Here is a 484,689-nt window from a genome sequence, read left to right on the forward strand (position 1 = left end):
CTTGATTGTAACTTTCCCCCTCCATTTAATCCAGCCCTGTGCGGGCTGAGACCCAGCTGAGAAGCCCTGCCCTGGGAGCCTCTGTTCCTTGGATATGTTGCGGGTTAGAGGATCAGTGAGTCGAAAAGCCCTGGGGTAGGGAAGAAGGCTGAGAGATCTGTCCAGGGCGTGGCCACCCCACGTGGACAAAGGGACAGGCTTCTGAATGGCCACTGCTTCGGCATGTCTACGCCTGTCAGGTCCTGCTTCTGCAGCAGCCAGCTGAGCCCCCTGACACCAAAGGAGCTGCCAGTTCCCCCAGGACTTAAGCTGGCGTTTGACCCTCCAAGGACTGAGTCCCATCCCAGGAGAAAAAGGGCGGGCGGGTGGGGTGGGAAGGTGGAGGACTGGGCTCCTGCTTGGTCTCTGCAATGAGGAAGTTCTCTGCAGCTCGTTTCCTTTCCCTCGCAAAGCGCCTGAAACAGGAAGTCGTCGGTCAGTGAGCTGGTGGCAGCAGCCGGGGCAACAGAGAGGGGACAAGAGGGGGTGGCAGCACAGGGGCCTCCGCTCCCCTTGGTGGTGTGTTGGTCGTGGGGGAGGCTGCCGGCCCCGCCTGGCCCTGCCCAGGAGGCCCACGCCCGCCATGGTCCCCTGCTGGAACCATGGCAACATCACCCGCTCCAAGGCGGAGGAGCTGCTCTCCAGGACCGGCAAGGACGGCAGCTTCCTCGTGCGCGCCAGCGAGTCCATCTCCCGGGCCTACGCGCTCTGCGTGCTGTGAGTACAATGCTCGTCCCCACCAGTGCCCTCCCTCCGCCGGCCTGGCCTCCCCTGCCCCCGGGCACAGAGATGCTGAGGTGCCGCTCAGAGAGGGGAAACCAGCTGGGGGCTCAGCCAGGGCCCGGCACTGAGTCGGGGTCTCTGTCATGGCATGGAGTGGTCCGGCTTGCACAGTGCCCACGTTTGTCAGGGCCCGCCGAGGCCTGAGGTGCACTGCTGTCCCCGGAGTTCAGGCTTGGCAGTGCTGGACCCCTCCAGAGCCACCCCGAGGCCTGGTCACAGACCGCAGCTGCCCGGGTGGGCAGCGTCCTCGGGGCTCCAGGGGCAGGAGAAGGGGTGCAGGCTCTGTGAGGTTGGCGGAAGCTCAGGGCTCCATGGGGGTGGGTGTGTCAGAGCTCGGTCAGCTCAGGGGCTGCTCGCAGATGCCCAGTGTGGAAACGTCATGGAGAACAGATGTGGCAAGGCGGCCCTCCCATGCCCAGGCTCCAGGCCCCTGGAGAAAACCGTTATCGGGGGAACCACGAGTATGGGGTGGGTTCACTCCAGAAAGGACTTTCAGTTCACCCAGACGTGGCATTTGGGGCCCTGTGCACAGAGGAAGTCACCGTCACAGGCAGCTACAGCCTCTTTCCTCCTTGTCTCGGCTCTCGGCTGCGTCCCCTCCCGTTGGGGCCTCTCTGCTGCGTGAACTTCCCTGCTCCAAGACTCTAGATGTTGCTGAATGGGCCAGTTGTCCTAACAACTGAGGAACCAGCCACTTGCTGAAGGTTCCTTTTAAAAATACCCTTCTTGACCCATATCTAAAGGAGGCCCTCGCCCCCTGCAGCGCTGTGGTTTAACCATCCAGCTGGGGCCTCGGGCAGCGCCAGGGCCTGGTGGGTGAAGGGTGTGTCCACAGGCACCTCTCAGCAGTGGCCCTGGGCTTGCAGAAAGGCTGCTCTGAGCTGGCAGGGCCCTGCCCTTCTCCAGGCAGGAGAGAAAGTGGGTCACTGAACACGGTCCTGTTTCGAGCATCGTGTCTAAGCATTTGTGCATTATCCCATTTCATCCTCACGACAACCTGAAGTACGGGTCCTGTTCTCATCCACTTTGCAGATGAAGAGACTGAGGCTTAGACAGGTTAAATGCGTGACCATAGTCAAAGCCAGGGCCATCTGCCCCCAGTGGCTGCCCCAGACAATCAGACTTCTGTCACTGTCAAGCCAGGTATGAGGATAGGTTCCAGGTAACAGCCAGGGAGACAATAGTGTTTACAAGGGCCAGCTGGGAGTACTTAGAAAATAACGCAGGCTCACAGCGGCCTGACCTCCCAAGGCCAGCTTCCTGAGCTCCACCCCCCCTCCGCCTCCTCTCATACTCGGGGCAAGGGACTCAGGCCCAGACTTCCCTGCAGACACTGTTCCAATGGGGCCTTGGAATGGGTAAGGAGATTCTGATGGGATTCCACTGGCCCGTGTAGATTTGTCCCCTGTCCCAGCAGGACGTGGTCAGGGCTGATTCCTTAGGTGTCCCTGTGTGCCAGCCTTCTCAGGGAGAGGGCTTCAGCTCCCTGATTTATATGACGGGCTGCACTGGTGCTGAGGCTGCACATGTGGAATGCGGGTCTCTCACTCCAGACTGGGAGTGTCATGCCAGCCAGAGCTGGGGCCAGACGCCTCAGGAACCTCTGGTCTGAAGGCCCCTGACTTTGCAGGTGAGCAGATGGAGCTCGGAGGGCTTGAGGCCTTTGTCAGTGCTGCCCTGCTAGCTGGTGGCAAACTGGGGTCCAGGCCTGGTTTCCCGTGTTCATTCTTCCATCTCTCCTCCCCTCCACTCCCCTCGCACGCATCAAGTTCCTCTCAGACCCGCAGCTGATGTTTGGGGTCTGCACCTTAGGGAGGAGGCCCGTGGTGCCCTGCCCACAGATGCCCACCTCCCTCTTAGCCCAAGTCTGGACTTGTCCGCTTCCCATCCCCAAAGCCCCAGACACCAGGGCTGGAGCCCTTCCCGGGAGCTCGGCCCCTTGGCCAGGTTTCACCACCCCCCCCCCCCCCGCCCCAGACCCAGGGCTCCCCTTTCTTTTCAGTTTGTGGGGAAAGCCACTTTCCTGAGGGGTCAGGAGACACTGTGGGCTGGGGGATACCATGGACACCAAATTTCCCCCAAAGTTGGGAGACCTCCTCATTTTGCTGCTACCCTTAATTTTGCCAATTAAAGAGATTTTAAAATTAACTAAATGAAGGACAGCTGCCACCTCCCAACAGCTCATTTCATGAAAGAAAGCATCCTTTAACACCAAAGAAGCAGAAAGAACACACTCTTTAAGATAAAAATTTAAAAAGCTAATCCTTTAAATCAAATAGGTTTAATTTCCTGAAAAATAATCCACCATCCTCAGTTTTCTCTGTTCTCCGTGTACAGTGAAAAGCTGGTCCCACGCCATCCTGGTCCCTGGCCTGGTGTTGGGGACCCTGCTGGGGGAAGAGCAGCTGGGCTTTCCTCAGTTTCAGAAGTGACGCTCACTCTCTGCTGTCAGGAAGTCAGCGAGAGTGCAGGGCCCTGCGTGGTGCAGGTGTGAGGTCAGGGCCTCTTAATAACCCTGCTCTAAAAGTGAGCCAGGGTGGCTGGAGGAAGCCACATCTCCTGCTCTAGAAATAACCACATGGAAAAGACCTTACCGCCCAGGGTGCCCTCACCTCATCCTCCTGTGCCCTCCCATGTGGCCAGAGCTTCTTCCTGGTGCCCTCTGGTGAGGGGACAGTGGGGGTCCAACTGCTGATTTAGGCAGTGTGTTGGACTCCAGGAACTGAGTATAGCTTCCCAGAAGTGGCCTTCATGCTCAGAAAAGAGGACAGGATTTGACTATTTAAATGGAACTGGAGTGGGCGGGGGGGCACCAAAGATAAGGCTATAATTCAGTGCTGATCGCGTGACCTGAGAGTCACATTCACCCCAGGCCTAGCAAACCTGTACTTCCTCTGGAGAGTTTAGCCCTGCCATCTGCCACCTGCCAGTGGCAGGAAAGCCCAGCTCTCTCCTTAGCAGATCAGAAAGCTCTGCTTTGGGGAGACCCTGGAGGCCCATCCTTGGGTACAGAGAGCTGGAGGGGGAAGACCCCAGGCTGCTGACCACAAGGTTTGGGTCCAGCTCTGTCATCTATGATGAGCATGTTGAGAACATGAGTGACAGTGGGCTCTCCTGGGTAAGGTCTATGTCAGCTTTACTTGGCCCCACTCAAAGCTGCCAGCAGAGTTGGCCCTACTGTAGGGAGTCTCCAGGGCACTTGGGGGCTGCCAAGCCTGTCCTGAATGAGGGATGCTAAGAAGCCGTCAAGGTCATGCCCTCCTCTCCTGCCAGGACTGTACTTCTACACAGGGCCCAGTGCACCTGTCAGTTGTGTTGTGCTGCAGAGAAGAAATATGCCTTTGGGAACGGGGGATCCATCAATGTAAGGGCCAGCCAGGGACGGCCTCCTCTTGCCTGGGCTGCACAGGCAGAATGAGAACAATGGCCCAGTGTTGTGGGGCTTACAACCTGCCCTCCCTTGTGAGACGATCCTGGGCCCCCAGAGCGTCTGCTGGGACTGGGTTCATCATCCAATATGGAGCTGCCTAGTTGGGTAGTGCTCCCACGAAACCACACTGGAGAGAGTTGGCTCCCCTGCTGGGGGAGGGGCATACACTGCTGCCTTTGGCTCAGAAGCCACAGTCTGGTCCAGCAGCTGTGGCAGGGAGGCAGCCTCGGTTTTCCTCAGCATATGGCCTGCCCAGTCTCCTTCCCCGGGGACAGTGTACCAGACAGCCTGGACTTGGTGACCTTATTGGCAGAGCCAGAAAGATGAAGAAGCATAAGAAGGACACAGCCATCAAAGTCCCTTGGAGAAGGCATTCTACCTGTTTTGGGAAGAGGAGTGTAACAGTCCCCTTGAGAAAGAGCAGGCTCCAAACCTTGCTCCACTAACAAAAGGTGTTTACTAACCTGTTCTGCCTAAGAATAACAGCAAAAGACTCAAAAAGGGTGTAATGTGTGCCAGGTTCTATTCTAGGCTCCTTCTGTGTATTGCCTCATTACTGTCCACAATGGCTTTTGGACAAAGTGCTATTATTTTGCAGATGCAGAAACTGAGGGAGGTTAGGTGACAAGCCATGTACAGATGCAGAAACTGAGGGAGGTTAGGTGACAAGCCATGTTTACAGGACTAATACATGGAAGGGCCAGGATTTGAACTCATGCTGTTCTTGGGAGGGAGAAGCAGGGAGGAGCCAGCAAGCCTGGTTATGGGTGGGGTTGGGGGGAGGGAGGCCTGGAGGAGAGACCCCTGGTGAAAGAACCACAGAGAGGGCTTGGGAGGGCAGAAAGGTGCAGGAGAGGTATGAAGCCATTTCCTGTGGTGTGAATGGTTGTGATAGAATCCTCTTTCCTTCAATCCCCTTTCAAAGATTCGGTAAAGCTGACACTGCTCATTAATTACTTTTGTGCAAATGCAAAGAAAAATGCTGTTTTTTGTACCTGGTATTGACAGAAAGGGATGGGGGGTTGCTGGCACAGACAGTGGCCAGTAGCAGAACTGGAGGACCACAGGCTCCTGAAGTCTGGTTTGCATAAGAGTCTTTCCAAAGATAACGCCCCTGAGTTTTCTCTCTGTGCCCGGGAGGGAGGGGAGGCCACGAAGGCCACTGGATGGTGGATTCCTGGAATCTTTTATGGGCAGTGACTTGGAACAACTGTGGTAAAGTCGAGTGTCTGTGCCCATGCCCAGCATCCTAGGGCAATTCTTCCCTCCAATGCGGGCTCTGGCTTTGGTCATTTCGCAAGCTTGCCTACCTGACAGGTTAAACTCATCTGTGCACAGACATCAGCTCTTCTCTGTTGAATGGTCCCACCTCCTGGAGTGTGAACCCATGCATGGTGATGAGATGTGCTCCTCCCAGCCAGGGCTTCTTCCCCACCCAGTGATGGAGGTCTGCTCTCTCCCTAATTCATGCCATGTGGCACAGTCCTTATGAGGGAGCCCTCTGTGGTTGCTCTGATGAATTCTAGCCTTTGTGAGACACTAGCCTCCCTACACTCCCCCAGCATCCTCATTGGTGAAATGCCCACTCATGGGGTTAATTTTTCTACTGGGATATAATTCACATCCCATAAGATCACCCTTTGTACAGTGTACAATTCCGTGGTGTTTAGTCATTCATAATGTTGTGAACCGTCGCTGCTTTCTAATTCTAGAATATTTTCATCATATCATCCCCCAAAGAAACCCTGTACCCCTTAGCAGTCATTCCCTGTGCACACTCCTCCCAACCCCTGGCAACCACTAGTCTAATTTCTCTCTCTAACCATTCGCCTCTTCTGGGTATTTCATAAAATGGAATCAGACAATATGTGGCCTTTTGCGTCTGGCTTTTTTCACTTAGCGTAATGTTTTCAAGGTCCATCCACGTTGCAGCACAAATCTTTCCTTTTTATAGCTAAACTAGAGGCCTGATGCATGAAGATTTGTGCAAGAATGGGCCTTCCTTCCCCTGGCTGCCGACACCGCCTTCGCTCCATCCCGGAGTCCCCTTTCCGCCTTCCCATGCTGCCCAGAGGCCCGGAGAGGCTGGGAGTGGTGCGGAACGCCTGTGTCATTGCCATGGCACCTGCGTATGCAAATTAACCCACCATCTTTGTTGGGTTAATTTGCATACTCACTCCTGATTGGCTGGTGGGTGTCACGAAGATATGGTCAATTTGCAACTTACTCTTTTATTAGTGTAGATAATAGCTTGTTGTGTGGATACTTACCTGTTCCCCAGTTGATGGACATTAGGTTGTTTCTACTTCTTGGATACTGTGAATAATGTTACAGTGAACATTGACATACAAGTTTTTGTGTGGATATATGATTTTTATTGTCTTGGGTGAACTGCTGGGTTATGGGAATTCTCTGTTTAACTTCCTAAGGACCTGACATGCTGTTTCCACAGCAACTGCATCATTTTACATCCCCACCAGCAGTGGAGGAGTGTTCCAATCTCTCCACATCCTCACTAACACTTACTATTATCTTTTTGATAATAACCATCCTCGTGGGTGTGAAGTGACATCTCATTGTGACTTTGATTTGCATTTCCCTGATGATTAACCATGTCGAGCGGCTTTTCACGTGCTTCTTGGTCATTTGTATCTTATCTCTTCTTTGAAGAAATGTCTATTCATATCCTTTGCCCATTTCAAAAATTGGGCTATGTGTCTTTCTGTTGTGGTCATTGGATTACTCAGAGGATAAAATGGGGGAATGTGGGTAACACGTATAACCCAAGGCCAGCACATGGTAAGCACCTACTGAACGCCGGCTGCTCTTGTTTATAAGCTATAATGTGAATACTGACATCTCAGGAGTAACAGGGCCCATCTGTGAAGAGAATTCACAGAAAGAAGGAGGAGAACAGAGGCAGCGTGTCACTTCTGTAACTTCCTGGAGGCCCGAAGGAGCCTCTGGGAGACACCAAGATGTCTTGTGAGGCCTCCTCAGAGGAAGTGCTCAAAGAGATGAGGCAGGAAGAGGACTTAAGTGACACACTGTGGTGGGTGGCTGCTGGGACCAGGGTTCAGTGCCTGGAAGCCTGAGGGAGAAAGTGGTCTGGGGCATGGATGCTGGGAATATCCACCAAATGAAACCAGATAGAGTGAAGATAAAGTGAGATGGAATGGAGGTCATCTCCAGAGTGACCAGTTCCAATTTGGGAGAGAGGTGCTGAGGACTGAAGTCCTAGGCTCCAAGGAAGCCAGAAGGAGCACAGCTCATGAGAGGTGAGGTCAGTACTGGTGGTCTCAGCGGGCCTGGGCCCCGTGGGAGGTGGCGAGAACAAGCATCGGCAGACCAGGTCCTTCCTCCCTGGCTTGCTCATTGCACATTCCCCTGCCCATTAATTAGAAAAACATTGTATTCCCAAGTACCGGGACCCAAATGGTTTGGGTTCAATTATGTATTACAAATAACACCTCTTGTGGTGTTTAATGCTGACTCTGAGACTCCAGGTTACCCTTCTAATTAGATTTCCTCCTCTCACGTTGCTCAGCCTTCACAATTGATTTTTCCAGACAGCAATGGGTATGTTGTCTGGATTATGTTCTAGAGCAGCAGTTGTAAAAGATGATTTGGTTGTGGAACCTTCACTCTAAACATTTTCCATGTAAGATTCTCTCTGAGTGTGAATATATATATATATATATATATATATATATATATATATATATATATGGTATCTGTATATACATATATATATATGTATCCATGTGCATTCTGTGTGTACAGGCATGTACACATGTATGCATATAGGACCAGACTGAAATGCAGCTGCTGGTGGGGGAAGCTGGGGAGTGCCTTCTCCACTTGCTGTGAGCCCCCAGCACCCCATGGTATGCAGTCTGGAATGACTGCTCCCATGTGGGTTGTGTGCGTGTGCGTCAGTTTCCCTTGAAGATCTAAACTGATTTGGTCCCAGGAACATGGTATCTGCCCCAGGCACTGGAGCGGCTGAGATGTGACTGTCCAGAGCAAAGTATCCCTCTTCCTCTTTTACTTGCTTTTGATCTATTTAAGTCATGTGGAGCTGCTTCTTTGTTTTAGTGTCTGGAACATCTTTGAAAAAGTCATAAAGGGCCTTCCTGTTCTGTGCGGCTGTCTCTGTCCCTCTCCTTGTGACTATGTTCTTGCTTTCTGCCTACAAGCTAATGTTTGGCCCCGTTCAACCTCTTCCACAAATTAGCCGCCCTCAGCCATATAAGAGGGGCTTTTTGTCCTGTCCTCATTTGCATGTTCTCAGGAAGAAGTGTCATTAGGACTAGAGGTGAAAGATAAAAGCACAGTAGGGTTCCAGTTATTTGGCATTTGTCTGGCAGTTTCTGTGGAGGAGTGGAGGCTGGAGGTGATGGGGCTGGGGGCAAAACATATGAAAAAAAAAGAAATACCAATAGCAAAACATATGAGAATATGTTCAACCTTTCTCATAAAGCAAGCTATCACCTCTCAGATTTGCAAAGATTGAAATGTCTGATAACAGTCAGTTGGCAGGGTGTGGGGAAATAGACACTTTCATATCCGGTTAGCAGAACAAAAAGTGACACCACATCATTGGGAGGCAACTGCTAGTTTCTATCAGAATAGAGCCCTGTCCTTTAGCTCAGCTCTTCTTTCCAGTGATTGACCAGGATCACCAGGAATCTCAGCGTGGAGTATTTAGTGTGGTCAGAAAGGCGGTGGGAGTGCTATTCTAAATGCTTTTCATATATCAATTCACTTAGTCTACATGACAACAGGGTAGATATAGTGTTATTGTTGACCCTGGTTTACTGATGGGGAAACTGAACTTTGAACTCACCAATATACGCAAGGTATAGGAACAGAGATGTTCACTGCAGCATTATTTACAATAAGAAAAAGCATGGTCTAGTCAAGTAAATGATTGTACAGCCAAAAGTTGGAACATAGCTTGGGAAGACTTCTAACATATGTTTTTTTTTTGTCACTGGCCAGTGTGGTTCAGTTGGCTGGAGTGTCGACCTGTGCACAGAAAGGTTGCGCATTCAATTCCTGGTCAGGGAACACATGGGAAGCAGCCAATCACTGTTTCTCTCATACATTGATCTCTCTCTCTCTCTCTCTCTCTCCATTCCCTTCTCTCTCTCCATTCCCTTCTCTCTAAAATAAGTAAACCATATTCTCTGGTGAAGATTAAAAAGAAAACACACTTCTGAACAAATATAGTATGATATTATTTGCATTTAAAAAGATATGCATCTAGCCCAGCTGGCATGGCTGAGTGATTGAGCTTTGACCAATGAACCAGGAGGTCACGGTTCAAATCCCAGTCAGGGAATATGTCCAGGTTGCGGGCTGGATCCCAGTGTGGGGCATGCAGGAGGCAGCCAATCAATGATTCCCACTCATCATTGATGTTTCTGTCTCTCTCTCCCTCTCTCTTCTTCTCTGAAATCATATCCTAATATATAAAAACATATCCTAATATATAAAAAGCCAGAGCCGTCATGACCAAAACAACTGGATGGACAACTGAACAGCAGGCTGCATGTGGCAACCAGGCCAGCAGGAGGGTTAGTGAAGGACAACTAAATGACTGAACAAAGGCTGTGTAGGGTGACCAGGCCAGCAGGGGGGTTAGTGAGGGACAACCAAGCAACTGAACAGCAGGCTGCATGAGGTGACCAGACCAGCTGGGGCGGCAGTTGGGGGTGATCAGGCCGGCAGTGGCGGGGGGGGGGGGGGGGACAGTTGGTGGTGACCAGGCTGGCAGGGGGGTAGTTGGGGGTGACCAGACTGGTAGGGGGTAGTTGAGGGCAACCAGGCAGGCGGGGGGGAGGGGCAGTTAGAGGCGACCAGGCCAGCAGATGGGGGAAGTAAGGGGCGATCAGACTGGCAGAGGGGGGCAGTTGGGGACAACCAGGCCAGCGGGGGGGGGGGGGCAGTTAGGGGCGATCAGGCTGGCAGGCAGAGGTGGTTAGGGGTGATCAGGCTGGTGGCGGGGGAGGGGGGGCAGTTAGGAGCCAGCAGTCCCAGATTGTGAGAGGGATGTCCTGAATTGGAGAGGGTGCAGGCTGGGCTGAGGAGAACCCCACCCCCCATGCATGAATTTTGTGCACCAGGCCTCTAGTTTAAAAATAAAAAATAAAATAAAAATTTGTGTGCATGTTTAAAAGTCCTGGAATGATTTACAAAAGGGGCAGTAAATCAAAGAAGCTGGACTCACAGGAGAAGGGGTAGGAGACATTTGTTTTTTATTTTATATCTTTCTATATGGTCTTAAAATTTTAAGACAAGTGTATAATTTTTAAAATCTAGTTAGACAGTAACACATATGAATGTTTAGTGAAGTGCCAGGCACACAAGCAAGGCTAAATAAGTGAAACTTTTGTAATGAGGTATTTATTCATTGTCTTGATCCCAGAAACAAAGTGAGCATCTGTGAGTTGGAGTGTGGTTCCCACCTAGAAGGTTCAGCAGGAGTGAGTGGTTCAAGGTTCATGAGAATCTCAAGTGGAGGAAATGGGGGGAGATTATGGTGGGTGAGAACAGACCAGCAGTTTCAACTAAGAGTATAAAACCCAAATAGCATTCCCTGAAACTCCCTACGCCTCTGGGCCCAGCTTGACCACCCCCCAATGTGTTCTTCTCCCAAGATGCTCAGACTTGACAACTTCCCTTACTCTCAAAGTTGTTAGAAAAGTAAAAAGTATCTTCCCCTCCTCCTCCTCCTCCTCCCCTTCCTCCTCCTCCTCCTTGTCCTCCCCCTCACATTGGGGACTCCTGAACAAAAGGAAAGTGGAGCTTCTAGAAAGAGAAGAGAATCCAGGGCCTCTGGCTCTTCCTCATTAGAAGCAATCCTAAAACTCACTCACCAGCTGTTGGGGAAAATCCAGATCTCTGATGGGATGGTGGCTGACCTTTGAGAGTATGAACTTATGGGGCCAAGTGTCCAGGGAGAGGCCACAGGGTGGGAGGGTAGCTCAGGAGGAGGGAGGTGCTCCACCCAGAGCCTGTCCTTGGCCAGTGTGGTCCTCTCTGTGGCTGTGTCTGACACCCATTCAGCATGTCCCCACCTTGTTTAGTCCCATGGAATCTTATTTACATTTGAAACACCCCATCTGGCTCTGTTCTTTGGCCAACATGACAACTCCAAGGTTGTGGAAACCCTTCCAGCTGGTGGATGGCTTTAGCTCAGACCACAGAGCTGTCAAGCGCCAATGTAAATCATGCCCCAAAGACCCCCCTGCCTTTTCCTGATGCTCCACTGGATGCCAGGGCTGATTGCCCCTCAGAACAGTCAGCTCCAAAGTTCAGAGACTTCACACTCAGACTCCTCAACCCATGTCAGGAATTCTCGTCATTTCAGGTACCAGAAAAATATTCCTGCATGGGTTCTAATAAGGTCTTTGGTCTATTTCAGGTATCGGAATTGCGTTTACACTTATAGGATTCTGCCCAACGAAGATGATAAATTCACTGTTCAGGTAAGCCCGTAATAAACCTAGAAATCTGAGCTGATTAGAGCCTATGTTGGTGGAGAAAGAGTGAAAAAGAGAAATAAGAGAAGGGGCCCCAAGTAGCCTAGACAGTAAGACCTGGCTGAGCCTGTCTTTCTCCTAGAACTCCATGGGTGGGAGTGGCTTAGCAGGGAAACAGTGACCCTGCTCTGTGACATGATGGAGCAGGTATAATAGACATTATTTGCATTCACGGGTGTGAAGGGTAAACAATGGTAAAGAAGGACCCAGAAGTGAAGGAAAGTTAGCCACTGTGGCTCATGGGTTATTTTCTTCTGTGGCTGAAAGGAGTGAGAGTCAGTGGACCGGGAAGGAGAAAAGGAGGGGAACTTGCAGGAGAATAGACCGTCCTTTCCAAGGGGCTAGATGGTTGCCCAGAGGAAACAGTACCTGAAAAAGTACTTTCCATTTGTAGAGGTCTGTCCTGTCAAAGGCTGACGGGTGCTCATGGCCTCAAATGCACCATGTAAAGTCCGAGTGTGTAAAACTGGCTGTGAGATGTTAGAGAAAAACCAGCGTGCGCCAGTCCAAGTCGGGAGGACCACCCTACTCTCAGTTTGTGTGACAAACAGCAGGGCTTTGTGTGACCACAGTGCATGACAGCTGAATGTTGTGGAGGCCAGGGGAGCTATTTTTATCTGGCTGCATGAAGAGAGCAGGGGGTGGGTAGAATGAAGGAGGTGACACTCTCAGTGTCCTCAGTGGGGGCAGAGGAGTCATTCCTGGCTTATTGGACTAAGGCCAAGTGCACCCTCATGGCAGCCAGAGCAGCCAGGATAGACAAGGGTTGGGACACCGTGTCATGGAGGAGCAGTGACAGGGTCTGCGGGGTTTAGTTAAAAAGAAAATGGAAGTGGAAGGGAAACAATCCCTGATTCCAGAACGGGAAGGGGATGGTGCGTTTTGTGCAGGACTAAGATGCAGTAATACAAACAGCTGGATTCGAGGGCAGGACCCTGGAGCACAAGTCACTGGAAATGTGTCAACAGGAGGAAGCTGTGTTGAATAGAATGCCTCTAGGGAGGCTAGTTCTGTGGATCAAAGGAATCACTTGGATCAATGAGCCATTTGGGAAGAGAGTGAGACCTGGAGGGTCATGCTTGAGCCACACAGGTAGTCATGAAGCTGTCTTCTCAGGACTCAGAAGCTCTTTGCTGCACAGCTTCCATGGGAGATGCAAGTTTGGGCTCAAGCAGAATTGCTCCACCTGATCGAGGTCAGGCTGAGCATTGCTTCTGGCTTCTGCATCCCTCCCATCTGCACCAGTATCTGAAGAGTATCCATTTCAATGTCTTAGCAAGTCTGGGACACCCATATGTCTTGGCCTGCTCCCCAGGAACAAATGTTAGCACACCTGGTACACAACCGTCCTTTCAAGTACTTGGTGGCATTAAAACAGTCATCTCCCATATGGGCTTCACCTGCCAGGAACGTGGCCACCAAGGGGAGGGCTGCATGGGGCAGGCAGTGGGCCTCGATGGCCTCTTGGCTGGGTGGCATCCTTGATGGGTGCTTTGCTGAAAGGAGTCTAAACTCTCTTAAGTTAAAAGTTGTTGCTGTGTTTGATCTTTCTTCCCTTGTGGTTTGTTCTATTCCTTCAAAGTGAAGAAGACTTTAATTATGACTAGGCCTTAAGCTGGAAAAGACGTGACTTTGCACCCAGGGCTTGTAAATGTTAGACCCTGTCTGGCATCTGTTTCCTCTCATCTCCACGCGTTGTGTGTTCCTGTGAATTGCTGCCAGTCCTGCAGCAGCTTCAGGATCAGGGGGCCTCACTAGGTTTTGGGGGTCTCAAAGAAGAGAAACTAGGTTTGGCTAACTCCTGTAAGGGGTGGGCAGCCTTTGCAGGAATGCACAGGGCAAGGAGGGAGAAGGCCTGGGACCAGAAGGGTTTGGGGCCCCACACCCCACGTGCTACCTGCCGCAACTCAGCCTTTCTCTGTGAGTCTGCTCTTCGCCCACTAACAGGCTCACTTCTCAGTTCCCAGTCCCAAGAGGGAATGTGGTTGGATTTTCTGTGTGGGCCACAGGTCTGTGCAAAAATCAGTTGTCTTGAAGCAGGTGCCCACCCACCACTCTGAGAGAGGGGTAGAGTTGTGGGGGCAGAGCGTGGTTACCCGAGGCCCACACTCGGTCAGAGTGATAGGCAGGCAGGTTTCTTAGGAGAGCTGTGGCCCTGCTGGACATGTCTGCTCCTGATCCCAGAACTGGGCCTGTGACCTCCTTGGTGGCCAACACCGACTAACCAGGGGACAGGGAGCTGTGGGGCCTAGATGGCCCAAGGAAGTGCCCACCCCCAAGATACACCTTCCTGTAAAAAGACAACACCTTACTAAAATAATAGAGGAGTATGCCTACTGGGAGCGAATTAAGGCAGGCGTGCAATTAGGTGGAGTCCCATGTTAACGTAAAAACATTCAAACCTGTAAAGAATTTTTGTGAGTTTATTTGAGCCAAACTGTCGACAATTGCCAGGAAGCAGTATCTCAACGGATTGGGATAATGCTCCAGAGAATGGTGGTTTCATGAAATCGACTAGTGATTGATTAGAGAGGCGGGAGAAAGCAAAGCAGGGGAGAACCCTTGGGAGTGGATAAAAGGTAAAATGTTAGGATAGTTAATAGTCAACAATTAACATGATAACAATAACAATGAAGGAATTTGTGGTATCTGTCCTGGCACCTAAGCACATTAGGTTGTGCCCCAAGGGGTCTGGAAAAAGGGAAGTTACAAGTTACCCAGACGTTTCAAGGATATGTTATCATAGATGCAAAAAGACAGATAGGCTCAGTTAAGGTAAAGGTTGACCTTGTCAGTGAAGATACCAGCCTAGGACCTAACTACCCACTATAACTGCTTTTAGTTAAAGTTTAATTCCAGACCATCCTTTGTGGTCACTTTAGGGAGTTTGCAAGCCCACCATGCAGGCCTTCCCTGAGCTTGTCAGGTTCGCATGTGGCCCCTTTCGTCCACACCCAGCTCAGGTGGCGCTTCAGCAGGATCACTGCTTATTTTAACTCGAGTTCCTCTTTTCATGTGGAGACAAAACCTCATACTCTTTTCTGAGCTTAGCCACAGTTTCTAAACAACTCATTCCTTACACCTGAGTCTGCATAGAGCCACCAAATAAAACAAGGCTCCCAAAATATGAATCTGGCCTGAAACATTGCCAAGTGTGGCACCAAAGGCTTTCATCGCTTTCTTATGTTAATTACCTTAGCTTAGCTCTTCTCCCGGAGCTGCCCTCTTTCTGTGAAAGCCAGCGCCCCTGCATCTTCATTCTTTGCAGGGCAACCTGGAGAAGTGGGACCACGCACCGTGGCCCATGACAGTCCCATTTCGGTCAGGAAGAAGAAGAACACGCGTTGTGTGTTCCTGTGAATTGCTGCCAGTCCTGCAGCAGCTTCAGGATCAGGGGGCCTCACTAGGTTTTGGGGGTCTCAAAGAAGAGAAACTAGGTTTGGCTAACTCATGTAAGGGGTGGGCAGCCTTTGCAGGAATGCACAGGGCAAGGAGGGAGAAGGCCTGGGACCAGAAGGGTTTGGGGCCCCACACCCCACGTGCTACCTGCCGCAACTCAGCCTTTCTCTGTGAGTCTGCTCGGTGCCTTACGAAAAATCAGAGCTGGGTGGAAAAGATTAAACTAATTTCACTGGAACCCTTGCTTTAAGTACGGACAGAGCTGAGACTGCAGGAGTAGAGCTCATAGCAGCAAGTGTGTCCACACCTGGCTGGACGTGGGATGCCCTGGGGAAGGATGGCCTTGGCCCCAGGAGGACAGGGAGGCAGGCGATGTAGCTTCTCAAGGAGCGAGGCCTCTTTCCCTTCCCACGGTGGAGGTAACCTTTGATCACAAGTGGCATTTGGTCTTGTGGTGAATCTGTTGCCATCTGGTTCAGTTCCAGATTTTGCCAGTCATGTGGCCTTGGGTGAGGATGTAACTCCTCTGGAAAGTGGAAGTCACTCACACACACACGTGCCTCTCCGAGCATGTGTAAAACACCCACCCCAGGTGGGTGGTTGGCCTGGGGAGCTGCTGCCACCACCATGACTGTCTTTGTTCGCTGTGAGAGGGAGCCGACATCAAACAAAGGATCTCGTCTGCTAACCAACATAAGTCAGGTCAGGTGAGGGGAGGAAGGGAAATGAGGAGAGAGAGGGAGAAAGAGAATGGAGAGAGGAGAGAAGTAAAGAACAAATGAAAAGAAAAAAGGAGAGGGACAGAGAAAAGGAAGAGAAAGGAAGGAAAGGTGAAGGAAGGAAGAGGGAGGAGTGGAGTGGATGAGGGTCAGGGGGCAGTTTTGACAGAAGAGATGGAAATAGGTGTGGGGCAAAGAGATGGGAGAGAAGTGGGAGGGGAAGGGGAAGGGAGACAGGTGGTATTCTAGAAGATTCTAGGCAGCATCTGGGTGGCAGATCTGTGGCCATCAGCTCTGCACCTTGCACTGTGGATTTCTGTGTTAAGTAGTTGTCCAACAGCCCCTATGACCCTCAGACCCAGAGAACCTTCTGGACTAGAGCCTGAGCCACTGGTCCTCAGGGGTGGGCATCGCTGAGGGCAGGGGGAGGCCAAAGGAAGGCAGGGCAGCTCAGCCCCTCAGGCCTGAGTTCCCCACACCAAGAGTGGGTTTCTTGTAAAACCCAAACTCCTTCCCTGACTGGAAAGGGAAGTGACCTGCTCTTGGAGTCTGGGTCCAGAACAAGCTGTGAGACGCCTGCTGCCTTTTAAAAAGACTTCCTGCCCTACGGTTTGGCTCAGTGGATAGAGCGTCAGCCTGCGGACTGAAGGGTCCCGGGTTCAATTCCAGTCAAAGGTACATGCCTGGGTTGCGGGCTCAACCCCCAGTAGGGGGCGTGCAATTCTCTCTCATCATTGATATTGCTATCTCTCTCTCCCTCTCCCTTCCTCTCTGAAATCAATAAAAATAAAATAAAATAAAACAAAACAAAATGAAATAAATGACTTCCTCCTTGGGAGACCGAGGACAAGTTTGAGGCAGTACAGCATCCTGATGGGCCAGCTGGAACGTGAGTGAGGGGCGGCCACAGGGCTCATGAAGTGGCCTTCAGGCTTGACACCTGACTGCCCCGAACCCAAAGCCACAAAGTTCATGGGGCCCCTTGAGAAATGAGGCCCCGAAATAACAGAGGCTCCATTCCTACAACCCTGCCCCCTGGCTTGTTTTTTCTGACAACTTTCCTACCAAGAAGAAGAAGAAGAAGAAGAAGTAGAAACTAAAAACCAGCCCTAGTCCCCAGTCACATCAGTATTTGCTGTGAACTTCCTGTCGTTTCTCATGGTTGAGATCGTATCCAGGATACTAAGTCAAGATGAGAACATGCACAGCTTGTAATGCGAGTGTAGGTGAAGAAGGAATTTGAAACTATCTGCCTCACAGACGCTTTCGGTATTCTTTCCCAATTTAGAAGAAAAGCCAGTGGCTCGAGCCCTGGGTGAGAGACTCATGACTCAGTTCCTGGTCCCTGGGGAGGGGGTGGCGGGGGGGCGTCACGTTGCTCTGGGCAGTGTGGCTTTTGGAAAGAGACAACAAAACAACTTTCTAAAAGCCGTTCCATCACAAGTGTCCGGGTGGGTAACGGTTTAGCCATTGTTATTAAACTCAGGAAGAAGGTGGCAGCTGTTATTGTTCTGCGTGGTCACTGAGTGAAGTAAAGATTCCGTACGAGCCCCCGGTGAAGGATGTGGCTCTAACGCACACTTCCTGACATTGCACAAGAGGGGACAGAAAAGATGCTGGCAACTGCGCCAGGCAGGCAAGCCTCCACAGAGGGCGTGGCCCAGCGGGGGTCCACAGTCGCCAAGCAGTCCCTTTATGCCTTGACTGCCACTTCTGGAAGCCTGCATTTTTATTTTATTTTATTCTATTACTAGGGGCCTGGCGCACAAAATTCGTATGCAGGTACCATCCCTAGGCCTGGCCTGCGATCAGGGCCATCTTCCCCAACTGCCCACAGCTGGCCCCACCTGCCAGCTGGGGAAAGGGACCAAGAGGTGGTCAATACACCTCACAGTGACTGGTCCAGTGGTCGTTCTGCCGTTAGGGTCAATTTGCATATTACCCTTTTATTATATAGGATAGAGGCCTGGTGCATAGGTGGGGGCCGGCTGGCCTGCCCTGATGGGGACCCTGGATCAGGGTGGGGAGTCCCTGCTGGAGGATGGGGCTGGCCTGGGCGAGGGGCCGCAGGTGGTTTACAGGCCGGCCACACCCCTGATTGGGGCGGGGTTCCCTACTGGGGGGTGGGGTCAGCCTGGGCAAGGGGCCACTGAGGGTTTGCAGGCTGGCCACGCCCCTGGCTTGGTCAAGAAGGATGTCCAAAAGACATTCAGTCTATTGGGTCTAATTAGCATATTACCCTTTTATTAGTATAGATTTTATCAGGTCTGTTTTCCAAGCTTCTGGATATCTCAAAACATCTTCCAGTTGCCTTCCCATTCAAAAGGGAATTTGGTGGAGATAAAATCCTTGGGAACTAAGTTATCACTCAAAATGCCATCCTGGTGCTCCACCGCCTTGAGAAATTTAGTAATATAAATAGCCGCAAAGGCAACATCCAGTGCATTGCAGAGAGCCAGTTTTTTCCTGCTCTGAAGCTGGTGGGGGTTCCTTTCCATCCCTGTCATTTTCTTTTCATTGGTAGTTCCTGGAATGTGTTGAGCCTGTTTGCTTTGCAAACTTGGGTCTTGCTTTGGCTCAGAGGACTTTCCTCTTGTCTGGTCTTTGTGTATATTTCTATTCCAGCCCTTCTGCTTTCTATTTGCCATTCTACCTACAAACGACTGTCTTTACTCCCCCGACCCCACCCCCTCACCCCCGCCATCTTGTCCCTGCTTCTCCGCTCCGAGCCTCTGGCTCACCTCACCCCAGGACCTGGACCCATTTCCTCTTTGTTGCCCAAAACAGTTCTCACCCGGCACCCACACCAGCGGCGGTTGGTGGGTTTAGGCACAGAATTAGGATGCAATCGTAACCAATGAGATGTGAAGGGAAAGTTCTGTGGGGCTTCTGGTAAAGGTTGATTTGTCTCAGGTGAAACGGTCCCTTTTCTCCCTCTGGAAGCTGTCACAGGAGGTGATGGCTGGGGCTGCTGCTGCTTTCTTGCAAGCACAAGGGCAGGGGGCTGGAGAGTGAGGCAATGAGCAGAGGGCAGAGCAGAAAGATGAAATGAGCCTGGGTCCTCAATGATGCCACTGAATTAACGGAACAGAATTCGCCAGCCTGGCCACTGCCCTGTCTCCAGACTTCCTGTTTGTGAGATAATGGATTCCTTTTTTGTTCAAGTAGCCAAATTAGGGTTTTCTGTTACCTGCTGCTAAAAGAATCATAAGGTACAAAGGCTTAGATTATCCTATGGGAATTTCAGAGCAGAAAAGGAAAATTTAAACTGAACATCAAGTGTCACTGCACCACAAGTCATGGTCTGGTACCCATAGTTCCTGACCTCCTTCTCTCTGAGGCTGTGGCCTGCACCATGCTGCCGGGACCATTGCCACCTCCCGGACATTCCCTATGACGTGTCTGATGTGTCTCTATGCCAAACATTCTGGGCGGGAGTGGGGGCGGGGGGAGTAGGAGAAGGAGGTAATATTCCTTTCTCCAACTCTAACCAGAAAAAGCTCAAAAAACAATAAATATTTTAGCGATTACTTGCTTATTGCAGAATGGTTTAACGTCTTCTGTCAAGGTCACCTTCAAGATCAGGTTCTGGGGCCCTAGCCAGTTTGGCTCAGTGGCTAGAGCGTTGGCCTGTGGACTCAAAGGTCCTGGGTTTGATTCCAGTCAAGGGCACATGCCTGGGTTGCAGGCTCGATCCCCAGTATCGGGCGTGCAGGAAGCAGCCAATCAATGATTCTCTCTCATCATTGATGTTTCTATCTCTCTCTCCCTCTCCCTCCCTCTCTGAAATCAATAAAAAAATATATATATATTTTTTAAAAAAGATCAGGTTCTGGGCCTTGGCCTGGTAGCTTAGTTGGTAGAGCATCATCCCAATACACCAAGGTTGTGGGTTTGATCCCTGTTCAGGGCGCATACAAGAAGCAACCGATGAATGCATAAATAAGTGGAACAACAAATCAATGTTTCTCTCCCCCATGCGCTTTCTCTCTCTTCCTTCCTCTCTCTTTCTAAAATCAATTTTTTTAAAAATCAGGTTCTGGGTCTAAACTTCAGATATGTAAGAGGCTGCCTAAAGTTGCCCAACAGAAGAGAATCTTTCCTCTAAGAAAATACATCACCCGAGAGGCCTTCCCTGATTACTCCATGAAACTATCTACCCACCCCCACCTGTCCCTCCCCAACCCCTCACCTGCTCTCTCTTCTTCATGGCACTTGTAACTACCTAATTTATATACTTAGTACTTGGTGTGTTTATTCTCTGCCCGAGAACTGCTCCTGGTATATGGTGGGCACTCCGTAAATATTTACTGAATGAATTAATTCTGCTGCCCCCTTAAGAATTTAGAAAAATCTGTATGTTTCATTTAAAATTATGACTTGTTTTCCCTTGTTTCGGTTATCATTCTTTTTTGTTGTTGTTGATTCTCACTGGAGGATAGTTTTCCATTTATTTATTTATTTATTTATTTATTTATTTATTTATTTATTTATTTATTTATTTGAGAGAGTAAAAGGGAAGGGGAGAGTAAGAGAGAGAGAAACATCCATGTGAGAAAGATACATTGATTGGTTGCCCCTGACCAGGTCCAGGGATTGAGCCTGCAACTGAGGTGCCTGCCCTTGATTGGAATCGAACCCAGGACCCTTCAGTTCATGGGCTGGCACTCTATCCATTGAGCCAAACCAGTCAGGTGCAGTTATTGTTCTTAAACTGGGTCACCACAGTGTCCACCACGTCTATCGACTTGTTTTTCGTGCCTTGGTCGATTTCCTCTGCATTCTGGGCTCAGTGCTCTGATCCGAAGTCTTGCTTGTGCTATCACTCCCTCCGACGTGGGTTTTGATTTTGACGTTGAGTTTTTTCATTGTGGTGCAAGCCTGCCTTATGTGACCAACGCCCTCTGTAACTGGTCCTGCTGTCTATTATCTTTCTTGTGGGTTTTTACTCCTGGGTATTTAAGGCTTTGCCTTTTCACATCCACACAAGGATGTCAGCTGCTTCCCAGCATGTTTTACTAGTTCCTGAGCAGCATTTTCAGAGAAGGCTTCCTCCGGGTCTCATTCTCCCTGGCCTCCGTTTCCTCCTCTGAAACATTGGGGTAACAATAGTGCTTCTCACATAGGGAGGTTTCCAGGACCAAAGCCAGGGTTTATGAGAAGCACATAGTGCAGTGCCTGACACATGACTCAATGAGTCATTGTTGAGTAATCAATGAATATGCCTGCTCATTGGGCCTGTGTCACCCCATCTTTGAAGGACTGGGGAAGACAGAGGCAGGGGACAGGGCAGGGGTTGGTGCCAGGGGTCCCGTAGGCAGCAGTAAGAGAGAGCCTTGAAGATACCCAGGGGGTCAGAGGCAGGATCCCATAACTCTCAGGGGGGCCCACCTCATTATCCCTTTTCATCATTTCTCTCACTTATTGAGCCCTCCTTATTAGGAGCCAGACACTTGCTATACACTCTTTAATTGAATCCTATGAAGGAGGTATTATCATTATTCTCATTTTAAATACAAGGGAACTCGGGCTCAGATGGGCTAACACTGTTTGCTTGGCTCATAAAACTAGTCAGTGACCTGCCATGTTATGGCTGAGGGTCAGACCACTGTCCTCCTCCTTGGCTTGGCCCTTGGTCATTGAGGTGCCGCAGCTAGAAGGTGAACGCCAGATTGGGTCTGGTGCTGCTCTCAGGTTTGGCTACTGGCCCTTGCTTCCCTAGCCACAGAAGGTTGGGCCCAGCTGTGGAAGCAGCTGTGAGCTGTATGGTATTTGAGCCATTAGCCTTCTTGAATGAGGCTCAAGATGGCCCTGCTCTTAAGCTGAGTCCAGTCAGGGTATAGCTGCATCTCCTGACCATATTCCCTGAGGGTTAGCATGACTTAGCTCAGAGATTCCCTGGAGCCACCTGTTTGTCTGCTCATTCATTCAGAAAATATTAGTTGGGCATCGGTGATACGATAATCAACCTCATAGACACAGTTCCTGCCCTCAAGGGACATTCAGCTGAGAAACTGAAGACAAGTAATTATCGAGATCATCCCCTGAGCCCTAACCAGTTTGGCTCAGTGGATAGAGTGTTGGCCTGTGAACCAAAGGGTCCTGGGTTCAATTCAGGTCAAGGGCACGTACCTCAGTTACAGGCCCCTCCCCAGACGCATGAAGGAGGCAACCAATCGATGTGTTTCTCTCACATTGATATTTCTCTCTGTCTTTCCCTCTCTTCCACTCTCTCTAGAAATCAATGGAAAAATATCCTCGGGTGAGAATTAAGAAAAAAAAAGATTATTCTCTGAACCCCAGATCTATATAGCTTGAAGTAGAGATGATCAGTTAGTCGTTTTTACAAAGAGATTTACCGTAAGAGACTAGGAACTTCCCAAAGTCCCTTCATTTTCAGCTGTTCCCTGGGAGGCTGACGGCCTGTCCATCCACCATAATTTTGCTCCTTCATGACTTGGGAGAAAGGGTTCTGAAATCTTGAAATGAAGAAATATGCTTTCTGAAATCCAATGTCTCCAGCAAATGTACACTCTTAAGTCTCTCAGAAGAGGCCTTAGCACCTCACATTGGGGCAAGGACAGGACATGAGGACATAGTCCCAGGCTTTAAAGAGGGAAACCAGACACCAAACAAGTAGATTAAAGGTTACTCAGAAATCTGCAAGTAAGACCACTGGTTGCTCGGGAAACCAGACAATAGAATGGCTCTCTCTTCCTGGGAAGACATTGAGGAGATAGTTACCCCCCTGAACAGAAACTCCTCCCTGCCCCAGGGTCTTAGCATTTGCTCTGACCTCTGCCTAGGACTGTGATCCCCAGATCACCATGTGGCTGACTGCCCTGATGTTACTCCCAGGTCTCCCCATCTAAAGTCATGCCCTGCCCCAATTATCATTCTCCATTATATGCCTATTTATTTTTCTTCCTAGTCCTTAACACTGTCTGCATCGGTATTAGTTTCCTGTTGCCACTGTAGCAAATTACCACACAGGTAGTGGTTTAAAAACAACACAAGTGTATTATCTTAGTTCTGGGGACTGAAAGTTTGAAATGGGTCTTACAGGGCTAAATCAGGTGTTGGCAAGACTGAGCCTGGATGCTCAAGGGCAAATTTGTTTTCTTGCCTTTTCCAGTTTCTAGGGGTCATCTGCACTCCTTGGCTCGTAACCCCTTTCTCCACCTTCAAGCCAGGCAAGGCTTTCTCACCAGGCCATCTCTCTGGTTCTGACTCTCCCACCTCCCTCTCTCCCTTATGAGGATCCTCAGGATTACAGTGGGCCCACCAAAATAGTTCAGGATATTCTCCTTATCTCAAGGTCAGTAATTCCCTCTGCATCTTGGTTCCCCCACCTCTATGTAACATAACATCTTGACCGGTTCTGGGGACCAGGACACAGATGTCTTTGAGGGGGTCATTGCTCTGCCCACCACAGCGACTATCTTTACTCTTTATCCACTCATTTATTTGTCACTTGTCAGAGAGAAACAGCAATCGATTGCCTTCCTTACGACCCCCCCAACCAGGGATCGAACCCACAACCTAGGTATGTGCCCTGACTAGGACTAGAGCTTGCAGTCTTTTGATGTATGAGACGATGCTCCAACTAACTGAGCCACCCGACCAAGGCAAGACCTTGGTCTGTTTTGCTCACCACTGTTTCTGCAGCTCCTGCAAGAGCATCTGGCACATAGTAGGTGCTCAATAAATATTGGCTAACTGGTTGAATGAAGGGGTAAATTTGTAATATGAGCGAGGGAGAAAAGGTCTCCATTTCTTTTCCTCTAAAAGGAAGGCAGTGGACTGGAGACCTCAAAGGCCCCGTGCTCTAAAAGGCTGTGATTCCTTCTGTAACAATGACATCAACAAAGGCTTAGGAGGGGGGACTGTCCAGGGTGGCTGTTTCATAATCTGCTCTGTGGCTTCAGGCACAGTGCCTGCCGTAGGGATAGGGTCTGGGGTAAAGTGATGAGTGTGGGGGCGAGCTGCAGAGTTCACTGAGGGGCCACCCCAGGCTTCATCTCTCCTGAGGCAGCTCCTCCCCAGGCTGACTCCCAGGCGAGGACTCAGAGCTTGTCTGCCAGCTGTCACTTCTGTCTGCCAGAGTACCTCGAGAGTTTCACAAAAAGAAAAGAGACAAGCCAGAAAGCATCTCGGGGATCTGTAGCTAAGGATGAAAATATTCCTCTAGGCTCCTGCAGTAGGAAAATGGAGAATGCTCCTATTCTGGGACTGTTGGGACCAGGGCAGCTTCCGAAAGATGACCTGTATGGGCCTTTAGTATCAGTGAGCCTGTACAATGATAAACACCATCGACATCCCACAGGCCCAGCGGTGTAGGGGTCCAATCTTGAAGGAAAGGTGCTTCAACCATGCAGCATCTTAAACAATGGCCCTTTGCTTAGGGTCATTATTTAAGAGAAAAGGGGAAATGGAAACAGTGAAGAAGATGAGTTTCCTTCCTCACATGTGTCAGAGGAAAATGGCTCTTTTAAAGGTTAATGTTGAATATTGGAGGGGGAGGAGGTCTTAGAGACTCCCAACTGCACACCTTCCTCCCCTCATTTCCCACGCTCTCTTCAGTCTTGAGACAGATTGAGCCAGGCCTCGGAGCTGAGACCCATGACTGGCTCTGGCCCCCAAGTGCCCAGGGATAGTAGGGGTCCATCATCTCCACCCTGCACCCAGCCCTCTGTGCCCCTCGGCCCCCACCTTATGCTTTGACCTAAAAGAGTCTATTCCTGCTGATGTGGGTAAACATATTTTGACCCTGTGGTGAAAATGGTTACACAGGAAGAAGCAGAAAGATCAAATAGCAAGTCCTGAGAGAAATGGGGAAGTAGCCGACTTCCGATCTGAGTGCTGCCCACGTCTTGCTCTCTACACAGCCTGCCTTGGACCTCGGAATTACTCTCAGGCTAACTTTTCTTTTCTTTTTATATTAAGAAGCGTTACTGCAGATCAACATGTGCTACCTCTTCTTTGTCTCTTAGGAAGGTAGTCTGTGAGGGTGCAAAAGTTCAAACCGAAAATACAAAATAGAGCTAAAATCCCCCAATGCTGAAACAGGCCTTGCTTCTTGGGACCCTGTCAATGCAAATACATTTCTCTAAAATTTAACTCTAGACCCAGTAATGTTTTTGGCATCTTGAAAATGGTCACAAATACTTTATGTAAAGCACTTGGATGCTCACCAGGGCATTCTTTAAATGTCGACGGTCCTCTGATATTTGGGGGAGAGAAGATTTGCAATAATTTGGCAATAATAGCATCATACCTAGTCAACTAGAACAAACTTTGCAAAATGTCAAGTATGCTATGATTCTCTTTCAAAATTAGTGGGTGGCCCGGCCGGTGTGGCTCAGTTGGTGGGCGTCATCTGTGCATCACCAGTTCCATTCCTGATAAGGGCACGTGCCCAGGTTGCAGGCTCGATCCCCAGTAGGGGTGTGCAGGAGGCAGCAGATCGATGTTTCTCTCCCTCTCCCTTTCTCTCTCTCTAAAATCAATAAAAACCTATTTAATAAAATAAAATAGAAATCACTGGGTGAAGGTAGTCAAAAGATACAAACTTCAAGTTATAAAATAAAGTGTCCTGGGAGTGTGATGCACAGCATGGCGGCTCTAGTTAATAATATGGTATTGTATATTTGAAAGTTGTGGAGAGAGTAGATCTTAAAAGTTCTCAGCCCAAGGAAAAAAAGTCACTGTGTGGTGATGGATGTCAACTAGACTTACTGTGGTGATTATTTCACTATACTAGTATATATAAATACCGAATCATTATGTTGTACACCTGAAGCTAATATAATGTTATATGTCAATTGTATCTCCACTTTTTAAAATGTAAAAAACAGTTATTGGGAACATTGCCTACGAACAGATAGTAGTAATCATATTAATAATAGCATCATGGCTTGGAGTCCTTATGCCAAACAGAGCTCCTTCCACTGTCAGTCCCATGGTGGCTTCAGGCAGAGCCCAAGAGATGCTCTAGGGCAGGGCGATGCGTTCAAACAAAACAAGCACAGAGAGCAGAAAGTGAGAGCAGGCCCTCGCCATCCCCACCCTTCTCTCCTCCGAGGGGGTAACCATTGCCAGTGGTATGGCATTTCCAGTTTTGTGCATTTAAATAGAGCTATGAGCCTATACAAATATATATATATATATTTGAATAAATGGGATGAGTTGTACATATTGCCCGAAATTTTCTTTCTTCCCATGACAATCTGCCTTTCAGATCTCTCCAAGGCAGTTCACATACCTCTGTGCTTTGTGGGGTGGGGCAGGGGAGGGTATTTTATTTTCTTTTCTCATGAGATGTAATTGACACATAACATTGTATTCGTTTTGGGTATACAACATAATGATTTGATATTTGTATATATTGTGAAATGATCACCACAATAGGTTTAGATAACATCCATCACTGAATTTTTTTCTTGTGATGAGAACTTTTAAGATCTGCTCTTTTAGCAACTTCCAAATAAACAACACAGTATTGTTAACTATAGTTTTTTAACTATTGTGTTTTAACTTTGTGCTTAACTGTCATGCAGTACAGTTTACCATCCTCCCACAGGCAGACATTTAGACAATTTCCTCTTTTTTTTTCCTGGTTATTACTACAATAAGCAAGGCTTGTGTGTGCCTCTGTTTCCTTCAAGATGAAATATTACTAGGTTGTAGGAATGCATATTTTTACTGTAGCTACAGCAACCTCATCCTGCCAGAGCCTCTTCGAATGAGCCAGCATCCATCTGATGTCACGTGATGTCTACCATGTCCCCACATTGTCTCATTCCTGGATATTAGCAGTCTCTGTGATTTTCACCAAACAGTGGGTGAAACATGCAACCTCAATATTTTATTTTGCATTTCTCTCATTGGAAATGAGGAGAAGCACATTTTCATACCTGGATTGGCCGTTTATATTTCTTTACTTGTGATCTGCCTATTTATATTCTTTGTCAGTCTTTCCCTTTTTAAAAAATCTGATTTTAAAAAGCTCTTCATATGTTTTGCATAATAATTTTTGGTTACGTATGCTGTAAATAATTTCTCCCAGTCTGTCACTTCTAAAAATATTTGCTGACACTTCATTTGTGATGTGATTTACAACTTTTCTATAGTCAAATGTTTTCATTTATGGACGCTGGGTTTCGTGAGTCACTCATTTCAATATTATTTATCCACGGAAAATGTCATTTTTTCCTAGCACTTTGCTAATATGCTTTTATGTCTAGCTCTTTATTTATTTTTACATTTAACGTAAGACAGGGACTATAACACTGTCCTCCAAAATGGATAGCCATACCATATATTAAACAGTCCATCCTTTTCCATTGAATCAAAATGCCGTCATACCACATGCTAAATTCCCACATAGTCCTAATCTGATTTTGGACTCATTCTGTTCCACTGACTGGTAAACCTTCCTTGCCCCAGTTCCTACTGTTTCATTCCTGAGGCTTCACTGTGTGTGTGCCCAACCATTCAACCAAGTGCTTATTTATTGTTCTCTTTATTCCTTGGTAGTCCCCATGTATGTCCTTTTCCAGGTGAATTTTATAATCAGCTTGCAAAGTTTCCTAAAAATGACAGTTGAAATTTTTATGTAATTGCATTGAATTACATGGGTTAATTAGAAGGTCACTCAGATCCTTATAGCACTCAGCTCTCCTATTAGCGAACATGGCATCTCTCTCCATTTATTCAGATGTTCTTTTTTATCTTGTTTATGTTGGCTACATATAGTTCTTTTTATTTGTAAAGATTTTTTATTGACTTTTACAGAGAGAGGAAGGGAGAGGGGGAGAGAGAGAGAAACATTAATGTGAGAACACTACATAGATCCCCTGCCTCCTGCATGCCCCCTACCAGAGATGGAGCCCACAACCCAGGCATGTGCCCTGACCAGGAATCAAACCAGCAACTTTTCAGTGCATAGGGACAATGCCCAACCAACTGAGCCACACTGGCCAGGGTTCTATATTGTTCTTACTTCTTCCCTGTTACTGGGTGTGAAGTATTTTTAGTGACTTTGGCAAACAGAAAACATAACGTTTTCTGATTGGGTTTTGTTGATGTCTAGGAAAGTTATGGTTTTCAGAGGGTGTTCGTACCTATATTTCTGAATTAGCTCACCAGTTTTGATCATTTTTTAAAAATATGTTTTTATTGATTTTAGAGAGGATGGGAGAGGGAGAGAAAGATAGAAACATCAATGATGAGAGAGAATCATTGATCGGCTGCCTCCTGCACGCCCTGCACTAGGGATTAAGCCTGAAATGTGGGCATGTGCCCTGACCGGGAATCAAACCATAACCTCCTGGTTCACAGGCCAACACTCAACCACTGAGCCATGCAGGCAGGGCTTAATCTTTTTTTGAATCTATTTTTTTGGCTTCTCTGGGTACATGATCTTGGGATCTGCAAATAATGATAGATTTGTTTCTTCTTTACAATATGATTAATTTGGGAAAAGGAGAGTTGTTTGGGTTTGTTTCACTCTGGCTGGACCTGCAGTGCTGTGAGGCAGGTCAGTGGCTATGGCATTCGTCATTGTCTTGTTTCTGATGGCCGAGATGTTTCTGCTCTGGAAGGAGGATGCCAATCAAAGACAAGAAGTAAAATGAGAGTGCCAAGAGGAGGGCATCCACCAAACCATGCCCACCTTGGAATGGTGGAGTAGATGGGAAGCTGCTAAGTACTGCCCAGTGGTCGGTGCCCCATGGGATCTTGTCTCTGACCTAGCCCATTGCTCCAGACCACTGAGCTCTGTTTCATTTTGGTTCTGCCTGTCACCCAGTGATTCTCTCTCATCCTTGATGTTTCTATCTCTCTAGCCCACCTCCTAGATCCTAATCTGAATCACTGATGTAAATGAGAGGGAGAACCCAATAGCACCAGAAACCTATATCCAGCCTGACATTGATGTAGTCTCATCCTAGCCCACATTCCTTCAAAAATCACAGATGAGCCCTAGCCGGATTGGCTCAGTGGATAGAGCGTCTGCCTGGAGACTGAAGGGTCCCAGGTTCGATTCCGACCAAGGGCACATGCTTGGGTTGCGGGCTCTATCCCCAGTAGGGGGCATGCAGGAGGCAGCTGATCAGTGATTCTCATCACTGATGTTTCTATCTCTCTATCCCTCTCTCTTCCTCTCTAAAATCAATAAAAATATATTTAAAAAATCACAGATGAATATCACAAAATGCTCTATTGAAATCTATATATATTATATCAAAGAGCACAAATTCATAGCCCAACTTGTGTTGGGTTTGGTGTTCTGTTTGCCTGACATGTTTTTAAAAATTATGAGCTAGTTAAAAGCATTTCTTAGAGTTCAGCGATTTTATATAATAGTCTGAATTTTCAGCTTCCCTTGAAAAATTTGAACATTTGATAACCTTAGACCTATATTACCCCCTTGGGAAAGAACAGAGTATAGTGGAAGCATCCCCTTTTCAATGAGGCATTTCTCTTCAATGTGCCACAGTCCCTACCTCTCCCTACTGCCTCACTTCTATACTGTTCCACTGGTTTACATAATCTGCCTGGCCTCTGTAGGCAATTGAACTGTAATCTCTATCATATGCAACAAATGATCCGATTCATTAGGCTAGCAAACCAGTACATTGACTTACTATTATGTAAATAAAATAAGAAAAAGTCCACTTGACTTGGTCTGTTCCCAGTGACTCCTGCTGGTTCGTAGGATCACTCCTTGCTTTGGCACATCTTACAAACCCTACTCCTAGTGATCTGATCTAGATTCATGCCTGGGGTGGACATAATGCTCACTCAGTTATAAACCACAGAAGAGCCATCTTACTTATTGTGAATCACAGCTTCCGTGGCCTGCCTTCGGCCAGCTGCCCCCTCCTCTTCGCTCTCTGCCAGTTGTGAGCGCCCCATGGTTGAGCTCTCTCACCCAGACTTCTCGTCCTCCCCTGGGATGAGGCTTGGGTTTTGCAGAGCAGGTATAGTGGCATTCCCCTTTTCTGTCAGGCTTTGGTCCCATGACAGGAGAGCCTTATCACTTCCCCAGAGCAGCAGGAGCCTGCAAACGGTGAGTTTCGGTTCCTCTGCAGGGCACATGTTTACCAGAATCTGCCCGTCTACTCCTGATCACCTAAACGGAGCCTCTCTCCCCAAAAGTCTAGCAGCCGTGGGCAAACTACGGCCCGCGGGCCGGATCCGGCTGTTCTATCCGGTTCTCTTGCTCTCCCCTCCGCTCCTTTACTTTGAATTTATATTAGTTCACACAAACACTCCATCCATGCTTTTGTTCCGGCCCTCCGGTCCAGTTTAAGAACCCATTGTGGCCCTCGAGTCAAAAAGTTTGCCCACCCCTGGAGCCCTGCTGGGGAGCTGGAGGATTCACATTTGTCACACCATCTTACCAACACTTTGCTATCATCCCTTTCCAGCTTCTAGTCCCAGACAATCCCACCTACCCATGAAGGCAGACTGGAAGCTTCCCATTTTCGATCTAGGCTTTTGCCATCTTTAAGTGAAAAAGTGTTTTTCCTAACTGAACAGTAACCCCCTCCACATTTCCCCCAATGAATCATTAACCATCTTGTGTCAACGATATCTTTTCCTGACCCAGTATTTCTTCTAGAGGTTGGGGCCATGCTGACAGAAAGGGCAGTGTGCTCAGGAGGCTGGGGTTGAAGGGATGATTTTGCCTAAGTAGTCCATGTCGCTGGGCTACCTGCAGTGGCAAACAGTTGACAACCAGTTCCCCAGGGAAGAAAACAAAGCCTGGTTTGCCGTGGCTGCCCATTTCTGCGGTGTAAATACTCTCACCATGGTGGCCACATTTAACAACCAGCTCTTGGTGTTCTGGAAAAATTGGGTTTTGAGCCAGCACAGGTTGGCACAAGCTGGCATGAGCCAGCAGCAGCTCACACCAGCCTGGGTATTGTAAACGCATACCTGCTGCTGTTCCGGTGAAGTCTGCATGCTGCTGGGACTATAGGTGTCTTTATTAGAGACTCTGGTGGCTCATTAGCAGTCAGACAGATTAATAATCACTTCTGTCTCACTTAGAGACCTTTAAATCCCAAACCTTTGCTTATAAGTTATTTTCATTCCATTTTGCCTATTCCTTTTTTTTATCACCTTTGAGGAGGATATATTTTTTATACCTGACTCTTCTACTTAATTTCCCATTCATCTGAGCATCGGTGGTGTTTTATCTGAAAAATAAGAGTTGATCATATATTAGCATATTCAACACACAGTAGGTACACAGCAGGTACTCCATGGTGATAATGACTCTTCCTGACTGAGAGCCTTGCCCTGGATTTATATGAGCTTTTTAAATCCTCACCCAAGTTATGCTTTTATTGATTTTAGAGACAGTGGAAGGGAGAGGGAGAGAGAGAGAAACATCAATGTGAGAGGGAAACATTGATCAGTTACCTCCCGTCCACACCCCGAACAGAGATTGAACCCCCAACCTGGGTATATGCCCTGACTGGGAATGGAACTCACGACCTTTTGATGTACAGGATGACAATCAAACCAACTGAGCCACACTGGCCAGGGATATATGAACTCATTTAAACATATGGTTGAGTAGGTCTTAGAATCTTCATTCATGGATGAGGAAATTGGCTGAGCCTTAGAGAGTTAATTACCATATTCCAGGTCACACAGCTTGTTAGTGGTGGGGCTAGGATTTGAATTTGTAGCTCACATGGCATTTTTTAAAAGTTAGGTGCAAGCATTTAAAAATCGGAGATTTGCCGAAACCGGTTTGGCTCAGTGGATAGAGCGTCGGCCTGCGGACTGAAAGGTCCCAGGTTCGATTCCGGTCAAGGGCACGTACCTTGGTTGCGGGCACATCCCCAGTAGGTGGTGTGCAGGAGGCAGCTGATCGATGTTTCTCTCTCATCGATGTTTCTAGCTCTCTATCCCTCTCCTCTCTCTTCCTCTCTGTAAAAAATTAATAAAATATATTTTTAAAAAAATCGGAGATTTTATCTAAGAATCTGGATTTTTACCTTCCCTTGAATATGCTGAAATTCTAACAACTCTAGGCCTGTGTTACCCCCTGGGGATAAAACTGGAGCTAAGTGAAAGCCAATCCCTTAAAAGGGACATTTCTTCAATGTGCCACAGTCCCCAGCTCTCCCTAGTGTCTTATACCCTTCCTGCTTCACTCATGTCAGGCTTCAGATTTTGTGCTCATACTTATGGACCACACTGCTTTCTAACTAAACGTTACTTCCTCTTGCCAAGTCCTTCCTCCATACTTGACCAAGAGAGAAATGGACACAGAAGATTTTGGTAATTCAAGTCAAATCAGAAAGGTCACAACAAAGTGAAGAACCCATCTTTCGCAACCGGGCTACATGAGCAAAACTGCTGTGCGGCAGTGCAATCTCACTCTAAAGCAAGGTCTTTACCACTGGTTTGATCCTTCAGCCCCAGAATGCACTTGCATAACCCTTCCTTTAACAGGCAGCTGTTTGAGTGGGTGTCTTTATTTGAATGTGTTCTTTTACAATGTTTATTGCTGTTTTGTGTACATGCATTTTTAATTCACTGAGGTGATTTCATAGCTTTTATTCTGATTTCTACTTTCTTGATTTAAGGATCTTTTAAAGATCTTCCATGTTGCTGCATTTATTTTTTTTTAATATATTTTATTGATTTTTTTACAGAGAGGAAGGGTGAGGGATAGAGAGTTAGAAACATCATGAGAGAGAAACATCAATCAGCTGCCTCCTGCTCACCACCTACTGGGGATGTGCCTGCAACCAAGGTACATGCCCTTGACCAGAATCAAACCTGGGACCCTTCAGTCCACAGGCCTACGCTCTATCCACTGAGTCAAACCGGTTAGGGCAGTGGTCGGCAAATTCATTAGTCAACAGAGCCAAATATCAACAGTACAATGATTGAAATTTCTTTTGAGAGCCAAATTTTTTAAACTTAAACTTCTTCTAATGCCACTTCTTCAAAATAGACTCGCCCAGGCCGTGGTATTTTGTGGAAGAGCCACACTCAAGGGGCTAAAGAGCCGCATGTGGCTCGCAAGCCGCAGTTTGCCGACCACTGGGTTAAGGCAATGTTTCTGCATTTAAATAATCTTTGTTTCTGGCTGCTGCATAGCACCCTATGTACTCCTTAAGCACACTTTACCCTTCTACTGTCCCAATCGTGGGCATCCAGTTTCCCTCCAGATCTCTGCCATCACAAATTTGTGATGACCCTCCATATAGATGGCCCAACGTGAAATCAGCCAGGGCTGAAATCACTGGGTCATAGGATACTACATATTTAATTTGTCTACATTGTGTCTGATGGCTCAGCAGAATGGCTGCACTGGTCTGCACTCCTGGGATTCTTTGTAAAACACAGACTTTAAGGGAGGAATGACAAGAGAGAGGACTTGAAAATAAATAACATCCATTAGTTCAAAATACGCTTGCTTGCCTCCTACCTGGGGGCCACAACACAAGCAGAGAAATTAGAGAATGGCAGCCTTTCAGAGTCCAGGAGCACAGAACTTACAGTGAAGGATCCAAAGCCCTGGTGCTGTTGCATACTGGGAAAATCATTTGGCCCTTCTGAGCCTCGGTTTCCTTATCCTTAAAATGGGAAAACCAATAGAAACTTAAGTGAGGTTGTTTGGATATTCAAAAAATATTCTTCTTTTCCTTCATTCATTCTCAACATGGAGGTAAGTACATGAGGCATTTTGTAAATGTTGGGTTTTGTGTGTGCCCAGTCTCATTTAGGGCATCTTTTTTTCCTTTGTCACTGGCTAAAGGATTCACAGGGCCAGAGGCCCAGCTACACAGTGGGGCTTTGAACTGGTCTGTGCAAAAGTTAAGGCAGGATGTGTGCTGAGCCCGGGGCAGGGGTGGGGTCGGGGGGAGGTGGGAGTATTGGTCCTCACAGGTAGCCATGTTTGGGAAGGAAGCTAAGGAGTTCAAATCTGATCAATTCCTCCGTAAAGTGGGGAGGAGTTCCAGATTCTTTGCTCTTGGTGAAAGGCCTGAAGATAAATCCTTGGATTAGCTGTTGAGGGAGGGCTTGAAATAGACAAGTTAAAGGATTGATTTGAGAGTTGACCATCATAGGTCAAGTTCTCCCAGAAGCTGACCCTGAGCTTGGGTACCAGTAATTCAGTAAAGAATGGCTTCCAGGAGAACCAGTGAGTGAGAGGGATTCAGGATAGTGAAGGAGAGAGGCCAAGCAATGGTACATTTTCAGGTGAAGTCTCAGACCTGCCTAATCCCACAAGGAGCTCTGAAGTGTGAATGTGCCTTAGGATTTGTCCTGCATTGAGGCAAAGAGTTGGACTTTTACACATACACTCCAGGCACATGTTGGCTACCTGGGGTGGGCCCAGGGAACATAGAACTCCCCAGTTTCTTCTCAATTTCCCTAGGAATGAGGTTGCCCCAGTACCCAAGGATAATCATTTCAGGTTACAGGTTGAAGCCTTTAGCAGCAAAGCACAGAGCCCCCAGAAGAGGGAGGTTGGGACCACAGAGCAGTACAGGGATCTAGAGGAACTGTGTAGGACACCAACAGCATTCCATATAAGGACCTAACTATAACCACAGATTGATAGGAACACCCAGACTTGGCACAAGCTGCTCCCTCTGCCTATCGTGGTATCTCCCTTGCTCTTTGTCTGGACAACTGCTACCATCCTTTGCATCTCAGCTTAAGTGTTGCCCCTTTAACAAATAATTCTCTGACCCACTAGGCTAAGTCCCCTTGTAATAATAACCTCCCAGAGTGTTGTCTTCCCCACACAGCCTCTGCACCTTGTAATTATTTACTTCATTGTTTATGCAGGGGTCCTCAAACTTTTTAAACAGGGGGCCAGTTCACTGTCCCTCAGACGGTTGGAGGGTCGGACTACAGTTTAAAAAAAAACTATGAACAAATTCCTATGTGCACTGCGGGCCCGGGACGAGTTGGCTGCTAAGCAGGACAGGCAGCGGCACCTGGCGGGCCAGATAAATGTCCTCGGCGGGCCGCATGTGGCCCGCGGGCCGTAGTTTGAGGACCCCTGGTTTATTGTCTCATGTCTTGTTTCTGGGTCTGTGTGGGTCCCTGCTGAATGCCCATGGCCGAGCCTCAGGTGGGGCACATGGTAAGAGATTAGTAAGTAGGTGTGGGCTGCCTGTTGGCTAGATGAGCCCCTGGGCTCTGGTTTATTCCAGCCCTGCTCAGGTGCAGGAGGTGGATTGGGGACCTGATCCTAAATCACAGGGAGGGCCTACACAGGGAGTGGAGGGTGACTTGGGAACAGGTCTCTGGTGGCCACAATGGGGTTCAGGCTTGTCAGAAAGATAATGGGGCCCAGAGAGGTCTGAAGGCCTACACAGAGGAGGAGATTGAAGAATGGGGGCCTCTAGGAGACTAGAGAGCTGACATGCTGGGAATGAGGACACAGAACTTGAAGATTTGTCCATTGTGGGGGTGAAGTCCCACTAATAAAACAAGTTGTATGACACTGAACAAGTTACCAAATCTCTTGAAGTTTCAGCTTCTTCGTGGGTAAATGGAGATAATTATGTCATAAAGTTTCAATAAGAGGAAGACTCAGGAAAAGTCCATTCTTCCCTTCAAATTTGTATTTGTCAGTGTTCGCTGTGTAACAAACACTCAAAAATCTCAGTAGTTAACAAACATTTATTTTCCTCTCCTGGGTCTGCAGGTCAGCTGTGGCTGGCTGATCTGGGCTGGGCTCTCCCGGACTCAGCTGGACTCCAGGTTTCCAGTCAGGTCCAGGTCTGCTCCTCGTATCTTTATTCTTGGCCCACACTGAAGGGCCGGAGGGTCTCAGGGACAGATCACCAGGGCCCAGAAGGGGCAAGCAGAAACCCACAATACCTGTGAAGCCCAAAGTTTAGAACTGGAACTTTTACCCACATTGCCTTGGTCAAAGCAAGCTGCATAGCCAAGCCCAACATCAGTGGAACCAAGACATGACTTCTTGAGTGCAAGATGTTGCAAGGCACCATGTTGAGGATGTGGCTGCAAAGTTCTATAGCAGGAAAGACACACTCTGCCACTACCTCCTTCCTCCTCTCTAGGCTTCTGTTTAGGTGAGCTCTTGGAGAAAGCACAGAAACCTTTTCCATAGTTAGCTATCAACCTTTCTGTGATGCTAGGTTTGAGGCATACATTCTAGCTGTCGACTGTGATTCTACTGACAAAGAATCCATCCCCGCCCGGCATCTTCACTGTGGGCTCAAGGTCCCCAGATGAGAGTTCCACTGTCTACACACCCAGACCACAGTGCTGGCAGAGAGCATTGTCGTGCCCTACCCCCTTGCAACGACTGTGGTGACACCACCAACCTCAGAGGACACATCTCAGCGCTGTCATTTCAGTACCAGCTGAGGTGTGAATTTACCAGCCTGTAGCTCCTTTGATGTCAGAGGTTCAAAACACTTTGTAAGACACTTAGGTCTTTGAGGAAAGCTCAGCGCTTACTCCCATGCACAGATATCTGGGAGTGAAAGGCAGAGATTTGGGGCTCCCAGGGGGATCCCAGCTGACAGGTGACAAAGCGAACAGCCTATGGGAGTTGACCTAGCATTGAGGTTTCTCCATTGGGAGAGTGCACTGGGCAGGGCTGCTGTGGCTGCCAGCTCTGTTGGGGCCTGGTGGGGGATTACAAGTCCAAGGAAGGGGTTAGCTCTGAGAATCTTGGAGGGATATGAATTTCGAAGTGAGTACAAAGCCTATGCCAAGTTGTTCTGGGAAGTCTGCCCAAAACAAAGCAAGAGAGAAGCTGAAGAGCTCAGCTTTTGAAAGTGGGGGCTGGAGGCAACGTGGTAGGTGGGAGACCCGCCTGCTGGCTGAGTGTAAGACAGAACCAATCCGAGTGCCAGGCCCACCAGCCCTGGTGGAAAGGGTCCTGTGGGCAGCCTGCTAGGAGCAGAGAGCAGTGATGTTCCACTGGCGACAGCTGGTGGGTGGGGCTGGGCAGGCTTGGCAGTTTCCACTTTTCTTCCTTTAAGCTTCATGCCTCCTCCCAGAGCCTTCAAATTGCTCCCTTGTGCACAAAAAAAAGGCTTCGGATGAGCCTGGTGTCATCTTTCACCCTCTCCAAGCCCTAGACATGTGGTTCTGGGGACCCTGCCACGGGGCAGGCCAGTGGAGACAGGATTGTGCACAGACAGCAAATGCCAGCCTCTGCACCATCTCCACCAGCCATCACAGCCTGGAGGGCAGGCCTGCTGCCTCCCAGGATACAAGCTTCTCCCACATGCCGGGTTTCACACCACCCAACCCACCCCTGAGCTGGAGGCTTGAGTCTTTGGGAGAATCTCTAACTGCCTGGTTCTACCCGAGCTGGCAGCTCCCTGCGCCTGGTAACACCCCCTCCTGTCTAGCTAGCAAGTCGTGGATGCCCACCCACAGCCTCTTTTTTATCTTGAAATGTCCCCTGAGTGTCTGCTCTTTTGACAATGTCTCTGACCACCCCGGCAAGTTGTAGATGTCTCTGAGACTCAGTTTCCTCATCTGTACACTGGAGCTATGGTAGCCGCCTGTAATATTAGATAGAATCTAAATTAGATAACATACCTAGCACACCTGGCCCAGTTCCAGTTTCTTCCATTTGGGGGGTGGGGTCCTCAATAGAGAAGAGCCAAAGAGGAGACCCTTCAGATGGACCTCCCCCTGCCCCGACACAGGACATGGCAAGAACTGTGTGCTTGCCACCATGACCTACATCGTGTCCTAAGTGACTGACTCAGGGGACCAGTCACTGTTTCAAAGCAAGACCTGAGGAAAGGTGGAGACCCCACTCCCCTGGACCTGGAAAGTCCTCATTCCCCACCCACCTCCGCTGCCCATCAATGCCATTCCAGCCCACAGCCTTCCAGCCCACAGGCCTATACCAGGCCATTTACAAGACATGGCAGCTCCAGCGCTCTGCAGTCTGACTGCCAAAAAGCGGCCCCTTCAGGAGGTTCCAAGAATTGCTCCGGGACATTCTGGAAGACCCCTCACATGCCCTCCATTAGCCAGCCAGCTGCAGGAGCCACATGGCATTGTTCCTCTCTCCTTCATCAACTGCTGCTTGTGTGGCAAGACACTCGAAGAAACTTCACACGGCCCCTGTGCACCATGAGAACGCCAGGGTCCCTGTTCCTGCCTGGGGCTCTGTGCCAGGTGCCTAACGCTCTGTCCACCAGTCTTCCTGGTTTGGCTCCCCAGAAGTCCATACCTAGCACACCTGGCCCAGTCCTCTGTCTACCCCCACCCACCCAGGCTCTCACTTTTCCTAGTGATAAAACAGAACCTGACCTGCTTGTCCACAAATGGGACCTTTGCAGGAGCCCAGCTCCTCCACACAGTGCCCAAGGCACCTGATTTCTGGCCCAGCCCGCAAAACCTATGTGATCAAAGCGGATGCTGCCCCTCCCCTCTGGTCCGTGTCGAGAGCTCTCACATCCACCCAGAGGCTGCACCTGCTATGTGGTTGGTTGTGGGGCTGTGGCCGCTACCTCACCTCCATCCACAGGTAACAGGAGATTCTGTGATTGTCTTTCTATTTTTGGTATGTGAGTGTTATTATGGTTATCTGAGCCTCAAAGATGTTTCCAAGATGTTATTTTTGTACAGAAACCTCCAGAAGGATATAGACCAGGAATAAAATTTAAAACAAACAAACAAACAAAAACAGCCCTAGCTGGTTTGGCTCAGTGGATAGAGTGTTGTCCTGCTGACTGAAGGGTCCTGGGTTCAACTCCGGTCAAGGGCATATGCCTCGGTTGTGGGCTTGATCCCCAGTAGGGGGCATGCAGGAGGCAGCTGATCAATGATTCTCATCATTGATGTTTTTATCTCTCCCTCCCTCTCCTTTCCTCTCTGAAATCAATAAAAATATATTAAACAACAACAACAAAAAAAAACAACCTGATGCTTTTAGACAAAATGCCTTTCAAACCTGTCTAATCTTTGGGCGTGTATGTGTGTGTGTGTGTGTGTGTGTGCATGTACACACGTGCGAGTGTATGTTCACACATATTAATTAAATGAAATAGGTTACAGGAGCTACTTTTTATTGAACTTATTGAGGTGACATTGATTAATAAAATTATATAGATTTCAGGTGTACAATTCTATATACATCATCTGTATATTGTATTGTGTGTTCACCGCCCCAAGTCAAGTCTCCTTCCCTCACTATTTATTTCCCCTGTACCCTCTTCTACCTCCCCACCCACTGCCCCTCTGGTAATCACCATACGGTTGTGTGTGTCTATGAGTGTTTTTTTGTGTGTTTTTTAATCTACCTTTTTCATCCAGACCTGAAATTTCCCTCCCCTCTGACAGCTGTCAATCTGTTTCTATTTTGTTTGTTAGTTTATTTTGTTCATATGGTAGCTCTATTTTTAATTTTTTGAGGTAACTCCATACTGTTCACCATAGTAACTACACCAGTCTGCATTCCCACCAACAGTGCACGAGGGTTCCCTTTCCTCCACATCCTCACCAACAGTTGTTGTTTGTTGATTTAGTGATGAGAGCCATTCTGACAGGTATGAGGTGATATCTCATTGTGGTTTTAATTTGCATTTCTCTGATGATTACTGACATTGAGCATCTTTTCATATGTCTATTGGCCATCTGTATGTCCTCTTTGGAGACGTGTCTATTCAGGTCCTTTGGCCATTTTTTTAATTGGATTGTTTGGTGTGTGTGTGTATGTGTGTGTGTGTGTGTGTGTGTGTGTGTGTGTGTTGTTACATAAGTTCTTTGTAAATTTTGGATATTAACCCCTTGTCACATGTATCATTGGCAGATATGTTCTCCCATACAGTGGGTTGTCTTTTCAACCAGAACGCCCACAGAGATTCGCCCTTGCCCTCCGCCCTCCATGCTCACTCTCCTGCAGGGGCCTCGGCTGCTTCTGCCCAAGCCAGCTTCACAGTGGCGACTGGGACTGTGGGGTGATCAGGTCCTAAAGACAATTTTGGGGTTAAACTCTCATCTTACCGTCAGTCTTCCTGGGTGGGGAGAACAGCTCTTTGTGTCCTACACCACTCGTGGACATTTCAACGTGCAGACTCGTCGTCCATCTTCAGAGGGCGCTCCTGGTTCTCGTCTCACCACGCCCAACTCTTCACCTCTGGGTGCACACTTCTGAAAGGGCCAGCCTCCTCCTTAGCCTGATCCTACTTGAACTCCATCCACTACACATTCCCTGGAGCCGTCCCGTTTTTATTACAGAAAGGTGTTTCCATGTAATCACTGTCCAGGTTATGATATAGATCATTTCCAACCTCTGACAGTGAGAGGTGGACAGGAAGGTGGTGCCAGCCCCTACTGAGCTGATCTCTGAGTGGAGGACACACTGCCGGGCCTCAGCTGAGAGCCTCGGGGCAGGAGTGATGCTCAGGGCACAGGCTGGGCACCTCTCTGCCCCATCCGTGCGGTGCCTCTGTGGCTGGGTGGGAGCCCCGGGTCTGGGGGCTCTGAGCCTGAAACCAGTTCTGCCCTCCCCATGGCCCCCCAGGCCTCCAACACCTTTCCCACCTCCACAGAAAAATAGAAAAGGGTGACATCAGCTACCCCACAACCACCCCTGCCATTCTCTCCACAGCAGCCAAATGGTATTGTCACCCTGCCTAAGACCTTTCTAGTGGCTTTCTTACTGAATGTGGAAAAAATGCTTTGCCACAGTGGGATAATGATACTTAGTAGTTTTCAATCATGTGTAAAATTCCCACAGTGCTTGTGTATGCTTGTTCATTTAAAGCGAGGCTGGCAGAACCTTGAGGAGGGTGCTGTGCCGTGCTCCTCGGCTCCCACCCGCTCCTGTGCGGGCTTCCTCCTGCGAGGTGCCTCTTTTGGTTCCCAGTTAGCGAAGGCGGACAGTGCTGGAAGTAAAATTACCCCCCGGGAGAGCTCAGCCTGTCCAGCCTCCCTGCCCCTCCCCGACCTTTGCAGGGTGTCTGAAAGGCACAGGCCAACAGCTGTTTCTAGAAACATCTTTTCTCAGAATTCACAGCCCAGAGCCTCCAACAGAATGGATGTTCAGCTGTCCTTTGTTCTGAAGACCCCAGAGGTGGTCTCTTCTCCAACCCGGGGGCTGGAAGTGGCCCTCTCCCCTTGCCCTGTTCCTTCCCCAGGAGTGTGGCACCGGGTCAGCTCAGGTGTGAAGCCATCAGGAGAAGCGGCCCCTCCCTACAGGGCCCGCTTGGAATCCACGTCTGTCTCCTGCAATTTTCCAACCGTCAGGTCTGTCTTATGCAATGTGCCCATCTCCCCAGACAGCGACAGGGCCTGTGGGTACCCCTGCACGGGGTCTGGGGGACTAGATGAGGCTGGGCCAAGCAGGGTCTCACTCCTTCCAGGATTTCTAAGCTTGTGGGGATGCAGGCCCAGCTGGGCTTGGTGGGGTGCTGTCTGCAGGGCCTTCCTGGAAATGACTGTGCTGGAAAGATTTTAACGGGAGGCAGGAGAAGAGATGGGTATTTTGTTTTACCATCTGAGCTAACCCCTATCACATTGTGTTCTGTGTGACTTTTGGTGATGAACATAAATAAATTCATGTCCATTCTGTTGATCTCATAAACCCCGAAGGGACATCTGCTCTGTGCCTTGCACATCATAAGTTGTTAACAAGCCAACTTAACTAGGAAATGCTGCTCTTTGCTGTTCAAATGGCGCCTTGGTTATGTGCTCTAGGTACCGCCGAAGACAAGGAATTCGTTCCGGTGCTGGGAGAGTTGTCGCAGAGCAGAAATGCAGTCACCTGTAGGCACTGCCCTGGGAGTGTCTGTCCCTGTGCTGGGCTCACGTTCACAGCGAACGGTTAGGGTATCAGGGTTTCCTTCTCTGTTTCAAAATGACTTGATAAATCTCTTCAGGAAGCCAGTGGCTATGGAATGAGGAACAAAGTCTGGAGGCCTTGACCGTTAAGGATCAAGGGCAGCCCCCTCCCTGGCAGCAAATGTGGTTCCCCTCCTGGTGTGAGCACTGACTGTGCTCGCAGGACACACAGGCTCACCCTCCGTGGACTTGATGTGCTGAGTGGTGGCTGTTTGTCCGGGCCCCTCCTTTCCAGCTGGGGTTGGCCGGGGAGAGAGGGTGGTGAGGGGCACAGCCAGGTGTTGAGAAGGTGGAGGCCATCTTGCTCCAGCTCTGGGGGTGGGGGTGGGGGTGGCGTGCAGCACCTGCAAGGCAGTCCTCTCCAGTTCCCATGCCTCCCTCTCCTCTGTGGCCTGTCCCAGGGTGGTAACTGCTCCTCAGTGCTAGCTCTGGGGTGTGGCACCCCTCTTGTTGGTATTCCTACACCCTGTCCACTAAATTCTCCCCAAACTCCCCAGTTTAATGTGACATCTGCTTCCTGCCAGGACTGATATACATGACACTTCTTTCGGACATTTTGCATTTTAAATGATTGAAAAGGCAGTGGTGAGGGGATGGGTGCTCCCTGCTATCTACCTTTCTCTGCATTCCCAGTCCCTGACCTGCCTGGGCTACAATCAGGCCACCTCTCCTGGCTCCAAACGCAGCAAGTCCATCCAACCATTGATTGCTGAGCACCTCCAACTCCAGGTGCTACAGCACCATCTGGGGTACAACAGGCGACAGGTGCACAGTCAGGTGGACACGCACTTGACCATCCCTATGGAGCCCCGTGCTCCCACCAGCCCATGGCCAATGCACTATTCACCTGAAGGTCCCAATTCCCGCCTCTCGCTTTGACTTGCAGGTTTGTTAGGCCACGCCCAGGGGTAGCTGCCATTTCTGCAGACCCAGAGCCTTGCTGGCCCCCTCCCTGCCCTCTTGTCATCCTGCCTTGATGGAGTATCTTTCTAGGCCCCACTTTGGAATAAGAATGCCTTGACTGGCTGCTCCTGTCTGTGGAGGGCATGTGGAGCCCCCCATCACGGGCCTAGACTATACTCCTCACCCACCCACCCCCAGTCTGGGCCTCCAGGTCCTCGCACCTCATTGTATCTGTAGGGATTAGATTAATTTTATTTATTTGGGGGGTTTGGTTAACTTTAGAGTGTTCTATTATTCTGCATGCTTAGTACACCGCATATTTCAGCAATTCTAGAACCTTTATTTTTTCATGTCTCTGAAATAAAATGTGTCCACAATTGACGGTGTATGGTAGTTTGCGAGTTAGCGTTTTAGCAGTATGTAAAATACAGTCCTAGCACCGGCACCTTAGATTCCCACATCGACGTGCTCTCTCAAACACCTATTCCCCAGCTGAGAACCCTCTTCCAGGCTCACGCACCATTTGTTTCACTTTGACTTTCTCTGGTATTTTTGAATCCTTTCCCACACACCTAAGGGCCTGTCATCACTAGCTGCCCATTCCTTGGCAGGATGATGCTTTTATCACGACTGCATTAACGAAATCAAGCTCATTGATCTTGCGTCATGGCAAATTATTTTTGTTATTCTGCTCATTTTTGGTGCTGAACCTATTCAAGTTACTTTCTAGAAGGCCTGGCTGCCCCTACTTAGATATTTCTGATTCAATAATGCCTGAAGGAGATTGCTTAGCAGGGGGCTTTGTGAAAACAGGAGAATTTATTAAAAAGAACTTTTAAAAAAACCTTTTGTTAAACTTTCTACAAATGTACTGAATAACTTAAGCTGCACACACACACCCCTCCTGCACAGATTTAGATAGGTGTGCTGTGTATAAGCACATACAAACACACCTGGAGAGAAAAAGAGAGGCCAAAGGGAAACCCCTGCGTTAAGCTGGGAGGTTGAGGTGGGTTCATTGAAAGCAATGTACCCTCATTACAACGTGGGGTTAACCACCAGGAATAAGGAAGGGCTCAGGACAGGTCTGAGTCTTGGTCCATTCCCCGAGGTCTGGGTCTGGGTCATCCAGCCTAGTCTTCTCTCCCAATGCCTCTTACCTGTAGCCCTGAAGACCCTCACCCCAGAGCACCGCCCCATCCTCCCTGTCAGGCCCAGTCATGCTAGGGCAGGAGGTACCCAGCTTAAAGGTGAATGAGTCACGACGATCCAGCCACACACAGCCCTAGACCCCGCTGGTTCACCGGGGTAGACTTTCCAACCCCCTTCCTTTCTGCCTATTGGCCTCCTTTTCCACCAGTGATGGGACCCAGTCCCTTCAGTAAGAAGGCAGCAGGCAGTCCCCAGGGGAGCAGTTGGACCCCTGACTTCCAACTCCAAAGACGGCACCTTCTCAACTCATTTTAAAATCGCATGACTGTCTTTGACCTGATGGCGGTTATGATAATAAGGGTGAATCACAGGCACTCAGTGTTAGGACCAGGGGTGCTGTGCCCCTTCGAGGCCAGGGAAGCCCCACCCAGAGTGGGGTACCTCCTTGGTACTCATCCCTGTGTCCAGGCCCCTCTCTGGAGCCCAGCTGCATCTTCCTTCCCAACCCAAGGCTGCAGCCCTGCTCAGCATCTCCGTGGCTGGATCAGGGACACCCTGCCTCACTCTGTCTACCTTTGCCCTTTGTGCCAGAGGGAGGGGGAAGTCCAAGATGCCTCTGGATTTCTGGCTGGGCCAATGGGGAGAGGACAGTGCCACTCTTCGAGACAGGGAATGCCAGGCGGGGGACTGGACAGGGAGGCTCGATAGGACACTGGGACCTGTTGGGTTAGGAGCTGTAGGGTACAGCATTGATGAGAATGTAAGTCTCCTGCTGGGAGTTGTCCCATCCACCTGCTGCCTGATAACCCCTCAGGGGGAACCAACAGGGGTGGGACCTGGGGTGGGGTCTCAGCTAAGCAGAGCCTCAGCAAGAGGAGCTGACTGCCCCTGGACCTCCTGGAATTTCCTGCTGAAGTCACAGAACCAGAGGAAGAACTGGCCCCAGGGCATTTGGACACCCCCGGGGAATTGTCGCCTGGCTCCTCTGTCATCAGCAACAGAGATACAAATCAGGGAAGATTTTTGTGCTAACTCATCTGCTGGGCTTTGATAAAGCAGAAGTATAGCAAATGAAAAAATGTAGGAATAAAAGCCAAATAATTGCTAGGATAGATTTTTTCTGTATTTAAAAATAAGTGATTTTTTCAGTGGGGTGGAGGGATAACTTCCCTGCCACACACACACCACCCACCCCCCACACACACAAACGCAGTCTAGAAAAACATTCTAAACTATTGAAAAGTTTTCTCAAGGTTGTGGGATTACAAGTGATTTCTTTAAAAAAAAACTTCTGTATTTTCACACAGACAATAGGGTGCTGAAGGCCTGGGGTGGAGGAGGAGGGGGTAGGCTTGAAAGGGTCAATGGCAAGGGGGGGTGGGGAAGGGAGACAATAAAAAATTATTTTTAAACATTCTGTATTTTCTAATTTTGCCATAATGAAAATATATTACTTGTATAATAAACTACTTTTTAAAATAAAAGTGTTTGTATTTTTTTTTTAACTAAAAGAAAAAAATCTTTCCAACTGTCCTATTTGTGCCTTTTCGCAGACTGGCTCTTGGGGGCTGCTGGTCACGGGATGTGAGGGTGTGGGCGTGGGCGTGGCAGGTAGGCATGCCCAGGGCTTTTTCTGGATCGTGGTCACTCTCTCAGCCCCCTGGTCTCTGCTGCAGGTGGCCTTTGTGGTTGGGTGATGTCCCAGCCAGTCAACCATGCTTCTGTTTGGGGTTCTGTCCTCAGGCATCTGAAGGTGTCCCCATGAGGTTCTTCACCAAGCTGGACCAGCTCATCGAGTTCTACAAGAAGGAAAACATGGGTCTGGTCACCCACCTGCAGTATCCCGTGCCACTGGAGGAAGAGGACACCGGCGATGAGCCAGAGGAGGAGACGGGTAGGAAGGGACACCAGGCAGAGGTGGGGTGTTTCTCTCACTGCAAGTGTTCATAGATTAGGTGGGTCTGATTGTCAGGGGGAGAGAGTGTTAAGGACAAGTAAAGACACAGGCTCTGGAGTCAGATAGCCCTGGGTTGGACTTCCTGCTCCTCAGCCTCTTAGTTGTGTGACCTTGGATGAATTACTTAACCTCTCTGAACCACAGACTTCTCTTAAAGAGGCAGTAAAAATAATATCTACCTCTCAGGGTATCATCAAATGAGTCAATAAACATAGAGCCCAGAGCCTAGTACATAGTAAGTGCTCAATAAATGCAGCTGCCATCATCATCAAAATAATTAGCTGCATTTCACTGGGAAAAAAGTGAAAGAGGAGGAAATTCTTGCTAATAACTGGAAGGGTAAGAAAGGTGTTTCTTTTTATCATCATTAAAATAAAACAAAACTTACAGACCCTTAAAAGCATGTGTGAATCTGACCTGCCCTGTAAGCTGCAGAGGGACAGACAGAACAGAACAAGATCTGGCAGAGAAGGCCATGCAGGTGGCAGCACACCTGGGTGGCACCCTTCTATTCCCCCTAAAAGTTCACTTCCTAAAAGAAAACCCCGAGATACTGAATTGATTGAACCCTTCAACTTAGGAGGTCAGGGCTCTTCCTAAATTCCAGGGCCTGGAAACAACCAGGTCTCCCAGGGTCGCCCCCAAGGGAGGGCAGATCAGAGCAGAGATGCTGAGGTCCCTGGTTGTCTCCCCTCCTGTCCCTGGCAGGCTGCTGCCAGCCATGTACTAGACACCCTTCTCATCCCATTGCCATGGGCTGGCTTGTGGGTCACCACCCACCTTCTTCCCTGCTTCCAGGCGACCCACTTTGAGTGTCTACACAGCTCACCCACTGCCTCCGAGGATGAACACTCAAGGCGGCCTCATCAGCTCGGTGGAGAGAGCGAGGCCAGGCAAAGGGTTTCCAAAGGCAGCCATGGAGGCTGAGGGGGACCCGGGCAGGCCATGTCTCTGCTCCCTCCCTCAGCCCAGTAAGAGGTGCCCTCGGTTGTGAAGTAGTCAGAGTCAACCTATCCATGTGTGAGTGCAGGGTCACTCACCAGGGCTGTGCCACAGCCAGATGTCCCCCAGACGCCCCCCAGATGTGCTTGCCCTTGGCCTTGACACAGAGACCATCCTGCAGAAATGCCCTCCACACGAGTGTCCTCACTTGCCTTACAGCCCCAGCCCAGCTTTTCTGCCCCTCTGGGGATGGCCATCTGAGAAAGTCCTGAGACCTTCTGTAAGAGCCACAAAGAGAACCAACCAGTGGCTGCCAACTGCAGGCTTTACTTCCCCAAATGAAGCCCCGGTCTCAAGGCGCTGCAGTCCCCGTGGGGCTCATAACAGTTCAACCATCTAAAGAGCCAGAGAGCCCAGCAGGAGAGGAAGTGAGGGCTGATCCTTCCAAGAGGTAGCTCTGTGGCCAAGGCCGTGGGGCGACCATTTGGTGTGCAAAGAGGCTCAGGCAGGAGGTCCTGGATGCAGGGGCTCAGGACCCTCACCCATTTGTGGAGTGGAGGGTGGAAGTCCTCCTAAAGGTGAATAGGTAGGAGTTTCACTTCCCAGGCCAGTTCAAGTCATTTGTGTTATATTTCAATTCTCTTGGTGAAGTAAGACCCCTCAGTTGCTTTATTTTATTTTATTTTATTATTTTATTTTATTTTATTTTATTTATTTTATTTTATTTTATTTTATTTTATTTTATTTATTTTATTTTATTATTTTATTTATTTTATTTTATATTTTATTTTATTTATTTTAATTTATTTTATTTTATTTATTTTATTTTATTTATTTTATTTTATTTTATTTTATTTTATTTTATTTATTTTATTTTATTTTATTTTATTTTATTTATTTATTTTATTTTATTTTATTTATTTTATTATTTTATTTTATTATTTTATTTTATTTTATTTTATTTTATTTTAATCTCTGAAGGCCTGGGGTTCAGAGGCTGGAGAGAAAGCAGAGAAAGGGGGCAAGGTAGGAGAGGGATGAGCTGGTGTCGGCCTGCCTGCTCCCCACCCTGCTCCTCCTGTTCTGGGAAGGGGGTCTCTCTCTGCCTGGTCCAGGGCCCCTGCTTCAGCCCCGAAAGCTGGCCGTTCTGCTGAGCTGCCTAGAGCTGCTGGCTCCACCTGCCCAAGGCCAGCCGCTCTGCCTGGCATGGCCATTGGACTCCAAATGTCAAGTGTTTGCTGGGTGCCTCAATGGGACAAACCGTGCTAGGCCCCCAAGCCAAAGACCACTAAGACTAGGCCCCTGGCCTCAGTGGGCTCCCCCTCCAGTCGGGGAGGCAGTGAGGGGGTGGGGACGGCAGGGACAGTGTGGGCCCAGATGGGTTCTGCAGAGAGGACATAGTGCATCAGCTACATGGCCCTCTCTGTAGGCGAGTGATCCAGAGAGAAGCTAAAGCTTAGTCCGAATGACATTTCTGCTCTTCTCTTGGGTAGAAGGTGTTCCATCTCCGCCTGAACTGCCACCGAGAAACATCCCTTTATCTGCCGGGCCATGTGAGGCCAAGGAGGTGCCCCCCTTGAGCGAGAATCCAAGAGCCACCGAGGTCAGCCGGCCGAGCCTCTCGGAAACCTTGTTTCAACGACTACAGAGCATGGACACCAGCGGGTGAGTCTCCACCTGGTGGGTCCCCTCAGAGACCAGCCTCAGAGCCACAGCCCCCAGGCAGCCCCCTCAGAACTCACTCCTGGAGGTACCCCTTCCACCCAGGACAGGTAGTAGTGGAGCCCACTGGCCCCCCAGAGGGGATGGTGTGTCTGAGGGAGCCCAGCTCACCTGGTAGCTCCACTGCATGGGCACTGGGTGGCCCTGCTCAGAGGCTCCGTCTCACAGCCCAGCAGCGTGGCAGGAGCTGGCTCTGGAATGATGTACATCTGCTGCCGTCAGTGTGGTCCAGACTTTAGGGACCTGTGCTGAGACTCCCTTACTGGGACTTGCCATAAACTACACCCAGCATCTTTTCCATCACAGTGCCTCTAGAACATGGGTGGGCAAACTTTTTGACTCGAGGGCCACAATGGGTTCTTAAACTGGACCGGAGGGCCGGAACAAAAGCATGGATGGAGTGTTTGTGTGAACTAATATAAATTCAAAGTAAAGAAGCGGAGGGGAGAGCAAGAGAACCCTCCGCTCTTTCGGCTCTGCGGGCCGGATAGAACAGCCGAACGGGCCGGATCCGGCCCGCGGGCCATAGTTTGCCCACGGCTGCTCTAGAACCACCCCAGCTACTGAGTGAGATGGCCCAAGCAGAGGAGCTGCCTGCCCTGCATCCCGGATCAGCCACACAGCTCTTTCCTGCTCCGGGCCCCGCTCAAAGGGGGCCACCTTCCTTGTCACCAGTAAATGGGTCAGAGCAATAGTTCCATATGTGGTACGAACTGTGAGGTCTGCACAGCATGGAGCTCCTTCCTTTGTGATGGGAGGTGTGAGATGCTTTCATTCCAATGCTCTAAGTCTTACTTGCTCTGATCCAGGGTTCTCAGCATACTGGCTGGTCCACACTGACGAGGTCCGGGGCTTCTTTGCCCTGTGGTCCCTTTCTTAGCAGGCCCAGCACTTGCAAATCAGAGGCCCTGACTTCAAGGCCCTGGGAACGGCTTCAATAGGAAGGAAGCTCCATGAGGATCTTGTCCCCAGTGCCCAGCATGTTGCCTCGTGTATGAATTAGTTAGTACCAGTAACTTCCATGCATTATAATTTAGAAATATTTGTGTTTCTTTGTGAGAAAAGGGGCCCCCAAAGAATATCCCAAAGATGTGGCAGGCTGCTGCAACATCTCCAACTTGAAAGATCAACTTGAGGCAGCCGAGGCTGCTCACCTACCACCCAATCTGACAAAATACAAAGGAAGTGCCTGCAGGTACCTACAAGCATCCAGTTAGTTGCTAAGATACCTGGTGTTTCCTGTTTCCACCCGACACATCCCCTGATTCTTCTCCAGGCCCACCAGCTGTGTGCTCTGCACACTCTGAGTTACCTGTACTTTTTATCAATTGGCTACACATCCAATGCTTTGAATATCTTCATACATTATCATGATTATCCTGATATATGCATCTACATAACAAATGGTTATTAAAATATTTCATGCAGAGCCCATGGTTGGTTTCCTTGAGTTCGCATTTCTCTCCAGGTTTAGATGCCAAATGCAGTGACTTCCTTGAGGAAATAGGCATGGAGCCCAGTGGTGCCACCATCTCCCCAATCTTCCCGCCTCTCCCACATCTACTGACTCCATCTCCTCTCCAGTGCCTCCTCTCTAGGGACAGGTGTTCTCTAGGGCCCAGTGGAGAAGGACAGTGTATGCAACTGAGCCTCTGTGCAGCCTCCTGAGGAGCGTGGGTGCAGCTGAGGGCTTGTGAGCAGGGGAGGCGTGCTCTCTCTGGTTTTGCTTCTCAGCTAACATGCGGCAATAGAACCTTCCTGAAACTTCTGCATGGAGTTGGGGATGAGTACATGGTGCATGGTGGAGGACACAGGGTCGGCCCTCTGTTCTCTTCTGGGTCATGAAAAGCTGAGATTCTTCCTTGTGTTTGGAAGTTAATCAATTTTGCTTGTAAAATAGCTCTGTACACAGAGGTCCACCTTTAGGTTATTGTTAATTATAAGACGACCTGCACAGTCTTTTGTGCAAGTGAATTAGATCTAATCAGTTAGGTGTTGGTTAACATAAGACCGCTGAGTAAAATTAACCTCTGAACAGCAGAGTTTCCATCTTACATCAACACGTTTATACGACAAACATTTTAACAAATATCGCTTCCTATAGCAAGGCTTCGTAGTCTCTAAGTTATAAATCAGTAGTCATTAGGATGATTAAAAATACATATCTTACTATATATGGAGATTTTTATGATGTCAAGACTCAGAACAAGTATAGATTAAACTTAAATGTTCTGACAACTGCTACGTAAATAGTTGCTGATTTCTCAAACTAGAGAAGTCAGAATGGCTAGTTCACTTCTCTCTAATCTTAAGAGCAACAACTTTTCATTCTTTCAAGGATCCTCAAAAGAAACCTCAAAAACCTGTGACCTCCAGTTTGAATTTGATTACCTGTCAAGGCTGGAACAAAGATTTTTAAGGCTTGCAATAATTTTTTTTTTCACACGGGTATATCACCATCCTTGAATCTCAGTTTCCTCATTTGTGAAACAGAACTTATACCTGCCTCATAACATTGATTTGGGGATTAAAGGACAAAATGAGCATAAAGTGCTTAGCAGAGTGACTGGGGTGTTATACTCAGGAAATATTTGCTGGAATTAATTTTTATATTATAGGAACCAAGATTCAAAAGTTATCTAGAGCCCTGTCTGGTGTAGCTAAGTGGTTAGAGCATCAGCCCATGCATTGCAGGATCCTGGGTTTGATACCCAGTCAAAGACATATTGCAGATTTAATCCCCGGCCCTGGTCAGGGCACGTGTGGGAGGCAACCTATCAATGTGTCTCTGTCACATTGATGTTTCTCTCGCTCTCTCTCTCTGCCCTCCCCCTCCCTCCCTTCCACTCTCTCTAAAAAAATCAATAGAAAAAAATATCCTTGGGTGAGGGTTAACAGCAACAAAAAAGTTATCTAGGGGAAAAAAGGTGCTGGGACATAGAATGTAGGGGTGTGATCAGATATGGCCTGGGCTCTCCTCCGCTGGGACGTGGTGTTCAAAGAGCAAGTCTGACCTGCAGTCCATGAAGGGGCTGGACCAGAACTGGGAGGGAGGCCCAAGGCAGGGCATCTGGGCTGCCACTACCACATTCTCAGCCCCATCTCTCATCACAGAGACTTCATTCCCCACGGAGCCTAGAATCACTTGGAACTTCCCGACACAGGGCTCCAGGTGGCCTTTGGCTGTGAATTTGCAGTTGGCATGTGAGCTGGAACCATTTGCCATCACTCAGCCCTCAGATTCCATGTTTAGGAAGGGAATAGATGAAGTAGGGAAACAATTCCACGGGACATTTTCCAAACTGTTTTATCTTCTTTTTAGAGGATAAACATTTCTGGGTATCACTGCCTTCCAAGTACTGGCTTGGGAAAGAGCCTTTATGGGTAGGTTACTAGACCCCCTCCCTTGCGCAACCCTTTAATCTTACTACAACCTATTTTTCTAGCCCCAGTGAGACCCAGGGAACCAAACAGGTGGATATGATCCCCTGAAGGACCTTGTCTCAGCAGGAGACTCAGAATGCAGATTTCTTCTCCTTTTTGCTGGTGTCTGTGGCCAAAGGAACAGGACAAGCATGTTTTTATTTGTTGTTATTTTTCCCTCAGGCTTCCAGAAGAGCATCTGAAAGCCATCCAGGATTATTTAAGCACTCAGCTCACCCTGGATGCTGATTTTGTGAAGACGGGCTCCAGCGGTCTCCCTCATCTGAAGAAACTGACCGTGCTGCTGTGCAAGGAACTCTATGGGTAACAAGCCAGTGGGGCAGAGGGCAGGGACCTGGGCAAGAGAGTCAGCTCATTAGGGTGACTCAGGGCTCCCCCTGGCCGCTAAAATACTGCTGCTGTACTTGGAATAATCAGACAGTTTGGTGGGACTTAGGAATCTTCATGCTTGTTTCAGGTTTTGTTTGTATGGAATTTGAATTGTAGTGCCTTTTTTTTTTTTTTAAACTGAAGTTCATTGGAGGCCAGTTGCTATGGAAAGGGGTGGGCAGGAGGTTCTCCGTTGGAGATATTTTTCCATTTGATGCTGTTGTTATCATTCATTAATCACCAAGGAAAACATATACACATGATACTCTCTTTTTAACAAACAATTTCATGATGACTGGTAACAAGCGTTTATTTCTGCTCTAATGGAAATCCCACTCTTTTCTCCTTCCTTGTCCAGAAGAAAATATACCTTTAATCTCTCCACTAAGCTTATCCAATCACTTCAGCACGTGGGGAGTTTTTCCTGACATCTGATTGCTACCTGGATCTGGGTCATTCAAGGTCATAGAATTAATCACATGCCTCTACTTCAAAAAGGATCCAAGAATTTGTTTTCCCCCAAATTTCTGAGTGCTGGTGATCCTAAAACTAAGAACCCAGAAGCTTACGGAGCACCTGGATATGAATACACTCAAAGCAAAAGTGTTCATCCTATACTCCCAGAACACAAGATGATGAAAACAGAAATAACTAACAGAGCTAGCCATAACCACTCAACCATCTAGACATTTTTAGATGGTTTCCTAAATCACAGCTGAGTTAAGGAAGAAACTGACACAGTGATAGGCTACCTGGTGTAGTTGTGGGATACTGAGTGTAGCAGGTCCACAAAAGACCCATATAAAACATAACTTTTAAAAAGGTGAGAGACCTCCCTGGCCGGGGTGGCTTAATTGGTTGAGTGTCATCTCATGCACCAAAGGTCACTGGTTCGAATCCTAGTGGGGACACATGCCTGGGTTACAGGCTCGATACTCAGTTGGGGGTATGCAGGAGGCGGCTGATCAATATTTCTCTATCACATAGATGTTTCTCTCTCTTGTTCTAGCTCTCTCTAAAAATCAATAAAGACATATTTTAAAAAATAAGAGAGTGAGAGACCAATTTAAAATGAGCAAGTAATTGCTCACTAGTAAATACTGATGATAAAGTGTTGACTAAGGTAAGCAAAAAATTTTTACCAAGGAAAAGATGAAAAATGGGACAGTAAAAAATTACAGATCACTTTATAATGAAATCCAGCCCACCAAGGATGAAAATAACAGAATGGAAAAAACAACAACAACATCTAGATTAAATAAAAAGCAAAGCAATATATGAAGTTTATACCAATGTATAAAACTACTAACAAAATTCCCAACAGAAAACTAACAAAGGACATGAACAGTTTGTACAAAGAGAAATACAGTTACAACCAACCTTGTAAGAAAAATACTTAATGACATTAGAAATTAAAGATATGCAAATCAATTCATCAGCATTGAAATGCCGCATTGAGAGAGAAAAAAAAAATAAAATAATAAAAGGAATTCGGACAGCACATCTGGCTTGGACAGTGCTGATGACCCTATAGTTGATACTAATGACTCAAAGGCTTGGAAATATTGATCAAGAGCTGTAATCTCTGGTTATCCTTAAATTGCAATTGAGAATAAGAAAGGAAAAGCTATATGAACAAAGCTGTTCAGAGAAGCCTTTATTTATGATCCCCAAGATCTTAAAATAATCTAATATCTACAACAATTTGGGCACATTTAGTCCATAGATTATTTGGAAACCACTAGAATGTCAAATTTGTAAAAACAAAAACAGTTTTTGGTGAAGTAAGTGAAAAATAGAACTCAAAATTGTCTGCCCACCATGCTTAAACACATGAAAAAGATGAGAAGGGAAGGAAAAATCCATAAAGCCCTAGTATTGGCTCCTCAAGGATCAGGCCAAGGAAAACCTCTCTGGGTGTCCATCTGAGCTTGGAGGAGGGGACTTGAACCAGGAAGCACAGATTGCCAGCACAGGATGCCCTGGGGCACATATTTAAAATGCAGATTCTGGACCAAATCAGATTGGGACCCAGAAATTTGCATTTTTAACATAGGTATATGTGTATGATTTTGTGTGTGTGTGTGTGTGTGTGTGTGTATGTGTGTGTGTGTGAGAGAGAGAGAAAGAGAGAGAGAGAGAGAGAGAGAGAAATTCTTATTAACAGCAAATGTTGGAACCATGGGTTACTAAGTGATTTCAAAGTAGTTTTGAGATTCTAGATCAAAATTTTCTACAGGCCTTGTATGACTAAGCAGAGGTAAATCAGGTCTATAAATCACAACTTCAGTTTGGTCTGGGGTGTGGGATGGAAAGGAGTGGAGGTCTGGGGGATGGGCAGGCCTGCATCTTCGCAGGGGCTTGATCTTCTGGGAAGGATTCTTGCCTTCACCAGACGGGGCTCAGATGGAGCTAGGGTTGCCTCAGCCGGAGTCCTCATTAATCCTTGACCTTCACCTTGTCCCCTGCCCCCAGAGAAGTCATCCGGACCCTTCCCTCCCTGGAGTCTCTGCAGAGGTTGTTTGACCAGCAGCTCTCCCCGGGCCTCCGTCCACGGCCTCAGGTAAGGGTTTGCGGGTTGGAAAGATGAGTTTGATAAACTGGGGTTGGGGGTGGGTTATCGAGGTTGCCAGAGTCCAGATGGCTGGACTGTCAGATTATGCTGTGGGTGAAGGGTGAGAGCCACAGAACTCTGCCCATCCCCCCCACCCCACCTCCATAAGGCATTTTCCACTGCCTGATTTTGATTTGAGAAATAAGATTTTAAATTATGCATCCATCAGCAAAAGTACTTATTAGTGCTACCTAAGGTGGCAGGGCCTCTTCCCAACATTTTCTTCAGAAACCGAAATAAACACACGAGGTGCCTAAATTCTTGATGCTGCCTTTGCCCCAGGAAGAGCAAGGAATGCATGCACCTCCCTCCCGCCACAGTCACGGCCTAGCAGGGGGCCAAGACCAAGTGTCCTTTGAGCAAAGATTTGTGTGACAAGAGGTGTCATCTTCAGAATTAAAAGAAAGGAAACTAATATCTCAGAGAAAGTACTTGCAACCAAGATAAGAGACAAAGGATTAACATGTATGTTTTTTTTAAGTCTACAAATAATTCAGTCAAAACAACCCACTTTTTAAAATGGGGAAAGGATATAAAGAAGACTGTTTTACTGAAGAACTTGGAATGGCCAACATACACATGAAAAGATGTTTGACCTCGTTAGTAACCAGAAAATGACATTCAAAACAAGAACGTGTGTACTTTGCATATCAGATAAGCAAAGAGCTGATTGGTGAAGTCAGGGTTTGGCTGTGTGGGGACAGGAACTCACAAGGGCTCACCTGTCCGCACTGCTGGAATGGAAATGGATTTTCTGAAAGACTATTTGGCCATTTGCATTATTAGGGAAGGGAGAGCATTCACTCCCTTCTACCCTTCTTTAGTTTTTAACAGCTGGACTAGTAATAAAATAATACAATTTACACAAGACTAGATTAACAGGAGAGAAAAACAATTTGACACATGCATGCAGGAAAGCCACAGTGTGATGCTCAGATTATAAAATGAGGCTCAAAGAAATGATTGAACCAGGCACCTTTTTATAGTTTTTAGAAAAACACATTTGTGAGAAACTGACCAGACAGAGAAAGTCACTGCTCATTAAAAGGAATGTAAGCAGGGCTTGGGCTCAGGCGAGATAGGCTTGTTTACACAGCTCTCTCATTCCGGATTCCCAGATGTGATAAGGTTTTGTCTCAGGCCTCAGGAGCAGGGAGGGCACCTGTCCCTCCAGGGAGAGTTATCTCCTACTTTCGGGGCACAAAGGAGAGTAGGGCTCCTTCGGCTCCTGCTGCCTCTCAGGTGACGCAGTTGGAGATAATCATTAGGCCACGTACAGTGATATTGATGGGTGGTCTGCCCTGGGCCGCAGCAGCAAGAAAATGTTAAATGCACGCCTCCTACAAGCAAGCAGTTCTATATGTAGACGGTTATCTTAGGGACAAAGAGATGTTGACAAAGATGTTTATTGTGGCTTTGTCTCTAAAAGCAAAAACATTGGAAACCACACAAATGTAGAGTTGTTAAACTATGGTGCAGAATTTTCTATGGTGGATGCAATGACGTGGAAAGATCTCCAAGACATACTATAGGGTGAAAAGAAAAAAAAAGTAAATGGTGGAACAGTATGTACAGTATGTTGTGGAAATTGGACCAGAAAGATTTACACCCACAAAGCACTAAGGGAAATTGCACGTGTGAGCCATCTGAATGTGCTGGACTCTTAACAACATTAGACCCTTGCTTTTAGGTGGGCAAGACACCTGGACCCCTGTGTGGAATTTATTTGAGAGCTGCTGGGGGGTACAAAATGTAACATTATTAAAATGACTGCTGGCCTGAAGGGTGAAGAAAGACAGGAGTCTGCCCTATGTGAGAAAGAAGAGTCACTGACCTTGGAGCCCACATCCTCCTTTGAAAAGTCAACTGAAAAGCAAAGTGAAATAACTCGTCAGTTTATGTAAACCCACAGGTGCCACTCAGACCAATTCACCCACTTCTAGGCAGAGCTGTGAATTATGTCCTCAACACCCAGGCTAGTGACATTTTGGCTGGATCATTCTTTGTTGTGGGGGACTATGCTGTGGCATTATTGGTTGTTAACACATCCTAGCCTCTACCCACTAGACACCATTAGCATACCCTAGTTGCTGACAACCCCAATGTCTCCAGACTTATCAAATGTCCCCTGGGGGGCAAAATCGCCACCAGCTGAGAACCACTGGGTTAGATCTGCATTCAGATCTCCGGGGTACGCTAGCTGTGTGACCTTGGACAAGATGACTCATCACTTTGACTCAACTTCCCCATCTGCATAACAAGGATTATAAGAATAAATATACATGCAGATTAGATGAGTGAATATGTTCAAATTAAGATGGATATAGTGTAAGAACTCATTGGATCCTCCTGTGCGTTCCACTGAATAAGACTCAGACCTATGGACAAAGCTCCAGCATTGTTCTCACACCTTCCGGTCCAAGAACTCACCCCCAGTTTGTCAGGAACTTCATTTATAGTCTGTGAGTTTTTGCCAAGTCTGCTCCAAAAAACAGATTCAGCAAGAGAGAGTGAAAAACACCAGCCAAAAAATTGCTATTTAGAGGGAAGAAAAAATGACAGCCAGGTGACTGTCCCAGGGAGCAAGCAGGTAATTCCAAGTGTTCAAGAGGGTGAATAAGGGGGTTAAAATCTGTTATCTTTTCAATCCTTTATGAGAAAACCCTTAAACAAGGGGATCCTGAACTGTCTCATCTATTGACCAAAGCAGTCAGAGAAAGTGTTGGTAGGTGTGATGATGATGGTGATAGTTGTGGTGGGAGTGTGGCTAGTGGTTGGAGGTGGTTGTGATGGTGCTGATGGAGATGACAGTGGTCATGGTGGGGAGGGGAGGGATGGTGATGCTTCAGATGGTGGTGATGGAGTGATGGTTGATTACTGATGGCAGAAGTAGTATATATGGTGGCTGGGTGGGAAATTGAGGTCAAAAGTAAGAATAGCCTGGGTGGGGTCAAAAGGCATCACTTGGTTGGAGATAACCCTGGTTCTGTTCTGCTTGGTATTCAAGTTAATCATGCATGTGTCTGACACTCATTCTACTTCTGGAGGGCAGGGATGTCTTATTAATTCTATACCTCCAGCACTGGCAGTGTGTCTGGCACAGAATAGATGCTTTAGAAAAGTTTGTTCTGGGAAAAAATGCTTGAGACTGTGGATTTGGTGCCAGGCCAATAGGATTCAAGTCCTGCTGTGCCATTTCACTAGCTGTGCGACTTCCGACAAGTAACTTCAGCTCTCTGGGCTTCAAGTATGCCTTGAACAATTGTACTGAGCATCTTCCCTGGGCAGGCACTGTTCCAAGCCCCGCAGTTGCAGCACCGAACAGAGCACTCATGGTCCCAATTCTCACGGAACCATGAGAACAGGGAAAACAGTGAACAAATAAATGATTGTGGTGATTGATATGCAGCAAAGCAGGGTGATTTGATAGAGATGACTGTGGCTGGCTACTTTAGCGTGGTCAGGGAAGCCCTCTTTGTGGATCTGAGACCTGAGTGATAGGGGATGGCCTTCCCAGATGAATCCATGTCTCTGGGGATTCCTCAGAAAGTGTAGCTCCAGGCCATGGGCAGATCAGAAGCGAGGCTGAGAGTGGCTGGGCATGGAGGGTTAGATCATATGGTCTTTGAGGGCAGGGTAAGCAGTTTCCCTGTGGTGGGAAACAGCTAGTCTAGGACTTTCAGCAGTGGGGTGGCTCTATTTTGGGAGTAGAGCAGGAGCAGTGATGCAGTAGATGTAGGAAGAGGAAGGTAATAGTCAAAGCCAATCCTAGAGTTTTGTTTAAGCAAATGAGTGGATGAGGTGCGAAACTCTGGGAAGAAGCAGATTTAGAGGGAAGAAAAAATGACTTATTTTTTGGCCATGCTACATTTGAGGTGATTGGGAATATCCTTGATTTATTCATCTGCCAAGGGGGATAATAATAGTACTCCTGGGGTATTAGGGGGATGAAATGAGATGAGGCCTGGAAAGTGCTGAGTGTTACACCTCTCAATGACAGGTCCTCTGTGACTGTGTCCTTCTTTGCTTGTTTCCTCATCTCCCAGGTGCCTGGTGAGGCCAATCCGATCAACATGGTGACCAAGCTCAGCCAACTGACAAGTCTACTGTCCTCTATTGAAGATAAGGTACTTGGGGGGTCCTACAGCTTCTCTTGAAATCTCTTTGGTCCCCTCTTTGCTCAGAGAATGCAGACTGTGCTCCCTTTGACTGCCCCAAAGATGCTGCCTTCTCTTGGCCTCCCAGCCTCAGTGGCTTTGTACATTTATGCCCACAGGTCAAGGCCTTGCTACATGAGGGACCCGAATCTCCCCACCGGCGTTCTCTCATCCCTCCAGTCACCTTTGAGGTAAGTGGTTGTGCCCTTGTGCTTTGCAGTTGGAGGCTGAGGGACATTCTCTTCCCTGTGGAAGGAGGGCTTTGAGCTCACCTGTACAAGGTCAAGGAGCCCAGCAACTGAGATTAGCGGTCAGTGGAGCCACCTGTGAAGATGTTTCAGCATAGAATGGGTGTTCATATGAATCTGTGGAACCTCCTTCATGGGGAGACTCCTCAGGAAAGAGCCTCTTGGCCCAAGATGACTTAAACTTTGTCCTTCTCAACAGAACTAGTGAGTGACATCAAATGGGACTTTCAAACTGGCTGCATAGTGCCTTAAGGGAGAATTAGAGGGGGGGGAATGTATGTCCCATGATTTCCCCTGGAGTGAGTGAGTTAAAATCCCCAGGCTCCAGCCCAGAAATTTGTTTTTCTTAATTATCCCAAGATTCTGATGCATCCATTGCAGCCCTGGTCCCATATTCAGAAGCACAGATTGAAAGGTCCCAAGATGTCCCTCCCCTCAACATCCTTTCTAGTCCTGATGATAATTCTATCTTCTGAGCATGGCAATTGTATTTTTCCTAATTATTATCAATCAATGTTCAATTATTAGTTGTAACAAGGTTCAGTAGCTTAAATCTATTAGTAAAATCCTTCCTGGAAGTAGACGACATCAAATTAATGAGTGTTGTCAGACAAGGCAGTGAATGAATAATTTTCCAGTAGTCCATCTGTTTCCTCCACCAAACCTGTTAGTAGAAGAACTAATGTGCACACAGCAGACTGGCTGGGCTCCTTGCCACATTTTAGCAATTCTTGGGAGCTGCCAGTGGAAACCTGGGTGTGTGGCCCTGGGCAAGGGAGGCTTAGAAATAGAAACCAGGCGGCCCAATATGGGACACCAAGGCTGAACTGGCCAAGGGCTACCCAGCCATGTCGATGAGGAGCTTGTGAAAGCCTGGACAGAGAAGGGAGGACCTATATCTCTCCCCCATCTTCTTCCCCACCCCTTAACCCTCCTTTCTCTTCTCCTCCTCTTCAAAGGTGAAGTCAGAGTCTCTGGCGCTTCCTCAGAAGTTGCAGCTCAAAGTCGATGTTGAGACTGGGAAACTGATCATTAAGAAGTCCAAGGATGGTTCTGAGGACAAGTTCTACAGCCACAAGAAAAGTAAGACCCTCACACCCATAATGCTGTTATCTGTTAGTGCTCTTACTGATGACTGGTCAGCAGCAGGCAGCTGGGGATGCACGTCCTGCCAGGCACATGCCACCCCTATGCTAGGATACCCTCTGCCCCACCCTGCCTGTGGAAACCCCCACCCAGCTCTAGGACCCACCTCTCAGGTCCGCTCCTTTCTGAGACCTTCCCTGTCCATTCCACATCCTTCCTCTGAATCCTGGGGAAATGTGGCAGCTCTGTGATGCATTCCTCCCCAGTGGGGGCCAGGTTGACCCATACAGTCACCTCCCGAGGCCTGGTCCAGGGCCCTGCATGTGTAAGGGCTCTGGCCCGAATCAGGCAGCATCTTCAGTGTAACAGACACTGATAGACAGTTTCAGGTGCATGGGCTCTGAAATCAAACTGTTCAAATTCACATCCCAGCTCCGCCTCTTAGCAGCTGTATGACCCTGGACAACTTAACTGCACTGGACTTCAGATTCTTCATCTGTAAAATAGGTTGATAAGGATTAACTGAGTAATCTGCATGTAAGGCTCCTTACAAAAGAGTCTAGCATGTAGGAGCCACTCGCAGCACCCGAGGCTTTACACCATCAAGTAAACTCATCAGCAAAATGGGAAATGTTCACATACCAGATACTTATGGGCAAGTTACTGTGGGCTAAGCACTGGGGATCCAAGGCCTCTACAGCACGGAATTTACATTCCAGAGTGCTGAGTGACCATAAATATTCAAAATACAGGGCGGGGCAAAGTAGGTTTACAGTTGTTCATATCGAAAATAATACAATAATTAATGAACAATAATAATACAAAATTAAACTCTATTTTGCATACTCACAAGTGTAAATCTATTTTTGCCCATCCTGTATATCAACACAATGATTTCAGCTATTGATTAAGTGCTGCGAAGGAAAACATCCAGGGTAGTTGTGAGGAAGGCAGAATAGAGCAGCGAAGATGGATCAGGAATAAAGTCCTTAGACAAGAGCGTGACAGGCCATCATACTCACGCAGAGTTGAGATCACAGTGTTGGGCAGGACCACTCTGTCCACTGCCAAGTTGGGCAGGAGAGATGGGGATTTACTGAGGGTTTGAGTAGGAGAGGACTGTGTTGAAAGTGATCAGCTTAAAGCCATACTTTCCTCTTAACTGTCACAGAGAGTGAGTTAAAACTGAAAGGGAGGTCCCAACTCTGAGAAGAGGAAGGAGAAACCTAACATGAGTGAAGAGATTATCAAAGAGTGCCTGATTGTTCTAAAAAAAAAACTTGAGGTTTCTGGGTTGAAAGAAACAGCTCCCAGGATTCTGAAAAGTGCTGTGAACTCTTGTCAGCTTAATTCAAAGACTTTTTTTTTTTTTTTTAACATCTGCCATAGGCCAGCTCTGACTTATAGACTTTCCCTCAAAGAATTAGCAATTTAAAGGTGGAAGCTGACATGTGAGACTGTATTAGAATGTATGTCAGAGGCAAGATTAGCCTGGCAGGTGGATTGATTAGCCCAGCTGTTGGGTGGTGCAAGGAGGCTTCATACCACAGAGATAGATCTGTCTGGGCTTTGAAGAATTAGTTCACTAAGCATGAGGCAGGGAGGACTCTTGGACTAAAACGTTGGCATGTGCAAGGAATAGAGCAGGACATTAGGGGAATTACATGTTACTTGTGGCCCTAAAGAGAGGAGCAGTAGGAAATAGGGTCCCAGATGTGGGGCAGGGCCTTGAATGCCAAAGTCAGGGCTGGAGATATTGTCTTGTGGGCACTGACATATTTACCACCAGTTTAGAATAGTGTTTGGCACAGAGTAGGTGATCAGTAGATGTATACTGAGTGAATGAATGAGTGAGTTCTAGACCAGTGAAATACCACAGTTCATGTGGCTGTGTATTTAGGTGGCTTTTGTAACTGGTGGTGTGGCTTGATTTTAACTGGATTTCGGGCTTGATCCCCAGTATGGGGCATGCAGGAGGCTCATTGATGTTTTTTTCTCTCTTTCTCCCTCGCTCTCTCTAAAATCAATAAAAACATATTTTAAAAAAATAAAAACTTGAAGGAAAGGTGGAAAGATAAAATTGAGGAAAGCTCCCAGAAGGTAGAGCAAATGGACAAAGTGAGGGAATAATAGAAGAGATTTTTTAAAATTAGAAGACCAGTTAGGAGGTTCACTATCAAAATAATAAGTGTCAATAAGAGAAAATGGAAACAGAGTGAGGACATTTATTAAAGAAATAATTTAAGAAAAATCTCAGTACTGAACAAGACCAGTTTCCAGATGGAATATGGTCCATCAAGTGCCCAGGACAACAGAGGAAAATTGTTCTACCCTGATACACACACAACACTGGGAATGCTTCAACACTGCATGCAAAGAAAAGATCCTAAAAACTTTAACACAGAAGATAGAATTACAGACTGTGTTTGGGGTCCCCAAGGTCACCTCCAGGTTCAGTGATTCTCAGGTGTCTGCTCCTGGTGCAGCCCCATGGGACACACAATTCCTCCAGCAATGAGGTGTGAACACACATGTGAAGAGCTGTATGCCAGGGAAACTCATAAGAGATTCAGGGTCCAGGACTTTTACTGGGGCAGGTCATGTAGACGCTCTCTGCCTGGCACTTACCCAAATTTCAGACTCGCAGGAGGAGAGCAGGGGTTCAGGCTAAACTATGTTGTTCGTACCATTTAAGCACTGTGAGCTGCTCTTAGCAGTTCAGCAAATGCTGGGAGCCCTCCCCAAATCCAAGTTCCAGATGCCAACCCAGGGCCACCTAGAAAGCAGGCTTTCCAAGGATAGCAGTCAGGCCTGCTGTGTGAACTCATGCACGCAGGCAGGTCAGAACAACACTGAGTTGCTCAGCAGCAATGCTATAATCTAGAGATGATGAGACAAGGTCTCCAGGGTCTGAGGAAAATTATTTCAGACTTAGGGTTCTGTTAGTGAAGCGTGAGGGTAAAGTTTTCAGGCCTCCAAACATTTATCACCTATCCCCTTTCTTGGGAAGCTACTAGAGATGTTCTACCAAAATGAGGGCATAAACCGAGAAAGAGGAAGACATGAGATCCAAAAAAATGGGATGTAATACAAGAAAGACAGGTGAATGGGTTCTTAGATGATGAATAAGGAAGGCCCTAAAGTAATGGCTATGTGTCTAGAGGTCACCTATTCAGGGAAGAGAAGGCCCAGAGGCTCCCCCAGGATGATAAAATTGACAAAAGCACTTGATCATGTGGAAAAGAGAGGTACAAAGTTAGGACCAATGAAAAAACATGGCAATCATTAATTCCAGGAAAAACAAAAAGCTGTGTAGAGAAACAATCAGGACTTGTCTGTCAGTAGCATTTTCATAGTCATAATACAAAACCCTGACTAGTTACCCAGCCAAAATTATGATATAATTCTTGGAAAGATGATGGGGGGCACCGGCATTATGAATTGGTAGGGGGAGGAAGATGGCGAGAGGAGGGACAGGCTGTATGTGTGAAAGAGAGCTAAACCGTCATCTTCCATAATGCAAAGTCAATATGCAAAGGAAATATTTAAACCTGAAACACCAGGAAGTATCAATATACACATGTTATTTAGAGATGGAGTAAAATTCCAAAAGAATCCATTAAGAGAATTAAAAGTGGTTATTTCTAGGAAGCAGAACATTGGAGGGAGGTGGGATTGAGGGGTACTATTATATGTACAAATCTTATAAAACAACTTGAGTCTTTTAATCATTGATAGAAATAAAAACATTTAATTTAGCTATAAATTAAAAGCAAAGCAAAAGTAGGAAAGGAGATAGGGAGGAGTAGAAAGAAATAAAGAAAAGGGGAAAAGGGAGGAAGATGAGAAGACGATAGTCACGCTCTCTCTGCTCTGACCATGCCACCTCTTGCTTGCCACTCTTTCTAAGCATGAGCTTCTCCCTGGAAGAGCAGCCAGGAACAAAGGGATCTGAGAAATTAGGCACAAATTTGGTGCTCTGCCTGAGGATGGAAGAGTCAGGGTTGTGGATGGTCAGATGCCAGAATGTAGTGGACACTCTGTACATATTGGGTGATGAGTAGGTGAATGAATAAGTGAACTTGCAATACTCTTAAGTCCTGCAGCTCATCAAGTCTCAGAAGTTTCTGAACAAGTTGGTGATTTTGGTGGAAACAGAGAAGGAGAAGACCCTGCGGAAGGAATATGTTTTTGCTGATTCCAAAGTAAGTGATGATTACTAAGACAGCCAAGAGGGGAATGTTTTCCAAGACTGGCTCTGTGCCTGGAAGTTCATACCAAGAGCTCACTCAGTTCTCACAACCCATTTCCCACTTGGGCAAGGTGAGCCCAGCTGGTATTTGAGCAGTGACAGCCCCATCATCTTTCCCCTCCTCCATGCTGTCTGCCCAAGAGGATGCATCTTTTATTTCTGTGTTTACCCAGCCCCATTGGGAGGCCATCAGCTTCTCTGGGCTGCACTAGGAAGTGTTCTGGGTCACCCCACATTTAAACTTGAGTCCCAACCAGTGGCCTCTCCATTTCTGCACACGGCCCCAATCTGCAGGAACAAGGTGCCTGTTAGGACTGGCTCCTGGAGTGAGAGGTAATGTGGGCCAATGGGAATACTCGGGGAATTTGGACATCGCATGGGCAGGGTTCTCTGTGACCTAATCTCACCTCTGACATGCCAACCAGGGGCTGAAACCCACCATTGTAATCTTACCTTATGAGGCAGGACACAGTGGGCTCCTAGGGCATCCGGTGTCAGCTGACCACATGTTGGCACTGTGGTAAGGCTCAGGGATAAGGGCTCCCAGTACAGGTTCACAGGGACGGCCCCCACCAAGTGCCCTCTGGGTGACATGGCAGGGTCGGGCTGGTGGAAAGCCAGTGAGGGGTGGGGGGCAGATTTGAGGGTGCCCAGAAATGGCTGAGAGGGTGGGGAGGACTATGAGGAATGATAGGGAAGGGGAAACAAGGAAGTGGGGGCCAGACAGATGATGGAAGGTCTGGCTGGGCATCGTTCTGGGCACAGGAACATGGGTCCCAAAACCAGTGCTACCCAATGCTGCAAGCTCAGAGGGTTGAGACATAGCAGTAAACTGAGGCTCCAAATTTTGAGTCATCCCAAACTAAGGCAGGTTTCCGGGAAAACAAAATAAAGACTACTAAGGAGGCTCTGACAGCCTTCCTGTGTTGTATGCTCTGACAGCCTTCCTGTGTTGTATTCAATTAGTTTCTTTACTTTAAATTGTCTTTCGTTACACAAGTCATCTAGTCTCATTAGTGGAAAAGTTACAAATAAGCAAAAAAAATTAAAATAGAAACACCTGTCTACCACTAGTAAACCTTGTACAATATCTTTCAGGATGGGTTTTGTGTTTTTTTATAAAAATGTAATGATGCTGCCAAAACCGGTTTGGCTCAGTGGATAGAGCGTCGGCCTGCGGACTGAAAGCTCCCGGGTTCGATTCCGGTCAAGGGCATGTGCCTTGGTTGCGGGCACATCCTCAGTGGGAGGTGTGCAGGAGGCAGCTGATCGATGTTTCTCTCTCATCGATGTTTCTAGCTCTCTATCCCTCTTCCTTCCTCTCTGTGAAATATCAATAAAATATATTAAAAAAAAAAAAAAAGACCAACAAAATTGACAAATCTTTAAAAAAAAAAAAAATGTAATGATGCTGCCCTAGCTGGTTTAGCTCAATGGATAGAGCATCGGCCTATGGACTGAAGGGTCCCAGGTTTGATTCCGGACCAGGGCACATGCCCGGATTGCGGGCTCAACCCCCAGTAAGGAGCGTGCAGGAGGCAGCCAATGAATGGTTCTCTTTCATCATTGATGTTTCTATCTCTCTCTCCCTCTCCCTTCTTCTCTGAAATCAATAAAATATATTTTTTAAAAATATAATGATGCTATTCATGCTGTTTTGTCAACAGGCTTTTTATACATAACAATATATTTGCCCACCTATCTTTATTGATAAAGTATTTCTACACCACAATTTTTGAACCCTATAGTATTCTAGTGTATGGAGGACCCATAATACCATTATGAATTCCTTTCCTAAGATTGGACATTAAGGTTGTTTCTCATTTTTTCCATATTGAAACGCTTACTGTAGTTCCTCGACATGGTGGGGCCCTTGTCCAGTTGCTGAATATTCTCCTGGAGTCTGGTCCCTGCCGTGGCGCAGCTGGGTCACAGAACAGAAACTTTCTTAGTCTTGGGACCCATTTCCCCATTGCCCTCCTGGAAGTGTGGACTGATTTGTGTGCCTCTCAGTTTTCCTGAGCTGGCCAAGCACTTTGAGAGTGTAATGCGCGGGTGCAGAGGCCTTTCTGAGTCTGTCTGCCCTTCAATCCCTAGAAGAGAGAAGGCTTCTGCCAGCTCCTGCAGCAGATGAAGAACAAGCACTCAGAGCAGCCTGAGCCTGACATGATCACCATCTTCATTGGCACCTGGAACATGGGTAGGTACAGCTGCCTCCCCTCCCTCCTGTGGCCTCCCCTTGGGTTCTACTTCCTGCATCCGGCATCTTCAAAAGGGGAAAACCTGTTTCCCCCACCCCAGCCCACCTGCGCAGCCTCCCTTCTAGGGAATTCTAGCATTTCCTAAGACGATAGGTAAGGGGGCGAGTCCTGGGACTCATACCCCAAGAGCCACTGCAGAGGGTTACATTGTGTGTCTAAGTTGGAGAATATTAGGTGAAGAATCTGCATGTCTAGGTGAAGGGGCTCTTGGGCACCTGCCAGTCTTGGGCAGCACGACAAGGGGCCCCGGACCCAAAGAAAGAAAGAACTTCCTTGAGTAGCATTGCCAGAGACAGAGAGAGAGACAGCGAGAGAAGAGAGAGATGATGCCCAATTAAATTTGAATTTCATGTAAATAACAAATAATTTTTGGTATAGGTGTTTACCTAGAAATGCATACATACAAGGTGTCCCAGAAAAAATGTATACACACTTGGAATAATTATAAAGGCAGTATTTATTAAAATACATTTCATTTTTAAAATGTAATAGAATCTACAGACATAGTATGTATACATTTTTTGGGACACCCTATATATACTAACTATATATTACACTAAATGTATATATTATATTTTTATATGTAAATATATATTACATACCAAATATATAAATATTATATGCTGAATGTAAATTTTACTAAATATTTAGTATAACTATGCAGCTAGAAATAAATACTAGATATATACTAGATATGTACTACATACTTATATACTAATATATATTCATATACTAGCTGTAAATTATGCTAATTAATATATTTAGTGTGAGTATTCAGCTCAAAATGAAAAATAAGTAGATATAGGATGCCCAATTAAATTTGAATTTCAGACAAACAGATATTGCATGGGATATACTTATTCTGAAGACTATCTGTTCTTTATCTGAAATTCTAACTTAACTGGGTGTCTATCTCTCCAACCTGGTCCGGAGCAGAGTCAGGCCCACCCCGTCCCGACGCAGCGTATAGTCGCCCAGCAGCATCGGGAAAGGAGGGAGTGAAGGGGGGTCTACACACTCCTCCTGATTCTCTGGCTAACACCCTCACACCAGACCTTGGCTGAGATCTCTCTTTTGCAAGGAAGCCATTGTTGTCTCCCAACCGTGGGCTAGAAGCCCCATCCCAAACCTGTCAGCCTATGGGGTCGTCTTGACAACAGAATGTATATTCCTCAAGGACTGTCTCAGTTCCCAGAATGTATATTCCTCGGGGACTGTGTCTCAGTTTCCAATGTGGCTTCAAAGACCAGCTGGTGTTTGACCTCATATGCAACTAGTTCAAGACACCATGTGGAATCTTCTATGTTTCTAGTCTTTGAAACTTCACATTATCTTTATAAGGAAATGTAACTGGGGATAATAGTACCTAGTTCTCCATCTAAGGTATTTTGTTGGGTGGCCTGAATGGTTTTCATGTCTGTGTGACTCCCCCACCCCAATCCTTCCCCCACCTCTGTTTGAATTCTTCTGTTGTACCTGTGACTCACTTGGTGTTGGGTTTTGCTGTTGAAGGTAACGCCCCCCCTCCCAAGAAGATCACGTCCTGGTTTCTCTCCAAGGGGCAGGGGAAGACGCGGGATGACTCTGCTGATTACATCCCCCATGACATCTACGTGATTGGCACCCAGGAGGACCCCCTGGGGGAGAAGGAGTGGCTAGAGATACTCAAAAACTCCCTGCAAGAAATCACCAGCATTACTTTTAAAACGGTGAGCAGCTGGCCACGGCCCCAGCTGGGACTCCAGGGGAGCGGGCTTTGCAAGGCCAGCCAGGACATCTTAGAGGCAATGGTGGGCTCAGCATCTCAACTCTCAACTTCCGAAGTTGCCCGGGTACTCAGTGGTTCTCCCCTACCTTCCAGGGCCAGAGAAGGGAACCTGTATTCAGAAATTGATGGGGCCCATGGATGTTGCTGAAAGTGACAGGGTCCTCCCTCTGCCCTACCTGTGCTTTACTTCATTGAAACTTCGTCAGTCCCAGCTCTCATCTTTAAGATACTTTGTGTCACCTGTGGGACATCCCTAGGAGTCCCCCAAAGTTTAGGGGTTACAGACAGGGAACTCCACACCTGGGAGGTGAGGACTAGGTGTGAATCTCTTGCTCCGGGGTCAGGCAGTACGCCCTGGCCAAGGGTCACAACGTTGTCCTCCCCACCAGATCGCCATCCACACCCTCTGGAACATTCGCATTGTGGTGCTGGCCAAGCCCGAGCATGAGAACCGGATCAGCCACATCTGCACCGACAATGTGAAGACGGGCATCGCCAACACTCTGGGTGAGCAGAGAGGGCCACCTATTCATAGCAGGATCCTGCCGACATGCCCACCCATCCTGTTCGGCTCCACTGGGACGTCCCCAGATTAAAAACAGAGTCTCAGATCCTGAGATCCCCTGGTCCTGGGCAAACCAGGGTGGTTGGTCCCCCAGCTGAAACTTATCTGGTCGACACCAGCACTCCAGGGATCTGGCTGACATGCAGGCTCTGACTCGGCAGGTCAGGTGGGGCCCGAATCCTGTGTTTCCAACCAGGTAGTGTCAGTGCTGGTCCAAAGGCCCCACCTTGAGTGTCAGGGACCTAGGAGGGGGTCAACACATTTACTGTGAAGGACCAGAGAATAAATACTTGAGGCTTTGTGAGCCATATGTTACTCCCTGTTGCTGTCACACAAAAGCAAACACAGATGCATGAAATGAATGGGAGGAGCTGTTCTGTAAAACTTTATTCATAACAGGCTGTGGGCTCGAGTTGGCCACATGTGTAGGTTGCCGACCCCAATCTGGATCTAGACTGACTCGGGTGGGATGTGACTCTGAGCCAGTGGGACTCATTGGGGTGCTTCAGAGAATCGGAATAAGAGCAGAGGACCCCATGAGGGTGTGAGTGTGAGTCTGTGGGTGTATAAGTGAGTGTACACATGAATCTATCTATGTGATTCTGTCTGTGAGTATGTGTGGCAGGTGCCCCACGTGGGTGAGAGCAGAGGTGAGGGCGAGGCCAGTGGTTTCTGGGGGTTGGAGTCAAGGATAGGACAGTCCCAGAGAGAACAGGAAATAGAATTGTTGCAATTGATTGTGAAAAGCTCTCTCAAATTTTCTGCTGACAAACCGCACCTGTCCGGGTCCACCCCCTGGTGCCTCCTTCCTTCCTGTCTCAGTAGCTGCCCTGTCGTGAAGCCTAGGCCCTTCTGCTGCCCAGGAACCTCTTTCTAGTGCTTGTTCGGTCTCTGCTGGGCCACCCGCCCCTTCCCAAGGAGGTGGTGCCGGCTTATCCCCAAGGCCCTTTCAAAGCCCATGCTTTGCCCAGGGCTGTCCAGCCCAGACAGAAGGGGAGCCATGTGGGGGGTTTAAATATTCTCTTAGCCACATTAAAGAAAAGAAAACAGGCAAAGTCAATTTTTTAAAACTATTTTTATTCATTTCAGAGAGGAAGGGAAAGGGAGAAATAGAAACATCAATGATGAGAGAGAATCATTGATCAACTGCCTCCTGCACGCCCGCTACTGGGGATCAAGCTCACAACCCGGGCATGTGCCCTTGACCACAATCGAACCCGGACCCTTCAGTCCACAGGCCGATGCTCTATCCACTGAGCCAAAGTCAATTTTGGCCCTAGCTGAATCTGGGGTGGAGCGCAGTGATCTGGGTTTGCCTATCCAGCTAGGGCCAAAGTCAACTTTGATAATAAAGTTTATCAAGCCTTATACATTCAAAAGATTGCTATTTCAATAGGTATTCAGTAAAGAAAATTATTAGAATTTCCACTCTGTTTTTCTTACCAAGGCTGATAATTCCGATGTGTCATTGACACTCAGGGCCCATCTCAGTTTGGACCAGCCATGTTTCAAGGGCTCTGTACGTAGGCTCATAGCTGCTGTATTGGGCAGACCAGGTTCTCAGACTTCACATGTCAGAATCACCTAGAACAGAGGTCGGCAGACTTTCTCTAAAAGGCCAGATAGTGAATATTTTAGGCTCTGCAGGTCACACAATCTGTGTTGCACCTACTCAACTCTGTCTATAGGTGTGGCCGTGTTCCAATGACATGTTGTTTATGGATTCTGAAACTTAAATTTCATATCATTTTAATGTGTCACAAAATATTCTTCTTTTGATTTTTCCAACTCTCTAAAAGTGTAAAAAAACATTTTTAGCTGGCGGTGGACCAGTGTTTACCCACCCCTGACCTAGAGGACTCGGCAAACCCAGATCACTGCGCCCCACCCCAGATTCAGCAGGTCCAGGGCAGGGCCTGAGAATGTGTACTTCCCACACGTTCCCAGGTGATGCTGATGCTGCGGGGCCAGGGAACACACTTTGAGAACTGCTGGTCTAGAAGGGAGTAAAACTGATAGAAAAAGAGGTGGTTTAGTTGCGGGTTTTGGTCTCACAGGAACCTGGAGTTAGCTGGGTGGAAGGTCGGCCCACCCCAGCCCTGTCTCCTCCTCCTGAATCTTCTTTCCGCAGCTTCTGGCTGCTTTTCGTGTCCTGCCTGCGTGGCATGTGTGGTGACCGAGAGCCCCTTCCGGGGAGATGCCAGGATGGGTTACACTGGCGGCCTCCTCCCTCGGCCCTTCGAGAACCCAAGGCTGCTAACCATTCCCCTTGCTTTCTTACTCCCCTGGCGGAGTCTCATCCCCTAGGCCAGTGGTCGGCAAACCGCGGCTCGCAAGCCACATGTGGCTCTTTGGCCCCTTGAGTGTGGCTCTTCCACAAAATACCACGGCCTGGGCGAGTCTATTTTGAAGAAGTGGTGTTAGAAGAAGTTTAAGTTTAAAAAATTTGGCTCTCAAAAGAAATTTCAATCGCTGTACTGTTGATATTTGGCTCCGTTGACTAATGAGTTTGCTGACCATTGCCCTAGGCTGTCACCTGTCGCATCCTCCCCCCACCGCCACTACCCCCTTATGTTTTACTTTCTTCCTTCTCCTCCACTTTCCCACATCTGCTTCCGCCCCTCTTTCTTCACCTTGATATCCTGGTTTGCCTATTTGACATTCTGACTTTTTTCTTCCTCTCTTCAGGGAACAAGGGAGCCGTGGGGGTGTCGTTCATGTTCAATGGAACCTCCTTGGGGTTTGTCAACAGCCACTTGACTTCCGGAAGCGAGAAGAAACTCAGGTAATAGCATTTGTTCCTTAGAGCCTGTGTCGGGGTTTTTGCCCAGACAGACCTCACACCTCTGATAACCGACTGCTCAGGCCTCGGCTGGGATCCTTTGAGGGATTTTCCAGTGGTCTCTTCAGAGGCAACTGCAGCTCAGTAGCGACCCCCCATGTGGAGGAGTCTCATCTGAAGGGCAGAGCAGACATTTCCTGTGTCATTAACCGAATAGACACCCAAATACCACTTCTTTCTAAAGGGGAGAACCTCCTCTGGGACGCACTGACAAATGCCAGTTGGTCGTGAAGACAGCCATCTAGAACAGTCACGATTCTGATTCCCGTTGATTCCTGTGGTCTGCTACAACAGAGCCAGAAATTCAAGTCTCGGTTCCCCCGCTGCCCCTCTGATGTCCCACCATGGTGGAGTAAGGAGCCCTGTGCTAAGATGGCTGTTTTGTCATTTAATCAGGCGAAACCAAAACTATACAAACATTCTCCGGTTTCTGGCTCTGGGAGACAAGAAACTGAGTCCCTTTAACATCACTCACCGCTTCACCCACCTCTTCTGGCTCGGGGACCTCAACTACCGTGTGGAGCTGCCCACCTGGGTAAGGAGCTGCCCACTGGGGCTGGGGCTGCGCATCTGGGTGAGAAGCTATCTGCCTGGGGCTGGGCTGCCCACCTGGGCGGGGAGTTTTCCATCCGGTGAGGGGCTTCCACCTGGGTGACCAGTGTCTGACGGGCTGGCCTGCATGGGACAGAGGCTCCCTTGCGTTGTCACAGGGCAGAGGACCATGGAGACACATAGACCGAACTGGGCCAAGGCAGCTACTCCACCTCTGAGACTCAAAACTGTTCCCATTGCCGAGTGTCCGCCTTTCTTTATGGGTTGCCTGTGCTCATGCCTAGTTCCCACAAGCCTGTCCCTGCTGCCCCTCCTCACCACCACTCTGCCTCTGTCCTCCCATTGGCTGGCTGCACCCCTCAGCCTGCCAGTCCCAGGTCGCCAGCAGAAGCTGAAGTCTGACTCGATCAGCTGTTTTCTCCCCAAATCACAGGTCACTGTCCAGCCCAGGGAAGCTATTCTCTAAGTTGGATGCCCACCCCTGGTCCAGTGAGCAGTGGTCAGAGGGCCATGTGGCACAGATGCAGCCTTGCACTCTCGGGGAGGGAAAGGGGTGGACAGGCATGGCCACTGGATACATCTAGAACCAGATGAGGTTGTTTTCGTGTTCCTGGCAGGAGCCAGACCTAGGAGCAGAACCGAGCCCGTGTGCCCAGAGACCTTGGTCAACTGCCTGTTGTATCCGCGTCTAGCTGCCATCCTTTGAGGGGTAGCGGTGGGTGGCCGAAATTGACCTACTTTTACAGAGCAGAGAGAGCCCTGGGGCACAGACAGGCCAAGGAAAAGGCCTTGGGCCTGTTACAGATCACTGACAAAGCTGGAATTGAACCTGGACCTTCCCACATCCCTCAGCCGCCTCCGCCTCCCGCTGCCCCAGTGGCTCTGCAGAGACTGGGTGGCTTAGGGCCCATCATGACTCCCTGACTACTCCCTCCCTCCCTCTCAAGGTGCTTCTCATGGCCCCTTTTCTTCTCTCCCTCCTACTGAGCAGGCAGATGAGAGAGGGGTGGATAGGGACCCTTCACAGCCTAAGGGGCTGTCACAGCCATTCACTCACTAGGAGATGACCAAGCGCATTGGCCAGAGCTGAGGTAACAAATCTCGGGAGAGAGGACTGCTGGCTTCCAAGGCCAGCACATCCCCTGGATGTCATACCGACTCCCTGGGGTCCCAGCCCAGATCACAGAGGCCTGATGGGATTTCACATCCTTTCATGGCCTTACAACAGGCTGGCTCAGTTCCCAGAGAGAGAGAAAGAGAGCAATAGAAACATACCTACATACCTAATGAAGTGTTAATAAGATGATATTAAAAGACAGTATGAAAAAATAAAATGCCCCTCAGCAAATTTGGAATAACCAGGAACTTATGTTATCAGGTTGATATTTCACTATTACAGGATTTTCCCTGTAAAAACGGTTGAGCTAAGAAGCACCAACCCAGCAACCCCAGGTGGGGGCTGTGGGCTGGTGCAGCACCGAGGCTCTGGGGTCTGGTGCGGTGGGCAGCGGGCGATGATGTGCCTCCTGAGCACGTTGGTGAAGAGGGGTGTCTCACAGTGGCCATGTCCTTGCTCCAGGAGGCAGAAACCATTATCCAGAAGATCAAGCAGCAGCAGTATGCAGACCTCCTGTCCCACGACCAGCTGCTCATGGAGAGGAAGGAGCAGAAGGTTTTCCTGCACTTCGGTAAGAACTGACATCCTCCCCGGGACCCTTTCCAGCCATCGTTCTGTCTTCCCTTCTCCCCGAATATCCTCATGGGGCGGTGTGGGGAGGGGGTGTTATGTCTGGAGGAGAAGGAAACTTGACCAGATGTGAAATGTGGGAATGAAAGCTGAAACCAGGGCTTTGTTTGGTTTCAGAGGAGGAAGAAATCACGTTCGCGCCCACCTACCGTTTTGAAAGACTGACTCGGGACAAATATGCCTACACTAAGCAGAAAGCCACGGGGGTGAGTCCTCATAGACACCTCCCCTGGCCTCCATCTCCACATTCCTTTACATCTCACTGCTCTTGTATCTGTTCCTATAAAGGTGAACAGACGGATGAATGTCCTTTTCCACTAGGCAACAAGAAAAAGAAGAAAATGGAAATCTCATGTAGATTGTGTCACAGAGCAAAAACCTCTAAGGAGAGGCTGGGCAGCCAGATTTAGACACTGAGGAGTTGGACTCATGACTCCTACAGTATTTACCTTTTATCCGGGTATCTGAAGATTCTAAGAGGACTTAAAGTGTTATTTCCTTAACTGGGTTCTGAAGCTCACTTAGCAAATATATATGCTAATCTGCCAAGTGATTCATCATTAAACAAGCTTTTTGCTGTGTGACTTACCAGAGCCTTTGCAGACTTAAGAACTTTGTATTCTCCATGAGGGAATTCAGGTGCCAAACTTGAGTGGTTATGGAATATCAATTAACATCAGATGAGGCCACTTGTGTTCCAAGTAACTGTGTTTGGGGAAAGCTGCAATAAAGCATTTATTTATTTGTGTTTGACAGATATTTACTGATGACCTGTGATGGACTGGATACTCTGCTAGGTGATGGGAGATCAAAGAGAAGTGGGGTGTCTATCCCCCAAGAGTTTAGAGTGGGAAAGACAAAACAAGATAAATACACTATAAGACTGTGACAATGATGGATGCAGATCAGATTGCATGGATTAAAAACTAGAAAATCAGAAGGCAGAGCTGGCTTGGAGGGATAAAATAGAGCTTATTTTTTAGACTTATTATACAATATTTGTGGAAAATCTCAGAAAACATCCAGAAGGCAGTTAAAATACAAGATTGATGCTAAAGAGAAATGCCAGGGCTGGGTCATAGATTTGAGAGTCGTCGGCAGAGAAGACAAGGAGTGAGCAGAAATTAGTAGAGAAGAGCTAGGGACAGATCTGAGGTCCATCTATGGTAAGAGATGAGAGAAAGAAGCAGACAACAAAGGAGATGGAAAAAGTATGCTTGGTAGATGGTGGGAAGACCAACCGCACAGCTCAGCATCACAGACTTAGTGGTAACCATTATGAAATGTGAGTGGAGAACGTGTGCCAGTCACGTGACCTTGCCTGAAGAGCTGGACTTGTGGCTCAGAGTTTTCGGTAGACTTTAAAAGAACAGTGTGCACAGAGTCTTAGAGGTGAAATCCAGGCTGTAGGAGGACAGGGTAGCTCTTTACCAAGGCTGTGCAGATGAGTCACTGGTGGAGTTTTTCAGAGATGCAGTTGTCTGGGACTCATCCCCACAGGTTGTGATGCAGTAGATCTGGAGTGGGGCCTCACTTTCTATATCTTTGTGAAGCTCCACTGGTAATTCTCCGGGGTGGCCAATGCTGAGAACTGCAAGGTTAAAGAAATGACAGTTTGGCAGAATCTATGCAACTACACATGCATCTACCTCGTGATTCAGCTATTCCACCTTGGTTTATACACAAGAGAGATCAGTACATTTGTTCACCAAAAGACAAATACAAGAATGGTTATAGCTTTGTTTATAATGTCCAAAAACTGAAAATAATCCTACTTCCATTAACAGTAGAATGGACAAAGGTGGTGTATACATACAGTGCAATACAACCACAGTAATTATGTGACAGAACATCTATATGCAACAACATGAGTGAAAGAGGCCAGATAAAAAAGAGTATTTAATTGCCCCTTGAACAACTCAGGGGTTAGGGCGCTGACCCCCATTCAATAGGAAATCCATGTATAACTTTTGACTCCCCAAAAACTTAACTATTAATAGCCTACTGTTGACCAGAATCCTTATCTATAATATAGATAACACATATTTTATATGTTATATGTGTTATATATTGTATTCTTACAATAAAGTAAACTGGAGAAAAGAAAATGTTATCAAGAAAATCAAAAGGAAAAGAAAATAGATTTATAGTACTGTATGTATTTATTGAAAAAAATCTGCATATAATGGACCTGCGCAGTCAATCTGTGTTCTTTGAGGGTTGACTGTATATTGGATGAGTACATGTATAAGTTCAAGAGTAGGCAAAATTAATCAGTGAGGACATTATTCATAATAGTGTTCACCTCAAGGAGGTGATAGTATTGACAAGGAAGGGACAGGGAATCTTTTGTGATGACGGAAATTTTCTAAATCTTGATCTGGGTAGTGGTAAAATGGATGTATGCTAATGTAAAAATTCCTCAAGCTATACATTTAAGATTAGTACACTTTACTATATGTAAGTTGTACCTCAGGTTAAAAACACACTCACACACACACAAAATGGACAGTCTAAAAGTAGAAGCAAAAAGAGAACATTCTTGAAAGAAAATTGGTAAAAATAAGAAAAGAAAAATATTGAAGGAGATGGCAAGGGTAGGTTCTTTTAGGATGAGTACCTTTTCATTCGTAGGCAGAGGAGAAAGAGCTGGAACTTAAGGAGATAAGGATATTGATTAAAGAGGATTATTATCATGCCAGGTTGCCTTGTTTACCATACCCAATAGTATTCTTGCTCACCAGCATAGTCTTGAGAGGGCTTTACACATTGTTTGAATGATTGGATGGGTAGCTGGATGTGTGGGTGGATGGATGGATGGATGGATGGATGAATTAGTAGATGGATGGTAGGATGGATGGATAAGTAGATAGATGGATGGATGTGTGAATGGGTGGATCAGGTGTACTGGCTGGAGTATGTTATTAAAGGAAGTAGCTGGAGAAGATAAGCAGAGACTAGGTTGAAAATACTGGTAGAGAGGTTTATCTGAGTTAGAAAAAAAATAAGAGAATATAAAAATAGATGAGATTCTGAAATAATGAAGAGGATAGGTAAGGGAGCACAGCCAGGTGAATCAATCTTTGTTCTAAAGCTGGAGTCCAGGGAGTCTGAAAGTGTGGGGCATGGCAGTGGAGTTGGGACTTGAAGCAAGCAAAAAGGGTTTAAAGCCACCTATGGGTAATTCTATAAAGAACCAACAGCAGATGAAGCCAAGGGTTATGAAGGTCACAAGTTCATCTTTTCTTTTACTGATATACATATTTTTTAAAGTTGCAGGCATTTTACATAGCTTGTGACTTTGATTTGCAGATGAAATACAACTTGCCCTCCTGGTGTGACCGAGTCCTCTGGAAGTCGTACCCCCTGGTGCATGTGGTGTGTCAGTCCTATGGTGAGTGGCATGCTGGGAGGTTCGATGCCCTAAACCAGTGGTTGGCAAACTGCGGCTTGCTTGCTGCACCGCGGTTTGCCACTCTGTTGACTAATGAGTTTGCCGACCACTGCCCTAAACTAAAGGGCCCTGATCTGTCCATCTGTAAAACGGGAGAGCTCCCTGCAGCCCTAGTCAGGGAGGTCACCTAAAGAAGTGGGTGTATCCTCAGTATTTCTAGAACTGTGTTCTCTCTCTTGCCCACTCCAAACTGCTCTATTGCCTTCTCCCTGGCTCCTTAAAAGAGTTGTCTACCCTCTGTGTCTACACTTCATCACCTCCACCCTCTCCCGATCCTGCCAGTCATTGTGGGATGGGAGAAGGTGCCATCTCTCTTACCAATGAGCTCAGTGACCTTAAACCCCCATCCCATTCTGGGCCATGAGCTTCTCACCAATACAACAGAGTGCTTAGACCATGAAAACCTAGCATAGGCACATTTTAGCTATGGAGGAGATGGTGTCACACACAGTTACTAAGACTTTTGAGTGTAGTTGTGGAAGGTCAGTGAAATGACAGGAGAAAAACTTCTGGAGGCTTCCATCAGTGTGAGTTGATTTCTGCTATGGGTTTGCCATCCTTGGTTTGACCAGAAGGGTTTCTCTTTCCCTGATCAGAAATGCCTTCCCTCCCCTGCAGGCAGCACCAGTGACATCATGACAAGTGACCACAGCCCTGTTTTTGCCACATTTGAGGCAGGAGTCACCTCCCAGTTTGTCTCCAAAAATGGTAAGTGGTGGGCAGTGTCCATCCCTTCAGATTCCACAAAGACAGAGGCCTTGGGCACTTGTCTTCTGGTAGCAAGAGTCAATTGTCTGCATTAGATGAAGGCCCCTTCTTCCAGCAAATCCATGGTCTGTTTATCTGGTTTCTTCATGTCCAAGACACATCATGATTTCAGTCCAAAGCATTTTCTTGCTCTCTGTGGCAAATATATCAGCCTTTTTAAGTCTTGAGTCTAACACAGTCTTTAAAATTAGGTAAATGAGTGTTTTCTAAGGCATGGCACATCTACCATCAAAGACAATCCTAGATGGGTCCTTGATACCATTTATTAGTAATGCATTTATCTTAATATGTTTTAAGTTTATCTCTTCTGTGTAAGGCAAGCAATACTGATTTTTCCATTTAGTCTTGTGATAGATGTTCTTAAATACGTTCATTAAAGTTTAAAAAGTGCAGCTTCATGGTAGGCAGAGATAATAAAAATGTGAAGATGGGATGCAATGACTGACTAAATAATACTTAGATTTACAGGTAAGTTTTCAAAAAACCAGCTCAGCCCTGGTCACTAGGCCACCCTCATTCTAACAGTGGCTGGTGTTCTCTCTGCCATGTCCAGCCCTGGGCTTAGGGGCCTGGGGAGCCATGTTATCACATTCTCTGCCAACCCCCACTTCTGTGGGCAGCAGGCAGTCCAGACTCATTTATGAAGGCTGAGCAGGGGGCTCAACACAGGTTGGAAAAGCCTGTATCACTGTGTCCTTTGTGCTATGATGGATGTAGATGAGGCTGCAGCAGTCTTCCTGGGATGCTTCTCCATGCTGTTGGGTCTAACATTCCTGGCCCCAGCGATGTGGCCTCCCCACTCCATGCAGCCATGACCCACCATCCTGTCTACCTCCTAGCTCTGGCCACTGTGGCTTTCTAGAACCTTCCACCTCTTCCCCATCTCCCACCCATCTCCCCTTTCTCTGAGTTCCTGCAGCATTGATGAGTGGCCACTGCCATTGCACCCTTGATGAGGACGCTCATCGCATCTTCAGTGTCAGGCTTGCCCTCCACTGGGACTCAGCCACTATACATACTCTCAAGCCCCCATGACCTGCATTGAGTGTTGGTTGAACATCTACCTAAGCAGAGCCTGGCCTAGATGCTGTGGGCTTAAAAAAAGAAAAGAAAGCTAAGCAAAATAAGCCAGACAAAAAAAAAAAACAAGTACTGCATGGAATCATGTATAGAAACTTTATTAAAAAGCAGATTTCATAGATCATGGAAACAGAACAGGATGGTGGTTGCTGGGGGAGGGGAGGGGGGAGGGAAATGGGGAGATGTAGGTCAAAGGGTACAAACTTCCAATTATAAGATAAAGAAGTTCTGGGGCTCTATTCAGCCTGGTGACTATAGGTAATAGTACAGTATGACAGTATTGTATACTTGAAATTTACTGAGAGAAGATCTTGAGTGTTCTCACCACACCAGAAACCCCCACAAAACAGGTGGTGATGGATGTGTTCATTATCTTGATCTTGGCAATCACTTCACAATGTGTATGTGTATAAAATCATCCTGTCATACATTTTAAATATGCACAATTATGTTTGTCAGTAACTCCTCAATAAAGCTGGGGAAAAGAAAAAAAAAAAACAGAAAAGTAGGAAGGATGCGAAAGACAGAGGAAGGCAATGTCTGTCCTTGCTCTCAGGTGGCTCAGAATTTATATGGAAGGACAGAACACATGTTCAAAACCAGCCTAAGGATGCTTGCAAACACGTTTTCTAAATGAATAGCGTTGAGAGCAAGTTCTCAGCGTGAGTGAGTGGAAGAGCTCGGAGGTCACGGTGCCTGAGGAAGGAAGAGCAGGGATCCCTCACAACCTGAACTTAGAAATGAGATGGATTTGGGTATTCGGCTGCTGAGCCATCAGACTCTTTGCCGGAACTAATAGGGAGACTGAGGCAGTGAGCTTCAGGGCATTGCCCGAGGCCATGTAGCTCTAGTTGCAAAGCTGAGAGCAGCTCTGATCCTAGAATTCTTGACTGTTCTTACTCTGTCCCCACCAGTTTGTGATTCGTCACAGAGGCTGTTACTGCCATGGGGACACTCCTTGTGGGTGGTGGGACTTCGGAGAAAACCTCTCTTCCCCCTGGATTCTCACCTTCCTGGACCCCAAGAAAGAATGTGTTGGGGGGGCTGGGGCTGATTTGAAATGCTCCATCTTCAGGCACACTGTGGAACCCAATCTCTGTTCTCACCTTTTCCAGGCCCCGGGACTGTCGACAGCCAAGGGCAGATCGAGTTTCTCAGATGCTTTGCCACCCTGAAGACCAAGTCCCAGACCAAATTCTACCTGGAGTTTCACTCGAGCTGTTTAGAGAGTAAGGGGTTGTTGGGCTTCCTTTGGTTGCAGCAAGCACGACTCTGCGTCATAATGATGCTTTGCCCCATTTCTCACCTCTGGGATGAATTCAAGGGGGTGGGGGGGGCCGAGAAGTAGGGTTGCAGATGGAGGATACAAGGGGACCCCTATTATGTAGCCTGTGTCTAGTGGCCCCAATATTTCTGAATGGATTTCAATTCCCATAATGGATCGTGGAAGAGATCTAGAGGTCACCTTGGCTTTACAAAGCCGACCACTGCTGCTCCGGGGACAGGGCAGTCACTGATGCACTGATCCCTCAGCCTTGTAGGCAACTGGGCAGCTGGATTATTCCCTTGCCCCTTAAAGCAAAGTATAGCCCACCTGAGGGTCCCCCCAATCCAGGTTCTGACTCAACCAGAGGGTCCTGAGTAAAGGTCCAGAGGTACTGGAGGCCAGGACCAGGCCCCAAGCTGCCTATGCTCTGTCCTCCACCACAGGCACTTCCCTAGGTGATCTGCAGCATCCGAGAACAAGCTGGACATAACCGGCCTCCTCTCTGCCAGCAGTTAGCACAAAACACTCTTCCCAGGTGGCACTTCTAGGCATGTCATCTAAAGCTGTTCTGTGTGAGAAGACTCGTGTAGTGTCTAGCTCTCCTCGCTGAGATGGTCTGGGTAGTGGTGGTGGTAGCAGGGGTAGAATCAACTCCATCAGAGGAGGTGACAGAATAATGGAAGCTTCCAGAAATCAGGAAGAAGACCTGAGCCCCCAGCTGCAGGCTGTCCCACCCCTGACTCACCTGGGCCCAGTCCTGGTGAAAGGCCCACCTTCTCCACGAATTCTCCAAGTCCCAGTTCACCAAGCAGAGCCAAAGCTCTTCCAAAAATTATGAGGATTTTCATGTGGGTGTTTTTAATAAACTATCAAGACATTTGCTTGCATTTCTATGGAAACAGCATATTTGAGGAAGCTTAAATTAGCTTCTCAAAAGGCTGCTATCTTGAGTGGCGTGGGAGAGCTGTCATGTTTCCGAACCTCCTTGTCTGAGAAGTGATGATTTCTAGTTGCCTGGTTTGTTGCAAAGAGGAGCCAAAACGGAGGGAAATCTGATTTTCCTAAAAATAACTAGAGCCCATTGGCAAATGACCATCCCCTACACCAAAACAGAATCCCCAACAAGCCCGACTCCTGAACGATGCTGTGGCCCCTACAGAGAGAGGCAGACAGTATCTTCATTGATCCAGTGGGCCGGCCCTGGGAGTCTGTTCTGTCTGGTTATTTTGTCCTCTGAGAACCAGCCGTCTTGTCCTCCAACAGGTTTTGTCAAGAGTCAGGAAGGAGAAAATGAAGAAGGAAGCGAAGGGGAATTGGTGGTGAGGTTTGGTGAGACCCTTCCAAAGGTAATTCAAGAAGAGCACATTCCCAGGGAGGATTTTGCATTTACCCAGCCAGCAGGGCTGGGGAGTGGCAGAGCTCTGGGGGACGTGACCAGAGGGAGTGGACATCCCAGGGGCCAAATGTGGGAGAGGCCCCACAGACCTACCCACCTCTGAGCCAGCTCTCTTTTAAGGTAGCTTGTAGCTCGCTTTCAGCGATGGTTAAAGTGGCCCCAATATTTCTAAATGGATTTCAATTCCCATAATTGATCGTGGGAGAGATCTAGAGGTCACTTTGGCTTTACAAAGAAGGAAACTGAAGCAGATCCCAGAGAGGTTTGTTCACGGTCACATGATTTCAGCAACAGACCCCTGAGGCCCCAACTCCCCTGCAATAGTCCTTCGCCTGGTCAGCCACAGCTCGGAGGGTCAAGTGAAGGTATAGAGAGGAGTCCACTGACTCCTACACAAACACTGAATGCAGAGAGAACTTGCTACGACCATGACCCGTGTGAGCAGAGGGTTATAATTAAAAACATGTAGGCAAAACTTAGTGGGAGCACATTCATGTTTATTGCAGAAAAAAAAATGGTTTTCCACCTGAAACCCAGGACTGTTTTTATGATGTGAAATTCATGGTGGACACATCTGGATGTTCATGCTGGGTGCACAGTGGAGAAGGACCTGCTTCTTTGTCCCATAACCAGGGAGGGGTACATAGAGGGAAGGTACAAGTCTGGGGAAATCTATCACATGGGTGGGGGTCTCAGGCTTCCCCTGGAAGGTTCTTCAGAGGTGCCACCCGAGGTGAGGTTTGAAGGATGGCTTTTAATAGGTAGAGGGAGCCATCCTCTCCCAAGGCTCAAGTTTCAGGGACTGGGCTGCCCACACTGACATTAACTGTTGATTGGAACCAACTCTTGGGCCACACACACAAAGGCCATATCATCTCAGGAGCAGAGGCTGATGCCTGAATTGCAGTCTCCTAGTCCAGGTACACTCTGATTGGGGAGTGAGGTGGGAGTGAACTGTCAGGGTCCTGGGCTATTTTCGGGCACTGAGTCATGGTGGCTCTTGGCTCTACGGTGACATCCTGCCTTATCCACCCTCCCCACCCTGCTGCGTCTTCTCCCAGCTGCTCCCATGCAGCACCCAAATGGCTTCTTTTCGCCTTTGTTTGTCGGGAAGGATATCAGCATCCCAGTCCCTGCAGCACACTGTCCACTTCTGAGACCTGATGCTCCTTCTGTCTCTGTCCCCTCCTCTCCACCCACCACCACCTCCCCATGGTCTCTGTCCCTCCTTTCTTCTTGCTAAAGCATCCTGATTCCTAATGAATCTTTCTGGAATGCCCGCCTCAGCCTGGTGTACCCTTCTTTATCCTGTCCATTCTCTACTGTCGCATGGGATGAGCCCAAGCTCCTCGGCATGGCTCCCAGCCCCTCCAGCTCCCCCAGCACTCCCTCCTGCTCCCTGAACCCTGCCACCCACCTCTCTTACCTCCTCCTCTCTCTTCATCCTCTAAAACCCCTTCAGGACACCCTGACACTCTCTCCTGTACCCCCCCCGCCCCGTTCCCACCATGGTGAGTGTGTACCCACAGACATTCCTCAGACACCAGCCACCTTGCTCCCCCTGCTGTCTGAGAGGGCAGGGTATTCCTGCATCCGCTGCACCTGGCCCAGGGTCAAACTTCTAGCTGGCCATCATGACAAGTCAGTGAACTGAGTGGTTGGTGTGGCTCTGGAACCCCAGAATGCTTAGAGCCCCACTGCGATGTCCAGTCATTTGTTCTGGAACTTTCTGTCAGTCAACATGGCACTAGGCCTACACAAGGGGTCTCTGTGTATCTGTGGGTGGGAGGAAGGGAACAGCCTGGAGCAAGGTAGTCGGGGACTGGAGACCTGTGCCTGTCATCCTCCAACTAGCTGCAGGACACCCCAGACCCACTGGGGGCTCTGCATGGGTGGACACAGAGGCCCCTCCTGCCCAGATGGGTGCAGCCTTGTGGTGCCGCCTTCCCTGCAGCCTCCATCCTAGAAAGGGCTGAGGAAGAATTGCGCCCTGCCAGGGAGCCTGGGGTGAGGGTGGTGCCTTCAGACTTGGTTTCTGGTCCTGTCCCATTTTTCTCATTAGCCTGGCCCCACTCCCAGGATCCTGGGGACTGCAAAGGAGGGAAGGGAGACAGAAGGTGGGGCATTCTTGGGGTCAGGCCCTGTCCTTGGGGCCCGGAGTGCAGTGTGATGGAAGGGGACAGGAAAGGAAGCTAATCCCACCTGGCTGTGTAGGGGGTACCCGTGGGCTCCTTCCTGCTCTCTGGGCATGAAAAGCAGAGATTCAAATTTGTTTAATGACAACATCTACAGGCCTGTTTTCTCCAGCATCCCCTCCTCTGGGCTGGCGGCCCTCACCTGCCTATCCCCAACTTGTCACCTCTAATCCCATGCACTTCTCTTTGCAGCTGAAGCCCATTATCTCCGACCCTGAGTACCTGCTGGACCAGCACATCCTGATTAGCATTAAATCCTCCGACAGCGACGAATCCTATGGTAAGGGTCCCACAGGTGCCATAGGTGCCACACCTGCTGTTGTCTGGTGGCCTCTGATGTAATGGGGCATCTCCATCACAGAAAGCCCACCTGCCTTTCCCCATCCTACTCTCCTGCTGATCCTTTCTCCATCTCAGGGCTGCAGGCGGACAATAACTCCTAAGTTATCCTTCTTGCCCCTTCAGGCTTCTGGGAGTAACGACTAGTAGCCACAGCCCCTCCCATTTACTAAGACTTTCCTGTGTCAGATTCTGTGCCCAGGGTTTTGCAGGAATTTTAAATTTTAATTATGACAAGACCTTATGAAGCAGACAGTATTCTCCCAATTAGTCGATGAGAAAACTGAGACTCAGAAAGGTTAAGTGACTTGCCCACATGGCACAGGTCGGAACTGGTTGAGCCCTTATTGGAACCCAGGTCTGCCCAGCATTGCTCACTGCTCAGGCTGGTGGCCCCACCAACTGTCCTACTAGAGAGGCTCTGTCTTCTGTAACGTCTTCAGCCTGTCCATGGCTCCCGCCCAATGTCACGTTCACCTTCACACTTGGTACATTCAGGGTGGCTACAGCATGGAGTGAGAGGGGTAAGTGGCCAGAGAGAGACTGAAGGCAGGAGCCAGATCAAGCCAGGCTAGGGGCAAACACTTTATCCTGGCAGTAGTAGGAAGCCATCAGAGTCAAACAACTCAGTAATGTGATCAGCTTTCCATCTTACAAGTACGTGTTTGCAGTGATCAAGATGAGAGACGAGCCCTGGCCGATGTGACTCAGTGGTTAGAGTGTTGGCCCACGCACCGAAGGGTCATGGGTTCGATTCCTGGTCAAGGGCACATACCTGAGTTGTAGGTTCAATCCCTGGCCCTAGTTGGGGAACATGCAGGAGGCAACCAATCAATGTCTCTCTCACATTGATGTTTCTCTCTCTCTCTCTCTCTCTCTCTCTCTCTCCTCTCTCTCTTTCCCCCTCCCTGCTTTCCACTCTCTCTGAAAAGCAATGGGAAAAACATCCTCCAGTGAGGATTAACAACAACAAAAACACAAAAAGATGAGAGATGAAGGGGCCATAGTGAAAACAGTGACAGTAAAAATGAAGAGACAGGATAAATTTGAGAGGTGTGAAGAAGGGAAATGGTTGCCCAGCTGGCATGGCTCAATGGTTGAGCATTAACCTATGAACCAGGAGGTCACGCTTCAATTCCTGCCTGGGCTATGGGCTCCATCCCCAGTGTGGAGCATGCAGGAGGCAGCTGGTCAATTATTCTTTCTCATCATTGATGTTTCTATCGCTCTTCCCCTCTCCCTTCCTCTCTGAAATTAATAAAAAAAAAAATTTTAAAAAAGGAAAAGAAAGAAGGGAAATGGCTTGGCCTTGGGAACTGAAGCAAGTGGGTTGTTGAGGATGGCCCCACACTTCTGGTTTGAGTAGCTGGGTTAATGTCTCGTTTCCTGATCTGGGTCAGCTGTGGTGAGGAACAGGCACCGGTGGTTGACAAGGCACAGCCAGAAAAGTGGTAGGACAGGCTGTGGCGTTGGGGATACTGTCAGAGTTGGTTTGCAAAGAAGGCAAGGTTTGAGAGCAGAAGTGCTGAGAGACCCAACAAAATAAAAACCAAACAGCGGTCCTTAGACAGAGTGACTGGGGGCCATCCCCGTACTTGGGGAGGCAGTGTTCACAGGCAGTTAGGGCGAGAATGGCGGTGAGGAAGCAGAGGGTGTGAGGCAGGCCAGAATGTGAACCTGGTCCAGGGAGGGGGTTTGTTTGCAGTGGAGGAATTTGAAGGTTTCTCAGAGTGATGGTGGAAGTTAGGAAACAGAAACAGGCAGAGACACGAAGGGTGCCCGTGGGTGTTGGTCGGCCACTGTGCAGGCTCTGCCAAAGCCCTGGGACTGAGGTACAGTCACTGCCCTTGTTTGCAGAGGTGAGGACATGAAGTGACTTGTTCAAGGTCATGTAGCTACTGAGTGACTTTGACAAGCTACTGTGTGACCTTGGACTTGAACCTAGGCAGTCCAGCTCCAGAATCATTCCTTTTACCCCTTCCCAGTATAGCACTAGAAAGAGGGTCCCTGAGCCAAAGCAGGGGCGGGCAGAGCCTGGGGGTTGTTCTGGCTCCGGATCTGAATCTCCTGTCCTTCTCAACGGGGCAAAGAGAAAAAACCATCCACGCGGATGCTGGAATGTTGAAGGTTCAGTGGCAGGAAACAGGAACTCAGGTCTGATGGTTCCATTTCCTTGATCAAATACTGTATTCGTCCTTTGTTTCCTCTTTCTGATATTCATACTCACAAACAGCAAATCATCATAATAACAAAGAAAAAAAATCCACCAGCAGTCTCATTCCCCTCTACAGAAATCCTTTTTATTTTGGTTTCACACTTCCATCCTCATCCATAGGCATAGGTCCTAGATTTCTAGATTTCTAATCATCACAGAGATACCATTTATATTCTGCTTTCCTCACCTCGTATTAAATAAGACCCATTTTCCATAACCCTCCTACATGGTCTTTGTGATAGTGGATTTCGTGGCTTCATAGTATTCCATGGGTTTGCTGTAGCCTTCACAGTCGTCTTTATTCCTGTTATCGAGGCTCTGCCAGTTACTTTTGTTAGTGTTACCAATAATGCTGAGATGGATCTCTTTGGGGACATTTTTTTGTTCTCCTGAAGCTACATTTTTTTTATTCTTTTAGATCATCTTTTTTAGGATGAGTTCCATATTTGCTGGTCAAAAGGTATATGCCCGTGATTCTTGGCCCTTGTTAGCAAACTGATTGCCGGAAAGGCTGTCTTGCCATGTGGACCTTGCCATGTCCTAAGGTCCAGGTTTCCCTGAGCCTCGCTGACACTGGGTATTTTTCTTCCTTCTGTTTTGTGCTAAGTTCATGTCTGTGAGAGAGTCTCTTTGTGCTGCTTCATTTGCATTTGTGATGGCTTTTGAGGCTGAATGAATTTCCATTTATTGAAATTAACCAGCTACAGTTCTCTTTTGTGTGAAATGACTGTTTGGGTGATCTGCCTATTTATCTGCTGGGGATTTAATTTTGAGGAGTTCCTCGTGAGTTCAGATAAAATCCCTCCTTTGTGAAGCTGACTGCAGTGAATGGTCCCAGTCAATCATCTCATTTTCGTGTGTTTTTTTTTTTCCTCTGTGTAGAAGTTTTAAACTTTTATATTCTCTTACCTGTCAGTCTTATTTTGTCATTTCTGACATAGCTTTAAGCCTTAGAAAGTTGTCATTCCCTCCAGCCAGCAGATTAGTATTTAATTTTGTTTTTCTGGATTATCTATGATTTAACTTTTTTTCACAGCAACTAATCTACATGGAGTTCATTTGCTATAAATTTTGAGATGTTTTCCCAGATTACTGAGAAGTTGTTCTAAAATGTTTATTCTATGATTCCTGCCTTAGCCATCATCTTGAACGACTGTCTTTGGTGGTAGAACTAACTCTCCAGGCCAAATTCATGGTGTTTCTCCTGCGAAATAGCAGGGTCTTGACATTACTGTTGTCCCCTCCATGTCCCCAGGCGAGGGCTGCATTGCTCTGCGGTTAGAGGCCACCGAAACACAGCTCCCCATCTACACGCCTCTCACCCACCATGGAGAGATGACAGGTCACTTCCGGGGGGAGATCAAGCTGCAAACCTCCCAGGGCAAGAAGAGGGAGAAGCTATACGGTAAGTGGGCATGACCCCCTGTCCCCCCCCCCCCCCCCCCCCGCCCCGCACCTCAAGCCCTCATCAGCACTGTGGGGTTAGACAGGAGTGAGGGTTCTCTCAGCAAAGCTGTTGAATATTCTCTCTGAGAGCCGGGCATAATCCTTATTTGATAGATGGGGAAACTGAGGCACGGAGAGGTTAAATAATTGACTTAAGGTTATATACCAAGAAAGCAGCCAGCTCAAGGTGAAGTGCAGGTTCACCCAGTGCTAAGCTGAGATTGTAAACGTGATGGGGTCCTGCCTCACATGAACAGGGAGACAGCAGGGCTCACTACATGTGGACCCTCGGCTCCTCAGAGGGCGCTGGGCCATCAGGGGTACTGCCTCCCATGGATGTGGCTGCCCATCCGCCCTGTGAGAGCTTCTTTCTCTAGCAAAACTATGGGTTGGAGTGTGGGGGCATCAGCACCTCTGCAACCACATGTCAGTCAGAAATGAAGACAGGGTCCTAGCTGCCCACAAAGAAGTTGGCTTTGGTACTGGAAGCTCTGGGGGAGCTGCCTTCTTCTATTTGTTTTATTTGGATCTGCCCAGAACAACTGGCTTGTTTTGTCCTTTGTCAACACCAGCAGGTTGGAAATGTCACATGAAATGACCCCTCTGGGTCACACGTGTCAATTCTCCTCCCTCTTAAGCTGACAAGCATAACTAATCAATCACTGAACTCGTAGGAGGCCTCAGAATCTTGCTTAGCCCACCTCCCCAGGCAGCAGTAATCACCATCCGGCTCTGGCATGTCAGTGGAAACCTCTGCCATCCTGGCCCAGACCTGCATGCTGGGCCCTCACCTGCTTCTTCCTGCCTCTTCCCATGCAGACTTTGTGAAGACTGAGCGGGATGAGTCCAGCGGGCCCAAGTGTCTGAAGAGCCTCACCAGCCATGACCCCATGAAGCAGTGGGAACCTGCCTCCAGGTAGAGCAGGGGGGTTGCCAGGGCTTCACAGACTAGCTGGCCTAGCAGACCCAGGACCAGGGAGGGTAAGTGGGGTGAGAACCCAGGAGGAAAGAAAGCTCAGCCAGGAGAGACGCTGTCCTGACCACAGACCCATGTCTCTGGGGTTAGTGTGACTGGACCAGGCCTGGAGACTCCTCTGTGTTGGAAACTTCAGTTCCGTTCAACAAACATGGGTTGAACACCTACTGTGTGACAGGTTCTAGAGAAACCAAGGCAGATTAGGTGCCATCCCTGACTTAGGGACTCATAGCCCCGCCCAGGAGAAAGCACCTGTGAAGGTGGCTGCGTGGAATGGTTGCCGTGTCTCCCGGGGACAGCAGTCTTGGCTCCATGGCCACAAACCCCATCTTATTCCTAGGGGAGGGACCACTAGGGGAAATGAACGCAGGCTGCTCTTGGCAGAGACTGGGCTGGCAATAACCCAGAATTTAGAAGAATCCCCAACAACAGAGTCACCCCAGCTCTGACGTGGTCTCAAGTCCCAGAAAGAAGCCCGTGAAGTCTGTCGTGGTCTCTTACCTGCCGAGGGAGCAAAGCTGTGCCATTGGCTGAGCGAACATCCAAAAGCCTCTGCAGAGCCCCTGGGTGCTCTGCCCCTGCTGGTCCCCACACTGCCTGTCCTTCCAGCCAGCCCTCGCACACGCCACCCACCCACTGGGAACACGGGAGTTCACATCTCCAGCCCGTTTCCTCGTCTACATCCAACCTCGGAGGGTTGTAGCCATGTATGCTAAAGTATTCCCTCTCCATCTTTTTCTCCCACTATTACCCACCAATGAAAGCATCACGGCTCTCACATGTCTGCTCTGCTCCAGAGTCAGGGTCAGTGTAGGTCTACAAATTATTTTCCTTTTGACTAGTATTAGAATTAATATTTGTTAAGCAGGCACTGATGGCTGGGAGTGAGTTGTGCACAGAACCAGGCTGGCTGAGCAGAAGGGAACTGGGAGGCTTCGTTATAACCTGAATACTCAGAACTCTGCCTGTTCAGTCTCATGACAGCCCTGTCTTACAAGGACAGCACTTCTGTCACCAAGAGGCAGCACAGTGTTGGTGTCCCAGGTCCCCTCACCTGGGTCTGGGCCATCCCCTTGGCAGTTTTCAGATGACTTGCCATGTTCGAGGCTTCAGTCTTGACCTTTGTCTCCTCATCTTCAAATGCCCACATGGCCATTTCCATTTTCACATCTCACATACAAACTTGCAAGCTGACGTGTCTCAGGTGGAGCTCTCCATTTCCTCCACCCCAGCCTGCCCTCCCCCGACGGTCACTCAGCCCCACCAGCCTCAACAGCTTCTCATTCTGTTCTCCCCACTTGCTCATAGGCCCTCTGACAGTTCCTGGAACAGTTAAGGGCCTCTCACCTCAGGGCCATTGCAATTACTCTTACCACTGTCTCCCCCACTTCCTTCTTACCTGCCTCCTCAGATAGGCCTTCCCTGGCTACCCTATGCCCAGTGGGTCCCAGCGCTCCTGCAGTCTATCCCTGCCCCTTTTGTGGCTCTCATTCAGACTTCAGCACTGTATAAATCCCATGCATCTCAGTCACTGAGTTTTGTTTGTCTCCCCAACCAGATCTGAGATCCATGAGAACAGAGACTATGGCTGCCTTACTCATAGCCATATTCCCTCTGCCTGGCCCAGGGCCTGGTGCACACTAGGCACTCAGAAACTATTATTGTATGAATGAATGATGAATGAATGAACAAATGAACGAACAAATCCACTGCCCAAAAAGTGAAGGAGTTGAGGAGATCCTGAGGGGTCCTGAGGAACAGCAGAAGCCACCATCCTCAGGCTGGGACTGACTTGTGACTTTGTATGTCTCCCCCACAGGGTCCCTCTCTGCAGTGGCTCCAGCATCACGGAAATCATCAACCCCAATTACATGGGGGTGGGGTCCTTTGGGTACATAAAACAGACCCTGTCCCCTGACCAGCAGCCCACAGCCTGGAGCTATGACCAGCCACTCAAGGACTCCTCCCTGGGATCTGGAAGGGGAGAGACCCCTCCAACACCACCCTCCCAACCGCCCATATCACCCAAGAAATTTTCATCCTCCACAGCAACCCGGGGCCCCTGCCCTAGGACACAAGAGTCAAGGTGAGTGTTCTCTTCACCAGGACCTCTCCCTTCCCTGTGTTTTCACTGCTGGGAAACCCAGCCCTAGAATAGAAGCTGCATGAGGGCAGGAGTGTAGGCCCACTTTAGTCTCTGACTCATCCTTGGGACCTGGAACACAGTAGACATTCAAGAAATACTTGTGGAATCTTCAAGTTCTACCCTATTAGTATAAACTTGATTGTTTAAATAGAAAAATTTAAAGATATGGTCAAGAAAAATATCCTCCTATAAAAACTACATTTATTGAAAAATACATTTCTATAACCAGTGAACCCTTTAGTCAATCTCTTACTCCCTCGAGGCCCTCTGGGGCACAGAGGTGGGAATTTCCATGTAGAAGTCCCTCTCCAACACCAAGTTCCCTTCTCTCTTCTTAGCCATGAGGTGCCTGTCCCCAGGTGAGGCTTTCCCGTCTCTCCTGTTAAGGGGAGTCAGAAAAAGCAACAGTTGAGCCTGGGAATGCCAAAGGGAGAGAGCAGCTAGCCTGCAGAGGGAGTGGCTTTGGCCATGAAATTTCAGCAAAACTTCAGCAAAGGCCAGGAGGTTAGAGAAAGATGACTCAGACAGCATGTGTCAGGAGGAGGGAGCCAGGGGCGAGCCCAGGCCAGGTAGCCAAAGCCACAGCCACCTCTCATACGTGCCACCGTAACCAAGAAAACCATTCATAAGCATCTCACGAAACATAAGATAGGGAGACATGCAAGTTTCTAGTAACCATGGATGACAGATGGAAATGAAAATTACAGAGCCAAATTAACAATGATCAAAGATTCGCAGATTATCATTAGCATCGTCTTTCCTTGGTGGCTGTCTTTACTGTTTATAATGACTTCAGGAGGCTGCTCTCTTTTGTGAGCTCTTACGTTCCTCAGTGGTGTTTTCTGTCACTTCCTAGTAGCCAGGAAAGGGAGTGCTGTCAAACAGTATTCTCCCTCATCTCACCACTTTCCCACCTTTTTGAGGGGCAGTTTACAGTTTTATTCTTTAAGCTTTTTATCTAAAAAAAAAAAATTTTAATGGATAAATAAGTGGAAGGAAGGAAGGAATAGAGGATATGGCTGGTGGGACAGGAGAGGACAGGACAGGATAAGTGTGCGGGAAATGTGTTCCCTCCAGTTTCATGGGTGACAGCTTCAGAATGGGGACATCTGTAGGCAAGGGGCCCCCAGGGTGGCATTCTAAGCTCACTGTTCACCAAGGAGGTGATTAGAGGCAAGAAACCAGCAGCTCCCACCCCTGCCTGCAGCCCTCTTAACTGTTCTCAATCCCTGGCTCAGCCTGAGCAAAGACTGTGGAAAAGGGGGTGTCACCAGCATCCTCCATGTCACCTCACCATTGCCCTACACTTGAGTAGGATGACCAGCCATCCCAGTTTGCCCAAGCCTGTCCCTTTTTGCACTAAGAATCCCACATCCTGGGAGCCCCTTGAATCCTGGGCAAACCTGAACAGCTGGTCACCCACCGAAGTCATGTGGTTAGAAAGATGGCTCTTCTCAGCCCCTGCTCAGTGTTTCACTGCTTTGGAAAAGAATCAACTCCAGAATCGATCTGTGAAGTGGAGTCCTTTTGCCACAGGAATTAACTCTGTGCCATGGATATTGGTTGGTTTGCTTACTCCACAACCGTGGCCTACTGTGGGAATTGGTTTCCTATCACCTTTGGTCATGGAAATAAGACTTTCACATTTTTGCTGTGATTTTCCCAGTCTCCCCTGCCCCAACCAAGCTTTCCCCTCTGCAAGAATGACAGCAGCCTCCTCCCAGAGGCAGAAGTTGAGTTGCACCATCTCTGCTCTTGTCAGAGTGAGCTTTGGAATTTAAAAAAGGCTCACATCCAGGGTCCTGCCCCTAATTCTCGGAGGCAAGTCCCTCCTCCTGCTCAGCCACGTGGAGGGGGCTGTAAGGTGTCAGATCTTGAGTTTTTCTTTTCTCCTTTTTGCCTCTTTATTAGAAGCTGATGGTCAGTGCCTCTTGGACCTTCCCACACCTTCCTTCCTGGGGCTAACTCATAGCAAAGGTCTTCGAGGTTCCAGACGGGGACAGAGGGTGGCCTGTGGTGAAGAGGCAGCTTTCCAAAGACTTTCTTCAAGGCTCCAACATTCCTAGTTATACAACTGCTTCCAGGACTTTCCAAAGAGGAATGAGCCAAAAACTGAGTTGACAGTCAAGCCCCCATTGGCATGTCTCCAAGGCTAGCCTCCCCAAAACCCCCTGTCATCTTGTCTCATTGGCACCTGGACAAGGATGACATCTCACCCTGCCCCCTAAGCCCACACCTTACTCCCCAAACAGTCTGTTCACCATGGCTTCTGAGCAGTGTTTCAGCCCATCCCATCAGTGAGAAGTGCCAAGTTCCCAGGGACCCACATTTTCTTCACGACAGCTTCCTCTTTGCAGAAAGTAGATCCCAGAAGACCCTCCCAGGAGATTATGCCATTGACCAGAAAGTAACATGTGGTCCCATTCCTGGTTCTCATAATTTGCTCTGCAGGAAATCGCCTCACATAAAAGCCATAAGAAGCCAGGAAACAGACAGGCAGAACTTACCTGCTTTGGCCTATGATAGGCGCTCCCTCTCTGGCCACAAGTCAGCAGGCCCACTTGCTTGCTACTGGCCTGTTTCCCCATCTCTCTAGGTTCCCTCTGATTTCCAGTGTGTTTTCCTTCCCACCCTACATGAGTCCATGAAGGAAACTGTGGTCACCAGGGGCTCTCCAGGGAGAGGACTGTGCCTTAGGAAGAGAACTATGTTAATCAGGAACATCGGCCCCTGAGCCCAGATTTTGTCCTGTTCACAGCTGACTCCTGGGCCTGGGGCACATAGTGGCTCATACATGTCTGTTAAATGGCACTCCTTGACCTGGACTCTCAGGTAGCACAGATGGTGACTGAGGGTGTCTGGTCACCTGCAAGGCTTTCGTTCCCTTGAGGTTCAGAGCAGAATTTTCTAGAGACAGCAGAGAGGCTGAGGGATCCTTGAGGGGAGCCAGGAAGACAGGTCTGTTAGCAGTAGTGAGGGGCAGGCTGTGAAAGGCAGGCCTCTCTGATGAGGACTGAGGGGCCAGTTTTGATATTGGCAGTGCTATTTAAGCCCTCTCTTCCTCTTCCTACAAATCCTTCAGCAAACTCCCTTGCTCACCAAGGCTCTGGTGGCAAATGTCCAGAGGACAACTGAGATTACCTATGTGGGCATCAGCATATGACTAGCTAACACAGTTTCTTTTCCTTTCATTTTTAATGTTTTTAATTTATTTCAGAGAGAGGAAGGGAGAAGGAGAGAGGAATGGAAACAGCAATGATGATAGAGAATCATCGATTGGCTGCCTCCTGCTTGCCCCCCACTGGGCATCGAACCTGCAACCCAGCCATGTGCCCTGATAGGGAATCAAACCATGACTTCCTAGTTCATAGGTCGATGCTCAACCACTGAACCACGCTGGCCAGGTTCCTTCCATTTTTAATTTTGTTTTTAATTGAGGTGAAACTCATGTAACATAAATTACCTGTTTGAAAGTGAACACTTCAGTGGCATTCAGTATTTCACAATGTTGTGCCACCATCGCTCCATCTAGTTCCGAACATTTTTATCACTCCTAAAGAAAAACCCATAGGCATCAAGCAGTCATTCCTCATGTGTTTTCCCCATTGTCATCCTTCTCACGTTCCAGGCCCAGCGACGTGGGGAAGAACGCAGTGGAGCCTTTGCCTCAGGAGGACCCCAAGCTGACCAAGCCTGAGATGTTTGAGAACCCACTATATGGATCTGTGAGTTCTTTCTCTAAGCTGGTTCCCAGGAAAGAGCAGGAGTCTCCCAAAATGCTGAAGAAGGAGCTCCCACCCTGCCCAGACCCAGGAACCTTGTCTCCTAGCATCCTGCTCTCCAAAGCCCCGGAGGCCGAGGGCAGCAAGGGGACAGGCAAGCCGGTGCCTACATCTGCACCCACACCCTTCATCAGTCCCACGCCTCGGCTCCGCTCTTTCACTTGCTCATCTCCTGCCGAGGGCCGGCCGGCCGCAGGGGACAAGAGCCAGGGGAAGCCCAAGGCCCCTGCCAGCTCCCCAGTCCCAGTGCCAGCCAAGAGGCCCATCAAGCCTTCCAGGTCAGAGTTGAGCCAGCAGGCCCCGCCAACCCCGGCCCAGCGTCCTCCCCTCCCACTCAAGAGCCCAGCTGTCCTACACCTGCAGCACTCCAAGGGCCGAGACTACCGTGAGAATGCCGAGCTCCCCCACCTTAGCAAGCACCGGCCCGACGACACACCGCTCAGCAGGACTACTATGCAGGTGCCCTGGGGTGCCTGTGGGGGTTCATGTGTGTGTGCATGTGTGCAACACAATTTCCATGCTAAGGAGTGCATGCACATGGGCTCACGTGCATGCATGTGCACATATGTGGCACAACCACCATGCCCAGGAGTGTGCTTGGATGCACAAGCGAGTGGGTGTGCATGTCCACATGATACAACTACCGTGCCTAGGAGTAGTGTGCATGTGAGCTCATGTGCATGTACCTGCATGTGTATGATATAACCTGCCATGCCCAGGAGTGTGCTCAGGTGCATATGAGCTGGCATGTGTGCATGTGAATGTGAATGTGCATGATCTGACCATCCAGCCTAGGAGTGGGTTCTAATAAACAGTGGCTCTGGGAGTTGTTCTGTGAGGAAGGGGTGGAGATGGGATTTGAACCCAGGCCTCCTGTGCCAGGCCCATAGGAATAAGATTCTATACATACAAAGAGCCCAGCCCTAGCCAGTTTGGCTCAGTGGATAGAGCATTAGCCTGCGGACTGAAAAGTCCCGGGTTTGATTCCGGTCAAGGGCACATGCCCAGATTGCGGGCTCGATCCCCAGTGGGGGGTGTGCAGGAGGCAGCCAATCAATGATTCTCTCATCATTGATGTTTCTATCTCCCTCTCCCTCTCCCTTCCTCTCTGATTAAAAAAATAATTAAAAACAAAAAATGAAGAGCCCAGATTATGTACATTTTATTCTTATCATCACTAATATTAGTACTTAAAAATTTCCCAGTATTGCTGACACTGCAGATGCAATGTCCCCTTCCTTTTCATAAAATAGATTTCTCTTTTAGCAGAACTAATAATGCTTAGAACTGATTGTGGGGCCAGAGTGTCTTAGGTTTGAATCCCTGTTCTCCAGCTTCCTGGTTCTGTGCCTTGAGCCTCAGTTTTGACTCATCTGTAAAAAGGGGGCTATTAGTGGAACCTGCCTCATAGGCTTATAAGGAGGCTTAAATTTTATTTTATATTATTACTGTATGTTATCATGTACATCTAAATTATGTATTTACATGCTATGTAGTCCTATAACATATGCATAAAACTATATATATTTAAGGTACTTAGGCCTTTACTAAGTGTTGGCTCTTTTCAGCACTCTGTTAAAGGAATCCTGACCTAGCCCACAGTGTGCAGGGACATGGGGACCTTTGGTTAAATCTGGCCTGGCGAGAATGCAGTGCTGACAGTCTTCTGTCCTTGGCCCACAGTGAAGGCCCTGGTGAGCTGCGGTGAGACGTGAGCCCAGCGGAGCAGCACAAAGCCACTTGGACCCTCTCCTGGGACTTCCTGTTGGCCTCTCCTACCCAGCTTCCTGTGCAGGGCTTCATACTTTTCAGGAGAGGCCAGCTTCTGTGTGGTCGGCAGAGTGTGTTGGCTTCGAAACTTGGCCCCAAGTGCTGAGGTTGGAAGGAAAAGGACACCCGAAGGGCAACAAACAACTCGGGCACCTGGGCCCCCAGCTTGATCTTGGTACTTGGGACCCAAGAGCCTTGTTCCGATTATCATGTTGAAGAAAGGAAGTAAAGCGCTGATTTCCAGGTGGAAACATAAATAATAATAATATCAATAATAATAATGGCTGCATGTACCACATGCCAGGTACATGCTAAGTGATTTACAAACATTATGAGTTGAGTCTTCTTCAGCCCACCAAAACCACATTCCCAGATCCCCCAGTTCAAAACAGTATGTTCTGAGTGGTTTGGACAAAGCATTAAAAATTAAGGCCAGTGCCCTCCTGGAGTAAGATGGCTCGGCCTTCAGGGAGCTGGAGAGTCAGTATTAATTTAGGGTACAAGAAACCTGAAAGGACACAAACTGCATTAGCTAAAGCCCCCAGGAATTCGGGCAGAGCTGGTGCTGAGATCAGGGGTCTCTCTGGGTCCTCTCAGTTCTGAAAAAGGACAATCGGCTCTTCCTCTTCGTGGGAAGTCCAGCTTCAGCTGGGCTAGAGATGCCCAGGCCTCAGCCAGGTCTCCCATACCCTCCCTGATGTGGGCAGCCACCACCAGGCCAGCCCCCAACACTCCTCCCATCATGCTAATACCTGGCTGCCTGGAAGGTGGGCCTCTTGGTGCCCAGCTCTCAAAATCATGCAGCCTTTTCTTTGAACTCTCATGGCTTTTGGCCCTGCTTCCTTGGTTACTAGCATAGATTGGTGACGTCTTTCCTTGTTTTGCTTTTTCACATAACAGAATTAATGCAAGAAACCAAATCTAGAAGTGTGTGTGAGTGCCTGAGACTGGATATGCACCCACATCCTCTTGTGTGCAGTCTGTGTGACCAATAAATTGTGCCTCTCTCACTCAGCTCTCATCTGTGTGGCCTTTTTTTCTGACATTCAGCCACAAACAATGTTTCTAGGCTGTTGGGGATGTAGAGCAGCAGCGAGGGGAGGGGAGGATGTTGAGGTTAACAGTGGTGATGGGCAATCTGGTTAGAACCAGTTTGAAGTTGGGCCTGGACCAGGAACAGCAGTAGATGTCACACATCTCCGAGGAATTCCAGGCACCTGCAGCCGCCCAACTTCCACCAGAGTCATCTCCACAACCACCACCTGCTGTCCTGCACTCACAAGTTCCTCCTGGTTTTGTAAGTGTTCATTGCTAAGCTCCAGAGACAATAGACACTCCCTAGGTCATGGGCCTTCAGCTCCCTGCATTTGAGGACAGCTTGCACTGCCCACGGGTCAGGGAGTGGCCCCAGTGCAGAGAGCCAGAATGGGTGCTGCTTGGCCCCACCTCCAGGTACTTTGGTCTGGGCTGCTGTTCCCACCACCTCTGGCTACTCAGCCTCTGCTCTGTTTCAGACCTTAAGGGAGTGGTGTTCTTGGCAGCCACAGAGAAACCATTCACTGGCCTTCAGCAATGGCCTGTGGAGGCTGCCAAGGTGCACTGGCTTGCTGGGAGTGAGAACAAAGAGCTTGAGCTCTCACCTTCACTGAGAATGAACATCCAGGCCCTCACCACCATTTTTGAAGGTTCCCAAGAGAAGCAAGTTGAGCAGCAGTGTGGGGTGCACCTTGGACTCCTTTTGCTCTGCATTCTGGTGGCCTGAACAAGCCCAGGGCCCCTTATGCCTCTCACCAAAGCTCGACACAGATGTAACTGTGCAGGAACCTTATTTTCTTTAGCCTTTATTTTTATTTTTTTTTGCCTTTGACTCAAACTGGCTTTACCCAGCACCCTGACTCACCCACCTCCCTCTCCCTTGCTTGATCATTAAGCCCTCAGGACAGCTGGTTCTGGTCAGCTTCTAGTGGTCTTAGGAACAAGGTTCTGGATCTGTTGACTGTAGAGACAGAGTTTTCAATCAAACTGAAGACAATATCTTGGCCTCAGTTGTATTTTAGCTCTTGACCCAGGGAAGTGGAACAATCTCACAGAACAAATCCTTGTGAAGCTGGACCAACCAACTCCAAGGCTGAAATCAGGACAGATGCAATGATCCATTACCACCTACCCTAGTGCCAACCAATCAGTAGAGACCAGGACCGTAACTCCTTTAGTCACCATGATTAATGATTTTTTCCTATATAATCCGTGCCCGTCTTTGAGTATGAGCTACCTGCGACTCTGGGCATGGTGCCATTTCTTTAATAAGTCCTTACTTTCTTGGGTGCAAACTCCTGTTTATACCTTACTGGGCTTTGATGCATGCAGGCAAATGGACCCTTTCTGTTGGGTAACACAGGCTGTGTGGGAACCAACCAGGCTTTGTCTATAAGCTGGTGAACAGCAGGGCCCGCTGCACTGACTGGAACTGGAACACCGTGAAATTGAAAAACTTTCACCCTGTGCCTTTAACCGCTCAGCCCCACACCCAACCCTGAGATCCCTGACCACCTATGTTCCTGAGTTCTGGTTGTCACCATCTACTGGGGGCCCTTATAGCCAGATTTCTCTGCCATTTCTGTTTTGTTCCCAATCCTAGGCCTCCCAAACACTCCTACAGCAGGATGAGAGGGGACTCCATAAATTCCTACCACTTTATCACCTAAGTAATTTATAGACAGTCCCTGATTTAGGGTGGTTTGCTGGTTCGACTTAGGATTTTTTGACTTTACAAAGGTGTGGAAATGATACACATTCAGTAGAAACCAGACTTCGAATTCTGAATTTTTTAAAATATATATATTTTATTGATATTTTACAGAGAGGAAGGGAGAGGGATAGAGAGCTAGAAACATCGATGAGAGAGAAACATCGATCAGCTGCCTCCTGCACACCTCCCACTGGGGATGTGCCCGCAACCAAGGTACATGCCCTTGACCGGAATCGAACCTGGGATCCTTCAGTCCGCAGGCCGACGCTCTATCCACTGAGCCAAACCGGTTTCGGCTCGAATTCTGAATTTTGATCTTTTCCCAGGCCAGTGATATGCAGTATCATACTCTCTCGTGATGTGGCTGCTAGCCACAGCTCCCAGCCAGGCAGTCCATCTCCAGGGTAAGTAGCCAATATTGTGTTGTTAGTGGTTTTTGGATATAGTTTTCTGAGCTCCTTTCAGGTAGGCTGGGTGAAGCTATGATGTTTAGTAGGTGAGGGGTGTTAAATGTATTTTCAAATTATGGTATTTTCCATTTGCGAAGGGTTTATGGGGTTGCAACCCCATCATAGGTGGAGGAGCATCTGTATTTTATGCCAGCTTTTCTTCACCAAGCTCCCAAACCAAGCAGGCAGGTTCATGAGCAAGCTTCCTCACCAGAGTGCCCCACCCCCAGATGAATTCTGCAGTCTTTTGAGATTGCGGAGGCTGCTACAGTCACTTTTTTTTTTAAAGAAGCAAATTTTTCCTTCTTTGCATGATTACATGGATGCTGGTTGAAATCAGCAGATTTTGTGCCAACAGAAAGGTGTTGTTATATAGTGGTTATTCTCTAATAGCCCCTGCATGGGCACCGGGAACCCTGCTCGGCCTGGAGACCAGCAGCTGCACTGTTTCCTAGGGACTGACAACTTTCGGACTCCTCCTCCTTCCTGGGTTTCGGTTCTTTTCCATCCTGATAGGAGGGAAATTAGTCTTCAGAAAAGCTCTCTCCCACAGCTATCTCCCCTAACTCCAGCCTATAGGTTCTCTCTTCGCCTATCCTTAAAATAACTGCCTTCTCTACACAAGCTAATTTCCATGGAGATCCAGCTATCTGGGGGCCTAGAAGCTTTCTGCAAGGCAGCAAACCCAGTTCCCAGGCTTCACTCCAACAGAAAGAGACCCTTAGTAATACAAATGCCTGGTCTCACTCGCACAGACCCTCCTCCACCCCCCCAATACGCACACACACATACACACACACACACACACACACACACACACACACACACACACACACTCTCCAAGGTCCCTTTCTGGGAAACCTGCATTATGTCAGAACAACACTGACAGGTAAAGTCCAGGACAGTTGAAGAACTTTCATCCTTGTCCTTTTAACCACTCAACCACTCCTCAAGATCCCTGACCACCTTTGTCCCTGAGTTCTGGTTGTCACCATCTATTGGGGCCCCCTCCAACACACACATTATTATATGAACATATTTTCATACCTGTTGTTTTCTGTTTGAGTAACTAATCTTCACTGGTCAGTTCTCTCTCAGGTCCCAGTCTGGGTTTGTCTGTGAGCACTTTTATCCCTGCCATGTACAGCTGGTGGTCTTCTTCATTCCCTCAACCACATGCATGTTGATGGAATGTGATTGGCTTGTGAGTCAATAAATTTATTAAGGGGACCACAAGTGGCGGGGGAAAGGGTGGTACATCCTGGGCTGTGGGGTCAGACAGAATGGGATTTATCTTGTTTTTCATTTCCTAAAAGTATGATCTCATACTGGGCACTTAGGTCTTCTGAGTCTCAGTCTCCTCATCTCTAAAATGGGGAGAAGGGTGCCTAGTGCATGGTGCAGTTGTGTGGATTCCTGAGCTCTGGGGAAACTCGGCCTGCCTGTTTAGACACTCATTGACACGCATTAACTGTAGCCCCTCCCTCTCCCTGAAGACAAGACTAGGAGAGAAAAAGTTCAGGCAGCCACGAGGGAGGCAGCTGAGCAGGCACTGCAGGCATGTCCTGGAAGAGGTAGGTAAAGGTGAGATGTAGGTGTAGGCGAGAGCATGAAACAAGCCAGGCAAGAAATCAAGGGGCAGGTTGAGACTGGGAAAGCCTTGAAGACAAGGGGCAATGAGAGGCTAACTGAGGCCAAGGAGGAGTTCAAGGGGCCAGGTGGACTAGCTGAAGCCAAGAAGAAGAAGCTAGTTGAGGCCAGAGGAACTAGTTTAGGTCAGGGAGACTAGTTAAGGCCAGGGGACTAGTTTAGGCTTGAGTAGGGGATAGCTGAGGTGGGGCAGGGGTGAGGGGCTAGTTGGATAGCTACACATATCAGAGCTGCTCAGATAGCCTGAGCCAAAGGGAGTGCACCTCGGGGACACATAGGAAGTCCTTGTGCAGGTGCCCAGCCATGCTTCTCAGGGCAGAGCTGGCCAGTGCTCCTTGCCATTTGGACGTGTTGGCAGTTCCAGTCACCGCACAGCAGTTCTGTGCCCTTGGCAGTTCTGGGTCAGCCTGTCCCTGTGAGACTCAGCTCTAGCACTCCTGTTTCTCCCCCCTCGGGCTTCTTCCTCCTTCCCTTACCAAGCAAGTGACTCCTGGCCCATGCTTCATCCTGCAGGGACTCGAGCAGACAGTGACAGGAGGTGAGTGAGGTGCCAGATGCAAAAGGTAAGTGGCACTCACTCTCAGGTGCCCACCTGAGCTTGCACTGTCTTAAATGTAGTGCCCGATGCCTCACTTGCCTCACCCCAGCCCTGACTTGCAGAGGAGGTAGAGGAGAGAGCACTGGATTCCGGGAGGAGCTGAATTCCTGTAAAAGGACAAGGCGCAGGCTCTGCAGCACTGGCAGGGCCCTGGGAAGGAGGGAGAGAGGCAAAGGGGCATATGGGAGAGCCCTCATTTGCATTATGTAGAATCCTGTTTTTGTGCATAAGATATAAACTGAAGTTTCATGCCTAATTTTGAGCATATCCCCAGAAATTGTCTTGCTCCAGTTTTCAAAAAGCCTTCAGGTTAGGTAGTGATCAACAGCCCAGACTCTGGAGCCTGCAATCTGGGCATGTGCCCCGACAGGAATTGAACCACAATCTCCTGGTGCATGGGTGGACAATCAACCACTGAACCACACCAGCTGGGCCCTGATGGCTATTATACTGCTGTACCCACCTGGTGTCTCCCCACCCCCCAATGTGGCTTATTTGCTCATCCAAAATATAAATATATTAAGCCCTTCTGTGCCTTGTTATAATATTATATGTACTAGAGGCCCGGTGCATGAAAATTCATGCACTGGAGGCAGGGGGTCCCTCATCCTGGCCTGCCCCCTCTCACAGTCCGAGATCCCTCAGGGGTGGGAGGTGACCCAGGTGATCAGGGGAAGGCGACGCCCCCATCACACCTCTGCTGCCTCGGCCAGCCCTGCTTGCCTGAACCTCAGTCAGTGGCGGGTACGGGAGGACCCGAAGCCCCTGGCAGGGCTGAGGGGACTCCAGCGGCAGGCGCATGGAGCATCCGTGCCCCCCCCCCCACTGTGGGCACCACCAACTTGTGATGGCATGATGGTCAATTTGCATATTACCTCTTTATTATATAAGATAACTCACCCTGACAAGGTTTTTTTCAGACAATAAAAAGTATTCTCTCCAGATCATCTTCTCATTACTAATAAACACCGGGCCACCCTAAGGCCAGCTTAAGAAACCCATATTTTCTGATATGAAAAGATGTTAAATGTCACTAATTAGAGAAATGCGAATTAAAACCACAATGAGATATCACCTCAACCCTGTCAGAATGGCTATCATCAATAAATCAATAAACAAGTGCTCATGAGGATATGGAGAAAAGGGACCCCTCATGCACTATTGGTGGGAATGCGGATTGGTGCAGCCACTATGGAAAGCACTATGGAGTTTCCTCAAAAAATTAAAAATGGAACTGCCTTATGACCCAATAATTCCACTTTTGGAAATATGTCCAAAGAAACCCAAAACACTAATTTGACAGAATATATGCACCCCTATGTTCATTGCAGCATTATTTACAATAGCCAAGTTATGGAAGCAATCTAAATGTCCCCTGATAGACAGCTAGATAAAGAAAATGTGGTACATATATACAATGGACTATTTAAAAAAAGAATGAAATTTTACCATTTGCAACAACATGGTGGACCTAGAAGATACTATTCTAAGTGAAATAAGTCAGAGAAAGGCAAATATCATATGATTTCATTTATGTGTTGAATTTAAAAATAAAAATAAATGAGTAAACAAAACAGAAACAAACTCTTAGATACAGAGAATGAACTGATGGTTGCCAGATGAGAAAGGGGTTGGGGCATGGGTAAAAAAGGTAAAGGGATTAAGAAGTATAAATTGCTAGTTACAAAATAGTCATGGGGTTGTAAGTACAGCAGAGAGAATATAGTCAAGAATATAATAACTAAAAAACAAAACAAACAAAAAAAGAAAGAAAATAAAAAGAAACCAAAGTCTGAATTTAAAGCATTTTTGCAATCATCTATTGTTACATAACAAACCACCCCAAAACTTGGTGGCTTAAAACAACAGCGACACTCTTTGCTCACAAATCTGCAATTTGGGCAAGGCTTGGCCCAGCTCCACTCACGATCACTGTGTGGGCTCGAACCATCTGAAGGTTCATTCATTCACAGGACTGATGGTGGATGTTGGCTGTCAGTGGGAACACCTGTGGCCTCACCACTGAAGTCACGCAGAATCACTTCTGCTGTCTCCTACTTGAAGAAAGCCCACATTCCAGGGAAAGAGAAGTAGACTCCACCTTTTGATGGGAAATGGGTCAAAGAACCTGCAGACATGTTTTAAACCCCACATCCTTGAAGAGAAATGTTGATCATAACTGATGGGCAGCCAGGAGCGGAGTCACACTATATGATACACAGGAAACTTCTTTAAAATTCTTCTTGTCATCTCTCTCTCTCAAGGAACCATGTGTCCACACTGAGTGGCAGCCCTCAGCTCCTCTATTTTCTCAGTCTCCCTCCCACCCCTCTCCATCCATCTCTACTGTCCTCTCTCTATCCTAGCTCCACCCCCTTTTTTATTGTTAAATTTAGACTTTCACATTTTCCCTTTCCCTGTGGTCCATCTCTATCAATTTCCTCAATGGAACCTGCAATAAGTCTTTCCTTCTAAAGAAGGTAGGAGGGATAGGTTGTTGCTCTTTAATATTTTCACGTATGTATATGTGTATGCATTTGTGTATGTATATAGTTACATATTAATCCAGTACTTGAGATAGACTAGAGATCTTTGTATGCACATAACCCATGAATATAAATAGATGCGCCTGAATGTATAAGAAACAGGACACACTCAAGGGAGACCTTAATGAGAAGGCTATTTACAGAGATGCGGGCAGACACATGAGAATTACCCAAGGATGCTGAGGCATCCAGGGACTAGCAACAGCAGGGAGAGATCATCTCCCTTAGATCTGAAGGGTCTAAGGGTGGTATTGCCTAAGGCAGTGAAGAGCTGGAGCCATAAAAGAAACCAAGAACAGTAGGGAGACAGAAAAGGTGTGAGTTAAAGATACCTTGACCTCCCTCTTCTCCTGACCTTTTATTCCCATTGGCCAAACCCAACCAGAGGCCAGAGGGCAAGGGAGCCCTGGAGGTGGTACTGTCATAGGGGTTAGCCTCCGGACTGAGAAGGGCAGAGAATGTTTGGGGAGGACAGTGCAAAAGGAGAAAACCCAAGGCAGCTCATTGCAGAAATGGGTAAGATCACCTTTTGATGGCAACTCTTTCAAACTACACATACATTGGGAGGAAAAGATATTGGGGGGACCACATGTCTAAACAATTAAGAAAAACAGACATTGACAGCAATTGGCATGACAGCCATTCTTAATTGCATGAGCTAATGAAGTGGGATCCCTGGCATGACTTACTCCAGAGTAATTTATACTTGGCTTAGAAAGCAAATGGTTTTTATAACAGATTTTTCTCTAATTATGTTTCTCTTATGTTAATACGAGGCTTTGATTCCTCGAATAAATACCACAAAGCAAGATGGCTAGAAAGTACACTGAGCACCAGGTGGAAGCCAGACTGGGGTTTGCCCTTCGCTGCACACCATGCAAAAGTAAATGGACGTTTTTGCTTTGGGGCCTGCTCTCTGCAACTGGTTTGTAAAGGCATGAAGGGCAGCTGCTGTATCTCATGCTTCTTCTGGATCCCTCTAAAATAATAACACTCAGACTTTGCCATGTATGAGCATCCCCTGGAGAACTTGTCGGAGGGCAGGTTCCCAGGCCCACCAGTGTGGTGGATTCCCTTGGTCTGGGCGGGGCCCAGGAATCTGAATTTCAACAAGCATTCCAGCTCATTCTCCTGGAGGTCAGTGCATTACATTTGGGGGAATGCTGTTCGAAGGCTGGCCACACAATTCATACACAGAGGAGGCAAAGTGGTGTAATAGATGGAGTGGGGAAATGATTTGGGGTCAGAGCTGGGTTCAAATGCCAACTTTACCACTGGTGAGTTGAAGCCACTTAACCTTCTCTGTCATCTGCAAGAAGGTCACAATGCATGTGCACTTGGAGGTAACAACCGAAGAGTGAAAACCATGATTAATACACAGTGGCACTCACTGTTTGTGCCCTGAAGCTTCTTGAACAAGCCTTTCTCAGGATGATAGGGCTCTGGGAGTCCTACCTTTGAAGACCCATGAGAACCATCCTGAGATACTGCATTTCATACATTTCAGAGTTTTTAAGGCTCACTCTTTCCTTGTTGCACTCAGGAAATTACTGTTCATCCTGCAGCATATGGATAACAGGTTTCTTACCCATTCTCTCTTGATGTTGGCATCATATCATTTGACAATATGGTGTTAACAAGAAATATTAAAACTAGCCGTGTTAAATTTTTGGTTCTGGTTCATCATGTAGCATGATGAGAAGGAAAATCTTTTGCACAGCCCTAGTGGTGCAGAAATGTTAAGAAATTATTCTAAATATAGACTCCCAAGACAGAGGGACTGTTTTATGTCATTCTGTGATTTCTTTTTCACAGTGTGTTCTGTGTGCTGGAATACAGATTTTTAATGAAGCAAGAATGCTAAATGTAAGTGAACCTTTGCTCTCTGTTCATTGCAAAAGGCATTTGTTATATTTAATTGGTGTGCATCTTAGCATCAGACCCCTAAGCAGCAAAGCAAAAATCAGACCTCATAATGCAACAGCCTTGATTATGCCCAGAATCTAACTACCACTGTGGGTCTTTCCTAATCTACTTAACTGACCTTCAGTGAATACCTGTACAAAGGGTTTCTAATTGTTCATCTTAAATCACCCTAATTGGACATGAGTAGGTGATAATATGTGACTTGAGGAATATTTAACATAATATAATTACTAATGCTAGATGATACATAATAAGCTTCCATTTTTTCTGCCAATAAATAGCCTACGAATTCTGCTTGTTATGGGAAATAAATTTGAACTGCAAGCTGTTCCAAGCAAGCCGTTCAAAACATTTACTTAAAACTTAGGTACAAAGTCTAGTAGCCTGTTAGTGACTACAAAATCTGAACAAGCTCTAGACCTATGCTTCTCAAACTTGGGTATCCACAGAATCACCCAAGGGGCCCCCTTGGCAATGCAGGTTCTGGGGCCACCCACAGAGTTTCTGATTCAGTAGTTCTGAGGGTGGGGTGAGGTGAAACTTGAAACAAGCATGTTAAAGAACTATGCAGGCGATGCTGATGTAGCTAGCTGGGGACTAACTAGTCCATATTTCCTGGAGCTGTTCCTTCTCTCTTATATATACCTGCCCATCCCCTTACCTGTGAGCAGACTCCCGGCCCAGGCAACCTCTTCAGCAATGGCCGGGAGGCAGGTTTATATCTAAGATTAAAAAATGTTCTTTGAGCTTTTCAACTTCTCTTGACTTGATCATGACAATTAATCACAAACAAGGTAAATTCTTGAAAATCCAGCAGGTTACCTATCTCAGGGATTGCTCAGAGAAGGACTAATACTGAATGTCTTCGTGCCCAATGAAAGTTCATTGTCATATGTGTTCTGTACTCGATCCTCACTACTCCATAGGCTGGGTCTTAAGTGCATTTTATAGAGGAAGAAACTAAGGTTCAGAGAGGTTGGGGCACTTGGCAAAAGTCACGCAAGAAAGGCGGAGAACCATGTCTCCTAACCGTGCCTCCAATCTCCAAAGCTATTCTTTCTAACAGCATGTTATGAGTTTGGTTACAGCCCTGGCTGGTGTTGCTAGTGGTTAGAGCGTCGGCCCGCACACCAAAGGGTCGAGGGTTCAATTCCCGGTCAAAGGCACATGACTGGGTTGCAGGTTTGATCCTCAGCCACTGTTGGGGCTCGTGCAGGAGGCAACCAATTGATGTGTCTCTCTCATACTGATGTTTCTCTCCTCTCTCTCTCTGTTGCCCTCCCCACTTCCTTCCACTCTATCTAAAAATCAATGGGAAAAATATCCTCAGGTGAGGATTAACAAAAACAAAATTAAAAAAAAAAAAAGAGTTTGGTTACATTGCCAGGATATTTGAAGGTGGGTTAAGCATTTTACATTAAAAATGAAAAAAAAAATTACTTCTTGGAATTAATTTACGTATAAAAGAAAATTACTTATGTATTCTTCTGCAAAGAAAATGATTAAAACTCTAAGAAAAGTCTCCCTCAGTCTCTATTTTCAGACCTTTTACAATGCTTCAATCTTACGGTTAGGTATGAAATAGAAAAATAAGTTGAATCCTGATTTGCCCCTGGTTTTGCAGTCCTTTAGCACTGCCCAAGGACATGCTGACTTGGCTCCCTGGAGCTGAGCAGGGCATTTCAGGAACTGTTTCCTCCATGGGATCAGAAACATGATCTTCACAAACCTAACTGCAAAACTTTCTAAACTGACATTTGTAGTTTGGATTGTTTTGTAGTCTTGATGGTCTGCTCAGAGCTCAGTTTCTGGTGAGAGCCCACCTGGTTCACAGATGACCATTTTCTCCGGTGTCATCACAGGGCAGGGAAAGAGGGTCTCTCTTACTCCTCTTAGGAAGGGATACCAAGCATCCTATCGGATTAGGGCCCCACCCTTATGACCTCATTGAACTTTATCTCCTAAAAGCCCTATTTCTAAATACAGTCACATTGGGGTTTAGGGATTCAACACATGAATTTGGGGATAGTGGGGGCAGGGGAGGGGGCGTGACACAGTATAGGCCGTAGCAGATGGAGTCAGTAATTTTCCAGGAAAGATGCGAATGGACTTCCTACTAAAGACAGAAAGTTCTGTCTGAGAAGGTAGCCTTTCAACCCTTTTGTGGTGAAATGGCCGGTGCATCAAGAAGTCAATGTGGCATTAACAGCCCTTACAATGGTGCCCCAGAAGATGCTGTGGCTGCTGACTCTGGCTCCCTAATGTCTTAAACAGAATTATATGCAAATCAATCTATAGGTGAACACTTCCTGGCAGGCATGCTTTAGTCATAATGGCTTCCCTGCTGGGTTTTGGGCAAATCAGGTAAGCTCTGGCCTTAGGGCTGCCTTAGGCTGGGTTCCCTAAAAGCAAAGCCTGAAACTGGGGTACTTGTACAAGAGATTTGTTGGAGAAATACTCTCAATCTGGGCATCAGGCTAAGCCAGGGGAGGGAGGATAGGCCAGGGGAGGAAGTTAGGCAGAACTGTAGTTTTAGGAGAAATCTTACCTCAGCCTGCCCTGTAGGGCGCTCCAGACATACTCTACATAACAAAGAGTGTCCCCTGCAGAGGCAAGGGCACAGGGTACCTTTGCCCACTCCCAACAGTCATTGGCTTGGTTTAGAAATTATATTCTCTATTCATTCAAAAAATGTTGCCGATGAGGAGCCAGGGACACATTTATTTTACATAAATTGGATTTATACCACCTACTGCTTTTATTATAAACATTTTAAACAATATATAATAGTCATTTACCTCTTATTGTTGGAAATATAGATTATTTTCAACATCTCCATTTCTTCCAAGGTTCTCTATATATGGACATTAGTCCAAATATTTCTTGGCATCAATTTCTACAAGTGGAATTGCTGGTTCTGCAAATTTGTTAACATATTTTCATCATAACATTGTCTGGAAAATTAGTATATTCAGCTGTCAAGATATGATGCTATGTGATGTTATGATCTTTTGAGGTTGGTATGGCTGTTACATTTGAAGGCATTCTTGGAGACTTTCAGAACCTGATTCTTAATTTTCTTCAGTGTGTGAAGAAGTCCTTTCTGTTTCTGATCTCCATGGGTCCTTCCTTCAAGTTCAGATCACTCAGCACTGGCTGTCAAGAAAATATCTTTTGCGACAACTCTAGTAGCATGACTGTCCTAGTCCTGTGCTCCATAGAAGAGGAAAGGTTTCCTTAACTGTTGCTGAAGGATCTTTCTCTGGACTAAAACACACTGGAAGAGAAGCCAGTTTCTGGTATTCCTTTCCTCTCCTCTGGTCCCTTACTTTGTCCAGTTCCATTCTCATGTACTAAATTCACCAACTTGTGAAAGGCAGGTGAAGTTCAGATGATTTGATTACAGACCAAGGTTTTCTATTCTACGGAGTTGATAGATGCCATCTCCTCCTGTGTCTGTGTCTCCCACCTCCCCTTTCAACATTGAGCAAACAGTCCTTTTTCTCTTTCAAAGTCCTGTTTATATCTTTGTTACCGGAAAGGGACCAGGCCCGGAGCGGGTCTGCCTTGGGCCGGCCTGGAATGTGGGGGTTCTTAACTTCATGCAGGAAAGATTTTACAACATGAGTAGAGATGATTTTGAAAGCATGTTTATTAAACCTGGGGACAGGGCCCTGGTCAATGTGGCTAAGTGGTTAGAGTGTCAGCCTGCCCACCGAAGGGTCTCAGGTTTGATTCCTGGTCAAGGGCATGTAACTGGGTTGCAGGTTTGATCCCTGGCACCAGTCAGGGTGTGTGCTGAAGGCAACCAATCAATGTGCCCTTCTTATATCGATGTTTCTCTCTCTGTCCTTCCCTCCTTTCCACTCTCTAAAAAAATCAATGGAAAAAATATCCTAAGGTGAGGATTAACAAAACAAAGAAATTAAAGCTGGGGAGAGTGAAACAAGGATGGACTTAGGACAGAAGACGCAATGGGAGAGAGCCTAGGTGAGCTGCTTTGGTTCACTGAGAAGTCAGAGACAAGGGGGCCTTGAAGAGAGGTTTAGGAAGTTAGCCCAGGCGGAGCTGCCGCTGCAAATCTCATGGGGATCCTTAGAGTTTAGGAGATGCATGCCGGTGGCGAGGGGGGGCGGGGAGGGGAAGGAAAGGCCTTACACTGCACCCAGGAGGAATTTAAAGACTGGGCTTTGGGGGAGGTCTTAGAAAAGGATCGAAATAGAATATTCATCAGTTTTATGCTGATGTGCCAAAATGAGATTTATTCCCTTAATTTCATCTGTCCTTGGGTGTGGTTGGCAAATGGCATTAATTGGATTTCTGCTACCTATTTCCTCAAGTAGAGTATTTAAGCTATTTACCCTCTGTTAGGGAGAAGTGTAAACCACTTACTTGTAAGTGCCCTTGGTAGGGAAGATAGGACTTTACCACTTACTGATGGCTGTACACTGCTTGGACGTTTACCCATCTGTCTCAGTTTACCTTCCAAACCAAGGACCCATTTACGGTTAGGTCGTAATTTCTAGGTTTCTAATGATTAACATAGCCAATCTATTCACACCTTTAACTATTCTTTGCATTTTTCTTCCTTGTTAAAAAAAACACACATATTTACAAGGTCAGGGGGATGCTCTCTCTAAAGCAGTCAGACTTTGGGCAGGCCTTGGAATGGCTGGGTGTCTAGGGAAAGTTAGGCTTACTATGGGCCAGGCACAGTGCTAACTGCATTGTATAGGTTCTTCCTTTTAAGCCTCAAGACAACCCTGTGAGGTAGGTATCATTACGATCCCCATTTTACAGATTCGAGGCTTAGGGAGATTGTCATTCATCCACAGTTTCACAGCTACTGTGCGGACCCCACTTCTGCTTGTAAACTAAGGAGATGAAGAAAAGGGAGGCAGGCCAAGAAGTAAAATATAAAACGGAGTAAAGAAACAGGAAACGGCGAGCGGATGCAGGCTCTTTCCGGTCTCCTTTCCAGCCAGGGCTGAGCCACCACGAAGCCCCAACGCCTCCCAGCGGCCGCCTCTCTCCCCGCAGTGCTTCCGGCCACAGGAGGGTGTCATTGACGAGCGCAACTGCGTCGGCGCAGACCACCTGCGTGCGTGTGGCGTAAGACGTCGGTGAGGAGGCGGGTCTTCCGGTCCTGGCCCAAACTATTTCCGACAGGAGCCGGAAAACCATCCCGGATGGCGCCGGGGACGGCCTGCTGGTGGAGGTGAGCGTGGGGCTGCCCGCCTTCCCGCGCCCGCGGGTCGCCTCATGCTGCGGGCCGCGGCCGCCAGTCCCCGCTCGGATCGGCAGCGCTGAGGCGTCCGGGCCGCGTGCACCATGTCGTCGGGTCTCCGCGCGGCCGACTTCCCCCGCTGGAAGCGCCACATCTCGGAGGAACTGAGGCGCCGGGACCGGCTGCAGAGGCAGGCGTTCGAGGAGATCATCCTGCAGTGTGAGCGGCGGGCGGGCCCCGGAAGCGGGCGGACCGACGGGCCTGCAGAGGCACGTGGGGCGCCGGCGGAGACCGAAGGCCGAGCTCCCGGCGCTGGCCGTGCCTAGGACCCCCTAGACCTTTTTTATTTATTTATTTATTTTAAGACCTTCTCTTTCATTTTACCCTTGGATGTGACTGTGGAGGGTTTCCTTTACTAAATCGTGCGCTCTTGCGTTTGTAAATCCCAGCAGCTCACACAGTGCTTGCTCCAGAAACGCCGTTTCTCGGGCATCCGTGTTTTTGAAACGGGCACTGACTTTAAGCGTTAACTCGCGAAATTAACATCTTCTGAGTGTCATGAAATGTTTGGCCTTTCATCCTTTAGACCTCTGTCCTTATTCCAACTTGGTATTCTTTGACGATTGAACATTTTGAGTCTTAATATACTTTAAAGTTGGGGCAACATAGTTTTTACCATTACTGAAAACTTCAGTATGAGAAAGGTAGTTTCCTTCCACCACCAGTGCAATATGAGTAGAAAAATATACCCTTAGATGCGTTCTAATGAGCACTTCCTAGCTCCCCCCTTCTTCAATTTTACCATAACTGATGACACATTTAGGCTAAGAAATGGCAGTGTTCAGTCCTGTGGTTTCATCTACCCCTTGAAGTAAGCCTGACAAGTCTCTCCATTTATATTGATTAATGAGATTTATAGCACTAGTAGTTGACCTGTGTTGAGTTCTGATTGCACTAAATCAATGGTTCCCAAACCTACCTGTATGTTAGAATCACCTGGGGACCAATGTGAGACAAGTTTAAGTACTGTAGTCAACATTTGGCATGTATTATTTCACTTAATCTTCCTGAAAAATCCTACGAAGCAGGTCCTGTTGTCCATTTTACACAAGGCGGGAGAGAGGTTCAATAATCTGTCTGGAAAGGTACAGCAGATTAACGGTGGTGGCCTAGAATTGAATGTAGACTTGATGGCTCCTAACTTGGATTTGCTTTTCTCCCTTAGTCTCCCCCCCAAGAAATGGCCCTTAGATGGGAAAGAAAGGGAGATGGTGGACCCCTGTTATGGCTTGTACTCAAAGGCCCTGGCAGACCAGTATCATTTCAAAAAGCCAGAGGCACAGGCAACCCTCTATTCAAATGTGATTCCTTAGCAGGTTAGCAAATTCAGGTCATCACATATTTATTGAATGCCTGTTCTTTAAAAGCTAATGCACATTGTAAGTCAAATTGGGTTGGAGATCGGACTCCACTCCTCACTAACCATTTTTTACACTTGCCTTTCTGAGTCTGGTTTGCTGCATCTATAAAGTGGGGGTGACGCTTGCTCTCCCTGCTTCATAAAAACAAGGGTGTGCATATAAGTGCTTTGGAAGCCATGTCCATAATAGTCTATAAATGAAAGATGCTTGTAATAGCATTGGCACAATTTGAATGTTTTTCTGGTCTCTAAAAATGGGCATCTTGATGGGGTGTGAGGATGTAGAAGTCAGGAGAGATCAGTCCTGGGGAGGGATCATATCCTTTAATGAGCTGTGGTGGGTAGAGAATATCTGAGGGGCTAGAAGGGGATAGGAGAGCAAGATCACCTTTCTTTACACTGGGGTTTGACATTGGGGAGATCACTTCTAGTTTGACCTTGAAACGGCCCCACTCATTCCAGCCTTCCCAGTCAAGTCCTAACTTTCCATCAGCCCAGAATCTCATGTTCAGTTCCTCCCTCTGAGCCTGAATAGAAAGATGAAAAGAGGCTGTGGGAGCAGTGGGCATCTTCATCCTTCTCTCTCTTTTTATTTTTTAAATAATTGGTGTGGGGTTTTTTATTGATTTCATAGAGGAATGGAGAGGGAGAGAGAGAAAGAAATATCAATGATGAGAGAGAGTCATTGATTGGCTGCCTCCTGCAGGCCCTACACTGGAGATCAAGTTCACAACCTGGGCATATGCCCTGACCGGGAATCAAACCGTGACCTCCTGGTTCATAGGTTGATGCTCAACCACTGAGCCATGCAGGCTGGGCTGGGCCTTCCTTCTCTTTCATGAGAGGGACTTTAGGAAGGATGCCTCCTCAATACCTCATGTCCTTTGAAAGACCTAATATTATCACAGGGCACCCAGCTCTGCTCTAACATTTAGAAGATCTTATTAGAGCCCTTAGACACTGGTGAATATCCAAAGTTGGAACCACTTCCCTGTTCTGCTGATTAGTTCATTTAATGTAGATGAAGAGAGTGTTTCTTTTTCTGCCAGTAATTCCATTTTCAGTTATCAAGGAGAAATCGAACTCAAGATTCTTATTTATTTATCCTTATTGGAGGATGTGCTTATTGAGTTTGGAGTGAGAGGAAGGAAGAGAGAGAGAAACATCGATCATATGCATCCCGGGGATGGAACCCACAACCTAGGTATGTGCCCTGACTAGGAATCGGACCTGAAACCTTTCAGATGCAGGGTTCGATGCTCCAACCAACCGAGCCACACTGGCCAGGGCTGAACTCAAGGGCTGAAGAGCCTTTAAGAAAATAAAGAAGCTCTTCTAACAGGAATGGTCATAGCATAAACCCTATCAAAATTTTGTTCTTAAGCAGTTACAATCTTAGACTTTTAGGATATGCAACAACCCCCATCAAATGTAGCTATTCTACAAATTCCCCCTGGTCACACTCTTGTTCTGGTTAAACACACTCCCCCCCACCCCCCCAAATCTGATCTTGCCCCATGTGCCTATCATTACTAACTACAAGTCATTTCTAGCTCTGACCTTTCTTTTGAATTCCTGCACTGTGTTGCTTGTCACATTTGTTAAGTTCAGAAAGGGAACTCATTTTCTCCCTTAAGCCTCCACTCATGTGTTCTCTGATACAATAGCATCTTCCACCCAGTTTCCTGAGCAAGGAATCTCAAAATGATCTTTGACTTCTTAGTTTTTACTCCCAGGGTAGAAATAGGTAACTGTGGGAGTAGAAAGCATTTTCCATTGTCTTTAATAAGGGGAACATAGGTCCCTTTGACTGGGTTGCCCTTGCTTAGGCCAAACAACATCTAAGGAGTGTATGTTCCTAAATTTTGGATAATTGCTATAATTGGTGACTAAGTACAGTACCTAGTACTTTGATACTTAATAAAAGTGAAACCTATTTATTTTGGCCCAAGTCTTTTTTGTATGTGTGGTCCAAGTCTTTTTATGATATTATGTAGTAAACACATGTATGTAGGTTATAATAAATAACTTGATTTTCTCTCTTTTGGGGAGGTAGATAACAAGTTGCTGGAAAAGTCAGATCTTCATTCAGTTCTGGCCCAGAAGCTACAAGCAGAAAAGCCGGACATACCCAACAGGCATGAGATAAGGTATTTTGAAACTATCCTGTATAATTTGTACCTTCTCATGAATTGAAACTAGTCTCCGTTCATTTTGCTAATTTAGAAGCAAACCAAGCACTGTTTCTGTGCTCTAGTTTTTGTCAGCTCTTTTTAGTTAAGATTCTGAAGCCAGATAACTAAAATATTTTTTAGAGGTCTCACATCTACCCACCTTGAAGGGTTATTAGTAAGATGTTAGCTAGAGAAATTGCTTAAGGCGGGTAACTAGGCCAGTTCCTTCTCCAGCCAGTCAGGGTTCACATTTTCTAAATAATCAGACGAGTAAGCATTCCTGAGCAGATTTACATAGATCTTGTTTAATACAGATTGCCATAACTTGCTTTTTCTACAACACAGGTCTATATTTGATCCTTTTTAGTTCAGTGTTTTTTCAACATATTTTAGTAGATTGTGAAATTAAACTAACAGGTTGCAACAAGCCTATTTTTTTTTTTTTTAGAAAGATTAGGGGAAAAGGTCTGCATTTCTATAGGAAGGGTGAGTATTGTCTTATTAAATATGCGCATATGAGTTCATGATGAGGGTCTGATGTGTTTACTTGGGTCATTTATGTAAACTATATTTCTTTTTGAGGGTGATGGTAACTATATTTCTTTTTGAGGGTGATGGTCCAAAAACCTGAAAGCCATTCTTCATCGAAGCAGGGTAATTGGAATCATTCTAGTCTTACTGTCTTTTTCCATATGCTCATGTTGCCATATTAAATTTGATGGTTTGTATGAGAACAGTAGCCATTATTGCTCTAAAATTCCATTCTTATTTGCATCTTAGTTAACAGTTAGCAGTTTTAAGAACAAGGTTAATGGTAATGTGGGGTTTTTAAAAATCCCAGAAATGCTAGGTGTAGCTTAATATCTTTACTGCTATAGCTGAGTGGGCTGTGTAACTGCCATGCATGTTTCCTCATCTGGCCAGATGGGAAAGATGAACAAATGGGCTGGCCCAGGTTTCATCCCTGCTAACAACAGTCCAGCCGAGTGTGCCTGGCTGGACCCTGTGGGGGGTCTTCTGTAGCATTGAAAATACTCGGTTCAGTCTTCTGGTCAATTTCAGGTATAGAGAATACCATTTCACCTTTTCATCTAAAATCAATCCATTGAAAACTTAGAGCATTTTATTTCTACCAGGCTAGACTCTTGGTGACTATATTTCTGTGTTGTTTTTTTTTCCTGACAAACTCGTTTGCTTGGAAAGGTACTCTAAGTAAATGTAAAACCATTATTTTGGCTGAATATCACTGGGGTGGTAATTTGATTGGGGGTTGTTCCTTCCCCACAAATGTGTGTCCATAATCAGGCCTCTCCTGACTGCCTTGCTCTTTATTTTCCATGAGTTATCTATGGTTCCTTTTTCCTTCACTGACCTGCCCCTCCACATATAGTCAGCTCCCTGGGCCTGTTGGTTCCTCCCACAGTCCCTAGTGCATTTGTCCCTTAGTTTACTTGTTGGTTCCTCCCACAGTCCCTAGTGCATTTGTCCCTTAGTTTACTTTTTTTTTTTTTTTTTTTTTTTTGCTAGAATGCCCCTCTCCCCTTCATTTGTTACCTGCCCTTTCATTCCTGCACTGTGGCACCTTCTATACTCAAACATTGTGTGACTATGGTGTGGGCCAGGTATTGGGGATATAAGCCAGTGCCCCTGTTTTTAAGGAAATGGGTCTAATGGGGGTGACCAGTTCAAAGGGTGTTTGCTAGTGTGATAAGTTGTGCACAGAATATGGCTACCTGGTTGGTTATGTTTTTTTTTTTAATTCAACAGTAAATTTGGAGATCTAATGGGATTTATTAAGTAATTTGTGAATCTGGCAGCATACCATCTAGCAACTGGAAGTTGTATAAAATAGGAGGTTTTTATAGAAAGAAGGGTGGGGCAAGGGATTACTAACAAAAGAAAAGAAAGGATTGTTATCCCAAGGGCTTTTATCAAGCAGATAGCCTCTTTCTTCGAGGAGAGAGGAAATGGAAAGGGTCCACCTGGCAGATTACTTCTAGGTGTTGACCAGAAACTTTTAAACTGGCTGATTAATATGGGAGAGATTGAAACTGCTGTTAGATCAGATATTAAATATAGGTTTGGGATTATGGGCTTTTAGCACAAGTGACCCCATTTTGGGCCTTTTGTTTTTTAAGTTTCCTTTCTCCCTCCTGTCTCCTTAAGTCCTATGCATCTTGTCCTAATTAATCTTAATAGAATGGTACAATTGATACATATCATTTTATTAACCAGTGTCACTCCAATAAATTTAATAAAATTTAAAAATACTATAAATTATCTGACTTCCCTCTTAAGTGTTTTAATCCCCTTGCTTACTAAATAGATTAAAATTAAACTCTTAAGCCTGGAAATCATGGATTCCAGTAATTTTCCAAGTATGCTTCCTGAACAGCAGCATCTGAAAAATTGTTAGAAATGGAAAGCCTTGGGCCCTTCCCCAAACCTATTCTTTCAGAAACTCTGAGAGTGGGGCCCCATTAATCTGTTTTAAGAAACCCTTTAGGTGATCCTGATTACCTCTAACTTTTGAGAACCACTGTGTTAATCCATGGCTACTCAGAGTGCTTGTGAATCAGCCGGATCACATCCTTGAGAGCCCGGTGGATGTGCAGATTATCAGCTCTATCTCAGACCTGTATCAATCTGGGGTGGGGCCTGGGAGTGTTTGAACATGCCTTCTAGGTGACTCTTACCTACCTAGTGAAGCACTGTTGATGGATTATTGTTAGGAGTTTGACTTTTATTTTGAATAAAATTGGAAGTAGTAGGAGGCTTTGAAGTGGCATGAGTGACCTCTATCCTTGCCCTAGTCCAGTGGTCGGCAAACTCATTAGTCAACAGAACCAAATATCAACAGTACAACAATTGAAATTTCTTTTGAGAGCCAAATTTTTTAAACTTAAACTTCTTCTAATGCCACTTCTTCAAAATAGACTTGCCCAGGCCGTGGTATTTTGTGGAAGAGCCACACTCAAGGGGCCAAAGAGCCGCATGTGGCTCATGAGCCACAGTTTGCTGACCACTGCCCTAGTCTCAAGCTCTTCTTTAGAATGCCAACTCCTTTTAAGAGGGCTTTTACATTTTGCATATTTCCCATTGCTCTGCATTAAAATAAGGAGATTTTATAAAAATAATTTCTAATCTACATGCAGTTTAATCATCCAGGTCTGTTGTTGATTTCTTATAAGATTGGCGAAGCACTAGGTGCCTCAGAAGTTGAGGCAATGTGTGCTTGAACTTGTGATAAAACTTTAGAGATGGAGGCTGGAATTGGAGGGAGCATCGTGCTCTCCCCCCTCCCACTTTCCCCTCATTTCTTTATCAGTGGTGGAGGAGGCAGTTCTCCCCTCCTTTCAGGTGGTGGTATCCCAGCTTTCTTCCTTTTCTCCATCCATGTACGTTCCCTGGGTGTTCCCTGGGTGATGGTCTGATAATTCACATCTGTAGCTCCAGCTGAGACCCCTTGCCTGCTGCTGTTCCTGAGATAGTGTGCAAACACCTGCTGAGTTTCCAAAACTGCATTGGTCCTTGAGGCAATCTGAACTCAGTTGCTACATGTCAGCCTCCAGCTAGGACCTCTTTACTTGAAGTTCAGACTCCCAATTTTCACTTGGTTGGTGGATATACCTACTTGGTTATCCCCACTGAACTCTTTATATATATACTAGAGGCCCATTGCAGGAAGATGCCTGCAATAGGGCTTCCTGGTGAGGTCTGCTTCCCTCCCTTCTCCCCTGCCCCGTCTGCTTTCCTTCCTTTCCCCCCCCCTCCCCCCCCCCCCCCCCCCCGCCCTGCCTGCTTCCCTCCTCAGCAGCCCCACTTGCTTGCTTCTCTGCAGCTTCGCTCCCTTCTGCAACACTTGGCTTCCTTCTACACTGTCTTTAGGCTTTGCTCTAGTCCTGGATATGCAAATTAACTGCCATCTTGGTTGGGTTAATTTGCATACTCACTCCTGATTGGCTGGTGGGTGTGGCTGATGGGCATGGCTTGTGGGTGTAGCAGAGTGGTGGTTAATTTGCATATTACTCTTTTATTAGATAGAAGATATATATATATATATATATATATATATATATATATATATATATATATATATATATATATTGATTTCAGAGAGGAAGAGAGAAGGAGAGAGAGATAGAAACATCAATGATGAGAGAAAATCATTGATCGGCTGCCTCCCGCACACCCCCTACTGGAGATTGAGCCCACAACCCAGACATGTGCCCTTGGCAATAATCAAACCTGGGACCCTTCAGTCTGCAGGCTGACGCTCTATCCACTGAGCCAAGCCGGCTAGGGCCCCACTGAACTCTTCAGCCCTCCCCCAAACCTGCACCTTCCATTGTCCCTCCCATCTTAGTAGGTGACGCCTACATTTTATCAGTTGCTCAGTCCAAAACCCTGTGAGTCATTCTTTATTCCTATCTCTGATAACCCACATCCATTTTAAGGGCACATACTGTCATCTGTCTTAAGAATGGATCTGGGATCTATCCACATCTCACCCCCTCACTGCTACCACCTTCATCTGAGCTGCACTATCTTAAACCCAGACTGTAGGCTGTATAGTAGCTCTAACAAATGGCTCTGTTTTTCCCCTTGTTCCCTGCAATCTGCTCTCCACCCAGCAACATTAGTGATCCTTTTAAAACGGAAGTCTCTTCTCTGCTCAAAACCCTCCATTGGCTTCCAGTCACACCCAGTAAAAGTCACAGTCCTCTGGCCTTTGAGGCTCTGCCTGACCTCCCTGCTCCTCCCCAACTGGCTCTAGTCACATTATCCCTGGAGAACACCATCTGTGTCCCTCCTCCAGGCCTTTCCTACACTTGCTGTTCCCTCTTCTTAGAAGGGCCCCCAGGGACCACGAGGCTTGTACCTCACCTCTTTCCAGTCTCCATTCTTGGATAACCTCTCAGAGAAGCCTTTAATCACCCTGCATAGAACAGGACCCCTGTCATTCTGTTCCCTCTGTACCCTACTTAGTTTTTCTCAGTACATCTGACCACCTGCCTTTATGTACTTATTTATTGTCTGTCTGCTCTTAACTTTTTGTCAGTTGCGTGAGAGCAGAGCTCTGTGCACTGCTTTCCCCAAGCTGCAGGAGCAGTGCCTGGCACAGAGTTGGTGCTCACATACTTGCCTGGTGAGCGGCCTGCTTGTCTCTTCCATAGTTATCTAACCTTCATTCTGGAACCTACCCTTCGTTCCTGAAAGCACGTGGTGGTTTGGGTAGTGGTTGGTCTCCTACTTTCTCCATCAGGTTTATGTGGCGTATAACTACACTGGCCTGGAGAGACTGGCCCGCTTTATTGGCTTTGTTGTCATGTTCATGGTTGAAATTCTGGAGTTATTGTTCCACTGCCTGATTGAAAGGGGTCTTATTTTTTACCCCCTCTTTTTTGCACATTCTCTTCATCTGCCTGGTTTGGGAATTCAGTCCTGGACATGATGGTGCATGGAATGATGGCCAGCTACAGGAAATGGCCCACCTGAGGATGAAACACCAAGAAGAACTGACTGAGTTGCACAAGAAACGTGGGGAGGTAAAGATAGCTGCTCTCCTCTTCTGTTTTCTGCTCTGTGTGGGTCTTTTAGTGGGAGGATGGGCAGGCTGGCTTCATGTGGCATCACCAGCTCTATCTGTGGGAATGAAACAACAGGAAAGGTGTGAGGGCCTGTTTCCATTAGCAAGAGGGCAAGCCATTGAGATAACTGCCCAGTTGTCATGTTCTAAGATGGCATGGAAGGTACAAGTGGAGAAATTTTAAAGGAAAGAAGTTTTCTGCTTGGTCCACTGAAGGTCCAAAGCTTTTTAGAAGGAGATAGCAGATGGGTGGTTACCAGAGACAAAGGGAGGGAGGTGAGGGTGAAACAGGTAAAAGGGTCACTTATATGGTGACGGATGGAAATTAGACTTTTGGTCAAATTATACATAATGTTGCACACCTAAAACTTCTGTAATGTTATAAACCAGTGTTATGTCAATAAAGAAAATAATTTTTTAAGCTTTTGAGAGTGAATTCTGAAATTTCATAAAGAATTGTTAGAATTAAATTCTGAGCTGTGTTAACTCTCAATGGTATTTTGATGGCACATTATGAAAAAGTACAATAAAATTTACAAATCAGCTGAATTGATCTTTTTATCAGCTGAAGAGTCTGAAAAGATAGCTGGGGTGCAGAGGTAGACAGAGTCCTCAGCAGGAACCAGATAGTCACCTAGAGTTCTTCTCACCCATCCGAGCCTGCCTTCAACAGGGACCAGCCCCCACCGTTCCCATGAGCATCCCTATGGACCCTTCGGCTCCTCTCCGCCACCCAGCTCGTTTCTTCCTGCCTTGGCTCAACCCACAGGCACCTTTTCTTTCTTAAAAATAATTTAACCCACTGTTATTTAGTTTTCAACTGAGGCCCTAAAATCTCTTATTTATGAAAGTATTTTTCTTTACCCCCCAGTTAGCTCAGTTGGTGATTGACCTGAATAACCAAATGCAGCAGAAGGACAGGGAGATGCAGATGAATGAAGCAAAGTGAGTAGAGACAACACCTACTTTGGGGCTGGTCGTGGGATCATTCCCCTGTTTTATCAACTGTACTCTTGTGAGCAGGGCCAGTGGTTATCAGTGGCAAATGGTAGCCACATTGGACTCAGCAAGAGTTTCATTTTTGTGCATGTATAGCTTGGGATCTTTTTTTCCTGCTCTAAGGATGGAAAAGGCCAGGACAGTGCCCTCAGTCTTCCAGGTTCCCAGCGAACTCCTGGAAGTACCGTTGGCCCTTGCAAATGTCCTTGGGGCATTCACAGTTCTCTGCCGCCGGGGATGGGAGCCGGTGTCTTCTGTGGTGGAAATGGCCCAAGATAAAGAGTGTGTGGTCCTTGAGAGCAGGGATGAGTTTGTGGGCGGGATTATTCTTGATTGGAGAGAAGCCTGGCAGATAAGATAAACAGAGACTCAAGCCTGAGTCATCTGTGCCTTTTTCTTTAACATGCAGAGAGGGATATCTAGAGGCTTAGAAAAATGGGGGACTTCCTCAGGCATTCTCAGTCAGTGAATGATAGAGCTGATGGAATACACAGGATTTCCAGCCTCTTAAGCCCCTGTTGACTGCTCAAATTAAGCACCAAAAGCTCCCTCTTCCTTCAAATCCTGCTTTTCTGAAAAATGCTATAATAGTCATTCATTGTCTGGATGAATTTGACCCCAGATGCTTCCTTTCCTAATGGGGTTCTGTAAACCTCTGGGACTGGTCTCAGCTAAGTGAGGTGTAATAACAATGAAGTCTCCTGCATGGTGCTTGGTGTGATGGCTGAGGTCACTGCTGGTGCCCGAGCTCAGACAGCTCAAGCACCTGGCCAGGTCCTCTGGCCCCCAGCAGGGCTCCTGTGAAGTGCCATTTCTTCCCTGTGTCGTGCTTTCAGAATTGCAGAATGCTTGCAGACTATCTCTGATCTGGAGACGGAGTGCCAAGAACTACGCAGTAAACTGCAGGACCTGGAGAGAGCCAACCAGACCCTGAAGGATGAATATGATGCCCTGCAGATCACTTTTACTGCCTTGGAGGAGAAGCTGAGGAAAACTTCGGAGGAGAACCAGGAGCTGGTCACCAGGTGGATGGCCGAGAAAGCGCAGGAAGCCAATCGTCTCAATGCAGAGAATGAAAAGGATTCAAGGTAGGAGATGTATCCACAGTTAGTAGGTTCCTTTTTTGCTGAAGTGGAACCTAGGTCTTTGAAAAGAAGGAAACCTGGCAGTTCCTACCTCAGGGTGGGGGAAAACCAGAAAACATTAACAAAATTAATTTTGAGAGTTGATGCAACCGTTGACAGCATTAAGATTTTGCCACAGGCGAGGCTTCTGTGTTCAGCCCTAATCTCATTTGTAAAATGGGAATAATGGCACTTAACTTCAAAGCATTGTTATGAAGATTAAATAAGTTAAAAACTGTAAAATAATAAAACTGATCTAGGCACAAGTAAATTGTAAATAAAACTTTATTATTATTCATGCTCTTGGTATGTCGGTGTGAGGCTATTTGCTGTAGAAAACTAAGTTGCAGCCATGACTAACCCTGTATACACCTTTCTGTCCTGAGAGGCCCTGGGTCCCAACAGGCTTCTCCCTTGCTGGTTCACTGCTTTTTCTAATGACATAATCCTTCCTCCAGGCTTTGCTCTGACATCCTTTATAACAGCATCTTTACCAATATCACCAGTATGGATTTGGGACTTTGGAATCTTTGCTCAGGGCAGTTGTTATTTTGAATGCACTGAATATTTAGATATATTATTAGAGCTAGTTTATTGAGAGCCAAAGCCCCATGCATTTTTTAAGCAAAGATAAGTAGTGGGCTTTCTTTTTTTTTTAATAGGCGGCGGCAAGCCCGGCTGCAAAAAGAGCTTGCAGAAGCAGCCAAAGAACCTCTACCAGTTGAACAGTAAGTAGAGCTATGCAATCAAAACTATGCTCTGGATAATTTTATTCTCTTTTTAAATATAGGCAGTCCTTGGGTTATGTCAGACTCGACGTACGTCATTTCGTGGTTACGTCACCATCTCCCATTTATTTATTTTTAAAAAAAAGTTTCGACATATGTGCTTTGTTTCTTATTATTTATTTACCACAAGTAAAGGTCAGGAATTGTTATCTTTTAAATTTTTTTTACTGTTTCACTTCATTACTGCTGGGTATGTGCTCCATGTGAGTAACGTAGGTGCTTATGTAGGTGGGTTCCGACTTAGTGTTCCGTCACGCCGTAGTAATGGATCTCCAACGTAACCCAAGGACCTACTGTATATTTTTAACTTCTATAAAACCATTTTATGGATTGCTGAGAGAAATGTAAAAGATTTAAGGGAGAAAAGAACCCTCATTACCTTCCAAAAAGTTGTTCCTCTACACCGCTCATGCGCTGTGAATTCTAACTACCTACACCCCTAACACGTGACAACCTCTCTGTTTTCCTGTTGCTCCTGCCCCACTTTCTCCCCCTGCTTGGGGCAGTGTTATGCTGGGCAGAGTTCTTTTGCTCTTGGTTTGTGGCTTTAAGTGGATTTTTGGGCAAATCTTTGAAGCATAAGTGAAGACTAGGATCTGTTGGAACAAAAGGAATTGAATCAGTTGGAGCTTTTCCTAATCTGGGGACAGGGTGGAGAATCTTCATGAGACCCAAAGCTTTGTTTTGAGGTGGCGTAAGCTTTCATGACTGAATTCCTTTTGTCCTTAGTTCAGAATGTGTTCTTTTCCTATTGAATTGTATTCTGGAGTATGGCATTAGAGTTATGATCTGGTTTTTAAAAAGTTGCTTGCATATAAATGGAGGGGGGTGGTTGAAACTCAGTTAGGAGTCACCTAGCAGACAAAGGTCTTATTTTATAGGGAAACAAGAAGGTTCTCATACCAAGCCTTTGCTTTAGATGCAGAATGGACATTTCTTCTGTAATTGTAGAGGTGGAAAATGAACCTGACAAAACTGCAATGTAAATAAATTAATTGACCCAGAAATGAGGCATGATTTCTTAAAAATAACAGCTTTGTTATTTTTGTCCACCAAAGCATTGATTGTCCACCTCCTATTTGCCAGCATAAATGGGTGACTAGGAGTGACATGATTCAGACAGGTCGAGCATCCTGCCCAAGATCACCCAGAAAGGGGCTGAGCTGGGATGCAAACCCAGGGGTATCTGTCAAGGCCTATTCTTAGTCTCTGTGCTTCCCTAAGAGAGGATTTCTGGAGGAAAGGGAGGACATTTACATCTTTGAAGGGTTTTGATAACCAGTTGCCAAACCCTTGTATTTTCTCATGGCCCTGGGCCTTTGCAGAGCTCAGAGTACCTTTATGGCTTTAAAATTCTACTTTAAATCATTTATGTGATCTCAGCTCATTTTTGCTACTCTTGCCATCTCTGCTGGTCTGTTGTCACTCTTGTGTGAACACAAGTGACTTCCAGAACCACAACCTAGAAGAAAAGAAAGCCGAGCCTTGTTCTCTTTCTTCAGACGGACCTTTGTTTCCCTGTACACCCTGGCCCAGACTGGGTTCAGTTACACGGAACCCTAGACGCAATAGCCAAGGAAAATAAGTTTACTTTGATTTGGTTTAACTTGCTTAATAACAGGTCCTTATATATATATACTTACTTAATCCAGATAACCATGGAAAAATCTTGCTTTCAAGCTCATATGAATCCAAAAATTAGTTGATATAGTCTTAGGTTATTACATTTTATTATTTTACTTCTCCATGAAGATTGAAACTCGGTAGGAGGTCATTAAGACCAAAATAATTACTTGACTTCCCCCTACCAGGAAAATGGGGGGGAGGGCGGTGGATTCCAGAGGCACTCTTGCATTGGTAGGATGAGCAATACCAAAGGAGTGTGTTCCTATGACTTGATGGCTTTGTGCGAAATGCAATGGACTCTCCACACGTCAGGAGCACCAACGACTTAATTTTTTTTTTAATCCTCACCGGAGAATGTTTTGATTGATTTGAGAGAAGCGGGAAGGGTGGGGGAAACATCCATGTGAGAGAGAAATCAGGAATTGAACCTAAAACCTTTTGGTGTACTGGATGCGCTCTAACCAACTGACACCCGGCCAGGGCAGGAGCACTGAGTAGTTTAAACATAAAATACTCGGAGTGTAAATGAATTATGTTTAGATTTTGCTTTCCTGTTTTTTATGTTATTAAAGTAATATTTAAAACAGTTGTTAAGGCAACTATTGATTTCATTGCCCTTTTATGGGTCCCTTTGCTTATTCAACGGGACCTTCTCCCTATATTTGTTTTCTTATACTTTGTAGCTGCCCCTATCTGTGTCCCTTCCCCGTCTTAGAACTATTTATTGGTGAGTTTGGTCCAGTTGTTCAAGGGCAGGAGGCCTTCAGCTGCTCACCAGACTTCTGATGGAAAGAAGTTATGTGCTGGTTATGTGGTTCTGGGCTTAATAAATCATTATTTGCTTTCCAGGTGGGGTCTGAAAGGATCAAAAGCTCACTTTTAAGGTTGTTATCAGCTGAATTCTGGATATGATTTGGACAGGTTGACTGTTTCCTTTAGTATTGTTCAGAGCATTACAGCTCCTTTTTCTCCAGAGAACCCTTAAACATTGATGTCTTAGTGAAGTCACATAGGTGATATGTTACTGGGAAATGGTGTTGGCATTTACACAACAGACTCGTCATAAAAATCCTGTTGAACCCAGCCGGTGTGGCTCAGTGGTTGAGTGTCAACCCATGAACCAAATCACAGTTTGATTCTTGGTCAGGGCACATGCCCTGATTTCTGGCTCGATTCCCAGTAGGGGGCGTGCAGGAGGCAGCTGATCAATGATTCTCTCTCATCATTAATGTTTCTATTCCTCTCTTTCTCCCTTCCTCTCTCTGAAGTCAGTAAAAACATTTAAAAAAAGCTGTTGAGCAGAATCAAAGACTCGACCTCTTGCCCTTCTTTCCAGGGATGATGACATTGAAGTCATTGTGGATGAAACCTCTGATCACACTGAAGAGACCTCTCCCATGCGAGCCATCAGCAGAGCAGCCACGTAAGTAGATGGGTCTGGCCAGGAAAGGAGAGTGCGGGTGCACTTTCACAGAGCACATTTGTGGCCACGACAGCAATCTGATGCACCCAAGCCTCTGTGCTGGGGCACCAGTCGTCTTGCACAACCATAGAGATCAGTAGGCTCCTCAGTGTCCCACTCTACTTAACGGGAGACAAGCCATCCCTTAGTGTTGTCACCTGCTGTGAAGGGAAGCAGAAAAAGTTCAATGGTTCCTAAAAAATGACAGTTCAACCTTACTAGGTAGGGTGATTGTTTAGATCAGTGGTTGCCAACTGGTGGTCCACGGACCACTGGTGGTCCGTGAGGTCCAAAAGGTTGGTGACTGCTGGTTTAGGGAAACCTTTGGAGCAGCGGTCGCCAACCAGTGGTCCGTGAGGTCCAAAAGGTTCGTGATTGCTGGTTTAGATCATACTGTTGAATTCTTATTGGGCTCCAGGATTCTTTTTATTTGGTTAAGCAGACTGAAAGAATGGGGATTGGATATCAATAGCCAGAAATTGTTAGGTCAGTTTGATAGTTTCATTGTCAAAAGCATTATTACCAAGGAAATTAATTTAATGCTAGGGAGCCTTATTTCTTTTAAAACTTTGAGGCTGGGTTTCCCTCCGACCTTCCCACTATTGTCTGGTGGTTTGTACTGTGATGGGTTTCTCGGCTGGGGTTTGGGAGCTCGTGGGAAACATACTCCAGGTAACCTATTTTTGTGGACTGTTTTTATTGATTGATTATTTGGGCAAAATGTTCCTAAGGTTTAAACCTATCCTCCCCTCCTCTTTAGTAAGCGACTCTCGCAGCCTGCTGGAGGCCTTCTGGATTCTATCACTAATATCTTTGGGTAGGTTAGAAACCTTCACCTTTCCTTGTTGATATGTATGTAAATATACCTAAGTATATGTACATGATTTATTATCTTTTTTTTTTTTAATGTACACCAGAATGTCAGTGGTACAAAATATACAGATGCCTTGATTTCAGCTTTTCATTTAGCTTCTTTCTTTTTCCTCAACTTCCTTTCTCTTAATCTTGCTGCGTGCTGATCTCTGGCCTTATCCTTTAGTCTGTCCGAGTCTCCCCTTTTGGGACATCACTCTTCTTCTGATGCTGCCAGGTGAAAATATTCTCTACTCTTATCCCAGCATGTGGGTGTGGGTTGTTGATAATTGAGCTGATCACCGCTTCACTGCCCTCCATCATCAATGTCCATATGCTAACCAAGACGCTTTGCATGTTCCTAGGAATGCCGCCAGCCCTCTCAGTGGGGGCGATTAGGTTGAACTCTATACAGCAGCCACGCTCTCGCCGCTCTTTCTTGGCATGTGTTCAACTTGCCTTGACCACAGTGTACGCTGAGGATGACTGTGACTAGGCATAGAAACATCTTTAAATTGTTTTACAAAAATACCGAGCTCTTTCTGAGCTAGCACTTACATTATGTTCAGAAAGTCTTCAGTAGTTTATGGACTGGGAAGCAGTTGTTCAGGACTCTTCTCAATGTCGAGTTTTGGAGCCCATGATTTAGCAAGCAGGAGAGTACAAGTATGTGCTGCCTATCTTCCCAGTTGTCCTTTGAGTGAGGATGTTTCTGATTTGGCCAATCATTTTATAGTTTGAAGGGTCTAAAAGGGAAAAGAAGCTATTGATACAAAGGTCTTTGACTCCCTTCTGAGGTTGATGGACAAGTAGCCTTGTGCAGTCTTTTCTAATCTTCTCCTTTATGTCACTTCTTAGGAGGCGCTCTGTCTCTTCCTTTCCGGTTCCCCAGGATAATGCGGATACTCATCCTGGTTCTAGTAAAGAAGTGAGGGTCCCAACAACTGCAGTGTGTGTCTTTGTAAGTATGGTTTCTCCCTAAATGCATACCAAGCCTGGTACGGTAACAGTGTGACAATTAAAGGGTCCTTTCTCCTGCTGCAGCTAAGCTTTTTCTTGCTTTATTTATATCAGGCCTTTGCACCTGTTTCTGTCTGATGGAAGGGATTAATACATTTTGCTTAGCTTCAGAGGATAGTATTTATTATAGCCATCCTCTGTAATACAGGTCTGGCTAAGAGAGGATTGGAAGCATGAGGGATGGGGCAAGGGAAACTAATTAGAGATGTGAGAAATTAGTAATTCATGCAATCGCTGTCACCAGTTGGCTCCAATTTAGAGTAAGAGTCTAGTCCATGGTCTGTTTGGGAGGGTCAGTAGGGTGACTATTGGCTTCATGATTTATACCTCTATCTGTGGGACTTCTGACCATTGGGAGCACATGGTTGGAAGCAGTTCCTGGCAGAAGCCATTTTGGTATCAGGGCTGTCAGCTGGAGTTCAGAGCTGGATCCTAGTATGAAAGGATAATGTGGTCCCTGCTGGGGAGGCTGAGCAGACACTGAACCAGCATGGGGAAAAGACTGCCTGGCTCAGGGCTCAAGTGAAGTGGGGGAAAGGCAGACAGGAAGAGCAGATCCCAGACAGTTGGGCTGACTCTTTCAGTGAATTAGAGGAGCCAGCTTTCAGGGGAGAGAAAGACTTGTTATAAAAATGAGGTGGGATTTATATGGGGGAGCTTTCCGTTCTAGGCATCAGGAGAAACTTTAGTAATTGGATATTTGCACCCAGTGAACTACCTTAGATGTTGTAAAGAAAGTCCCACTGTACTCCTGTGGTTCCCTGGCAGGCCTGGCACCTCACAGAGGTCAATGATGATTGGTAAAAGGTCTGATTGCACTTAATGTCACAGTCCCTTCTTGCCCTCAGCTCCCAGCAGCCCATTTTTTCCTCCTATCACATTTAAGTGATGTGTATGGGATAATGGAGCAGCTGATAATTGGGATTCTGTCAGTGTGTGTTTCTGAGAGTGGACGGTTCACAGCTGACAACTATCCAACAGAACCAGCCATCAGGAGTGTGACGAGGGCAGCCATGGGTGTGATGGTGCATGATCTCAAGTTTTCAATCTGAGACCTCTTCAGTAAAAAGACATCTTTTTTTTTAAAGACAAGGAAGGGAATTACAGGAGCTAAAAAGTTTGGTCTCCTGTCATACAGCTTTTCAGCAGTGGACAAAGGGGTACGGGAAATCAGATCACCAAGCAAGGAAATAATAAAGTGATGTTTACATCCATCCAGTCATGCTCAAAATAATATGTTAAGCATCTTTTTCAGTCCCAAGCAAATGTGAAGTCAGATTTTGTCTTCCCAAAATAACCTTTTGGGCAAATGATTGATGACCTGTCTAATGATCTAATGTTTATAATCCATGTTTTCCATGTTCTTTTTTTTTTTTTTTTTCCATTTTATTGTGGAAATTTCAATCATCAAAGTGGAGAGTAAAAAGAACTTTGGGGTACCATCATCCTGTCTGGCAGCTTCATTTAGCCACGTTTGTCCATCTTACTGTCTCTCCCCTGCACATTCTTATTGGAGCAGAGTCCCAGACATTGTTTTATCCATAGATATTTTAGTATCCATGGTCTTTTTTAAAAAAAAAATATTTTTATTGATATTTTTAGAGAGAGAAAGAAAGGGAGAGGGAAAAAAGAGAAACATCAGTCAGCTTCCCCCTGCTGGGGATCAAGCCCGCAACCCAGGTATGTGCCCTGATTGGAAATCAAACCAGCGACCTCTTGGTGCATGGGTTGATGCTCAACCAACTGAGCCACACCAGCCTGGCCACGGTGTTTTAAAAAAAATTTTTTTTAATTTTATGTTTAAATTACAGCTGACATCCAATAATATTAATTTTATTCCATATCCATGGTCTTAAAGAGAAGAGATTATAGCAACAACTTCTAGCATTCTTTCTTCTCATTCTAGGATGGGATGCTTTTTGCTTGGTTTCCTTTATTATCCTGACCACAAATGCCATCTTGTCATATCATGTGTTCTGGTGTGGATGCCAGTCTTAGTAATTTCCCTATGATGAATTTAAATTCTCCCAAAATAACACCTGTTAACTTTTGTTGAAGATCTTGTAGTCAGGCACAGTCCTAGGTCACACGACCTCTGGAAGTCCTTTTTTATAGATGAGCAAACCAAGGCTTAGGAAGTTAAGGAACTTGCCAGAAGTCACACTGCTCATATACATTAGTGCCCGCATAGAATCTCTTAACACTGCTGTGCCTAGGTAGCACTGGCATCTGCTCATATTGGGACTCCATGTTAGAATATCCTTGTTAGGAAAGCCATAAAAGCTTTATCGTGAAAAGTCATGCTGTGTGTTAATTAGATACATAGTGTGATGTGTATTCCTGCAATCTGGACCAAAAGGGAAGCAGGTAATCATACTCTTACTCTAAAGCTATTAAGATACAAGAATATAGATTGAAATTTCTTATTCTTAGAAGAAATAAGGTTAATGTGACAACAAACTTGAAGCAGTTAACACAGATTTTGAATCCTGAAAGGTTGCACTGTATTTAAATATGTGGAACTGTTAACTATAAGAATTAAATGATAGAATCTTAGGAAAGCCTGGGCTAGGAACCCAAGTTATTTTATGATGAGATTCTTCTCATTAGGGATGAACTTTCAACCTCTGGTGAGACATTCAGAGGGCTCACTTGTATTGGACTCTTTCTTCCTGGGAAGGGCAGTGATTGGGTATGAAAGGGTGCTTGTCTTGCAGGATGCTCATGACGGGGAAGTCAACGCTGTGCAGTTCAGTCCCGGATCCCGGCTGTTGGCCACAGGCGGCATGGATCGGAGGGTTAAGCTTTGGGAAGTGTCCGGAGGTGAGATCTCAGAGTGTACCGAAGGAAGCTGTGACATCTGATTGACTTGGTTTCAGGAAACCTTTGAATTGCTCATTTCTCAAAGTACAACATTTTGTGTCAGGAGTCTGACCAGAGCATCATTACTGTCTCAGTTGCACTTTATAGCTGAAGATGTTTTCTCTGCATTTCCAAGCAATGACTAGAAAATACTGTAAAGTTATGGATATGTTTGTATTTGTGTTTTTTAAATATATACTAATCAGAACATCTTCCAAGATAGTGTAGGTTTTTAAAGGAAAATTAAAAGCAGCTTATCAGACAAGGGCCCTAAGATCAAGGCACGGTCTTTGATTAGACCTTGTTTCAGAATTGATCTCAGAGCACTCAGAAATGGGGTGGCATTGAAAGAGAAAATGGGAGTTGATGAAACCATCTCTTAAAATGCTGAAGCTACGACATAGCCCAATTTCAACATTTTGAGATTTAGTTAAATGTACATATACTTTTAATAAAGCAAGGTCAAAGAATAGGCTAAAGGTTTTTGTAGGAACCACTTTGTCAAGTTCCCATAGTTACAGCGCATACATGCTCCCTGTCCAGCAGTTAATAGTTCCAGCGGGCCTTTGTGTTATTTCCTTTGATTCTCACAATGGCCCTGTGCAGTTAGAAAGGTGGGTATCCCCCGTATTTGAAAACTCAGGAGGCACTACCAGATTGACATAGGTGATTTACATGACTGATAGATGATTTACGTGGCAAAGGAGTGGTGGAACCTAGGGGCTGAGTTGGGTCTTCTAATTGCAAGTTCCTTGTTTCTCCATGACAGCCTCCCCTAAGCTGTAGAGTTGCTGAAGAACCCTGCAGATCACTGTGGTTACAGAAGAGCAGTCTGTCCATCTGTTGGTTAGAACAGGTGGTCAGTAAAGCCCCAAGTGTGTCTGCCCTGGCATTTGATTTTCAGGAAAGTGGCTCAGTAGTTAAATCCCTGGCAGTTACAACTAGTTGAAGCCCATTAGAATTAGTCCACAACAGCCTGTTCAGTCTGCAGTTTTGTTCCTCTTGGCTAATATTTACTGAACCTTGGAAGGTACAAAGTCCAAGAGACTGTTTATGAAATAGTTTGGGGTGTCCTGTTTTTACTCTTTTAAAATATCAGAAGAATGGCACTTTCCACCCAGTAGGAACACCCATCCTCGCTCTTTCTATCAAAGCAGAGGCTCCATTGGTAATTACTTGTATAAACAGCATTAACATAACCTCCCCTGGTGCCTTCTAGATAAAAGAGCTTTTTACTTTTAACAAGGTGTTTGGTCTTTTGAGATCAATCTCTTGTGTGCAATAGCATTTATCGATCACTTCTTGCATTTTGGCTGCCAAATAGAATATTTTGGGCATAAGTCAGAGAGCTGTTTCTTAGAATTTGCAGTAATAATTTGGTCTGTAAAGGTGTAATCTAAATAAAGACCTTAATTAGTGGATGTCGGCCCTTTTTTACTTTGGAAAATCTAATGAAAGCTAAGATCCAGAAAGAGGCAGATAATGTGCTATATTTTTCAAGTAAATATAGAGGTGGAGTTCATAGACCAGGTTAATGATCCCAGCCCTAAATATGTTTGACAGCTCCAAACCAGTATTCATATTGTTATTATTTAGAAGTGCTGAGTAAAAGATAACATTGAAATGTTTCCTACCCTGTGCTCCCCTTTTATGAACTTGATTTAGAATGGTTCCCTAATTGTTTTCCTAGCTTGTCTATATAGGTCACCCTTAAGCTACCCTATAAAAAAAGGAATGTAATCACATCATCATCGAGACTTTTAATCATGTAAGCTTATGTCTGCATAACTGAAGTTTCCATGTATGGGGCCAGCTCTGTGAGAGCAGTACCCAGGAGAGGTGGCTGAGTCTGTTGGTGAGGGAGGCTGGATAGAGGGAGGGAGCACTTGCAGGCAGCTGGGTTGCCAGAGTCTCCGGGTTCATGGGCATAGAGTAAGTGCAAGGACAAACTCCAGAAATTTCAAACTAGCTAACTGGCATTCTAATGACTAGCCATTTACACCTAACTAAAGCAAAAACTCTTCTCAGACATTCCTGAGAATTATCACACCTGGATTCTGAAAAGTTGATGGTCCAAAATTGGTAGTTAAGTTGGTCCAAACACGGATCTAACCCAAAGATGTGTTTATGATGTAAGGTAATAACAACTAAATGAAACTCAGCCTCTAAGTTGATTGACATGGCCTATATATACTAAATTTCTCTAAAAGAACAGCTTAACACACATGCAGAATGCTAGGCTCTGCATCCACGTATACCTTCATTGTTCTTAGAAACTTGACTACAGTATATTTTGGTCTCGTATTCTGTCTGTCTTGCTGGTTGATTCTCTGATGGTGCAGGAATGCTGTTTTGACAATATAGTTGGCTTCCAGTGTTTCGGGTGCCCCATTGAAACTTACATAATGGCTTTACCTTCTTGTCTTCCCTCTACCTTTCTTTTTATCCAGACAAGTGTGAGTTCAAGGGTTCCCTCTCTGGCAGTAACGCAGGAATTACAAGCATTGAATTTGATAGTGCTGTAAGTATCTAACACCCGGGGAAATAGGTGCATTCAGAGGTGTTTAGAAACAAGACATCTGGTTTTCAAAATTTAAAAATAACTCACCTGGTTTGTCTGCTATTTATCTTGAGTAAAATCAGTGTTAAAGAAAGATGCAGGTAGATTACAAATTCCATGCTGATCGTGACTGGGCTGGGGAGGTAGGTCTGCATTAACCCAGCTGATCTCTGCAGACTTGATAAAGGTCCCAGTTTGGGCTGAGGCATTGTGGGTGGAGAGGAGAGCATCCAGCTAGACCTGCACCAGAGATGAGCAGTCTCCGAGGGGGTAGCTGGGAGGTGAAACAGGGCAGAGTCAGTTCCTGTGGGCTTTCTGGCTGAAACAGTATGTAGAGAATTAGTATTTGCTGTTACTGAAGGCGGGCAGCAGAGGGAAGTGAATGCAGGAGGCCAAGTTCCATTTTGAGCTGGAGGGTCTTCGACCTTCAGGCAAGATTGAGCGATTAAGTGAGCTTAAGAGAAAGGTCTGAACGTAACAGGGTGGGTGAGTTGACAGACACTGGTGGTAATAGTTGGTGTTTGGATCAGGTGTATAGTTTTAGACATCTAGACCTTGGACTTGATTATTGGGAAGTTTGTATTGTGTGAACTAAATTCCTCTATTTTGGCTGAAATTTGTGTCTCACCTTCCCTCCCCCTTTATTTCAATAGGGATCTTACCTCTTAGCAGCTTCAAATGATTTTGCAAGCCGAATCTGGACTGTGGATGATTATCGGTTACGGGTAAGAACCAGTTAGGAAAATTAGTATAATCTCCTAATTTCTCATGGTTATCAAGGCACAACAATGGTAGGCAATAGCAGGTCCATTTAATCGGCAATAGGAAACCTTCACTTTTCCATGAAAGACTCGAGACATTCCTATTAATAAGAGGAGGTACTTTCATAGATACCAGTCTTAGCTTAACTTCAGCGATCTTGATGACAGCATATAAATTGACTTAGTAATTACCTCCCAGAGTATAGCTGGAAAGTAGAATATAGACATACATATGGATGCACTGTGATTGAGAGAAAACAACTGATGCTAGGATTCAGATGGAAGGGAAAGGGAGTGTCATAGGGTCAGATGTGTAGGAAGCCTGTATCTGACCCTAACCTTGCCAAGAAGTCCTGTGGATTCCAAGACAAAGACCAAAACGTGAGGGTTATATTGCCTTTGTTCTAATGAAAAACACATCACTTGATTTGGAGACTGGTTTTTCTCCTTAAGCTTGAAGGAGTCTTCACATGAGCTCATTAAATAAGGGCTACTAAAAGCTAAGATGGAGGGTGAACTTGACATTGGTAGGAATTTTACCAAAAAACTTTGACAGCAGTTCTGTGCATCAGCCCACACAGAAAACAGGGCATGATGTCAAGATGAACTTATTAAAGTTAAATGCAGGGAGGTGGGAGCTGCGCTGGGTAGTATACGGTGGTCTGTTTTGGTGACGCAGGAGTGCAGCTAGAAGAATCATTAGAAACACAGTGAATGGATTTCTTAGACTTTCCATTTTCTTGAAGGTGCTGTGGAAAATGATCACCGTGGTAATTCTTTACTCTTAGTTGAAAGAAGATCCAGGGCTATACATATATATAAAGCCTGAGGCGTGAAGATGACAGATTATGTTCTCTGAAAGCTGAAGAGCCTGCCTGGGTTCTTGTCTGAGTGAGGGAGTGGAAGTGGACTGTTGGCACCCACAGGCAGGGCAAGGCTCAACTCAAGCAATAGTTCACGTCTGTTCAAATATTGGAACGAGTTTTCAGCTATAGTGTGATAGTTCACGCTAAACATGGAAAAGATGCCTAGCCTGTTCTTGTAGCAGTTTTTTAATTCGTCCTGTAGTCTGCCATGCTCTGTGTAACTGCCATGTAAGACAGTTGTATGCGTCTACAGTCATTAACTTATCTAAAGCAAGATGGCTTTTCTCGAGCGGCCTCTATGAGTTAGACCCAGTACTGAGGGTGTTATGTGCATTACTGCTGTAGTCCCCAGGAAGGCAGCTAAGGTGGTTAGATGAGGGGACTGAGGCTCCGATTTGCCCGAGGTCACATAGTTAACAAACCGGTGAGAATTGGAATTGAGGCCTGTGCTCTTTCCTGTATTGGATTGGCCTGGATTACCAGTATTCTAGACTGGGAAACAGCTGAAGTGTTGAATTGAGGGACATACAGCTTTCCTTACCTTTGCGGCCCTTGGAGGGAGGACCCAGGCAAGCAGTTGAGTCAGTCATTTGTGCAGGATGTATTTTTCATTGGTAGAGTTCTGTACAGGTGGGCATCACCTTTGGGTCTGACATAAGAGGAAGGGGACCTGGAGGTGAGGTAGTTCTGAAAGATAGAGGTCATACTGTTGGGAAACTTGTCTCAGGTGCGCTAGTTTGCAGAGGTTTTATCGGAGAAGGTTCTGTCAGGGTGCTGGCAAGCTGTGCTCATGTTGGGGCCATTGTCTCCTTCTCTGGAGTAGCTGGCTCTGTGGCCTCAGGTCTGCTCACAGCCATGTCCTGTCCCTCAGTAAATGTGGGAAGAGATCCAAGAGGCCTTTTTCACGCTTCACACTCTTACCAAGGTCCGGAACTAAGTGGGCTTCCTGTTGTAGGGGCTGTGGCTCCCACTTAGACCCTAGTTACAGAGGATGTTGGAAGACATGAATGGACACCTATGGTCTAAAACTCAGGTTCAAGCCCTGGTCAGTATCTCCTTAACTTTGATGATAAGCGAATGGTGTTGGGAGAGACTAGATGCAAGGAGCAGCTGGGTGAGTGCTTGCTTTAAAACCCTTTTAGTAAAGGGGCCCATGACAGGACTCCTTCAATACCAGGTGTGTTAGACTCCCTTAAAAATCTAAAGTCAGTGCCAACTGGTCCGGCTGCTCTCTGAGATTTGACTTGAGGAACTGGATTGAAGAACCCACCCTGTTCAATGCTCTGACAATGATGTGGAGAGGTATCCAGAGGCAGGACTGGCTTTCAGGTGGTGGTTATTATTTCAGAAACATCCTCATCAAGTTCTGCATTTCTCTGGCATCAGTTGTCTTCGGTTGATATTAACGGTAGCTGCTTGCAGGTGGGCAGCCCTCGGGGTCTGCCCCAGAACACAAGAGTCTGGGCAGAGTGCTAGAGAAGAATGCCAAACCTCCCTCCCATGTGGGGCTCGGGCTGCTGTGACAGCTGAACCCACTGTGGCATATCTAGTGAGTCCTTGTTGAAAAGACTAAGGTAAAACTTAAAAGTAGTATTAAAATTAAATACTATAAGTAAATATAAAAAACTGAGTGAATGAAATAATTTTTAATAAATCTGATCCCCTTAAAATAAGCACTTTTTAAATGATAAAATTGAGTGTTTATAGGAGGCCCAATCCTTGCCGTTGAGAACATGGAGATGGAGCTAGTCAGTCTCAGGCAGATCCATATGGGTTTCCACCAAGAACAAGATTAGCAGAAGTCCAGACTTTTTAAAAAGCAAGCTAACAATACCTATGAAGGGCCAAGCAATAAAAACATTCCTTTTCTTTATTCCATTAGTCCATAGTTCATTCCAGGAAGTAAGTAAAAAAAAAAGCTGTGTGCTCATAGTGTTCATTGCAGCATCATTTGTTACCATGAAACTTTTAAAGCAACTTAAGTGTCTGCTGGCCAAGGAAATTTCAGCTAAATTGTCACCTCACCACATACAAATTATTCAGCTTTTAAAGTATTTGTGAAGACTTAAGCGTGAGGGTGCAAAAAGGAAGAGAGTTAGTGCTGTCCACACGTGCCTATTTCAACTGCTAAACGAGCGTGAGGAAGAGATTTGTCTTCCTCAGTTTAAGTTAGAGACCCAGGCTCTGTAGAGCAACATCAATGTGACCCCAGGCCCATGTGTTTTTAGCTATCACATGAAAAACTGCTTATACTATAATGTTAAAAAATAACATGAAATATACAGAAATGTGAAAGTGTGCAAGAGTGAGTGCATTCACATAGCCCAGTGGTCGGCAAACTGCGGCTCTTTGGCCCCTTGAGTGTGGCTCTTCCACAAAATACCACTGCCTGGGCGAGTCTATTTTGAAGAAGTGGCGTTAGAAGTTTAAGTTTAAAAAATTTGGCTCTCAAAAGAAATTTCAGTCGTTGTACTGTTGATATTTGGCTCTGTTGACTAATGAGTTTGCCGACCACTGACAGCCCATTCATGAGCGATGTCGTTTCCTCCCTATGTTGGTGAGATGTGATTACAGAAGGTGCATATACACAGAACTAAGAACTTAATTTACATTGCATGAGAACTACCTACTCAGGTTCCTGTCTCCCGTGACTTGTACAGATTGGATGAGTTGTACTGAGTGGACTCACGTTCTTGTACTGTGGAATGTAAGCTTTGGTGCTGGAGTTGCTTTCACCAGCAGGATCGGTGGCAGCTTTTACACTGCTACAGCCCAGCCACCACCTGCTGGCACACTTGTAAGATCAGTCCCAGTTTCAGAGAGGTGTCAGGGTGAGGGGTGTGAGTGAAAAGCCGAGCAGACTTCTTAGACAGGGAGAAGTACGCATGTCCTAAGTTTCTGTTCCTGTACTAAATGCAGTTGCTCCACTCAGTATAGCAGAAAGACGGGACTCTAAAATTTCAACACTGAAAACTTTACACGAAACTCTGAGGTCTCATCTTTGGGAGTGAGGTTGAAACCCATCATTACCAGTGGAGTAAGTATACTAGGGTCTTTTAAAAAGGCTTGTTTTTATTAGAAAACATCAGTGAATACCTTCTGAGCCTTTGAGGTTTTGCAAATATAAGAGGTCAATGATGACTAGTAAAAGGGCTGATTCCCCAGGTCCCCTCCCTGCATCCTCACCATCCCCAGCCGCCTCGCTCCCATCAAGTTCCAGTAGTGCTTTGATGGGTAAAAGGGCAGCTGACACTCCGTGATGTCCCAGGTCTGTGTTCCTTGGCGAGCCCAGGGAGGACACGTGGTTGGCATCCTATAGTCAGCCTCGAAGGGATGTGATTACTGGGAGTGTGGTATCTGTGGTTCTGATCTGACTTTCAAGCTGAGACCTCTCTTTGAAAAACCCCCAGGGCTTTTAATGGTTTATTTAATGAGGCCTGATGTTTCCTTTTGTAAATGTGTCTTCTGAGAAAATGTCTATTCTGACTTTTAGAGGCACTGGCTAAACCCAAGGCTTTTTAAATGTGTGATTGATATAATACAGACTTATTTTAAAAAGGTGCCATGTTTCAAAAAAGTCTTCTGGTTGCCCTCACTGGTTTTGAGGATGAGACAGGTGAACTTTGTACTGGTGATGTTTTTGTTTCGGGTGTTTTTTTGTGTTTTTTTTTTTTTTTTTTTTTATGTTACTTGTGGTCAGAGATTTATCCTATTCCTCTAATATACCTCACCTCTGGGCAGCACGTGTAGATAGATAGACTTCTTGGGTGTTTCCCCAGCTACTGGTCCTTCTGCCTCTGATGTTCCTGACCAACCATTGGGTGTTTGGAGAAGTTGGCTCCCTTGCGGTATGCCGCCGGCAGGCTTATCCTGGCTGTGTTTCTCTCTCCTAGCACACACTCACGGGACACAGTGGCAAAGTGCTCTCTGCCAAGTTCCTGCTGGACAATGCGCGTATTGTTTCTGGAAGTCATGACCGGACCCTCAAACTCTGGGATCTGCGCAGCAAAGTCTGTGAGGAAATTCAGTCTCTCTGTTTATATGTGGGGTTAGACATTAACTGTGGAGGTGTTTGTTTCTACATCAAAGCCTGCATTTAGTGTGATACAGTTTGAATGCAAGTGAGAATGGTGCTGAGGGTGTGGCCATTTTCCATGTTTGAAGCTTCATGTGAGTGAGGAGTTCTGTTGGCTTGGGGTCTGAGGGAGTGAGGTTATGTGGACAGCCACGGAGGAGCCTCTGCTTGGTGACTGATGTTTGGCTTTCTTTCAGGCATAAAGACAGTGTTTGCGGGATCCAGCTGCAACGATATTGTCTGTACAGAGCAGTGTGTAATGAGTGGACATTTCGACAAGAAAATTCGTTTCTGGGACATCCGGTATGATACCCAAGAACTCCCTCGGTGGGGAGGCATGTGAGAGGGTCTGTACATGGTAGAATGGTGAATATTTGTATACGGGTTTTTTTAAATCCCTGGCAATGCAGAGATAAGCTCCAGTCCACATTTATTTTAACAGTTTGATATTCTTTACCATGAAGTCGACAGTTGTGGCCAACAACCACGGACATACACTGTGTACTGACCAGGTGCATGATCAGCAGAGATAAACACCTGGGTGGGTGGGTAATTAAATGTAATAGTTGGGACAGACACACAAGTCTGCCCTGAGTGCTGAGGCAGACAGAGCCAGCCCCTTTGTCCAGGGATGTTAGAACATGCCTCAGGACTCATCTTGAGAGGAGAGTAGGCTTCATATTGCAGAAAAGCCCCTGAGAGACATTCTGGGCAGGTGAGACTGATAACCGTGTATTGGGACCAGATGGCCAGGAGCTTTATATGCCATTTTGTAAAAGATTTGATCTTAGAAGCCATTGGGTGTTCAGCAAAGGATTGCTTCCCAGGAGTCTAGTGGATTGTGTGGGTGGCAGTTTTAGAGGGAATTAGTAGAGTGTATGAGGATCTGAACTCCAAGCCGTGGAGGAAGAAGGTGGGCATCTACTTGAGTGAGAATTCTGGCAGGACTTGGTGACAAGTTGAATGTGGAAGGTGAGGAAGGAGAAAACTAAAGCAAGACAGAATAAATGACAATTTTAGGAAGAGGGTGCAGAGAATGTATTCAGATAAGGACATTAGTTTGTGATTTCTAATACACATTTGGAAAAACGAAAGAATTTTTTAAAGAGGTTGGAAGTCCTCAGGGGAGGACTTTGGAGGCATGAGAACAGATTACTCAGACACACATAAAACAGTAAGAAGATAGCACTTAGGGAGCCGTCTGAGGAGGAGGAACTAGAAAGGGCAAGAGAGCCAGAGTCCTGTGGATGGGCCACAGCTAAGGGGTAACGGGGTCAGGTGGCAGGAGGAGTCCAGTTGGATGAGGCTGGTTTGATAGGAGGTGGTTGGTGATCCGATTGAGTGGAGGGATGGCAGCTGGGGCAGAAGCCCAGTTGTCGAGCATTTGTGGACAGAGTGGGGAGTGAAGAGCCATGGTTATAGATGAGGCTTTGAAAGGCCCAGAGTGATGCTCCTGGCTCCTAGACATCACTTCAAGTTTTACTGGTGTAGCCCCTAATTTAAGAGATGAAGAACCCGAGTTCCAAGGCAGTGAAGTGTCTTGCCTCCAGCCTCATACTTACCAACACTAAGATAAAACACTCTTACTTAGTTATGGTTTGTGGTAGGAAATCATCTCTTTGATCGTTTACTAGTACACCAAAATGCCTGCAGAAGGGTCTGCACCTCCTTTACCTGCATCAGCAACAGGGTCCTACCCAGGATTTCTGTTCACAGGCCTGGCTATGGACTGGGGCCCAGGTGAGAATCTAGAGAGTGAAAGAAAGAGGCCTTGCAGAGTGTGGTGACTCTGTCCCGGAGTCCCAGTTTCACATCTAGCATCACCAAGAAGTTGGGGACCCCTGAGCTGAACTTTGTGTGGCAGGGAGACTGTGAGAAAGCACAGCTTTCTCCATATTTGGATAGGAGCCCTGGTTGGTACATGCTGATCAGAAGCTCTGATTGGCATCTATCGTATGGTTCCAAAAGTGGGCAGGGAAATGAATTCTTACCAGATTTAGAGTTCTAGTTCTCAAAATTATTACCATAGAGTCTGTTGGTGGAAAGATAATAAAAGCAGCACTGTGGTTATTTTTATAAGGCTGGGAACACATTCACTGCCTGAAAGAGCTTTGCATTCTGTTTGGTTCGCCTTTTCCCCTTCTCTGCTCCATGGCATGCCATCCTGGTTCAGATGGGGAAGTCTGACGTTTCTGTGGTACATTTTCTCAGACTTTCCATCTCTTTGGTAGGTCAGAGACTATCATCCGAGAGATGGAGCTGTTGGGGAAGATTACTGCCCTGGACTTAAACCCAGAAAGAACTGAACTCCTAAGCTGCTCCCGTGATGACCTGCTAAAAATTATCGATCTCCGAATAAATGCTGTCAGACAGACATTTAGGTAACTGAAGCCATGCTGGTTTGGGGCTCCTGAGGGTTGCATGAATACCAGAGGCCCCGATTTGCTCTCAGACCCTGAATGCTCTGAGCTCTCGGGGTGACGGTGCCCTCTTGTTTGTTTCAGTGCTCCTGGGTTCAAGTGTGGCTCTGACTGGACGAGAGTCGTGTTCAGGTTAGTGGTGATGCTCCTTCTGCCCACCTCACCCCCAAGCTTGGTTCATCACAAAGGTTAGGCGTGAGCATTTTCCCGTTGGGAAAGGGAGCCAGATTTATACAGTGTCTCAGCCAAGCACCCAGGAGTGAACCTGTAGGGTTCAGTGCTAGAGGTCACTATCACTGTCCTTCCTCTCTAGTGTTCCTTCGTGATTATACCAAATGCACTGGTTGCCCACTTGGTTCTTGCTGGGCACAGCAAGTTCACCTCTCTCCATGCATTTAGAGAAGAGCTGATTGAGAGCTTTTAGGGAAGTATGGGAAAGTCTCATGGAACAGTTCCAGCATCGCAGAGAAACTTCTCCACAGTTAATGCTTCTCTCTTTCCTCTTCCCTCTTTCCTACTTTCACTGAGCCATGTGACCAGGCAGTCTGCCAGACAAAAGAAACCCTCCGCCATTCAGGGGTTGACTTGACCTCCCTGTGTGTGCTGAGTTGGAGTCTGAGATAGTTAGGGACTTGTGGCCTCAAGAAGTAACATAGTGGCATATTCTTCATTGGGTGGGTGAGGCCAAGATAACAGGGTGAAATAGCTTTCGTGTAACAGTCCTGAATGTCAAGTTCTGATTTTCTGGGTGTACAGGACTGGTCCTGTGTTTGTCTCATAAATGAAGGCTAAACATTGCTTCTTGCCAGGAGGTCCATGAGGATGCTGAATGGGGAGGGGGACGGAGAGGTTGACACCATTTCCTGTCTTCTGTGTTCTCCAGCCCTGATGGCAGTTATGTGGCAGCAGGTTCCGCGGAGGGCTCTGTCTACGTCTGGAGTGTGCTCTCCGGGAAAGTGGAGAAGGTCCTTTCAAAGCATCATGGGTAAGATGACGCCTGTGAGCCCCTCTGAGGTGGTGAGCGGGTCCTGTGACTTCATCCCAGGGGTCATGCTCTCTTCAGGCATGGACCTGAGGGCAGTGTGCACTTATGTGCTCTGCTGTGAGCTAGGTTAGTGGAGAGAAGCAGCCAGTCCCCCCAGTGCAGATGGCCGCAGTGCTCCGCTGGCATGCTTATACAGAATCTTCTGGTTCGCGCAATCAGAATTGTGGCTGTTGGAGAAAAGAGTAGAAAAACATTCTCTTATCTTCCCCTAGGCTCCTTTATTTCTTAGCTTGGCTCCATCCACCCAGGCCCAACTGCCAGTTAGAACACAGTCCCGGGGTTCCTCCACAACCACCTCTCTCTGTGCCTCAAAAGCAGTGACAATTTCTACTCAGTCAGTTGTCCTGTCCCTCTCTGTTTCATTCACCCAGAGCTGTTCGCTTAGGGTAGACTTGATTGGGCCTGCTCCTTTCATTCCCAAACTGCTTCCTAAAACACAGTGCAGGGTTCCTCCTGCATTCTTCTGCTCTTTACTAAGTGCCTGCCTGTGAGCGGGAGCACCCGGGTGAGTAAAACAGCTGTGGAGAAAGCCCAACCCCCAGGTGCGAGGGAGCCTGGTACCGAGTCACTAAGGCTCACAGATGTTCCGACCTCTCCCTTTGAAGCTCATCCATCAATGCGGTGGCATGGTCCCCCTCCGGCTCCCACATCGTCAGTGTGGACAAAGGAAGCAAAGCTGTGCTGTGGTCGGAATACTGACGGTGTCTTCTCAGGAGAGCAGATCCAAAGCTGGAGAAGCACTCGGGCCGCAGCTCTGTCCTGGCAGGTGGTGTGTGGGGTGTAGCTTTGACCTCCAGAGAAGAGACAGCCAGGCGACTTTCCTTTGAGCAGGACTTCTGAGGATTTGGGCTGCAGCCTCTAATGACCTGGAGGAATGATGCTGCCTCTGCAGCCACTTAACAGAGGTGGGTCGCTGCCTCCATTCTGTGGGAAACACTACTAGCTCTGACCGTCCATACCTCAGCGGGGCAGGCAGTGCCAACAGCACCCCACATGTGTGTGTGTGGAGGGAGTCCTCCCGCTTCCTTCTCTCTTCAGAGTCAGTTCTGGCCAACGCATGTCCTGTCGCCTTGGATCATTTTTCTGGTGAACTTGCTTTAATCATTGGATTAACAGATACCCAAACAGGATTACCCCTGTCCTCAGGTAGCCCACATGGACTGCCCTGGTTTCCAAGGAGACATGGGACTGCCGTCCTCCCTGCTGGTTCGTGTCATTATTCTGAAGCTCTCAGTGTGATCTCCTGATTACGGTTGGAATTTTCTTAGGTCTCCAAAACAGTTCTTAGAAAGTGTAACTGTTCTTCAAAGCTCCTGATTCTATATTCTATTTCTTGGTCAAAACATAAATCTCAATTTGGTTACAAAATATTTTTTTGAGAGGAAGTGCAAAAACCTTTTTATCCAGAGAAGTGTGTGTGCTGCAGGAGTAGGTGTCTTCCTAGACCCATCTGTCCCTTCCAAGAAAGTGGGTGCATGCCACGGTCTTTGGGTACAGCTGCTGGGACTCAGGTGTATCTCTGGAGCCACAGTTCCAGGTCACTGCCCTTGTGCCAAGTCCATGTGCAGTGCCCTCGGTGCTGGAGCACAGGAAGCCCATTCCAGGAGGCGGGGAATGGATATCACCTTCCGTTTCAGGAGCTGTGATTGAGGCCAGGGAAACTGGCCTGGGGCATTTTTTTTAAAGCATTTCTTTCCCATTTTCCTTGTGTATAAAATTTTGGTTCCTCGAGTGACTGAAACACCAATATTTTTATCACTTTCTAATTTGCACTTTATTTGTTTCCTCCCATACTTGCTCTCTGGACAGATGTTGGTGTGAGTGCTGGAGCCTGGTGAGGGGTGGGGGATGAGGAGTGCCTTTCCTCCCACAGGGCAGGACTCTCCCTCCCTCTTGCCCCACCTTCATCTTCCCTTTTCTGTTCAGAGAGCTCGAGTTGAGGGGAGTTGAAATTCACAGGCCAGGGCACATCTTTTATTTATTTAACTGTGTTGCCCAACAGAACTTGATTGTAAATAAAAAAGAAATCTGTTATATACTTTTCAAACTCCATGTCTCTTGGTGGTTCTTTTATTCTCCTTTATCCTAAGGAGGGGTGGGAGGGAGCTCTTTTATTTATTTTCCTGGCTTTTATTCATTTGTAAATAATGGAAATACTTTCCTGGTATGTTTTTCTCCTTGTTCATTTAAGTCTAAGTTGTCACTGCCTATAAATATGAACATCCCAGCTTCCCGTCATTTGCAATTCTTAAACAGGAAAAGGGTGTCTTCAAAACTTGGGCAGTTGCGTTCTGAGAGCCCCGTGCACTTCTGTTACCCCTGCAGTTGGCTCCACAGACAGCAGACAAGTTCCTGGGCCCTGCTCTGGATACTTTGTTCACAGGTTTGATCATGAACTCTGTGTCTCCAGGCCCCCTCTTTGCTGAAGGAGCATAAATTACCTCATTGAGGAGTGACTTATAAATGGCAGCTCAGATACCTAGCAAGCAGCATTGTGCATTAACAAATTAGGATCTCCCTAGAATCCCCCGTAAAACAGTTGCATCACAACACTGTGTTTACTGAGGAGTTGGCCAAACTTCTGCTCGGCCCAGCAGCTTGAGTCAAGATTCCATCAGGATCTGACATCTCAGGCAGCACTCTCCAGAAAGCTGAAGAAACCCTTTGCAAGTGGGAGTCATTTATATTATTTTATTTTATGTTTTTACTGATTTCAGAGAAGATGAGTGAATCTTCAAACCGCTGCCTTCTGCCCGCCCCCTATTAGGGATCAAGCTGGAAACCCTAGCATGTGCCTTGACCAGGAATTGGACCATGACCTCCTGGTTCATGGGTCAATGCTCAACCACCAAGCCACACCAATCAGGCAAGGGAGTCATTTTTAAAGGAGACCCAAAGTAAGCGTTGCAGTAGCCTTTGGTTATCCTGTTTTCTTTGAACTTGGAAGGGAGCATTCTTGCTGTCTCTGCTTTTTTTAAAAGTTTCAATTTGAGGTCCATCCACACTGAAGCTTTTCAAGTCACCTGGCCACCAAGATTGTGCTGATAGTGTGGACTCACTGCAGTGGAGTATGGCTTCCATCCAACACATGGTCTTCACCCTGCCACCTTTGAGGTTATCAGGGACCCTACCTGTGCTACTGGTTCCATTGGAGGGTGGGAGGTGGGCAAAGGACTCCTGGGTGGTTATAGCTAGTGAGCTCCCTTGTCAGTGTTGTCAGCTTTGATGCATGCATTAACATGTCAGAAGTTGAGAATTTAAAAACATCTTAATGAACTATTTCCTAAGTCATTTCCCACAATAGTGTAGTAAATCAAGTGTGATGTCTTATTAAAGCAGACTGCGCACACTTACCTTTATCCTAAGAGTCTTGTGAAGGCCCTCTGATCTTCACATCATGGCACACGGGACGTTTTGTGTGGACATGGGGAAACGGAGGGGCCCAGAGTGGGTGGGTGGGGAAGTTCCAGATCAGGGAGTGTGCCAAGGTGCACAGAGCTGCCTGTGTCTTCACAACTGTGTTCTTGGGGAACTGCACATTTTAAAATGTAGACTTGAAACTCATCCTGTATGGGGCATCCAGAGAGGAGAGTGGCCATGATAAAGCACCTCATGCAAGACTGCTGGGCTGCAGAAACCAAGTATTTCTGACCTGGCCAGTGTGGCTCAGTGGTTGAGCATCGACCTATGAACCAGGAGGTCACAGTTCAATTCCGCTCAGGGCACATGCCCAGGTTGCACCTCAATTCCCAATCGGAGGCATGCAAGAGGCAGCCCATGAATGATTCTCATCATTTATTTTTTTCTCTCCTCTCTGAAGTCAATAAAAATATATTTTAAAAAATGGAATCCCAATTGGGCAGAGATCCTTGAAAAGCATTTAGTCTACACCCCATCCCTTGCTTAGATCTCTTCTACAATAGCGACAAGAAGTTGTTAAATGCTTTCAGGGATGGGAAAATACCACCTTTCTTTGGAAAAGCATGAAGTGTGAGAAAACTTCGGATGAAACCATACTCCACTCTGCTTCTCTCCAAATTAATCTAATCTCCATTGCTTCTGTCCATTGCTTCTCTCCAAGTTAATCTAATCTCCAGAAGTGACTTATAATTAGAACACAGGTTCTTATTTTTCATGGGCACTGAAACCCTCTTGCCACCCTGGGGTCCTACCCCAAAACAGATTTCAAATGTCCATCTCGAGGCAACGTGCTGAGAATGTACATGATGCTCCATGTACATTCTCCATGCAACAGGAGCATGTTGTACAAACAGCCCCAGACTGGAGTCCTGGGTTCTGAGGCTCACTGATTGCAGGTATTAGCAGCGCAAACCATAACAGCCCTCTATCCCCCGGGTCCATTGACTAAGATGCATATTGGAATTAAGGTGGCTTTTAAAAGCTCCCATTCTCTGGCACTTCATAGATAGAGTTGCCTCAAATTTCTCAAGCACTCTGCTTCAGTAAAACAAAGGCCCTGAGGAACAAGGCTTTCATTCTGTAGCTGATGGTCAGCAGAGTGTACCAGCTTTCCTCATGCATCTGCCCTAATCAACCCTGAGATGATAACCTTGCCCCAAAGCCCATAAGCTTCTTAGCTGAACATTCCCACCCCCACAAGCCAGGGCTGGGATTGGTGGCAGGAGAGGAAACACAGGGCATGTTAGCTTCATCTCACAGGACGCCAACTCCAGAGAAACAAAATATTGCTAGAGCCCATGGTAGCCAGACTTTGAGAATTCACAGACCAGTAAATTTCCAAAAGAATTGTAGGAGAAGGATAGCAACTTTTTAAAAGAATTTTATCCTCACCTGATGATGTTTATTGATATGAGAAAGTGAGAGGGAAGGAGAAAGAGAGAAACAATCAGTTGCCTCCTGCACTCACCCTGATCAGGGATCAAACCTGCAACCTAGGTATGTGCCCTGGGCAGAAATCAAACCCAAAACCTCTTGGTGTACTGGACAATGCTTCATCCAACTGAACCACCTGGCCAGGGCAGGTTGGCAACTCTTCTCTACTATTTTAAAGTTCATAAATAATAGAAAATGCAAAACTAATGACAGAAGGCAAATCAGTGTTTTCCTGAGGTTGGCCCAGGGGACAGAGGAGGTTGGTAGGAGAGTTGACTAAAATGGGGGCCAGGGAACTTTGGGGTGATGGAAGTGTTCTGTGTCTTGATCATAGTGGTGGTTAAACTCATCAGACTGTATACTGGAAATGAGTAAATTTTGTTGTATGTCAACTATACCTCAATAAAGAGGGGGGAAGAAACACAACATTTTAATATCAAAAATTGAGAACCTGCCCTGGCCAATGTGCTCAGTGGTTAGAGCATCAGTCCACACACTGAAGGGTCATAGGGTTTGATTCCTGGTCAAGGGCATGTACCTAGGCTGCATGTTTGGGAGGCAAACAATTGATGTGCAATGTGTCTCTTTTATCCCTCTCCCTTTCCCTTTCCCTCTCCTCTCCCCTTTCACTCTAAAAATCAATTGAAAAATATTCTCAGGTGAGGATTAACAGAAAAAAAAATTGAGAACCTTGCACTGAAGGTTTGCCTGCTTGATTCCACTCGCGGCATATGCCCAGGTTTCAGGTTTGGTTACCAGTCAGGGGTGCATACAGGAGGCAACCAATCAATTGACATTTCTCTCCCTCTCCCTCTCCCTCTCTCTAAAATCAATAAAAATATTTTTTAAAAAAACAAAGTCATAATTAATATAATCAGTTGGTCAAATGATGTTTTTCTAATTTTATCATTTGTTTTACATTTATTAGCTGACATTCCTCTATTTTAAAAAAAGTTTCCTCCTTAGAAATTAAAAAAAAGTTTACCCCAAGTTTATTGCCAGCTATTACACTGTTGCAATCCAATGGCTCATTGATTCACTCAAAGAATATTGAGGTCCCTATTCTGAATGCTGGAGATGGGATAAGTAAAAACATTTAAAAAGCTCTAAACTCTTGGAATGTATCCTCATATATAAAGAGCCAGGGTCCGTCACGACCTAAAAGTCTGGACGGATGACTGAACACCAGGCTAGGGTTCCAGCCGCCCACCGTGGGTGGGAGTCAGTTCTGGGTCCCAGCCACTCACAGCGGGAGTCAGTCCTGGGTCGGTCCCGGCCGCCACCCACTGTGTGGGAATGGAGCCATGCTGCCATCAGACTGGCCTCTGGGTCCCTACCCCTGGCCCACAGGCTCCGGGAACCGGTGCCATATTGCGATCGGATGGCCTCTTGGTCCCTCCCCCTGCCTGTAGACTCTGGGGAACCAGAGCCATGCTGCGATCGGACTGGCCTCTTGGTCCCTCCCCCGCCAGCCCACAGGCCCGGGGAACCAGAGCCATGGTGCGATGGGACTGGACCCTACCCGAGGGGTCCCAGATTGTGAGAGCATGCAGGCTGGGCTGAGAGACCCCACCCCCCGAGTACACAAATTTTCGTGCACCAGGCCTCTAGTATTCTAATAATGAAGTGTAGGGGGGCAGACAATAAACAAGATTAAGAGTAAATTCTCTTGTATGTTAGACGACAATGAGTGATAAGGAGAGAAGGAGGATAAAAGAGTTAGGAAAGGGTATAAAATAGGATGTAGATGAATAGGATGACATTGAAGTGAAGATCCAAAGGAATGAAGGGCTGTCAGTGGGAAGAGTGAATGTTCCAGAAGAGGAAACAGTGAGTGCAAAGGCCCTGAGGCAGGTTTGAAGCAAAGAGGCCAGTGGATGAGCTGAGTGGGTGAGATGGTGAGAAATAATGTCAGACAGCAGGAAAGCCAGGTCCTGCAGGGCCTCTCAGAAATTATCACCTTAGGTGGGAAGCCACTGGCATGTTTTGAAAGAAGCTCACACCCCAAACAAGCTTTCTGCGTATACTCCCTTCATTCCCAGACACCAGGTAAAGTCCAGCATATGAGTAAATGGGTTAGAGGTCACAGCGTGTCCTCCATTCACTCCTTGGGTGTCCTTGGAAGCAGCTGTTCTGGGAACTGGGATCCAAAGGTGAGGAAAATGCAACAGCTTGAGTCTCCGCCCTGGTAAAGCCTAGAGTGAGTGTCAAGTGCACTGTGTCTCTAACCTAGTCCTGGAGGATGGGGAAGGCTCCCCTGAGGAAGGGGCTCTTGAGCTGGAATCTGAAGAGGGACCGAGTCAGGGAGGTCAAGAGAGGAGAGGATTGTTCAGGCACAGAGAACAGTAGGACTGGGGTTCAGGACCATGCAGAGAGGTGGGAGAGTTTTAAAGATGTGTGCCTGTGTCCTGAGAGCAATGGGACATGGTAAGCAGGGGGATGCAGAGCAGGGCTTGGAAGGGCCTGGAGGGTGGAGGTAGATGGTGCAGTTAGACACAGCAGGGAAGCAAGGTGGCTGCTGTGGACTCTAGGGGAGGCTCTGGGCCCAGAGAGCTGTGGACAGATTGCAGAGACACTGGGGACTCATGAACTAGTCCATAGGATAACGGGGTGAAAGAGAGGGACCTGTCTAGTTTGGCTTGCCTAGCACAGGGGTTCATCCTGAGGTTGACATTTCTCCTTGACCTTTTTGTTTATATCCCTGTCCCCAAGGTTGTATTAGCTGCCTACTGAGTTTAAGCAAATGTGTTGAGCACTCGAAAATCCCCTGTCCTTTGCAGGGATAATCAGTCTATTTCTAGAACCCAAAGAGGGTTAGGATAAAAAGCCGCTTTCTTTGAGCCACTGTGCCTCCCTCCAGGCCTTCCCCACTTGAGTGTGGGGGCTCCTGCATCTGAGCCCCTCTGGATGGAGACCCTGGCCTAATGCCTAGAACTGCTGAAACGGCCAGTTCACCCGTCTGGACACTAATCCAATTTTCACCCTGCTCCTTACATGGGATTTGGCTTTGAGACACTGAGACCTGGGTGCTGGGCTTCACTCCAGATCCCCTACAAATTCCCCACAACGTCAGCCAGGGACCTCTCTGGGGTCATCTGGTTGGACAGCGAGGGCTGGCTGCCACCCCGAGGGCACAAAGACCTCCCCTGGGCCCAGCCACTGGTTGCACAAGGTATGTGACTGCCCTCACACAAGCCTTCTCAGACACTTGGGGCAGGCACAGGGAAGAGCCAGGGCCAGGATGACAGGAGTCAGATTTTCATGGAGTCAGTCTGTCCTCGTTTTGCCTGTTCTGTGTAGCTTCCATGGACTTTGCTTATTGGGGAGACTTGGAGGGCATTGAGCTCCAGAAGCTAGGACGGCCTCTTCATGGTGCAGCTGGGCAGGAGGGAGGAGGAATAGGAAAGCACCACCAGCTGCAAATGGCTGCACAGAACTTTTGGGGATTTAATACATTTGAAAATGGTATTTGTGAAGGGGCTCTGCTGTGCTTTTCCGAAAACTTTTCTATTCTATTTTAACTAGAGGCCCGGTGCCTGAAATTCATGCACTCGGCAGGGGGTCCCTCAGCCCAGCCTGTGCCCTCTTGCAGTCTGGGAGCCCTCAGAGGATGTCCGACTGACGGCTTAGGCCTGCTGCCTCCTCCCGACCCCGGACATCCTTGGCGCTGCCACGGAGGCAGGAGAGGCTCCTGCCACTGCTGCTGTGCTCGCCAGCCGTGAGCCCAGCATCTGCCCCCTGGTGGTCAGTGCATGTCATAGTGACCAGTCATTCCGCATTTCAGCCGATTTGCATATTAGCCTTTTATTATATAGGATTGCCATAAGACATAAAACCTTAAGATGGAAAACCTTCTCATTGGAAGCCAGCTAGACTTCCTGGAGAGGTCTACTAAGAGGTCTACTGGCCATAGTCAGTTTTGCTCAATGACTGAGGGGCCCTGGGTTTGATTCCAGTCAAGGACACATGCCCAAGTTTCGAGCTCCATCCCAGTGTGGAGTGTGCAGGAGGCAGCCAATCAGTGATTCTCTCTCATCATTGATGTTTCTATCTCTCTCTCCTCTCCCTTATTCTCTGAAATCAATAAAAATATTTTTAAAAAATGAGGTTTAGCAATAAAAATAAAAACACAGCTTTAAAAATAGCACACTGCCAGGCCACACAAATTAGACAAGGACCCTATTTATAAATCAAACATGGAGATTGAGGCAGTAAAAGGAAATGTCTGATGGAGGTACAGCATCTCACAAGTAGGTTTTCTACCCAGAATGCTCTTGACTTTATATTCAAGATTGATTTTACCTTTCTCCAGCCCCCTAACACCCAACGTACATCCCAAAGTGGAAGAAGCTGCCAGAGACAGATAATATGGCAGCCAACGTCAAGACCAGTAAGTCTACACCACACCATGTTATCTTCAAGAAGATCTCCCGGGACAAATCAGTAAGTGGCACAGAAGTGAGTGGCTTGTGGAAATGTTTGCTTGTTTGCTTATTTGTTTTTTAAAGGAGCCTTTTCAAGAATAGATATGATCAACACCAAGAACTTGTGAGGCCAAAGGAAGCTCTATGTCTATTTTCTATCTCTGCCTGAGATGGACGATAAATGAGATATAAGTGAATAAGTGAATGGCAGAAACACAACTTCTCTTCAATTGCAGCAAGACTTTAGTCCTGAGACCCTTAATTTTTTCCTATTCACTCATTCTGCAACCAACCCCCAGTTTTACTTCTTTTCCTAACCCAACCCCCAATTTTACTTCTCTTCTTAGCCAGCCTTGAACCCATGACTTACCATTTCAAACACTGTTTTGCCAATAACTATTTGGCCTTTTGTCTATCACCTCACCTCCCTGCCCAGGGAAAGCCCTAATGCTGCTTCGACACAACTCTACTCCAGTGCACCTACAGTGCTCTCAACCTCGCTGGGCCTTCAGGGCCACTGGGTAAGGGAACATGGCCGGCCGCTCCCTTTCCACCAGGCTGCCCTGTGGCTGCGTGGCCACCAATATCCCGGCAAACAGCATACTAGACACAGATAATGCCACCATTGGCTCCATCAGAGGCACATTAGCTGGTCTAGATGTGCCTATGAACCTCCTGGTAGGGGAGACAGGGGAAGGTCCACCCCAAAACCTCCATGGATGGGGTCTCCTTGCTCCATTTGATGGCTTCTTAGGAGCCATCCATCTCGCTCAGCACCATCAATACAATGCTGCATATGTAATTTTAAATTTTCTAATAGCTGCATTGAAAAGGTAAGAAGAAACAGGTGGAATTCATTTTAATATTAAATTTAAGTAACCCAATATGTCAAAAAACTGTCATTTTAACATGTAAATGATAAATATTATTGAAAACATATTTTACATGCATTTTCTGGTGTGCAGTCTACATTTATAGCACATGTCCATTTGGAATGGCTGTATTGTACCTATACAGTCACCACCTGTAAATAGTAGGTACCGTATTGGACAGTGTAGCTCTAGGTCATTCTTCCAGTTGACTTCTGAAGCCTATACTGGGCCATCCAAAAAACTCTCTGATCTTTATGGTGTCACACAAGGGAATCAGGCTTTGCCCAGTCTCTCGCTACTCTCCTCTCCTTGCTGAGGAACTCCATTATTTTCATCAAGTGCTCTGATTCTTTGGGGAGATACGTCGGGTGCTCCTCAACCTTTCATTCTATCTGCCCCTGTCCTTTCCCTTCCCCTCCTACTCCCACGGAAGAGGTGCCTTTGCTCCCATCTGAGGTTCATGTTACTCATACCCTGAGTTTCATGGTCCACCACCTCCTTAGAGTCCTCCATCATCAGCCTCCCTCCTGGGCTACATCTGCAGCCTCTCCTTCTCTACCAGGACTTTGCCTGAGCAGCAAAACAAGTACTGACCGCATGCACCTTAAAAGCACCACCAACTCCCCTTGACGCTTGTTCCCTTTCTAGTTTGCTGACCTTCACAGCCAAAGCGTGAAAACGGAGATAACTCTCACTCCTGTCACCAGCCCTCTTCCCTCACACTCACTCTTTAGTCCTCCCCTTCCTGACCATCTCAGCTGCCTAACTGGCCTTCTTTCCAAACCTGCCAGTTCATTCTCCAAACCTGCCAGTTCATTCTCCAGTTTGCTGCTGATGTGATCACATTCTGTATTCTCCTCTGTAAAACTGGGTTAATTCCCATCTCACAGAGTTGTGAGGGTTAAATGAAACAATGTAGCCACAATGTTTAGCTTGGTGCCTGGTATAAGATAAACACTCTAAATGCTATTTAATTGCAGGTTTTTCATCCAGCTACAAATGCTTCACTATCTTCCTAGATTCTTTAGGATCAGTTCCCCTAAGGCCCTTTCTGTCATCAGTCTGCATCCCCATTCAGTGACCATTCACCTGCAGATGAAAGCATCCTTTTGACTGTGGGCTTCGTACACATAATTGTTTTGCCCAGAAAGCATCCCCCACCACCCAACCTCTCATCCCCCATCTGGTCACCTGGCTATGCTATTCTCAGGTGCCTTAACATCAATCACACAAATAACCTAAGACTTGGGGATTAACTCCAGGACATCTGATGGGAGAGGGTAGATCTAGGAGATGATTTAATGCCAACAAAAATGATTTGGGGTATTTATGGAAATAAAAATATGAATTTAAGAGGCTCAGGGAAGAAGGGGGCTAGCCAGGGTGCACCCATTCACTGGTGCACTTAGCAAATGTTGATTGAATTCCTGTTACGTAGCAGGTACTGTCGTAGGTACTGTGATGGCTGACGGGCAGAATTCTTACCATCGAGGCACTCACAGTACCTCCAGTTAAAGTGGTGGTGAACCAACCTGTGCTCTCCCACAGGAGGGTTGGTAAAGAGACCTTTGCTGCCAGGGGCGTGGAGGTGGACAGGATGAGGGCTGAGACAATGATCATCTCCCTTGCCCCCAGCTCCACCCAACCCTGTCCCTCAGAGCATAGGTTCAGGTTTACCTGTAAGGAAGCGCATCTGGTAGGATTTCAGAGACTTCTCCGAACTCCTGGCTCTTTGCTCAGTCTAGAATTTATTTTCACACGGAGGGGAATCTTTTCGCTCACAACTATACATTAAAGGCTTAAAATGCAAATGGGTGGGAGAAGCCTCATTTGCATAGGTGTAACTTTCTACTAAAGTATTATCAGTTAATTCAACTAGTTTGACTGGTTGATATCAGACCTGGGCTTGATGGGTAAACGTGGAGAGAACAGGGTGTATCCAAACGGGTGGGAAGGATTCCTTGGAGCAGATTTATGAGGTGAAGTAAAGTACATCCCTCACCTTCAGTCCATCATCTCTGTCCATGGCCACCCAGGGGGAGAGGAGGAGATGGGCGGGCTGCAGACCCAAGTGACTCCTCTTCTCAAAACTCATTAAAAGGTTTGGTTGTTGCTGATATTTAAGATGAATGCCTTAGGTTACTGTACTTTGGCCATTTAGAATCCATACCTGTTCTTCCCACAGGTGACCATCTACCTGGGGAAGAGGGACTATATAGACCATGTTGAACAAGTAGAGCCTGTGGGTAAGTTGAGTTTAGAGTAAAATTTTCATGCTGGTGTTCCTTTAAGTTATCAGACAACTACTTGTTGTGTATTTATAAAAATCAGCTTGTTAATAATCTAACCAAAGAAATGCAGATTAAAGCATCAATGAGGTGCCACTGCCTGATTGGAAATAATTTTTAAGAGTATGGAAGAGACAAAGGATTCATTTCTAGATTATACAAAGAAACTCAAAATTCAACAGTAAAAGGGAAATAAAATCTAATTATAAAATAGATAAAAGACATGAGGCATTTCATCAAAGAAGACATATGGATGTCAAATAAGCACATGGGAAAATGTTTGACATCATTAGTCATTAGAAAAATGCCAATTGAAACCACAATGAAATATCATTATATGCCTGTCAGAATGGCTACAATTAAAAATACTGACACCACCAAATGTGGGTGAGGATGCAGAGAAACTGGTTCATTCACGCATGGCTGGTGGGAATGCAAAATGGAACAGTCACTCTAGAAAATAGTTTGGCAGTTTCTTAAGAAACTAAACATACACTCACCTATGACCCAGCAATTGTATCCTTGGGCATTGATTTACCCCAGAGAAACGAAAACTATGTCCACACGAAAACCTGTACACATTTGTTCATAGCAACTTTGTCTGTAATAGCCCCAAACTGAAACGAACCAAATGTCTCTCCATGGATGAAGAAGGTTAAACAATCTATGGCATCTCCTACCATGAGGTTCTGCTCAGTGATAAAAAAGAAGGAATGACTGAGTCATACAACAGATTAAGGATCTCCAGGGTGTTGTGCTGAGTAGAAAAAGCCAGTCTCAAAGGCCATGTACTGTAGATTCCATTTATTTAACATTCTGGAGATGAGAAAAATTATAGAAATGGGAAACTGACTAGTAGTTACCAGGGGCCAAAGGGGTAGGGGTGTGACTCTAAAGGAAGCGCCCGCCGAGGAAAAGCTTGATGCGAGGGAGCAGTGCTGTCCCCAGGCTGCAGTGGTGGACACACAGCTCTGCACAGGCGATGAAATGACAGAACTATACACACATTGTATCCATGTCAGCTTCCTGGTTTTGATATTGTGCTGTAATTATCTAAGATGTAACCACTGGGAGAAACTGAATGGCAGATGCACAGGGACTTCTCTGTACTATCTTTGCCACTTTCTGTGATTCTATAATTATTTCAACTCAAATAGTTATTGAAAGAGAAAAAAGGAGTGTACAAAGCAGGCATTTTTAGGCACTGAGGATGAGCATGTCTCTCAGCAAAACCATCTCTGGAAGGTGGTTTGGCAGTGTGTTATCAAAGGCCAACCCAGGTCTACCATGGGTGCCGATGAAGGTGTCTATGAGGATGCTCATTGCGATCCTATATAATAAAAGGCTAATATGCAAATTGACCCAACGGCAGAACAACTGGTCGCTATGATGTGCACTGACCACCAGGGGTAGATGCTCAATGCAGGAGCTGCCCCCTGGTGGTCAGTGCGCTTCCACAGGGGGAGCACCACTCAGCCAGAAGCCAGACTCATGGCTGGCAAGCACAGCGGCGGTGGTGGGAGCCTCTCCCACCTCTGTGGCAGTGCTAAGGATGTCCGACTGATGGCTTAGGCCTGCTTCCCTGAAGGCTCCCGGACTGCGAGAGGGTGCAGGCTGGGCTGAGGGGACCCCCCGCGCCCTCCCCCCCGAGTGCACGAATTTTGTGCACCGGGCCTCTAGTATTCATTATAATGGAGATCATTGGAAGCAGCCTAACTTCCCTAACAAGAAGGGGGGTAATTAAAAAATTATGCTACATTCATTCTTTGGAGCAATGTGTAGCCATTGAAATGATGAGTACACTGTGTGTGTGTGTGCGCGCGTACATGCTTGCAATATTGTTGAGTGAGGAAAGCAGTTAACTGAATAGTATGTGTAGTAGGATCTCTCTTTTTCCTTAGTAAAAACATTCATGTGCCCTAACCGGTTTGGCTCAGTGGATAGAGCATCGGCCTGCAGACTCAAGGGTCCCAGGTTCGATTCTGATCAAGGGCATGTACCTTGGTTGCGGGCACATCCCCAGTAGGGGGTGTGCAGGAGGCAGCTGATTGATGTTTCTCTCTCATCGATGTTTCTAACTCTCTATCCCTCTCCTTTCCTCTCTGTAAAAAATCAATAAAATATAAAAAAAACCAAAAAACATTCATGTAAGTGCATATACATCTGGAAAACAATTCTGTACCAATGTCTTGACCATGGAGATCTCTGGGGAGTGGAAATTTAGGTGGCTTTTTTCTCTTTGCTTAATTTTCCTATGATGAACATAGTTTATAAGTGCAAGTAAAAATCTCTTGTCTCCTCCAGCCTCACTGTTCTCTCTCTTTGCTATAGATGGTGTTGTGCTGGTGGATCCTGAGCTTGTGAAGGGGAAGAGAGGTGAGAAGCTCTCGTCCTCCGGGAACAGTGGTCTGGTCTGGGCTGGCGCTGGGAAGGGGTGTTTGTGTGGCAGGAGTGCCGGGCGCCGCTGGGCTCTCCTGCACACCGTGCTGCCCATCATCCTCAGGAGCCGGGTCCTGCTCACAGCAGAGCTCACTGTCCCCATTTCTCAGATGAAGCTGAGGACTCAGGGAAGCCAGGTGATTGAGTCGGCAGAAGTAAATGGTGACAGGGCCGGAGCCCAGGTCTGTTGGCTCCATCAACTCTGCACGTGTCCCCACGTCACGTAGTTCTATGCCACGGCCAACCGCAGGAGGGCTCCTTGGTGGGTTTCTCCGAAAGGGGGAACTGGAGGCTGCAGGAAGGCAGGGTTTGCCCTGCTGCTCACTGTGGTGGTTTTGAACCACAGCATCACAGCTGCCTTGAAGATTCTGGCAGTTGAGATGCGTGGCAGGTAATTTGGCACTAATAACAGTTCATAAACTAAATTGGAACAGATTTGAATTATCCTTGTGGCAATGTCACAGACTCAGTTCCATTCTGAAGATGCCTTTTTAAGTGGTTGCTACTGGCAACCATGAGGCATTGTTCCTAACCCTGGATGGGCCCTGGGAACTATGTCAGATGTGGGGCCATCAGCACTGAGGGGGCCTGGCCAAATGGGGCTGAACATTGCCACCTCTGCTGTCTCCTCCCTCCTCATGGTGCCCTCGCCAGGGAAGGGCTCCTGCTCCGAGGTAATACCAGGTCACCTCAAGCGATCCGTGTCTCTTATCCTTGGGACAAACACAGTCAAAATGCTCACCTAACTCCCGAGGACATGGGGGACCACTTTTGTATGCTTTATGTTCTAGAACAATGTGTGGTTTTATTTACCACATTAACGACAGTGGTAACATGTGTAGGTTCATGTGATTCTTTGGTCCACTGGGCACAATTTACATCTCTCAATCAGATTGAGTCTCCAGCAGTGGCCACTGCAAGCATGTCAAACTCAAAGGCTTACACGGACCAAATAAATGAGGCATGCAGCCCGTGGGCCGCAAGTTTGACATGCTTGACTTAGAGCATGCTTATTTCCCAGCAGTATGGGAAGAGGGGTTTCTTCCCGCATTCGACTCCATCTCTTCACTTGATTCAAAAGCCTCTCTAGTTCCTCTCGCAGACCGCGTCCAGCTCTGGCACAGACCTGTTTGCTCCCTGGCACAGCTTCCCTCTGCTTCTTACCTTTGCCCTCAGCTCTACCTAGACATCCTCCTCTCAGAACCCAAGCGACCTGCTCTGTTTAAAAGCCTCCTGAGGTCACTGAGCTGGGGGTCAAGAGGACGAGTGGCGAGATGGAGGAAACAGTGTGGTCAGGTGACAAAGTAACAGGGTTCTTGGGAGGTGCCCCCAGTCCTCTGACATGCCCCTGTACAGTAATTAACACACGCCCTGGGAAAGGTGTGTGGCCCAGCTGGGTGGTATCGTTCTCAAACCCCATCCCCTCCAGAAGCTAAAGATCGGACGTTGTGACTGATGGTGTCAGTGGTCGCCCATGCTCACTCAGCCGACGGACAAACCCACCCTTCTCTTGCCTGCCTTCCAGTGTATGTCTCCGTGACGTGCGCCTTCCGCTACGGCCAGGAAGACATCGACGTGATGGGCCTGACCTTCCGCAGGGACCTGTACTTCTCTCGGGTCCAGGTGTTCCCTCCTGTGGGGGCTGTGAGTGCCCCCACAAAACTGCAGGAGAGCCTGATCAAGAAGCTGGGGGCCAACACGTACCCATTTGTACTCACGGTGGGTGACCCCTACCATGTGCACATCCCTACCCTGGTTCCTTCACCCGCAGCACCTTGTAATGTGACCCAGAGCAAAGGAAAGGGTACAGGAGTGACTTCACATTTGTGGGCCTTCAAATTGCACCCTTGGAGGAAATTCTAGATTGTACGGGCTGTGGTTGTCTTTTTTTAAGCCCTTGAAAATAGCCTCTCAGCCTTTGAAGGCACCATTTGAACCACCGGCTTAAATATTTCCCTTCATCTGACTACCTAATTACATGCGCATGTTATTCCTTAACTTCTATAAAAAGAAAGAAGTGCCCTCCGCTGGTCCCAAGGAATTCTAAACGGAAGAGTTCCTTACGGGACAGGAGATCTAGTGAAATAAGAAGCCTTGTCTATAGCTCTGTGGGTCATGTCAGAGAAATCGCTTCACCTCTCAAGGCAGTGTCTTCCCTGGGAGCACCTGGCTCCCCAAGGGCCAGTCTGCTTGTCCTCTGAGACTTGGCGTGAACTCTGCTAGTGTGTCTTACGATTACTGGTATATACTCCTCCAAAGTTACATGGTTCAGCCTAAAAAAGGAAGGAAATTCTGATACACGCTACAACATTGTGCAAAGTGAGAGAAGCCAGAGAAATACTATATGATGGTTCTTATAGGAGGTCCCTTGAGTGGTCAGACCCAGAGATTCAGAAAGCAGAATAGAGTTTGTCAGGGGCGGGGGAGAGGGAAGGGGGAGTGAGTGATAATGGTGACAGCGCTTCGGTGTGGGATGATGCAAAGGTTCTGGAGGTGATGGTGAGGATTGTGCAGAACAGTGTGAATATTCTGAATGCCACTGGACTGCGCCCATAAAATGGTAAGTTTAAAAGCCTCCTGAGGTCACTGAGCTGGGGGTCAAGAGGAGGGGTGGCGAGATGGTTAAGTTGTGTATATTTTATCACAACGCTTTTTAAAGAAGTCACTTTAACAATGTTTCATGGTCCTGGGTGGTCCCGTGCATAGAACCTGAAAAGTGTGATTTTGACCTGACAGTTCCCTTCCCAGCAGAGTAGTCTCTAGAATTGACTGACATGTACTGAGGGGGATGAGGCAGGGTACTTATTGTGACATTGCTGATCATGGCAAAAAAAGTCAAGAACAGCCAACAAAGGTGTCTTGGGAGCCCTAGCAGAGGTGGCACAGAGCCGTGACTCATGGCAGGAACATCGTCCTAGCACAGTGGTCGGCAAACTCATTAGTCAACAGAGCCAAATATCAACAGTACAACGATTGAAATTTCTTTTGAGGGCCGAAAACCGACTTCTGCGCATGGGCCACAAAGTTTCAATCGCACTGTACGTGCGCGCCCGCATGTGGTATTTTGTGGAAGAGCCACACTCAAGGGGCCAAAGAGCCGCATGTGGCTTGCGAGCTTCAGTTTGCTGACCACTGTCCTAGCACAAGCCCATCCTGAGGGTCAGTGACATGAGCAAGCCAGATGGCAGGACACCCGCATCACAGGGTCCCATGTCTGAAAAACACCCTCCCATGCATATTTGTGTGTCCGGTGTACACAAGACTCTTGGGTGGTCCTGTTCACGACATCCTTCTGGGTATTGGGGTCGAGCGTGAACATGTGTTTCCTTTTGCCTGCTCCTCATCCTCATTTTCTAGTTTTTGCACGATGAACCTACATTCCACGTGGAATCACCTCTGAAAGAAGTGATCTGTTGTTTCTTTCCACAGTTTCCTGACTACTTGCCCTGTTCGGTGATGTTGCAGCCAGCTCCGCAGGATACGGGCAAGGTGGGTTCAAGAAGAAATGCCATGGATTCATTCCTTCCTTCAAAACACTTTCAAAAATGGCTTTTTTAATGGAAAATTTCAAACATACACGGAGAGACAGTCTAATGAACCTGTCACTAGTCTTCAGCAAGTATTAACCATGAGCAACCCTATGAACCAAATGGTAGCATCCCTCCCCTCGTAGGTCTCACAGGTTGATGGAGAGAAACAGGCAAGAAGCAAGTACCTATGGTGCATCCGAGGATGCCAGGCGCTCTGGAGAGCAAGAGGCTGGGGGAGGCCAAAGGAGTCTGGAGGGTGCTTGTTCAGGATGTTTAAGGACGGCCTCTCTAGTAGGGTAAAGGAGATACCATTCCCTCCTAGGGGACAGCCTTCCAGGCAGAGGAGATGCTGCATGGTGTGTGCTGGAGCGGGAGGAGCAGGGGTGAAATGTGGGACCACATCAGAGAGTTGTGGGAGGTGTGGCCAGATCGTGAAAGGCCTCAGGGATCGTGGTGTAGACTCGGACTTCTTCTGAGTGAGATGGGAGCCCTGGTGGGTTTCCAAAGGATCGTTCTGGCCACTCACTGAGAATGGGGTTGGAGTGGCCAAACCTGAGCTGGGAACCAACAGAGAAGCAAAGGGGCTGAATCTGTGCAGGGGAGCAGTGACCATGGTGGACTAGGGACTCCAGGCAGGGAAGGAGGACAGGGGACAGGAGGAGAGAATGGAAGGTACTGGGACCTAGGATTACTGGCGGAAGAGTCATTGGCATCTGGGGTACCTGGGGGAGGGAGCTAGACACATGCCAGGTGAGGGCAGAGTGGCAGATCTACCCCTGGATGGAGGGTGCAGTGACAGTTAGGGAGGTGTCCAGGCCAATGCTCTCCAATGTGAGTGTCCTGCCTCCATGGTAGAGGTTTGTGAAATCAGTGCCGTGGACCCGTAGTGGCGTTTAAGAAAAGTGGAACAGAATGAAACAGAAGAGAAGGGGAAATCTCAGAGTGTCTCACATGCAGCAAAGCTCAGGGGTATTTTATGGGAGTTGTTTCACATGTGCATGTCTATTTGCTGGGCCACACTATAAATTTGACTTCTTACCATGGTGGTGAGACATTTGAAAGCCACTGGTCCAGAAAACAGGGTGTGGGCAGCCCAGATGGAGGAAGACGAGGTCACTAAATCGGACTGGGGGACACTGTGCCGGTCAAACAAAGTGCCATCCTTCAGTCCATCCTGGGAGAGGAAGTATTAGAGCTCAGTGTGAACTGAGGCCAGCAAGGCCTGGGAGAGGGGGCGTCTGCATGCCTGGGGGTCTCAGTGCCGTATAGCTGAGGAGACCTTTGTGCTGGGGCTTGGAGAATACACAGGAGTTTGTCAAATATGAAAAAGAGAGAAAGAGGAGCATTAAGCATTTCAGAAGAAGGAATCGTGTGTGCCCATGGTAGACTAGTGAAAGATGTGGCTTGTGCAGGAAACGCACACGGTGGGAGAGCAGGGGGACTAGAAGCAAGGTGTTGTATGGCTAAGAATGCCGGGGTGATGCTGGGTAATGGCATTTTGATGGCAAAACCTGAAAAGGATAAGGCGAGACCAAAAGAGAAGGTGCCAGGTGACACCCCCAAGTGCCATATAACCCATCCAAGAAGGGTGGTGCTGACCTTGATCTTATCTGCTCTCTGTCCCTGCAGTGCTGTGGGGTTGACTTCGAGGTCAAAGCATTCGCGACAGACAGCACCAATGATGAAGAGGACAAAATTCCCAAGAAGTAAGTTGTGGGACTTCATGAGGGGCCAGGTGGGAGTGGGTAAGAGACCACCCTTCGGTCTGTGTCTATGGCAGAACTCTCCCCAGGGGGCCTGCGGGTTGAGGATAATGGAGCCTCCCTAGCCCAGGGCAGTTGGGACAACCTCTCCACAGGCTCCGAAGGATCAGTGACTGATCATTTGTGGGGGAAACCAAAAGAGAATGATGGGAGTTAGCAACCTCAAGGGCTCCTGTAAGATCCTGGAAACCTCCAGATTCCTTCTTTCGTTTTCTTCTTTTGTCATTTTTTCATTTGGTAAAACATAGATAACATGAAGTTTACCATTTTAATCATTTTCAAATGTACAATTCAGTGGCATTAAGTATATTCACTATGTCGTGTAAGCATAGTTACACCAAAATGTCTCATTGCTCCAAGCAGAAACTCTGCTCATTGAGCAATACCTCAAGTCTCTCTCATCTTCCCAGGCCTGGTCTCCCATTTTCTTTAAAAAAAAATTTTTTTTTTATTGTGTTTGTTTTTAGAGAGAGAGGGGAAGGGAGAGGGATAGAGAGATAGAAACATCAATGAGAGAGAAACATCATTAATTGGCTGCTTCCTGCATGCTCCCTACTGGGCATTGAGCCCACAACCCGGGCTTGTTCCCTGACTGGGAATCAAACCAGTGACCTCTTGGTTCTTGGGTCGACACTCAACCACTAAGCCACTCCAGCCGAACCTGTTTTCTTCTTGTACCTGAACACAGTTTCTAACTCCGTCCCCCACACTTTCTCCTCATACTCAGCACACACCTATCGCTGCCATAGTAATGAGTAGCAGTGATGGAGCACACGTTTGAAGCATGTCATGTAAAGCACGTGACATGAATTCCCACATCAGCTTCCCTCCAGAGGAGGTGGCCCAGCTGGTGAAATCACAGAGAAAGGCCTGGAAACCAGGTCCCTGGGCCCCTCCCCCATCCCTCTTTGGGTTCAGCTGTTTGTTGGGTCCCAGCATGACATTGGGAGAGAGACCTGGGGGCCATTCTGAAGAGGCCCAGGCACTAACTGCAGGACTGTCTGTGACTTCCCGTCCACAGGAGCTCTGTGCGTTTACTGATCCGTAAGGTACAGCACGCGCCGTCCAAGGTGGGTCCCCAGCCCCGGGCTGAGGCCGCCTGGCAGTTCTTCATGTCCGACAAGCCCCTGCACCTCGCAGTCTCCCTGAACAAAGAGGTAACCCATGGGCACTACTGTGCCCTGTGTGGGAGCAGGTCTGGGGGTGGGCTCCGCCCAGTGCCCTAACTGCTGTGGGTGTGTTTCTAGGGACAGTTTAAGTACCAACCTATGAGAATGATTGGCTCTTTTTCTTCATTTGGAGCTAGTAAAGGTGACCATTAGAATAGGGTCACACTGACTTGCACTCCACTCTTTGTCAGTCCTGACCAACTGGCCGTGGGAGGGGCAGAATGTCACACCCTGACTCCAGGCTATCTTTACCCCTCTCTGCCCATGGGCCTCATTTATTAGTGTGGCATCAATGTGTGTGGTATTGCAAACTGTTTACTTCCCTGGAAAATTCAACCATGAGGGGGTGGCCATGACACAGGTTAATATCATCTATAAGGTGTGTCATAGACAAAAAAGGTGGAGAACCACTGGCTGAGGCTGTCTCTGGCCCCTCTGGTCACCAAGAGTCACACACACATGTTGGCAAGAGCCTAAATACTCTGTGTGCACATGGTGTGTGCCTACATGTGCATGTATGCACGTGTAAGCATGTGTGTTCACACATGTGCAAGGGCTTGCCTTCCTGGACCCAGGTTACACAGGCACCTCCACTGAGGAGAGCTCTACCCCAGTGATTTCATTCCATTTCATTGTTCTGCCCCAAATAACCTATGGTTCCACCCAAAATCCCAAGGCTAACTCTGCAGTGACTCTTCGGACTTGGGTATTCCGGGCAATTCGCTTTGCTCTGTGTTAGTCACCTTTTCCGTCTTAGCACCCACAGACGGGCAGAGTGTGTTCCAGAACCTCCTCTAGAGGAGACACATGGTTGTCACTTTATCTTCCTTGAAAGTATGGGGATCCAGCCAGTTTTATTCTAGTTAAAGAATTGAGATGAATTTAGAAAGCCACGAGATTAAAGATATCTCCACACTGTGTTCCCATTTTCTGATTTACCTGTTAACATTTTCAGGTCTACTTCCATGGGGAACCCATTTCTGTGACCGTGACTGTGACCAACAACACAGAGAAGACAGTAAAGAAGATTAAAGCATTAGGTAGGACCTTCTGCTCAAAGCTGGAGGGGTGGAGTCTTTTGGAATTTCTCAAACTAGTCCTATTTCCCGAGGGTCTCCCTTCTGGTCAGATAAGGCCCTCCTGGGTCCTTGGACCGACCTGTTTGCCTCTGTTGTCATGGACAGCAGGGCCTCACAGGGAGGAAAGCCCTTTGATGTCATCTCAGCTTAAGGCTACCTTTGGTCTGGGGACAACATCCTGACTGGTGATCTTCTGGAGGGGCCCAGTGTCAGGTCTCAGGACTGCGGAGGCAGGAGTTTTCCTCCTGGATTAGTGATGAGTTGACAGATCAGCACAGCATGGTGGGAAGACACTGGCCTGAGGACACTGGCTTCCTGAGGGCTCTGCTCTGCGCGTCCTCTCCAAGCCCCACTGGCATTCATGGCAGGGACTCCTGGTCTACCTCCCTGGGTTTTGTGAGGGGATTGTAAATGGTAAAATGCTACTGTTGCTGGTCATATTAAATCCCCACAAGGTGATGGCTAAGCCCCACCAATACTGCAGGAGAGGCGCCTCCCACTTGCTGTTCTGACACTTCCTCAGCTCAAAGGGTGTCAACATGCAGGAGATGGTCTTATATAATGGTCTTATATAGGCTACATAAAAAAGACACGACAGAATGACATAGGTGGGACACCTCCAAGTTCGCTTCCAACTCAAACATTTGATGACTAAGACAAAGGTAACTTTGTGTGTTAGTGTGACTAACCATTCCAGGTTGCCTAGGACTTTCAGGCTAAAATGAGGCCAGCCCCAGGCAGGCCAAGATGGGTCGCCCTAAGTGTCATTGATAAGGTTCAGGAATTTTGCTGCATGTATACTAAGGAATTCTAGGTAGTTCCTAATGCTAATATGAATGTTTAATTTACGGCTTGTTTTATATTGGTTTAGTTCATATGCCTTTAATTCCTTATAGAACCTGATTTATTTATTTAGTGTTCAATACAAAGTAAAATGATTGCAAAAGTATCATTTGGTACTTTGATTTAAAATTATTTCTCAAAGTTTTATGAATGCTAATATCAACACCATTAATTTTTTAAAGAAGCAATTAAATTTTCGACTCTGTGCTGAGTGCTTCAAACAAATTGTTTCTTTTAATCCTCAATTTTTATTTATTATTATTATAATATATATATTTTATTGATTTCAGAGAGGAAGGGAGAGGGAGAGAGAGATAGATATGTCAATGATGAGAGAGAATTATTGATCAGCTATTTCCTGCATGCCCCACATTGGGAATCAAGCCTGCAACCTGGGCATGTGCCCTGACTGGGAATTGAACCCTGACCTCCTGGTTCATAGGTCAACGCTCAACCACTGAGCCACACCAACTAGGCTCAATTTTTATTTTAGTAGAGATTAAAAATAATCTTTTTAATCATCACAACACCCATATGAGTTAGACGCAGTTATCACTCCCATTTTGCTGATGGGCAAATTGAGGCTTAGAGGTGCTAAGTAACTCACAGCTGACAGCTAAACTGGGATTTGAACTCGAACTCAAGTAGACTGGCTCCAGAGCCCACCCTCCTGTCCACCATGTGCACCCACAAGCTCATCCTGTGGGGCCTCCAGATGGTTTCTGGCTTGGACACCTGAAAGGAGATGCTCCTTCAGTAAGAGAATGCTGGAAGGGGTGGGCTTGGAGGAGAAGAGCAAGTGATGAGTTATTTAATGCTGGAAGATTGTGTGATTTGGGAGGATACCCAGGGGCATATCAGGGGCTCAGGAGAGAGGAGGGGCCTCCAGGAGGTACAGTTTTAGGAGACTGGCTCATGGTAGGAGTTGTCACAGATCAAGTTATATTGGTAAACAGAAGTGGCCTCAGAAATCTCAGCCTTTAAGCTTTGAGCTGAGAAATCTAAGCCTGAGAAGCATTAGAGAAGGAAGACCAACCGCATCTCCAGAAGGCCAGGCGGCACCAGGCACCTGCATGAAGGACCCCACATGAACTGCCAACCCCTGTCCTCCCTCTGCAGTGGAACAAGTGGCCAATGTGGTTCTCTACTCGAGCGACTATTACGTCAAGCCAGTGGCCCAGGAGGAAGCACAGTGAGTAACTGTTGGGTTTCTATTTCCTGGGCGGCCCAGGCTTCTTTGTCAAGTTCCCCTTTGACGAGGGAAGTGAATGCTCAGCTAGCTCGCCAGCTCTTTACTTCCTTCCCCTTTCTCACTTAAAGGGCTGCAAAGAGGGTTAGCATCTCCATTCCGTTTTCACTCCCAAGAGTTCTGAGAGATCGGTCAAGCTAAGACGTGATGGAGAGGAGGGAAATAAGCATAGAAATGTTGCAGTGGGAACAGCTGGACCTTCTATGTATCCTTGGAAGACATTGCTAGAGACTTGATACTATTCCTTACCTCCCTGCCCCCAGCAGATACTCAGTCTGTCAGCCCAGGGAGGGCTCTCTATCTTTTGATCTTCTCCTCAATTTGAACATCTCATACCAGTTGGATTACCATGCTGGGTCAATTCTCAGCCCCTTATCACAAATGACTTTTCTCCCTTTACTAGAATCAAAACTGAGATGGCTTCTTCTTGGTGGAGGGAGAGACCTACCCATTCTTGCTTTGTGCTAGGCAGGCAGATAGAATCATTAAACGCACAGGTGTCTGGGGGTTAGCCCCAAACCCCATGCCCCAGGGAGGATCCCTTGGGAAGGTCTTTGTCTAGCTGGCATGTTCTAAGTACTGATGTATGCAAACAATATTACCACGGTTAGAGGAAGGGGGTGATGAGGAAAGACAAACTGATTCGGCAAGATAATATTACCCAAAGGTAACTTTGGGATAAACTATTGCCCAAAGCAGATGCAGTTATGCAGGAAAGAAGCATAACTCATCAACCAAGCCTAGGGTCTCTTTTAGGAGCATCTTTGCACACTGTGACCTAGGAGTCTTCATGGCTCACCTTTTGGCATATGTTCAACAGTAATAGGAGGGAACGATCCTCAGCTGAGTTTCCCCGAATATACCCCATAATCTGGTTCTCTTTTCAGCTCCTGGTACATTTTTGGATCAAATGATTCCCAGGAAACTAGGAACCAATCTAGCCTGCAACCCCTGCCCCCCCCCCCGCCCACCCTCAAGAAGTAGCAGGGAGACTGAAAGCTAGGTGGGAACGTGCTAATGGGTCTCAGACCAGAAACCACTCAGAAGGCGAGGGCGGCAGAGCATGGCCCTCATCCTTGAACCCTGGGGCTCGCTGGACTCTAGTGAGTAGTCCTCCATCACTCCAGGTCACACCTCATTCACAAGCTATTGCCCACCATCCAACCCCAGGTCCTGAAGGGCCTGGGAAGTGGCCTTGCTGGCCATCCCTCTTCCTGTTACCTTCCCCTTAGGATATAATTTCTGCTTTTGTCATTTGTGGCTCAAACCAAACGTGTTAAGAGAGGTTCCTTCCCGGCTGGCATGGTTCAGTGGTTGTGTCAACCTATGAACCAGGAGGTCACAGTTCGATTCCCAGTCAGGGCACATGCCTAGGTTGTGGTCTTGATCCCCAGTGGGGGCATGCAGGAGGTAGCCAATCAATAATTCTCTCTCATCATTGATGTTTCTATCTCTTTCTCCATCTCCCTACTTCTCTAAGATCAATTAAAATACATATACATATATATATATATATATATATATATATATATATAGAGAGAGAGAGAGAGAGAGAGAGAGAGAGAGAGAGAGAGAGAGAGAGAGAGAAGGTTCCCACAGGGCCCAGATGGGAGGGTGTGGGCCATCTTGTGCTCCAGCAGAATTCTGTAATGAGCATGCCCAGGAGCTTCCTGTACACACTGCAGGTGAGAGAAGCCACAGCTGCTTGAAATTCCACAGGGGGCTCAAATAGGGAAGCTATTCTGAGGGTGGTAGTTTAGTTCAGACTCCCAGCCTGTCTCAGGGCAGGCTAAGGAAAGGGTTGAGGCCCACTCCTGGGCACTGTTTTTAGGGCCCAGCCCCGCCTACCCCTGGCCAGATACAGGGGTGTGGGGTGTGCAGGCAGCACACAGGACTGACACAGGCTACTGGCTCTTCTGAGCTCAGCAGTCAGAGAGAAGGTGCAGTGTGTGCCCGGCATGCTTCCCTGATTGCAAAATGGAGATCCTGAGAGTGCCTACATGCTCATAAGGTTGGCGGGGAAGAGGCACAAGGCCACTCTGATGGCTCAGTGTGGCCTGGTGTCAGTGTGTAGATGAGTAGCAGAGCCACTGGGATCAATGAGCTGGGTCCTGCTGGCCTGGAGAAACATGCTGCTGTGTCCCCAGCTCCATTTCAAATCTACGCTTTGGTACCAGTCCCCTGTGTCTGTCAGATGGTGGGAACACCCCCGTCGGACTGACCATGGAGGAGATCTGGGAGCATGTGCTGCTCTGAATCCAAACCAGTGCAGTCTCTAGTTCACAAATGGAGGACCTCGCCTTCCCCTTCTCGATAACCCACCACCATGGGGACATGCTGACCACCCCCCCCCTCAGAGTGACAGTTTTTGGTGACAGGTGGCCCTGCAGCCAACTGTGTAGTTCACAGTCTCAAGAGGAGATCGGTGTGGTCCTTGACCCTTGGGCCAGTCGGTATCATTTAACCCCACAGAACATTCTAGAATTCAGTGATTAGAGCAGACCAAGGGACTCGAGGAAATGTCGTACTGTTGCTGGCAGCCTATTTTGAGTTGTCAGTAATACTCCTCTGCCTCTTGTCAGGCAAATGCACAGGCACCTGAACTACGTTTCCAATGAGTCGCAGGGAGCTTTGATCTGGAACATGCTGGATGGCACACAGGGGCTCCTGGGACGGATGGTGGCTTTACGGCTGTGAGAGCAATTAGCCAAATCGTCTCTCTGATTACCTTCCTGCAGAGAAAAAGTGCCGCCAAACAGTACTCTGACCACGACGCTGACGCTGGTGCCCTTGCTGGCCAACAACCGAGAACGGAGGGGCATCGCCCTGGATGGGAAAATCAAGCACGAGGACACGAATCTTGCCTCCAGCACCATGTGAGTCCTCGGAGCTCAGGAGATGACTCAGTGCCAGGCAGAGCAGGGAGGACCAGGAAGCACACCCTGTTCTTGAACTTCCAGAGCGGAAACACCAAGCTACAAGCAGGAGAGGAATCCCCCTGCCCCAAGTATAGAAAGTTCTAGGACTTTGACAGCTTGGTTGAGTTTACCAGTTCCTTGAGAAGACGCCCCCATGATGGTGTTCCTGCGTGGAGATGCGGGGTTGGTTTCCCAGTCCTTGCTTTCCACTGCTCGCCTGCATTCTTCTACTTTTCCTTTCTGTTTGTGCAGCATAAAGGAGGGCATAGACCGGACCGTCCTCGGGATCCTGGTGTCTTACCAGATCAAGGTGAAGCTCACAGTGTCAGGGTGAGTGTCCAAATCCCACCACTCTGTTGGCCCTGTCTTGGCCTTAATTAAATTGTTTCCTTCCTGAATGATGGGGAGACAGAAAGCACAGGAAGGGCCACAAGTTCTACCAATTACTGAGTAGAGTTTTGGACTCTGTTGATTTAGTTTCATAATTCTGTCTGATAAAACAGCACATGGAAAAAGGTAGAAAAGTAGATGATGAAATATGTGCACTGATAGTACCACATGACAAGAGTGGGTGTGCCTATGCTCATGTGGTAGAAGTTGACATGCAAAAAAGGATGGTGAGTTCAGTGTGGTACTGAACCTCAGGAAAGAATGGTGGCTATCAAGGGAACCCTCATAGATCTCAGGGAGGCATCCGTCCATAAGGGAGAGACCTTTCCGTCTCTTCCCAATGTGTAATCACAGGATTTGGGAGTTTCCTTTTCATTCAAGAGCACAGATATCTCAGAATTCTGAGGAAATGGTTTTATATTTTTTAATAAAATGAATTTCATCCATTTTTAAAACCTCTTCCAAAAGAGAAAAACTTGAGTCCTGGCCAATGCGACTCAGTTGGTTGGAGCACTGTCCCATGCACAAAAGGTTGCTGGTTCAAATTCCTGGTCAGGGCACATGCTGGAGTTGTGGCCTTGAGCCCCAGTAGGAGGCCTGCAGGAGGCAGCTCCTCCCTCTTCCTTCTGATCTCTCTAAAATTAATTTTATGAACATATTTTTAAAAAGGGAAAACTTTGAATTCTCATTTTCCTTTTCAAATTCCATTGCCAATGGCTCTGGCCTCTAACCTCTATGAGCCTTGGTTAGTTCAACCATCAAAGACAAGTCCAGGCATAGATTCTGTAATCCTGAGTAGATGAAGAGTTGCCCAAATTTTGGTTGGGGGCAACAAAGTAGAACATAGGTTGATTTTGCAAATTTTGTTAACAGTGTTTGTATTTGTTGTGTGTTTTTCAAGGTGTACAGTGTTTTCTTTCATTTTCTCCAAGAGGATGTAAAGCAGAGTAGAGTTTCTCTTACAATAATCTTTGTGGCCAAGAGAGAAATTCTGATCTGTGGTTTATTCTTAAACAGTAGGGCTTGAACCTAAGTGCCTCCTCACTTGAACTAATCCACTTGAGAAGTCACAAGGGGAGAGGAATAGTGGAGTTGAATATTCAGGGACACAAAGATCCTAAAAGTTGTGAGTGAAGGACAGGACTGGGACACATTCCTCCTCTAAATAATGGGAAATGGGGCCATGCTACCATGGTGGGCAGTCACCACAGCCCTGTCTGCTTTTGTTTCCTAGCTTTCTGGGAGATTTCACCTCCAGGTAAGCCTTGTCACCTTCCTTCTCCGCTTGATTCCAGGGTACCAAAGGAACAAACCTGGGGTTCAAAACAGTCATGGTGGGGCCTGATTTCCTGGCAGCTGTGCTCAGAGCCGTTATGAAACCATGCCCTCTGCCTTTCGGGTGCATCATGCAAAACTTGGCCAAGAGGTGGGGATGTTTCTTTGAGACCACAGCTGAGCCTACACACCTGGGCAAGGACACAAACACACACATTCAGGAAACTGGTACACTCCATGCAGCTGCCTTTGTGTGGCTGTGTGTTTGATAAAATATACACAACATGAAGTTTACCATTTTAACCCCTTGAAAGTATACGATTCAGTGGTGTCAGGTGTATTTACAGTGTTGTGTGATTGTCACCACCACTGAGCTCCTGTACATTTTTACCATCCCAAGAGAAAAACCTGAGCTCTCTCCCATTTGCCCCTCTCCCTAGTCCCTGGCAACCTCTAATCTGCTTTCTATTTCCAAAAGTTTGCCTATTCTGGACATTTCCTGTACACAGAATTAGACAATATTTGTCCATTGGTGTCTGGCTTCTTTCGCCCAGCATAGTGTTTTCAAGGTTCATCATGTTGTAGCGTGTGTCAGCGCTTCATTCTTGTATGGCCAAATAATATTCCATTGTATGGATATGCCACATTTTGTGGTCCTTTCATCTTTTGGTGGACATTTGGGATGTTTTCACCTTTTGGCTATTGTGAATAGTGACAGCTGCCTTTCATACCATGCGCAAAGAGGCAGCAGGTGAGACATGTTGGAGACAGGCACTGAACTTACGTACTCCTTCACCCTGACTCTTACCGTTTCCTTCCCTCACATGGAACCAGGGCACACCTCTTCTTCTAGACCCCATCTGTATGTCTGTACTGGGCTGTGGTGACATGGCCTTGTAAACATGTGCTTCGACCAAAGTGGTAACCACGGGGCAGGAGGTAGTGGGTCCTAGGTGAAGCACACTCTCTCACACACAGACTCCCACACACCCTTTCCACTCTCCCTTTGTCTAGATTTCCTTTCTGCTTTCCTTCCTGGCTCCTTTTCTTCCTTCTTTTTATATAAATTCCAATCTGCCCCAAAGCTCTTTAGCTTCTGGAATTTGGTGATCTCTGTTCACCTTTATTCTGTTCTCTATTCAAGAGACTGTGTCCCCGATCCCCAACCCACCAGCCTTACATAGATGTAACACCTACAAATTGTGTACATTTTTGCAAAGGATATTTTTCAAAACTATTCTCTCTCCACCTGTCCTCCACCACAATATGGTGTCACTGAAACTAATAACCAGGAGGAAAGGAACCTGAAAATCCTAGACGCCTCGGCCATGCGTAAGTGAAGTTTCTGGACCACCTGCCAAGGGAATACATTTAAAATTCCTACTTGATCACTTCCTGACATCTCGTTTGTTTTGCTCTGAATCTCACTGAATCCTGTGCAATTTATAATTGTGTGTGTGAGAACAATCTGCGTTCTTCTCTTTTGTAGTGAAGTAGCCACTGAAGTGCCGTTCCGCCTCATGCACCCGCAGCCCGAGGACCCAGGTCAGTCCGCAGCGTCCTGACTTTCTCTGTCATTCACAACTTTCAGATTGATTATAAATTCACTGCTAGTCTTTCCTGACCACACCTGCGACCATGGCGGGCATGGCCATGTCATCCTCAAGGTGCCTGGCCCCGAGAAGGTGTGCTCACATGCTCAGTCTTGAGCCAGGTGTGGAGGATGTAGCAGCCTGGGCTCAGACATGGGCAATCTTGTTAGGTTTTGTCAGGAATGATTTAAAAGCATAGGGTCTCCTGTTGAACAGACCTAGGTTTAGATGTAAAGAAAGTTTAAGGTGAAAAATAAATTTGAGAGCCTGAGGCTTTTGCATTTCATTTGGAAACATTAGCAGGCCTTTGGAAGATGAGTGTTTTTGACAGTGGAGATTGTGATGAGAAGATAGAAAATACCAGGAAAGAGGGTCAGGCTGGGGTCCTGACACCGTGGCTCCTTTGAATTGTAACTCTATTGGCTCTCGTACAGATATTAAAAGTAAATGAAGCAATGCTTATGCGACTGTGAATGTTCTAAAAACTATTGGCCTGTACACGTGAATGGTGAATTGTATGCTATGTGAATTGGATCTCAACAGAGGTCTCTTAAAAAAGATTGACGAAGCAGCAAAAATAATACAGGTGCCATCTGGGAAATTCTGAGAAAAATTCTCCACTGAGTGTTAAGTGGCTTAGTTGTCAGGACAGAGGAATGGACCTGCCTGAAAGGGAATCTCACAGTTACAGCAGTAAGGAACATTTGAAGTAAAAGTGGTGTAAGCAAGCAGGATTCCTTTTTTTTCTTATACTTTATATCTAGCTTTTATGAAATGGATAATGAAATGGCATCTGAACAGTAGAAGGGGCCCCAGATTCATTTGGGTTTGTCTCAAAAATATTTTGTCTCCAAACATATTTTCCAAATAGTTTGGATTCAAATGCTCAGTGTGCTTTGCCAAAACCTTCCCCCGGGGGAAGCATACAGTCTAGCCATGTTTATTTTATTCACTTATGCTTGTGTCATTAAAATACTATTTTGAACTACGTGAGATTGAGATGCATTCTGGTCTCTTTCAAGGACATTTTCAAAGGCTATTTTAAAACTCTGGCCTGAGGAGATGTCACAGTTTATGTGAAATTGTTTTCTGCAGCTGTGAACAGACGTTATGGCTGAGCTGGGGGGAAGTGGCATTATTCCTTTTCTGGGTATGACATTTCCATGTTCCAGTCATTCTGGTCCTTACATCGAACATATCACACATCTGGACTCACCAATGGTCTTTTATACTATGAGATTTCAGGGAAAAAGGACAAGTCACCCGATGGCCTCGTAATTCTGATTTCCAGAGATGTATGAGTCACTCCGTTTTATTCATAGATGTGTGCTCATGTCTTACCTGCCTAGGTCCCTGCTCTCTGGCCCAGATGACAGACTCCAAGCAGTGGAAGCATTAGGTTGTGGCTTAGAAGCTCTGCCAGGGCCAGGGGCCAATAAATTTGCGTGTAGTAAGTGCTGTAGAAATACTACCATGCTTTTATTGTCCCCTGTCAAGAGCATCCACGTGGAACGCAGGGTGTTGATTGGATTCTCTTCCGGGCTGATGGTCCCACTTAGTATAATTTTATGCTCATCGCTGAGGGGGTCCAGGAGGCTTCTTGCCCAGGGGATGTTTTGATGAGTCAGCCTCTCTGTAGGCTTCCTGTGGTTAGCAGCCCACACAGACACTTCCCTCTCAGGGCTGGCTTCCAGGTGGGCACGAGACACAAGAGCAGTGGCTTGCCATCAGCACGGGGCTCCCGAGAAACCATCTGGAGTTGTTTAGCATCACTTCGTTCTTCCTGGCTCACCACTGAGGGTTGCACCAGTACTTTACTAGGGAGGCAGAAAACTAAAAAGGAACAAAAAAACACCCCAAATGAATAGCAATTAACTGGGGCTGCAAAACATACATGAGAATATAACCCAATGAAATGAAAATCAATATGCTAACAGAGAAATGGAGAGGGGCCAGAGGTAGTTCTCAAGGTCTAGTGCCCACCCCAACTGCTGGGGATGCTGGGTAAGCATGAGTCCCAGGGATCACCCCTCAAGAGCTGGACGTGGGGACGGTTTGAGGTGGGCCAGCCTGGATCCTGACAGCACCTGGGGACTCTGATCTGGAATGAGGGGCACATAGGGAGAGATGCTTTAAAAGAGAAGTGTGACATCAGAAAGAGTGAGGCCAACCAGGGACAGGGTTCTAGAGGTGAGATGGTGGCTTTGTCCCCTTGAGCAGGTGAGGGTTGTGGCACTTTAAAAGGAAGCGATGGCTGAAAATGCAGGGAGAAGGCTCTCCAAGCAGGAAAAGGCAAAGAAGAAGGAATTACATGCCATTATCACGAAATGCATGTATCCAGACCTTTTATTCCCCCAAATATAAATCACTAAACAAGGAAGATATTTTCCAGGTGCAGCCATTATACAAAATTTATGCTAATCTCTCTCTTTTTCATTCCATGCCGCAGCTATGGCAACGGAAAGGTGAGCCACTGCCCTATGTTGCCCTGTGTTCTGTGACTTTCTCATCTGGCACAACCTCTTTTAGGGTCATTTTGTACACACCTCATGCTCTTGACACAGGTTTCGACCCTAGTTTTCCTTTTGTTTCCTAGTATTAAGGCACACACACAAACACATACACACATGTGTACATACATGCACTCACATGTGCATGCATGCATGGATATAGTGGGTGTGTAGTCTGCTCTTGGGTTTTTGCTTTTTTGCCCGTTAAAGAGATTTTCCTTGAACAGCTATGAGAAGGGTGGGGTTCTGTGTTCATCATGCAGGAAACTCTCCATTGGTTCCTTTGTTGCAAAAAGAAGATCTGTTTTGCTTGAGATTTCATTGCAAGTGTGCCATGATCAAAATGTTCTTTGTTTAATTTTAGTTTTCAGGATGAAAATTTGGTTTTTGAGGATTTTGCTCGTCAAAATCTGAAAGACTCAGGAGGTCCTGAGGAAGGGAAGAAAGACCAGGAGACAGCTGCGGATGAGTGAAGAGGTGACTGAGGACCGGAAATGGGATATTAGCAGTCTGATGAGCAAAGCCCCACAGTTAGCCCTTTAGTTATGCTACATACCAAAGTGTGAGTCTCTTCACAGAAATAAAGTTTGCCTGTTCTGCTGGGTCCTGAGTCAGGCTGGCTTGCTGGGGAGGCTAAGTGACGTCACCAACAGAAGCTGCAGCCTTTAGGGTACCTGAGTATGGGATGGGGAGGGCAGAATCTAAAAAAGAGGCCAACCTTCCCTGCAGCAGCTCAGCTCTGGCTCTTCAAGGTGAGAAGGCAGCTGAAATGGATGTGCTCACCTGTGGGGCCCAGTGTGTCCTTGGCTTTCTCCTAGGGTCCTGTGTAAGCCATTTCCCTGGAAATATATGGGGGAGAGGCAGTGTTTCTGATCACATTGACCAATTCTAGCTTCAGGACTACAAAAGACCCTCCTGAGATAACCGGACAGAGGACATATGTGGGCCAAACACACTTCACTGATTCAACTTTGGGGGCCGAGTCCCTGTTTGAGCTCTGGGTTGTTGGCTGTTTCTATTGAATGCAAGCAATAAAATCAGATTTGACTGGTTTAAGGTGGGAAATGAATGCATTGAAGGACCTTGGAGTGGCTCAGAGAACTGAATTAAAGGAAGAACCTGAGCTGCCATTTCTGGGTTGGGCAGAAATTGGAGAGGCTCCTGGGGTCCCGCCATTTACCCAGAGCTGTGGCTCAGCACCAGAAGCTCCTGGTCTCGGTCAGGTGGATCAGTGCCCTGTGGCCCACTATGGCAGAGCCAACCCTAAGACCGTGTTGCCCTCGAAGAGGGGACTCATTGCAAGCCTGACCGGCTTCTTGGTTAGAGTATCTTCACGGAGATTGGGCTTAGAAGGGGTGGGGGAGAGAGAGAGTGCTTTGTGTCAGGGAAAAGGGAGGAGCTTCAGGGGGAGGAGGGAAAACCAAGGTGATGCCAGGGCCCTGTCCTTCATGGAGTCCCCTCCTGGCCTGTGGTACCAGCCTGGGGGCCTGCTAATGATGCAGAGAGAGCTCTCTTGGTGGCCTGGAGGGACTTGGGGGATGGGTAGCTCTGGTCCATGCTCCAAGGAGCAGGATAAAAGGGGTTTAGAGAGTTCTGCACAGTTCAACCCACTCACAGGAGGTTGGAGGGTGAATGGGAGGGGTCGTGTAAGGAGTGACACTTGGAGTCAGGTCTCCAGCACCAAGAGCAGTGGCAGAGGGCTGGATAGCAGTGTGGGGTCCATGCACATGAAGGTGCCCAGAGCTGGGGTGGTTCTGCCAGATGCCAGGCTGGTCTGTGTCTTGGGGACTGGGATTTAGACCAGAGGCTCCACCTGGGGACTTTGGACAGGAGTCCACATACACAAAGTGAGGTTTTAACTCTTGGGTTGAGTTTGAGACACTTATATAGATGGGGATGAATATTCATTTCTAGAGGAATAATAACAATAATGATAACAGGAAGAACATTGGGCCTTTGGGTTTGCAAGGTCAGACACAATTTCTTCTTCCTTTTTTCTCCCATGGTAACAGGACACAGCATGTGACCCCTCCAGCCCAGGCCTTTCTCCCGGTATACTCAGGAAAGGGATGATCAGGGTGGCAGACTCCTCTGAGCCCTTCCCCTGCTGCCACTTCTCCCCACAAGCCCAGAAGCCAGTGTGGTTGGCTTGCACTGAGATCTTGGGTAAGCCAAGGACCTGGGAGTCTTCCCCAGAGTGCCTGCTGAGAGAAGCAGCCTGCTGGTTCCTGCATTGCTTGACCCCAGGACATCCTAAGTCAGGGTGGACGTTATTAGGCCTGACCTCTGCAACTGTGTGGGTGGGAGAGACGGAGAGAAGAGTGAGCAGGCCAGTCCCTAGAGACCAGAGGTCAGAACAGTCCTTGCCCTCTAGGTTATTTTGGTACCAAAATGGCTGACTTTTGTATTTCCAGGTGCTGGTTAGTTTATGGTCTGCAGTTGGCCACCTGGGAGGGTGTGGGGGCGGGAGCAGGAAGTGAATGGCTGGCCAGCCCGAAAGGGATGTGGAGCTTGGCTGGGCCTGCATGGCGTTGTGTCTTCTGGCATACTCCCTGCTGCCAGGAGACAGGATGTCCGTGTGTAGGTCGGATGTGTGGCCCAGGGTTTTCCAGGTAGGTGCAGTGCAAGAAACAGGGTACTAAGGAGTTGAGAGTGCTGCATGGAGAAAGTGGTGGCTGGGAACGTGGGACAATGTTCTGCAACCACAACCAAAGGGCTGGAGAAATAGGGATCCCTGCTATGTATTGAGCACCTACCTCATGCTGGCCATTTTCCATATTACATCTAACCATTCCACAAATGCTTGCAAATTGGTACTGTCATTCCATTTGTTGGATGAGGAAATTGCAGTTCAGAGAGATTATGTACCTTACCCAAGGTCATACAGCTAGTGAGAGTCAGAGTCAAGATTTGAACTCTGGATTCTCTGATTCTCTAAACAGACCTTCGTTCACCTTCTGATGCTGAAGTGGATGAGAGTTTGGAGGGCCAGAGGGGGAGATTAGCATTTATGACTTTACAATGGCTGCCCTTAAGTTCTTTTCTTAAATTGAAAATTTTATTGAGATAATTGTAGATTACATGTAGTTATCTGTCCCCAAAGGGGTAACATTCTGCAGAACTATAGTACCTATCCTAACCAGGATATTGACATTGGTACAATCCACCCATCTTACTCAGATTTCCCCAGTTTGACTTATACTTGTGTGTGGTGTGTGTGTCTGTAGTTCGCTACAGTTTTATCACATGTGTAGTTAATTTCTTTTTAGAGTGTCTGTTTTCCTACTCCTTCAAATGTTTCATCACTTCCCTCCCAATCTATTGTCACAGCCCTAATGGTTTAGTTTACTGATCCTTGTGGGTGGGATAGATGGGGAGTTGGACACATTTGGAAATGTATGGGGGTGGTTCAGGTTGCCACCATGCCTGGGGGCCAGGGAAACTGTATACCACATCCAGTGAATAAATATCCTGTTCCACATGTCAATCATAACCTTAGTTCAGGGAAGAATAAGACCATCCCCCTGTTTTCAAGTGCATTGTTTTTCTCCTCTAACGGGAAGCGGTTCTTTTTGACAGGAGGTGCGCTTCTACATTGACAGGTCAAGAAGAAAGATTAGGTTGGATGTGAAGTATGTTATTACTGCCACCTTGATATGCCCTTAAGGTGGGGTAAACTCAGGGAGCAGCGTGTTGTTAGAGATGATTCACAGCATGACTCAGACCATAAAGCGGCACTGGGGAGAATGTGCCCTTACAGGTCTGCCATTCCGGGGAGATCTCCAAGGGAACAGCCATTACAGTGAACATAAAGGCTTCTTAGCTCATCAGGGAAACATCCTTATAAGCTTTTAATGATTACACATTTTATTTTCAAATAGTTTTAGATTTCCAGAAAAGTTGACAAATAGTACAGAGTCCCCCATACCGTTTTCCCTATTATTAACATTAGGAGGCTACATTTGCCACACTTAATGATTCAACGCTGACATTTTATTATTAAACTAAAGCACATTCTTTACTTAGATTTTCTTAGTTTTTTACCCAATGTCCTTTTTTTTTCTGTTCCAGGATCCCACATGACATTTAGTTGTCATATCTCCTTAGGTTCCTCTTGGCTCTGACAATTTCTAGTACTTTTTTCATAATTGCAAATCTACTTCCATCCAGCCACAGTATCTACCTGCCAACTCTAACTTGTACTCACATTCATGCTCATGGCTTTTTTACCTCTAAAATGATGGATTCTAGAGCCCAGATGTCCCTTGAGCTTCTGACATGTGTAGGCAACAGCACACCCAGGGACCGCCAACTCAGTTTGTTCAAAACCAAGTTCATCTCCTCTAGGGCTGCTCATGTTCAGTGGGGCCTCATCCCCTGAAGCATCACAAGTAGTCCTGCTCCCTCTCTCCTGATAAGGAGCAGCTGGTCCAGGTTATACATCCTGTCTCACTCCTTTGGAGAGGTATCTAAGCCTCTAGGATAAGACCATCAAACTTATCTGTGGCGCTGTGTGAAGACTAGACTTGCTGGTCAAGTGTCTGGCATGTCCCCCACGGTCAGCACAAAGGCACTGTCATTGTCCTCATGCATTGTAGGACTTTCTGCGACAACAGAAATGTTCTATATCTGTGCTGTCTATGTGGTAGCTTCTAAGCCACATGTGGCTCCTGAGCACTTGAAATGTGGCTAGTATCACCGAGGAACTGAAAATTTAATTTTAATTGAAATTGAAGTAGCCACCTGTAGCTAGTGATTATAGTATTGGGCATTGCAGCTCAGTGTACCAGGGGCCCTTGGCTTGTCCCAGAGTGTTTCTGAATTAGACCCTTACATGCTCTGCCATGGATATGAGTCCATTCCCCTGGCCATGTTCCCATGCTGGATGCTACTCTGTGGCCTTTTGGGGTCTTCATTTGTTTTGCCTCTAGAAAGCATTGCCACGTGCAGTGGGGGCCAGAGAAGGCTGACAGGTGGGCAGGCCAGGGTCAGCTGAGTTTCCAGCAGTCTTTTGAAAGGGTATGGGGACACTTATTTGTGCAGTCTCCTAAAGATCTTCTCCTCTCAGGGGGCACCAAGCTCTTGTCAATTGGATGTCCCAAAGGGCAGCAGAAGCTCAACTGATTTCATCTCCAACTGCAGGCCCCCAAGTGAAAGGCTCCACCAACCTACCCTGCAGCTCAGCCCAGGGCCTCTGCTTCTGCTTACAGATCCTTCCCATCCTGAGTCTACTTCTTTATGTTGGCAGCCACTCCCAATAATCCAGGGTAGCTACCTGCCCTAATTACCTCAAAGCCTGATTCACAAGTCCCAGTTTTGTGACCCAGCCCCTCCCTGAGCTTCCAGTTGCCCTCAGGACTCAGCAGAAAAGACTCACCCCATTATCAGGTTCACAGAGTCTTGTCTGACCTGCCTGACCTAGGCTTATCTCCTCCTTCCCTTAGGCTACAGCTTCTTCTTTTTTTCTCTTTTCTTTTTGAAGACTTGTTCTTTCTTTCTTTTTTTTTTTTTAAAAAATACATTTTTATTGATTTCAGAGAGGAAGGAAGAGGGAGAGAGAGAGACAGAAACATCAATGATGAGAGAGAATCATTGATCAGCCACCTCCTGCACACCCCCAACTGGGGATCAAGCCCGCAACCCAGGCATGTGCCCTTGACCAGAACTGAACCTGGGACCCTTCAGTCCACAGGCTGACGCTCTATCCACTGAGCCAAACCGGCTAGGGCAAGACTTGTTCTTTCTTGTCTCCAGGCCTTTGCATGATCTGGTCTCTCTGCCTAGAGTACAGATCCTGGGATCCTCTTACCATTAGTTAGAGATAACTCCTGCTGGCATTTTCCTTAAACATCATTTTCTCCAGGAGCCTTCTCAGATGGCATTGTGTTCTGGCATCCCAGAGGTCCATCCAAGTAACTTTTTTCTCTCCTGCATTCATCCACTGCCCAACTGTTTATTGTGCAAGTAACTACAAAAAGCCAGACTCCGCTTTAGATGCTGGCAACACAATGCAGGTCCGGGGTCTCCTTAAGGGCACTTACATTCTTTAAAAAAATAAAAAATAAAAAAAATATTTTATTATTGATAGTAGTACAGATATCTCCCATTCTTCCCCTTCCCTTTTAACCCCCAGCCCCATCACTTACATTCTTGAAGGGGAAGGTTAAAGATTAAGAAAAAGTGAGCATGGATAGAAAAAAACAAAACAAAACTGAAATTGTGTCCTAGGAAGACAAACAAATGCTAAGATCAGGTTTCCGGATACCAATGTGGGGGTAGAGGGGGTGCGGTCCAAAGCGCTGCTTGCAAGGGACACAGAGGGACAGAGCGGGAGGCCCGCCTAGGCCCGGCCCCGCCCCCCTGCCAGGACAGGCCCCGCCCGCCATGCCCCGCCCCCGCCCGCCCCCAGCCGCCGTGCGCGCGCTGGCCGGGCAGCATGGCGGCGGCGGCGGGCGCCCCTTCGCCGGGTTCACCGCAGCAGCCTCCGCCGCCGCCGCCCGAGGAGTCGTCGGACAGCGAGCCCGAGGCGGAGCCCGGCTCCCCGCAGAAACTCATCCGCAAGGTGTCCACGTCGGGCCAGATCCGCCAGAAGGTGAGACACGGCAGCGGCCCGGGAGCGCGCCCCTCACGCCGAGGCAGCCCCGTGAGGCCCGCAGCTCGGCCGGAGCGGCCGCCCAGGCCCGGCCCAGGGTCCAGCTGCCGGGGCGGAGCGCACTCCGCTGGGTAACGGGCTGGGCTCCCGGGCTGAGCGCGCCTCCCGGCAGGGCGGCGGCGGGGACCCTGGGCCGGGGGCGCAGGTGGGCGCCGCGCGGGGCAGTGGGCTGAGAGGAAGCCCCGCGCTGCAAAGTCCGGGAGGAAACTCAGGCCTAGAGGCGGGGTCGGGGGGTCGAGCGCACCAGAAATGGGGGCGCTTGGTTGCACCCCAGGCGTGCACTCCCGGAGCTTGAGGTTCTGCCCATTTCTGATAACTGGTCAGGTCATTTCTCGCTGGGTGTTCTGCAGATACTCACCTGTGGTCTCCTTATAAATCCAATTGGATACCGGTGCGGAGGCTCGTCCCTTCACTCGGGTGCGTTTTCGTGCCCGAAATGGAAGGGATGCCCGTTTGGTGACCGTCTCTCCCTCTCTCCTCGGGAAAGCGGAGACGGGGTTTTCCCTGGCTGTGCACCTGCTTGGCACCTAGATCTCCATGGAGAACTCTAGACGCCAACTATTAGCTGCAGAAAGACGCATTTCCTTTTTGCACGAGCAAAGTTGCACCCTTTGTTTTCCCATTGCGGTTCCCGTTGAAAACTGCTTATGGTTTTTGCTGTAGGTGAGCCCTCCCTGTTAGAATACGGCTTCCTCAGGCAGGTGGCTGGACAGGTGGCTGAGGGCAGGCTGGTCTGTGGGCAGCCTCGGCAGATCCAGCTGGCACCGACTTTCTCATCCTGCTGCAGTGCGCTTGTCCTCGGGCCAGTTAAGTTCAGCTGTTACTTTTACCGTGGGAGCCATTTCTCTCATTATATTCTGCTGGCTTTTGATACCCGTGGTGGGTTAGTCTTTAGCCCCAACATGCTACCAAGAGGGTTTATTGTGATGTGCTCCAGTTATCCAGCAAATAGGTATTGAACACCTCTTTTGTTCCATGTGTAACAGTGATAACTAGAATGATAGCAAGTCTTCAGTGCTTACTATGTGCCAGGCACTTTTCTTGGGTTAACTTTACAGCACTTGACATGGGTTAGCTCATTTAGTACTGGTGATAGCTCGTGGAGTTGGGTGTTATCTATCATCCCCATCTAATGGAATTGGAAATCCAGGTAGAGAAGTTAAGAGTATCACAGGTAGTAAATGTGGACCTGAATATGAACCGTGGTCAGAATACCAAGGTGGAAGGCCATTTCTCCACCCAGGGGTCCTAGTCTGTAGGAAATGGACACCTGTGTACTTGACTGTATGGCATAATAAGTGCTGTGGAAGCTCCTAGGACTGAGAATCCAATTATCCTGGGAGGCAGGGATAAAGAGGTCCCCTTTAAGACAGGATCTTGAGGGAAAGGATTTGCCAGGCTAAGTGGGGAAGGAAAGGCTTTTCACAGAGTTTACTGTTCTATCTAAAGGTTTAAGGACACCTGGGAATGGTCAGAAGGTGAATGCCTCAGGTTGAGAGGAATTAGGAAGAGGAGATGGGAAAGGTAGATTTTGAAGGGCTAGGCTGGGCTTGGGTTTTTGGCCTTGGGCAAGAGTGAGCCACAGAGGGTTATTCACAGTATGGGAGTGACCAAATCAGATGTGTTTCTAGGAAGATCTCCAAGTAACCTTAATCGGTATTGATAGGAGTTGCTCTCTCCTGTTGATTGGTCCTCCAGCATGTTATGTTCCTAGTGTAGGGCAGATCATGTGCTTTGCAAGTGTGATTAAGATTTGATCTTGCAGAGATTCCAGTGTTTGACCAGAATTCTGTTCTTTGGAGATGGGTCTTCTCCTCCCCAAAACAACAACTACAACAAAACAATAGTAGCTGCTATACCAGCTGTTCTGATTGAGGAGTGATGGGTAGAGTGTTAAAAATACACTCCGAGGACTTGAGTTTCTGAATACAGTTATATCTGCTGTACAAATAGCTTAAGACTAATTTTTCTTTTTGATAGTGATTGTCAGAATGTGGGAAATCTGAGATTTACTGTATGTTCAATGGCCCCCTCCTCCCCCTTTTAAGCCAATAAACCATTCAGAAAATTCTCTGCTGTATGTGGTGCATAAGAGAAATATTTAAAATGTATGGAGTATCATTCTGGGCCCAAAAAAGGAAAACAGAATCCACTTTAAGTATTTAGAACAGAGGGAATTTAATGTAGGGCATGCTCGCATAGGTGATGAAGAATTGAGAATGCAGACAGTGGGCAGTGAGGCAACCCTGAGATGAGGCAACAAACAGGAAACTACTGCTACCCCTAAGCTGGAGGACAAAGGGAGGAGGTGGTTTGGCTGAGGAGATGGCATAGCTGACTCCCCAGAGGCTGAACCACCCTAAGTTGCCTGGATGGGGCTGGAGCCCTGGGGAAGACACAGCTGCTGCTGGGGACTCACCCCATCCCCGTTCCTGCATGGGAAACCCAGCCTGCAAAGATCAGCCCCTCCACCACTTGGAAAAGAGCAGAAGAGGAATGGAACTGAGGACAAGCTGGCCCAGGACCAGAGCTGTATGTATGTCAAGTTTTGAAATATTAGTCCAGCAAGCTAGAGCTATCTTAATGGAAAAAGAAAAGGAAGTGTCTTAGGACAGTGCTTCTCAAATTTGAATGTGCACCAGACACATCCCCTGGGGATCTTGTTAAAATGCAGAATCTGGCTGAGTAGGTCTGGGGCGGGGTCTGAGATTTTGCATTTCTAATCAGCTCCCAGGAGATGCTGCTGCTACTGGTTCAGGGACCAGACTTTGAGAAATAAGACCTTATGACATGTGTAAGGAGAGGCCTTATCAAACTCCAAATCTTTAGTTTATGAGTTTCTTTTAAAACTTCCCAAGTCTTCAGCATACTGAAAATTTGATGTGTGTAGATTGGGGGCGGTTATTTGTTAATTTAGCATTTCATTCATGTCTGATATTTTTATATGTTCCACTTTCCCCAGCAAACAATTCATTTATATTTCCTAACCATAATACACAATAATGATTCTACAGGACTGCATAGCTAGAGTGGAAAAAAGAAAATGGAGCTAACACACTGGTAAAAGATTAATTCACCAGCACATTATAGGGTATTGTGAAAGTAGTGTGGTCTGTGGAGCTTATCAGTTAAGGTGGAGTTTAATTATAAAAGCTTTTTTAAAAGTTAACATTTTTGGCTTTGTGCATAAAAGTGCTTAAATTAATGATTTCAAATTTAAACAAAGCACTTTTCCAATGAGATGAAGATTAGTAGAAATTAGGTAAAAGTTTAAAGTTATAGAAGTCTTAAAAAAATGACAGCTTTATTAAGATATAATTCACACACCACACAGTTCACTCATTTAAAGTGCATAGTTCAGTAGTTTTTAGTATCTTCATAGTAGTGTAACCATCACCACAATCAATTTTAGAACATTTTCATCACCCCAAAAAGAAACCCCACAACCAGTAACTCCTCATTTCCTCCCAACTCTCTCAACCTTAGGCGACTGCTAACTTACTTTCTGTTTTTCGGGTTTGCCGATTCTGGACATTTCATATATTAGTAAGTAGAAACATGCAGTACATACCTTTTGTGCCTGGCTTCTCTTATTTATTTATAAATACATTATAGTGCACACAAACTGGGAACAATTAAATGTTCAAAACTGGATTAAGTCATTCATGCATTTAAATATGTAGCCCAAAATTGATCTTGTAGAAAATTTTTAAAAATTTAAATAAGTCCTCACCTAAGGATATTTTTCCATTGATTTTTTTAGAGACAGTGGAAGGGAGGGGAGAGACAGAGAGGGAAACATTAATGTGAGAGAGACACATCGATTGGTTGACTCCTGCATGTCTCTGGTGGGGAACTGAGGTATGTGTCCTTGGCTGAAACAAACATGGGACCCTTCAGTTTGGGGGCCAATGCTCTATCCATTGACATACATACAGCTCTGGTCCTGGGCCAGCCAAACTGGCTAGGGCTGGCTTCTTCATTTTGAATAATGTGTTTGAAGTTCATCCATGTTGTAGCATGTGCCAGTATTCTTCCCCTTTTTATTGTTGAGTAGTATTCCATTGTATGGCTATAATACATTTTACCTTTATCAATTGATGGGTATTGGCGTTATTTCCATTTATTGGCGTTCTGGATAATGCTGCTATGAACATTTGTTGTACACATTTTTTGTGGATATATGTTTCATTTCTCTTGGGCATCTACCTATGAGTAGATTTGCTGGGTCATATAGTAACTCTGTACTTAACTTTTGAGAAACTGCCAGACTTTTCCAAAGTACCTGTACCATTTTACATTCCTACCAGCAATGTATGAAGGTTCTGGTTTCTTCATGTCCTCAGTTACTGTCTTTTTGATGATAGCCATCCTAGTGGGTGTGAAGCGGTGTAAAAGGTTTTCAAAGCTAGTGTCTAGTTAGCATTTAATATCCTGAACTTTGGTGTCAAATCAGGTTGATTCACATCCTGCTCTCCTGCTTATAAGACATGTGATCACAGACAAGTTTCTAAATTTCTCTTAAGACTTCGTTTCCTTATCTGTAAATAGGGTAAATATTAGCTCTTGGGTTGGCAGTAGTGACAATAAATGTTAACTGTGCATTTGAGTCTCAGATTCCATATCTGCAAAATAGAAATGATAATCATAGTTTTCAGATTCATAAAATAGAAATGATAACTCAGAGTTAAATGGAATAATCCATGTATAACACTTAGCATAGTGCCTAACATTGTAAGCATTCAGTAAATGGTTGCTTTTATGATTATTTCTGTCTTTCTGATTATTCACTTTTTGTATCTCATATTCTCCCTCTCCCTCTCCCTCTCCCTAAAATAAATTAAAAAAAATTGGAGATCTTAAAATTATTAAGTGTGCTAGGCACTTGGGGTACCTGACTGAACAATAAAAATACTCCTAGAGCTAATAGTCTGAAGACAAGACAGACATTAATAAGATAATCACATTTAATGTGCAGTGTTGACAGCAGTGAATGCTAAACAGGAGAGGGCTGGAGTACTCTGGGAGGCTATAGTAGGTGAATTTGACTTGATACTCAGGGAGGTATGGAAAGGGCTTCTTGAGGAAGGGACTGTTTAGCTTAATCTGAAAGGTGGGTAGGAAAAAGTGACTTTTGGTAATGGTGGGCCAAGCAGCTGACTAAGCCATTCTTCCAGGCACCATCAGCTAGTAGGAGAGAGCTAATAAGATAATGTAGAATTACAAGGTTAGGATCTGGGGAGGATGTAGTTTGTGGAAGTGAGCGTGACATTTGGGGCTGCTTTTTACCTTGGGATCAATAGTGGGATCTATAGTGGGAATAGTGTTCCCTCAAAATTCACCCAGAACCTCAGAATGTAACCTTTTTTGGAAATAGGGGCTTTGCAGATATAATTAGATAAGAATCTTAAGATGAAATCATCTTGGATTTAGAGTGGACTCTAAATGTAATGTCTGGTGTCTTTATAAGAGAAAGGGGAGGGGGAGTTGGACGCAGGAAACAAGGAAGAAAAGGGCATGTGAAAGAAAAGAGATTGGAGTTTTGTTGCCACAAACTAAGGCCTGATGGGGCTACTGGAAGGAGGTAATGAAAGGCCTGGATCCTTTAGGCCTTGTTGACACCTTTATTTTATTTTATTTTTTTAAATAATTCTTTATTGTTGAAAGTATTACACATGTCCCTTTTTCCCCCCCACTGACCTCCTCCAGTCCGCCCCCATCCCTCCCCTCCCCGCCCCGGGCCTTCAGCACCCTAATGTCTGTGTCCATGGCTTATGCATGCTGACATCTTGATTTTAGACTTCTAGCCATCTGTATCACAAGGCTACACATTTCTGTTGGTTAGGCCTCCCAGTCTGTGGTACTTGGTTACTGGGCAGCCACAGGAAATTAATATAGGGCCATATACTGACTCTGAAGGGGAAGCTGAGAGGCTGAGCTCTGTGAGGTTGTCAGAAATGCCTTGGGGGAAGGGTGAAGCTGAGGTATCAGGGTCTGCCAAAGGGCAGCAGTTCGGGTGAACTCCCTTAATTTGGGTTGGGATCCCAAAAGCCACTTCCAGGGAATGAGGATGAACCATAAGTAGGACTTCCAAAGGACTGCAGTCCTGCTTCAAATTGTGTCCTGTCTCTGAAATTAGATAGAGCTAATCCCAGATTGCTACTTTTTCCAGGTTTCTAACAGAAACCACGTAATCTTTTGTAGAAGTGATATCATACAGTCCTCCAGTTATTTTCACAAGCCCTGTTGTAAATTCAGTGTCTGGATACAATAAAAAATAGACAAACAGGGAGGCAAGGCTACATGAATTAAAACCAATACAAACAACAGACTATGAAGATGGTTTAATAGGGGCTCCAGATACCAGATGCAGACTTTCAAACAACTGTGCATCTCAAAATCCTTGACTGATTATATTGTGAAGACCTCATTTCCAAATAAAGAGGAGATAAAGACCAGATTGAGAATTTTGGCAGAGACCTAGAAACTAAAAAAGAACCAAATGAAAAATTTAAAACTGAAAAATGTAATAAAGCTAAATTCTCAAAGGAAGGGTAGATTAGACACAGCTGAAGAAAGAATTTAATGGCCAACAGATAGCTCAACGTACCCACAAGAAAGCCTGGAGACATGGAAAATTTAGAAGACAGGATAGGAGTTAGAGATAATAGTGAGAAGGTCTAACGTGTGTTCAATTGTCATCTCAGAAAGAGAGGAGAGAGAAAATTGGGCTGAAACAATATTTGAAAAGATAATGCCTGAGAATTTCCCACAACTGTTTAAGGTACTTATGTCCACTGATAGGGTAACCCCATGAACACAAAGAAAACCACAGCCAGTCACTTCATGATATAACTGCTGAAAACAATAGATGAGGAGACTTGCAAGCATCTGGAGACATTACCTTCACAAGAGCAACCGTTAGATCAACAGCTGTGTTCTGAACAGAAACCATGGAAAACAAGTCAACTGAAATTTAAGTACTGAAAGAAACTTTACTCACCAAAGAAATCCTTCATAAAGACATTTCAAATAAATGAAAACAATTTTTTGGTGAGCAGACCCACACTAAAGGAAACACTAAGGTATTTTTTCTTTGTTTTTGGCTGAAGGAAAATGATCTCGGGTGAAAGGTTAGAGTTGCAGGAAGAAATGAAGAGCAACCAAAAGTGTATTTATGTGTTAAAGATCAAGTGATTATTGACTGTAAAAATTAATTATGTCTTTGGGTTTAAAATATCTATAAATTAAAATGTACAATAATGGAGTATAAGTCAGAAAGGAAAAAGAGCCATTAATGTTAGACAATGTAATCTGTGTGGCAGCCACTAATGTGAAAGACTATATTATATTAAAGCTAAAAGTCAAGTAAACTTGAATAATAAATTCTAAATTTGAAAGAAGGCAAGAGAGAAAAGGGAACATTGAACAAGCAGAACAAATAGAATGCAAACAATAAATTGATAGACTTAAATCTTGATGTATCAGTAATCACATTCAGTGTAAATGGACTTGAATGCTCCAATGAAAAGACAGATTGCTGGGTAAGAAAACAAAACCTGACTAGGGCTATTTAAAAGAGACATTTAAAATAAAAGCATATCAAAAGATTGAAAGTAAAAGAATGGAAAAAAATACTATGCACACACTAACCAAAAGAAAGTTGATGTAGCTATTTTAATATCAGACAAAATAGGCTTTGAAGGCAAAATATGTTATTAGAGATAAAGATATACTGATAAACGATAAATGGTTTATTTCAGGTATAATTAAAATCTGCATGCACTTAACGTAACTTGAAAAATTAATACAACTGAAATAAATCTGCAATCAGTGGATTCTTTTTGGTTAATCCTCACTGGAGAATATTTTTTCCATTGATTTTAGAGAGTGGAAGGGAGGAAGGAGGGGGAGAGAGGAGAGAGAGCCACATCAATTGGTTGCCTCCCACACTCCCCCAAATGGGACGGGGTGCCTGCAACCCAGGTACATGCCCTTGACTGGAATCGAACCCGTGACCCTTTGGTTCTCGGGCTGACACTCCAACCACTGAGCAACGCTGACCAGGGAGAGGGAGAGATAGAAACATCAGTGATGAGAGAGAATCAGTGACTGGCTGTCTCCTGCATGCCCCCTACTGGGAATTGAGCCTGAAACCTGGGCATGTGCCCTGACCATGACCTCCTGGTTCATAGGTTGACCCTTAACCACCAAGCCATACCAGCTGGGCAGAATAAAATGATTTTCAAATGCACAAGGCACATTATGCTGGCCACAAGGCAATTCTCAACAAATATAAAGTGATTGAAATTTTATAGACTGTTCTCTAACAACAGTGGAATTAAGCTAGAAACCAATAAAATGAAAATTCGCATGTATTTAGAAACCTATTTTTAATTAACTTACGAGTCAAAGAAAGCTAGAAAATATTTTGAGTTGAATGATAGCAAAATATCTATATATATAAAAGCCTAAGCGACCGTTTGACCCATAGCTATGACTCACACTGACCACCAGGGGGCAGACACTCAATGCAGGAGCTGCCCCCTGGTGGTCAGTGTGCTCCCACAGTGGGAGCACCACTCAGCTGACCAAAGGCGCCAGATGCAGGGCTCATGGCTGGCAAGTGCAGTTGCAGTGGTGGAGCCTCTCCTGCGACACTCCGCCTGCGCGCCCCTCTCCCATCCGGACCGGGACCGGCATCAGGATTGACTGGGTGCGAGCCAGCGGCCCCTTCTTCTCGGTCATGGGTGTGCCAGTATCGTCCTAGGACGGGCACACGGAGACCGCAGCGGAGCGGCAGCGAGCCTACTGAGTGGTGGCGGCGGCAGGCGCAGCGGGGCCGGGACGAGCGGGAGCAGCTAGTATATATAACTAATGGAATACAGCTGAAGTCATCTTTAGAGGGAAGTTTATGCCTTTAAATGCATTTATATTGGAAAATAAGACATGCTGAAAATTCATGAACTAGGGGTGTGTGTGTGTGTGTGTGTATATATATATATATATATATATATATATATATCAGGTAGTTGGAAGAATAACAACACATTAAACTCGGAGGAAATAGCGAACAGCATTTAATGAAATGGAAAACATTCGAGTGGATCAACAAAGGCAAAAATTGATTTGAAAAATCTGATAAAATTGACAAACTCCAGCAGGAATAATGTTAGGAGTGAAAAGGAACATCATAGAAGGTCCTACAGACATTAAAAAGAATTAAAATGTATTACAAATACTTTTACAACTAAAATTGAAAATTTAGAAAAAGTGGACAGATTCCTAGAAAAACACAACTTAAAACTGACACAAGCAATAGAAATTGCATATTGTTTTATAACTATTAAAGATATTGAATCCATAATTTAAAGTCTTCCAACAGACCCAGCTGACTTGTCCAGTGAATTCTAAGTACGTAAGAAAGAAATAACAACAGTGTTACATAGTAAACACTTCCAGGAAACGGTAAAAGAGGGAACACTCTATATCTTTTTATGAGACCAACAAAACTTGAATAGTAATGTTAACGTAAGAAACATTCAAACTTGTAAAGAATTTTTGTGAGTTTATTTGAGCCAAACTGTCGACAATTCCCGGGAAGCCAGAGAATGGTGGTTTTATAAATTATCATCAAAGGAGGAGATGTAAATGGCTTACATGAAGTCCATTGGTGATAAATTAGGGAGGTGGGAGAAAGTTGATTTTTGTCAGGGAAGATACTGGCCTAGGATATGACTGACTACCCACTACAAACTGCTTTTTAATTAAAACAGTTTAAATTTCAGACCATCCTTTGTGGTTACTTTAGGTCTCTGAGTTTGCAAGGCCTCTACGTAGGCCTTTCCCGAGTTAGTCAGGTTAGTATGTGGCCCCTTTTCATCCACAGTATAAAACTTGATAAGGTTATTTCAAGAAAGGAAGAATTCGGACCGATGTAATAATGAACATAGGTGCCTCGTTATGAACATAGGTGAAAATTTCCTAAACAGAATGTATGATCATCTCAATAGATGCACAAAACCACAAACATTTTGAGAAAATTCAACATTCATATTCAAATTGGAATAGGGAGGGTGTCTGTAAAGGGTCAGAGAGTAAATATTTAAAGCTTTGTGGAATATATACATTTCCTGTGGCAACTATTTTGCTCTGCTTTGTAGTGTAAAAGCAACCATAGACAATATGGGCATGGCTGTATTTTTTACAAAAATGGGCGATGCGCTGGGTTTGCTCATGGACTGCTTTGCCCACTCCTGGACTAGGGAAATCCCCATAATCTAATTAAGAGTGTCTACAAAAGCAACAAATCTCAAGCCTAGTGGTAAATGTTGATAGCTTTCCTCATGAGATGGGAACAAGAAATGGATGTTCAACATCACTATTTCAATTCAACATTTGCAGTAATGCAAGAAAAAGAAATAAAGGTATAAGGATTGGAAAGAAGAAAATAACATCATTATTTGCAGATGATAGAAACATTGCCTTAGATCTACAAGTATACAGATAAGTTATAATAAATAAATGAATATAGCAGGGTTGCTGGATTCAAGGACAGTGTACAGAAATCTGTATTTCTGTGTGATGTAATAAATATATTTGCTCTTTGACCCTGGTTCCTGACACAGAGCTCCTTGGTGATAGGGGTGTCTTTCCCTATTCATAACAAGCACCTTTTGACTATACTTGACTTTATGCTAATGAGTTGACTCAGGGTAGGGACCCCCTCAGGATGGGAGCTGGTCACCAGAAAGACCAAACAAGTGATTAGAGGTATGAACTTTCAGCTTTACCCCCTCATCTTCCCAGTAGCGGAGGGGGGCTGGAGATTGAGTTGTAAAAACTCTCAAACCAGAGAGATTCAGGGTTGGTGAACACATTAATGTGCTGGGAGGTTGGCATATGAAAAGAGGGCATGGAAGCTCGGTCTATGCCTATACCTTTCCCTATGCATCTCTTCTATTTGGTTTCTCTTCCAGGTATTGGTAAGGATGTGGAGCAAGCATGCCAAACTCGTGGCTGGCAATACCTCATTTAAATGTGGCCCGGTGGCCGTGAGTTTGACATGCTTGGGTGGAGCAAGGGACCACTCATCTATTAAATTGGTAACACCACTTTAGAAGACATTTTGGCAATTTTAGTTGCAGGTATATATCTAACAGCTTATGTAAGCAAATGTTCTCCAAGGGGCATGTACAAGAATATAATTAGTGTTAGTAGTTGTAATATCTCAAAAGTGGAAGCAACTCAAATGTCTACCTATAGTAGAACAGCTAAATGACGGTATCTTACCTAATAATAGACAAACATGTAAATTGACCATACCTCTGCTATGCCACCAGCCAATCAGGAGTGATATGCAAATTAACCCAACAAAGATGGTGGTTAATTTGCATACACAGGCGCCAAGTAATGGGGCGGGATGCTTGCGTCGTCGCCATGGCGACGCAGGCGTTCTGCCCCACCACTGGTATCTCAGGGCCTCTGGGCAGCAAAGCGGGGCTGGAGCGGAAAGAGGCGGCTCCTGGAGCGGAAAGAGGCGGCTCCTGGAGTGGAAAGAGGTGGCTCCTGGAGTGGAAAGAGGTGGCTCCAGGGCCTGAGCGTAAAGGGGCTGGGCCTGAGTGGAAAGGCGGTGCCGGCCGCCAGGGAAAGGAAAGCCCATTCTAGCACGAATCTGCGTGCATCGGGCTTCTAGTGTCTTTATAAGAGAACACTACATCAATGGAAATAAATTGCTACTTGCTGATTTAAGGATTAATCACTGCATTAAAGTTGTCTGGCCAGAAAAGCTAGACATGAAAGAATATGTTCTGTATGATTTCATTTATATCCAGGTCAGAACAGAGAGGATACTGAGGGGTTTAGGCTTGTCTGCTTGTGTATTTAAGCTTACATGAAAGGAAATGATTACCAGAGAAGTCCTGATGGTGGGAAGGATAGGTAGTGATTGGATGGTCCATGAGAGAAGGAGCTTGTGGAGTGCTGGTAGTGTTCTGTTTCTTGACTTAGGTGGTGGTTAGTTGGGCAATCAATTTGTGATAATTATACATTTTTGTTTTGTGGTCTTATGTTTATGTGTGCTATTTTATAATGAAAAAATTTTGTTTTGAAGGATTAATAAATGAATGAAAAGGTGGTAGCTGGTCAGAGTCATGCAAAGTCCCTGTGGCCAGAAAGAGCTTCAGGAAATCTAGGGACTAAAAGCTGGTGTGGATAGAGTTAGCAAGAATCAAGGAGACCTTGATTGTGCTGTGAGGCTGGGAGCTGGGTAGGAGAACCATGTTAATAGTAGTGGGCTACTATTGCTTTAAGATTTTAATGTGCAGACATAACCTGATCCAGTTGAAAAGATTGCTCCGGCTGTGTTGTGGCTGCTTGAGTGGATGGTGGCTGACCATGCAGTAAGAGATGATGGTAGCTTGGGCCAGGGTTGTGGTGGTGGAGAGATTTGGTTGGATTTGACATGGTCAGAACTTGGTGATGGTTTTTGTGTGGGTGTTGGGAAGAGAAGGCTTGTGGTTTACATGACTAGCTGGGTAATGGAGCTCTTCTCTAAGATAAGGAGCTGTGGTTGAGGACCATTTAGGACCAGCTTGGGTTTTGTTCTCTCTGAGCTCTGCTGCATGGTATCCTGGGTCCTGTTATGCTCAACTACCCTAATTTCACAGGTGAGGGATATAGACTTGGAGCAGTTAGGTGATTTGCCAGTATGCCAAGTCTCATAGATTCCAGGTTGCACCTCTTCCTACTGTACCCTCCAGCCCCTCAAAGTTTTGTACAGTTCCTCTGAGCCTGAGTGAGAACAGTGGGACAGTGGCAGAGGGCCTGGTCAGGCTCTGGGGCTGTTGGCTTTTAGGAAGTGGGCAGGGGAAGAGGACCAGTCACAGAAGGAGTGGGGCGAGGGAGAGATGGGGAAGAAGGCAAGCCACTGATCTCAGCATCCAGAGTTCTACCAGCACTATCTTTATCATGACTTTTGTATTTCCTTCTCCAATCTTTTTTGGATATGTTTAATTTAATTGAAATGAAACCGTGTACGTTTTCACTTTAATGTTATAAGCATTTCTCCATGTTATTAAAATCTCTTTATTCTTATCCTTTGTAATGGTTGCACCAGTCTGTGAAGACTGTCTTTACAAAGAAAGCTCTTTTAAAATTTTTTTATTATGAAAAATGTAAAAATAATAGTAGTGTACATCCAATATACCTACTACCAAGATTTAATAATTAATGTTTCAAAATATACCTTATCCATATGTATTGAATATAATAATATTAAATTCAATTGTTGTAATAAATATTTGCTAAACCTTTTGAAGGTGATTTGTAGACACCAGGACAGTATACCCCTAAATAGCTCAGCATGCATCTCTTAAAAATGACATTTTCCTATACACCATTATTACAACTAAGCTCCTAAGAATAAGGACTTTTGCCTTGACTGGTATGGCTTGGTTGGTTTGAGCATCATCCTATGCACCAAAAGGTGGCAGGTTTGATTCCCAATCAGGGCACATACCCAGGTTGCGGGTTCAATCCCCAGTAGGAGTGCATGCGGGAAGTAACTGATTGATGTTTCACATTGATATTTCTTTCTCTCTGAAATCAATTAAGAAATAATAAAAATAAGGACACTTAAAAATAAGGATTTTTTCTATATAGCATTAGAACCTAGAAAGTTAATTGTAATTTTCTAATATCTAATATCCATATAGTTTTTAGATTTCCCCAACTGAACCAAAAATGTCTTTCATAGCTTGACTTTTGGGAACCTAATACCTGTCAAAATTCATGCATTGTATTTACTTGTATCTCTCAGTCTTTTAACTAAGAACAGCTCTCCCCACCAACCTTCTCCCTGCCCTCCCCTCTATAACACTGACTTTTTGAAGAGAGGAGGGCAGTTGTCTTTTAAAATCTGTTTCTGGATTTGTCTGATTGTTTCCTTGTGGTTTCTTTTTCATTGTTCTTTCATCCTCTATGTTTGCTGTAAACCGAAAGTAAGAGGTTAAAGACTGGTTATATTCAGGTTGATGTGTTTATGTGCAGATATTAGACATTTCCTTTGGACATGTGGATAACCCTCTTGGCAGTTAGGAAGTAATCTATGAGGTGATAACTGGACACTGTGAAAATATCCTTTTGTCCAACAACTGATAACCAAATGGTTTTCAGCATTCATACATGATACTTGCCTGAGTCAATTTTATTGATAGAGTTGGCAAAATGGAGATCCCCGCCATGCCCTTTCTTCCATTTCTTCCACATTTATCTGTTGGTTTTCTTCTGGAAATTCTTCCACTTAACTGGAGAAGCTAAAAAGGCAGGATAATTGCCAATTTGATGTATAATTACCAATTTTCAAAGCAAGGATTTGGTAGAATAGTCATCCCCAATGAAGGCAAATCTCCCTCTCCCACTCTCTCCCTCTGTCTTTCCCCTTATTCCCTCCCTCGCCCCTCCCTCTCCTCTCTGGGGTGTGTATGTGTGCCACTGTGGATTTATGGCTGTTTTTATTCAGTGTTTGACTATTAATCCTTCTTTCTGATGTTCACAACATTATCCCCATTTTCCCAGGAGAGCCTCCTCAGGCTGGCTCTTTGGTCTTTGAATGTTTGGTCTTTTAATTTTCTCCATGTAGACCAGAGGTGGTGTTGCAGGGCAGAGTGGACAGCTTGTCCCCTATGGGCTGGGGGGAGGTGACAGGTTGGTCCTTTGGTCATCCGGGTGGTGAAGGACACTGCATATATATATATATATATATATATATATATATATATATATGCACATATGACCTTCCATTTTATATAATAATTCACTTCAGATTTCTGTATGTGCTTTATGGTATATCTCCAACCTCCCACCCCCCACTTTTTTGTTCTGATTTATTATCCTTGAATGGTGTTTGCTAATCTGTGGGTTTGAACTTCCATTAGCTGTGTGCTTGGCTATCCCATCTGAGACTGACCACAGTGCTGACCATACTGCTCTGAGCAGGCTTCCCTGCCCCTTTGGTCTGAGTAGTGGGTTGTTTTGGGTCACCTGCCACCTATTTTTGGCTGGCTCTGCATTTCTGCATCCAAAGTGAAGGGTGCCTGTGTTGGTGGTTTTCCTAAACCTAGTTCCTCTGGCCCCACTAGGGTGAGGTACAGCCCAGGCTCCAGGATGAACAGTGATTTGTCCTGTGGCAAGAAGAGGGCCACTCTCTTTCTTTTTTTAAAATTTACAATTTTAACTACCATTGCAAATTTACAGTTCAGGGGCATTAACTACATTAACAAAGTGTGCAGCCATCACTGCTATTTAGTTCCCTACATAGGAACCCCTTCCCCATTAAGCAGTCAGTCCCCATTCCCCGCCTCTATCCCAGGCCACCACCAATCTTTTCTCCATTTCTATGGATTTGTCTGTTCTGGACATTTAATAAAAATGGAGTCATCCAATATGTGTCCTTTTGTGTCTGCATCTTTCCCTTAGCATAGTAGCATGTGTCAGTGCTTCATTCCTTTTTTTTTTTTAAATACATTTTTATTGATTTCAGAAAGGATGAGAAAGGACGGGAGAGATAAAAACATCAATGATGAGAGAGAATCATTGATTGGCTGCCTCCTGCACATTTCTACTGGGATCAAGCCTGCATCTTGGGCATGTGCCCAAACTGGGAATTGAACCAGTGAACGCTTGGTTCATGGTTCAGTGCTCAATCCATTGAGCCACGCTGGTGGGCAGTACTTAATTCCTTTTATGGCCAAATAATATTCCATTTTATGGATAGGCCACATTTTATTTATCTGTTCACCTGTTGATCTATCTTTGAAATGCTTTTACCCTTTGGCTATTGTGAATAGAGCTGCTATGAACAAGTTATTATTTGGATGTTTGCTTTCAGTTCTTTGGGTATATGCCCAGAGAGTGGAATTGCTGAGTAATTCTGTGCTTACTTTATTGAGGAAGCTTCAAACTGTCTTTCACAATAGCTGCACCATTTTACAGCAATGTTAGAGTGTTCAATTTCTCTGCACTTTGCTAACACTTGTCTGTTTTTTGTGTTTTTGAATTATCTCATGGTATTAGTTTTCATTTCCTTAATGACTAATGATGCTGAGCATCTTTTCATGTGCTAGTTGGTCATTTGTATATTGTCTTTGGAGAAATGTCTATCCCAGTACTTTGCCCATATATTTTTATTGATTTCAGAGAGGGAGAGGGAAATAGAAACATCAGTAATGAGAATCACCAATCGGCTGCCTCCTGCACGCCGTCCCACGGAGGATTGAGCATGCAATCCAGACTTATGAACCAGGAACTGAACTGTGATCTCCTGGTTCATAGTTTGACACTCAGCCACTGAGCCACACTGGTCAGACAAGTTTACTGCACCTTTAAATATAAAAAGGTGCAAATCCAGAAACACTCCAGTTTAAGACTCAGTGAGTTAATGACAATAGGGTGACACCTGTTGTGTGCTGGTCCTGCACTGTACACCATGTAGAGTGGTCTGACTTCACTTTCATGACTGCTTGACCATCAATCGCCGTGAGGTAGGTGGCTGAGGCTCTCAGCAACCCCAGGTCACATAACGGGAATGGTGGAGTGTGGTGCTGTTCCTGTGCCTAATGCAGCCATGCAGGTGACTGAGGAAGGCAGTAGGGTGGATAGTACTTGGAGATATTGGGGAAACAGGCATTGTGTCACAGGATACCATTCAGCTGTGTACAAAGCACATGCAGGGGAAGGAAGACAAAGGAAGTGTGCAAACTGATCTCGGGGATTGTGCTGGGTGGTGCAATTTAGATTTCTTTTCTATTTTCCTTCATTTTTTAAAATGAGCATTATTATTTTATACAAAACACAAGCATGGCATGCTACCCTTGAAGTGAAGATTCCTGATGGTAAGAGTGGCATGGTGACATGATGGTTTAGAATTCTGTGCTCTAGAAAGCAGAAGATGGAGAAGAGTCTGCCCTCAGTCTTCTCTCTCGAATGTCCTAAAACACAGTTGGAACAGTTCCAACTGTTGGACCAAACAGATTAAATTTAAGGAACCAGATATACAAAAGGGCATGACTTGTAAAAACAAAGGATTTAAATTTCATAGCATCCTAATAAATGTATTCATTCTGTGGAACATCTTAGCTATGTTTTCCTTTGCCTCAATTTTTATTCCTGTGTTGAAAATAAATCTAAACAGAGTTCAAGGACTTGATATAAATGAGCCTGACACTGAAATGATTAAAAAAAAAATCCTCACCGGGTATATCCTTAGAGAGAGGAAGGGGAGAGGGCATTGATGTGAGAGAGAAACATCCATCAGTTGTCCCCTGTACATGACTGGGGATTGAAACCTGAAACCTAGATATGTGCCCTGACAGGGAATTGAACTGGCAACCTTTTAGCGCAAAGGACAATACTCAACCAACTGAGCCACCTGGCCAGGCAACACTGAAACTATTTGATGTATGGAACATCAGTTCTTAGATATGTTCATAATTATGTCAGGGTACACTTGAATAAATTAAGTAGAAATAGGCAATAGAGAAACAAAATAAAAGAACAATATATTGTTTGGGAAAACAGCTTATTAAATAATTTGTGTGTTCTATAACCCACTTTTTTAATACACTGAAAACACACTGGAAGGATCTTATTTCAGGTTGTAGTGGTGGATGTTAGCAGTGGCTGGACTCTTGAGTGTTCCCAAATAAAGTAATCTCTGTCCAGTATGCACAGTGACCTGGCCTTGGGCTGTTTATAAGGGACTTTATTTCCACCTGATGTTAGAAAACAGCAGGAAACAGTGCCGAGCATGTGCCCAGGGAGGAGGATAGTGATGGTTATGATCTTGCTGTGCATTATTTCTGCAGCGTTTGGCTGGGTATGAGTGTTTCCTGCTCTATACAGCACCCCCTGAGGCGGGAGGGGCAGATTGGGAAACTGGAGTGTAAGAGAGTGGCTGCTTTCAGCTCAAGTAGTTGCAGCTTCAGTCCTTGCATTCCAGCCTTGGTGTGTTTCATTCACTTCTGAGTTACCAGAGCATCCTGTCTGTACCTCTGTAATGGAAATTTCCTAACTTACACAAAAATAGGGAGAGGAGTTGGATTAATCACCCAGTCTAAACAGTCGTCAGTGTGTTGTGTCTTTCTTGTTTCATCTGTCCCCACCTCCCAACCCTACTTTTTTTCTGTTATTTAAAGCAAATTCTTGCCGAAACCGGTTTGGCTCAGTGGATAGAGCGTCGGCCTGCGGACTCAAGGGTCCCGGGTTCGATTCCGGTCAAGGGCATGTACCTTGGTTGCGGGCACATCCTCAGTGGGAGGTGTGCAGGAGGCAGCTGATCGATGTTTCTCTCTCATCGATGTTTCTATCTTTCTATCCCTCTCCTTTCCTCTCTGTAAAATATCAATAAAATATATTAAAAAAAAAATAAAGCAAATTCTTATGGTACTTTTTACTTTGTAAAAATATCTCTTTACCAGCATGCAATTTCCTTAAAGGTCAAGGGTCCCTGTCTCTTTCATCATCATATTCCCAGCAGTGCTAGCACTTAAGTGTTCAATAAATATTTGTTGAAACAAAGAGTGCATTTCATTCCACCATCCATAAGGAGGCGGAGTTTCCTGTGTAGGCTCAAGGATTCCAGTGATCAGAGTGGCCACTGATGGTGATCCAACTGAGCTAGCTCACTCTACCCACCTTTATGAGACAGGAATGCATTTAGCAGATCGATGACACCAGTAGGACCCAGATTGTTTCTGCCTTACTACCAGCATTAGACTTTTGCTTGCCACCTCATGATCTCAACATGGCTGCTACAGCTCTATACACAGTGACTACATTCAAGGCACGAAAGAAGGGGGAGTTGAAGCCACGTGTGATCCCAAATATTAGTGAAGCAACTCTCCTTTGCAGGATTTCTGTGTAGGTCTATTTGACCAAGACTGAGTCATGTGGCCAGAACTGAGGAAGTGGGATCAGGACTGTGATGATTGACAACATTTGGTATAACCAGTCCACTTAGAATTGAGACTGTTAGCAAAGTGGGGAGGAGACAGTAAAAGAAGTGCCCTCAGATGTAGGGAAAGAGGCTGTGGACTCTAAATGAAGGGCAGATGTGAGAGCAGCCCTTTTGGGCATTTGGGGATTACATTTCGGGCCACTTTTAGGCTCTTCTGCTTGTCCTTCGTTATATAGTGGGGACAGGAATGAGACCTTTCCCTTCCTCACAGTGGAACCTCTAATGACATAGGGGCTTTGGGATATGGTAGCTCTAATCTTGGTGGCACTGCATTGGAGGCAAACCAGTGGGAAAAGGGAAATTATGATCTCTTGATTAGTAAGAAAAGAAAGGCAGTCCTTTTTTGGGGTTTTGTTTTAATTTTTATTTATTGATTTGAGAGAGAGAAACAAACATCGATTTGTTGTTTCACCCATTCATGCATTCACTAGATGATCCCCTTTTGTGCCCCGACTGGGCATCAAACCCATCCGGATGACGTTTCAATTAACTGAGCTACCTGGCCAGGGCAAGGCAGTCCTTTTTCTATGAGTTACTATTTTGGGTCTTTAAGAAAAACCTAATGTGGGGTGCTTTTGAATCAGATTGGCAGCATCCGATGTAGAACCTGGCTCTGCAAAGTTGAGAGGAATTCTCCAGCAGAGCAGTTACCCAGGTGTCTCTCTTGCTGGTTGTTGGTGCCATGCAGACACAAATGTGTGCAGCATTTGCTCCTGATAGGCTGTGATAAGACCAGATGGTAGGTAGGTAGGTTGTCAATAAGTTGCAGATAGTTCGGAATCAGGATGAACTACTGGGTGGTGGTTTGAATAGGTTAAGGAATTTACCTTGCCTAATTGAATTAGATTTATCAGTAGACTTTTATGCTGGTTTCATTTTGCCAACAAATATTTTTGGACTGGTTGTGCAGGTCTTCCATTTACTGTCCGTGTGGCCTTGCATGAGTTAATTCTTCTGTTTCCTAATATGTAAAATGAGAACAAATCTCCAGAGCTGTTATGAGGATTAAAAGGTAAAAATGGCTCATCTGTATGTAGTAAATGTGCTGAGTACTTAATGTTTAAAATAATCTGTAATTCTTTGAATATGTTGTACATGCTTTATTCTTTTTGAACAGGTTATTTTTTGATTGTTTCCTGTTTATGAATTATGGTGTTCATAAACTATAAACCATAGAAGAAGGTTCGAAATAAGAGTAAGGAGGCCTGACATTTCTTTTGTGGTCTGTTATGAGCTGTTTAACCTTGAACATATTACTCAGTATCTTGGTAACCAGTTTTCTTATTTGTGAATTGGAATATTAGTGTCTGTTTTGTAGACCATAAGTGTTCTATTAAGAAGGCAAATAGATATGAAGATGCTCATGAAAAGTGCTCTGCACATTTAAGGTAATAAGTTTTTCTAGCTTCTTTCCATTGAAACATTTTAATAGTCCTTTTGTATATTAATGTTTTATGCTAACATTCCTACTTTTTTTGGACTTGGTGAATTTGGATGATATTGTCTAATATAGTTAGGTCCATGCCATTTTTTTGTTGGAGGACTAAAAAAGTTTAAGGACAAGTAGATGACTGAAGTGAACATTTACTTAAATTTTCACTCCTTTTATTTTATCCCCATTCCCCCTTCTATTACCTGGCCTGCCTGCAGCCTCTGTCTCCTCCTTCAAGTAGGTAGTGGTCAGGAAAATGTGGAAATTCTCACACTTGCATGCATGAGACACTGATAGCACTAGCAAAGCTCTGCCTGGAGTTGTACTTCTATCCTTTTATTGATTAACTTTGTTTTTCCTTTTTTTTTTTTTAAACAACAGTCAACATAAAGTTAAATTGTGATGTATATAAATAAGCTGTACACACATGCACCCATACACACAAGAGCACTAGGATGTCATCCTCAGGGCTCCTTTTTGTCAGGCCTGTGATTCGACATCTTTTAGTCACCATTCTGCTGACTCCAGGTCATGCCTTCTGCCAGTTTTCCTTGTAATAGTTTCTTTTTCTTTGTTACTGTTGTTTTCGCAGAGGTTCTTAGAATATTCTGGATGCTGGCTCTCATGTATCTTCTCCCAGAAAATGGCTTCTCTTTTCTCTTTTTTTGATAAGTTTCTGATGAGCAGAATTTCTCATTTGGAATATAGTTGGCTTTAGTAGTCTTATAGTATAGTACTTTTAAAAATCCTGTTTAAGAAGCTTTTTCTAGTCCCAAAGTCATAAAGAAATTCTCCGATATCATTTGCTAAAACTTTTAAGGTTTTGCCTTTTGCATTGGATCTGTAGTCTGTCTGGAAGTGACTTTTGTCTATGGTGTGTGAGGGAAGGGACCATTGTGTTTTGTCCTTCAACAGCCCATGTTTCAGCCCCATTCAGTGACTTGTCTCTTTGCTCCTCTAACCTGTCATGCTGCTGCTGTCACACTTATCTGTTTCAGATCTATTTCTGGGCTACCTTCTAGTAATTTGCTTCTAGTAATTTGCTCCAAGGAATAGTCCAAGACAGTGTATGCATTTCGTTATAACAGTATTCTTTGAAGCATTGTTGATGGTGCTGAGCGGGAAGTATTCTAAATGTTCTAGCAGTGCAGTGAGACACATCTGCACAGTGAAATATGTATTCTGTAGCTGTTAAAATATGTTTACTAATATGAAAGAGAGCTGACATTATAGCATGACAGAAAAAATAGGAAGTTCAAGTACGGTATGTACAGTCTGATTCCATGCTTATAAATAGTTAACGTGCATGTTAATAAAACAACCCTTTCAGTGCACTTTGATCTGGCTTCCCCCTGGCAGGTCCTCCTCTGACTTCTCCCACTGCCACTCTATTTGACATTTGCGAGGTCTTCCCAGTGCTTTCTAATCTGCTCCCTGGTTTTCTGCTCACTCTTCTCATCGTCAGTTTTGGATTCCCGCCTCCTCTCTGCACCAATGTTGGTGTCCTGGGATTCCTCTCATTCCATTCCTTATCCATAAGGGACTGCCTCAAGGCTTCTCTCCATTAAACTTTCTCTTATACCCCCCACCATATATCTGCAGCTGGCTCTTCACTCAGCTGGCCCAGCATTCTCAAGGCCCTTAGACTAGGATGTTCAGAAGGAAGCCCACATCCTCCCCATGAGGACCCTCGGAGTCATCCTGGTTTTCTGTCCTGCCTCCTTGACTCTGTCTGTGGTGGGCCTTCTTCCCTAACGTGCATGCCTGTGTCATGTCTCTTCCTCCCAGACGCTCGTTGCTGGCTGCTCTTTTACAAGAGTTTCTGGAGTATTCTTCCTGCCTCTAGGTTTTATACCTTCCCTCTTTGCTTCACACTGTGGCCAGAATCATCATTCAAAAGTGTATATATGCCAGGGAGACACCACCCTTTGACCTGTGGCTCACAGGCCTGGCTGTCAGTGATCTAGGCCTGTTCCTCACCTTCCTGGCCCTGGCCCCTACCTTTCTGACCCTCTCAAGCTCTGTGCAGCCAGTGCTGGGACTGTGGTGGGAGTGAAGGACTGATGAGGGAGGGGCCACTTCCTTACCAGAGAGGGGCATCCTCACCCTGTGACTGGGCACATGCGGTCCCTAGGAGACAGAGGAAGTCTGGGGGGCAGGTGGGTTTGATCAGGGCTCACCGGGTCTGTTTTCACATTTCTCTGCTTCCTGGTTGAAGCCTCTTTTAAGGACATTTCCAGAGCTGCCTTCCTCAATTCTTTCTTTGTTTCTGAGCTTCCCCTGCAGCAGGTGACTAGGCAGTCTCGCCTGTGGCCAGGCACATGTCTGTCTGGGCAGTGGGTGGCTTAGGCTCAGGCTGAGTGCTCTGCTGGGTTTCACCTCTGGCGTCCAGCTGGGGATTTGCTTCCTCTCTATCTGGAGGTGGGCCAGTGCTCACATTCTCACTTGCTACTCCATCTGATTTTCAGTGCCCGTGTGTGTACTTTCTCGTCTCTGGTGGTAACGAAAGTGTCCTGTATTGCTTGTAGGACAGAGTCGGCCCTCTTGTTTGTGCAAAGAACGTGACAGGATGATTCTGAGAGTTTGGCTGCCCAACATGCCCTGAGCCAGCTGCACTTGAGATCTGGGTGTTTGACTCAGGCTCTTTGCTCTCTGGGGTGTAAGGAGGAGCCCTGCCAGCCCCACAGTTTCCTGTGGGTGCTCGTTACAGGCTGCCTGATGCAAAACATTGCAGATTATTCAGAGGTGTTATTTTCTTGACCACTTTGGTTCATTGCTTTTGACCGAGTGTTTAAAAATACCCTGCAACACATCTATAGTATTCACAAGCAGTGAATCAGGAGAAGAAATGTAGTTTCTGAGAAAGCTTCAAAGAAATACCGACTTTATCTCTTCCCCAGCCTTTTCCGCTGAAACCCACCAGTCTTTTTCTGAGCATTCTTGTTCTATAAATAGAACAGCAGCTCTCTTTGGGTAGCCCACGATCAGTTCTCATTCGCTCTCTGAAAGATGTGTGTGTGTTGGATTGTGTTTTAATTTTGCTTTTCTTATGTGTGATATGTGTAGCAGGAGATGCAAGAAAAAAATACTCGAGTGTTTATCCTTTAAAAATAATTCAACTTTTCTGGGTCTGTGCTTTTTTTTTTTTTTTTTTTAATTTGCATTTAAGAAAGAGATGGAAAAGATTCCTTTCCCTGCAGAGGTAAGAAAAACTCGTGGGTGAGGAGAGGTGCTTGCATCTGTGAGCAAGTCCTGTGGGGTCAAGAGGAAAGGCTCTCCTGCTGTGGGATGCAGGCGTCTGAGGTTCTGTGCTACTTACTGTACACACTAGCTGGTCTGTGTCTTCGAAGAGCACATTGAAATGAGCATCACCATGTAAAGAAGGGGTCTGCAAACAAGGCCAGGAAACAGTCTGGGATTGGAGGTTGGGCTGTCTCTCGGTCTGGATTCTGTCTGGTTCTAGTTTAGCATATGTTCCCGCACTTCCAAAAAGCCAGGCCTTTGTTCAGTTAAGGATGGAGGTTTCAGACTCTGACTGTAGTTGGTGTGTCTCTCCTCTTGACCACTGGGTGATGTTGTGTTCCTGTCTTCTGGTGCAATTACCTAGGAGAGCAGGTGGGTGACCTTCCTACAAGTAAAGATGCAGGTAGGTATACATAACAGAGTGCGTAGGTAGATTCCTCAGTAGATTTTCTCCTGGGTTGGTTCTCTTGGGAGTTGAGAGCAGCTTCCATCATACCTGGCCTGTGGTTGTGAGCCGGCATGTGCCCAGGAAGCTCACAGAAGGGACATCCTGTAGCGGGGTAGGAGACGAGCATGCTGTCTGCATTCCTAGGACACCCTGGACTGCTGTGCTGCTTAGGTGGGGGTTCTGCTGCACAGCCAGGTATGTGTGGTGTGTGTGGGACAGGGGCTTTCTTCAGTGTCATCCTCTGGGGGCAGGTAACACTGCATCCTGAGTTCTCCCTCCCTGGTTAGGAGTAGGCTGATGGAAGGACCAGACGACCAGTGCTCTGCTCTTGCCTTCTGATGTATTTGGGTGACGGGACGTTTCTGTGTCTGGTTTCTTCTTATGTCATCCATCTGAGGTGGCCCCAGATACCCAGATGCTTCTTACAGATACTTTTTAAAAAGTTACTTAAAGTTACTATGGGATTAGGTGATTAAACAAAAGCTTATTTGAACCAATATTCTTGTCCTTTAACAGAATTTTTGTACATTCTGTCTCCATTCTGTGATGAGACTATGTAGAATTGACATTTCTGTTAGGTGGGATAAACCATACCCTGCAGATGCTGAGAGGCAGGCTCTTGTTCATGCATCTTGTTTATTAGTTTTGACTTGGGTTAGTGGCTCCTAGTGGTTCCATGTGTCAATGACCGGGTACTCTGGAGCATTTAACTTCTAAGTGATCCGCTGGGCTCTCTCAGCCCACTAGGTGTCCAGCCCATGGGATGCGATGTGAGGGGAACAGATCCAGGATAAGCCATGCCCGATCTTAGCTTTCACTGAGACGAGGTGAGTAGACTGCTGTCTGCCTCTTGATTCTCTTTAAAAAAAAAATATATATATTTTATTGATTTTCCACAGAGAGGAAGGGAGAGGGACAGAGAGTTAGAAACATCGATGAGAGAGAAACATCGATCAGCTGCCTCCTGCACACCCCCCACTGGGGATGTGCCCGCAACCAAGGTACATGCCCTTGACCAGAATCAAACCCGGGACCCTTCAGTCTGCAGGCCGACGCCCTATCCACTGAGCCAAACCAGTTTCGGCTGCCTCTTGATTCTCTTAACAGAACTCCTGTTTTGTTGTGGTCTCCTCAGATTTACAGTATGAGATAAATTTTAATGACTTTGTCTATCCACTTATCTCTCACAGTGTGGGAAGAGGCATGTACCTGATCTGTGAATATGGGTGAAGGCTGAATGGGGTGCAGGTCTGGAGCCGCACTGAACCCCACAGCAACTTACGTCGACAGTTTTGGCAACAGGATCCTGAGAAATGGCAGGAGGCCAAAGAGCATGGAGATGAGGCCAAGAATAACTAAAAAAATACCAAATGCTAAGTTGGAGAATGCACTGGCCCAGGCTGCTTGCTGTGGTCCTTCTAACCTTCTGCCATTTTTGCTGCTCCCCAGGCATATCCAGGGCACACCTTGGGCCTCTGAAACCCCCACCGCTCAGGCATGCCATCGCCCCACAGAGAATTGTGTTAGCCCTCCCCCAGCAGTGCGCTCGGCCTGTCCATAGGTCAAGGTCTGGGGAGAGTGTGAGAAATATTTCTGTTAGGCTGTCAGCAGTTAGAGACGCGCATGTACCAGACCGTCAGTGTGCAGTTTGGGTGGATGAGTGCAGTGGTGCTGTGAAAACGTGTGCTCATGAGTTCGTTTCTGTGCTTTCAGACCGTCATCAAAGAGGGGATGCTGACCAAACAGAACAATTCATTCCAACGATCCAAAAGGAGATACTTCAAGCTGCGAGGTCGAACACTGTACTATGCAAAGACTGCAAAGGTAAGGAGAAGTACTGGAAACTTCATGGGAGGAAATATCCGGGGACCTGCAGGGTGCTGGGTCTTCATCTGGGAAGAAATCTTTTATTTTTAGTGCTGTTTTTTGTAGAGAAAATACTCCAGGGTGCTAGATTTTATTTGTTTCCATGGAGATCTAGGTGCTTATAAACATTGATTTTTATTTATTTATTTTATGTTGTGTGTCAATGGGGAAAGAGAAATGTCACAGAAATAACCATATTACAGCTGAATATCTTTCCTGCAGAGAGATTAGGAGTCACAGACTTATATATCTCTTATGGATTAGAGTGTATTTTTAAAAAATACTTTATTGAGGTATAATTGCCATACAAAAAGCCATAGATATTTTTTAATGTACATTTTGAGGAGTTTGGAGATAAGTATATACCTGTGAAACTAACACAAAGTATTTTTGAAATGTACCGGGCTTCTTGGTGTGTGAACAGCAGTTCCTTATCCCTGGGCTCTCTAGCCAGGATACTTCCTGCTGGGTGCCATCTTGCACGTAAGACTGAAAGCTGGAATCACCGGGCAGATGCTGAGAAAGAGGAGACACTGAGAGTCACTAAGTTACCGCCATGTTTAAACAAATGTGGTCTTACACTTTTAAGATATTTGTGTGTTTATAAAACTAATTTTTGGTATTCTGAACACTAGTATTTTTGTATCATGTTGCTGTCAATACTGATATTTTGGTGTTAAGAAAAATCTGGAATCTGAACCATTTGCATTTTAACATGTATCCTTAAAGAGTTAGTACATTCAAATTTGAAACTGAACAGAGCACCTTGTTTATAAAGGGTTCTGACCATGTCGCTCATTTAAAAAAACCTTATAGTTATTTTGGTTCTATGGGCGTTATGGGTTGGGGAGAGGTTATTTAAAAGGCCAAGCCTCTTTTCTGAGTTATTATTTCCTCCAGGGGTTTCCTATGGAGTCCTCGTAGAGAGGCCAGTAAGGTTAACAGGAGGTGGGGACTGTGATGGTAGGTTTGGGGGTAGAGGAGAGGAAAATGGGGCCTGTTCCCAGGCCTAGATTCCATCCCTTCTTCTGGAGCCTGTCTCTCTCCAGGACTAGATAACTTTCCACTTTGCTTCCTCATTTTCTTTCACAGCCCAAAATCTTCTCTTTGGGCCAATCTCTCTTCCACTAGAATAATTTATTTTAGTGGGACCTTTCTTCCAAATGTGCTTACTGGAGAAGCTAGAGCCAGAAGGACAGAGGATCCTCAGTCCAGACCCCTGCTGTCTCAGGTAGATCCTGTCTGAGTACATATTTCCCATTTAAAATGAAATGCTGATATTACAGAAAATAAATACAGAATTACATTATTATCATTATTTTTCCTACTAATGCAATCACTAGTGAACTCCCTGTTTAAAAAAAAAAATCATGGAGCCATGCCTGTGGCTAGATGGGGGATGTTATCAGTGCTTAGTTAGGCAACAAGCCTCCAATTTCAGGGTCCTTGGCATCTATGGATGCTTGACTGGGATTGAGGAGAGTGGTGGGCAGCATTGGGCCAGGGCTTAGGAACGTGCCCACCTCAGAGGTGCCTTAGCTTCATGCTGACTGTGGTCCCTGTGTCTCTCCAGTCGATCATTTTTGATGAAGTAGACCTGACAGATGCCAGCGTGGCTGAATCCAGCACCAAAAATGTCAACAACAGTTTTACGGTAAGACTCTGGACATACATCTTTCCTGATTCTTCACCATATCTGGTTTTCCTTTTTAATTTGAACAAATGTGTGAGCAGTTCAGACTTTTTCATCCTTTTCACTCTGATGGGAACGATTCCTGGTAAATATTGAATATAAGGCTTAAAATAATACTGTGGTTGGTGAATAACTGAGAATTTGGCACTTGTAAGCACAAAAGAATAAGAGCTTGGTCCAAATGAAAATTTTTAAAATGTTGTAGTTTACATTTCTCTAACAGTTTTACATAGAAGTTTGTTTTTCATGATTATTGTAGAAAATTTGGAAAATACAGGCAAGTATGTTGAAGCAATGAAAAAATAGCCATAATTAGGCCACCTCAAAACAGAATGTTGATATTTTGGTTTATTTTTCTTTTTTTAGTTTTAAACTGCCCCCCTCCCTCCCATTTATAAAAGTTTTGTGCTTTCTGCAAAAGTTCTAAGTGCATAAAATCATATGACCTACCCCCTCAGACAAAGGTAGCAACTGTGCACTCTGGAGTGTTTATCTTTATTTCTAAACTAGAGGCCCGATGCATGAAATTTGTGCAAGAATAGGCCTTTGCAGCCCCAGCTGCCCTGCGGCCCCACCCCCTGCTCACTGGTTGTTCTGGAAGGTTGTTCCGCCATCTGGTCTAATTAGCATATTAGCTCTTTATTATATAGGACAGTGGTCGGCAAACTGCGGCTCGCGAGCCACATGCGTCTCGCGAGCCGCGGTTTGCCGCTTTGTTGACTAATGAGTTTGCCGACCACTGACCTAGACTCTCGATTCCAATAATTACAGGCTGTTGTTGTTCCTTGTGGTTAAGCCCCTATCCCAGTGGTCGGCAAACTCATTAGTCAACAGAGCGGCAAACCACGGCTCGTGAGACGCAGTTTGCTGACCACTGATATAGGATATCTGTGTCTTCACCCACATCCACCATGAGATCATAGTGATCCTTTTGTATTTACATTTTTTTCTCTTTGCAATTTATGGTGATTATTTCTCTGTGTTAATTGATCTGAATGTTCATCATATATATTTTTTTAATTTAATAAATCTTTAATGTTCAGATTATTACAATTGCTCCTCTTTTTTTCCCCCCTAGCTCCCCTCCACCCGGTTCCCACCCCACCCTCTGCCCTTACCTCCCCCTCACTGTCCTCATCCATAGGTGTACGACCTTTGTCCAGTCTCTTCCCGCACCCCCCACACCCCTTTCCCCCTGAGAATTGTCAGTCCACTCCCTTTCTATGCCCCTGATTCTATTATATTCACCAGTTTATTCTGTTCATCAGATTTTTTATTCACTTGATTTTTAGATTCACTTGTTCATAGATATGTATTTGTTGTTCATAATTTTTATCTTTACCTTTTTCTTCTTCTTCCTCTTCTTAAAGAGTACCTTTCAGCATTTCATATAATACTGGTTTGGTGGTGATGAACTCCTTTAGCTTTGTCTTATCTGTGAAGCTCTTTATCTGACCTTCAATTTTGAATGATAGCTTTGCTGGGTAAAGTAATCTTGGTTGTAGGTTCTTGCTATTCATCACTTTGAATATTTCTTGCCACTCCCTTCTGGCCTGCATAGTTTCTGTTGAGAAATCAGCTGACAGTCATATGGATGCTCCCTTGTAGGTAATTAACTGTTTTTCTCTTGCTGCTTTTAATATTCTCTCTTTGTCTTTTGCTCTTGGCATTTTAATTATGATGTGTTTTGGTGTGGTCCTCTTTGGATTCCTTTTGTTTGGGGTTCTCTGTGCTTCCTGGACTTGTAAGTCTATTTCTTTCACCAGGTAGGGGAAGTTTTCAGTCATTATTTCTTCAAATAGGTTTTCATTATCTTGCTCTCTCTCTTCTGGCACCCCCATAATTCTGATGTTGGTACACTTGAAGTTGTCCCAGAGGCTCCTTACACTATCTTCAAAGTTTTGGATTCTTTTTTCTTTTTGCTTTTCCGGCTGAGTCTTTTTTGTTTCTTTGTATTTCAAATCTTTGACTTGATTCTTGCGTTCCTCTAGTCTGCTGTTGGATCTCTGTATAATATTTTTTATTTTAGTCAGTGTATGTTTAATTTCTAGTTGGTCCTTTTTCATATCCTTGAGGGTCTCCCTAATTTATCGGCCTTTTCTAGGAAATTCTTGAAAAACCTTATAACCGTGGTTTTGAACTCTATATCCAGTCGTTTGCTTTCCTCCATTTCTTTCGTTTGTGATCTGTTTCTTTGTCTCCGCATTTTCGTTGCTTTCCTGAGTTGGTAGAGTAGCTTTGTGTGCTAGGTGTCCTATATGGCCCAGTGGCTCAGCCTCCCCAGTTACCTGAGGTGGACACTCTTGGTGTACCCCTTTGTGGACTGTGTGTACAGCCTTGTTGTAGTTAAGTCTTGATTGTTGTTGGTATCACTGGGAGGAATTGACCTCCAGGCCAATTGGCTGTGAGGATCAGCTGTGTCTACGCTGGGAGAAGTTCAGTGCTGGAGACAGCCTTATAGGATCAGACTTGCAAAATTGCAAAAGCCTCTGTGCTCAGCTTGGATGGGGTGGAGTCTCAGGGCTGAACAGACAGCCTTGGCTTCCCATCATCCCTGCCCTGTGAGGCCCCTAGGTCTCAGTGTCCCTCGGTAATCGCTGCAAGCACCTCTGAGAGAAAGCCGCCCTTGAGTTTTGCCTGCTGCTAGACAGTCCAATTTCTTCCCCAATGAATCTGGACTCTTAGATTCTCGCCCGGAACTGGAGTTCAGCACAGTTGGGAGCTTCCATCTTCCCCCCTGACCCCTGCTAGAGAAAGCCAGCGGCACACTCAGCAGTCGGTCCTCTCTGCACGTATTTGCGCGCACGCCTCCAGACCTCTGCCTTTCGTGGCTCCCCTGAGTTTTTGTGTGCTCCCCTCTTTTCCCGACAGTCCAGACTCCCCGCGTATGAGTCTGGGACCCCAGGGTCTCGCCCGGAACTGGGGTTCAGTGCAGTCGGAACTGGGGTTCAGTGCAGTCGGGAGCTTCTGTCTCTCTCCCACTAGAGAAAGCTAGCCAGGCACTCAGGCGCCCGTCCTCTCGGCGTGCATGTCTCCGTACCTCAGCCTTTTGCAGCTCCTCTGAGCCTCCGTGTGCCCCTCTCTTTCTTTCTAGTTGTAGAATTTCCACTCAGCCAGCTTTTCTGTGGTTCTGGATGATGTCCGTTCTGTCTTTTAGCTGTAGTTTTGAAATTGTTGTGCAAGGCAGCAGTTTAGGTGTTCATCTCTGCTGCCATCTTGGTTTCTCCTGGCCTGTTCATCATATTTTTTAATGGCTACATAGCATTTCTTGTATGACTTTCCAATTTTGGCTTCAGGAGTTGACTTTAGAACCTATAAGTTATGACTTCAATATTAGGAATGGAGTATTTAAAAATAGTTTTCTTAGTATTATTAAGCTATCTCATTTAGGCATAAAGTATACTTCCTATTTTCTTTTTTTTTTTTTTAAATATATTTTATTGATTTTTTTACAGAGAGGAAGGGAGAGGGATAGAGAGTTAGAAACATCGATGAGATAGAAACATCGATCAGCTGCCTCCTGCACACCTCCCACTGGGGATGTGCCCGCAACCAAGTTACATGCCCTTGACCGGAATCGAACCTGGGACCCTTGAGTCTGCAGGCCGACGCTCTATCCACTGAGCCAAACTGGTTAGGGCCTTCCTATTTTCTTTTCAATTCTTTAATAACAGTCAAGGTGGGTAATTTTTGTCATTTTTACGATCTGATATTTTGGGTTAGTGTTAGTTTTAGATACTTCCAGGTTTTGTTTTTATCTTATTTAATTATTGATTTGATTGATTGTTGATGTTGCTGATACAAATGGGATTTGCCTCTCTCCATTTAAATTTCTACTTTGTGATGATGTAACTAACTGTTCTTGGTTTTGCTTCATGGCTTATCAAATTAGCCTTTCCTGATGGTTTCTCTTATCTTATGCTTTATTTCACTTGGAATATTTTTAGCCTTTTCTCCATGAATTTCATGGCTTAGTTAGTGGCTGGGAGAGACATCTAAAACAATGTAAATGGTTATTCTTTGATATGTGGCTTTAGAGTTTTTAATTTAATAAGAATAGGTGTTCTCATTGGAGTGTTTTGAGCATTAATTTAGGTGACCAATTTGGTTTTAGTATTTGTACATTTCCTAACAATAAATATTTCTTGGTAATGTTGAACCTTACAACCAAATTTTGGATTTAGAATTTTCTGTCCATGTGTGTGCTTTTCTTTGGTAGCCTTTGTTGTGTTTTGGGAAGGTAGCCTTTGTTGTGTTTTGATTTCAGATTTAAAATAACTGCATAAAATTCATTTAGTAACTTTTTTTGATTTTATGTATTCTGGAACACTTAAAAAAATCTTTATTGTTGAAAGTATTACAGATACCCCCATCCCCTCCTCTCCCCCATTGCCCCCTTCCAACTGGTTTCCGTCCTGCCCCAGGCCTTCACCACCCTGTTGTCTGTGTCCATAGATAATGCATATATGCATATAAGTTCTTTGGGTAATCTCTTCCCCCCTCATCCACTCCCTCCTTCCCTCAGAGATTTGTCATTCTGTTCCATGTTTCCATGCCTTTTTTTCTATTTTATTCATCAGTTAATTTTGTTCATTAGATTCCTTGTTCGTTTATTTTGATTTTTAGATTCAATTGTTGATAGATATGTATTTATAGCCATTTTATTGTTCATATTTTTTATCTTTTGTTTTCTTCTTACTAATTCCTTTTCTCTTGCTGCTTTTAATATTCTCTCTTTGTCTTTAACCCTTGGCATTTTAATTATGATGTGTCTTGGTAGGGGCCTCTTTGGGTTCCTCTTGTTTGGGACTCTGTGCTTCTTAGACTTGGAAGTTCAGGTAGAGAAAGTTTTCTGTCATTTTGTCTTCAAATAGGTTTTCAATATCTTGCTCCCTTCTCCTTCTGGCACCTCCATAATGCAAATGTTCGTGTGGTTGAAGTTGTCCCAGGGCTCCTTATAATATGTTCATATTTAAAAAAAAAATATATATATATATATATATATATATATATATATATTAATTTCAGCGAGGAAGCAACGGAGAGAGAGAGAGAAACATCAAAGATGAGAGAGAATCATTGATTGGCTGCCTCCTGAATGCCCCACATAGGGGATCGAGCCTGCAATCTGGGCATGTGCCTTAACTGGAATCTAACCGTGATCTCCTGGTTCATAGGGTGACGCTCAACCACTGAGCCACTCTAGCCAAGCTATCTTCATATTTTTTTATTCCTTTTTCTTTTTGCTCTTCTGATTGGGTGTTTTTTGCTTCCTCATATTCCAAATTGTTGATTTGATTCTCAGAATCCTCTACTCTACTGTTGTGCAGTAGAAATTATTATTTATTTCAGTTAGTGTATTATTATTTATTTCAGTTAGTGTATGCTTAATTTCTGACGGGTCCTTTTTCATGTCTTTGATTTTCTCAATAAGGTTCTTGTAATTCTCACTAAGATTCTTGGAATTCTCACTAAGACCCTTATTAAGTTCCTTGAGCAGTTCTATAACCATTGTTTTGAACTCTTTACAGGGGTGGGCAATCTTTTTGACTCGAGGGCCACAATGGGTTCTTAAACTGGACCGGAGGGCCGGAACAAAAGCATGGATGGAGTGTTTGTGTGAACTAATATAAATTCAAAGTAAAGGAGCAGAGGGGAGAGCAAGAGAACCCTCCGCTCTTTCGGCTCCGCGGGCTGGATAGAACAGCCGAACGGGCCGGATCCGGCCCGCGGGCCGTAGTTTGCCCACGGCTGCTTTAGTAGTTTACTTTCTTCCATTTCATTTAGTTCTTTTTCTGGAGATTTCTTCTGTTCTTTCATTTGTGAAGGTTTCTTTATTTCTGCATTTTGGTTGCTTCCCTGTGTTTGATTTTTCTACGTATTAGGTAGAGCTGCTATCTCTCCTGGAATTGGTAGAGTGACCTTGTGTAGTAGGTATCCTATAGGTCCCAGTGTCCTATAGTGGCTCAGACTCCCCAGTCACTTGAGCTGGCACTCTAGGTGTATCCCTATGTGTGTTGTGTGCACTGCCTTGTAGTTGAGCCTTGGTTGCTGTTGGCATCACTGGGAGGAATTGACCTTCATGCCAGTTGGTTGTGAGGACCAGCTGCGACTACAGTGGAAGAGCTGCTGTGCAGGAGCCATCAATATGGAGCAGGACTTGCTTCAGTGGGGCTTAAGGTGCTCACAAAGTCTGCCCCTTGAGTGTGTTGCTTGTGGATGTGTAAAGTTGTAATTTGGTATGATCTGAAGCTGTCCACCTGGTGCACTGGCTCTGGGGCCTTCTGGGAGGTGCAAAGTCAGTCACTGCCTAGGGCCACCTGCCAGGAGCTACAGAAAGATCTGTAGATGGCTGCTACTTATATTGGGCTTGGAAATGCACAGGCGAGGCCAAGCTGTCTTGGGCCTCTTAGTGATAGGTATGTGGCATGCTGACTCCAGCTGCTGCTTGTTTGAGAGATTTTAGGAAAGACTAAAGCCTAAGCCAGGATGGGCCATTCATATGGAAAAGCTGCTGCAAAAAGCTTGGGTAGGGGCTGCAAATTGAATGGGGCGGGGTCTCAACAAATCACTAGGGTGGAGCGAACAGTGTGAGTCAGGCTGATGAAAACTCAGATATGGCTTCCAGTCAGCTCTGCAATGGCAAAGGTCTCAGCATAGGAAAAATGACCCCTGCAAGCACCTCTGTCTGGGAGAAAGCTGCCCCGAAATTACTGGGACTTCTCTTCCCAGCACTGGAACCCTGGGCTGAGGGGTCTGGTCTGGGGCTGGGACCTTTGCTCCTCACAGGAGCTTTCTGCAGCCTAGATATCCCTCCTGATTAAAAACATGTCACAAGTGGGTGTCAGACCAGCCTGTTCAGCACCTCCTTGATGTGTTTTCTTTTTTATTTCTCTAGTTGTAGAACTAGCTTTGTTTAGCTTTGTTTTTCTTGTCTAATTTTTTAAACCCTGTCTTTTTTTATTTTTAATTTTTAAGAGAACCAGTTATTGGATTATTGATCAATTCTGTTTACTCATTACCTAATTTAATTTTTCTTTCTATGTGTTTCACAACTTCACCTTATTTATTTATTTATTTATTTATTTATTTATTTATTTATTTTTAATATATTTTTATTGATTTTTTACAGAGAGGAAGGGAGAGGGATAGAGAGCTAGAAACATCGATGAGAGAGAAACATCGATCAGCTGCCTCCTGCACACCCCCTACTGGGGATGTGCCCGCAACCAAGGTACATGCCCTTGACCGGAATCGAACCCGGGACCCTTCAGTCCGCAGGCCGGCGCTCTATCCACTGAGCCAAACCGGTTTCGGCACAACTTCACCATATTTAAAACAACTTATTGATTGGCTTATTTTCACATACATCCTATCTAATAGAAGAGTAATATGTAAATTGACCATACCTCCGCTACACTCACAAGCCATGCCCACCAGCCAATCAGGAGCGAGTATGCAAATTAACCCAACTAAGATGGCTGCGGCCACAGAGAGAGCAGGAGGCTTGGGTTTCCCCGGCAATGGAGGAAGCCAAGCTTTCTGGCTGCCCTGGCTGGCCCAGGCCTCCACTCAAGGCTACAAAGTTTCAATTATAGAAGATAAATAAATCTCAACAAAAATGGCGGCAGCCACAGAGCTGGAGAGAGCAGGAGGCTTGAGTTTCCCCCGGCGATGGAGGAAGCCAAGCTTCTGCAGCCCTGGCCTGCCTTGGCCTCTGCTCAAGGCTACAAAGTTTCAATTATAGAAGATGAATAAATCCCAACAAAAATGGTTGCGGCCATGGAGCGAGCAGGTTTGGCTCCGCTCAAGGTTACAAAGTTTCAATTACAGAAGATAAATAAATCCCAGATACCAGGGCCTCTGCTTGGGTTGCTGGGGGGCATGGCCAGCCTGCAAACCACCACAGGCCCCTCACCCAGGCTCCCCCATGCCCCAAGGGAACCCCCACTCTGATCCGGGACACCCTTCAGGGCAAACCAACTGGCCCCCACCCATGCACCAGGCCTCTATCCTATATAATAAAAGAATAATATGCAAATTGACATCACTCGAGCACACAAGATGGCTGCCCCCACTTATGTGGTCAAAGATGACTGCCCCCATGTGGACACAAGATGGCCGCCACAAGATGGCCAGCAAGGGAGGGCTGTTGGGAGGGACCAGGCCTGCAAGGGAGGGCAGTTGGGAGAGGGCAGTTAGGAGTGACCAGGCCTGTAGGGGAGGGCAGTTAGGGGCAAACAGGCTGGCAGGGGAGCAGGTAGGCATCAATCAAGATGGCAGGGGAGTGGTTAGGAGGTAATCAGGAAGGCAGGCAGGCGAGTAGTTGGGAGCCAGCAGTCCTGAATTGTGAGAGGGATGTCCGTAGGATCGGGCCTAAACGGGCAGTCGGACATCCCTCGAGGGGTCCCAGATTGGAGAGGGTACAAGCTGGGCTGAGGGACACCCCCCCACCCCGTGCATGAATTTTGTGCACCGGGCCTCTAGTAATGTAATATATATATAAAATGAAAACATGAGGGACTGAATTTAACTGAGTACCTTTTTGTTTACATGCCCAAAGTTGTTTTTTCCCAGTAGAAAAATGTTATTAAAGACAAATTATTTTTTGTTGATCATTGAAGCTATTGAAGAAAACTTCGAAGTATACAACTATAAATAGGAAATTTGCAACCATCCATCTTGCTATTACCCAAATATACCCAGTAATATATTTTGGTTTATGTCCCACCAAATATGTTTTATAAAATGTAATTTTTAACTTTCTTCACTTAACAATGAGCTTTTTCTCTTATAATATCCTTCAAAATCTTATTTATTGATATTTTTTAGTATTCCATCATATAAATGTATAAGTTTATGTCTCCAGTTTCTATATTAAACATTTCAATATTGTGATGTACATTTGCACACAGATCCTTTTGTGCATTTCTGATTATTTCCATAGTATAAATTATTGGAAATGGAATTACATTTGAGGTAGAAAAGATAAACTTTCAAAAGGCTTTTGAAAAATAAATGAGTTACTGATGCTTGTTACAACTTGGATGAACCTTGAAAATAAAATAACTAAGTGAAAGAAGCCAGACACAAATGACCACATATTTTATGATTCCATTTATATGAAATGTCCACAATAGGTAAATCTGTAGAGACAGGAAGTAGATTAGTGGCTTTGAGGGGCTGAAGAGGAAGGAGTGCCTGCTAAAGTGTGCAGGATTTTTTTCTTTTTTGAGGGTGACAAACTCTTCTAAAATTAGATATGGGAAATGGTTGCACAACTTTGTGAATGTGCTGGAAACTACTAAATTGAATACTTATAAAGGGCGAATTGTATGGAAATTCTATCTCAAAAATATATGATGGAAAATAGTATGCATTTTGGGACAACATTTGTTACTATGGAGCTGTCAGTCTGATCTGAAAATGAAGCCTGACTTATATTTCATCTCTGTGGGAAAATTTGTGCAGAGGACCAAATGCTCAACTTCCAGATGTAGAGCTTGTTCTATGTTGGAGCCTTTGGAACTCCATTTCTGGCCGGTAGTCATGGGTGATTCCCAATCCTCAGGGAAGAGGCACCTATTCTTCCACATTTATTTCCTATTTTGTTACTGCTCTAAAACTGCCTTTTCATCTGAGGATGTGGTAGAAGGACAAGAGAAAGAAAGTTTCATACTGAGTTCCCCAGAAACATTCCAATATAAGGAAGCTCATCCCTTGAATAATCTGTGATGGTGCAATGGGGAGTGTTTGGTGCCCAGTCCGCTAGTCATGCTTCCATAGAGTCAGTAAGTTCTGGGGACAGGGGCTGTAGGTAATACAAATATTTTCTTTGCTTAAAATTCACTCTTAATGATCTGGCCCATTTCTCACCCCCTGCGATATTTACTGTCAGACCTCTGAACCAGTCACTTACCATGCAGTGAATGCAGCTGTCTGTGTGCAGGTGTCTCTTCCATCGGCTGTGTCCTTCTGGAAGGCAGCACACGTGTTCAGGGAACGAGTGCAGAATGAATCAGTGAATTCTCCCAGAAGCTACTGCACTTCCTGGAATACCTCATTCTGTTTTCCAGCTATTCCAGTTGTGATTTCCAAGCTCTACAACTTCTGCTAAAATTTGATGCCTGGTACAAAGCACCAGTCAATGAGAATTACTGTTACCATGAATCAACCAACAGATAGGAACCTTTTATAGCTGTAGAAGCATGAGTAAATTCACTTCACATTAGAAAAGAGTCTATTTTTATTCCTCCCCATTGTGTACCATGAAGAAGTAAGGACCTTGAGACAGAAACGTCAAAGGCAGTGGTCGGCAAACTCATTAGTCAACAGAGCCAAATATCAACAGTACAACGATTGAAATTTCTTTTGGGAGCCAAATTTTTTAAACTTCTTCTAATGCCACTTCTTCAAAATAGACTCGCCCAGGCCGTGGTATTTTGTGGAAAGCCACACTCAAGGGGCCAAAGAGCCAGCCGCATGTGGCTCGCGAGCTGCAGTTTGCCGACCACGGGTCTAAGGGAAATGGGGGGAGGTACTTGTGGGAGAGGAGAGGTTTTGAGACAGTCTTGATGGAAGAAATGGCATGAATGAGCTTCATGTAATTGGACAAGGGTCTGCCTCTCTTCTTGTTCTTTAAGGACAGTGAGTCAGGATGACGCTAAAAACATAGAGTTTGCCTTTAGATTCCTGATAGGCAGAGCAGTGGCACTGGGTGCTTTCAGAAGGTGGGGAGTAGAGCAGACAGTGGGGCCAGCCCCTTACAAGGCCAAAAACACAGCAACATGATGAGAAAGAAAAGGGATTTACCAGCTTCATGTCTCAGCCTCTGCAATAACATGAAATTCTATGCTTTTGATGATTAAACATGTTAATGCTTTTCTGTGAAGACTAAAAGACTTGCTATATTATTGCCAAATTCCCTTAGAAATATCAATAAAACTTCAAATACCAATAAGTGCTTTTTTTTCTATCCTTTTACAAATACCATGTGTTCACATTTTAGAATATCTTTGCCACTTTGATAGTTTAAAAATGGTAATTTGCTTCTTCAGTGATTAACGTGAGTTGAGTTCAAACATTTCTTGCGGTCCATTGGCCATCTGTATTTCTCTCTTTATTAAATGATTTTTTTCATGTGCTTTTAGATAGTAGTGTATTTGTAGGGTTCAAAGTAACAACTGTCCTGACTTCTGATACTGTAGATGAGTTTTGATTGTTTTAGGTATTTGATGTAAATTGACTCATAATGTATATTCTTTTGTGTCTGTTTCTGATGTATTTCCTGATTTAATGGCATGTGGGGAATTTTTCTAGTTGTATTGTTACTGATTTGTAGCTTAATTCTACTGTGATTAGAGAACAGAGTCTGTGATTCTAATCTTTTGAAATTATCAAGACTTTAATACCTGTTGGTTTTTATAAATGTTCCATGTGCATTTGAGCAGAACTTGGATTAGTAGTTCTTTATCTTTTAAAAAAATAGCATTTAAAAAATAAAATGTTTTGAGAGAGAGAGAGAGAGAGGGAGAGAGAGGGAGAGAGAGATAGAAACAAAGATGAGAAACATCTACATTGATTGCCTGCCTCTTGCACGTCCCCTATTGGGGGGATCCAGCCCACAACCTGGGTATGTGCCCTGACCAGGAATTGAACCAGTGACCTCCTGGTGCATGGGTCAGTACTCAACCATTGAGCCACAATGGCCCGGCAGATAGTTCTTTATTTCGTTGATTAGGACACAAGTTTAGACATTTTTCTCAAATCTTTTATAACCTACTGATTTATTTTCTGCTTGTCCTATTAGTTATCGAGTGAGATATATTAAAATATCCTATTGTAATTGTAGACTTATCTGTTTTTGTTTTCTTTCTATTAATTTTTGCTTTATATATTGGGAGGGTTATTATTGAGTCCATACAGATTTAGAATTATTTTATTTCTTACTAGATTGACCCTTTTATTATGAAATAACCATTGTTATTAATCTTAATTTTTTTGCCTTAAAGTTTACTTTGATTTTATTATAGCTACAATAGCTTTATTTTGGCTAGTAATTGCATTATACGTAATGGTATATAATTTTCCATCCTTTTACTTTCAACATCTTTGTTTTTATTTTATGTGTGATTCTTGTAAGCAGCATATAGTTTTGTGACTTTAAAATTATTGTATATTTAATTTGATTATGTCTTCCACTGGATTATATTTAATCTGTAATTAATTTAGATAATCTTGTACTTGGATATAAATTTAACATATTATTTCTTGTTTTCTCTATGTCTCACATTTTATTTTTTTCCCCACACCTTTGTTTTTTTAATCCTCACCCGAGGGTATTTTTTTCCATTGATTTTTTTATTTTATGTTATTTTTAGAGAGGAGGAGGAGGAGGAGGAGAAGGAGAGAGAGAGAGGGAGAAAGAGAGAAAGAGAAATATCGATACAAGAGAGATACATCTATTGGTTGTCTCCCACACCCATGTGCCCTTGACTGGGAATCGAGCCTGAGACCCTTCAGTGCTTGGGCTGGTGCTCTAACCACTGAGCAACAATCAAGGGCAGTGCTTTCATCACTTATAACCTAAGTCCTATTTTAATAAAGATTTGATGAAATGTCATCACCTCCTTTACTGTTACTTAAAGTTTCAAAATGCAGCAAAAACAAAAGTGGTGGGGTACACCATACCTCTGTTCTCACACTGCCCCCCACCCCTGGCATCTCTCCCTGAGAGTCATCTGAGTCCATTTGGCTTATTTTGTTTTGTTACAATGCTGTCATAGATGCTGCATGAGAGCAAGGATTTTTGTCTGATTTGTTCACAGCTTTCCCCAAGTGCCAGCACAAAGTAGGTGCTCATAAGTACTTGTTGAAGAGTGACTTCACCAGTACTAGTTTCAGGATGATTTGGGCCCTGTTCTTGTCACTGATGTCACTCAGCAGAATGCTTTCAATAGCCCAGGGTTTCCTTGATACAGCATACAGTGCCACAGGGGCAGCAGGTAGTGCCGATGCAGGAACAGCAGGCCATGAAGAAGAGCTTGGCTGCAGTGGGGGGCGGGGTCAGGGAAGGACTTCCGGGCTGAGAAGGATTGGGGCCAGTGATGCCAAGTGTCTTAGGTGCAAGTAGTTCCTGTCAGAGGGAGCAGGTGTGTGAGGTAGGCAGAAGTCAGGGGTGAAGTACTTTCTTGGCTTTGGGGGGATTAATACTTTTTTGTTCTAAATGTATTGGGAAGCCATTAAAATTTTTAAAGCTGGGAGTGGTATTTGTTCTGATTCTGGCTGCTGCTGGAGACTAGATCTGCAGAGAAGAGTTGGCCAGAATGGGTGCGAGGAGGTCAGACAGGGTCCTTTGCTGTGACCAGGCAAGGGATGTGGAAGTCTGGCTGGAGCCATGAGGTGGGACACAAGGGGCTGGGTGCAGAGCAGGGCAGTGCAAGCAGTTAAACTGTTCTCCTTGTTACCAGTGCCATTCTTTGTTTTGCATGACTTGGGAATTCAATAACTGTATTGAAGAACACTGGGGAATTGAGCAATCCATGATAGATGGCTTCCTAGAAAGCATCTGGTCACATTGCACAGGGCGAGACTCAGGCGGCGTCATACTCTCCCTTTACCAGGAACCTATTGCTAGCCCCTTCCAGTTTCAGAAACTAGACCTCTTCACCTCAGAGACTGACTTCATGGTGGCTGGTGTCCAGGGCTCTGTTCTTTTTGAGGAGGCAGAATTAGTGGAATTCAATTTAGTAAAGGTTTTCTAAACTTAGTAGGACAAGGAGCTTGTCATCTGAGGCAGACAGGTGCTCCTAATGGATTGCAGGAAGCAGATCAAAGACTGAGGGCAGGCAGGTGTAGGCTGCAACCTGGCCTGTGTCCCTTGAAGGGCAAGGAGCCTGGAGCATATGAGGATTGTGAGACATTCCCCAGTTGTGGGCAGAGGATGGCCCACATTGCCTAGCAGAGGACAGTGGCTTTTTTTTTTTTTTTCTTTATTGGTTTTTAGAGAGAGAGGAAGGGAGAGGGATAGAGCGATAGAAACATCTATCAGCTGCCTCCTGCACTTTCTCTACTGGGGATTGAGCCCACAACTTGTTATGTGCCCTGACTGGGAATTGAACCAGTGACCTCTTGGTTCCTGGGTCAATGCTCAACCGCTGAGCCACACTGGCTGGGTGAGGATGGTGGCTCTTGATGGAAGTTTCACTCCCGGAGCTCTTCACTTCATTCAGTGTGGCCCTGGCCGCTTGCTGTCATACCACCACCCACTCGTTGCCTGAGTCTTCCACCTCAGACCCCTCAGGTTGTGGTGCTGGTGTTGGGTGACACATTGGCCCTGGGTTTGGTTGAGGCACACATTGGTTGGGGATTGGACACCCTTCCACAGTGGGGCTCTGGGTCCACCACAGTCGGAGTTGACTGAGCAGCATGATTATAGGCACTTTCTATCTATTCAATGAGTGAATTGAAAGCAATTACCAAGTAATTTATTATGTCATTTGGTACTTAATTAGAAAATTTTATTTTAGTTTGGTTTACTTATATTACTTAAATGAAATATGACATACTTTTTCTGTTTATTGAATAATAACTTCTAATTAAACAAGTCACTATGGATTACTCCAGATTTCACTGGGCCTAGTGCAGCTGACTGTTTCATTTTTACCCTTTGGGTCATGGCAGCAGCTGCAGTTGAGTTGGACCTTGAAGAGAAAAGACAAGTTTTATTGGAATATATCTGAAATGTAAAACCATTAAAAAGAATAATTCTGCTTATTTTTAAAAGCACAACTCATCCACTTCCTCCTCATTTCTTACCTAATGCAGTCCAGGGATCTGTGCTCCCATCCTCCTATCCTCCTGCGCAACACGGATCTGCTCTAGCCAAGCCTGCTCTTTGTTAGGAATGACTGCCCTGTGTACAAGTCACCTGGTCTTCATGGGGCCCCTCCATCTGGAGCCCTCTCCCTAGTTCTCTCTGTAGATCTGTCTATTTTTCAAAGGTAGGGCAAAAATTTTCTCTTTGGTAAGATCTCCCTGTTCACACTGTGGCCTCTGCTCCTTTGGGGCAGTGGTTGCCAAACTTGGCTGTGCCTGAGCACTCTGTGGTACTTAAAAATGGTTCCTGGCACCATCACCAGAGATTCTGGTGCTGTTTTACACATGGATGATTTGTTTAAGTTTTCCATGATTTTTTAAAAATATATTTTTATTGATTTTGGAGAGAGAGGAAAGGAGAGAGAGAGAGAGAGAGAGAGAGAGAAACATTGATGTGAGAGAGAAACATCAATTGGCTGCCTCCTGTATGCACCCTGACTGGGGATTGAACCCACAACTCAGGCATGTGCCTGACACCCTTTGGTACATGGGATGGTGCTCAACTAACTGGCCAGGACCACTTCCCATGCTTTTGAAGTGTAGCCATGTTTGGGACACTTAGGTGACACTGCATGAGCACAGGCTCCTAGTGATCTGTGCACTTGGTCACACACACCTACTTACATCTTGCCTTTCACACTTGCTGTCCCCTGTGCAAGATACACCCAGCTGTGCCAGTCAGTGGGAGCTCAAAGTCACTTCCTTGCTCATTTCTGTTCAGAGAGGATGTTGAGTCGTTTCTTCTTTGCAAAGCCCTGCGGGACAAATGTTCATTATTGTGGCAGATCATGTGGGCCAGCCCCATAGATTAGCCTTACGCACTTACCCACACCTTGAGTGCTGGAGTGTGCGGGACCCGGGAGCTTCCCAGACTGTGTTTCTGGATTCTGGTAGCAACTGTGGGAGGAGCCAGCTCCCTACTGTGTGTGTGTTTCCAGCAAGTTTGACAGTTTGAAAACTTCTTTACCCCTGGAGAATATAGGAATAATGCAACAATCAGTATGGCTTTACCCTGGCAACCTAATTGCTGAAATCAAACTGAAACCAACTGGAAAAAAATGCATGGTGTGGAAAGACTTGTTGTTCCTTCTTTAAACAATACTTGTGGCAAACCCTGGGTGCCTGAGGGCAGACAGAGGTAGATAAATACTTTCCCTGTGCTCAGGGGCTTCACAGCCTGTTGGACATGAAAAGAAATAATTATAATCCCTGTGACAAGTATAATAGAAGAAGTTTCAAAATAGAGGTGGGAGTGGAAGCTTCCCAGAAGGGGACATGTGAGCTGGACTTGAGAGGGGACTGTCTCTTGCAGAACAGCATGGGAAGAACCAGCAGGTGCCTTGAGTTCAGAGATCCGACAGACTGGCAGTGTGTCCCAGGTACCCAAGACCACAGGGGGCCACTTATTTATTTCCTGAAGTGTTCAAATAATAAGTAATGATGTTAGAGGAAAAAAAGATCCCACAGTAGCTCAGCAGCTGCTTCTTTTTTTCAAGTTCCCTTCAGACTTTTTATTTTGTAGGCAAACACTAAGTGATCCATATGTAATATACATGTATGTACCAGTATAATTTATATTTTCGCTTTATTATTTCATCATAAATGTTTCTACCTCAGGAGTCTGTAATGATCATTTTTATAGTTGCAGACAATTCATTGTGTAGATAGATGTGTCAAAAATGATCAAACTTTACTTACTCCTCAAGTATTTAGGGACTAAGTATGGTTTTCATTTTTCCTGTATTAAACTCTTCCTGGAGTTAGCATCTTAGGTCCCAGGAAGAACATTTGGGAAAATGCATGTGGTCTCTCCAGCAGAGCAGCTCTGGTGCTGAGCCCCCTTCCCAAGGGAGGGGGCAGTTTTCCCTGAGAGGGCGGCCTGTGCTCCATCTTTTCACCTCTGTCACCTGCCCTTGAATTTGAGAAGATAAAACTTCTTCTCTATTTGATTTGGGTTTGGTTGTGGCTTATAGCTTCACTTTTGGGCATGAGTACTTCTGTATTCCTGCTTCTGCTTACCTTGTTTTAGATGGATCATGATTGGATCTTTAGTGTATTCTAACCCCCCAGAATCTCTGGTGAGTATGTCACCTGTGATTAAGGAATAGAGGAGACCAGGCTGGGTTTGATGATGAGAAAGTGGACAGATCAAGGGACCCTGGAATTAAGTGACCAATCTGGTGGAGGAAGAAACGTGAGCAGAAAGCTGGACGGAACAGCTGCTGTCCAGACAGCATGGCCTGGAGAACCGTGGTGGAGGAGTTGGAATGTTCTGGGGTGCGGGGTGAGGGGACGGTTGGAGGGGGTGGAAGGAGCTTGGGCAGAGGGCAGAAAGTGAGGACTGAATACTTGGCGTCATAGAAGAACAAAATGGAGGGAAATACATGTCCCAGGTTTATTTTTAAATTTCAGGAAAATGGATTGGCCAAATAAAGAGGAGTGAAAATAAAGAGGGTTTTCAGTATAAACTGAATGAGAATTAAATCTAGATATACATGTTAGAAGGTTGCTTCTGCATAACATTATATTTAACACTGCATACACAAAAAGGAATTTATGTTCAATTCTTAGCAGTTAATGTTTAGAAAATCATAAAAATGTGTTCATTAGAAATAGGTTCTGCTGCCCTGTTAATTTCCTAGGGCTGCCATAACAAGTTGCCATATGGCTTATGCAACATAATGTATTCCCTCACACCTCTGGAGGCTAGAAGTCTGAAATCCAGGTGTCAGTAAGGCTGCACTCCCTCCTGACGTCCTAGGGGAGGTCCTGTTTCTCACCTCCTCCAGTATCTGGTGGCTTCAGGTGTTCCTTGACTTGTGGCCACATCACTCTAGAGACTAGTCCAGCCGTGGGCAAACTACGGCCCGCGGGCCGGATCCGGCCCGTTCGGCTGTTCTATCCGGCCCGCGGAGCCGAAAGCCCTCCGCTCCTTTACTTTGAATTTATATTAGTTCACACAAACACTCCATCCATGCTTTTGTTCCGGCCCTCCGGTCCAGTTTAAGAACCCATTGTGGCCCTCGAGTCAAAAAGTTTGCCCACCCCTGGTCTAGTCTCTCCTCTACCTTCACATGGCTATCTCCTCTTTCCCCGGTGTCTTCTCTTATCATTGACACTAGTCATTGATTTAGGGCCCACCCAGATAATCCAGGATGATTTTATCCCAAGATCCTTAATTACATGTGCAAAGACTCTTCCAAATAAGCTCATAGGCACAGGTTCTGGGAATTACAGCATGGACATATCTTTTGGGAGGCCATCATTTAACTCACTGCATTTGCTTGTAGGAAAAAATGCCAAGATAAGAATGGTGTAAACACGTGAAGTTCATTCTTCCATGCAAAAAGAAGGTAGTTCTTGTTCAGTATTGCAGTCCTCCAGGGCATCTGTGTCCTCCCAGAATTTGATTCTCCTGGTTCAAGATGCTGCAGAGTGCCAGTCACCCCCAGGTCCCCGTTTGGGAGATGGGGGATAGGGAGGAGAGAAGACTGTGTAGCCTGGCAGGGGTTTGTAGCTTAGGTTCATGGGTTTCCCCACATTCTAAAGCGTCTCTGGATATAACTTTATTTTATTAAAATTGGTTTCCATTGCAGTCCTAAGTATTTCATTTTCTACATTTAGAGACATTCTGAGAAGGGTTGTATAGGCTTTATCAGACTGCCAAAAGGGGTCGTGGCACAAAAATATGTTTTTTTATATATGCACACACACAAGTATGTAAGTTTCAGTGTAAATTGAATGAGAGTTATATTCTCATGTAGGATATACATGTTTAGAAGGCTGGCTTCTGCAAAATACCAGGTTGAAATCTTGCACGACTACGTATGCTATTGGGATAGAGCAGGCTTCACTCCTAGCATCATCCTGGTGATTGCCCTGCAATGACCATGTCAGAATAACCATGCCATACAAAGAAAGGACTGCTCTTTCATGCCTGTGTTATAACTTCCTTTTCCCCAAGTGATATTGTTGAAATATTTTATGGTACCCAGAAGTTTCGTGAGATATTATAAAGGCAGTCTTTGTTAGCTGTGTGACTTAGGGTAAGATGCTTCATCTTTTTTTTTTTTAATCTTTATTCTTCAGATTATTACAGTTGTTCCTCTTTTTTCCCGCCATAGGTCCCCTCCACCCGGTTCCCACCCCACCCTCTGCCCTTACCCCCCTACCCCGCTGTCCTCATCCATAGGTGTACGATTTTTGTCCAATCTCTTCCTGCACCCCCCACACTCCTTTCCCCCCGAGAATTGTCAGTCCACTCCCTTTCTATGCCCCTGATTCTATTATATTCACCAGTTTATTCTGTTCATCAGATTTTTTATTCACTTGATTTTTAGATTCACTTGTTTATAGATATGTTTTTGTTGTTCATAATTTTTACCTTTACCTTTTTCTTCTTCTTCCTCTTCTTAAAGAATACCTTTCAGCATTTCATATAATACTGGTTTGGTGGTGATGAACTCCTTTAGTTTTTTCTTATCTGTGAAGCTCTTTATCTGACCTTCAATTTTGAATGATAGCTTTGCTGGGTAAAGTAATCTTGGTTGTAGGTTCTTGCTATTCATCACTTTGAATATTTCTTGCCACTCCCTTCTGGCCTGCATAGTTTCTGTTGAGAAATCAGCTGACAGTCGTATGGGTGCTCCCTTGTAGGTAATTAACTGTTTTTCTCTTGCTGCTTTTAATATTCTCTCTTTGTCATTTGCTCTTGGCATTTTAATTATGATGTGTCTTGGTGTGGTCCTCTTTGGATTCCTTTTGTTTGGGGTTCTCTGTGTTTCCTGGACTTGTAAGTCTATTTCTTTCACTAGGTGGGGGAAGTTTTCAGTCATTATTTCTTCAAATAGGTTTTCAGTATCTTGCTCTCTCTCTTCTTCTGGCACCCCCATAATTCTGATGTTGGTACACTTGAAGTTGTCCCAGAGGCTCCTTACACTATCTTCATATTTTTGGATTCTTTTTTCTTTTTTCTTTTCTGGTTGGGTGTTTTTTGGTTCTTCGTATTTCAAATCTTTGACTTGATTCTTGCGATCCTCTAGTCTGCTATTGGATCTCTGTATATTATTCTTTATTTCAGTCAGTGTATGCTTAATTTCTAGTTGGCCCTTTTTCATATCCTCAAGGGTCTCACTAAATTTATCGGTGGTTTCTAGAAGATTCTTGAAAAACCTAATAACCGTGGTTTTGAACTCTATATCCAGTCGTTTGCTTTCCTCCATTTCTGTCATTTGTGACCTGTTTTTTTGTCTCCGAATTTTGGCTGCTTCCCTGTGTTGATAGAGTGGCTTTGTGTGCTAGGTGTCCTATAGGGCCCAGTTGCTCAGCCTCCCCAGTTACCTGAGGTGGACACTCTTGGTGCACCCCTTTGTGGGCTGTGTGCACAGTCTTGTTGTAGTTAAGCCTTGATTGTTGTTGGTATCACTGGGCGGAATTGACCTCCAGGCCAATTGGCTGTGAGGAACCGCTGTGTCTATAATGGAAGAACTTCTGTGCTGGAGACACCCTTATGGGGCAAGACTTGCTTCAGTGGGCCTTTGGTGCTCACTGAGTCTGCCCCCTGTGTGTGTCCCTTATGGATCTGATGAGTTGTAATCTGGATGGTCCTACTCTGACCACTGGGTACACTGGCTCTTGGATCTCTAAGGAGGTGCAAATTTAGCCTCTGCCTGAGGCCACCCAGCAGGAGCTATGGAGAGATCTGCAGATTCCTCTTCTTTGTTTGGGGTTTGGAGGTGCCCAGATGATGCCCAGCTGTGAAGCAATACAAGCTGCTCTGGGGCCTTGGGCCTTCTTTTGGATGTTCTGGGTCTCTCTGACCCAGCTGCAGTTTGTTAGGTAATTTTAGATTGCAAAGGGCCAGGCCATCCATATGCAAAAGCCTCTGTGCACAGCTTGGGTGGGGCGGGGTCTCAGGGAATCAACAAGGTGGAGCAAACAGCTATGGCTGATCCTCAGCCCTGCCCTAAGAGTCCCCCAGGTCTCAGTGTCCCTTGGTAATTGCTGCAAGCACCTCTGAGAGAAAGCCACCCTCGAGTTCCGCCCGATGCCAAACAGTCCAGTTTCCCCCCGTATGAGTCTGGATCCCCATAGTCTCGCCTGGAACTGGAGTTCAGAGAAGTCGGGAGCTTGTGTCTCCCTCCTGATTGAAAAAGGCAACAGCGTACTCAGTTGCCAGCCCTTTCTGCACGTGCACGCCTCTGTACCTCTGCACTTTACTTCTGCACCTCCTCTGAGTCTCAGTGTGCTTTTCTCTTTCCTTCTGGTTGTAGAATTTCCACTCAGCCAGCCTTCCTGTGGTTCTGGATGATGTCCGTTTTGTCTTTTAGTTGTAGTTTTGAAGTGGTTGGGCGAGGCAGCAATTTCAGGTCTTTACCTATGCCGCCATCTTGGTTTCTCCCAATGCTTCATCTTTTAAGGCTCCATTTTCTCATCTGTGAACTGGGGATAATACTGATCCATCTCACAGGTCATTTTATTAGGTTTGAAAAAAGTGCCCTCTAAATATTTCTGGCTTTTATCTCCACCACTACTCATCACTATTAATAGGAACGTGATAGGGTTCAATTTGCTAACACTTAGCAGTTATTCTGATTTAAAGGGATTCCAAAGGATTTCAGATGAAATCAGTTTTCTAGACTTCTAAAAAAACAGCATCTGCAGTTGCAGAATAGATATTGGAAAGAATTGTTATCCTTAAGAGTTTTCAGGCTGCACTACTGAAAACAGGTTAAATGAAATATAAAGAAAACCAAGTGTGATTAAAAATATAAGATGCCTTTTTTTACTTATCTTACATTTTAATTGCATTTGGTTTTCCTTTTCATTGTATTTTCCCTTTTTTTTATTACTCTAAATAAAAAGGAAGCTATGTGATGGTTTAAGTAATATTTCTAGTTTTTAAAATGTTGCCTACTTGGCACTCACATTTGTTGAATGAATAGAAGTTCCTTATTAAGCCTGCATAGGGTGAAACTGCAGACCTGTTTCTCACGCTGTTTCCAGCAGATGTCAGTCTGTGGGGTGGTCAGGGCTGCTCCTTTGGTGAGGATCCATGACCTTTACCCAGATTTCAACATCGATTTTCCCTCTCAGCTTGTTTGGAGCTCAGGTACTTCCTGGACAAAACCCCTGTGCTGGTCATTTTGGCTTGGAGAGAAGAAAAGCTATACATATAATTGGCAAATTTCCTTGCATGGAAAAACTCTTCCCAATTTTTGTGACTGCCGGCCAGGATCTGGGATGGGAGAGTTGGACTTGTGGGTAGGACTGTCTCATAAGTCCCCTTAGGCCAGAAGCCCTGCCAGATGGGAAGCTCTACGTTAGGGGAGCAGCACCTGCTGCCTAGGCTCCCTGCAATGAGTGAGCCCGCCTGGTTCCTGGTCACGTGGAGGACTCCAGGAGGGCCTGACCTCACGTCCTGGTTGTGCCAGCTGTCAGCTGTGGGATCTCGGTCCTTAACACCTGTGGCTTCATCCTCCCATTAGCACAGTGGGGGCAGTATACCTTGCCCATGGTGGTGGGGCAAGCACCTGGCACATAGTAGGTGCTTAGTGAATTAAATGCTGTGATTGTTAAAACATACCTTGGACAGTGGAGCAGGACTGAAAGGGCAACTGCAGAAGGAAGTTAATCCAGCAAATTCACTGTGTTCTCAGTTTCAAGAAGCAGGAAGAAGCAGGCATTGAGCCCAATTGGTGGCTTTGTGTTTGCTAAGTGTGGGGTTTTGCTGAAGCAGCACCTGCTCTGTGGCACAAATGGTCTGAAGAGCCAGGGACTCCACGTGAGCGCTTGAGATTCAGTTCTTACAGTTGTTCCAAGCAGACACAGAGAGAGGATACCCTTTTCTGCTGACAGCCTGGCTGGTGAGCAGTGGAACCAATTGTGGAGTCTATTAAGTGGATTGGGGTGGGAGAAGAGTTGTCTGGGTTGTGTGTTATTAGCGAGTAGGGAAATTTATGAAATCCAAGCTATTTTCACAATACTGTTGGTGTGTGTATGTATTATATATGTGTGTATATGTATGTATGTGTGTTAATTAGTAATACTTCTAATTGTCTTTATTTACTAATGACAGAGGAAACCCAAACCTCAAAAAATAGTTGACAGACTGTAATTTGACTATTGTACTTTTGTAAAGCAAAAAGTTTTTTGAGAAAAAACAACAACAATGGAGAAAGAACATGGATTTGATTAAAGTTTTTTTCTTTGGGTTTCTAGGAAATAAATAATTTTAGTCTTTCTTTACCCAGTATTCTTTGATAAATATGCCAGGGATTTGACTGGGCCAAGTCCTGTTTGGCTGTTTTTTTCCTTGAAAGTTGGGAAAATGATATTATTCTGTACCAGAATGAGCTGGTATTTCAGAGCATGTTAAGTGGTAAGATCTTTTTATTTCCTTGAAACAATTTATTAAATTAAGATAATTTTCTGCTCTGTGGTGGGGAGGCTGTAGTATTATTTATTGACTCAATAATTCCTCCCCTCCAAAGCTGAAGCACCTGGTTTGAAATGTAAAATAAAAAATAAAACATGTCATCCACCCTCTCCCCCCCGGCCTTCCAGATGGTGGAGGACTGTAGGAGCCGTACTACTTCTGTACAGGATGTTTATTTAAACCTCAAGACCTCAGCCCAGTGTGAAGGTGCTCAGATAAGGTGCCCTACTCAGGGCGACTCCATGGCTACTCCCAGGCTCACCTCCATCCCTGGATGTGTATTAGAAAAGCTGGTTAGTGTCAGGGTGCCATCTTCTCTACAGCCCTCACTGGCTGCAAAGTTCTAAAGATAGTGGGTCAGAGTAATTAGACATTTAGAAAATGGGAGTGGGGGTGGTCTCCACCTCATCTGTGGAATGGCTGTAGGGACACTGACCTTGAGGCAGGAGCCCTGGCGTCTGTCCTGTCCCTGACACTGAAAAGCAGGACCACTTCCTTGTCTGGAAAATAAGGGCCCAGGCATAGCTGATCCTGGAGGCTGTTGCCAGCTCTGGTTCTGCCTTCTGAGAAATGAACTTTATGGTTTGCTTTATCAAGAAGTATCTAATCACACCAAGGAATAGAGTGGGTATTTGTTGTTCCCAGAGTCATAGTGCTGGTTTGTCCAGGGCACTGCCTGTTCACACACCCTGTTGTAGATGAGTTAACACCCGTTAATGATTCTTAGCACCCACTTTGACTTGCAGAAGTTCCCTGGCTTGAGTGATAAATTGTATGGTCACTTTAGTCATTCAGAAAAAGGTTCACCTTGTCTTTTAAAGAATATTCCAGTACACTAAGATATCTAAACATTAAAAATACTATCTAATAAAAAAGTAATATGCAAATTAACCACCACTCCGTTACACCCACAAGCCACGCACACCAGCCAATCAGGAGCGAGTATGCAAATTAACCCAACTAAGATGGCTGCGGCCACAGAGAGAGCAGGAGGGAGGCTTGGGTTTCCCCGGCGATGGAGGAAGCCAGGCTTTCTGCACACCCTGGCCGGCCCAGGCCTCCGCTTAAGGCTACAGAGTTTCAATTATAGAAGATAAATAAATCCCAACAAAAATGGCGACAGCCATGGAGCTGGAGAGAGCAGGAGGCTAGGGTTGCCCCCGGTGATGGAGGAAGCCAAGCTTCTGCAGCCCTGGCCTGCCTTGGCCTCTGCTTAAGGCTACAGAGTTTCAATTATAGAAGATAAATAAATCCCAACAGAAATGGCTGCCACCACGAATTGAGCAGAAGGCTTGGCTCCGCTCCAGTCTACAAAGTTTCAATTGTAGAAGATAAATAAATCCCAGATACCAGGGCCTCTGCTTGGGTCGCTAGGGGGCGTGGCCGGCCTGCAGACCACCACAGGCCCCTCACCCAGGCTGCCCCATGCCCCAAGGGAACCCCCACTCTGATCCGGGACACCCTTCAGGGCAAACCAGCTGGCCCCCACCCGTGCACCAGGCCTCTATCCTATCTAATAAAAGAGTAATATGCAGATTGACCATCATTCCAACACACAAGATGGCTGTCCCCATGTGGTCAAAGATTCTGCCCCCATGTGGACACAAGATGGCCACCACAAGATGGCCAGCAGGAGAGGGCAGTTGGGAGGGACCAGGCCGGCAGAGGAGGGAAGTTGAGGGCGACTGGGCCTGCAGGGAAGGGCAGTTGGGGGGGGACCCAGGCCTGCAGGGGAGAGCAGTTGGGGGGGACCAGGCCTGCAGGGGAGGGCAGTTAGGGGTGACCAGGCCCGCAGGGGAGGGCAGTTAGGCATCAATCAGGCTGGCAGGGGAGTGGTTAGGGGGTGATCAAGCTGGCAGGCAGAAGCAGTTAGGGGCAATCAAGAAGGCAGGCAGGCGAGCAGTTGGGAGCCAGCAGTCCTGGATTGTGAGAGGGATGTCCGACTGCCCGTTTAGGCCCGATCCTAGTAGGATCGGGCCTAAACGGGCAGTCGGACATCCCTCAAGCGGTCCCAGATTGGAGAGGGTGCAGGTTGGGCTCAGGGACCCCCCCAACCCCGTGCACAAATTTCGTGCACCGGGCCTCTAGTATTTTATAACTTGGTTGAGGCATAATTGCTGTATAGTGACCTACACTATTTGAAGTGTACAGCTTGATGAATCTACACACAAACACACCACATATTGAAACTGTCACCGCAGTAAGGATAACAAACATTCAATCCCCCACATTTTCTTATAATCTTTCCCTCTCTACCTCCCCATCCCCAAGCAAACATTTCTATTTTTGCAGATTAGTTTGTATGTTTTTAGAGTTCTGTGTAAATTGAATAATGGTAGTATGTTCTTTTTTAAAAATGCTGGTTGCTTTGGCTCAGCATAATGATTTTGAAATTTTTCTTTTCAGGTATATAAATAATATGTTCCTTTTCCATAATTTGTTGATTCATTTACCTGTTGGTGGGTGTTTGAGCTGTTTCTAGTTTAGAGCTATTGCAAATAAAGCTGCAATGAACATTCATACACTAGTATATGTCTGTGTGTGGACGTATCTTTTCATTTCCCTTGGGTAAATACTTAGTAGCAGAATTGCTGGGTCATATAGTAAGTGTATGTTTAACTTTTTAAGAAACTGTTCAATTGTTTCCCAAAATGCTTGGAACATAACATTCCCACCAGTAGTGCATAAGAGTTCCAGTTGCTCCACACCAACTCTTGGTGTGGTCAGTCTTTTTATTTCATGTGTTCTGATAGATTCGTAGTGATATCTCATTGTGGTTTTAATTTTCATTTCCATTTCCATGGTGACAAATTATGTCAACATCTTTTCATGTGTTTATTGGCCATTTGTCTTTTGTGAAGTGTATGGTAGAATCATTTGCCCATTTTTCTATTGAACTGTTTGTCTTATTATTGAGTTGTAAGAGTTCTTCACACATTCTAGATATAAGTGCTTTGTTTGATATATGTGTTGCCAATGGTTTTCCAAATCTGTGGCTTGCCTTTTTTAAAATGGTATCTGCAGATGAACAGTGTCTTTCTTATTTGGTGACATTGAATTTATCAGTTTTTCTTTCTATATGGTTCATGCTTCTTGTGTTCTGTTCAAGAAACCTTTTACTACCTCAGCTTTTTCTAGAAGCTTTATAGTTTTAGATTTTACAGTTAGGATTGTGATTGATGTACAGTTAATTTTTGTGTAATGTGAGGTAAGAGTTAATATTAATTTTTTTCATATGATCAATTTTTTCCAGCAGCATTTGTTGAAGCGACTTTCCTTTCCCCATTGAATTACCTTGATGCCTTTGATACAGGTCAATTGACCATGTATTTGTGAGTCTATTTCCAGACTTTCTCTTCTGTTCCATTGATCTATATGCCTACACTTACCCTAATGCCACATTCTATTGATTACTGTAAATTTACAGTATGTGTTGAAATCACATAGGGCAATTTCTCTAACTTTGTTTTTTCTTTTTTACTTTATCTCTCTCTTTTTTAACTTTGTTCTTTCTTAAACTTGCTTTTGTTATTTTAAGTTCTTTGCATTTTCAGGTGACTTTTAAAATTAATTTGTCAATTTAATTTAAAAGAAAATTTCTCCTAGAAAATTTTTTAAAAATATTTTTTATTGTTTAAAATATTACATATATTAGTACATATATCTCCTTTTCCCCCCCAATTGACCTTCCCCCAGCCTCCCCTACCCCCTGTCGCATGCCCTCATCCCACGCCCCCAGTGTCTTGTGTCCATTGGTGTGCTTATATGCATGCATACAAGTCCTTTGGTTGATCTATTTCCCTCCCTCCCCAACACTCCCCAGCCTTCCCGCTGTAATTTCACAGTCTGTTCGGTGCTTTACTGCCTCTGTATCTATATTTTTATTCATCAGGTTATAATGTTCTTTATTTTCAATAAATGCGTGAGATCATGTGGTAATTTTCTTTCATTGCCTGGCTTATTTCACTTAACATAATGCTCTCCAGGTCCATCCATGCTGCTGCAAATGGTAAGAATTCCTTCTTTTTTATAGCAGCGTAGTATTCCATTGTGTAGATGTACCATAGTTTTCTAATCCACTCATCTGCTGATGGACATTTAGGCTGTTTCCAAATCTTAGGTATGGTGAATTGTGCTGCTATGAACATAGGGGTGCATATATCCTTTCTGATTGGTGTTTCTAGTTTCTTGGGATATATTCCTAGAAGTGGAATTATTGGGTCAAATGGGAGTTCCATTTTTAGTTTTTTGAGGAAACTCCATACTGTTCTCCACAGTGGCTGCACCAGTCTGCATTCCCACCAGCAGTGCACGAGGGTTCCTTTTTCTCCGCATCCTTGCCAGCACTTGTCGTTTGTTGATTTGTTGATGGTTGCCATTCTGACAGGTGTGAGATGGTACCGCGTTGTCGTTTTGATTTGCATCTCTCGGATAATTAGTGACTTTGAGCATGTTTTCATGTGTCTCTTGGTCTTCCTTCTGTCTTCTTTCGAAAAGATTCTATTTAGGTCCGTTGCCCATTTTTTTATTGGATCATTTATCTTCCTTTTATTAAGTTGTATAAGTTCCCTGTAGGTGTTGGAGATTAAACCTTTATCAGTGATAACATTTGCAAATATGTTCTCCCATACAGTGGGGTTTCTTGTTGTTTTGCTGATGGTTTCTTTTGCTGTGCAAAAGCTTTTTATTTTGATGTAGTCCCATTTGTTTATTTTCTCTTTAGCTTCCATTGCCCTAGGAGTGGTATCGGTGACTGGGTTCAGTACAGTCAGGAGCTTCCATCTCCCTTCTGCTAGGGAAAGCCTGCGGCAACCTCCGCATTCAGTCTTCTCTGCGAGCACTCGCGCGTGCGCCTCCAGACCCCAGCCCGCTGTGGCTCCCCCGAGTCTCCGAGTCTCGGTGTGCCTTTCTCTCTACCTGACAGTCCAGACTCCCCCTGTGTGAGCCTGGGTCCACGGGGTTTCCCCCAGAACTGGGGTTCAGTGCAGTCGGGGGCTTCCTTCCCCCTCCCACCAGAGAAAGTCAGCCAGGCACTCAGCCGCCCTTCCTCTCTGCGCGTGTCTCCGTACCTCAGCCCTTTGCCGCTCCTCTGATTCTCCGTGAGCTTTTCTCTTTCCTTCTAGTTGTAGAATTTCCACTCAGCCAGCTTTCCTGTGGTTCTGGATGATGTCCGTTCTGTCTTTTAGTTGTAGTTTTGAAATTGTTGTGCGAGGCAGCAGTTTAGGTGCTTACCTATGCCGCCATCTTGGTTTCTCCCTCTAGTAGTTGTTTTGTAAATCGCCTAGAAATTTCTATATAGACAGTCAGCATGTGCAAGTAGGGACAGTCTTAATTCCTCTGACCCAGATGCCTTTTATTTTATTCTCTTGCCTCATTGCCAAGGCTGCCAGTACAATGTTGAAGTAGTGAAGCAGTAGTCTTTTCCTTTCTTCCAATCTTAACAGGAAACAATTCAGCTTTTCAGTGTTAAGTATCATGTTAGTTATAGGCTTTTTTAAAAAAAATTCTCACCTGAGGACATCGAGAGAGAGAGAGAGAGAGAGAGAGAGAGAGAGAGAGAGAGAGAGAGAGAGAAACTTCGATTGGTTGCTTTCCATATCCTCCCCAGCTGAGGATCAAAACCAGAACCCAGGTATGTGCCCTGCCTAGGAAATGAGCTGGCAGCCTTTCAGTACATGGGATAGTACTCAACCAACTGAGCCACTTGTAGGCTTTTTATAGGCACTGTTTATCAGTTTGAGGATTTTCTTGTTTGCTGATAATTTTAATTAATGGATATATGCTGAATTTTGTTAAATACTTTTTTGGATATATTAAAGTAATCATGTTTCTCGCCTCCTTTATTTTTTTAAAAGGGCAAATTAAATTGATTGATTTTCGAATGTTAGACGAACCTTGCATTCCTGAGATAAACCCTATTCATGATGTATTATTCTTTTATTTATTATTGGCTTCAGTTTGCTGTTATTTTGTTTAGGATTGTTTTTTGTTTGTTTTAATCCTCACCTGAGAATATTTTTTCCCATTGATTTTTAGAGAGAATGGAAGGGAGAGGGAGAAATAGAGAAACATCTATGTGAGAGAGACACAACAATTGGTTGCCTCCTGCATGTGCCCAATAGGCACTGGGGATTGAGCCTGCAACCATTGTACGTGCCCTTGACCTGAATTGAACCCGTGACCCTTCAGTCCACTGGCTGGTGCTCTAACCAACCAGCCAGGACTGTTAAAGATTTTTGCATCTATATCCATGAAAGATAGTGATCTTCAGTTTTCTTTCTTTTCTTTGTCTTTATTAGGTTTTGGTACTTAGGTTAAGCTGGCTTTATAAAACATAAACTAGCATCATAAAATGAGGATCATTGTTCTGATAAAGTTTGGTGTTATTCCTTTCTTAAATTTTTGGCTATAATTTACCAGTGGATCTGACTGAGTGTGGAATGTAACGTTTTTGAGTTTGGGGTAAAGTTTTTGATAGTACCTTTGCAATTTTTTGATAATGAATTAAAATTTTTAATGGATGTAGGTTCTTCAGGTTTTTTGTTTCTAATGTCTATATAGACATTTTATGTATTGATTTCTGTTTGTTGGAGGAAGAGATATAAACTTCCTGAGAGAAGGAATGACCTGGGACTTACTAATTCTCCATATCCCAGTGCTCCAGAGCCACATGTGGCACAAAGTAGACATTCTGTAAATACTCTTGGGTTAATTGGTTTGTTGTTGCTGTGTATCTATCCCTTGGCTTTTCTGTCTGGGAAGCTTTTGTGTCTGCTCCATCCACATGGGACTGTCACAGCTGTGCCATGACAAAGGGAGATGCCTACTAAGTCAGACCAGCTGGCCTTGGCTGACCCGCATGCCATGGCTGCCCCTGTCGTTGTTCAGATATCTGGTGATTTGTCCACAGCACTGGGAGACAGATTCTTTGGGTCAGAGCTTGCTGAAAGGGAAAAATTACAAAATTTTTCTGTTTTAGTTTTTTAAAATGTTAAATCCTGTGGTTGGAATGAAATTTTTGAAATATATTTGAAATACCAGAGGAATACAGGAAATTTGGTCAGAGGAAAGGAGTAAACTGGCTGAAGCTTGGGAAGGGGGTTATAGATGAGAAGGGTGGTGACTTTGCATGTGATCTACCTGCCTGCTGGGAATGTGCTTTGAGATCATCTATCCTGGATCACTTACATATAAAAGCCCCCGACTGAGTATATCGGTCACTTGGGGAGTTCAAGGCAGGCTGATTTGGACTGGGCATCTCTGAGAGGACTTGACTGCTGTGACCGTGTCCTCCATTCAGGCCCCCAACATCTGGAGGGGGTCTAGTGCCCACTCCCCCATTGCATCTCAGGGGCTGGCTCTTTGTGCACTTGCAACAGCTCCAGAGATTGGGTGTGGGAGCCAGGGCGACCAAGAGGACGACCATGTTCCTCCCAGTCCTGTCTCCTTCCTGGGTCGAGATTCGAAGGACACAGGCTCCTATGCTAATTAGAGTGCTGTGTGCATGTGCTGGCACTCACGGCTCCCCAGGCCATGTGTGTCATTGGGTGGGCACTCCATCCCTTGAGGAGGGAGCTCCATGGGCCACTATGTTCCCTGGACATAATGATTTGGCTAAATCTCTTCTGGCCCCAGACATGTCCTACAAGCAGTGTGGCCTTGAGGAGTCCCCTATCCTCTCTGGGCTTTTATTTCCCAATGTAAGAAAAGGGGTTAGAACAAATGGTCATCCAGTTACGGGCATATGTGTGTGACCTCACCTTCCAGCTAAACCTGACCATGTGATAGTCATCAGCTGTGAAGAGAACTGGCTCAGATCCAGCCATCCTTGCTTGTCTCCTCCTACAGCTTTGTTTCACAAGCAACAAATTTGAATACCATGTTGTGGTGGTGGTGTTTATTTTTTATTTTTTATTTTTATGTGAAAGTAACAGGTCTGTAGACATTTTCCTTAGACTTAGTTCTGGGGGAGAGGAGATGACTGCCCCTTTTGTCTTGCATGGTGGTTCACCTGGGAGGGGTGAGGCCATTTCATGGCCAGGTTCCCGCTTGAGGATTCTGCTCCTCCTGGCCTTGTTCTTTGCCAAGAGCAGTGGTCGGCAAACTCATTAGTCAACAGAGCCAAATATCAACAGCACAACGATTGAAATTTCTTTTGAGAGCCAAATTTTTTAAACTTAAATTTCTCCTAATGCCACTTTTTCAAAATAGACTTGCCCAGGCCATGGCATTTTGTGGAAGAGCCACACTCAAGGGGCCAAAGAGCCACATGTGGCTCGCGAGCCGCGGTTTGCCAACCACTGGCCTAGAGCAAAGCTTGAGAGCATCCTCACACGGGTAGCAGTGTGGCATCAGCATGGGGTATGGTCTTCTTCCCAGACAGTTAAGCTTTCAGGATGAATCGCAGTCAAGTCCACAAGGTGAAACTATATAGAAATGTTCCTTGTGAAACGGGTGTGTTAGGGGAATTATGCTGAAGTATTTATCAGTGTAGTGTTTTTCACTTTATGAGGCCTTACACTTTAACTTGCTTACTAAATGTAAGTACACATACACAGTTTTCATAGGTGACTATGTAAATGGGAAGTGTTCAGTTCCATGAGTTTTTATTGAGCACATATTACCTGCCGGGCACTCAGGGATTCCTCTGGGAGCAGAACTGGCTCCTTTGTGGAACCAGAGGCAGAAGGGACGAGGTGCAAGTTCCATCTTTTATGCAGCAGATTGCATTTTACACCTCCACTTCTAATTATTCTATGTCCTTCCTAAGGTATATGGGACCAATAATTTACATCAGAGGTTAGCAGTAAACTTTTATAGAGAGCCATGTATTTTCAGGCTTTGAGGGCTGTAGGGTCTCGGGCTATATATAGCAGCCAAAACAATGTCAACAAGTGGGTGGTGGCTTCGTTTCAGTAACTTTGTTTAAAGAAGAGGGGACAGGCTGGAATTTGCCCAGCCCTGACTTGGGTCCTCAGATTTGGTCTGCGGGGTTGTTATTTCAAACTTACTGGTATTCTTTGTTAAATCAGGCTCCCTTAGTGTTGCTGCCCATTTGAGTTGAGAGTTTTGAATTCTTATCTAATGAAGTAAGTCAAGCTATTTACCTGGCAGATAAGGAAAACTCAAGTTCTGTGCTGGAGCTTTCTCCTCTGTGAGGTGAGGGGCATAGTGTCTCAATTCAGATGAGGTTTGGGATGTTTAACAGAAAACACAGGCAATAGAGGTTTAACTAAGGTAGAGGCTTGTCTTTCTGTTTTTGAAAAAACCAGGGGCAGAGACCAGGCTTCCTCTCTGAGTCCCGTCATGGCAGATGCCACAGGGAGACAGGGAGGAGGTAGCCCGGACCAGCGATGGCTGCCGCTGCTTCCCCCAGTGATGGCCCTTGCTGCAGAGTGGTGGGAAATGTGCTGTTAGCTGGGCCAACAGAGGCGACCAGATACAGCAGGGTCAGTTTGGAACGAAGAAGAGGAAAATGCATGTAGTTTTTGTCCCAGATGTTGATTTTGTAGGAAAAAAGAAAGGGATAGGTATATTTTAAAATACTTTTTTACTATAGAAAATACAGAAAACCAGAAGGAAAAGAAAAAATAATCACTCAACCCACCACCTAAAAGGTCAATTTCCAGTTTTCCAGGCTGTGTGTCTTGCCCTTTAATCAGCCTCCCTCCCTCCATCCTTTGTTAGGCAGCACTATAATGTAAAGATGCCCTTTCATACATTCTTTGTAAACCTGGTTTTCCCCTTTGGCGGTTTGTTTGTTTTCTGACTGCGTAGTATGTTGCCTGGTTTACTTAGCTCATCAATAAAGGCAGGCATAAGACTGTCCCAAGGGTGGCCGCCTGGTGAGTCAGCACTTGCAGCATTTTTTCCTTGGGCCTGGGATATCTTACTGCCTAATCAGATTGACCTTTGGTGGTCAGTAAAGTGCTTGGCTGACCTTGGACTGCAGAGATTGCTTATGAACCCCTCCCCTCCCCTCCCCTCCCCTCCCCTCCCCTCCCCTTCCCTTCCCTTCCTACCAGTTACTGTAACATTACTGTAGATGTACTTGGGTGTAAGCAGATCTACCGTCAAACCATCCCAGAGAAAAATAGATACATTATGACAGCATGGTGGTGGCAAGATTGCCACAGCCTTTCTACCCTCCTCCTTCCATCCCATGATCCACTGTTAGGGTACTTCGAATTAGATTTCATGATCACTGGATCAATATTAGTTTGATCAATATTAGTTTGATCAATATTAGTTTGATCAATATTACTTGGAGCTCATTGCTCCCTCTGTGCGGTAGCCAAGAGGGCAATGCACTTAGTCCTTTTTGCTGGGTGTGTTTCTCTAACAAAAAGTGCACTGGCCCAGTAGGGATCACCAGCTGCAGGAGGAGGCCCGCCAAAGGGGAGCTTAGCACTGGGCTCCCCGCCTTCAGGCTCTGCCTTGGAATTGCTTATTGTGTCTTAGATCTTTGTGCATTTTGCACGTAACCCCACAACTCAGCTGCAGCAACTTTCATTCTTCAAGTTCCTTCACTTTTTTTAAAAGGTAAAGTTCTATATTTACTGTAGCTTTTCTTTTTTTTTCTTTTTTTCCTGGTTAGGTTTTATTTTAACAGGGCATTTCCTCTTAATGTGTTTTTCAAAATATCAGTTATATCAATTAGAGGTGTAAACAGGCACAAAATATACAGTACAGAGAAACAATTTTCTTAACTAGTCTATTGCCTAACAAAAGCACACATGGGGGAGCTGAATGAATAGCAGCCCTGGTCTCTCCTGTGCGGGGGGATAAGAGACCTAGAGGCGGCTTCAAAAAAAACCAGGAATGATTACTTGGGGACAGCACTGTGGTAGAATTAAGAAACCTGGGCCCATGTCCAATTCCACCGTTAGGATGTCAGCAGAGGAGCATCATCCATACCCAACCTCTCAGATCTTGCTGGGAGTGCACACACCAGGGAGGCCCAGGCTCAGCTAAAGCCTGAGGCCTGATGATTTTGCTCATGCACATGTGGGACAAATCTTCTGAGAGGGCAAAAACAGTTTTCCTTCCCCAAACTTCATGAACTTCTGGGAGGATAAGCCATGTCTAGCCTGAGGCTTTTCCCAACTGCTGCCCCCACCCCCCACTGGCCCCACGGTGCAAGGCTGAGTGAGATGTATTCCCTTTGAGTTAATTTATTTCTCATCTCTAACAAGAACACTTGCCTTCCGGTTTCACAAAGTCACAGTAACAAATGAGATATGATGGGGAAAGAATTTTGACAATGAAAAAACATTACACAAAGGACACAGAAGCATTTTGCTAGAGCGGAAAAGCAGCTCCAGGTGGGGTTGGCAGCCCAGGAGTCCAATAGAGATGGCCAGTGGCCCCTAACAGGAAAACACACAGTAGTGCCAGTACTGTTGGGGGGCCTTTTCAGTTGGAGAGGCCAGCTGGCTGCTCTGGGGACGAGTCCTTCTCCCTGCTGAGATGAGGCTAGAGTTCCACAGCACCCAGCTGGCCTCAGGTCCCAGGAGGCTTGGAGCCCCAGGCCCAGCCCAGCCCTGGGCAGAGCAGGGTCTCAATTCCCCAGGACTTCTTGCTAAGACCATCTCATCCTAGGAGTCAGTGGGGCCAGGGGAGGTCTGGTCCGGGTCCCTCCTCACTGTGTCCTCAGCCCCACCGACCTTCACGTCAGACTTGGTAAGGACAAGTCTCCACTCCCGCCTCTGCGTTGGCCGCCACCCCAAGGACATCTGAAAACGGGACTTTTTACACTTATGGCCCTCAAGGGTCAGAAGGCTGAGACAACTCTGGCCATCCTGGGGTGCCTCATAGGTCCCCGCCCTCGGTGGGTCCCAGGACACTCAGGCCACAAGTCCAGTCGGTCACAAGGTCTGTGGAGGCTAAGGGTCCTTTGGAAGCAGGGCTCTTGAAGGGGCCCGGGGGAATGGCAGCGGCTGGCCCTGGGCCGTGTGGTTGCACTGGTGCTTGCGAAGGTGGTCCTTGCGGATGAAGCTCTTGCCGCAGCTGGTGCAGGTGCAGGTGCAGGTGCAGGTGAAGGGCCGCTCACCCGTGTGGGTTCGGTAGTGGTCGATGAGCTTGGAGCGCTCAGTGAAGCGCTTCTCGCACTCCGTGGAGGGGAAGGGCCGCTCACCTGTGTGCAGCATGCGATGCCAGATCAGGTGGGCTGGTGGTGTGAAGCAGCGCCCGCATTCCCCGCACTGCAGGGTGTTTCCATCCCGCACAGCCGCTGCCGCCCCATCGCAGCTGCCCGCAGCTGCGCTGGTGTGCGCTCAGGCTCACCTGTAGCTGGAAGCTCTTCCCACACATGGCGCAGGTGAAGGGCCATCACCTGGGAGACGCGGCTGGGTGCTTCTTCAAGCCAGGCTTGTGGCCAAAGCCTTTGGTCCGGCCAGGGTATTTACAGGGGTCACTGAAGGGTCTCGGGGCCTGGCCTGGGTCCAGCACAGCCTCTCCATTGTCAGGGGAGGAATAGGGCAGCCCCTCAGGCCCAGTCCTCGGGTTCAGACCCACAGGAGGTTTACACCTGAAATCCAGCCCCACTGGACTCCCCCAAGAAGCCAGTCCCCTGGTGGGGTCTCATCCTGGGCCACTGCGGGGCTGGGGTCTCCCAGGTCTCTTTCAGGCCGGGTGGACTCTCTGAGCCCCAGCACAGGGTCCTGGCTGGGAAAGGAGCTGCCCTGGCTCTCCCAGGCACCTTCCTGGACAGGACGAGGGAAAAACCTTGTGGCTTGGCCTGGTCCAAATAGGGTCCCGTGGGCCTCTAGGCCAGTAGGGTGCACTGGTGTGGTCACCAACTCCTCTTCCTGGACTTCAGTTTTTATCACAATTTTTACATCTGCTTCTGTGGAGTCCGCCATGTTGAGCTTTAGGGTCCCGTCTGAACATGTGGAGGAGGGGTGGTGGGGAGGGAGAACTGCGTGCCAGGAAGTAGGTGGGATAGTGGTTGAGAAGTCGGAGTGGACGCCAGAAGCAGCATCTGTAGAGACATCTCCTGCTCCAGAATGCAGCCGACTGAGGCCCCATGGCTCCTCCCTGATATCTGGCTGTCCAGCTGCCCACGCTTCTACCCCCAGAGCCTGCTGCTCCTGGAGCTGGAGCTCACCCTCCTGCTTGATCTGCATTAAGAGGTCAGGGGCAGAAACTGGGGCTCCCGAGCCTGGACTCGGGTCCACAGGAACGTCTGAAACCTTGGGGGCTGTGCGGCGCCAGCCACACGGCTCCTTCCCTGGCTCAGTCCGGGAGAGGACCTCGGGTTTGGAGATGGCGTAGTTCAGGGAGACCAGTGTCTCGTAGTTACCCCTCATCATGTGCTTGTACAGCTCCTTCTGCCATTCGTCCAGCTTGCCCCACTCCGTGGGGGCTTCCCCCTTGCTGCCCGGGGGCAGCTGCAGGACCCAGAAGTTCCTGTTCTTCAGCAGGTTTTCCATATTCTCCAGCCGCCTCTGCAGCCGCCTCTGCAACGGCCCACTTGCCCTCCATATGGTTCCCGAACTCCAAGGTCGTCTTCTCATAGTTGGCCAACTTCTGGGCCATCCCTGTTCGACCATAGAGCAAGTGGGCAGCCTGCGATTCGATCTTCCTCTCCCTTGCTTGAATGGTAGCTGACATTGTCCAGGGAGAAATCAGAGCTGTGGCCGCCTCGGCCATGGCCTTGTGCAGTCTGGTCCTGCCCGGAGGAAGTCACCGTTGCCGCTGTGCGGCCTGACACAGGCTGGCTCTGGCCTCTCCACAGGCGCTGCCCACCCGGCCGGCCCACGCAACTCAGTCCTCAGATGCGCCACGGTCAGCGCCCTGCTGGTCCACCTACTGTAGCATTTTCTTATGTACTAGTATTTTTGTTAGGATTGCTGTTATTTGTTAATGCTTGGTTACAAAATTGCACAGGTTTTGAGTGCTCTGTCCCAGCTCATCCTTTCCCATGAGACTTATTTTTATTGTGTCCTTTTATAGAGTGTGAGGGTTTACCGCATTGCCTTATAGCAGCGATTTTCAACCATGAGCGAGAATTTTTAAAACATGCAATACTGACTATTGCATCAGGGGCACCGAACTCTTTTCCCATACATTGTCAGATAAAAAAGTGACAATAGCCAACACAACAATATCCACTTGGTGTGAATGAAGTATAATTATACCTATTTTTTTTTGTCAGATTGGCAAAATAATATATTTTTTGGTGTGTCACAGAATTTTAGTAATTTGTGTGTCATAAGATGAAAAGGTTGAAAATCTCTGCACTAGCAAAAACACTTGTAATGTTTCACCAATGCTAGGATTGTTTTTATTCACCTTTATATACAAACTGCACTGGGGGCGGGGAGGGGTGTTCCTCAGCCTGGCCTGTGCCCTTTAGCAGTCTGGGAGCCCTCGGGGGATGTCTGTCAGTTGGACATCCTTAGTACTGCTGCAAAGGCAAGAGAGGCTCCTGCCACTGCTGCTGTGCTCGCCAGCTGTCAGCCTGGCTTGTGGCTGAGCGGCGCTCCCCCTGTGGGAGTGCACTGAGCACCAGAGGGCAGCTCCTGCAATGAGCGTCTGCCCCCTGGTGGTCAGTGCGCATCATAGTGACTGGTCATTTTGCCATTCGGTCTATTTGCATATTACCCTTTTATTATATAGGATACTAGAGGCCTGGTGCACAGATTCGTGCACTGGTGGGGGCATGGCCTGCGGGGATCTGCCCGCTGTGGGAGCACTGCTCATCCCGGTCAGCCAAGAGGCTGTGGACCAGCCCTCTGATCGGCTGTTGAATGAGGAAATTAGTCTGAGCTGAAGACATTTCGGGGTAATGTCTTGGGTAAAGGTGTGTTCTGTGTCCTGGAGGAACCTGGCAGAGAGCTTTGCACCCCAAAGCCACTCGGTGAATGTCCTTGATGTGTGATGCCAGGTTGGTTATACCATCGGGGATGTTCAAGGTAGCTGTGCTCCAAGATCCTCAGCCATCAGGACAGCCTCCCCGGGGGTCCACAGTCACGTGCCCTCTTGCCATCCACCTATGCCAGCTGCCCGTGCTCTTTCTAGAACACAGCTTAGAGGGCTTGCATCAGCTGGTGGGGTCAGGCCAGTCTCTGGATTGTCTCAGGTATTTGATAGGTGCAGAGACTCAGCCTCATCCTGGTCAGCCAAGCAGTGCTCCCACTGTGGGAGTACACTGACCACCAGGGGGCAGCTTCTGCATTGAGCATCTGCCCCCTGGTGGTCAGTGTGCATCATAGCAATTAGTCGACTGGTTGTTCTGGTTGTTCTGCTGTTCGGTTGCTGGGCTTTTATATATATAGATGAGTAAGTAAGTACCATAACCCAAACAAACAAAAAAACCCTCCCAGGTCTTATCACTGAGATCCTAAATTTAAACACTATTATAGAGACCTGTGGTTCTCAAACATGGGTGGGATGAGGGGGTGGGGGAGTGTGATCAACCCACAGAAGACTTCAGTAGTCAGAGACATTTTGGGCTGTGATCACTTGGGGGCGGGGGAGTATGTCCAGGGTTGCTGCTCAGCATCCTACAATGTTGTGGGAGACAACAAAGAATTAATTGGTCTCAGATGTCAGTAGTACAGAGGTTTAAAAACCCTAACTTAGACAAATAGTTTTTTAGGTGTTTCCTATGAATATTAATACATATGCTTTAGTTTCACAAACAGTGGGATCAGTTATACACATACTAATTTGTAACTTGCTTTTAAAATTTCTGTGTCCATAATATGCAGTCTCATCCTTTTAACAATTGGCTATAAGGTATTCCATTGTATGATTGAGTCATCATTTATTTCACTACTCCCCAGTTTTGGAGATTTAGGTTATTTCTCGTGTTTCGCTGTTGGGAACATGCTAGATTTTTTTGGTTTGTATTTTGCCTTCTTCGTGCCCGTTTCCTGTTTCCTACCTGCTATTGGGGAAGTGCCTTCTGGGGCACCACCTCCATACCTGGTACCCTTCCTGTGGTGGTGCCCCTCCCCAGGGGCTCTCTGCCTCCACCACCCATGCTCAAGGTGGGCTCTGCTCTATCTCTGAGGTTTCCCACACATCAAACACATTGCAAGTCTTAATGAAGCACTGTTGAAATACTGAATAGATGAATAACCCCAAATAAGTTTTTCATGTTTCAGTTTTAGGTATTACTTCTTGCTTCATTTTACTTTTTGTTCCTTTTTAAAAATCTGTCTTCTGATAGATTACATGTGATTTTTAACCTCTGGCCCAATTGGCTTTGCTGCCTGCCTGGGCGTCCTGCATTCCTGATTGCTGGTGTCCTTAGGAAGGCTATGAGGTGGGGCAGAGCTGGGCGGAGGGTGCTTGGCCTTGACTGTCTGCTCGGGCCCCTGGGCAGGTCAGTAGCTGCGGTCGTGATGACCCCATCACCACTTTGCCCCCAGAGATTGGAAGTGAGGTGCGGATTCAGGGAGGAAAGTGTCCCATCAGTAATTCATGCCTGGCTCCTCTCTGGGGCTCAGGCAGCAGGCAGAGCTGAATGCCTGGAGGTCTGGACCTGCCTTCTGGGGCTTCTTTTGCACAGGGACCTTCAGGAACTTGTTTGCATGTGTCTATTTTTGTGTTTTGTATGGCACTCTGTGAGGAAGTGAGTTGTCTACGCACATCCAGCTGTTTTGAATAGTCTGTGTCTCAGGGGGCTTTAAGGTAGGATTTGTGTGCACCATTCCAGGGTTTTGGGCAGCATCTGAACATCAGGATGTGAGTAACAGGAAGTGACAGAAATTACCTAGTATGTCAGATGCTTATTCTCAGCCACTTTTTCAAGCCCTGCAGACCAGGGAGCTATATTTAGGAGCGCGTTTCCAGGCTCCTGGTCCTGTCCCAGTACTGTCGCTTTTCCACTCTTCTGGTCAGTGCTGACCTGCGTGGGGCTGCTTTGTTACTCTCGCATCTCTGGTCTTCTTTGGTGGTCCATGGGTTCTTGTCTATTTATGTTAAAACTCAGTTTTTGGTTTTTCTGGACCACTCTAATTCTGATCCATTTTGAGCAGTTGGATAATGTTCTGAAAGAGAGGAGAGCGGCAGGTAAGAGTTCCAGGTGATGGTGGGCAACATGGGAAGCTGTGTGGGAAAGAGGTTAAACTGTAAGGATTTAAAATGAAGTGAGTTGTGGGCTCGATCCCCAGTGAGAGGTGGATCAATGATTCCCTTTCATCATAGATGTTTCTATTTCTCTCTCCCTCTTGAAAATCAATAAAAATATATTTAAAAAAAATAAAATGGAGTGGAAAAAATTATAGATTATTGGGTCTCTGGAGGGTTGACTTTTGTCTTGTATTTCTTATAAGAGGAAGGCTGGGATTTTTAAAGCCATTGCCTTGGTATATGACTTCACCTACCTGTTAGAAACAGCCTTTAGTCCCTATCTGGCCAGATAGAAAGCCTGCAGGACAGGTGAGTTTTTCTGTGATGAATTCCTGTGATAAGCTTTGTCACAGGAGAAATTTCTCCCCTGATCTTTAAAACAAGCACTGTGGAGCCTGGAAGTCACCTGCCTAGGTGGAGCACTCCTTGTTCGTACTGCTGTAGATGTGGTGTTGGACGGTGTTTTAGGCAGGTGCTGACCAGATGCCCACATGGGCTGCTCGGTGTCCCCTGAGCCCAGGTGTCTGCTATGGCTGCCATCTCGCTGCAGGAGTAGCTGGGGAGCCAACCATTTGCTCTTATGTGTTGTCTTGTATGCTCTGACCTGTGCTGGGCCTGGGTATGGCTCCTGTTGCTAGCAGCAATAATGTTCTATCTTCTTCCCTTCAGAGTGACCTGAGGGCCAGGCACTGGTACTCATTTTGCAGGTTAAGAAGTTGAGGACTAGAGAGACAAGTCATTTGTACCAGCGACTCTTGACGTTTTAGTCCATGGAACTTTTGCAGAATTGCTCCTGTGCCACACCACACACCAGTAAACCTCACTGAAGCTTATTGAGCTGGCTTGTCCTTTGAGCTGCAGGACACGTATCTCTGTGCTTTGAGGATCCTGAACAAGGAGTTTCTAGGGTTCGATGTTAGCTTCCAGCGGCTGCCACCCTAATGATTCATGGAAGACGGGTTATTTTGGGAGAGAAGGCTTTTTGTTGGTCTCTAAAAGCTTCCTTCTGGGGGATCTCACCAGTACCTCCCTCTTCCTCCTTTTATAAAGCATGCCCCTTACTTTCACACACTCAGCCAGCTCTTTAAGATTAGGGATTCTACTCCAGCATGAGATATCTGAGAGGCAACTTAGGCACAGTAGTGTCTGCCATGAAACATATGGCAGCCAGTGGAGCCTGCCTGGTGTGAAACTGCCAGAGGGCCTGGTGACGTCATGGTGTTCTCTGTGGTGAGAATGCAGGCATGGAAACCAAGTTCCAGCGCTGGAGAGTTCCCCAGTTTTACTAGCAGAATCTGTCTGCAGGCATGGCTTCAGGCTGAGCCATTCCCTTTTGTAATGTGAAAGTATACGTTTATATAGTATATAAACTATACGAACTGTATGTGTGTGTATATACATATACATAAATACAGTAAACTACAAATACAAGACATGCTGTATGTGTCACCAGCTCTGGCTTGGGCATTTTAGCTTATTTTTGTGCCAAAACTTTTAACATTTAAAAAATCATTAAATATTTTAGGCATTCAAAAAGTAATATACTGGCTTGGCCAAAGTGGCGCAGTTGGTTGAGCATCATCCTGTGCACCGAAAGGTTGCCAATTTGGTTCTGGGTCAGAGCACATAACCTACCTGGATTGCGGGTTTGGTCTCCATTGAGGGCCTGTAAGGAAGGCAACTAATCGATTGTTCTCTTTCACATTGGTGGTCCTCCCGCTCCCCCTTCCCTCTCCCTCCTTCCCCCTTCCCCTCCCTCTCCCCTCCCCTCCCCCCCGTCCTTTTCCCTCTCTCTCCCCCCTCTCCCCTCCCCTCTCTCCCCTCCCCCCCTCCCCTTCTCCTCCTCCCTCTCTCTAAGTATGTCCTCGGTGAGGATTAAAAAAAGAAAGTAACATACTGAACAACTGTGTACATTTCCTGGCCTGAGAAGGAAACATTATGGATGTGCTTGCAGTCCTTTGTCTTCCCTTTCCTACACTCCTGCCCTTCCTCCCAGAGTTCACTCCCATGCTGAGTTTGGTGTCTATCACTTGTTTGCATGTTTTTAATACTTGTTCTACTCATATATGTAGGTACAAACAATATGTGGCATTTTTCACCAGTTTTAAATTTTTGAGTAAATGGTACAACCTGCTTTTCCCACCCAGCATTGTGTTTCTGAGATTTAGTCATGTGGCCACATCTATCTCTAGTTAAGTAGTTCAAAGTTTAAAACAACTGATTCCTGGGGAGTGGGGAGTGGGGAGTGGGATGTGAATCTCACAGTTACAAGTGTAGCCCAAGTTGAGGACCACAACGCTTAATTGTTAGTGTTTATGGCTTATGTATACAGTGTCCTACTGTTGACTTGTGTTTCCCCAGGTTTCACCACTGTAAACAGCACTACCGTGAACTCATACTTGTTTTCCTGGGCACTTGGGCACAAGTTGCTCTGGAGTTTGTTTCTGAGGGTAGAATTGCCGGGTGTGTACATCTTCTGTTTGATGAGATATTGTCAGATTGCTCCCCTAAACGTCACTTTTTAAACTACTGGCAGCAGTGGTAATTTATGAGGGATCTCCTTTCTTGTTTTAATGTAGCCAAGCTGCTGGCAAGGTGAAGAGCTCATGGGTGAGATGACATTCTGATAAGACACCTCAGCCTCAACATGCCCAAAATGGAACTACTGGTCCCCACCCCACAACTGCAGAGCCTGTTCACAGCTTTCTGTCCCAGGATAGTGGCACCTCCTCCAGCTGTTCAGGTGTTGCTGTTGGCTCCTCTGCCTCACAGCCATCCATCCATCCATCCAGTCAGTCTATCAGGAGATCCTGTTGCCCTCAGCATACTTCAGAAAGCACCTTCCCTTTATCTCTTGATGGGATCTCTGAGCTCCCTTCCAAAGGGTTTCCTGACTTCTGTCCTGGCCCTTATACTCAGTTTTCAATAAAGCAGCCAGAATGGATGTTTTTAAACCTAAGTCAGATGCCAGACTTCTGCTCAAAAACTCTGTGGTTCCCATTCCACTCGGGAGTAAAAGCCCAAGTTCCTACAGGTGCTGGCATGGCTCTCTGTGTCCCGTTGTTTCTGCAGGCTCTCTCCTGCTCCAGGCCTTGGTTCACCTCTTCCTGCCGTGCCCTCTCAGCCTTTTCCAGTGAGGCCTACCTTGGCTCCAACCTCCTTTTTCTGATCTTTTTTCTATAGACTTATCACCAGCTACTACTCCATACTGTATAGTTTTTTTTTGTTTTGTTTTTTTTTTTAATTCTCATCCAAGGATATTTTTCCATTGGTTTTTAGAGAGAGAGGAAGGGAGAGGGAGAGACAGAGAAACATTGATGTGAGAGAAACACATTGATCAGTTGCCTCCTACACGCACTCCGACCAGGGCTGGGGAGCCTGCAACCAAGGTATGTGCCCTTGGCTGGAATCAAACCCGGGACCTTTCATTTCATAGGCTGACGCTCCATCCACTGAACCAAACTGGCTAGGGCTATAATTTATCTCTTTATTATGTTATTTTTTCCCTGTCTGCATTTGAGCAGGGATCTTGTCTGTTTGTTTAAATGAATTTATTTCTAAGAAAAAAGAAAGAATTTGGAGCCTGAGGCCTCCCAGCTGGGTTGGGGTGGAGAGTAGTCAGCCCGAGGACATGTCTAGTATGTAAGAGGGACCCCTGATGTGTCTGTCTGTTGGGCTGTGGGATCTGTGGGTCTGGAGCTGGGGAGGCAGCTTGTCTTGGTGGCATTTCTGGTAGTTTCCAGAGTGCACCTGCTGTCGAAGGGGGTTCACGCACTAAGGAAGCACAGTGCTGTGTGAGGCAGGACCTGTGGCTCACGACTGGTGTGAAGCACAGCCTCACTGATTTCTCAGGCACTGCTGGTGTAGAAATGAGGCCTGCCATTTCCAGGGCTCTGCCCTGCACAGGCCATGTGTTGCAGCTGGTGGCAGCACCATGGCCCTCCTGTGTACTCGGGCACAGGCATATGGAGAGGATGTGGTTTTCTTTGGGAATGTGTGCCAAAGGTGTGTCGCATAATGTTTCCTTGGCAAGTCAGATGTTTCATGAGCTTGCACTGCCTACAAATAGGGACTTTAATAAGATAAGATTACACTTTTAATTTGTGCTGAGAACACAGATGTCCTTGTCCTTAAGAAATATAGCATTGTTCTGGAGTTACTCCCAGTTTTCCCAACTTAAGCATATTAGATGTTAGAAAATGTTGTTGATTGTGGTTACTTATTTGTGGTGTATAGGATGACGCTGCAACCGAGCCACCCGGCCAGGGTGTGGTTGCTTATTTTTAATTAAACCTTTTATTTGGAGAGCAATGTAGATTTACACAGAATTAAAATAATACAGAGATCCTTTGTGTCCTTCACCCAGTTTCCTCAGGAGTAAGGTCTTACAAAGCTACAGCAAAATTTCACAACCAGGATGTTGACATAGACACAGGTAAGATCCAGAACGTCTTCATCTCCACCAGGATCCTCTGGTTTCCTTTAATAGCCACACACCCCTTAACCCTCCGCAACTACTAATCTGTCATTTCTGTAATTTTGTCATCTCAAGAGTGTTCATGGGATCCCACAGTATGTAACCTTAGGGACCCACACTTTTCACTCAGGGAAGCTGCTATGGGTGGGAAGGGGTAGGGGATCAGCAGTCAGGCCTGGAGCCAACCTGCCTGGTGTCTGGCCCCTTCATTAGCTGTGGGACTTTGGGCAGGTGACTCGGTGGGCCTCAGTTTTCTCTTTTGATAGCTACTTCATTAGGTTGTAGAGAAGATGAAACAAGCAAATAACTATAAACACCTAAGACATTTTCCAGGACTAAGAGCCCCACCATGGTAGCTGCCACTGTCATTTGACACCTTCTTTGTCATATCAGCTAGTATCTTTATAATTCAGGAGTCCACCTTCTCATCCAATTAAACATCACATCTGTATTCTTCCAGCACGTCTCCTTTTTCTCTTTGATTTCTCCAAGAAGTCAAGGTTTAATAATCTTGGCTAATTCTTCCTAGGACCTTGGAAGATATTTGTCTGGCTTTAGTGTCATAGACTCATTTGGAGTCTTCAGATATTTTATATTTCCCGGAAGTTCATTTTTTGGAAGCAGAAGTTCTTGTTTCAAATAGAACTTTTAAAGTTATTTTTTTTTTGTCTTTAGCATGTAATTCTAAACTTAAGAATATAAGAATACAATATGGCTGTATAGTACAATATGGCTGTATAGTATTCCACTATAGGAATGCTCCATAATTTATGTACTACGGTAGTTGCCCACGGGTCTTTATTTTTTTTTTTTTAATTCTCACCTGTGATGATATGCTTTCCTTGATTTTAGAGAGAGAGGAAGGGAGAGGGAGAGAGAAACACCAATTGGTGGCTCCTGTACACACCCTGACCAGGGATCAAACCTGTAATTTGGGTATGTGCCGTGATTGGAAATCAAACCCATGGCAGTTTCGTGTATAGGACAATGCTCCAACCAATTGAACTACACTGGCCAGGGCATATGGTCTTATCTTGATCAATATTTGAGTCATTTCCAATCTTTTATCTTTACAATGAATATCGCCATGAAAAACTTTGTATATATTGTATGTCACTTCTCATGGGCATATTTGTAGGGTAAATTTATAGAAGCACTGTTGATAAGACAAAGATTTGCTAGTTTCACCCTGTGTTCTCCATAGGAGTTGTATTAAATCATGCCCCCAGTGTAGCAGGTTACTAGACTATTGTTCTCTATCTGGGAGATTAAAAAAAGATGTCTCGCCTCAGCCTGATTGGCTCAGTGGATAGAGAGTGTCAGTCTGTGGATTGAAGGGTCCCGGGTTCGATTCCGGTCAAGAGCACATGCCTGGGTTGTAGGTTTGATCCCCCAGTAGGGGGCGTGCAGGAGGTGGCCGGTCAATGGTTCTCTCTCATCATTGATGTTTCTATCTCTCTCTTCCTCTCTGAAATCAATAAAAATATATTTAACACATACAGCGCCCAGCCTGTTTTGTCTTCCGACGGAAAGTATAGTGTCAGTCACCAATGACTGACATGGGGCTTAACATGTTAAAGAAGAAAAAAGGTGACTCATAATTTTAATTTGCATTTATTTTGTAAGTAAGATTGAGCATTTCCCATGTATTTAAGATCCATTTCTAACACTTCAATATTTAATTTCTAACATTAAAAAAATAGCTCTGTCAGTCTCTCATATTCATTCGTATTTCTGTCTTCTTTTGCTTCAGCATAGAATTCATCATGTTACTGCAGTAGCCGTGGTGGGTCATTCTCGTCCTGTAGTGGTCCGAATATCACTGTGTTTCAGCGTGTCCACTTCACGGTGCTGGCTGTTTGGGTGTGTGCAGTGCAGGCCTGTGAAGGGTAGTGCTGCTGTGTCTTGATGAGGATGGCATGTTTGTATTGCTGGTGGGTGTGTGGATGGAGTGCCCATGCCACAGGGTGAATATAAAGTCAGCTTTCCTGTTTTCCACAGTAGTTGCAACGGACCTTCCCACCAGCAGCGTGTGAGAGTTCAGTGTGTGCCGCATCCTCTCCAGTCCTGGATATCTGTCTTTTTAGTGTCTTCTGCTGTTTAATGTGTTCACGTTGTGAACACGCTGGGGTTTTACTTTTCCCTTTCCAGATGACTTGTGAAGTGGAGCACCTTTCCAGGTGCCTTTCTGGCCGTTTGTGAAATAACTGTGATGAAGTAATGGTTCAAGTCTTTCGTTCATTTTTTTGTTAGTTGGTCTGCCTTTTTTCTTACTGATTTTTAAGTGCTTTTACCATCAGGATTCCAGCAAGAGTAAGAATTAAAGTCCACTTATTGCTCTTCTAGCTTGCCTCAGGGAATTATGTGAGAAATGCTTTTTACCATTTCTCTGTTTTCCCTCCCTTTCTGTTTCCCTCTGTCTCTTGTCCTTCCAGCTTCAAGGCCTGGGGTGTGCTTTCTTTCAAGCTTGTGGGTTTCCATGTAGCTGTCTTGTTCTGTGGTACTACTCTGCTCCTTCCCTTGGTATCAAGTCTGCTATTCCAGCCATGGACCCTGGCCCGCTGAGTCTGGGATGTCACTGACTTGTCCTGTCACATTCACGGTATTACCCTGGTTTTAATTTGCATTTAAATTTTAAGTTGATTTAGTTATGTGAGCCATTTTTTACTTTACAACTTTGCTTAAAAAATATAGACCAAAAACATTCTTTGGTCTCCAAAGCTTTTCCTGTGTGAAAGCTCAATTTTAGGGATAGTTCTAGCTTTCTCTCACCATCCTTAGTTTCTAGGAGTTACGGCATTGGCTGCAGTCCAAACGAAGGGACACTCTTATTATTCCTTAGAGTGTCTCCTCTGAATCCTGCCTTCTTTTAGTGAATGTGGTGAGCAGCCAGGAGGGAATCACCTGAAGGTCTCTTTCAGCACCTGCTTCTCTCCTGGGTCCTGTCCTGGCTGCTCTGTTCCCAAATCAAGACACTGTATATGGAGCCCTGCCCAAGACATCTCTCTTAGAAAGCCTCTCACTTCCTTTCCTCCTGAGGAGGCCCTCCCAGCCTCACCTGTCTCACCCTTAGTCCTGGGTATCTGAGGTGTGCAGATTGCCCCTGGTGTCTGGGAGACTTTTCCTGGGCTGGAAGGCTATCGGGGATCTTGCAGGGAGGAGGAGCCTTTTAAGGAGATGAGTCATGCCTGGTCTGTGCGTGGCTAAGAAGCATGGATTCTGTCTCAGGTGTCAGAGTGTGACTGGAGAGAGGCAGAGACTGATTTTTTTTTGTGTGTGTGAATCCTCTCCTGAGGATATTTTTTCCATTGCTTTTTAGAGAGTGTAGAGAGGAGGAGGAGGAGGAGGGGAGAGAAGAGAGAGAGGAAGAGAGAGAGAGAGAAAGAAACATCAATGTGAGAGACACACATTGACTGGTTGCCTCCCACACGTGCCCTGCCGAGACTGATTTTTATTTAGTGGGTGGGAGTCTTCTCTGATGATTCTCATTATCTGGGAGGTGGACTCTTGGCCCCAGAATGTCCTCAGAAAGGTGGGTCCACAGGGAAGAGCCTGAAATAGCACTGAGAGTGACAGCGGGGACTGCTTACACGGGAGCACTGTTCTCAGCACTTTGGGGTCCCTGCCTAGAACCTCACAACAGCCTGGGATATGGGCTCACCATTAGTAGCCCCAGTTTTCAGATGAGCACATGGAGGCACAGGGCGGGGAAGTAGCTGTTCCAAGTTGCACAGCTTGTGAGGGCTTTGGACTCAGGATGTGTCCTGAACACTATGTGTTGGGCCCCGTGCTTGGTTCTGTCCACATTTGGTTCCATTTAATCTCATAACAGCCCTGTCAGTTAGCTTTTATCACCCCCCATTTCCAGAAGAGAAAATAAGACGAGTTTCCCACAGTTCCTAACCAGTCAGTGGCCAGGTCTGAGGCTTCCAACAGGCACAAGTGTTTCTTAAAATAGCTGAAAACCAGGTTCTTAGACATGCCTGTTGGTCAGTGTTTTCTCCCTGTAAATAACTACACAGATTGAGGAAGTGACATCATTTATCATTTGTTCCATTAAGTCACCATCTTTAAACATAACAGTTTTGTCTGTAACTTGCTGTCCAGTGGTGCTGGTGCCCACGAAGCTATTCCAGTAACCCGCCTCCTTCCTTCGGCATGTGGGAGAGGGAGGGCCCAAAGATCCACCTGCTCAGACCACAGAGCTGAGTTCTGGAATAACATGCACACTTGATCTTGTACAGGTTGTCATGGGAGTAGTGGAAACAAGGCTTAAAATAGAACAGGACATGAAAAATCTCATTGTTCTCTTCTGTAAATACCTTATTGAATAACTCTCAATAAAATCCCCAAGTTATGCAAAATAAAGTGTATTATCTTTTTGAAATTCTATTTATTATGCTGATAAAAATGTTCAAATATTAAAACTCACCCCAAAGTGAATAAAAAGAAGTGTTTGCTGAGATTTTATAGTTACTGATGAAAAGCCCTTAAGCACTGACCCAAGGCCATTGTCTATTGCCCAGCTCTCTTAAGGCCTTTTCTGACCACCCTCCAAAGCACCCATATGCCCCATTCCCATGATCCACTTTGTCTTCACGGCACATGTCAGTTTCTGAAATGTCCTGTTTGCTTGGGGTGAGTTCTTTGTGAACAGGAACCTTGGCTTGTCATGGTCTTGGAGACACTCAGCAGGTGTTTGGATATAGGCTACATGTGGTGCTTTTGAAGCTTCAGAGACAGTGGCTCCCACCCCCACCCTCACTCTGGAGGGCACTCACTTCTCCAGTCTTCTCTTTTCTGTCTTTCAGACTCCCCTCACTTTCCTCTAGCTTCGCCTCTTTCTACACCCAGCCTTCCCCGCTACATGCAGTTATCCCAGTTACCCTGGTTACCTAAAAGAATGAACAGCACTGTGCATCTGTGACTCAGTTCTGATTATCCCCGTCTCTGGTTAAGCTTTGTGGGTAGTTTATGGAAATCACAGAAGAGATAATCTACAAAACAGCAGAAATCCAGAAGTTAAATAACATACTTTATTGGTGAGTCCCTGGGAAAGCTGCCGTTTCTCTAATACTGCAGATGGGAATGCAGAATGGCACAGCCCCTGCAGAGGGGAATTTGGCAATAGCTACAAAACTACATATGCATTTACTCTGTCACCACAATACACTGGTACATATGAAAAGATCTGTGTAAAGACTGTGCATTTCGGCACCTTTGACATGCCAAAGGCTTTTCAACAACATAATACCCATTAATAGGGAACGGGTTGAACAGACTGGGTACAGCTACAAGAAAGACCAAGGAAACACTGCATGCTGCTAAGGAGTGAGGGCGGGGTCTTGTACTCAGAGGGAAAAGCAGAGGTGAAGAAGAGCATCTGTGGTGTGCTACTGTTTTAAAAGGGGGATTGTGCATATATACATGTATTAGCAAATACCTTACACTTGGAAGGATAAACCGTAGTTTTGTTTATTTATTTTTAGGGCTCCTTTGGCATAGGGAGGGAACCAGGATGGAAGGAACAGATACAAAGCTAGACTTTTGAATGTACTGTATTTTGTAGATTTGACTTTGGAACCATGTAGATACTTTACATCATTATAAAACAAAATTAAGTAAAAGGCTATAACTTTAAAAATGTTTGATAGACATGGTCAGTTTTTCTTTTTCTCCCTTTTTTAAAAATAATTTTTTAAAACTTTTTTAAAATTTATTTCAGAGAGGAAGGGAAAAGAGAGAGAGAGAGAGAAAAAAACCCAGCAATGATGAGAGAGAATCATTGATTGGCTGCCTCCTGCATGCCTCCTACTGGGGATCGAGCCCGCAAACCGTGCATGCTCCCTTGACTGGAATCGAACCAGGGACCCTTCTGTCCATAGGCTGACATCTATCCACTGAGCCAAACCACCTAGGGCCAGTTTTTCTCTATAAAGTTTATATGCTGTTTACCTCCTGTCAGTACTTCAGGAGAACTCTTCCCCCATATCTTTGAAAACACTGGATTATCATCTTTTAAAACTTTGCCAATCTGTTAGGTGAAAAATAATTTGTTATTTTCATTTGCGTTCCCTGATGGCTAGAGTGGTTAATTAAGCATCTTTTTATTTGTTTATTAGCCATTTTGTATTTCTTATGTGAAATGTAAATTTATAGCCTTTTTTTCTGTAAGAAAGATTTCTTCTGTTGGTGTACAAAGACTTTTTTATATGTTGTGGGTATAATTTTTAGTTGTTGATTATTACCAGGTCTGGTTAAGTTGCTCAGGCCCTCCTGCATGCAGTAGCTGGCTATTATTCCATTGTCATGTATTGAAAGGTCTTGTGTGAGAACACTTACATGTGGTCCATGTGAAATGCCCACCCTGTTCTTTGAGTAACTTGAACCAGACTTTACCTGAACTATGTCAGTGCAGGACGTCACCCTGTGAGTTTAGAACAATAACAGCTGATTTCTCTTCCTTTAAAATTTTTTTCCTATGGCTTATTATTGTGCCTGAGTAGTAAGTAGTTCATAAATGTCCACTTAAGTTGGTTTTTGGTCAATGTATAACCTAAATATGATTGTCTTTTTGGTTTGAGATTGTTCTTATTTTTTAGTGATTCATGATAACCATTTTTATGCTCTGTTCACTTGAATATCTGAATTAAGCAGCTATTCTTCAATAAAATATATATGGTGAAAGTAGGTTTTTAAGATGTCTTTATCGTTGTTAGCATTTGTATTTTGCTCATGGATTTAATGAATATGCTCCTTTCTTTAGGTTATCACTCCATGTAGGAAACTCATCCTATGTGCTGACAATAGAAAAGAAATGGAAGATTGGATCGCAGCGCTGAAGACTGTCCAGAACAGGGAGCATTTTGAGGTAGAAAGAAGCTCTTCTTGTTGCCCTTTTCTTAATCTGCTGCCGTCTGAGTGTCTCTCATGTGTGGGTCGTACAGTTCTGGACTTGCGTTCTCAGCATGGTCCTTGTAAATTAAGGTCACCCCATTGTACTGTGACCCTGTCTTTTATAAACCTTCCTCCTTTCCTCCCCTGGATACTTTATTGATTCCTGTTTAAGTTACCACATTTAAGAATGTCAGAGATTCACCTTCTCTTTGCTGCCTTTATTTCTTTCTTCCAGCCGACCCAGTACAGCATGGACCACTTCTCAGGGATGCACAATTGGTACGCCTGTTCCCACGCGAGGCCGACCTATTGCAACGTGTGCCGCGAGGCTCTGTCTGGGGTCACGTCCCATGGACTGTCCTGTGAAGGTGTGGACGATGTATTATCTGCTGGGAAAGGCGGTCTGACCCTAGAGGTCCAAATGTAGTCACCCCACATCGTCAGGAGTGAAACGATTGTTGTGACCCCACGCTTATTTATTGTGCCTACTGAGGAGTCTTTGATAAGTTCTTTTTTATAGTAATGGATCAAAGGAAAGAAGGGAGGCAGTAATAAGGAGACAAGGAGAAGAAAGTAGAGGCCACAGAGGGAAAGAGTTGAAACTGTCAGCCCCAGTGTTAGTTATACCCACTCTTGGGGTGAATTGGGTTGTGGATAAACGGATTGAAAGTTGTCTTCTGGATCTAGAAGGCAGGGTTCCAGTGTTTGGGCAGGATCAGAGAAAGGCAAACTGTCATCCTTGGGCCAGATCCCACCTGTCTCCTGTTTCTATGCGGCTTGCGAGATTTAAAAAGGGTTTTACATTTTTTAAAAAATACATTTTTTTATTGATTTTAGAGAGGAAGGGAGAGGGATAGAGAGATAGAAACATTGATGAGAGAGAAACATAATTCGTCCGCCTCCTACATGGGAATCCAGCCGGTAACTCGGGCATCTTCCCTGACTGGGAATCAAACCCATGATCTCTTGGTTTGTGTGTTGACGCTCAATCAACCGAGCCACCACTGGCTGGGCTGGTTTTACATTTTTAAATGGTTGAAAAAAATCAAAAGACGATGACTATTTTGTGACACAGAAAATCATGAAATGGACATGGTTCATGACGGTCCTTGGGCTGCAGGGGCAGGATGAGCAGTTGGGATAGAGACTGAACTGGTTACTCTCTGGCCCTTTCCAGAAGGTTTGCTGACTCCTGGCTATACTGGGTATCTAGTCTCACTGAGGTCAGTCCCTACATATGTCCCAGTAGTTAGTTCATAACACAGGGAGTGCTCTCTGTTCCAGCTGTCCCAGGAGGCCTGGGCAGTTCCACTGGACCATCTCCTCCAGCACAGGAAACAGCTGCCACGAATGAGGCTCGAAGGTTCATGTGTTCATTCTCTCACAGTGTGCAAGTTCAAGGCCCACAAACGGTGTGCTGTGCGTGCAACCAATAACTGCAAGTGGACCACACTGGCCTCCATCGGGAAGGACATCATTGAGGACGAGGACGGGGTACGCACAGGGGCATTGGCCAAACTGGTGTGGCTCTCCTCTCCCTCAGTTCTCTTCCTTGAGGTTTTGAGTTGCTCCCACTCTGCATTTGGGGGTTCACTGTGGGCTTTTGTGCTGCCCAGCTCTGTCCAGTCCTTGTGAGTCATGCTGTGCCTGGAGTAGAGTGTGGGTGGGACAATCCTGTTCTCCCTCTGCTTGTGGTGAGAAACGTGTCTTGGTTGAAGTCATTTTGGAGCATCTTTGCCCAAGGTCTGTGCCCCTTTGTGGGGTGCTGGGACATGTTCCTAGTGCATGTCTTCGCTTGGTCTGCAGATCGCCATGCCTCACCAGTGGCTGGAAGGAAATCTGCCTGTGAGTGCCAAGTGCACGGTGTGTGACAAGACCTGTGGCAGTGTGCTGCGGCTGCAGGACTGGCGCTGCCTGTGGTGCAAGGCCATGGTGAGTGAGCGTGGCCCTCTCCTGAATCCTTCAGTTCCTCGATGGGAACAGCCTGTTCCTCCCGCATGTAGGCTGTATGTGAAGGAGGCCTTGACCCCTTGTGATGCATGGATTCTTGTTCCAGGTACACACGGCTTGTAAAGAATCCTTAGTGACCAAGTGCCCACTGGGCCTGTGTAAAGTGTCCGTCATCCCTCCCACAGCTCTCAACAGCATCGATTCTGATGGTGGGTACCAGGCGCTCTCCTGGCCTATCCCGTTCCTCATGCTCTCCCTCGTGCGTTCTCCTTCCTCACTCTAAAAGGCGCTATTGGTGATTTTGAGATGTGGTGGGGAAGAGGTCAGGCCCAGCCATCAGGGGAGAGGACTTATGCACAAAGGTGGTAAATGGTGTCCTGATGGCCACTGGGCAGGCTTAGAACTCGAGGCTGGTACCTTAGTTAAAGGTGATGGATCCAGTAGGTTGAGTAGACACCGAGTCAAAGACTCGTGTCTGTCTCTGCTGTGAGCCATTGAAATCATGTGCTCCATCAGCTGGTCTCCATCTAGCAGCAGGTATTAAATAGCACGTGATTCCATGCTGCTGGCACTTGTCCAGAGCATGTTTGATGATGTATATTAGTAAGTCAAGCATGGCAAACACTCTGGCCACGAGTTTGCCATGTTTGTATTAAGTGTTTATTGGAAAGGTGGGAAACTGGGGCCCATATCTGGGAGGAAATCGGCTCTTCAGAATTAGAGCAAGAGTGAAAGAGCAGTGCGGTGCCCGTTCTTCCTGAAATTTAGAACCCTTGTAAATATGAAGTCAGACTGGGTGGGCACTCAATCTCTTCTGTAGGGGTAATGGCCGTGTGGAAATGCGCTTGTTAACTCTTGCTGGTTCTGTGTAAGTTACAGGGCTCTCGGGTGATTACTTCCTACAGGATCAGGCGTGCCCATCTGTCTTTCATGGCTTTAGTCTGCCTCTGTCCTTTTCCATTCTCAATGCAGGCTTCTGGAAGGCCACATGTCCTCCGTCCTGCACAAGCCCCTTGTTAGTCTTCGTCAATTCAAAAAGTGGGGACAACCAGGGCGTGAAGTTCCTCAGAAGATTCAAACAGCTGCTGAACCCTGCCCAGGTTTTTGACCTTATGAACGGAGGGCCACACCTTGGGTAAGCTTGTAAAATAGATATTTCTTGGAGTTTAAACATTTTTTGAAGATAATGCATGTTTATTATTAAGAGATTCAAACATACGTGTTAAAAAAGGAAATAAAGGCCCTGTTTCTTAAACCACCCCCTCCTTCCCCACATTCTACTCTCAGAGGTACCCACTCAATAGTTAATAGAGTTGGGTGTCCTTCCAGTTTTCAAATGCGTATTTCAGGCGTGCACACACACTTTTGAACTGAATGTGGTGCATTGTTGCCTGGCATTGTGCAGTATACTGTTTAAGGGTGTCAGTATGCAATAGTGTGGGCGTTTTCTGATGTCAGTGGTTACAGACTTGCTTTGTTGCTTTCAATGGCTGTTTACTATTGGGGAGGCTTTCCTCCAGGGAGGCCAAACAGGAGAGTTTTCATTTTGGAGGCACAAGAAGTTGCTCACCTTGCAGGTGCAGTGACACGTGCAGACATGCGAGGGCCCAAGTAGCTGGAGAGCTGATGTGTCTTCTTTCTAGTTTTGTGCATGCTATAGGTTTGTAGAAAACACTTGCTTCTGTAAATTTTGTCGTTTGAACTAACTCCTTCCTCATTTGGAAGCAGCAGTTCAAGGTCGGAGCTGAAAGCCTCCTAGCTTGTGAGGGAATGGATCGTCCAGGGGATTTATAGTGGGATGTGCTTGGGGGCCTATTCTCTGGTTTGTGTTTTCCGGGAAGGTGTTGTGTTTGGAGCAGGGGCTGCTGTAACAGGAGCGGGGAGAGGATGTGCACATGGCCCCAGGGCCTGATGTGGAGGTGTTCCCATGGCAATAGCTGCTGGAGAAAAGTCCCATGGCAACTTTCTAGCCTGCTCCCTCTAGGCAGCACTCCTGATATGTAGGTAGGTGGACTTAGTTAACTGAATGACGCAGGAGCATATTCACCACTGGGTTTAGAAAGGAATCTTTTTAGTTAAAAAATGGGGCCAGTGCCCTGGCCGGGTGGCTCAGTCGATTGGAGCATTATCCCTTACACCAAAAAGGTTGCGGGTTCAGTCCCCGATCAGGGCACATACCTAGGTTTTGGGTTCGATCCCTGGTTGGGGTGCATATGGGAGGCAACCTATTGATGTTTCTCTCTTTCTCTCTCTCTGAAAGCAATAGACATATTCTCAGGTGAGGATTAAAAAAGGAGGAGGGGGGTTCAGTGAAGGAATCAGACAGCCCTTGTCCTGATATACTAAACAGGTTCACTCAGCGAGGCACTGAGGGTGTTGGACGAATGCTGTGGAATGGCTTTGGGCAGGGAACTTGAGAAGAACCAAATATTCCTTGTCTGCATGCAGACCCGTGTTTGGGGTGGTATTGCGTAGGAGACAGGATGACGTAGGGGCCCCCACAAAGGCACAGGGGCAGTTGGTTTAGTAAACTCTAATTTCTGGGAAGCAGCTTCGATCTCACACTTTATAAACAAACTTAGGCACACTGTTTCACTTTCTTGATTCCTGCCCTTGATGTATCACCTGTCCTCGGAGAGCAGGAGGCCTGGGAGAGGTCAGTGTTCTCAGAGGAGCACCCTGACAGTCACAGGCAGCCTTGATGCTTCAGAGTCTCACGTATGTTTATTCCCTGAGCCACGTGCGTCCCTCATTCCCTTTTGTCTTTCCAGGACATCCTCTGGCTCAGATTCAGCTAGATGGAAGGCCTACTACGGCGGGCCCCTGATAGAGAAGGTCACATGACAGCGTGTCTGTCACCGTGACAGGGAGGCATGCAGATTCTTTGGGAACCCAGAGGAATTTATAAATCAAATTGGGGTTTCTCAGTTTCTCCCTGAGCCAGTGTTTGAGGAGAATTGGTGTCATGGCAGGGAGGGAGGTCTGGAGCCTGCTGGGCAGAAGATGCTGTGTGTGCCAAGAGGTGAGAAGACAGTGGGATGGCAGCTGCTGGCCAGGGAGGGTTGTAGGTGCTGGCCGAGAGGTTTGAACCTTTCCTGGAAACAAGTGGCAACTTCTTAAAGTGAGACACTGGACAAGACTTGTTTTGGGAAGATCATACTGGTAGCAATTGTAGGTATCCGCAGGAGACGTGAGCTGGGGAGAAGTCTCTTTTAGTGATTATCAGAGAAGCAATGGTGGACAGGACAGCAGGGTTGGCCTGGTGACTGTTTTGATGGTAGCTCTGCTATTTTCCAAGGAGGGGAACCTAGGACACGCGAGTGACTCTTTTGGTAGACAAGTGCAAGTGTTGTCCTTCAGGAAAGCCTGGAGGTTATGGTTTAGGGTCATGGTCATCAGCATATGTATGATCTCTGAAGCCAAAACTTGGGTCAGGCCGCTCAGGAAGTGGGTGAGGAGTGAGCAGAGGGGGACACTGCATGCGAGGGGCAGGTGACCACGAAGAGCACGGGAAGGTGGATTACGCGGGGAGGAGGGATGGGTCACATCACCTGGGAGGATGCAGTGGCCCAGGGGGAAGATAAAGTGGACATAATGTGCTTCTTGGGCTCCTCAGCTGCCCATGAAGGTGCTGGCTGCGCGTGGGGACTAGGCGAGTGGAGAATGGGCACAGAGGCCTCGGGTGGGAGGCTTTTGCTCTCAGGTAACCAGTGGCCCCAGCAGGCCGAGCCTGAGCACCTGGGCTCTTCCTCTGAGGGACTTAATTGCAGGAGAGGGTGCAGGGTCACCCTGAGGACCACACACGGGGCCCCTCGCCCAGGACTGACTGGCCATCATTTGTCATTTAGAATGTACCTCATTTCATCACATTCTCTTTTCTTTGCAGCTTACGCTTATTCCAGAAGTTTGATACATTCCGGATTCTGGTTTGTGGTGGGGACGGCAGTGTTGGCTGGGTCCTCTCTGAAATTGACAGCCTCAATCTTCACAAACAGGTGCCTGAATCTGGAGGAGCCTAGCCCTGGGAATGGGGTGGGGGGATGATGTCACAGAAAGAAGCTGGGCTGTCTTGGGTGACGCTCCATGTCCCCTTGGAGTACTGTTCCCAGGTAGGGGCCAGCAAAGGTCTGGAAGGGAAGAGCTGGTAGCTCGATAGCATCATGGGGCCGGAAGCTGGGGCTGGGGCTGTGACGGGAACAGGAACTTCACAGTTAGAAGTAAAGGTATGACCTTTTTGTCTACTTAGTTGGGCAAAAACAAAAAAGATGAACAACGGACAGGTGTGGGAAAGGACAGTTTTTTGTGGCATTGGGAAATGAGATTGGTGCAGTCTGGAATGACAGCAATGTGGCAGTACAGATCAGAGTCTAAATGTTGGACGCTCTTTGAAAGAGAGCACAGTTGGGAAAGGGTCTATATGATTTTCACCAGTGGTCTTTATGAATGCCCAGGTAGGGAATCATCAGTGGGGGGAGTGAGAAGCTCAATGCTGGCAGAGCTCTGCCCAGCGGAAAACCGCCCGCAGATCTCCACTTACTGCCATGGGGCGAGCGCAAGATGCCACAACATGCTGATTTATAAAATGCAGGAACGGAACAGCATGGGTGATATGAGTCCGTTGTTGATAGAGAGAGGTCCAAGGGACCCTAACTGTGACTTGCAGTTCCAGTAAGTCTATTTCTGTCCCTTCCTGCTCTCCAGGGTATGTCTTATTTTTATTTCTTTACTATTGAAATCAAACATCTCAATTAACCGTGAATTTATTTTTTTCAATATATTTTTATTGATTTCAGAGAGGAAGAGAGAGGGAGAGAGAGAGATAGAAACATCAATGATGAGAGAGAATCATTGATTGGCTGCCTCCTGCATGCCCCACCTGGGCATATGCCATGACGGAATCGAACCGTCAACTCCTGGTTCATAGGTCGATGCTTAATCACTGAGCCTAGCCAGTCGGCTAACCATGACTTTTTTTTTTTTTTTAATCTTTATTGTTCAGATTATTACAGGTGTTCCTCTTTTTACCCCCCATGCCTTTACCCCCCACCACTGTCTTCATCCATAGGTGTAAGATTTTTGTCCAATCTCTTCACGCACCCCTCACACCCCCTTCCCCCTGAGAATTGTCAGTCTGCTCCCTTTCTATGTCCCTGATTCTATTATATTCACCAGTCCATTCTGTTCTTCAGATTTTTTATTCACTTGATTTTTAGATTCACTTGTTGGTAGGTATGTATTTGATGTCATTTTGTTCATAATTTTTATCTTTACCTTTTTCTTCTTCTTCCTCTTCTTAAAGAATACCCTTCATCATTTCATGTAATCCTGGTTTGGTGGTGATGAACTCCTTTAGCTTTTTCTTGTCTGTGAAGCTCTTTATCTGACCTTCAACTCTGAATGATAGCTTTGCTGGGTAGAGTAATCTTGGTTGTAGGTTCTTGCTGTTCATCACTTTGAATATTTCTTGCCACTCCCTTCTGGCCTGCATAGTTTCTGTTGAGAAATCAGCTGACAATCGTATGGGTGCTCCCTTGTAGGTAACTAACCGTTTTTCTCTTGCTGCTTTCAAGATTCTCTCTTTGTCTTTTGCCCTTGGCATTTTAATTATGATGTGTCTTGGTGTAGTCCTCTTTGGATTCCTCTTGTACGGGGTTCTGTGCGCTTCCTGAACTTGTAAGTCTGTTTCTTTCACCAGGTAGGGAAAGTTTTCTGTCATTATTTCTTCTAATAGGTTTTCAATATTTTGCTCTCTCTCTTCTGGCACCCCAAAAGTACGGATGTTGGTATGCTTAAAGTTGTCCCAGAGGCTCCTTATATTATCTTCATATTTTTGGATTCTTTTTTCTTTTTGTTTTTCTGGTTGGGTGTTTTTTGTTTTCTCATATTTCAGATCTTTGGTTTGATTCTTGGGGTACATTGATCTACAGTTGAGTTTCTGTATATTCTTTATTTTAGACAGTGTATGCTTAATTTCTAACTGGTCCTTTTCCATTTTTTTGGCATTCTCATTACGATCCTTAAAGGTCTCACTAAGTTCCTCAGCGGTTTTTAGAAGATTCTTGAGTAACCTTATAAATGTGGTTCTGAACTCTATGTCGTCCATTAGTTTGCTTTCCTCCATTTCTTTCATTCGTGACATGTTTCTTTGTCTCCGCATTTTGGCTGCTTCCCTGTGTTGATGGAGTGGCTTTGTGTGGTAGGTGACCTATAGGGGCCAGTAGCTCAGCCTCCCCAATCACCTGAGGTGGATGCTCTTGGTACACCCCTTTGTGGGCTGAGTGCAAAGTCTTTGTGTAGTTAAGCCTTGATTGCTGTTGGTACACTGGGAGGAATTGACCTCCAGGCCAATTGGCTGTGAGGACCCGCTGTGTCTATAATGGAAGAACTGCTGCGCTGGAGACACGCTTATGGTGCAGGACTTGTTTCAGTGGGGCTTTGGTGCTCACTGAGTCTGCCTCTTGAATGTGTCACTTATGGATATGAGGAGTTGAAATCTGGTGTCTCACACTGACCACTAGGTACACTGGCTTCTGGGTCTCCAATGGGGTGCAGGTCAGCTACTGTCTGAGGCCACCCAGCAGGAGCTACAGCGAGAACTACAGTTTTCTCCTCTTTGCTTGGGGTTTGGAGGTTTTGGAGCTGTCTGACCTGGGCTGCAAGTTTGCTAGGTTAAGTTGCAATAGGGCAGGCCATTCATATTCTAAAGCCGCTGCCTGGAGCTTGGGTGGGTTTGTTGATTGTGTGGGGCGGGGTCTCAGGGCGTCACTAGGCTAGGGCGTGGCAAACAGCGATGGCTGCCAGTAAGCCAGCTCTGCGTCTCCGACCACTGTCCCCGGGTCCTGTGCCCCAGCACAGTAAACAATTATTCCTGCGCGCAGCCCTGCAAGCAAGCCACCTCACTTTCCGACCCGATGGCAGACAGTCCAGCTTCTCCCCGTAGGAGTTTGGGTCCCCTGCATCTCCCCAGAAACTGGAGTTCGGAGTAATTGGGAGCTTGTCTCCCTTCAGGTTGAAAAAACAGCGCTCCCAGTCGCCCGTTGCCAGCCCCATTCGCGTGCCTCCGTACCTCAGCTTTTCAGCGCTTGTGCACATCTCAATGCTCTTTTCTCTTTCCTTCTAGTTGTAGAACTTCCACTCAGCCAGCTTTCCCGTGGTTCTGGGTGATAGACGTTTTGTCTTTTAAAATTGTTGTGCGAGGCAGCAGTTTAGGTGTTTACCTACGCCGCCATCTTGGATCCTCCCTCTAACCATGACTTTTTAAGTGAGTTACCTGTTTATGTTCCTTGCCTACATTTCAATTGGGGTATTTGCCTTTTAAAAAATTAAAAAGATTTTAATTTTTAAGGATTATGTTATATTAGGGATGTAAACTCTTTGTCGGTGATATTTTTTCCTACTTTGTCATTTGCTTTCAACATACTTTTTTCCAGATCTTCGACCTGATTCTCAGGTGGGGTGGACTGTTTTTAGGCATTTTTTAGCCTCAGGCACTAAAATGATGGAAGTTGGACAGTGAACTCTCCAGCAAGGCCACTTGCTCAGGAAAGAGAATGCTTCCCTCTAGTGGTAAAGTTAGAGAACTACACTTAGGTCCTGTGTTCTGTTGACTTCCAGGATGATCTATAAGTTTGTCACTAATCAGGAAGGCAGGTTTCATCCACTCAGTTGAGTTCAGTGAGCACTGTCTCCTTCAGCTTCTCTGTGGCACTCGATTCTCTGGTCAGCCCATCTTTCCCCTAGCTTTCCTCGGTGTTTCTCGTCTTCCTGGATGCCCCTTCCCACCTCAAGCCCAACATTTCCAGCACTGAGCACACCACTCAACCCTGCCTGCCCCCCATTTCTTTCTTTAGAGTCTGAAAATTATCACCACCAGACATCCAAGCCAGAGATTTGGCAGTTGATCATTCTTGATTCTTCCCTTACCCTCCCTCCTCATTTCTACTTAGTTGCTGGGCTCAGTCCTGCCACCCCAGAATGTCTTAAGCTAGCCCCTGTGTGCTGCTGTCCACCTTCCTCGGGGACCTTCACCATGGGCAGTTCTGCCCATGAACCCCCCTAAGTGTTCTTTGGTGGCCCCTTGTCTTTAGGACAAAGTCCAGACATCATAACATAGCTTGCTAGGGCCCCAGTTTGCCTCCCTCTTCCTTCTCTGCTTCTCCAACTTTTTCCTCACTACCCTCCTCTTGATGGGACTCTGACTTGGCAGAGGGTCACCTCTCCATCACTTTCACCTCCACTGCTTGTGCCTTTTCTTTTAGGTTCCAGGGAGCCAGTGCCAGGTCCTCTTCACCTAATGCTCGGGCCTCCTGGTCCTACCCTCCAGCTCGCTGTCCCCTGCAGGGTGGCAGGGCCTCCCTTGTGGCTGGAGTAGGTGACCATTGGTTGTGCAGTTATTAGGACCAGTGACCCTCCCTGCACACTGCATGTAGAAATTGGAGGAGGAGAGGTCTAGGCAGCTGGTGTCTAGGGAGCTTCCTGAGGACTGACTTGATGTGGTGGGAGCTCTGGGGTGGGAATTCCAAGGGGAGGGGTTGAGGCCTGAGCAGTGCAGGGGGTGCGGGTCTCTGGGGAATGGCAGGTAGAGGGGTGTTGGCTGAGCACTGGGTGTGCTTGAGTTTCGTGACCAGACTGGATGTCCTGGTGCCTGTTCTGATGGGACTTAGAAGCCATTGCCGATGTTTTTGGAGGAGTAAGATGACACTAGTGATGTCTTTAGAAGATGAGCTTGGCTTCAGTGAGTCAGATGTAGTGGATGGAGGGATAGGCGGTGGGAGTTACAGAATCATTCTTCAGGGGTTCAGACACTCAGCAGTCAGAGACAGGACTGTGGCCATAGCTGTAAAAGTGGGAGGGGAGGGGAGGGGATTTGGGAAATGTAGATCAGAGATGTCCTAGAGGGTAGTCAAAATGTAGCAACATGTGAGATGCGGCCTGTGGGAGACGGAGAACTTTTCTGTGGGATTAGAAAGGCGGTGGGCTCTGTGGCTCTGCCTGGAACGGAAGCCCCACCCCTTTTGGAGCAGGTCTCTTTCACTGAGTTCAGCCACCATTGTCAGCAAAGAGGAAGGGGCTCAATGCTGTATCTTCCCACTGTGTTTTGCAGTGTCAGCTGGGAGTGCTGCCCCTGGGCACAGGGAACGACCTGGCTCGTGTGTTAGGCTGGGGATCGGCCTGTGACGATGACACCCAGCTCCCGCAGATCTTGGAGAAGCTGGAAAGAGCCAGCACCAAGATGCTGGACAGGTGAGTGGGGTGCATTCTCGGGCTGCTCCACAGGAGCTAGTCGGAGACAGGTAACCTCCACCAGCTGTTCTTACCCGGGGTCCCTGGGAACCATAGGCCTTTGACAAATAGTTGTAAAAATTTGACCTGAGCTGGAATTCTTTTTTACTGGGAGTCCTTAAGTTTTGACCAGGATTATGAAAAATATAAGACAGGTTATGGACTGAGTGATGAGGTCTTCTCTTGAGGCCAAGCCTGATCCACTGGGACTGTTAAAGAAGGTGGCGCTGTCCCCTTCAGGCATTGCAGCCGTCATCTGATGCCTGTCAGTAGAGTGCTCGTTATCCATAATTGAACAATCCCATTTTCTCATATCCTGTTCCCAGAAGGATCTTAAGTATTGGATACATAGTCTCTGTGTGTTTAACAATCCTTTGGCATCCTTCTTGGGTGAACTGCTTTTAGTTCTGACTCATGTCTGAAATCCTGCTCACCAGAGCCTGTGGTGGATTGGTGTCATTGAAAATGCTCATGTTCGTCACAATCCTGTGGTTGCCATGAGCAGGTTTGATCACGCATCCACTCGGCTGCCCCTCTCATGTTGTGCATTTGATGAAGTGAAGAGCTGGCTGCTGGCTTTCTCTTCCATTAGTGGAGCCATAGTGACTTATTGGTGTAGCATTTGTACACCAGCCATCATAAAGGACTTACAGATGAAGTTAGAATTGTTGTAAGGTCAGGTCCCCAGGTCACAAGGAGGGAGGTGTAGGGCCTGCCTGGGAGGCGGAGCAACCTGCTGGGAGCTGCCTTTGTGTGCAGGTGGAGTGTCATGGCCTATGAGACTAAACTGCCCCGGCAGGCCTCCTCTTCTACCGTCGTCACCGAGGACTTCAGCGAGGGTTCCGAGGTATTTTCCGGTTACCTCCCCTCCCCCACACCCCCAGTGCTCTCATGCCCAGCCCTAGGTTAGACCAGAAGTTCAGGGTCAGCTCAATGTTGAGGTGAAGCCACATGGACTCTGACCTCCCAGGCTTTGGGTCACCTGGAGGCTTCCCAGTTGTCATCAGAATTTGGGGCCTTTGTGGTGACAGTTCCCTAGAACTTCCCAACCTCCCTTGCACCTGCTGCTGCCCCATCATCCTCCATGTTGCCTCCCTTTGCAGCTGGCTGTGCCAGTTCAACCATTCACTCTTCTTTTTGTTTTATGGCTATTATGTCTTAATAGTTCTTAAGGGCCTAAACTTTGCCTTCCTTATTTTATATCCTGCAGTAGTGCAGTCCTGGCACATAGCTGTGCTCATCCCCACTGGGCAAGCTGGCTGCTGGCTGAGCAGGAGAGAGAACTCTGCCAGGGGCCATCTGCTCGCCAGCAGGGTCAAGGACAGTGGGCTAGGTCAGCGGTCGGCAAACTGGCCCCCAGGCCACATCTTCCTGGGTCTGCTTTGACATGGCCTGTGAGCAGAGAATGGTCTGTCCCTTTCAAGAGAGGAAGACTCTGTGTACTGTCTAGCTGATAGTAAAGTTTGTTGACCCTGGGCTCGGGCCTAGAGTGGGCTCATTACACAGCTCAGATCTCCCATTTCAGCAGGCAGAGATGAGTGGGGAAGGGGGAACTTATATTGAGAGAAGGAGATGGGCCAGGCCGCATTCCCAACCAGGTAGACAGATGTGTTGTCTGCTGTGAATGGAACCTAAATTAAGGAGTGTTGCCTACGGAAACAGGATATAGAAGATCCTAGCACAGGCTGCTGGTGGTGAATCTCAGACTAAAGGACAAAGAAGTATGAGGTTATTTGTAAGTCTTTATCAACATGCTCTTTTTTGTTAAGGTCCATCTGTCCACATCTGGATGAAGCCTTTGAAATCTTTCAGATAGCACTGGCAGGTCTCAGATTGTTGAAAGAAGTAGCTGAGGCCCGGCTAGTGGGGGCAGTGGGTGAGGAATTCACTGGGTGAACTGTACCTACAATGATCCCTCCCTGTTTTGGGGTAATTGTAGGTACAGCAAATTCTCTTCTATGAAGATTCGGTCGCGGCCCATCTTTCTAAAATCCTGACTTCTGACCAGCACTCGGTGGTGATCTCATCAGCAAAGTGAGTGCCAGCTGCCCAGGGGAACCAGGGGTCCAGCACACAGGGTGTCCAGTTCGCAGCCAGGACTGTCTCTCTAGAAGCATCTTCCTGCGTTTTCTCCCACAGAGTGCTCTGCGAGACGGTGAAGGACTTTGTGGCTCGAGTGGGAAAGGCCTATGAGAAGACGACTGAGAGCTCGGAGGAGTCTGAGGTCATGGCCAAGAAGGTCTGTTCCCCTGGGCCCCTGCCTGGGAGGGTGTCAGGATGAGAGGCACTCCATTCCACTCCATTTGTTCCCCGTCCAGTGCTCTGTCCTGAAAGAGAAGCTGGATTCTCTCCTCAAGACCTTGGATGACGAGTCCCAGGCCTCGTCCTCTCTGCCCACCCCGCCACCCACCATTGCTGAGGAGGCAGAAGATGGAGACGGAACGGGCAGCAGCTGTGGGTCAACTGTGGACCGCTCGATGGGGTCAGCGTGTCCAGTCCGGCCGCAGATATTCAGGCCTCGGGAACAGCTCATGCTGAGAGCCAACAGCCTGAAGAAGGCGATTCGTCAGATCATAGAACACACAGAAAAAGGTAGCTGGCCTCTTAATGACAAGGGAGCTTTCTTCAGGCAAGTGCTGGGCACGCCCAGTTTCCTCCGAACATGGTGCTGGAAAGGCATCCACCATGTAGGCCAAAGCCTGCTAGCCCGAGGTCGCTTCCGGCCTGTGCGGTTTATCTCTAGCCTGCCTGACAAGAGGCAGCAGCTGCTACCTGAGTGTGCCCGCAGCGTTTCTCCCTGCTCATCTACTTGGTCTGATGTAAACACTGGGAAGAGAACCCAGGGATCCAGAAAGTGGAAGGCAGAGCTGAGGGCACCCCTCGCTGGTGAAAAGGTGTCTCATGGGCATACGCAGTGGGCTCCTTGGAGAAACTGATCCCTGAATAGGGGGCCCACTCCCTAGAAGGGAGCTAACCTGTGGGAACTCTGCCCAACCTCGGGTCAGCCCTGCAGGATGTGTCCTATCCAGTTGGAGGAGGGGCTGCCCTGGGGGAGTGTGTTCTGAGAGAGCCATGGTGCTTAGAACTGAGGTGCTCTTAGGACACCTGGAGAGGTGGGCTCCATCCATCAAGTCAGTGGACAGAGAGAGGTTGGAGGTTGGGGGAGCCCAGGGAGGCGGTCAGACAAGTGGGGGAACCATGTGCACCATGGTGTCTGAGTCAGAGGACTGCTTCAGTGGTGGAGGGTGCGCAGGGCCTGGGCAGGTCATTGGCCTGGTGTGCTGACTTCCCACCATCAGCCTGGGGCCTGGGCGAGGTAGATAGATCACATAGGATAAAGATTTGCCTGGCTAGTCACTCCCTTTCCCCAGACTCGGTTTGCTAAACTTAGATGAGAATGCTGAAAAACCACATTGACCTGTGAACTTCATTGCCTCCAACCTTGCCGGGACCCCCAGATTGCTCCTGAGCAAGTTTTTTCTTATCTTGGGTCTGTCTTGTCTCTCATTACCCTCGGAAACCATTTCACACGTCCACACCCTTCAGACGCTTTCCTAGCCCTCACCTTTTCACTCTGAGCAGATCAGCCTGCTTCTTGCTTCCGTGAGAGTAATAAGTCGTGACCTCCTACCTACATACTGGTGGATGCACGAGGTGGGGGCCCTCATCACATCTCCCAGGGCTGCTCTAGGCTCTCAATCCTTCACTCACCTTCTTTCCACATCTTCAGCCTCTGGGCCAGGGGTGGGCAAACTTTTTGACTTGAGGGCCACAATGGGTTCTTAAACTGGACCGGAGGGCCGGAACAAAAGCATGGATGGAGTGTTTGTGTGAACTAATATAAATTCAAAGTAAAGGAGCGGAGGGGAGAGCAAGAGAACCCTCCGCTCTTTCGGCTCCGCGGGCTGGATAGAACAGCTGAACGGGCTGGATTCGGCCCGCGGGCCGTAGTTTGCCCACGGCTGCTCTGGGCCCTCTTCCCCAGCCAGCTGGCACGGATGCCCGGTGCCCATGGTACTTGCAGTGTGCTGGGACCAGGGGGACAGTGGGAATGAGGTGGGAGCTTCAGGACTAATCTGCAGCCAAGAGGACATTTGAAGGAAAATCAAATGGGTAGACGAAGAGGGGTGTCTGTTCAGCAGGACCTCCATCAGCCTGGCCTTGCCTGTGGTAATGTCCTTGGGCTGAGCTATGGACGTTCTTTCCTTGCAGCTGTCGATGAGCAGAATGCCCAGACCCAAGAGCAGGAGATGATCGTCTTAGGTCTCTCTGAGTCAGAGGAGAAAAAGGACCTGAAGTCAGAGGACACGGTGTGCCACAGTGAGAGCTGCGGGGTTGCCAAGCATAGAAGCCTCCGCAAAGGTACAGCTGCCAGCCTGGATGCCCTCAGTCCTGCGGTCGGGCCTGGCACTCAGAAAGCTTGCCAAGGAAGTGTCGGGGCTGTGCTGGCCCATTGCTCTGGCCACTTACAGGGCCTTTCCCTGTGCCACCTGCTGTGTGCGGTTTGTCTGGTGGCAGGTGGGAGGGGTGCTGGGAGTGGGGGGCCTTGCTGCTGAGGAGTGTGCTTTCTTCAGAACCTCCCTGTGCCCCAGACCCTATAGGGCTCAGAACCTTCCTGTGTACCCCAGACCCAGTAGGTCTCAGAACCTCCTGGCTGTAGCCCGCCAAATGCCATGCACATACGAAATTTGTTCCAGCCAGAGCCAGCCTGGCCTGGCATTTTGGTCAGGGCATCACCCAGCCCCACGGGTCATCTTCCTATACACCTTACCTGTCCTGGAACAGTGCAGGCTCCTGGTGTGGGGAATGTCCCCCTCACTGGCTGTGCATGGCCCCTCCCTTGTACCCAGACAAGCCAATAAGAGGTGTCTGCCTCAGAGTTCACTCCATGGTCATTACCACTTAGAACTCTACTTGGCGTGGGCCCCAAGTGTGAGTAGGGTCCCCCTCCATGCCCCGCCCCAGCCTTACCCTGTTCAAGGCATTCAGACCCACTTGCCTCTCGTCCCTTCTTTGTCTCTCTCTCTGGGCCTCTTTCTTTATCTCATCAGCTCCACCTGGGCTGACCAGTGGCTTGTAAGCTCCTCACTTCCCCCAACCCCTCCACCTGGCATTTCTCTAATGAACTTTCCCAGCAGTCAGTCATGGCTTTGTGTCCTGTTTTTATAGTGTCCAAGTCCCCATGTGAGAAGCTGATCAGCAAAGGGAGTTCTGCCTCTCTTCCTCCCCAGTCAGGAAACCGGGATGGCCTCCCAGCGCTGAACACGAAGATCCTCTTCCCGAGTGAGTGACCCCACCCCCATGTGGGCACATTGGTGAGCCTATCTGTGGGAGGGTGTCAGGCCCGACGCTTTTCCCGGCACTGGTCTGTGGGAATAAATGAGACCGGGTCTCTGTCCTCCAAGAGTCTATAGGTCCTTGGGAAAGTAGATAGAATTCAGAGTTAGGTCAGGGTATGAAAGTGCTCTTACTCATTACCAAGGGCAGGTGGCACCCAGATCGCCTCGGGGGCGGGGGTGGGGCTCAGGAAGGCAGGTGGAGCAGGCAAAAGAGTTGTCCTGAGTGACCGAGGCGGGTGGGCAGGCTGTGGTGGGACTGTGGAGTCGTGCCGCTGTTTCTAGCACGATTGCAGCAGGAGCAGCTAGCCGCTGGGAGGGCTGGCCCCGTCCTCTGCCCTGCCCTGCCCTCACTTTGCCTGGGATGAAGTGCAGGCAACTCCTGCTGCTGCTTCCCCTGGGGGAGTGGTGACAGGACTTGTCTTCATAGGAAGGAATGCCACAGGAGTTGAAATTGCCAGTAGGACTCCCTTAACCAGCTTCAGGTAGAGTCCGGAGGCCTCCTAGCCACGCCATCTACTCCTATAAGTGACTTGTCAATTTCTAGAGAATCTCCACTCCACTGAATAGAAAGAAAATTCTAGAAGCCCTTGGGAAGTGAGCCCTCGGAAATGAGCATTTGGGTATCCAGTGATAAAGATATTACTGGAGGCATGGATGGGCAGAACGTTCAACAACAGGTTTCATCTCTGCCTTAATGTGTGATTTAAAGATTTTAAATTGATGCAGGCGGCTTGAAGGTGTGTTTATTTCTCATGAATGTAGCCTTCCAAAGCTGGACGACTGGGCTCTAAGATCAGTCGTACGAAGAGCTCATTCTGGCGGAGCTTTGTACATTTAATGAGGACTGTCTTCACAAGCCATTTCTGTACGTGTCTCACAGGTGTTGATTTCTATCACCAGTATGTTCGCTTTTGTTTCATGACTATGGGTTGTCTCCCTCACAGATGTTCGTGCGGGGATGTCTGGTTCCTTGCCTGGCGGTTCAGTTATCAGTCGCTTATTAATTAATGCTGATCCCTTCAACTCCGAACCAGAAAACCTGTGAGTGTGGCATGAACCAAGGGAGCATGTTGGTAAAGAATGCTCAAGCCTGGAAAAGTGATTTGGCATTAACTAGAGTAATTTGTGAGCCGTTGACTAGGGGATCCTCTTCCAGCTGGTGTCAGCTGATAAGGAAAACCCAGAAGTGGGAAGCCTCAGCTAAGGAGTGGGACGATGGGATGATGGGATGTAGCCTGTCCTGGCTCATTTCCAGTGGTCACGAGGCAGCGTCTTCTGAACATACGTAATGTTCTGAGGTTTTTGGCAGGTTCAGAAACTCCTGTTAGGAACTAACTTTCCACTTGTTCTTCATTATCACTGTTTGGTAACCTTGGCTGACCCTGTGTTGGTGCCTCTTCCTGACTACCTCCCCTCCCCGACCCCCCCCCCCCCCCACCATGTTCTGCTGCTTTCTCCTATGGTCTGCTCCCCGTTAGAGCTGCAGTCACAGATCCCTGGGCTGGAAGCTCCTGGCGATCCCCAGGGAGATGCTGTCCTGGGCTGAGATGTGTGGGGAGGCGAGTTCCGGAGCTGCTTTGTGCTCCCGCACTGTGTCCTCTGCCCCTGGACTGAGGCAGTGAGGACTGTGTACAGCAGTTCAGTTGAATCTGTTCCTGTGTGTGTACACGCCACTGCAGACACAGATGGTGTTTGAAAACCCATTCTTCTAGGTTTTCCTTTCTGCCGGCTGATAGCAAGTTCTGGGCAGTTAGCGACAGGTGGCAGTTGGTTAAGTTGCCAACCATGTGTTTGGTGTGGTGGGGAAGAGCCATTAAGAAATGTGTGGTTTACAGAAACTGGGTTTTGGGAAGGTGAAGCTGGAAGTGTGCAGAGTGGCAGTCCTGCCAAGCCGGTTTGCCAGGGAGCTGCCTCTGTTCAGACACCTGTTGCCACGTTCTGGCCTGCTCAGTGCTTGGGCATCCCGTCTAGGACCTGCCCCTGCCACCTACCGCCTGTCTGCTCCTCACTCCAGGCCCTCCCGGGCTGCCCGGGCTCTTGTTTTGACCCGCCCTGACATTGTTTCCTCGAAAAGGCCAGAACTATTGTCCTCCTGTGAGCAGTGCCCTGGAGCCTCCCGAACTGGATATTTTGTTTGTTTTCTTAATCTGAGATCTCTGAGGTTCCAAGTCTGGCAGCCACAGCCATTCGTCTATCTTTGTTCTCTCCTCTTCAGACTGGGGAGACTTCTTCTTCACCTAGGGAGACCAAAGCTGCTTTCCTCCTCCACCCAGGCGGGGGCACCAGGCCGTCCCCATCACCCCAGGACCTGGTCATGCTGTCTGTGCTGCCATGGCCTTCTGTGGCCTGCCTGTCCACTGCCCAGGCCCCTGCAGCCCTGCTTCCTCCAGGCCCTGAGCCCTGGCAACACTGTGTTCAGTGAAGGGAGCCAGACGCAAGGGCCCCATGTTTTGGGACCCATTTCTGTGAAATGTCCAGAGGAGGCAGATCCATGGAGATGATAAGTAGATTAGTGGTTGTTGGGGGCTTGGGAGGGGTTGAGAGTGCTGGCTAATGGTGTGAGCTTTCTTTTTGGGGTGATATGGTAATTCTGAAATTGATTGTAGTGATGGTTACATGACTCTCTGACTGCATTAAAATTGCATTGTAGCCCTAGCTGGTTTGGCTCAGTGGATAGATGGTCGGCCCACGGACTGAAGGGTCTCAGATTTGATTCTGGTCGAGGGCATGTACCTCAGTTGCAGGCTCTATCTCTGGCCCTGGTCGGAGTTTGTGTGGGAGGCAACCAATCGATGTGTGTCTCTTACATCGATGGTTCCCCTCCCCCCTCCCCCTTTCTTCCCCTCTCTCCCCTCCCTCCCACTCTCTAAAAATCAAATGGAAAAATATCCTCGGCTGAGGATTAACAAAGCAAAACAAAAAAACAGCCCCCAAAATTGCATTGTACATTTTAAGTGAGTAAACTATATGGTATATGATTTCTCAACACTGTTACCTAAAATAAAAAAATAAAATAAAATAAAAAACAGAGATTTGCCCTCAGGAAGAAGTGCTAGAGGTTGGGAAGCTGCTAAACAGAGTTGTTTTAATTGCTCTGAAACCCCTTTTGCAGAGAGTATTACACAGAGAAATGTGTCATGAACAATTATTTTGGCATTGGCCTGGATGCGAAGATATCTCTGGACTTCAACAACAAGCGTGATGAGCACCCGGAGAAGTGCAGGTGGGTGACACCTGTGTGCACACCTGTCCTCGAGTCTTCCTCATTTCTCCTGGTCAGTAAGGTAATTTTTGGAGTCAGCAGGTAAAAGGATGTGCATTATGCTACCTGAATGCCTGGTGTCTACAAATGGAGGTGCTTTCAAAGGTGGGTGGAAGCAGGTGAAAGTCCAAGAGGCCAGCCTGGAGGAGGCTTGCCCGAGGGTTGTCCAGGTTTGGGCAAATTCAGCATAAGAAAGCGAGTGACCCCAGTCAATGGGAAGAGGAGACTCATAAGTCTGTGAGGTTGCTGTACAGGGGCAGGTAACACAAAGTGTGCTAAGAAGTGGACAGTGTGTCAGGAGATGGCAGGCTGGTTATTCCACCTGTAAATCGCACACCCGGAAAAGACAGAAACACCCAGCAGCATTGATCACCAGCATGTACAGATGTGCTTTTCAAATGTCATATGGTAAACATAATTTTATAGTCAGAAAAGCTCATGGTTTATAAAATGTTTGTGAAGTTTTACCTTTCAGGGTATGATTACTTTCTTGAGAAATACTACTTTTCCTGTCAATAAACATATCTCTGTGCTTACCTTTCATAGATACTAACAGGGACTGTCCTTCCTTAAGGGGTCACTGCTGCAGGGAATCGCAGAGTCTCGCCCTTTTGTGATCAGATGCCACCCCACACTTTTTAGCAATGACTGTAGTTAACTAGAAAGAAAGCCACGGCCCACGTTCGTTCTGTCATTCCTTCTCTAGGAGCCGAACCAAGAACATGATGTGGTATGGGGTGCTTGGGACCAAAGAGCTGCTGCACAGGACCTACAAGAACCTGGAGCAAAAGGTCCTGCTGGAGGTGAGCTGGAGGGCCTCCTGTTAGCGCTGCTCCCTGTGGATCCCTCGGTGGGAGGGGAGCCGCCCATAGCGGGGCCTCCTCGGCCCTGGGGCGGGTTGCCTGTGAGGAAGGACTGGTTGATGCCTGAATCTCACCTTTCCTTGTCCTGCTTCTCCACTGTGCAGTGTGATGGGCGGCCCATCCCGCTCCCCAGTCTCCAAGGAATTGCTGTCCTCAATATTCCCAGCTATGCCGGAGGGACCAACTTCTGGGGAGGCACCAAGGAAGATGATGTACGTACAGGGGTTCTGGGTAGCATGGGCCTGAGCTTGGGGGCAGAGGGGGCAGTGACCAGAGAGGCAGCCCCTTCAAGGAGCATTAGCCACTTGGGGCCCTGATAGAGCATCAGCACTCGGGGTGCTCTGTCAGTGATGCAGAGGGATGGATGCACACCACCTTTCTTGTACTGGCAGGCGAGGGGCGGGGAGTACAGTGGAGAGAAAGACAGGTGGCATCCCCTGCTCATGAGAAGGGAGGCTGAGTAGAACAGATGTGGTCAGAGGCACAGGTGTGATGCAGAAGCCGGGCCCAGCCCTGACTGGTTCCGATCTGGGAAGGCTTCTAGGAGGAGGTGACATCTATGTTGAGACCTAAAGGATGATTTGGGGTGAGCCAGGTCAGGTGGAGTGTTGGGGGAGGGAAGAAGAGGAGGAGGCTGTTCCAGGCAGAGGGAGCAGCAGATGAAAGGCTTAGTGGTTAGACAATGACATGGGGCAGAAGTTGTCTGATGGCACTGTGCAGCGGGTGGGGTGCAGAGAAGTTAGAGTTCATACGGGGTTGTGTAAGCCAGGGGAGAACTTTGGAATTTATGCTGAGAACTCTGGGAGGCAGTGGTAGGTTTTAACCAGGGGCATGGCTTCCTTTGTATGTAAGAGCTAGTAAAAACAGTTAGCACAAATGGACACTTCAAATGTGCTGGTCACTCTTCTGAGACGGTGCACATAACAACTCCTTGAGGCATGTACCAGTATTATCCCACTATACAGATGAGGAAACTGAGGAACAGGGTAATGAAGTGATTTGCCAGGGTCACAAGGCTAGTAAGTGGCAGATCCGGATTTGATCCTAGGCAGCTTGGTTTCAGGATCTTAGAAACAGGTTCATACTGTAGCTGCTTCTTCAGTTAGGATGCATCACCTCCTTGTAGGGGCCTGTCTGCTTTTACCAGTGCAGCAGCCCTAACAGGGAGAAGTATGTGGCATGTGTTCAGGGAAGTGGGAGCCCAGGTCAGCTCTGCCTCCACCTTTCAGACTTTCGCAGCTCCGTCCTTTGATGATAAGATCTTGGAGGTGGTCGCTGTGTTTGGCAGTATGCAGATGGCTGTCTCTCGGGTCATTAAGTTGCAGCATCACCGGATTGCCCAGGTACTGGCCGTGGTCCTGGAGGCAGGGAGGGCCTGGGAGGCGGACTCCGGGAGAGCAGGACCTGGCCCAGAACCACAGTCTTGATGCTGCACTCTCCCCAATACATGCGTCCTGGTGCAGAGCCCAGAAGAATGGGTGCTCAAAATTGGGTCCAATTAGCACCCAGCCTGAGCTCCCTGCCCTGACTTTTTCTGGGGGTGCCCCCTGTCTACCCCTCTTGCTGAGATGGGATGAGATGAGACAAGCTTGGCCTGGCCTTGGACCATGCCTGCAGCTTTCAGAAGTGGCAGCTTGTGCTTGGGAACAGAGGCTGAGCATATATGGCCAGTGGAGAAAGTCGTGGCCTCGCCTAGCTGCTCTGAGGCCCTGCGGGGGAGGGGATGCAGCTTCTGGGCTCCCCCATTACTTATTTCTGGTGATGGGTTGGGAAGGGTCTGTCAGTCTGTGGGGTGGAGGAGGGTGGTGCTTTTATGCACAGAAACCTGGGTGGGAGCTGACTTGAACTGCAGGCTGTGTTATCCCGTCTGTCCCCACAGTAGGCTGCTGGGATTTCACTATTTTAAGTCTTTGACTGCATTTTTTGTTGGAAAGAGGAGCAGTGCATTCTTACCCCTTGTTGGCTGTTGGCTCTGTTCTGTGTTCACATGTGCTCAGGGATCCAGTGGCTCTTGGAAGCCATGAGTCCCGACCTGGGCCTGGTGTTTGTGTCTGATCACTGAGATTTCCTCTGCGATCACAGATGCAGTGCTGGGCGAGGGGGCCGGGCACAGACCCTAAGGCTCCATGAGCTTCGACCTGGACAGGGATGCTCTGACTGCAGGGTTGGCTGTGGGTGTGGTGTCTGCCGCTCCAGAGGGCAGCTGCCTGTGCAGGGTGTAGGGCAGGAAGGTTCCTGCAGTGCTCAGTGGCTGTGAGGCTCCTTGGTGAGCTCAGTGCACGAGTAACGCTGTGATGTTTGCTCAGTGTCGCACGGTGAAGATTTCCATCCTGGGTGAGGAGGGCGTGCCTGTGCAGGTGGACGGAGAGGCCTGGGTCCAACCTCCGGGATACATTCGGATTATCCACAAGAACCGGGCCCAGATGCTCACCCGAGACAGGGTAAGAGGGCTGCCTTTGGGGGCCAGGGCTCACCTGCAGGCACACTGTGGTGCTTCTATAAGAGGACTTGGGGGTTTTTAATGTTTAGTTCTAGGAAATTATTCTCTTTTTAGACGCCAGAATTAAGCCAATGGTATAGGAGTTCCTAGGACCGTTTCTCTTCCCCAGTGTAGAAGAGCCTGCCTCTCTCTCTCTGGTAGCCTCTAGCATGTCAGGTGTGTTTGTCATTGGTAGAGACGTGCTCACCTCTTGAGGTCAGTAGAAAGTGTAACTCTGGGTTCTCCTGCCCTAGGCATTTGAGAACACGCTGAAGTCCTGGGAAGACAAGCAGAAGTGCGAACTGCCTCGCCCGCCGTCTTTCTCCCTGCACCTGGGGATCCTGTCTGAGGAAGAGGCCACCCAGATGGACCAGTTTGGGCAGGCGGCGGGAGCCCTTATCCACAGGTCAGTTTCCGCCCACTGGAGCGCCAGGGCTCCACGTCCATCGCTGGCATGCATGGGTTGAGTTCCTCCTCCCAAGCCCTTGGTTGGCCTCCTTCACGCAGCCCAGCGGGGTTTCTGCTTGCCCTTGGCTTTGACTTATTTCCACTGATCCTCTTTGAGAGATACTCAGAGTTTACGTAGATGGAAGTTTAAAACCCCAGGTGTTTTCAGAGCCAGCTCACAGATCTGCACACCTGTCCTGGATTCCTAGGAACAGAGCACCTACTGCTTCCACTTTAGACCGCCCTTCGTCTGCTCTGATGCGTGGTGTTTCCGTTTTCTCTAGCATCCGAGAGATAGCTCAGTCCCATAGAGACATGGAGCAGGAACTTGCCCATGCCGTCAACGCCAGCTCCAAGTCCATGGACCGTGTGTACAGCAAGCCCAGAACCACGGAGGTACCTGCCCTTTCCCGGTCTTGCTCCTCTGGGCATGTGTAGCCCTCGGGCCTCCTCCATGATGTCTGTCCTGGTTCTTCTCAGGGGTTGAACTGCAGCTTTGTCCTGGAGATGGTGAACAACATGAAAGCCTTGCGCAGCGAGACAGAGCTGCTGCTCTCCGGGAAGATGGCCCTGGTGAGCTGGGGAGCTGGGCTTTTGCTGTGGGACGTGGCCATGGTTGCACATTTCAGTCCAGGTTTTCTGGCTTTAAGAATCTAGACTCATTGTTGGGAGAGGCCTCAGAGGTCAGGTGATGTGACCATGTGGTTGGAGTGCACACTCTTCTGGCCACACCTTAGCCACGCCATCCCTAGCATGTCTGATTCCTGCAGATGTGACCGCCTTTGTCAACGTAGACAGAATTCTCCCTTAGACGTCTGCTGGTCGGCAGCCATCCTCCTGGGCCCTGATAGGCACATGGGCTCACTGCCCATCCTCACTCAGCCCTACACACCTGGCTGAAGAGGCAGCTCTGGGGAAGCACTCAGGGTGGGGAGGTTACTGGGTCACAGGAGCTAAAATAGGGAGAGGCCGAGAGATGGCCTGGCCAACCTTCTTGTTTTAAAAAATGAGGACTTGGAAGGCCAAGGAGGCAAAACGACTTGCTAAAAGTCACACGGCTGGAGAATGGCCCCAAAGTCTAGTTTTTATACCCCCTGCTCTTCCCGCCAATGTGCCGCACTGTCCTGGAATGGAACAGCATCTCCTGCAGCTGGTGCCGGCGGGCTGGTCCTGTCCCTTTTGACAGAGGGCCCCACGGCACAGGGAGGCAGGCGAAGTGTCAGCCCTGTGAGTGTGGCTGTCCGGCAGGCTTGGTTTCCTCCACTGTTTATGAAAGGAGAGTTTGATTCTCTCCCCCAACACTCCTCAGAAGGGGAGGTGGTAGAGGACCTCTCTGAGTGGAGCTCAGCGCTGGGACTGCTGTGGCCCCAGCTCTCACTGCTAATAACCAGCGCGTCTCTCTTCCCCACGCGGGAGCAGCAGTTGGACCCCCCTCAGAAGGAGCGGCTGGGGGCTGCTCTCGCCGAGATGGACCGACAGCTCAGGAAGCTGGTGGACACCCCTTGGCTGTGCCAGCCCCTGGAGCCCAGTGATGAAGAGGTATGTGGGCATCCTAGGTGCAGCGGCCCTCCTGTTGGTGCCTGTATGAGTGTGCTCTGTGCTGCTTCGGGGTTAAGATGATGTCAGTCTGTCTCGAGTCTTCTCTAGTCAGATGCTGTGGAGAGAGGCTGGCGGGAGGAAGGAGTGGGGGGTGGTATTGAGAATGACCCTTGGTGACTGGGCATGCGTTATCCTTGGAAGCAGAACTGCCTGCTGACCTGGGAGTGGGTAGAAAGAAGGCTGATGCCCACCCGCTGTTTCCTCTCCTGTGGACACACTTTGGGCGGTTAAATGGCAGCTTTTTGAAAGTTTGTTTTTGACAGGGACAGAGTTGGTGTGTTTGACTCATACTCACACTTTCCTTCTTCACGCATTTAGAGACCCCCCACTTGGCACAGGTTCTAGAGGTGGACAGACAGGACCCCAGGCACATTGCACCCTGGGATGCAGTCACCTCCTGCCGCGGAGAGCAGGCAGAGGAGCCCAGACAGCTGCTTGCCGAACGGCCATTTTTGTGGGCAGCGTTGGATAAAGGCAAGCCCTAGGCTGCCTTCCTCTCAGGGATAGCGAACAGAGTGGGCCAGGAGAGAGTTCACCTGGTGACACATCCCACAAGGTAACTGCTGGGCGCTAACATTGAGCAGCACAGGAAGCCTCAGATGCTAACTCAGTGGAAATTGTGCCCCTGCGTTCTGCCCTGCCCACAGATTTCCTCTGAAGACGGAGAATGGAGGGCTAGGCTTGTCTTCAGTTAATGGGCAGAGGAGCAGCTGCTGCCGTGAGGGGCTCGCAGCCTGGTGCATGGTTGCAGGGTGACCAACCCACCCGGTTTGTTTGGGACTGTCTGGTCTTGGTACTGAAAGCCCATGTCACAGGGATTGTGGCTCCAATGCTTCAAACCTAGGAATGTTTTCAAAATAAATATCACCAAGTGCTGTGCAGCCGCCACAGAAACAAACACAAACCACCACAGGTCGTCCCTGGATGGCTGACCTCATGATCCTATGAGCCATGTCTAGAGCCACCCCAGTTTCTAGGTTCCCGGACATAGGCTCGAGGGATAGTGCAGGGGTTAGTTCTCCCAGGAGTCGGTGGGAAGTAGTACAGGTAGGTGGAGCCGAAGATCAGGTTTAGTTACAAACCAGACATGCTCTGCACTCAGGGCAGCATGCAACGCAGGGAGGGGCGGGGGCGGTGCCTTCATCTGATGGAACCTGAGGCCAGAAATTGCAGCCACATGTCCTGGAACAGCACTGGCCCTGGGGCCTCCTGTGCCTCCCCTGCTGGCCGCCTTACCACTCAGTGCTGCCTCCCCCGGGCTCCGGCTCAGTCTGCCCCTGTGAGGGAGGAGATAGGAGTGAAGTGCAGAGGCCCCAAGGAACCCTGGAGGGGATGGTGGCATTTCTACTAACATAAAAACAGGAAAGTCATTTACTTGAAAGAAAAAAATAAGGTAAATCTATGAGCAGGGTTTTTGGGAAAGTAAAATAAGTCGTACTACTCTCTGGCAAATATAATCAAAGGAAAAATGAACAGAATGCAGTAATGAAGGGAATGTGTAACAAAACACAAGAAAATAAAGTAAGTTATAGTAAAAAATGGTAATAAATTTTAAAATCTCAATGAAACTTGATTTTTTCAGGAAAAATTTAAACTAGGAATTGAAATCTGAAGACATTTAAAAAAGAAAAGCCACAGAACAATTTGAAAAATAATCTAAATAAATACTGCCTCCAAAGGAAAAATGCCAAGGAATGTGTACTTCCATATGTAAGAAGCAGCAATAAAGCTGGAAAAAGATGGACATTGTCCCAGTTTATTTTTTTAGATTGTGGGGAGAAACATGAAAGGTACCAGTCTCTGTCCTGTCTAACTTTAGTGTTAAGTGAATTCACAGTATTGTGAAACAAATGTCCAGAACTTGGTTTATTTTTTTAAAATTGGCACATTGATACCAAAATCCAGTGTTATCAGTAGATCCATACAAGTAATTTCTTTAAATCAAATAATTGATGGAAGAAACAATTTTTAAAAGAACTCTAGCTGGAAAGTGCAGTGGGATTAAAAGGTCATTTTGTGTCCCCTGGGCAAATACTGGCACAGGCGGGTCATTGGTGGCTCGGAGCGTCCCCGTGGGGAAGGGAGGAGTGGGCTAAGCCAGTGACCTCCTCTTGCCCAAAAGTGTCCATGTCCTTAGCAGCCTTGTGCTGCGGGGAGGAACAGGGAGCCATCAGCTCTTACAGGACAGACGGCTTGTTGGTGGGTGAAGGAGGGGCGAGAGGCTGAGGTTGCTTGAGGACCTGGACAGGGCCCTTGTTCAGAGCAGCGCACTGAGGACAGACTGACCTTGAAGCAGTTGGGGAGATTGGTTACAAAAAGAATTCATTAGCTATACATGGATTGTTGGTGGTGGTTTCGCATGATAACGGTGCTGTGATTGTGTTTAAAAAAGAGAGGATTGTCTCTTAGAGTTGCTTATGAAGTAGTCTTGGTGGAATAATTTATCTGAAATGTGTTTATTTTAAAAGGCTGGGCAGTGCTCGCTTTGGCAGCACATGTACTAAAATTGGAATGATACAGAGGAGATTAGCATGAACCCTGGGCAAGGATGACATGCAAATTCGTGAAGCATTCCATATATATTTTTTTAATAAAAAAGGGCTGGGGAGACAAAGTAAGATAACATGATAATCAGCCTCATTCTATTGGTCTTCTATCTTATGAATGGATGAACATATCCCTATTAAAAGTTAGAAATAAATGTAGTGCTCATTTACATTAACAAAAAATTATATAAACGCAGGGACAGGATTTTGTTTGGCTCCTGCGGGAAGCGCGGGGAAGTGCGAGGTGGGTGCCAGCCTGTGTGGGGGACAGACGAGCCGGGGTGATCGCCTGGGAGCTGCAGGTCTAGCAGAGCAGCTGTTAGAATCGATGATGGACAGTTTTGCCGAGTATAAGGAATTTGTAAGCATTAATTTCTTGAGTGGTCGGTGAGAAAATATCTTTGTGAGATCTCTTTCATAGTAGAGGACTTAAAACTTGGCATGCCTGTGATAGGAAGTCCGTGAAGGCGACTCCGAAGGGCGAGCAGGGAGATTAGAGGGAGCGGCTCACAGCACATTCCCACTGTGAGGTGCTCGTCATTCCCAAACTCTAGGTTTGGTGTAGGACCAGTGAACATCCCTATGCAGTTTTTCTCAGTGTGACCAAAGGTCCCTATCATAAGCTGCGAAGTCTAACCGTGAGGGTCAGTGTGGGGATGTGGGGGCTGGGTCCTGGGGGCATTCCAGGCCACGAGGGCAGGAAGAAAGGGGCACAGCTGGGGAATGGGGAAGGTGGCTTTATTTGCAAGTGCAGCCAGTGACATGCACTCAGCTTGAAACACAGGTGTCTGGGTGCACAGAAGGCGGGCCCACCGGTCGGGAAGGAAAGTTGAGTGAAGGGATGCTGGGCAGTGTTGGCTCTGCCTGGCCCCTAGAGTGCCCTGTGGGCCTGTGGCTGTCCAGTGGGGACTTGGGCCAGCGTCACGCTTGCTCCCCTCCTTGACAGTCTGCCTCCGGGAGTAAATGCAAGGGAAGAGTGCAAAGTGCAGGAAAAGCTTTATTTAGGAAGTTGTGCGTGACACTGATGGGAAAGCAAGGCACAGTTCTGTAGCTGCAGACAGATGACTCCTGCAGGCCGCGCGGGGGGAGGGGGTGGGGGTGGGGAGAGGGGGTCATCAGCCTGGGAAAGCACTAGAAGATTGGCTAAGTAACCTATCTGATAATCTTCCTATAATGGTACTGATATTTAAATAGTATTTACAAGGCTTTTTAATCACATGGGAAATGCATGGTGTAAAATGAAAAATAAAACATGAAAATACAGTGATCACCGTGAAACCACTTTTAAAAGGCATTAAAAATTAACAATAAACATGAGACTAAAAATCAAGGAAAAACACAAGAATAAGTAAATTTGGAACAAAGCATCTTTTGGCCCCGCCGCCTCTCTGATCCAGGTATGACTCAGGGCTTGGTGCCCTGGGGTCTGATTCTCAGTTTCTCCTTTCCACACAGAATGTGATGGATCTTTCCAAACGCAGCCGCAGCGGGAAATTCCGCCTGGTGACCAAGTTTAAGAAGGAGAAGAACAGCAAGAACAGAGATGTCCACAGCAGCCTGGGAGCCCCGGGTACCTGCCTCCTTCCTCTGGCTGTGTGCGCTGCTCTGTGCGCCTCCTGGCCTCCCCTTCCTTCCATGGTTCTGTGGCTCTTCCCCGAATTTCCCAGGCTGAGCCCCTCCCCCCACCCCCACATGGCCTGCAGGAGTCATGTCTGCAGCTACAGAACTGTGCCTTGCTTTCCCCTCTGTGTTGGGTGCTGACCGTTGTCATTTCCTGCCCTGAACTTGTTCCCCATGTAGACTAGGTGACCGGCCACTGAGCCACCTGCCTGCCCTGGATTGGGGGTTCGGGGTGGGAAGACAGCAGAGGTGACAAGACAGAGATACAGAGCTCCCACTCAGACCTGCTTCCTCTGTGGGGCTGCTGATTACCTTTCAATTGGTTCACTGATCAAGACCCCTGAACCTCAGGGACCTGGGCCACCAGCTCTTGTGGGCGGTGAAATCAATAGAAAATGACACTAAAGGACATTTTTCTTTTGGGTCAGCAAATTGGTGCTTAAAGTCTCTCTCCTCCGTCTGAAAAGTTGGCCTTGAGCACAGCTGTCCCCAGCGCCCTCGGGTGCCAGGGCCCAGTCTGGGCTTGGGCGGCGTTGGTGCCCGCTGGGGCAGTGCCCTTTGATTCTTCTTCTTCGCATGTTTGTCCAGAAATTGGGTTTCTTTTAATGATTGTGGCTCTGACTACATGAGCTTTCCGCGTGTCTCCCTTCCTGCTGTGGCCCGAACTGAAATGAACCCTCTTAGAACAGCGATTTTCAACCGGTGTGTTGCAAGAATGTTTAAAACATTCTTTTCCCTTAGATTGTCAAATTTAAAAAAAAAATAGCCAACAAAACAATAGCCATCCAAAATGAATGAATCAAAATTATACCTATATTTTTTTGTCAGATCGACAAAAAATACACTTTTTGGTGTGATGCAAAAGTTTATGTGCCAGGAGGTGAACGGCTGAAACTGCTCGAGGAGGTGGAAGGAAAGCTGGCTCAGCTGCACAGCCAGACCCACATTCCCCTCCATTTGGTTCCTCTGATCCCTCTGGGGACACGGGGACAGGGCTCAGGGACAGACACCAGCTTCTGCCGCAGCTGCACCCCTTTCTGCACAGCTCAGGGCAGTGCCAGTTGCTGGGGCATCGTGGGTGCTGGCTGCTGTGCTGTTTCGGGGTGCCTGCTGCTGGGGTGTCTGGGGCATCTCAGGTGCCCACTGCTGCTGCCTGGTGCTGGGCGCTGGCACTCACTGCTCTCCTACTTTTCCGTCTCCGACAGTTCACCTCTGGGGGACAGAGGAGGTTGCTGCCTGGCTGGAGCACCTCAGTCTCTGTGAGTATAAGGACATCTTCACTCGGCACGACATCCGGGGCTCCGAGCTCCTGCACCTGGAGCGGAGAGACCTCAAGGTACTTCCACACCTGGGCTTGCTCGCGGCTCCGTCTGTCCCCTCCCTCTGACCTGGCCATGTCCCAGAATCAGGATGCTCTTTACGGTTCTTCTTGGCCCTTTGTTTACAACGCGGGGTGACGTGTGTGACTCGGGGTGACGTGTGTGACTCGGGGTGACGTGTACACTCGGGGTGACGTGTGTGGTGCCCTGGGCAGTGATTCTCCACCAACCACAACCAGAGGGAGCCAGAGCAGACAGGCGGGGGAGCCTTGCTCTGCTGAGCCCTGTTGGATGGGAACTGTTGTCACTGAAGAGCTCCCTGTGGTGGAGGACTCGGAACACAAGGGGTTCCTCTCTTGGTGACACAGTCGATAAGAGTCAGGGAGACCCTGTGGCTGCTGGAGGCCTGGCGGCTTCTCCAGTGCAGCCCTACGCGCCTGTGTCCATGTGCACGGGCTTACATTACAGGCTGGGCGCCTCGCCTCATCTCAGGAGGGACAGGAGAGGGGGCGCCTGGCCCAGCTCAGGGGTGTGGTCTCGGCGCCATGTCCTGGGCGGTGGTGCTTGGGGAGGGAGGGTTCCACTTGCTGCCGGTTGTGTGTGGTCTTTGTCTTGTGTGATGTTCCCTCAACAGTGTTAGTGACTGGATTACAGGAGGGGTGTGGAGGCAGCTGCACGCTTGTCACTTCTTATGCCGTTCCTGTCCATCTGGTGTCACCATCATTTCCCTCATTTGTGTGCAGAGTTGCTGGGCAGCCCATGGTGGCACCCGTGGCCTGGCCTGCTGCCTGGCATCAGGGTGGCTGTGCTCTCGTTGCAGGACCTCGGCGTGACCAAGGTGGGCCACATGAAGAGGATCCTGTGTGGCATCAAGGAGCTGAGCCGCAGCCCCCCTGCCACCGAGGCCTAACCTCCGCCCTCTCAGCCTGCGTCCTCCGTTCCTCCTGTGACTGAGGCGCGGCCCGTCCTGGGCCCTTCTCATGGTGCTATTTCTACTCATGCTCGTGACAGGAAGCCTTTCAGACACTGTTCCGGCCAGCTCCAGGGTCTCGGGCACACCAACATGGCTACCTTTGGACACGCATCATTCTAACCCAGTGGTGTATGGGGTGACCGTGCCACCACCTCTGCTCCCTGGCCCCCGGCATCCCGGCAGAAACAGCCTGGCTGGGCCGCACACGAGTGTCCCAGGGCTTTCTCTCTGCCCTTTCATAGCGCGTTGTCAGGCACCGTCTCCCAGCAGGCTCTTTGGAGTCGGGGCCCAGACCCGCCAGCCACTCACGGTTCTCCACAGAGCCGGCCACTCACTGCAGATGTCCCTGTTTATTATGAGGTCCTGCCTTCCCTGGTTCGTAGGCACCTTGGATGCATTTCCAGTCCTATTCATTTAAATGTGACGTGAAGAGAAAGGAAAACTTGCTGCTCCTGGAGCTGGTAAACAGGTAGCCATGTTCTAGGGCCGATGAACCCCTGCCCCGTATGTCTCGGGTCCCTCCTGAGCTGTGGGCGTGGGGACATGGTCCTGTGTGTTCAGGATGCAGTAGCCTCGGTGCTGTCCGGGGCCAGGAGCACCCAGTGGCTGGTGGCCTCCCTGCAATGGAGGCTGTGTGTTGCGCTGGGTCAATATTCCTCTGGAGATGGCATGTCCATTCTGTCCTGAGAGCCTCTGACCTGTGGGTGGCTTCTCGTCTGGTGCTGCCAGCCCCCAGGTCCCTGGAGGTGTCAGTGCCTGTGTAGCTCCCTGCAAGTCGTCACTGCCTTTGACTTTGCCCCTGGCTGCCCTTCCAGAGACAGTCACACTTTACAGGGCTCTCTTCTACCCTGGACCTCAACCCCTGGGTGCCAGGGTCCCGCATCCAAAAGGGGAGGGCTGACCTTGTGAGGGGACTGGGCAGGAGGCCTCAGGGCGCTGTCCAGAGTCACCCATAGGGGGGTCCCTTGGAGACTCACAGCTGAACAGCATTTACCTGCCACTCACTCTGCAGACCCCTCTGACCAGCGTGTGCAGTGGGTCCTCCTTGGGCATGGCCAGGGACCCGTCTCTGGTTTGGGGGTGTTCCCACTGGTGGGTCTTCTGGGTGCCCACTCCTGTGCTCATGTGTGGTGTGTCGGCAGGGTTTGGAGTGAGAGCCCCGCGTTCTGCACATACCCTCATTGGACGTGAGACCAGGCAGTTGTGTCTGCCTTTCCTGCCCTGTGATTCTCTTTCCCGTCTGAACAGCTGTTTAAGTGGAGGAAGGTGAAGAGAGAGAGACTCTAGCCCCTGGAGATCACCTGTTTGAAAGTAGAGATCATGGGGTCCCAGAAGGGCGCTGCCCTGTTTGAGGTGGGCACCTGGATTCTGAGGTTCCCAGGGCGTCTGGATGGGATGGGACAGGCTGGAGCTTGGTGAGGAGGTGCAGGGGGAGTTGCCCAGGGCCACCCCGTGCCCTCAGTGCCCACCCGTGGGAAAGGCTTAGGTTTGGGTCATGTGTGGTATTTAAAATTAATATGTTGTCAGTGACTAAAGCAACACTGTTTACATAAAAGCCATTTTTATAATTCTTGTCAGTTAGAAGCAAAAGGAATGAACGTGAGTTTTTGCATGAAGGTGCGTCAGTGAAGGGCGGGCATCCGTTCCTTGTGGTGTCTTTGTTGTTGCACGTGGGGCTGTGCCTCTGCCCGCTCCAGCACCCCTGTTGTGTCGAAGGGTGGGGTGCCTGTCGGTGTGGGGGCAGGAGGAAGATCCCCGGAGAGTCTTGGAGAAAAGGTTTTGTGTTCTCGGGTGGGGCTCACCCTCATATTTATGATCTTAATTTATACAGCACTCACCGTGGAGCATATGCCTGCTGTGTTGCTATGTACATAGCCATGTTGGGGGTTGTAAATAAGTGGTTCTGTGTGTAAATAAAACAAGCCTGTTTTGGATCTCTCATTGTCTGATTTCTTGTCCTCGTTCCTTGTACTTTGACATAAAATGTTGGTTGCCAAAATCCTTCCAAACTGCATCAGAATTACATTTTTTCAGCTGCTCTAAAAATAAGTTGAATTTGTTCATTGTAGGCTTTTCTGCATTAACTTTGATTTCCAAAAGTATTGTATTGAAAATTGATCTAGCTTGCCTACTGAGTTTTTGGGTGACTTTACATTTTGTGCCCAAGGTCTCACTGTACCCTAGTGCTAGCCCTGTGCTGTGTAATCTAATTTTGAGTATTTTTAAGATTCTTAGCTTTTGTGGAAGCCACTGCTTGTGCCTGCAAACACCAGGTCTCCTTTCCCTCCTGCACCGTAGGGCGGGGGGGAGGGCTGCGCCCAAATATGCCCTGCAGCTGACACCACGTCTCCTTTGCATCTTGACTGATGTGACTTACTTTTGGTCAAAAAGATTTAAGTATTTACTGGGATTTCCAGAAAGTTTCCTTAAAAACCTGGGAGCATGCCTCTTTCCTCCTGCTGCTGGCCTGGAGGGTGGACTTGATGACTGGTCCTCCAGCAGCTAGCATGGGCCATGGATGGCTTGAGAATGGAAGCGAGTATCGAGGTTGATGATTTTGTGTGGGAAAAGCAAAAGCATATGGAAACACGAGTTATAATGATTATGCAGGTGTGGGGCCAGGGACCCCTACAAGAGATGGGTGAACTGGTGCAGAGAAAGCTTCTGAGCAGACTGGGCACATCTGGGCAGATGGTTGCAGTGTGGAGGCCTCAATGGAGACGTGGTCTGAGAGCACTGAGGTGGGCTGCACAGGGGAGCTGCCCACACTGGGGTTGGCGGGGAGGTTGGGCAGGGGGGCGGCAGCTCTGACTGCACCAGCCCCACCAGGGTGCTGGCCTTAGAACCTGCCTGTGTCAGGCAGGAGCGACTGCTTAGCCTCCTCAATTTTGATCACAAAAGCATGAACAGGTTGTAGACACATGGAAGGTGAGCAGCTGGCTGGGAGGTAAAGGCTCCCTGGCTCACGTTGTTCACAGAGGCAGATTCGGCCATAAGTCTCTGAGCCATTAAGGAAATGGTGTTGCCAGCCAAACTTCAAGCTGGCAGACGAAAGCCTGTGCTCACTTGGTTCCCAGGCACCTCAGTCCCTAGGGCTCCAGGATGAGCATCCTCTGGAAGGCAGTGCCCAAGTGTGAGGTCCTCCCAGCACCCATGTAAGGTGTACCCACAGGGACAGCGGATGTGTGAGGCTTTCTGGAGCAGGACAGGGCGGCCAGCGCAGCTGGGCAGGGGCTCACCTCACGTGGGCGGGGAGTTCGTGCCATCGTGTAGCAGCTTGGGCTTGTGATTGCTGCTTTGGGCATCTTCTGTTTCTCGGAAGAGGTTTCATTGTGGCCATACCCACTCCCTGTGTACTTGGTTCCAGGCTGGGCTTACATGTCATTTAGCTGTAGGTTGAACCTTGAGATGTTACATCCCAGAGGACCGTGTCGTCCTCCCCCGAGACCTGGGTGGGGAGCAGGAGCTGCCTGTGGAGAGGGACATGTGTGGTTCGCTGGTAGGTGGACTAGCTGTTAACATCAAGGTGGGTGCTGTCACATTTGATGTTTTTGTATGGGGTCTCTTGTGGGCAACCTTACCTGCCTTGCTCTCCCTCTGCTTTTATTTGAATGAAGTGACAGCAAGGTGGGCAGGGCACCCACTTTGAGCCCTTGGGTGTCAGGCCCAGGACTTTTACAGGTCCTGGAATGAGGCAGGCCTGAGAGGATGTCAGTCTAGAGCTGCTGGTGGCATCTCGCCACCTGCGGAAACCTCTGGGAGGTGGAAACCAGCAGAGGGAGAAAGGCACCAGGGCCTGGAAAGGCTGCCGCAGCTCTGCTGTGAGCTCTGAGGTTCATGAGCCAGGAGTCCCGCTGTTGCTCAGGCCAGCTGGGCTGAGGGTTGGGTCAGCGCCACATGGTGCCTGGGTGGGAGGGGTGAGCACTGGAGGGAATGTAGACATTTCTCCCTCCCGACTTGCATGGATTTCACTGCTTCACTTTCCTCTTTGAAAGGTAGTGAGTCCCCAGGACACACAATAAGTCTGTTATGTACTTGACTGACTTGCATTACTGCCCTGCTTTGGATGGGACACAAGAACAGAATGAGACAAGCTGCCGTGCCCCCTCCCCATGGGTGAACGGCCTGTAATACTGCATAGTCAAGTCCGTTCTAGAGGGAAACGATGCCTGGGAAGCCGTAATTATGGATTACTGGATCCTGTAACCCCTCTTGGCAGGGCGAGTAACTGTCTTCTGCACCCCGTGGCCAGTTCTACTCCCTAGAAGGAAAAGACCACTGCCAGTTTCTTCAACACAGTTTTTCCCAGGAATCTGAACTTAAAACCAAAACATGCTTCTGTTGTTTCTACTGTGGTCCTGATATAGTATTTCTAAATATAAACCATGCTTATTTAGCATCTGAAGTGCACTTGGGGGGAAAAGTCCAAGTGGAACACGAAGCAGTCAGCTTAAAATGGATACAAGACGTGAAGACACGTTATTTGTTCTTTAATAAAATTGTACAGCTCTCTCTGCAGCCCCAGTGCATCCCAAACTTAAGAAAAAAGGGAGCTGGAGGCCCCAGCGGCTCACTGCGGACCCTAAGGCACACCCACCCATCCCCATCTTGTCTTGGTGAGTCACATCCAGTGAGGCCTCTGGCTTCTCAAAAGCAAAGCTTTCAGTTATTACATTATTTCATTACCTAAATAATGACATGAAGGGTGCAGCAAGAAGACCTGTCAGTTACAGTAAAGGAACAGGAGAGCTTGCACTGAGGGCTGGGCTCTCAGCCACACTGAGCTCACAGTTCGGGATCGTCACAAACATGCCACCACCCCATGTGCACATCCCGAGATGGGCTGAGTGTTTGAGAACATGGGGACAGCTTGCTAGTGAAAGTCCAGCTTCTTACACATCAGCACATAGTTTGAGACCCAACAGTCTCAGACAAATAGGGAGGAGACCGAGGGTTCCAGCTGGTTCTGACGAGGCTGGAAGGGGGACAGGAGGAAAAAGCAGGCTCATCCCACCCAATGTCCACTTCCTTCCTCCTGCAGCGAGCGGGACAGCCAAGACCTCGTCCACATCTGAACATGGAAGTGCTATCTTAATGTCAGTGATAAAGGGCTGATGAGAGATTTGTGTGACGTCGTAACCGTACTGAGCCTTGTTGGAGGCATAAAAGTGAAGAATTTACTTTCTTTTCAGGAATCCCACTTTTGACTGAGTTTGAGAAAGTGAATCGTCTGTGTCCTGTCAGTCGGTTCGTAACACAGATGCAGCGTTTGTCGTGCCAGTCACACCTTTTAAATCCACAGCTGGCCATGCTGAAGGGCAAGGAGAAGCTGGTGCACGTTCCTCTGTTCCAGGAGAGGTTTCTCAGGACCATCAGCTCAGCACACTGGCTTCCGGTGGCCACAACCGCGGGAATGTTCTGATCACAGATGACACAGTTTGAACCAGAACAGACTCCCTGTGTCCTGCTCCAGCCTGGCCAGCCCATCAGCGTGCTGAGCTCTCAGAAGCTCTGAGTGCAGATACTACATTGTCTCAACAGTGAAGGGAAGAGAGTGGACGGTGTGCACCTCACTGGCCAACCTTGTATGCGTGCCTGCAGTCAATGCAGAACTAGGAAATGTTCTTGTAACTATGGTGGTTGGGGCCCAGTGCAGTCTGACTGGCACCTGTAAGACACGGCCCAGCTGTGCGTCCCTCGGTGGCCATGCTGTGCAGGCCAGTGAGAAAGTGCACTTGCCTGGCCTGAGACCAAACATCCCTCTAATAAAGTGGGAGCAGCCTACAAGCCTGCTCTCATGGAACCATAAAGCAAAGTTGGCAGGGGCAGCGCCCGCTCCTGGCCAGGCCCTGAGCCCACAGGGACAGCGGTGCCGGCGCTATCTGAAACTCCCCACGTGGATGGACAGAGAAGCTTCTGGTCTGTGGGGCCGGCCAGGTGTGTCTGCACTGGAGAGAACACTGCTGCTCTGCATGCGAAGCGCTTCCTGGCTGCGGGAGACAGAGGCTGTCACCAACTCACAGTCACTGACACGGCGTCCACCCAGGTCGAGGGGTGTGGAATGACTTCAGGAGACCAAAGTGGGAGCAAGTGAGGAGGACTGGCACCCCTGGTGTGGCGTGCATGGAGGTGACGCTGCAGTGGTGAGCTGGGTCCAAGCACTGGGGTTTGCAGTGTGGGTTTCAGAGGGTGTTCGGAGGTCCTGGGAGGTATAGGTGGCCCAGAGGCCAGGGGAGCAAGCCCACTGTACCCAGAAGAGGAAAGGGCAAGGGACTGGGGGGGGGGGGGGGGAAGGGGGGCTGTGTGCAGAGCGGGGAGAGCGGGGGACTTGACTCCGGAAGCCTGTGGGAAGGAGCCTGAGCTTGGCAGGAAGAGGTCAGTGAGGTGAGGCAGCTCTGGGAGCAGCCAGCAGGGGCAGGTGACAGCTGGTGGGCTTGTGATTGGGAATGCCCGTTTTCAGGTGACAGACCTGTGTCTGAAGGAAAGACCCAAGATGGGGGAGGGAGCGGGCACAGGAAATGAAACTGCGTGGCTGCGTCCTCAAGGTGAGGCTGTAAGCATCTCTGTCCTAGGCTCACAGGCCTGGCTCATGTTCTAAAGGACACGAAGTTTCTCCAAAGTGCTCAGCCCTGTAATGAGACCTGAGGCTTCGGCCAGAGCTCTAAGTGAGGAAGAGCGAGCTGTCCAGAGGCCTCAGCATCGGTAAGACAGTGAGAACCTCACGTTACCTTTTCCTTTTCCCCAGAGCCGGGTCCTCCCTCCCAATGTCATCTCGGGCTGTGCTGAAGTCACCGTCATCTTCCACCAGGAGATTCTGCATTTCAAAATAAGGAAGGAGCCACGTGTTCAGACATCGTTTAGCCTACGTTTGAGTCAAGTATGTAAATTTATGTGAAAATTACTGAAACCAACCTAAGACTATGTCCACCTTGACGCAAACTGGATTAATAACCGACAGTAAACACTAGTGCCCGATGACAGACTGAGTGGCAGGCAGAGTGGGAGAAGTGACTTTGCAGCCACCCGACCTTTGCTTCTGACTGAAAACGCTGCCGCTGGAGTGAGCCCAGCACAGGCCCCATCAGGAGAACAGGGTGGAGCTCACCTGCCGCGACAGCGGCAGAAACACGCTGTGGTCTGTGGGCAGCCATGTCCGCCCGGCAATTCCAGCTCCACTGGAGCTGCTGAAAGGCACGCCCGTCTTCCTGGGAACCTCCTGGAAGCGTCTGGCAGGGCGTTATAGACGCAGGACGCTCAGTATGGTCTCCTGAGGGACCAAGCGCTCCCCCAGTACTTGTGTCAGTTTTACATCTGAATTTATTTACCATAAATACTGGCCACCCTGTGTGAACCAATCAAAATGTTGACCTCAAGGAAGATAACCCTGGAGGATAGCATAGGTCAGAGAAAGGCGATTCTGAGGCTCACCAGACCACGTGGCTCTGGAGCTGACTGGGTCACCTAGGCTGGGACCTACACAACTGCAAGGCTGTCTGCTTCTGCTCTCGGGAGAAAAGATCCCAACAAATACTGTAATCTCTAGTCCAGTAACTTGTACATGATGTGCTTTTGTAAAATCGTGAACTTGACAAATGAGAGAAAATACAGAGATAATGGGAGAGATACCATGTCCCCAGGGTAGTGTGAGGGCTGGGCATGGCCCCACAGTTTGCTCTCCTCCTTCCCCTGGCTGTCATGAGGAAACGTGAGTTAAATGTGTACACGGATGGTGCTTGGCCTACAGTAGAATTATCAGTGAAAGTTAGCTATTATTAGTGCTAACCTTTTGCTTCATTTTAGTATTTTCCAAGGAAAAGACATAGACTCGGTTGATGCCCCGCCCCTGCTCCAGGTAAGCCCCCCATCACGCTGGTGCTAGTGTTCTGTCTGCACTGTCACGCGATGGCAGCATAGGAGGCGGACTCAGCATTTACACGGCTTCGACTTGCTGTAAAAGACTGTCCTGGGACATCGTTTTCTACACCAGATATATTCACCTGGATGTACACAGCTCCGGACTATAAATTTTAACTGCTGTGTTCAGTACCTGTTGCCGTATTTTCCCCATTTTATCCCCTTTCTGAGGGTCCGTCAAGTTCTTCCCAATTTACACTGTCACACCGTGCTTCAGTGGACATTTGTGTCTCCTCGCCCCGTGTGAGTTGTTCTGGGGGTGGCGACTGCGGGGAATTACCTTTCTCGAGTGCTGCCCCGCCACTTCCAGTGCGGCTGGACCCGTGGGGGCAGTGCTGGGGGTCTGGCCACAAATCACTGCTGATTCCCAGTTCCCGGGAAGATGCCTGCCTTTTCATCTGTTTGTTGGCCATTTAGTTTTCTGAGAATTGCCAGATATTATTCATCTTTGCCCATTTCTCCCCGATTGTATTATCTTTTTGAAATTGATTGACAGAAGTATTTTACATTTGGATAATGATGCTTATTAATTCTATTGTTGCGTATATCTTTTCACTGACTGCTGTGCTTGGTGTGAGCAGAGGTGCACACAGAGGTTATGGGATCTGGGGCTGATGTAAGCTTGAGGACCCTCTTTATGAAAAACAAAATTATGACTGCATTTTTTTCTGTATGGAACCAATTTTCCCAGAACCACTTACTGAATAACCCATTTTTAATGTAGATCTGAAATACCTGTCAGTTCCCTGTCTGTGGGGGTCGGTATCATCAGTCCTAATACTCAATCAGGCAAGTACCCTGGCCGTGCTCTTCCACATGTTTATCCTCTTTAATGTAACCTGTCTGGGTTTTCACTGGGATGATAACTTACTACTGAGAGAGAGGCTTCCTTTCTAAGAACACGATAAAAACTGAAGCTTTAACACCACTCAATTTCTGTAATATTCTACTGTAATATTCTACAGAGAGGTCTTACAAATCTTTTTGTTGGGTGTAGTCCTAGTTACCTTAGAATTTTATGAATGTTGATCTTGTAGTCTCTTGAATGTCCTATGCAGAAACATGGCAGGTAAACAGCTTTATTTACTTTTTAGGGGAGGAGGGTCAATTGTCTAATACAGTGTTTACTAGAAGTGGTGATTAAGGGATTAAATCAATCATTTATTATCAGTGAATAGTTCACTTAAATTAAGAATTAAAAAGTATTACCACATGACAACAAACCAGGAATGTAAGAATGGCCCATATCAAGGACATATTTCTTAGTAACACCCATTTTAATGATTTACAACAAGGAACTCAGCAAACTAGGAGTGGAAGGAAATGTTGTAACCTAATGCAGGTACCTACTCAAACCTACAGCAGCAGCACTGTTAGTATAAAACTTCAGAAGCATTTTATTCAGGTCAGACCCACAGTTAGGGTTTTGGTGCTGAGGCCCCACCGGACCGCATGAGGACCTGTCTGCTCTCCATGTTCTGTGCCTTGAAGATTTCATAAATCATTTCTATGAAACCATCTAATCCTGGTGTGTTTTGTCAAAGTGGGAAACTTGCTATTAAACAACTTACCTTAATACCAATAATATCTCCATCTTTCAAGTAGTAAGGTGCCCCCTGCAAATTATCTTGCTTTTTCTTCTTTTTCCTCTTGGTAATTTGCTGGTTCTATAGAAAAATCAAGCATCTTGAATAAAGAAAACAACCTCAAATTCTTACTAAATTCCCTGTCTGTGAAAACCTGCAGTTAAGCTGTTGCTATGCAGGAAGTCCCACACTTTACCCAGCTGGACACTGGAAGCCACTCAAACTTGTCAGGAAAGTATTTGGCAATTTCAATCTTCTCTACAGGAAGGGAATAGAAGTCAGCCACTTGCTGCCGCAGGGAGCTGGCAGTGCCCTGGGCAGCGTCCCACACCATGTCCACGGGCAGGGCATACACCCGTTCGCCAGGAAGGCGCATCTGTGTCCTCAGCAGCATGTCCTGAGGGCTGCACCAGAAAACAGTAAAACATCAGATTTAAAGTAAAATAAATACACGACAGATATGAGGGGGAGTGATGTGCGAAGCTTCCCCTCCAACTCTGCGCATTTTTATAAGAGGTTGCCACTAAACCCTCATTTCCTTTCCTCCTGACCAGGACAGAGTGAAGCTCCCGTAACGAGCCAGCAGCAAGAACACTGAAGGTGGAAGAAGCTCCTCCCAGACGAGAGGGCTCCCAGCCACAGTGACTAACTGGGCGGTGCTAAAAATCTGACTTGCTGTGGGGTAGCCAGGAAGCAGGGAAAGATGTCAGAAAGGTGGGAGTAGAAGAGACCTATGGAGGCTGTTATATACGTGAAGTAAAACGGCAGGCAAGACTGGAAGCTGGAGGGGGGGATGAAAACTACTGTTTCACTTGTTTTTAGGATGGTGAGACAATGAGTGGTTTTATTGGTGTTTTTACCAAAGGAAAGAGTGATGCAATGGGAGAAAAGGAGTAATTGGAGGAGACCGAACCTTCTCCATGAGGGAGCGGGGGAGTCGGCATAGATGCTGGAGTTGCCAAGAAGGCTGGGGTGAAGAGGACGATGAGGAAGCAGAGGCTGGTTAGGGGTCTAAGTAAGTGCAGAGCACTTCAAAGGGATACTGCTTATTGAAAACAAAAGATCCTGCTTAAAACAGACATGGCAGAGGGTAAATGTCATCACAGAAAGAGCTCACACAAGTTAGACCCCATTAAAACAGGCAAAATGTATGAAATAATTCACAAACTACAAATGGCTTACAAGCCTTTGAAAAAAATGCCCAATCTCAGTAGCAATCAAAGCAATGAAGCAAACATTTAAACAATGACAATATTCAATGTTGGTTTAAGGGTGAAGTAAATACTTAAAACACTGTGTGAACATAAATTGGTATAACTTACCTGGAAAGGAATTAATAATTTATTTTAAAAGGTTTAAAATGTCCACACCATTTGATCCAGAAATCCCCCCCAGAAACTACTGGTAACACAATTTGTATTAAGACAGTCACATCACTGAAGGTCAGTGTGGCTGAAAGAGCGCAATCAAAGTTACTGGATGTCAGGTGAAGGAATCCTAACACTCGGTGATGCTACCAAAAACGGCTACTCAGTTAACTGCCATGCATCCAAAATGGAAACCATCCCCACAATATTTTGAATTTAATTAAATCAATTTCCAATGAATATTATAAATATATTACAATTCGGGTGTTCTTGAATATTTTCAGCTGAAAATTCTCATGAAAAATGATTTTAAAGTTGGTTAGGGCAGCCACTTAGGGAAAACATTTTTTTTAATAGACGTGCGTGGCGTGTGGGGTAAGTCCGCAGCTTGCATTCTAGACACTTATGGCGTAGCAGGGGTCCTCAAACTTTTTAAACAGGGGCCAGTTCACTGTCCCTCAGACCGTTGGAGGGCCGGACTATAGTTTAAAAAAAAAAACTATGAACCAATTCCTATTCGCACTGCGGGCCAGGGATGAGTCAGCTGCTAAGCAGGACAGCCAGCGGCACCCAGCAGGCTGGATAAATGTCCTCGGCGGGCCGCATGTGGCCCGTGGGCCGCAGTTTGAGGACGCCTGGAAAAGATTCTTCTACAGTGAAAAAATAATAGGAAGAAACTTTGGGGTGCTTCTTTATTCAAAAAATACTTTCACTATGACAAAAGCACTGTTCTAGATGTTGGGGATACAGCCATGACCAAAAAACAAAGTACTTACTCTCGCAAAGATTACATCCTAGTAGTGGGAGACATAATACGTCAGGTTTGATATTAGGATGAAAAAAGTAGAATGAAGGGCCAGAGTGAGAGGTGCTATAAGGCAGTTTGACCTCAGACTCTCCACCTACATCAACAGAGTGGAACACAAGCATCCAGCTTGTCCTTCAAGATCAAGTGGGCTTAGTGTGCACTTGGACTTACTGAACAAGTCTCATTTTTATGGAAAATGGGTTCCACGTTATAGACACAGAACAAAATCTATTTTAATCTGCCATATTACTGAGAAGCCACCCACTGTGATAAGACATGTAATTCTTACCCTAAGTGTTCTTCTTTCTGAAGGGGCTCTAAGCAGATCTCAGTTCTCCTCCCCAACTTATATTCCCTGATAATCAATAAAACAAAATAATAGTGACATCATTTAATTTTTTAAAACTTTTTTTTTTGGTCAATTTTAAGCTGTCTTAATAAGCAAAATATTATACATTTAAGACGACTATGGCCCTAGCTGGTTTGGCTCAGTGGATAGAGCGTCGGCCTCTGGACTGAAGGGTTCTGGGTTCAATTCCAGTCAAGGACACATGTCTGGGTTTCAGGCCCAATCCCCAGTAGGGGGCATGCAAGAGACAGATGATCAATGATTCTCATCATTGATGTTTCTATCTCTCTTCCTCTGAAATCAATAAAAAAATATATATATGTGTGTGTGTGTGTGTATATATATAACTTTAATACTACTATGAACAATGATACTCCAACACAATGGACAACCTAGGAGAAATGGGTAAATTCCTAGGAACATGTAACCTACAAGGATGAGTCATAAAGAAATAGAAAATACAAATTATTACTAAGGAAATGGAATAAAAAAAATCACAAATCTCCCAACCAAGGAAGTCTAGGACCAAATGGTTTTCACTGATGAATTCTACCAGATATTTAAAAAAAGAGTAGTAATCCTTCTCAAACTCTTTCAAACTTATTTTATGAGGGCAGCACTACACTGATAGTAAAGCCAGACAAGGACACTTTAAGAAAAGAAAATTACAGGATAATATCCCTCAGGAGCATAGATGCAAAAATCCTCAAATTAGCAAACTGAATTCAACAATACATTACTGAATTAAATAATACATTACAAGGATCATATACCATGATCAAATGGGAGTTATGCTAGAGATGCAGGTTGTGTCAAATATCTGCAAATCAACTAGTGTGACATACCACATTAACAGAATGAAGGATAAAAATCTGATCACCTCCATAGATGCAGGAAAATACATCTGACTAAATTCAACATGTTTTCATGTTAAAAACTCAACAAACTGGATATAGAGGAAATGTACATGAGAAAAGTCATATATGACAAGCTCACAGTTAACATACTCAGTGGTGAAAAGCTGAAAGCTTTTCTTCTATGATCAAGAACAAGACAAGATGCTTGCTCTTGCCACTCTTATTTATAGTACTGGAAGTCCTAGTCAGGGCAATTAGGTAAGAGGAAGAAGTAAAAAACTGTTTCCATTTGCAGATGACATGGTTATATTTAGAAAACCTTAAACACTATACCAAAAAAACCTATTAAAACTAATAAATAAACTTGCAGGATACAAAAATCAATATACAAAAATCAGCTAGCTACATTTTATACACAACTATCAGAAAGAGAAAGTTCCATTTAAAACAGCATCAAAAAATACTTGGGAATACATTTAACCAAGAAGGTGAAATGTCTGTCCACTGAAAACTATAAGACATGATGAAGGAAATTGACCAAAACACAAATGGAAAGATATTCCATATTCATGCACTAGAAGAATATTGTTAAAATGTTCATACTACCTAAAATGATCTACAGGTAAAATACAAACCCTATTAAAATGTCAATGGCATTTTTCACAGAAATAGAAAAATCAATCCTAAATGTTGTATGGAATTTGTATGAAATTATATTATGAAACTATAGTAGAACAGTCGGGTACTGGCATAAAAACAGACACATAGGTTTATAGAACACAACAGAGACCCCAGAAATAAACCCACATATATGCTCAATTAACTTACAACAAAGGCATCAAGAAAATACAATGGGGAAAGAATATTCTCTTCTATAAATGGTGCTGGGAAAAATGGACTGCTATCTTACTACATCACACACAAAATCTACTCAGATTAAAGACTTGAACCTAAGACTGGAATCTATAAAACTCCTAGAAAAATAACAGAGGGTCGGCTCCTAAGTTCCTTGACATTGGTCTTGGCAATGATTCTTTGGATTTCACTTAGAACAAAGGCAACAAAAGTAAACAAGTGGACTACACTACACTAAAAACCTTCTGCACAGCAAAGGAAACCAACAAAATAAAAAGGACTGGGAGAATCTATGAACTGGGAGAAAGTATTTGCCAATCATATACCTGATAAGGGGTTAATACCCAAAATATATAAAAAATCCATACAACTCAATAGCAAAAACCCCAATTTGATTTAAAAAATAGAGGAAATGAATAGACATTTTTCTAAAGAATACATACTAATAGCCAATAGGTACATGAAAAGGTACTCAAAATCACTACACTAGTCATCAGGAAAATGCAAATCAAAACCACTAGTTTTCACCTCACACCTATTAGAATGGTTATCATAAACAAATAAAATAAAAAAAAAACAAAACCCAAGAGATAAGTACTGGTGAGGATGTGGAAGAGAGGGAACCCTTGTGTATTACTGGTGGGAATGTAAATTGATACATCCATTGTGAAAAAACAGTATGAAGGTTCCTCAAAAGATTAAAAATAGAACTACCATACCAAATGATCCAGCAACCCTACTTTTTCAGGACATCAATGAGAAAGGAAATGAAAACGTGCTATCAAAGAAATACCTGCACTCCCATGTGCATTGCAGCATTATTCACAACAGCTAAGAGATGGAAGCAACCTAAGTGTCCACCAACAAACAAATGAATGGATAAAGATGAAGTGTGTACACACACACACACACACGACTATTATTCGGCCACGAGAAAGGAAGACATTCTGTTGTTTGCGACAACATGGATGGACCTTGAGGGCATTATGATAAGTAAGATTAAGTCAGACAGAGAAAGACAAATTCTGTATGATATTACTTATATGTAGAATCTGAAAAAGCCAAATCCATAGCAGTAGACACCAGAACGGTGATTACCAGGGGCTGCGAGAATAGATATTAAATGTTCTCACCACGAAAAAGAAATTATGTGATGTGATGCAGGTGTCAGCTAACGCGGTGGTGGTGATCGTTTTGCAATGTATGTGTATCAAATCAACATGCTGTATGCCTTAACTTACACATGTTGTATCAGTTACAGCTTAATAAAGCTAGAAAAAAAAACACTCAAAATTTTGTTCACAGTCTCTGGAACATAGTAAACATACATGAAGCTACATTTTATACTTAATACGGAAAGTGAAGCTGTTCCAGAGTTTGATTTATGGTAAGAAGCGTCACCCAGTTGAAATGTGGAATTGCCAGGGTCAGGCTTTGTTACTTAATTCAACAAGGAACCCACCTGAGCTGCTGCTGGTTTTTTCGTAAAAGCCTCCCAGGGCGCTTACTGTCCACTGTCCATGCTCTGAGGAAGGCAGGGGATGGGATGAAAAACTCCAACAAGGAGGGCAAGGTCAGAGCCTAGAAAAGAAACAGGCATTTGTAGAAATTTGTCCAAGGGTTTGGAAAAGCACTCTTAAAAAGAGACTGCTTTAGGAAGAAATGAAGCACGATACAAGAACATCTAAGGGAAAGAGTATCTTGAGTAATGGTACTACCTACTGAAACATTCCCAGAACGAACTCAAACTAATCAGCTGAGAGATAAGTGAGTTTCCGATTTCTAAATCTGAACCCAAAACTCCTTTTTGATCAGTATGTTTTAGAAAATGAAACTTTAAAATTAGTTTTTAGGTGAGTCTAACAAGAGCAGAGGTCACTGTAGAGGAAGCAAGGGCCATGTCTACTCCATCCTGTGAGTCTCCAGCACTGTCTGCACTGCCCAGGAAGTAACTTTTGATTCTGAAATGTTTCAGTATCTTTGGATCCTACTGCTAGCCCCGAACTGCTGCACTAATTCTAGAGGAGTAGATAATTATATTATTTAGGTTGCAGTATAAAATGGCCAATATTCATCCATTTTAACCTAAAAACAGCAACTCTGTATCTTTAACCTAAAAACAGCAACTCTGTATCTTTAACCTAAAAACAGCAACTCTGTATCTTTCCATCCAATATGAGGAAAACAAGTCTCTTCCTACTTGTTCTCATGATAATTAAATCATCTGCTTTTTTTGGGAAACACAGGTCAAATGTTAGTGACTGATACTCTTATTATCTGCCCCCACATTTTTCCCTTTAAGAGGAAGAAGGGATGTTCAGTCCAACAGTAGTAAGATGCTTCTGAAACATTTAGTGTTGTATTCAATTTAGTCTTTCCATTTGGACAAAACACTCTTTCTCTATGAATATTAACACACAAGAAGACACTATAATCTGACATAAAGCTGATATTCTGACCTGGGAAATCGATACTGCCTCTTTAACAACATATAACACATGGATCACAATGATACAAAAACAATGTAAAGGTTAAACTGAACATTTTACAGATGTTTCAATAAATCATGTTTACCTAAAAGGTAAAAATAAACATAAGCTGCAAGTCACTGAGGATATATTTGAATGAAAGCACAGCATGCCTGTCAGAGGAGGAGGAATGAGAGCCACAAGGGCAGCCGGCAGAAAAGACCAGGGAGCTGAGCCGTGTGCGTGTCGCCTGCTGGGTACTTACCACTGAACATGGCATGTAACACATGCCATATCAGAACAGACTGTAAGTGAGGGAAAAGGAGATAGAAGAATAGATTAATATCTCACTGGAAGCAGCCAGACCCCCACTCAGGTACGCTGCAGGAAGAAATCTGACCTGAGCCTTCAGCTCCACCAAGGTGGCATCTTCTGAGATTTTGACGTCTCCCAGGTAGCGGAGGGGAACATCTGCATGCACATCACCAGCAGCACCTGCAGAGGACAGAGCCAGATGTTAGAAAGGAGCTTGAAATGCATTTATTTCCTATTTCTAAAATATATGCCATGTTTTGATGCCGTAAATACTTTTAATAAAATTCCATTCATGTAACTCAGAATCTGAGTTCCTCCAATTCAGGCCTCTTGCCTTTGGAGGGGAGGAAGCTATTGGCACAATACCATGGCTTTCTCACTGGTGTGGGTTCCAGGAATTTCACACGTGTCTACTAGAATGTTCTTTTTGATACTCCTCCCTCAAAGAGGACTTTGCTGGTAGGATACTTTGCCTTTATTCTTTGTATCACATTCCTGTTTTCTTTCTCACATCACACCTATCCCACCTGTTTCTGTCTGTTTTCTTGGGTGTTTATAAAGACTATGACAGTCAGGAGAGGGCAGACCTGCATCCTCATCGTCTGTCAAGTGTGTGGCAGGGTGGGTGTTACATAGTCAATGTTTACTGACAGAGTCCTTGAAAGTAGAAAGCCTTCTACATTTGTTATAAAAAGGGGAAAATAAAACGCTCTCTCATCTAAAATCCTGGGTATAAAAGTTGGCAACTAAATTTAAAATTCAGAATAATTTAATTCATTTTTGCTTTAATTAAATCTCTTAGTTTATTTCTGGGCACACTGCTAATATACAAAAAATTAGATTGTAAATAAATTCAAACAAAAAGCTTCACGAATGGTTTTTCTTGTGCCTCAAGGACACTACATGCTAACAGATACTTTTTGGAAACTCCGGAATTAATAATGTTTCTCATGTGTTGTTATATAAAGAAGGACTGCCCTAACCGGTTTGGCTCAGTGGATAGAGCGTCGGCCTGCGGAATGAAAGGTCCCAGGTTCGATTCCGGTCAAGGGCATGTACCTTTGTTGCAGGCACATCCCCAGTAGGGGGTGTGCAGGAGGCAGCTGATCGATCTCTCTCTCTCATCGATGTTTCTAACTTACTGTCCCTCTCCCTTCCTCTCTGTAAAAAATCAATAAAATATATTAAAAAAAAAGGACTATCAAACAATTTCTTTTTCTTTCCTATTTCTTCACTTTCATGGAAAAACTCAATGATTAAACACATTCTTTTTAAAAAAAATTTAATAAATCTTTATTGTTCAGATTATTGCAATTGTTTCTCCTTTTTCCCCCCATAGCTCCCATCCACCTGGTTCCCACCCCACCCTCTGCCCTTACCTCCCCACCACTGTCCTCATCCATAGGTGTACGATTTTTGTCCAGTCTCTTCCTGCACCCCCCCATACCCCTTTCCCCCTGAGAATTATCAGTCCACTCCCTTTCTATGCCCCTGATTCTATTATATTCACCAGTTTATTCTGTTCATCAGATTTTTAATTCACTTGATTTTTAGGTTCACTTGTTGATAGATATGTATTTGTTGTTCATAATTTTTATCTTTACTTTTTTCTTCTTCCTCTTCTTAAAGAATACCCTCCAGCATTTCATATAATACTGGTTTGGTGGTGATGAACTCCTTTAGCTTTTTCTTATCTATGAAGCTCTTTATCTGACCTTCAATTCTGAATGATAACTTTGCTGGGTAATCTTGGTTGTAGGTTCTTGCTATTCATCACTTCGAATATTTCTTGCCACTCCCTTCTGGCCTGCATAGTTTCTGTTGAGAAGTCAGCTGACAGTCGTATGGGTGCTCCCTTGTAAGTAATTAACTGTTTTTCTCTTGCTGCTTTTAATATTCTCTCTTTGTCTTTTGCTCTTGGCATTTTAATTATGATGTGTCTCGGTGTGGTCCTCTTTGGATTCCTTTTGTTTGGGGTTCTGTGCGCTTCCTGGATTTGTAAGTCTATTTCTTTCACTAGGTGGGGGAAGTTTTCAGTCATTATTTCTTCAAATAGGTTTTCAGTATCTTGCTCTCTCTCTTCTTCTGGCACCCCCATAATTCTGATGTTGGTACGCTTGAAGTTGTCCCAGAGGCTTCTTACACTATCTTCAACTTTTTGGATTCTTTTTTCTTTTTGCTTTTCCGGTTGAGTGTTTTTTGCTTCTTTGTATTTCAAATCTTTGACTTGATTCTTGCGTTCCTCTAGTCTGCTGTTGGGTCTCTGTATATTTTTTATTTCAGACAGTGCATGTTTAATTTCTAGTTGGTCCTTTTTCATATTTTCAAGGGTCTCGCTAAATTTATCGGTCTTTTCTAGGATATTCTTGAAAAGCTTTATAACCGTGGTTTTGAATTCTATATCCAATCGTTTGTTTTCCTCCATTTCTTTCATTTGTGATCTGTTTCTTTGTCTCCGCATTTTCGTTGCTTCCCTGAGTTGGAAGGGTAGCTTTGTGTGCTAGGTTTCCTATATGGCCCAGTGGGTTGGCCTCCCCAGTTAACCTGAGGTGGACATTCTTGGTGCACCCCTTTGTGGACTGTGTGTACAGCCTTGTTGTAGTTAAGTCTTGATTGTTGTTGGTATCACTGGGAGGAATTGACCTCCAGGCCAATTGGCTGTGAGGTTCAGCTGTGTCTTCACTGGGAGAAGTTCGGTGCTGGAGACAGCCTTATAGGATCAGACTTGCAAAATTGCAAAAGCCTCTGTGCTCAGCTTGGATGGAGTAGAGTCTCAGGGCAGAGCAGACAGTCTTGGCTTCCCATCAGCCCCGCCCTTGCCTGCGTGCCTCCAGACCTCTGCCTTCCGCAGCTCCCCTGAGTTTCCGCCTGACAGTCCAGATACCCCCCGTAAGAGCGTGGGTCCCCAGGGGCTCGCCTGGAACTGGGGTTCAGTGCAGTCAGGAGCTTCCGACTCCCTTCCGCTAGGGAAAGCCTGCGGCAACCTCCGCATTCCGTCTTCTCTGCGAGCACTTGCGTGCACGCCTCCAGACCCCTGCCCGCTGCGGCTCCCCAGAGTCTCCGTGTGCCTTTCTCTCTACCTGACAGTCCAGACTCCCCCTGTATGAGCCTGGGTCCATGGGGTTTCGCCTGGAACTGGGGTTCAGTGCAGTCGGGGGCTTCCTTCCCCCTCCCACCAGAGAAAGTCAGCCAGGCACTCAGCCGCCCTTCCTCTCTGCGCGTGTGTCTCCGTACCTCAGCCCTTTGCCGCTCCTCTGATTCTCCGTGAGCTTTTCTCCTTCCTTCTAGTTGTAGAATTTCCACTCAGCCAGCCTTCCTGTGGTTCTGGGTGATGTCCGTTCTGTCTTTTAGTTGTAGTTTTGAAATTGTTGTGCGAGGCAGCAGTTTAGGTGCTAACCTATGCTGCCATCTTGGTTTCTCCCCCTAAACACACTCTTTAAGTTTGTAACCAACTCTATATGTAACTATTATTCTATTACCAAAGCATTTTTAGAATTAGTTAACACATCTAATATGACCCAACCAAACAATAACTTAATGCTAATTTCATAGCTAATTCAACATGAAAATATTTTATTGGTCTAAACATGTATTCTTAACTTCAAAGAGTAAGGAGAGAAGAACTTGATTCATTTTAGTAGTTTCAATACTGAGGTTTAAAAGGTAAAAAAGAAATATAAGTATATAATACTTTAACCCCCAAAAAGCTAAATAACTAAAGAAAGCATGATTAAAAATATATAAAGAGTTGATCCTACTAATAATATATCTATAGTCACAAAGGAGGCTGATGGCTGTTTTCTTTATATTGAAGCTGAAACCCACTGCTGACAATGGAAAGCCAAACCCTCTGCTGACATTTCTTGCTCATTGTGACCTGTGCCGAGTTCTGTCTGTGGAGAAGCCACTTAGAAGTAAAGCAGAAGGCGGTGAGGGGTGGAATGCCCTGGAGGCAGCTCCTGGGGGGCAGGAGCGGTGTAGGGTGCAGGGACGGACTCCAGCCCTGCCTCTGCCCGGCTGCCTCCATATCCTAGCCTACCATGAGGACCCTGAGAGATGACATAAAAATTCCTTGAAAAAATATACTGATATAAAGACTTTAACATGCTGTACCTTATAGCAAGTGGTTGGTTTTAAAGCACTGCATCAAAGGGGAATGGTGTTACTGCTTTGGAATGACTTGTGGAATAAATAGGTTGATTTTCAACCATACATTTAAAAAAAGAAATAAATGTCATTTGCCCTCAGAGCAGAAGCAGTTGTTTTACTTTTCTTTATGACATGTACACCACTGAAATTCTGTTGTATTCTCACCTGGGATGGAAGTAGCTCTCCAGACCCCGCCTTGAGAAGGGGTACAGTTCCTCTGGTCCAGATGTCTCTTCCCCTGACCCTTGGGCCCCGGAGGCTGGTACCACCAGATGGGCACCTTCAGGAGACCCTGGAGAAGGGAGCATTTCTCACTGCTGTGAGGTACACAGATTAAGTGAACTTGCATTGCTACTTCCATAAAGAGGAACATCTTGATGACAAAAAGTGTTCCCGAATTTTTTGTTTTTCCTTTTAGATGTATAACTGCTATATATTACAGTTTTAATTGTTTTTACAATCAAAAAGTTTAAGTGATAAAAATAAGACTAAATGTTCTTTGTTTAGAAGTAGCTCAGTAGTTACAATACATGAACAGTATAAACAAATAAGCAAAATGTTTGACATAACCAACTATATAAATACTAGAGGCCCGGTGCACAAAATTCGTGCATGGGTGTGTGTGTGTGTGTGTGTGTGTGTGTGTGTCCCTCAGCCCAGCCTGCACCCTCTCCAATCAGGAACCCCTCGAGGGATGTCTGACTGCCCGTTTAGGCCCAATCCCACGGGCAGTCGGACATCCCTCTCACAATCCAGGACTGCTGGCACCCAACCACTCGCCTGCCTGCCTGATTGCCCCTAACTGCTTCCGCCTGCCAGCCTGATCACCCAACCACTCCCCTGCCAGCCTGATTGATGCCTAACTGCTCCCCGGCTGGCCCGATTGCCCCTAACTGCCCTCCCCTGCCAGCCTGGTCACCCCTGTCCTCCCCTGCAGGCCTGGTCCCCCCCCAACTGCCCTCCCCTGCAGGCCTGGTTGCCCCCAACTGCCCCCTCCCCTCTGCAGGCCTTGTCTCTCCCAACTGCCCTCCCCTGCTGGCCATCTTATGGCAGCCATCTTTGACCACATGGGGGCGGCCATCTTGTGTGTTGGAGTGATGGTCAATTTGCATATTACCTCTTTATTATATAGGATATTCAGGCCCCATGAGAGCAGCATGAGCACAAGGCCCCAGATACAGCACTTTCATTCATTCAAGTTCCCAGGGGAACTTGAGAGAATCAACAGCCTAGTGGTCTAAGTTGGATTCCTGTACACACACTACAGGAAATAAACACATTTCCTTAAACATGTCCTGTAGTTTTAGTTTTACTAATGTAACTGGTTCTTTGCTAACTCTTTTTGTCCATTAGTAAAGAACTTCAATAGTTTTATTAGGGATTAAAGATGTTACAGAAGATGAGAATGTGAAAAAACCATGTAAAATATTTTAAATAAGTATTTTAAGAAATCTATATTAAAGTAACTTTTGTTTATTAAATAGGTGAAGACTGAAAAACACTCAACCTCCATTCAATGAAATAAATAAGTATAAATCAGAAAAACAAAATTCTATTTTTTCACTTATCAGACTGTCAAAAACCAGAAAGGTTAATAATATTCTATATGTTGTTGAAAATATGGGTAAATTGGTGGCAGAATTATAAACTTGCAGCAAACTTTTTGGAGAGTAATTTGAAATTGTCACAATTTAAATGCCACGCCCAAGACCTGCCATCCATGGTGAGAATTTGCCTTCTGATGGACGAGCCCTGAGACAAAGTCACGAGTACAAAGACAGTCACTGCCAATTGTGATGGCAGCAGAATACAGTGGTAGGTCTAGGAATTTATTCTGTAGATAAATGAACATTTATAATATTTTTTGCAGTGTCATTTATATTAACAAAAGACTGTAAGCAACCTAAATCTTCTTTGAAAGAGATTGGTTAAATTATAGTACCTCCATACAATGGGAGATATAGATACCACCTATAGAATGAGATGACTTGACGTGTACTGCTACACATCAAGGTGGGTGGGCAAAGGTGGGTTTACAGTTGCAATGCAAACAATATAATTAGTAAATAATAATACAAGAATCATTCTGTATTTCATGTACTCATAACTGTAAACCTACTTTTGCCCACTCCTATATGTGGATAACAAATATGTATATATGTGCTATGTACACACACAGACTTACTTGTGTGTTGACACAGAGGCATCTGCCTACCGGACACACTGAGTGGCGGGGGGGGGGGGGGGGTGAGGGGGGAAGCAGGGAGGATAGTTATTTTTCCTGGCTCAGCTTTTTATACACTTTGAATTTTGAATCATAGGTATTACCAATTCAAAAATTAACTTTAAAGAGCATGGTATGTAAAATTTCATGAAGTCATGGAAAAGAATAAGGTAGGTCTGTATGTGCTGATATGAGGAGATCCTAAAGATAAATTAAGTGAATAAAAACAAAAAACCAACAGGTATAAAACACTGTATGGAATATGATCCCCTGAATAGAAACTTTAAATATATATGCATATATTTACACTCAGCATACAAACAGGTATCACTTTTCTTCTTGAAAGGACAAGTTAATTGTGGCTCTTTCTGGGGAGAAACTTTTGTTTTTCATTTTATATAGCCTTCTATGCTGTGTGAATTTTCTAATCATAAGCTAATGGATAGCTGAGTACTGGAGTTTGGGGTCAACTTTTTTAAAAATTTTTACATGTGTCCACATTAAAAATACGAATTAAGTAATGGTTTTAGAAAATGGGAACATGCAGTGTTGATGAAAGTGGAGGGAAAGGAGCCCTCATATATTGCTGGAAGGACTGTAAATCTAGTATAACTCTCTGGGAAAACAATTTGGCAACATACATCCTCAAGTCTTTAAAAAGTTCATACCCTTTGACTTGTTAATTCCATCTTTAGAACTATCTTAAGATGGATTAGTTTTTAAGTACTATTATAAGAAAAAAATTAAAATAAGGTAAATTTCCAACAATGAAGATAAAAAGTGAATTAAACTGTGATAAGTCATACATTGTAACTCTTTTTGGATTTTATGATCAGGTTCACAAATTAAATAGAAAAGGTAGAAAATAAAATTGTATATACAACTGGTTTTATATGAAGGAAATACCTAAGATGTAAAATATGATGGCTGTGTCTGATAGACTTTGGGGTAAGTTCTTTGTTCTCTTTCTGACTGTTGCACTGCCTCACTTTCCCACAGAGACAATAACCGTTATTCACAGAGTCTATTGGAAGCAAAGTCTTACCGGAGGAAGAAGTTTCCCTTCAGTTAAAAGCAGAGTGTCTCCAGAACATATCATAAGCTCTTTCAGTGTTGCATCCTGGGAATACGGAAATTCTTTTTTGTTACTTGTGACTTCTGCAAGGAACAAACAGACCACTGGACTTTTGTTTGTGAACCCTATGCCTCTATTACCCTTGAAATAAATAAATGAATAAATGATAAATCAGATGTTAAGTAGAAAATAGGCTTATAAAACAGACTATTATTATATATTAGATTATGAGTAAGGAACTGTAAGTATCATAGAAGATTAGAGGAAAGGGAGAGGTGAGAAATAATGAGACTGATTCAGGGCTGATTTACGGATGACATTTTAGTCAAACCTAAAAAGATGCGTTGGATTTGAAAAGGTGGATGAAACAAGGAATTTCTCATGAAAAAGCGAACAAAGTCAAGGTCATGTCAAGAATAAGTATGGCTTAGTTAGGGAAGAGCTCAGACTAGGCTGATTAGAGTGGACAATATCAGAGTAAGGGGGGTGAGGGGGCGGGGCGGGGACTGGATCGGAAGGGTGTCGAAGGGATGTGGAATAGAAAAAAAGAGCTTTTAGTTCCTTTGTAAAAAGCCACAAGACTTCTGAGAAGGTGTTTTTAAAAATCAATCTGGCTGCTACATGCATAACACACTGAAGTGGGGAACACCTGGGCTCGGGGAGGCCAGTTGCAGTAATTTAGGTAAAAGGGAAAAAAATGGCTTGAACCAGGAGGCCAGCAGTGGACTCAGGAAGGAGTGGAAAAACTGACAGGCCTTTGAAGGCTGAGCCCAAACATGAGGGCGGCAGGTAAGTTGGATTGGCCACATTTCAGGCTGAGAAAGATCAGGATGGGAAAGACAGACAGCAAATCTGGGAAGAGGAAGCAGTTTTAAGGGTAATGAGTTTGCTCTAGACAGTTTTAGAATTGTTTGATACCAATTTGGGACTTAATAGAGAAGAAAATGTGGAAACTATGTGACTATATATTACTCTTGACATCCAAACTATATGTCCTGAAGATTCTTTTTTTTTTTATTAAATATATTCTTATTGATTTCAGAGAGGAAGGGAGAGGAAGGGAGATAGAGAAACATCAATGATGAGAGAGAATCACTGACTGGCTGCCTCCTGCACATCCCCTACTGGGGATCGAGCCCGCAACCCAGGCATATGCCCTTGACCAGAATCGAAACCGGGACCTTTCAGTCCATAGGCTGATGCTCTATCCACTGAGCCAAACCAGCTAGGGCCTGAAGATTCTTTAGGTCCACTTCTTACTCTGGGCAGTCAAATCCCTGGCCAAGATTCAAGAGGGTCCTCTCTCTATATTGTTACTGACCACAACACAGCGAAGAGTGTTTGAGGGATGACCCAGTACACCTGCTTCAATCAACCTCTGTTGATGTTCAGTGCCACTGTATATTACTGAACAGAAGCAGGCAGATAGGGGAGGGGTGGCTGACAACATTTCTGTCTAAACATTCTCACAAAGCTTCATTTTGGGTCTACTTCTAATGCCGTGATGTTGGATAGGAGGTTGGATGCTATTTGGATAAGATTAACCAGACCCCACCTATCCTGTGATACAACTGTTCCTAAGGCTACCCTAAGAGTTTGGCTGGATCCAGAGATGTAGTTTAGATCAGAGCCTAAGTGATTGGTTGGTCAGATGAATTCTGCCATCAACTCTGAGATTAAAATATTCAGGTTTCAAAATTCAGAATGTATCTCCAAATTCTTTCATTAGTTCAAATGTCTTTCGTTCTCTAAAGTTCTCTGCTTCCTAATGAAGAACCACCATTCTCAGGGACACACTCTCTTACCAAAAGAGGACTTAACACAGATGTCAGAAATAGTCCCACTTAGCTGAGACCTTCCCTCTGAATGCTCTAAAATAACTACAGGGAGGAAAGAGTAAGGTAGACGCATGTATACATTTTTGAATCCTAAACAAATTCAATCTTTCTCTAGAATTTATTCATGAGTAGGATGAATATCCTGTATGAAAGTACCAAATAAACACCATCATTTTAAAGAGTGAAATACATAAAAATAACCTTACTTCTTCACACAAAGGCTCCCCAGCTTCATAGCACCAATCCATTTTTCTTAAGTGCCACGTGTCACCTGTGAAAGCAGCAGAATCAGAATGAAAAAACATTCACAAGGATGTGTTTTAAGAGTTTGTCAGGAATGACCCTTCTGGGTAAATGAAAATTGAATGGGATTTGATCTAATAATTAACTAATTTTTTTTAAAAAAATTCCCTCGCCTGGCTGGTGTGGCTCAGTGGTTGAATGTCAACCTATGAACCAGGAGGTCACAATTCGATTCCTGGTCAGGGCACATGCCTGGGTTGTGGGCTCGATCCCCAGTGTAGGGCAGGAAGCAGCCAATCAATGATTCTCTCTCATCATGATGTTTCTATCTCTCCCTCTCCCTTCCTCTCTGAAATCAATAAAAAAATATTTTTAAAAATGAAATCAATAAAAATATATATTTAAAATAAAATTCTCTCTTCCAGAGCATGAAAAATAAGTTCTTTCCCCAATTTGGTTAATCTTCTATTCCACCAAAAATAGATGTATAATTGTGTATAATTATATATTTGCAAATGAAAATAACACTTGCTACTATTACATGATAGCTACGCCTTTATTGTTTTACATGTTTACACACATCACACATGAGTATAAATATATGTACATATACATATAAGTACAGAAGTTTCATTTCACTGTCTTGGCTCAAAATATATGCTAACATTGCTCAGCAACTGATAATGTGTTCAGCAAAACTGGTGCTATCCCATTAGTGGTTAATCTAACAAAAAATAGTGCTTCTGAAATAGCATTTAATAAAGTCGGTATAACAACACGTACAAATGGTAAACAGTCTAATTAGATTTCTGTTTTTTACATGCTTGCTGCACTGAGAAAATGGGAAGAAAATTTTTTGAAGGGAGCCAAGTCGAGTGGAAACTGGAAATCCTGGTTATTAACAGCAACGTCTTATAGTCAACTCCCCCACCCACTGAAAGAAACTACAGCCAGAGGAATATTCATCCTGCATAGGCCACAGGTTTTGAATCCCAATACTCTTCTTTGCAGACCCTTTTGGTCATTAATTCCAGTTTTAAATACAGTAAGATTTACATGAATATTTAACTTAATCTAAGTATATATTTTTTGAAAACACACCAGTAAGTTAAAAGTGAACACCATTACTTCATAGCATAGCAAGATGGAAAGAACTCGGATTCTGAAGTCAGAGAGACTGTAAATTACACTTGCTGTGTAACTCTGGGTAAGCCATTTAACCATTCTCAGCCTCTGTCCCGTTCTCTGTAAAATGGGAACGGGATGATCCCTGCATGGGAATACTGCTATCGAGATGAAATGGAACAATGCATAGAAGCTCCAGAGCATGTTACCTTCCCTTCCAGACAACGAATGCAGTCAGAAAGGCAAAGCACTCCAATGAAAGCAGTGTGATGCTCGCTGCCTGGATTACCCTGGTAGCTACTTCAGATGTCCTGCATTTGTGTTTTCATTCATATGACATTCCCTAATCTACACTAAACCACACAGGTATGAAGCACAATCACCGAAATTTCTGAATCAAAGAGGTTTAAACAAAACCAGCGCAAGACTGGGGTGATTCCACAAGGTAATCTTAACTTCCTCTCTTCTGTGTCTTTGTTGGTTCCTCAGTGGTCAGCTAACTTACAACTAGAGTTCTTCCAGCTTGCAAACAGAATCAGGAGAACTTATGTACACACAGATATAAAGTGTAGCAGATAACCCTGAGAAAAAAAGGGCTGAAACATTTTCATTAGGCTTATAAGTCAAGGATGTGGATAAGATTATACATCATCATGGCCTGTAACTTACCTGGTAGGCCAAATTTCTCCAGCATTGTCTTCAAACACTGTAAAAAAAAAAAAAAAGTATGTTCATTAGTTTCCTGTTTCTGAGTTACAGTATTGAAAGAAACAACCTCTTTGGACCCTGGGGCCTATTTAAGTCTGATCAAATAGATAAGAATACACATAGTTAAGAAGATGACTGAATAAGCTCTCCTTCCTAAGAGCTAGTGAGGAAAAACCCCCGTTATGTTGAGAGAAGACCAGGAATGCTGTTGTGAGTGTGCTGTAATTTGGAATGACAATCAGACAAACGCGTAGCAGCTGGGTATGTAAGCCTGGAATTTTGAGGTGAGATCCAGTCTAAGAATTGAGCCCTAAGGTGCTCATAGCTGGAGAGAAGAGGAAAGTAGCAAACTGAGAAGGGGTAGGAAGGGAAATCTGAAGAGCTGCAAGGAACAGTCATCACATATGTGCCATGCTGCCGAGAGAGAGGGAGAGCGAGATGAAGACTGAGAACCGATTGCTGCACTTGGTAAGAGCTGTTTCGGTGGTGTGGTGGGTACAAGTTTACCTGCCATGAGAACAGAAAGACACATATCGCTCCTTTGTACAGATTTGTGATTTCCTTTCTTTGAAATGGAAAACAAACACAACACTCAAATTCAAAGGCAAATGAAAAACTCCAAAAATATTTTCAGCATGTAACAAGAGTAAAGAAACTTACTAAAAAGGTGTTTTCTCATGGAACTCTTTAGCCACATGAGGACCCTCAAGTCTCAATCACTGCTGCAGCCAATCGTGCTTGTCAGTACCCCAACCCACTTCTCATCTTGTATCCCAGATTCTTTTGAAGCAAATGTCAGGTATCATATAGTATTTATTAATATTTATGGAAAGATAAACATTCTTTAAAAAAGACACCCTAAAACAATGAGGGCATTTTAAAAAAATTAAGAATTCTTTAATAAAAATTATCTAGTCAGTGTTCAAATTTCCCTTTCTTCCAAACCATTATTAGAGTTCTGGTTTTAATCAAGGGCCAAATGAAGTCCACAACCTGCCCTGCTTGCTGTTTCTCCTGAGACAAGATCTTTTAACCTACAGGCCCTCTCCCCTGTAGCTGATTTCTTGAAGAGGAGTTTTCCACTTTTGGACTGTGCTGACTGTACTTCTAGGTTTGGTCAGATTCAGGTTGTTTGGGGGTTTTGGGGGGCAAGAAAAGCATGGGTAGTGTTAAACTTCTATAATGCCTGAGTGTTGTCCTTTTTGGGTTGTGAGCAGGTTTTTAGGATCATTGTCTTCAGATGTCATTCAGAATTAAAAAACTGATAGTTTAAAATTCTTCTTTTTATTAGCTGGGATTATTTTAAAACCTGTTATCTGTCTAGTTGCCCTGCAGTATAGTCTGTAAAACAAAAACAGGACAAATGCTTGATTCTTTCCTTTATGGTTCCCAAGCATCCACTTGGTTACCCATCGGTACCTAATGAAGATGGCATTTTTAGGGTCATATGAACTCATAGACTTGATATGTACCAGCCAACTTTCATGACCATTCCCACTGAGGTCCAAGCTGTCTCATCTTCTTTTTTTCTTTTTTTAAATGTATTTTATTGATATTTTACAGAGAGGAAGGGAGAGGGATAGAGAGCTAGAAACATCGATGGGAGAGAAACATCGATCAGCTGCCTCCTGCACACCTTCCACTGGGGATGTGCCCGCAACCAAGGTACATGCCCTTGACCGGAATCAAACCCGGGACCCTTCAGTCCGCAGGCCGACGCTCTATCTACTGAGCCAAACCGGTTTCGGCCAAGCTGTCTCATCTTTGACCAGAGGCAGCCTCTTCAAGTTGGCTTCTGTGTTTCTTTGCTAACGCCAGTCATCTTTGCTGGCTTCCCTTCTTTCTGTTCTGACAAGATGCTGCAGGCTCATCTTACACTTTCCTGACCTAGACACAGAGCCCTGGTTCCTTCTTGTAGGAAATGGTAGCTAGCAACCACAGTCTGGGGGCTCACTATGGCTAGGCTAGTCATTGTTTCTAGGCTGTTTCAGGAGGAAGTAGAAAAATATTTGTTCAAAGAAAAAATACAGCAAGTTTATTTGACTCTTCTAATTCAAATTCAAAGTACAGGCTTCACTTACCCACACTGCTGTCTTTCTGTCTGTCCATTTCCCACATTGAAAGTCCCAGTTCTCAGGACACCCACATAGTCATGTGTTTGCTTTATCACACACACACAAACACACACACACACATACACACTCACATTTCTACCTGTGTATGTAACTGTGTACGTATATAAAGTGAAAACAAAGGAAATATGCCACAATTTTCATATTACTGAGATAAGGGATGATGAGGGGTTTTAACGTTTTTTAAAAATCTATTTTTCCATATCCCAAATTTCTACAATCAACAAGATTATTGATAATAATAAAAAGTAATCTAATGTAAAATTCCAGTTGGCTCACCAATTTTCAAGCTCCCACAACTACTCCTTTAGTGGGTACAATTATTTAAAGTATATTATGTAAACCCCTAGCCTTAGGACCTCGAAATCCTAATACACATTATTCCTGTTCCCCATATCAGACACCCAGAGACTCCCCTTCTCCCCCAAGTAAAATAACTTACTTCTCTCACAGAGATTGTTTCTTCTACTATGATTTCCATCTCTGACCCAGGCTGGATATCACTCCCCATAGCGAAAAACAGGAACAGCTAGGATCAAGACAGAGTATGAATGCAACTCAATCTAAATTTTAAAATTCTACAAATGTATTATTTACTTCCAAAAAAGAAAAGTTTCATGTAGTCCATGAAACTTCAATAAAAATCTCAAATTATGAAAAAACAAGACTACGTTGGGTAATTTAATGTTAATTTAAATAATCTCAACTACCTAGAAATGTAAGATGCTTCATCACCAATGTTTTTACTCCTAAAAACATCTCTCACAGATATTATTTATTCTTCCATGAGCTCCATCTTTCTTGGTCATTCCTCAAAGGGACTTGCAATTACTATACACTATAAGCATAACAGTGTTTTTCTCTGAATCATTTGGTTGTGACCTTATTTACTGTCCATATACTATGATTCCCAAGACTCTACAGGAAAAATGTAAGTCTGATCTCTTGTCAATTCAGCTGCTTAGAGCCTTATTTTCCTTCCATTTTTAAAATATATATTTTTATTGATTTCAGAAAGGAGAGAGAGAAATGTCAATGATGACAGAATCATCGATCGGCTGTCTCCGGCATGCCCCTTATGGTGGATCGGGCCTGCAACCCAGGCATGTGCCCTGACAGGGAATCGAACCATGACCTCCTGATTTATAGGTGGATGCTCAACCACTGAGCAACACTGGCCGGGCCTACTTTCCTTTGTAACTCAACTTCACATGTCACGTTTTCCTTCTCCAGCTTGTACTCAAGTTCAGGGAAGAAGAAATTAAAGAGAGGTGGCTGGAAAACGAATGAAGTGGATCCAGACAGAGGGTTCCTGATATGTACCAGCTAACCTCGGCACAGTCTTAACAGTAAGGACATAAATATGACTTTGGGACTGTAATGAAAGTTTACTAAATAGGTAGGGCTTCTGGCAAAGTCAAACAGATGGTATTTATACAGGAAATGAATACTGATAAAGACCAAGCTGTTGTGAGATTATTATATTATTGTAGAGAAATTACATCCAGAATTAATATTCTGTATTTCATTAAATCTAAAATTTAATTAGCTATTACTCATTGCTTTATGTACCATGAAAAAAGAAAACAGAGTGCTGGCTACAACTGTAGGATGCCATGGACAAAAGATGCAGTCTAATCTCACAGATGTTAAAAGTTGGGGGGAAAAGGGCACATTTCAGAATTTCTGAAATATGGTTGAAACTGGTAGCCATAAGATTCCCCTTAACCAGTTTTCACAGAAAAAGAATCTTATGACTATGCTTTGACATAGTATTTTTTATTTACAATTTTTTAAAATATATTTTATTGATTTTTTACAGAGAGGAAGGGAGAGGGATAGAGAGTTAGAAACATCCATCAGCTGCCTCCTGCACACCCCCCACTGGGGATGTGCCCGCAACCAAGGTACATGCCCTTGACTAGAATCAAACCTGGGACCCTTGAGTCTGCAGGCTGACGCTCTATCCACTGAGCCAAACCAGTTAGGGCTATAATTTTTTTTTATTCTCACCCAAGGACGTGCTTAGAGAGAGGAAGGAAGAGAGAGAAACTTGGATGTGTGAGAGAAACATTGATCACTTGCCTTCCGCACATGCCCTGACCTGGAAATCGACCTGCAACCCAGCCATGTGCCCTCACCGGGAATCTAACTGGCGACCTTTTGGTGCACTGGATGACACTAAACCAACTGAGCAACCCTGGCCAGGCTAATATTTTTTATTTAAACACAGAGAACTATATGGATATTCCTAAAATAAAAGGTATCATTTAAGGAAAATAAAATGTTTAAGAATTAGTTTTACTGCAATAGTTAAGTTATGCTATATAATAAAAGCCTAATATGCTAAGTGTCTGGTCATCCCTTCAACCCGTCAAAGCATAATATGCTAATGATATGCTAATGCCGTGCAACCGCTCCCTATGATGTGCACTGACCACCAGGGGGCAGACAGTTGACCGGTCGACCAGTTGCTATGATTTGCACTGACTATCAGGGGGCAGACGTTCCAAACGGTAGGTTAGCTTGATGCTGGGGTACAGCCGATCAAGACTGAGCAAGACGGCCGGACATGCCCTGGAGCCCTCCCATGGTCCCTCCCCAGCTGGCCAACCTCCCACGTCCCTCCCCAGTCCTGACCATGCAGCGGTGGGGTCCCTTGGCCTGGCCTGCGCCCTCTCACAATCCAGGACCCCTCGGGGCATGTCGGAGAGCCGGTTTGGGCCCAATCCCGTAGGCTAGGATGAGGGACCTCACTGGTGCACGAATTCGTGCACTGGGCCTCTAGTGAATTATAAAGTGAAGAACTGACTGTGGGAAGGTGGTTTGGTGGCCAGGCGATCTCATGTTACCTGAGAGGAAGTTGGTGCTCTTCCAAGACAGAGTCCCAGTGAACTCCCCATCTTCAATTCTGCTTCCTTCAACGTATAACTGTCTGGCACTACAAAAATTTTTTATAACAGAATGAATATTATTCATTCCTACCTTTCTGGGCAAAATACTATACTGCAATCAATTTTTCTTTTGAAAATCAAGAATGTCTAGAAAGAAAAAGTAGCACTCTATGCAAAAGGGTTATACATATTATCGCTATGTTTGATTTTATATTTCCAAATGCTAGAATATATTATTCCTGTTATCTGTACGACAATGCTAAGACATAAGAGGTGACTAGGAATATTCTAGAGTCTACTATTAATAATTAGACTCAATTACGTCTAATGACAACAAGAGTTACAGAGGTTAGAAGACCCTATTCCATAATAGATATCTCAATAAAGTTAGCAAATTAAAAAAACTGACAATAAATCTATAAGGATACAAGTAGATTAAAACCATGACTAAAATGAGGATCAGCTAATCAGAAAGACAGCTGTTTCAAAACAGAAGTATTTGAATTTTGGTTAAGATATTCTATAACACATGAGTAAGACACCTGGATGAAAGTATGTCCTATAAATCAATTTCTAAAAGGTAATTAAAGACTATTAGGTATTGGAAGCTATAATTTAAAGTAAAAGTGTTAAGAAAGTTAGATAGCATGAATATGTGTCAGCTTTTGAAAGCTACCACAAAGATTTACCTGGACAAAGAAGTTTCCCATTTCTATCAATAGGTCTCAAACAGCTGTTCTCAGCTACAAGTAAGAAGAAGCTGGTCAGTGCACCAAAGAAAGAAAACTAAAGAGCCTCTACTGTGTTAATTAGCAGGAAGCTACGATAAGCTAAAACGAAAACAAACCCTCCTTCCCCCAACAACCAGAAAACAAGTACAGCAGTCTTCACTTTGTACTGCAGTAGCACAGGACTGTAAGAATGCCTTGCAAGCTGAAACTATGCAAAGCAATCTTAACAGTGAGAAAAATTACAATTTTCTTGCCCTTTAAAAGATGTTATTTCTTTGTACAAAATATGTCAATAAACAGGGCTTGCTTTCTTCAGCTACTCATGTGACTTATGCTACACAGTGAGCATCTTTTCTTTTCAAAGCAAACTGTCATACTCAGATTTCTAAGTTTGGATCAGCTTCCACTATTTTACATTTTGTGCTTTCAACCTCATGAAATATGCCCAAGAGCTCCTTTAATATGAACTTTTTTTTTTGCCAGCATCACTTCTCCTGGGACAGCTTCATTCTTTCTGTCACAACCACGGTCCTCACTTCTGTGGATAAGTGCCCATTCATTAAGTTCCTCCACCTGCGTGGCTAGTCTCTTGAATGACTGCATGTCAACACCCCCATGTCAGCTATTTCTTCTATCACTCCATGTGCTTTGTTTCTTTGCTGCACTTTCCTCTTGGTTGGCCAGTTTGATGACTTGTCCTTATAAAATGTCACATGGGTTTACCACTGGGAGAAATGAGGCAATGAACTATATACACTCTGCTGTCTGTGTGGTGAAATTAATGATCAGACATGCAGTGATGTACATTTGTTATTTCTGTAGTGATCTGCAGACTGAAGCTGGGAGCCAAGTTTGTGCTTTACGCAATTATGCGGTTAAATCCAGTGGTAGCTGGAATTTGAACTGTGTTTCTGGGTAACTAATCTATACTAATAAAAGGGTAATATGCTAATTAGACTGGATGTCTTCCAGAAGTCCTTCTGGACAAAGCCGCAGCAGCTGCAAGGGCCAAGGGCTGGTGGCGCAGGAGAGGCAGCGGCGCAGAGGGCCAGGGCCAGTCCCATGCGCGCTGCGTGATCCCTCTGTCCGCAGAGGCGGGCGCTGGGAGAGGTGGGCCAGTCCCACCTGCCACCATGCGGCCCCTCCGTTCACAGAGGTGGGTGCTGGGAGAGGCGGGGCGTCCCACAGTCCTGGAGCCTCCACAGAGGCTGGACAGGGTGTGACCCAGGTGCCTCCACCTCCCACAGCCCCTCCCTTAGCCGGCCTGGCCCCAGATTGCCCCCCACACACAAGTGGGCGGGGAGCGGGGCCTGCACTAAGAAGTGAGGGCCGAGGGTCAGCAGCCCCTGCAGCAGCTGGCTTTGGCAGCAGCAGTGGGGTGATGGGGGCAGTGCCTTCCCCTGATCCTCCTGGTTGCCTTCCGCAGAGGGAGTGGGCCTAAGCTGTCAGTAGGACATCCCCTGAGGGCTCCCAGACTGTGAGAGGGGGCAGGTTGGGCTGAGGGAACCACCCCCAGTGCATGAATTTTCATGCACCGGGCCTCTAGTGTTATATAATAAACTGTGATAACTGAAACTTGTGCACATAGGAACTTTGCAGAGACTGCCTCTTTAAAATGTTAGGGTGATTTTTTTATGCCCATTAAATGGAGTAGGGCAGGTGTGCCCTATTTTTGAGGATGCAAATTCCTGTTTTGTGGGAAGGAGCACACCAGCTTTGGTCCAATCAGAATTCTTACAAAGTTGGACATGAAGTGGGGAGGTTGGGAGGGTGGAGCCTTCTGAGAGAGAAAGAATGGCACGGATCTTAGAAGTTCTAATTTTATTAGACATTGGCAGAATCTCTTTCTGAGATTCCTGAGTTCTGTAGCCTATATTATAGTCATTTGAAACTAGCATATAATTCTAATACATATTTTTTTATTGTTAATCCTCACCCAAGGATAATTTTCCATTGATTCTACGCCTCCCCCCCCCCCCCAAAAAAAAACCACCTTCTAGGATTTTGAGTGAGATTGCATTGGATCCACAAATTAATTTTGAGAGAATTAGCCTCTTAGCAATATTGTCTCTTCATTGCTCCATTTATTCAGGTCATTTTTATTTTTTACAGCAATGTTCCCTAGTTTTCAGTGTACAGGTCTTGCACACATTTTGTTAATTTTATCCCCAAGTATTTTATGATATCTTATTCTAAGTGTTTTCTTAATTTCATATTCCATTTGTTTTTGTTACTAGTAGGTAAACATACAATGGACTTTTGTATATGATTTGAATTCCTATTAAACTTATTATTTCTAGTAGCTTTTTAATAGAATTCTTAGGATATACAAATGGACAATAGCATATCAACATGCTCACCATCATTGCATAAGGAAAATACAATTGAACACACCATGATATACCAATTCATATTCACTAGAATGGCTATAATAAAAAATACAATTACAACTAGTGCCAATAGTGCCCTGACATATTACTGGTTCAGCCACTTTGGAAAATAGTATGGCAACTTCTTATAAAGCTAAACATAAATTTGCCATTTGACCCAGCAATTCCAATCCTGCATATCTACCGAAAAGAACAAAAACACATGTCCACACAAAGACAGTGTTTATAGCAGTGGTCCGCCAACCAGTGGTCGCCAACCACTGGTGGTCCGCGAGGTCCAAAAGGTTGGCGACTGCTGGTTTATAGCACACTATTCATAAAAGCCAAAAAGTGAATGAATCAATCAACTGGTAAATGAATAAACAAAATGTAACAATTCATAGAATGGAATACTAGGAAAAGGAACAAATTACTGATACATGGTAAATCACGGATGAATCAAAAAATGGATTGCTAAGTGAAAGAAGCCAGACATAAAAAACAACTTATTATATGGTTCCATTTACATGAAATGTCCAGAAAAGCAAATCTAGACAGACAGAAAGTAGGTGAGTGGTCATCAGGGGCTCAGAATGTGAATACGAATGAGGGATTGTTTTGGAGTGATGGAAATGTTCTAACATTCAATTACAGTGTTTGTGGTACAACTCTATACCTTAACTAACAATCACTGAATTATGCTTCAAACGGGTATTTGATGGCATGTACACTATACCTCAATAAAAAACTGTTAAAGAAAATCCAATGCTGAGTAAATAGTGAATTTATAGAATGCTATACTCAGTATCATAATTTAGGTAAGTGTAAAAACACAATATACACATAAACATATATAAGGGAACATAATATATACAATATGAGTCCATAGACTAGACACACACCCAAATCAGATATAGTGGCTGCAACTGGGGAGTGAGAGAGAGTAGGTCTGAGGAGGACATAGAGGACTTTGTAATGTTTCAAACAAAAACAAACACATGACAAAATGTTAACATCTGTCCATTTTGGGTGGTAGGTGCATGAGTTTTCCCTAAATTATTTTGTGTACTCTCCCATAATTTTTTCAATTAAAAATAAAACTAAATTGAACCCCAAAACCAAAAGCAAACATAAATAATTACCTAATTCCTTCATTAATTTTAATTCCTTTATGGCTTTAATTCGAATATCAAACACCACCTAAAATAGAGAAATAAACTAATGACTGTGTATAAGTTGAAAACAGTGGGAGAATAAGAAAGTGGAGATTGTCAGTGTGTGCATGTACAGATTGAATTATTAATTACCTGATATTTGGTAGTTTTTGCCTACTTAAAAAAAATTTTTTTCATCCCTGAAATTCATTTTCTCTCTTCTACAAAGTCAAAAAAAAACACAACCACTTAGATTTTAATAGTCAAGTTTTTACCAACCTGATGTTAACTGGAACAGAAAGGACTCCTATAGAGAATCAGAGAAACAATTCTAGCTAGAAAAAACAAAAAAAAACTGACAAACCAATAACCTTTTTGATGAGAGGAAACAAAAGAAATTTCAGGTCATCACCTTTCTTTATGTTAAGAATGATATATTCAGTGCCAATAAGCATAACTTATATAAAAACATATAATACTAACCCAAGGGCACTGTTTAAAATGTTTAAATTACTTTATTTTAGACCTGTTTTCTTTTTCATTTTAGTTTAGGCTAACTGCCTCTAGGGCAGCGGTCACCAACCTTTCGGACCTCACAGACCACCAGTGGCTGGCGACCGCTGGCTGGCGACTGCTGCTCCAAAGGTTTCCTTAAGCCAGCGGTCACCAACCTTTTGGACCTCATGGACCACCAGTGATCGGTGGACCACCGTTTGGCAACTGCTGCTCTAAGGCATAAAACTGTGGAAATTTAGGGGTAAAACTGATGTCAGAGATCCACTCTACCCTCCCACCAGTGCCCCACACTGTGCTAAGAAGGCTCAGGGACTTCACCAAAGTCTCCCACTTAGGGTCAGGGTGGTAGGTCTTAAACTGTCCCCTTTACTATACCAACAAATATGAATGCACCTTAAGAAATCATAATACTCACAGAAAAGAAATCATTCTAATGGTTCTTTTAATGTTATAGAAAAAAAGCAATGAATTGAGACTACATAAATAAAAAAAGATGTTTTCTGAAATAATGTTTAAGGAAACTAGTATCTTCAAATGAAAGACTGGAGGACGCCCTTTTAAAGAGAGGGTGGCTTTTTATATAGCAGTGGTCGCCAACCTTTCAGACCTCACAGACCACCAGTTGGCGACTGCTGCTCCAAAGGTTTCTTTAAACCAGCAGTCACCAACCTTTCAGACCTCGCGGACCACCAGTTGGCAACCGCTGATATAGAGCACAGAGTATAATGTAGAGCAATTTCAGTTAAACTTAACAAAAACAACATAACACAAAACATATATACCTGTTTTAAAAATTACCAAAATGACCCTTGAAAACAGCACTTCACATTTTGATAAAGATAAATATATATTCTTATTTTGATATAGCATTATATATTTGACAACAAAGCCAGAGGATTTCATTCCAGTTAAATACCTAACGCCCACTTTCTAATTCTAGGCTTTGGAGGGGGAAAAAAGGCACATATTTTCTTGAGATATGCCAAAGACTAATAATAAGTAAACAAGCAATAATCAAATATTAAAAATAAAATATTGATTTCTTAGGATTTAGAAGTCTGAAACTTTTCTGAAAGAGTAAGGTATTGTTTTCTAAATAAAATTGTTAACTAAAACACTATCAACTAAACTTTAATTATAATCTACTCACTGTGTTAACAGTTGCTGATATTTTAACTTGCTCCTCTTCAGATTCTAATTGACATAAATTATTAACTTGGACCCAGTCGACCTCATTCACGCTAGTGATCCATTTCCCTCGTTTGGTCAACAAACTGTAGGTAAAAGATGTTTTTAAAAAAAGTGTCTTTACACAGCACTTTTATGGATCAGGAAGAATCAGAATATCAATACTGTTTCTCAGGCACCACTTCTAAAATTCTGCCTCTGTCCCTTAATGTGACTCACTGAAGGTGACCAATTTCTACTGAGCTGGGTTTATTAAAGTTGACTATCTTTTTAGGACAGTGTCAGGCAGTATTCTATGGAGTCTATATTAGTGACTCAGATATTCTTTGACTTAGACAAACAATTTGTTGCCACACTTTTCAAAGAGAACTGTTGTAATTGAACAACCAGCTGTTGACTTCTGCCTGCACACTTATATCAGCAGGAGGGCTTTAAGAGCAGCTGTGCGCAAGGCCCACCCACAGGATTTCGATTTAATAACAGGACAGCCATGTACAGTTGTGCAGACCGACACTGCATCAAAGTGCCACAGCTAAGGGGTATCGCTTATATGACACACACTGAATATTTGTATTTTTATTATACAGTGCTATTTTATGATAGTAGATGGCAGTAGAGTGTCTTGTTCTAACAAGCCTTTCCTACAGGTAGTAGGTAAAGAATCTTAAGGAAGAAGTGACTTCTTTCTAACTCACATGGAGGCACTGAATGGCTAGTGGAAGTCCTCTTTGGGAGTGCGTATCAGAGCCCTGAAACACAATCTACTCTTTATTTCAGTTATTCCTATTTGGACCCCACCTGAAATTAGCAATCCTAAATACAAAGAAACCCTTAAAATAGTGAAAAGCTGATGATGACAATGACGATGATGATGCTAGCTAAAATATTCAGCACTCACTATGTGCACACTTTGTAAGCACTTAACCCTTTCAATACTTACACCTCTATGAAGTTGGTACTAATTATTATCCCCTTTTTACAGAAGAAGAAATTGAGCAGAGAGAGATGAAGTAACTTGCCCATGGTCACACTGTTAGGAGGTGATAAGCTGGAAACAGATCCAGGCAGCTGGTTCCACAGCCCTTGTCCTTACCCACTACCTGTACTGCCTCCCACAGGAGCAGCTGGGTATACTGTAACATCAACACTAATTCTTATGTAGAATGAGTTTTATGAAGAGTCTACAAACATGGGGAAAGCAGGATATAGCTATCTACAAAATGACTGGCATGTTCAAAAAGAAAAAAACCTTCAAAACAAAAAAACCAATGATCTGAGCTCAAACAGGAAAGCTAACAATGACTGACATGCTTGGGAGGTGCAGTGGCACTGTTGCCAGTCTGCAGTCTTCAGTTCTGTGTTTCCCAAGTCCTAATAAGTGTATTACTTTTAAAAAAGAAATACATAATAAACTTTTTAATTAGATACACATGGTGGGGAAGTAAATGTCTGGCAAACACTTACCCAAAAGAATAACAATGATAAATGTTACACAAAATAAGCATAATCACAAATGCTCCTCTGTGTCGCAGCCACTAAATAATACAGAGGCTCTGTAATCTAAGTATATTCACAGCACTGATGAAGCAGGGAACTGACTAGGTTTGTAACCTAAAGTCTCCTATATGTGGAATTTGGTGGTGGTGGGGGGGGGGGAGTTACAGTATGTGACACAATGACTATAGAAACTGACACTCTACAGCAGGGGTCCTCAAACTTTTTAAACAGGGGGCCAGTTCACTGTCCCTCAGACCGTTGGAGGGCCGGACTATAGTTTTAAAAAAAAACTATGAACAAATTCCTATGCGCACTGCGGGCCCAGGACGCGTCAGCTGCTAAGCAGGACAGGCAGTGGCACCCGGCGGGCCGGATAAATGTCCTCGGCGGGCCACATGTGGCCCACGGGCCGTAGTTTGAGGACCACTGCCAGTGTCACGACATGGATAACAAAAATGAAGAGAGGCAGTGTTTCTGGGTTCCAAACGCAACTTATGGAATCGCGGGCATAGTACCCTCTGTAACTGCCCTATGCAGGCAGCTGGGAGGAGCTCAAGAGTCATAGAAAGGACTGTGATGAAAAGCTGAATTGCCATGTGGGAATTTTGTGACAAAATAGGTAAATTTAGCTATAATCTTCATATAATTCTCATAAAAAATTTCAGGAACGCCAAAACCGGTTTGGCTCAGTGGATAGAGCGTCAGCCTGCGGACTGAGGGGTCCCGGGTTCTGTTCTGGTCAGGGGCATGTACCTTGGTTGTGGGCACATCTCCAGTGGGAGGTGTGCAGGAGGCAGCTGATCGATGTTTCTCTCTCATCAATGTTTCTAACTCTCTCCCTTCCTCTCTGTAAGATGTCGATAAAATATATTTAAAAAAAAAATTTCAGGAACAAACTTTGTGAGAATATGTCTTCAATTTTATAAGGAGCGTTAATCAGAATTCCTCAGATAGGATTCTGCTTTATAGCCAACTAATCTTGATTGTATCTTGTCTACATCTATATTATTTCGATATCAGATTATAATATCATTTTTTCTCCAACTTGCCTAACCTAGAACATTCCTTACAAAATACAGAACACAATGTCTGGAAATAAAAAGAAACATTTAACACTTAGTAAAATAAAGCTTTAGAGTTCTAAGATATAGTTCTCTAATTTAAATAACTTAAATTTTTTTCATCGAGTTACCTATTATTATCATTACTGGAATCCTGAATCAGAATTGAGCTTCCATTTCTGAGGCCTTGTTCTCTGAAGGTCTTCTTCAAGTCCTCCTTGGGAATGGCAGTCCAGTTCTCTCCACCTACAGATTCAGTATTGCTGGTAAAGATGACACCTCCTGGCATTGCTAAGGCTGTGAATACTGTGCCCACTTCTGCATTAGCTGGGAAGACCTGTGGAGATTCTACCAACTGCTGACACTCTTCACTGCCAGTTGCCAGATGAAGAACATTTAAAAGCAGAGGTTCACAGTCACTACCAGTAGGAATCTGGATTCCACCAACCTACAATAATGTCAAGACAACCATTAGTATAGTTTACATTTGCCAACATGAAGTCAACATAGTAATAGAAGACTCCTCTTGCAGAATAATTCTCATTTTTTCCAAGTGAAGTTTTCACAAATGTCTTTTAAGTATCAGAAAAATAACCTTATATATTTCATTTGAAACTTTCTCTTAGCTGCCTTTTATTTTTTAGGAGAGAAATCTTGAGTGGGGACAGAGATGTATGAGTCCTCGGGGGTGGTAATGAAGCCTCGGGAATAAGTGTGATGGACCAGGGAGAGCTCACTGAGTGGCTGAGATGTTCCTCACCCTTTCCTGACTTAGAAAATTCACTCTGCTCTTACAAGTCACCTCTACTCCCTAATTCAACAGAGCTATTCGCCCTCTTCTAAGTTACCACAGGGAATATGCACAGACACCCCGCCCCCAGCACTTAGTGCAGTTACACCATGAAACCTGAATCTTTGTACTTAGTTTCTGACACCTAGCCTGGCAAAGTGGAGGTGCTCAATAAATATCTCTTTAACGCATAACTACTACTGACTGTACCTAAAATTTATTAAGTATTTCAGTAGTTTTCTAATACCTAATTGCCTTCACATATGCTGAATAAAATTTCATTACAATGACTTAAAAAATCCAAAACTATCATGAATATTTCTTCAATACTTTCTTACCTCCACTCCATTCCATACAAAGATGTCTTCCTCGTCAGCAATTTCAAGGTCACACAGTGTCAGGTCATCTCCTAGGGTGAGGAGGTAGTCAGTGAGACCATTCATCTAAAGAAAGAGCTGAGACACCTAAATATTTTTTTGAAAAATCATTCCCATTAAGAAAAATTAAGGTAGTAATTATGTTTATTATATCACTTTTATCTTTATTCCTCCCATCACACTCTTCAGTTTTTTCTTTATGTAAGCACTTCCCCATGTTGCTGCATAAGTTTTGTGAGCATGACAGCAGGAAACAAGAGTTTAATATGAAGTCAACTGTGCTTGGCCCTGTGAACAGGAGTAAGAATTAGGCATCAAATGGTCCCAGCTCCATCACTGTTACGTCCTTGTGTACTTGTGAAGTCTCTACACTTCAATTTTCTCATGTATAAAATGGGGATAAAGGAATTTTGTAACAATCAAATGAGATAATTTATATAAAACACTTATCTTAGTATTTGGCAGAGTGAAGCCAAAAGTAACTGTTACCACTGTGACTGCTATTATTACTGTTTTGTTGTTATTTAAAGGAAGTAAATACTTTTCAGCTTTCAAAGCACATTTGTTAGTTTTGCTACAAAATATGAAGCTAAGAGTTGGGTAAAAAATCACGCTATATAACCCTGGCTGGTGGTTCAGTTGATTGGAGCACTGTCCTGTACACCAACGTTTACAGGTTCGATTCCCGGTCAGGGGATATACCCAAGTGGTGGGTTCAGTCCCCAGTCGAGATACATATGGGAGGCAACTGATCGATGTTTCTCTCTCTCTCATCAATAAAAACATATCCTCTGGTAACAATTAAAAAAAATTGCAAAGCCTTTTAACAAATTAATTTGGTACAGAGGCAGCCTTAATTTCAGAAAATATAAAATGTTTCCATGTTAGCAAAATTTTACATGTTACATAAATTGGACACATTATAAATTGGATAAATTACATAGTTAACCTCGATGTGGGGGTGGAGGGACGAGAAGAGATAAACCAAGGAACTTACATACTTATATGCATAGCCCATTGACACGGGCAATAGGGTAGTGAAGACCTGGGGTAGGGGGTGGGGATAGGGGCTGAGAAGAGGGGGAGGAAAAGGGGAGGAAATGGGAGATATCGGTAATACTATCAACAATAAAAAAAAAATTTATTAAAAAAAAAGTAGTAGGTAGAAGGGAAGACTGGCCGGGAGTAGAAAATCACAGATGAGCCCCACAAAACTATAAATATATAAAATGAACTGCTGTGTCTTAATATTTATCTTACCATCAAGTGTCTGATAGACGTGAAGTCCTGCTGGTACAAACTTTGCAACACTAAGGACCATGTCTCCTTCCCAAAATTCTAACAGCTACAGAATATTTGTAAAAGAAAAGAGCACAAGGAAAAATATCACATTTCCAGATTAAATAAGACAGGTAATGTGCCAGTATACATATGTGGGAGATACGGAGAGCAAACAAATGAATACTCCCATCCCATCCCACTCAACAGGGAAAGTAGGGAAAGAAGATATCACACATTATTAATTCAGTTACATCTAAAATGGTTAATCTCCCCCATTAGTGATGGGAAAATCTTGGCATACGCAAAGAGCACAACTACCATCTAAACAATTCTAGGTAACTTAGGGGAAGACCACTTTTATCAGAGGCAAACTGACCAACATGCCAGGCCAGGAATCTGTCCAAAAGAGCAAAATGATTTAATCAATGCTGTTCAGAAAAAGCAGCATTGACTCTAACACCTGAAAGGAATGCTTCCCCCTGTAAATTTAAACAGTGTAATAGATTATCGGGGGTTTGTTTTATAAGTTTGTAGATCCAAGACTCTGGGGACTGTGGTAGCTTCTACGAAATAAAATCACCCAAAGGATTAGTTCTATTTAGTCTCTCTCCACAATACCACAAGACAGTTCTCTTAAGAAGAAATTTCATATTTATAAGCAATTAGTTAACTGTCAATCTCACAGACTCTTGCCAGTGGCTGGCTTCTAAGACAACAGACCTGCACTTAAAGGTCCTTTTCATTTATCACCTAATGTCATCTTAGGGTCAGATCCCCAACTCCACTTCATCAACACTGCCAGGACTGGCTGCGAAATGAACTTTTAATGCAAAAGTTCAGAGATATTAGACAATTTTAGAAATCCTGATGCTGATCCAACATTTAAATATAATTCAAATAAACTAAAGTTAAAAAAAAAAACTGGCTTGCTTTTCTTTGTACAAAAAGGAGGAAAGTCAAAAGAAAACTAATAATTTTAGTAATATTTTTTCAGAAAATTCAATTATTTCTGGAAAAGAAAAAAAGAAGCTTACATTTTCTGTTTCCCTTTTCCTAGATCAGGAAGTAGTGTGGGGTGAAGAAAGAGTAGAGAGACCAGGACAGGAATCCTAGTTCCACCACTAACTAGATGTCTGACCACAGGCAATCACATATAAATCACAATCTCTTCATCTTGGGGTTAGCTTGTCCCCAGGAGGTTAAAGAACCAAATGACATAATTAATATGAAAGCCCTGGGGGTAAAATAAAGAGCAGTCTTGTTATTGTCATTAAAATACAACTGGATAAATTATTTGGAAACAATGATTACGACAATGTTTGTTTTACTATAAATCAGTAGGTATTTTCCTTCACTTAACAATCTTATTAATAAGCCAGAGGCCCAGTGCACAAAATTCGTGCACAGTAGGGTTGGCCAGGGCCTTCCTTCATTCCGCACAGCCCCCTGGTGGTCAGCACATGTCATAGTGGGCAGTCAAACTCCCGAGGGGACAATTTGCATATTAGCCTTTTATTATATAGGATTATTATATAGGATGCTATTCTGTACTGAAAGGTACTAGTGAGCTGCTTTTAATTGTTTAATAGTTCTTAGTTTTAGACAACATGCTTATCTTTATCTCTTCATTACCTTTAAAAACACTTTTTACATTTATTTTTCAAAAAAGAGACAACTTGGTACTCTCTCTTTCCCCAAAATAAAATATGCCAGTTTGATTCTGCCCCTGCAAAGTTTCTGCAGGACTGTACCTTGCCTGGCAGAGAAGCCTCTCTCTAAAAGACTGACCAGTGAGGGGAGAACATCTGAGCCATCCCTCTATGGAACTGGCCGATTTTCCTAAGCAGCTTTGAAAAATAACTAGTCATATCTTAAAATAGGATTTTTGAAAAGAAATCCAGCTTGAGATGGACCATAATGTCTAAATTAAGAGGAAGTGCAGCTAAATTACCTGAAATATTGATTGTCGAAGATCTCCCAAAGTTTTTCTTTTATCAAAGGTTAAATCCCACATGCTTTCTGTTTGAGAGACTACTGGGTGCAGGGCCCCATTGAAGAAATGATAATGAGGGCCCAGGTGGAGATGCAATTCAAAGTTATTGTTTGTAGAATCATATTCTTCCCTTTAAAGAAGCATAAAAAGTACATAAATGCTATGTTCTTACAAACACAAGTTTCATTTCAAACCAAAAATATTTGCTTTGCAATATAAATTAAGTTCTCCATTCCACCTAAGTAATTATAATTATCATTTTCTTCCATGCTCCAAAATGACTCATTTCAGCTTCTCAATAAATAGCAAAATTTCAGCTCTATCATGCATTTCAAGGAAAATGAATTTTAATGTACATTGTGCAATGTTATTCTGAATACTGACACTCGAACTCTTCCAATCCTGAGATTATAGTTATAAACAAAATGCTAGAAACCTGCTCCTAATAACTGTGAAGTATCAGGTTTACAAACTTTTAATTCATCCTGACTTCCACTAGCTCCATAGATTCTTCCTTAAAATATCTGAGGTTGATCTAATAATCCTCCTGAGACTACTCCCTCCAGGCTCAATGTCCTCAGCAGCAGCCTTGAAGCACTGTGCCAAACACTCTATTTACTCCAGGCAGTCGGGCCAATGGAGAGTGGAGGAGACTTTTGCCACTGTCCAGGTATTTCTGACACAGTCTATTAATGTGGTCAAAGACAGCACCAGCTTTTTTGATGACCACATGACTAAAATCTCAAGTGTGTTTTTGTTGTTTGTTTGTTTTTAATACCATCCACTAAGCCACACCACTCATGCAGGCTATTTTTCATCCTTAAGATATCTTACTCTTTTAAGTTTTTAAATTTTTAGTGTCTTGATTTTTGAGATTTCCTTTAATCTTGGCTTGCCATTCAATCTACCTGCTATTTTCTCCCCAGATTCAAGTCAATGATAAAAATGTTGAACACACCTCTGCTACATAAGCAGCCACCTCGGTCCATGAAAAGACCATGGGACTTCCATTTCTCTAACCCAATACCCCACAGATCATGTCAGAGAGCAAATAAAGAACCAATTCTTCAGGGGGCCAAGGCTAGACATTCAAAGAAAATAATGCTGAGACCATCAAGTTCTCACAAAACATCCCCTTAATAATCCATTAAAAGTTTTTGACCAAGACTGACAGTAAGCCCCATAGTTTGTAGACTACATTTCCTTCCTTTGCCCATCTCTGTTTTTCTGTCACTACATGCCAGTTCTCCACAACTACTTAAACATGAGGGGTGATTTTCACAGCAGGTTCTCTTTGTACCAAGGGAATAACCTGACAGGCTAGGATACAATTCATTTAGCTAATTATGTGCTCACAGATTTCTCTAGTCTTCTTAGGGTTCAATTCCTCCTTAGCAATGGCCATTTACATGTCATTATTTTGTTCACTCTCACACGATAAGGATAATTTCAAAGTCAAAGATAATCTCACTATAAAAATTCAGCTGAAAACAGATATTGGCATTAACTAGATGACTTTTTTTCTTTTTTAATTTTCATTATTAAACTAATGGCCCAGTGCATAAAATTCATGCACATTAAAAGGGAATTAGAGGAAATATTTTAATATTGCTATTTGCCCTTTCTCTATAATAGAAGTGTCAGAGATGAAAGAAAATTAGTAAAATGTATATGAAAACCTTCCTCCTGTCAGAGTCTGGGGTGCACCGCAGGACCCAGAGTCAAGTCCCCACCAACCTGCGCGTGCCTCAAAATCGCACGAGACCCAGACCTGGCTGGCCCCGCCCGCATTGGGCACAATTCAGACCTGGCCAGCCCCACCCCCATCAAGCCCTGCCAGGAAGGGGGTGCAGCCTCAGGGCCCAGGGCCCCCGTCAAGCCCTGCTGGGCAGGGGGCGCAGCCTCAGGTCCCCCATCAAGCCCTGTAGGGCTGGCGGGGAGTGCAGCCTCAGGTCCCCCGCCCCGGCCCAGCACCACACAGCCTCAGGTCCCTGTGGATCCCTCATTACAGGAACCCCGCCTCCACTGTGGGTGCAGCCATCTTGTGTTATGGGAACCAAGCCTCCGCTGTGCACATCGCCATCTTATGATGGCATGAGGGTCAATTTACATATTACCTCTTTATTATATAGGATACTTAAGACCTAATTTAGATTAATCCTTTAGAAAAACCATTCAATCTCTAAAAGTAAGTTAATTACCTTTTTGTTTGCAGTTCAATGTTAGCTGCATCCATTTCATTCAGTAAATGACATGGAACCCTGTATCTTGGATTAGCTCGAGCTGTGAACAAAATTTTTCATTAACTTGTGCTGACTAAATGAAATCTGGTTGCTGAAAATTAGCAAGGAAAACTAGAAAGGACTGTGCTGGGAGCTAGAAAGCTCTATCTGTGTGAACAACCATTTTCTCTGGATCTCAGTTTTCCATCTGAAAAGTGAAAACATTAGAACAAATGACAGGTACACAGTTCCTTCAACTCTCTTTAAATATACCTTTAAAAAAGAACACCAACTATTTTCTTCTTGATAACAACTGTCACTATAAAAATTCTGAAAATCATTTTAAAATTGATATTACCTATAATCCCATTCCCAAAAGACACTGCTAAAATTTGGTATATATACTTCTGGTCTTTTTTTCTATACTACACAATGTGTCTTGTACACACACACACACACACACACACACACACACACACTTATTTAAAGCAATTAAATTTGTTATAAAATGGAATTATATTCAACAAATTTATAACTTGCTTTTTCATTGCATATATTGTTCAGTATTTTTCCAAAGCTTTAAATGACTGCAGAGTTGTCCATTCTTTAAATAGCATAATTAATCTAACCAATCTTTCTGTTAGACATTAAGGTGATTTCCATAAGTCATTATTACAAAACAGTGTGGTTAACAAACATAAACAGTTATACACAGCTCTGATTATTTCAAGACAAATTTGTAGAAGTAGCATTAATTTAAGGGTTTTAAACATATATAACCAAATTGGCTATATTACTTTATATGCCTACTAGCTATAGAGGAAATGCCAACTGTTGAGCATCAGAATCTTAGAAATATTTGACGTGGTAGGAAAAGAGTGTCATCTCAATGCGGTGTTGTTTTTTAAACCTCACCTGTGGATATTTTTAAACCTCACCTCTAAAGAGAAATCAATGGGAAGGGAAGGCGCGAGGAGAGAGAGAAACATCTATGTGAGAGACACATTGATTGGTTGCCTCCCACGCACACCCCTACCAGGACTGGGGAACCTGCAACTGAGGTACATGTCCTTGACCAGGAATCGAACCTGAGACCCTTTGGTTCCCAGGATAATGCTCTAACCACTAGGCAAAAACCAGCCAGGACTCAATGCTGTTTTGATTCACATTTTTTATTATGAGTTAGGTTGAGTTTTTTTATTTTTATTATTTTCTTTCTTTCTATTAATTTCTTTTTTTTATTGTTTAAAGTATTACATATGTCTCCCTTTTCCCCCATCGACCCCTCCCCGGCCACTCCCACCCCCCAGGACAAGCCCACATTACCCCAGTGTCCGTGTCCATTGGTTATGCTAATATGCATGCATACAAGTCCTTTGGTTGATCGCTTACATTCCCACCCGCCCTCCCCTGCCTTCCCTCTGAGGTTTAACAGTCCGTTTGGTGTTTCTCTGTCTCTGGATCTATTTTTGTTCATCAGTTTATGTTGTTCATTATATTCCACAAATGAGTGAGATCATGTGATATTTATCTTTCTCTAACTGGCTTATTTCGCTTAGCATAATGCTCTCCAGGTCCATCCATGCTGTTGCAAATGGTAAAAGTTCCTTCTTTTTTATAGCAGTGTAGTATTCCTTTGTGTAGACACACCACTGTTTTTTAATCCACTCATCTGCTGATGGACACTTAGGCTGTTTCCAAATCTTAGCTATGGTAAATTGTGCTGCTATGAACACAGGGTGCCTATGTCCTTTCTGATTGGTGTTTCTGATTTCTTGGAACATATTCCTAGAAGTGGGATTACTGGGTCGACTGGGAATTTAATTTTTAATGTTTTGAGGAAACTCCATACTGTTCTCCACAGTGGTTGCACCAGTCTGCATTCCCACCAGCAATGCACGAGGGTTCCTTTTTCTCCACATCCTCGCCAGCACTTGTCATTTGTTGATGACAGCCATTCTGGCAGGTGTGAGATGGTACTTCATTGTTTTGATTTGCATCTCTCGGATGATTAGTGACTTTGAGCATGTTTTCATGTGTCTCTTGGCCTTCTGTATGTCCTCTTCTGAAAAGTGTCTATTTAGTACCTTTGCCCATTTTTTGATTGGACTGTTTATCATCCTTTTGTTAAGCTGTATGAGTTCCTTGTAAATTTTGGAGATTAAAACCTTATCAGAGATGACATTGGCAAATATGTTCTCCCATGCAGTGGGCTTTCTTGTTGTTTTTTAATTTTTTTTAATTTTTCTATTTGCAGTTTATTGGTTGTTCCTACTTTTTTTTTTGCATATTGCTTATTTATAAATATACTTTCCCCAATTTACTACTAAGGACAATGGAATATATAGAAAAAGCACTCTATAGATAGAGGAAATATATTCGTCATATATTTTGCTATTTTCCATAGCTTAATACTGTTTAAGGTTTATATCACTTTTCCTTAAATTTTCTTTCTTTGCTTTTAAGCTTAGAAAGGTTTTTACCTTAAGATTAGAAAAATATTTCTATTTATACATCTTTTTTATTTTTTTTAAATATATTTTTATTGTTTTCGAAGAGGAAGGGAGAGGGAGAGAGAGATAGAAACATCAATGATGAGAGAGGATCATTGATTGGCTGCCTTCTGCACACCCCACACTGGGGGACCAAGCCCGCAACCCAGGCATGTGCCCTTGGCTGGAAATCGAACCTGGGACCTTTCAGTCCACTGGCCGATGCTCTATCCACTGAGCCAAGCCAGCTAGGGATATTTATACATCTTAAGTTACTTTTTTGCATAAACATTAAAAGAACTATAATTTCATTCAAGTGATTAATATAATCACAGCTTTATAAGTATGTTTTTACTGAGAGCAAATTTTCCTTCAGTAGTCCCCTTCTTCAATTTTCATAGATTTATCTATGTAAATTTTAGAATCACTTTGCCAAGTTTCATGCCTTCATTCCCCAAAAAAGTCCATCAAAATTTTGGCTAAACCTTTATTCAATTCCCAAGCTAATTAGAAAACTGTCATTTAGTACATATTTCAATTATGTACATACTAAACTTCATTTTAGTGAAAAAGACAATACTCCATCTAAAGATAATCTTTTTCTGTTAATATATGTTATTATAACTGTGACTTCTGCTCCACAATATATTTATCAGAACCATTATCATATCTTTCTTCCCCTTAGAAAAGTACAAAGCCCTTTCTGGTCAACAGATTAGTTATGTAACTGTTTCAGATCCAGAAAGTTAATTCCCTTTCACTGACATACAGATTATTAATGCTTTGTTCTTATTCTTTATAAAAAAAAAATGATCACCTTTCTTATTTTCTAACAACAGTATCCTCATCTCTAACCACATCTTTAATCTAAAGAGCTTCCTGATTAGGATGTTTTACTTTTGAGTAGACCTTAGGTAGTGATCAAATCTTACACACTGATTTATATTAGTGGCTTAAATTTAAAAATTTATCATTGTGTGTCTCAATGTTTAACCTCTTGGTACAAGCTCTCTTAGAAGGTTCAACAAAGAGTACATCAAAGATACTTTAATTGCTCAGAAAACACATTACCTCGAGGGGAACTAAAAGGCAACACATGGCCAGATGACAGAGTCACACCTGAGGACAGGGCAACAACACAGATCTGCTCCCAGTATGTGATCCAAGAAAACCCAATTCTGAAAATCTGACTATGGCCTCATATTAGAGAAAAAAATAGTTAGAAATATAGGATCTTAAAAAGTGACAGATGGTTGGATTTTTTTCAGCAACATATATTTCTTACTATTAGCTTAAAAATATTTTTAAGTGTTTCAAGAGTAAACCTCCTTTTAAAAGGGTAACAATACAAATAGCATTTAATATTTATTTTTTTTAAACTCATCAACTTAAACAGGAACATTTTTCTTTCCATACCTTCAGGTGGTCTCTGCAACTGGGATTTCCGGTAAAACAACATATAGGCGCTCTCTTTGCCTTGAAATTGCTGTTCAATATCCTTTTCCTCAATGGGTTGGACCTTGGAATCATTTATATCAAACCAGTGGGAACAGGAGGTTCTATCATTTAATCCTGGGGATTCTGAAGTAAGTGTCTTGAAAATTTGTTGATCCTTCCTTTGGAAATCAGACTCAGCCTGCAGAGAAGAATTCTTCAATAGGCTAACCGTACTTTCATCTGAACTGAGTAGAAAGATCTGAGAATGAAGCTGTAAGAACTAGACAGAAACAAACAAAAATACTAGGTTAACAAAAAATAAGATTAGAAGTGATCTTTTAAAAAACCTTCGTATTCCTTTCTGATATTAGATATTTTAACTTCCCTTTTATTTTTGGCCTGACCAGCTACGAGGGAAAAAACAGCTATTTCAGCCATAATAAAACATTTAATAAAAATCAAAGTTCTCTCCATTAGTCTAATAGTTGTATCAAGAAAGTTGTCATGCTACAATCTAAAAAATATTTTCATTATACCTCAATAATGCTGTTTTAAAAAGTACTTTATGGAAACAGATTTGGAAGAACAAGCAGTTTTAAAATATTTAAAGCAACCGAAACAAAGCACAAAACAAAGGCAATCACATGGTAAAGCCTCAGAGAAGATAATTTCAAGACTAGTGACTCAGATTAACTCTGCTGGGATAAGGTAGAAATTATAAGCCTAAATTATTGCTTAACATTAACTAAATTGAATGTTTTCTTTCCTGGAAGCTGACACGCTAGGCTAGCTCAGGAAATCAAAGCATAAAAAGGCTTGTCATAATCCCAAAGACCATTTCTCATGTTCTTCTAGCTAAAGGATTAGGAAGAACACTGTTCTCTCTCCACTGCCTATCCCACCGCTCCCTCTTCTCTCATTCCCTAATCTCTGTGCAGCTTTGCATCTCCTTTTCTCTCAGCACAAAGTTACCTTATATAGGAAACTGCTTGGCAGGTACATGTAACATTCACTGATAATGCCAACTCTCAAATCTGAAGTATTATTTTATTACAAACTAGAGGCCTGGTACATGAAATTCGTGCATGGGGGGGGGGTCCCTCAGCCCGGCCTGCACCCTCTCTAATCTGGGACCCCTTGGACATCCCTCTCACAATCCAGGACTGCTGGTTCCTAACCGCTTCTGCCTGCCAGCCTGATCGCCTCCTAACTGCTCCCCTGCTGGCCTGATTGACACCTAACTGCTCACCTGCCAGCCTGATTGCCCCCAACTACCCACTCCTGCAGGCCTGGTCGCCCCCAACTGCCCTCCCCTGCCTGCCTGGTCACCCCCAGCTGCCCTCCCCTGCCGGCCTGCTCACCCCCAACTGCCCTCCCCTGCTGGCCATCTTGTGGCACCATGAAAGCGGCCATCTTGTGAGGGCGTCACCTGAGGGCGTGAGGACCACCTAGGCTTTTATTAGTATAGATAGAAGGGCATAGGGTATGACACAAAATACTGTTAACACTGTGTAACAGTTGATAAAATAGGTTTGTAGCTAACTTGTTTTAGGTACAATAAAATATCAAACACTTGAAACCTCTGAGTAATGAACTTTCTGAAGAGTTAACTTTTTCTTTGCTTGATGGTTGAGATTAACTCTTAGCAGCAGAGAACTTTTACTGAACTAACCCTCCTAATAAAAATGATAAACTCTAGATAAAATAATGAAAACTGTTTGCAGAGTAACCAAAAGCAGGCACAAAGTGGAGGAAACATAATCCTTCAAATAACAAGACACAAACTAGATGAGTTTTACATTAATAAACCACTTTTTGGTTTGTATCAGTGCATGGTAGAGGAGAGTTCAAGCAAAGTCTCAATAAATTTAAAAGAATTAAAACCATAGCATGTTCTTAAATCACAAGGGAATTAATTAGAAATAAATTTCTAGATATAACAAAAAGATAACTCAGACATCCCCCAAATATTTGGAAATTAAGCAACACACTTCCAAAATACTCATGAGTCAAAGAAAGAATCAAAAGGAAATTACAAAATATTGTTAACTAAATTATAATGAAAATGTCAAATTTAGCTACAGCTAAATTAGTGATTAGAAGGAAAATTTATAGCTTTAAAAGCATGTGTTGAACCACAAAAACCCATTGTTCTAAACTCTGATGAGACTGAAAGTGGAGCCTACTTTCCTTAAGAACTTAATGCTTTGTTCTTCAAGGAAGGTGAATTCCTTGACACCCGAGACCTCAATTTACTTTATGAATAAAACCCAGAAATGAATATGGGCTTTAGCCTACTGCACTTGATGGATGACTAGGGAGTCTGTACATTCATTTAGCTTTCTCAGTATCTATATAGAGTATTATATATTGTGTTATGTAAAGGAAGTAACTAATTAAGTGCCAGATATGTAGACACACCTTACTAGGTTCTCATAGCATTATCTCCATCCACCCCCACTTAGTATCGCCTACTCTTCCTAAGCACTGATCAAGAATATAGATTTCACAAAAATTTTATCAACAAACTTTAATGAAAACAAGAATTATTGTGATAACTGCAGTAGTGACATTTATATCACATTGTATTTTGAATATTCTATATTATGTATTATATTAAGTCAATAAACATTTCTTCACACACACACACACACACACACACACACACACACACACACACAAAAGCATATATTAAAAGGTTTAAAAACAAGTGAGACACCAACTCAAGAAACTAGAAAAAAAATGATCAAGTTAAATCCCAGAGTTGGAAAGAAATAATTAAAGAGCAGAAATCAATGAAACAGAACAGATGAGCAGCAGGCGTTCCGCACCGCCCCAGCCGCTCTGGGCCTCTGGGTAGCGTGGGAAGGCAGAAAGGCGGCTCCGGGCCGGAGCAAAGGTGGAAAGGCCAGGGGAAGGAAGGCCCGTTCTTGCATGAATCTTCGGGCCTCTAGTTTATACATATATTTTAAAACCTGCATAGCTAATATACTTAAAAATGACATACTGAAACATTGACTCAACCATTTTAAATGAAAACCTTCAAACCTTCTATGAACTCAGGGTCATTAAACATTCATTTATCAACTGTCATCTAATTAAAGGATGCACTTAAACACTTATTGAAGTAAGCTCTTTGCTTCTGTAAGAAATAGCTTCCAAATATTTATTGTGTGTTCTGCTTGTTTTCAGTTGAGTTATCTCATTTCTGGCAGTACCAGTTTCTACATCTGATTGTACAGCCTAGGAAACCAGATCACTAAGTTTACTAGAAGTGTGTGTAAAAGATAAAGTGAAATTTGGGTGAATACCTGAAGACATTTCTGTAAGTAAAATGATAAGTGTTAGGGTATGAACTTTTTGACATTATTTGGCTATTTTGATTAAAAGCCCCTCCCCTTTTCTTTTACATACTTCTTGATTCTATGATACATTATTTAACTTAATAATAAGTAACTTAATGGAATTCTAACCATTAAACAAAAATACTGATTTTATTTTCACCTAATTTAAATTTTCTTCAAAGAATTCTCGTTGCTGGGATCATAATAAGATTTCATGAGAAAAGGGCTTTCTATAAGAATGTCATGTATTACCTTTCGTAGTGGTCCATACTGTTTTCTGTACTTCTTGTTCCAAGATATTCCTATCTTTTTCAAAAGTTTCTGGCCCAGCAGATCAACAAGAATCAGATTACTTTTCTCCTTATGAAAGAAACACAAAGTCATTTAAGAAAATTTGTTCCAATTACTCACCAATGGTAAGAAGTGACCATTACAGGATGAAATGTGACCTGTACCTACACCAAAATTCCATTTTGAATCCCTAACCCTCAAAATTTCAACTGTGGCTATTTTTGGATATGACCTTTAAAGAAGTTAAAACAAGGCCATTAGGGTGGGTGCTAATGCAATCTGACTGGTGTCCCTACGTGGAAATCTGGGCACACACAGAGACAGCAGGGATGCACATGCACAGGAAAGGCCTATGGGACACAGAGAGAAGGCAGAATCTACAAGACAAGGAGAGAGGCTACAAGAGAAACCAGACCTTAATTGATCTTGGACTCACAGCTTCCAGAACTGTGAGGAAATAAATTTCTATTGATTTAAGCCACCCAGTCTGTGGTCTTTTGTTATGACAACCCTAGTAGACTAATATGGTGACCATGGACCAATATAGTTAGAGGACTGAGCCTGCCGAAACCGGTTTGGCTCAGTGGATAGAGCGTCGGCCTGCGGACTGAAGGGTCCCAGGTTCGATTCCGGTCAAGGGCACGTGCCTTGGTTGCAGGCACATCCCCAGTAGGGGGTGTGCAGGAGGCAGCTGATCGATGTTTCTCTCTCATCAATGTTTCTAGCTCTCTATCCCTCTCCTCTCTCTTCCTCTCTGTAAAAAATTAATAAAATATATTTAAAAAAAAATTAAAGGACTGAGCCTAAGTCCCCAGTAAACAATTATAAAAAACTGTTTACAAATGAGTGAATAAGTGAAAGGAGACCTACCATTTATTACAACAGGGTACTAAGCAAACATTAAAAGTCATCTTTATGAGGTATTACCAATATTAGGAATGAAAAAGGAGACGTAACTTCAGGTCCTACAAATATTAAAGGACAATATAGGAAACAGTAAATTCTAAAACAGAATGTAAAGTGAATCCCAATTTTATTTAAAATGACAATAGTAATACCAAAGAAACCCATAACTCAATCCTATATAATAAAAGGGTAATATGCAAATTGACTCTAATGGGGGAATAACCGGTCACTATGATGTGCACTGACCACCAGAGGGCAGACACTCAGCACAGGAGCTGCCCCCTGGTGGTCAGTGCGTTCCCACAGGGAGAGCTCCGCTCAGCCACAAGCCGGGCTGATGACTCCAAGTGCAGCGGTGGTGGTGAGAGCCTCTCCTACCTCCTCAGCAGCGCTAAGCATGTCTGCGGCTTAGGCCCGCTCCCCCCGGGGAGCCGCAGTCAGACATCCCCCAAGGGCTCCCGAGCTGCCAGAGGGATGTCTGACTGCCAGCTTAGGCCCAATTCCCCGGGGAGCAGGCCTAAGCTGGCAGGTGCACATCCCCTGAGGGGTCCCGGACTATGAGAGGGTGCAGGCTGGGCTGAGGGACCTCCCTGAGTACACACATTTTTGCGCACCGGGCCTCTAGTCCCAATATAAGTGTGTAAACACAAAGAAAACAATGCAAAGAATATAGTCAAAGTGTCAACAATGACTGAGCATTTGGTTTATTTACACTTTTTATTTTTTTATATATTTTCTAGGTTTTTTTCTCTCTCAAGTTTTCTACTATGAATATGTATTTCTTTTAGAACCAGAAAGTTTCCAATAAAAATAAAATATTAAAAAGAGACATAATGTCCAAAGGAAAAAGACAGTATCAATCCACCAAATCAATCTCATTTACATATATCTGATATACTAGGTGTACCAGTTAATAATGCGGGTTTTTTTCAATAGATGGAGTTACACTTATGTTGATATATATGCGATTTGATACTGTATGCTATTTTGTTGTATGGACAGCAAGCTTCAAAACTTCATATGTCAATTTTGCTGAAGGTGTTAACATCATAGATATTTTTACGCTTAAAAATGTCGAATTTTGTGCCAAAAAGAACATTTGTGGGAAGTTTTAATTCATTACTTTATTTTGAAGAAAAAGTTGTTGTATACTTTGGAAAGCTTATGGTGAACATGCTCCATCTCAAGATACTTGTGAACACTGGTTTAAATGCTTTAAAAGTGATGATTTTGATGTGAAAGACAAAGAACGTCCAGGTCAACCGAAATAGTTTGAAGACCAACAATTACAAGCATTATTGGATGAAGATGTGTGTCAAACTCAAAAACAACTTGCAGCCCTGACAGGTTTGGCTCAGTGGATAGAGCGTCGGCCTACGGACTGAAGGGTCCCAGGTTTGATTCCGGTGTCAAGGACATGTACCTTGGTTGCGGGCACATCCCCAGTAGGGGGTGTGCAGGAGGCAGCTGATCGATGTTTCTCTCTCAATTGATGTTTCTAACTCTCTATCCTTCTCCCTTCCTCTCTGTAAAAAAATCAATAAAAATATATATTTTAAAAAACAAAAACAACTTGCAGTAAGATTAAACATTGCTCAGCAAATAATTTCCGATCGTTTACAAGCAATGGGAAAGATTTTAAAGGAAGGAAAATGGGTGCCCCATCAACTGAACGAAAGACAAATGGAAAACCGAAAAGTCATCAGTCAAACCTTGCTTCAACAGCACGAAAGTCTTTTTTGCATCGAATTGTGACTGGCAATGAAAAGTGGATTTATTTTGAGAATCCCAAATGCACAAAATCATGGGTTGATCCAGGTCAACCATCAACATCGACTGCAAGGCCAACTCACTTCAGAAAGAAGACAATGCTCTGCATTTGGTGGGATCAGGAAGGTGTGGTATATTATGAGCTAAAACCAGGTGAAAACGTTAATACTTATTGCTACTGACAACAAATAATCAATTTGAACCACGCTTTGATCGTGAAACAACCAGAATGGGCCAGAAGACAAGGCAAAGTAATTTTGCTTCATGATAACACACCATCACACACTTCAAAACCAGTTAAAGACACGTTAAAAGATCTTGCCTAGGAAGTACTAACCCACCCGCCATATTCTCCAGACCTTGCTCCTTCAGATTACCACTTGTTCCGATCGATGGCACATGCACTTTCTGAGCAGCACTTCAAAACATAGGAAGAAGTGGAAAACTGGGTCTCTGAATGGTTTGCCTCAAAACAATAAGAGTTCTATTGGGACAGTAACCACAAATTACCTAAAGATGGGGGAAATGTGTAGCTAGCGATGGACGTTACTTGGAATAAAGCACTTTTGATGTTTCTCTTGAAATTATCGTGTTTTCTTTGATTACAAAATCTGCCATTATTAACCAGTACACCTAGTAGATATACACACACAAATATAAGCACACTCTCTACCTGTGATAAGATTGCTTTTAGAATCATCAGTGGATCATCAATCTCTTCTTCATTCTGAAGATCTTTCATATTCACATCTGGTTTACTTTTTTCCTCCTAGAGAAGAAAACAATAAAAAAGTTTCTATCACGGGGGAAACACTTTGTAAAGTATATGATTGTCTAACCACTATGCTGTACATCTGGAACTAATACAAAGTAATATTGAATATAAACTGAAACTGAAAAAAAATTTTTTTTAAATATAAAAAAACTTTTTTATCACCAATCCCTTAAATTGTAAGTAACAAAATAGGAATGTTTATGCTATGGAGGTTTCAAGATGGAGAAATGACAATAAAAACAATAAAATTTGTATATGGCTTTGAATTCCAGGTTTGCTTGAATAATCCTGGACAAGTTATTTTCATCTCTGTGACCTCATCTATAAATTAGGATTGTGAGATAAGTAAAGCTTCTAGCACAATACAGTGAGTTACATTTTCTCAGCACCAACAGAAGCCATATTACTACATGTGGAGCAACTATTCATTAATAACATAATTAATTGTTTGATAATCAAGAAGATATGTTTTAAGTCTTCTACATCCTAACATAATGATTTCTCTCTTACATTTTGACATTTTATTATGTTTTAGTTACATTTGAAAACTGGTGGAGAGTTTGGGGTTGATGGGTAATGCATCATAATTTTGCCCACTGGAAATAATTAGAATTAGAATCTCAGTTCAGGCTTTTCCTCAGAACATCTGGAAGTTCTTTTCTTGAGTCTATTCAAAACTTTTCCATAAAATGTTAAAGAAACACTAAAAAATGAAAAAATATATCATTTTCATATGTAGATTAAAAACCCCCCTAAGCATGGGAGAGAACACTGACAAGCTGATTCTAGAAATGCTCACAGAAGCATAAAGAGTGGGGACAGGCACAATGCTCCTGAAAAATAACAACACAGAGGGAGACCTTGCCCTACCACATGGCATGACTTCTTTTAAAGGTACAGAAATTAAAATGTGGTGTTTGCCTAGGAATGGAAAAAAAGTATGGAACAGAAAAGAACGCCCCAAATGGATCCACACATACATAAACAATTGATATAACAGGATTGGCATTCTAGATTGGTGGGTAAAAAATTGATTACTGAATAAATGGTAATGGGCAGTTGGGTACCCAAATGGAAAAAAAAATCTCACAACATTCACAAGAGATCATTCCAGGAAGAATGAAATTTTAATGTAAATGAAAAACAAACTTTTAACTGGGGTGTTTAACATGCAATACAATATACAGATGATGTATTATAGAACTGTACACATGAAGACTATATAATTTTATTAACCAATGTCAAACCAACAAAATTTAAAAAAAAGTAAAAAAGTTTTAAAAAATAAATAAAAAAATAAAAATCCAAAAAACCCAAAACCCAAAAAAAAACCCACAAACTTTTAGAAGACAGCATAGGAGGAAAATCTTCATCATCTTTGGTTGTTGCCATGAAAGACAGAAGAAAAGCTAAGGAACTACTGATTAAAGGACTTAAGTGATATGCTAACTAAATGCATTTCATGATGCTGGACTTGTTACTAGAGTGGGAAAGAAAATGCTATAAAGGATTTGGATCAGACAAATGATGAAATCTGAATATAAATTAAATGTTAGCTAAAAAGATGATATCAGTGCTGAAGTTGCTGATTTTGATTTCTGCTTATGTAAGGGAATGTCCTCGTTTTCATGAGGTAAGCACTGACATATTTAAGGATAAACTTAAACTTCAAATGGTTCAGCACTAACAATCATAATGTTAACTCTGTGTATGTGCGCACACACGTGCATGTGTGTGTACAAAGAGTGTGTGCTTGCACAAATGTGGCAAAATGTTAATTGGAGAATCTAGGTGAAGAGTATACAGCACGTGTTTGTACTCTGCTGGCTATGTTTCTATAAGTATGAAATTGTTTAGAAATAAAAATTTAAAACTATCTATACTCACTTTCAGAGCCTATAAAAGTATTCCACAGAGTGAATATATAATAAATGGCAAAAGATTATCTTCACCAAATAATAGGACTAGAAAAGGAAAAATAATTCAAAGATACTTCTAAATTAATGTCCATGCTCACCTGAAATTGCCAATTTCCCAAATGATCGACATCTTTAATATACACATGATAGTGCCCTCCATAGCAACCACCTTTGTGTATAATAACTGAGAAGAGGTCATACATGTATTCCAAGTCACCCAGTTCACTCTACAAAAGGACATAAACATGGATATAGTTTACACAAAGTGAGAAGATACATAACCAAAGGGCAAAGGAATTTTAACTACTAAAATAAAAATTTCACTGTTTATTATTGTTATTTAAGGGTAAATTGAGATAAATTTGAACAACTGACTTTAAATTTTAAAATGCTTAATTCTTAGAAGATTATCTATCATTGATCCAATACCAAGCACACTATACCAATCACATTCTGTGTCTTGCTTAAACATGAAAACACATACCCAAACAAGATGCTACTTTTATGTAGTTTGGCTAAGATCATGTAAGCCAATGTGATAACAAAACACACTTGCCTATCAGTGCGTCTGTGAGTCTTGGCAAGCCCATCTTTGTATGATACCTATTTTGCCACTTTAAATGTGGTCTTTAGCTGGTAAATTTTTCCTGTGCTCCAACTAGATTTATAATGTGCCTGAAAGTCAAAGCCGTATCTGTCACCACTCCTGACATTTGGTCCTCTGCATATAAGAGGAATTTAGCAATTATGAATACTAGCTGGTTTTGTTTAGAGGCAGTTTAGTGGAATGAAAAAGTTTTTTGTTAACTTATTAATTCTATAATCAAACTTTTCTGTAATTAATGTGCTCTATAATATGAGTGACCCAACAGATGAACACCTACACTGGCATTTAAAAGAAAAATCTACTTTAGGTTAAGAGATACTTTGCATATGGGTGCTATTTGAAGGGATCCCAATTATTTGAGAAATGTATTTTCTTAAAAAATTATACTATTAAAGTAAGCAGCATTTTTTTTTTAAAATGTCTGGTTCAAGCGAAAGACAAGAGAGATATAAACAAAGATGAGAAGTGGTCATTTTTTTCATTAATACAGGTATCAAAAAGAAATATTACAAATTTCTTGGATAAATGCTTAATGTTTTCCTTATTTCAGTTTTGTTATTTCAAAGTATGTAAAAATCATTTGACAAACTGCTGTTTATAAAAGGACAAAAATTTTCCTATATGAGATGATGGATGTTAACGAAACCTATTGTGGCAATCATTTCACATACATGTAAATCAAGCTATCATGCTGTACACCTTAAACTTATAAACTGATGTATGCCAATTATTTCTCAATAAAACTGGAAAAGATAGCTCAATTATCCTGAAAAACAGTGTGTGTGTGTGTGTGTGTGTGTGTGTGTGTGTGTGTGTGTGTGTTGTAGGAGTAAATGGAGGAACAAGTACACTGACACTCTGGAAAAACTGTTTATTCTATGTGTATAATAACAAACTCAGGGCCAACACAAATTACAACCTTTGAATGGTAATCTTATATAATAAAGATGGAATATGCAAATTGACCGTAACTCCACCACAAAGACGGCGGCACCCACAGCCAGTAAGAAGGGAATATGCAAATTGACGTGACAAGGCTAGAGGCAGAAGGTGGCTCCGGGCCGGAGCAAATGCGGAAAGGCGGTTCCAGCTGGAGCAAAAGCAGTGCCGGCAGCCAGGGGAAGGAAGGCCTATTCTTGCACAAATCTTCGTGCATCGGGCCTCTAGTTCATATAATAAAACAACCAAAAGCTCAGTAATTAGGCTTGAAGTAGAGGAAGACCCACCTAAATTTAAGAATATTTTAAAAAATTACTTTCATGCATAGAAATTCAATAGCAAGCTAATAAATGTTCTGGTCTTAATAAACATATAAAGAATGATTTGTAATAAGAAATACATCAGTCTGGTCATTGTGATCTTGACATGTGTAACAATTATATAGAAAACTAGAGGCCCGATGCACGAAATTCGTGCACAGGGCGGGGGGTGGATGGTGTCTCCCTCAGCCCAGCCTGCACCCTCTCCAATCTGGGACCCCTTGAGGGATTTCCGACTGCCCGTTTAGTCCCAATCCCATGGGCAGTCGGACATCCCTCTCACAGTCCAGGACTGCTGGCTCCCAACCGCTCGCCTGCCTGCCTGCCTGCCTGCCTGATTGCCCCTAACTGCTTCTGTCTGTCAGCCTGATCACCCCTAACTACTCCCCTGCCAGCCTGATCGACACCTAACTGCTCCCCTGCCAGCCCAATTGCCCCTAACTGCCCTCCCCTGCCAGCCTGATCTCCCCTAACTGCCCTCCCCCGCCAGCCTGGTCACCCCTAACTGTCCTCCCCTGCAGGCCTGGTCACCCCCAACTGCCCTCCCCTGCCGGCCATCTTGTGGCAGCCATCTTTGACCACATGGGGGCGGCCATCTTGTGTTGGAGTGATGGTCAATTTGCATATTACCTCTTTATTATATAGGAGGATATTTTTAAGTGGCTTATAAAGTAGATTGATTATGCAATTAATTTGTTTTCAAACTTTCTCTTGCCCAAGTCTTAAGTACTACAAATCCCAGGCTAGTAAATTCCAGTTACCTGGTCACTTTCTAAATGTGTAATTCTACCAATTCCCCTTCCTGCAGGAGACATGGACATTTGACAAGGTTTGAATACATTTCTGTCACTATTGGAGAGGAGGGGGAGGTTGCTGCTATCATCTACCAGGAATGTCGCCTCACATCCTACAAGCATGGGACAGCATAGTGCCATGGCTGAGATTCTGCAATAAGCCAACTGAAAACCAGGTCAGTTAAGAATTCAATATTGAGAGGAAGAAAAAAAATTTAAAAATAAAAGAGTTCAAACCTGTTCACAAAAAGGCTTGAGATTGATCCGAAGAGGGAATGTGTAACAGCTAGTTTCCTTGTATCGTTCACACTTCACAAAATCAAAATTAAATCTTAATAATGAAACAGTAAGAAAGGGAGGCAGCTTACGTAATTTGGCCGACTGTTAAAAGAAAAATTTTTTAAGTTTTTAAAAAGCAGTTGCATAAAAGAATACATGTTTCTTAAACAAAGCAAATTATGACATAATTTTAAGAGGAATATGTCCTTATATCACAAACTCACCATGATGAACTGAATATAGCCCTTGATACAAACTCATCTATTTTATAGGACTAAAAGTGGTATCACTCATTTATGCTTACAACAAAAATTTACAACCCAATTTATGTTTTTAGTGTTCATACCCTAAAATCAAAGCTATCTGATGAGCATGTTATAACTGGATGTTCCCCTCCCTAACAATGTTTCTTTCCTGCCCAAGTCCTGGCCTTTCATCTTCTTCCTTTTATTTACTAAAGAGCTGGAGCTCTTAATCTGGAATCCCTGGACCTCTTTCAATGGATCTGGACCCTTGAAATATCAAAATTGTACATGTTCATGTATTTTTATGAAAAGAAGATCCATAGCTTTCATTAGACTTTCAAAAGTGCTCTAACTCCCCAAACATTAAGATCTACTGATTGGGGTTTTATAGTTACTGTTCTTACCCAGGTAAGAAGTTTTTAAAAAATTTCTTGCTTTAAAACAAAACACGTAATTAAGGGTTGTTTTTTGTTTGTTTGTTTTGTTTTTTTAAGTCATCAGCTTTTAGCCCTAGCCAGGTAGCTCATTTGGTTAGAGTGTCATCCTGATATGCCATGGTTGTGGGTTCGGTCTCTGAACAGAGCACATACAAGAGGCAACCAATGAATGCATAAATATGTGGAACAACAAACTGATGTTTCTCTCTCTCTCCCTAAAATCAATTTTTTTTAAAAAAGTCATCAGCTTTTCCCAACCCCCTTACACTAATGGCATATAAGGGGGGCAAAACATCCTTCCTCATATATAAAATTATCCCAAATCATAAATATTTAACATTCCTAAAAATATATGTAAAACAATCCTAAAAATCAAGTAGAAAATAAAAAAAATTAAATGATAAAACAGCAATTTAACCACATGGTAGATTTTCAAATAAGTCTAAAAAACTAACTCAACTACAATGTGGCTGCGAAAAGACTGCTCAAAATAAGAAAATCTGCATTAATTTAGGTAGTACAACTAAACCTAAATTTAGAATGCAATAAATCTAATGCAACTACAACAGAATGTAATTTTAAAAGTATCAAGATAAGCTCAACTGATGTGGCTCAGTGGTTGAATGGCAATCCATGAACCAGGAAGTCATGGTTCAATTCCCGGTCAGGGCACATGCCTGGGTTGCAGGCTCCATCTCCAGTAGGGGGCGTATAGGAGGCAGCCGATCAATGATTCTCTCTCACACTGATGTTTCTGTCCCTCTCTCCCTCTCCCTTCCTCTCTGAAATCAATAAAAACATATTTTTAAAAAAATAATCAAGATCAAAATATTTCCACTGGAAAAGAATTAAACCAATGATATACAAGATGCATAAAAGAACTGCTTTTGTTTAGCAAAAGGTTTTTATTTTACTAATGTGCATATTAGGCCCAACTAAAACTAAAAATGTATTTAACTATCTTTCAAAACTTTTTAATCCTCTAAATTTTATATTTAATTAGATTGTAGTTGTAACGCCAAAGATGAGATACAAACTAAATAAGAAAACAATAAACCTCTCTATTTAGGTTTCCTAAAGGGGTAAAGGCTGGATAAAAGTATGAACTAAACAGTATAATATTTACCCTGGATCAAATCCTATTGTGAAAGCTACAGGCATGAGTTTATTGTTTTTATTAATTTTCACCTACAATGACCAGGATCCAAATCAATATCGTGTATTATCTAAATCATTCCTCATTTTCTTTGTTAGAATAGTCAGTCATTGTCAGCTGTAAAAATAGTGTTATCTCGTTGTCATAAAAGAGTAACGGCAAAGATATGTCTTCTGTGGTTGTTCTTTCAGTGAGTGCTCAATAACCACTGAGTGACTCAAGCTCCAGTTCATCATGCTAGAAAGAGCCTATGACACCATCCACCAGCAGTGGAATAGTGACCACTGTGTATAACAATGGCAGCAGCGGAGTTGATGCCACATTGCAGAAAAAAATCATTGCTTACATCCTGCCCTCCTTTCATCCTGTATTTTGCTTTGCTGTACAAAAAGAAACCCAGAAGTACTGTCAAACCCTTTAATTAGGGCATATTAGATCTGCTGGAGTCGGGAAGGGGATATGTACATATATTGAAACTGTAAAATAACTGCCTATGCAGAAAGTGAAGAAAGCCATCTATTTTCATAGTAATAGACAAATAAAAGAAAGCTCAACAAGCGCCTTGGTTGGCAGAAATAAAAACATATTGCCTTCTTTGTAATGGTAATTTGCAAAAAGCCATGATGGTGAGGAGTTGAATCACCAAAAGGTAAATTTAAGAAACACTGAGGTACAAATAAATTTTTTCCTGGGAAAGAAAGAAGTTGAGAAAACTATTGAATTGAAAGCTTAAAAAAAGCCTTTACTATAAAAATTAAAATACAGATATATATATATATGTAAATGTGTTTTCGATCCTTAGTATTAACAGCTTCATGTATATCTTCCACACTGTTTCAAACAAGCTGACTTCACTTGATAGACCTTGCTCAAGTACTAAATGGGCAACCTAAGAAAAGGCAGTATCTGTCTTTACCTTTGCTGCTTTCACCAGCCGGTCACAAGTTCCACAGTGGTATAAGTTGTCACAGTCAAAAACTTCCTCTTCTACATACATGTTCCAGAGTGCATCTTCCAGACCTGTTACGTTTTTAACCGCTACTGTTAGATCTAAGAAGTCTTCCTAAAATACACATAAACATAAAACTTAAAAAAACAATTTCATAGTTCACATATACATCACCAACTCATACACGTAATGAAAATAATCAGATCTATTTTTCCTAAACTACTGTACATATCAAGGTATAGATCTCTTCCTAATCAGATACTGTGAAATTCATAACCAAATTATCTTTTCTAAAACAAACTATAACTGAGCTTAAAATATATCAGGAACGAGTTCATTGTAGATACAATAAAACCTATTTTTATCAGGAGTTAAGACAAATGATGAATATACATCTGAATTGAGAAGTGTGTACATGCAGGGCTTATTAGTGTTGAGTCCCTAGACTAAAACAGCAAGGGGAGGGCTGAATACTCAAATGGAAATTCTGCTTACTCATCTGCTTCTGCCAGGGCTGGTTTAACACATACTGAAGAAGTTATAAGAAAAACATAATTTTGAGCCAAGATAAAAAGGTATTCTATTCTTATGAAAATTAAGGATATTTTGCAAAATGGGAGTCTATAAATTATACTGTAACTACATTTTAATTACAACATGTTTTTAGTAATAAAAACTTAGAAAATCTGACAAGTTTATAGAGTATTTAGTTTTAATAGCATTAAAGGCATTATTGGGACTATAAAATAACAGTACTAAGTTCATGGTAGAAATCTAAAGTAATAAAAGTAACGTTTAGATATGATCTATAATATATGTATGTGAAAAGTTAATTTCTGTAATTTATGATATGCCTTAATATACAAAATAGTATGAAATTAGTTTGTGAATTATTATTATAGATAAGTCATTATACAGTAATTCAAAGACACACAACATCCTAATATTTCCAAATTAGGATGGCCAAACCTATTAGCACAGACAAAAAGAATAAAAAAGTATCTTTTATCCCCAATGCTCATAAAGAAATAGAAAAGAGAAGAAAATATCTGTGCCAAAAAAAGCAATGAATGCAACATTTAGAAAATGACATTTAATTTTTTACTCATACTGTCAAATACAGAAACTTTCTATAACTTTTGCCATAACAAAAGATTTTTATTAAAGGACAGCTGTTCAGATGAAATCATTTGCTGTCAAAGATAGCTAGAGTAAGTAGAGATTATTATATTGACATGAGCAAATTTCCAATTATATTGAATGGACAATCTATGTCATGACAAAGTATATATAGCTTATACTGGATTAAACATTATTATAATGGCTTTATATATGTTTATATACAATAAACATATATTTTTAAACAAATAACATTTAAATATAAGCATACATGTACAAAGAACTTTCTTAAAGACATTAATAAACTAAATCCAATATTTAATTACAGATACCTGTCAATGCCCTATTTTTATTACTTCCCTAATCCTATCTAATAAAAGAGTAATATGCAAATTGATCAAATTGATCATCACTCCAAGACACAAGATGGCCGCCCCATGTGGTCAAAGATGGCTACCACAAGATGGCCGGCAGGGGAGGGCAGTTGTGGGCGATCAGGTCAGCAGGGGAGGGCAGTTGGGGGTGACCAGGCCTGCAGGGAGGGCAGTTGGGGGGAACCAGGCCAGCAGGGGAGAGCAGGTAGGGGTGACCGGGCCATCAGGGGAAGGCAGTTGGGGGGGACAAGGCCTGCAGGGGAGGGCAGTTGGGGGGAACCAGGCCAGCAGGGGAGGGCAGTTGGGGGGGACCAGGCCAGCAGGGGAGGGCAGTTGGGGGGGACCAGGCCAGCAGGGGAGGGCAGTTGGGGGGGACCAGGCCAGCAGGGGAGGGCAGTTGGGGGTGACCAGGACTGCAGGGGAGGGCACTTGGGGGGAACCAGGCCTGCAGAAAGGGTAGTTGGGGGGGACCAGGCCTGCAGGGGAGGACAGTTTGGGGGGACCAGGCCAGCAGGGGAGGGTAGTTGGGGGGGACCAGGCCAGCAGGGGAAGGCAGTTGGGGGTGACCAGGCCTGCAGGGGAGGGCACTTGGGGGGAACCAGGCCTGCAGGGAGGGCAGTTGGGGGGAATCAGGCCAGCAGGGGAGAGCAGTTAGGGGCAACAAGGCCGGCAGGGGAGGGCAGTTGAGGGGGAACAGGCCTGCAGGGGAGGACAGTTGAGGGGGAACAGGCCTGCAGGGGAGGACAGTTGGGGGGGACCAGGCCAGCAAGGGAGGGCAGCTGGGGGGACCGGGCCAGCAGGGGAGGGCAGTTAGGGGTGACCGGGCCATCAGGGGAAGGCAGTTGTGGGGGACCAGGCCTGCAGGGGAGGGCAGTTGGGGGGAACCAGGACAGCAGGGGAGGGCAGTTGGGGGCAATCGGGCTGGCAGGGGAGCAGTTAGGTGTCGATCAGGCTGGCAGGGGAGTGGTTAGGGGGTGATCAGGCTGGCAGGCAGAAGCAGTTAGGGGCAATCAGGCAGGCAGGCAGGCGAGTGGTTGGGAGCCAGCAGTCAGACATCCCTTGAAGGGTCCCAGATTGGAGGGTACAGGCTGGGCTGAGGGACACACCTCCCTGTGCATCAGGCCTCTAGTTAACTTGATAATATTCCACCAACAACCATGATGAAGTCACTTTCCTTATGAGGCCACAGATCTCTACTTGCAAACATCTCCCAACTCTATTTTCTAACTATCAGAATAAGAAATAAAACATTAAAACGATATTTTACGATATTTGCTTCTTTCAGTTTACATGGAGAAATCTGTATTATAAACTTATGACTTAGGTGGAGCTAGAGTAAAAGGAAAAAACCGAATAAAGTGATTTCCAGAAATAAACAGTTTAATCCTCACATGGTACCACAGGTCGTAGATTTAACTGTATGAATTATTCTTAACAATATAACTTATTATTAAAACACTCTTGCATATTCACCTGCTTTTCACTGATATTCTTACATTCTTTACAAACAATCTGGTTAACAATGGTCCCATGATACAGACGATTGATGAGGTCATGGCCGGAGGTCCCAACTAAAGAAGTTTCCAAAGCACTAAAGAGAATTCGATTCAGTTCCTGCACATCATGTTGTCTCATTTCCTATAAAACAGGTAACTTTTAAATGTGTTTTGTGCTTCACATTTTTAAAAACAGATTTTCAAAGTGATATTAGTAAAAAAAAAAAAAAAAAACCCACAAGACTTATCAAATCCAAAGGTAAACCTCAATCAAACATAAGGATGACTAATGTAAACAAGCTGAGAACAGGTTAAAAGACCACCACCTATTTTCAGTTTTATTACAAAACAAAAATATGAACAGGCAGAGCAGCAGGAGTGGAGAACCGGGAAACTGAGGTCACGGGAATCACAGAGGCTGGTGCTTTACAGAGGGGTGGTGAGTGCTACTAAGAGCCTGCTGAGAGCAGAGAGGTGTCTCCTGGAATTGGCACATGGATGTCATGAGTGACTTTTACAAGAAAGGAGGAAAAGGAACAAATTGAAGGTGCAGAAGTAGAGGCAGTGAAGGAAGACAAATTTAGCATTCATGTGAAGAGAAGCTGACAAAGTGGATAGAAGCTGAAGCAAGATGTGGGGCTCAGGATCTTTTTCACTTTTCTTTTTTAACACACAAGTCACTGGAAGACAAATTTCTTCAATATCTGGTGGGACAGAAAGCTTGCAGAAGTTTTCAAGCTATTTCTGAACAATCCTAAGTTTGCCAGAAGTGTCTCAGAGACCCTGTCTGCCACTGCAAGTCCAGTCCTACAGGGTTTCCTGCAAGATTTTATTTAGAAGTAAATAAGGTTTTCACAGCTTTAAGAAGTATGAAATTAATAAGTTAGTGGAAGCTCATTATCCAAAACAAATGGAAATCCATCAATTGATGACTAGATTTAAAAAACAAACACATGGCATATCCATGACATAGAATATTACGTGGCAATAAAAAGGAATGAAGTGCCAATACATACTATATGATTCCATTTCTGTGAAATGTGCAGAAATAGGCAAGTGCACAGGGATGGAAAGCAGATTAGTGGTTGCCAGGGGGTGAGGAGAAAGGGATTGGGGGAGGGGGACTGCTAATGGGTACGGAGTGGGGAAAAGGTTCTAAAATTAATTGTAGTGATGGTTGTACAACTCTGTGAACATATTAAAAAAAACCACTGAATTGTACCCTCTAAAAGAGTAAATTTATGGTGTGAATTATATCTCAATAAAGCAGTTATTTTTAAAACAAGAAATTACCCCTAAGCACCTGCCCTGCATCAGAAATTTAACATACTCTTTAGTAAAACCCCATTTACTTCAAAGTTCAAGCCCTACCTCTTTGACCTCATAGCATCGCCTAGTTAAGGAGTGTTCCTGTTAGAAGACGACTACAGTTCAGAGTTTATTGTTGAAGGCAACATAACATTATTCTGATCATCGCCTCTTTACATTCTGTGATAGTCTCCCATACCTATGTCTTTGTAAAAACACATCTATTTCATAAAAAAAACAACAACATAGACTGGTTTTATTTTATACAGCTAACAGCTTATTGACAACAAGCACCTTTATTTGTTGCTGTCAAATGTTTTGTGTTTGTACACAGTACAATACTCTTAGGGACGCAAAGAGAACAAGGAAGGAAAGTCTTACACTATGACACAGGAAGACAATGAAGAGAGTCAGGAGAAAGGCCGGGAAAGGAAAGTGAAAAGACCTGCCAAGGATGATTTTATAGTTTTGCTTGAAGCATATGTTCAAATCAGAACACTCCGATTCCAAACCAAGAGCATGTCACAGAGGCAGACAGAATTATTGCTAGGCGGCTTTTTAAATTGATCAAACAGTTTGCTATATAAATGGTAATCTCTTTGTAATAGGTGTTCTACCTCAACTAGTCCATATAAAGATTCTCAGGGTATAAATTGTAAAAATCAGCTCCTATACTTCTTCTGTATCCAGAACCCTCTCCCCACCCCCAAATCACAACTGTTCATAAAATCCTGCAAACAAGTGTCCAAAAATATATTTCTGGCTTGTAATTATTTAACACATGAGAAGTAAATATTTAAATAATATCTTGAGATCCTAAAACAAAATTAAAGAAGTTAGATAACATTAACCCAGTGTTTATTCTTCATTGCCGGCAATGTTTCTTAGAGAAGCTGATCTCCGTACCTCATTGTTCGTCCACCCAAAGCTGTCAGTGAGGTCTGCTGTGGAGGCTGCTTCCTGGTCTAAGAGCAGGAGCTGAGCAAACAACCGCTGTAACTGTAAAGGTATGATTCGAACCTGAATGAGAACAAATGCATTTCTAAATAAGTCTTTTCAATGTGGTTTGGGCTTTTTAAAAGAACTGCATACTAATTTTATTACATCTCCTAGTTCACTCAGTTCACCCAGAAGAAAGTTTACAAATCTTATTACAAAGGGTGATCATTTTTCTTCAAAAATTTAATCCAAAATATTTTAGCTACCTGGAGTTTTCTACCTGGACATAGTTCAGGTCAATACTAAAACTCAAAGAGGCCTTAAAAAACTACCTCATTGATTACAGACGGATAGTAATTTAAGTCTCTAATACTTCATTCTTTCTCTAATGCCTCAGATACAGACATACTCTCATGAGGAATTTTCCAGTCATAGACGGGCTGCACCCTGCCTTGCTTTCTTCCTGTGGGTTCCAAGCCTGTTCCTGTCTTATCTGGGGTGTAGAGGGCCAGGCTGACAGAAAATGCTGGTCAGAGCCTAGTTTGCAGACCAAATTTAAGCATCTAAAGTGAGAATCAGCCTTTAGAAACTTTTATTGCAATTTGACATTGTCATGACACCTTATTATATCCCACAGAAGTATAATCTGCAACAGATTGGGAATTTTTAAAAATACACAAAAACTGGCCCTTTGCTACACAGGTGGTCTGAGAAGCACTGGGCTGGATCATGAAAGACTTCCTGTAAGAAGTACTGATTTTAGCCTGAAAGCGACAAACTTCTGAATGATGTTTAAGCAGGGGAGGAACATCATTAGATCTGCACTTTTGATAAACCAATTCCTCATTCAATTTATTTCCAGAATACCAAACTGAATGAATACTGGTCTTATTTGTTATTAATACAAATAAGTGCATTATGTAGAATTTCTGTTAGGCTAGTGTGGGCCATTTGCAAATATTTCCTTCACCAGAAGAAAGAATAAACACAGTATCAGCAGCAGCAGCAGCGACATTACATTTGACAAATTGTTCCATTGTTAGTAGGGTATAAGCCAAGTCACTTTCTGAAAATAATAATCATATTTGGTAATTAATTAATAAAATTATAGATTTCTATAAGAAATTAATTCCTCCCTTAAAAAAAAAAACACACTCCCTCAATACTCTAAAACAGTGGTTCTCAACCTTCCTAATGCCGCGACCCTTTAATACAGTTCCTCATGTTGTGGTGACCCCCAACCGTAAAATTATTTTCGTCGCTACTTCATAACTGTAATTTTGCTACTGTTAATGAATCATAATGTAAATATCTGTGTTTTCCGATGGTCTTAGGCGACCCTGCTAGCGGTTCTCAACCTGTGGGTCGCTCATAATAGTAGCAAAATTACAGTTATGAAATAGCAACGAAAATAATTTTACGGTTGGGGGTCACCACAACATGAGGAACTGTATTAAAGGGTCGCGGCATTAGGAAGGTTGAGAACCACTGCTCTAAAACAACAACCCCTAAAAATCATAGATTTAATACCTTTGCATCAGGATTATCCTTTTCCTCTAAAGAACCAAGCTCTTCTGGGCCAAGAGAAAATAAAGCTTCTAGACAAAAAAGTAGAATCAGAGATGTAAATGACATAATTTCATTTTAGAAAACCAAGGCCACCAATAAATAAAATCATTTAACAATTCAGCAATATGATGGCAGCAATGTTTATACCCTTACTCTACACATTTTACATTCTAGTAACATTATTTTTAACCATCTATATATATACTAGAGGCCTGATGCATGAAGATTTGTGTAAAAAATGGGCCTTCCTTCCCCTGGCTGCTGCGAGCACCTTCACTCTGGACGGAGCTGCCTTTCTGCTCCAGCCCAGAGCCGCCTTTCCTCCTTCCCATGCTGTCCAGTGGCCCAGAGTGGCTGGGGTGGTGCGGAACACCCGCGTTCCACCCCCCAGCTGCTTGGGGCCTGTGTATGCAAATTAACCCGCCATCTTTGTTGGGTTAATTTGCATACTCACTCGATTGGCTGGTGGGCATCGCAAAGGTACGGTCAATTAGCATGTTACTCTTTTATTAGGTAGAAAAGTCCAGAGACCGGAATGGCGGAACAACCAGTGGCTATCATGTGCACTGCGGCAGCCAACCAGCCTGATCTGGGCCCTGATTAGCCTTCCACCCCTGGCCAGCCCAGCCCCTGATAGGCCCCCAACACCCTGACCGGGGGTGGGGCCAGCTGGCCAACTGCCCACAGCCCTTGCCCCTGGCTGGCCCCCAACATCCTGATCAGGGGTGGGGCCAGCCAGCCAATCACACACAGCCCCTCCGCCATGCCAGCCCAGCCCGATGGGCTCCCATCGAGGCGGGCCAGCCAGACCCCACCAGTGCACGAATTTGTGCACCAGGCCTTTAGTTGACTATAAAGGGCATGCTTAGGTTTCAGCATGAAAGATCTAGAAAAGGAAAATTATTCATATAAAACTAAGAGCAGAAACATCAGAAATCTGTGATGGCCATAGGCAGTAGGTCCCTAGAGCTAACTAATGAATATCAGGAAATATAACAAATAATAGTTTTGCATATGTTCAACAGCAAGCCATCCTTTCCTAAGAAGGACCACCTATAACTCTGAGATCATGCCCTTCCTTTTAGGGGTACGTAAATATCTTTCCTAGGTTGAGGGTGATAATAGATCAGGGGTGGGCAAACTTTTTGACTCGAGGGCAACAATGGGTTCTTAAACTGGACCGGAGGGCCGGAACAAAAGCATGGATGGAGTGTTTGTGTGAACTAATATAAATTCAAAGTAAAGGAGTGGAGGGGAGAGCAAGAGAACCCTCCGCTCTTTCGGCTCCGCGGGCCGGATAGAACAACCGAACGGGCCGGATCCGGCCCGCGGGCCGTAGTTTGCCCACGGCTGTAATAGATGGTAGTGGGCTTACCTGGAACAATAAGTTGGTAACCCAATGCCAGTCCCCAGAATCCTATATAATAAAAGCTTAATATGCTAAGTGTCTGGTCGTCCGTTGAACCAATCAAAGCGTAATATACTAATGATATGCTAAGGCCGCTCAACCGTTCGCTATGATGAGCACTGACCACCAGGGGGCAGACAGTAGACTAGTCGACCAGTTGCTATGACGTGCACTGACCACCAGGGGGCAGATGCCCCGACTGGTAGGTTAGCTTGCTGCTGGGATCCAGCCGATTGGGACTGAGTGACACAGGCCAGACACACCCTGGAGCCCTCCTGCGGTCCCTCCCCGGCCCCAATCGTGCACTGGTGGGACCCCTCGGCCTGGCCTGCACCCTCTTGCAATCCAGGACCCCTCAGGGGATGTCAGAGAGCCAGTTTTGGCCCGATCACACAGGCCAGGCCGAGGGACCCCACTGGTGCATGAATTTGTGCACCGGGCTTCTAGTTTTTTAAATAATACAGCATCTCGCTATGCCACCCAATGAGGGAATATATGAATCTTTTGGGAAGTCTGTATTCACTGCTGCCAAGTGATTACTATTATGTTATACTCCTCTGGAATTCCTGGGAGGAACTGGGAAAAAATGAACTACAAGGATTTTTACAATCATCTCCCAGTACTCTCAGCTACACTAAACTGGGAGTACAATGGAACCCAATCTAGCCTAACTCCATAAAATATGATTCCAAGAAACTCCAACACTCTTCTCCCCCAGTCCTTACTCTTTCCCAATTATACTTCCCCTTCAATAAGCATTGGGATTCATGCCAAGCCTTACAAGGAGTTCACAATCCCCACTAAGATATCAACCCATGTGCTTGGCTGATGATCTCCTTTGCTAGAGAAGATGTCCTGGGACTCTCAGCCCTATTCTTGCTTAGTGGTACTCGTCATGACCTGCTCCACCCCAAACACCTGCCACAGTATCTTTTTAAGGCTACTTTTCTACTTTAGGTTGCCCTTAAACTTGAACAATATTAAAACTTGGAAAAGTTCTAACCCCCTCTAGGGATCTGCTTATTCAGACAGAAAATTTCTTATGGTGGAATTACTGAATGCATCAGGGAGATATTTTTTATGGAGGGGATGGAATCAAGAACAAGAGGCCCAACTCTTAATTCACATGCAGTCCAATCCACTAGAATGGCCCTGGGAGGGGGACATGGTAAATATTTACCAAATCTCTGGAGGGAGGAAGTCTTTAAGCTCAGAAGCAACAGAGAATGTCACAAAGATTTGATAAATGTGCAGTGGTGGTAAGGGGAATGTGGCAGTTGACACAGGATGAACCAGGTTGTCTTGTCCTCAGAATACAGAGACACTGTAGAAAGCTAAGCCACAAAACCACATAGAGTGGGGGCCCCAATCAGGGCCATGTGAAGGCAAAATAACATTCACACTGAAATCAAGACAACATGAGATGAAGACTCCTGTAGAGGAAGCTAGTTTGTAGAGATGGGAATGGGATAAACATGTAGAGAGAAACAGGAGCAAGAAATTAGGGCCCGATAAGGTCGGGCTGGCTTCCTGTAGGTCATTTCTGGGATACTTCCTTACATTCTTACAATAAATCCCTTTTGAAATTTAGTTAATTTGAGTGGGTTTCTGTTCCTTGCACACAATCCTTTTGTCTAACGTTATGCTTGGGTTTTTGAAATTCACTATTTCCAGATTTTAGAAAGTTAATATGAAGAAAAGGTTAACATTGTGTTAACTTTACACCCTCAGCAGGGTCTGGGACAAACAGTATCTGTTAATCAAGATTAATAATCCTGTAACAAATGAATGAATATTCACCCAAGTGAGATAACTATACTATAAAAGGTTTCACATCAGGTCAGGTTCTAACACTCAAACAAATTTAGATCATATCAGGTTGTCAGAGTTTTCTGAATTGCAGAACTGCAGATAAATGATTACAAACTGTTTAAATAATGTGACACCCCCCCCCCCCCCATTCCAAATGATATAATTGCTTTGGGTAACTCTGGCTTATGTGTTTATTACTTTGGAGAAATTTTAAAACTCAAAAATACCAATAGTATAACAATAACGAAGGCCAGTACTCATGACAAAATTGTCTTTATGTTGTCCTTTAAATTGTAAGAATTAGAAAAGAAATATTGCCATTTTAAATTTTGTTACTAAATATTACAGTGATTACATAGAATATACTTAAGATAACTTAAGCTTCACATTACCATTTTGTATGTTACATTAACAATAAACACATGCTGTAAGATACCTTGTCTCTTTGTGATCTTGCATAATTACATGGAGATGAGGGTTACAGGCTACTAAGCAAATGCATGTAATAATAGCATACCTCTGAATTCTGGTGTAAAATGAAGAGTCTGAAGAAGGGAATTGAGGTAACAAGTTCCACCCTGATTTCTGATTCCACTTAAATTGGTAAATTCTCTAGGAGCAGGTGGCTCCAATGGTTTGGCCTTTAATTTTTTTCCTTTTCCATACTGATTATTTGATACACTGGAATAATCCTCTTCAAATAGGTCCCCAAACATTGTGAAACTAAATATCACCTTTAAAAAGGATGACATGTCATAAAATGCTTTTATTTTTACAACAAACTTTCTCCCCATCACCCTATCTTATACTTGGGAGTCTCTGTTTTTAAGTCTTCCCTGGGCAAGTTACTTAACCTGTGTTCCTTATATGTAAAATGGGATACCACCTATCACACATGGTCATTTAAACAATCAAATGACAATTAAAGAAAGGCACTTAGTGCACAGGGTTTGGCTCACAACGAACCACTGCTGTTTTTAAAAAGGCATACTGGCATGACTAATAAAAACAGAAAGAATACCCATCGCCACATCTAACCTACTGCTGGGGTGGCGAACGCAAAGCAAGCCTAGATCCTGAGAGCTGACAAGGGCCTGGGACGGTCAATCACTTCCTAAAATCTCTGCTTCTCACACTCCTTGTACCAGATTATGACACTGAAATGAATTAAATGGAACTAATTACCCTTTATAGCAGCTAAGTGCATGGCCCCAAAGCTGGAGAGTCGCGAGGAGTTCACGACCATTAAAATTACTGAGCAAAAGGCCGCCTAGTCTGCATCCAGCGATCCTGACATTAGCCCCAGGGACCCAGGCCACTTGCTCAAGGTCTCACTTGAGTACGGCGCGAAGGAGAGCCGCATGGAAATGAGAAATGCAAAGCTCCTTGCACCGTTCCTAAGTGACAGGAAACGCTGAAATGCAATTATTTTCCTTTTCAAAGCTTTCCTCTAAAGAAAAGCACAAGAAATGGAACTCTGGAACTCGAAAGTCTGACCTCGAGCTTGTGGCCTGGACTCCTGTCGCTCCCACTCCTGGCCTAGGCCAGGCCCTCAAGCCCTCCAGTCACTCCTGGGCCCGGGGCGCGAGGAGGCAGTATTCCTGCCGAGGACCACTGACCCGACGCCAGAACTCCGCGTCCCCGGCCTGGCCCGGAAGTCTCTCGCCTCTCCCTCCTCAGGCTGTGCCGCCCACACGGTCCCTGTGCCTCCCAGATCCCTCCGCAGAACCCCGGCCGCCAGCTCCACTTACTGCCTAAAGCCCAGACCCCCGCCCCGGCCAAAACCCGTAGCGAACAAACGCGTCCCAAGTAGGCTCCGCCATGTTGGCGCAGGCGTGTCTCCGGCAGCTTCCAGCGTGAGCAATTTATGGAACTTGGACTACGCGACCCAGGATGCCCCGCGGGAGCTCCGGCCTTATGGGCAATGTAGTTCTTTTGTCCCGGGAGTTTGGGAGTCGGGTGGGAGGGAGCGCTCGCTTTCCCGGTCAGTTCGCGGTTCCCGGTTCCGCGGGTCCTATCGGTCAGGTGGCCGCTCATTCAATCACACTTAAAGTTTATACTTATTGCTGTTGGCAATCCGCACTAGTTGCGGTGGAGTACCCAAAGATCACTTGTCTTTTGTAAAGGCTAATTCCCAAATTACCTAAACAACGGAAACATTTGCGTAAGGCTTCAGCTTAGCTATGCACTTTCAAAGACATTTTCTAGTGTATCTCTAGTAAAAAATGTACCACGTAGCCTTGAACCTTTATGATAACCTCAATGTTTGTTTTGTCTGCACCAACTCTAAATAGCATTCACAAGAATACACTAAAAATATCTCAAAATTATCCTCTCTTGCTGACTTGAATACCTTTAGTGGACTGTTTCAGTAGCTTATGCATGTAGGCCCTACTGCTGGCATCTCCTCAATCCAATCCAGCTTCCATCTTGGAATGAATGAGGGAGACAGGGAGAAAATACTCGGGACTTCAGCTAAAGGCTGGAGAAATTGAGAATAGCTGCAAGGCAGGAGTCCTAGTGCATGCCAGACTAGGAGATTTGTAGATGGAATACTTGAGGGAGACTCCTGTAGCTGGAGTGTTCAGAAGTATTGGTAGGGAAAGACCTGGAGGCAGTGCACCAGCTAAGAGGTCAAAGGTCTAGGAAACTGCAGTGGGAAAAGTCTGTTCTCAGTTCTCATTAGTCTTCACTTGGCCACATTGCCTCTTGACTTCAAGACTCTCCTCCCTGGCCCCATGGCATACTATTCTATTGCTTCACTTTCTGCACGTTGCTTCTCTTTTACCAGCTGTGCTTCATTCCCCTCTTCCAAATTGTAGATATTCCTGGAACTTCCATTCCCTGATCAAGAATGAGCACCGAAGGTTAGCTCCACCAGGACACGGGCTGTTTAAACCAGAACGATGGTTGGCATGGAGGCTGAGATGTCTCTGAAATGAGGGCATCTGCCCTGGAAATTCCAGAGATTGATCATGACATGGACTATGAGGAGCCAGACAGGTCAGCAGGTGATGAAAAACCTGCTCTGTAAAGGAAAAAGTCCAGAGAAGTGTGGGGAAACACAGGACTTGGTTGGAAAGTCTGTAAGGAGGATTATCTGAAAGGTCGGGGGCCTCTAGGGAAACCTTGCTGAAGGCAGCAGCCCCTGCCTTGACTTTTCCAAACAAGTCCGAGCCCCTGGGTATTTTGCTGGAATCTCTATGTTTAGTCTTTAAACCCGACCTTGTAGAAGCATGTGCTTTCTCAAGGATACTCACCCTGCTGATTATATCTAGAGGTTAATTTTAGTTCAAGCTATTGTTACAATAAAAGCCTAAGGAGGCAGGCAATCGGGGCTGTTTTGGGGCCTTCTGCCAAGCATCCCCTTAGCCTCTCTTTCACAGAAATGTGTGTCAGAGTAACCCATCCATCGCTCAATGTCTGCTGGTCAGTCCTGGCAGAGAAGATTGGATCAATCACTCAGGCTGAGGTTTAGCAGTTCCCTGGCAAGGAGCCATAATGAGTTGCTTTTTATTGTTTTATTCATTCATTTATTCATTCATTGATTCTTTAATAAATATTTAGTAAACATCTTTATTTATTTAATGAGCATCTACTAAGTGGCAGGCACAGGGCTAGAAGTTTGAGATTTAATATTAATCAGACTGATATAGGCCCCTAAATTCATAGAGCTCACTTTATAATGGAGGAAACTAAGAAAAAGCTGCATGATAGCTGTAGTGATAAGTAACTTGAGGGAAATAACAGAGAAATGTGACAGTAAATGGCAAGGATGGGGGCTATTTCTGATATTGGCCTCAGATCATACTTCTTAAAGGAGAACTTCCCAATGAGGAGGCATAGGAAGAGCTCAGGAAAGACCCCTCCAGGCTGAGAGAATAGCAAATACATAGGTCCTGAGGTGGGAAACTGTCCTGTTCCAGATGTAGAAAGGAGGCCTTGAATGAGTGGAGAAAGCAAATGGAGACAGGTTAAAGAGGTGGACTCACCCACCTTTTGGCCAAGGCGAGGATGTTTTCTAATTGCAGTGGAAAGCCATTCAATGGTATTACGCAAAAGATAGCATAGTGATTGATGTTTGAACAAACCCATTCATCCATCTGGCTTCTCCCTTGCAGGGCAAAAATGAAAGCGGAAAGACTAATTTATGAGGCAGTTCTTAGAGTTCAAGTAAGAGATGATGGTGGAATGATGTCCAGGCACTAGAGAGCGGGGCAGATGTGAGATCTCCTTTGGAGATAGGAGAGGACTTGGTCATGTGGTGGCTTTGTAACGTATCCATGGGCTAAGCTGAATTTTGTTTCCCAGAATTCCCTTCCTATTTTTGATTAGGGTTAGTCACAGAGACATTTTTACCTGAAATTGAGGAGCAATTTTTGTTTTCTTACATGCAGAAGTGTGGGACAGGCACTTCTGTAGCTCATACATGTTGTCACCTATCTGCAGACTCACCTCATTGGCATGAAGTAGCAGTTGGACCTGTACCTGCCCTTCCTTGCCCTGGCTCCTCCTTCAGCTTCTCCCGCACCTGGGCTAGGTGTGTGTTTAGCCCAGTGAGGAAGAGCACCAGCTTGTCCTGCAGGACCCCCATATCATCAAGGTTGGAGGTAGTAAGAACACTCCAAGATTCTAGTCCCTTCTTGTAGATCCAAGTTCATTCCTGTGGGTCCAAGCTTATGGATCCCTTCCAGAAGACCCACCCTGATGTCCTTAAATTCTAGCATCAGAGGCAAAGATTGTTAACAGAGATCCGTTCAACCAGCTCCCACATGAGTCAAATCCCTGACTATTGGTAGCGTTGGTGATTCTGCTTCTCTGATTGAACCCCGACTGACACAGCTTGAATGGAGGGGCTGTGGGAGAGTGATGCCTTGTACATTATTTTACTTGAAACACCAGGTAGATGAAAATAGCATTTACTGAGCCAACTGGGAGAGGAGGAAAGGTCTGGTAGGAAACTCAAAAGTTGTGTTTTGAATATATTAACTCTTGGAAGCTAGTGTGGTAAAATTGGAATTCTATTAGAATGTAATCTATATGTTCAGAACAAATAAATTAGGATGGGGGGCAGTTTTTGAATTGTTATTATAAGAAAGAGCTTCCCAAAAGCCTGGGATGTCTACAGATAAAATGGCTTGCTTCAGGGTTGGGCTAAAGAATGGCCATGTGGCCCTCGCCAGTTTGGCTCAGTGGATAGAGCATCGGACTGTGGACTGAAGTCTCCCAGGTTTGATTCTGGTCAAAGGCACATGCCCGGGTTGCGGGCTCAATCCATAGTGGGGGGCGTGCAGGAGGCAGCCAATCAATGATTCTTTCTGATTCTCTCTCATTATTGATGTTTCTATCTCTCTCTCCCTCTCCCTTCCTCTCTGAAATCAATAAAAATATTTTTTTAAAAGAAAGAATGGCCATGTTGACAGGAGAGGAGATCCAGGCAATGGATGGATACAAAACTGTACTTAATTTTAAATAGCCTTCTAAAAATGTTTTTCAGAGAAACCAAGATGACGGCATAGGTAAACACCTAAACTGCTGCCTCGCACAACAATTTCAAAACTACAACTAAAAGACAGAACGGACACCATCCAGAACCACAGGAAAGCTGGCTGAGTGAAAATTCTACAACTAGAAGCAAAGAGAAAAGCTCACAGAGAATTGGAGGTACGGCAAAGGGGCTTTGTGCGCGCAGAGAGGAAGGGCGGCTGAGAGCCTGGCTGACTTTCTCTGGCAGAAGGGGGAAGGAAGCCTCCGACCGCACTGAATCCCAGTTAGGTCTGAAGGCGCGCGCGGGCCAGTGCGCACAAAGGCTGCGGAAGTTGCCACAGGCTTTCCCTAGTGGAAGGGAGTCAGAGGATTCTGACTGCAGAGCCCCAGTTCTGACTGCAGTGAACCCCAGTTCCAGGCGAGCCCCTGGGGACCCACGCTCTTGTGGGGGGAGTCTGGACTCTCGGGCGGAGACTCGGGAGCCGGGGAAGGCAAAGGACTGAAAGTGCGCGTGCCCGTGCCAGTGCGCACAAAGGCTGCGGAAGTTGCCACAGGCTTTCCCTAGTGGAAGGGAGTCAGAGGATTCTGACTGCAGAGCCCCAGTTCTGACTGCAGTGAACCCCAGTTCCAGGCGAGCCCCTGGGGACCCACGCTCTTGTGGGGGGAGTCTGGACTCTCGGGCGGAGACTCGGGAGCCGGGGAAGGCAAAGGACTGAAAGTGCGTGTGCCCGTGCCAGTGCGCACAAAGGCTGCGGAAGTTGCCACAGGCTTTCCCTAGTGGAAGGGAGTCAGAGGATTCTGACTGCAGAGCCCCAGTTCTGACTGCAGTGAACCCCAGTTCCAGGCGAGCCCCTGGGGACCCACGCTCTTGTGGGGGGAGTCTGGACTCTCAGGCGGAGACTCGAGCTGGGGAAGGCGGAGGACTGAAAGCGCACATGCGCGCAAGGGCAAGGCTGACAGGAAGCCAAGACTGAGACTCCACCCCATCCAAGCTGAGCACAGAGGCTATTGCAATTTGGCAAGTCTAATCCTATAAGGCTGTCTCTAGCACCAAACTTCTCCCAGCATAGACACAGCTGATCCTTACAGCCAACTGGCCCGGAGGTCAATTCTTCCCAGTGATACCAACAACAATAAAGACTTAATTACAACAAGGCTGTACACACAGTCCACAAAGGGGTGCACCAAGAGTGTCCACCTCAGGTTAACTGGGGAAGCAGACCCACTGGGCCATATTGGAAACCTAGCACAAATATCTACCTTACCAACTCAGGGAATCAATGAAAATGCGGGGTCAAAGAATCAGATCACAAACGAAAGAAATGGAGGAAAACAAATGACTGGATATAGAATTCAAAACCACGGTTATAAGACTTTTTAAGAATATCCTAGAAAAGGCTGATAAATATAACGAGACCCTCGAAGATATGAAAAAGGACCAACTAGAAATTAAACATACACTGACTGAAATAAAAAATATTATACAGAGACCCAGAAACAGAATAGAGGAACACAAGAATCAAGTCAAAGAATTGAAATACAAAGAAGCAAAAAACACTCAACCGAAAAAGCAAAAAGCAAAAAAAAAAAAAATCCAAAAAGTCGAAGATAATGTAAGAAGACTCTGGGACAACTTCAAGCGTACCAACATCAGAATTATGGGGGTGCCAGAAGAAGAGAGAGAGCAAGATACTGAAAACCTATTTGAAGAAATAATGACCGAAAACTTCCCCCACCTGGTGAAAGAAATAGACTTACAAGTCCAGGAAGCCCACAGAACCCCAAACAAAAGGAATCCAAAGAGGACCACACCAAGACACATCATAATTAAAATGCCAAGAGCAAAAGACAAAGAGAGAATATTAAAAGCAGCAAGAGAAAAACAGTTAATTACCTACAAGGGAGCGCCCATACGACTGTCAGCTGACTTCTCAACAGAAACTATGCAGGCCAGACGGGAGTGGCAAGAAATTTTCAATGTGATGAATAGCAAGAACCTACAACCAAGATTACTCTACCCAGCAAAGCTATCATTCAGAATTGAAGGGCAGATAAAGAGCTTCACAGATAAGAAAAAGCTGAAGGAGTTCATCACCACCAAACCAGTATTATATGAAATGCTGAAAGGTATTCTTAAAGAAGAGGAAGAAGAAAAAAGTAAAGAGAAAAATTATGAACAACAAATACATATCTATCAACAAGCGAACCTAAAAATCAAGTGAATTAAAAACCTGAGGAACAGAATAATCTGGTGAATATAATAGAATCAGGGGTATAGAAAGGGAGTGGACTGATAATTCTCAGGGGGAAAGGGGTATGAGGGGTTCATGAAGAGAATGGACAAAAATCATACACCTATGGATGAGGACAGTGGGGGGGAGGTAAGGGCAGAAGGTGGGGTGGGAAATGGGTGGAGGGGAGCTATGGGGGGAAAAAGGAGAAATAATTGTAATAATCTGAATAAAGATTTATTTAAAAAAAAACAACAAAAACAAAAACAAAAACAAAACAAAAAAAAAATAAAAATGTTTTTCACTAAAACTTTAGTCATAGGGCCTCCGGCATTAAAGAAAAGCACACCACACCTACAGTGACCCCCAGATGCCTGTGGGCCCCACCCCTGCATCAGTAATAATTTGGGGCCAACACTTTTGAGTTCATGATTACTCTTACAAAAATTGGGATTTTGACCCAAGTGGTTGGCAAAGGTAAAACACCATGACCCTGGCCTGAAAAACTTGCAATTTTATTTGCATTTTTGTTCCTTATCTGTGCTGTGTTACTTAATCTATTTGTTATGCAATCTGTACCCAAATGCCATAAACAAGAACCTTTTAAACTGAAGGTCATGTGTTATTAGTGGATTATCAAATTTATTGAGAGGGATTGTGATTAGCATTTAGAGAGAGAGAGAGAGAGAGAGAGAGAGAGAGAGAGAAGGGGGAAAGAAATACAATAGTGAAATTACACAACATGGACTCTTCTATCTGTCTTAGTTTATTGTGCAGAATTATTTTGAAATTCATCCTTGCTGTTCAAATATCGGAACAAAAAACAAACAAACAAAAAACCCCAAACCAGTCATTGCCAATAATTTACTCATAAGAAAATATTGAACGATATGTTTTCCTGATAAGCATAGTTTGCTCAATGGTTAGCGCATTGGCCCACAGACTGAAGAGTCCCAGGTTCAGTTCCAATCAAGGGCATGAACCTTGTTGGCAGGCTCATCCCCACCCCAGGTGGGGTGGGTGCGGGAGGCAACCAATTGGTCTCTTACACATCCATGTTTCTCTCTGTCTCTCCCCCTCCGATTCCACTCACTAAAAATGAATGGAAACAAATATTCTCAGGTGAAGAGTAACAACAACAGCAACAACAAGAAAAAAGTTTTGATCTCTACCTGGGCAGAGATAGTGCCATGACTTCAATGCTGGTTTACAAAGGGAATTATTAAGCAATGGTTTTTGGACCCTGCGTACTCAGAAAGATCGAAAGAACGTTTCAATAAAGCTTGCATTTTTGGAATTTGTCCCAAAGGAAATATTGGATTTTATCCTCAGACTACTCTTGGGGCAGGTTTTGTGCCTGTACTTCTTCCGCCGACTGTATCATGCGAGCTTGACAGCTGGGCTGCTCCAGGCTGCCGCTATCCAATGGCTCCTGCGGTGTTGACTGGCCTCCTTCCTCTATGTGTGTGTCTCCTGCTGGCACCTGGCTTTGCCCAGGCAGGCAAGCTGCTGGTCATACCCATGGATGGGAGCCACTGGTTTACCATGCGATCTGTTGTGGAGAAACTCAGCCACAGAGGGCATGAGGTGGTCGTGGTCAGGCCAGAGGTGAGTTGGCGCCTGGGACAATCATCCACTTATACTGTCAAGACTTATTCCACATCTTACACTCTGGAGGATTTGAATGATCAGTTCCGGATTTTTGCTGACTCTCAGTGGAAAACTCGGGATCAAAGTGTATTTGCCCTGATAATGAATCCATCAAACACTATTTTTAAATACTTTTTTTCAAATTGTAGGAATTTGTTTAATGACAAAAAATTAGTAAAATACATAGAAGATAGTTCTTTTGATGCGGTGTTTCTAGACCCTTTTGACATGTGTGGCTTAATTGTAGCCAAATATTTTTCACTCCCGTCTGTGGTCTTCACCAGGGGACTATTTTGCCACTATCTTGAAGAAGGTGCGCAGTGCCCCAGCCCTCTTTCTTATGTTCCGAGGTTTCTCTTAGGGTTCTCTAATGCCATGACCTTCAGGGAGAAAGTGCGGAACCTCATCTTCCACCTGGAGGAACATTTACTTTGTGGCTATTTTCTCAAAACTGCTTTAGAAGTTGCCTCTGAGATTCTCCAGACGACTGTCACAGCATATGACCTGGTCAGCCAACCATCCATTTGGTTGTTACGAACTGACTTTGTTTTGGACTATCCCAGACCTGTGATGCCCAACATGATCTTCATTGGCGGCATCAACTGCCACCCGGGAAAGCCACTGTCACAGGTAAGTTACCTCTGGTTTCCCACGCTCAGAATAGTGTGGCTTGCACAGGAGAGAGAACAAACATGCCTTACTGATTCGTAAATTTACATTAGTTGCATTTGGAATCCCTTCCTACTTTAATGAATTATTTTGTGTCAATTCATTTAATTCTGTGATAGCAAATTTTATAGAGTTGTCCCCTTTGACACTCATTTATATACAATTGCAATAATTGTATACAAAAATAATTGTATACAAAAATACTGAAAAACACAATAAGAAATAAAACCTCTGGTTTTGTTAATCCAGTGCTACACAATAGGAAAATGCTCTTGGTAGTTTTGTATGCATTTTTTTCTTTTTCTGAAGTTATTTTACATATATGCATATAGCTAATGTAAATTCTCACACTCATTTTATGAAAATGAGTATCAGACTGGACATATTGTTCTTTACCTTTTTCACTTGCCTATAAATCATGGACCTTTTTACTGCTATTACATACAAATGTGTGACATTCTTTTTAAGAGTTGCATAAGATTCTTTATTTTTATGCACCGTAGTTTATTCAAGTAAGCAATATTGATTGATAGTTAAGCTTTTATTCTTACTTTTTCCATTTATAATTAAACTTAGTTCTTTACATTCACACATTTCTATAATCTTGCTCTTATTTTAATAGGCCAGACTCCTTAGGAATAGGTTTGCTGGGTCTAATGCTATGCACATATTACACATTAGACAAATGGCTTTCAAAATTTTATTTATTTATTTATTTATTTTATTTACCATCACCATTTATCCCCTCTTTGTCCTCTTTCACCTCCACCCACCTTCCCTGCCCACAAGCTTCCAAAATATTGAACAGCCTTACACTTTGGTTAACAGTGTATGAGAGTTCTAGGTTTTCCATACCATCTCCAGCTTCAGATGTGTTCCAACTTTTAAATTTTTTGGCAAAAAAATTCTACATAGCTGCTTCAATTTTCATAGATATGTTGGTCATTTGCATTTTTTTGGTAAATTATGTATTCACATTCTTTGATCATCTTTTGTAGGAATATTTTTCTTTGTAGAGCTAATTTCTATGTGTCTTGTGTATTGGAAATATTAACACTTGGCTTTTTATTTATGCTGCAAATATTTTTTTCCTGGGCTTTTCTTTCTTATTTGTCATACAGTAGTCAATCTGGTTAACTTTTTCTTTAATGGCTTCTGGATTTCAACTCGTTTAGATTTTTCCAAGCCCTGGATATATAAACATATTTTCCATACTGTATCTTAATTTTTTTAAGTCCTCTAATATTAATAGTTTTTTTTTTTTACATAAAGTAAGATACTAACTTACTATTTTTCTGATTGGAGAATCCATTGTCCTATCATAATTTAATACAAAATCCATTCTTCATCTATTGAATTGAAATGCATCTTTATAATAAAACTTCCATATTTATTTATATCTGCTCTTGCGCTTTTAGTTTTGTCCCACAGATATATTTACCTATTCATGTGCCAGTGTCATATTTTGATTATAGTAACTTTGCAGTAAGTTTTAATATTTGGTAAGATATGCCTCATTAACTTTCTCTTTTTCTGTTAGGCACGAGAGTTCGAAAATACTCAAAAGGACTATATTTTTACTCTCCCTTCTGTGCTTTATGTTTTTGACATTACACTTCAGATCTTTTTGTTTTGTGTATCTGCTTAGTAATCGTTATAGTTATAGTTAAGTTTGCTACTTTTGTCCCATGACCTTCATAGTAATTTTTAAATGGCTGATGTGTTGTGTTTATTAAATATTTGCCTATATATAAGATTTTTTCTTTTACATATTTTTTTATTTCTGATTATGGGTTTTCTTTTTTGCTTAAAGACGACCTTTTAATATTTTTTGTAAATCTGGTGATGAACTCCTTTAGTTTTTGCACATTCAGGAAACACTTTATTTCTCCTTCAATTCTGAATTACTAGTATAACCTTGCTGAGTAGAGTATTCTAGGTTGTATATTCCTTTCTTTCAGCACTTTAAATATGTCTTGCCACTCCCTTCTGGCCAGAAAGTTGCTACTGAAAAATCAGCTGATACCCTTAGGGGGTTCTCCTTGAATGTGACTAGTTGTTTTCTTCTTGCTACCTTCAAGATAGTTTCTTTATCTTTAACTTTTGCTGTTTTAATTATAATATGTCTTGGTGTGGGTCTTGGGGTTCATCTTGTTTGGAACTCTGTCCATCTTGGACCTGGATGTCTATTTCCTCTCCCAGGTTAGACAAGTTTTTCACAATTATTTCCTAAAATAAACTTCTTATTCACTTTTCTCTCTTCTTCTTGGATCCATATAATGTGAATGTTGGTGTGTTTGATGTCCCAGAGGTCCCTTAAATTCTCCTCATTTTTAAAAAATTATTTTTTCTAGGGGGGGTGAGGGCATGTGCTGGGGGGTGGGAGCAGGTGGGGAGAGGTCAATTGGGGGGAAAGGAGACATATGTAATACTTTCAACAATAAAGAATTTAAAAAGAATTAGTTTTTCTTTGTATTGCTTTAATTGGTTGATTGCCAATTATCTGACTTCTAGTTCATGAATTTATTCTTCTGTATTATCTAATCTTCTGTTTATTCTTCCTAGTGTATTTTTTATTTTTGTTATTATATTGTTAAGCTCTTATTGGTTCTTTATTATACTTTCTAACTCTTAGTTGAAGTTCTTCCTGAATTCCTCTATTCTACTCTCCTGTTTGGTGAGCATCCTTTTGACAATTTGAATTCTTTATCAGGCAAATTACTTATTTTGTTTTGTTCTTTGGTGGAAATTTTTCTTGTTTATTTGAGACATATTCTTCTGTCTTCTCATTTTGTTTGACTTTGTTTGTTTGTTTGTGCTTGTTTATATGAAGTAGACAAAATTGCTATCTCTCCTAGTCTTGAAAAAGTAGTCTATGTAGAAAAGACATCTGTGTAGGCTATGTGTGCTGGATGGTTTTAGCAGTCCAGTTGGAGCTGGGCAGATGCTTGTGGCTCCTGAGTGCTGGCTTGCTAGGCTTGTGGCTTGGGTAAGGAGGCCTAGTGTGTGTGATGATGCTCTATCGATTCCGTTTTCTTCCTCTGCTCAGAGCTGAAATGGGCTCTGGGCTGTGCAGCTGGGAAAATACTGCAGCAACTCTGCAGATAGCATAGATCACTTGGAAAGAGCTACCACCTGTCCTATAGACCCCAGAGAATCCCTGCAGATTCTGGAGAGCTCCCTCAGTTCCGCAAGCCTTCTGTATGGGGTCAGTCTCTCATTTGTTCTGCAGAAGCTGTTCAATCAATCTTCAATTGTTCCTCAAAAGGAATTGCTCTATACGTAGGTGCATATTTCAGTGTGCTTTTAGGAAAAGGCGAGTTCAGGATCCTTCTATGCAGCAGCCATCTTGGAACTCCCCTTTTAATTCTTTAAATGTGACTACTAATAAACTTTAAACTAATGTAGCTTGCATTATATTGCTCAGGGATAGCACTGGGAAAGATGGTAGTGCCCAGGCTTTTTCATGGACACTTCTGATCAGGCAATAGGTCTGAGTCTTAATTGCTATTATTAGACAGAGGAGAAAAAGGAGAAAGGGAGCGATCTTGATGCTAGGGGATGAGGACTTTTTAGGCAATGGACCAAAAAAGTCCCATATTAGTTTACCTTAATGTCCAACCCCAAGATTGCTGATTATGGACTGGGTGGAAGTTTCTCTTCTAATGTCCACATTAGTCTCAGTTGCTGCCCACTGCCTTCTGCTTATAGAACAACACCAACCCAGAGAACCACCTCAGTTGGAAATTCCACAGAGGCCCCACAGAGGTCTGTGGGCCCCACTCCAGAAACCAGTAATTATTTGGGGCCAATTCCAGGCTCATGATAACTTTTGCAAAAATTGGGATTTTCATCCAAATGGTTGGATCAAAGTAAAAATCATGATCTTTGCCTGAAAAACTTGCATTTTATGTGATGTTTTTTGTTTCCTTATCTATGCTGTTACTTAACCTACTTGTTATACAATCTGTACCCAATGTTATAAACAAAAATATTTCAAAGTGAAGATCATGTCTTATAGAGGGTTATCAAATTTGTTGAAAGGGATTGTAATCAGTATTTAAAAAGAAAGAGAGAAAAAATGGAAAAGAAATAGAATTAAATTGAATGGGATAAAAAATATCTCAGTTCAGAGGCTAAAGATAGTTATGTGGAACTTTTGCTTCAGATATATAGATCCATACTTGTGTACTGAATTTCCATGTTATATGTAAATTATTGCTGTGGGTCCTGAACCAAATTGTTTGAAAGCTACTGTCTCAACCCCATATTGACCTTGTGCCAGCCTCCATAACACAGTTATGCAAACATTTCAGAGTATAATGTGGGCCAGTGGTCACCAAAGTGGGGAGGACAAGACAATGTTTTGGATTACTAGAATGAAAGAGTACAACTTGTGTTGATATGTATCACTTCACTGAAGTTTAACAGTATTATTGAGGTAAATTGCATAGGATAAAGTGCATACACATGACACATAAGAGTTTGTAAGTTCTGATATATGTAAAACTCCATTGATGTTGTCACTGCAAGCCAGATCACAATTACTCCTGTATTCATTTCCTGGGGCTCCTTTAACAAAAGATGAAAAATTGGGCGGCTTTAAAACATAGAACTTTGTCGTCTCCCAGTTCTGGAGACCAGAAGTCTTAAATAAAGGTGCTGGCAGGGCCCTGACCAGTTTGGCTCAGAGGATAGAGCGTCGGCCTGAGGTCTGAAAGGTCCCAGGTTCGATTCCGATCAAGGGCATGTACCTTGGTTGCGGGCACATCCCCAGTAGGAGGTGTGCAGGAGGCAGCTGATCGATGTTTCTAACTCTCTATCCCTCTCCCTTCCTCTCTGTAAAAAATCAATAAAATATATTTAAAAAAAAAAAAAAGGTGCTGGCAGGGCCTCATTCCCTCTGAAAACAGAGGGGGAGAATCTTTTCTTATCTCTTCCTGGGTTCTGGTGGTTCCTTGGCTTCAGCTGCTTCCCATCTCTCTGCCTTTGGCATCACATGGCCTTCTCTTGGGTGCTCCTCCTTCGTAGGGCCGTCTTCTTATAAGGACACCACTCAGATTGGAATAGGGGGCCACCCTACTAAGGTATGGTCCCATCTTAACTAATCCCATCTGCAATGATCCTATTTCCAAATAAGGTCATATCCTGAGGTAATGGGGGCTAGGACTTCAACATACCTTTTTTTGAAGGAGGACACAATTTAACTCATAATAACCTCCAAAAGTTTCCATGTGCCCATTTGTAATATTTCCAACTCTATCCCTCCCAGGACCATTCCCCTTTCCACCACTTCCCACCTCCCAGCAACCCACCATTTTCCTGCTTGTTGTCACTATAGATTAGTTTGCATTTTCTAGAATTTTATACAAATGGAATTATACAGTATGGACTTTTTAAAATAAATCTGGCATATTTTATTCAGCAAAATTATATTGAAATTTATCCTATTCATTTATCAGAAATTCACTCTTTTATATTGCTGAGAAGTATTCAACTGTATGGATAAATCACAACTTGTTTATCCATTCACCTGTGGATGGATATTGGTGCTGTTTCCAGTTGTTTATATTACAAATAAGGTTGCTATGGATGTTCATATATGACTTTTTGTATGGAAGTATTCTGTATCCGTTCATGTGGTGATCCGTTAAGTGTGACCACAAGAGGAGACACAGGAGAGACTCAGGAAAATAAAGTTTATTACAGTCATAGGTCCTCAAGACACAAGAGATGACACGCCATGCAGAGCTACCAATGGAAGCACCAGGGTTGGTCAGAAGGCAGAAGGTGCAGGAGCCAGGGGAGAACCTAGGCCAGGGCCTTGATTGGAGTTTCGTGGAAAGGCCAGGCAGGGCAGGACAAACAGCTTAGGACTGGTTAGTTAGAATATTTTAGCAGGCTGTCAGCTATAGGGGTGTTTCCTACTTGCTTGGTTCCTGGCCCTGGGATGATTAAGACTGAGGAACATGTCTCCCAATGGCTTCAGATTGGTTAGTTTGCATGTAAAAGGCATGCACTGTGCTGGGTCTTTTGCCATATCTAATAGCCAGGTGTACGATAGGTCCGTGTTTACCTTTTTAAGAAACCGCCAAACCACTGTACATCCCCCAGCAGTATCTGAGCTGTAAGACAGCGTTTTCTTGCATTTGTGAAAGAATTCTACTTGGTATGAGGTATTACCTTTTTACACTTTACATATTACATATGTTTTATATGCTTATATATTTATATTATTGAATTTGATTTGCTAAGATTTTGTTTAGAATATTTGCATATATGCTCACGAAGAGTATTGGTCTGTAGTTTTATCTTTTTGCAATATCTTTATCTAGTTTTGGTATGTGGTAATGCTGGTCTCATAGACCAATTCTATTGTCATAGAATGAGTTATGATGCTCCTTATGCTTCTACTGGAATATATTGTATCTGCATTCTAGAATATATTCTGAAATCATAATATGTATTATTTCTTCCTCTATTTTTTTGGTAGCATTTATCAGCTAAACCACCTGGGATTGAAGTTTCATTTGTGGGAAAGTTTGAATTACAAATAAATTTTAATTTAAAAATATATATTATATTCATTCAGCTTATTTATTTCTTCTTGATTAAAATTTAGAACTTAAGAAGAAGGGGTCAATGGGTAAAAAAAGGGGACATCTGTAATACTTTCAACAATAAAGATAAATAAAGACAGAATTTGTCCCTTTGATCTGAGCTATAGAATATATTGGCATAAATTTCTCCATGATATTCCCTTATTTTTCTTTCTTTTTTTTTTTAAATATATTTTATTGATCTTCTACAGAGAGGAAGGGAGAGGGATAGAGAGTTAGAAACATCGATGAGAGAGAGACATCGATCAGCTGCCTCCTGCACAGCCCCCACCGGGGATGTGCCTGCAACCAAGATACATGCCCTTGACTGGAATCGAACCCTGGACCCTTCAGTCCGCAGGCCGACGCTCTATCCACTGAGCCAAATCGGTTAGGTCCTTATTTTTCTTTTAATAGCTTTAGAATTTATAATGATGTCATCTCTCTCATTCCTGATATTGGTAATTTTTTTCTCCTCTTCTTATTTCTGACCAGTTTGGCTAGTCTCTAGTTATTTCAAGTTTTCAAAGAACCAGCGTTTAGATTCATTGATAATTTCTATTGTTTTTCATTTTACTGATATTTACCCTGAAGTAAGCCTCCCAGGAAGATAGATCACTTAACAGCATTTTTATTTTTCAGACATTGATCTCAAAGTCTCCCAGTCACTAAGGTAAATGGTGACTGAGCAAATGTCTAGTAGCAGTCTGGGTGTTTCCGAAGGAGCCATCTCAACCCTTCACAAAGATTATGGCCCAGGTTGGCTCTAGAATCCCTGAGTAAATGTTCCTCAGGGTCTTACCTGGTGTACACCACTGAGCTCTTCCAAGAAGGTATCTAGAAAACTTGCAAAATGAAAGTCAGTCCAACTTGACAAACATTCCCTGTGTGCTTTCTCTGTGTGAGGCACAGCATGGGGACTGTGGGAGGAGGGTGCAAACTTAAAGACATACCCCCTGACCTCAGGGCATGCTTGGTAGAATGTGGAGGACAGATACAGAGACTCCTGAAGGAGAACGCCAGGCTGATTAGGGTGAGCCCACAGAAGAGGTCTAAATAGGAGGGCGAGGAAGCAGAGAGAAAAGAGAGAGGAGTCCTTGCAAGCAGTGGCAGGTGACCATCCATTGCATGTGATGTATCTAAGGATATTGATTTAAAATAGTTGACAGTTGCATCCATTGCTAGGATGCTCGTGTAGGTGGGGTTGTCAATCTTATCCCACCATTTTGGAGGTTTGGAAATGCAACTAGACAGGCGGCGATGCCGGGCACTGCAGAAACCCTGTGAAACGTACTTCCGCTGCCAGTGAGCAGGTCAGTGGGAAGGGGCTTCCAGGCTTTCCTTTGAACCCAGGATGTCAATCTCTTTCTGGGCAAAGAGACTTTGGTAGTCTGAGGATAAAATCCAATTTTTTGGGGGGGACAAATTCCAAAAATACCAGCTTTATTGGAATTTACTTTCTTTATATGTTTTTTAAAATATATTTTATTGATTTTTTACAGCGAGGAAGGGAGAGGGATAGAGAGTCAGAAACATCGACGAGAGAGAAACATTGATCAGCTGCCTCCTGCACACCACCTACTGGGGATGTGCCCACAACTAAGGTACATTCCTTCCCCCCCACCCCCCGCCCCGCAACTGGAATCGAACCTGGGACCCTTCAGTCTGTAGGCCGACGCTCTATCCACTGAGCCAAACTGGTTAGGGCTTACTTTCTTTATTATCTTTCTGAGTACTCAGGGTCCAAAGATCATTGCTTAATAATTCTCTTTGTAAACTGGCGTAGGGCATGGTCTCTGCCCAGGCAAAGATCAAGAGTATTCTTATCTGGAAATGTGCCAGGAGGTACCTCAGTAAATGCTTTCATTCATTATATTCTGATGAGCAAATCATTGGCAATCAGTTGCGTGTGTGCTTTTATGAATATATTAACACACACCCTCCCTTGGGGCAGGTTTTGTGCATGTACTTCTTCCGCCGACTGTATCACGCGAGCTTGACAGCTGGGCTGCTCCAGGCTGCCGCTATCCAATGGCTCCTGCGGTGTTGACTGGCTTCCTTCCTCTATGTGTGTGTCTCCTGCTGGCACCTGGCTTTGCCCAGGCAGGCAAGCTGCTGGTCATACCCATGGATGGGAGCCACTGGTTTACCATGCGATCTGTTGTGGAGAAACTCAGCCACAGAGGGCATGAGGTGGTCGTGGTCAGGCCAGAGGTGAGTTGGCGCCTGGGACAATCATCCAATTATACTGTCAAGACTTATTCCACATCTTACACTCTGGAGGATTTGAATGATCAGTTCCGGATTTTTGCTGACTCTCAGTGGAAAACTAGGGCCCAGTATTTGTATTCTATGCTAATGAGTTCATCTAACAGTGTTTTTGAATACTTTTTTTCAAATTGTAGAAGTTTATTTAATGACAAAAAATTAGTAAAATACATAGAAGATAGTTCTTTTGATGCAGTATTTCTAGATCCTTTTGACATGTGTGGCTTAATTGTAGCCAAATATTTTTCACTCCCTTCTGTGGTCTTCACCAGAGGGCTGTTTTGCCACTATCTTGAAGAAGGTACGCAGTGCCCCAGCCCTCTTTCTTATGTTCCGAGAGGTCTCTTTTCGTTATCGGATGCCATGACCTTCAGGCAGAGAGTGTGGAATCACATTATCCACTTGGAGGAACATTTACTTTGTGGCTATTTTCTCAAAACTGCTTTAGAAGTTGCCTCTGAGATTCTCCAGACGTCTGTCACAGCATATGACCTGGTCAGCCAACCATCCATTTGGTTGTTACGAACTGACTTTGTTTTGGACTATCCCAGACCTGTGATGCCCAACATGATCTTCATTGGCGGCATCAACTGCCACCCGGGAAAGCCATTGTCACAGGTGAGTTGCCTCTGGTTTCCCCGCTCAGAATAGTGTGGCTTGCACAGGAGAGAGAACAGACATGCCTTACTGAACCATGATTCATAATTTATATTAGTTACATTTGGAATTCCTTTGATTCAATGAATTATTTTGTGTCAATTCTTTTAACTGTGTGTTAGCAAATTTTATAACACTGTCCCCTTTGATACTCATGTGTATTCAACTGAGTTAATTGTATATAATTTCTAGGCTGCGTTTTTTAATACCGTTTTGGAAAAAATACTGAAAAACATAGTAAGAAATGAAACTTTTCTTTTTTTAATCTAATGCAACCCCCTTAGGAAAATGCTCTTAGCAGTTTCGTGTGCATCTTATCCAAATTTTCTTTCACTTAGATATATGCATATAGCTAATGTAAATTCTCACTCATTTTATGAAAATGAAGTCTAGTATCAGACTGGACATATTGTTCTTTACCTTTTTTAACTTGCCTATAAATCATGGACCTTTTTACAGCCATTATATACAAATGTGTAATGTTCTTTTTAAGAGGTGCGTACGATTCTTTACTTTGGATGCCCTGTTGTTCATTCAAGTAAGCAATATTGATTGATGGTTATGCTTTTTTTCTTACTTTTACCTTTTATAAATAAGACTGTACTAAACATTTAAAAATAAGTTTTTACATTCACATATTTCCATAATCTTGCTCTTACTGTTGTAAGCCAAGAGTCCTTAGGAGTAGGTTGCTAGGTCTAATGCTATGCACATATTAAACGTGCAACAAATGGCCTATTGAACAACCTTACCTTTTGGTCAACAGTATATGAAAGTTCTAGTTTTTTCCATACCATCTCAAGCTTCAGGTGTGTTCCAACTTTTAAATTTTTTGGTAAAAAAATTCTACATAGCTGCTTCCATTTTCATAGATATATTGGTCATTTGCATTTCCTCTTCTGTGAATTATGTATTCAGATTTTTTTTGGTATTTGTGTTCACATTCTTTAGCCGTGTTTTTGAGGGCTATTTGCCTTTTTAATAGCTAATTATTACAAGTTTCTTTAGTATTAGGAACATTAATGCATAGCTCTTTATGTAGGTTGCAAACATTTTTTCCGGGGCTCTTCTTCCTCTTTTCTCATACAGGATTTTCATTTTGGTTAACCTTTCCTTTAATGGTTTCTGGATATCAATTTGTTTAAGTTCTTCCAAGCCTGGGATATATAAATGTATTTTCCATACTGTGTTTTAATGTTTTTAATTCCTCCATGTGAATAGTTACTCTTTTTTTTTTTTTACTATGAGAACTTTACACAGAAATATACAGATCTAACTTTATTATTTTTCTAAATGGATTGTCCATTGTCCCAACATAATTTAACAAAATATTCCACTCTTCATCTGTTGAATTGAAATGCATCTTTATTATATTTTGAATTTCCTTATTTATTTGCCATCTGCTTTTGAACTCTCAGTTTAGAGAGAAGAGAATGGTCTGTGAGGAATCCTGTGACAAGTGACTGAGAGGACTTTTAGGAATAAGAGGGTCCATTGTTTGGTTTTGAATAGTTTTCTCTATGCTGTGTTGGGACAGCTCCTACCTTAGGGGCCCTTGATCTTCATAAAAGTTTTGCTACATGAAACAGCCTGGCCTTTGCATATTCCAGCACAATTATTTCCAATCATCACAATATTAACATTAACCATAAGATCAGGCTCTTTTTTTTTTTTTTTTTAAAAAAAGCATCAATTGGTTGCCTCCTACACACCACACCCCTTACTGGATTGAGCCCAAAACAGAGGCATGTGCCCTGACTGGGAATGGAAACAGAAACACAGGATAATGCCCAACCAACTGAGCCATGTGCGCTGGGGCAGACATTCTTTTTTTAAAAAATTGAGCTATACGTCATATCATAATTTTCATCCTTTATAAACATACAGTGCAGTGGTCTTTGGTATATTCATGAACACAAGCAACCATCACCATTCTCTAATTCCAGAGCATTTTCCCTACTCCAAAATGAAATCCCTGGCAGTCACTCCCCCTGACAATCTCGAATCTACTTTCTGTCTCTATGTATTTGCCTGTTCTGGATATTTCACACAAATGGAATCATGTGATACATATGGTCCTTTGTGACTGAGTTCTTTCACTTAGTGTTCATAGTCTATCTGTTTTATAGCTTGTATAGGTCTTTCATTCTTTTTTATGGCTGAGTACTCTTCCATGGCTATATTATATCTTGTTTTTCTGTTCATCAGTCCACACACGTTAGGTTGTTTTTACTTTTTGGCTATGAAGAATATGCTGCTATGAGCATTCTTGCACAACGAGCTTAACATTCTGGCTTTAGGACCCTTGTGCCTAACCTGTACACTTGTCTGCCTCCCTCTGTGCACTGGAGACTTTTCAGGAAATGTCCTGCCTGTGGAATTTGCCGAGGTTGTTTGACTTACATCAATGGCCTCTAATCACTCAGTGGACATGGCATTTGTGGATTTTGTGGTGTTACAGAATAACATACAGTTGACCCTTTTTTTGTTGTTGTTGTTTAACATCAAAGGTTCGTCATTGAACAAATATCTATTGAGAGCCTTCTGTGTGCATGGCTTGCCATCCAATGGGGAGACACACATTAGTCAGTTACAAATTATGAAACATACCTTTGGCAGAAAACTAAAAAGTATAAAGAGAACTGATAACAGGGGCCTTGCAGGATGAGGAGGAGAGATCTGGAGGAGTTGGGGGAAGAGTGTGCCAAATAGAGAAGACAGTGGGTGCAGCACGAAGCTAAGTATCATGAGGTCTTTTAATGTTTGGAACCCAGACATGCTCTTTCCCCTTCATCCCTGTATTCCAGGGTCATTTTGCCATCATAAATTCTGGCAAATGGAAGTCCTATTTTATGTCTCTTCTGAGTAGCTCCTTTGTCATGGCTACTTAGTGGCCTGTGCCCATCCCAAATTGGTCCTGGCCACTGGAACCACCACCCATGTTGATGCAATTCCCCATGGGAAGTCATAGACACAAGCGCTGCAGTAGGACAGGTGCCCACTGGAGATGTCTGACCAGGTGAGTCCTTCTCTGCAAGACCCTGTCCCATCCCTGGGTGATTCAGACTGGACCGTCTTGGACCTGCACCAAGACCCGATGCACAACACTGCTTTCTGTGGCCCCCACCCCACAGCCTATCAGATGGTTTAAATCGCCCTATGGCCCTCACCATATATAGTGTCTAAATCACTTGATGAGCGGAACCATAGTGGGCCAACCCACATGTAGCTATATTTGTATAGCTATTTAATAAAACATTTATTCATTTGATTGTGCCGCTTTTGTATTCTGGATTCAGTAAATGTCATTTTTCAGGCTTCAGATATTTTTCAGGTCCTTTTAACTCTTGTAGGTCTTAGCCCCATTTCTCATGATTTGTGGATAATTCAAGGGTCAGCCTTTCTAAACATCCCCCGTTCCTATAATGACATCACCCATGTACACCTTTATGACTCCCTTCTACTTAAAATGCCAGACGTCTTCCATTTGCTTTTTGGGGAGATCTCAGGTCACCCCAGGATCTGCCTCCTTCTCTCCAAGGATATATGTCCCAAGCTTAGTCATTGGTCTGCAGGGTGGCCTTCGCCTGGACACTCAGATGCACGAGCACCCTGGAGTCCCACAGCACCAGCGGGGCAGGCCTAGCCCTCTAGGGCAGCTCACCTTTAGGGTCTCCCTACCGTTGTGATTGGCAGACATGCCAGATTCTATCTCCTATTATTCTGTGCTCACACACACGCGTGCACACACATCATTCGTAAGGAAAAAGAGAAATGTTTTCTAAAACTTTCTGAATTTGGAAGGCACCTCTCTGGTAATGTTTTGCAAAGTGGTGTTCTTTCTTTCACCTCCTGTCTCTAATGAATGTCCCTTTGGGCCTGCTGGGAACAGAACCCACAGCCAAGCCATCTGTTTTTCTCAGGCCTCTTGTTTAGCAACACAAAGACCAGAGCAAGGCTCTGCTAGGAGGGGCCCAGGCCCATATCCTCAGCCGAGTGGGACCTGGGAAGGGTCTGAGGTTTGTAGCAGCATCTTCTTCTCCAGCCTGCACTTCCTTAAGCCAGACGCCCTCCAGATACACTGTTCTTAGAAAGAACCTGCTGGGCTGTGCTTGCCCTGGAGGAGCGGACCTGCACTGTGCTCCCTTTGTGACCATCTGGGAGTCTTATTGTTGTTTAGATGGACCCAAACCAGAATGCTGCCACCTTCTTGCCCTGATCACTCCCCTGAAGGCTGCAATGAAACTTTGTTTCCTGTGGTTGCCATTCTGGCAGGTGTGAGGTGATACCTCATTGTAGTTTAATTTGGCTGCAATGAATTTGCATCTTGGTTGGTTCTTGGGCCCAGCCCTGTGCTTGGGTGATCCTTTCTATCCTGTTCCCCAGGCTTTTTCTCCCTTCCCTATCCCAGCACGCCTCCTGTGTCAACAGGCATGGGTTAGGAGAGCACTTTGCGTGCCAGTTCAGATGTGCGTGACTAGCTGTGGGCGAGTCTGTTCTAGCCACACTAGAAACTGCCTCTCACTTGGACAGCCTGGTTCCCTCGCCCTCTTGGACCTCCCTCAGCAATGTGACAAATCAGGCAGGACAAACATGACCTTCTCTCTAGGTCTCGGTTGAAAAACCTGAAGATCAGGAGATGAGTCCCACCCTTGGCAGGTGGCAGAGCTGAAAGGAGACACGGACTTTCCGACTCCTACTTCAGGCTCTCACTGCATGCTGTTTAGACTTATACTTCTCAGATTTTAATTTCCTAAAGGGAAGGGGCAAATTCCATGCTCATAGTGTCAATGACCAGCTTTTCTTAAAAAAAAAAAACAAACAAAAAAAACAACAACAAAAAAACACACATGATTCTTTAAATGTTCTATTTCTTGGGTGAATCCTTACAACTTAAAAAACTAAAGAGAAATTGAAATGTGAGACTAAAACAAACAGCCAAATCAAAAGCGAGTTCATTTATTCAGCAAACTTGGATCGAGTGCCTGTTGTATGCTGGCACTGTTCTGGACACTGGGAATACAGTGTCCTTAAAGTGCTCTTGTTCTAGGTGGGGGAGACACATAATAAATAACAGATTAGGTGATGGCGAAAGGGATGAAAGTAAGTGAAGAGGGAGATGGGGCTTCAGAGTGATGGTCTGGGCCCTGTGATAATGGGGTCACCAGAGAAGCTTTCTTTGATATAGCATTGAGTGAATCTGGAATGAAGGGAAGGAGCAGCCATGTGGATTTGCAGGGAAGAGTCAACACCTTGGTTTTTATCACTGTCTGGAACTGAGGTTGGCCAACTGCAGCCCACAGGTGGAATCTAACCTGCTTCCTGTTCTCATGAACAAAAGTGACTGGAACACAGCCATGCCCATTGGTTTAGTGTTGTCTATGGTTGTTCTCCTGGTACAACAGCAGAACTAAATCATTGCCAAGGAGACCAGATGTCCCACAACATCCAAACTATGTACTATCTATGCCTTTAAAGGAAAGTAATTGCCCACCCCTGATCTAGAACAGTGATTCTCAAAGGGTGTTTTGGAAACCTTGAGGATCCCTGAGGCCCTTTCAGGGGTCTGCAAGGTCAAACTGTTTCCTTAATAGTATGAAGACTATTAAGTTTTAGTTTGCTTTTTCCACTTTCATTTTCTCGTGGTGGTACTGGGGAGTTTTCCCAGGACTTCACAATGTGAAAAACCACAGCAGAGCAAGTGCACAAGCTGACAGGGAGCCCCTCTCCTCCAGTCAGACATTAAAGGGACTTGAACAAAGGTAAAATGACATCATTCTTCTGACTACTTTTTTTGTTTGTTTTGGGAAATGTACAGTTATTTTCTCAGAAAAGATGTCAACTTGTAATGGGTTTAATCTTGTTATCTCAATTCATGAGGAAGTGTTTTTTAAATGTGTCAGTTTTAATTTCTGAAGCAGCTTATTTGAATACATGTTACCCACATAAACAAACGTTTTGTAGGTCTTCACGCACCGAGAGTAAAAAGCAGTCCTGAGGCCAAAAGGTTGAGAAAGGCTGAGCTAGAAGTAGCCAATTCTATTTTTTCTTCTGAAGCTGCATACGTTACCCAGAAATGTCCGTTCGTAGGCAGCAAGCCTCCGTTTCTCATCGGTAGAAGGATGGTCAGTCTGGGCTTTGTATTGCATGAGATGAAGGGTGAGTGTTAGGGTTGAATTGTGTTCCCCCAAAAAGTGTTATTGAAGTCCTAATGCCCAATACCTTACAATGTGACCTTATTTGGAAATACAGTCTTTGCAGATGTAGTTAGTTAAATTAAATGAGGTCATTAGGGTAGGCCTTAGCCCAACGTGACTGGTGTCTTTATATGAAGGGGACATTTGGACACGGACAGGGACACAGGGAGAACACCGTGAGGCAATGAAGGCAGAGATGGGCTGATGCTCCACAAACTCAGGAACAACAAAGATGGCCTGCAAACCACCAGGAGCCGGAGCAAGGCTGGAACAGATCCCCCACCCAGGCCTCAGAAGGAACCAGTCCTGCTGACACCTTGACCTCAGACTGCCAGGCTCCAGACTATGGGAATAAAGCTCTGTTTTTCAGGCCACCACAGTGTGGTGCTTTGTTACAGTGGCCCTAGGAAATGAAGACAATGGGAAATTGTTTTAGAAGCCGAACATGTTGGGGACCCCTGTGCTGGAGCCACCTTCTTCCAACTGCTGGCTGGACGCGTCACCTCCATCAAGTGCTCTGTCACCTGACACCTTCCAAGCGTTTCATATTTCTACATTTTCTTTCCTTCATTTCTGCCTCCTCTTCTGTCCCCTTCACTCCTCCTATGGTTATTGTATTCACAGTGCAGGGTCATGAGATGTTTTAGGAGCACTTTTTGACCCACAGAGTGTCCGACCAGACCCAGAGGGAGCCCCTCCAAGGGAACTGCACTCAGCTCATTCGCACCACCCCTCGGGGGAGGGACTGATGTAACCCCCAGCTGGCAGGTGCAGCAATGCAGGGGAAGGGTGGTGATGTCACACAGCTTGGTAGGGGCAGACTGGCTCCAGAATTCATGCTCTTAACCACAAAGTGAGATGTGTGGTGTCAGAGCACATATGTTAGGATTAGATTCTATCTTTTGATATAACAAAACTCTCCAATAACAGTGGTATAGCTGGGAGGAGGGGATGGTGGGAAGTTCTATTAGACTTCTCTGTGCCTTCCTTTTAATCCGGCCACTGCTGTGGTAGCCAGGATTTGGAGTGAGCAGCTCCATTGTGTTGTTCAAATCACGAATTTACATCTGTTCATGCTTCCTTTCCACTATGAGGAGAGTTGACAAGGAAGCAGAGCAGCATGGACAGCTATTCATCTGTGAACATGGTCATCACTAATGCTGTTGGAGTCCTGGTGCTCAGGAGAGAGGGTGGGGCTGCGGCGGGCCTCTTGGGGCCTGTCTAAGTTGTCCTCCAACCGGAGAGACAGGTTGGTGCAGACAAAGAGAAGAACTAAACTCAGAAGCTCAGGCAAGAGCTAAGAAGCATAGTTGGCTCAAGGTACCTGTGTGCTTAGAAATAGTTAAATATTAATTTAGGTTCTTGCACATCAAAGGGCAAAGTTCAGAGCACAGAGAGGTAGGCCAGGTCTGTGAAGAGGGGCAGGTAGTCAGTGTAGGGAAAATAGCCAGGAGCCCTTGGGGTCAGGCAGCGTAACCCATTTACTCTTGCTGCTACCTGCACTCCATGGGGATGGCCTGCCTCCCCCGTGCGGTCCGAGGAGTTTCTGCAGGGGTTTTACTCTTAGGGCTTTGGGGTGTGGCTCTCAGTGACAAGCTGCTGGTGGTTCCCCAGGATGGAAGCCACTGGCTCAGTATGAAGGACATAGTTGAGGTGCTTAGTGACAGGGGCCATGACATCGTGGTGCTGGTGCCAGAAGTCAATTTGCTTCTGAAAGAGTCCAAACACTACACCAGGAAAATCTATGGGGTGCCCTATGACGAGGAAGAGCTACAGAGACGCTTCCGTACCTTTGGGAACCGGCACTTTGCTGAGAGATCGCTCCTGACCTCTCCCCTGGAGGAGTACAGGAATGTCATGGTCGTCGTTGACCTGTGCTTCATCAGCTGCCAGAGCCTCCTGAGGGACTCGGCCACCCTGAGCTTCCTCCGGGAAAGCAAGTTCGATGTCTTGTTCACAGACCCGGCCATGCCCTGCGGAGTGATCCTGGCCGAGTACCTGGGCTTGCCCTCCGTGTACCTCTTCAGGGGCTTCCCGTGTGCCCTGGAGCATACGTTCAGCCGAAGCCCGAACCCTGTGTCCTACATCCCCAGGTGCTACACCCAGTTCTCAGACCGGATGACTTTCTCCCAGCGGGTGGCCAACTTCCTTGTTAATCATTTGGAGAACCTTCTATTTCACTGTCTGTATTCAAAGTATGAAGATCTCGCATCAGACCTCCTCAAGAGACAGGTGCACTTACCCACCTTATATCAGAAGGGCTCCATTTGGCTCTTGAGATATGACTTTGTGTTCGAGTATCCCAGGCCAGTCCTGCCCAACATGGTCTTCATTGGAGGGACCAACTGTAAGAAGAAGGGGGTCCTGTCTCAGGTGGGTGGCTTTATTTCTTTGTGATTGCCCCGTTTCTTCACTCTCTGCTTCCCTCACCGGTCTGGCTCCTCCTCTGACTGTCACCTGGGAGGGCCACCTGAAGGAAGGGATGCTAGGAGGAGGGTGTGGAGGAGATCTGAGGCTGAGGGTTTGAATGATGCAAAGACTTTGAATGAGATAGCACTCATGCCTGACAACAGCAGCAGTTATCTTTACCTGGGTAACCTGGGGACAATCATTGAATGAGCCTTAGAATTTTCCAGGCCAAATCCTGCACTTACCTGTTGAAGAAACAAGTGAAGTCTTGACCAAGAGGACACAGCTAAGAGGGTAGTCCCGGTCAAAACCCGTTCTCCCAACTCTGTGTCACGCTTTTTCCCTGGTCCCTAAACCAGGGGTTAGCAAACTATAGTCGGTATACCAAATGGACTTCAGCCCACAGGCCTGTTGCTATATGGTCCAGAACTAAGAATGGTTTTTATATTTTAAAAAGGATGTTAAAAACAATCAGACCTAACCAGGCTGGCAGGGGAGGGCAGTTAGGGGCAATCAGGCTGGCAAGAGAGGACAGTTAGGGGCAACTGGGCCAGCAGGGGAGGACAGTTAGGGGCAGTCAGGCCAGCAGGGGAGCAGTCAGGCGTTGATCAGGCTGGCAGGGGAGTGGTTAGGGGATGATCAGGCTGGCAGGCAGAAGCAGTTAGGGGCAATCAGGCAGGCAGGCAAGTGAGCAGTTGGGAGCCAGCAGTCCTGGATTGTGAGAGGGATGTCCGACTGCCCATTTAGGCCCAATCCCAGTGGGCAGTTGGACATCCCTTGGGGGGTCCCAGATTGAGAGGGTGCAGGCTGGGCTGAGGGACACATACACCCCCCGTGCACAAATTTGTGCACTGGGCCTCTAGTTTCTAATAATTACACATACAAGTTGACACAGAATGCTCTCTGTGGTGACATGTAGGGACTATCAACTGAGACACAGATGAAAGCCAAGCACAGGCAAAGCTTCAAGGCCCAAAAAGCACACTCACTACAGCCTGTTTTTTCAACATGACTAAATACAACTTTAAAAAAATATATATTTTATTGATTTTTTTACAGAAAGGAAGGGAGAGGGATAGTTAGAAACATCAATCAGAAAGAAACACTTAGCAGCTGCCTCCTGCACACTCCCTACTGGGTATGTGCCCACAACCAAGGTATATACCCTTGACCGGAATCGAACCTGGGACCCTTCAGTCCGCAGGTTGATGTTCTATCCACTGAGCCAAACCAGTTAGGGCTACAATTTTATTTTTTTTTTGCAAAAATATATGGTTGGTACCAAGGTATCAAAAATGATATTTTTCCTTCTTATAGCAAATGATTCTTTTTACACTTTGGCTTATTAACTTCTTAATTAAATTTTATTGACATATGAGATTTCTATGTCATGCCCTGTGCTTCCTGGTGCTTGTCCAATTATGCTCATCACCCCCAGCTACTGTCAACCGTATTAACAGAGATATTGGCAGATATTAAAGAAGGCTGGTAAGGGTCTTTGGGGCTTCTTTGAGGCTTTCTTTCTGATGAAAAAACAATGCATTGAAAAAGAGAATTCTAGTCTGAAAGTTAGAGTGATCTGAAGCTTTTCAAAGGTGTAAATATTTAAATAATATTTTTTAAAAAACAAACAAGTTTTTATTTATTTTTTTTTTAAAATATATTTTATTGATATTTTACAGAGAGGAAGGGAGAGGGATAGAGAGCTAGAAACATCGATGAGAGAGTAACATCGATCAGCTGCCTCCTGCACACCCCCCACTGGGGATGTGCCCGCAACCAAGGTACATGCCCTTGACCGGAATCGAACCTGGGACCCTTCAGTCCACAGGCTGACGCTCTATCCACTGAGCCAAACCGGTTTCGGCAAGTTTTTATTTTTCAAAGCCCTCTTTCCTCATGTGTCAGAAGGAATCTACAAACACTTGCCTTAGGTCAGAGGTCAACACATAAGTTCTGATTGTTTTTAACTGCCCTCCCCTGCAGACCTAGGTCCCCCCAACTTCCCTTCCCTAGAGACCTGGGTCCCCCCAACTGTCTTCCCCTGCAGGCCTGGTCACCCCCTAATGCCCTCCTTTGCCGGCCTGGTCACCCCTAACTGCCCTCCCTTTCAGGCCTGGTCCATCTTAACTGTCTTCCCCTGCTGGCCTTATCGCTCACAACTGCCCTCCCCTGCCAGCCGTCTTGTGGTGGCCATCTTGTGTCCACATGGAGCTGGCCATCATGTGTGTTGGAGTGATGGTCAGTTTGCATATTACCTCTTTATTAGATAGGATTATGTTACAGTGATCAAAATAAGTTTCACTGGTCAAATAATTGAGCCATTTCAACACTATGAAAAAGTGCGCACTTTGGAATAATGAGAATGGGAGTCATGTAGACATGGCGGGGGCACAACGTTGTGAAGGGACTAAATGCCACTGAATTGTTCACATTAACATAATTTGCTTTGTTATATGGCCTCACCCAATAAATATTTTAAAAAAGAAGATACATCAGATGCCTGATTTATAGCTAAAAAAACAACAACACAACACCTCGACACTCCTTAGTAGGCAAATATCATGATCAGGCAATACATAAACAACACAAGTGGCCAATAAAAGTTTGAAAAGACATTTAACTTCAGAAATAATCCAAGAACTTCAAATTAATAAACGATGAAATTCTATTTCACATATCAAGTCAGCAAGCCTGTTGTATAGGTAATTATTGGCCTGACTCCAAACACATACTCATATTTCTTTCAAATATGTGCAAAGCCTTTTGGGAACCAGTGCTTGGCGAACATTCCTTTCATAACACTGAGTCACAATCTGGGAAAGGGTGCCCGTCCTCAGGGCAGCCTGTGCACTCCCAGCCTTGCCTGTGTGGGAGAGCATGAGATCTCTTCCCACCTATGCCCAGGTTAGTGTGACTCTGACCACAGCCCCACCAGCCTCCTCTGCCCAAGGAGGGACTCAGCCACCTCCGGGGCCCTGGGCATTTTTGCCCAAGATGTCTTGGAGAAACCCCTGAGTCACCCAGCAGGTGGTTCCCACTGGGAGACCCTCAGAGGCTAGGCCCTGGGCAGCCCTGGATGTTCTGAAGCCACGTATCCCACCCAGGGCCTCCTCACCAGCCCCATGCATCTTATCATCTGGCCCCTTGTGCCACATTCTCGCAGGTGCCTTTCCCTCTGCATCCAGGAGCTCCAGGCCAGGCCAGGTCCTGGGACACTCAATACAGACTGAAAATTTCTGTGAAGTGATAAAAAACCATGTGGTTTTCTTGCAACATTCTTTGGGAATCATCTCCCCAGAAAACTATATCCAAATTTCTCAGTACTAGCTCTTTTGTTCCCAAGTTTTCTCCTCTTGTGTTCTGGAATCATCTAGATCAGGGGTGGGGAACCTTTTTTCTGCTAAGGGCCATTTGAATATTTATAACATAATTCGAGGGCCATACAAAATTATCAACTTAAAAATCAGCCTGCTATATTTGGTCAAACATTTAATTAACTCACCGCTAATGTCTTGGCAGGGCCAGACCAAAGATTTCTCGGGCCTTATACAGCCCCCGATTGGAAGTTCCCCGACCCTAATCTAACTAGTGGTTCTCAAATGGGGGCAAATTTTGACCCTTGCGGGATAATGTCTGGAGACATTTTTGGTGTCACAATTAGGGGGTGACACTGTCAACTAACTAGTAGGTAAAGTCCAGGGATGTTGTTAAAAATCCTACAAAGCACAAGAAATACCCACCCACTTATTCCCAACAAAGAATTACCTGGACAAAATGTCAATAGTGCTGAAATTGAGCAATGCTGGTCTGAACAAATTCCAAGTGAGGATCAGTCACTTCTACCCAGCAGGGCCCAGGCTGGGTCGGGAAGGAGCAGCAAGCATCCTTTGCCCACTCCTGAGCTAACCTCTGCCCCCTACAGGGGTCTCTGCAAGCAATAAGCACTGAGGCTGCAACTTCAACATTTATTGGTTGAGCTGAGGATTGAATTCTAAGCAAGTAAGAGGAAACAAACCCTAAAATGCTGAGTTATTCTTAATAGGCACTTTTAAAAAATACATGACTTAGGCCAGTGTCTGCAATTCCTATAATGGTTTGCTTCTCTTTCCAAACCATGTGTTTACCTTTATGACTGGTTATTTGGAGATGAACAGACCTGTGGAACATTTTGACAGCACTATTTCTGTCACTGAGTAATTATCCATAGAGTGGCTAAATGCTAGAATGAGTCAAGGTTTAAAAAACAATATTCAACATGAGTCTCTGAAAAGCTAGAAACTTGGTTGGATAATAATTTAGATAATTTGAGAAGAATGTAATTAAGTGGATTATTTTATACTAGTGACCCGGTGCACGAAATTCGTGCACATTAAAAGGGGATTAATTAGAGGAAATAATTTAATATTGCTATTTGCCCTTTCTCTATAATAGAAGTGTTAGAGATGAAAGAAAATTAGTAAAATGTATATGAAAACCTTCCTCTTGTCAGAGTCTGGGGCTCACCATGGGACCCAGAGTCAAGTCCCCGCCCACCCACATGCACCTCAAAATCGAGTGAGACCGAGACCTGGCCAGCCCTCCCCCCACCATTGGGCTAGATCCAGACCCAGCCAGTCTCACCCTTGTCAAGTCCTGCCGAGCAGGGGGCGTAGCCTCAAGTCCCCCGGCCCGGTGCCAGGACGGGGGCATGGCCTGAGGTCCCCCAGCCCAGACCTGGGCAGGGGGTGTGCCTTGAGGTCCTCCGTCAAGTCCCGCCAGGTGTGTGTGGGGGGGTGCAGCCTCTGGTCCCCCGGCCCAGCACCAGGAGGGGGACACAGCCTCAGGTCCCCTGTCAAGCCCCACCAGCAGGGGGGTGAAGCCTCAGGTTTCCCATTAAGGCCTGCTGGGCAGGGGCACGGCCTGAGTTCCCCTGACCCAGCACTGGGGGTGCACCTTGAGGTCCCCTGTCAAACCCCACTGGGTGGGGGGCACGGCCTGAGGTCCCCTGTCAAGCCCAGCCAGGCAGGGGGGCGCAGCCTCAGGTCCCCTGGCCTGGTGCTGGGGCAGGGGGCACGGCCTGAGGTCTTCCGGCCTGGTGCTGGAGCAGCGGGAGCAGCCTGAGGTCCCCTAGACCAGCACCAGGATGGGAAGAGCACCTTGAGGTCCCCAATCAAGCCTCATGGGGGCGGGGGAGGGTGTAGCCTCAGGTCCCCTGGTCTGGCACTGGGGTGGGGAGTGTGGCCTGAGGTCCCCTGTCAAGCCCCAGGGGAGAGGGTGTAGCCTCTGGTCCCTGCTGATCGCTCATTAAGGCTCCTTAAGGGAACTTGGCCTCAGCTGTGGGTGCAGCCATCTTTGTGATGGAGTGATGGTCATTTAGCATATTCCCTCTTTATTAGATAGGATTGAGATATAATTCACATAACATACAATGCATTTAAAGTTTACAATTCAATGATTTTTAATATATTCACAGAGCTGTGCAACCATCACCACAATCAGTTTTAGAACATTTTCAATCACTCACAAAAACACACAACTGTAATTATCAGTTACTCCCCATTTCCTCCTCTCCCCAGCCTCTGGCAACTACTAATCAACTTTCTGTCTCCATGGATTGGCCTATTCTGATCATTTCATACAAACTGAGTCATATAATAATGTTATTGACTTTTTACACTTAGCATAATGTTTTACATAAGGGTGATTCATATTATAACATTATTTTTTATTGTTGAATGATATTTTGTTCCATTAGCATAATAACTTTATGTAGCTACTCATCAGTTGATGAACATTTTAGTTATTTCCAGTCCCCAGTGCCCCTGCAGCTTTGATTCAAGTCCTCGCCTCTCACAAACAAGCTCCAGGTAGGACTCCCTGGGTCCAGGCTGACCCCTCTAAACCATTCCCTACTTCTTCACAAGAGGAACATTTTAAGAACACAAAGCCAAACATACCACACCATCCTAGGTGGCTGCCCCAGTGTTTAGGAGAAAGCTCAGGTCTGTGGAATTGAGACCCCCTCAAAAAAGAGAAGTTGAAGTCCTAAGCCCCAGCATCTCAGAATGTGAGCTTCACTCAGCTGGTGAGTCTCAGTGGTTGAGCGTTGACTTATGAACCAGGAGGTCATGGTTTGATTCCCTGTCAGGGCATATGCCTGGGTTGTGGGTTTGATCCCCAGTGTGGGGTGTGCAGGAGGCAGCCGATCAATGGTTCTCTCTCATCATTGATGTTTCTATCTCTCTCTCCCTCTCCCTTCCTCTCTGAAATCAATAAAAAAAATATATATAATAAAAATTAAAAAAGAATGTGAGCTTCTTTGGAAACAATCTTGGCAGAGGCCATCAAGTTAACATGAGGTCATTAGGGTGGCCCTGATCTAATATTACTGGTGTCCTTATAAAAAGGGAAATTTGAATACAGACATATACACAAGGAAGACAATGTATAGGGAGAAGATGGATATGTGATTGGAGTGATGCATCTGTAAGCCAAGGAAGACCAAGGATTGCAGGCAAACCCCAGGAGCTGGGAGAGGCAAAGAAAGATCCTCCCTAGAGCCTTCAGAGGGATCATGGCTCTGATTTGGTTCTGCCCTCCAGAGTGTGAGACAATACGATAACACATTTCTCTTGTTCTAAGTTCCCCAGTTTGGGCTCTTTGTGTCAGCGGTCCCAGCAAAGGAATGCTCCCTATTTTCTTCTGTCTCCTGCTTCCTGCTCTTGCACACTCTGTAAGTTTCCTGGGTTATTTAGTTCTCTTATTGCTTAGAATGCTTCCTGCCATTCCCATGCCTCTGTGCAAGAGTAGGTGGGAAACACCAAAGCATTTGAGAATGAGTTTTAGGGGCATGATGTAGCATCAACTGTGACTTACCATCATGCAAAGAGCCATTAAAATGGGTGATGGGAAAGGCAGTCTCACTCGTGCAGTCTTTTGGCTCCATTCACCTCGTAAGATCCAGAGACAGAGAAGCATTGATCAGACCGTCAAACCTCAGAGGGAAGGCAGGGGAGGGTGGGGGGAAGGGGGAGAGATCAACTAAAGGACTTGTATGCATACATATAAGCATAACCAATGGACACAGACACTAGGGGAGTGAGGGCACGAGCGGGGGGTTAGGGGGCAATGGGGGGATAAGGACACATATGTAATACCTTAATTAATAAAGAATAATAATAAAAAAAGAATGGGCCTGGGCTTGCAAGTCTTTCCTACCACAAGCCTGTGCCGCCTTATCACCTTGTGTGGGAATGTCTTTCTGTTTCAGGCTCAAAGAATGCTCCTCTGTCTTTTTTTTTTTTTTAAGCATGTGGGTCCATGGCACTTGGCCAACCCACTGTTATATTTGTACTCCAAGGGGAGGGGACAGGGTCTTTTTAATGCTGCACAGTAGGAATGCATGTGGGTGAAATGCTCTGTGTCCGCTGTCATAGGGACCTGCTGGCCATGGGGGATCACTATTGGGATTGATTCACTCTGTCTCCTCCTCCTGTAAGTAAAGCATGTTGGGTGATTATGGTGTGTTCTTGGCAACTCCAATAGCAAGATGCAATGGGCAAGGGTGTTGGACCTTCTGTCACTGATGGCTGGCATAGTGATGGTCTTCACTATCCTCTAGGAAGCTGGAGTCCCCTGTTGAGGTTGGTATCTGGAACCCTCTAATCTGCTTTGACAGTTTGGAGCTGTGAGCAGGGACACCAAGGAAACATACCATGGCATGGAGGATAGGTATAGGCTTCTCAGCCCTACAGTCCCAGGGTGGTGCTTGCTCCCTGGGGTAATAGGCTGACTGAGGTGCTGGCCACCCTCTGGCCACATGGAGACAAATGAGTTGTAGATAATCTCCTTATTAACAGGGAGCAAGTGCCACCCTGAAGCTTTAGGTGTAATAGGTAAGGACAGACATACCAGAAGTGGCTGCTAAGAGCAAGGAAACTCTACCCAGGCCTTGTCATCTGCTGTCCCCTTCTCTTTCTGCCTGTTTTTGTTTTCTCTTTAGTGCCTTCAGACAGATGTAAAAAGGTTTTTTTTTGTAAGAATTTATAATAATTACCTGTGAGAGCATTGGTCTGATAGGAACTACTTCTGTATTACCAGAAGACAAAAATGCTTCTAGATGAATTAAATTTTTTTTCTCCTATTAAAAATCTCAATGAGATTTTGTTTGGCCTCGCATTAAATCTATAGCTTAATCTGGAATAAAATCAAGAGTGTTACAATGGTAAGTCTTCCCTTCCAGGACACTCGGTGCCTCTTCATTTATTTGATCTAGATTTATTTATATCTCCAATTGGAGCACAGAAAACACCACCACTATGACCAATTCCCTAGGTAAACCCATCTTCTTACTTGGTTTATAACATCTTGGCATGTTGGGTTATAACCACAAGGCAGATGACCACAGTGATGAAAGCTAGAGAGGTGGCCCTGGTGTATATTCTCTCCTACACGTGTCCAATGCAGTTACAGCTGTACAAGGAACAGGGACTACCAAGTTATTAACAGAATGAAGATGAGTCAACTCTGGTGACTTGCTGCTTCTGCCATTGATATGGTGGTGGCAAGAATCCTTAATGGTAGCTTCTCTTGTTAGTGATAATAACAGCAGCTGCAGCACCAATAAAAACTTGAAGTTGTACCTTCCCAGCCATTGGCTCCATTTGCCCTTATGCTTTTAATGTAAGACATGAGCAGCCTCAAGCCTACACACTCAAGAGATTTTGCATGGCTTTTTGTAGGAGTGAATGGAGGACAGAAATGATAGGACTTAATCTGTGAGTAGGAGACAGAAATGGAGTCTTGGGGGAAAAATAGAGTTATGTCTTGGACAGAAAGAGGATCTGCAAAAGAGAGCAGAGAACTTGCTGTTGGAGAGGAAGAGGGAACCAGGATCCTGGACTCACAGCCTACAAGGAAGGGTTAAACCCAACTGCCTGCACAGTGGCAGCTGGTGTTCCAGGGGAAGTGTCTTGGTGTGCACATATTTGTCCAATGGTGGAATCTGTTAGCACTGTGAATCTTTCATGGGGTCATTTCCTCCCAAAGGGAAGCCTCAGTCTTACTAGTCATGGTGGCCTGGGCCTGCAGGTTGGTACGGCAGAAGCCACGGATGCCGAAGAGCACACTCAGTGAGAGAGAAAGTGGGACATCACAAGGAGCCCAACCACATCATCGCCAGGGTGAACAGGACAAGGAGATGGCAGCTGAGCACATATGGGAGTCACTTTCTGGAGCAGGCCTGTCCTTATGGGCATGTGACTCATGAGGCTGCTTAGGGCTCCACCCTCAGGAGTGCACAAATTATGTAGCCCATCCTGTTCTGGAAGAATCTGTTCTTATGAGGACTTAGGAGTATAAATGACCTTGGAGAGAAGTCTGAACATAAACCACAGGATATATTAAAGGCCCAGATTAAGGTACACCCTAGTCCTGAAGCAGAGTAGCAGAAGACTGGAACTTTCAGTATGCAAGAGACAAGGAATTCAGACAGAGACTGGTCTGAGGCCAGGTGACAGCTCCCTCCTGTTTTGTGGTGAGCATGCCCTCGGGGGACAGTGCTCTGTGACCCCACTGTGTCATTGCCCATTTACTCTCTGGATAATGGCAACTCTTATCCCATGGAATAGGTATAGGCATCTCAACAACCCCTGTGTTGTTTTCATCAAGTCTCAAGTTCAGGGTTTCTCCAGATATTTCCACATTTGACAGTTGCTTCAAGTAGACTCTTCCCTGAACATTGCAAGAGGTGTCCTTATGCAGAAGAGGGACAGAACCAGAGAGCCAGCATCCATTTCCTATTAGAGAAAGCCATCTTAGCAATGTTATATGTATTTTCTGGATGTGCTCAATGTTGCCCACATGGGAGGAAAGAGTTTTAAGAGTTATCAAATAAGGTCACATCCAGGAAGGAGGTTTTGGTTGTGGACTAGCATTGGTGATTTCTTGGAGTTCAGTCACAGCCCCGTAGAACATGGTTAACAGAGGAGTGAGTGGGAAGAGAATGGGCATCCACAGCCTCGTTTTGGGAATGGAATGAAAAACAAGAGCATGAACTAGACAGTTCCTCTGAGAGAGCAGTGGACTCAGAAGAATTTCTCCCAAGTTAGGGAGATCGATCTCTCCCGAGGGAAAGCAAAAGGGTAAAAGGCTAGTGGTGAAGGACAAGGGCAGGTTCATTCTGTAATAATTAATGTAAGTAGGGCACCCTGCCCTCCAGTGACGTGCCATTCTGTGAATTGGCTTGATAAGATAGACAAAGAAAACAAGTGTATGAGACACACTTTGATCTGGGGAGTCAGCTGCTTTTGCATCTACTGAGATGGCTACAGGACTCCAGCTTCCCCCACAGCTGCTCATGGGACTGCTGCTCTTCCTGTGTGTCGGGCCCTGGACTGAGGGCGGGAAGGTACTGGTGGTCCCCATGGAGGGCAGCCACTGGCTCAGCATGCGGGAGGTCGTGCAGGAGCTCCATGCCAGAGGCCACCAAGCAGTAGTCCTCTCACCAGAGGCAACTTTGCATGTCAAGGAGGAGGACTATTTCACCCTGAAAACCTATGCCATTCCATTCACCCAGGAGGAATTCCATTATTTCATGCTGAGCCATACTGACCTGATTTTTGAAAGAGCACATTTTCTAAAAACATTCTTGAAATTTATTGTAATTTTGAAAAATATGTCTTCGGTCTTTCAAAAGTCTTGTGAGGAGCTAGTGCATAACCAGGACCTGATCAGGCATCTGAATGCCAGTGCCTTCGATGTGGTTTTAACAGATCCTGTCTACCCCTGTGGGGCAGTGCTGGCTCAGTACCTGTCCCTTCCTGCTGTGTTTTTTTTGCGTGCCATTCCATGTGACTTCGATTCTGAAGGCACACAGTGCCCAAATCCTTCCTCATATATTCCTAGGTTATTAACAAGGAATTCGGACCACATGACATTCCTGCAAAGGGTCAAAAACATGCTCTACCCTCTGACCCTGAAGTACATTTGCCATATTTCTTTGTCTCCTTATGCACGGCTGGCCTCTGAGCTTCTGCAGAGAGAGATGTCACTGGTGGATGTTTTTGGCTATGCATCCGTGTGGCTGTTCAGAGGAGACTTTGTGTTGGACTACCCCAGGCCGATCATGCCCAACATGGTCTTCATTGGGGGCATAAACTGTGCCAACAGGAAGCCATTATCTCAGGTCTGTATTAGTATTTATATCCAATCAGTGTGCCAGGCAGAACACATTTTATTTTTTAAGCTAATTCCAAGTGCTTACTTATCTACCAATTTTTCTGTTGATTTCTACCTCTCGTTCTCTAACAGTCTTGATGAGATAAATTGTTCAAGTGTCTCAAGTAGTGTGGTTAAGGTTTGCAATGGTCATTAAAAATATGAGGGAGAGGGGTGAAGTTCTGTAATAGGATTTACAATGGTGTGATTCAATCAAGATTGTCCTTTTGTTACGGTATCATCTTCAGGGTTGTGCAATTTTCTTCAGCTGTGTAGGAGCAGAGAAATTGAGTTGCTAACTTATTTATCAGGGAATTTTTGCTTGTGGGTGTTCAGTGAAAGGATAAAGAAACTAGCAAATTGCATTTATTTACATGATCATTTATAGTGGTCCGGTTTTAGAAGAAACTGAGGAGAAATATAATGCAAGGCAGGTGTATCATTTAAAATTTTTTAGTTGGCATGTTTAAAAAGAAGCAATAAAGTATTAGTTTTATTGTACTTTATTTAACCAAATATATCCAAAACATTTTCTTTCAACATATTCTCTATATAAAATTATTAATGAGATATTTTACTCTTTTCTGTCCAACACTAAATTTTCAAAATTTTATACTTGTAGCATATTTCAATTTGGATTAGCCACATTTCAAATGTTCAATAGTTATGTATTACCAGTGGCTACTATATCAGACTAGGGCCCAGTGCACAAATTTATGCACCTTGAAAGGAACTGTGGGCTGCGAGGCTGTGGTGGGCACAGGGGTGGGTCTCAGCCCAACCTTAGTGCCCCCTCCCGACCCTTCCCGCTGCCGCCCCTGGTCCCCTGTCTTCGGGCAGCCCCACTCCCACTGCTTCCACTCCCACATGCTGATGGTGCCAGCCCCACTCTCACCCACTGACAGTGCAGAGCAATTGGGGCCAGTGCCAGCAGTGGCTGTGAGTGGTGGCTGCTGCCACAATTGCCCTTCAGGAGCAGGGGGAGGTGGAGAAACCCTCAGGGGTGATTGGGGCTGGCAGCAACCACTTGCACCCACTGACGGCACGGAGCAATTGGGACTGGGGCTGGGCACCGGCAGCAGGTGCGAGCGGCGGCTTTGGTGCCCGCAGCGGGTGCGAGTGTTGGGCGGTACTGCCTCGTGGGAGCAAAGAATTTTCAGTAACACCAGAGGTTCGTCCCAATAACAGTGACTGGCGCCCCACCTTTGTCTGGCGCCCCCACTCACCTGCTCCACCATCCCACTACGGCCAACGCCCGCCATGTTCCTTGCTCTGCTGCCTGCTGCCGATGCACACCATGTTCCACGTGTGCCTCCTGGTGGTCAGCGCATGTCATAGCAACTGCTTGTTCGGTTGTTCAGCCGTTTGGTCTGTTTGCATACAGGGTTTTATATATATAGATGGTATATGATCAATATTTGTAAATGTTCCATAGAAACACCTAAAATTTATATTTTTAATTTTTCTATTAAAATAACTCAACATGCCCAATTCTGAAAAAGATGTCTTAAACTATTCCCTATTTAACTAAATTTTAATCAGTTTCTATTTGGAATTTTAATAGTTTTTGCTTATTCTATAGTTGCAAGATTGGTAGTCCCTGGTAAACACCATTCTTCTACTTTATTTCTCTGTGGAATTGACTACTTTAGGTACTTCATATAAGTGGAATTATACAGAATTTTCTTTATGTAACTGGCTTATTTCAATTAGTATAATGTCCTCAAGTTTCATTTAAACTGTACTACATGATAGACTTTCTTGTCCTTTTAAGGATGGATAATATTTCATTATGGATATATCACATTTTGCTTATCTATTTATCCTTCAATGGACACTTGGGTTACTTCCATCTTTTAGCTACTGTGAATAATGATGCTATGAACAGGGGTGTACAAATATCTCTTTAAGACGCTGCTTTAAAATCTTTTAGGTTTATCCCCAGAAGTGGAATTGCTGGGTTATATAGCAATTTCATTTTTAATTTTTAGAGGAACTGCCATACTATTTTCCACAGTGATTGCATGTTTTGCATTTTACTAACAGTGCACACGGTTTTTGATTTCTCCACATTTTCTCCAACACGTTTCTTTTTTTTTTGTAGTAGTCATCCTAATAGGTGTGAGGTGGTAACTTGTAGTTTTGACTTGCATTTCCATAATGATTTATGATGTTGAGCATTTTTCATATGCTTATTGGCCACTTGTATGTTTTCTTTGGAGAAATGTCTATTTAAGTCCTTTGCCAATTTTTGAATGTTTTTTTTTTTATGTCATTGAGTTTTAGAAGTTCTCTATATATTCTGGATATTAATCTCTTATCAGAAAAATGATTTGCAAATATTTTCTCCCATTCTTGTGGGTTGCCTTTTTTACTATGTTGATAGTGTCATTTGATGGACGAATTTTTAAAATTTTCACGAAGTTTAACTTGTCTACTTTTTCATTACCTGTGCTATTATATCCAAAAATCATTGCCAAATCCAATGTTGTGACCTTTGTCCTATGTTTTCTTTTAGGAGTTTTATAGTTATGTTTTATATTTAGGTCTTTGATCCATCTTGAGTTAATTTTTGTACATGGTGCTAGCTAAGAGTCCAACTTCGTTCTTCAGCATGTGGATATCCACTTTTCCCAGTGATATTTGCTGAGACTGTCTTTTTGCCATTGAATGGGTTTGCCACCCTTGCCAAAAATCATATGGCCATATATGTAAAGTCATCTTTTTAACTTAAAAACTTCATTAAAAAGTTTGCTTAGAGAATTTTTGATAACATTTCCCCTCTTCTGATAGTTTCTTTTGATGTAAGAATTTCTATCATTCACACAATCTACACTAATAAAAGAGAAAGATACAAATTGACCATACCTTCATGACATCCACCAGCCAATCGGGACTGAGTATGCAAATTAACCCAACAAAGATGGTGGGTTAATTTGCATACACAGGCACCAAGAGACCAAGGGCGGGGCAGGTTGCTCAGGGCCTCTGGGCAGCATGGGAAGGCGGGGCCAAAGCGGAAAGAGGTGGCTCCGGGGCTGGGCCGGAGTGGAAAGGCAGTGCCGGCAGCCAGGGAAAGGAAGGCCCATTCTAGCACAAATCTTCGTGCATCGGGCTTCTAGTATATATATATGATTTTATTCTTCCCACTTAGTGTAAATTCATTGTTTTGCATTGTTTCATTTTTTAAACAAGTATTTGTTACTTTGGGAATTCTTGTCACTTTTCCATTTCCATGTAAATGCAGTGTAGCATCTTCAAATCTCTGCTCTCCTACCCTCTCTTTTTCACTTATAGGCACTCTTGTGATTACATTGAGTTTACCCAGATAATCCAAGATAATTGCCTTATCTCAAGATCATTGACTTAATCATACATGCAAAGTCCTTTTGCCATGTCAGGTGATATATCTGCAGGTTCCAGGGATTAGAAATGGACAGATTTACAGGGTCATTTTTGTGCCTACTATGTATGGTAAGTCTAAAGTTAAAACCAGATCTTATTGAAAACTTTCAAGTTTTCCTCTAAATATTGTAATTTTTGTTCTGATTTCTTTGGGAATGCCTGTCATCCACAGATTTATATTTTCCATTCTCTGTCACTATCATCTTACTCTTCAAGTTTATCTCCTCTATTTTTCTGATGCATCATGGGAGAGTATCTCTGAAAGAGTATATTTGTATCACTGATTTTACTTTCTGCATCAATTGTGATTTTTTTGCTTTTGATGTGCATTTAAAAATTTTATTTTTTGCTTATTTCAAGTCAGTTACTATTCCCCCACAAGGATATGAATGTACTTATTTTCAACAAATAATTTTTTCATAAAGCTCCAAGGTAAAGAATTCCTCTGAATTTTGTCAAGTGTAGGTATGTCAAATGAAGCACTCTCCCTGGTCTTACAGAAATATTCTTATCCTCTAAGTGGAAAAAAAAAATGAGGTCCCTTTAGAGAACTCCACTGTAACTGCTTATTTCTGATTGGGTATACTACAAGCTGCCTATTAGTAGGAGGAAGAGTTCAATAAGTTACTAAAAAGTCCAAAATTCAGCTCAGTGGGAACAAAGATGAACAGGCTATTTCATTAATGAGGCCATTGCCAACTATGGTGTCTAGAGTGTAGCCACACTAGATTGCTGGTCACTGAAGTTATACTGAAAGGGATTAAAGGAGAGTGGGGGCAGAGGAAATGAAAGGACTATGTGTTCATTGATAAAGCGGGATGAGAAAGTGGAATTAGAAATTCCTAGAGAGGTAGGCAGTTGGGAGAATGATTTCCCAAGATGAGAAAGGTCTCTCTCCCTGTTTGGAGACAGAAGAATGGATTTACAGGGGTAGAGGACTGATCCTTTAATGGTTATTTGAAGAGAGAATTCTCTCTTCCAAATGCTTTCTGTTGTGTATGATAAGTGGAACTAAAACCAGGTGTGAAGCTCCAGCCCCGGAAGTGTTTGGCTGTTTGGATTCTGCTGAGGTGGCCACAGGTCTCTGGGTAGCTTGGGCTCTTAGGAACATATCTCTCCCTGCCTGGTGTGCTCTGTGGGAAGGTGCTAATGATGCCATGAAGGGACTCACCATAGCGGACTTGAGAAGGTTATCTTGACAACAGAGAAAATGCCTTCTTTTCTGATCTGAAAGCCCACTCAACCTTTCAATAAAAGATGAATATTGCCCTAGCCAGTTTGTCTCAGTGGATAGAGCATCGGCCTGCGGACTGAAGGATCTCAGGTTCGATTCTGGCCAAGGGCACATGCCTGGGTTGCGGGAGGCAGCCAATCAATGATCCTCTCTTATCATTGATGTTTCTATCTCTCTCTACCTCTTCCTTCCTCTCTGAAATCAATAAAGAAATATATTTTAAAAAAAAGATGAATATTGACGTACAGGTTATCGATAGCCGTTTGATTTTTTTGAGCCCAGAAATTTTAAGAGATTTTCAATTTTGAAAATTATTTAAATGAAATAATATTTCTGTAAAAGAGAAACTCCCCACTTAGGAGCACCAATCCAGGATATATCAAAACTCAATGCTATGTTTACCCTCAACTATTAGAACAAGTTGGAGCTGTTAAAGATCCATGACCTATGAATGAACCTGGTATGCCAGACCTTTGCTGGACCCAAGGGAAGACTTTCCTGGCACTGAACAATGGGGGCTTACTTTAACCAATTGTGTAGATACAAATGCCCTTATTTTGTCCTCTTCAGAGTGGTAATTGTCAACCCTTAATTGGCATATCTACCATGAAACTATGTACCATTCTGATCACTTCAAAACTCCTGACATCCTCTCTCTCCATGTTCCCCCAACCCTCTTTTCTGGCAAATTACTCCGGGAATGTCTTCACTGGCATTATTTTGCCTGGCAAGCAAATGACCTCCTTTTTTAAAAGCTCTGTTTTATTCTGGTATTTTTATATGGTGTCTATTTGATGTGGTTTTAACAGACTCCCTGTGCCCTGTGGGACAGTGGTGGCTGAACCTATGTTCCTGCTGTGTAGTTTGCATGTTATTCCATTGGGATTGAACTTTAAGGGCACTAAAGGGCACCAAACTCATTCTCATACATGCTGCATTTTCAGTTGGTCTAGTTCAGTGGTTTTTTGCTCTCATACCTTCTGCCAGCCTTTCCTTGGAGATGACCAGGGGAATGGCACACTCTGTGATGGACTATCCCAAGGCAACCATACCTCCAAGGGGCTTTCATGGGGGGCACAGACTGTGCCAACAAAAAGCTGCTCCCTCAGACATGTGTATGTTGCCTCACCCAATCAGTATCCCAAGAACCTGGCTTTTATCCTCCTCATTTGATATGAGATACATGTTGTGCATGGCAATGGGTTAGTTTTACGTAGCCTTTTAGAAATTATTTTCACATTTCCATCTATCATATTATAGAACCAAGTTGGGTCCAGGATAGCAATCAGATTTGCATTAATGTATCTGAATCATCACTATCACTATTTTATTAAGTCAAGTGAACTGAATATGGTTCTCATGTTATTAATCAACCACGTGACTGTGAGAAATTCACTTAATTTGCCCACAGCCTTTGGAAGGAACATGTTCCTGCCAATAGTGATTTAAGTTCAGTGAAACTGATTTCAGACTCCTTCAGTCTTTAATGTGGATTTCTTTTTAAGCCATCACGTTTGTGGTAATTTGTTATAGCACCCTTAGGAAACGAATACATCCACTTTGCCATGTTTATCACTTTTCAAAAGCCTAGGCTTAACGTTATATTAAACAATCAACTCTTACTACCAGCATGCATATGGATCTAAAAACCATCTTTAATTTAAGCAGAGGTATTATTACTATATTCATATTTTACTACTATGTGCTAAAAAAATAAATAAATAAAGTCATTGTAACTTGGCAGTGTTAACTTCAGAGCAAACTACCTGGCTGACATTTCAAATTTTGGAAAGGCCACATTCTAGGTGCTGTGATGAACATTTTTGTCTTAGTGTGAAATTAACACCGTCTGCCTCAGGACTATGTTTAATAAATAGCAAAGTGTATGCAGACATTTGCAACAGTTTTAAAGAGAAACAAAGAGAAGTCCTATTAGTGTGGTCCTAACAATAAGAACAAATAGGCATAGGCATTGAACCGTTTATAAAGTGCTGAGTACAGTTATTTTGAAAGTAGAGTTCACTTGCAATCTCCAAAAAAAAGTCCTGCTATTCCTCCCAATGTGCTTTAAGTGAAATGTGGTCTGGAATTACTTGGTGTCAATGTGCAGCAACTGCTCTTTGCCATTTATTATCAGGGACTTTAACTCTCCGTCCTGTTCCACTTCCACCCTTTCTTGGCCATTCTCGATAATTCTCTTGGTGGTGGTTTTCTTGCCATTAATGATTTCGGTGGAAGTTGACACGGATTTGAAGTTACCCATCCCACCACTACTACCACAAGACGTGGAGAAGGAAGAAAGGCCCCCATTCCCCAGAGAAGCAAAGGAATGAAATCCTGTATCAAAATAAGAAAAACCACCAAATGCTGAAAATTCACTGAAGGTGGGTAAAAGGGGTGAGGACCCTCTGCTTCTGCTTCTCCGACCTCCCAAAGTGTTATCAAACGGGTCTCTGAACCAGTCAAACGAAAATGGGTCCCGGCCACCAAAAAACTCCCTGAAGACCTCGACCGGGTCGCGGAAGGTAAAGACACATTCGAAGGGGTCCTCGAAGGGCCCGTCGCAGCCGCCGCCGCCACCGTCCTCCACTCCCGCCTCGCCGTAGCGGTCGTAGACGTCTCTTTTCTTGGAGTCCGACAACACCTCGTATGCCTGGGCCACTTGTTTGAATCTCCTCTCCGCCTCCTCCTTGTTCTCCGGGTTTTTGTCAGGGTGCCATCTGAGCGCCAGTTTGCGGTAGGCCTTCTTGATGGCGTCGGAGGAGGCCTGGCGGGGCACGCCCAGCACCTCGTAGTAGTCCACCATGTTGGACGGCCGGCCACGGCCCACGGCCCACGGGCCACGGGCCACTGGCCAAACAGGCAGGGGCACGCCTGCTGTCCCAGGGTGCAAGCCCAGTGCCCAGCGAGGCCGTCCAGGAGGTATGCCCCTTGTGACGTGGCCCGCACCTGATTGGTCGAGGCCACATCCCAGAAGGCAGTGCTAGGCCTCTCCCACGCCCTACAAGGCGCTCTGTGATGTGTTTCCTGTGGTGTCGAGGCCCCACCCACTTAGGCTCCTCCCACCGGGCCCCCAGTTGATCTGTAATCTCCAAATAGGGCACAAAAGAGAGGAAGTTAACTTGTGCAGATTACTTTTGTTAAAGTTGGAGTAAATTTAGTCCAACCCTGGGCTAAAGAACAGTCATATAGTTTGCCTAGACATCCATTCAACTTTTTGGCCTCAGGACCCATTGGCTTTCGTTTATGTGGGTTCAATCTAGCAATACTCCATTAGAAATTAAAACAATAAAAAATTCAGTAATCAATAACAATAAACCCATTACACGGTATCATAAATCATATTTTTATGGAAAAAATACTTTTTCAAAACAAGATTTAGTGAAGAATGGCATCATTTTACATTTTTTTTGCATATCTCTGGCTTAGTCCAAGAGAGTTTGATTCTTATATCTGCTTCTGCATTCAATCTTTTGCTGTATCGCATGTCCTGAAGCCACTCGGGAACTCCCCTGTACACTTAAGAAAGAATGAGAGTGGAAAAGTCCAATATTAGATTATAGAAAAGTTTAACTTTGCAAAATTCCCCTGAAAATTTTTTGGGGATCCCCATAGTGCCCATAGCAATATCAAAATGATTGAAGCTTGCTGGCTGCGTTTATAGTGATGTGTCTAAACTTGGATGCAGTGATTATTTCCACTAAAATGCTATAACACAACCATGATTTTATTTTTGGCCTTTCTTGACATCTGATTATATTTTTTTGCTTTGATAAATGGTGAGACAACACCAATAGAGGTCACTTAGTTCTAAGAGGAAAATGATTAACCAATGAACTCTCTAATATCCTATATAATAAAAGGCTAATATGTAAATTGACCGAACAGGCAGTCCCTATGACACGCACTGACCATCAGGGGGCAGATACTCAAAGCAGGAGCTGCCCCCTGTGATCAGTGGGCTCCCACAGGGGGAGCACTACTCAGCCAGAAGCCGATTCGAGCACAGCGGTGGTGGCAGGAGCCTCTCCCGCCTCCGTGGCAAAGCTAAGGATGTCCCTGACGGCTTAGGTCCACTCTCCACATCCAGACTGCTCCCCCACCAGGGCACTGGCCGGGTTGAAGGACCATAAAAGGTAGTAGATTCAAAGGGTGTGTGTGCTATATCACCAGAACAAACTGCTAACTTTGAAAGACTGAATATAAAGCTTGGACCTGGCACTTAGTAAGCATATGAAATGAACAGTAATAAGAAGCTGATTGGGAGTAGAGTTCATTGTGAACAAAGCAATGTGGGAAATTACAAAGCATATTTGTGGAAGAGTGAGTAATCCAGAATGGCTGCAGGGAAAGAGGCAGAGGGAGAGGTCAAGTGGAAGAGCTTGAGAGGAGCAATGAGCTTGGCCAGGTGGGTCCATTCCCAGGTCTGAGGCCAAGGATGAGGAGTGTGAATTTTATTCTGGGCCCTGAAGCTGTTGACCAAGGTTTCGGAGGTATGGTGGGGTGGGAGCATGCAAAAGCAGCTGATGTCAGGAATCAGAAGGCACAGATAGGTCCTGAAGCCCTGAAACAGGACCAATGCAGCTGGGTCTGAGAGGCAGTGGTAGAATTATCTGGATTTCAGTACTTTCTTACTTGGATATGGGGCCTAGAGAAAAGGGAGAAGGGAAGTCACATCTATACAAAAACATTTACTGAGTGCTGAAGGTCTGCAAAACCATAGACTGGCACTTGAGCAAGAGAGTGATTCTAAAGCTGATGCTGAAATCCTACCTGTAAGCAATATAGATGGATAAATAGGTAGGCACATACACAAGTAGCGGAGAAAGATATGCAAACCGCTAAAGAATACAAGGCAGAATAAAACAAAATGCTACAGAGATTCAAGGAAGACCAATTTGCTTCCCCTGGAAGGTCTCATAGACTATTTAGACTTGTTTATGCAGCTTCTTTACTTTAGGAGCTTCAACAAACAGCTCCAATCTGGTTCCATTAAAAGAGCTAGGAGTGGGTGGAATGTTGGGTCTCTTAACTACTGGCTTCAGCTTAAAGAGAAATCATCTTCTAGTGGATTCCAGGAACTCTCTCACAGACAACCTATTCTGCAAGAGCAAGACCACATCTCTGCCCTGCTCTGTGTTTCCTTGGCCCTCCTGCTCCCCCACCAGGGCACAACTCACCCTGCCCTGTAATTGCCTGGTTGTTTGTGCACTGGAGTCCTCCTCATAGGCACCAACTATTTCTAACTTGGTTTTCAGACGCCAGTTCCTAGTATAGTGCCCATAGGGCCAGCATTTTGCATAAATATTCGGTGAGTGGGAGAACTAGCAATGGATTTGTGTGTCAGGTCTGCTCAGGTTCTAGGGCAGGGGCTTTACTGGATTGCTTTGTAGTGGTTCTTGGTTGTAATTCTTGAGAGTGAATGTGGATTGCCTGCTATTCATACTAGTAAACAACATGCCCTAGTCCTGGGCAGAGTTGGGTCCCAAACCATCTAGGTACACAGAGGCCCCCAAAAGTTTGGCGGTGCTTTGTGATGCAGGGAAGTCATAAAATCATTATAGTGGTGACTGTGTTCACCGCCCTTTGGCTCCATGTAATCTCAGATGAACTCTCATGACATTGAGATCTTGGGAGAATTATTACTTTTAATGTTGAAACTGGAGTACACATTTCAGAATTGCAGATAAAGGCACACCAATGAGCCAAGGCATTGCTCCCTCTTTTCTCCTCACCCAGAAACTTGGTCCTGGAGAATGGAGAGGGCTTGAGGAACAGAGGAGCGTCAGAGTGCATGTGCATGTGGGTATACAAACAGGTGCACTCATTTATAAGCACATACAAAACTGGAGGTTTGTGGAGGAAGGATGGTGGTATACGGAAAAGGGATTCTAAGTCTCTAAGTACCAGAATGAGAACATGCCCCACAAGACCCCAAAGCTTTAAAGTTACACGTTTATGATGACTCTTCTAACAGATCCCCCAAGTATGGGTGGCCACTGTTGTTCATGGTCAAAATTTTGGGCTCTGTGCTTTCATTCTTGGGTTGTATAGAACAGCAATGGATCCCCAAAGGAAAGAGTGAGATACTCAGTTCTATCTGCACTCCAATATGCCCTTTCTGCAGAAGGGGCATTTCTATTAGGCAATGACCATATTTGTTCCCTGACCCTTCACCTGTTGTTTTGGGGCACCAGGTGAAGTACTGGGTATTGCTGTGTAAGCACATTCTACTTGGTTCCAAAGTCCTGCCCTCTGCCTTCTCTCCATTTATATCAATTGGGTAATGAGTATGGGGATCACATCTTTACTTCTGACTTCTGATTGGTTGTAAAGTTCAATCATGGCCTTACATACTAATATCTGAATGGAGGTTAGTGGGAATTGTGGTTAAGAGCAGGGTCTCTCCATACATATAAGTAAAAATTTCCATGTAAATATATTTATTTCTGGATGACCTTTACGTATTTTATCTTCTAAATTTCATTTTGTATTTATTAAACTATTTCTGACCAGAAAACAATTTAATAGTATATGTGTGATAGTGTCTATACTTTTCTTTAACCAGGTAAAAAGAGAGAAATATTATTATCATTTCCATACTTCTTGAGTACACAATAATCTTACTTTTCATTGAATGTTGGTATTTCTGGAGATAGAAACACATGTACTTATAAACACTTTTTTAAATGAAATGATTCAAATAGATTTCTTGTCAGTGATTCTATAACTAATAATATAAATAATCATCAAAATAGAGCTTTGTGGTGTGCATAATAACTCACTGATATTTTATGATGGAGACCTTTTAACAATCATTCAAGAATTATTATGGCCCAGCTGGCATGGCTCAGTGGTTGATCGTCGACCTATGAACCAGGAGGTCATGGTTTGATTCCAGGTCAGGGCATAGGCCCAGTTGCGGGCTTGATCCCCAGTGTGTGGTATGCAGGAGGCAGCCGATCAATGATTCTCTCTCATCATTGATTTTCTAGCTCCCTCTCCCTCTCCCTCTCCTTCTTTTTCTCCCTCCCCCTATCCCTCTCCCCTCCTCTCTGAAATCAATAAGAAATATATTAAGAAAGAATTATTATGATCTCCATTTGATAGGGTAAAACTAAGTTACGAAATATTAATAAATACATGGTATATAGTTCTAATCTAAAAAAGAAAAAAGAGCAGGTCTCTAGGCTCTGGCTGTCACAGCCTGGGTCTCAGCTCTGCAGCTTAGGAAATGCAGGATTCTGGCAAGTCACTTTGTCTCTCTGAGCCTCAGTGCCTTTGTTTGTAAAATAGGAATAATAGTATCTGCCTTTACAGGACAATTCTAGAGGATTACAGAAGATGTGTTGTAAAGTGCTTGGCACCCTATGTGGCACATGGTACATGCTCAATAAATACATATTATTTTTGCTCACCTCTCCCCTTTGCTTCAACAAGATCATCAGAATTTCCCAAAGTATCTTCCTTTCCCTGGCCCCTGGGCCTGTGTGATGAGTATAATTTAAGTTTCATTTTATCTATATTAGCCTTCTATATACAGAGTTGTTCTCACTGCCTCTGCAAATGAATACCGATCTGTCCTGCAATGGGCCTTCTGTGCCCACGTACTCAAAGGGCTTTCCTTTCCTGCCATTCTCTACCCCATCAGCATTCAACTCCTCCTTAGTTTTTTTTCACAACTTCTAATGTGTCGCTTTATCTGTTTAAATTGTTAATCTGTCGCTCTTGACAGAGGAGGCGGGAGACTCGTGTTTGGGGATCTCTGCTGCAGTCTCCAGGCCCAGCGCTGTGCTGGACTCAATAAATCCTTTTGGATGAATGAATCAAAGATGATTGAACTGTGGAGCAGGACATTCTTAAAGGTTTCCATGGGCCAAAGGTGGGCTTGCAACATCATTTTCTTTTCTTGCTGAAAACCATAGTCAGCTTTCTCTTTCACTTCTGGAGAGGAGGTCTCCTTTTCACCGCATAGCATTTTTCCTCCCAGGCAACACTCGCTCTGTCCTGGGGAACGCTCATTGAATGGGGTAAAAGGTGCTGGAGAGGTTTCGCCTTCTCTGTTCACTCCAGAACGTGATCTGACCGGTTGATAAAGAACTTCAGCCAGTTATAAAACTGTTGTCGCCTATTAAGAAACCATTTTATTGCTCAAATTAAATATCCTGCTGTCTTTCACTGATGACAGCTCTAGTCATGCAACAAAAATCAAACATTAACTGGCTGATTAGATTGGTTCTTGGAACCTGTAAGTGGGAGCGAACAAACCTCAGTCAGTCTTGGCAGTAGCAAAGGCAGGCGCACCATGGTGGCAGGATCCCGGGGCCCACGTCCGCTTGTCCTGGGCCTGCTGCTGTGTGCGCTCAGCTTGGCTGTGTCCCAGGGTGGGAAGCTGTTGTTGGTCCCCATGGATGGCAGCCACTGGCTAAGCTTTAGCGGGGTCATCCAGCAGCTGCAGCAGCGGGGGCATGACATCGTGGTCTTGGCGCCTGAAGCCTCGGTGCACATTAGAGAAGGAGCGTTTTACACCTTGAAGACCTACCCCGTGCCATTCCGAAGGGAGGACTTGGTAGCATCTTTTATTGACGTTGGGCATAATGCATTTGAGAAGCAGTCTTTCTTGCAGCGTCTGATCAAAACTTACAAGAAGGTCAAAGAGGACTCAGCTCTGTTATTGTCGGGGTGCTCCCATCTACTGCACAACAAGGAGCTGATGACCTCCCTGACCGAAAGCAGCTTCGATGCTGTGTTGACTGACCCTTTCCTTCCTTGTGGTGCTATCGTGGCCAGGTATCTGGCTCTGCCTGTTGTGTTCTTCCTGAATGCACTGCCGTGCAGTCTGGACTCTCAGGGTACCCAGAGCCCCAACCCACCGTCCTACGTGCCCAGGTCTCTGTCATTTAACCCAGATCGCATGACCTTCCTGCAGCGGGTGAAGAACATGCTCATTGCCTTGACAGAGAACTTTATGTGCAATGTGGTTTATTCACCGTATGGGCAACTGGCTTCGGAAGTCCTTCAGAAAGATGTGACTGTCGAGGACCTTATGAGCTCTGCATCTATCTGGCTTTTCAGAACGGACTTTGTGAAGTTTACCCCCAGGCCCATCATGCCCAATATGGTTTTTATTGGTGGGATCAACTGCGCTAACAAAAAACCATTATCCCAGGTGTGTAATTTGAGTGGGAACTTTACAAGCCTATAAGCTCACAAGTACTTTGGGTAGATGAACTTGCCACAGATAGATCCTGAATGAGCATGCCTAGTTTCAAATGCCCTCTTGTGTTGACTTCTAGCTTGCAAGTTTCCTAGGTTGAGTTGTAATTTATATCAGTCTTTGGAGTCATCTTCTCAGTTTTTCCTTTGGATCTGAGGCTTTAGGAAAGTATACCTGGGGCATTTTATTCTGTGGGCTCCAGTGGATTGTCATCAATGAGAGGCAATAAGGATTAAATGCCATATGCCCAGAGCACTGGGTTCAGGGTTCCTTGCAGAGAACAAAAGTGTATAGGACTACCTGGCCTTTAATTGGGGCAGTGCAAACAGCTCAGTTGTGATACAGCACAGCTGTGGAGTAGCTGAATAGTGTTATAGCTCAATTAGGAAACAGCAGGGCTGCAAGGAGGACCTCAGGTAAGGCCCCTCTCTAGCTAGACAGTTCTACTGTGCTCTCTGCTTTGTTCTGCTCTGTGGGCCAGCTCTGCTCTGGGGAGAATCTTTGGGAGGGGGTGGGGAAGAGCCATAGTCTGCTTTTTTAGTCTTTGGTGGAAAGGGAAAATGCATTTTCTGAGCCAGAGGGGAGCTGGCATATGTAGAGAAGTACTGCGCCTAGTCCCAGATTGGTCTGTCCACATGCAAATGAGGAATCCAAATCCTTGTAGTTTGAATAGTCCAAAAATCACTGTCCTGATTGGTTAGAATGGAGCCTCCCCATAGGTGAAGATGTTGATGAGGGGCATATACTTGCGCAGCTTCAATTGGACAGGGAAAGTCTCAGTTTTATAGGTTGAAATAGGATTTCAGAAACACTGTGCAAGCAGGTAGTTCAGTGTGGGAGGCAGGCAGCTTAGTGCAGGCTTCTTCTTGAATCAAGGTTTGCATGAGAGAGCCCTGTTTAGAAACAGCTGCTAGGCTCTTTGTAAATTTGAGCCCAGTTAGCAACCTGGAGCCTTTCTCAGTAGGTATTGTTTTTCTTGGGGTCTACATACTCTACACTTCCATTTCTCTAGAGCCGTGGTCGGCAAATTGCTGCTCGCGAGCCACATGCGGCTATTTGGCCCTTTGAGTGTGGCTCTTCCACAAAATACCATGGCCTGGGCGAATCCATTTTGAAGAATTGGCATTAGAAGAAGTTTAAGTTTAAAAAATTTGGCTCTCAAAAGAAATTTCAATCGTTGTATTGTTGATATTTGGCTCTGAGTTTGACTAATGAGTTTGCTGACCAATGCTCTAGAGGATACTGTCTTATTCCCAATGCTCTTGATAAAAGTCCTGAGCTTCAAGAGTAAAGATAAAACCTTTGTTCAATAAAGAGAGTCCTCAGAGAAAGTACAGCCTGGCATTAGACATACCTTTGGAATGTCTGAAAGACAAAAGATGGTAGAATAGCATTGAGAGCAAAGGAATAGAATGCAAGAATTCCAAGATGTCATACCCCTCTGAGGGCGAGGGACTGTCTTCGTGGACATGTAGAGATTCAGAGATGATATTCATACATATATTTTGGGTCTGGGGAATATAACTAAACAAAAAATCAGAATAAAGACTTGAAGATGGTGAGGAGAAGAAAGACTGGTATTTGCAGGTGAGTCTGAATGAATAATGATAAAGTGACATGTTTCCAACATGCTAAGTGCTTATAAGGGTTCTTACAAAACAAAAGACATTTTGGAAGGGAAAAATCTAATAAAAGCCTGGAACTAAAAATACTAAACTCTCAGCCAAAGTAAGGAATTGGTTTAAAGGCCACATTGGAGCCAGTAAGTACTTTCACTTCAGCAGTGATCAGGGGTGAGGGAATCAAGGGTTATTTTCAGTTAACAAACACGTTGCTCCACTCTTTGGCTATTCCAGAGTCTGAAATTGCAGCAAGGTTTAGGGGAAGTTTTGCCAAGTACAGGGTGGACCTCGTACTTGGCAAAACCTATCAAATCCCATAAAAGCTGATATAGAACGGACTTGGCCATGATAACACAATCTGTGTAGTTGGCCTTTGTGATTTGTCAATGAACTTCCATGCCATTTAAACTCCGGGCAGTGGTGATATTTAACTTTGGGTGTTTATGGTCCTACGGGTTCCATTAATGTAAGCACACCCCGCTGGCTGCAGAGTGAATGTGGGAGGGTTTGCAAGGAGGGGTAATTAGATTATTTTCTTTCTAGACAAGAGTGGTCTCACTCAGTAGTGAAGGTAATGGTTGCTCGGAGCTGAGCTGTATCTCCACAGGAATGAGGGCTGTGGTACATCTTTTAAGGAAGAAGGACCTTGGAAAAGCATCTTCAGGATGTGCTTGCTGCAAAGCAAAAATACAGCCTGGTGGTGGAGAGGATGATGCTGGCCTCCTTGACTTTTCAGACGAGACCAGTGGAAAAGGCTGAGACAAAGCTTTAGGAGCCAGAGGCCTGGAACAGAGTCTGGGGACTAGACAGTGGGTGTCCTTGGAGGAAGGCTGCTCAGTGTCTTTACTGGTCATGCTCTGAATCAAGCTTGGCAGGAGTCTCTGAACACTGTGTGTGCTGACCCCTGTCAGAAGTCTCCTACATCTCACATCCAGGGTGCCCAATGTCCTGGTCTAACCAGGACTGTTCAGGTTTTAACACCAGAAGTCCCATGCCTGAGGAAACGCCTCAGTTTTGGGAAAACCCTGCTACATTGCACTATCTCACTAATGCCCTTGACATTCTTGGGAGACATATACTAGTAAACCATTTGGAGATTTTCAGGGGGTTGATTAGATAATTAATAACCTACAGTTGGGGGGGGGGATTATCTTATTTATGCCTTGATCTGTTTCCTCTAAGTGAATTGCCACTGTGAGTGTGGCATATGAACGCTTTCATGTATGTGGGTGCAGGTGTGTGTATGTGTATGTATGCGTGTACGTGTGAAAGCTGGAGTTGGCTTTGAAGGTTGGGCACAGGTCAATTTGAGTGAAGATTATTGCCAAGGGTTGAACGTAGGGGCTTCCTTACTCTCTTTCTGGAGACATGGCCACCATTGTTATTTCCAGTTAATTTTGTGATTCTTCTGACTGTTGTATCCTTTCAGAGCTTTTGTTTGACACCCATCTCTAAAATCAGTTCCATATTATTTTAGGGTTAGGTCTTTGATAGGTTGTAATCCATCATCAATTTACTAGTTGGAAACTTCTGCCATCACTGTTCCTCACCCCTATACACACAGACGGTTTCCTTTCCTCGAGACAGTTGAGTGACCTTCTGGTGTGACCTTCCTTTGATGATAGTGATGGACACGTTGCTATAAGGAATCAGCTTCTGGAACAAGACATGAGCAGTCAATGAGAGTCCTTTGCTGGGTGGGTTGGGACTTAGTGCCTGTTCATCCTCCCCACAGTGGCTTTAGTAACCACGGTTGACTCCTATGCCCTTGCTGTTTTTTGAACTGCACAGAAGGGGCTCAGATCACGGGTGCACAATTGGTCAGGGTTCCCGTCCCTCACTTTGTATCTCTCAGACTTATGGAGGACCTTATAGCAAAGATAGGGTCCAACATATTTCTGCATATTCTTCTTGCTAAAGCAGGAAAGTTGATTTGCACTCTTTAGAAAGCTCTTCTCCAGGAAAGGTGGAAAGATGCAAGGCTGATTGGTTACATTTCAGCACTGAGTTGACATGAATATGATATTTAATCATCCAAACGACTGGCTACCGTGTGGAAGACTCTGCTATCGGCTATGGGGGAAGCAAGCATTGTAAAGGTTGTCTTCTATGTGCTTTCTCCTTGTAAGCCTAATCCTTAACACTCTGTAGCTTTGTGCTTTTACTCTATTCATTCTTTCTCCATACAAAGAATATTCCAGAAGCCTTGAAAAACAATACAGACCATTACTATAGACTTTCTTAAAGGGGAAGTGAAGGAGTTTTAGAGTCCATAGAAGCTTTCTGAATCCTCTTTGAACAGCTTTCCTCTCCCCCGTGTTTTTGTTCACAGCTGAAACGCTCCCTCCTCTTGCTGTGATGCCCACTTAGCTACCTGTCTTCATTCCTGCTCCCTCCTCTGCCCCCTTCCCCGAAGCCTGCTCTCTCCCAAACTTCCCAGCTGCCCAAGTCCTGGGGAGGTGGATCTGGTCCTATCTCTGGTGGCTTTCCTTTTGGAGAATTAGCACATTACCTGGGTTCTACCTCTCAAAGAACCCAAGAGGTAACTCAGCACTGAAACCTGTGAGCAAGAAGCCTCTCTCCTTTTGAAAAGGAGTCAGGCAGGAAGAGGTGTTGTACCACACACTAATACTCTCTCTCTCTCTCTCTCTCTCTCTCTCTCTCTCTCTCACACACACACACACACACACACACACACCCCTTGAAGATATCTGAGTCACACCTTAATGTATGCAGTTACCCAAAGAATACAAGAAAACATTAACTGGGAATTTCTCTTTTGGCTCCAGGAGTTTGAAGCCTATGTAAATGCCTCTGGAGAACATGGAATTGTGGTTTTCTCTTTGGGCTCAATGGTCTCGGATATTCCAGAGAAGAAAGCCATGGAAATTGCTGATGCTTTGGGCAAAATACCTCAGACAGTAAGGAGATGCTAAACTTTTCTATCTTCATAAGAGCTGTAACCCCAGGCCTCCAGTTCTGAATTAATTCTCTGAGTTGGACTTTAGACTTGGGTTTCCCCTGCCACTTCCCAATTGTGAATCCCAAGTTCTTCTTTTTTGCAATTCCACTCTTAACTACTCTGTTAAACTATGGTCCACTTCACTTGGACGTCTCATTTTCTCTAAGAGACTCAAGGAGAATCTATTTTAAAAATAAAATAAATAGGATATTGTTTCTTCATATTAAATAAGAATATTTCTCCAAAAAGCTTTTAGTTAGGACAACGGTGTATAATTATAGTTCTGCATCCACTCATTTATTAAGTAGACTGTCCCGTGGAGTGCAGAAAAGTACAAAAATCATAAATATATAGCTTAATGAATTTTCACAAATTCTTATTTACTACCTCCCTCATCCCCCCCCCCCCCCCCTCCGGCAGTCATGCTCTTTCTGAAGACTCTACTTTCTAGCTACTATAGCAGTCTTTATAAAAAAATCATACTCTGGTCTTTAAACCCTCTTCTTGTCTGTAAGGTGCTGTGGCGGTACACTGGGACTCGACCATCGAATCTTGCGAAGAATACAATCCTGGTCAAGTGGCTGCCCCAAAATGATCTGCTCGGTATGTGGAGAGGATTTGATGTGTAGGTCAAACCAAAGTTAAATTAAGAAAGTGGCTTAGGCTCGGCCATTCTAAGGGATTATTTAGCTGGAAAATGTTATGGCCACCATATTCCACACTGCTTTTTACCCAGCAGGGCATCTCAGCCACATTCTCTTCTGCAAACTTCTATAAGGGACACTGCGGACAGCACTGAGTGCTTTCACAACCTAGTGATGCCAGAATGTGACACTCAGAGACTTGACCACTGGCATCCTTCCCTCTTTGCTTCCCAGGTCACCCGAAGACTCGTGCCTTTATCACACATTCTGGCTCCCATGGTATCTATGAAGGAATATGCAACGGCGTTCCGATGGTGATGCTGCCCCTGTTCGGCGATCAGATGGACAATGCAAAGCGCATGGAGACCCGGGGAGCAGGAGTGTCCTTGAACGTCCTGGAAATGACTTCTGAAGATTTAGAAAATGCCCTCAAAACTGTCATCAATGACAAGAGGTAAGAGAGAAGGTACAGAGGACTACTGCTTGTGTTTTGCCCTTCCATTCACAGTAATTATTCAAACAAATACATGAAAATCTATTTATAAGTAAGGTCATTTGGGATTATTATTCATTTTATAAAAGCATGATTGATTCCTATAGAATCATGGGAATGATTTTAAATATTATTTTCTCTCATAAATTTAAAACTTAATTTAAAAAATAATGTCACCATAATAGATGCCTGATCTATAAGTTCCTTCAGAGAGAGAAATATTCCATTAAGGAAGCATAGTGTCCATAAAATAAAAACAAACCAGGTGCTTCAAAGTACAGCTTTTCCCAGCACTGAAATCTGTGTGAAATTTTGTCCATGGGGATTTATAAATGGGGGCTCATGTGAAATCACTTATAATAAAAGGCAAATAATAAAAAATGAAGACACGTTTGCTCAAATGTGGCTGAAGATGATTCAAAAGGCAAAAGCCATCAGATCAAATAGTCTCTACATGAAATTTATTGTACGGCTGTCAAGCTCCCTAGTAATAGGCTGAGTAAAACATTATGGAAATTATTGATGCCTAGAGGTAGATTTCATCCAACAGTTAACAATGTGTGTGCAACTACATTTCTGCATGTGTGAATGCATGCATGTGTGTGTGTGTGTGCATGCCTGCCTATGAGAGTGTCAAGAGCTTTCACCTGTAATTGCTTCATTTCAGGAAAGACATCAGGCAAGAGGACAGATGTGAAACCTGGGAGTGTGTTCAGATAGGAGGATATAGGACACACACACTGAGCCTGGACAAGGGAAAAAGGCGGGGAGATGATAGCGCTCATGTGCGTGAGGTAGAGATAGAGAGAGAGAGAGAGAGTAATGCCAGCAGATAAAAAAGAAACACTCACAGAACCCCAGGGCAAAGTGCCCAGTGTGGTGGGTGACAAACTACCCAGAGTATTGTGGTTGGCATCCCTTCATTATATTTTGCTGCTTCTGGAAGCCTGGCTTGTCAGGGTTACACCGTGCTACTCACACATCAGTACAATTAAGACCCAACTTCTCTCCACGTGCTCATGAAATTTATTTTCTATGTTCACACTAGTAGTATTATTTTGATCTTTTGTTCAGTGGTATAGATACCTACTTGAAACCTAAAAATGTCTTGGTAGAAGTTCTTTAGTACATTATTGCTTTTTCAAAACACTAATCCATCTCAAGTTATTAATAATCTTTTTCTATTCATTGTTGAGCCATCTATCTGGTTGTGAATCTCCATACTTCCAACACTCTAAGCTTAGAGGGTACCTACATGATATAAAAAAAAATTGGAAAAAGCTTAAAGAGAAGATTATGCAACCAGGCCATAACAGGTGCTCAATAAATATTGAATGAATTAATGAAAGTCCAAGGAAATCTGTCCTGCTTAAGAGAAATTTTATATACAAGAAAGATGTTTAACTGAACTATGGCACAATATTAATAGTACATTATTAGAGGCCCGGTGCTCGAAATTCATGCAAGGGGGTGGTGGGGGAGTCCCCTCAGCCCAGCCTGCACCCTCTCAAATCCGGGACCCCTCAGGGGATGTCCGACTGCCTGTTTAGGCCTGATAGGGCCTAAACTGGTAGTTGGACATCCCTCTCACAATCCAGAACCACTGGCTCCTAAATGCTTACCTGCCCGCCTGCCTGATTGCCCCTAACTGCTCCCTCCTGCTGGCCTGGTCACCCCCAACTGCCCCCCTCGCTGGCCTGGTCACCCCCAACTGCCACCCCTGCCGGCCTGGTCGCCCCTTACTGCACCCTCCACCGGCCTGGTCGCCCCTTACTGCACCCTGCTGGCCTGGTCACCCCCAACTGTCCCCCCAACAGCCTTGTCACCCCATGCAGCCCACTGCTTAGTCATTTGATCGTCCCTCACTAATCCTCCTGCTAGCCTTGTTGCCCCACACAGCCTGCTGCTCAGTTGTCTGGTCATCCCTAACTAACCCCCCTGCCAGCCTGGTCACCCCACGCAGTATGTTCGGTCATCCGTTTGGTTGTTTCGGTTGCGATGGTCGCTTAGGCTTTTATATATAGAGATAGTAATATATCCAAATAAAATGACAGACACGATTAAGGACAGCAATGATCATAATTGTTTCTGAATAGAAGTGCTTTTTTATCTATCCTCTCTTTTTTTCCTTCCCTTTTTCTTTTGCTTCCTTTCCTTTTCTTCCTCCTCTTCCTCTTCCTTCTCTTTTTTCTCCTGGTGCATGTATACTAAGCATTGAAATCTCTAACCCATTTTGGATTTGGATGTTCTGATTCAGCTATCAACACTGTGCCAAATACACAGGAATCCATTTTGCTTTAACAGGCTGCATAGACACAACCTCATGCAAAATTTAGATCAATTAGGTTGACAGTATACCATTGTCTTGGAGATGGCACTTAAAAATGGCTTTTACTTTGGCTAGATGTGATTATTTACACATTTGAACAAGAAATCATTCATAATTTCTGACATGACCTTTTTTCTTTATTCCTTTATCTTACTATAAACAACATATAATTAATTTCCTACAAAAATATCACCAAAAAGAAAAGAAGAAAAGTAACATGCAGGTTTCAAACAATTTAAAATTGTAATTTTGGCTTCCAGTACCCTTCTCTTCTCCTCTCTTCTCTTCTCCCTCCATCCCTCCCTCCCTCCTTCTCTCTCTCTTACCCCACCTCTCTTTTTTTCTCTCTTTCAATAAAGAATATTGTGTGTGTGTGTGTGTGTGTGTGTGTGTGTGTGTTTGCTATTTATAATAGAGATACATTTTCTCTACCAAGTTTGGAAAAACCAGGTAGCGCTTCTCACTGGAAGCAAGCATGCAAGCATAAAGGGAGGTTAGTTCACTGCCTTCGATGTTCCAGGCATTAACCTAACTGTCTTTGTGTTTAGCTACAAGGAAAACATCATGCGCCTCTCCAGCCTCCACAAGGACCGCCCCATTGAGCCACTGGACCTGGCTGTGTTCTGGGTGGAGTTCGTGATGAGGCACAAGGGAGCCCCACATCTGCGCCCTGCGGCCCACCTCCTCACCTGGTACCAGTACCATTCTCTGGACGTGATTGGCTTCCTCTTGGCCATTGTGCTGGGAGTTGCCTTTGTTGTCTATAAATGCTGTGCCTTCGGCTGCCACAAATGCTTTGGGAAGAAAAAGCGAGTTAAGAAATCTAACAAATCCAAGGCACACTGAGAAATGGGTGAAAAATGAGGTGATCCAAATTTGCAGTCAGTGTTAAATGCATGTTATGCTCATTGAAGAAATACTTTACTGTAAGTTAGACACCACAGAGTGTTTTTTTTTTAATAAAAATAATTTAATTGCTAGTCACACCGGTAGTTAGAAATATTGGAAAATGTTTCAGCCCCCTTCAATACCTTTAATCTGGACTATATTTGCTACCTTTCAAAGGACTTGCCAAGGGGGCTGCAAGGTCCCTCCTTCACTCTGCATTACTTTTCTTACTCAGAAATGGCGTCTGTTTGGGAACCACCGCTGTCCCCGCCTCAGCTGACAGTTCTAACATCATCTGGCTTCTATAGACTGTTGTGATCAATTCCTTCAGTAATAATGGCAGGTCCTAATTTATTCCTATACTTCACAGATATCACTTTGCATCTTTAAAGAAGGAAACAGTTATTCCTTTAAAGCCTAGTGCCTTGTACTTGAATGAATGAATGACACAGAGCCCTTGGAGAACAAAGTATGATTTCTTTCTTTGGGGGAAAAGAGTGATGTATGAAATTGATGGGTAATGTGTTTGAAAGGACAACCATTGCTTGTGCCAAATGGATCCGAATTTGATAAAAGCCCAAAGTGTAATGTCTGGCTAGTATATTTTTCTCGGATGTATGTTTCCCACAACTAAAAACATATCAATAAATTTATATAAATTTTATTTCTTAGATATTCTTCTTTTCATTGGTGTTGCTTTTATTTATTGTTAAATTACATGTTCCAATTACAAAAGTAATGTATGAAAGTGGCAGAAAATTTGAAAAATGCAGAGTTGTACCCATACACACACAAGAAAATAAAAATTGCCTGAGATCCTCAGAAATAATCACAGTTGCTATTTTGGCAAGTGCACATAAAATATCACAGCTATGCCCTATATTGGCAGTGTTGTTTAGCATTCTTTCTCCACTTCACACTATCACAAACTTTCTCCCAGGTCTTATAGAAACATTTCGTTTGTATTTAGTGGCTAAGGACTATTCTATTGCATAGATATACAAGGATGTATGTAACCACAACTACTGCGTGGATCCACTTTTATTAAAAAAAAAAAAAAGCTAAGTCTTAGCCCATATTCCTGACTATTTCCGTGGGAAAAAGCTTTACAACGTACCAATGGTTGTCTCATTTTGGGTTTCTCTGCAGTGATGATTCAGGTCAAGTATTTTCTTTAGGAATTGAAGGTGCGTGGGCAGTGGGATGGGGTGTGATGGCCACCAAGAAGCTGGCTCTCCTGTGGGTGACAGAGCTTGAATACCCCTGGTGGATGCTGGGAGCTAGCACACAAAATGCACCCATCTTATCCTGGGGAGAAGCAAGGCCCTTGGGTATCTGAACACTTGCCTTGCCAGTGATCAGCTGCTCACAACTGGTTACTAATTTCCTGCACTTCAGTCAGCATGGCAGCTCTGGAAGGCAGAGAGCCCCCAGGGAGGGAAATGCTGTGTGGTATGGGAGGGGGTTTGTGCACTAAAGAGAGAAGAACACAGGACATTGGGTGGGGCACTGCTGCTTCTCATTGCAAGTGGTTTGAAATATTCTCAAATTGCACCCTGAGATGGTGTGAGAAAGCTAGGTTCCCACACCTCTGCAACAGAAAGTAATATCTTGCCAAAAACAACAACAACAAAACATCATCAGTTTGTTAAGAGAAATGTGGGATCTTGATTTAAATTTGCTCCCATTTTCTCATTACTATGAAAAGTTGAATTTTTTACAAGCTTATGAGCCATTTGTATTTCTGTTTTATTCCTTTGCCTATTTTCCTCTGGGGGTATTACCCTGAGGTATTACCCTGGCTAAGAGAGCTTACTGCCTAATGAGAATATTCTCTGCCATGTACCGGAAGTATTTTCTCCATTTAATTTTATTTTGCCTTTAATTTTTTTTCACACCTCTGCTTGTTGCTTTGTGTTATTTGCAAACGTTTTAAACATATAAGCTTCAAGTTGGAGCTGGGTGTCACAGGGATCCCCAGGCTGCTTTTGGAACACAAGCTCTTCACACCAGCTCCCTCCCCACATCTAAGGACCCTGTGGTGACCCTTGAATTGGATCCGCCCTCTTTCTAGGCCCTTTGGGTCCACCCAGTGACCATCTCCTGGGCAAGGTGCCCATGTTCCATGCCCCCTTGACTCTCTCAGGGACCCTGAGCTGCACTGACCTCTCACGGGCTCCTCTGCACCTTCATGTTTCTAGTCCCACAAGTAAGAGAACGCAACTCTAGACACCTTAAGTAAGTAGGGGGGTCTTTTTGTAAGGAGATGGGGTTCCTAAGGACTCAGGCTCATGGCCAAGCGTCCAAAAGAGCTGGGATGATTGGAGCCTCTCTTATCTCCTTCTGTCCCTGCATGTTCTGAGTGACAGCTGTGTTCTTCCCCATTCTCTTGTCCTATTCTGCTCCTTTGTCCCCACCTCATTCACAGGGATTGCTCTTCCTTGAGGACAGGGACATTCTTGCTGCCATTCAGAGTCTAGACCACAGGAAGGTGGGGCCTTTGCATCCTCTTCTGATACTCCTCCACATTCAAGTGGCGCCACTGCCCTATCCACTTGATCACTTGCAACTGTTCACCTGGCCCTTCCCCCTTGCTGACTTGACCACTTCCAGCTGGTCACCTGGGCCCCACCCCTTTTTGCCCAGACCCTGCCCCATTGTTCACCTGACCACTCAGCCACCTTGGCCTGCCTGCTCTGCTCCTCATGCAGAGGGGTGGACTTCCCAATCTCTGGAAGTTGGGTTAAGTGCCTAACACCCATAGCCCCAGATCAACTTCTGCTCACAGACTGCCTCCTACCCTGTGGGGAGGGGCCCAAGAAGGGGGATTCCAGCCACCATTAAGACAGCCATAGGGATTTCTGAGGCTAGGGTTCCCCCATTGTCCCCACCATGGAGGCATCTCACACTGGAGTGTCCTGCAACACTTACAACCTGCCTGTGGGCTTTGAAACTAGAGAAGAGCTGTGTTAAGCCCCTGAAAACCAGTTCCATTCTGGGAGCACTGTCCTGCCCCCTCCAGAGTCACTGACTGGTGGCCGGGCCCTGAGGGCCAGCTTTCTGCTTCATTCACAGTGAATGACCTGCCTTGAGGAAAGGGACCTGTTGCTGCCATCCAGAGATGGACCAAAGGAAGGTGGGGCGTTTGTGACCTCTTGTGGTGCTCCTCAGCATTCATGTGGCCCCGCCGCCCTAACCACTTGATCACTTCCAGCTGTTGACCTGGCCCCACTCCCTCATTTACATCACCACTTCTGGTTGTACACCTGGCCCTTGTTCACTTGACCACTTCTGGCTGCTCACCTGACCCCTCCCCCTTGTTCCTGAGACCTCGCCCTATTGTTCACCTGACCACTGAGCCACACTGGCCTGACTGCTTTGCTTCTCATGCAGAGGAGTGGACTTCCCAATCTCTGGATGTTCTGTTAAGTGCCTATCACTCACAGCCCCTGATCATCTTTTGCTCACAAGCTGCCTCTGACCCAGCAGGGAGTGCTGCAAGAGGGGAGATACCAGCCCCCCTTTAATTCAGCCATGGGTGTCTCTGAGGCTAGGGACCCTCCATTGTCCCCACTATGGAGGCATCTCACACTGGAGTGTCCTTCCACCTGACAGCCGTGCCTGTGGGCTTTGAATTCAGGGCAAGAGCTGTGTTAAGCCCCTGAAAACCAGTTCCATTCTGGGAGCACTGTCCTACCCCTTCTAGTGTCACTTACTGTTCACTAGCTTTCTGCTTCATTCACAGGGATCACCCTTCTTGAGGAAAGGTACCTTCTTGGTGACTCTTAGATTTGGACCAAAGGAAGGTGGGGCCTCTGTGACCCCTTGTGACCCTCCTCAGCATTCACGTGGCCCCACTGCCCTAACCATTTGTCCACTTCTATCTGTTGACCTGGCCCCACTCCCTTGTTCACATCAACACTTCAGGCTGTTTACCTGCATTCTACCTCTTGTTTCTGAGACTCCGCCCCCTTGTTTACCTTACCAGTCAGGCACACTGTCCTGGCTGCTTTGCTCCTCACGCAAGAGGAGTGGACTTCCCAATCTCTGGAAGTTTGTAAGTGTCTAACACCTACAGCCCCAGATCACCTTCTGTTCACAGGCTGCCACCTACCCAGCATGGAGGGCCGTCAGAAGGGGGACGCCAACCCCCCTTTAAAACAGTCATGGGGGTCTCTGAGGCTAGGTGCTCCCCATCGTCCCCAGCATGGAGGCATCTCACACTGGAGTGTCCTGCAACCCTGACAGCCCTGCCTGTGGGCTTTGAAATCAGGGCAAGAGCTGTGTTAAGCCCCTGAAATCCATTCCATTCCGGGAGTACTGCCCTTTCCCTTCCAGAATCACTTACTACTCACCAGGCCCTAAGGGCCAGCTTTCTGATCCCTTAACTCCAAGATCCTACAGGACACTGACTGGGTTCTCTCTTGCCCAGAGTTCTGAATTCCTGGGTAAGAGAATGTGATTACTCCAGCTAGACCAGGTGTCCATTCCTTTTCTAATCAGGAGTGTTGGTGGAGGGATTACAGAGGGAAACCATGACCACCAGGAGCCCGTAACTGTGAATCAAAGGGTCATAGAAGAGGGAAACTTGTCTCTGGAGAGGTGCCACCAAATGTGTCCACTACATAGGCACATTTTCCGCACTTTCTGCCTTTGCCCTTTTTATACCTTTAAGCTCACAGATTTCTACAATGTTTTCTTATTTTCATGTTAGTTCCCAAAGAAATGGAGCTGGGAAGCTCTGCAGCTTGAAAGCACAAGAGTGGCTGATTTTATGAATGGATTGCATGTGAGTCAAATATTCCTGTCACGATTTGACAAATAAAAAGTATTTTCACTTTGGAAAACCAAGCAGAGTCCACATCTTTCTCCTTGATCTCATTGTCTTTGTGTTCTCTCTAGATAATGTATTCAGGGGCATCTCATTTTTTTTCTGTGCTTACACACTCACCACGTGTGTAAGAAAAAATGGTCCTTATTCACCACTCCCACTAGCCATGTCCTTCACAATGTAACTTTGAAGCTCTTCTTGTTAAGAGGAGAGATCTATTACCCTAGCCCTTGCATCTGGGCTGGCCTGTGACCTGCATTGATTGATAGAATATGGCAGAGGTGATGGTGCCATTTCTAAGTCCAGGCTTCAAGAGGCCTTCATGTTTCTGCTCACTCTCCTGGAAGCCCACCTAGCTGCTATGAGACACAACTATCCCAATCACTTCAGCCAATAGCTAGCCAACTGCCAGATCCCTGTGTGTGAGGCCATCCTAGACCAGCCAGCCTTCACTTAACCCAGTGGTCGGCAAACTCATTAGTCAACAGAGCCAAATATCAACAGTACAACGATTGAAATTTCTTTTGAGAGCCAAATTTTTTAAACTTAAACTATATAGGTAGGTACATTGTTATTAACTTAATTAGGGTACTCCTTCAATCGCACTGTATGTGCGCGCCCGCACGTGGTATTTTGTGGAAGAGCCACACTCAAGGGGCCAAAGAGCTGCATGTGGCTCGCGAGCCGCGGTTTGCCGACCACTGACTTAACCCACTGGCTACTGCAGATGCATGAGTGACTTCAGTTGTGCTTGGCTGGACAAGGCGCAGATCAACAGAACCACCCAGCTCACCACCTATAGACTTGCAAACACTAATAAGTGGTTTTGAAGAGTCTTGTTACACAGCAGTGGCTGATACATTCACTTTCAACTCTAAATTCATGACATTTTATGTGTTGTGTCTTAGACTCTCAGAGGACAAAGGTATATCCACCACAGAATGGGGAGCCTGGCTTAACTGCTGTGGAATTGCAACCATGTCACTTGAGTAATCGATGGAAGAGAAAAGAAGGCTTAGAGGGGAGTGGGAGGAGGTAGGACAGAGGGGTCTGTGAAAGATGGGGCTTGTGATAATTGTCTCCTTGTGTCTATTTCATATTAGTCAATATTGTTCTGAAGGGCAGACCAAGGAACAATGCATACTTTTTATGGGAAGATGTGCTTGGCACTATAGAGAGGAAGCTCATCTTCTAACCACCCAGAGTCAATGAAGTAGAAATGGGTTAATGAGGGTAATGAGCTTCCTGGGATCAGAGGTGTTCAAGCAGAGGCTGAAGAACTCACTCCCTCTTGGCAGGGCGGGCAAACATTGAGTGTAATTGAGCACCAAGGCCCAGGTGGCTGTGAGTCTTATTCTGTTGCCCTGTAATGCATGTAAGGCTTCTGAGGCCAATATTTCATTCTGAGGCCAATATTTCATTGCTCAAACTGGTGATCTGGACTCTCTCACAGCTGCAAGTGGCAGGGAAATCCTTTGGGCCCCACTTTTGGTTTAAGGACACAAGGTCCCTGCCTTCCTTGAGGTTCTTTATCTTCTAAGTATTCTGCCAGTGGAAACCCACTTCCTCATCCTGCAAGTCACCCAATCCTCAGGGAGCAGTCCTCTTCCCAAGACTTTCTGTCACCCTCCCCTCCTCCAGCTGCCCCGACCACACCTCTCCACCCTGGGGCTCTATGACAGTATCCCCAAGTGACTAGGTTGTGAAGCACCTTCCTCCCACCATTTTCCTCTCCCAAACAGGCTACCGTACTTCACCAGACATGTGGGTAATGTTTAAGAAATGTTTAAACAGCATGATGTGGGGGTTTTCTCACAGGATCTGTGCACTCTTCAAAGTCCTCAGTTGACAGAGACTCAGGGAGGCAGTTGGAGTTCAAAGTTCTAACGGTGATGATTCTAATGAAGCCCTCCACCCGCCAGGAGACCTGGTCCTCATCTGTGTTACCACTGAGGAGCCCAACTGTCTCCCGTTTTGACAACTGATCCTGCCATAGTCCAAGTCACCATTGATGTATATTAAGCAAAGAACAGAGCTTCTTCTTGCGTTGTATTTTTGTTCCATCTTGGAGAGAGTTTGGAGCAAAGGTCAGTACTGAGGTCCCAGAGTAGGTCTTTAAAAGATTCCCTAGAGGAAAGGGCACAGGATGGTGATGGGCCTTGGGATGGAGTTTGAGACTGAGGAACTTGGGAACAGGAGGAGAAAGGACCTGGGAGTTTTGAATCTTTCATCTTGACATCTGTGTTGATGTTTGTCAACTCTTAAGAAGCTGCCAATGTGAGAGCCTTTGGAAGAACTGTGAAACTTGCTGAGGTGGATTTCTAATTCATCTTTCATTTTCAGTGCCTAGAAAACAGGGAGGAAGGCCTGCTTAATCAAGTATATTATTTATTTCTGTGTAACACATTATCATAAACTTAGTGGCTTAAAACAACACCCATTTATTATTTCATAGTTTCTGTGGGTCAAAGCCTGGGCATGTCTTAGCCAAGTCTTTTGCTCTGGGGTCTCACAGGCTGCACTCAAGGTGTCAGATGCCTGCATGCTCTACAAGCTCATGTGGTTGCTAGCAGAATCCAGGTCCTTGTGGTTGTAGGACTGAGGCTCTCAGTTCCTTGCCACATGGCCTCCTCCATTGGCAGTTCACATCATGGCTGTTACCCTTCAAGGCTGGCAGGAGAATTTCTTTCTCCAATCTGCTAAGACTGATATGATGTAATGTGATCATGAGAGTGGCTTCCCATCATTTTTGTCAGACTCTATTGTTTAGAAACAAATCCTGGAGCCTGCCCACCCTCAAGGGGGAGGGATTATACAGGGTGTGACTCACTAGAGGTCATCTTAGACTGTGTCAACACACCAAGTATTTTAAAAATCTTTTTTATGTCAAAAGAGCCTGAGAAAGAGATGGCAGGATCAGCAATAGACTCAAACGAGGACCTGTCAGAAGAAACAGAGGATCTGGAACCTCTGGAACCAGATGATGGTGGTAAGAAAGTCACCCACATCCTTGCATTCCTGTCTGATCTTGGCCACTAACTCCTTGAGGGCAAGTCCTAGCTGAGGTCTAAGTATCTCCATCCACTCGGTGGATAGGAAGGTCCCTGCCCAATCACACCACAGGTGCAGCTAAGGCTGTGCAGGTGTTGGGGAGGCTGGGGCACAGGGAGTACCTTTTGTAATGGTCACCTCAGAACCAATCCTGTGCCATCTCTGTCTCAGGGACTTTCCAACAAGTCACAAACCTCCTCAACATCATAGACAGCGAATCAAAGATGGACGCTGCTGGGGCAGGTCCTGACATGCGGAAGACGCTGGCCTCGGTGATAATCACGGAGAAGGCCACCACCAAGCCCTGTATGGTGATGAACGCTCTCATCCGCTGCCTACAGGTGCCAGAGGTAGGGCCTCCTGCGCCCTCAGCCGCTCCTCTGAGCCCAGCCACGGCGGCTGCTCGTGCGTCCATCTACCACTCAGCACACGTACTGACTGTCAAAGGTGCAGGGCTAGGTGCCGGGGTATGGAAATGGGCTGGACTGTGAAGTTCTAGGTTCTTGAGGACCTAGTGGAGACTGTGGCTATGTCAATTTTTAAAAGCTCTTCCATATTCTGACACAGTGGGGTTGGGAGCCATCATTCTAGAGCCGGAGCAAAGCTGGTGGATATGGGAGAGCAAAGACACAGCAGACCCAGAGCGAAGGGATGCTGGGCCGGTTAGCTTCTATCCCCATGGAGCCATACCATTGCCTAGACAGTCCAAGATAAAGGCACGGAGAACCCCCAAGTGGCTGGCAGGCAGCACCACACACTGGAAGGCCACTGAGTGCCTGCTTTATGCCAGTTTCCAAGTTTTGAACAGTTTTTCTCTTGTGCCCATAAATATTCTCCAGGGATTAATCTTGATCGCAGGAAAGACTGCTCTTATTACAATTTGCCTGGCTGTTTATGTAGGTTCATCAAGAGTGCTAAGTATAAATATAGGCCTTCTAGAGTACACTTTGAAAACCCAACGCAATTATTCTCAACAAATGGGGTGCAATACTGCCCCCAAATGTGTAAAACTGGTTCTTGGAGGGAAGCGGAGAAAATCTTACTTTTTTATATATAAAGCACAGACCTGTATACAGCCCATAAACAGGTACAGACTATATGTGTGGTATTAAGGTTTCGTGAGGGCTGATTAGGGAAGAAATGTCTAAGAAGACTCCTTAGGAAGTAATAAGGACCAGTTGTGAATCCCTGATCTCGAGCCTTGTGGTACTGAACAGCAATGGCCACAAGGAATCTCTGGTTGGTGTTTTGCTAGCCTCTCTGACTCACTAAACCAAGACTAGAAAAATAAGACCAACACTCTCTATATCGGATTTCACTAGTAGAACATATAAATTTGGGTGAATTCCTCTCTTCTTGAGGTTCCCAAATTTGCTAAGATGTCTGGACTATTGGAAAGTGGTCTTCTTACTGTCTGGGGGAGGAAGCGTTTTCCCAGAGGACTCTGCAGGCAATGGCCCATAAACAGAGTCATCCCTCATTTCTTGAGAGTGGCTCACCATACCTGAATAAATCAGAGTCATTCTCAAATTCGGCTCCCTGGGTGTGGTCTGGGTTACAACCTCTTCGTGCAATCCTATAATTTATAACAGTGATAAGTGCTGTCCAGGAATCAAAATAGAGACAGAGGAATATTCCCTGATCTGGAGCGCTCCCTCACTAGGGCAAAGGGCAGAGCAAACCCAACTTCTTGGACTCTCAGTTGGGTCAGTGCCAAGTCTTGAGGATCTGGTGTGCTGACATCTGCCTTACTGAGCACGCCAGACTGAACACGGAAGAGGGAACCATTTGCAGGCCACAGTGATGTGGCCAGTTGGAGGAGTTCGATGGAGGAGGGAAGGGCAGATGATGGAGATGGATGAGTAGGGGTCTGAGGCTTGGGATTTTCCTGCCCGCCATGCTTGTTCTCCAGATCTCCACCCAGCGGAAAGTCAACATTTACAACATCCTGCAGGAGATCATTCAGCAGGAGGGGGAGCTGGAGGAGCAGTGTGTCCACAGGCTGGTCACCATTGCCTCCAAGGAGATGCAGGAGATCCTGGAGGTAGTGGAACTCTGGGCTCCATTGGTATCCTGTGTCTCTGCCAACCTAGGGTGGGGCTGTTGGTGGGCATGGCCTGTGACAACCAAGGCCCTTGTCCAACCACCTCATAGGGCAAGAACAGGCTGAGCCCAAGGGGGCCCAGCAGGGCTGGAGAAAGCATGGGACTGGAGGGTTTTATGAGGATCCAGCTGGTGGTCACACCACATGTCCCTCTCCGGTCCCCTCAGGTGGAGGGTTACATGAAGGCAGAGGTGGCCAGTGACACCCTGGTAGCTTTGTCCCGGAACCATTTCAGTGTGGTCATGTATGAGATGCAGCACCGTCTCAAGCCCCTTGACCTCACAGACGAGTTTGTCATCATCACCCTGGCGAAGCTGGCCAACGGCAATGGTAGGGTGTGGGGGCTCTCAGCCCAGTTCCTGGCCCCTTTGGGCTGGCCCAGCGCTTCCTCCTAGTCTCTGCCCCCCGCCCCCCCCCCATTTCTCTCTTTTCTTCTCTTTTTCTGGAATTCCTTCTTTTCATCTCCATGGGTCTCTCAGCTGTTCAGATTCTTTCTGTGTGTCTCTGCCTCACATTTTGGTCTGTATTTTCCCATCCTTCCATCTCCTCCAAATCTCTCTCTCCTCTTCATCTGAGACTCTGTTCTTCTCTGTCTTCTCATCTCCCTCTCTCATTTTATTTCACTTCTCTCTCATTCCATTTCCCTTCATTCCACAAAAGAGGTACTGAGTCCACGCAGGCATTGCAGTGGGTGCTGGGCCACAACAGGGAATAAAACATGCACAGTCTCTACCCTCATGAAGGACCATAAACAAGTAAACAAGAAAATAAGCAATCATAATAAGAGGTGAGGGTGTGAAGAGGACAACCAGGTGGCTGCTTGAAATCAGGATGAGGGAGAGGACTTCATCTCTGTAGGGTCCTCATTGAGGCAGTTATATTTCAGCTGTGACCTAAAGGATGAGATGATAATATCTGTGTGAAGAACCGGATGCACTAAGAGAACATCATTTGCAAAGGTCCTGAGGCAGGAAAAAGCTTGGCTTCTCTGAAGAGCTAAGAGGTCAGTGTGTCTGGAGTTTGAGAGCCAAGGAGATGGTGTAAGATGAGGTTGGAAAGTTAGGCAGGCCGAGTGGGTAAAGAGTCTGGATTGTATTTAAGGGCACTAGAAAGCTACTGAGGGATTTCAAGGCTGCAGAATTGCCTGATGAAACTTAGCTGTTGTGTGGATGGAGACGGGAGATGTGTGAAGGTGTGGTGATGGTGGCTTGGGTTGGAGTGCATTTGGTGAGCAGTGAACAGATTGAAGGTATGGATGGGGCTTGGGCATGAAATTATAAGTTGTGTGTAGGAGGCAAAGAGAAAGCAAGAATGACTCCCACATTTCAGGTTTGAGTAATAGGGTATATGGTTGTTAATGTCCTGAGATGGGAAACATGGAGACAAAACTTGGGGGCTCAGAAAGAACCTATTTGTATGTATTGAGTTCGCATTCCTTGTGAGATGTCCAAGTGGAGAGGTAATGTGGGGAGCTGATATGTGGATGCTGAGTTCAGAGGGCAGGTCTGGGCTTACCCTTCCTACCAGGAGAGCTCAGAGTGTAGGTGGTGTTCAAAGCCACTGACCCCAAGGGCATGAAAGTGGAGAGAGAAGAGAAGAGAGAAGCCTCAACATTAAGAAGGCTTAGGAGGGATCGTAAGAATGGGGAGAAAGGTGAGGACAGTGTAGTGTAGTGTAGTGGGCCTTGCAAAGAGGACAGTGATTCAGAAAGGGCCCAGGGGCCGGTTGTGTCCCATCTTGCTGAAGGATCCAGTAAGATGAGGCTGGAGAAGGCTGCTTGGCCAAGAAGAGTTTCATGGTATGCTGGGGATGGAGCCTGGGCAGGCTGGAGAGAGGTGGGAGGATCGGTCACTTGCTGTGAGATGACAGCTGGAGAGGTCCAGGGGCAAGGGAGGGCCTAGGCCTCTTGTGTGCTAAGGCCAGAGAACCAGGACAGAGGGACAGATGGATGAATAGGAGGAAGGGGCCCAGCCAGGGAAGGAAAGTCTTAAGAAAGCATGTTGGTGGGAATGGGGGCTCCCAGCACAGTGGAAGACCTAGGTTCAGAGAGGTGTTGGAGTGGGGCCTGTCACCTGTTACTCTTTCTCCCAACAACCTCTTTTCTCCCCTTCCCATGTCTGTTTCTTTTCTTTCTCTGCCCTCCTTTTTTCTGCCTGCTGGTCTTTCAGTTCCTCTTCCTCACTCTCTTTCTCATTCATCCAAGAAAATCTGTGACACCCAAAGGGAACAGACATCATTCCAAGGAAGCCGACATGCTCTGAGAGCTCATGGTCTCCCACTTCCTGCCTCTCCCCTCTTTCCCATGGCTCTGTCTCTGCTCTCTCTCTTCCTTCTGTCCCTCTGTTCCCCCTCCCTTTTCTGTATTCCTTTCCCTTCACCCACATCCAGCTGGATCTTCACCTATTGACTTCCACACTATTTCCTGTGGCTGCAGGGGCACAAAGGGGTTCCTTGGCTCAGCAGGCACCGCAGGATTGGGTTGGGAGCAGAGTGGAGGTGTCATCTTTTCCTTCTCCCGGCTTACCCTGCTCCCTCAACCCCTCCCCCACACTACAGTGTTCGAGTTCATGCCCTACATGGGCATCACCCTGGCAACCATATTCACGATGCTGAGACTCGTCAACGAAGCCAAGATGCGCCAGGTGATCTGTGGTGGTACGTGTCCCCCATGGGCCTGCAAGTCTGGCCCAATCAGGGTGCTGGAGGGGAAAATGGGGTAAGAAGTGGGTGTGTGTGCGGGTTGTTGAACCAGAGGCTGTTTGTTCATTTATTCCCAAACATTTATTCAATCTACTACTTGGTGTGGCCTCTGATTGGCTCTCCAGGGGGGCAGGTGGCTTAGAGGAGGAAGCTGTCCCTGTGACTTGGCATAGCTTGCTCTGTAGTTAAGCTTCTCAAGAGAAGACCAGTGAAGGTGGTGGGATTCACAGGTGATGGGAGACCAGGGGAAATGTCTCCGTGTTGGGCCTGACTTGGGCAGGTCTTTGATGCTGTTTACATCTGATCTCCTTGCCCAAGTTTTCATTACATAATGTTTTCTTGGTCCCCAAATCCCTGAACCCTGAGAAAAATAGGGCAAACTGGGTTTGCTTCCCTCTGTGTTGGCGTCCCAGGATGTGGGTAAAGAGTTATGTCCAGTCCCCATTCTTGACCCCTGCACGTGAATCTCAAAGGCTAGGGTCTGGACATGCCTGTGTGCTTAATGCCCCCCAACCCCGGGGATACACAGGTATATGGGATAAAAAATTAGGGAGTGGTTAAGGCCTGGGAGGGCAGAGAGGGAGGGACACAGAGGGGATTTTTCTGGGCTGTGCCTGGCCATCTCAGTAACCTACTAGCTGTGGAAGTGTGTGAGCGCTCCCCCCCTCCTGGAGAAGGACTCAACCCTACTTCCAAGGTCCCCTCTGTCACATATTTTTGACTCTGTGGACGGGGCTGTGTCCTGCCTCCTGCCCCTCTGGGATCCTCCTCTCCCACCATAGCCATGGAGACCTTCTGTGAGACAGTGCAGTTCTACCTGAGGCATCTGGAGGACAGCGTGTACCCTGTGATGACCGAGGAGCAGTTTGCTATAAAGCTGTTCCCGATGTATCGCTATTTCGTGACCGTGTGGCTGAAGAGCCACAACCCAGAGGTGAGATGTGCCATTCTCGGGGTGGGGGGTGGGGCTGCCTTCCCCCAGGTAATGGCTCCCTAGCCTGTGAGGCTGGGAGAGCTGAGACACCGCTGGGTCCAGCCTTGTTCCCAGGACTTCAGAGAGATAGTGACCTAATTAATGGCAGAGCTAGGAGGTCATGCCCCTGAATGCCCGGACACTGGTGCCCCAGGAGGCCGACTTGGTAAAGCCCTGGGAGCTTCTAGATGGGGGACGTGTTATGTGCAAGTGGGAGCTCTCCATGTGGTTTACCTATGGGAGCTATTTCCATGCCAACTTTATGCTGTAGGACTGTTTTACAAATGAGGAAAGAGGCACAGAGTGAATAAGTACCTGTACAAGGCCACCTAAGTGACAGAGCCGGGATTCATGGAGACAGCCTGGCCTCACTGCTCACCTGTGGGGCCCTGGGCAAGGACTCAACTCTACTTCCAAGGTCCCCTCTGTCACACATTCTTGACTCTGTGGACAGGGCTGACATGACTGGTCCTTGCTGGGGGCCCTGGGACAAGGAATCCTGAGATTCCCCTCCTGTGGTAGGTGAAGCTGGGGGTCATCAAGTCCCTGAGGCCCATGCTGAACCTGCTCCTGCCCAATGATGACCTGCGGGAAGAGGTGTACGACTACCTCCCCCTGCTGCTGGCAGAGTACCAGGGCAGCCTGGAGGCCCTCTTCATTACGCAGGTGCGGGCTGTGCAGGAACTCACCTGGGATGGAGGCCTGGTCCCCAAGTGTACTGGGGAGGTCGGGAGGCGGGGGAGGGAAGGAGAGGTGCCATCTGGATGGTAGGTGGGATGTCTGATATTTGGACGATTGACAGCAGACCCAATATCTATGCCCTATGAGGAGCCATGGGGCCTGGTACTTTTAGGGGGAAAGGACAAGATCCCAAAGGGTTTTAGAGGCCACGGTGATACTGTGACCTTTGTGTAGTTTCCTGGGGCTGCTACAACAAAGAACCACAAGGTGGGTGGCTTAAATCAACAGAAGTTTATTCTCTCAAGGTTCTGAGGACCAGAAGTCTAAACTCAAGGTATGGGCAGGGCTGCATTCCCTCTGAAAGCTCTGGGGAGGGGGGGGTGGGAATCTTTGCTTGCCTTTCCCAGCATCTGGTGTCCAGGCATTGCTAAGCTTGAGGCAGCATCATTCCCAACTTGTCCTTCATTTTCACGTGGCCTTCTTCCCAGTACCTGTCTCTGTGTCTTCTCTTCTTATAAAGACACCAGTCATTGGATTTAAGGCCCACCATAAGTCCAGGATCATCTCTTCATCAAGGGTCTAAATAGACTGTGACCATGAGTTGGTGGAAGGTCATCTGCCACCATTTGGCCATCCCTTGCAGGTCTTGAGGCAGATCCTGGAAGTGTCAGTCATCACCAGCACCCCCGTCCCCCAAATGCATCTACACACTATTTTCACAGAACTGCACATCCAGGTTAGGCTGGCAATCGCGGCTGGGCATGGCATTCTCAGGGTGGATCTGCAGGACGCGGGCTGCGGCAGGTGGCCAACCAGGGCAAAAGGGTGGTGGAGGCTTTGTCTTTCTCCTGTGCACCTACATTCCACTGTTCGGCTGTGATCTCACCCACCCTCCCTGCATGGCCCCTTCCCAGGTGTGCACCAAGGCCCCTGTCCAGCAGCAGTACAGCAGCCAGAACGTGAGGGAGATCGAACACTGCTTCATAGCCCTCGGTGAGGCTCTGCGCACAGTTGGGGCTGCCTCCCCCACTGCTCTGGCTCAGTGGGAGGGACTCAAACTGCCCTTCCCCCTGCAGCTCGCTCCTACCCTAAGGAGCTGATGAAGTTCTTTCTCAGCCAAATGGAGATGAGCAAGGAGGCCATCCGCGTGGGAACCCTCACCCTGATCAGGGCAGTGGTGGGCGCAGATGGTGAGCAAGGGCAGGAAGGCGGGTGGGGGTCAGGAGAGGTGGGTTTCACCCATGTCTGGACCTCTGTCATTTCCTCTTTTGTAGACACCACTGGGTGGGCTAAGGAGCCAACGCTCTCAGTTGCTTCACGTTTTCTATCCTTGAACTTAACCAGCACTGTGACCCATCTTCCTCACCCCTAACCCTCTGCTTAAACTCTGAATCCCAGCTTCCACCTGAGTCTGAATTTCAGACTATTAACCTGAATTCTAGTACTAACCCCAAAGCTAACTCAAAGGTGATTAGAAAGCCTCATATATCGTGTAGGTATATCCCTAAATCATCATTGACCCAATGCCCAAACTTAGTCTAAACCCCTGATTCTAAATCCTTAAACCCAAACTCTGGCCTTGATATCAAAAGGGAAATACTGTCTCAGACCTCATCTTTTGAACAACGTGCCCCCTGCTGGCAGCATGCAGTCCTGCAGGTACATGGTAAGAAGAGCCTGGGTGGCTTTTGCTCAGCCCTTGAAATGAGTGTCTTTGTGCAGGACCTTCTACTGATAGTAAACCTCTCTCTTCAAGAAATGCAGATTTAAGCACCAACAAGACCCTTTCTACCTATCCAGTGGGCAGAGATGATAATCACTAGATTGGCCTAGCTATTTTTCTGTAAAAGAGGATAGTAAAATTTTTTTCAGCTCTGCAGGCCACCTGGTCTCTGGAACAGTGGCTCAATCTGCCATTGCAGAGCAAAAGCAGCCATAGACTACAGAGTGTGGCTGTGTTCCAATAAAACTTGATTTACAAAAGTCAGGTTTGGGCTGAATTTAGCCTATGGGCTACACTTTGCTAATCCCTGGTCTAGAAGAACAAGAAACCAGCTTCTTATACTTCTTTGACAGGGGTGTAAAATGATAAAGAATTTTGTATGCTCACTTGGGTAGGAACCAAAACCTGGGCTCAACAATCTAACGTTTTCTCAATTGTCTGAATGAAATAATTGCCCAAATGTTCATTGTAACATTGTGCATAAAAGCAAAACATTAGAAACAACCTATTTTTTTTTCTATAGAAAATTTGTGGAATGATAGTATAACCAAATAATGGAGTATCATACAGCCATTAAGGGTGTAGTCAATCTATACTTTTTCATGGAAAAGCTGCCCTTTATATATTTAGTGTAATAATACAGTATGAGACAGTATATAAAGCATGACCTCAGTTATTTAAAAGAAATCTATATATTTATGCATAAATAGGTTTAAAAGGACACACTTAAAGTGTTGAGTGGTAATTTTTTATTTTAATCTTGCAATGAACATACAATATTTTAAAAAATATTTTTACTTTTTTTAGAGAGGAAGGAAGGGGGAAAAAGAAAGAGAAACATTGATTGGAAAGAACAGAACATTGATTGTCTGCCTCCTGCACGCCCCCACTGGGGATCCAGCCCCACAACCCAGGCATGTGCCCTGACCAGGAATTGAACCAGCAACCTTTTGATGCACAGGACGATATCCAACCAACTGAGCCACACTGGCCAGGGCAGCACTATTTTAAAATTTTTATTTTATTAAAAAAAATGGTTTTATTGGTTTAAGAAAGAGGAAGGGAGAGGGAGAGAAAGGTAGAAACATCAATGAGGAGAGAGAATTATTGCTTGGCTGTCTCCAGCATGCACCCCACTGGGAACCAAGTCCACAAGTCGGGCATGTGTCCTGATAGGGAATGGAACCGTGACTTCCTGATTCATGGGTTGATGCTCAACCAATGAGCCACACTGGCTGGGTGTGCACTATTATTTTTTTAATCTTCACCTAAGGATATGTTTTTATGAGAGAGAGAGAGAGAGAGAGAGAGAGAGAGAGAGAGAGAGAGAGAGAGAAACATCAATTGGTTGCCTCACATACATGCCCCCACTGGGAATTAAAACTGCAGTCTTATAGTATATGGGACGATGCTCCAAGCAACTGAGCCACATGGCCAGGGCAACATACACTATTTTTACAATCAGAAAAAAAATGTAACATTCCTCCTTAATGCCTGATTACCTGTCTTCATTTTCTGCTTTTCCTCCACCAGCATGGAATTCCAGTAACACCTAGACTTCACCATCAACCGAAGCACCCAACCCTAATTCTGTCCACACATTATCTCTCCAGAACCTTCTCATGGAGGTGCTTTCTCACCTCCCTTAATCTTCCTCCTTTTTTAACTGTGTGCCCAGCTGAGGAGACTAAGAAGCTCTGAGGTGGAGACCCTGCTTTCAAGGAGAGTCTGACTGGGTTCAAAAGAGACATAAATCTGGGTCTAGTTGGTGTGGCTCAGTGGTTGAGCGTTGACCCAGGCCCTAAGAGGTCACCAGTTTGATTCCCAGTTAGGGCACATGCCTCGGTTGTGGGCTTGATCCCCAGTGTGGGGCATACAGGAGGCAGCCGATCGATGTTTCTCTCTCATTGATGTTTCTATCTCTCTATCCCTTCTCTCCCTTCCTTTCTCTCTAAACATCAATTTTAAAAAAGAGAGAGAGAGAGATACACAAAGTAGAGACTGAGGGAGTGAGGCATAAACACATCGCCCTAGGGTGGGCCAGTGTGGGTTGGGCCGGGCATTGGGAGGCTTCTGAGGGCAGTGCCCTTTAACATGTGGTGGTGAGTTGGAGGTTCAGGAGGCTGTGACATGGACAAGCCACCTGATGCCTGTCCAGGGAAGGTGAGCTTCTGCTGCTCTGGGCATCTCAGAGCCCAGCCCTGAGGCTGGTTTTCCCCTTTCAGATCCCAGAATGAATATCAAGACCATCTGCCTGGCCATCCGAGTGGTCAAGAACACTATCTCTGACACCCGCTCCAAGGTAACAGGGCAGAGACCTGGACGGGGTGGCGCTCAGAAGTCCCTGCTGGGAAGCAAAGGGAAGCTGGCAGGGGCCTTCTTCCATTAGCAGCGCCTTGGCTCCTCTCCAGCTCTGTGGGTGGAGGCCGGCCTCCTGAAGTAACGCCCGTCAATAGGAAACTTAGCTCCCAGCCAGCCCTGAGTAGGGCTGGAGGTGAATGAGGCCCATCAAAGCTGTGGCTCACTCTCTTCTCACTCTCACTGCTGCCCACTGGGGTCTCAGACACACTTGGACAGAGGGCAGGCCAAGGGGACTCAGCTCAGGCCAGGAGTGTTGTAAGGTCATTACTGCACATGAAAAAAGCAAACGAGGGATGTACCCTTCACCCTCCAAATAAGGGAGCCACCGCAGCCATGGCCACCTCGGAGTGTAGCTTTGGTTCTGGCCTCCGACCCTGGGGACTGCTGCCTGACCCCAGGGAGGAGAGGTCCAGAATGGGAGGGTCTGCAGAAATGAGGAGGGAATGGGGGATTTGGATTGGAGGTTCAGGCAAAGCTGTCTTCAATACCTGGAGGCTGTCTGGGGGAAGAGACAACAGGCTTGTTTTGTGCTGGCCCACATATGAGCCCCAGGGAGCCTCAGGTTGTCCCCTGAGGATGGAGCTGTCTACATAAAAGGCAGTGCACTCTATGTCTCTGAAAGGTCCAGGCGAGATTCTGGGGAGGACATGCTGCAGAGTGGGATCCTCTGGATGAGGCAGGGGTAGTGAACAGAGTGGGTAGTGGCCAGGTGGATCCTGAGACCCCTTCCAGCCCAGAGCACCCCAATCCTACTGTCTCATGTCATGGGATTGGGTGTTGGATGCCCAGCCTCCCACCCTGGAGCCCACCCCAACCTCCAGTGTGTCTGCCGCCCTGTCCTCTCAGGTGAGAATGGCAATTCTCCGCATCATCGGCCAGTTGGCTCTGTCTGGCTTCCAGGACAGGATCAAAGGCTGGGGCCTAAAGTACGTGTCCATTCAGCTGACCCTGTCCACCTACAAATTGGTGAGTGGTCCTGACATGCAGACCATGGAGCAGGTGGACTTTGGAAGTGGTTTCCAAAGTGTTGGAGAAGGAATGTACCTGAGCTTGAACTATATGCATATACGTCCTTGACACAAGTATGCAGACCCAGTAAACTGTAGGTAAAGGTGGGTGCAGCCACACAGGCAGAAGTCTAGAAAACATAGAGAGGCATTCCCGGCTCTGAGCATCCTGGAGACTCAAGTGTCTGGGCTTCAACCCCATGGGGGGTGAGGAGATCACACCTAAGAGCACAGCAAGCTCCTTGCCAGCCCTCAAGCAGGGGCCCCTCGGTTCTGCATTCCAGACAAATCGCCGGGAGAGCTTTCATCAGAGGGACCTGGAGGAAAAGATGGTCCACAAAGTCACCATGGACACCGTGAAGATAATAACCTCTGCTGTCAGTGGGATGACCAACGTGAGTGAGCCCAGCCCACCTGCCCGCTGGGCTGGCACACTGAAGCTAATTGCTCGTGTCTGCATGGCGCAGGCTTGGGGAAATGGCGCATGTCCAGAACTGTGCTGTTGCTTCTCCCATTCCCATTGCCTGTGATGCCGGGGGACCCTGATCTTCCAATTGCCTGAGTTGTAATCCTTCAAGATCCAGTTCCAGAGCCAGGTGCTTGATGGGCACTTAGAGCCCCCAGATGCTTGGGCAATGGCTGGCACACAGTCAGCCTTAATACGTATCAGCTGACTTATTGCCCGAAATGTATTTGTTGCCTTAAATCCCCTTCAGTCCAGGTGTGTGTGTGTGTGTGTGTGTGTGTGTGTGTGTGTGTGTGTGAGAAAACAACTTATTTTAGTGGTTTAATTCCATAAACATGCAGTAAAGACATGAGGACATACTCCAAAATGACACAGTATGACCCCAATGAATTCACAGGCTTAAGGAGAAATAAATGTGTCAACTTTTAATTGCAATACACTGTGACATAGCAATAAGATAGGAAACATTTACCATGCAGCTCAAGGAGGGTATCATTGTCCATTAAGTAAGGCCCTGGGCTAGATACCCCTGTCCAGTGGCAGCTTATTTTAATAACAGAAATAATGAGAAGAACAGTGATCTCTACAATTCACTGAGCACCTGCATAGAGCAGGTACTGTGCCAGGCATGCAGAACATAGACACTCATTTAATTATCCCAACAGCCCTATGAGTTATGCTCTCTTATTATTACCCTGCTTTTGTAGATGAGGAAACTAAGGATCAAAGAGACATTAATTTGCTCCAGGCTTCGAAGATGGTAAATAGTGCATCCAGGATTAAAATGCTGTTTCCAGTTCACCATGATGCCTCCTCCTTGGGGGAACCCAGGAGCTGAGGGTTCTAGTCCTGGAAGCCAGAATAGCTGAGTGACTTCACTTGTTAATTAGTAACACTAGAGCCTTAGTCCAAACTCCCAGAGACGTGTAGTGAGGCTTAGAGGGACCAGGATTAGCTGGGGGTGTTCAATAGTCATCTAAGGAGGGGGGAGATGGTAGGGTGAAGTTGGGGGGCTCCAAGAATCTGTATCAGTCAGCGTTCTCCGAGAAACAGGACCGTAGGAGATACATACCTACACACAATTTATTGGTTTGTGCAATTGTGGGGGCTGGCAAGCCTGAAGTTTGCAGGACAGGCCTGCAGGCTGGAAACTCAGGTAGGAGCTGATGCTGCTGTCATGAGAAACTTAGTTTTTTTGCTCTTAAGGTTCTTTAACTGATGGGATGAAGTCCACTCACTATCTCGGATAATCTCCTTTAAGGATTACAAAACCCTTCACAGCCACACCTAGAGTAGTGTTTGGTTGAATAACTGGGTACTCTCACCTAGCCATGTTGACATAAACCTGACCATCACAGTGGGCAAGCTTGGCTGAGTCATCTGCCCAGTGTCTACCTCTGTAGGATTTGGGGTCAGAGGGAGGGTGCTGGTCGAAGAGGATGTGATGGTGTGGGGTTGGTGGGAGGTCAGCAGGGGTGGGAGTAGGGCCCATTAGGACTAGCTGGCTTCCTCTGCCATATCAGGGGGGTGTCATTTGATGACCCTGACAAAGACTGGGGTTGGCAGCAGAGCCGGCCAGGGTTGAGGCTGTCAGTGGGTGGGAGTACAGTTTTGGGAAACTGAGATGAGGCCCACACTGTGGGGGAGCCTGACCCATCTCCTCATGTGGCCATGGGACGTCTCAGCTAATCCTGGCCCCCTCTCTCCACCAGGAGTTTTGGGTGAGGCTCTTGTGCTACATCATGGAGACCGATAACATGGAGGTCTTGACCCCCATCTGCATCAGCCTCACAAACCTGGCGGAACGCCAGTTCCACATCATGGATGGGGAGGCCAACGCGGCCAGCAAGAGCAGGCATGGTGGGCAGCATCCCTGAGCCAGCTGGTGGGATTGGGCAGGTCCCTTAAGTGAGACCCTCCATGTCTCTGAACACTTCCCCTCCTCCAGCAAGCATCCCAGAGTCCAAACAGCCAGGCCAAAGGCCTGCCTTTGCCTCATCTGAGGAGGTATTAACACTGGATAACTTCCTCTGGTGGCTCACTCTTCATGTCCCCATGACCCAGCCCAGACCCCACCCTTCCAAGGTCCTGGCTCAGCCTCTCCCCTTGTGTGACCTCTCTGAGCTGCTGTGAGCCAGGTGGAAGAACTATAGATGTCCCAGCTTGAGTCCTCTGAAAGCCACTCCACTGTGGTCCCCGTGACTGAGCACTGTGAACATAAGACTCAAAAAAGTGACTAGGCCTAGCTGTGTGCAGGATGACACTGCTGTTCCCAGGGGGCTGCTCTCAGGGCCCAGGGGTTTGCTGATGGGCATGGCTGACAGTGGAGGTGATTTGAGGTGCCCTTTAGGACCCAGGGACAGCAAACGGTGGAACCTGCTTTGAGCAACCAGTGAGGCCACCCCCTGAGGTCTTCCTCATGCCCCCACTCCCAACTTGGCTCTCCCACTTGCAACTTCTCAGGAAGCTTGGTACTCCCTTGCCCACTGGCCCAAGCACTGTGTTTGTTTCTTACAGACTCATTGACTCCCAGCACCTGTAGTTGCGGGGAGGTCGGGGGGGGGGGGGCGGCGGGCAGGTGTCTGATCACTGTTGGCTCAATAGATGCCAAGGTTCACAGTAAGAGACGCACACTCTCATGGGAGAACCTGGTGTCCACTACAAAGTGGGCTTATCTTGAAAATAGCATCTTCTAAGCCCCAGCCCATAGCACAATTCTCCACTCTTCCCAGGATAAGCCAATTAAAATGATGTTCTTTATGGAAAATCCCCTGTGCCAATATATTCTCTATGTGGACAATGGAGTCGTGTTAGGAAAGCACCTTCCAGGGTAAAGCCCCACCTTGGGGACACGGGTTGGGGCACATCCTGGTTTGGGCCAAGCACTCCAGCGGGGTCGAATCTCCTTCTTCCTCAGTGGACCTGCCTGCACCGCAGAAGCTGCTGGCCCGCCTTCTGGTGAGTGGCTCGCCCAGGTTGTGCCCTGGCCTGGCTGAGACCGTGTCCTGTGGTGCCTCTCCCTCGATCTCTTAATTCCCAGAGCCCCCAGAGGGAGGAGGGAGCTGGACGCTGGCACAACAGAGCTTTCCTGGTTCCTGCTGTCCCTCTGGTATAGGTGTGCCAGGGACAGTGGACTCGGACCTGCTCTCAGATTCCTCTGCTCGGCCTTTGAGCATCTCAAAGCACCCCCAGGACAGTGGCTTGCCTGCCCCTGGGAGGCGGGCTCCATCTTTCACCTTTGTGTGGACTCCAGATGCTAATCCATGACCCAGGGGGTAGGGAAGGAGCTCACGATCTGGTCCCAGGTGTTCTTTGTGGGGGTGAGGAGCCCAGGGCTGCCCAGACCATGGGCAGAGTCCCACTGGAGTCTTGGTTCCCTGCAGGTGCTGATGTCATCCCCCTACGAAGGGGAGGGGAGAGGGATAGCCATGCTCAACCTTCTGAGGACCCTGAGCCACAGCATTGCACCCTCCATGGCCGACATGTGGGAGCTGGAGATCCCACTGCTGATCAAGTACCTGGAAGGTGAAGTGCCCTCTCAGCGTGCAGACTGGGGTACTAACTACGTGGCTTGCACACTGGGAGGCGAGGCTATGGTAGACCAGCACAGCCTACTTGGGTCCTTGGGAAGGTGGGGAGAGAAATACAGCATGTGGTGAGCATGCCCCATGGGGGGCTTCACAGGCCAGGCTAAGGAGGCGCCCCAGAGGGGAGCAGCAGAGAGTAGCATGTGTGATCATTCTTTCTGCAGAACATACTAAGTTTACCTGGAATCAGGAGACTTGGGAGGACAAGCTGATTCAGGTAAAGAGGTGACCCAGCCTGCTGAGGTTGGGGAGGATGCATGTGAGGGCACATGGTGGGGATGGCATGTGGAGATTTTAGGAGTCCCTAAAAGGACACACTCTCCTGTTAGAAGACTTGGGGAATACCAAGCATTCCACAGTGGTGTCTAGCCTCAGGGGAGAACAGAGGGCCTTCCATTCTGTGACACCAAGTACTCAGGAAATCAGCACAGGGTGATTTCCCTCCCACCATCTCACAAGCCACAGCTGTTCCCCGAACCCCCAGGCCCACAGAATGTTAGCACTGGATCAGGGCTTTATGGGTCCAGCGATTCACAGATTGGGGATGGGGTTAGAGAAGGTGGGTCACTGCTCAGTACCACACAGCCCTATTGGAGCACTGCACACCCATGTCTTCTGCCTCCCCAGTTTCTGAGACTCTCCCTCAAGAAGACTCGGGGTTCCAACTGGAGCCTGCGTCTGGGCAAAGAGCTGAATAACCAGATCGAGAGCTTTGACAGCCCTTCCCTGGAGAAGGTTGGTCCCCACAGCAGCTGTGTGAGAGCAGTTGTATCTATGGCTGTCTACAGGGTCCTGGGAAGAGAGAAGGGGGGGTTCAGACCAGTGCGGTTTTGTATTTTGTGTGTGTGTGTTTTTAAGAACCTGCTTATTGAAGCTGGGTAATCTCTCCTCCAGTCACCAGCTTCCCCATCCTTCTCACCTCATTCTCCACCTGAAGTTGTCTGATATCAGAGTCCAACAGGCACAAATGGAAATGTCTGAACAGATTTTGGTAAATAGGGAAAGGGTGAGGATGACATAGAGCCACAGAAAGCTAAAGGAGTCTCTAGGTTCTAGCTTAGCAGTAAAGAAGATAAGGCCCAAATTAGCATGCAGAAAACATTATCTTCCTATTTATAAAAATATATATATACAATACCATATAATGAAAACATAGTCAAAGGACCAGTGCAATGTAAAATATATAATCAATATATTTGAAATCATAAAATATTAAATATGTGAAGAACACAAAATTGCAAGGAGAGGCAGGGGTGCTAAAAGAAGCCCTAATCCAGTGGTTGGCAAACTCATTAGTCAGCAGAGCCAAATATCAACAGTACAACAATTGAAATTTCTTTTGAGAGCCAAATTTTTAAAACTTAAACTTCTTCTAATGTCACTTCTTCAAAATAGACTCACCCAGGCCATGGTATTTTGTGGAAGAGCCACACTCAAGAGGCCAAAGAGCCACATGTGGCTCACGAGCCACAGTTTGCCGACCACTGCTAATCAAATAGATACCACCTCTTGTTCGTAAATAGGGTCTCAATGTTTTAAAAGTGTCCATTGTTCTCAAATTAATCTGCAATATAATTTACTCCCAGTCAAATTCCCAAAAAGAGTTTTTGTGGAAATTTGACAATTTTATGAAATTTTACAAGATTCTTTTTAAGTTCATCTGAGTGGAAAAAAAAAGTAAGAGAATAGCTAAAAATATATTGAAAATGAAGCAGGTTAAGGAAGGATTTACTGTCCCAGAGCAAAGATTGAAGTATCCTATCTAATAAAGAGGGAATATGCTAATTGACCCTCACGCCGTTGCAGATGGCGGTGCCCACAGCCAATAAGGAGGGAATATGCTAATTGACTTCCCTGCCCTCAAAGATGGTGGCACTCACAGCCAATAAGGAGGGAATATGCTAATTTACTGCCACGCCATCAAATATGGCAGCGCCCATAGCCACAAGATGGGGGCACCCAGTCCCCTCAGCCCTGCTGGGCGGCAGGTGCGCGGCAAGGCCGGGCCCGCCCCCAGGCAGGCCTGGCCGCTCCATGGGCCTGCCTCTGGAGTCCCCCAGTCTCCTCAGCCCCCCAGCCACCCAGGGCCAGCCCGAGGTGCAGGCAAGCCTCGGATGGCAGCTGCCCAGCTGCCCAGGGCTGGACAGAGGCATAGGCAAGCCTCTAATGTTGGCTTCCCAGCCACCCACGGTTGGTCCGAGGCACAGGCAAACCTTGGATGGCGCTTCCCAGCCACCCAGGGCCAGCCCAAGGTGCAAGCAAGCCTCAGATGTTGGCTGCCCAGCCACCCACGGCTGGCCCAAGGCACAGGCAAGCCTTGGATGGCAGCTGCCCAGCCACCCAGGGCCGCCCGAGGCTCAGGTAACCAGGGCCAACCGAGGATTGCACTGCCAGCAGTGGCAGCAGCAGAGGTGTGATGGGGCATCGCCTTCCCCTGATTGCCAGGTTGCCTCCCACCCCCCCAAAGGCTCCCGCACTGTGAGAGGGGGCAGGCTGGGCTGAGGGACACCCCCCTCCAATGCATGAATTTTCAGGCACCGGGCCTCTAGTACTAAATAAAATAAAACCATGGGACAACCAGAAGAATACATGGGGTGAGTATTTTTATGACCTTAACATGGAATATGCATGAAAATAAACCAGAAAAGACAAGGAAAAGAAAGACACTTTCCTCTATGAAAATGAAAATTTTCTGTGTGACAAAAAGAAATTATCCTATATAATAAAAGCGTAGTATGCAAATTGTCCCCTCTACCAAGAGTTGTCCCAGAGTTCAACCAGGGAGCGGGCTGGCCGGGGAGGGAGGGAGGCCCTGGCTGGCAGCAGCATTGGCAAAGGCAGTTGCAGGCGATCAGGAGAAGGGAGGGAGTACCCGGGCGGCAGTCGGCAGCCACTAGGGACCCTACCAGTGCATGAATTTCATGCACTGGGCCTCTAGTCATAAATAAAATCAAAAGGGAAATGACACATTGGGGAAATAGACCACTGAAAGTGATCTGCCAGTTGAGTCTTCCGACACTCATTTGTTAAGAAGTGAGCATAAGACTGCTTGATTTTCAAATACTGGTTCTACCACTTCCTGCTTGCTTTCTCATCTCTAAATACTATAATCATAGTTACCTTCTACATTTGTGTGGATTAAATGTGGATTTCAAATATATACACCAAGTTCTTACAAATGAAAACAAAATAGGAGAATAACTGAACAGGAAATGGGGAAAGAAAATAGACAGAAATTCAAGGAATGGACCTTGAAACTATGCAAAGGTGATCTATATGACCAATAAAGAAATAAATGGAAGTGGAAAAGTCCCACCTCTCACTGATAATTCCTATTGTGGGAGAGAATGTGGTAAAATGGGTCCTCTTGGATTAGTTGGTGGGAGTGTAAATTGTTTCAATTTGTATAGGAGAGAAATTTGGCCTCCACTATTTAGAATATGCTTGTCCTTGTATATATAGTCCAACTGCCCCTGAACATTTATTTTAAAGACTGTACACTGAAGTTCCATTTGTCCTCTGACATTCTAGAGCTTCCTGTACCGGGCGTTGGGCTTCACCTTGGCCACAGGCCTGGAGGCCGACAAAGTGGAGGTGTTGCTGCTGGAGCTGCTGTACAAGACCGACTACAGCAAGGACTTTGACAGAGAGGTGAAGGCACCCTGCAGCCCCCTCCTATCCGTCAGAGCTCTCTGGACCCTCAGGGGATATGGTATATGCATGCACACATGCATGTGTGTGCATGTATGTGCATGTGTGTACCTGTGCATACGCACGTGTATGCATTCATGTCTCTGTGTGTATACCTGTGTGTGCATGCATGTGTGTATTCCTGTGTATACATGTGTGTACCCATGTGTGCCTGTGTGTACTTGTTCATATATATACATGCATGTATGCACCCATGTGTGTGCATGTGTGTATGTGTGTATGGGGGCTCCTCCTCTGCCCCCTGCCCACCCCTTCACCCCAGCTGACTGGGTCTCCCCACAGGGTGTGATTCTATGCTTTGGCCTGTGTGCCCAGGGCCAGGTGAAGACTGTGCTGAGTGTGCTCCAGGACTTTGAGGAGAGGATTCAGGAATCAGAGGAGTCCTGGCAGATCGGTGCTTGGCGGGTAAAGCTCCTCTCTACAACCAGGTTTCTAGGAGCCTCTTAGAGCAACAATGCTCTCAGCACCCAACCAAGGTTCTTACCCAATCACAATAAGAACACCCTCTTCTTGCCTGGCCAGTGTGGCTCAGTGGTTGAACATTGATCCATGGACCAAGAGGTCACAGGTTCAATTCCCTGTCAGGGAACATGCTGAGTTGCAGGCTCATCCCCAGTAGGGGTCACGCAGGAGGCAGCCGATAGATGTTTCTCTCGAATGGATATTTCTTTCTATCCCTCTCCTTTTCTCTCTCAGAAAAAATCAATAAAAACATTTTTTTAAAAAAACCCCCCTCCATGTCTCCTATCCTCAAAATGACTGCGATCTGGAGGCCACCTGATAATTTAAAGAACACAAGGTGGGGCTTTCCAGAAGCCAGATTTTACACGGGAGTCTGAGCCTTTAGCTATTCATGATGAGAGTACCTGGGTGCAGGGTTCCAGGCCTCATCCAGACCCACTGGGTCTGAAGAAGTGAAGGTGCTTTCCACGTGTTGGGAGCTCTGCCTCAGTGAATCGATGGGGCTTGGATGGTGGTGGTATAGACGAGAGCAGTGAAGCTTGTCAAAGGCGTGCAGTTGGCCAATGGTAAAGCCAGGCGTTAGACCCAAGCAGCCCATGGCCAGCCTCTGGTCCAACTTCCTGCTTCAGGGCATGGTGCCACAGTTGACTGAGGCCCAGTGGCCAGTCATCTGGAGTCACTGACGCCTCAGGCTTTGGCCTTGATCTCCACCCTTGCCCTGCGGGTCTGACTGTTTGGATGGAGAGTGTCTCAACCTGCTCCACAGAGCAGGACCTGAGACCTGGATTTTTATTTGCAGCCTGGCAGGGCTCAAGGGCCCCCAGCCTCACGTCCACGGAGGGTTTGGTAGTCTCCGACACCTCCTCTCAGGAGAGCAGGGCTGAAGCTGTCTGTTCCTGCTGGATCCCCAGCATCATGAGAGCCCCTGGGCCAGAGCAGGTGCCTGGCAGGTGGAGGTATGAGGGCATGCTCAGCCCGCCTCTGCGTAGGAGTGTCCACACAGCCAACTGCTCACAGCTAATGGGCAGTCTGACCTTGCTCTGACCTACTCACCACGCTATACCCAGGTCCCAGCATGTTGTAGGTACTCAATAAAAAAGTATTGAATGAATGAGTGTTTTAGGCACAGTTGGCTGACTCAATGGCTCTTTTGGTCTTATAACCAGAGATGATTTGTGAGCAGCTGGGGCTGACCCTGCTCACTCCCAGCAGGGCAAGTTGAGCACATCACCCCCCACCCAGCATGTCTTCTCCTTGTCGTTGGCCTTGCAGAAGGACCACCCCTGGAGGCGGGAGACAGTGAAGAGCGCTCTCATGGTGATGTACAGCTGTGTGGCCTTGCACTGCCATTGGCAGATGCTCCTCACTCACGTGGACACCCCCATCACTGCCAAGATCATTCACCACTACACCAGCAGCTCCCAGGTAACCCAGGGAGACACAGACCCACAGTCAGTGCCCAGGAAATCCCCTCCTTTAGCCAGGTGGGCAGAATGTCATCCTGCATCCCTCTCTGGATGGTGGTGAAGCCAGGAGTGGGGCCCAGGCAGCCCATGGCCCACATGGAGACATCCAGGAGTCCTATGTGACTCCCAGCATTTGGGAGGCCCATTGCTTCAGTCTGGGCTATTTTTTGCTGCAGGAGGACGTGGCGTGTAGCTCCTTCCTCAAGTGCTGGGAGGGGTGAGCTTGGGTCCTTAGAAGTCACAAGATGAGCCCCCCTTTCCAGTCTCTCTCCCTCCCTCTATCCTAGCCTCTGCCCTCCACCCCAGACAGCTGCCCCTAGGCCTCTCATAAGGGACAAGATGTGGAGTTATCTTCAGAAATGCAAAGGGATTAGCTACTTTTTTTCGAATAACAAGGAAGAGAAAACACAGAGAATGAAGCACATACTATTTTTAAAATTGTAGTAAAATACCCATAACCTAAATGTTACCATCATGACCCCGTTAAGTGGCATTACGTACATTCACGTAGTTGTGCAGCAATCACCACCATCCATCTCCAGCACCCTTTGTCCTGCAAAACTGAAACTCTGCCCCATCGAATGACTGCCCAGCCCCCTCCCCAGCCCCTGGCAGCCCCCGTTCCACTTCCTGTCTCTGAGTCTGACTGCTCCTGGTACCTCCTATAGGCCAAATCACCCAGTATTGGTCCTTTTGTGTCTGGCTTGTTTTACTTAGCATAAATACCCTCAAGATTCATTCATGTTGTAAAAGCAAAGAGGGTTTTATTCTGCCTCTCCCATGACACACAGGACTTGGTGCCCCTGGTTAGCGAGGGTGCTCACTGACCGGCAATTGCTGCCCTCAGGTGCAGGTGTGGGGTGGTCTGGCCCACAGCCCCACTATGTGGCAGGTGCTCTGTCAGTGTATCTCAGGGTGGTGGAAAGAGCATCCTTAGGTGGCTGCAGGGTCCAGGCACGAAGACTGTGGCTGGGAATCCTTGGACTCACTCACAACACGCTTCTTCCATCCCTTTGTCTGGTCTGGGCACAGGACATCTGCCTCAAAATGGCCTTCATGAAGAGTGTGGTGCAGATCTCCAATGCCATCGAAAACCTCAAGGGCCCGGGGGACTTTCAATTTGCCCAAAAGACGACTCTTACTGCCATTATAGTGGTGAGCGGGGGGCCTGGGGCCTAAGCAGTGTGGGGTCTAACTCTGCAAGTTCCTGAGGGCGTCTGAGGGACGAGGGGCCTTCTGGGTCTCTGAAGTCCATTCTGTCTCAGTTCTGCTGTGATCCAATGTAGGAATTCTGAGATGAGAGTCTCATATCTGACAAAGGGTTTCATGGCCAGGAAACAGCCCAGCTCTATGTGTCCCTGAGGGGGCTGGTTCAGTGCGGGGGGACACAGGTCCATCAGGTCAGCCTCACTGTTGCCCCAGCGTTTCTCCCTACATAGGAAGGACCTATGGGCAGGTGTCAGCTGCAGGCAGAGCTTAAGACTATTTTTGCACAGAACTTTGGTAAGATCTAGAAAATGTCAGTCGCCCAAAGGCAAGAAGCGGTGACAGGTGCTGATGGAGGTTGTGGGACAGCCGCTGCCCCTGGCCCCAGACCTCCCCATGCCCTGCAATGCCTTGGCCCAGGACACCGCTCCTGTCAGAAGCAGTTCAGGAGAGAAGTGAGGTGTGGGTGGTACAGGAGGCACTGAGAAGGAAGCGAACATGACTTTGGCTCTTGCCTGGACCAGGAGCTCTACGCACGTCATTTCACACCAGTCACAGGATTGCCGAGTCCCCGTTTTACATGTAAGGGAACTTGGTCTCAGGCAGGGGAAGTGGTTTTCCCAAGGATACACTCAAGTAACACAGACCTGAGTGGGAATCACGCGTCCATCGTGAGCCCCACACCTTTCACCAGATTTTGCCCTTCCCCGAAAATGGCAAAGGCCAAGTGATCCTAAAAACGTCAGGTCTTCCTGGCACTAACGCTGGGAGTACTGCCACCATCAGGGCCCCTGGGATTTAAGGGCCCCATACTTCCTGCTCTGGGACTCTGGTTGGCTTGGCAGCTCATTGCCCTGCTCTGCCGGGCAGGCGATCATCAAGGCGGAGCCGACCGACAATCTGGTGTCTCCCATGCGCACCATGGCCATGGATGCCCTCCTGCACCTGAGGTGAGCTGGCCCCCTGCTTGTGCCCCAGGCACCTCTCCTGGGCAGATGCAAAGTCTGAAACCATCCCTTGGCGCTCCTTGGTGCAGGTCCACCTCCGTAGCAGGGGTCTTGGGTGGCAGCTCCCGGGCAATGGGCCATCCTGGAAGATGGGAGTCTGCTTCCATCCCTCTTGTCCATAATTCTCAACAATATTTCAGGCTGTGCTCTTCTCCTTGGATGGGAGGTGACTGGCAGATGGGTAGGCTGAAACATTAGGAGATGTTTCGAGCAAAAGGTCACACGTGACCCTGAATAGCCAGCAGGAAGATGGCCTCCTCCCAGCTGGGCTGGGCTCAGTCAAGGAAGTTACGTATTGATGTGGTATTAATACAGTTATACAAATAATATAAGTAATAGAATACCTGTGGTGTGTCTTCTGGAACTGTCCACCCACCAGTGGGGTGAGGGGCTGGGGACAGAAGCTATGTGTTTGTAAAATCTATATTTGAAGTGGTTGGGTCCTCTTTAGGAAATCTTCACCAGTTAGGAGATTCATCATTTAAACTCATAGCAGAAATGCCTGTTGCTTTAGAGGCAACACACGGACAGATTTGAAATCAATTTCACAAACATCCCTTCAGGGACTCGGAGGTAAGGCGAACGCATACACAAGGAATTAGAGGTCAGTGCTGAGTGTTTGTAGGTGAACAATAAAAAAAATCTAAGACCAGAAAAAGGGGGCTACTAGCAAGATGCAATTCGGTTGCTATAACAGGGGCTAGAAAAAGGAGCTGGCAAAAGGAGTTTACCTTTTGATCTGGGCTTAAACAAAGTACAGGGATGTGGGTAGGAGTTGGAAGCTTCCAGCAGGACAGAACCCCTTTGTGGGGGGGAATAGGGCAGGAGTTTAGTAAAGTTAGAATCACTCCCAATGATCCTAGAGCAGCCTTGGGCAAACTACGGCCTGCGGGCCGGATCTGGCTGTTCTATCAGGTTCTCTTGCTCTCCCCTCCGCTCCTTTACTTTGAATTTATATTAGTTCACACAAACACTCCATCCATGCTTTTGTTCTGGCCCTCCGGTCCAGTTTAAGAACCCATTGTGGCCCTCGAGTCAAAAAGTTTGCCCAACCCTGTCCTAGAGGCACAATAGAGCCAGTGGGGAACTTTTACCACTACAGATACCCTGGCCCCACCCCAAGGGCTCTAAATAAGGATCCGTGGAGCCTGACAAGGCCCCCGGGCCCTTCAAAAGTTCTCCAGGTGATTCTAAAATGCACCCAGGCTTGAAAATGATTGATTAAGGGATAGCTAAGATCAACAAGTAGCCAAATGCCCATCAGTAGATGAGTGGATAAAAAAGCGGTGGTACATTTACACCATGGAATACCAGGCAGCTGTAAAAAAGAAGGATCTCTTATTCTTTTAGATAGCATGGAGGGACCTGCAGAGTATTATGCTAAGCGAAATAAGCCAGTCAGAGAAAGATAAGTATCATATGATCTCACTTATATGTGGAATATAATGAACAAAATAAACTGACGAACAAAATAGATCCAGAAACATTGAAGCATATAACAGACTTACCAATTTCAGAAACCGGGGCAGGAAGAGATTAAGTAAAGAACTTAGATATAACCCATATAATAAAAGCCTAATATGCTAAGTGTCAGGTCATCGGTCGTCCATTCAACCAATCAAAGCATAATATGATAATGATATGCTAAGGCCGCTCAACCGCTCCCTATGATGTGCACTGACCACCAGGGGGCAGATACTCAACTGGTAGGTTAGCTTGCTGCTGGGGTTTGGCCAATCAGGACTGAGTGAGACAGGCCATATATGCCCTGGAGCCCTCCCGCAGTCCCTCCCTAGCTGACCAACCTCCCACGTCTTCCCCGACCCCAATCATGCACTGGTGGGGTCCCTTGGCTGGGCCTGCACCCTCTCGCAATCCAGGACCCCTCAGGGAATGTTGGAGAGCTGGTTTTGGCCCTATCCCACAGGCCAGGATGAGGGACCCCACCAGGCCTCTAGTATATGCATAATCCATGGACAGACAATAGTACGGTGAAGGCCTGGGGAGGGGGTGGGAGAGGGATGGAGGAGGTCAAATGGTGGTGGGGGGGGAGGGGAACAACTGTAATATATTGAACAATAAAGATACATTTAAAAACAAAGAAAGAGAATGGGCTAGATGCCTGACGCAGCTATGTACAAACCTGGAGGGGTTATCAAAACACAGATGGCTGGGCCCTAATCCCCAGAGTATTTTATTTAGTAGCTCTGAGGTGGAGCCATAGAATTGGCATCTGTATATATAAAAGCCAAGCGACCGGAACAACGGAACAACCGGAATGACCAGTCACTATGACATGCACTGTGGAGGCCAACTGGCCTGATTGGGGCACCGATTGGCCTCCCCCAACCTCCCACAGCCCCTCCCCCTGGCCAGCCTGGCCCCCGATCGGCCCTCCCCACCCTAATCGGGGGCGAGGCTGGCTGGCCAACCTCCCATGTCCCCTCCCTCCCACTGGCCCTGCCTGATGGCCCCCATTGGGGCAGGATTGCTGGCCTCCACCCATGCACGAATTTGTGCACCAGGCCTCTAGTTTTTAATAAACTCCAACATGACCTACTGCTGCTGGTCCAGGCATTACACTTGACCCCTGGGCTGGTACCAGCCTGGAAGTCAGAGTCCATGGTTGTGTTCTGGGAGGAGAAATGGAATGTTTCTGAGCAGGAGATGGACAGGGTTAGAGCAGACACCAAGTAGGAGAGGTGGCCTTGAACCCTTGGGTCTGCCTCTCAATCCCTGACATAGTCACTGGACACTGATGGCTGGCAGAGTGCAGACCCCTGGGGAGGGTGCACACCTAAACCCCCAACCAGGAAAGCTGGTGTCTCTCTTGATCTGTGACATGCCTCCACCCTAAGGGCCTGCAGGAGATGGTGCATGTGAGTTGTCTGGCAGAGGGCCAGGAGCCAGTGATGTCCACCCCTCCTAGTAGGATCTCAAATTCCACTGACTACTCCTTCTGTCACTTTTTCTTTCCTTAGCAAAGTGAAGCCTTTCTACTCCACAGAGGAAAACAGTGAGCTGATGGATATCAGTATACATTCTGTAATTTCTCTCCAACCCCCAGGAAAGGACAATGAGTCCATTAAGGTAGGTTCCTCTGAGCCACCTCATTTTCTGGGTTGGGACCTGGAACTTTACTTTAACATGAATAGTGCTGAGAGCCCACCATCCTGAACCACCCATCTGTGGTTAGAGGCAGCAAAGTACAGCAGGCTCTGTTTGTCAGTGTAAGGTGATGCTAACTGCTGTAACAGATAAACTCTGAAATCTCTGTGGTTTAACAACATGAGAGCTTAGTTCAAATTGGCAGTGGGGGTGGGGATAGAGCTGCTTCACACAGTTATTCAGGAGTCCTGCCTTCTTCAGTGCCTGGTTCTGAAGGTCCGCATGGGTATTGATATCCAGCAAGGAGAGGAAGAGAAAGAGTATGGAGGATTCATTAGCTACTTTGCCCACTTTCTATTGGTCAGAACTCAGTCACATGGCTCCACTTAAATATAAGGAATGCTGGGAAATGTAGTCCCAGACTGGATAGCTATTTTCCAGGAACACTGTTGGAAAAGAAGGACAAATCTTTTGTGGTCAGGTAGCCATCTGTGCCTCCAAGGCCTGGCCCTGGATGAAGAGTCAGGAGAACTGGACTTTAGGAGTTCAGTTTCCTCCTTTGTGAAATGTGTTCCTCTTAAGAAGCTGACTTTTACACCGTGTGAGAAGACAAGTGTAAAGCACTCAATTTGAGCAAAAGTAAAAGAGCTGATTATCTGATAATCTTACACTGTGCACCCTCCTCATTGCTGCCTGGCTTCTCCTTCTCTTGTCATAGACCATGTACACAAATGCCCTGTGTGTCCTGGAGCAGCTGATGGAGGGCCTCTTGCAGAGGCAGATGGACCCCAAGGGCCTGCAGGAGATGGTGCATGTGAGTTGTCTGGCAGAAGGCCAGGAATGGCCACCTCTCCCAGGAAGCTGGCCTGAGGGCCAGATTCTCTGTTGGAAACAGGGGTATGAGTTAAACATTGTTTTGGTAACTATATTTAGATAAAATTCAAATTTGCTGAAAAGCTGCAAATATAGTAAAAAGAAGTCTTGTATACCTTTCACTCAGATTTACAATTTTTAATATTTTGTCACATTTTTTCTCTTTCTCATTACACACACACACACCTTTTAAATCATAGACAGTTGCAGAACAAGTTAAGAACAAGAATAATATCTTTTTAAAATTTTCTTTATTGATTAAGATATTACATATGTGTCCTTATTCCCCCATTACCCCCCAACCCCCCAATGCATGAAGAATACTCTCTTTTTTATTTTTTATTTTTTTAATCCTCACCTGAGGATGTTTTTCACTGATTTTGAAAAGAGGAACAGAGAGAGAAAAGAGAGAGAGAGAGAGAGAGAGAGAGAGAGAGAGAGAGACATTGATCCATTGTCTCCCATGAATGTCCCAACTGGAGATTGAACCCAAAACCTAGGTATGTGCCCTGACTGGGAATTGAACCCTTTTGATATACAGGATGGTGCTCCAACCAACTAAGCCACCCAGCTGGGGCAAGAATAGTCTCTTATATAACAACTAGAGGCCCGGTGCACGAAATTCATGTACTTAGGGGGGCAGGGTCCCTCAGTCTACATTGTGAGAGGGTGCAGGCCAGGCCAAGGGACCCCACCAGTTGCACGATTGGGGCTGGGGAGGGATGTGGGAGGTTGGCCAGCTGGAGAGGGACTGCGGGAGGGCTCCAGGGCATGTCCAGCCCATCTTGCTCATTCCTGATCAGCCGGACCCCAGCAGCAAGCTAACCTATGGGTCAGAGCATTTGCCCCATGGTGGTCAAAGCAACTGGTTGACCAGTCAACTGTCTCCCCCATGGTGGTCAGTGCACGTCATAGCAGGCGGTTGAGTGGCCTTAGCATATCATTAACATATTACACTTTAATTGGTTGAATGGCCAACCAGATGACCAGACACTTAGCATATTAGGCTTTTATTATATAGGATACAATGATCAAAATCAGGAAATTCAGCATTGGTACAATGCTATATTCTAATCTATGGTCTATAGGCAGGCTTTACTAATTGTTCCAATAATGCTCTTTATAGCAGCCATTTTCTACCAAGCCAGGAGCCAATCTGGACTATGCATTGCATTTAATTGTCACGTCTGTTTAGTATCCTTCAATCTGGAAGAATTCCTTTGTCTTTGACTTTCATAATCTTGTCATTTTTGAAGGGTAAAGGTAGCTTTTTTAAAAATTAGGTTGTTTGCTTTCTTGTTATTGAGTTTTTAGTTTTTATGTTTTCTAGATACAATTCCTTTATTAGCTATGTAATTTGCAAATATTTTCTCTCAGTCTCTTATTTGTCTTTTCATGAATTACACAGTGTCTTTTGAAGAGCAGAAGTTTTAAATTTTGATGAAGTCTAATTTATAATTTTTTTTCCTTTATAGATCCTGGTTTTGGTATTATATCTAATAATCTTTGCCTAACCCAAGATCACAAAGATTTTCTTCTAATACTGCATAGTTTCAGGTTTTACAATTAAGTCTATGGTATATTTTGAGTTAGCTTTTGTATATGGTGTGATGTATGGATAAAAGTTTATGTAATTTTTGTATTTTTACACACAGATAACCAATTGTTCCAGCATCATTTGTTGAAAACGCTATCTTTTCTCCATTGAATTACCTTTGCACCTTTGACAAAAATCAATCCACTATGTGTAGCTCTAATTCTGAACACTTATTCTGCTCCAATGATGTATTTGTCTATCTTTTCATTGGTGTCATCCTGTCTTGATTACTGTAATGTTATGATAAGTCTTAAAATCTGATTGTGTGGGCCCACTGACTTTGTTCTTGGTTGCTGTATCCCACAAACATTGATAGGTCGTGTTCTAACTTTATTTCAGTTCAATATACATTTTAATTTCTCTTTTCATCTTTTCTTTGATCCATGGATTATCTAGAAATTTTCAAATATTTGAGAATTTTTCAGAGGTCATTCTGTTTTTGATTTCTACTTTAACTCCATTGTAGTCTGATGACATACTTTGTATGATTTGAATCATTTTACACTGACTGGAAGTTATTTTGTTGTCCAGGTATGGTCTACCTTTAGCAAATGCCTTGTGTGCACTTGAAAACTATCCTGCTGTGTTGGTCAGAGTGTTTCTAAATATGAATTAGGCCAAGTTGGTTGCTAGTGTTGTTGAAGTTTCCTGTATCCTGCCTGATTTTCTGTCTTCTTGTTCTATCAGTTACTGAGAAAGAGGTACTGAAACCTCTAACACTCTGGTTTATTTGTTTCTCCTCTCAGTTCTATCCATTTTTGCTTCCAAAACTATTAAGCTCTGTTAGTAGATGCATGAATGCTTAGATCCTGGAATGCAGGGCAGGCTGTGCTCCTGGCCCTTTCACTGGCAGGCAAACATTTGGAGCAAGGCCCAACACACTGATTAGTCAAGAGCCATCTCTGTGAGGATGCTGGGGTGGGGGAGGAGAGGGGGGAGGCACTCTCTCTTCCTACAACCTCATCACCCTAGTAGCAGGGCCTGGGAAGGAACCATCTAGAAGCATTGAAAAGCAGATTCTGAGTAGGAGGGACGAGGGAGGCAATAGTTGGCCAGGAAAGGGCTGGCCCTGGGATTTTAACACCCTCTTCTGTGTTATGGGTTCCATCTATAGCTCCTGGAAAAGTGGCTCTTGTCTGAGAAAGAATGGGAGCGGGAGAAGGCTATGAAGCTGCATCTTTGTCTCATGCAGAGCTACATCCAGAGCATCGGCGTTTGTGTGAGTACAGGAGCACCAGCCCCCCGCCTGGTTCTGCCCCCCTCCCTCCCAAAGAGTCCTGTGGGAAGAGGCCGCCTCACTTGGGAATGGCAATGAAACCCCTGGAGGGGCCAACCTGGCACTCTGGGTGGGAGAGAGGGAGAGAATGGGCTGCAGCTTGCAGGTGTCTAGGTTTTGTGGGTCCTGAAGCTCATACCATGGTGAGAATCCTCTCTGAGAAAAAGGATACACAATTATGAATACCACGTTGGGTAGAAAAGTGCATATTTACTTAAAATGAAAAAATAAGTTACTAAACATTACAAATAATACAAAGCTTGACAAGTACCACAAACACCTAGAAAAGCAATGGGGTGTTTTTGTTGGTTACCCATCTGACACAGTTGAGGAGATCTCTCTTTAGAACCTAGGGGCCTGAGGGTAGATACCTTGACCCAGTCACACAGCTAGTAAGTGGGGAAGCCCAAAATGAACTGAGGGCTTAGTTATAGAAATGAGATAGGTGCCTGGACATAGAGCCTGGGCCTGAGGTCGGCCAGACTCCTCAGATCCTGGCTGCTTGCCTCCAGGGGCCCAGCTGTGGGGCTCAGGAGGCAAGAATGTGGGCAGCAGACGGACAGTGACAACTTCCCCCTTCCCAGACAGGGGCGGAGTTTTCAGAGCAGGGTTCGCCCTCTCTGGTTGCCCATTACTTTGCCCCTGGGCAGCCCCAGGTATGTGTGAGGGGACAGAGTGTGAGCCTTAAGGTCTCTTGCCCCTCAGATCCCCTTGAAGCTGGGGCAGTTTGGCACACTGATTGGACTCATTGCCCCTTGCACCTGTGACTCCAACAAAAGAACTCGCTTGGCCTCAGTGGACGTCCTGTCCAGCCTGCTGGATCTGCACGGTATGTGGAGGGTGGGACATCACAACCAGCCTCTCCAGGCTGGGAGGAGGGCTGACACCAGAGCTGTCAGCTATGGGGCTGTCCTGGGGGTTGAGGTGGGGGAGTGTTACAACCTCTCTGTATAGACAAATAAGGTTGACCAGCAGAGACAGCAGAGGGTGCAGAGCTCACTGAGAGGCCATGGAAGCTTCTGGAAGGAGAGGCTCATTGGTTCAGCATAACTCACTGAGGGCATGTGTTGGATACTGAGGGCCCCACTGGCACAAGGCCAGCTCACAGATACCAAGGAGCCAGCAAAACTGGCCAGAGATGAGCTGAGGGGAGAATGCAGTGTGGTGACCTTCAGAAGGGGAGAGGTCACCTCTGGTGTGGCAGCTGGTGGGGCATCCATCACAGCAGGGACTGCCTGAGCTTGTGTAGAGATGGTGTGGGGAACAATGAGAGCAAAGGCATGCGGGACAGGGTGTCTAGATGATGTGGTCCAATCCCTCAGAGCCAAGGTGCCCTGAGAGTCAGGACAAGCGGCTGCTGTGACATAGCCTGTGACTGGGCCTTCTGTGGCTGACAGTGTCTGAAACTACTCCCAACAGCAAGCCAGACCTGCTCTTCATGGGACATGTGCAAAGAGTTGGAGCTTGCAAGATGCAAAGAGGACCTCCAGAGCTTGGAGGTGGAGAAGATTTTCAGTGCGTCCTCCAGAATCGCCAAGGTGATGATCCAGGAAGCTTGTGTGGGCTGCTGGGCTGCTCTCCCAGTGCCTGGATCACCTCTCGGGGCAGGATCTAGCCCAGCCTGGCCACACAGTTCCCATCCTCTTCTGGGAGTCACAGCTTCTGTGGCCTTTAGTCCAACTCATGCTATCTGTAAATGGCCTACAATATGTAAGGTCCCCATGGGGATTTCCTGGCTCACAGTAGGTGTTAATAGTCCCTGGCTGTCTTCCCTCCATCCTTGTGATGTGCTACACTGAGGGTGGAGGGGGACCCAGAAAGAACTGAACATGAGGCCCAGCACACAGGCCTTGGCTCATGGGAAGGCTGATGGCATACTTATGACTGAAAGTGCCCAGAGCCACCCAAACTCAGAGGGCAGAGGGGACTTCCTGGAGGAGGGGGCTTGTGTAGTGGCAGGCCAGATCGGAGGGCTTCAGGGCTCAGGGCACAACCTGAAAGAAGGCTGCAAAGACAGGTCAGGGAGGGTTTGGGGTGAAACTTCTTGTGCAGGGTTCAGGCAGGGCTGGGCTAGGTGATGGGGCGTGGAAGGTGCATCCTGGAGGCTTTGGAAAGCCCTGTTGAACCTTAGGAGGCTTGGAGTAGAGAGTGATGTCCTGAGCAGGCCCATGATTAAGACAGACAGGCTGGGTAGGGAGGTGGGGAGGAAGTCATGGCAATGGTACTGAGAGAGAATGGGGGTCTGGGCTGGGGTCGTAATGTCAAGCAGAAGAGGAGGGTGCATCAGTGGTAACAGGTGGGGCAGGGAACTGGGCCTGGGACTGAGCTATCAGACTCCAAGGATGGCCTTCTCTGGTCCTAGGTGATTTGCATGCAGTTTAACTGTGATGAAGTGGTCTCGCTCATCCAGAAGCTCTGTGAGAACATCGGGGCCATGGACCTCCAGCATGACAAGGCCTCTGTCACCTGGATAGACATCTTCCTCCAGATACGGGTCAAGGAGCTGGAGGATAAGGTAGAACTGTGGCTGGGGCACCTGGGACTGGGACGGCCCAGTGCTCCCAGGCTGCAGGGACCGGCTGGGGCCCAGCTGCACTGGCTGACAATGCCCACCCCCACAACCCCTTGCTGTAAAGAGGAGGAGGAAATAGAGTTCTAGAATAAGAAAGAAAGGTGTTGAAGGTAGACAGGTCAGTAAGGCCTTGGCTCATGGGAAGGCTTGGGCCCACAACTCTCTCTCAGAGCGCACTGCCTCTCACACCAAACACTAAAAAATCCGGGAAAAGACCAAAGGATTTATTGGAGGTGTGCTGGAAGTTTAACTTACCCACCGTCCAGTTGGGTGAGAGTCTTTGGAGGAGGGGTGTGAGGGCAAGAGACCCCTGAGGGCCAGGCTGCCCTGGTGATACCCGGCCCCTCCCTAGGTGGCTGAGATCCTGGGTGCCATCTTGGTCCACCTGCCTGTGGTGGATCACCAGGAGGTGCGGCGTAACCTCATCGAGGGCATTCTCCTGCTGGCCCACTACCACCAGGAGACGGTCCTCACGTCGCTCCTGAGGCAGCCCCTGCCCATGCAGAGGTAGGTGGTGGGTGCCCTGGGTAGGGGGCCAGGGGCTTCTGTGCATCCCAGACCATGCCGCACTTACCGGAGGACCGGGACCTTGAGTGGTGCGTTGTCTGACCCTCTCCCTGCATCTCCCATAGGAGGTACAGCCTTTGGGGAACCATGGACACAGCTTTGTGAATTCCAGCAGACAGTTTTCGCATCTCCTTGTTCAATTTGATCTTGTTGGACTTGTCTCTTTGGCCCTTCAGAACCCACTAGGACCTTACCTCCCTGTACCTGGGTAACCAGGTCCTTCAAGTCACTGTGCAGGGGTCCCTTCCCTTCTCAGCAGGGCCACAGGCTTGGACTTGGGGGTCAGGAAAGCTGCTTCAGATTGTAGCCTCTCCTGTGGAATATGGAGATGAAGCCTCTTCCTCAAAGATGTGCTGGTAGGAGGGGGTGTGAGGATACTGGTCAGCCGCCTAGGACCAGCCTGACTCAAGTTGGGCACTAGGAGGCTATTACTGGATGTCATCCATAGGTCATCAAGCAGTAGGCCTGGTGGTCACCTAGCCATGGAGCATGGCTTCTCAGGGGTACCATGAGCCGGGCACAGAAAGAAGGCTGAGCGTGGAGTCAGGGACCTGGGCTCACGCCAGCTCCTTGAGATGCAGCCTCCAGAGTCCATCCAGTACTCAGGGGGCTGCTGGGGTCCAAAGAGGCTCTTACCTGTCGGGGCACATGGCAGGTAACCCACAGTCCTTGTCCCCTGTCGTTGGCTAGCCACCTGGTGGAGGTGTGGCTGGCTGTGGCAGAGAATGTACCCTTTGCCCGGTTGATGCTCCACGGGCTGATGGGCCGGCTGCAGTCCCGGTTCACCCCCAGGGCCAATGCCACCTCCAAGGCCGACATCTGGCGCCTGGCTGCGGTAGACCCTCTGATGGTGAGTAGCAGGGGCAGGCCCTGGGGCTCCTTGGGGGCTCTGAGTCAGAGCCCCGATGCCTCCTGCCCTTCTCTCTGCAGACCCTCTGCACCATCCACCTTCTCATCGAGAAGATGGACAAGGACGACAAACTCCCAGACCTCCTCCCAGACCTCATCTACACCCTCCTGATGCAGCTGGGCAGCAGCCAGGGGCCGGAGGCAGTGTCGCCCGTCCTGAAGACATGGAGACTCATCCACACGGGGACCCTGCCCGAGGAGATCAACCTGCAGAGGTGCTCTCGAGGGAAGGCAGCTTGGGGTGCAAGGCAGTGGGCTTGGGATACATGTGACCTTGGGCTGCCTCTTAGAAGTCACCTCCACCGAGAGGCCCTCAACATCCCCTCCTGTGAGGAGAGGTTTCCGGAACCTGATCTTACAACACTCCCTCACATGGGTCCAGCACAGTGTGGCTTTCAGAGTCTGCAGACCCAGTCTTAGCCCCTTGAGCTAGGCCCAGCAGGGGTTGGGACTTTGCTTCACAGACCTGGGTGCAGTGCTTGCCCCGCTGAGGTGCTCTGTGTGTTCTTGGCAGGGCTGCCATGCCATGACACGGTCCCACCTTCTTCCAGGATCACAATCAAATCCATGCAGCTTTTGTTCAAGAGACTCGACAGTGAGCGGCTGGTCCACATGCTGGAAGAGCAGGGCGTGTGGGCCCTCCTGGAGAGTGGCTCCACTTTCCTGCAAGGAGCAGGCCTGCTGGCCAGGTGGGCACCCAGGCTCCCATGTGGCAGGCGGCGGCAGGACTTGCAAAGTGGTGGCGGAATGCCTTGCTTCTGGGGCATTGTGTTGACCTGTGTCCCACACATTGTGATGCAGGGCAAAGGGAATCTTTCCTTCCAAACCTTCAAGCCCCAGGGCAGAAAATGTGAGGTCAGAGGTCGGTGGAGCTTGCCAAGGCCACACAGGGCTTCTGAGCAAGTCCAGGATGGGGGAGTCCAGGTCCTGATAACTCATGAGCAGCCCTCATTCGAGTCCTTTTTATAAAAAGGTGATGGAAAGCAAGTACTTCAGTGGAGAAGAGGGGGAGGCCCAGAGATGTTAGATCTGCCCATGAGTGCCCTGCTTGAGAGCTGCTTTGCACGGGGGGAGCTGAGATGCCCTCCCTGCCCGGTGGGCTGTGCTCCCCTCCACAGGTTGTGCATTCGGAATGCAGAGGGCTACAGGCAGAGGCTGGCGGAGCTGGTGCTCAGAGGCATGGCCTCGGAGGTCCTCAGCTGCCGTGTCAGCAGCACGGCGATCTGCGTGGAAGTGAGGCACAGGGGTGGGTGCGGTGGGCTGGGGAGGAGAGGTGGGCAACCCCCAGCTCTCTTGGGGGGCTCATCTCAGGGGCAGGTGCTCAGGCTATGAGGGACATCTAGTCCAGGGGGCAGGTGAGCATTCACTCATTCATTCCTTCATCACAACAGTAATTCAGGGTGGGCGCTGTGGGGAAAGGGGCTGAGATGTGGTCTTTGCCCTGAGTGTAGCAGCTAAGTGATGTGTAGCAGCTAAGTGATGAGTGTCACAACACACAGGTGGCCAGAGGAGGCCACCTTGGGCTCGTGGGGAGATGGAAGTGCTGGGGAGGGTCTTGCAGGAGGGCTTACACAGGCAGGAAGATTGGAGCAAGGGGTTATGGCCATTGAGGCCCAGCTACCCTTTCATGCACATGGGGTACTTATGGGGTCACCCCTACTGAGAGGGCCTTGTTGTCCCTTCCTGGTGGGGTAGAGAAGTTTCTGAAAGTTGATCTAGGGAACTGGCCAGAAAACTTTGAGGAGAAATTCTATTGACTGCACGATGCCCCATATACCACAGGAACCAAACATCGGCCTAGTGAGGGGTCCCCAGACTTTTCCTGTAAAGGGCCAGGTAGTGAATTTTCAATTTTAGTGTCACCAATTTGGTGTTTAGTTTTCTTTTGGTTTATTTAAAAAAACATTCATGTGTGCGCGTGCACATAGACACACACATGCACACGTGTACACACACGTCACAGGGGTCCCCATGGGGTTGATGTCCTGGCATTTTGAGAACGAGGCTGATGGTGGCGCTGAATCCCAGATGAGGGAAATGCATGCTTCTTGTGTGGTTCTGTTAGGACACAATGGACGCAGCTCCTGCATGGGGTAGTTACTCCATCACATTAACTGAAGAAATGAATGACGAAGGAGTGTGTGAATATGGAAAACACTTCCCCAGCGTTTCCCACCTACTTCCTTACTGAATCCTCACGGCAACCTCACGAGGCAGGTGCTGGTCTCATCTTTTCACAGATGAGGAAGCAGAGTGGCCTGCCAGGGCCCCACAGTGGCAGGCAGAGGAGCCAGGAGCGGGTCCCAGGGGTTCAGGCTCTGACTCTCCTTCAATTCACAGGGAGACCATTCTGTGCACTGCATATAGTCACACGCCCCGTCTCTTGACAGAAACTAGCCTCTGTTGGGGATAACTGCAAAAAGTTTTCCTTTCTAGTTCATGAGAGACCCAATTCTGTACCAGGAGAGGCTGCTGAAGCCCGCCATGCGGCTGCTAGAGAAGGGTGTGGACCAGAGGGACGAGGTCCTGCAGGTGCTGTCCCTGCGTGCCCTCGGCAACATGGCCCTGGGCGCCCCCAAGAAGGTGCTGCAACCGACCTTGACCCGGGGGCCCAGGGGCAGGACCCAGTGTGCTGAGTATCGGAGCTGAAGGCTCCCTGCCCCCCACTCCCCCAGGTGAGGCAGTACCGCAAGCTGCTCCTGGAGAAGTGCCTATACTCCCTGAGGGATGCCCGCAGCACCAGCGTGCCCTCTGAGGGCATGGAGGCCCTGGCCAAGATCCTGGCCGAGCTCCGGGAAGGGGATGTAGGGTCCTTCTTCGATGTCATCTCTGAGCAGTGCAGGTCCTTCTTTGACAACGTGAGTCCAGACAAGAGCCTCGCTGGGCCCAGGCCCTGGGTGGGGGCTGCGCAGGTGTTCTGGAGCAGAAAGGACAGCGGGTCTCACTTGGCGCTAATGGATTGATTGGCTGAGCATGGGATCTTGTAAAAAAAAACAAAACTTGTTCTGGGGCCCAGGGGACCCTTCTCCCTGCTATTAAGGAAATGAGCTTTCCCTTCCAATTCCTGGCCGCCCACAAATGCTCTTGGGGCACCTGTGGCATGCCAGGTGGGGGCTCTGCTAGGCAGTGTGTGCCTGCAGATTCAACACAGCCCTCTCTGGGAAGCAAAGGTCTCAAACACCTGAGTTATGCCCAGTCCCGGAGCCCTGGAGGAGAGACTCCGTCCTGATGGAATGATCCAGAAGGCTTCACAGGGGTCAAGGCGTCCAAAAGGGTCCATGGAGAATGGCTGTAGTTTTGTTGGGCTTCTATTTCCCTGAGTTTCAGAACTGCTTTGTCTGTCTTGGCCACAGGAGAGCGAGCTGCTGCGCTTGAAAGCCTTCCTCCTGTTCAGCAAGCTGGCCAAGGTGGTCAGGGTTTCCAAGAAGCACTTCTTCAAGGGGGAAGTAAAGAGAGCCTGGGTCCCGCTCATGCTGCACTGCCAGGACCCCTGCCCCGATACAGCCCAGGTTAGGCACCCTCGGCTCTGCGTCCCAAAGTCTGGGGCCCGCTGTCCCCAAGAAGAAAGTCTTTTCTGGGTCTGCTGAGCTGCCTGCAGGCTCCCCACTTCCGTCTCCCAGAGAGCCCAGAAACCACATTCAAGGCGCCCCACAAACCGGCTTTCTGCAGGGGCTGAGTTTCCTTCTTCCCCAGTCACTTCCACCTATTGCCATTTCTTCTACCAGATTCACTTTGGGGTATTATGGTTCAGGCATGTTTAAAATTCACGTTAAACTTCACCTGCTCCCTGCGGGGCAGGCTTGTGAGGTGATGGGTGGGGGACTCTCCCTGGCTCTGTGACCCTGTTTCTCCTCCCTCTCCAAGTCCCAGCCCCTGTAATGCTTTGGGTGGGAGGAGGGGAGGGGAGAGACCCCGTCTCCTACTCGAACTGCTGCCTCGCAGGCTAACACTGGCTGGCTGGGTACACACAGGTAGGGAACCTCTCACCGCACACCCGGACCATGACCCTGTCCTCTGTCTTCCTATAGAAGGGGAGGTAGTGGAGAGGTGGCTGAGATCAGGGGCCATTCTGCAAAAAACAAGTGACAAAGACACAGTTGTGGGGATATAGCTGGCTGCAAACAAGGGGTCCTCAACAGCTCATTTTTAAACTAGCACTCCAGTTCTGGAGTCACAAGATAAGTCCCCTTAATCCTGCTGCTGCGAGGGCTGCCAATTCACATGTGGGGTGGGGGTGGTCTGGGTGGCATCCACAGGGACATGAGGGGAGTCCTACAGTGCCCTCCTGACTTGGGACTTTGCCCTCATCCTGCCTCCCTGCCTGGGCTCTGCCTTGGGCACTCTGCCTTGAGCATCACCTCTTAGAGACTCATTTCTTCACTGATCCTCACCTCCCTCTATCGAGGGTTCCCACTGTTATTTCATGTCTTATCAGCAACTGTCCTGTGGCTGGTGCTTCAGGGAAGGCACAGCAGACAAGTGACCGAGGGGCTTTAATGAAGGAACCTCAAAGAGGACAGGCCAGGGGACCAACATGGATGGGAAGTGCCAGAGGCTAGCCCCAGCGGTGCTGCTGCCACTTCTATCCCTGGGCAATAGATGCTGGCCTCTCTCCTCCTGCCCTCTGTCTCCCGTCAGCATCCTCCTATGACCTAACCCACCAGAGGCCAGAGCCTGCAGGCCTGGCTGATGCAGTCCTCAGAAGCAGGAAGAGCTGGTACAGGGCATCTGGGGGAATGAGAAGGCTTGCCCCTGTCCTCCCAACCCCGGCCAGGCCCCCAACCCAATCTCCTAAAAGAGCAGGTCCCAGGCAGGAATGCTGAGGGCATGAAGGTGCTGGCTCAGGGGGCAAGTGGGTTGCATTGGCCCCCAAGGGGCTTTTTATAAATGCGCACACAGCCATTACCTAGGCTGGTGGGGCTCTGGTGCCAGGTGCCCTCCCAGGGCCCACCAGCCCACCCTTCAGCTTCCTGAGGCTTTTCCAGGGATACCCTCTGCCTTATTGATGGAACGCAGCCTGACCAGCCTCACTGCTCCTTTGAAGCCCTTGGTCCGCCTGACGCGCCTCCTGCCATCCTGCTCTGTGTCCCTCCAGGCCTGTGTGGAGACCATGTATCAGTGTGTGCACTTCTGGGGCTGCAAGGGCCTGGTGGACTCCTTGGGGCAAAGAGACACCAGGGGGACTGATGAGATGGCCACTTTCCAGACAACCCTGTGCTCCGTCCTGGTGAGGAGGCTGAGGCGGGGTGGGGGGGGCTCACCTGTTGGCAGTGGCTGCTCAGTGGCTTGGGGCTTAGGGTCTCAACTGCCAGAGTCTACCTTGAGACCCTGTGTTCACCTCTTAGAGGTGAAGTGTTGAGACCAGCACTGTCCAGCAGAAATGAATGCAAGCCACATGCCCATTTTTAAGTTTCCTAATAGCCATGTTAAGAAAAGGGAAAAGACAATAAGGTGGTGAAGGCCTGGGGCGGGGGCAGGAGCAGGCTGGAAGAGGTCAATGGGGGGAAAAAAGAAGACATATGTAATACTTTCAATAATAAAGATTAAAAAGGGGGGGGGGAACCAAGTCTAATCATAGATTTTATTTAACCCAATAGCTCCGAGTCTTTATTATAATTTCTACATGTAATCAATGCAAAAATTATTAATTTAGGCTAGCCATCTTTCAAGTGCTTAAGGGCCACACATGGCCAGTGGCAACTGTATTGGACAGCATGGGTTTTGGACGAATATAATCTCTTCCCTGGGCCAGACAAGAATGTGACGGGGATGAAGGCTGCCGAGCTTCCAATTTGCTGGGTGACCTGGAGTCACTCACCCTCTCTTGGCAGACCCTCCTGCGTCAGACAGATGGCAATACACTTTGTATTCCCATCCGGGACTGCAACCTCCCCAGCTCTGTGTATCACTTGTTTTTTGCAGACTCAGAAAAAGCCTGCTGTTCTCTACAGTTTCTTGTTAGAAACAATGACCTACATTAAAAGTAACTTGTCAAGGATCAGAATCGCTTCCTGCAACTTGGCAGGTGAGTGGGCAGATGTCTCCTGATGCAGGAGGGACCTTGAAGGCCATGGGGTCAGTCCCGAGTCTGGAGGGGATGGGGACGGGTGACAGGTCCAGAGCTCCTGTCCCACCTTGCCGCCTACCTGCCTGATTCTCAGTTAGGTGTCCTCAACTAACTCCTCAGATGCCTGGTAAGGTAAAACCAGATCTGTCACTCACCTGATACCTGTGTGATGAGCATTTCTCGGGCTATCACTTAGGGGTTATTATGAAGCAGATGTCTGAACATTATCTGAAAAAGCTGGACTTCGTGGCATTACGGAATTGTAAGTCATGGAGACTCAACTGTATGTGGGGAGCTTAGTGAAGTGCCTGCTGATAGGAGGAGGAGGGGGTGCATTTGTTCTGGGCTTCTGCCCCACCCCCTTCACAAACATTAGTAAAATGCTTCCACCCTGCCCTGATTCTGTCAGCTGGTCCAGGCGGCAACTGCGGTTCTGGGATCCACCTGCTGCATCCTGACTTCAAACACAGGGGTTCCATGCCTGCAGCCATGGGCCTGTGGGCACGTGCAGAGGGCAGGGGCGCAGCCCAACTGCCAGGTCCTGACCCTCCCATTTGTGCTCTCAGCCCTCCAGGAGCTACAGTTGGACGCAGATCCTGGGGTCCAGAGGGCAGCCCTGGAGACTCTCAAAATCTTGGATACCTGCAGTCAGCACCGGCTTTTGGCTTCACCCAAAGGAATCTCCTAGGTGGCCCGAATGTAAAATGCAAACTGCCCACCCTGCCCATAGCCATGCAGACCACTTTGAATTTAGTTTGTAAGGAAAGCATGGTTCTGAGATAATCAGTGTCCCTTCCTTTCCACTGAAATAAACCTCCATTGCCATGTGGAGTGCAGACTCTTGGCTGTAAGGTAACGATATCCCAGAGTCAGGACAGTGGGGCAAAGGGAGAGGTCATTGTTTCTAGTAAGAAACTGTAGAGAACAGCAGCCCAGAGCATCAGAATTCACCTTTGTCTTCACTGGCACTTAGGTCCCATCCATGCTGGTGTCCACTGGCCATGGCTGTGCCAGGCAGAGAGCCGGGTTACTGTGCAGGCCCTGCCCCAGAGCCCCCACTCTTAAAGGGAAAGGAGGCATCTGCCAGCCAAATGTGACACACATTAGAGCAGCAGTTGCCAACATTTCGGACCACCAGTGGTCTGCGGACCACCAGTTGATGACTGCTGCTCCAAAGGTTTCCTTAAACCAGTGGTCACCAACCTTTTGGACCTCACAGACCACCAGTGGTCCGCCGACCATCGGTTGGTGACTGCTGCATTAGAGGGCATCATTCTGTACAGTTCATGGGTCCGCTATTGGCAGAGCTGCAAGTTGGCTGAGATGCAGGCCCAGTCCCTTCTGCCTCACCTTCCTCTGCTAGATAATAGGACATGAATTTCTAGGCTCTCTGGCAGCGAGGCCTGGCCAGAGACCTCAGCATAGGCCTGCTGGGTAATCGGTTGGGGTGAGCCAAGGCACGAGCAGTTTGGGGCAAGAATGATAGGTTTCCTGGTAAGGAAGAAAGGTCTAGAACTGCAGGGGCCACTCTAGCCTTGGCTGAGCCACAGAGTCAGCAGCCCCCTGCTAGTCCTCCTTACTGATTCGCAGGGCTCTGGACTGAACATGTCTCCCCAAGTTCACACATGGAAACCCTAATCTCAGTGCGAGGGCCCCTGAGATGGAGCCTTGATGCTGGGATTAGTGCCTTTATGACAGCGCCCGCTCTGTTTGCCATGTGAGGACATGGTGAGGAGGCACCGCCTGCAATCCAGGAAGTCTTCAGTGGAGCCCATGCTGGCACCTGGACCTCTGACGTCCAGCCTGAGAACTGGAGAATAAGTTTCTGTTGTTTAAACCACCCAGTCTGTAGTATTTTGTGATGCGGCCTGAGCTAATACACATAGGTCATGAGGTCCCAGGGCACAGATGTGGAGGGAAAAGGGTACACATTATTATGGACAGTGACAGCCTAGGGAAGGGAAGACATCCAATCTTATCTGTAATATTTTATTTAAAATAAGAAATCCATAGCACATGGCAGCATAACAATTACTCAACCTGAGTTTGGTCACTGTGTTCTGAATATCTGAAATATTTTATTAACGAAGATATTCTATTATTCACAGCTCCGAGAAGAGCCAGATGTCATAGCTACCATGTGGCTACAAGAGTGCTTGGGGAACATTACAAGAATGCTTCAATACAGCATGCTGTCCTCTAAAAACATAGAAAATGATTTTGTATGGGTGAATTGTGCTTCAATTTGCTACTTCCTGATGTGGAAGGTGCCAAGTCCCATGGGTCTGAATTTAAAAAACTAAGCAGCTGAAATTTTCCTTCAGAGATCATTGTATCCAGGGCTTAAACTTATATTTCAAAGCAAACAATTTCTCCCAGGAAATGGGAAATATAAGAAAGAATTCTGTTGGCATATCTAAATTTAGCAAAGAAAACATGAGCAAAATAGCCCAAAAAGGATACCATTAATACTTTTAATTGAGCAACCTTA

General features: G+C 45.7%; 9 protein-coding genes and 1 pseudogene across 25 annotated transcripts; 7 read left to right on the top strand and 3 right to left on the bottom strand.

The window, feature by feature from the left end:
* Positions 1 to 482: 482 nt before the first annotated feature.
* On the top strand, positions 483 to 98,192 carry INPP5D (inositol polyphosphate-5-phosphatase D). 2 transcript variants are annotated; one of them, XM_080667809.1, is made up of 27 exons: positions 483 to 756; positions 11,685 to 11,748; positions 45,561 to 45,711; positions 48,210 to 48,381; positions 52,045 to 52,185; positions 54,727 to 54,814; positions 58,912 to 58,992; positions 59,142 to 59,213; positions 60,230 to 60,353; positions 64,455 to 64,561; positions 66,706 to 66,808; positions 68,382 to 68,578; positions 69,027 to 69,144; positions 71,891 to 71,987; positions 72,441 to 72,579; positions 74,176 to 74,284; positions 74,461 to 74,549; positions 77,656 to 77,737; positions 78,416 to 78,505; positions 80,761 to 80,874; positions 82,176 to 82,258; positions 84,696 to 84,783; positions 88,313 to 88,462; positions 89,323 to 89,419; positions 91,299 to 91,565; positions 95,254 to 95,866; positions 97,091 to 98,192. In XM_080667809.1, the coding sequence occupies exons 1-27, from the start codon at positions 623 to 625 to the stop codon at positions 97,091 to 97,093; spliced, it is 3,573 nt and encodes a 1,190-aa protein (XP_080523935.1). In that variant the 5' UTR covers positions 483 to 622; the 3' UTR covers positions 97,094 to 98,192. The 2 variants fall into 2 exon arrangements, with proteins under 2 accessions (XP_080523935.1, XP_080523936.1); XM_080667810.1 differs by having other exon boundaries at positions 518 to 756; positions 48,213 to 48,381.
* A 14,045-nt stretch (positions 98,193 to 112,237) lies between these two features.
* ATG16L1 (autophagy related 16 like 1) lies at positions 112,238 to 146,017 on the top strand. 2 transcript variants are annotated; one of them, XM_080669269.1, is made up of 19 exons: positions 112,238 to 112,541; positions 115,799 to 115,892; positions 121,360 to 121,465; positions 122,378 to 122,451; positions 123,342 to 123,593; positions 124,292 to 124,357; positions 127,380 to 127,466; positions 128,266 to 128,322; positions 128,545 to 128,595; positions 129,216 to 129,318; positions 132,095 to 132,200; positions 134,690 to 134,760; positions 135,453 to 135,524; positions 140,320 to 140,440; positions 140,699 to 140,804; positions 142,733 to 142,882; positions 143,006 to 143,053; positions 143,805 to 143,906; positions 144,572 to 146,017. In XM_080669269.1, exons 1-19 carry the CDS (start codon positions 112,427 to 112,429, stop codon positions 144,663 to 144,665), a joined length of 1,875 nt encoding a protein of 624 aa, XP_080525395.1. In that variant the 5' UTR covers positions 112,238 to 112,426; the 3' UTR covers positions 144,666 to 146,017. The 2 variants fall into 2 exon arrangements, with proteins under 2 accessions (XP_080525395.1, XP_080525396.1); XM_080669270.1 differs by lacking the exon at positions 128,545 to 128,595.
* A 7,126-nt stretch (positions 146,018 to 153,143) lies between these two features.
* On the top strand, positions 153,144 to 177,634 carry SAG (S-antigen visual arrestin; the record flags this gene model as incomplete). The annotated part of the gene is made up of 14 exons (XM_080668698.1): positions 153,144 to 153,263; positions 156,302 to 156,362; positions 158,736 to 158,780; positions 160,369 to 160,562; positions 162,273 to 162,332; positions 164,003 to 164,079; positions 165,158 to 165,293; positions 166,261 to 166,345; positions 168,347 to 168,419; positions 171,215 to 171,352; positions 171,647 to 171,724; positions 173,019 to 173,042; positions 174,549 to 174,617; positions 177,526 to 177,634. The coding sequence occupies exons 1-14, from the start codon at positions 153,189 to 153,191 to the stop codon at positions 177,632 to 177,634; spliced, it is 1,224 nt and encodes a 407-aa protein (XP_080524824.1). The 5' UTR covers positions 153,144 to 153,188.
* Positions 177,635 to 183,583: 5,949 nt separating this feature from the next.
* DGKD (diacylglycerol kinase delta) lies at positions 183,584 to 296,902 on the top strand. 2 transcript variants are annotated; one of them, XM_080668046.1, is made up of 30 exons: positions 183,584 to 183,753; positions 209,665 to 209,775; positions 211,391 to 211,471; positions 263,153 to 263,257; positions 263,519 to 263,651; positions 264,671 to 264,777; positions 265,090 to 265,215; positions 265,340 to 265,442; positions 266,206 to 266,368; positions 269,120 to 269,228; positions 274,337 to 274,476; positions 275,275 to 275,362; positions 276,455 to 276,549; positions 276,655 to 276,754; positions 276,834 to 277,107; positions 278,728 to 278,877; positions 279,685 to 279,798; positions 280,799 to 280,895; positions 282,967 to 283,077; positions 283,823 to 283,919; positions 284,084 to 284,191; positions 285,209 to 285,322; positions 286,286 to 286,420; positions 286,713 to 286,864; positions 287,190 to 287,301; positions 287,386 to 287,478; positions 288,325 to 288,444; positions 292,506 to 292,620; positions 293,876 to 294,006; positions 294,810 to 296,902. In XM_080668046.1, exons 1-30 carry the CDS (start codon positions 183,598 to 183,600, stop codon positions 294,897 to 294,899), a joined length of 3,630 nt encoding a protein of 1,209 aa, XP_080524172.1. In that variant the 5' UTR covers positions 183,584 to 183,597; the 3' UTR covers positions 294,900 to 296,902. The 2 variants fall into 2 exon arrangements, with proteins under 2 accessions (XP_080524172.1, XP_080524173.1); XM_080668047.1 differs by lacking the exons at positions 183,584 to 183,753; positions 209,665 to 209,775; positions 211,391 to 211,471 and adding an exon at positions 251,596 to 251,849.
* On the bottom strand, positions 246,636 to 248,477 carry LOC308248728 (zinc finger protein 746-like; annotated as a pseudogene). The gene has a single exon. The product of its transcript is annotated as a zinc finger protein 746-like (transcript).
* Positions 296,903 to 299,435: 2,533 nt separating the features above from the next.
* USP40 (ubiquitin specific peptidase 40) lies at positions 299,436 to 373,595 on the bottom strand. Of its 10 annotated transcripts, XR_013960651.1 has the most exons (33): positions 373,485 to 373,595; positions 372,251 to 372,467; positions 368,475 to 368,542; positions 366,912 to 367,025; positions 364,675 to 364,839; positions 361,676 to 361,822; positions 358,880 to 359,023; positions 356,081 to 356,209; positions 353,962 to 354,057; positions 350,574 to 350,681; positions 346,957 to 347,257; positions 343,028 to 343,109; positions 340,785 to 340,956; positions 338,813 to 338,897; positions 337,514 to 337,584; positions 336,517 to 336,833; positions 333,790 to 333,913; positions 332,112 to 332,169; positions 328,559 to 328,612; positions 327,828 to 327,916; positions 325,418 to 325,504; positions 322,805 to 322,841; positions 320,974 to 321,038; positions 318,900 to 318,974; positions 315,796 to 315,922; positions 311,567 to 311,661; positions 311,432 to 311,471; positions 310,161 to 310,279; positions 306,927 to 306,992; positions 304,659 to 304,866; positions 304,448 to 304,543; positions 301,691 to 301,776; positions 299,436 to 300,952 (listed from the first exon to the last, which is right to left on the bottom strand). XR_013960651.1 is itself a non-coding variant. In XM_080669252.1 (32 exons), exons 2-32 carry the CDS (start codon positions 372,447 to 372,449, stop codon positions 300,841 to 300,843), a joined length of 3,624 nt encoding a protein of 1,207 aa, XP_080525378.1. In that variant the 5' UTR covers positions 372,450 to 372,467; positions 373,485 to 373,595; the 3' UTR covers positions 299,436 to 300,840. The 10 variants fall into 10 exon arrangements, 7 of the variants coding, with proteins under 7 accessions (XP_080525378.1, XP_080525374.1, XP_080525376.1 ...); XM_080669252.1 differs by lacking the exon at positions 311,432 to 311,471 and having other exon boundaries at positions 358,880 to 358,951; XM_080669248.1 differs by lacking the exon at positions 311,432 to 311,471.
* A 7,155-nt stretch (positions 373,596 to 380,750) lies between these two features.
* On the top strand, positions 380,751 to 383,418 carry LOC308249611 (UDP-glucuronosyltransferase 1A9-like; the record flags this gene model as incomplete). Its single annotated transcript, XM_080671153.1, has 2 exons — positions 380,751 to 381,731; positions 383,311 to 383,418. The coding sequence occupies exons 1-2, from the start codon at positions 380,877 to 380,879 to the stop codon at positions 383,416 to 383,418; spliced, it is 963 nt and encodes a 320-aa protein (XP_080527279.1). The 5' UTR covers positions 380,751 to 380,876.
* Positions 383,419 to 390,335: 6,917 nt separating this feature from the next.
* LOC308247922 (UDP-glucuronosyltransferase 1A6-like) lies at positions 390,336 to 434,939 on the top strand. 4 transcript variants are annotated; one of them, XM_080667769.1, is made up of 5 exons: positions 390,336 to 391,255; positions 429,367 to 429,498; positions 430,055 to 430,142; positions 430,418 to 430,637; positions 433,554 to 434,939. In XM_080667769.1, exons 1-5 carry the CDS (start codon positions 390,401 to 390,403, stop codon positions 433,849 to 433,851), a joined length of 1,593 nt encoding a protein of 530 aa, XP_080523895.1. In that variant the 5' UTR covers positions 390,336 to 390,400; the 3' UTR covers positions 433,852 to 434,939. The 4 variants fall into 4 exon arrangements, with proteins under 4 accessions (XP_080523895.1, XP_080523894.1, XP_080523893.1 ...); XM_080667768.1 differs by lacking the exon at positions 390,336 to 391,255 and adding an exon at positions 398,665 to 399,864; XM_080667767.1 differs by lacking the exon at positions 390,336 to 391,255 and adding an exon at positions 410,180 to 411,067.
* On the bottom strand, positions 415,123 to 419,009 carry LOC308248002 (dnaJ homolog subfamily B member 3-like). Its single transcript, XM_080667912.1, has one exon. The coding sequence runs from the start codon at positions 418,542 to 418,544 to the stop codon at positions 417,828 to 417,830; it is 717 nt and encodes a 238-aa protein (XP_080524038.1). The 5' UTR covers positions 418,545 to 419,009; the 3' UTR covers positions 415,123 to 417,827.
* A 6,692-nt stretch (positions 434,940 to 441,631) lies between the features above and the next one.
* Positions 441,632 to 482,886, top strand: MROH2A (maestro heat like repeat family member 2A; the record flags this gene model as incomplete). The annotated part of the gene is made up of 41 exons (XM_080671154.1): positions 441,632 to 441,713; positions 441,947 to 442,125; positions 443,688 to 443,819; positions 444,047 to 444,209; positions 446,436 to 446,534; positions 447,362 to 447,513; positions 448,075 to 448,218; positions 448,877 to 448,969; positions 449,148 to 449,226; positions 449,310 to 449,423; positions 452,182 to 452,258; positions 453,164 to 453,283; positions 453,609 to 453,719; positions 455,503 to 455,650; positions 456,708 to 456,748; positions 457,174 to 457,315; positions 457,542 to 457,594; positions 458,005 to 458,112; positions 460,909 to 461,028; positions 461,371 to 461,493; positions 462,823 to 462,975; positions 464,049 to 464,171; positions 465,093 to 465,172; positions 468,211 to 468,319; positions 469,056 to 469,151; positions 471,922 to 472,026; positions 472,789 to 472,912; positions 473,503 to 473,621; positions 474,446 to 474,598; positions 475,008 to 475,162; positions 475,913 to 476,072; positions 476,153 to 476,346; positions 476,683 to 476,820; positions 477,250 to 477,364; positions 478,568 to 478,714; positions 478,807 to 478,989; positions 479,485 to 479,640; positions 481,227 to 481,358; positions 482,054 to 482,156; positions 482,395 to 482,460; positions 482,765 to 482,886. The coding sequence occupies 41 exons, from the start codon at positions 441,632 to 441,634 to the stop codon at positions 482,884 to 482,886; spliced, it is 5,013 nt and encodes a 1,670-aa protein (XP_080527280.1).
* Between the last annotated feature and the right edge of the window lie 1,803 nt (positions 482,887 to 484,689).

The sequence above is a fragment of the Plecotus auritus genome, assembly GCF_963455305.1.
Source record: "Plecotus auritus genome assembly, chromosome: 5".
Lineage (NCBI taxonomy): Eukaryota > Metazoa > Chordata > Mammalia > Chiroptera > Vespertilionidae > Plecotus > Plecotus auritus.

Bases quoted from the DNA above. Each gene is read 5' to 3' on its own strand.
- LOC308247922 (XM_080667768.1), top strand. From the start codon at position 398,998: ATGGGGATGGCCTGCCTCCCCCGTGCGGTCCGAGGAGTTTCTGCAGGG. The intron at 429,499-430,054 runs GTAAGGAGATGC...CTTGTCTGTAAG, and splicing joins TGGGCAAAATACCTCAGACA to GTGCTGTGGCGGTACACTGG. The intron at 430,143-430,417 runs GTATGTGGAGAG...TTTGCTTCCCAG, and splicing joins GCCCCAAAATGATCTGCTCG to GTCACCCGAAGACTCGTGCC.
- INPP5D (XM_080667809.1), top strand. From the start codon at position 623: ATGGTCCCCTGCTGGAACCATGGCAACATCACCCGCTCCAAGGCGGAG. The intron at 52,186-54,726 runs GTAACAAGCCAG...CCCTGCCCCCAG, and splicing joins CTGTGCAAGGAACTCTATGG to AGAAGTCATCCGGACCCTTC. The intron at 80,875-82,175 runs GTAAGGGGTTGT...GTCCTCCAACAG, and splicing joins TCACTCGAGCTGTTTAGAGA to GTTTTGTCAAGAGTCAGGAA.
- LOC308248002 (XM_080667912.1), bottom strand. From the start codon at position 418,544: ATGGTGGACTACTACGAGGTGCTGGGCGTGCCCCGCCAGGCCTCCTCC.
- ATG16L1 (XM_080669269.1), top strand. From the start codon at position 112,427: ATGTCGTCGGGTCTCCGCGCGGCCGACTTCCCCCGCTGGAAGCGCCAC. The intron at 112,542-115,798 runs GTGAGCGGCGGG...TTGGGGAGGTAG, and splicing joins CGAGGAGATCATCCTGCAGT to ATAACAAGTTGCTGGAAAAG. The intron at 142,883-143,005 runs GTAACTGAAGCC...TGTTTGTTTCAG, and splicing joins GCTGTCAGACAGACATTTAG to TGCTCCTGGGTTCAAGTGTG.
- DGKD (XM_080668046.1), top strand. From the start codon at position 183,598: ATGGCGGCGGCGGCGGGCGCCCCTTCGCCGGGTTCACCGCAGCAGCCT. The intron at 287,302-287,385 runs GTACCTGCCCTT...GGTTCTTCTCAG, and splicing joins GCAAGCCCAGAACCACGGAG to GGGTTGAACTGCAGCTTTGT. The intron at 294,007-294,809 runs GTACTTCCACAC...CTCTCGTTGCAG, and splicing joins TGGAGCGGAGAGACCTCAAG to GACCTCGGCGTGACCAAGGT.
- USP40 (XM_080669248.1), bottom strand. From the start codon at position 372,449: ATGTTTGGGGACCTATTTGAAGAGGATTATTCCAGTGTATCAAATAAT. The intron at 367,026-368,474 runs GTATTAAATCTA...GTTCTCATTCAG, and splicing joins AGGATAATCCTGATGCAAAG to GTTCGAATCATACCTTTACA. The intron at 364,840-366,911 runs GTACGGAGATCA...CCTGTTTTATAG, and splicing joins TTGGGTGGACGAACAATGAG to GAAATGAGACAACATGATGT.